Raw genomic sequence first — 563860 nt, 5'->3', positions numbered from 1 at the left:
CACTGGGTTTTTGCCAGCTGAAAGGAGACGGTGCAGGCCTGGCAAGAACTCGGGGCTCATTAAATATTAGCCACCGTGGTTATTACCCTGCCCGGTGACCCCTGAAGCTTAGCCTGAGTCCCCTCCCAACAGCAGCCACTGCTGGGGGGTTGAGGCTTGTCCAGGGGGAGCCGGACCCATGCCGGGGGAATGCAGGGCTCAGATGGTGTCCTGACCTCCTGGGCCAGCGCAGGGACCTGTAGTGTGTTGAATGGTGGTCCCCAAAGAGATACGCTCCCCAGAACCTAGGAATGTAACCTTATTCGGAGAAAGGGTCTTTGCAGATGTAATTAAGGATCTCGACATGAGCTCATCCCAGGTTAAGGTGGGCCCTAAACCCGATGACAAATGTCCTTCCAGGAGAAAAGGAGAAAACACAGGGATTAGGCCACAAGAAGACGGAGGCAGACGCTGGAGGGACACGGCCATGAGCCAAGTTATGTATGGAGCCACTAGGAGCTGGAAGACGCAGGTAGAAGCCTCCCCCGGAGCCCTGGTTGTGAACACAGCACTGCGACACCTTGATTTTGGACATCCAGGCTCCTGAACTCTGAGAACTTCTTTTGTCTTAAGCCCCCCAGTTTGCGGCCATTTGTTGCATGTGTCCCAGGACACTAACGCGGCCTCTTCTTTGCCCAGCATTCCCAATAAAACAGTCCCATTTCCTTTTCTTGCATACCTGGTATTTAGTCCTCAAGTCAATGGGGACAAAGCAGGGTGAGGAAGAATACCATGGGCAGAATTTAACCCTCCAGCCACTTTGGGACTCCAGGGTTCCTCTGCAATGGAGAAGTGTATGGCTCTTCCGGAAGGAGAAAACCCTGAAGAGTGGTGCAGAGGAGGTACCCCTTCTAGCACTGCCGGCCCATGGCTGGAGCTGAGGCCTGGAGCCCCAGGTAGGAGCCAGCTGGAGCAGGGGCTTTGATGCTGCAGCAATCAGAGTGAGTGATCCATGTGTCCCCACCTAACCCAATCCTCACCTACCTGGGACATTAGGACACAGGCCTCCAGTGTCTATGCATATCTCTTCATCATGCCCAACCCCTTCCCAGTCTCCATACCGCAGGGAGACTCACCTTCCTGACTCCCAATCGTGCCTGGCTTCTCCCCACTGCGGGCCTTTGCACCTGCTATTCCCCCCCACCTGGACCACTTTCTTCCCACCCGACCCCTTCATCCAGCTTACCCTATTCCCTCATCAGATGCCTCTCCTTGGACTGGCATTCTCCTCACAACCCTCCCATCCCCAGCCCAGCATCCTTCTTGGGGAGGCCATCTGGCACCCCTCCCTAGGCCAGCATCCTTTGTCACCAGGGCGCTCCCCTCTGGTCAGCTATTCATTGCTATTGCTAACAATGGATCCTCCCCTTCAGGTTATTTGCTTACATTCTGTTTCTCCCACTCATGTGGAGACCCCGAGCAGCCCATCTTTCTTTGCTCCCCACTGCCTCTCCGGTGACCGGTGCAGCACCTGGCATATAGCAGGGCTCCGTTTTTTCAAGTAGCTGTGTGAAGGCCTCCTGCCACTTGAAGATCCCCAAGTCAGGGATGGGGCCAGCTCTGAGCCCCACCTGCACCTCCTCATGCTGCCCAGCAAAGCCAGGACATTGAGGGTGGGGGCTCCCCGGAAGGCCTGATACCCCTCACCTGCCAGCTCCTTCTCCACGCCCGTCGAAGGCCGTGCCCCATCCTGGTTGATCATTCGGCCCTTGTACAGGATCCCGTCCACTCCCAGAATGTCCACCTCGGCCTGTTAGATGGCCCGGGCCCCAGATCAGGGAGAGTCCTTGCCTGCCTCTCCAGGACACACAGAGGCCAGGCAGAGCACGGCCTCCCCCGGGGGGTCACCCATGCCCAGGGCTTCTGCCGCACTCACTGTGTCATAGTCCAACACCTCAGGGTCCCCGTAGGGGTAGAATGTTGACAAGTCATAGGACTTGAACTTGAGGTTAGCATCATTGCCGGGGCCGTCGCCCCAGTCCTGCTGGGGTCCCAGCGCATCCAGACTCCTGTCCTGGTCTTCAAGATCCTGAAGCTGCTGTAGCTGCTGGTGTTCCCTGGGGTAGGACAGGTAGGACAGCAGCTGCTGGGAGACCCCTCTGCCCCAGAGGAGCAGCAGGGTGGGCCCAAGGGCCTGACCAATAGCAAGACAAGATTGGAATTTCTTCCAGCTTGAGTTTGAGGGGCCACTATGGGCTGGCGAGTGGATATGGACAGGCACAGTTGGGGCAGACGGGAAAAATCGAGTCCTGTGCTCCCCCAGATCCCACCTACCCCTGGGACCCCAGTCTGGCCTGCCAATGGAAGGCTTTGAACCTTTGATCTCAAGAAGGAATCAGGCACGGGAAGGTGGGGGGTGTCAGGCACAGGCCCCCCCCCCCCATGGCCCTCCCCTTTACATGGCTGTGATAGTTGTTCAGCCATCATTTCCCCACCTGGGCAGGTGGCTAAGTTATCTGAGCCTCAGTTTCTTCAACTATGAAGTGGGGTGATGACAGAATACACCTCAAAGGGAAGGCTTGAGGATTCACTGAGGTCAGGTATGCCCAAGCGCTCAGTGCAGTGCCCGCCTGGCCACACCAAGCCTGAGGCCACGGTCCTCGCTTATTTCCTCCAGCTGGAAGCAGGCACCTCAATTCTAGCTCATAAGAGTCATGAGACTTAAATGAGAACCCTTCCCCAGTCGTCTCGGCCCGTAATAGATGCCCAGTAAATAAGCCCAATCCTCTCTGCGATTCTCTCCCAGGCCATCTGCTGCCCCAGCCACGGCTGTCCCAAAACAGCTCCCTTGCAGATGGCTGACAATGCCCTGGGACCGCCTTTGGATCCCAGGACTGGAGCTGACGTGTCTGCAGGGCTCCCGGGCCCCTGAGGACCCCCTCTATGGGACAGACCCCCAGCCCGCTCACCTCATCCGTTGCCGCTGCAGGTACTCATAGCTGTTGGCACTGGCGGGGCGCAGCCGCGAGAGGAGGTGGGCTTTGCGGATGGTGATGAGTTGCCTGTTGGGGACAAGAGTTAAGTGGGAGGTACAAGTGGCCAGCAGATGGCCCCGGGCTCCCTCCTTCAGGAAGCCCTCCCTTAAACCCAGCCGTCAAGTTTATTTATTGATTTTGAGAGAGAGAGAGAGAGAGCGAGAGGGTGTGAGCATGTATAAACAGGGGAGGGGCAGAGAGTGAGGGAGACAGAGGATCTCACACAGGCTCCATGATGTCAACGCAGAGCCTGACGCAGGGCTTGAACCTACAAACTGTGAGATCGTGACCTGAGCTGAGACCAAGAGCCGGATGCTTTACCACCCTGAGCCACCCAGGCACCTCAAATCCAGCCTACTTTCTAGAGACATCTGCAGCATGGGGCCACTGCACAAGGGCTCTGAAGAGCCCCAGTGATCTTTGAGATGTCATAAAGAACAACTGTTCTGATTATAAAACTAAAAACCAGAATAGGTAAATCCTTGAAACAGAGAAGTTGGTGGAAGTGCTCTGTTGCCAGCCGGAGTGGCGGTTACACAATATTGTCAATACACTAAATGCCACTGGCCTGTTCTATCTAAAATGATTGATTTGCGCTATGTGTATTTTACCTAAACAACAACAAAAATGAAAACAAAGTAAAATATCAGCTTTCTGGGCAGCGGGAACTGTTCTACACTTTGATCTGAGAGGTGGTTATAAAGGTGTATACACACATACAAATTCACCAGGTTGCACCAAAAACATTCATATACTTTACCATATTATTTAAGCCACAATAACATCTTATATTTTATAAGGTATCTTTAAAAAAAATCTTTAAAAAAAATTTTTTAATGTTTTATTTTTGAGAGATTGAGAGAGAGAGACAGAGGCGAGTGGGGGAGGGGCAGAGAGAGAGGGACACAGAAACCGAAGCAGGCTCCAGGTTCTGAGCTGTCAGCCCAGAGCCCGACGCGGGGCTCAAACTCACGGACTGTGAGATCATGACCAGAGCCGAAGTCGGATGCCTAACCAACTGAGCCACCCAGGTGCCCCTAAGGTATCTTTTTATTTTTTTTAATTTTTATTTATTTATTTATTTTTTGCGTTTATTTATTTTTGAGACAGAGAGAGACAGAGCATAAACGGGGGAGGGTCAGAGAGAGAGGGAGACACAGAATCTGAAACAGGCTCCAGGCTCTGAGCTGTCAGCACAGAGCCCGATGCGGGGCTCGAACTCACGGACTGAGAGATCATGACCTGAGCCAAAGTCGGCCACCCAACCAACTGAGCCACCCAGGCGCCCCCCTAAGGTATCTTTTTAAAGAAATGTTTATTTATTTAAATAGAGAGAGAATGGGAATGGGGGAGGAGCAGAGAGAAACAGAGAGGGAGAGAGATAATTCCAAGCAGGCTCCACAGTGTCAGCCCAACACGGGGCTTGATCCCACAAACCATGAGATCATGACCTGAGCCAAAGTTGGATGCTTAGCCAACTGAGTCATCCAGACGCCCCCTGAATTGTTCACTTGAAGATGGTTTATGTTATGTGAATCTCACCTCAATAAACAAAAGTTTTAGACTCTAAAAATACATGCAACGAAGTCCCACAAAGTTCAGCTTTTCCCCACTTTCCTTCCATCCTTTTGCTTTTGGAGCTGACCTTGACCCTGGCACACACGGGACACCAGGCAGGGCTGGCAAAGGAGGGGATGCCAGTGCTCCTGCCCAGGACAGGGAGCAAAGGACATGATGTGTGCGGAATGGTGTATAGGGCCGGATGAACATCTAAATCATGTACCTACAACCCCCCCAGGGCAGGTAGGGCTGGGCGATTCTGGAGAATCCAGAAGAGAGGGGTTGGGCACAGACGCCCCCTGGTGGCGGTACTCACGGGCCAGTCATCATCTCCACGGGCCGGTCGCAGGAGATGCATTTCACCCGCTCAAACAGTTTCCTGGAAGACAGCCGGCCATCAGCTGCTGCCCCGTGGGGAAGGCCTGTCTGTACCGCAGGGTCAGGACTTCCCTCCACACCCCACTCCCGCTGGCCTGGCCCAGCTCAAGTCTGCCCTGCTGGCCCCTGCGGATCCCCACCTGTGGCCACCTGCAGCAGTGGGGGACAAAGTGTGTGCAGCTTATGTGTCTGGCCCAAACATAATGGAGGTCTTTAAAACCAGGGTCCTTCTGGAAAGCTGCCCTTCACAGGGGATATTTGGAAGGATGAGGGGTCATCTTAGGACAGGAGACTGCCCCCCCAACATTGATTTCCTCTGCCTAGGACTCTGTCTAGATGGGGTGTGGGAAATGGTGACAGGCTCCAGTCCCAGATCCACCCAGGCTCCCTGTGAGGCCCTGCATGGCCCCTACCGTCCGTGAGCTTCAGTTTCCTCATTCACAGCAAAAGGGCTTTGGAGCAGATACATTCCTGGAGCCCCTCTGCCAGCCAAGACCAGAGATGCCCCCCTCGGGGGTGCCCTCAGCCCCATCCCACCCTCAACCCCCAAGCTGGGAAGCCCCACTCCTTCTCCCTGGGTCCACAGGTCTGGAATCCTTCCTTCCAGAATCTGCTGGGATACCCATCTCATTTCCTCTCTGGAGAAAGGGTATTGTCCCCAGCCTCTGGGAGGTGCACCCCCACCCAGGAGGGGCTCACTTCCTAAAGCCAGCAGCACTGTCAGGGTCAAATCGGAGGCCTTCAATCAGCAGCTTCCTGACTATTTTCCAGACCTCATCCACGTCTTTCTTCAGGTCATCCAAATCACTGTGGGCCAGCTGCACACAGCCAAAGGGAACAAAAGAGGGTTTAGTTAACTAATTCACACCCCACCTTGCTCAAGAAAAGGATCTGCAGCAAAGTTACCCAATGTTGGGTAACAAGATTAAACAGCAAAAGCGAGGGGGTCAAAGGGGACACGATCAAGCTTAGGTTACGGTTCATACCCCTAACGCACACTGTTGCCGGAATGGAGCCGCAAAGTGAGCTCCCCAGTAGCCAAGGCAAAGAAATACTGCCAGTTACTGCCTCCAAAAGATAAAATCAACACTACTGCTCAACTGAGGCCCTCAGGCCCAAGACACATTTCTCCCAGCGGTCCCCAGGCCTGAGATTCACACATGCGACACATATTCACTGAGTATGAAGTATACTTACAACGGACCATGAGTGCAACCAGTTCTGGAACATCCCAATTACTCCCCAAAGAAACCCTGTACCCATTAGCGATGGCCCCTCGTTTCCCCCCAAACCCTCAGGTGTAGGCAACCACTGATCCCGTTCATGGCTGTGGATTTGCCTGTTTAGGATACTTCACATAAATGGAGTCACATCCTCTGTTGCCTTTGGTGTTTGGCTTTCACTCAGCACCATGTTGTCAAGGTTCATGGGTTATACCATGAATCAGGGCTTCATTTCTTTTTATGGCTGAATAATATCTCATTGTACCCACTGTACAGAGAGACCACAATTTGTTTATCCATTCACCCGCTGGCTATTATGAGTAATGCTTCTTTGAACATTTCCGTATGAGCTTTTGCGTGGACCTGTTTTCATTTCTGTTGGCTACAGGGGTTGGAAGTGCTGGGTTGTATAGGACTCGATATCTAACTTTCTGAGAAATTGCCAGACTGCTTTCCACGGGGGGACTTTTGAATTTTTAAGGTGTTCGTTCCAGGGGCAGCTGACTGGCTGGCTCAGTCGGTAGAGCGTCCGACCCTTGACTTCAGCTCAGGTCATGATCTCACAGTTTGAGTTCTAGCTCCACGTCAGGCTCTGCGTTGACAGTGTGAAACCATTTGGGATCCTTTCTCTCTCTCTCTCTCTCTCTCTCTCTCTCTCTCTCTCTCTCTCTGCCCCTTCCCTGGTCACATGCTCACACACTCTCTCTGTCTCAAAATAAACTTTCTGAAAAAAGATTTAAAAACTTGTACGTGTATGTTCACAGAAGCATTATTCATAATAGTCAAAGGTAGAGACAACCCGAATGTCCATCAACAGATGAATGAATAAACAGAATGTGGTCTATCCGGCTGATGGAATATTGTTCAACCATGATAAAGAATGGGGAGTCTGATCCATAAATGAACCTTGAAACCATGATGCTAAGGTCAAGAAGCCAGTCACAAAAGGTCACAGGATGTATGATTCCACTTACATGAAATGTCCAGAATAGGCAAAGCCACAGAGACGGAAAGTAGCCCAGGGGTTGGCAGGGACTGGGGGCAGGGCGGGCTGGAAAGTGTCTGTATAAATGGGCACAGGCTTCTTTGTGGGGGATGGAAATATCTTAAATAGGGGAGGTGTTTGCACAACACTATAAATGTACTGAATGCCACGGATTTAGTCACTTCAAATGGTTAATTTTAGGTTGTGTGAGTTCTGTCACAATTAAAAATACAGGAAGAAAAGAAAAAGCACTTAAAACAAAAATTTATAAAGCTTTCTATTAGGAAGAAATCGAAACACCCAGAAAAGTGAAAAGACCAGAATCATTAACCCCCATACACCCACCATCCGGAGTCCATCATTCTTAACAGATTGCTACATCTGCCTTATTCTTTCGATGGGCTATCTTTTGAAAACTTACAAAGACCATGACACCTCACTCATGAATACTGTCGTACTCGTGAGGACATTTTCCTACGTGATACCCAATGCATGAACAGTAATTCCTGACTGTTCTCATTGCCAGCCCTTTTGTAGACTTGGCTCAATTGAACCAGGACACAAGCCAGGACTCCTCATGGACTGCACTGGGTTGTTTTGTCTCTGGAGACACTTTTCATCTAGAACAGTCTCTCTGTCTCCACTTTTTTTCCCACCCTATCATTGAATTACTGAAGAAAAATAGGTCAGTTGTTCTGTAGATGACTATAGTTCCTCTGGCTGCAATTCTACGTTGATTTGTGTGATTTTTAAGACAAATGTGTTTCCAGGGCGCCTGGGTGGCTCAGTCGGTTAAGCGTCCGACTTTGGCTCTGGTCATGATCTCACGGTCCGTGAGTTCGAGCCCTGTGTCAGGCTCTGTGCTGTCAGCCTGGAACCCGGAGCCTGCTTCGGATTCTATGTCTGTCTGTCTGTCTGTCTGTCTGTCTCTCTCTCTCTCTCTTTCTGCCACTGCCCTGTTCGCGCTCTCTCTCAAAAATAAATAAACATTTGGAAAAAAAAGAAAGACAAGGGCATCTCCATGAGAAACACATCCCATATCTGTTTTGATTGTTGTTATATCCCCAGTGACGAGCGTCATACGTGCCCAGCGCATAGCTGATGAATGAACATATCCTTGTTTTGTAGATGAGAAATCTGAGGCTCAGCGAGGTCGTAGCACTCGGGGCACGCTGCTGCTCAGAGGGGCTGCCTGATTCCGAGCCCACGCTCTCCTGGCCATACCAGCAGCCCCTGCTGCAGGAACCACACAGAAGTATAACTGTTGGTCTGACTGTGCCTGTCTCTCTACTGGATGGTACAAATCAAGGCATGTGACTCGTTAGCAACATTTATCACAGGTGGTCAGTAAAGGATGCATGGATAAATAAATTATCAGCAGACACCCCGCCCCATCCCACCCTGCCCCCTTGCTTGCCCAGGCATGAGAGTTATGGCAGTCAGTCTCCAAGATCCTCCCTGCTCACACCCTTTCACACGGGGTAGGGCTGGCCCGTGGAACGAGGCTACTACAGAGATGATGCGCCGTGGCTAAGTCATAGAAGCTGACGGAGCTTCCATTGCGCTCTCCTGGGCCACCTGCCCTGGGGACGTTGGCTGCCACTCTGTGAGAAGTCCGTGTGGTGAGGGAGTGAGGTGTCTCGCCAACGGCATCTTGACTGCAGCCTCACGGGAGACCCCGAGTCACTCAATTAAGCCGCTCCCCAATTCCCGAGCCTCGGCAACTGTAGAGCGTTTGTCGTTTCAAGCTGTCACATTTCAGGGTCACTTGTTACACAGCAGGAGACGACTGCTGGGGGGTACTCACCTTGGTGCTCAGGTCCTTGCTCAGCTTTTCCTCAGCCTTCTTCCAGTCATTCTCGTGGGTCACGACCCTGAAGAGCATGCTCTGAATCATCTCGTTCAGCTCCATCGCCACCGTCTCCAGGTCAGCTCGGCTCGCCTTGCCTGCCAGGGTGCTCCTGTCGGCTTTCTGGGGACAGAGGGGACTCAGAGCGGCGGTGATGCTGGGGTGGCAGAAGGAGGAAGCTGGAGGGGGGCGGGATCAGACCACTCCGGTCCGTGTTTTCGAGTTTGGGACCCTGAACGCCTGGCCTTGGCTGAAATTCAACCTCGGGGTCTAATTGGCTCAGACACAGCTATCAGGTGTAAGCCAAGGTCTTCCCGTGATGGAGAAGCTGCTGCCTGATTTTTAAGCGCAAATAACAAACTGTCATTCACCCTGAGTCACTGAAAATAGGAGTTGATGGGACAACTTTGGGGAAGCTTCCCCAGCCCTTCTATACGATACAGGTGGAAGGAACCTGGGAGGCTCTCTGCCTGGTCTCGTCTTGTCTAGATGACCCCGATGCCCTGGGTGGGAGAGCTGGGCTCAGGATGCAGGGGCGGGAGGGGAGAGGAGTCTCTGATCACTCACCTCTTTCAGCTCCTGCTCCATCACACTTTTGTCCACCTTGTGCATTTCGAGGTTTTTAATTTGAGCATGGACAATCTAAAAAAAATTTTTTTTTACATTTATTTATTTTTGAGACAAAGAGACAGAGCACAGTGGGGGAGGGGCAGAGAGAGAAGGAGACACAGAATCAAAGCAGGCTCCAGGCTCTGAGCCGTCAGCACAGAGCCTGACATGGGGCTCAAACTCATGAACTGTGAGATCTTGACCTGAGCCAAAGTTGGATCCTTAACCAACTGAGCCATCGGGGTGCCCTGAACCTAATTCTAATAAATGCCAAGTTCCACCATGTCCACCTTCCCCAAAGATGGGTCCCAGAGTCTAGAATGGGAAATGCAGGTGTGGAAGGAAGGTCCTGTTTTGGCCTCAAGTCATTGCTTCCTCTAACCCCACATCAGCAGGGATCCCTGACCTTTTGGAGTCATCAGGCCTGATGGTAATATTTAGATCTCCACTTGGCTCTTTCTAATTAAAATCTGGAAATAAAGAGGAGTGATTAGCTGGGACCTTCTAACTTCTACTGCTAGGATCACCTGTGTACTGAGTTGATTAATGTCCTCCCCAAAATTCGTGCCTGCCCAGAACCCGTGAACGTGGCCTTGTTTGGAAATAGGGTCTTTGCAGATGTAATTGGTTAAGATGAGGTGATACCTGGGGCGCCTGGGTGGCTCCGGTGGTTGAGCGTCCGACTTCAGCTCAGGTCGTGATCTCACTGCTTGTGAGTTCAAGCCCCCATCAGGCTCTGTGCTGACAGCTCCGAACCTGGAGCCTGCTTCAGATTCTGTGTCTCCCTCCCTCTCGGCCCCTCCCATGCTCACACTCTGTCTCTCTTTCTCTCTCAAAGATAAAATAATAAAACATTAAAAAAAAAAAAAAGATGAGATGATACTGGATCAGGGCAGGGCCTAAATCCATTGACTGGTGTCCTTATAAAGACGTGATGTGAAGACAGACACATAGAGGGAACAGGCCATGTGACGACAGAGGCAGAGACTGGAGTGATGTGGCTACAAGACAAGGAACCCCTGGAGCCACCAGAAACTGGTCGAGGCAAGGATCCTCAGTCTGAGCAAGGCCCTGCCAACACCTTGCATTCTGGCTTTTGGCCTCCAGGGCTGTGACAGAATACGTACCTAGCGTTTCAAGCTACCCAGTTTGCGATCATTTGTTACAGCAGCCACAGAAAACGAATACACCCAGTAAGTGGTATACTCACTGGCCGTCTTTTCGGTCTCCTCCTGCACCGAGCCACAACTCAGAATATGATGGTCTCTTCCAGGAGTGGTTCTGGAATGCAGCCTCTGGCTTATAAAAGACACTCATCCACTTGCAAAAGGCAAGTCACGTTTTCTACAAAGCCCATGAGAAAGAGTTCTGCCCCCACTTATGTTCTCGCTTGGTTCTCAGTGGAAAACTCTCGGAGAGACGCACAGCAAGGGGATGGAAACATCTCCCTCCTGCTTGCGTGGTGGCGGTGTGGCTGCAGGAACAGGCAGACGTGGACTGAGCTCTTAGACTTAAGACGTGGGCATTTTGGGGCGCCCGGGTGGCTCAGTCGGTTAAGCGTCCGACTTCGGCTCAAGCCATGATCTCCTGGTTCAGGAGTTCAAGCCCCACATGGGGCTCTGCACCAGTGGTGTGGAGCCTGCTTGGGATTCTCTCTCCCCCTCTCTGCCACCTCCCCCATTCGTGCTTACTGTCCCTAAATAAACAAGCAAATAAATAAATAACAACTTAAAAAAAAAAAAAGGAAATATTTAGCGAAGCATGTGTTGTATACTAAGTCTGCTCCGGGTCTTTCCAGGGTTAACTTTTATAAGCAACTAATTCCTGTTGGCACAGGGGCTGGAAGGACAAAGGCTGCCTTGTTCCATTTGGCACTGTTTGGTCAGGCCTTGTCCTCTGGAGTTTCCCTCAAGTGACAGCTACTTGGAGGCAGACACTGTGCACAGGGCAGGGCAGGGTGCTGGCCACTCAGCAGACGTGCTGAACGGACGGGCTCCGGTCTCCATCAATATGTCCACAGGGCGTGGCGGCCCAGCCTCGCAGGAGGGCAGTGATAAGTAAGGGTCCAGAGTTGGCAGGAGATGAAGTCGTTCCTGACCTCGGTATTCGCAAAGGTCTGAGCCTGCAACCCCAGATACCCACCGCCCTCACCCGGGCTAGGAACTGGCTCCCTTTCCAGAAGTTCTTTTCCCCACCAAGTTGCCCTGTGTGTGTCCTAGCCTGGAACCTGCATGGGGGCGGGGGGGGGGGGAGATGTGCCTTTTTCTTGCGCCCCCTACATCCTAGTGCACCCCACCAATAGCCCCCTGACTTGGATCAGAAGCCCCCATGGAAATTATATTGGGTGGTTCTGTTTGGGGTTTTGTCTCTTTCATTCTGGGGGAAGGTCCTGTCTTCCTGCTGGGAAGGACTTTGGGCCCTCCTCCAAAGCCTGGGGACACCTTGGAGACAAGGCACAGATGGGACTGGCCCTGAGGACCTTGGGGCCAGGGTCATCAGGCCAGTTGAGTCAGACCCTCCAGGCCCATGGGAGACGGTGTCCAAGGGGGCCCCTACTAGGTGCTTGGTGTCTGTGTGCACAATTGTCATGTCAGTAAGCCTGCCATTCTGGGAAGACCCACCGGTGCTGAGCTGGGTTAGGGGAAATGTTATGAACCTAACAGTTGGTGCAAGAAATCCCCTCACTCATTCGCTGATGCCTTCAGCACATGTTGAGTGTTGGCTGTGCTCCAGGCACCTTTCTGGGGGCGGGTGACCCAGGGGTCAACAACACAGATGTTGCCCAGGCCCTCTTGCTTATATGTTTGGGGGCGGAGGTGGGGGGGGGGCAGATTTGTTGGTTTCAATTGAAGTGTAATTAATGCAAGATGAAATGCCAGTGCAGGGTCCCTGGTTCCCCTGCCTTGGGTGTAGCTGTGAACCCTTGAAAGGAGGGTCCAAACGTCCTAGTATGGAATCCTCCCCCTACCTGCCCACCCAAACCCCCAGACTTGGGGTGCCTGGGTGGCTCAGTCAGTTGAGAATCTGACTTTGGCTCAGGTTATGATCTCACAGTCCATGAGTTCCAGCCCTGCATCGGGTTCTTTGCTGTCAGTGCAGAGCCTGCTTCGGATCCTCAGTTCCCCTCTCTCCCTGCCCCTCCTCAGCTCTTGTGTGCATGCTCTTTCTCTGTCTCAAAAATAAAAAATAAAATATTTAAGAAAACCAAACAGACCTTCAAGTCACCCAGGCGAGTCTGGAGCTTTTCCACTGCCCTGTCCAGCATGAGGTGGTGATCCTTTATTATCTCTATTTGGTGGCCCCAAATTCTTTCAAGTTCCTCCTCCTAAAAGGGGGGAGACACAGTCATGAAGCCCTCGGCATCGAAGGTCACCATGGCAGGGAAGGGGCTTGAAGAATGTACCAGGCCAGTGCTGAGAACCCTCGTTGGTGGGGGACCACATAGCCACGACCCACTGGGACTCCTGCACCTGCCAGGTCTGTCTCCTTTGCCCCACTCACTCCCCCAGGCCGCCTTTTAGCTACACAACAAATTCTGGTCCTGGGTCAGCAATTCAGCTGTCAGCCTGCCTCAAGCCACCATCCCCTAGTGTCTTTCTGCCCCGGGGCACTGACCTTCATCCTGGATCTCTGGAGGTTCCCAATCTTTTCCTGCAGTACGTCCACTGTCGTGCCGAGCTTAGAAGAGGCTCCCAGATTAGCTGAGGGCAAAGGAGGGGGTGGCTGTTAGGGGCAGAGATGGGGAAAGACCCTTCATCTAGGGCTCCACTTGCTTCTGCCAGGAGACGTCCGAGGTGGCACTGGCCACCAGAAAGATACTGTGAGCCTGGGGCCTTCCAGGTCATTTACCTTTTCTAGTAGTCATTCTTTTCTTTTCTTTTTTTCTTTTTAAGTTTATTTATTCATTGGGAGGGAGAGAGAGATCGTGAACAAGCGGGGGAGGGGCAGAGAGAGAGAGGGAGAGAATCCCAAGCAGGCTCTGTACTGTCAGTGCAAAGCCTGATGTGGGGCTTGAACTCATGAACCATGAGATCAAAACTTGAGCCGAAGTCAGAGGCTTAACCAACTGAGCCACCCAGGCGCCCCTGAGTAGCTACAGTCTTTTAAAAAAAATCTTAAAATGGGCACCTGGGTGGCTCAGTTAAGTGTCTGACTTAGGCTCAGGTCATGGTCTCATGGTTTGGGAGTTTGAGCCCTGAATTGGGCTCTGTGCTGATAGTGTAGAGCCTGCTCGGGACTCTGACTCTCTCTTCTCCCTCTCTCTGTCCCTCGTCCACTCTCTTTTTCTCAACATAAATAAACTGTATTTAAAAAAAATTTTTTTTAATGTTTATTTTTGAGAGAGAGACAGAGCATGAGCAGGGGAGGGGCAGAGAGAGGGAGACACAGAATCCAAAGCAGGCTCTGAATCGTCAGCACAGAGCCCAACGTGGGGCTCAAACTCATGAACCTGAAGATTATGACCTGAGCTGAAGTTGGATGCTTAACTGACTGAGTCACCCAGGTGCCCCTAAATACATTTAAAAAAAATATTAGAAGGAGCAGATAAAATTAATTTTGATATTTTATTTAACTCAATATATGATATAAAAGTATCATTTGAATATATGATACAAAATTATTGAGATGTTTTACATTCCTGTTTTCATCAAGGTTTCAATATCTGACATGCACTTCACCCTTGGAGTACACCTGCACTTGAACTTGCCCCATCTCAAGTGTCCAACAGCCACAAGTGCCTCCTGGTATTATATTAGACAGCACAGGCCTAGGGAGGCCTTTCTGGAGTTTATTCCAGTCTCAGAAAAGGCCCTGAGCTGGGATTCCTGGCTAGCTCAGTCAGCAGATCAAGTCAGACTCTTGATCTCAGGGTTACGAATTCGAGCCCCACATTGGGTATAGAGATTACTTCTTTTTTTTTTTTAATTAAAAAAAATTTTAATTTATTTTTGAGAGAGACAGAGACAGACTGCAAGTGGGTTGGGGCAGAGAGAGAGGGAGACACAGAAGCAGAAGCAGGCTCTGAGCTATCAGTACAAAGCCCGACGCAAGGCTCGAACTCACAAACCGTGAGACCATGACCTGAGCTGAAGTCAGACGCTCAACCGACTGAGCCACCCAGGCACCCCAGAGATTACTTTAAAAAAAATCTTCAAATAGGATAGGACAACAGCCTCACAGTGGGTCCTCTGAGCCAGCAGCATCAGAATCAGATGCTGGGGGCACCTGGGTGGCTCAGTCAGTTAAGCAACCAACTTGGGCTTGGGTCATGATCTCACAATTCCATAAGGGGCTCTCTGCTCTCAGAGCAGAGCCCACTTCGGATCTTCAGTCCCCTCCCTTTCTCTGCCCCTCCCCTGCTTCTTGTGCTGTGCACACAAGTGCTCTCTTTCTCTCTCGCTCGCTCAAAAACAAATAAACATTAAAAAAAAATCAGCTGCTGGAATGGGTCAGAAATGCAAATTCTTGGGCCCTGCTCAGACCACTGAGTCAGAAACCCCAGGGGTGGGGCCCAGCAGTCTGTACTTTAACAAGTCTCCTGGGGATGCTGAGGGGACAAGGTTGAGAAGCAGTAGATGAGGCTACCCTGCCCTCCAGTCCCCTCAGTGAGCCTCTGTCCAGCATGGGCATAAAATGGGAGCACAAATCTGCAGGTACCACTGCCACCCACAAAGCTTCTGTGGTCTTTAAGGACACATTTGTTTGCCTGGCAGTGGCTCCTAATCTCAAACTGACCACTTCATCTGGGGCCTGTTCAGTGCTCTTGGACATTCTGGCTGATCCAGACTTATCAACACATCGTACAGTAGTGCTGTATCACATGGGCTGTCGAAAGGAAGTTTTCCAGAGTAATTGTGATGTGGGATTCTCCTTCTTCGGGGCCAACTTTAGACCCTAACCACCCCTCTCCCCTATGATAAGACCTCACTGTACATTCATGGTAAAAGAATAGACCAATAAGAGGCTAATGCTGAAGCCGAAGGAAAGAATGGCTAACGGTTAATACGGATTTTGCTGGGGGAGCTAAATGAAGGCGATGAGGGACTTCTCGGAGGCCGCTGGGAGGGCCTGAGCCCCTGCCACCTCCCCCGGAGCCAGGCAGAGCCTACCTAGATAAGTCAAGTGCTGCTGAAGGCTGGACGACAGCTGTACAAAATCTTCTTTCAGGGAGTCGTGTCTAATGGGCATCTGGGCTATGTGGCCCATGGAGTACCTGACAGCCTCCTTCTTGTCCTCGGTGGTCACGGCATTCTGGGCAGCCAGCATGGCCTGGGACAAGGCCCTACCGGGGGAGATGCTGGCAGCAGAGTATGGGGGATAGAAGACTTCGCTGTACCCCTGCAAGTCTTCTGCCTTGGTGTCCTCAGCCAAGGACACAGAGGCCAAGGCCCCACGGGAAGATCCCGCGCCCAGGATGTCTGCGAAGACCCCTAGGGGCCCAGATGCAGCCACGGATGTTGCTATGGTGGCCAACTTGGTGGCCGGGGCGTTTTTGATGGCCTTGGTGGCGGCCTCAGCTTGCCGGGCTGCCAATGTGGCGGCCTTTGCATAGGAGGCGGCGGCGGCAGCCGCAATGGTGGCGGTGGTCTTCAACTGCTGAAGGGCAGATGGGGGAGCCTTGGGGGGTGCTGCTTTGGGGTCCTCAGCCCTGGGGGTCCTGGCCTGAGGAGCTGGCATGTCGTGGGATAAATATTCTTCTTGATTTTCTGAGACAGCCGGCAGCAGATGTACCTGTGCGTGGCTGGACTGTGACCACAGTGGACAGGGCCAAGCGGAGCCAAACTCCATGGCTGGTGGGGGGGCCCTGAATGCCTGGGACTGTGCAGGCAGGAGGCCTGATGGGTCTGGGCCAAGCTGCAAGGAGCCCGAGACCCCAGAAGGCCAACTGCTAGCTCTGGACCAGCCTCTGGGAAGACGCCAGCCTGCTGGTGGTGTGGGCTGAAACCCTGGGGCAGGTGCAGGCCCAGAGACAGCCTCAGGGGCAAGGGTGGCCCCAGGTCTGAGGGCAGGCCCAGGTGCTACTGGGAATCCAGGTGTCAGACTAGGCCCCAGCACAGGCCCTGGTGCAGGAGTGGGCTTAGACTGTGGCCTCCGCGTGGGCCCAGGCCCAGGCTCGGGCGCAGACCCAGGCTCGGGCCCAGGCCCAGGCTCGGGCGCAGACCCAGGCTCGGCCCCAGGCTCAGGCGCAGACCCAGGCTCGGGCCCAGGCTCAGGCTCGGGCGCAGACCCAGGCTTGGGCACTTGAGGCTGCCCCGGCCCCTGGGCCCCGGCGAGTAGAACAGCTTGGGCAGATTCCTCCTCCTGTAGCTCCTCCAGGATTTCGTAATGCCAGGCAGATTCCGGTAACCTGGGGCGTTCGGTGACCCCTGAGACCGGGACACGACGAACAGCTTCAGGGTACTCCGTGGTCTGGGGATGATCTGTCTTTGGGGGCTGATCCACAATCTGCAACAGCTCCGAATCATCAAACCGTAGTGAACTGGTTCCTTGTGTTAAAGTTCCCTGTGGACAGGGGTGAGGCTGGCCAGGGCTGCTCCAGGCCAGCTCAGCGGTCCCCCTGCCCGCTCCTGCACCCTCAGCTGCTGCCCCTCCGTTTCCCCCTTCACTCACGGGGCTGAACATGGCTTCATGGAGGCTGCTCCAGAGCACCATGTCCTCAGCTTTGGGGATGGTGAGGATCTTGCTCTGGAGAGAAACCTGGGGGACAGGGTTGGGAATGATGGGCGAGGCCCTCAGGTGGCTCCTTGGTCCATACTTACCTTTCCTGATTGTGTTCTCCTCCTTACCCCTCCCCCCACCCCCCAGCCCCCTGGGCCTGGAGGTCAGGGGACTCAGGAGGGAGGACAGCACCGAGGCCCTCACCACTTTCTTCTGCAGCACACTTATCTTCTGGGTCTGTCCTCTCAGATCCTCCAAGAAAGTATCCATTCTTTCTGGGTGCATCTGTCAAATGAGCCAAGTCTGTGGGCCTGCAGGTTCTGGTCCTGGCCCTGCTTCTCCCACAGCTCAAAGACAAGGACTTAGCTCTAGGTGACAGAATTGGAGAAGGAAGAACAGATCCCAAAGCAAAGTGCTTCCCGGGGAGTGGGAAAGGGGTAGAAGAGGGTTCCCTGGGAAAATAAGTTTGGAAAATGCTGGGCTTAAAAGGATTCAATGGGTTTCTGTACTGCAGAACTTCTCAGAGCCTTTAATGGGCAAAAGTACATTAAGAATCTCCAAGAGGTAGGCTGAGGAGGCATTTATTTTTCTCCACAGATTTGTCAAAGAAACCTTTTTAGTGCTTCGTGATGCCCTTTCTTCTCAGATGGGAGCTATTCGGACTGAGTTTTCACAAGTGCCATGACAATCAAATGTGTACAGTGACCTGTGAGTTGGGAATAATACACTAAACCATGCTGTCTGGGGACAAGTTGTAAAACCTCAGTCACAATACCAGCCTGCAGGAGTGGAGACCTGGCCTCTGAGCCCAGCTCTGACTCACCAGCTGTGACCTCATGCTTCAGGGATGCCATGTCCTTCCACATCATGGTAAGGAGTTAGTATGCACCCGGATTGATGTCCTTGTGACTCCAAGGGGAGATAGACTGTATGCCTATGCTAGGTTTATTCCACTTTGCAGCGTGGACAGAGCTTTATAGAATAGGAAAAGCTGTAATCTTTCTGCTAAGTTGGTGGAATATAAGCCTGGAGTTACCAAGATTTAGGGAGTACCTGTCTGAGACTGAAGCCAGTCCAGAGGAAAGCATCAGTGACAGATGTTGATGTGGCATGAGCACCTAGATCTGGTTGTACCTGAAGGCAACTCTGGACATTTTAGTAAATGAGACACTACATTCTCTTATTTTGCCTAAGCCAGGATGAACTAGGTTTCTGTAACTTACAAATGGTCTCCTAACACAGCAGAGTGAGGAGCATGGTGGGAGCCACGGACAGTTTAGTGGCACGGGCTAGATGGGAGCCATGAAGAGTTTAGTGGGATGGGCTAAGTGGCTGGTCAATGTCAAACCCCTTCTCCTGCTCTCAGGGCTGTGTTCTTTGATTAAGAACAGGCTCCCTAGATTTACCTTGTCCCCCCCAACCATCTGAGGTCCAAGCAGCATGGCCAGACAGCATGGAGGATGCTAGAGAGGGTCTACCTTTTCAAGTATGTCCTTCAGTTTGTCCATATCCTTTCTGAGAGTTTCATTGGAGACTTTGAGTGCATAAATGTCAGTGAGCAAATCCTGCAGAATCTTCACGGACTGAAGGGGAAGAAGAGGGAAAAATGTGAAGTTGGGTATGTAAAGTGCAGAAGCTCTTTGGTGATGCCCATGGTCTAAGAAGTCCTCTTGGCTCTACCAAGGCCCAGGCTGGAACATACTCAGAGGCTAGCATATGACACCAAAGTCAACAGTGCTGAGCTCCCAGGTGGTCTGGGTGGGAAGGAGGCAACTCTACATTTCAATGTATTCAGTAACCAGGAGTCCCTCATTAGGAAGCATCTCATGCCCTTTGGTGGGACATCAGCAAGGGAGTTATGATTGGATTTACATTTTAAAAGGGTTCCTCTGGCTGCATGTGTAGATTGGCTCCCGGAGGGTAAGGGAGAAAGCCAGAGGACCAGTGAGGAAACTTCCAGGCAAGAGCTGATGGGAACAGTGAGTGCTGGGATCATAGCTCAGCTCCATCACTCAGTGGGGCTGTTACTGCATCCTTCCAGGTTTTAGGATCCTCAATCATAAAATGAATATAAAAAATATGATGATGAAACAAAAATGTGATGATGTATTTAAAGGGCCCAGTGCATAGTTAGGCATTCAGCTAACAAAAATAACAAACAGAAAAATGGCAGAAATCCTTCTTATCAGTAATTACATTAAATGTAAATGGATTAAACTCCCATTTAAAAGGCAGATATTAGGGGCACCTGGGTGGCTCAGTCAGTTGAGGGTTCAACTTTGGTTCAGGTCATGATCTTGCGTTTGTGGGTTCAAGCCCTGCATCGGGCTCTGTGCTGACAGCTCAGAGCCTGGAGTCTGCTTTGGATTCTGTGTCTCCCTCTCTCTCTGCCCCTTTCCTGTTCGCACTCTGTCTCTCAAAAAAACCAAAATAAAACATTTAAAAAAATTAAAGGCAGACATTAGGGGCATCTGGGTGGCTTAGTTGCTTAAGTGCTGACTCTTGGTATCAGCTCAGCCTCTCATGGTAGTGGGATGAGCCCCATGTTAGGCTCTGCACTAACAGAGAGAAGCCTGCTTGGGATTCTCTCTCTCAAAATAAATGAATAAACTTGAAAAAAAAAATAGGGGCACTTGGCCAGTTCAATTGGTTGAGTACCAACTCTTGATTTCTACTCAGGTCATGATCTCATGCTTTGTGAATTCAAGCCTGCATCAGGATCTGTGCTGACAGTGTGGAGACTGCTTGGAATTCTCTCTCTCCTTCTCTCTCTCCGCCTCTCCCCTGCTCACCACCTCTCTCTCTCTCTCTCTCTCTCTCTCTCTTTCTCTCTCTCTCTCTCTCTCTCTCTCTCAAAAATAAATAAATAAACATAAAAAAAGAATAGTTGAGCTTTCAATACCCCATTTTCTTTTTTCTTTTTTTTTAATTTTTTTTAACGTTTATTTATTTTTGAGACAGAGATAGACAGAGCATGAACAGGGGAGGGTCAGAGAGAGAGGGAGACACAGAATCTGAAACAGGCTCCAGGCTCTGAGCAGTCAACACAGAGCCCGATGTGGGGCTCGAACTCACATACCGCGAGATCGTGACCTGAGCCGAAGTCGGACGCTTAACCGACTGAGCCACCCAGGTGCCCCATCAATACCCCATTTTCAATAATGAATAAAACTAAAGAGGATCAGCAAGGAATTAGATTTGCACAACACTATAAACCAACTAGACATAACAGACACCTATAGGGCACTCCAGTCAACAATGGCAGAATACACATTCTTCCCAAGCATACACAGAACATTCTATAGGAGAGACCATATGCTAGTCCATAACACAAGTGTCAACACATTTTTTAAAGGACTGAAATCATGCAAAATGTGTACTCTGACTGCAATGGATTCAAATACATCAATAATAGAAGAAAGTATTAGAAATTTGCGAATAAATGGAAACCAAACAACACTCTTCTGAATAAGCAATGGGTCAAAGAAGAGATCACCAGGGAAATCAAAATCCAGTTTGAGATGAATTAAAATAAACACAGAACACACTAGAACTTATGGGATGCAGCTGAAGCCAGCCTTCAGACACTGGAAAAAAGCAACGCAAAAAAACCGGAAGCAAGTAGAAAAAGTGAAGCAATAAAGAGTAAAGTGGGAACTAATGAGATAGAGAATAGAAAAATAAGAGAGGAAATCAATGAAACTAAACACTGGTTCTTTGAAAACATCAACAAAGTTAGCAGATCTTAAGCGAGACTGACCAAGAAAAAAGGAGAAGAAATCAGAAATGCAGGAGGGAACATTACCCTACAGAAATAAAAAGAGAGGCACCTGCGTGGCTCAGTCAGTTAAGCATCTGACTCTTGATTTCAGCTCAGGTCGTGGTCTCGTGGTTCTTGAGTTTGAGCCCCGTGTCAGGCTCCGCACAGACAGTGCAGAATCCCACTGCTTGGGATTCTCTCGCATTCCTCTCTCTCTACCCCTCCTTTGCTCATGCTTTCTCTTTCTCTCTCAAAATAAATAAATAAACTTAAAAGAAATAAAAAGAATTATGAAGGACTACTGTGAACAACTGTAGGCCTACAAGTTAGTTACCTGGGTGGCTCAGTTGACTTTGGCTCAGGTCGTGATCTCATGGTTCATGAGTTCAAGTCCCACATCAGGTGAGCTCAAGCCCTACTTCAAGGGAACATGAGCCCTGCTTCAGTTGAGTCCTATTTCTGTCTCTCTCTCTCTCTCTCTCTCCCTCCCTCCCTCCCTCCCTCCATCCCTCTCGTGGGATTCTCCCTCTCTCTTTTCTGCCCTTACTCAGTTGAGCCCTCTCTCTCTCAATAAAAAAAAAAAAGAAAGAAAGAAAGAAGAGAAAATTTGAATAGATCTAAGACAAGGGAACAGATTTGAAACACTGATTTAAAAAAATGAGAGAGAGAGACACCTGGGTGGCTCAGTCAGTTAAGCATCGGCTCTTGGTTTCAGCTCAGGTCATGATCTCACAGTTTATGAGTTCGAGCCCCTCATCAGGTTCTGCATTGGCAGTGCAAAGTCTGCTTGAGATTTTTTCTCTCTCTCTCCTTCTCTCTGCCCCTCCTGTGCCCTCTCTCTCTCTAAAAAACAAAAACAAAAACAAAAACAAAAAAAAAAAAACAACTTAAAAAAAAAGAGACCCAGGCTGAGATGGCTTCACCATTCACCACTCACTTCTATCAAACATTTAAAGGAGAATTAATACCACTTCTTTATAGTCTTTTCCAAAAAAATCAAAGAATTCCAGACTTATTCTATGAGGCCAATATTATTCAAGAATCTCAATAGGCATTTCTCCAAAGATGATATACAAATGGCCACTAAGCACATGAGAAAAGATGTTCAACATCATCAGTCATCAGGGAAAAACAAATCAAAACCACAATGAGATACCACTTCATACCCACTAGGATGGTTACAATCAAAAGTCAGCTAATAGTAAGTGTTGGTGAAGATGTACAAAAATTGGAACCTTCACATACTGTTGGTGGGAATGCGATATGGTGCAGCCACTTTAGGAAACAGTGTGGCAGTTCCTCATAAGATAGAACACAGAGTTACAAATGACCCAGCAGGTCTACTCCTAGGTATATATCTAATAGAAATGAAAACCTGTAGATGAGTGTTTATAGCAGCATTATTCATAACAGCTCCAAGTAGAAACAATCCCAATGTCAATCAACTGGCAGATACAAAAAACATGATATATTCACAATATGGAATATCATTCAGCCATAAAAAGGAACCTAGTACTGATTCCAAGGAAAATGAACCTCAGAAACAAGACGCTAACTAAAACAATCCAAACACAAAAGACAACACGTTGCATCATTCCGTTTATATGAAGCATATAGAATAGAAAAATTTACAAGACAGAGAGCAGATTAGTGGTTGCTTAGGGTTGGGGGGGTGGTTTGCAGCGGAGCCTGAGGGGATAGAGCGGTGACAAAGGGTACAGGGTTTCTTTTAGGGGGATGAAAATATTCTAAAATTGACTGTGGTGATGGGTGTACAATTCTATGAATAGACTAGAACCACTATGAATAGACTAGAACCACTGAATTATACACTCTTAAAGGGGTGAACTGTATGGTATGTGATTTTTTTTAAGTTTATTTATTTATTTTGAGAGAGAGAGAGAGAGAGAGGGAGGGAGGGGCAGAGAGAGGGAGACAGAGAGAGTCCCAAGCAGCCTCTGCACTGGCAGCACAGAGCCCGATGCAGGGCTCGACTCATGAACCATGAGATCATGACCTGAGCTGAAACCAAGAGTGGGACGCTTAACTGACTGAGCCACCCAGGGGCCCCTGGTATGTGAATTTTATCACAATAAAGCTGACTGATAAATAAATAGCACCCCATGTTCTTGGATTAGAAGGCTTAATTCCCAAACTGATCTATAGATTAAGCTTAATCCTTATAAAAATGCCAGTTTGTTCTCTTTCATAGAAACTGACAGCTGGATCCTAAAATTCTTATGTTAGTGCAAGGGACTCAGGATAGCCAAACAATCTCAAAAAAAAAAAAAAAAAAAAAAAAAAAAGCAAAGCTGGAAGACTCACACTTCCTGATTTCAAAACTTTCTGCAAAGCTATAGTAATCAAGACAGTGTGGTATTGGCATAAGAAAAGATACACAGGTCAGTAGAAGAGAAATGACAGTCCAGAAATAGTCACGTTTACAATAAGAATGCCAAAACAAATCAATAGGGGAAGAGCTGTCTTCAACAAACAGTACTGAACAGATGGATATCCACATACAAAAGAATGAACGACTCTTACCTCACACTGTATACAAACATTAACTGAAAATGGCTCCTATGTCTCAATTTAAGAGATAAACAATAGACCATTTACTCCCATGTTGTAGAAGAAAACATAGCAGTAAATCTTCAAGACCTTGGCCAGGCCATGGTTTCTTAGATATGCCACCAAAAGCATAAGCGACAATCCATCAAAAAGCGTGACAAAAGAGATACATAAATTGTACTCCAGAAAAATTTAAAACTTTGCCTAGCAAAGGACACTGTCAAGAAAGTGAAGACAACTCACAGAATGATAGACAACATTTATAAATCACACACATGGCATCATATATGCAGAATATATAAAGAACTCTTACAACTCAACAAAAAGACAATCCAATTAAAATTGGTCAAGTAATCTGAATAGACATTTCTCCCAGGAGGAGTTATAAATGGCCGCTAGACACCTGAAAAAGATGCTCAGCACAGTCACCAGAAAAATGCAAATCAAAACCACAAGGTATATGCCCAAATGAAAACATATTCACAGGACAATGTATACACCATTGTTCATAGTGACCACTACTCCTAACAACCTACAGGTGGAAAAAACCAAATGTCCACCAATTGAGAAAAAAGTGTGGTCTATCCACTCAGTGGAATATCATTCAGCAATAAAAAAAAATACTGATACATTTGACAGCATGGATCAACCTTGAAGACATCATGGTAAGTGCAAGAGTGGGGCTCAAAAAGGAGCAGGAAGAAGAATGATAGCTAATGGTTAAGGGGGTTTTGGGGGGAGGTTGTAGGAAATGTCCTAAAATTGATTGTAATTGTTGCAGAACACTCACAGTGTTGAGCATACTAAAATCCCTGAACTGTACACTTTACTTTTTTTTTTTAATTTTTTTTAACGTTTATTTATTTTTGAGACAGAGAGAGACAGAGCATGAACAGGGGAGGGGCAGAGAGAGAGGGAGACACAGAATCTGAAACAGGCTCCAGGCTCTGAGCTGTCAGCACAGAGCCCGACGCGGGGCTCGAACTCACGGACCGTGAGATCATGACCTGAGCCGAAGTCAGACGCTTAACCGACCAAGCCACCCAGGCGCCCCTGTACACTTTACTTTTTAAAGATTTTTATTTTTAAGTGATCCCAACTTGGGGCTCAAACTTGCAACCCCGAGATCAAGAGTCACATGCTCTACCAACTGAGCCAGCCAGGCACTCCATGAACCATACACTCTAAATGGATGAATATTTTGGTATGCACATGAACATATGTATATCTCAATAAAAATGCAAAAAATAGCATTTTTTTTTAGAAAAAACTGGGGGAAATTTCAATACAGCCTATTGGATGGTATTTGGGAGTTGTTAATTTTGTCAGGAGTGGTAATGGTATTATAGGAAGGGTTTCACAAGTCTTTATCTGCTGTAGATGGAAAACATTTTTCAGGGAAATCTCTGAAGTCTAGATCTTACACCAGTGCAGGAATGCTTCCCTCTCCCCCATCTCCCTGGAGGCAACCAGGGGCCTAAGTTATAAGTTACCTGAGCAGGAGTCATCCCCCCCCCCCCAACCCCCATCACACACACACACACACACACACACACACACACACACACACACACACACGTAGTCCAGGGCAAACCCAGAAAAGGTGGCAAACCCCAGAGCTTGGGGAAATGGGAAGGCAGGCTAACACCTGCCTTCCCTGCCTTTCCTTCCCTGCCTTTCCTTCCCTGCCTTTCCTTCCCAGGGAACAGCAATACAAAAGTACTTGCCAGCACCCTGAAGAGGTGCTGGCCACATAGAAAGTTCATTACTGTTATTGCAGTAACCTTGACCCTATTCTCTAAAACCCCAGAGTGTTTTCACACCTTTCAGCTTTGTTATGAAATTTTCAAACATTAACTTAAATTTAAAATCATTTTAGGGGCACCTGGCTGGCTCAATGGGCTAAGCAGCCGACTCTCGGTTTTGGCTCAGATCATGATGTCACAGTGTTGTGAGTTTGAGCCCTGCATCAGGCTCTGCGCTGGCTGTGCGGAGCCTGCTTGGGATTCTTTCTCTCTCTGCCTCTCCCCCACTGGCGCTGTCTCTGCCTCTCTCAAAATAAATAAATCAACTTTATTTTTAAAAATAAATAAATTTAGGGGCGCCTGAGTGGCTCAGTCGGTTAAGCGTCTGACTTCAGCTCAGGTCACGATCTCACGGTCCGTGAGTTCGAGCCCCGCGTCGGGCTCTGGGCTGATGGCCCAGAGCCCGGAGCCTGCTTCCAATTCTGTGTCTCCCTCTCTCTCTACCCCTCCCCCGTTCATGCTCTGTCTCTCTCTGTCTCAAAAATAAATAAACGTTAAAAAAAAATTTTTTTAAATAAATAAATAAATAAATAAATAAAATTAAAATCATTTCAATTTGTGGGATCTGCATCAGGAGTTTTTCAGCGAGTCAAATGGGAAGGGAGTTTTGAAATCAGAAAAAGCAACAACAGGTTGTAGCAATCCCCACAGGGACCTCGACTTTATTTATGGAAACAGGGTCAGCCAGAACGGTATTTTGTTGTTGTTGTTGTTTTGTTGTTGTTTTTCAGTAGGCTCCACCTGCAACATGGGGCTTGAAGTCATGACCCAAGAGATCCAGAGTGGCCTGCGCTACTTACTGACTGGAGGCAGCCATGCGCCCCCAGAATAGTCTAAATAAACAGCTGATGCGGTCTCTCCTTCTCTCCTGTGAGGCTAATGGCCAGGGGTTATCATCACAACTGTGATAACCGAGGTCTCAAGGACACAGTCAAGGACCTCCAGACTCAGCTTTTTAGAATCTGGCTGGGCTCATTGGCTCATTCCCGCGTTCACTTTCTAAAACTCACGTTCAGGGCCGGCGGCCGGGGAGATGCGGGCAGGGCCTTGGAGCCTGCAATTCTGGGAAAGCTCCGCAGGTGGGGCTGGCGCTCCAGCAGGCGCAGGAGGCCCCGGGTAAGAGCCTCCTGGGGGGGGCTGTGGGGACAATACGCAGGGCGAGCAAGGGGAGCACAGTTTTCCTAACTCGGCAGTCCTCAAGGTGCGGGGCGGGAGGAGCGGGGCGGGGAGCGAGTTGGCTGCCAGCGGGCATTTGGCAGAGTCTGCAGGCAGTTTTGGTTGTCACCACGAGGGGGCACCTCTGGCACCTGGAGGGTGGAAGCCGAGGACGCTGCTTAACATCCCACAGCGCACAGGCTGACCCTCGTGAGGAAGAATTATCTGTGAGGGTGACGGCCGCTGCAATCTCAGCCTGCAGTGCCCGAGCCCCAAATCTGGCGTGCGCTAACCATGCCTGCAGAGCCCCTCAAACCTTCTCTCAAGAAGCCTCCTTGGTGCCGACCCTAGTTTTCTGGGCACCATTCACTCTGTCCGGGGTGGGTGCCAGGTCCAGCAGGCTTCTCTTTCCGCACTTTGGGCCTTTGCACCTTGATAGGCGCTCGTAGAGGACAGCAGAGGACACCAATCCGGCCAGCCCCAGAGAAAGGGGGGGGGGGGGGGGAGGCAGGGGCAGGGGACGTGACCTGGACATCCACATGGTGTTTGGTCTGCGGGCCTGACTGGTTGGTGGTGCAGATACTTAGGTAAGCAGCTTGCACCATCCCAGAACCAGTTACCATAGCAACCCCCTTGAGGGAGTAGGGTGGGGACCGTCGCTGCGGTAACCCCAAGCAACCTCAGCCAAGGCCAGGCCAGGGGGACGTTCTCTAATCCTAGATGCACAAATAGTCCTCTGAAGCCATGTTGGAGCCCGTCCAGCAGAGCCCTTCATGTGCTGGCTGGGTCACTCTGGGTACTGTGCATTCTAGAAACCTCCACCCACTAGGGCAAGCCAGGGACAGGCTGCTTGGACACTGTGTCCACCTCTCCAGCCTCCGAGGCCTCTGTTATCTACACTGGGGCACCCATTCAGCCTTCTTTGTCTCTGGCAACAATTCTCGTCTTAAAGTCTGTCTTGTCTGATAGGAGCAGTGTGACCACTCTAGCTCTTCTGATAACTGCTTGCATGGAGTACCTTTTTCCAAACTTTTATTTTCAACCTATTTGTCTTGGAATCTAAAATGTGTCTCCTGTAGACAGGGAATAGTTAGATCACGCCTTTTTTCTTTTAAGTGATTCTGCCAACCTCTGCTGTGTGTGTGTGTGTGTGTGTGTGTGTGTGTGTGTGTGTTGTGTGTGTGTGTGTGTGTGTGTGTGTGTGTGTGGTAAAATGCACAGGATACCGAAACAAAATTAATTCAGTGGGGCATTTGGTACATTCACAAGGTTGGCAACTGTCTCCATGACCTACTTCTAGAACATTTTCATCACCCCGAAGAGAAACCCAATACCCATCAGCAGTCACTTCCCATAGTCACCACCTCCCAGCCCCTGGCAACCACTAATCTACTTTCTGTCTCAACGGACTTGCCTTTTCTGGATGTTTCATGGTTTCACTCATAGGTGGAATTTAAGAAACAAAACAGATGGGGGCACCTGGGTGGCTCAGTCGGTTAAGTATCTAACTTCAGCTCAGGTCATGATCTCGCCATTCCCAAGTTTGAGCCCTGCACCAGCAGGCTCTGTGCTGAGAGATCAGAGCCTGGAGCCTGCTTCAGATTCTGTGTCTACCTCTCTCTCTGCCCCGCCCCCTCACATTCTGTCTGTCTGTCTGTCTCTCTCTCTCTCTCAAAAATAAACAAACATTAAAAAATTTTTTTTTAGAGAAACAAAACAGATGAACGTAGGAGAAGAGAAGGGAAAAGTAACAGGGAGGCAAACCGTAAGAGACTCTTAAATACAGAGAACAAACTGAGGGTTGCTGGAGGGGAGGTGGGGAGGGGCAGGGGCTAAATGGGTGATGGGCATTAAGGAGGCCACTTGTTGGAATGAGCACTGGGTGTCATATGTAAGTGATGAATCACTAAATTCTACTCCTGAAACCAACACTACACTATATGTTAACTAACCTGGATAAGAAAGGAAAGGAAAGGAAAGGAAAGGAAAGGAAAGGAAAGGAAAGGAAAGGAAAGGAAAGGAAAGGAAAGGAAGAAAGAAAGAAAGAAAAAAGAGAAAAGAAAAGGAAAGAAAAGAAAAGAGAAGAAAAGAAAAGATGAAAGAAAAGAGACACAGAATCATGCACTATGTGGTCTTTGCATCTGGCTGCTTTACTTAGCATGAGATTTAACATTGGTCCGCATTGCCTTGCCTCTCAGCCCACCTTGGCCAGACTTCACCCTCTCCCTGGCCCTCAGGTCTCCCGGTGCCTGACTTCGCTGAGGTCACGGTGACCCCAGTTTCCCTGCTCAGTTCAAGTCTCTGGATAACGCTCCTAGTGACTGCTGCCTGGGCGCCCAGAATACCTCGAGTTCTGTCTAAGCACTTCCGACGCATTACCTTGTCTCGTACCAATCTTGAGGCAATCCTGGGAGGAGGAAACCATGATCATCCCCCACCCCCTGGTCCAGTGGGTAAGCAGCACCATGCTGAGCACCCCCACATTCTTATGCCCCTCACCTACCCCTCCCAGCTCTGGTTTGCGCCGGCAAATGAGGACATTTGCTAACACTGTGTGGCCCCAAGTGGGTTAAACTTCTCAGTGCCTCAATGCCTCACCTAAGCTGGGGGTGATCATCGCGCCTGTCTCCTGTGGGTGCTATGAAAATGAAAGGGGTTAACAGACGTAAGCCTCTAGCTCACCCGGAGCAGGGGAGTGCTCCTTCTACTGGTCATCTCCCTGGGCAGGGAGCCAAACAGAGCCTCAAGGGCAAAGGGGACAGTGAGGAGATGAGGGAATGGCAGAATCTGGTCTGTGTTTCTGAACTCTCTTCATCACCCGAAAAGGAGACCCCATAGCCACTGGGCTATCTTTCCCCTTTCCCCCTTCCCCCAGCCCCTGCCAACCACCTGTTGGTTTCCTTTCTCTATGGATCTGCCTGTTTCAGACCACAGGTGGCCTTCTGTGTCTGGCTTCTCTCCTCAACGCTTGACAAAGGGTGCAAGCTTGGAGCTTTGGTTCTGCCTGACTCCAAAGCCCCATCCCCCCCTGTTTGGTGGGGGAGAGCCCATCACAAGGGGCACAAAGGGAGAGGGAGAAGGCGCCTGGGTGGAGAGCAGGAAGGGCAGGAAGCTTCCGGAGGCCAGGTGGTTTACCTTTGCGATGGCTTCTTCATTGCTTTCCACCATCTTCCGGAGCTTTATCAGGTGCCACAGATCCTGGGCGGGCTTGCCCTTGCCCCGGCTGCCCTCCAGCAGCTGGGAAGTGGATGGCAGGTCCTGCAGCATGGCCAGCTGGCTCTCCATCTTGTCGATGCGGCTCACCACGTGGTCAAAGACATTGCTGAGCCTCTTCATGGGGTGCAGGATGGGCTGGGCGTCTGCTTCCCGGGGCATGAACGCGGCCAGCGGGGTTTGGAGAAAGTCCTCGTCTCCCGAGAGGACCTTCTTGAGCTCAGCCAGGTGGATGTGCTCCAGGATGCCCTGGAGCAGGAGGTGCAGGGCCTTGAAGTTCACCACCCCGCACTGCGGGATGGCGATGTTGACCAGCTCAGAGAATGTGAGCGAGAAGCTCATTCTGCAAGGAGGGGAGGCTGGGCTGGGCTTCTGGGTGTCCATGGGGACAAGTGGTGGCTTTCAGGGGACACACGAGCTGTGCAGACAGGTCCTCAGAGGCCCAGGGAGGCTGCAGGTCATGGCGGTCAGAGAGAAAATGGCCTCTGTGCTGGCCGGAGCTCAGGTGAGAGCTTCTGGTTGCTAGGACACCAAAGAACGTGGGCAGGTCGGCGTGCTTCTGGGGGCCTGGAGCGGGGCACGGTGGGCGTTCAATGAAAAGTTGATGAGTGAACAGAAGGACGGTCAGCCTTTCATGTCAAGCCCTTCAGTTATGTAAGACCCATGACCCCTTCTAAGAAGCATGCAGTGAAGGTGATGGGGAGGAAGCTTGCTCTTCGGAAGCCTTTAGAATTAGGACAGGAAAACAGTTCTTGGAGTTAGGAGAAAAGAGGACGTAGAAAGGAGTCTGAAGAGCTAAGCTGGTCTCCAGACATGAGCCAAAGGCCCCACAGATGTTCAGGCTTCTGGTGGGGATGGGGGTGGGAAGGGCAAGAGGCAGCTGGCTTTCCACAGGTCTGAACTCCGCATGGCCCTGCCCACCCCGGTGAGGACATCCCCACCAGGGTGAGGACACCCTTGCCAAACCTTGCTCTGCTCCCCGCTAGAGCCGGGCTCCAGAAGCCCCCATGCCCCGAGGACACGGCTGTGAGCCAGCTGCCACTTGGGCTCCTATGTGGTCAGGCTCTGCTTGTGTCAATTCTTGGACAAGAATGCTCATCCTGGTCTCCTGGGGAAGTCTGCAGGGAAGGTCCTTGGCTTAACCCCAGGAGCCCCACTCCTGGCACGTCCCTGGCACACAACACACGCTGCTTCTGCACAGTGCACGGCATGAGCCCTGCTCAGGGGTATAGTTGGCTGAGGGGCGGTCTCCCCCAGCTTCCCCACAAAGGGTGGAGCACCTGTCCACTCTGGGTTCATGGAGATGTGTGCATGTCTCTTTCTCAACAGCTGTGGGACCTTGTGCAAATGACTTAACCTCTCTGAGTCTCCGCTTCCCGCCGCCTAATTGGAAACAAAACCTTCCATGTGAGGTTGCCGAGGGGAGGGGCAGTGTGTGTGTGTGTGTGCGCACACGTGCAGCAATAACACACGTGAAGTGCCAGCCACTATGACTCAAAAGAATTCCTCTCCCTCAGAACTGACCTGATATTTCACTCTTGCCAGTCAATGATCATGGCTCAGTCAGGTGAGCATCCAACTTCCACTCAGGTCATGATCACAATTCATGAGTTCGAGCCCCGTGTCGGTTCTCTGCTGTCAGCACCAACCCTGCTTCAGATCCTCTGTCTTCCTCTCTCTCTGCCCCTCCCTCTCTCTCTTAAAAAAAGAAAAAGAAAAGAAAAAGCCACTGGGATGCCTGAGTGGCTCAGTTGGTTAAGCGTCTGACTCTTGATTTCGGCTCAGGTCATGGTCTTGGGGCCATGAGATCAAACCTCCACACCCAGTGCGGAGCCTGCTTGACTCTCTTTCTCCTTCTGTAGCTCTCCTCCCCCCAACCCCTGCTCTCATCCTCTCTCTCTCTCTCCCTCTCTAAAAAAAGAAAAAGAAAAAGAAAAAAAAGCCCCCTGGCTCTCTAGGGAAAGACCAGCTGGAGTCTGGGGCACGTATTCACAGCCTGGGGTTGGCAATCAAGGCTCCAGTTCAGGACCTGGTACCAGAGCAAACCAGGACACAGGTTTGCTTCTGATAATGAACTGTGTGACGGGTGGCTGACGTATTCTGGGCACCGGTGACGTATTTGGTGCAGCGGCTGTCCTATGAGGGGACAGGACGATTCACTGTGCAGGACAGCGGGAGGGTGGTAACCACAGCCCAGCTGCGATGGCTTTCTCTGAACAACCTCCTGACCAGCAACACTTGGGACAGCGAAGCTCGGGACTCTGTGGGCCAGGTTTCTGAGGACTGACTGTGTGTGCTTTTGGCTACATGGGGGTAGAGATGGAGGAAGAGAAAAGCGGCCCCTGACATCGGGACCTGGCCTGGCGCCATGGTCCCTGGGGCGCCTGTGAGGCCCAGTCGGTTGAGAGTCTAACTCTTGATTTTGGCTCAGGTCGTGATCTCGCTGCTCACGAAATGGAGCCCCACGTGGGGGCTCTGCACTGCAGCACCCGATTCAAGACATTCCCCCATCACCTAACATGGACCCAAGTCCTGTAAACCCTTCAACTTAACCCTCCCAGAGAGTCCTGTGGGTTCCCCCTTGTGCTACAAGACCCAAAAATTCAAGCGCCGCCCTGAAGCCTTCCAGACACACAGCCCCCCTCCCTCGTTCAGATGTGCGCCCCCATTGTCGGGCAAGGCTCCCCCCAGCCAGTCCCCCAGTGGCCACACCGGCCACGCTCCTCCCTGTTCTCAGCATGCAGGGCTTCAGTTCCCTGCCAGCCTGCAAGCCAATCACATCCTCCTGCAGGCACCCCACCCCCTCATTAGAAAGAGCAGCCCAGAGCTCCATGCTGGTTCACTGTGTTCCTGACTGCAACCCCGAGTGGCCCCATGTGGCGGGCGGTGTTCTTTTTCCCCCACCAGTGAGCGTATGTGGCTGATAACTGCTGTTCTGGCCAGCCCTGGGGGTTGTACTATTGAGGGCACATGTCTCCCCCTGCCCCACCAAAGGGGTGAATGGGAGGTAATCAGGGCACGGACTGTGTGGGTTCTCTCTTGTGGCAACAAGTCAACAAGACCAACTTTGCTCAACACAGTGGCTTCTTGGCTGGAGGGGCTCATTCTGCTAACTTAACGGAAAACCTTTCAGGGGGCAGAGTTTCGTGGCTTTGGGAACCGCAGGCAAGGGGCTGAGGAGCTGTATTATTACAGAACCACGGGCAAGGCTTTCCTCAACAGGCAAGGGAAAATAAGAGGAAACAGGCAGGTTAGCACAGAAACAAGACGGGACAGGTCAGCACGGGGCCAGACCAGGGGTTCCCCATGGGCCTTACAAAGAAATGTGAGTGACAGAATTGGAAGCAATTCTCGGTCACTGGGGGGCCAGGGTGGGCAAGTGGGTGTGAGGGTGCTTTGTCATTTGCAGGGGATGCCCGGCATCCGGAACCACCCGCGTACTGGCTGGTGAAGCCTCCACTTTAGGAATCCTGGTTGGAGGCGACCACGGCTCACAGGTTCCCTGGCTCGCTTTGAAGCGAGGGCATGACCCCGTGCTTGGCTTTGGCAGCTCTGGGGCCTGAGGGGTATGTTCCTCTGGGGTCTAAGAACGTGAGGCTAGTAAATGAGCCCGGGTTGCAACAGTTCAGAGAGGTGGAAACTCATCTCAAAGAACCCAGTCTGGTCTCAGGCCTTCAGGATAAGGCTGCAAGCCGACTGCAGAGACACGGATGTATTTCCCAGCACCAAGCACTGGGCCTGGCAATGACTCTTCATTCTTTTCTTCAACCAGTATTTATTGGGCGCCCCACCAAATGCTGCGCTTAATTATGGAGGAGACCACAGTGAGCAGGTCTGGGGGGCGGTCTCTGATCTCACAGAGCTTGCTGGCTAGCGGGGGAGACATTTATTTTACAGGAAAGAAATAGACTAAGGTCAGGGAGGGATAGGAGTTAGAAACATAATAAGACGGGACAAAATGAGAGTGTGGGAGGGGCACTAATTTAAGCGGGCTGGTGGGGTAGCCAGCCTCTAAGACGGCCCCCCCCTCAAGATCTCCCCTGGCAAAGACCCCCTTCTGTGGCCCCGCCCACACTGCAGCAACAACCCTGTATATCTGCCCCAGTGTATCCTGGATGCAACGTATGAATGTTTACTCCCAGTCTGCATCTATGGACACACATGCATCCACTCACTTCACATCACAGAATGGCAAGATTTGAGAAAGCTATGTATGTTGCAGGTGATTTGATGCCACTGAATCAAAACAGTTGTGATCAAATGCAGGAAAAGAAAAACGCCAATGTGTTAGAGAAGATCCAAAAACTTTAAAAATCATGTCATTTTAGGTCTGGAAACAGAACACTTGTTACAAAATCAAAAGACCTAAAGACCAGACTGCCTGAATGGAAGAGGTCACAATGCTGCTCCACAGGGTGTTCCCTGCTTCCTGGAGGATTTGCTGTCCCCAGGAAGCGACCCTGCCCTTGGGTCACCAGTCATCACCAGTCATTTGGCAACGCTGAGTTCTGACGGCAGAACCGTCGCTCAGACAATTGCAGGACAAACTTGTCACTGGACATTCTCTGAGCGGCTGGTCGGAGCCAGAAACCAATTAACATGGTTGGAAATGACCATTAGCGTTTTTTCCCTCCCAAATAAGTTGACATCAATGATTAAATCTGTTTTGTAAAATGCCGTTGATACATTTTTCCCAGACCAGCCATTTTTCATGCTGCATAGATGGCTAAGAAGGATAACCAGGTGCCTTTTCCTCCCAAGCTCCAGGAAGAACTGGACGCCAGGGCGAGTACTGCTGGTGAAGGCTCGGAGTTTGTGGTTAGTCAACGCGTGCCATTTCTGGCTGCCTGGTATCTGGACATTCTCCTAACTTGGGGTGAGGGTTAGGGGTTGGGGGGGGATCTCATGACAGGTGCAGGCAACCTGCCCCCTGCTCAGAGACTGTCTGTCCAGTCAGATCTCTGCCACCCCACTCGCCTCTGTCTCATTTGTGGTTAGGTGTGAAAAATCAACAAAGCAACTGCTGCTCCTGGTTCTGAAATTCAGGACCAATATTTTCAAGTGCAAATCACCTGTGGACTGGTCTGCTGGAAGCTGGGGGGTCGTGGGGGTGGCGTGTGGGGTCGGGGGACTCAGCCACTTGCCACATTAGGCAAGACACCTGATCTAACGAAGGCCTCTTACCTCCCTGGGCCTCAGCTTTCTTGTGTCTAAAGTTAATGGCTCTAATCTCACTAGGGTAAAGAGCAGATGGAAAGGGAAGGGAGCTTTCAGGACGGCCCCAGTGGGGTTGAGGGGCCAGTGGCTGGGTGCACTCTGTGATCCCAGGCAGGCTGTCCTGGGTTGGCTTCATGACCAGCCCCAGCTTCCTGGTTCCCACGTGAGCTCTGTTCCCCAGCCAGGAACATAATTCTGTGAGCAGTCAGACCTTCCATTTGAGCCCTTTTCTGTTCAGGAAACCAGACTCAGGTTCTGTTGCCCCGACTGATCCAAAGCGCTCACTTGTGAGGCTGGCAAATGGTGAGAAACCACAAATGGAACTCAGTGAAGGTCAGGGGGACGTGCGTCTAGGGAGGACACAGCCAATCCGAGCCTGAACGATGCCCACCCAGCCAGGAGGGTGTGTCCAGGTGGGAGTGCAGGCTGTGGGTGCCCACATTTCTTCTTGGGGGCGGGGCATAAAATGTAGGTTTACATTTGCACAGGGACCTGGACAGAGCATTGCTCCTTAATGAGGCCTCAGACCAGAGGTTTCCAGAACCTCTTGGGAAATGACCAAGGATCTCGGGGTGGGGGTGGGGGGTCTTCCTCTCCCAGTCACTCACATCACATCCTTCACTGAGCCCTGTTTTCTTCCTAAATAATGACCAATGTCACTCACCCTTCCTTGTCCACCAGCAGCCCTGAAATCCCTTGCCTAGGACAAAGACCAAACCACATGGCGTGGTCTGTAGGCTGCATGGCCGGACCCACCTCTCCCCTCTTTGGCCTTAATTCCAGCAGCTCCTTCTACTCTAACCCCCCCTACCTCCTTCCCCCCCACCCCCAGGCAACCACTGCTCTGCTTTCCATCTCTATGGTTTTTGACTACTCTTGGGACCTCATATAAGTGGAATCGTGCACTATTTGTCCTTCTGTGCCTGGCTTATCGCACTTAACATAGTGTCCTCAAGGTTCATCCATGGTGTAGCCTGTGTCAGTTTCCCTCCTTTTTGAGGCTGAATAACATTCCATTGCACGTATATACACATTTTGCTTATCCCTTCATCCGCTGATGGGCGATGGACATTTGGGTTGTGTTCATATTTTGGCTCCTGTGAATAATGCTGCCGGTGAACATGACGGTCTAAACGCCTGTTCCAGTCCCTGCTGTAAGTTCTCGAACCCACAGGTGGAATTGCTGAGTCATACAGCAATTCTACCGTATGTAGAATTCAGCGTGTCTGGGGACCTGACACGCTGGTTTCTGTGGTGGCTGCACCATTCCTACCAGGCTCCAGTTTCTCCACGTGCTCACCAGAACTTGCTATCTTCTGATAACAGCTGCCCCAGTGGGTGTGAGGCGAGAACTCGTGGTTTTCATTTGTGTTTTCCTGGTCACTGGTGATGCTGAGCATCGTTTCACGTGCTAACTGGCCATTCGTATATCTCGGGAGAAATGTTTATTCCAGTCCTTTGCCCATTTAAAATTTTGTTGTTGAGTTGTAGGAGTTCTTTATATATTCTAGATATTAACCCCTTATCAGACATACAATTTTCCAATTAACTTTCTTTTAGTCCTTGTTGAGGAACGTGATCAAAAAGATGTGACCTCCAATTGACCCATGAAAAGGACCGGAACACCTGGAGGCTCCTTAGCCCCTCCCCTGTCCTTGGCATGTGGCTGAAACATTTTTCTTGCCCCTATTTATGAAAGAAACGAAAGTCCTACTCATCATTCAGACTTCAGCTCAGCCATTACTTTCCAAGGGAAGCCTTCCCTACCTCCTTGATTGGAATAAACGTTCCATACTCTGGGATCTTAGTACTTCCCATGTCTTTCACATGTTGGCCATGGTCATTTGTGTGGCTATCTGGTTAGTGTCATTCTCCCTCACCACTCTGAGCTCCTGGAGGCAGATGTGAGTTCTAACGGGAGATGGCTTCTAGCAAGTACACAGTTGATACTTCATAAATACTTGCTGACTGAATGAATAAAACAGAGTCATTTGCAGAAAGCCTTTTTCTGAGGAAGGACCACAAAGGAGGCATTTGCTTCCTTTGGCTGAACCTCCAGATGGGTATAGAAGCGCTGATTTCTACCTTCCGCCGCAACCACAGGGAACTCCTCCTGTTGCTCACACAGGGTGGATTAAATAACACAAAAGAGGCAATCAGAAACGACATTGTATGATCGTTAATAATGTGTTCAGGGAACCGCTGTGATCAGACACTGAATTTTCAGTTCCTTTACCTGAAACAATAATACTACAAGACAAGGATCACCCTTGTTTTTATTATTATTATTATTATTATTATTATTATTATTATTATTATTAGCACTTTGGATATATCATCCCTCTGCCTTGCAGCCTCTGTTGTTTCCGAGGATAAGTTAGCTACTGATCTTATTTGGGTTCCCTCGTAGGCGATGAGTCATTTTTCTCTTGCTCTTTTCAAAATTTGTTTCCCTTGTCTCGTCTTTTAACTATGATGTATCCGGGCATGGCTCTCTTTACAGTGCTCCTACTTGGGAGTTTGCTGAGATGCTTGGATGTGTAGATTAATGTGGGTTCGTTCTTTCTTCTTTTTGTTTTCTTCTATTACATTGTGGAGTTTTCAGGCATTATTTCTTTAAATATTTCTTCTGCTGGGGCACCTGGGTGGCTCAGTCGGTTAAGAGTCCGACTTTGGCTAGGTCATGATCGCATGATGCGTGGGTTTGAGCCCGGTGTCGGGCTCTGTGCTGACAGCCTGGAGCCTGGAGCCCGCTTCGGATTCTGTGTCTCCCTCTCTCTCTGCCCCTCTCCTACTTGCACTCTGTCTCTCAAAAATGAATAAATGTTTAACCTTTTTTTTTTTTACTATTTTTTCTGCTCCTTTCTCTCTCTCTTCTTTCCTTTGGTACTCCCATTACACACGTGTTGGTGCACTTCATGGTGTCCCACATTTCTCTGAGGCTCTGTTCATGTTTCCTTATTCTATTTTCTCTGTTTTTCAGATTATATAATTTCTACCAATTTAGCTTCAAGCTCATTTGTTCTTTCTTTTGCCAGTTCAACCACCCTTGTTTTATAGATGAGGAATGAGGATCAGAAACTTAAATAATTTACTGACACCCTCACACAGCTAATGAGGGGCAGAGCCAGGATCTGAATCTAAGATCTCAGGTCTCACTCCACTTATCACTTAGGTATTCAATCATTCATTCACCCAACAAATATTTACTGAATGTTGACTACGGGCCAGAAGCTACCCTCCAGGACAGAGAACCCCCAGCAGACAAGATTCTTGCCCTCACAAGAGCAGCAAACATGTCAACAAACGGGCCATGAGGTGACGCGGGCAGGTGCTCAGGGAGGCCTCGGGAGGGACATCTGAGCTGAAGACAGGATGTCCCTGGCGTTCCTTCAGGACAGAGACCTTTCTTCCTTTTGTCTGTCTCTCTAGCACCAGAACACAGAGCCCCGCACCCAGGAGGGGCTCAGTAAATGTTTGCTAAGTGGATGACAGCTCCAAAGGAGCGGTCCACTCTCACAGGCTGTGTCAACGACAGAAATATTACAAAACAGAAGCTAACACTGAAATCATTCATGCTTCCATTTAGAATCATTTAGCATTTAGGGGCGCCTAGGTGGCTCAGTCGATCAGACGTCCGACTTCGGCTCAGGTCATGATCTTGCAGTTCGTGGGTTCGAGCCCCGCATTGGGCTTTGTGCTGACATCTCAGAACCTGGAACCCACTGTGGACTCTGTCTCCCTCTTTCTCTGCCCTTCCCCTGCTCATGCTCTGTCTCTCTTTCTTTCTCTCAAAAATAAACGTTAAAAAAAAATTTAGAATCATTTAGCATTTACGTTGGAGGGTTGGGTGGAGGGTCTGGAAATGCCAGGTGTTGGTGAGCCTATGATGAGCAGAACTCCCACCCTCTGGTGGAGTGTAGATTGGGAGAAGGACTTTGGGAAAGTCTGTGACAGGGTATGCAGGGCTGGACACGGGTAGACCCTATGACCCAGCCATTCTACCCCACAGTGGGCAGCCAAAAGTAAGAGACTCATAGCATGCACTACAATGTCTGTGACAGCAATCTCACAATCCCTAAGAATTCCCATCCAGGAATTACCCAGATACCCAGGAACAGCACAACAGATGAACCATGCTATATTCACACAATGGACCATCATATGGCAATGACAATGAACACTGGCAGCCTTGTGCACCGGCAGGGATGACTCACTGATAGAAAATTGAGCACAAGAAGCCTTATAGAAAGGTGCTCATACTGTATGAATCCTTTTCTATAAAAAGCACAAAAAGGGAGCGTGGTGGAACGGTCTTTTCTGTTAGAAGTCAGCAGCGTGGTGACCCTGGGGTGACCTCACACCCAGGGAGGGTGAGGCGGGCTGCTGGGAAACACGCACGCCGACGTGTTCCGTTTCTGAAAATGCACCGTGCCGTGCACTTGCGATGAGAGCGCTTTTCTGTATCAAAGGTCTGAGAAGCCGCCACCATTCAGACAAATCACTGACCTCACAAGGTGGGTTCCACGGGGGTAGCAGGCTCCCTTCCCATCCTGTGCTGGGTATAAAGGCAGGTTTTTACAAATGTGACAGTTTCCTGGCTCATGCTGTCTCTGGAGAGCAGCTTGGGTGGTGAGGAGACCACCGGTCTAGAGTCACGTCTGCCAGCCACCGGCGTTGCAACTCTCTACTTAGGTTTAGGTAAGTGTGTGCAGGCTCTTTGTGGGGTCAAGAGAGGTGTGCGTGCAGAGTGCTTAGCACAGTACTTGGCGCCAAGTACTCAGTGCTCAGTGATTGTTGGTTGAGTCTCCCAAAACGATCACATGATTTTGTTTGAGGCTTTTGAGCCAATGATGGGAGAGAGGGTGAAGGAGGAGGCAGAGGGTTGTGGCAGGAGGGCAGGGAGGCACCCTTGGTGATGCCTGGGTTTTGCTCCATTGGAGAGAACTGCACTGAAAATGCCCTTGGTCGCCTGGAGTGTTTGCTGCATGACGAAAACTGCACACTGCATGCTCCAACCGGCTCCAACTTGCAATGAAGATACAAATGCATGCAAACGAATCTACTCTTAGGAGTCGGGCTGGTGACTTCCTTGTGGGCAGACAGCGAGTGGTGGGAGGGGGCACAGAGGAGCTTGCTGGGGATGGTCACTCTCTGTGTCTTCACCTGGTGTCTGTTGCACTAAGAGTGAGGTTCACGAAAACGCATCAGCCTCAACACGTAAGACACGGGCACTTTTCTGGGTCTCGATGTGAGAATGAGGTCTGGCTTAAACTCTGGTCTAAGAGAACTATGAGGGATGAACATTACCTCCAGGACTCTGTAACGCAGGCTCCAAGTCCAGGAAGGAAAGGCAAGCAGAGGAGACACCATGTCCCCGGCACCACCATTTGGCCAGCAGATGGCAGTGGTTGTAGAGAGGATGGAGGAGCTCCCACTTTCCCCACCTTTGGGCTGATTCTGTAAAACGTGGGAAGCCGCGGCGGGCTGGGGGGGGGGGGGGGTGGGAGGACAGTCCAGTTGAAAGCCGACAGGTGTCCATCTGGAGGCAAGGGCCAGCAGAAGGACCACTGAAGCTATGCGCTGTGGCTGACCCAGTTAGGGTATAATCTGGACTAAAAATAAAGTGCTGCTGGCTTTGCAGTACAGGTGTGAGAACAGGTGTGAGGCTCAGGGGCTGCAGGAGGGGGCAGTAGGTGATGTACAAGCAGCCTCGTGTGTGCATCTGTGAGAAAGGCAGGTGTCAGCAGAAAGCAAACACTCCTGGGAAAAGGTGAGATCAGCAGTTAGGCTGCAAGGCCACAAGTGACAGCTCCTGACGCTTCCTGGGACAGTGGGCTTCTGGTCTCAGATGCGCCCCATGAGGATTTGAGAGCAAATAACACGGATAACATCACTCTCCACAGAGGTGTGTCTTATGATGTGTCTGATTCTTCCTGAGTTGCTTTGGGTAGAGTCTCTCCCTGGTTGTTTGTTTGTTTGTTTTGGTAACTGCTTTAAGATATAATCCACATTCATCCATTTAAAGGCACAATTCAGTGGCTTTAGTACGTTCGCTACGTTATGCAACAAGCATCATGACAGTCAATCTTAGAACATTTTCATCACCCCAAAAAGAAAATCTGCACCCATTAGCCATCACCCCCCGCCGTTTTCCCTGCACTCCCCCAGCCCTAGGCAACCACTGATCTTCCCATCTCTACTGACCAGCCTGTTCTGAACATTTCATACAAATGGAATCATACAATATGTGTGGTCTTATTGTCTGGCTTCTTTCACTTACGCATGATGTTCTCAGGGTTCATCCACGGTGTAGCCTGTGTCAGCATATCATTCCTTTTTTAAATTTATTCATGCATTTTGAGAGAGAGAGAGAGAGAGAGAGAGAGAGAGTGTGTGTGTGTGTGTGTGTGTGTGTGTGTGTGTGTGTGCATGCATGCGCGTGTGAGCAGCAGAAGGGCAGAGGGAGAGGGAGACAGAGAATCCCAAGCAGGCTCTGTACTGACAGTGGGCCTCAAACCCACGAACTGTGATATCGTGACCTGAGCCAAAATCAAGAGTTGGACACTTAACCAACTGTGCCACCCGGGTACCCCAACACTACATTCCTTTTTATGGCTGACTAATACTCTACTGTATGGATAAGCCACGGTGTATTTATTTGTTGGTGGGTTGTTCCCACTTTTTTGGCTCGAGTGAATGTGAACATTTGTGCTATGCATATGAACAAATACTATGGACGTTTGTATACAGGTTTGTGTGTGGCCATATATTTTCATTTTTTCTTGGCCATATTCCTAGGAGTAGAATTGTTAGTGGCTCAGTTTAATCTTCTGAGGAATATTTGCCTTTAGTTTTTGCGTTTTTTTGTATGTATTTATTTTTGAGAGAGAGAGAAAGAGAAAGAGACAGAGACAGAGACAGAGACAGAGTGTAAACTGGGGAGGTTCAGAGACAGAGGGAGACATAGAATCTGAAACAGGCTCCAGGCTCTGAGCTGCTGGCACAGAGCCCAATGTGGGGCTTTGAACTCATGAACCATGAGATCATGAGCTGAGCTGAAGTTCGATGCTTAACCGAATGAGCCACCTGGGCACCCCACCTTTAGTTTTTGTTTTTTTTTTAAATGTAAACTCTGCACCCAACGTTAGGCTCAAACTCACATCCCGAGATCAAGACTCACACATTCTACCCCCTGTGCCAGCCAGGTGCCCCTGCCTTTAGTTTTAAGTGCAAATACAGTTCATGGGAATGCAAGCTGGTGCAGCCACTCTGGAAAACAGTATGGAGGTTCCACAAAACACTAAACACAGAACAACCCTATGACCCAGCAATGGCACTACGAGGCATTTATCCATGGGATACAGGTGTGCTGTTTCGAGGGGACACATGCACCCCCATGTTTATGGCAGCACTATCAACAACCAAAGTATGGAAAGAGCCCAAATGTCCATCGATGGATGAATGGATAAAGAAGATGGGGTATATATTTATGATGGAGTATTACTCGGCAATCAAAAAGAATGAAATGTTGCCATTTGCAACTACATGGATGGAATTGGAGGGTATTAGGCTAAGTGAAATTAGTCAGAGAAAGACAAATATCAAGGATTTCACTCATATGAGGCCTTTAAGAGACAAAACAGATGAACCGAAGGGAAGCAAAAATAATATAAAAACAGGGAGGGGGACAAAACAGAAGAGACTCATAAATATGGAGAACAGAGGGTTACTGGAGGGGCTGTGGGAGGGGGGATGGGCTAAATGGGTAAGGAGCACTAAGGAATCTACTCCTGAAATCAATGTTGCACTGTATGCTAATTTGGATATAAATTTTAAAAAATAAAAAGTAACATTAAAAAAATACAGTTCAATAATCTCTTTTATTCTTTGATTCCTTTAACAGCAAGTTGGAGATGGAAGTTCCAATTTTGTAAGCAGGGGAACTGGGGCCCAGGGCACTCTAAGGAGAGCAAATAATAATAGCTACCATCTGGGTCAAGTGCCAGCCTGTGCCAAGCACTGTGCAAAGGGACCTAGCTACAGTAAGCCATTCCATCCTTATGAGAGTCCTAGGGGGCTACTATTATGTTTATCCCCACTTCCCGGTCAGAAGATTAAGTGTTCTCAACAAGGCCATGCAGTGGTGTGGTCCAAGACTTGACTCCAGTTTGATCTTACTCAATTTTAGGCTCTCACTGGCCCCCTCTGCTATTGGGTGGACTCTGGAGGGTCAGAGCATCTCTCCTGAGCCTCTAGCATAGTGAGGTTTACCTGCCATCTTTTACTTGACCTGTACCACACAGGATACTCCGGACCACCCTTTGCCCTCCTTTCTCTCTGATCGTCTTCTTAGTGTCCCTGGATTTTCCTCTGGATCCTGCCTACAGCCCCTTCTCTTCCTAATGGCTCTTCCTGCCCACAATTTCCACCCCTTGCCAGATGATTTGCCAGATGATTTGTCGAAAATGCAGGTCTGGTCATATCACTCAAGATACAATGCTTCACATCCCCCATTACTACGGAAGTGGATAAAGTTCTATTTTCCATAGACTGGTCTATAAGACCCTCATCTTTTCCCACCCACTACTCTCCCTTTTCACACCCTACAATCCAGCCATAAAGAATTGCTTGCATTTCCCCAGAAGCACCTCCATATGTCATTTCTCTGGGACTTTGCATAAGCAACTCTCACTGCTAGGAGTGCCCTTCTAACTTCTTTTACCTGGGGAATTCTTACACATCCTTCAAGTCCTATCTTAAATGTCTATCTCCTCTCTGAAGCTTTCCTCATCTGATTGCTCCCTCCCTGACCTCTCAGAGCACCTTGTTTTGATGTCTTCAACACAGACTATTATATTCGTCTCCCTAGCTGGACTATGTGCAGTTTGAGAACGGATATTGGGCTTTATTCCATTCTGTATATTTCCAGGCAGAGACCAAAACTTTGCACGGTTGAACAAGCAAATGAATAAATGTTCCATATCTGCACTGTTCAATATGGCATCTACAAGCTACATGTGGCTACTGAGCCCTGGGAATCTAGCTGATCCCAAATGAGATCTGTTTCAAGTCTAAAAACACACTGGATTTCCAATACTTAGGGTTGGAAAAAAACCCATAAAATATCTCATGGATAATTTTTTATACTGACTAAATACTGAAAAATAATATTTTGCACGCATATTGGCTTAAATGAAATATATTAGTAAAATTAACACCACCTGTTTCTTTCTACTTTTTTAAAAAAAGTTGATTTATTTATTTTGAGAGAGTCAGAGACAGTGAGTAGGGGAGGGACAGAGAGAGAGGGAGAGAGAGAATCCCAAGCAGGCTCTGTCCACACTGTCAGAGCACAGGCCGACATGGGGTTCGAACCCATGAAACTGTGAGGTCACAACCTGAGCTGAAACCAAGAGTAAGATGCTTAACTGACTGAGCCACCCAGGCACCCCACTTTCTACTTTTTTTTTAAATATGGTTAGAACTTTTAGAATTACCTATGTGCTTGTTTCTCAGCTTCTTTTGGTATAAACCATTTTCCACATGGCAATCATAATGATTCCTTAAAATGTCAACTGATCATAAACAGTGGAGTCTCATTATAAGTGGTAGTTATATTCTATGAAGTCACTGTAAACACTGGATTAGCGAGTAGTGAACTACCACTCCTAGGAGAAATACAGGGTAGGGTTCCTGCCAGCATCCGGTCACATTTGCATTAACCAATCAGTACATAACCATGTTTTATGAATGTTTCTATCTAAAGACATCTTATTTACTCTATGCTGCTGATTCAGTAACACTGAACTAACAGCCAACACCACTATAACTTATAACCGTAACAGTTTTTCTAACACAGGTATTTTCTCCTGAAGGCACATCACAGCCTTTCTGTGCTTAGGAACACTGGACAGTGCTTTGGGGCTATGCTCAGACACCATTTTAAACAGGAAAATCAACAAAAAGCGCAAGAAGGCAAAAGACGTGGTACTAAACATACACAAAGACACGGCTTCACGGTATGAGAGCTAAAATAGGGCAGAATGTTGCCTTAACTGACCTCAGCTTGGCCCCTCCACCCCAGGCATCTAAAGCTTCTCCCATTCTGCGCACATTTGCAGAACTCACAGCACCTCCTCTCAATAAGCATTTGTTGACTAAATAATGGAAGGAAGGTGCACCTTGCTTGGACGGATGCCCTGGTGCCCGGAAGGTGGGAGGGAGCGCTAATTGGGTCCTTCCCTTAGCTTCCGGCTCCTCTTTCGCTGGACACATCTACCCCGGCCCTCCCACGTGTCCAGCCTTCGCCGAAGCGCCTCTGCTCACCCTGACTTCACCAGGGATCGTCACGTGTTGCCAGAAGCCCCGCCCCCGCGCTGACCTCATGGCTCCGCCTCTCACCGTGACGCCCTGCTCCAAAGCCTACCCGCCTCCTTCTGACAGACGCGCGACGGCGAGCTGCGGAGGTGGCCGTTCCTGCTGCTGCGGCCGCAGCGGGTGCCGCGGGGTCGGTGAGTCGCCTCGGCTACTGGAGACAGCTTCCCAGGGAGCCTCCCCCAGGAGCAGGGCTCGGCGCTTGCGGCCCCCGGGGGGAGGGGGGATGACCTCGGACCGCGGAGCCCCCAGCCCCCGCCTGCGGCGCCTGCGCGGTGCATGTCGGGCACTGTGGTCTCCCCGGCCCGCGGAGCGCGCCTCAGGCGCACAGACGGACTACATCTCCCAGAGACCTTTGGGCGGGCGGGGGGCGGCGTGCGCGCAAAGCCCCGCGGGGCTGAGGGTCTCGTCCTCCCAGCGCCTGGACCCCGGCCTGTTTCGGCGTTCGCTCGGCCTCGGGCGCCCGGCCTCCCGAGGTAAAGGGTCCCCGGGGGCGGCGCAGCGGGAGCTGATGCGATCTAGAGCGGCCCTCGGGGTTTTGACGTCGCACCGTCGCTGGGTTGGCCGGCTCCCCGCGGGGCTGTGGTTCCAGCTTCGCCAGGCCCGGGCGGGCGCCGGGGCCCGGTGCCCTGGGGGCTGCCGGCCCGCTCTTCGGGGTCCTGCTCGCTCATCACCTCTCGCACATCCCCTGTAGGGAAGGTCGGGGAAATACCGTCTCCGGCTCTCCGCGGCGGCTGTGTCCTCGAGGAAAGGGGGTCGGGGGCAGGGTCCTTGTGACGGAAGCCCCTGCTGAGCTCCTCGGTGACCTTGGCAGGCCCGAGGGGCCCGCGCGCCTCTCCCTCCCCCGCCCGTCCCCGCTCGCCGACGTCTGTAGGTCTCCGCGTCCGCGCCCGGCCGGAGGCAGTGACCTGGCCTGGCTTTGAGCCCGGCTTCGTGCCGTCGAGGACCTCGGTGTAGTTGAACTCTCGCAGCTTTTTCTAGCCCGGCTTTGGGCACTCGTTCGTGGGTGTGCGTTTCTGTTTTCCTCTAAATGTTCCCAGGAGGCTTCTCAACAGGTGTCAGGTAAGGAGCTAGCGACTCTGAGTTTCTCCTGTGTGGGTTTGAGATCCTCTGCCTCAGAATCACCAGGGCAGGGCCTTTGTTAAAAGGGTTGGTTCCTGGGGGCAGCCCCCCCTCCCCCGGGTTCTGATTCAGCAGTTATGGGATGTGCCCAGGACTGTTTAATAAGCTCCCCAGCTAATTCTCAGTCACATTTGGGGTTGAGAAGCTTTATCAAAGTGAAGGACGGAGGTCCTGGGGCAGAGCATTTATACCCGGTTTGTATGTAACCTGGTCCCTCCTGCAAGGCGGCCAGTGCCAGGATAAGTGTGATCTCTCTCCTTGGCACTTTGTTTCTTATCTCCAGGCTGACTTAGGAGTTGGGTGGGAGGAGGTGTGCCAGCTCTGCCTTGCCCTCAATTCCCACATTTAATTATGAAGATTTTGAAAGATACCTAAAAGTTGGGAGAACTTTACGCTGAATGCCCATAGGCCACCACCTAAAATTTAGAATATTTTATTGGATTTTATCACAAATCTAACCAACAGGCCACCTTGTGTGTTTATGTATATCAAAGTCAGTGTGGACATCAGTCTGTGTCCCTCCCAAATAGTTAAACACATATATAATAGAGTCGTAGAATCTTGCATGTTGTTTTTTAACTAACAGAAGCCCTGGGTGTTGAAGGTTTATCTCTCTGTCTCCCACCCCTGAGGAGCTGAAGGAGTTTCGAGGTTTTTCCATAGGATGGGCCTGTGGAACCAGGAAAGAACTTTACACGTGCTCTTACAAAGACTTGGAAAACAGCGGCCCATGGCTCCAAAATCACTAAGAACAGAAACATGGAGTGTGGGATGTAGGGTAATATGTCAGGGACCAAAACTGTTTTGAGGGGCCACGAATGAAATGTATCCTAATAGATTGCTCCGGCATATCATGCCAGCCATAGTGATAGGTTGTCAGCCTGAATATTCTGTCTCTGCTCTTCACAGAGTAAGCTTGCTTGGTTTGAGCCTGCCTGTTTGGTGTATTTTCTAAAGCTCCAAGGGAACAGCGCTGCATAGCCCAGTTGACAAGCTTTGAGTCCCCTGGGCTGAGTACTTTGTTCTGTAGCCACAAACACCAACCCTTAATCCTTTCTGGTTGTCTGAGAGGGAGAGAAGTGACCAGTCCTGTGGAAATTTGTCTCCAGTTTCAGAAACGCCATTCAAAGGGCATGCACATCTTTTTATCCATGTAGGACACAGGGGACTGTGGCGGTTAGAGTCACGGCACCTTATATTGATGTCTGTGTCCTTACATGAATGGAAGCGGTCACGCTGGTGGGAAGGCAGCATGCAAGGGGAGCTCAGCAGCTAATGTTGGCCCTCAGTGGGGAGGAGAGAGGAGAGCCAGGCTCACAGGGGTGGCGTGAGGTTTATTATGCCTCCACAAAGGGACTTGGAAATGGAGTGTACAGAGGGGGAGCGTGCCAGTTTCTAGAACCCCACAGACGGCTTCCGGCTTCTCATCCTTGCAGTCGGGACTCCCAGGCACGTCTCCCCAGGAGATGGGAATACTGCATTGCAATTCAGTGCTGCAGAGGAGAGGGGCGCTGGGCCTGGGCCTGTGGCAAAGCCTCTCCCCGGAGAGGGCAGCCCACCCAGGGAGAGGCAGGTCTGGTTGCTCTTGAGCCTGCAGACCAAGCACCTCTCCTGCTCTGTGAGTCATCAGGTTCTGGTGACAATGGTGGGGTTCTGGGGCCAGTACTGTCTAGACTCGGCAGACCGTGCCGGGGGCACTTCTGTCGCTTCCAAGCTGTGTGACCGGGCATTTGCCCTCCCAGAACCTCACTTGCTACATCTGTGATAGGTGAAAAGCAACACCCAGGTGAGATAGACCTGTGTCTGTTCTCACTAAAAGATTAGTGTCCCCTCATGGCAGACGAACTAAAACCAGCACAGAGCCATGCAGTGCAGGGTAAGGAAGTCCAGTGACCTGATTGCTTCCATAGAAGTGGTTGTGATGTTTTTTGGGAATGTCGGATCAATTTTCCAGAAAGCGTTTGTCATCGTCATTTTGGTGCTCCTTATCCATGGGTACTATGAGCCCCTTCGTGTCCCCTTTGTGGTCTGGCCACTGGGAGCCCCAGCACCACTGATTCTTACCACGAGTTCTCATGAAGGTCCAGTAAAAACTGGGGATGTGCTGGATACATGATGTGTCCAATAAGTGTTGATTCAGTCTGAATTCACATCTTTTCCAAAGTCTTTGTTTTCCCTTGAAGGAGAAGTAGAGGCCAGGGAAGGCAGAGGAGGTAGAGAGGGCTGACGGTGTGTCCGGGGTGGGGTTTGGGGAGAATTCGAACCCTCTGTTCCTCCGGGAGGAAGTGAAACTTGTCACAGTCCTAATCAGTATTAAGGGCAAAGGTCTTAGAGGCTGGGGAGGCAGCAGCGAATGCAGCTGTGTTTGCAGGGAGTTCTCTTTGTACCTGCTTTGGGCCCACCTGGCAGCGTCCTCACCTGTGTTGCGTCTCACAGCTGAGGAATGATTCGGAAGATGGCCAGATACTGGCACAGCAGGGCTGAAGGGGGTGATGCTGAGGGGAACATGGGCTGTCCTCGCCTCATAGTGAAAAGTGCTCTAGGGCATTGCCTGTGACTCTAGAAAAGGGGTCTTTTGGATTTTTGACCATAAACAAAGGCACTTTCATCAGGAAATCAGGGACTCTATCTCTGCTACGGCTGTGTTCTGGCCCCGTGGCTGTGGGTGGTGGGCATTTGGGCCAGGAATAGCACAGGAAACCTGATTAGGCTGACCTCAACCCTCACGGACTCGCTTATTTTGTATACCCATGCCAGGGACTGGGCAAGGCCTGTGGGGACCCAAGTGGGAGAGCCCCCCCAGTTGCTCTGGTTGGGAGGTGAGTAAAGTGTGAAGGGAGTCACAGGGAAGGCAAGGGGTCCGGGGAGGTGTGTGGAGGTTGAGGGAGGGTTCTGGGTAAGGTCCTTGCATAGGGGTGGGGTTTGCTTTGTTTGGAGAAGAGCGCATTGCAATCTGGGTGGCTGCAGTAGAGTGCAGTGGAGAGACAGGGAACATGGGGCCAGGTCTAGACTCTTCCCCCTTAGACCTTGACCAGTAGGTGAGAAAGTGGATCTCAGACCTTTCTGAACCATGACATTGGCAGGGCTTGCCAGAGCAGGGCCAGAAAAGAGTCTGGAACACCTCTCAGACATCCGTCTTGGGGACTGGGGCACTGCTAATGACATAGGGCCTATGGGATGGGGAAGAGCCCCTGCCCAGAGTACCAGCCAGGCTGCATTACTTATCCACCGAGGCGGCCAGTATTTGACGTGCTTCCCAGCTTGGAGATACTAGCCCCAGACCCTGTCTGTGCTATCCGGGAGCTGCTGGTTCTGCTGGGGAAGCTGAGCCCTTGACCCTAGTGTTCTGTTTCCCCTCTGCTCGTGGTGACTCTGGTGTCCCAGGCCTGGAATCCCCACCCTCCTTCCTGCAGGGCCCACATGGCCTGAAGCCTCTCCAGTGCCCTGACCCACAGAAGCCCCTTCTCACCTGGAGCACCTGCTGTCCTGGGTTCTCATCTGGGTTTTGCTCAGTATCTTTTGCAAATTCTTCCTGAGTGTGAGCTAGCTTGGTCGCAGGATGTGCAGCTCCCTGAGGGCGGGGACCACAAGATGAGTGACCTCCATGGAGGGGCCCATGAAATGTTGGCTGAATTAAGGAGTCAAGAATCTAAGTCCCTTGAAAGAAAGAAAAGACAGACTTAGATAGTGACAGCTGTGCTGGTAACGCTGGCCCTTGCCGGTCCTGGGAGAGTTCCTCACTGCTCCAGGCTGGAAGGCCCCCTCGGACCCCTTCTCACCTCTTGGACTCTTGGGGCATTCTCTGCTGTCTGAGGCTCAGGCCTCAGTTTCTGTCCTGTGTAGACAAGCTGTGGTTATGTGTATTTCTGTGTGCATTTACCTGCTTTGCCTGTCCCAATTCTCTGTGGCCCCACTCAAACTGGCCAAAAAGAAGGCATGCCTCCTAGAGGTGGGGGCTGAGTGCTAAGGGTTCCCAACCTCTAGCAGCCCCCTGTTGATGTCAGGACTTTGGGGACCCACATTAGTACACCAGGCATCGTGCAGGAAGTAGAGAGCCGTGGGACAAACGTACAACCTGATTTCCCAAGCCCTCCATCTCACTTGGAATAAAAGTGGATTTCCGCTAGCTGCCTGAGGACCTGGCCTGCCTCCCCCCGAGGGCCGGTCTCTCTGCCCTCAGCTCCTCCCACTCTCCTGGCACCCACGCTCCCCAGCCCCCAGCGTGGTGTGGGCACACTCCAGGTCTCTGCACTGAACCCTCTTTGCTTGGACCTTCTTTGCACAGCTGTGCACGTGGCCTGTCCCATCTTTGGCCTGAGGGCTGCCCACTCTGAGAAACCCTCCCTGTTTAAAATTGCATCCCTGTAGCACTTCCTTCCCTGCTCCGTGTGCCTCCATGGCATGCATCACTGTCTGACAACTGTAATCTTTACCTGTTTCTGTGTTCTATCTCCCCCCAAATGTAAGGTCTGTTAAGACAGGTCTTTCCCCATCTTCAGGGCGTAGGTAGTGCCTGGCTTATAGGTGTGCTGGGTGTTTATGTATTGAAGAAAGTTGCATAGTGTGTCTGCATTTCAGCTGTCCTGTCTTTGTAAGGGCTGGTAAAGTCCTGAGGTGTAGGGACCATGGTCTGCGTGTGCCCTGGTGCTCTGTGAAGTACAGGTAATACATTGTTGAATACAGAGCTGAATTCCCAACTGAACATTCAGTGGCTGGGTTCTAAAGTCGGCTGGTGGAGCAGACACCTCATGGTCCACCTGCCCTGGAGAGGCCTTGAGTTGTCTGTGAGCTCAGAGGCTTGCAGGAACTGGGCTCCTGACGAGGCCGCGCGGGCTCCCACGTTCTGGTCCTCCCCAGCCCGGCCTTCACTGAGGGAGAAGCGGGGGGACTGGTCAGCTCACTTGAGTTGTTTTCTCTTTCAGTTCTGGGTGAGTGAAATCCCTGTAAACTCATGGCGGCATTCCCGTGTGCGCAGCCCTCTGTGGGAGTGTGGGATCCGCTGGAGCATACTTTTGAGTACGTGTGAGAAAAGAGACTGGGCTGAGACCGGTGCGTTGAATGCACGTCGGGCACGAGGCCGGACCCCTCTCCGAGAAGCTGGGCCGGCTCGCAGTCCGAGAGCAGCCGGGGGGGTGGGTGCTGCCTGTCCTTGCCCGTCACTGGCTGCGGCACTGCCCCCTGCCTCTGGTGGGTGTTTAGGTGATGTTTGAAGAGTAACGAATGTCAGCTGAGACTCTGGACTTTGTGATCTCTGATGATCTTTCTCGCCTGAAAGGTGGTCTCTAGATGTGTGACTCATAGAGAAGTATGCACATGGCCGTAAATAAGGCAACTCCAGATATAGTGTGAGCTCCCATTTTCCCAAGGAGAAGATCGAAAATAGTTCTTCTGTCCCAAGTGGCATGAGTAAACTCTTTGGGCCAGATGTCCGTTGACAGTGATAGGAATTTCGTTAACCTTCCATATACTATTTCTTGTAAGGTAATTCAAAATACGGGTTAGGTGTATTCCTCACTCACGTGCGGAGCACTTTTGTTCCCACTCTTCCCTTTCACCTTTGTGGACATCATGTCGTCGTGGACGCCAGCCCCGCCTGACTGGCACGCTTCAACTGGAGAGCGTATCCCTGGACTGTTCTGGTTTCTCAGCTTTTTCCATTGATCCTGCAACATAGCTTCTTACTGTGTGCTCCTCAGATGCTTGTCTCTGACAACATCCAACCATTGCAGTGGTCTCCAGGAAGAATTACTCATCGGCAACATGTCGACTGGTTTTGGCTTTTTTTCACTTGGTGCCATCCAGACGACCTCTAGCAGCGTGTCACACTGGCACTGGTGAGGTTGTTGCAACTCCTGTTCTGCACCCAGCTGTGCTTTGTTTAAGATAATTGGGAGAATGCCCTGGAACAGGAAGGATGTAAATGATGTACGAATACTTCCTCACTGCCTGGGCAGGGAGACCTGGATAAGGTCTAGTTAAGCTCCCCTGCTGGGCCAGCAACGACGCTGTAGTCATTTGTGTCTGAAGTAAGATTCTAACAGCCGGGTGGCCGTGACTGTCGTGGCCATGTGGCTTGGTTGCACGTAGGGCCTCGTGCTTTTACATGGATCAGAATGGTATGTCTTGATCTGAGATAACTGATTAAAATGGAGTCAATGCAAAGACTGCTTTGTGTCAGCTCAGTGCAGGCAGAGGTAAGGATTCTTTCTTTTCAGGGCTTCATGGTTGTCTAAGTAATGGTTCTGTAGATTCTTCCTGCTTCTAAAATTAGCTGGCCCTTTAGTTCACAAGCCCTGCCTGTCCGACAGGTGCAGATGACTGGTTTATTCATTGGGGGCTGTGGCTCTGTCTGTTTTCCACCCCCGTTCCATCCTCCTCCTCCTCTGGTCTGCGTTTCCTCCTCATCCTCTGTCAGGCTCCGGAGGCCCATCCTGCTGGGGGGCACCTTTGAAGGCGGAGGAGATGCTGGACCACAGGTCAGAGGCCTGGCCTGCACTACCAGCGCCTGCCCCAGCTGCTGGCCTCAGGCGAGCCCAGTAACCTTGTCCGTCTCCGTTTTACATGCGTCCATTGGGCTTTTCTTCCTGCCCTCCTCTGCCATGTGACCTGCTGGCTCCCCAGGCAGGGTCTCTGAGGTTAGAACTCCCTTGGATAGCCTTTATGTTCCAGCTTACGGGTCCGGACCCTCAGTTTTACTGGAGGACGCAAGGTGCCCTGGTCCAGAGAACTGGCTCCTGCTAGCAGACTCTTATGGGACCAGCGTGAAGACCGTCACACCGCTTCTGAGAGGAGAGCTGGGAAATCGACAGTCCTCGGGTGTGCTTCTTGGACTATTGCTTTTCCTGTAGGCAAAATTCGATTACAATTGGAGGTATCTTTCAGGATTGAGGAGGAATATGCCTACATTTATGAGCCTTTTTGGGAAGGAACCAGTCAAAGGAGCCGCTCATCCTAGAAAAATTAGAAACTACAGGTAAAACTTTCAGTATGTGTGTTTGTATATAAACAAGTGATCCAAAATCTTATTACGTAGAGAAAACAATTCTTCACATTTGGTGTGTAATTTGTATGTAAATATATATCTTTAAAGTAGAATCACAGGGCTCCTGGGTGGCTCAGTTGGTTAAGCATCCGACTTCGGCTCAGGTCATGATCTCACAGTTCTTGGTTCGAGCTCTGCTCTGTGCTGACAGCTCAGAGTCTGGAGCCCGCATTGGATTCTGTGTCTCCCTCTCTCTCTGCTCCTCCCCCGCTCATACTCTGTCTTCCTCTCTCTTTCTCTCAAAAATAAACATTAAAAACTTAAAAAAAAAAAAAGACAACCTTTCCACCTCTGAAATGGGTCTGTATCATGTTCTGGGGCGAAAAATATGCTGTATGGATAAACCACGTGGGTAACCAGTCCCTTTGGTGGAACACAAGATGTTGATACATACAAACACTTTGCATGTGACTCTTTGCTTACGTGTTCACTTATCTCTAGGACAAGTGCTTTGAAATGGAATTAGTCAAATAGAATGAAGAGGTAGCAAAATTGTCCTCCAGACAAGCCCTACTAACCTGCTCTGCTGTGGCCTACGTGCTCCTGACACTCGGGGACTCAGAGTGGTTTGCTGAGGCTTTGACAAGAATTCAGCATGATGTAAATTGTACAGTTATTACCGTTGTCATCGTCACAGCTCCTGGAGATCTTACTGCTTTTTAGTTTAGACCCATTCTTTGAGTCCTATCTGTCTGCCTTTTGATTTTGCTTCTAAGAGCAACCAGTGTATTTTCTCTCTTTTAATTGTGGACTTCTCATGCTCTGCTTGCGGCTCCATAAATACAAGTGACATGAGCAAGAATTTGCGTTGAGCACCGTGTGACAGGCTCTGAGCTGTGTGCTCCTCCCAGCCTCATTTATGCCTCTGCACACGTCTGCGGGGGCAGGGGCTGCTGCTGCCATGTTACACATGAGAAAGCTGGGGGACCAGACGGCTGGTGTGGGGTGTGGTGCCCGGGCACCGGGTGAGGATTCTGTCCTTTCAGCTCGACCTGGGACTTGAGGGCGCAGGCCTCCCTGTGAAAGGGCACCGGTGATGGCTCGTGGGGCCATTGGCCTGGGCTGATGTACTAGCTGTTTGACACGGTGATCGTGATCAGGGAGGAGCGTGCAGGCTGGGTGGGATGAGAGAGGCAGATGGGAAAACCAGATCTGCTTTCTGGTCCTTTCCGTGTCTTTAGCTTGTTTTGAATATTTAGAATTCCCCTGGCATCAGATAAGCCCCTATTCACGTGTAAAAATACGTCGTTCGCAGCCACCAGCGATGCTATCTGAGGGAAGGATTGTCTCTCATCCCGCCTCCATCGGTAAGAACAATGGAAATGGGCCACAGGCAGGATTTCCCAGGCCCTCTGGGGCTAGAACTTGGCAGCTCAAGGGCCTTCTTGGTGAACCTGTGCGGAGGCTAGAGAAAGCCAAGTCCATGGGAAGTCCACGATGGGAGCTTTTCATCTATGGACCACTTGTCGACATACCTTCAGCCTAACTAGCACTGTACCTTCTTTTAAAGCATTTTTAATGTTTACTTTTTGAGAGAGAGCGAGCGAGCGCACGCATGAGCCAGGGAGGGGCAGAGAGAGAGGGAGACACAGAGTCTGAAGCGGGCTCCAGGGTCTGAGCTGTCAGCGCAGAGCCCGACGCGGGGCTTGAACCCACGAACTGTGACATCATGACCTGACCCCAAGTCAGATGGTTAACTGACAGAGCCACTCAGGTGCCCCTAGCACTGTACACTTTTTTTTTTTTTAATTTTTTTAACATTTATTTATTTTTGAGAGACAGAGAGAGAGAGACAGAGCATGAGCAGGGGAGGGGCAGAGAGGGAGAGAGGGAGAGAGACACAGAATCCACAGCAGGCTCCAGGCTCTGAACTGTCAGCACAGAGCCAGACGTGGGGTTTGAACCCATCAACTGTGAGATCATGACCTGAGCCAAAGTCGGATGCTCAACCGACTGAGCCACCCAGGCACCCCAGCACTGTATACTTTTAATGACACTTGTATTCCTTCCTTGAGAATAATCAACTTGAAATTTACCAGTCATGAGTAATTTCCGACTGTAGTATGAGAATTGCTGGAAAACTAGCACTTCTGTTTCTCTTTGATTACTGGAATTAGGTCTGGCTGCATTTACTTGGAAACCCAAAGAAACCAACTTAAAGCAAGTTTGTTTCTTTCTCACACGGAAGAGACTGGAAGTGGTAATCTCAGTGCCTGCGTGGTGTCTCTGGTGTCTCTGGTCTTCCACGGACTGGGCACCGTCACGTGTCTTTGGTGTGGCTTCCATGCCCAGGGTCACCTCGTGGTCAAGCATGGCTCTGGGAGCTGCTGCATCCATATTCCAGGCAGCGGACAGGAGGGCAGGAGGACGAAAGGTGGCTCCCCTCTAGCACCTTCCTGCCAGTCCTTACATCACTACTCTATGACTCACTGGCCAGAGTGTAGTCATGTGGTCACAGGTGACTGGACAAAAGGCTTGGGAGTATCTTAGCTAAGACGTTGTTGCCCTGAATAAAAATGGAGTGTGGTGGTCCACGTAAGGAAACTGAGGCTCAGAGAGATTCAGTAACTTGTCCAAGGTCCTACAGTCTGTCATAGTGGGCAGGATGCCATTGAACCCTGTGCTCTCAAAACTTTATTGCTGGTTGAGAAAGAAACTTGACATCTTTGTTCCTGAAGACTGAGTGGTTGGGGATGCGGGGCACCATTTAGGATCACAGGCCAGTAAAGAAGAGGCCAGGGCGCTGCTGTGGAGGTGCTGTGGGCTTCCCGGCCCTTGACCCTGCCTGTTGGTGCAGCTCCCCTATGGGGGTCCACGGTCTGTGTGCTCCAGCAGAGCAGCCCCCTGTGGCCGTGCAGCTTGAACGGGCTCCAGGCTGGGACCTGGCCACCCACAGCGGTGTGGCCTCTGTCCTTCACCCGTCACTCCCCGTCCAGCCGCTGCTCCCATCCCCTCCTTGGCCTGCTGGTCTCATTAACTCCACCTCCTCCTGGCTTGCTCGGAGAGCCACTCCCTGACCCCCAGAACGTGTCCAGTTTTTCTGTGCTTTCAAAGTCCCCTAGACTACACTGTACACTTTGTAATTAGGTTTGGCGTTTGGTGTGGTTATTTAATGCCTGTCTTCCTCTGGTCGATTGTGAGCTTCTGGAAGGCAGGGACTGTGCTGTCGCTTCCTGCATGCTATACAACTACTGTTGTGAACCGACAGTTGGTTACTCCCAGAAGAAGCACCGTCCCACCCTGCAAGGACCTCTGTGAAGTGGCGATCACACAGACTGTTAAGCCCAGCCCGGGGGGCTTGGGATAATAGAACGGTGCATGGTGTTGCCCCGGAAGTCTGTGACCGTCCCTGGCAAGTAAGTCCCCCAGTCAGTGACACCTCCCGTTGGCCTGGTCCTTCCGTGGCTTCTCCACATCCATGTCTCAGTTCTCACACAGCCTCCAGGGAGGGCAGGTAAGGTTGGGATGATGCACTCACGTGTGGGCTGGGCCTCCTGTGAGGGGGTTCAGCAGGGGGCAGAGCGGGCTCTCCTTCCCCCTTTTCTGGGTGGCTCTTGGACACCGAGAGGGTGTTTGGCTTGTGTACCCCGGGCCTCTAACCTTCTTGGGCAGCGGGTGCCCGTCTGTCCAGCCCGTGGGAGGCTGCAGGCAACTTGGAAAGCTGAGTTTCCCCAACAAATCCCAAAGTCCTGCTCCAAGCCAGGTACCTGGAACATGCATCCTGGGGACAGAGGAGCCCCTCTGGGGCCAGCTGGCTTCCTAGTGCCACTGCTGCCGGGAAGGTGGTTCCTCCAGAGGGGGGCAGTGCGCAGGCCAGCCCGCCTTCAGAAAGGTCCCGCAGCTGCTGCCGCCCGGCCGCCCTGCCCCAGGCTTTCAGGCAGATGCCCAGAGTGTCCGGGCTGAGCACCCTTTCCAGGGGCGTCACTGCCTGTGAAGGTGGGCCCTTTGGGAGCAGCCGTCTGGTACCTCGTACATAGCATCTCTTCAGGAGTCCCACGGAGCAAGTGGCCTCAACTTGGCTCTGTCACCAAGGAACTCTGCGGGACTGAGCTACTCAGAGGGGGTTTGATTCTGAGACACCCCAGGATCCTGTGGGGAGCACACACCGGGACCCCCGCAGTTGTAGGGGCAGGAGCTGTGTGGCAGAGATTCCGAGTCACCCCAGGATCCTGTGGGGAGCACACACCGGGACCCCCACAGTTGTAGGGGCAGGAGCTGCGTGGCAGAGGCCTTGGTGCCTGTTTCCTTTTCTTGCCTGTTGCAGGTTGTTCAGAGTGAACGATGATAATAGGTGCCATTATTCGGTGTTCTGTGCTAGGTCCTGAGCTACTGCACACACCGTTGACCTTAAACCTTGCTCCAACCCCCCGAGGTAGGCATGCTTTCCTCTATTTACAAACTCTGGAATCTGAGACACGGTGAGGTCACACAGCTGGAAAGTGGTCAGCTGGTGTGAGCTGGTCAGATGCTTCCTGGAAAGCCCACGTCCCTGGGCGGGGCGGGCTCACCGGTTCGGCCACTCCGGCTCTCCCAGCTCTCCTTGGCCGTGGACCCCCTTCCAGTCTGCGGGCTCCCCTAGCCCAGCAGTACTCAAGCGGTGATGCGTGCGGTCTCCTGGAGGCTTCCGGGAGTCTGACGGTCACAAATCCAGTGACGCTAAGACGTGGCATCGCCCTTCTCAGCGTGCTGGCTTTGCTTTTGTGGTGCAAAAGCAGCGAGGACACCAGACTGCTGTTGGGATTCTGTTCACCACACCCACAACTCCTACGAGAGAAAGCAGTAAAAATGATTAATTTTATTAAATAATCCTGACCCTCGAGTACACATCTTTTTAACATTCTACACGATGAAACATGTGACAGATCAATGCACACACCAAGTATGATAGATGCCCCAGGAAGAAGCACATGTATAGTCATTTGACTTGTGAGCTGAACTAGCTTTTTCGTGGTGCTCCACGTTTCCTTAAAAGAACGACTGATATACAAACCATGGTTACCTAGGCTTGGAGATTTAGTGGGCATTTTCTTCAAAATGAACAGTGAGCCCGCTACTTCAAGGAAAACAATTGCCCTCTGTTTTTAGAATTGTCGCCAGTGATAAATTTGTTCTTCTGTTTGTGGCCAATGATAAAACGAACTTTCAAGGGGAAGTTAGAATTATGGGAAACTTGTATCTGCCACTGTGAGCTTGACAGTTTCCCATTAGTTACAGACTCTTTTGATGAGATTGGAGGTGTTAACGGTGTGGTTTGGGTGTGGGGAATGCTACGTATCGTAAGGTGTGTCAGCGCTGTACCTCTACGTAATTGGGGTTCCGTGTTTTCCAGATGAGCCACGCGTGCCGTTAGAAGCCATGCACGTGTAAAAGAGCCATTCGAAATGCAGAGTAGAAGAACGAATTGTTAACAGGCATGGGAAAAATTCCCTAAGGATTCAGATTCCATATTGTAGCTAACCTTTGAGAAGGTACCACTTGTCAGGTTTGGCTGTGGTATGAAAGAATGTCCACAATTACGGATCTGAAAGGACTATTCAAATGCCCCTCCCATTTCCAGATACTTATCTGTGGGAAGCTGGATGTTCTTTAGTACTTCAACCAAAACAACATAGCACAGCCGACTGGAAGGAGAGGCAGACAAGAGAACCCAGCAGACTTCTCGTAGGCCAGAAATTAAAAAGGATTCCAGACATGTAAAACAATGCCAGTTGTCTCATTACAGTTGTTTAGGAAGGTAGTTGTTTGCGAAGGTAGTTATTTTAACTATTTATGTTGACATGTAATGTATTTATTGTTTTTTAATGAATTAATAAATACTTGTAAAAAGTCCTCATTTTTCATTTCTAGTATGGCAAGTATTGGTAGACCACAAAAACAAAACCTTTTTGGAGTCCTCAGTAATTGAGTGTGAGGGAGTCCCGAGACTCAGAACATTAGAGAACTGCTCTTGCAGGCCCCTGGGGAGACTGAGGCCACAAATTCCTCCTTCTGGGCACTGTCCTCCGCCTGTGTCTCTGCCTCCTCCCCCTGTGCCCCTCCTCCGTCCTCCAGGAGAGCCCTCTCATGCAGAGATGGGTCTTTGCACCAGGCATTCTGTCCCTGCCCTGGGTCTGGGGTCCTGTGGGGGCAGGGCTGGGTAGCTCTTGGCGGTGTGCGGGGGGATGGTTCAGGTCTGCAGGAGTGTGTCCTGTGGGCCTGGGCCCGGGTCCACCCAGCTCCCGTGGGAAGCCCGCCTTGGATCAGCAGCAGCTTCTGCAGCAAAGGGTGAACAGTTGGGAGCACAGTGGAGCTCAGAGGCATTTCCCAGGGCCCCGAGGTCTTGTGCTTGTAACTCCTCCCTGTGATGTGAGGGGACAGAGGAAAGCAGCTGAAATCGGTGCACCAGGAGGTGAATGCCTCCTCTGTGTCACCAGGGACCAAAGCTGCCCATTGCTGCTGTGTCCTAAAAGTGTATTCTTTTCAAGATTTTAGCCAAGCAAATAATACAGATACCTCTTTGTTTAATAGATGTGTGTGTGCTTGCGCATGTGTGTAATGAAAGAAGTCTCACCTCTCTTGACCGTGACTGCCAGACTTCAACCCCAGAGACGATGATCTTGGTCTGGGTGTTTCTTCTCTGTCTCTTTGGTTTATAACGGTGCACACGCAGAGACAGATAGCTACACCTGGGTGGGTTTTGCTTTTGGGGGATGTAATTATAGTTCACATGCCATCCAATCCACCCTTTTAAAGTAAACAGTCTGGGGTGCCTGGATGGCTCAGTTGGTTGAATGTCCAGCTCTTGATTTCGGCTCAGGTCATGATCCCAGGATCGTGGGATCGCGCCTCAAGTCAGGCTCCATGCTGAGCGTGGAGTCTGCTTAAGATGCTCTCTCTCCCTCTGCCACTCTCCCCCGATTGCAGGCTGTCTCTAAAATAAAGATAAAGTGCCCAGTTCAGTGGCTTTAATATGTTGAAAGAGCTCTGCCACCTTCACCGCTGTCTGATTCCAGAGCCTTATTGTTCCCCCCAGCAGACGTGTGTTTTGACCCTAAAGGGCTCTGCTCCCCTGCACAGTGAGTCTGCCAGGCACGTGTCATTATCACTGTTCATGCAGCCTGGTCAGGAGGCAGGGGTTCTAGTCCCAGGAAGACCGAAGCTCACAGAGGGTCTGTGACTCGCTCAGGGCCACCGGCTTCAAGGCCAGGGCTGACTCCAGACCTCCACACTCTCCATGTATGCCCTGTTTTCCCGTTAACCGGTGACTGACATGAGGCAGATCCTTGCCGTGCTGTGAATGGGAGAAGGGGGTGGGGTCTTGGGTTCTTGCCTTCCTGCCCCCACATTGGAACAGTGTCCTGTCCTTGGAGCTATCCCGTTCCTCATCTGCTTAAAGTATTGTGTTGGATGCAGACAGGGCCTGGGATTGGTGGGGTGGGAGCAGGGGTGGTGAGGCAGTAAGACAGTTTTGCTTGGTTTCATGGCCCCACAGCCTAAAGCCCCTAGCAGGCACCTCAGGACATCATTTCTTTCCTCACACCTGGGGAAGCCTCACTTGGCCCCTCCAGCTCATCAGAGGAGAAGCAAGAACCTGTCCATGGGCATTAGGCCTGATTATTCTCTGTGGTACGGCTTAGGGTGGAACCCACCTTGGGGTGCAGGGCAGAAGTTTGTATTCTGCAGTGGGCTTGCGCTGAGTGCCAAGTGGGGCCAGGCTCCAGTGGCTGCTGGTCCAGCAGGTGGCACTCAGGACTCCACGGGGCTGAGGGAAGCTGTGGGCAGCTTTGCAGAAGGGGCCTGGCTCTGTGCCCGGGAGATCCATGCCGTCCCCCCAGAAGCCTTAGCACCTGCTGCCCTTGGGAAAGTGAGATCACGGCAGAGACAGGCCAGCCGTAGGTCCACAGACAGACAGACGTGGAGGTGGCTTTCATCTCAGTTTAGGGTGACTTGAGTAATTCCATTCTACGTGGATGCACAGTGGGTCCTAGCCTATGTTGATTGTGGGTGTGGGGGCCAGGCTGGGCCTCAGGTGGCCCCATCCTGTCTCTCAGTGGGCCAAGGAGCACGTGCAGGCCTGCCCATGCGTCTCTTGCCAGCGACCACTCGGGACCTCTCTCCTGGGCATACCGCCCCCGTCCTTTGGGACTCTACTGAATCTGTCCTCAGCTCCCCAGGGCCTTACTGTCCTGTGGCAGGCCATGGCCCTTTCCGTTCTAAGGGTTTTCTTGACAATCTCAAGGAAATGAGTGTGCAAAGAATCACAGTGGACAGCACGGGGGGTGCTGCAGGCACAAGGTGTATCTTACAGTCCACAGCACCTTCTCAGGAGTCTTGAGCCTTCTAATTCATGAGCCACCTGGCCCAAGCTGCCTCCCTCCCCCAGCCAAGGTCAGGACTGTTACTTCCAGGGCAGCCTCAATCCTGAAAATGCAGTCAAGGGGACACTGATGTCCTCTGTCATTTTGACTCGAGGCTCCTGTGACCAGGTGCCAACCAGTAACCTAACCTCCACCCTGCACACATTTCCAGATCCTGCTTAGTTTCAGCCTCTGGAAAGCAGTTCTGTTTCCCAAGGGTCATTGGCTTGTAAAGTAGGAGCTGTTGGGGCTGGGGCATCACTTTCATCCAGGACTAAGTGGGAAATCCCTCAGTGTCCCTAGACCTTCACTGGAAAACAGGGAAACAGGAACTGAAGGCTAAAGAGAAGCCATTGAAAACACCTGACACTGTGATTGTAAGGATGTGTGACCCTAGGTGTGACAGGAGCGTGCTTACTTTCTCAAGGTGGGGGTGTTAGGAGGGCTGCCCCGTGGGACTGAGGGGGACAGGTTAGCACCCGTAGCAAGCACCCCGGGAGTGTCCAGAGACTGCCTCACCAGGTCCTCACTCAGGAACATCTCTTGGACTTCTGAGGTTGTGCAAGGTGTGGGGGGGTCTGTGTTCCTGGAGTACACTGCCCTTGAAGCTTGCATGGGGCGTGCCCCTGACTGGGGTGCCTGCACTGTGACTCTGTGACATGACCACTTCGTTTAAGAATTGTCCTTTTTGGGGGGCACCTAGGTGGCTCAGTTGGTTAAGCGTCTGACTCTTGGTTTCAGCTCAGGTCATGATCTCACAGTTTGTGAGATTGAGCTCCGCATCTGGCTCCACGCTGACAGCACAGAGCCTGCTTGGGAGTCTCTCTCTTCCTCTCTGCCTCTCCCCTGCTCACTCGCTCTGTCTCAGATAAACAAACTTAACAACAAAAAGAATCACCCTTCTTGTGTGATGTGCTTTGGCTCACGGAGGGCACCTCTGCTCCCGTATGGAGTCCTGGTGTCCTGGGTGCCCCGTCTCTCTGCCCTCACACCCGTGCACTGCTGGGGACCGAACTGGGAGACTGAGAGGCCAGTCTTGGGTTTCCAGGACTGCATGTTGACTTCACTGAGCTCCCAGGACCCCTGGCCCCCAGACCCCCCTCTTCTGTTGGGAACTGCAAACCGACGGGGACAGGGTCTGGCGGCCTTCCCTAGCCTCTGGTGATACATGCTCCGACCAGGGTGTGATCTCAGATTACACGTTTGCATTTGTAGCTTAATTTGAGCAGTGTGCATTTTTATTGGAAAACTGTTGTGCTTTTGGACATGTGGGTTGGTTTTTTTTTTTTAAGATCATAGCAGTCTTACAGTTTTTATTACACCTCACATGATGCAGTTTTGTGGCATGCACATTGGTTTTATATTGGGAGGTGCTGGGGGGTGGAGATTGAATTCCAGAAAAGTTGATGATCCGTTTTTCAGAAACCTTTTTCCATACCGAAGGGGCCTACCCCAGTCTCTGCCACAGGTCACAGTTCCAGAAGGCAGCTGGAGGATGGTTCGGTTTGGATGTAGAGGGGAGGGGAGGGAGTAGGGGTGAGACAGGGGAGCAATAGAGCCCTGCTGTGCAAGGGAGGCATGGAGGCAGGTGGTGGTATGGTCTGTGGCCCAAGTGGCAGTGTCCCTGTGCACACTGCAGGTGTCCATGTGGCTGGCAGCTGTGCCTGCTCTAGGAACAGCAGTTGACTCAGTCGGGTGGGTACCAGGGGAGGGCCTTGCCCTGTGTGGCGGGCTCGTGCCATCATTATGACGGTGGAATTCCAGAAGCAGAATCTCGTGCTCTCAGAAACCATGGAATTAGATCTAGACGGTGAAAAGGCAGGCCACTCTTGTGTCTTCAGAGGTGGCACAAGTGTGCATGTGGCCCCGGGACACGGGGGTGCCTGGAAGACCCAGACTGGTTCCTCTCTCCCAGCACCCGAGAAGCTCTTCTTCCTGGCTGGGTCCCTGGTGAGCTGGGACCTGGAGATAGACAGTGGTGCCACCTCAGGGGCATCCCAGATGGTTGTAGGATAGGAGTTTAAGGCAGGTATTGGCCCATATCAGAGAGACTTAGTGTAATACAGAGTGTTCCGCCGACGCAAGTCAAGTCTCTTAAGGAAAGCTGCCTTTTCCTGCCATCGGGAGGGCGCCTGGTGGGCTGGTAAGGATCCCCAGGCCCAGCACACACATTCCAGTCCTGCCTAAGCGGACCTCGTGTGATGCCCTTTAGAGACTCTGTGGCCTCCCTTTCTTGACTGTGCACTATTGAAATTCTCCTGCAGGCACGGTTGGTTGGTGGGAGAGTCGTGCCATGGTCCTAGACTCGACTCTACCTCTTATATGCCATGTGACCTCAGATAAGTCTCCTCCTCCTCTTATATGCCACATGACCTTGGATAAGTCCCCATCATTTCTTGGTTTCCATGTCTTTAAAGGATTATTAGAAGTAGCAACTCAGTGGGGCTCCTGGGTAGCTCAGTCGGTTGAGCGTCCGACTTCGGCTCAGGTCATGATCTCACAGCCTGTGGATTCGAGCCCCGCATCAGGCTCTGTGCTGACAGCTCAGAGCCTGGAGCCTGTTTCAGATTCTGTGTCTCCCTCTTTCTCTGACCCTCCCCTGTTCATGCTCTCTCTCTGTCTCAAAAATAAATAAATGTTAAAAAAAAAAATTAAAAAAAAAAAAGTAGCAACTCAAAAGAACAGGTCATAATATATAAACTCTTGGGAGATGTTCTGCTTCATAGTGGTCAAAGAAGTAAGTAACCAAGTTGTCATTTTAACATTACAAATTAGCAATTAACAGTAGTATCCAAAGTTTGTACTGTAAGTTGCCATCATCCTTCCCAAAAAGCACAAAGTGGCCATACCCTTGGACCTAATAATTTAACTTCTGACAGGTTTGACCAAAGGAAATAACCCAAGAAAATGAAAGAGTGTTAGCCAAAGGTTTTCTGTCTCGCTCTCTTTTTTTTTTTTTTTTTTCTGAAAATAACAAGAAGCCTTCTAAATGCCTTAATAAGGGTTGGTAAACCGTGATGGGCCCATTTTAGGGAATATTAAAATTGATGGTCGTGGTGTCTTGTAAGATGGAGAAAATACACGTGACACATATTAAAACCGTCACACCAGCAACTATATAAAAATATGGGTGACTGCATAAGACAGGCAGGGATATACAGAGAGACTGGCTGCGTGAGATCGGGCAATTTTTTTTTAATGTTTTATTGACATAATCAAATATATGATTTCCCCATTTAATGTGTGAGCTTCACTCTTGTATTTTTAAAATTTTCTTTATTTTGAGAGAGCACAAGCTTGAGCTGGGGAGGGGTAGAGAGAGGGAGAGAGAAATAACCCTAAGCAGGCTCTGCATTGTCAGTGTGGAGCCTGATAGGGGCTTGAACTCTAGAACTGTGAGATCATGATCTGAGCTGAAATCCAGAGTCAGGCTTAACCGACTGAGCTACCCAGGCGCCCCAATTCACTGGTTTTTAATATGTTTTGCAACCATCATTACTACCAGTGTTGGCAAGGAAACCAAAAGGAAACTCCGTATTCATCACTCTCTGCCCACCCCCACCTCCTAAGCCCTGACACCCATGAATATGATTCTTGTGTCTGGATTGGCCGGTTCTGGATGTGAGGAATCACACCGTATGTAGCCTTTTGTGTCCGGTCTCTTTCACTGAGCGGCCTGTTTTCCAGGTTCATCCAGGCTGTAGCATTCCACTGTGGGCACACATCAGCACATGTACAGTTGGGCTATCGACCTATCAGTGGTTGGATGCTGTCAGTTGCGTACGTTTTTTGGCTACTATGAAGAATGCTGCTGTGAACATTTGTGTACAAGTTTCTGTGTGTTTTCCCCGTTCTCCTGTATACACACCTGGGAGGGGAATCACCTGGGTCATGTGGTAATTAACTGTATTAACCTTTTGAAGAACCACCAGGCAGTGTAAAGGTGCTGTGCTTTCGTGTGCCCCACCCCCAGCAGTGTGGGGGTTCCAGTTTCTCTACATAATACTTGTTACTTTCTCGTTGTGGTAACAAGAAATGGTACCTCATTGTGGTTTTGACTTGCATTTCCTTTTGGCTAGGTGTTCAGCTTCTCATGTACTCATTGAACATTTGTTTTTATCTTTGGAGAAATGTGTATTCAGATCCTTTGCCACTTTTTAATTGGGTTTTTTTGTTAATGAGTTAGAGTTCTTTATATAGATATTGTAAATACAAGTTCTCTAGCAGGTAAGGATGTGTAAAAATCTGTGCCGTGTGCAGTCTCTCCACTTTCTTGGTGGTGCCCTTGAAACCCAAGCTTTTAATTTTACTGATATCCATTTTATTTCTTTTGCTGCTTCGACTTGGTCTCTCAGGCCCTGCCACTGATGTGTGAAATTTAACGAGGCTCCAGGCTCCCTCTGCCCCTGTAGGGTCGTCTGGGGCCCTTCATCCCCATGTGGCTCTGAACTTCACTTGTGGGCCTCTAGGACAGAGATGGTTTCACTGCATGTCTCTGTCCTGTTTAGAGTTAGTTCCTATTATTTTATTTCACTTAAAAAAACATGAAGGCCTACTTCAAAATGCTAATTTCTAGCCTTCTATGCTGGGCACAGTGAAAAGGAGGGGCCTTGCTGAAGGAGACAGGATGCCAACCCAGGGCAGGAAGGCCCCAGGTTTCCCGTTTCTCCCCAGGGCCCAGCAGCAGGTGCTCAGGGAGCCTTGGGAGGGAAAGAAGTGAGGGAAATGTTTGACTCTGCATCTTCTTTCCTACCCGTCCTCAACAAGCACAAGGGCCTCTGTGCCGCATGCACAGCGGCTGTGAGAGCTGGGGAGTAGGGAGACGCCTGTTCTCATTTCTTCCTGCAGTGGCTGTGGGTCTGTGGGGGCCAGTCTGAGCCTGCTGGGGAGGGACTTGGGACCAGCAGCGGAGAGGAAGGGGACCTGAGTGGGTGGGCAAGTGGGAGGGTGCTGTGCTGGGAGGGGCGGAACCAGCCCCGAATGGGGGAGGGGGTGTGGCTGAGACCTGCCTGTTCTCCCCCGCCCACCCCCCAACAGCTCCCCAGAGGCCTGCGTGTCTGCGTGGCAGTGGAAGGAGCCTCTCCTGCTTCCCCTTCTGAGTGCCTGGGATTCGAGGTAACAAGTCTCCCAGATCCTCTCCCACAGGCAAGCCACGCAGTGCTCCGGCACGGAGGCAGCCTGCTGCCGTGAGGGAGGGAGGGAGGGAGGGTCTGCCTTACCATGTTCTGCCCTCACAGGGCACCTTTGCCCTCTGGCTCAGATGCAGGAGCATGGGTGATGGTGCAGGATGGTGGCTTTGGGCCTGGCATATCCTTGGCAATGGTGGGGCATCTCCAGGGCCTAGAGGGAGCCCACTGACTCCAAACCCCTTTCCTGAAGGAATTAGTCCTAGTCCATAAGCCCTGTCCCCACCCAGAGCACGGAGATTTACGTGGAGGAGTAAAATAGACTCGAGCTGCAAGGGCAGGGCACACCTGTGGGAGCACTCACGGGAGGCTGTGTGCTTGGGCTCCGAGGGCGGTCACAGGACGATGCCTGACCAGCATGCAGAGGCTGGGAGCTTGGTTCACGTCTGGGTTTTTGTTCCAGGCCCAGGAGAAGCAGCAGAGATGTCCAACGAGCCACCCCCTCCTTATCCTGGAGGCCCCACGGCCCCCCTTCTGGAGGAGAAGAGTGGAGCCCCACCTACCCCAGGTAGGGCTCAGTGCCCCTGAGGGTCCCAGCTCCTAGAAGCTGGTGCCTGACTCTGCAGCCACTGCCCTCTGAGCTTCCTCTTCCTGCCCTTCTCTGTCCAGGCCGCACCTCCCCAGCTGTGATGCAGCCCCCACCAGGCATGTCGATGCCCCCCGCAGACATCGGTCCCCCACCCTATGAGCCACCAGGTCACGCGATGCCTCAGCCCGGCTTCATCCCCCCGCACATGAATGCAGACGGCACGTACATGCCTCCAGGTAAGTAGGATAGGGGAGCACAGGGTCTGCCCTGCCCAGCACCCAGTGTGTTATCTGGGCTGCCGTCCACCCTTTGGTGTAGGCAGGTGGTCTGCCTGCCGTGTGTTCTCTAGTAAGGGGGGGGGGGGTGCCTCTCGGTGTGGACAGTTGGGGGTGGGGCACAAGTGTCCTAGAGCAAGGCGCTGCTGTGCAGGTATTGTGGGCAAACCATGTGAGCCCTGGTTCCTGCTGGGGGTAGGGTTAGCTCCTGGGAAGGCTCCTCGGGCCTGTGAGAGGTACTGACTCATGGGTGCTGCAGGGGCCTCTCCCTGCCAGGGTGTGGAGTCTGGTGGAGGTCTGGGCTCCTGCTCACCCAGCAGTTCTCCAGAAGGACTCCTCAGGCTGGAGAAAGTACCAGGGCTCTTGCACAGGCGGCCCCAGGTATTTCAGTGCAGGATCTGACGCTGGTGGGAAGGAGAGCCCTGTGTGCGAGAGGGGCTTGGGCTGGTGTGCGGCAAGGCTTTCCCTCCTGTGGGACACAGCGCCCCGTCCCCTTTGTGCCAGAGGCAGGGAGCACACACGTGAGGTGGAGACCAAGGAGAGATGAGGCCTTCTCCCAGCTCTGCCATGTCTGGCTGGACCAAGTAGCTGCTCTGTCCTGGTGCTCACAGGGTCGGGACCAGGAAGGGCTGGGAGACTGTCATGGTCACCTTGGCCCAGGACCTGGTCCCTGAGGCCTCATTTTGTGTCCTGGGGTCCTTGGGGCCTTGTGCTTACCTCTCACGTGGGGCAGGTGGCAAGCCAGCCATGTCTTTGTTCTGTTTTCTGTGCCATTTCAGGTTTCTACCCTCCTCCAGGCCCCCACCCACCCATGGGCTACTATCCGCCAGGGCCCTATCCGCCAGGGCCCTATCCTGGCCCTGGGGGCCACACTGCCACAGTCCTAGTTCCTTCAGGGGCCGCCACCACGGTGACGGTGCTGCAGGGAGAGATCTTTGAAGGTGCGCCTGTACAGACGGTATGTCCCCACTGCCAGCAGGCCATCACCACCAAGATCTCCTATGAGATTGGCCTGATGAACTTCGTGCTGGGCTTCTTCTGCTGCTTCATGGGGTAGGTGGTGTGGGCGCCTAGAGGGTAGGGGCTGGAGTAAGCTTGGGTGCCCTCGGTGCCCTCAGTGCCTTCTCCTCTGACCTCCGTGCCTTCCCGGTCTCTGATTCAGGTGTGATCTGGGCTGCTGCTTGATCCCTTGCCTCATCAACGATTTCAAGGACGTGACGCACACGTGCCCCAGCTGCAAAGCCTACATCTACACCTACAAGCGCCTGTGCTAACGGAGCCGGGACTGGACTCCCTGCTGTCAGTCTGGCCCCCTGTGCTTCTGCTCCCCTTGCTCAGTGACTCGCTTCCCCGCTCCCACTTGGGGATGGAAGCCGTTCCACCGGTCCCCTGGAAGTCCTGTCCTTTTTGGCTTGCCCTTCCCTGAGCATCTGACTCTTCGGCAAGAATTCTGTTGGATTTAAGGCCAAGGGCCAGCGAGTGGCAGGGGGATGGCACTGAGCCGCATGTTGCTGGTTTGCTTGGTGTTTGTGATGAGGAAGATAAACTGGGAAGGGTCTCCTCGCACGGTCTCCCTGCTGGGGTCTCTCTCATTCCTCTTCTGTACAAAGTATAGATTTGGTCCTGACTCTCCCTGGGACCAAAAGCAGCCAGAGCAGAACTGGGGCCTGCACTGGGGCTGTATCTGTAGCCACGGTTATTTCTGATCTGCTGGGCCGAGAGTGGGGGAGTGGACCCAAGCAGGACAGGGACATAAGGCCTGGCTCTGTTTTGGGGTGCCAGAAGTGGGCATGAGTATTAGAAGGAATGACTCTGGCCCTCAGAACTTAGAAACTCAACACCTTTTCCAAGTGCCCAGGAGTCACCTGGGGCAAGGTAGAGAGGTTAGCACACCTGCAGGTAATGGGGTAAGCAGTTATGGCTCCCGCTTGCCAAGAAGGGACTTGCCTCTGGCCCCTGCCCAGCTCCCTTTCTGGCCACCCCTCCACAAACCCATCTTTGCTCGTGCCAGAAGGAACACCCAGGAGCCTAGCCCATCTGCCATCCTTGCTGTGTGTGGGCAAGACCTTTGCCCAGGGGCTGGCGTAGCCCGGCCAGGACTGGAGGGGACGGGGACCGCTTTGCAAACACGCTCAGATTTGCAGTGTGTTCATGGATCCTCTTCCCAGTAAACGCTGGGCCCCTTCTCCTGGCTGACTTGCTGTCACTGTGCTTGTTTCAGCAGCAGGTACTGCAGCAGGAGCAGCTGTGGCACTGGACTGGGACAGGCTGGGGATGAGGAAGGAGCAGCCACACGTGGTGGAAGTGCCCTGGTGGACACCTGCCCTGGGCCTGAGCCCACACTGTATTTCCTGGTTTGTCTGTGAACTTGATCACGTGGACCGCTGTACCCACCGCCCCTCTCCTCGTCTCGCACTGCCACTGCATGGCCTCCTGTCACTGTGAATCATGGCTGCTCTCAGTTTGTAGTTTCTCATTAAATTGGCCCTTTCACTCCCCTGCCCTGGGCCTCTGCTCTCTTGCCTGGCTTCCTTCTTCAAGGGAAAGAGGGTGGGGCTAGAAGTGGTCAAAGGGCAGGGGCTTGAGTCCTCAGGGTCTTAGCACTTCTGACGCACTGACTGCCCAGAGAAGACAATAAGCCACTTGGGAATCCAGTGTGGAGGTGGACGAGCCCTGGGATATATGAGTCCACTTCACTGCACTGTAGGGTCACCTTACTGTCTCTGATCCTGGTCTCACCCGTCTCCACACCATGGCATCTGCCCACACGGTCTGCAGGCTGGAGTCCCCTGGCTTGAGCTCAGGGTCATCCCACCCTGCAGGCAAATACCCTCGCTCCCTTAAGCAAGACAGCAAGCCACTGGGGCTGAGGCTTCTGGTCTGAAGGCTAATGGGAGGTAGGCAATCGGCCCCCAGGTTGAGCCAGCTCCTTCCCTACCCCTCATCTTAACTGTGAAGTGGGTTGGCTTGGTCACGAGTTGAAGACAAGTTTTCCTCACCATTTAATCCTTTTTTGAATAAAAGTTTTGCAGATCCTCAAAATATAAAACAGGAAACAGATTCCTATCAATAAAAGTATTTAAATTCACATTTGTATTTTAGACCATGAATTGTTACATAATGCTCTTGATCCTTATTTATAAACAAACTATCTCAAAATGTAGGAAACCTTCAAAGCACTTCTGAGAGAAAATCACAAGACCAGATGATAGATTTGGCTCTGGGCAGAGGGCTGTGAGGTGACCAGGAGTGTTGAGAGCACAAGGCCAAGACTGGCTGCGAAGGATAATGTTGGCGCCAGGAAAGAGGGAGGCAGCTGTCAGAGTCCACTTTATTGAGTGCTGTAGCATTTACACAGGTCAAAGGAGGGGATGCGCCATGGCTAAACAGACCCCCTCTCGGGTTTCTGCTTGAGCAGGAAGAGGACTGGCTACTCAGGATGGAGCTCCCAGGGCCTCTGAGACAGGATGCAAGCTCCCCCCACTCCAAGGACAGGCCCCCTCCCTCCCACAGAGCTACAGCAACCTGGGCTTGCTGGATGCTCTGTTCCCACTAGGGGAAAAATACCCACCTAAATGCCAGCACAAGGAATGATGAAGGGAAGGAGCCTCAGGATAAGCGGTGTGGGTGCCCTGGGAGCAGAGCTGGTTCCAGAGACTCAGACTGGCCTGCTGAGCTGCACTGGCTGCTCCCGGTACCATGGCCCAACGGCTGCAGGAATGGAGGGCCTGCACCCGGCTCGGCATCTAGCCCACACAGAGGACGCTACAGGCACAGGCTTTAGCGTCTGGCTTTTATTGGTTGCTTGTTTTCTCAAACCCAGCATTTAAAAAAAAAAAAGTCACCTGAGGTGGTAGTTTAGTCACAGGTGGGGATGGGCCAGTGGTCAATCGGGAGGATGGCGCCAAGGCGGTATGATGGGTCCTTCACACGTAGTACCAGGCCAAGAAGCCGGCAACAAGGGCCGCGCCAGCAGCCAGAATGAACTGGAGGCTAGGCTTAGTCAGCACAGCCAGGGCTGTTCGGAAGGGGCAGCTGCTGCCCTCCAGGGCACCTGTGTGGCGGCACCAACAGGGGACAGGGCATCAGTGGAGAATGCTGATCCGCCCACCCTGGAGGAGAGTTTTGGACAGGCAAGACCTACCTCCATCTTGTTTAGCAGCGTAGTAGGGGCATTTACGCACATCTCCTTTCCCATCGTGCATGGGGAGCCCATCCTCCAGGGTCTCCTTGGCCAACAAGAAGCCAGCCTGGTCCAGTTCATCGAAAATCTGCAGGAGCAGGGGATGAACAGCTTTCAGTGGACTCCAAAGTGCAAACCAGTCAAGGAGTAGCCCGAATCTGCAGCGGGGGCAGCCACACGGACCCAACGCTGCTCCCTGGCACAAGCTCAGAGGTGGGGCCACACCTGTGCTGCTGACTGTGGGAGCTCCTCCCTGGGCACTGACCAGACACACAGCCCACAGCTGGAGCTACCAGGGCAGAAACAATGAGGAGAGAACAAAAGCGCTGCCCCAAAATACCACGTTAACATTGGTCCTTCCCCATTCGCAGTTGCTAGGTATTTTCAGCAAGAATGACGGAGAGGAACGTGGGAGAACTGAGGCCCCAGCAGGGCTGACCCATCCTAAGTGGCCCACGGAGGCTCACTGATGTGGGACTGATCTGATGGGCCTGTGTCGGGGCTGGTGCTTCCTTTCCCCGCCTCGGCCACCCTCCTGGTGCCAAGGGCCAACCTGGACTCCAGGACAGAATCCGCCTCCCCAGGCTTAGCCCCATTTAAAAAAAACTTGTCAGCTGAGTTCTCACCCTGCTTGGTTCTCTCCTTGAACTGATCAAGTGGGGCAGCCCTTGCTAAAAAGGAGGAAATCCACTCAAGACCAGAATCCTGTGGTGAGAGGGAGTGACCTCCCTCTACGTGCTAGGGCCTTGCCCTCCTCGGAACAAAAACACAAAAGCTGTCCATCAAAGCGAAGCCATCATGGGCTCATGCCCTCTGTGGCCTATTTGGTCCTACGATTTTCTCCCCGGAAGGCTGCCCTGTATCGGGCCTAAAGCACTGGTGCCTGTTACGGCAGCTCCGTATCAGCCCCCACAGTCAGAGGCCCCCTTCTGCCTGACCTCAGCAGTACCTGCATGTTGTACTCAAAGGCCTTGTTGGCCTCCTCCACGATCTTCTCTTTGGTCTTTAGGTTCAGGTCCAAGGCATTCATCCTGGCCCGGTAGAACTGCTTGAACTGTTGAGCATTGTCCACGTTCTCAAACTTATAGAACTGGGTCCCTTCTCCCGTGCTGGGGAGTTTCAGGGCCCGCTGGGCCACCTTCTTCAGCACCTGGCCCCCTGAAAGGTCCCCCATGTAGCGGGTGTATGCATGGGCCACCAGCAGCTCCGGCTCATTCTGCCCCACATAGTGGATCCGCTCCACATACTTTTGGGCAGCCTGGGAGCACTGCACCTGCTCCTCCCAGTTCTTGCCAAAGAAATACTCCATGTCCTTGGTCAGTGCCTCCTTCCGGTGCAGCTCCGTGGGGAAGTACAAGGGGGCAAAGGCTGGGTGGTCCTTGTTGCGTTCCATCTCCTCCTCCAGGGCTGAATATGTGAAGTAAAGTGCAGTAGTGGCCAGCTGTTGAGGGTGACAGGGGAGACCACGGGGAGGGCTGCAGTTCTGGCAGCTCTTGACCAGCAAACACCCCTCCTGAGCCCAATGCCCTTGCGTCTGAGCAGCCAGAGAGGAAGGCTCCAGTCGCATGCCCCCTCTAATTCCCGCAGGCCCATTTTGATACAGTGGATTATTTCACACACCCAGGCAACTTTTTATTTTTCTTAAAGGAATGACACGGAACGTGGATACTTCTGCTTCACACCATCACTATGTTATTCTATTTAAGCTACCTGAAAACCACAGTCTGCTGTCAAAAGAATGGAGAGCAGGTGGCAAAAGGCCCAGCTTCCACTGAAGAACTGTTCCAAGGGGATGTTCCTGACACGACCGAGGCCCCCAACCTGACCCTATCCATGACCAAGGGCACAAACCTTAAACAGCTCCTTCCTGATGTTGCCTTTCAAGAAGTCCTTGACAAATTGGGTGTTTTCTGCCCGGTCATGTGCTTCCTTGGTCCCTTCCTTCAGGAGCTCGGAGAGGTCAGCCATCCTGTGGAGATGGAGGGTGTGCACACACGCACGTGTGCATGTGTGAATTAGCCCTTCCTAGTTTCAGGGTGTCCCCTCGCTGAGATGGACGCAGGAGCTTCTGAGAAACTCAACCCCAGCCTGGATACAGGGTCTTGCTAGGGAGCAAGGAACAGGCAGATGTGAGTCGGCCCCCAGGACTTGGATGACATGTGGAGGACTGTGGCCTACTTCCTAACAGTGTCCATGTCTGAACCACCTGAATGAACAATGCTTTGCCTCTGTGGCCACCTAGTGCCTGATAAAAAGCCCACCTCTAATCCCAGCACAGCGTGTGCTGGCTTCTGCAGGAACAGCGAGCCTTTGGGAATGTGTCTCATGGAATCCACACTGCTGTGATGGACTGACTGTGGATGTCCCGGGGCAGCCTTGCTGCCTTCCTCCCACCTGGGACCCACAGCCTCTTCAGGACTGCATGTGGCTTGGCCCAGGGGCAGGAGGAGAAGGAGACAAAGGCTGAGGAAGTTGGAGCCAGTACCTGGGCTTGCACCGCTTAACAAAATTATACAGGATGGAGCTGTGCTGATAGGTGCCACAGACAGCAACCAGCGAGGGAAACAAAGAACCCATGACCCTGAAGACGGGAGGCGCCGCGCAGTAGCCCGTGCGGTCCACATGGTCCATCCACCAAAGAGATAAAAACGCGGCCCCATACGGCCCACCCTCTGCTGGCTTCTTTAGGAGATCGGCTCCTATCACCTACATGCTGAGAATCATTTCTTACTAGCAATTATTTCAAGATATAAAAAAGCACTTTGTCAATGACAGGGCTACGATAAGATAAGAACAATGAAGAACAGGCTCTGGGAATACATGAAGTGTCTCTACCCAGTAAGAAAAACCCCTGGAGTCAGAGCTGCTCCCACATCCTAAGGGGTGGAAAAGACTGGAAAAGGTGCCAGTTTTGCCTGATTACCCTTTTTCACCACAAAAGAAACAAGGATCAGGGAAACCATCAAATTCTATTCCTCAGCACTCCTAGCAGTGCCTGTCCTGCTTCCTCGGGAACAAATGGGGAGAAAGCTGAGTAGCCTAGGGTGCTGTATGCCACTTCTCTCTGCAATCCCAATCAGGGATCCCGAGGGAAACAGCAGCGACACTCCCCACACCCTGGTGCCTCCCACATACAAGGCCCCGGGCACATGACTCAACACAGCCAGCCACCACCACTCACCTGGTGTGGTTTTCTTTTTCTGAGGCCCCAAAGCTCTTTTTCTCCGACTCATCCACCCCCTCTGAGGTCTCCAGTTCCACTGACATGGTTGCCGAGTGAGATTCTTGCTGCTCTCACTCTTCTGGTCCTGTAGAGACACAAGGAGCTGGTGATGTGGCGCCCACAGCATCACTTCCCCCAGACACCTGCTGGTTCTGCTCTCCTCTGAGCCAACATAACGGAGGAGTCACCCACGCGCCTCAGGAGTGTTTTCTTTAAAAATAAAACTCTGCCATTACTGGGACCATTATCCGGATATGGACAAAATTTGAATATGGACAGGAGATGAGGTAATAGCGTCAAATTGATACTGAACTTGCTTTTTTTTTTTTTTATAATTGTACTGTGAATATATAAGACAATGTCTTTGTTTTAGGAAATATATCCTGAAGTATTCAAAATTAAAGGCCACACTTCTGCAAGTTAACTGTAAAATGGTTCAGAAAGTGTGCGTGCGTGCACATACCTGTTAGGGAGAGGGAGGGAGGGAATGCTCAAGTCAAAGCAAATGAAACAAAACACTGGCAGTGAATTTGGATAAAAGGTACACAAGAGTTACTTGTATCATTCTTGCAGCTTTTCTGTATGTTTGAAATTAAATCAAAATCAGAAGTTAACCTAAAACACAAAATAACAAGTAACATCATAGATAAAGCTTAAAACCAAAAGCAGTGGTGCAGCGAGCGGAGCGGCTCTGAGTTGGGCGGCAACCCGTCCCAGCTGTCACAGGCAGGGTGGCCTTGTGCACAGAGCTGCGGGGCAGGGCAGTTAACTGGAACAGTGAGCCAGGCCATTTGAAGACACTAAGAAGAGCAGCTGGAAAGGCACTCGACGAGCTGTATCAGGTATTCAGAGTCACCAAGCAAGTGGACTGTCCCCAGCCTGCTCCAGACTTTGAGGGGCTGAAGGAAGAAAGACAAGCCAGCCGCTCTCCCTTTGCTGCTGAACCTTCCGAACCTTCCTAAACCAGGGAAATACGGTCCCACAAGACAAGCTAACCCTCCACCCCTGGAGGCCTCTGCTCTGGAGCACAAAGGAGCAGCCCATCTGGGAAACTTTCCAGATGAACAGCAGCACAGTTCACCAGTTACTAGTGTAACTCACGAAACCAGAACTACCCAATCAAGCCAAGGAAAGAAGAGGTCTTTATTTTCCTACCTCAACCAGTATCTATTTACTGAGCATTTTCTACATGCTCTACCCAGAAACAGGTGTCAAGGGGGGACAAAAAAAGTGTAAGTAATGGTCCTTTGAAGGTTTAAAGAAGAAAATAAAAATTAAAAAATAAAAAATAAATAAATAAAAATAATAATAAAAATAAAAATCACTCTAACTCACTCCACAGATACACTCACTGTTAACATTAGTACGTATCCTGAGTTTTCTCCAGACATGTAATTACATCTTATCTTTTGGGATATTATAATACATGGTTTGCTCAGCATGCTCTTTCTGAACCTTTATATTTAGCATTTATACAGTGGGATTGACAGGATTAAGTGAGAACAGGGAAGATAAGGCTTTTAGCACAGTGCCTACCACATGGTAAGCACTCACTAAATAGTAGATATGATTGCCTTTGTATTTTGACTGAGGCTTAACTGCTGTTGTCCTAGAATGCTTAGAAAATAAATAGCAGAAAGTGAAATAAGCCAGACAAAGACATGCAGGGTATCATTTGTTTGTGGAATCTAAAAAAAAGAGGCTTAAGTCATAAAAACAGAGGGTAGAATGGTAGTTGCCAGGGGATAAGGGTGGGAGCAATAGGGAGATGTTGGTAAAAGGGTACAAATTTTCAGTTGTAAGACGAATAAGACCTGAGGATCTGTGAACAGCATGGTGACTAGAGTTAATAATACTTTACTGCATAACTGAAATTTGCTAAGAAATGTAGCTTTTAAGCGTTGTCACAGAAAAATATTTGAGGTGATAGATGTTCATTCAATTATGAGAATCCATAATTATAAATCACATTGTATACTTTAAATATAATTTAATTTTTTAAATAAAATTTTTCATGTTTATTTAATTTTGAGAGAGAGAAAGAGAGCGTGATCTGGGGAAGGGCAGAGAGAGGGAGACAGAATCTGAAGCAGGCTCCAGGCTCTGAGCTGTCAGCACAGAGCAGGATGCTGGGCTCAAACTCACAAACTGTGAAATTATGACCTGACCAAAGATGGATGTTTAACTGACAGAGCCACCCAGTCACCCTCAACAAAAAAATTTTTTAATGCTTATTTATTTTTGGGAGAGAGAGGAAGAGAGACAGAATGCCAGCAGGGGAGGGGCAGAGAGAGAGGGGGACACAAATCCAAAGCAGGCTCCAGGCTCTGAAGCTGTCAGCACAGAGCCTGACACAGGGCTTGAACCCACAAACCACAAGATCATGACCTGAGCCGAAGTTGGATGCTTAACCAACTGAGCCACCCAGGCACCACGAAATATATTATAATTTTACTTGTCAACTATACCTCAATAAAGCTGGAAAAAGAAAAACAGAATATATAGAAAATGGGACCTTCTCTTGACTCCCAAATCACATATACTTTCATCTCTAATAATGCTGATGAACGCTATGGTTCATTAACGTTAAGTCCAGGATGTGAAAGTAGGTGGTCATCACATGGAGAGAAGGCTATTCAGAAAGGCTTCCTGGAGAAGGGGGGGGGGGTGCTTACCCAGGTCCCTCAACACCATACAGGATTTAGGGTGGAGGAGAGGAAGGGCCTCTGGATCAAGGAACAATGTAAACAAAGTAAAATGGGACAGACCATAGAGATGGCATAAGGGTGCCCAGCTATGCATCCTGTGTCCTTTTACCAAGGGGCCAAGGCAGACTTTGTCGGCTGCAGAATAAGCCTCACACCAGCTTGTCCATGCTGACCTCCTTTTACAGACTTAAGAAAGAACATCTGGGCTCTATGCCCATGAGGACCCTCAGAGCCAAGATTTATCTCAGGCCAGTCGGCCCTCAGGCTGCTAAGAGAAGGTGCTGGATGGGCCACCCAGTAGAGGGAAGAGGGGAGAGTAAAAGGTCCCAGAGCCTCTAGACAGGTGGCAGGCCCACATGGCCATGCTGAAGGTACCCCAGGTACCTTAGGACTGCACCTCCCATGCTGCCTGCAGGTGAAACTGAAAGTAGGCAAACACAAGAACAAGTGTGCAATCGGGCTGCCCTAGGTTTACCAGCGGCAGTAACTTAGGTAAACTTTCTGCACCTAATTATCATGCTGCACAACAGTCATTATATATGTTATTCAATCTGATCGTTAATTGTTTTGTTTGATAATAACTGCACACTCTGGGAGGGTGTAGTCTTGCTCGACCAACAGGACCTTTTGCTTCTCTTACAAATATGAAAGGGGGAGGGAAAGCAGGCTGCCACAGATGCCTCCTCATCAGCACTTTGTGCCAGTCTTCAGGCACACCTTCCTCTCACCTTCTTCAACCTCAGTCCTGCCCTAGAGCCCCTAATCCCCTCCTCTCAACTCAAGGGAGGTCCAACTCTGGCCCCAGGGGCAGGGCCACAGGTGTCTGTTTCATTGCTGGAGCTCCAGAGCCCGGGAAATAACAAGTTCTCAACAAACACTTGTTAAATTAAAAATCCAAAGGTGGGGGAAGGGGGGGGTGCCTGGCTGGCTCAGGCAGAAGAGTATGCGACTCTTCATCTCGGGATCGTAAGTTCAAGCCCCATGCTGGGTGCACAGATTACTTACATAAATAAAAACTTTAAAAAAATCCGAAGGAAAGAAAGCAGGCAGGCAATGATCTCATGCATCCTGCCAACAACGTGGCACCTGTGGACAACAAAAAGTACTCTGCTGTTGGCTACTTCAATAGTTTTCTAAACTCAAAACATGATTTAACAATTTGGTTTTTGAAGGAAAGATAGGTACTGGCCTACTTCACTCAGAAGGAAGAATACAGATGGGGCGCCTGGGTGGCTCAGTCAGTTAAGCATCCAACTGTGGCTCAGGCCATGATCTCATGGTTTGTGAGTTCGAGCCCCGCGTCAGGCTCTGTGCTGACAGCTTGGAGCCTGCTTCGGATTCTGTGTCTCCCTCTCTGCCCCTCCCCTGCTTGTGCTCTCTCAAAAATAAATAAATATATTTTAAAAAAGGAAGAGGGGCGCCTGAGTGGCTCAGTTGGTTAAGCGTCCGACTTCGGCTCAGGTCACGATCTCGCGGTATGTGAGTTCAAGCCCCGCGTGGGGCTCTGTGCTGACTGCTCAAAGCCTGGAGCCTGTTTCAGATTCTGTGTGTCTCCCTCTCTCTCTGACCCTCCCCCATTCATGCTCTGTCTCTCTCTGTCTCAAAAATAAATAAATGTTAAAAAAAAAAAAATTAAAAAAAAAAAAAAAAAGGAATACGGAGTCCTTAATGTGGACTCAAAGCACCATCTGCACAGATGGGAAGAATGCTCTGAGAAAGGCTCAATTAGCACATTCAACCCATACGAGCAGGGTCCAGGTAGAGCGGCCTGTGTCCATCATGTGGCCTGGTCACTGTTCCTCAAGGGGGTGGCTGGGTAGTACAGCATTCAGAAGCCACCTTGCAATGTCAGAAAAAGAATTCACTTCTGAAAAGCTACGTGTCCAAATTTGGTCTGACTGGCCCTCTATGCCTGAATCCTTTTTTCTTTGCAGGATCCCCTGGAATCCCTAGAAAATCAGAGGTCAAATCATAAATGTAGAACCTTTCTAGACTTCAACCTCTCATTATCGAGAAGCTGCCTCACTCCACCAGGAAAAACAACAACAGAAAATATCCCAAAAGATTAACAGTAATCTGTACCAAAATGATAAGTAGCCATAATATGACGTTAGAAAAAAGTCACACAGCCTAATAATACAGGGTTGGACTGCTCAAACAACAGCAAACAATAGAATCCTGGCACAGCTGGGACAAGTTGATAGGCTGCAACCACTATGGAAAAGTCTACATAAACTTGTTTTAAATAAAGGACTCAAAACGCTGACTACAACCATGCACAAAAGTATGTAAGTAAAAAGAGAAAAAGTACTGAAGTATACTGACAGTAACAGGAAAGCTATTTAAGAGTATAAAACACACAATAAATTATATTAAAGAAAAAAGAAAAAAATATAGCTCAACGTACCAGTTCCAATCAAGCTATCAATCAATCAATAAAAACAAAAGAGTATAAAACTTGTTATTTGACTTTTTGGCAAACTGGCTACTTCTTTTATATAAAGTGGCCAAGGGGCGCCTGGGTGGCGCAGTCGGTTAAGTGTACGACTTCAGCCAGGTCACGATCTCGCGGTCCGTGAGTTCGAGCCCCGCGTCGGGCTCTGGGCTGATGGCTCGGAGCCTGGAGCCTGTTTCCGATTCTGTGTCTCCCTCTCTCTCTGCCCCTCCCCCGTTCATGCTCTGTCTCTCTCTGTCCCAAAAATAAATAAAAAACATTGGGAAAAAAAATTTAAAAAAATAAAAAAAATAAAAAAATAAAGTGGCCAAATTCTCTTGAAAAGGGGGAAGAAAGGCAGGGGAGAGAGGAAGAGGGGAAGGGAGAGGGAAGGAGAGAGAGAGACAGAGACAGACAGAGAGAAAGAGAGAGGAAATGGACCAAGCAAACCAGCTAAGGTAAGATCCTGCACTACACGAGTCCACAGGAAGTCACCTGGGCCATTACTTTGCTCTTACAAATTTCAGAAAGGTCCACCTGCCCTCTGTGTTTTAATTCCAGAAAACTGTGACCCTCTGTTTATAAAATCTACCTCCATACCTCCATAACTCCTGTACTACCTATTCACCTGACTGATAAAGGTTTTCACTCCCATATCAGGTCTGATAGAAGCAGCAACAATGTTCCTATCACCAATGTTCCTTCCAGCAAAGATCGTTCCTGTGGACCTGCCCAGGAGTTCCAGAACACTCAGTTCAAAGCCTTTGCTCCTGGTAATTTGCAGGCTCAAGGCACTAGGGCTTTTGAAAGAACTCATGTGTTCAAAGATGTTAAATCCTCCTCCACGGACACACATCCTGCAAACCTCAGGAAGTCAGTAAGTTCAGTGCAATGATACCAGACAGACTACATTATCACTCATTCCCCATTTGGTGATTCAAAAAGGCACAAAAAAGACCTAACCTATAACAATTCTTTTTCATTTTGATTCTTCTTTGCCATGGAAAGCCAAGGAAGAAGGGAGCAGACTGCTGAGCTCAGCCAGCACTAAAGAGCAAGGTGGGGGAAGGGGTAAGAAAACGCACTGCAACCAGCTCCCTGGAATTAGAACAATTCTCCCACCTGACTCTGGAATTGACAGTGACCAGCTACCAGCTACAGATGCCCACAACATGAGCTAGTGTTGTTATTCCCATGCACAGAGAAGGAAACAGCCACAGGGAAAAGGAAAGCGGCTGCTCAGACACCTGTATGGCTCTGCCACAGTTCCCACCCCTCCCCACTAAACAGCTGTGGTTGGGCACCAGGAGTCCCTGCCTGCTTACCAGAAGGCTGTTCCCAGCTCAGTTTACTCCTGTATAGAACTAGCATCACATTAATAAGAGATTATTCTTTGGCTTTCACAAGTGCTGTCATCTTGTTTCCCCAGGTAAACCAGAAGCTTCCTACAAGACAGATCATCAAGACTCCCGTAGGCTCAGTTTCTCAGAGTCCAATGCCACGTTCCAAATCACTTAGAACCCATTCTGGGGAGTCTCCAACCTGAACTACAACTGTTATAGATGCAGAAACAGAATGCCTACTGAGAAAGCTAACTTAAATGGGTGTGGGACAAGAAAATATTGGTTAAATTCTAAAATACCAGGGGCATGGAGTGCCTGGGTGGCTCAGTCAGTTGGGCGTCCGACTTCGGCTCAAGTCATGATCTCACAGCTCGTGAGTTCCAGCCTCGCGTCAGGCTCTGTGCTGATAGCTCAGAGCCTGGAGCCTGCTTCAGATTCTGTGCCTCCCTCTCTCTCTGCCCCAACCCACTCTCATTCTGTCTCTCTCTCTCAAAAATAAAAATAAACATTAAAAAAACTTTTTTTAAATACCAGGGGCACCTGGCTGGCTCAGTTGGAAGAGGATGCAACTCCTGACTTTAGGGCTCTGAGTTTCAGCTCCATGTTGGGTTTAGAGATTACTTTAAAAAACTAAATAGATAAAATACCAAATACAATAAAAATTTTAATTAGGAAAAAAATTTTTAATTGGGTATTATGCCTCTAACTGGTATGAAATTTAGTTTTATCTTTCTTCAGATTGCCCTCCTTCTTTCCCTTCCTCTCTCTCTTAGGGTCTGGATTTTCTAACTAAGGATTTGTTTGTATTTCCCATGCCTCAGGCTGGCCAAGACCATTCTCACCCCTTAGGGCCCAGTGAGATTAGCTTCTGCGTTTATCTGGCTGTGTTATGTTTTCTCTGCTGCTCCCCTCCCTACAGGTCTCCCCTGTAGTCCCTGCCCTCAGCTGCTGTCTCCACATCAGAACTGGGCACTGGCTCCCTGCCCCACTCCAACCCCTCCAAACAGGCCCATTTCCACATCCATCCTCCCCTTGCCCAGGGAGGCTGCTCCTCACCCATGTGCCTCTAAGGGCAGGCACTACATTGGACTCTGGTTACTTTTCTTAGCCAGCATTGGAAGAGGACTCTAGTTTCTTTTGTCCAAAGGTCTATCTCTGGTCATTGGTGCAGCTTCTTTTCTGCAGCCCATGGTTTTGTGTGTGTGTGTGTGTGTGTGTGTGTGTGTGTGTGTCTTCCACTCTTTGGTTTCAATAAATACCTTTCAATTATATACATCTTCGTCTATGATCCCACCTCACCCACTTACATGTTTTGACATTTAGGAGGGTCACAGTTCAAAAATAATGTATTACCTCTTACAGAAACCATGTACATTGTGTGCCCCATAAATGATTCTAGATAAACACAGAATACAAGAATCCCAGACTCTCTTTCCTGGATTAGAAGATCTGTTCCTTCTTTATATGTTCTAAAGGCTTTTCACCTTTGAGAGAATACCTGTTTTTTTTTATTTTTTCTTTTTAATGTTTATTTATTTTTGAAGGAGGGAGGGAGAGGGGGAGGGAGAGAGAGGGAGAGAGAGGGGGAGAGAGAGAGAGAGAGAGAGAGAGAGAGAGAGAGAGAGAGAGAGAGAGAATAAGTGGGGGAGGGGCAGAGAGAGAGAGAGGGAGACATAGAATCTGAAGCAGGCTCCAGGCTCTGAGCTGTTGGCACAGAGCCCAATGCGGGGCTCGAACCCATGAGCTAGGAGATCATGATCTGAGCCGAAGTCAGACACTTAACCAAACGAGCCACCCAGGCACCCTAGTCACCCAGGCACCTGGAGAATACCTGTTTCCATTTAACAATACCATAATCAGGGGCGCCTGGGTGGCTCAGTCAGTTAAGCCTCGGACTTCAATTGAGGCTATGATCTCATGGTTCGTGAGTTTGAGCCCCATGCTGGGCTCTGTGCTAACAGCTCAGAACCTGGAGCCTGCTTCGGATTCTGTGTTTCCCTCTCTCTGCCTGCCCCTGCCATTCCTGCGCACCCCACCCCCCCCGCCCATCCTGCTCACGCTCTCTCTCAAAAGTAAATAAACATTTAAAAATTTTGAAAAACAACACCATAATCAGGCCAAGTTAATTCTTTTTTTTCTTTTTCTTTTTTTTTTTTTTTTTGAGAGAGGGAGAGGGGGAGGGGCAAAGAGCGAGGGAGAGAGAATCCCAAGCAGGCTCCGTGTTGTCAGTGTGGAGCCCTATGAGAGGCTCAATCCTACAAACTGTAAGATCAATGACCAGAGCCGAAATCAAGAGTGGGACGCTTAACCGACTGAGCCACCCAGGCTCCCCAGGCCAAGTCAATTCTTAATGGCTCCACATAGTCCCATCAGGCCTCAGGAGACATACATCAACTGGTTGTTTACCCAAAAGTTCTTTTCGGGGGGGAAAAAATTATTTTCTGGATACGTGCTACGTAAATAGAGTAAATTCTAACATCCTACTTACAAACCCTATATGTGATCTGGGAACAAAGAACCGCAGAGCTACTATGCAGGGCAGAAACCGGGCGCAGGAAGGCATAAATCTCTTCAGAGCCTCCAAATCTAGCTCTACATTTTTCACCTGCAGGAATGAATACCTGCCCAGTGTCCCATACCACAAGACTATTTGGAGGATCAAGTAAGATAATGACCATGAAACCACTTCCTAACAAGTGTTACAAAAGGAACTGAGAAGGGACTCAGAACTGTTTACCAGCTGGTCTGCGTGGAGACACTCCCAGTGAGCTTTTCAAACCTCATCAGGACACCAGGAAACTCTCAACAGGGGGAAGAAGCCCTGTTCCTGGATGTGGTGTGGAGAATTTGTTTTCCTTAATACTGTTTGAAATCAAGCCCCTCACCAAGCACCAGTTTTGCAGGCCACTCAGGAAATGGACAGGCAGAGAAGTGCCATCTGCCTCAGGTCAACAGCCACTTAACTGGCTCTGCTTTGCTCCCAGACCTCAGGGAGGCTAGAATGCAAGTGGGGCCTCCCCAAAACTCTGAGGAAACCAGGTTGTCTAGGTCAACAGCTTCTGAGTTTATACAATACATGGCCTGAGGTCTCCTCTGAACCCTGGCGCTGCCACTGCTCAGGAAATCTTACACACAACCTTCATCCTTTTCACTTTAATCACTGGGTGAATTCAATCCCACAGTTCACTGACTGGATGACTATTAACCTCTTGATAAAGAGCAGTTTCAGACAAAGAATCCTGGAAAAGTAGAGACTCTAGGGACACAAAATTCTTGCATCAGATTTATTAAACACCCATTTTTTGCACATCTGGACAATAAGCAACCAGAATGCAATACAACTACTAATTAGTCCAAGAGTACCGGCCTCTTAGTAACCCCAACAACTGACATCGCTCAGAAGTCCAAGACTGCTCTGGCAGGCTTTCTTTTTACCGAGGACAGGGGTGTGCTCATCTGTAGCATGTCCAAATACAAGAGAGCAAGCATTCAAAGCAGACACCAGGAAGGACACCTGAAGCACTGAAAAGAGCTCAGAGTACGGGCCAGGAGTCTACTGTTGATGCTGCCAAAGTCCTGGTAAAGAGACTCCCTACTACAAATGAAACAAATTAAGACTTGCCCTGTTCTGAGTGTCTCCTCACCTCATATGAGACACCAGATCTCAGGGATGAGAGGAAGAAGACCCTTTCCCATGAGAGGCATCTGGGGTGGGATCAGAAGCCCTGACTGAATTCTGAAATGGGTAGGACCACATTTTGTAAGAATAAAGCCCAGGCATCAGACATCCCACAAGGGCTGGTGTTAACAGAGGAAATGTTGACATGACCATGGGTCACCCCTAGGTACTATCAAGTGAAAATGATTCTAACTTTGGAACAATCTTGAAAGCATGTGTCCTGTGACTTAAGTAGAGTCATCATATTCCCTTTCACTCAGGTGCAACAGTTGTCACATGTGGCTTCAGCTTCTCTCGTGGATGAGGACTGTGAACAGCATTTGGGGGTGGAGGCAGAGAGTGGCTCAACAGGGTGCATTCTGCTGGATCCCCCTTTTGGAGAACCTAGAAGTGCTACTAGCTTCCAGATGTGTCCCTCTCTACAAACAGACTCAACAGAACCTCAGAAGCACCCCTTGAGTGCTTCAAAACCTCAAAAAGCACAGAAGGTCCTTGAGTTCACCCTGGGAGGGTGATACAGACAAAGCACCAGACTGAAGTCTAACACACCTGGGCACACCAGGCTAAGTCACTTCCAAGCAGGGTCCAATTGACCATGAAGGAATGAAGAGTGAGAGATTTAAGTGATATGTCCAACGTCATTTAGAAAGTTAATAGTGGAGTTGGGACCAAGCCGGAGTCCTTCTGAATGCAAGGTCATTCGTCCTATGTCCCAGCTAACATGCATGTGAAATCAGTATGATGTCACCACAGACTACTAACAAATGGAAAATGAGGCTGTACTATACTGCATTTATGTGTGCAGTGGAGGGGTTTTCTAAACCACTGATTGTCATTTGGGTTTTTGTTTTTTGTTTTTGTTTTTGTTTTTGTTTTTAGTATGAAACATTAGCTCAATCCTATGATTTCTGAGAAGTAAATGCCCAGGCTCCCACTGGAAGCTTCAGAAGCTGCTGCTGCCCATCCTACAACACTTACCTTGGCTCACTCAGATTACAGGCAACCCGAGAAGATTGTTCCCTGGCGAGCCCTGCTTTTAATGGACCAGCAGGGCAGGCCAAGACTGGAGACAGCTGGTCCCAGAGGGGAAGACGGCACCTCCACCTCTCAGGGCATGGAGGGAACCAGCCAGACTTGCCAGGCCCAGCTGGACAATGAAGCCAGGCATCCCTGCACCAAGAAGAGGTCACAGTAAGGTCTGCACATCTCTATAGCACCCATCGCCATGGTAACTACAAAAAAACAGGAGATCTGGTTTCAAGAATCTATAAGTGTGTCCTCCATGTGTTGTGTTTAAAATCTATTCAGTCCCATCTTTGTCTACTGAAAATATATGTCTACTTGGAAAAAGTAGTGCAATGGATAGAACTGTGTCAACAAAAACTTCATATAAGATTAGCAGCTCCATAGGCCAAGGTATTGGTCAATCTAACAAGGTGGCTCCTATAATCTCACTTTGGACCTATAAGGGATAGGTCCAGAGGCAAGTATTATTCCCAGGCTTTTTCACAATGACTGTCTAGATTCTGACAGCAGGGGAAGAGGTGGGTGGGTGGAGTGGCGGGCAAGGAAGCAAGCCCAGACTCAGAATTGCTAACTCCAAGAGGCTGGTTCCATCCTACAAAGGCTTGGTCTATGGCAGCAGGGAACCAGCAACAGTGGCTACTAGGACTTTCTCAGAGTAAGGAGTTCAGCTTTCCCAGCAGGCCCTACCTCCACTGGTAGAAGGGTAAGGGGTACAGACCAGTCAGCCTGCTGCTGCCTACTCTGGCTCTCTGTATTAGTGAACAAGGTGACAAGAGCTCCTTGGAATGGAGGCTCTAGTTATTTTCCTCTCTCAGTATATCTAGCCTCATTTGTACACGAATGACAAAGTCCCATAAGAGTAGCCAGGGGCCAGAGTACGGAGAAAACATGTTGTAAGTAATGTGAAATTACCACAGTTAGTTTTAACAGTGGCCCTCTCGTCTATTCTAAAAAATCTCTCAGAATAAGAGCCAATTTACAGGGATAATCCTTAAAAGGCAAGACAGTCATAAACTTTACTGTAACCTCAAAACCATGCTCTTTTATTTTTCTTTAGTTTTTAAAATGTTTATTATTCATCTTTGAGAGATAAAGCACAGGCAAGGGAGGGACAGAGAGAGAGGTAGACAGAATCCGAAGCAGACTCCAGGCTCTAAGCCGTCACCACAGAACTGAACACGGGGCTCAAACCCATGAACCTTGAGATCACAACCTGAGCCGAAGTCGGACGCTTACCCAACTGAACCACCCAGGCACCCCAAAACCATGCTTTTTTAAAAGGCAGAAAAATCAAAGTGATACAGGGTGTTACTTAGCAAAATGCCCTTAAACTCTAGATATTCCAGCTGTTCAACGAAGCCTTTTAGCATAGAGGGGAAAAAGTAACAGATCATCATGCATTAATTACTCTGCCTGATCTGTGAAATTTCTACAACCATGAGGTTTCTTTTCCTCATTAGTATGAAGTTCCCAGGACACGATCTCCCCATGCAACAGTTGTGGCAATAACTCAATGTCTGCATAAATGCCATATGTGCCTGTTAATTCTTTTCTTTTTATTCAAGTATAGTTGACATACAATATTGTGTTAGTTTCAGGTACAACACAGGGATTCAACATTTATATACATTACAAAATGATCACCTTGTTAAGTGTAGTTACCATCTGTCACCATACAAAGTTATTACAATGTTACTGACTATAATTCATAAACTATACTGTACATTCCTATGACTTACTTATTTTATAACTGGAAATTGGTACTGCTTAATCCCCTTCACCTATTTCACCCATCCCGTCTCCCCCTTCCCTCTTACAATCATTAGTTTGTTCTCTGTATTTACAAGCCTGTTTCTGTTTTATTAGTTTTGTTTTTCGGATTCTACATATAAGTGAAATCATACGTTATTTGTCTTTCTCTGCCTTATTTATTTCACTTAGTATAATACCCTCTGGGCCCATCCATGTTGATACTATTAATTTAGACACAAATGTAAGTATCTGTATCTCAGTATACATCCTATGACATGGAGACTGAATGCCTCCACCTGAAAGTTTCTATGAGATGGGTTCAACACATCTAATAGCAGACATATCCATACAAGTCCTTTCTACACAGCACAATGCTAGTATGCTGACATGACATAGAAGGAGGTGAGGCAATGGCTGAATTGCATGATCTGCAGAGTTGACCTGTAGCAGGCACCTAACAAATGTTAACCTGAACTGAGCTCAGCCAAGAAAGAATACACTGGCACACAAGCCAAAAGGTAGAGTAGGGATATGGTTAAGGCACAGGCTCAGGGAGCCTGGGTGGCTCAATTGGTTAAAGCATCAGACTTCAGCTTACGGCATGATCTCATGGTTCGCGGGTTCGAGCCCCGCATCAGGCTCTATAATGACAGCTCAGAGCCTGGAGCTTGCTTCACATTCTGTGTCTCCCTCTCTCTCTGCCCCTCCCCACATGCACTCTGTCTCTCAAAAATAAATAAACATTTAAAAAATATTAAAAAAAAATAGGGGCGCCTGGGTGGCTCACTCAGTTAAGCGTCCGATTTTGGCTCAGGTCATGATCTCATGGTCCGTGAGTTCAAGCCCCGCGTCAGGCTCTGTGCTGCCAGCTTGGGGCCTGGAGCCTGCTTCGGATTCTGTGTCTCCCTCTCTCTGACTCTACCCCATTCATGCTCTCTCTCTGTCTCAAAAATAAATAAGCGTTAAAAATAATAAATAAATAAATAAATAAATAAATAAATAAATAAATAGCACAGGTTCTAGTCAGGCACAACTGAGAGCAAACCCTGGTTCTGCCACATACCAGCTGGGTGGCCTTGGACCAGGTACTTAACTTCTCGGAGGGTCAGTTTCTTTATCTGATAGTAATAACAACTATGCAAGGTATGTAATGAGAATTAAATAAGTTACTTATAGAACTGCGACATATCGTATAGCATTGATTAACAAACTGAAGAAAGGGCCACTTAAAGTTAACACATGTTCCCATATACTTTTACACAAGAAATGGAAATACCCCTGTCTGTGAAAACCCTTACAGGCAACGTCAAATCTGTACTGGGGTCACAGACTTTGAGTTGAAGGCTCACTGTGAAGAACCTCTGTTTTCATTCTGACAACACTAGATACCAAGAAAGGAACAGAAAAATCTTGGAATTTCTAGCAAAATAAACTTTGCAAAGGCTCTAAAAGAAGATGATCACCTAACTTCAAACTCTTTCAGGGACACTCTGAACATGAGTTAGATAAAGGCCCCTTCATGCTGTGGAGGGTCAGGATGGAGGCCAAGGGCATGTTATTGTTTTCTTTCTTTAGAGTAGCTCATCACTATAAATAAAGGTTTAGATAATTGAAAAATTTGCTTGACTCTGTAATCAATCTGATTTGCACTTATATCTTATGACACTCAATCCCCAATCCAATGGTTCTCAGCTTGGGGACCATTTTGGCAACGCCTCCCCACCGCCTGCTCTGCCCAGGATTGCCCAGGGGTTATCCGGAAATGTCTGGAGACACGTTTGATTATCATAAGTGGGAAGGGGAGGGGGTTTGGCCACTCAACTGGTATCTAGTGGGTAGAGGCCAGGGATGCTGCTCAACATCCTGCAATGCACAGAAAGCACAAACACAAGTACATTCATGCACACGTGTGTACACATACTCACACACCCACCACCACTACAAACTGTTATCCAGCCCAAAATGTCAACAGCACCAAGGCTGAGGAACTCTGCTTGAATCTCAGAAGCAGCGCTAAGGTCATTCAAGAAAGGACATGCATCTAATACTCTTCCTGTCCCTTCAGTAGTTTACAGAGACATATGAGATTCTGGCACTATGCTTCACACTGTTTGTCACACCTTTATCAAATATCCTTTACAGAGATTTCTGGGGAAACTGAATTTCGACCAGAAAACAGAAGAGGCTGTTACCAAATGGGGCAACTTGGCACTGTCCACAGATCACAATGAAAGGGGTCACAGTACCTTCCTGGGAATAGGACTGATTTGTATTTGGATCACTAGGAGGCAAAACCTTTAAAGCTCTGTAACAAAGCCAGGCAGAGGTGAAGCCCCTGAAAGAAATGTGTTTACTGACTTCTTTGTGGAATGGAACAAAAAACTGGAAGAAATCTAATGACTGTTTAGCGGTCTGGTGTGTGACTGACAAGTAAGCTAGGAATCAGGAGAACTAAAGTTCTACGACCAAGCCCACACTGGCTAACTACATTTTATGACTTCCCTAGAACTCCAACATCCTCATTTATAAAATGAGAGGCATTCCTCAGGAAGCTGCAGGGAGGGTGGCATTTAACATGAGGCATAGCAGGAAAAGCTGTGGGCTTCCCCCATCTGTTTCAGCTGGAGCAACTCCCCTATTCCTTGCTATACTTCCTCCCAAAATGGGGTTGTGCTACTTCTAAAAATAAGGCCTAGAAAACAACGAACTTGATCATCTTGGAGGCCTGATATTATATTAACAGCGATCTAAGCAAGCCTTTTACAATCTACCATAGCACTTGTATCCCATGACAGTATTTATTTATTTCCATTCCAGATTATAGTTTATTTATCTTTCCCTCCTACTACCCAACACAGGGCACCCAATCAGGGTTTGCTGAGTCAATGAATGATTTCCAGAATTTGAGGTATTCTCAAAATCAAGATTATTCTCAAAGAGCGGATGACAAATACGACAGTTAAAAATGAAGCCCGGAAATAAGAAAAATGGCTGGTGAGTAAGCATTTTTGAGCAGTGTTTTTACTGGAGAAATTTCTACTGATGGTGAGAGATGAGAATGGCCATGTGGGGAGACCAAGCATATAATACTTTGTGCTCAAATAATAGTTTCAGGGTGCCTGGGTGGCTCAGTCGGTTGAGCATCTGACTTCGGCTCAGGTCATGATCTCACAGTTCTTGAGTTCGAGCCCTGCGTCGGGCTCTGTGCTGACAGCTCAGAGCCTGGAGCCTGCTTCAGATTCTGTGTCCCCCTCTCTCTCTGCCCCACCCCTGCTTGTGCTCTGTGTCTCTCCGTCTTTCAAAAATGAAAAAACATAAAAAAAAATTTTTTAATTAAAAAAATAATAATAGTTTCACGTTTGAAGGAGAAATGCTGGGTTTGCACTGGTTTCGAAGCGGCTTCCTTACATGCCACAGATACAGATACTGAGAACACACCTTTTAGATTTTGTTTTAAGGACTGTGAAAGCCTGACTGGGAGCAGAGCACTTGGCCTTACTGCACCACCCCCTCCCCCACCTTCTTTTTAAAGAAATGATAGGCAAAATTTTAACAGTCAAGGTAACAAACACTTGCCAGCACTCCACCACCCCAGGCAAGCACAAACTACCTGAAACTTCCTGATGTCTACCTCCATATAAAAACGCTTTATTCCTCCAGCTGGCTTTAGAGAGAAGGGATGCACAGGACCATTTTCTTCATGTTTGTTACTCCAGCAAAGGGGCCAACCTAAAGAAGGCAATAGCTGTACAACCTCCTAATAAGCCCATATCCTGTTTCTAAGCACATTTTGGAGGAAATACACCAAGGAATTAGGTTATTATTATTGCCAGGACATAAAGCAAAATGCTACAGGGATCACAACTTACTGAAAAAACAACAGCAGCAGTTTGCCACTATAAAACTGAGTAAGTTCCTCTTCCATGAGGCAGCCCCCAAAACTACATGAGTTAAAGATACATGAAGTAGGTGCCTATAATTCTGAAGAGTTCCCAAGAACTGGTCAAACATCACTGTCTCTATTAATCATTATCAAAAAGAAATTCAAATAGCCCAGAACATCCACTGTTGCCCAAGGACATGATTAGGCAATAATGAATGAATAACTTTAAGGTTAAAGAGGTAGGCAAGATAGGGAGGGCAAATGTTCAACAGCTTATAGGCCAGGAAAGGCAGGGACTGTGTGCTCCTCGGCTCTAAGAGGTATCTCAACCCTTTTTCGAAACCAAACCCTACACAAAAGGCCAATATGTAAAGCAAGTACTGTATAGTGAATGGAGCATCCACAGTTAAAGTGGTGGTGCAGGGTGCCTGGCTGGCTCAGTAGGTAGACCATGCAACTCCGGATTTCCAGGTCATGAGTTCAAGGCCCACGTTGGGCACAGAGCTTACTTAATTTAAATAAATAAAAAATAAAGCCTTGATAGCAGCTTTGGTGGCAGGTACTCAGGAGCTCAGCTCCTCCATCATCCTTAGGAATTCTGAGCTCAGCCTAGTTTGCCGGCTGTGGTCTAGGGCAACTAGGTCACTTGCTTTGAAACAGACGGCTTCCATTTCCTGCTACGTGTGCTAAGTGACAGTGGCTCTTGGACAGTCTCTTAGGCTGTGTGTGTCCAAGCAACAGAAGGAAACTGGCCCTGGATTAGCCACTGTTCTCAGAGCTGCCCATGGCTTTCTGACTGCTGGGCCAGGGCTCCGTATACTCTTTCACACCTTGTTTCCAACAGTCCAGCAGCTTCTTGAAAACATTTTGACCTTCCCAAAAACCTGTGGTTTCTGTGTCTTCAATTCACTCCATCCCCAATACTCTTACTTAATTGTACCTCTGTATCAGCTACACTTGACTGTAAGGTCTCTGAGGCCAGACTTGGAGTCTCAACCACACTAGAAAGTGAGAGTGCTTAGCTGCCCTGTTCCTGGGAACCAGTGAGAACTCACTGTCCTTTGCATATGCACTCTTGCAAGTCCCATGACAGTTGGTATTTAGTTAATGTCTGTTTGTTTACAAAGGAATCCTATAGTTTCTGTCTCTAATTTTCCACCCAACTACTTCCTCATCTGAAGACAGAAATTCAGAGACATGTACTTCTAAAGATGGGTAGGAAGGGTATTTGCCAGAATAGAAAAATCAGTAACTTTTTTGGTTGCAAATCCCTTTGAGAATCAGATGACAGCTTCAAATCCTCCAGGACAAATGCATATAAAAAATGTGGCCAATGCCATTCCAGAGCAACCACAAGCCCCTGAAGTTTACCCATGGACCCAGAATTCAGGTTAAGAATCCCTACTCTAGTAGAGTCTCTTTATGAGAGACATTCCCTTTGTGAGTAATGTTTTTAAGGAAACCCTGAATAGTTATTAAAGAGGGGTTTCCCCTCTCTTTAGTTCCCTTCTTTTCTGTTCGAATTCTTTTACCTAACCCCAATGGGTTCAGTTCAAGTTCTCCTGTCTTTTCTCTTTCTCAGCCCTTCACTTCCCTGACCTCTCAAAATACTGTGTGCAAGAGACTATCATAAACCTTACAATTTTACAGTTTTGAGTCTCCCCAAGGTGACAGCCAACTCCATGTGAACAAGGACTATGCTGGGTTTGTTGCTGTTTTGCACACCCCCTCAGTGCCAATTCTCTGTACACCACAGAGGCAATACATACTGCCAAAGAGGCAGATGCCACTGCTTCTTTGCCCTTCTACCTTAGGCATTTGCACCTGAACGTTAACTTCTTTAAAACCGGACATATGCCCTGGAAAAGCCAAATATAAAAGCAAGAAAGAATAACCTGATCACCCCCACTCTTCTCCTTTCAGGTCCTCTAGTATGACTCCACAAACACAAAAAGCAGGACAAATATGACACTGAATACAGACACCTGTAAATTTTGCTGAGGTTGTCAAAAACACAAGTGTGTGGTACAGGAATGGAGTGTTTTAAAAGTTACTTTCCAAGGGCTCCTGGCTGGCTCAGTCGGTGGAGCATGTGACTCTTGATCTCGGGGTTTTGAGTTTGAGACCCACACTGGGTGTAGAGATTACTCAGAAGATTAAAAAAAAAAAATCTAAAAAAATGTTTAAAAGTTATTTCCTAATTAGTGAGATACCTATTACTAAACAAAGAGAAATCCTGACTCTCCCCTTGCCTTCCTGTGGAAAACCAAGGGAGTGAAGGTCAATGACAACTCACTACAACTGCCTTCAAACACTACCTAGATTCCTCTCCCAACCCAAACACAATTCTGCTCACCAATTCTTTCCCTTCACCTGCCCACCCTCCTCCAGCCTGTCCTGGAAATAATTCCAGGTGACAAGAGCTCCTCTGCAGCAGCGTGTAGTGGTCCTGCTATAGAGAAGAGCAGATCCAATAACTAAGGAAAGGGATGGCTACACTTGGGCAAGTGACACACCACAGCATCATCACCAAACATTTATAATGCTCATGGGCTCTGTGACTTAAGACCTTAAGAGGCCTTAAGGCCCTGTTTTGAACTTTAAGTACCTTTCAATCAAGAAAGAGAAAGAAGATAACACAAGGTGTACCACAGTATAAACATTAATTGTACAGTGCAGACAACAGTGCTAAAGACTGAGCCTTAGGCGGAGCCTAAGGGTGGCTAAGTCTGTCAAGTGTCTGACTTCGGCTCATGCCATGATCTCATGTTTCATGAATTAGAGCCCAGCATTGGGCTCTGCACTGACAGTGCTGAGTCTGCTTGGAATTCGCTCTCTCTCCCTCCCTCCTCTCTGCTCCTCCCCAACTTGAGCTCTCTCTCAAAAAAAAAAAAAAAAACAAAACAAAACAAAAACAAACCTGAACCTTATGTTCCACATTTTCCAGGACAGTTCTGCTTCAAATCAAATATCCTGTCTCATCAGTTCCTTTAGTACTTTAGTGCACCTGTATGGTCAGACTATGGGTCCCAGTGTTTGGCATAAAAAATCTGCCCATCATAGCAAGTGATGAGGCAGGCCAATCAATCAGGTTAGCAAAAACATAATGGCAGATTGTTTAAATCATGCCAGTGCCTTCCCACAGCCCTCAGGTAATTGTGGCATTGACCCACAGAACAAGACCGTGAAACTTGAGTCTTCTGAGACTGAGAAAGCTCATCAGGAGAAAGGCAGGACACTGGGAGTACTTACAAAAAGTCAGGCACGCAGGGTGCGAGACACCTGTCTCTGTTATGCCATTCTTCTCCAAAGCCCTTTTAAAGTTACTGAGAACTATGACAATAATTAGGCCTATGATACTCCTGGGAAAGAAACAAATCTGTTCGTGTGACAAAAATTAATTTTTCCCCTAAGCAGAGAGAAGAGACTACTTGCTTGGCCTCTGGCATACAAGCTGACAGCAGTTATCGCCAGGCAACAATTAGCCCTTTCTTTCCTCTTCTGCCGTCCCCTTCCTCATGTACCCCATTCACTTACTTCTCTATCCTCTTGCCAGTCCATTCCCACTTCTGTCCAGCCTGTGTTTGTGACAGGGGGCCCTAAACAAGAATCACATGAAAAACCTTAAAAAGCACAGATTCCCGGGCCCCCAAACTTACCCAAATAGAAAAGTGTGAAAACCCCTGCCCTAGATTCCATAAGCAGCATTCAAGGCACAAAAGGTATTTTAACATATTAACCTTAACTTCATTAAGTATTAACCCCATTTTTCAGACACAAAAACTACAGTTCAAATGATTTAAATGTTTTTCTCATGGTCAAAAATATATCATCACAATTTCCTTTTTTGGGAGAAACAAACCATTTATTTTTCACTCTAATACAAATGAATATGTATGTATTTGGATACATACATGTACATGCAAAACAAAATTGTCTAATTTTGAACAGCTGTGAGTGAAAAAGATTGTTACCAATTGATTAGCTTAATTTTGTGCTTAACAATTCAATCACTTTTTTTTTTTTTTTCTTTAAGTAAGCTCTAAGCCCAACATGGGCCTGGAGCTCACAACCCCAAGATCAAGAATCATGTGCTCTACTGACTGAGCCAGCCAGGCACCCCAACAATTCAACCACTCTGAAGTACAAACAAAAAGTCAGTCTATCTGTGTATGTTCATAGAGGCATTCAAACACACATCTGAAAAAAGAACCTTCCTCAACATCACATCATTAAACAGCAAGAATACATGCACTCTGATGAAAATCCTACTCCACAAATGGACTAGACAACTCTTGGATAACTATTACAATATCTGCTTAAAGAAATCTATCACAAAGACAAAGCCATGTTTGATAAAAAAGCCTTTGAAAATTATATCAAAGCAATAAGAAAAAACCTGTTCACTGATAAGAGCCTTATGAATTTAATTGCTATTTTGAAATGCTGAGTTCAGAGTTTAGAATATTGCTTTGCCAGGTCTGAATACAGATGCGTTGATATGACGACCCAGAAAGCATTGTTGGCTCCATTTCAGTCCTCCATGATTGCGATTTGGATGTAGTTCTCTGATGGGCTGTTTGTAAATGGATTCCCTTTACAATAGGTGTACACCTTTAAATTATCTATAGTGAACTCCAATAACCAGTGTTATTCTTAAATGGAAACACAATGGTCATTCAGAAAAGATTTCTTGCAATATATATAAATAAATGTAACCACATATTCATAAATACACATAACGTTGCTAGGCCAGATCATCAGCTATGGGCTGCTGTAGTTCAACACTGTGTGTCAAATTTATTAGAAATTTAGAAACGAAATTTCTGAGGGACCTAGCTGCCTTGTTAGTTGGCTTTAAAATGTGTAATACAATGGGAGACATCTCATGGTAAATAAACTCAGTCAATATAAAGAAGTAAGCCAGGGACGCCTGGGTGGCTCAGTGGGTTAAGCGTCTGATTTCGGCTCAGGTCATGATCTTGGGGTTTGTGACTTTGGGCCCTGTGTCAGGCTCTGTGCTGATAGCTCAGAGCCTGGAGCCTGCTTTGGATTCTGTGTCTCCCTCTCTCTGCCCCTCCTACACTCGCACTCTGTTTCCCTTTCTCAAAAATAAACATTAAAAAAATTAAAAAAAAAAAAAAAAGTAAACCATACGGTGAACAATATTACAGGGCACCTGAGTGATCACCAGAGTGAAATATCTTCCAGCATTTAAAAAAAAAGGAAAGACATTGGTACAAGCAATTAACTGTTCCAATTAAAAATTCCCCCTCCCTTCCTCCTTTCCCTCCTCCTCCTCCTCTCTCTCTCTCTCTCCCTCTCTTCCTTCCTCCGTTTCTCCCTTCCTACTTTTCCCTCCTTCCCAAAAACTAATCACTAATGGCACTGCTTCTGAGTACTGCAAAAATATCCTGAGAAATTATTCAGATTACAAAAGACAAAGCTTTCATCTTATGTTTTTGCACAAACCTAACAGATACAATACATTTAGTTAAAAACCACATAACTCACACTGTGTTGAACACAAAAGAAGATGTGATCCAGAGCTCTTAATTCTCTCATTGACTACTGTAAGAAAAAAATATTGGGGGGCGTCCAGCTGGCTCAGTTGCAAGAGCGAGCACTCTTTATCTCGGGGCTGTGTGTTCCAGCCTGACAATGGGTGTAGAGATAACTTAAAAATAAAATCTTTACCAAAAAAAAAAAAATTGCATTAAATGTCTATTTATAACTTTCTAGTTAACTGTGGCCAATAACATACCAGTAGGTAATTTATAATTTTTCATCTCTTTTCTCTCCAAGGAGTTACAAGCTGAATTCTAAACTTATTATAAATACACAATTCCAATTTTCTTTTTTTTTTAAATTTTTTTTTTAACGTTTATTTATTTTTGAGACAGAGAGAGACAGAGCATGAACAGGGGAGGGGCAGAGAGGGAGGGAGACACAGAATTGGAAGCAGGCTCCAGGCTCTGAGCTATCAGCTCAGAGCCCGACGTGGGGTTCGAACTCACGGACCGTGAGATCATGACCTGAGCTGAAGTCGGACGCCCAACCGACTGAGCCACCCAGGCGCCCCCCACAATTCCAATTTTCAAAAGTATCTTTCTCCTAAGGAGTGATATTCTAGTTTTTGGTACAATACTGATGCAGAGTTCAACTGTCCTATGAAGAGAGTCAGCTATAAAAGGAAACCAGGGGCACCTGAGTGGCTCCGTCGGTTAAGCGTTTGACTCTGGATTTTGGCTCAGGTCATGATCTCCACGTTGTGGAGCCCAGCTTGGGATTCTCTATCTCCCTCACTCTCTGCTCCTACTCTCCTCAAAATAAATAAACATTAAAAAAAAAAAAAAGGGAAACCGAAAAAATCAAGGTAGCCCAAAGGCCCCAGCTGTCCAGTTATACATTTCAACAGACTTAATAAGGGGCCAGCTAAAGGCAATGAATGCCATCTTCTCCTGAGGCAATGTCATTTCTAGGGTAGCTCCTACTCCTGACTCTGGTGACACAGCATCTCACCTTACTGACCCAAGCAATAGAAAAATGCAAAGCAACTAAGACAAAAAGAGAACCACAGATTTTCCTCCTCACATTCCCAGTTAAATGGGGTTATTTAGTGAGTATTTCCAAGGCCCCTCTAATTTCCACACCCTCACCAGTGTTTCGCCTTAAGGTACTGTATTTGAAAGTTTTTCCAATGTCACCACGTAAACTTTTAAATACCCAAATGAGCTATGAGCTTCTGGAAAGCTTGTGATGTTTTGTCTTGTGATGATTTTGAAGGAGAGAGAGAGAGAAAGAAAGAGAGAAGGAGGGGGGGGAGAGGGAGAGAAAGAAAGAAAGAAAGAAAGAAAGAGAGGGAGGGAGGGAGGGAGGGAGGAAGGAAGGAAGGAAGGAAGGAAGGAAGGAAGGAAGGAAGGAAGGAAAGACGGACGGAAGGACATGCACGCGCGCACGCGGGTGGCTCAGTCAGTTAAGCGTCTGGTTTCAGCTCAGGTCATGATCTCACAGTTTGTGGATTCGAGCCCCGCATCGTGCTCTGTGTTGATGGCTCGGAGCCTGGAGCCTGCTTCGGACTCTGTCTCTCTCTCTCTCGCTCTCTCTCTCTCTTCTCTCTCTCTCTGCCCCTCCCCCGCTCACGCTCGCATGTGCGCGGTCTCTCTCTCAAGAGTAAACATTAAAAAAAATTAAAAAATAAACAAAAGAAAGCAAGAAAGATCCTAAGGAATAAAGCATATATTCGGGCACCTGGGTGGCTTAGTCGGTTGAGTGTCCGACTTCAGCTAGGGTTGTGATCTCATGGTTCCTGGGTTCGAGCCCCACGTTGTGCTCTGTGCTGGCAGCTCAGAGCTTGGATCCTGCTTCGGATTCTCTGTCTCCCTCTCTCTCTGCCCCTCCCCCATTAGCGCTCTCTCTGTGTCTCTCAGAAGTGAATAAATGTTAAAAAAAAATTTTTTTTAGGGGCGCCTGGGTGGCTCAGTTGGTTATGTGTCTGACTCTTGGTTTCGGCTCAGGTCATGGTCTCACGGTTCATGGGTTCAGGCCCCACATCTGGCTCTGTGCTGACAGTGCAGAGTCTGCTTGGGATTCTCCCTCTCCCTCTCTCTCTGCCCCTCTGACTCGCTCCGTCTCTCTCTCAAAAACAAATTTAAAAAATTTTTTTAAAAATTTTTTTTAAAGAATAAAGCATAGATTTACTAATGTGTATTCTTTAATCCACTCCTTGCAAAAGAAAAACTAACATTTTTATTACTGGAGTTAAAATTTTAATCGAAACACACTGGTTGGGGCGTCTGAGTGGCTCAGTCACTTGAGTGTCTGACTTCCATTCAGGTCATGATCTCACGGTTGGGGAGTTCAAGCCCCACATGTGGAGCTCACTGCTGTCAGTGCTGAGCCTGCTTGGCATCTTCTGTCCCGTCTCTCTGCCCTTCCTCCTCTCACGCTTTCTCGAGGCGTGCTCTCTCTCTCAAAACTAAAAAATTTTAGAACAAAACAAAACAAACGAAAAAAACACAGTAACACCATACCAGAAACTCAAATACACAAAACCACTAAGCTCCTCTTTCCTTCTACTTGGAATGACAGTTAACAGGGAGAGGGAAGAGAGTTTAAATGACATAACCCAACCTCTACAACACTATTTAGGAAAGAGCGTCAGATCTTGTAGGCAAGACGACCAGGATCAAGCCCATGTGTCGCATCCTGTCAGTTGTGCGATGCAAGTGAAGTCACTTAACCAGTTTCATCACTAATTCCATTTTATACGTGAAAAACCTATCAATTCCCAAGGTTTTGGAAGGGGATGACAGTAAACAGCAGAGCCTTATACGGGGCTGTCCCCCAATCCCATCCTGCCTTGTCTGGTTCACAGAGCCATGAACAAGAACAGCCACCGGCCACAACAACAGGTTCATCAGAATCCTTTTTTTTTTTTTCCCCCAAGTCTGTTCATTTATTCCGAGAGAAAGAGAGAGGGGGTGAGAGAGCAGCCCAAGCAGGCTCTGCACCACCAGCACAGAGCCCCATGCGGGGCTGGAACCCACAAACCGCCAGACCGTGACCTGAGCCAAAAGCAAGAGTGAGACAGATGCTCAAACGACTGAGCCACCCAGGAGCCCCTCCTCAGAATCCATTTAAATAGCATGACACACGGGCAGACAGCCTCCTGCAAAGACCGTGCAAGGCGTTCCTGGCAACTGCAGGCAATCAATACACCTACATCACCGCACCGACGAGGTGACCGGTAAACTCCCTGCCCAGACTAACCGGCTGCCCCGGGCGTGGATCCCTCCCGATCGCTTGGCGGCCGCGGGTCACCCATGAAGTCATGACAGTGACTCAATGCGCCCTTCCGAGTGAGGTGAGTCAGGAGGAAGGGCAGAGCCCGCAGCAGCCGCCACGCGGGACACGGATCTCCGGCGCCGGGCCAGGCCCGGGTCCCGGCGGGCCCACTGCGGACGAAGGCTGCAACCTCCGCCGGGGACACCCAGTCCGCACGCGGCGCCCCTGGGGTCACCTCGCCCAACGCACTCGTGACGCCGCGAGGGGCTGGGCCCAACGGGGACCAACGCTGACCGGCCGTTCGGCCTCCCCGGCCCTCCCAAACGACGCGCAGGAAGCGGGGACCCCCAGCTCAGCCCTCTCCCCTCTCACCCCGCTTGCGGCCGCCCCCCGCCCCGGCCCACTGGGTCTCCCTCAGGACGGCGCCGGGGACGCGGAGTGCCGCGTTCGGCCTGGCCCAGCTCCCGAAAGCCCGGGCGGGCTAGACTCGCTGAGGAGCCCGAAAAAAAGCCGGAAAGGGCGCCAGCCACTCACCCGCCACGGGTCCGCTCCGCCGTCGGTAGGTCCCAGCGTCCGCGCGTCAGTCACCCACTCCCTGAGGCGCCGCGGCCGCCGCAGCCAAGCGGGCGGCGCGAGTGCGGCCCGACGTGCGCACGCAGAGGGGGCGGGCCCTGCAGAGGACACGCCCCTGCGGCGGACACGCGTCCCTTCTCGCGGGGCCCGCGGCTGCTAGGGTATCGGGGCCCTCCCGAGAGAGTTCGTTGATAAGAGCAGGTGTTAATGACGATGATCCGGGGTACATGCTTTCCATGCCCGGTGTCACCACCTTCCAGGCTCCTCTCCCTCTGGACTCCAACCTTGCCCTTTCTGTTCCAGCCACACTGGCTTCTCGTCATTTCCTTACCTTTCGGGCTGGCTGCAGATTAAATGACCGGTCCAGTCAGCTGTTGACAAAGATGTGCGCAATATGCGGTGTTCGTGGGAGTTACTGGGGAACGGGAGACAATTTATTGAGATCTGTTAGAGTTTAGAATGGGTCTTCTCTGTGCTCAAACAATTCCACTTCTCGGTAGCTATTGGAGAGCAATGCGTGCAAGAACCCAAAGAGACGCAACAACGAAGGTCCTTGCACCATGTAAAGGGATGCATGCGCCATTTGGGTGAAAATCTGGAAACCATCTTAATGTTGTTTGAAGGAAGATGGGATGGGGATTGACAGGGGGACATCTGTTCAACGGAGATGTGCCTCCGTTAAAAAGGGAAGGGCAGAGACCACCTTAGGATGTTCAGCAGAAAGGAAAAGCCAGATGTACGAAAATACAAAAATAACATTTGATAGTGTGTAAATTTAACCTAAAAAAATACATTGAACTCTAGTGTGTATGTGAACTGTTTAAGGGTGAAGAGCACTGATGTCTGCAATCTACTTGAAATATATCAAAAAATAAGAAAGTTGATGGATAATAGGTGTCTTATGGATAAATATTAGCAAAATGCTTAGAATTGTAGAATGTGGGTGGTATTTGTGTGGGTGTTCATTATACAGTTATTTCAACTTTTCTATATGTCTACATATTTTCACAATAAAATTGGGGGAAAATATATCCAATATGATCTCTTTTAGGTTTTTTTTTTTTTAACTAAAAAATGTTCTTTCCACACGTTCACGTTTAGGTATCTAAATGCATCCAAAAGCCGGGAAGATTTACACACTAGAATGACAGAGGGAGGTCGACGGTCACTTGTGGTTTATCTGTACCATTTGCATTTTTTTATGAGATGCATAAACGCATTATACATTCCTTAGCTATCAAAACCCAATTTAAGGGGCAACTGGGTGGCCCATGTCGGGCTCTGTGCTGACAGCTGGGAGTCTGGAGCCTGCTTTGCATTCTGTGTCTCCGGCTCTCTCTGCCCCTGCCCCACTCATGCTCTGTCTCTGTCTCTCTCTCAAAAATAAACATTAAAAAAAATTTTTTTTAAAGCAACCAAAATTTAAAAATAATGAATTTTAAGAAAGTAAAAATTGGAAGTACACACTGTACTGTCCCCTGCCTCAAACACATACACAAAAAATGGAATTAAACCAAGTGGCACTGATTGAAGGAGGGGTTGCTTTGAAGGTTCAAATGAGATAATGGGGGGGGGGGGAAGCACTTGTTGGGTGCAGAGAGTACTCAAAAATAAAATCTTAAAAAAAATAAGGGGCACCCAGCTGGCTCAGTCAGTAGAGCGAGCACGAGACTTTTGATCTGGGGATTGTGGGTTCCAGCTCCACACTGGCTGTAGAGATTACTTAAAATCTTTAAAAAGTAAAAAAATAATAAAATGCATGTATTTATTTTAATATACTTCACTCGTGTTTATATTTATAAATGAAGATTTTTATCTATGTGTTTATTTTGCATAACTCTCTTGCAGTCTCTTCCATGCCCTGTTATGTTATGCCTCTCTGCTCAGACTATAAAGTTTGCCTGGACAGGGCTTACCACATTAGGGCTAACTCCTACTCATTCCTTATGACTCCACATAACCATCACATCCTCCAGGAAGCCCTCCCTGATCCCTAAGCTAGGCTAACTATTCCTATTCTGCTTTCATCTCCATCCCACTGGTATAATTGTCTACCATAATAGGAGAGCTTCCTGAAAGCTGGCCTATGTCTTCTCTGTATCTCTCTTCTCCTGGCACAATGCCCAGCACTTACTAGAAGCTCAATAAGTACTTATTAAATGGAACCCAAGTGCATATTACTGTGATAATAAGTGAGGGTTTTTTAATGTTTATTTTTGAGAGAGAAAGAGAAATCGGGGGACAAAGAGGGAGACAGAGGATCCTATGTGGGCTCGATGCAGGGCTCAAACTCAAACTATGAGATCATTACCTGAGCTGAAGTTGGATGCTTAACTGACTGAGCCACCCAGGCGCCCCTATAGATGATGTTTTTCTTTAAGAAAATAAACCCAGGGCCACCTGGGTGGCTCAGTTGGTTAAGTGTCAGACTCTTGGTCATGATCTCATGGTTCATGGGTTCAAGTCCCGGGTCAAGTCCCAGGTCAAGCTCCAAGCTGACGGTGCAAAGCCTGTTTGGGATTCTCTAACTCCCTCTCTCTCTCTGACCTTTCCCCACTAGTGCTCTCTATCAAAATAAATAAGTAGACATTAAAAAGAAAAGAAATCCAAACAAGCAGTAGGACCAGCTACAGAATTTGCACGACCTGGTGCAAAATGAAAACTCAGGGTTCCTTGTTTAAAAATTATCAAGAATTTCAAGAAAGCAACAGCAGAGCCTTAAACCAAGCATGGGTGTCCTTCTCAGAGTGGGATCCTGTGCAACTGCTCAGGTTACAAGCCCGTGAAGCCAGCCCTAGTGCCCAGGTTTAATTGAGTAGCACAGGGCCACAGTAGGACACAAGGAACTCCACTGCCTTTTGGCCTTGCTGAATCTACAGCTTGGAAATCAGAGCAGGAAAGAGCGGCAGAGAATGGTGTCTCTGCCCCTGGGCTTCTGGTCAGTGGTGCGGGTGCCAGGGGTCTGTCTGGAAGTGAGTGGGCATTATTGGTAGCCTGGGCAAAAGTTTTGTCTCTTGAAGCCCCACCCAGCCCACAACCAAGTGGTCTCTTGAGGCCTGAGGGGAAAGATTTGGCTACCGACTGGTGTTCTTAGCTGAGACTCTGCTTCCTGTGGGACTTTATATCTGACGAAGACTTCCTGCAAAGCTCTTGCCAGTTCACCCAGCCCAGTGACATGTGCTCATAATGATAACAGCGGGAATCCTTCTCTGAGCTTCCCCTGTGTGTCAGGCATAAGCTAAACCCCGCATTATCTCATTTGAATTTTATTTATTTATTTCCTTTTTTAAAGTAATCTCTAAGCCCAACGTGAGGCTCGAACTCATGACCTGGGAATAAAGAGTTACATGCTCTACAGACTCAGCCAGCCAGGTACACCTTTATACATGCATTTTATAATAAATAAAGACCGATATTTTACATAAATTACACATTACAAAAACATTTAAAAATGATAAAACAGGGGCACCTGAATGGCTCAGTCGGTTAAGCGTCTGACTTCGGCTCAGGTCATGATCTCATGGTTCGTGAGTTCGTGCCCCGCGTCCGGCTCTGAGCTGACAGCTCAGAGCCTGGAGCCCGCTTCAGATTCTGTGTCTCCCTCTGTCTACCCCTCCGCGGCTTGCACTCTGTCTCTTGCACTGTCTCAAAAATAAACATTAAAAAAAATTTAAAAATGATAAAACATAAGGAAGCCTAAAATGCACATTACCTTGTGGATTAGTTATCTCCACCAGTAGATTGGGGGAAACAGCAGCAGATTTAGTTGGGTTTCCCAGTAACTCCAGTGCCAGGGTATTTAGACAACAGGTCAATCACCAAATATTTACTGAGCGCCTACCTGCCAGGTGCTCTGTTAAGTGCTTGAAATTTAGCAGTGAATACAGAGATGTGCCTGATGTTATGAAGATGACATTCCCGGACGGGTCAATACATTTTGGAAGGAATGAGTGAATGAAAAAAAAAAAAAAAATGAAAGCTCTTATCCATTAATAAATTTTCAGGTGAGGAGCGACAGGAGAGGAGTGTTTTAGTTGAACACAAAGAAATCTCACTTTTCCTGTAAAAAAATAATTCAAATCCGTACAACTAGAAGCAACCTCAAACATGAGTTCAGGCCTTGGGTGTTGAGAGTCCCAGATGCAGATTTAATTATCCTTAGGTGACACCTATATCTGCAAGTTCAGATGTTCATGCAGGATAAAAGCGTGCGTTTCTGCTTCTGGTCTTGGTTTTCGGCTTCCGTAGGCTTCAGCGCCAGCATCCCGCTAACCCGCTCCGCACGCGAACTCAGAAGAGCCCCGAGGATCGCAAATCCAGTTTCTGCACGCCCGTGGGGCTGCTAGCCGAGAGAACGCTAGCCTGGGTGGGACGAACCATCCGCGCCCGCCAAGGGGGTGGTGGGTCAGCTCCGCGCGCCAACAGCGCCGGGACGGTGGGAGTTCAGAAGCCGCGCGGCCTGAGGTCCCCTCACGCAGGACGGCCTAGAGGGCGTGGCTTTTCCAGGACGAGGCTGGAGCTGCGGGCGGGACCCGCCTTCTCAGGTTCCACCCCTCCTCCCCCCACCCGCGGCGGTGGACTCGGCTGCAAATTCCGCGGCCCTCGTTCCCTCCTCCTTAGTTTCCCGCCTGGTCTGAGGCGAGGAGGCACCGCAAGGCCTGGGCCACCGCGCCGGGGTGTCGGGCGCGGAGAGGGGGCGGAGCGGGCCGGGGGTCGCGGGGCCCCGACTTCTCCCGGGCTGGCTGCCCGTCGGGCCCACGCAGTGCGCTCCCGGGGTGGTTCCAGGCGGGGACCCCTGTCCTCTTCGCCAACCCGAGCGTCCCACGGTTCCCAGGCTTCAGGGACCGCGCTTCCCGCTCCGGCCCGCATGGCGGACAAGAAACTGGTGGTGGTGTTTGGAGCCACAGGTGAGCGAGCCCAGGGCCGCCCCGCAGAGCCTGGGAGACCGAGGGGGGTGGGGGTGGGGGTGGGGCAGGGCTGGAAGGAGGGTCCTGTGGCTCGGACTCCTGACCCGGCCAGGGGCCCTGGAGCAGGACCTGGGAGCACATTCCGTTTGAATTAAAAAAATAATAATAATTACTTTAACTTCTTGAAAAAGTGACAGTTGCACATAATACCAAAGGAATCTCCCTCCTACTTCTGTCTCAGCAACCCCATCCATCTCTGTCATCGTTTCTTGAGTATCCTACCAGATTAGATATGTACGAAGATTTTTTTTTTAATGGCAAAGTGTCTTGCCATCATGTTTTGTTCTTTTTTGTACTGTATGTTTTTTTTTTAATTTTTTTTTAATGTTTATTTATTTTTGAGACAGAGAGAGACAGAGCATGAACGGGGGAGGGGCAGAGAGAGAGGGAGACACAGAATCGGAAGCAGGCTCCAGGCTCTGAGCCATCAGCCCAGAGCCCGACGCGGGGCTCGAACTCACGGACTGCGAGATCGTGACCTGAGCTGAAGTCGGACGCTTAACCGACTGAGCCACCCAGGCGCCCCAATGTACTGTATGTTTTTAAATATGTGTCACAGCTTAAGATCTAAATCACATATACAATTCACCCATTTAAAGTGTGCAGTTCGCTGGTTTTTGGGAGCCTCGTTGGCTCAGTCGGTTAAGGCTCTGACTTTGGCTCAGGTCATGATCCCCAGGTTGGTGAGTTCCAGCCCCACCTGGGGCTCTGCACTGACCGTGCAGAACCTGCTTCGGATTCTCTTGCTCTCCCTCTCTCTGCCCCTCCCCCACTTGCTCTCTCAAAATAAATACTTATAAATATTCTTATTCAAAAAAAATTTTTAATGTTTATTACCTTTGAGAGAGGGAGAGACAGAGCGTGAGCAGGGGAGGGGCAGGGAGAGAGAGAGAGAGAGAGAGAGACACAGACAGACAGACAGACAGATCCAAAGCAGGCACCAGGCTCTGAGCTCTGTGCTGACACAGCCGGTTGCAGGGCTCGAACCCACCACCCATGAGATCATGGCCTGAGCTGAAGTTGGAGGCTGAACCAACTGAACTACCCAGGCGCCCCTCAAAATAAACTTAAAGTGTGCAATTCACTGGTTTCTGGTATGTTCACAGAGCTTTACGCTCATCCTTGGCAGTTTTAGAACAAGGTCATCTCATCACTCCCAAAAGAAACCTCACACCCACCAGCAGTTACTTTACTCTCGGTTTCTTCAACTTTCCTCAGCCTTTGGCAGCCATCAGTCTACTCTCGACCTGTAGATTTGTCCATTCTGGACATTTCATATAAATTAAATCATACACTCTGTGGCCTTTTATGCCGGCTTCCTTGACTCGGCATCGTGTTTTGAGGTTCATCCATTTTGTAGCAGGTGTCAGTACTCCATTCCTTTTTTATGTCTGAATAATATTCCATTTTATGGGTAGACTGCATTGTGTTGATCTACTCTTCCATTGCTGGATGTTTGGCTTGTTTCCAGCTCTTGGCTGTTGCGAACAATGTAGTGAATGTTCATGCACAGGTTTTTGTGTGAACATGTTTTTAATTTTCTTGGGCATATATCTAGAGTGGAATTGCTGGATCATAGGTAACTCTGTGCTTAGCACCTTGAGAAACTTCCAGACTCTTTTTGAAAGAGTCCCATTTTCTGTTCCCACCAGTACTGTGTGAAGGTTGTTGTGGTTCTGCAGCTTCCCTTTTCCACTCCAGGATAGGTCACGTTCACCTGTCCAAGTCATACACACAGATCTGCCAATCTGCCAGTGATTACTTTGGCATGGATTGATCACTTCCTTAGCCAGATTCTTACCAAAGGACATCTCATTTCTACAAATTTCCACTATTGCACGTAGTACTGCATCCACTTTTCTCGTACATGTATTTATGGATGATTTTTTATTTTCTTCCTTTTGATGATTTTACTTTTTGTAATTTTCTCTTAAGTAATCTGTGTACCCAACATGGGGCTCAAACTCACTACCCCGAGATCAAGAGTTGCATGGTCCTCCAGCTGAACCAGCCAGGCGCCCCTCAGTCTTTTAGAGAAAAGATGTAGGTAATACTTTATTTCTTAAGCTAAGCAGTGGGTACATGGGTGTTGGCATGCCTTTGTGTATGTGCTAAATATTTTGTAATAGATTTATTTTTTTTACAAGTAAACTCTGCTCCCAAAGTGGGACTTGAACTCCCCGACTTTGATTTGCATGCTTTACTTACTAAGCCGGTCAGCTGCCCTTGTAATACATTTTATTTTTTATCTTTTTTTTTTTATGTTTATTTATTTTAGAGAGAGAGAGTGAGCGTGAGCAGGGGAGGGGCAGAGAGAGGGAGAGAGAGAGTCCCAAGCAGGCTCTGCATTGTCAGCAGCGAGCCCGCTGCGGGGCTTGAACTCACAACCCTAAGATCATGACCTGAGCCGAAGTCAGACACTTAACCAACTGAGCCACCCAAGCGCCCATTTTAAACATTTTATAAAAGGTTTGATGCTAAAACATTGATGAACTTTGGAAACCGTATGCTGAGTGAAAGAAGCCAGACACAATAGCTACATGTTATATGATTCCATTTGTGTGAAATGTCCAGAATAATCAGATCCATAGAGACAGATCAATACAGACAGAAGGTACGTGAGTGGTCTGCCAGGGCTGAGAGGGAGGGGAATGGAGAGTGACTGCTGATGGGTGTGGGTTTTCTTTTAGGGGGCACGAAATATTCTAAAATTGACTGGGATGATGGTTGCACGCTCTGAATATACAAAAAAACAAAAACCCACTGCACTGTACACTTTCCTTATTTATTTAACTTGAAGCAGTGAGTCTTACCGGTGAAATTCCAGGCAAGTCTGGTGTGTGGATGGCAGCAGAAGTCTCAGCTGCCTCATAGAGGTATCTGTTTACTCTGGCTAAAATCAGCCCACTAGTACGGATTTGCCAAAATATTTTTTTTGTTGTTTTTTTAAAATTTTTTTTTTTTAACGTTTATTTATTTTTGAGACAGAGAGAGACAGAGCATGAACAGGGGAGGGGGCAGAGAGAGAGGGAGACACAGAATCTGAAATGGGCTCCAGGCTCTGAGCTGTCAGCACAGAGCCCGACGCGGGGCTCGAACTCACGGACCGTGAGATCATGACCTGAGCCGAAGTCGGACGCTTAACCGAACAAGCCACCCAGGCGCCCCGCCAAAATATTTTTTAAATAAATATAAACTGTACACCCTGTAAAAGGTGAGCGGATTCTATCTCAATAAAGCGGTTATTTTTTTTAACGGTGTAAGGCACTTCATGAGGATCACAGGTGGAAAGGGCCGGGGCGTCTGGCTGTAGTGGAGCCTTCCCTGAGGGGCTTTGAGGGGCTTCCCCTCAGCCGGACTCCCAGGCAGGCCCATCCCCGCAGGCCTTTCTGACTCTTCACAGGTGCTCAGGGAGGCTCAGTGGCCCGGACGCTCCTGGAAGATGGGACATTCAGGGTCCGAGTGGTCACTCGAGACCCTAGGCAGAGGGCAGCAAGGGAGCTGAGGCTGCAGGGTGCAGAAGTGGTGCGGGGAGACCAGGATGACGAGGCCAGCATGGAGCTGGCCCTGACCGGGGCCCATGCTACCTTCATCGTGACCAACTACTGGGAAAACTGCAGCCAGGAGCAGGAGGTCAAGCAGGTGAGGGCAGGGGGGAGGGCGTGGGGAGGCTGGGCTAGGAGCAGGGCATCTCACTAGGAGCTCCCTGGGAGGCAGCTCCAACTTGTTAGAAAGGGTCTGACCCTGCCTGTGACCCACTGACCACTGCAGACCTTTCCCCTCCTTTTCCATGCAGTCCACCTGGACTTTAATGAGGATAGGAGGCAGCTGCTTTCTTTTCTGGTGGTTTTTATTTTAATTTTTAAAGTGTATTTATTTATTTTGAAAGAGAGAGAGTGAGCAGAGAGAGGGGGAGAGAGAATCCCAAGCAGGCTCCGCGCTGTCAGCACAGAGCCCAGTGCGGGGTTTGAACTCATGATCTGTGAGCTCATGACCTGAGTCAAACCAAGAGTTGAGTGCTCAATCAACTGAGCCACCCAGGCCCCCTGATTTTTTTTAAGATATCATTCAAGTACTATACACTATGCCTTTTCAAAGTGTATAATTCAATGTGTATGTATACATATGTATATATATACACATACTTATATATACGTATATATTGTGCAGCCATCACTATTACCTACCTAATTCTAGAATGTTTTCATCACCACAAAAAGAAACCTTTATCTATTAGCAGTTATTCCCCATTCTTCCTTCCCCACCAGCCCCAAGCAACCAATAATCTACTTTGTCATCCATTGACTTTTTACACTTTCTAGAAAAACAACTCTGTTGACCCATAATTTCCTGGAAATAAGATGCACACATTTTAATTGTATAGTTTGATGGAATTTGAAAATCAATATACTCATATATATATTTTTAAGCTTAGTTATTTATTGAGGGGGGGGGGTGGGTATAGAGGGGGAGAGAGAGAGTGAGAATCCCAATCAGGCTCTGTGCTGTCACTGCAGAGCTCAACATGGGGCTCCGTCTCACGAACAGCAAGATCATGACCTGAGCTGAAATCAAGAGCCTGATGCTTAACTGACTGAGCCACCCAAGCACTCCTAAATAAACCCACATATTACCAATCTAATCAAAATACATTTCCATCATCCCAGAAAGCCCATGTGCCCTTTGTATGTTGTATGTTTCTGTTTATTGTTTTCCACCCACATTCTCTCTAGTTATGGAGCCCAGGTGGCAGGGGGAGGGATATGGGACGGAGAACATGAGACATAGCCATCTTTCGCTCTGAGGATGGGGACACTCGCACAGAGCCTGTCACATAGACTCAGGTATCTGTGGGACGTATTGTTGGTGGCAGAGGAGAGGCCCCGGCTGTCTGTCACTTCATCTTTCAGCCCTCCCTCGTCCATGACCAGCTGCAGCTCTGCTCTAGACAGGACCTTCCCTACCCTGGGCTTTATTAGGGAAAAAGAAGGCCTTTGTAAAATAAAGGGAGACTGGACGGGCCCACTGGTCTTTAAAGTTGTTTCCAGCCTTGACATTTTCTTTGAATCCACTTACAGGGGAGCCCTTCCCATAGAGTAGAGAAGGACAGCTTCTCTGGTTGATGGAGGGAATGTTAGGTCATTATCCTGATGGCCTGGGTTCATGTCCCGTGGCTGCCATAACCAGCCAGCTGGCTCAAACGACAGGAATTTACTCTCATTCTGGGGGCCAGAAGTCGAAAATCCAGGAACCTCCAGGAGACTCTAAGGGTGATTCCACTCCTTGCCTCTTCCAGCTTTTGGTGGCTGCTGGCTCTCCTCATGGCCACCTCACCCCAATCTCTGCCTTCACGCAGGGCCTTCTCCTCTGTGTGTTCTCTTCGGTCTCTTGTAGGGATGCTTGTCATCAGATTGAGAACCCACCTGGAATGATCCTTAGTTCTGTCTGCAGATTTCTTTTCCCAAGTAAGGTCACGTTCACAGGTTCTGGAGGTTGGGACATGGACACATCTTTCTGGAGGCCACCACCCAACACATCCTCATGCAGCAGGTGGTGTGGCTCTCCATGTTTAACTGACAGTTAAGTGCATCACAGCCCCGGGTGGCACCTGAGCAGTCTGTGTGCCTAATTGCTGAGCTGTACCACCTCCCTAGCGGACTGCTGGGGCCTTCCATCGACGGTGGCTTTGCACGGAGTAGGCCGAGCTAGGAGACCTCTGTGTGGCCCTCTCCCGACCTTCCACCCCTCCTGTCATAATGCACACATGTGGGCCACGGTTGAGCACGTTGAGAAGTAGGACAACCCAGATGATCTAGAGAAGGGACGCTAAGGTAGAAGGCTCACAGTCCACGTGTGGAACCACGTGTGAGCATCGTTCCAGTAGAGGGACAAGGGTGAAGTGGTGTTGGCCTCTTTGCATCAGGCACGGTGGCAACCAGGGCAGGAGAGCCAGGGCTGTGGCTGGGGATACACTTCTTCCCTCTCAGCTCTGTGATTTCTCCTTTCCTGCCCACCAGGGAAAGCTGCTGGCCGATGTGGCCAAGCGCCTGGGCCTTCGCTACGTGGTCTACAGTGGCTTGGAGAACATCAGGAAGCTAACGGCCGGGAGGCTGGCAGCGGGCCACTTTGACGGCAAAGGGGAGGTGGAGGAATATTTCCGGGACATCGGAGTTCCCATGACCAGCGTGCGGCTGGCCTGCTATTTTGAGAACCTGCTCTCCTACTTCCTGCCCCAGAAAGCTCCAGATGGAAAGAGCTACTTGCTGAGTGAGTGCCCTTCCTCCCTTCTCGAGCATCCGCTGTCACCGAGGGGAGCAGTGGGTGTTGGAGAAAGCTGGCTAGTCCTCAGATGGTTCCGGGTCCAAGCCCTGGTTCTCTAGTGTCAGGCCTGTGACACTGGGCCTCTGCTTCCTGCTCTGTGAAATGGGCATAACTGACCTTTGCAGGGGCGTTGAGAAAATCTGCCAAGAGGCAGTGATGCGATGCTTTACAGAGCGCACTTGTTACTTTTCCTTCAGAAGTAAGAGAGTTGGGAAGATCAGGTCCAGTGAAGTCGGTGTCCTGACCCAACCACCCCTCACCCTCTGCATGAACACAGTCTCACCCGCGCTTGAGTCCTGCCCAGCAGGGAGGGTGAGCAGTCTGGTCCTAGTGTTGGCACACTGGCACCACCCTTTATAGTTTGCAAAGCTGGTCGGGGATCCCTCTTGTGTTCCGTCTCTGGTTGGAGCTCTGTCCCTACAAGGTCTTTGGGTGACCTGAACGGGCAGCTGCGGTGGCCCCTTCGCCTGGGCGAGGAATGTGGCGGGACCCACGTGCTCCTGGCGCTAATCTAGACATTGCCCTGCTCTCCACCAGACCACCATGGCAGGTGGAATCACTAGTAATTCAGCACATTTATGGAGCACCTGCCATGTGCTGCTCTGGTCCAGGCCCTGGCCTTGACTCTCTAGCACTCCTGTTAGCAGACTTGGTTTTCCACGGCAGGAATTCCAGACGTGACCAGGTGCCCTGGGTCCAGCGCTTTGGGAGCAGCCCCTCCATTTCCTTCCTGTTCTGGTCTTAGCCCTGAGGGGGTCGTAGGTCCCGGGTTCCCTCCACTCTATAAATGGAGTAACAAGGGCTCAGGGTGTCAACAGGGGACCGTCAGGGTGGCAGAGCTCAGATTGGATCCCATTTCCTTACTGAGCTGCACTGCCTTGCTGCCGCCACAGACACCGGAGGGTGCTGACGTGTGCACGTGTCTGGGCGATGGGCTGGTGGGAACATCAGCCACAACACCAGCACATCCCTCTTCCCCCCACTTCCCTCCCAGGCTTGCCCATGGGTGATGTGCCCATGGACGGCATATCTGTGACCGACCTGGGTCCCGTGGTGCTAAGCCTGCTGAAGATGCCAGAAGAATACATCGGCCGGAACATCGGGCTCAGTACCTGCAGGCACACGGCGGAAGAGTATGCCGCCCTGCTCTCCAAGCACACCGGCAAGGCCGTGCGCAGTGCCAAGGTGGGCCCCTGCTGCCCCCCGGGCCCAGGCTGGGTGATGTCCCAGCTCCCACCAGGGTGCTCCGGCAGCCCGGGTCTGGTCGTTCTGATCCCCAGAGGGAGCTATGGTTGGTAGGGAAGTGGTATGGTGTCTAGGGCTGCCCCACTCTCTGGGCAAAGTCAATCTGAATTCGTCACTGTGAGCATTTGTCATGCTGTTCTTGGGAGCCACGGGTGGCCACTGAGAGAAGTTTTTGGCTTAGGCAATTGACTAAGTGGCAAGGAAGGTTTCTAGGAAGAGGGGACACTAGGGGCCAAAGCAAGGAGTGAACACACAGGGTGTGTTGGGCAGGGAAGGAGGCCAGAGAGATGGGCCCCATCCCTGCCTCCTCCTGGCCTGGCTGTGTCCCCGCTGACCCTCAGTCTTCCCCTTAGGTGCCTTGTTTCTTATTTGTCCTTCCCATAGTGGAAGTAAGACTTATTAAAGTCTGAGAAACTCCCACGTTATTAAAAGACAGAAACCACCTATAGAGTTCCAAGACACGAGCAGAGCAGTGATGGGGAGGCCATGGCAGGGCATGTCTCAGGTGGGTCAGACCCTCAGAATGGGGTCCTGCTCCCAGCCCTTACGGCCCACCAGCATGCGGGCCTTGGGGCACAATCCCTGACCCTCTCTGCTTCAGTAGCCTCATCTGTAAAATGGGTGGATGAATAGAATTCCCTTCCTTGGTTGTCAGAATTTAACAGAATAATCGAGGTAAGCACTTCCTTAGCGCAATGAGGTGCTCTAGAAAACGAGCCCTAAATGGCCATGGATTACATCTAAACAAAAGTCTGAGGCAACCATGGAGGATTTCAGGAGCTGAGGAGTTCAGGTTCAGTTTGGTCAGGAACTGGGAACAGCTTTGGTTTTTGAGCAAGAAAGTGATGTTTGCAGAGTTCTGGTTTGGAAAGGGCTGAGAAGTTTCCATCTTCTGATCTCAAAAGAACAACATTTATGATTTTTTTAAAGTAATCTCTACACTCACTGTGGGGCTTGAACTTACAACCCTGAGATCAAGAGTCACACATTCTTTGGACTGAACCAGCCAGGCACCCCTTGAACGATTTAAGTTGACTTAGAACAGTGGTTTTTTAGCTTTAATCTTTTTTTTTTTTTTTTTTTTACATTTACTTATTTATTTTGAGAGAGGGGGAGACAGGATCCAAAATGGGCTCTGTGCTGACAGCACAGAGCCTGATGTGGGCCTTGAACTCACAAACTGTGAGATCATGACCTGAGCCAAAGTCAGATGCTTAACTGACTGAGCCACCCAGGCGCCCCTAGAACTTTAATCTTTTTAGTAGAGGGGTTTTCAGATGAACTTACTGGTAAGGACCTGGGCTGGTACTGAGTTGCCAATAGCCGGGGTGCTGGAGATGCTGACAGACCCAAAAGACTCCCCTCTGCTTCCAGATGACCCCGGAGGACTACGAGAAGTATGACTTCCCTGGCGCCCGAGACCTTGCCAACATGTTCCGTTTCTATGCCCTGAAACCTGACCGTGACATCGAACTGACCCTGAGACTCAACCCCAAGGCCAAGACACTGGACCAGTGGCTGGAGCAGCACAAAGGGGACTTTGCTGGGCTCTGACCCTGCCATCTCTCAGCCCCGTCTGGGGGCACAGGAGATACAGTCACAGTGATCCGTTCTCGTGTTGCAAAAAGTTATTTTTTTAAATAAAGGCCATTGTTTTCACAGATGGCTTCCAAAAGAAAAGGGTTTTGTTTCAGGGACTGGGGTTGGGGTGGCAGCTGCTGAGGCATGAATATCCCAACAGGAAGCATCAGGTGGTGGAGACGCAGCCCCCTCCCTTTGCAGGGGACTCGAGGGCTGAAGACACACAACTTAAGTGCAACTGTAAGTTTAGTCCGGCAGGTGGGAGACCGTGCTGTGACCACAGCCCAGAGGAGCGGCTCTGACCACTGTTTGTACTACGTTTGAGGACAGAGGGGATTCCGCATACCAACCATAAGCAATGCCTTTTGACATCGAGGCAAATACAGCCTTCATCTCCAGAGAGCTGGTGAGGCCAACCACACATTCTTTCTTGAAGCTTGAAGGCGGCAAGACCGGCCCTTTCTCCCTTTGTCTCTCCTCCCCCCAGTGGCAGCAGCCCTAAGTAGGTCATCTTCAAAACAGGCCAGGCAAAACATCTGGAGGGCAGTGACAGACCGGACCAGAGGTCACCATATTGCACACCACTGAGAAAAAGGAACACGCTGCTTACAGCAAAGGCTGGGGAATAAAGCCAAGGAAGGGAAAGCACTGCCTCGCCTGTAGTGTCCACATAGGACCGGGAAGGTAGGGGTGGTTCAACCTCTCCTCTCCTGCTCACTTTACAGAAGAGGGAGGAACACCCAGAGAACACAGGTCAAATGCCCGAGGTTCCACGGCAGGCATGCTTTTCCCTGTACGGATTTGCGTATTGTCCGTCACAGCTCTTTACTACCCTGCCTTAGCCTTGGTACCGGCAGTCATGAAGACCGACAGCAGTCCCACCAGATTCATTTGATCCATTAATTGATGACTTGAAAAAGCATCTGACAGCTTACCACTGTGCCAGGTGAACAATGTTAATCAAAAAGTTATGGTCTTTACCTTGAAGAGCTTTGGTTGGTGGGAGAACCAGATACAGATATGCATGAAGAGGTATAGATTGACATAGGGCTGCAGAAAATAGGAAGCACGGGAGCACCTGGGTGGCTCAGTCGGTTGAGCATCCAACTTCAGCTCAGGTCATGATCTCGTGGTGTGTGTGTTCAAGCCCTGCATTGGGCTCTGTGCTGACATCTCAGAGCCTGGAGCCTGCTTTGGATTCTGTGTGTGTCTCTCTCTCTGTCCCTCCCCCGCTTATTCTCTCTCTCTCTCTCTCTCTCTCTCTCTCAGAAATAAACATTAAAAAAAATTTTTTTTAAATAAGAAGCACAAATAATAATGGGAGGAGGGGGCCTACTTTAGGGGGACAGGGACAGACTGAGGTATAAGGGGAGGGCAGCAAGCCCCTAGACAGGGCGGGAAGGCAGGCCATGACAGCACAGGCTTCCAAGCCCAGCAGCATCAGCAACAGAATGTGAGAGGCCATCTGCGTCCAGCCCTATGTGATGCCCAAGTCTCCCATACCCTAGGTTGGGAAACTCACCAGCTTGGGGCTGAGTCACTGTGATGAGATCCTGGAGTGGCCTGTGGTCAGTACAGAGCCTGGGAGGAGTCCACCGTGCCCAGATGCAGAGCAAACCAGCAAGCCCGCGTCGGGTTCCAGGTGCACCTCGCCCAAAGGGATAGGAGCTGGGCACATTGCTAAGCCTCGCCAGCTGTTCTGAGGATGCCTGGCCAGGCTGTTCTGAGGATGCCATGAGATCATTTGTGCAGAGCAGTGTCTGACATCCCCGGGTCACTCTCCCCCTCCTGAGACACATGGTCAAGCCCTGCTAGCCTCCAGTGCCCTCAGCCTGTTCCCTGCCCCCATCCTAAGTGTGGCCAAAGCAGTGGATCTCAGTGGGAACAGCCCAAAGCCAGTGAAATGAATAGACAACAGTCAGGATGCTCCATGTGCTATGAGCTGTCCACACTGCACACAAAAACCAGATCCTAGGTGGCAGAACTATTCTGTATGATATTACAATGGACACACGTCACAATAGATTTGTCCACACCCATAGGATATACACCACCAAGAGCAAACCCTAATGAAAACGTGACTTCGAGATAAATGATGTTCATCAGTTGGAACAAATGTCCCACTCTTGTGGAGGTGCTGATAGTATGGGAGGAGGGGGGCTGTGCACGTGGGGCCAGAGGGTTAAAAGACAACAGTCCTAGTATTTAAACCATCTGATCTGTAATAGACATTCATGTCAATCCTCTTCCCTTGGCCCCCATCGATCCCCAAATGGGGCTGGAGAGGAACTGGCCCTTCCCATACCCTGGATACTCAAGTCAAGGTGCCTGCCTGGCCCAGGGTGCTCCTGCCCCGCCTGTGCATCACTACAGGAAGGAAGCATGTGTGGATCACAGCTCACAGAGCCCTGGGGAGTCTGGGTCAGCACCGCACAGAAGGGATGACTCCTAGCACCACATCTGCTGGTGGAGGCGTCCCCAGCTGGGTGGATGCCACGTGTGCCTGGTTTTCTGAAATTTGGTACCTGAAATACATTAGTTCGCTGCCAACATTTTTCATTTTCTTAACTTGTAAACTATACAGAAAATTTACCATTTTAGTCATTGTTAAGTGTACATATAATTCAGTGGCATTAATTACATTCACAGTATTGTGCTGCCCTCACCAGCATCCCTCTCCAGCACTTTTTCATCTTCCCAAACTGACACTGTCTCCGTTAAACACTAGCTTCCCGTTCCCCCTCCCCCAGCACAAACCACTCTACTTTGTCTCTATGAGCTTGATGACTCCCAAGTACCTCTACTTTGTCTCTATGAGCTTGATGACTCCCAAGTCGCTGCCAACATCTTAAAATGAGACAACTCCATAGCGTTGTTGATGATAGCCAAATGCTGGAAATAACCTGAATGTCTATCAGTGAATGGCTGGAAAACAAAAGTGGTCTATCCACAGAATGGAATTGACTCAGCCGTAAAAAGGAACAAGTACCCATCCGTGCCACGACATGGATGAAGCCTGAGACATCGTGTTAAGTGAAACCAGAAGGAAACAAGCCACCACATATTGTATGATCCCATTCACATGAAATGTGCTAGAGTAGATGAATCCTAGAGATGGGGAGTGGGTTTGTGGCTGCCAGGGTCTGAGGGACCCGGGGAAATGGGGAGGGACTGCTAATGGAATTGGGGTTTCTCTTCAGGGTGATGAAAATGTTCTAAAATGGATTGTGGTGGGGTACCTGGGTGGCTAAGTCAGCTAAGCATCTAACTCTTGGTTTGGGCTCAGGTCATGATCTCATGGTTTGTGAGTTCGAGCCCTGAGTCAGGCTCCACACTCAGTGTGGAGCCTGCTTGGGATTCTCTCCCCCGCCTCTCTGCCCCTACCCTGCTTGCTCTGCCTCTCTCCCAAAACAAACACAACAAGATCCAATCAAATGTCTATAAGAAACCCATTTAAAAAAATATTAACTGGGGCATCTGCATGGCTCAGTTGGTTAAGTACCCAACTTCGGCTCAGGTCATGATCTCGCAACTCCTGGGTTTGAGCCCTGCTTCAGGCTCTGTGCTGATAGCTCAGAGCCTGGAGCCTGCTTTGGATTCTGTGTGTGTGTATCTTTCTCTCTGCAACCCCCCCCCCCTCAAAAATAATAAACACTAAAAAATTCTTAATAAAAAAATAAAATGGACTGTGGTGATGGAGACACAACGTTGGACTTAAAATCCACCAAACTGTATGCTTTAATGGGTGAATTGTACAATATAGGTAACCCCAAAAATGAGGTAACTAAAATCTCCACAGAAGAATCTGGATGCTCAGCTTCTCTTGCAGAGCACCAGACGATCTGGTAGCACAGGGTCTGAATTCCCACATGGCCCCCTCGGGTGGAGCCGAACAGCCACCCCCTTGAGACAGGGCAGCCAGTGTCCATCACCCCCACCGCCTCCTGGGTTCTGCACAACTGGGAAGCACGTCAGGGCCCACTCGCTTTATGTAAAGTTGCCGGCTGGCTCATCTGTGACCCTTCATGAGGATCATGCCAAATAAATACAACTTTTGGTTAAAAGATCTGGGGCGCCTAGCTGGCTCAGTCAGTAGAGCGAGCGACTCCTGATCTCAGGGTGTGGGTTCGAGCCCCATGTTGGGTGTAGAGATTAAAAATCTTTCTATAGATAAATAATTACAAGATACAAAGTGCGGGTTTCCCAGTGCTAAAACACTCCTTCTGCAAGAGGTGCGAGTGTTCACTTAATTTGGGGACAGGCCCCAGGGTGGCAGGAGAGCAGAGTGAGGGCAGGGCCATCCTTGGACACACGGTAGCCAAGAAGCTTGTGGGACTGGAGAGGATTCTCGTCTTTGAGGGGGGTCTTCAGGACAAGGAAGGCTGAGTTCAAGTCCACCTAAACCCAGAGGCCTCAGGAGAATGGCCCAGGTCAGAAACAGATCAGAGCAGAGACCCGCCGGTGTGATGGAGCCAAGGTCCAGCGCCCAGGTCTTCATCACCCACACGTGACCGTGCCTTCCCCCATCCTCCCTACCCACCTTTCCACTCCTCTCAATCCCCAAAGGCTCAGGGGCGGAGTTACTTTTTTATAATTTTGAGGGCCTCGTCTCACGTTCCAGCCTCAACTCAGAGGCTGCAAAGTCTGGAGACCAACGCCTCGAGACCCTCCTGTGGGAAGAAGCCCAATCTGAGTCTTGAGTGGGACTTGATTGGGCAGGTGTTGCACTGCCCCCTTCCGGCCAGCAGGGGAAGGACGGCCTGGTGCAGCAGGTTATGGTGTCTGGCCAGCAAGAAAACCACCTTTCTTCTTTCAAGGTCTCCCTCCAGACTTGTGCTTTCAAAAGACAAGACATGAATGGGATTTGGCTGGACTTCTCCAGGAAGAAAACTTAAGCTGTCATGAGGCACTGCCCAGGTCCCACCGCTGGACCTGGGATCTAGGACCGTGCCGGGCCCATTCTGGTGAAGGGAGAAGCATCTGATGCTGGCACAAAGTCACCGCGCAGCCTCTTTGTGCCCACAAGGTCTTCCCCAACGTCTTCACCCGGCCCAGCAAGTGCTCTCACACCTCATGTGCACAGCCTGGAACCCTGGGATGGGTCTGAGCTATGTGCTCAGGGTCACTGCAGCTGTGCAGCCATCAGGGCTTCTGTGGGACAGCCTCTGCTGGGAGCCCAAACCAGTTAAACTACAATCAGCAAAAACTTCAATGCAAAAAAAAAACAACAACATTCCTCTGAAAATAATGGAGGAGAAAAAAAAAATCTAGTGAGGAAGACAGTGACATGCAGGGCCCCAAGTAGGCCAACACTGCACATCTTCTCGTGGCCCCCAAAGAAAGTTACACGCCGAGAATTCCAGAACATTCAATCAAATAAGCATAGTCTCATGGAAAGCGCCCCCGCACTGGGATCTTGGAGGGTCAGCATTTGTCAGAGCACCATGTGGCCATCATGGTGCGTGTGCTCTTGGGCTGGAGTGACTCAGTGGATGGGGGCAGCCCCAGGAAGGCCAGAAGTGATGCGGGATGGCCCCCATGTGTAGATGAACATCAGCAACCCCACTGCTGAGCCCCCTGTGAAAAGCAATTTGAACTCTTTCAAAGAAGAATATGACCACAATTTAGGCTTTAAATAACTTTTTGCAGTAATCTTATTTACATGGATACAGAATCATTTTACATTCTTAGATCACAGTAATAGATGCTTTATTTTGTAAATTATGAAGGAAAACAAAAAGGAAACTATTTGTAAGCCTTCTCCATTAGCCTGTCTTACCAGTGGGAGGATCTGGAAGCATGTGGAGCCCGCACACCCTACAAGCTGAGACTGGTGACAGTGTGTTTTGCTCTGGCTGGATGGTGAAACCTTCAACCTCTCAGACTGTGCTTTCCTTTTCTGAACAAACATTTATAGAGACGACAACAGTTCTCAGCACTGAATAGTTTACACACACTTCTAAAAACCGATGTCAGCAATGTGAGTGGTGAGAACCAAGCCAGTGGCAGGCAGAGGGGCAGGTCTCTGGGGTGACAGGCTGTTAGTCGGCCCTGGGCTGTAGCTGTGACCAGCTGGGGTTGAGCAGAAGGGCAAGAGTCCCCCTTAACACCTGCCGCAGGACAACAGAACTCAACAGTCAGGGACGAGAAGCCACCCCACACAGGGTGGAAGGAAGGACCATCCGTCCTGATAAAGATCTCGGCCCATATGGTCAGGAATGACATCTTTGGGGACCCCCTTGGTATGTGCGTCCCCAGGCCCCAAGGCGCCTACGTTCCAGCTGTTTGGGATCTTTGGGACATAAACTCCGACAAGAGCACAGGGTGTCCTGGCTGAGGGGTGGAGGACACTGTGGGACGTGCAAGCTCCAGGTTCCTCAAAAAGACAATCTGGCAGAAAAGACTCATTCCAGAAGCTCCCGGAGGTTTGCTGAGAGGGAAATTAATCACTTCATGACTCAGTGCAGCTTAAGGCTTCATTTTTAAGCTGTAAGCATGGCCTTTAATTCTTTAACTAGTATCTCCACCACTTTTGATTCCAAATTAGAGTTTTAGCTCTGCAAGAAATGTCCAGTTGTTTTACTCTGCCTGAGCTAGAAGAGGCCAAGTTACCTACCCATGGACGGGAAACTTCCACCATCCCTTATGGGTGCCACGCCCTACTGCCCAGGGGCTGTCCCCTAGGACTAGTCCGTGGAGAGGTGTATTGTCACATGGTCTTGCTGTCGCCAAGGTGGTCCAGGGCCTCTGCAGGCAAGGGCGCAGTGTTGCTGTTCCGGAATCCTTCCAGGGCCCTGGCCACACGGAGGGGCTGCTGCTCCCGGCCTAGTTCCCAGTGGACCGTTTTCCTGAGCCAAGACACAAATGGTCACGGTTCACTAGCACTGCAGGAAGAAGGCGCCCTGCGGGTGAGCTTCTATCATCCCTGGGAAGGATCTGCACGAGGAGTCCCAGCCACCAGGGACCAGAACAAGAGAAGAGTGAGTCCCGAGACACCACAGTGAGCGAGCACGACTCATGGCAGCCCCCTGAGGTTTACACGGCCCTGCGGCTCCCAGGCAGGGAACATGACTCCGCAGGAGGTTGGGGGGGGGGGGGGGGGTCTGAGTTCTAGGCCTGGCTCTGCTGTGACTCGCCCTCTGTGACTGTGGGCAGCCTGGTTCCCACCACTGTGGGACGCGGCCCCCCTGGAAGCTGGTGGAAGGAGGACTGTGAGGCACCCCCCCGTGCAACCTCTCCAGAAGTGGACATGGCAGAAGGCCGGCCGCTGCAGTCTGGTTCCACCCAGCACCGCCGGCCAACGCCACCACCCTGCCCTGATGCAGGCCTCTCCACGGGCCGGGAGGCCTGGCTCTTGAGTGGAGCCAGATACACCACACTTACACTGGCAACCCTTCCGAGCCTGGGAGCAGGGAGACGGGGGTATGATATTGGTTAAGGTGAAGGAAAACAGGGTTAGTTCATAGAGGGAAACAAAGGGGGAAGAAACCTTGGGGTTTTCCTACCTCGCCTGGGATATCAGGAGGTAAACATTTTCTTAAGTTTGGAAAGGAATCCCTCCTTGTCCTCCCCAGCCTCAGGCCTAGCCTTGCCTCCTGCGGAGCTATCCATGGTCCTGCCACCTGGGCACAAACAGCAGAAAGAACTGGGGTCAAGGGAGCCACCTCCAGGAGTCCCATCCCTCGCCCCGCCTACCCACACTGGCCACCCAGGGGCTTGCCACTCAAGAAGCCACCAAGCACCACCCTGAGAGGGGAGGGGGTGGCTCCCAGGTCAGCCAGCGTGGCCTCGCCTGTTAGATGACTGAAGCAGAAGGGCCTCTCAGTGCTTTATTTAGTGTATCCCAACTGCTCCTTGAGTCACTGACCCACAACAGGGAAACAAGACAGAGAGAAGGACAGTGACCAGCTAACTCCACCTGAACAACTGTAACAACCGCCAAGTGCCACATGCCTTCCAGGTCAGGCCACGCAGATCCCACAGTAGCTCACTCAATCCTTTACACACAAATTTCACACATTAAAAAACAAAACAACAACAACAGAAACCACGAAAGCACAGAGAGAGTTATATTAGATAGTTTGCCCAAGGTCTCAGAGACGGTAGGTGGTGGGGAGAATGGAGTTCAAACACAAGCAGCGAGGGCCAGAGCCCAAGCTCCTAACAACCAAGTCACTGACTCCAAGCAGGTGAAGAACACATACCAAGACCAAATGACCAGCTTCCACGCTCCATACGTGTGCACCTGGGGTCTCTGGGACACCCAGGGAAGGGACTCGCTGCCTTGTGGAATCCCACGACACGTGCACTTCTTCCCTGTAACAACAGCAGTTGGGCACCCTATGCGTCCCTGGGCAAACTCCCCGTCAAGGGCATGTGACCCTACATGCCCTAGAAACAGGGAAGCTCCTTGGCCGTTTTTTCAGGGCCCAAGCTGAGATTATGGAGATCAACTCTGCTGCATAAATCTGTCCAAGAACTGCCAACCACTAGGCAGGCAGGACAAGCTTCTGCCATGAGCTCCTGTACTCAGCACAGGGTGTGTTTCTAACATGCTAGGTTGTATATGCCAAGTACGATGCATAGCGCAGTAAAAAAGGATCACGGTTCCCAAGATCTTAGTCTAAAATGCCATCATTAGTGAGGGGCGCCTGGGTTGCTCAGTCAGTTAAGTGTCCAACTTCAGCTCAAGTCATGATCTCACGGTTCGTGGATTCAAGCCCCACATCGGGCTCTGTGCTGACAGCTCAGAGCCTAGAACCTGCTTGGGATTGTGTGTCTCCTTCTCTCTCTGCTACTCTCCCCCTTGCACTCTCTCTCAAAAATAAATAAACATTTTTTTTTCATTAAAAAAAAAAAAAAGATGCCTTCATCAGTAAGAGGCCCAAAGATCTGGGCACCAGGCTCCAAGCAGGGGTGGGTGGAGTCGCCCCTGGGTACAGCACCCTGGGCAGTCTCGTGGACCTGGCATGCTCTCAGAGCTCAGAAACGTCTTCAGAGAGAGCAATAGCCCCAAACAAGGATGTGCTAACCAAGGTGTGAGCTATCACCAAAGTCAAGGTGGCTGAGTGATCCCCGACTCCCAGGGCTCCCCAGCAGAGGACCCCGGGCACTGCAGAGTCACCAGAGCAGATCCCCGTGAGAGGTGCCCACCGCCACAGGTTGCAAGGCCATGTGTGCCTTCCCTTAGTCCCTCACATCCCCCGTTCTGACGTGATGCCTTAAGTAACAAAGAGCCTCCTCACACAAAGCAACCCGCAAACCAGAAATTTCCCATCACTCCTGGGCCTCCCTGGACACAGGAGAGGAGAGTATGGACTGATTTTATCGTGCCCTTGCTCTGGGAATGGCAGACCTTTGTGCGTGCGCATGGGTCACTATGAGTTCTAGCTGACGGAGCTTTTAATGTGTGCCACGTACCGTGTCAAATGCTTTACCTACGTGATCTCATTTAATCACGTAAGAACCCTATGAAATACAGGCTGCTATCATTTCCAACTTACAGATGGTAAAGCTGAGGCCTGGAGAGCTGAAGTAATTTGCCCAAGCCTTTACAGATGATAAGGGCAGAGTTGGGGCCTTGCCTCGTCCGTTGCCAAGCTGTTAACTACGAGTCACAAGAGGGCACAGAAACTCAGACTGCCGTCACCCTCCTCCCCGCAACTCTGCTGTCCTCATCATTCAGAAGGTGGGAAACGGTGATGCCCCCACGGCTACAGGTATGTGAGCCACAGTGGTCAAAGGCCCCAGAATAAGCAACCAGTTAACAGGTTAATGATTCACAACAACAAAAATAAAACAACAAAACGCAAACATGCCAAATCACCCTCTACCACCAGGAACTCCGGTCTTATCTCTATTTTAAATTTGGATAAAAGGACTCCTTCAGGAATAAGGTTCACTGGCAGGGACATCAAAGGCTATAAGCACTAAATTTAAAATTCTGAACCAAATGTCAGGAATAAACTACACACATAGATGACAAAGTCTATATACACACAGTTTTTCTAACCTAGGACAGGAGGAGGGATGTGTCCTTACGGATGTCGCGGACATTCAGATGCCTTCTGGTCTCAGGACAGGATACAAACAAAGGCACTGTGCTTCTAAAGCTTCTTTAAATACAGCCAGCATCTACACCTTCAGAAGGTGACCACACCCAGAGGGGCTGCTCAGCCAACACAGAGGTCCAGCCTGAGGCCACAGGTCTCTTCTCTCCTGGGGAAGAGCTTGTACTCCCATCTCTCAGAGTATCTCCCAGCGACATGAGAAAAATGAATTCAAATAAACTCAATCAACATTTCCTGTGAACCAGCCCTGTGCCAGGCGCCATGGAAAGTGTTGGGGGATTCAAAGAAGAAACACGCCAACTTATTAGGCAGGGATTCCAAGTTAGAGCTGCCTGATAGCTGTTTATACTGTGATCCCAGGGGAAGAGTAACAATCATCCCAGGAATATGGGCCAAAATGTTTTTTCCATCGGCACAAGCTTCTCTTAAGAGAAGGGTTCAGGGGCGCCTGGGTGGCTCAGTCGGTTAAGCGCCGACTTCAGTTCAGGTCACGATCTTGCGGTCTGTGAGTTCGAGCCCCGCATCGGGCTCTGGGCTGATGGCTCAGAGCCTGGAGCCTGCTTCTGGTTCTGTGTCTCCCTCTCTGTCTGCCCCTCCCCTGTTCATGCTCTGTCTCTCTCTGTCTCAAAAATAAATAAACGTTAAAAAAAAAATTTTTTTTTAAAAAGAGAAGGGTTCAGTACGTATCTGGGGCTCAGTGCTTGCTGTCTTCTCCCGTTATCTATAAGCTGGATGACGGCACGGACTCTGTCTCTCTCTGTGTCATCTCTTAGCACGTAACAAATGCTAAAGGAACTTATGTTTGAAGAAACAGAGACCGAGAGGACTCCAGGACCTGACTTCTGGGGACCGGGGCCGCCCTGCAGGTGGAGGTGCAGGTCTATACACACAGCCTGACTCCCTGAGCCGACTACACACACAGGCTGAGCCAGCAAAGTACCTCTCGTTCTACTAAAATTTTGTCTTTTCCTTCATCTTCCTCCTGCCAGCACCCTGTGTGAAGGTCAACGCTGCCAACTCTGTCGGAGAGGAGAAACGGCAGGTGGGATTCCCAGACAGTGAGCTCTGGAACTGCTTTCTACAACTCCAGGTAAATGTATGTGTACTGTCACCAAGAGTTAACGAGGACCCAGAAGCACAAACCCTGAGCCACACTGTCTCTAACTCAGTCTCGCAATAATAGACTTTGCCGACTCCCTGTGTCTTCTATGCTCCGCCCTGAGTACTGAGAGTCCCTGAGTGCACGGTGTCTTTCTGGACTTTCTGATTCACAGAATGGGGAAGAAGCAAGGGTCAGCTGTTAAGGTTTTCACCAGCTGTACTAGGGACCAAAAATAGGCAAGGGATATTAAATCCCCCAAACCTTTTGGGTCGGTTTCCTATGTAATTATATCTACTCCAAATGCCCTTCAGGTGCCCTTTTCCCTAATGAAAGTATAGACGCCCAGAAATCAGTTTGTACCTGACAGCTCCTGTCAGGTTCTGAGGGCTCCCTGACTCACGTGTATTTGGAGGCTACTAAAAAGGTGATCTGAGGGGCTCCTGGGTGGCTCAGTCGGTGAGCGTCCGACTTCGGCTCAGGTCGTGATCTCATGGTCCGTGAGTTCGAGCCCCATATCGGGCTCTGTGCTGACAGCTCAGAGCCTGGAGCCTGCTGTCTCCCTCTCTGTCTGCCCCTCCCCTGCTCATGGTCTGTCTCTGTCTCAAAAAAAAAAAAAAAAAGTGATCTGAGTAACACTTTATTCCACGAAGCAATGATACCTGAACATAACTGTTTCTTTTTTTTTTATTTAAAAAAAATTTTTTTTAACGTTTATTTATTTTTGAGACAGAGAGAGACAAACCATGAACGGGGGAGGGTCAGAGAGAGAGGGAGACACAGAATGTGAAACAGGCTCCAGGCTCCGAGCTGTCAGCACAGAGCCTGACGCGGGGCTCGAACTCACGGACTGCGAGATCATGACCTGAGCCGAAGTCGGCTGCTTAACCGACTGAGCCACCCAGGCGCCCCTGAACATAACTGTTTCTAACATAACTTCAGTTTAGGTTTTGTTAAATGTTTGAAATAAGAGATTCAGACTCTACTTAAATAAATATGACCCACTGTTAGTGAGGTTGTCAGGAAATGAGAATTATAAGTACTGTCGTATTTTCACATGCAGATTGCAAAATAACTGTCTTCACAGTATAATGAAATTTAGCCATGTCTGGGCAGCATTCTTTGAAGCCAATTCTAAGATTCTTAAATGCTATTTTAAAAATTATGTCCAGGGCCCCTGGGTGGCTCAGTGGGTTAAGCGTCTGACTTCGGCTCAGGTCATGATCTTGCAGTTTGTGAGTTCGAGATCTTGCAGTTTGTGAGTTGGGCTCTGTGCTGACAGCTTAAAGCCTAGAGCCTGCTTCAGATTCTGTGTCTCCTCCTCTCTCTGCTCCTCCCCCACCTACACTCGGCCTCTCTCTCTCTCTCTCATAAATAAACATTAAAAAAAAAATTACATCTGGGAGCCAAATTTCCCACGAGAACACAGCTCTGAAATGACAATGAAAGTGAGTAGGGAAAAAAGAATTTGGCGTACTACGTCACTTTACAACAACTTTTCAGAAATGCGCTCAATTCATGCATCAGAGTTAAACTATGCTCAACAAAATTATGTCAATAAAAATTTAAAAGGAAGAAGTGACAAAGTGTCTGTCACACCAGAGGTTCCCAATAAATCCAGGCTGAGTGAGGGCGGGGAACTAGCTATGAGGACAAGGAACCACAGAAGTCACGAGGGTTCAAAGGATACTCATAAGCTGACTGTATGATCAACTCTCAAGTTAAACTACCAGAAAAGAGTTTAACAAAAACACCAATGTTCTAATCTAGTGAACAAGGCCCGCGTCACGACTCACAGGGCCGACCTCAAGTTCTCCTGTGGTTGGGAGAGGAGGAAAATCTCCCCTGCCAGGTGACTGGGAACATTTGCAATTCAGGAAGCACAACTACAATTACGTGGAACGGCTATTTCCACTTTTCAGTAGAAGGGCTGTAACAAGAGTGTAAGAAATCCAGGTACCAAACCTTTCCATGTTTGGTCAGGCTCCCGACAGGCTTTGTGGTGGCTGCTTTGTCACAGACGACCTGGCCCCCTGGACTCCACAGAAGCCCAGCAAGTCCACGCAAAGGCAGTTGCTGCTGGGACCTCCAGCCCTAGGCTCCAAGACCAGCCCTCCCTTCCTGGAAACCCACCCCTGGATGCCATCACCTGCTCTGAGTGACCACACACTCCCTAGTGCCGTTCAGGCTCTGAGGACAAGGGAGGGGCATCCAGGACCCACACAAGCAGAATGATGTAAGGGGGGAACACCCGTGCAGCTGAGGCCAGTTCACCACGCAGCTCGCCCCATCCCGGGCCGAGTCCCCACCAACGGAGGACCAGCATCTCCTCCGCAGGGCCCCCACCTCCCACGGGAAGAGGAGCTGCAGCAGAGGCGGCCATCACCACAGCCTGTGCCTGCCAGCATTTTGGTATCAAATAGCTGGTATTAAAAACACTCTATAGATACAGCCTGACATCCGAGCTCAGGGTAAACGCAGCATTTGTTCGCTGCCGGACGAACTCAAAGTTAGACCTGCTGTGCACAGGCAGGTTTGCGCTCGGTCGACTGGCTTTTTTACGGCTTTGGTAGCTATCACTTACAAGACACTCTGAAATCTTGGGGAGGCGTTCTGGGTCAGGATTGCATAAAGTCTTCCCATCTGTCTCCTCCTTAAGCTGTTACAAGGAATCTCATGTGGGGATGTGCCCAAGGTCACAGGGCGAGCGGCAGAACCACGGATAGAACTCAGAACAGCTCTCGCAGACACATGGCTGCCCTCCGGCAGGAGGCGAGCTGACACTCTCTGACCTCTGCACACACAGGGCAAGTTAGAGTGGCCGGCAGGAGGCTGTTCCTGGCTCCCAGCGCCCCTCTGTCATGCTCCCCGCAAGGGCAGACCCCAACGTGTTTCTGAACCATGCACCCTCCAAGGACTGAGAGGCCTTCCACGTGTTGCCACCTTACCCGTGCTTGTATTGGTGACACCATTCACCGTCCCCTCCACGTCGGTCTCATCCTCGGCGTAGCTCAGGATCAGGCTCTGCTGCCGGCTTGTGAGTCTCCTGTGGAGCAAACAAATTGAGTGTTTCCTCTGGGCAGCCCTTTAAATGATGGGCTGGGCCGGTTTCCACGTAAGCATGTGGAAAATGTGGGGACACAATAAGGCAGAGGCACACACCCAGAACCTAAGAGCCACCCCCTCAAAGCTTCAATAAAGAAAACCTGAATTACACTGATCATGGTGAGCACTGCATAACATATCAAACTGTTGAATCTTTATGTTGTACACGTGAAACTAATATAACACTGTAAGTCGATTATACTTCGATAATAAAAATATTTAATTCTTTGTTTATTTAGTTTGAGAGAGAGCACACCTGTGCATGCATGTACAAAAGGACATAGAGAGAGGGAAAGAGAGAGCCCCGACGAGGACCTTGATCTCATGAACTGTGAGATCATGACGTGAGTCAAAATCAAGAGTTGGATGGTTAACCGACTGAGCTACCCAAGCACCGTGATTAAAAAAAAAAAAAAAAAAAAAAAAAAAATCTCCTAAAATACCTTAAGTTGAGGGGGGAGGGGCTCTTATAAGTGTCATATGTAGAAAGTTAACTAATTAAAAGGAGCACCAGGGGGCACCTAGGTGGTTCAGTAGATTAAGCGTCTGACTTCCGTTCAGGTCATAATCTCATGGTTCATGGGTTCGAGCCCCACGTTGGGCTCTCTGCTGTCTACGCAAGCCCACTTCAGATCCTCTGTCCCCTTCTCTCTGCCACTCCCCTGCTCATTCTCTCTCTCTCTCTCTCTCTCAAAATAAAAAAAACCTTTTAATTAAAAAAAAAATAGTGCCAGAAATTTCGCTCACCCTCCCCAATAGGGTGAGCCATGCCTATCCTGGATGCCACAGCACTCGACTCAAACCTTTCTCCCAAAGAACGGAGACGTCATGTGCTATGATCCAGTTACAGATTCGTGTCTCCCACGAGACCCCCAGTGCCCTGAGAGCAGTAATGATAAAACCAACAACAGCAGCTATTGCTAAGTGTTCCTTATGTATTATTCAGTTTTCCAGCAACTAATGAGGGTGGCCTTATTATGCCCACTTTGCAGATGGAGAACCTGGGCAGGACACATCTGACTGTAAGGTAGAAATAACTGGCACAAGCCTCAGTGCTTACGGCAGCGGACCCACAATGGGCCGGGCGGTCTGGCTCGGCATAAGGCCTGGCAGGTAAAAAGCCCTCAAAACCGGGTCCTGCTAGGTGGGGAAAATGCAGAGATTGGGCAGACCTCACCATGGTTACGTGGGCACGCACTTTGGAACTCTTATCTTGATGTGAATGTAGTGATCTCCATAGCCGTAGCTGTTAATCCGGGGGATACCTTTCCCACTCATCCGAATCTTCTGGTCTGTCTGAATCCCAGGGGGTATCTATAAAGAAAAGAAATCTGTGGTTTTCCTTGGTCTACAGTTGCTCAAATGGAAACATTTCACTACACTAAGACTCACTCCTTGGAAAGAACTCCCATTCAGGTTTCCAGACATCCACATGGAAGCTGGCTAAACCGGGGTCCACCTGGAGCAGAGCCCAAAACAAGCATGTGGGGGCAGGCAGTTCAGGAAGCTGAGCCCACAGCAGGAGTGAGGGAGCACAGAGAGTGTGACCTGGGAGGGGGCAAAGCCAACACAGGGGCACAGTGCTGGGGCTGCTCCCTGGTGCCAGCAGAGGCGTGGATGTGACCCAGGACCTGCCTTCACTGGTGATTCCTTCATCAGGGTCTACAGTCTGTGATTCACACCCAAGGAATGGCCTAACATTCCTCTACTTCCCCCAGACCCCATCACTGAGTCTCCAACAGGCTGCTTGGCCACAGGTTCTAGCCACTTCTCAGCCGGTTCACAGAGGGGAAAAAAAAAATAGCAACGAAGGACAAGAGTGGCAAACACGTTCTCGGCCTCTTACCGTCACGTTAATCGTCTCGTACAGGCCTTGCGCTCTGGCTGTCCCCCCAAGAAGAGCCTGAGCTATGGAAATAAAGAGGTCGGAGTGGATGTCTGCACCGTCCCTCCGGAACACGGGGCTTTTCTGCACCTACGGTCCAAGCAGGAGAGATGTGGTTATGCGTGCAGAAGTCCTTCTCGAGACTGGACAACAGCCCATCTCAGCAGCCTGGGCACAGGGTCCGGCATGCGATACGCTGCTTCTTTGCTGAAGAGCACAGCATCAAGGGAGAGGATGTACTTTTGCCAAAGCAGAACATGACCCCAGGCTCCGGGAGTTACAGGTCAGATTCATTTCTACATAGCGACACAAGAGTGTCGGTCTCAGATCAAGCCGTCCCAATGGGCAAATAAAAAAAGTAAAATTGGCTTATTAAACATAAAAAAAAAAAAAGCTTACTCTACTGGCAGGTATAAGGAAACAGAGATTAGTACATCTACAAAGGCACAGTTTATTTTCCAAACAGTCATCTGGTACAAACTACCTTCAAGACAGACAGCAGTGGAATGATTCTGATGCACAAGCACTACTTTTGGGGCCTCAAAGACACTTCTTGCCTTGCAGTGATTTCCCCTCTCTCTGTTCTTGTCTATTATCAGGTGGGAGCAGGGTCTGAAACTCCCGCCAAGCCCACTGGAGAGCCTGGCTGACAGCTGGCTGCCTTTGTCTTTGATTCCTCGTCTAGCACTTCACGCTTTACGGTATTTTTATCTGTGTTTTAAATTACAAAATATCTCACACACGCATGAACAGGACAAGTAGGGGCGCCTAGATGGCTCAGTAGGTTAAGCGTCAGACTTTAGCTCAGGTCATGATCTTGCAGTTCGTGGGTTCGAGACCCGTGTCGGGCTCTGTGCTGACAGCTCAGAGCCTGGAGCCTGCCTGGGATTCTGTGTCTCACGATGGACACATCCTCTCTCTGCCCCTCCCCCACTGGTATTCTGTCTCTCTCTCAAAAATAAATAAAACACTAAGAAAAAATTTTTTGAACAGGCAAAGTAAATTACATCACACACGCAGAACGCCCACAACCCAGTGGAAGTAATAAAACATCGCGATGCAGTGAAGCCCCTGGCTCCTCCCCCTCCAGAGTGGCCCCACGCTGACTGTAGCAGTTCTCATTCCCACATATGTATGTGTCCCCAAATAATATGTAGCACCCTGTCACGTGCTTTAAAAGTGTTTATAGACAGTCTCCCTCCCTGCATCCACTCGCAATCTGCTTTCTTTCCCTCAAAGTAACTGAGAAGTCTCAGTTGTGCTGAACGTATGGCTCTGGTTTCTTCCCGCGGCTGCTCTGAGGCACTCTGGCCACAGCACGGTTCTCTCATTCACTCTCTTATCCGAGGGCAGCAGACTGTCGTCAGTGTCTTGCTATTATGAGTGAGGGTGTCTTGCACACAGCCTGTGCCTTCCCCTGCTGCGCTCACATGGCTTTCCTGGGGCACCCGGCAGAAATGTGGGGACAAGAACTGTATCTCCTTTACCATCTCCTGTCTCAGAAACCAGGTCTGTCTCTGCACACAGTAGGTAAAACTGCACCTTTGGCTCTTACCACCCCCACGAACAATTTGATACATAAATTTAAAATCACAAGGAGGGGGGTCTGGGTGGCTCAGTCAGTTGAGCATCCAACTCTTGGTTTCGGCTCAGGTCATGATCTCATGGCTTCGTGGGATCAAGCCCCACATCAGGCGCCCTGTGCTGGCAGTGCAAAGCCTGCTTGGGATTCTCTCTCCCTGTCTCTCTGCCCCTCTCCCACTTGTGTGGTCTCTGTTTCTCTCAAAATAAGTAAATTTTTAAAAAAATCACAAAGAGATGCATTCTATATTTTTATGTGTCCTATGTTTTCCAACTTATAAAAATCTTGAGGAAACTGTTCTGTCCAAACGTAGCACAAAGGCTTGACGTGATACATGTTTCATAACCCCACCAAGGTGGCCACTGTTTCCCTTAGACACACCCCCATGAGCACCCACCTCCCTGCAAGAGGGCAAGGACCCGAGAAGCTGTGCGAGCAGAGCACCCACCCTGAATGTGATGAAAATTTCTCTTTTTCCGACAGGCATCCGCACCGTCTGGCCATCCTCGACTCCTGTAAGAACAAAAGTTCAAAAGGGAACATTTATTTGGGGACCTCCCATGGAGTTTCCTGCCCTAAATCCATTTACAAACCACTGACTTCCTTACCCGTTCCTATTAATGAGGAACAACACAATTATCCACAGTACATCCAATGTGTGTAACTTCTCAAAGGAGCAAGTACAGCAAGTGATCCCCAAACAAGAGCGCCTTCTATTCGTTTATCCAAGTTCCCTGGACACCTGCTCCTAGCAGGTCCATGTAGCATGTCGGTGAGTTTAGAATTTAGTAGGGGAGACAGCTATCACCCAAATAACAACACTAACAAGTGCATCATTACAAACAGAAACGTGTTTGTAGAAGCAAGGACAAAGGACATCTAAGGAACAGGGAGAGTTCCAGAAGCTGCTCTAGAGAGGCAACACTCAAGCTAGCAGCTCTGGGAGAAGAGTTAACCCGCTGAGAAAAGAAGGTGGAAAGTGAGCTTCAGACACAGGGAGTGACATATGACAAGGCTCTGTCTAGAGGCATTATGGCCCATTCGAAGAGCTGCATGAAGGCAGCTGCAGGAAGGCCGCAGGGCAGGCAACAAGAGGAGAGGCTGCAGAGGCCAGAAGGGGCTGAGACAGGTGGCATTTCTCACCCCAGGAGTCATTGCACAGGCTTCAGGACAAGTGACACGATCAGACTGCCCTGCAGAAAGTCCATCCTGGGAACAAGACCCAGCTGGCGAGAGCAGTTACAGGCGGCCCCTGGGGGCTAGGAGGAAGGGGTAGTGGTGCAGACAGGGCTGGCCACAGTGACAATGCTGGCCTCGTTGAACGAAGGTGGAGGAGCTCCACAGGGGAGCAGAGCGGGCGTGTCAGGTACCTTCTGCCCACGAGGCATGCAAGGGTAGATTTTAAGGACAACTAGTACAGAGAGGAAAACGCAAGGAGATTCCAGTTCCCCCTCCAATCCGGGGCTCCAGATCCTTCACCACAGCTTTTACAACAGCCCAATCACAGGGAAACAAAGGTCCCAGCTGTCCCAGCCCCGGTACGTGGAGGAGCCCAGGACCCACCGGCAGGCACAGGGATCACCACTTTCTTCTTCTGCTTGGCCTGTCCGGCTCCTCTGCATATCACGCAGGGAGTCGTGATGATGGAGCCTCGGCCACCACACCTCCGACACGTGGAGCGCATCACAAAGGGGCCTGTATTTATGGTTTCCTGATAAAGAGACGAAAAAGACGGAACCCTTAAGTACACAGGTAAACTCTAATGGCCAAGCCTCTGGGAACACAATGCACGGCAGAGAAATGTTTCATCAAAGACTCGTGTTCTGTGTGAACACGCACTAAAACATACTGCCTAAGAACACAGGGACCCAGACCTTTCTCCCAAAGGATGCAAACGTCATGCAAGATGATGCAGTCACAGATGTGTGGAAAACACTCTGGCAGCTATGAGAACTGAGTGTGCATCTGTGGGGCTGTGCCCTACAGACCACACTCGTGCAACAGCGTACGTCCCTTGCAGCCTGGGTGGCCACCAGGAGTGAGCTGCCTGAAAAATCATGGTGTAACCACATTAACAGAACACTGCACATGGGTGAGAAATGCTTTCTGAGATCACTGAGTTGTAAAAATCGAAGCAAACGCTGCAGCACCATGTACAGAGTGCTACCTTGGGTTACTGGAACCTCCACACAGATGGCTTGAAATGTGCATGTCCGTCTAAAGCAGGATACACAAGAAGGTCACTAGAGCTGTGCCTCTAAGGAGGATGCCTGGAACAATTAGGGGGTGGGGCTTGGGGAGGGACACTTAACTTTTCACTGTACTTTCGTTTTTCCTTCAGAATTCTGTACCGTGTGCAAATATAAACACGTACATTTTTAAACATGATAAATTTTAAATTAGAGACATTTTAAATGTAAGAATTATTTGTCCCAGCAATTCCACCTTTGGAGGTCTGTGTCACAGAAAGTAGAGGCATCAGATGGAAGGCCATATGTGTAGAGGGTTTTCCTGTAGCACTGAAACCTAAGTATTAAGTTGGAAAATGAGATCTGCATGTATCGGCCTGGAGGAATGGGCATGATCCATCAAAGACCAAAGCAAGTTGCACAACAAAGAGTATGTGTAATATACTCTCATTAGAAAGTTTTTGCTTTAAAAAGAAATTTTTTTGTATGGAGACAGAGACTGAGTTGTGGAAAGAACACCTCAAGTTACGAACTTGGGAGTCCAGGCAAGGGGCGATTACTGACGTTTTCTTTATGTATTCCTCCGACTGTTGTGTCAGAACAAGTACTTTTCGATAATTTACAAAACAGGCAGGGGGACGCCTAGGTGGCTCAGTCAAGTGAATATCTGACTTGATTTTGGCTCAGGTCATAATCCCAGGGTCGTCCTATGGAGCCCTTGTTGGGGTCTGTGCTGAGTATGGAGCCTGCTTGGGATTGTCTCTCTCCCTCTGTCCATCTGCCCACTCGTGCACGCACTCTCCCGCCCTCTCTCCCCCTTTCCCGCTTTCTAAAAAAAAACAAAACAAAATGAACAGTGTAAAGAAGTTAGGTTAAACAAAAGAAGTAACCACTTTCTAACCAGTGAGGAGCTGGGGGTAGTAGCCACAGACCACAAGGCCCCACCAGCTGTGGGAGGGGCTGGGGGCCAAGAGGCCCCTGAAGGATGGGGGTGCGCAGGGAGGATGGGGGAGAGGACACTCAGGGGCGGGGGGCAGAACGAGCAGCACCACGCCAGCAACAGGGGCTGCCTGCCTCCTTGCTCCTGGGGCACCAGTGGTGGGGGCCGGGGGAAGATAGGGAGGACCCAGCCCCCCTTTCTTCCCACATGGCCCTCAGGTACAGTGAGAACAGGGCAGTAGTGGCCTCAGGGACCAGACTAGCTGCTCTGGGTGGCCAGGTTTCTCTTTTGTTTTCTCAGCAATCGCTGTTGTAATCAGAGGGGCACTACTCTCTTTAAAAGGTAACTGTTCGGGGCGCCTGGGTGGCTCAGTCGGTTAAGCTTCTGACTTCGGCTCAGGTCATGATCTCACGGTCCGTGAGTTCGAGCCCCGCGTCAGGCTCTGGGCTGATGGCTCGGAGCCTGGAGCCTGCTTCCAACTCTGTGTCTCCCTCTCTCTCTGCCCCTCCCCCGTTCATGCTCTGTCTCTCTCTGTCCCAAAAATAAATAAAAAGTTAAAAAAAAAAAAAAAAAAAAAATTTAAAAGGTAACTGTTCAGCTCCCAGAGGTTTCAGGAATGGTTACAGAGAGGCAGTACACCCCATTTTTCAGTCTCTTACAATCAACGCGGTGATCTGGAGTTCAGAAGTCAGTATGTGCCTCACCACAACTTCCTCATTAATCTCAAAGGGAAAATTAACAACTTTACAGTGAAGAAACCTGGTGGACACTATCTTAACTAACTACTCATGATCCAATGTCACGTCATCACTAATGGGACAAACTGACACCTCACGACTCCTGACGTGATCCAGTGTCAAGGGCACTACCCCTCTGTGACGTTTCACCAAAAATGTGTGATCTGAATCTGGTCATGAGAAAATATCAGATGAACCCCAATATAAAGGGCATTCTACAAAACAGCTGGCCTGTAATCCTAAAAAATGTCAAGGTCATAAAGAAAAAGAAAGGCCGAGAAACCGTTCCCAGATTAAAGGAGACAAAAGATATGACAACCAAACACTATGCAAAATCCCAGCATGGATCCTGGATCAGGAAAAAAAGGACATTGTAAGGACAAGTGAACACATGAGAATGAGTACAGAAAATGGTATTCTAGCAACGTTAAATTTCCTGATAGTGACAACTGTGTTGTGGTTGCATAAAAGAACATTCTTGTTCCTTGAAAATACACAACAGATATGACAGTGCAAATGGGACAGAATGTTAACAACTGGTGAATCTGGGTAAGGAATAAGGGAGTGGCTCTTTATACTGTTCTGTATGTTTGTATTATATAAAAAACTTACCAAAAGAAAAAAATGATTACACTTCAAGCAAAATTTAAACCCCCCGCCCCCCAGCAACGGTTTCAAATTACCAAAATTTTCAGGGAAGTGTATTTTCAGGGAAGACAGCACAGGATCACTGACCAAGACAGAGTACTCTTGGGAAAAGAAAGATCTAGATAAAACAGTCCCACCTAGTCACAGACACTCAAAAGCACCAAGCACTGCCAGATAACTCTCCAAGGCTATCCACAGGAGTGTAGAAAAAGGGCCGGCAAGGGGTGTGGGGGGCCCAGAGGCGGGGGATCCCAGGCGGGGGGGGTGGGGGGCTCTGCCACACTCTCACCATGCCGGAGCCGCCGCAGTAATGGCAGTTCTGCATCTTGGTGCCAGGCTCGTTCCCCTTGCCGTCACACCGCTCGCAGGTGTCAGTGATGTTCACGGTGAACTCCTTGTTGACCCCCTTGGCAGCCTGATTAAACGTCAGCTCCATGATGTACTAAAGAAGTCAGAGGGCAGCCTGTCATCTTTGGTTAATTACCAAAGTGATCCTCCACTTTGAAAGTAAAGGAGGGCAATGGTCAGCGGTTTTCATTCACGTTACCTCTTCTTTTAAAGTGGGCTTTATTCTTTAAGACGGTTTTACACGTTTATAAAATTGAGAGGGAGGTATCAGGATCGCCCCCTGCCCCCACACATGCACAGCCCCCACCAGGGTCAGCATCTGTCACCGGGACGTCCATTTTTTATCAAGGATGAACCCACATGGACACATCAGAGTCCCCCAAAGCTCGTCTTTCACTTCAGGGTCCACCCTTGGTGGTGTATTTCCTAAGGGCCTGAACAAATGTATGACACGGGTCTGTTGTTACAAAATCATAGAGGACTTTCACTAAATGTGAAATTTCACCAAAAATCTTCCATGCCCCACCTGTTCATCTCTTCACCCAGCTACTTATTTTTTAACTCACCTGTCCTCTGCCAAGTAGGAATGGATGGGACTCGACTGACTCTGCCCTACATCTCAGGATTTTCAAGAGGGAATGCTTGTTTTAAGTGAAAATGTACTTTTCAACAAACTGTTCACAGATAATATTTGTACATGGTCCTTATAGACAGCTCGAATGATCCCCAAACATAATTTAAGTCATAAAACATGCTCCCTCTCTCAGCTCTGATAATGTCTTATTAGGACATAAATATGCAAGAGGTAGAATTGGTGTTGTGTCTCCGTTCTGGTACCGAGCTCTTCTACAATAATGCAGCAAGCTCCAGACAAAACGCACCCGAATCATGGACCCTCAAAGCCTTCGCCTCAGGCTGCCTGATTAAGCAATTGTACAGCTAAAAAGGATTACCTACATGGTAATCCTACATGGATTACCTACATGGTTTTTCTTAAATATGGGAATTATTTCCTACCAAAATGGCTGCCTCCAGATCATTCCATCGAAGCTGCTTTGGGTTTTGTTTTTTTTTTTTTTCTGTTGTTGTTGTTGTTTTTTTTTTTTTTTTTTTTTTTTGAGAAAAAGAAACATAAAATGTTTGCCTCACAATGAGCGGCTAAAATGTGAATGATTCTTTAAAACAAGGAGCCTACCTCCTGAGGCTGACTGAATACACTCTGGAAATCCCCAAAAGAAGAGGATGAGAATTCCCCGAAGATCTTCCTGAAGAGCTCCTCGGGGTCGACAGTGGGGCCCCCTTTCCAGTAGCTCTGTCCGGAGGCGCCGGCGTCCGAGCCCGCAGAGCCGTAGGTGTCATACTGTCTCCTCTTCACTTCGTCACTCAGCACCTACAGGAAAAGGCCCGGCGGTCAGGCGCCACCAGGTCTCCCGAGGCCCAGGACACGGCACAAGTTCACACCGTGTGTACAGGTAAGGGTGCTGGATCAGCATTAAATTTCCTGCTTTTGACAAGCGTACTGTGGTTAACGTAAAAGAATGTTCTTGGTCTTAGAAAATTCACACTCGAGTACTGAAGAATAAAGAGATACGGCGTCTGTGACGTACTTTCAGATGGCTGGGGGATGTGCACACTCATACAGCAGGTACACGATACTCTACGTATCCTGAGTCCCTACAGACCCTCTAAGTCTGGGAAGGTCGCTCTGGAACGGCTCAGCAGCCCGCCACAGTGTGCGCTTCATCCCTCTGACTACATTTCAAGTTCCTCACGGGCGGCCTCCTACTTTTACAATACGCACCATCCCACTAGACAGAGATGCCCTAAGGAGGGGGGTCAACAAATAAGTGTGGAATTAATTAATCCAACCAGGAGCTCCCAGACCTGGCTATAAATCAGATGACCTGGGAGCTCTGTTAATACAGATTATCAGACCATTTCCTACTGAGATTCCAAGTGAGATCTAGCAGGAGACCTGGCAATCTTTTCTTCAAGGAGGTAATCTGGTATGGGACAGTCTTCACAATGGACCTTATGACATGTCAGGTCACCCTGGGCAGCACACGCTGATGTACCCACACAGCTGAATGACAGTGACTGCACACACAGGTAGGTCGCATTACCTCATAGGCTTCTGCCAGCTGGGAGAACTTCTCCTTGGCTTTGGGATCATCCTTGTTTGTGTCTGGGTGGTATTTCTTGGCCAGCTAAGGGAGAAAACCATAAATTACAATGGACACATGATGATTACTAACACTGGACCTCAAATAACAGTCACAATCTCACCTCCCTTACAGCATTAGTCTGTTTTGAGATTTTGCGACCAACAGCAATTTTTTTTTAATGTATGTTTGTTTGTTTATTTTTTGAGAGACAGAAAAAGAGTGCATGGGTGGGGTGGGGAAGGGCAGAGAGAGAGGGAGACACAGAATCTGAAGCAGGCTCGAGGCTCTGAGCTGTCAGCACAGAGCCTGATGTGGGGCTTGAACTCACGAACTGTGAGATCATGACCTGAGCCAAAGTCAGACGCTTAACCGACTGAGCCACCCAGGAGCCCCATCAACCAACAGCAATTCTTAAAACAAGGCCTAAGACTTTAAAATAAACCATCTCTTGCAGCAACTGGGTTACTCAGTCAGTTAAGTGTCTGACCAACTCTTGGTTTCGGCTCAGGTCATGATCTCACACTCTGTGAGATCGAGTCCTGCATTGGGCTCTGCGTTGGCAGCATGGAACGTGCTTGGGATCCTCTCTCCTCTCTCTCTGTCCCTCCCCCCAACCACATTCGCTCATGCTCGCTCCCTTTCAAAATAAATAAATAAATATTTTTAAAAGGTCTTTAAAAAATAAATAAAAGTAAAATAAAATAAACCATCTCTTCAAATCTGACACATATACACATTTTTTAACCACAACAAATCTCTGCCAAAAAGAACAAATGCTTTAGAACTTGGGCACCTTTGTGAAAGCAGTGGAAAACAGTGTGTCTGATATACCATCAACTATGTAAAAAGAGAAGAAAATAACTGGGTACGTAGATGTATCTGCTGTACAAGTTATTTTGGAAAACATATAGCAAGCTAGTAACATTGGTTGCAAAAGGAGGGATGTAAGAGAACAGGAGGGAGACTTTCTACCGAATATACTCTTTTGTATTTGCTTAATTCTGAACAAAGGAAACGTACTGCCTCTTCAAAACACAAGTTTAAATATTAAAAAAGAGTAAAATCTCACTAGGCTGTCCGCAGCTGAGCCGAGCCGCTCTAAAACTACGGTTACCCTCCAGGCACTCTGAGCAGTGCTGTGCTTTGCAGGTGGCTCACTGTTGGCTCACTGTTTGCTGCGGCTGCTGACCCCTTCCAAGTCTGGGTCACTACAGGTCCCTCACGCGAGGGAAGAAGGCACACGGAACCCAACCGCGGACCGGAGAAGTCATGTGGCTCGGACGCCACGCCACCAGCAGCTGGCTGCGGTTAGGGTGCAGGAAGTTAAGTGCACAGCCTCCGGGTCAGAGCGTCCGGATCCACTGTCTGTAGCCCTGAGACCCCAGACAGAATGTCACTAAGCACAACTTCCTCATCTGTCAAATGACGATAACGGTACCTACTCCACAGGGTTGTGGCAGGGATGAGATGAAACACCACATATTCTAAAATGAACACAGGGCACGGCCCACGGCGACATCAGCCATTATTAGGACACAGAAGGGAGCAGAGGATGTAGTCAGGAGGTGGGGGCATCTGGCAGGAATTTCAAATTTTCAATGACAAGCCAAAACATCACTGATACCGAGTAACAGTATGCCCCAAATCACCAGGATGACCACCGGAAAATACAGCACTGAGGCAGAGAGCCTCAGAGCTTGCACACGAGATACCACGTCCATGGCTTAGGTGAAAAGAAAGAAAGGAGATGTCACATGTAAATAGTGCATTTGAGCCAAGACAAGATGAAACGGTGTCATGGCTCATAATGCCAAACGAGGATGCAAAGGAGTTCAAATTCAGAAAAGTACAAGGAGACATCACAGGGCTGTACGGGCCAGGCCGACTCCCAAAGACCCACGCTGGAGAAACAAGTACAATGACCACAACATGAAACAGTCGGATTTTAGACAAACATGATCGCATGAGATTAATATGGCTTGAAAGGGAGTTGAGCATATTTTAACACAATTTTTAAACATCCATCACAATTAAGAAAAAAAAAAGGGAGGGGTGTCAGGACATTACCCACATCTGAGAAACATGACGGGATTCTTTTCTGTGATGGGGAACTCACTTCTACCCAAGGTGGGTTGTATCATGATGGACAGCCTTCACTGTTAGAAAGCTCTTCATCAGAATAAGCCTAACCACCCCTGCTTTTGGTTACATGGGTGACTTTAATCCTCTTCAACAAAACAGCCCAGCAAATAACTGAGGCTGGATATCATGATCCCAGAGAGTCCTTTCTTTATGCTAAGGGCCAGACAAACAGCTCTCGATCTTCCACAGGAGCAAAAGAAGAAATACGCGTCACCAAGCCTGCAAAGAAAGAACTGGTCATGTGCCATGCAACTCTGGTTTCCGGGAGGAATGAGGATGGTGGCAGGTGGCCAGAAACATCCACCCACTCCCCAAAGGCAGGCCGACAGAAGGAAGGCAGCGCCAGCCATCCAGAATGAAAAGAGCCATCAGTGGAAAAGGCAGAGTACGGCTCCACTGGCATCTCTGAGCTCAGTCCTGCTTCCGGAGACGCTGGTCCTCACAGCAGCTCGTGGGAGCACACCAGAGGCTGCGTGCTAAGCCCCGGATCAGGGTCTCAGGGAACAGCCAGGACATCACGGTGGGCCACAAAGGCTGGTCCCAAAAGCCACGGCAAGAAACAATGGTGTACTCATGAGATTAGCTTAAGGAAAAGAGAGGCCTTTTTGCAGTATTTTAGTCTCATGTGTGACACATAGTGACTTATGGGGCCTTGGGCGTAGGTCACAACCTCTCCAAGCCTCTGCCATGAGGATGAAATGACGCAATACACACAAAGCTTTCATCAAGTCCTGACCCCAGAAATTGCGTTGTAAAGACTACTTTAAAAATGTCGTTTTAAATTGCACAGTTTTACCTCACCTTTTTACTTCCACACCTAAAAACTTGAATGGGTCCCCACTCTCTTAAATTAAGTTTCTAGGGGTGCCTGGGTGGCTCAGTCAGCTAAGTGTCCGACTTCAGCTCAGGTCACGATCTTGCAGTTTGTGGGTTCAAGCCCCGCGTCGGGCTCTGTGCTGACAGCTCAGAGCCTGGAGCCTGTTTCGGATTCTGTGTCTCCCTCTCTCTCTGACCCTCCCCTGTTCATGCTCTCTCTCTCTCTGTCTCAAAAATAAATAAACGTTAAAAAAAAATTTTTTTTTTAAATTAAGTTTCTAGTGCTTGCAGAGGGACTCATGTGTTCCCTTGTGGTCCCGGCCTCCATCTTTTCACTGCTCTCCCACCCTTACATCAGGTACCTTACCTTCCAGTTCAAAGAGGAGAGACATGATATTCACTGTTCCCAAGCCAGGGTCTCTGTTTCCTAACCCCGTGCCTTTGCTCATTCCATTACAATGTAAGTCTACCCAAAACCTATACCTGGGGTTCACAGCAGCACTACTCATAACAGCCAAAAAAAAAAAAAAAAAAAAAGTGGAAACGATCCAAATGTCCAAATGGATAAATAAAAATGTAGCCTATCCACGCATGGAATATTACTCGACCACTGAAAGGAATGAAGAACCGATACATGCCACAGCGTTGATGAAGCTTCTTTCCAGAGAGAAAGAGCCCATCACAAAAGTTCACACGACGTACGACTTCACTTCTGTGAAATGCCCAGAACAGGCAAATCCATAGAAACAAAAAGCAGGTTAGTAATTGCAAAGGCAGAGGAGAGAGGAAACTGGGGAGTGAGTGCTGATGGTATGGGGTTTTTTAAGCAGTTGAAAACGTACTGATTGTGGGCATGGTTGTAAAGCCTCCATGAATACATTAAAAACCAGTGAATTGTACGCTTTGAAAAAACATAAGGGAAGGGATTAGCTATCCAAGCCATGGCTGCTAGGTCTGGTCTTGATCCGTATCAGTTCACAAATATTAGGTTCAAAGTTTTTGCCACCCTCCCCCGCCCCCACACAAAAGGAAAACAAAATTTAAAAAAATCAAGAATCTTGTAGTGAATTTTCATACAAGTTACAAGGCACAGAATAATTTTAAATACGAAAACAGCTTTGGAAAAAGATTTTTAAAAATTTTGGGTTCTGCCTCTTTTTATGAAGTGTTAACCAGTGGGACACTATGCACCTGAGGGACAGTCCAGCAAAGCCCATCACCTCATTCTACACTGTGAGCCACATGTCACCTACACGTATGGGCATACACGCTGCACTGGTGAGCAGACTAGACTGACAGCATCCCTTCTACAGTCTTGTCCCTAAAATCTGGCTTCCATACAGACCTGGTAATATGCTTTCTTGATCTCCTTCTGGCTGGCATTTCGGGGCACTCCTAGTATCTGGTAATAATCCTCTTTGGCCAAAGGGGAGCTCGTGTGGAAGGATGCAGTACGAACAAAAGGGTAACTTTTTACTCCTAAAAAAGAAAAAAAAGGAAAGACAATCACTCTGGGAATGTGCTCAACAAAAGGAAGCTGTGAGTAAACACCCAGCCAGGTTACACCTATGAAGGAACGGAGGTCACAGCTTAGGGTCAGCTTTCCCCCCAAGCCTGCTGGAGACCAAACTCACTGCACTTCAAAGATGGCCAAGGCCACTGTGTACAATGAACATAAAATGAAGAGTACTGGGCAGGGCTAATTCTGCTGGATCACGACACAGTGAGGTCGTACCCTCATGTCTGCACCCCAGATGGGGGCTACACCGGGGGGGGGATGACTAGAAAGGGACCTAGCTCCACTGTCACACTACCTGAGCACCTGCCATGTGCCACGTACCTTCATATGCTGTCTTCCTTAATGCTTAACAATTCTCCAGGTTCTTTGCCTCCACCATACAACCTTGGGGATGTGGTTCTGGGGTGGTTCTCAGAGTGTGGTCCCTGGACCAGCAGCATCATCAGCTTGTTGGAAATGTCCGTTTTCAGGCCCCACCCCTGAGCTGAATCAGAGACTCTGGAGGTGGGGTCCAGCAGGCTGTGTTTAATAAGCCCTCCAGGTGACAATTCTGCCACATGCTCAATGTGAGAACTAAAGAACTAAAGAAACGGTACTCAGGGTGCTGGGTGGCTCAGTCGGATGAGCAGCCGACTTTTTTTTTAATTAAAAAAAATTTTTTTTTCTTTCAATGTTTATTTTTGAGACAGAGCATGAGACAAAGCTCTGAGCTGAGCTGTCAGCACAGAGCCCGACACGGGGCTCGACCCACGAACCACAAGATCATGACCTGAGCCGATGTTGGATGCTTACCCCCTGAGCCACCCAGGTGCCCCTATTTTTTTTTAACGTTTATTTATTTTTGAGAAAGAGAGACAGAGTGTGAATGGAGGAGGGGCAGACAGAGGGAGACAAAGAATCTGAAGCAGGATCCAGGGTCTGAGCTGTCAGCACAGAACCTGATGTGGGGCTCGAACTCACAAACCACGAGATCATGACCTGAGCCGAAGTCAGACGCTTAACTGACTGAGACACCCAGGCACCCTGAGAGGCTGACTCTTTATTTCGGCTGGGGTCATGATCCCAGGGTCATGGGATCCAGCTCTACATCGGCTCTGTGATGAGTGTAGAGCTGGCTTGGGATTCTCTTTCTCCCTCTGCCCCTCTTCCCCACTCGCACTCTCTCTCTGAAAGAAAGAAAGAGAGAAAGGAAGAAAAAGAAGAAAAAATGGTTCTCAGTGTTTAAGGTCACAGATCTAAGAGAATCTGATAAAAGTGCTGCCCCTCTCCCAAAAAAAAGAAAACAAACAAAAAAAACACCTAAATAGACACACGGGGTTAAAAGGCCCTATGCCTGAAACTAACTAACAGCTAACTGGGGTCAAAGCCCAAGGCAGAGAGCCACATGCCCTGCCCCCCTTCATGCCTCTGGCATCAGCAGTAGGAGGAACGTCCACTGGCGGACACATCCACTCAACTGCCCTCTGTGCACAGAGCAGAGAACTAACTTGGACTGGTCTGTCACCAAGTGAAGCAGGAGGAGCTGCCCCACAACTTGAGCCCTGCCTAACCTCCAACCCATTCCGTGACAACTGAAGACACAGGGCTGGGAGCGGAAGGGAGCCAAGTAAGAAAGAGCATGAAGATCATGACAGCTCCAGGTTTCTAAGTCGAACTTCAGCCTACAGAGAAGGTTCTGGATGCACCATTCATTCATTCAGTAAATACTCACTGAACATGTACTACTTGCCAGGCACTGAGTTCTGTGCTGGGAATAGGCAGCAGACCATTCAGACACTGCCTTCCTAGAGCTTACATTATTCAAGATATTAATACTGTAGTGGCAGGGAGGATACAATGTGAAGACAAGACCAAAGCCAGCGCCCTCAAGGATCTTACAGTCCACATGGGAGCGTGGGAGACAGTGTACAAAGTAACAGTACACAAGGACATGCACAGTGAGAACACACATAGGGTCACCTAACCAGGGTTTCTCAACCTCACAATGTTGAGGATGGTATTGGATTCCTCTTGGTGAAGGGGCTTTCCTATTGTTATGGGCTATGTCTCTTAATTCATACGTTGAGGCTCTAATCCCCAGTGCCTCAGAATGTGACTGTATTTTGAGGTAGGATCCTAATTTTAAGTTTTCATTTATTTAAGTAATCTCTACACCCAACGTGGGGCTAGAACTCACAATCCTGAGATCAAGCGTCTCATGCTCTTCTGACTGAGCCAGCCAGGTGCCCCTGGAGGTAGGATGTGTAACAACTCTGCCAAAACATTGATCTTGGACTTCTAGCCTCTAGAAATGTGAGGATAAATGTGGTTCTCTCTTATGCATCCCTGGCAAACTAAACTACTTATATGTCAAAGGATGTTCAGCAGCACCAACATCTTATAAGTAGTACACTCTACTGCCCCTCTACCCCTGTCACAAGAGAGCAACTAAATGTCTCCAGACATTGCCAAATGTCTTTTGCAGGGCAAAATCATTCCCAGTTGAGAAGCACTGACAACCCAACTGAAAAAGTTCAGGAAAGGCCTTTTAAGGCAGCTGCTGTTAAACTGTAGAAATTAGCTAGGCTAAGGAAAGGTTTGAATCTGCCCAGAATTACACCTGTAGTCCTTATGTCATTTGCAACAGATTCCCCTTATATTTTCAAAAGTGCCTCATTTGGCTGCTAAGTCATAGATCATCTTTGGTTCACATGAAAGTTCACATGCACCTAATAACTGCATGATGTAACTTGTATACATTTTATACAAACAGAGATGTGGTTAGAGATAATGATGCTGATTAATGAGGCCTAGGAATAGGCAAAGGGCCTTTGAGCTATCCTAAGGAGTCAAGATATTATCCTGAGGGCAACAGGGAGTCACTGCAAGTGTTAAACAGGGAAGGGAACGCCTTTGCATGAGAAAGAGCTCTCAAAAACAACCCACAACAAACTGGAGGACTGGGAGACTACTTAAAATTAATCTGAGCACAAAACATAACCAGGAGTGTTGAGGGATATCCAGGAAGGGGGCCAAGGTAACCAGACAGGAGGACGAGTAGGAAAGAGTCAGAATGATGAGAAATCAGAAGCAGCAAGTCAATCTCGACCTTCAGTATCCCCATACTGTTTCCTGTCCCGCACCCTAGACCCCCCAGAACACAAGGAGCAGACAGCGGGGAAGTAGTGGGAGTTAGGCGACCACAGAGGTCTTTCTTTGGTCAGATTTGAGAGAAACAGAGCTAGCGGCCTAGTGCTCCTATACTGAGTCCCTCTTCACTCAGGAGTGAGGGGCTGCCCTGGTCCTGTCAGCCCCCACCACCCCCAGGCTCCTTACAATCCAGGAAGAGACTGGTAGTGGCAGCTCCAAGAACGTGAGCAGAGACCTTGGACTCAAGAAACACTGGGATGTAACAACGTAACGTGCAAAACTGCATGCGAATAAAGACAAATCACATTTAACTATTACAAATTTGATGACTTTTGACATTATCCAAAAAGCACCAATGGTTAACAATAATTAAAGTTCATTTGGGGCGCCTGGGTGGCTCAGTCAGTTGAGCAGCCAACTTCGGCTCAGGTCATGATCTCACGGTTTGTGAGTTCGAGCCCCGCGTCGGGCTCTGTGCTGACAGCTCGGAGCCTGGAGCCTGGAGCCTGCTTTGGATTCTGTGTCTCCCTCCCTCTCTGCCCCTACCCCACTCACACTCTGTCTGTCTCTCCTTCAAAAATAAATAAACATTTAAAAAAATTTTAAAAAAATAATTAAAGTTCATTTAATGGACAAACTTTCCCCCAAGAACAATGTCTTGCCCTTTTTAGAACCCAGAATAGGATCAGCCTCCAAGTCACTCCAAGAATGACTAACCCAGAGTCAAATAACTACATTTTTTTTCTGCCCTGGGAGAAAAGTTGTAATTAAAGTGTTGTTTTATGTCCTCTAATTGTATTACTAGATTTGAGAGAACATCAAAGACCCATGTTTGGGAGCTGAGTTGATGCCTTTAGATGTAATAACAAGAGTGTGTCTTGAAGGATGTCATCTCTCAAAAATATTCATCATGTGATACAAAACATGCCCATTCTGGGCTATGTGCTGATTGCAGTTCCTTAGTAAGGGTCCCCCAAAGGCTCAGTACTCAGTGCCTGCCTATCTCTCTCATATATACACAATCAACACAAATGCTCCCCAAACTGGTACAAATGTACTATGAACAGAAATAGCTTAATAATTATCTAAGGAATAAATGAACAAAAAGATGCAGCCAAATTCTATTTAAAACAACACTGACATTAGAAAAAGTTAGCAAAACTTGAAACTTACCACTTTTGCTCATACTGAGAAATACAACATGACATCGCTCCGAATAACCCTGAAGAAACCTGAATAGACTACTGCTCTACCCGTGAGGAAATATTGGTGGCAAGAGCAGAATTAAAAAATGGGATCACTTGACCAAAACCTCATCCAATCTCTCTGTTCTCTGCTGTATCCCCAGTAACTAGAATAGTGGCCAGCATATGGCAGACTCTCAATAAATACCCGAGTCAATGAACAAATTTTTACAGTTAAGGAAACCGGGGTTCAAAGAGATTAAATAACTCACCCAGGTCCCCCCCCACACACACACACACACTGGTAGAGGTGAGTTTGTTCACTTTACAAAAGAATAACGATTACTGATGCTTTAATGACTCCCTTATTACACAAGCATTACAAAATTGCACCCCAACAGGCAATTATCTTGTGTGGGTTATCTTGTCAGGGCCTGTTAATTCATTACCTTTGTAAATATATAGATAAATATCACTTGCACAAATTGTAGGGAACACAACCAGTAAGACAATTCAGACACATGGTTGGTTATTCAGTGTTTCCTCCTTCCTCCTAACAGAAGTCATCCAACACAGAGCAGAACCATCACAGACAAGCACCTAAAGGCTTAATACATATCACTTCTGTATCGCCTCCATCAATTAAGAAAGCTGGTTTTGAATGAGGGCTCTACCATCTTTTCACTTTGTCACTTTCTACAAGTCGTTTAATATCTAGGCTTAAGCTTCTTTGTCTATAAAATGTAATAGCATCTATCACATGGAAATGACCCATGCCGGGTACACAGAAAAGCGCTCGATAACTGTTAGTTTGTATTTTTATTACAGTTGCCAATTTAAGAACTTATAAAAGACTACTAAGTGTATCCTTCGATTAAAACCACGTGACGGAAAGAGCGTGAGCTATTAAAGGACAACTCTACTTTTAGGTTTATGACCTTGGGCGGGTCAATTCTTCTTGCTAGAACCTCAGTTTCTCGTTCTCTAAAATGGGGATGACGACTCCATTCTTGCAGGGTTGTTACCACCAAGTGAGATGGGGCACAAAGTACCTAGCACCGTAACAGGTGCTCACTGAATGGCAGTTACCTCCTCCCTTCCGGCTATAAGGTGAAGGGAGGAGACGGGACCGGAATAGGGTAAGGGAGCAGTGGCAGGCTGGAAAGAGGCTTCTAGAAATGTTGATAGAGAAGAGAAGACTGTAGGCCTACGCAACATTTCACTACTGCCGCCGAGGGCTCCATGCAACTCTCCCTGGTTTACCATTTCTCAGTAGCCATTTGGGCCTCTCTGCCTCCTGCTCGCCGGTCTCTCCAAGCAATTCTGCATACAGGTCAGAAGATACCGTCCACCCCGCTACCCCCGTAGCCGAATCGAGTCAGTCCCTTCTGGGCCTTAGAGCCCCCACTCGGGCGCTGGAGCCTGCCCTCACCTTTGAAGCTGACACCAGTTCTCAATGTCAGCAGCGCCCCGGAGCCTCGAGCTCTCAGGGAAGGCGAGAATGCAGTGACGTTCAGCTTGTGGCCCAGTGAAGCCCCCACCACGTCCCCCCTGGGCGGCCGGGCTCCTCTCCCCGCTGTAGCCGGCAGCCGCGGGGACCCCACAGCCACCAGCAACCAGCGTGTGGGGCACCGCGCCGCCATCTTGGCTCAGGGACACTGCGCCTGCGCCACCCGGCTCAAGGAGGCGTCGCGAAGATAGCGCGCCGGCGCTGCGATGGCGCTTCCGGAGGCGGGGCCCGTGCGCGCGCACACGCACAAGCGCAAGCGTTGCGCATGCGCAGCAGCACCCAATGCGACTTTCTGGTTGCCAACAACGAAATGAGGCTTCCTCTGAGGGGTGCAACTAGGTATGCGTGCCGTGAAGGACCTCGTCATTCTGTGATGTATGGCCAATATTGTACCTTATCTATGTAGATACGTGGTTGAGTGTGTTCGGTTATAACTGGTCTCAGGATCCCCGCGAAGGGCCGGACTACATATCCCGGCGTGCAATGCTGCCGTCAGTCGCGCAGTCCCAGCATGCAGTGCGCGGTCTTTTCCCCCTGACCTGATGCTTTAAGTGTTGCGTGAGTGTTGCTCACTCTGTGTCAGCGTGAGCTCGTGGGGGCCTCTGCGCTACTTCCAAAGCCTGGCCTCAAGCTCACTTTCTCTCTAGCTGATTCTCCGCGGGGCTGACTTTGATCACTCGGTTCTGTCCTGAGCGTGTTAAGGCTCCTGCAAACCTGTGATGAACTTGCCAGTCGCCAAGGGAAAGCCGAGCCCCGCACAAACGAATTTAATAAACGTGGTGAGCACCTACTGTGTTTCACGCACGTTGTCGAGTCCTGGGGATACAACGGTGAATGACATGCCATCCCTGCTTCGGGGGAGCAAACTCTGAATCGAGAGAGACCGGCTCCTTAGCAACTGACATAACGTGATCAGTGCTCTTGTAGATATAAACCATGTTAGAGACACGGAAGTGAGGGGTTTCTGGAACAAGTTGCGGAGACTAGAGTGTCAGGGAAGACATCTGAGAGGTAACATTCCAGTTGGACTTTGATGAAAAGTGCGTCAGATAGAGGTGGAGGGGAGAAGTATTCCAAGCAGCAGACACTTCACAAGCAGATGTCCCAGAGGTGTGAAAGTGATTGCCCTGTTTGCCTAAGCCCTAAACTTAGGGTGTGTGACTGGAGATGAGGCTGGAATCTGGCCCAGTAAGCGTTACTAAGGAGTTTCAGCTTACACACCCCCGACCACCACCCCAAACAATAAGAAGGAAACCTGAGGATTCACTGATGGGTTTAAGATGAAGTGTGCTCTTTGCCACTTCTACCCATTGTACCCAAATTTTTGTGGATGTGGATGTTAATCTGCATAGATAGCCATAGCTTTCAATGATCAAATTCTCCACGGGCTCTGAGATTCAAAAAGGTTTAAAAACCACCGGTGTAGTGAAAAAGTTACAAGGCTATTGTAAAATATAAGGAGAAGTTGAGAGTTTGGGCTAGGGAAGCTAGCAGTGAGGCCTTTTAGAGAAGGCAAAGCTTGTCATGAAGTGAGAAGTGGAGAAACGAGTTCATTGAATATATTCAATCGATACTTAAATGTTTTCAGCATAGTGATTAAGAATATGGGCCTTGGGGGTGCCCTGCATGTGGCACTTGATCTCTGGGTCGTGAGTTCAAGCCACACATTGGATGTGGAGTTTGCTTAAATAAACTTCTAAAAAAAAAAAAAAAAAAAGAGGGGTGCCTGGGTGGTGCAGTTGGTTAAACGTCTGACTCTCAGTCTCGTCTCAGGTTATGATCTCACAGTTCATGAGTTCAAGCTCTGCATTGGGCTCTGCGCTGATGGTACAGAGCCTTCTTGGGATTCTGTCTCTCCTTTCTGCCCCTACCTCCCTTGTGTGCATGCATTCGCTCATGTGCTTTCTTCTCTCTCTCTCTCTCTCTCAAAATAAGTAAATGAACTTAAATTTTAAAATTAAAAAAAAAAAAAAAAGATTATGGGCCCTGGAGTCAGATTGCCAGGGACCGAATCCCAGCCCTGCCACTTACCGGCTGTGTATCCTTGGACAACTTAGTTTACCTCTCTGTGTCTCAGTTGCCTTTCGGTAAAACGGGGACATATTGGTAACTACCTCAAAGGACCATCTGAGGAATGAGTTGAGATAGTCCTTGTGAAGGCTTCATACAGTATTCGGCATATAGTAAGTACTCAGTACATGTTAGCTGTATGTACTAGGCTCTGTGGTAAGCACTGAGAATACCAAGGCAGGACTCAGGCACTTTTACTTACCAACAGGGAGCCCAAAACCTAGGGGGAAAGAGTGGGGGAGGTAAGCACTGAGAATACCAAGGCAGGATTCAGGCACTTTTACTTACCAACAGGGAGCCCAAAACCTAGGGGGAAAGAGTGGGGGAGGGTTGGGGTTGAGAAGTACAACTTTCAGGAGTAAATGCTGACAGCAAGAGGCAAAGAGACTTGCATTTACCACGTCAGAGGGAGTTAGGTACCAGAGAAGAGCTCACTAATATGAAAACTTTTGTCAGCTTTGTAACTTCCTCATATTTTTGGTATTTTAGTTTCCCCCCCATCTATTTCCGCATCGTGATTAACAGTAAAATTCCACACTAAAAGGGGGTGTGCGTTCTTATTTTAGGGGATCACAGGAAGGCTGATTGCTGGGGAGCCCACATGCCCTCTCAGGAAGCGGAGAACCCCAAGGAAATGGAGTGGGTGCTGGTGGCTACCCAAGGAGAGGAAGACAGGTTTTTGGGAGGCCTCCGGAAAGACTCCCTGATGAGAGCAGCCTAGGTCTGTACAAGGTCCCCTTCACTGCTAGTCACTATAGAGAAGCTGGAGATGATACAGTTAGTAAACATGGGTAAGTTACAAGCCTCTGGAAATCTTCACAACAGAGGTCCTTGGTCCATGGTACCTGGATCACCTTGATTTGATAATTGTTGGGGGCCAGTGAATAAGCGTCTTTATGTTCCCCCACTGCTAAGCTGAAAAACGCAGGAAAGGAGCTGGTTTGGGGAGAAAGATGGCGAGTCACTGTTGTTTGGACGTGTCATTTGAAATGTCTGTGGGACCGATTTCAGGTACTTGGTGGCTATGGAGAGATCTGAAAACTTCAGCTGTGTTAAGAACATTCTCTTTCCAGGGGTGCCTGGGTGGCTCAGTCGGTTAAGCGTCTGACTTCGGCTCAGGTCGTGATCCCACAGTTTGTGAATTTGAGCCCCGCGTTGGGCTCTGTGCTGTTAGTTCAGAGCCTGGAGCTTGCTTTGGATTCTGTGTCTCCCTCTCTCTCTGCCCCTACCCACTCATGCTCTGTCTCTCAAAAAATGAATAAACCTTAAAAACAATTTTTTTAAGAACATTCTCTTTTCAGTTCACAAGGAACTTTGTCGTATTTTCTATTTTGATCACAATCCTTTGAAGTAAGGCAAAGACTAATATTCCCATGTTTAGATAGGGACTCCTACCCCACCCCCGCATCTCTGCGCAACCCCCCCCCCCCCAGCCCTGCCCAAACAAAAACATCCACACGCAACAAAACAAACTCTGAAAGATGAGGAACTCATCCAAGGTCACAGAGCCAGTGTATAGGTGAGCCAAGATCTACACTCAGGCCCCTAACAAAACCCAGAGCTCTTCCCTTTAAACCATGCACCTTCTTGTCATTGTGATCAATAACTCTGGTTGAAAAACCCTTACTAGTGTACAATGTACTTTCTCATGCTGAATCTCCTCTGCTTCTCACAACAAAAGCGGGGCAGGGCGTGTATTTATTACCACCCCACCTACAGAATGTTTCACTGCCTTCCAAGGACTTCAGCTGTTAAAGGACACAAAATGACCCATCCTAGGCTTGTTGCCAAAAACTAGAATGAGCACATGGGCGGGCCACGCCTCCCCATGGCCCCCAGGCAGAGTGTGTCATGTGTCCATCACCCACCCACCCCCCTTCTCCAGCCTAAAGCCAAAAGCCGTAGCTTTGAGGAGAAACAAATGCTACTTGCAAAAGGCGCACAAGACTCACTCCACCTCTGCACTTGTCGCTACCCTGTCCCACTGGGCTCTTTGCCACTCTCCTGAGGCAGTGAGATCAGTGAGACCTAGTAGGGAATTTGAAGTATGGTCTAGTCGGTGATTTCCTGCAGACTCTGACTACCCAAACCACAATAGGACTAGAGTCCGTGGCTACCCCATGAGCTGGCTGCTCTCCTCCCCTGGTGAGTGAGGGTCCCTTCCAGGGAAGACAGAAGGGCCTGAGCCAGTCTCTTCAGAGGCAACAAGAGGCAGCTGTTTCTCTAGTTGTAGCATTTCTTTTCCTCTCCAAGAGGATACGGGACAATTCCAAGGAGGTGTGGAATGTGTAACTCCGATGTGTGACCCTGCACGAATGACATCCGTGTGGGTGCAGTTTCCTTACAGAGCAACAAAATAATCGAGGTGCAGTGTCACACTGGGATGGGGGATGGGGCGTCCTCGCCTTGATCACCTGGGTGTTCCCCAGGGGGACCTCCATGCTGATAATTTCCTAAACGACCTTTTAAATAAACCACAGGTGTCTCTGGCTCGCAGCTAAATATTATTCTGCCCAAATGAGGCTTAAACTTAATGTTTCATAAACCTGAGAAGTGAAAGGGGCCCTTTTAATGTTTGTTTATTTTTGAGAGAGAGAGAGAGGGTGGGAGCAGGGGAGGGGCAGAAAGAGACAGAGACACAGAATCCAAAGCAGACTCCAGGCACTTAAGCTGTCAGCACAGAGCCCGTTGTGGGGCTTGAAGTCAGGAGCCATGAGATCATCATGTGAGCCGAAGTCGGCTCCTTAATGGACTGAGCCACCCCAGTGCTCCCGAAAGGGACTCTTTTAAAGGAAACAAACAAACAAAGATCACAGACACGGAGAATAAAGCTCCAGATCCTCTGGCAATCAGTGGACTCCAATGTGAAAAACATCACCTTAGCAAATGACAGTCTTTTCTATGAAAATGCCCTTTGGTTGTAAATTATCACCACAAAAGTCAAATTTTGTGTCTGTCAAAATATTTCACGTGTCACTGTAAAAAATCAGATCACTAGGTATAGTAAAACTTCAGAGCTCCAAGAATACATGGGTGCACCTCCATTTGAGACACATCAAAATAATAATGCAGGTTGCACTGTCTCTCTGGGATGGGATATGGAATGTTTTTCCCAATTTTTGTGATGTATTTTGCACATTGAAAACATTTCAATGTGCTCACACTGTCTCCCTCTCTCTCCAAAGTAAATAAACATTTTTTAAATTAAAAAATAAATAAGAAAATAAAAACATTTTTTGGGAGGGTGGGGGGGCACCTGGGTGGGTCAGTCAGTTAAGTGTCCGATTCAGCTCAGGTCATGATCTCACAGTTCGTGAGTTTGAGCCCCACATCGGGCTCTGCACTAACATCTTAGAGCCTGGAACCTGCTTCAGATTCTGTGTCTCTCTCTTTCTCTGCTCCTCCCCCACTCACTAGTTTTCTCTCTCTCTCTCTTCCTCTCTCTCTCTCTCTCCCCCTCTCTCTCTCCCTCTCCCTCTCAAAAATAAATAGACATTTAAATATTTTTTCTTGTTTTTCTGAAGTTTTATTTATTTAAGTAATCTCTAAATCCCGGGTGGGGCTCGAACTCATGACTCCAAGATCAAGTGTCACATGCTCTTTCAACTGAGCTGGTCAGGTACCCCCAACATGCATCTTAATAAACAGTCATTTCAGGGGCAGATAACTAGATCTAAGAATTTGTTGTTTGCACTGAATCTGGCCTCATCTATCCTCTTGCAAAAATTTTGATTTTTGATTCAAAATTTTGATTTTGATTCACCACCATCCATTGAAACTCTACACTCATAAACAACAAACTCCCCATTCCCTCCTCTCCCTAGGCCCCTGGCAACCACCATTCGACTTTCTGTCTCTATGATTTTATTTATTTATTTATTTATTTATTTTAATTTACATCCAAATTAGTTAACATATAGTGCAACAATGATTTCAGGAGTAGATTCCTTAGTGCCCCTTACCCATTTAGCCCATCCCCCCTCCAGTAACCCTCAGTTTGTTCTCCGTATTTATGAGTCTCTTCTGTTTTGTCCCCCTCCCTGTTTTTATATTATTTTTATTTCCCTTCCCTTACGTTCATCTGTTTTGTCTCTTAAAGTCCTCATATGAGTGAAGTCCTATGATTTTTGTCTTTCTCTGACTAATTTCACTTAGCATAATACCCTTCAGTTCCATCCACGATCCACGTAGTTGCAAATGGCAAGATTTCATTCTTTTTGATTGCCGAGTAATACTCCATCGTGTGTGTGTGTGTGTGTGTGTGTGTGTGTGTGTATACACACCACATTTTCTTAAAAAAATTTTTTTAATGTTTATTTATTTTTGAGAGAGACAGAGACAGAATGCGAGTGGGTTAGGGGCAGAGAGAGAGGGAGACACAGAATCTGAAGCAGGCTCCAGTCTCTGAGCTGTCAGCACAGAGCCCAACGCGGGGTTGAACTCATGAACTGTGAGATCATGACCTGAGCTGAAGTCGGACGCTCAACCGACTGAGCCACCCAGATGCCCCTATACCACATTTTCTTTATCCATTCATCCATCGATGGACATTTGGGCTCTTTCCATACTTTGGCTATTGTTGATAGTGCTGCTGTAAACATTGGGATGCATGTGTCCCTTTGAAACAGCACACCTATATCTCTTAGATAAATACCTAGTAGTGCCATTGCTGGGTCGTAGGGTAGTTCTATTTTTAGTTTTTTGAGGATCCCCCATACTGTTTCCCAGAGTGGCTGCACCAGCTTGCATTCCCATCTGTCTCTGTGATTTTGTCTAGTCTAACTACCTCATATAAGTGGAATCATACACTATTTGTCCTTTTGTAACTGGCTTATTTCACTTAGCATAATGTTCTTAAGGTTCATCCATGTTATAGCATGTGTCAGAATTTCCTTCATTTTTAAAGCTGAATAAAATTCTATTATATGTATATACCACATTTTGCTTATCCATTCATGTATCAACATACACTTGGATTGCTTCCATGTTTTAGCTTTTGTGAATAATGCTGCTATGAATGTGGTTGTACAAATGTGTTTTTTCTGACCCTGCTTTCAAGTATTTTGGGTATATACCCAGAGGTGGAATTGTTGGATCATACGATGATTCTATTTTTATTTTTTTGAGGAACCACCATACTCTTTTCCACAGTGGCTGTACCATTTTACATTCCCATCAACACACTGTGGATTCCCAACAGCACAAATGTTCTGATTACTCTACATCCTTGAAAACCCTTGTTATTTTCTAGGGTTTTTTGTTTGTTGGTAGTAGCATCATCCTATTGGGTGTGAAGTGGTATCTCATAGTGGTTTTGAGTCGTTTATTTATTTATTTATTTGAGAGAGAGAGAGTGGGGGAGAGGGGGAGAGGGACAGAGAGACAGAATGCCAAGCAGGCTCCACGCTGATCCCAGGATCATGACCTGAGCTGAAAGCAAGAATCACTCAATTGACTGAGCCACCCAGGCGCCCCCATGATAGTTTTTTTTTTAACTGTTTATTTTCAGAGAGAGGGAAAGAGAGTGCACGAGCAAGGAAGGGGCAGAGAGAGGGGGACAGAGGATCTGCAGTGGGCTCTGCCATGACAGCAGACCAGGACCTGAGCCGAAATTGGATGCTCAACTGACTGAGCCACCCAGGCACCCTGATAAACAGATTTTTTAATTTTTCATGATTTTTTCTTTTTTGCCTAGATCTTTTGGTGTCGTATCCAAAAAAAAACCAAAAATCATTGTCAAATCCAGTGTTGTGAAGCTTTTGCCTTGTGTTTTCCTCTAAGATTTTTATAGTTTTAGATCTACAGTTGATTTACATTTGAACTACAATGCATAATGTCTGAATGTCCCCTCCCGGGAGACTATAAAGCAAATTCTGCTGATGCAAAAAGAGATTACTGCATACCATAGATTTAAACAATCTACATTAGCAGATGATATTAAGCTGTTAATAATTGTAATTCTAAAAGCAATATCCGGTATGGAGGAACCTCAAAAAAATGTAAGTACTATATGATCCCACAACCTCACTTCTGGGTATATATCCCAGTGAATTGAAAGCAGGGCTTTAAAGAGATATTTGCACATCTGTGTTCAGCGCAGCATTATTCACTACAGCCAAGAGGAGGGAGAACGCAAATGGCTGTTGCTGGATAAACAAAATGTGGTATATTAATGATATATATTCTGTGGTAAATACAGTGGTATAATAATCAGACTTAAAAAGAAAAATCCTAAAAAATAATAATGATTTGAAAAGGGGGGGGGGGGAATTGCCTGGCTGGCTCAGTCGGTAGAGCACATGACTCTTGTGTGGGTTTTTTTTTTCTTTAAGTTTATATTCTTTTTTTGTTTGTTTATTTTGAGAGAGAGGGAGAGAGTGTGTGTGCACATGCATGCACAGACAGGGTAAGGGCAGAGGGAGAGGAGAGACAGAGAATTCCAAGCAGGCTCTTCAATATAAGCACAGAGCCCAATGTGGGGCCCGATCTCATGAACCTTGAGATCATGACCAGAGCCGAAATCAGGAGTCACTTAAGAGACACTTAAGCAACTGAACTGCCCAGGTGCCAGGAGCATGTGACTCTTGATCTCATGGTTGTGAGTTCATGCCCCACACTGGGTGTAGAGATTACTTAAAAATAAAAAATAATAATAATAAAAAAAGATAAAGTCAAACTAATAGAAAGTAGAATGGTGGTTACCAGGGACTGGTGGGAAAGAAATGAAGGGCTGTTGTTTGACGGATATAGAGTCTCAGGATTGCACAATAAGGTTGTGCACAACAGTGTGAATGTCCCTAACAACTATACACTCAAAAATAGTAAATTTTATATGTTGTTTTTCACCACAATTTTAAGAAAAAGAAGCAATATTGGCAGTAATTGAACACCATAGCCATCCCAAGACTGCACTGCTGGTGCCTTTTCCAAAGCTGCTGCAATTCCAGAGTCTGAAGAGTAGCAGCCTTGGGAAAGCTGTACTTCAGCAGCAGCCGGACTGCTTAGAATTCCAAATTCCAGGCCTCCCTCAACTGCACTGGCATCCTATTTTTAGTATATGGAGATCAAAGTCGTGGCTCTTAACTCCCTTGGTAGGATACAGAGAAGTAGCCTTTTAGTCCTCATAGTTTACCTGTAAACAATGTAAAAAGGAACTTGCATTTGTGGGGTCCATTGGTGCCCTCCACCAGGCCAAGCCTTCAGAATCACCCTGTAGGCCGATAACTCCAGCTAGGCGGCTAGGCCGTTCTCTAACATGGGCTTAGGAAAGGTTATTTTCGCGGCAATCATTCACATTCTTCAGATCAAAGTCCCTTTTCCAGACACGCCTGAGCAGGTGTTCTGTCTGTTAGCAAGCAGAAAGCGTGTTCTGGAATCATGGACTCAATTTTCAAAGCGCAAACAAATGCTTGTGGAATGAATGGCCCCAGGTGGAATGAAACTTGTTCTCTTTTCTTCCTGAATGACCCGGGGACTAAGCAAGCCGCCGGTGGGGTGCATGTGTTATTAAAGGTATTCCCCATTTCCCTCATCTTTCTCCCTTTGGGTTTATTTGTAAATCATACATTGATTTCCTTGCAGGGGTCAGTCCTGCCCCATCGCGCCCTGCAGCCAAGACGTGCCCTAACTGCCGGGACGCTGGAGGCCCCAGCCCGGCCTTCAAGTCCACCTGGCCTAGAGAGGGCCCCGCGGCTGGGATACGCCTCAGACCCGGGCTCCCGTTCCTCCCCCAACTGCCACTCGTTAGCTGTGTGACCGCGGCCAGCGCCTGCTCTGTCCTGAGCACGGTCCCAGTATCCGAAATGGAGCGGGTCCACGTCTGCCCCCTCTCCGCCCCGGCCGCGCCCCGCATACCCCGGAGCCTCCCGTGACAAACCCCTGACTGCAAAACCTGGACGCTGCCCCCCGCCTGGGAGCACGCCCCGCAGAGCCGGGGACGGCCAGACCCGCACGCGGCACGTGACCTCCTCGCCCGCGCGGCTAGCCCGCCGGCATCGGGGCGTGGCCTCACAGGACAGCTCTGCGGCGATTGGCCGGGGGCGGGGCCAGGCGAGCCGGAGCGGGCTGTGATTGGCCGGGGGCGTTCCAGGGCGTGGCCGCGAGAGGGGTGGCCGCGGGCGGGGCCGGAGGCGGCGGGAGTCACGGCTGGCTGTCCGTGCACCTGAGAGCCGACGCCCGGGTCTTCGAAGCTGCGCCCGCCGCCTTCCCCGTCGCCATGAGCCGCTTCAAGGTGTCCAAGTTCCGGCACATGGAGGCCCGGCCGTCCCGACGCGAGGTGAGCCCTGCCCGCTGGACCCGCGCCCCTGCCCCTCCCCCTCCCCAGACCCGCGCGGGGACCCCCGAGCCCTCCTGCCCCGGAGCGCCCCCTTCAGGCCTGGGCCCGGCGTCCGGGTTGTTCCGTCGCACCCGGAGGGCAGAGTCCGGCGGCTGCCTGACCCGGTCTCTCTCTCTCTCCTCTCGAGAGACCCGCGGTTCGCCAGCTCCCCCGCCTCGCCCTGGGACCCCCAACTGGTGTAGCCAGCCCGACCCGGCGGAGGCCTGAGGCCTGCGAGGCTGCCTGCCTTCTCCGCTTCCGGTCGGCCTCACTGGGGAGCCGCGGCCGGGCGCTGCTGGCACCACCTCCTCCCTGCCGCCCCGATCGGCCCTGCCCGGGGCTGGGGTGTGGAAGGGATGCCTCTCTCTCCCCTGGCCTCCGCAAGTCCGGGTGTGTCAGCTGAAGAACAGGAGCCCCTCAGACAGAGGCGCGCCCCTCCCTCGGGCTTCCGCCGGCGCTTCCTTCTCTGTGGCTGGCGCAAGAGCAGCTCTTCTCTTACTGGGGTGATGCTGCCAGGGGCTGGGTGGGGTCTGGGGAGGCCCAAGGAGGTGGAGCCCAGAGGAAGAGCTGAGCCAGGTGTTAGGGGGCGTCTCAGACCCCCGGAAGGGCAGCCGGCCTGATGAGAGGTATGCTTTAGAGATGATGCCAGTCCTGGTCTGCTGCTCCCAATGTTATTTGGAAGGCTTAGGAACTGACCTCTAGTAACCCCATCAGCAGCAAAAGCACAGCAGGGTAGCCTGGGGCAGAAGCCCAGTTTTCATCCTCTGGACGATATTTCCTCTGTACTTCCCCTCTGCTCCTGAAACCACCACTGTGAACACGACCTCACTTTCCTTCCTCTGTACTGCCTACACCCCTGTGAGGGAGACAGACAGCAAGCAGACAGGCCTTCAAGGGCACTGCAAGTTGTAGTAAGTGCCCTGAAGAACACAGGAGCTAAATGGCCAAGTGGAGGTCATTCTCAGTACAGTGGTCAGGGTCAGCTGCAGGGAGGAGGTGACATTTAAGCTGAGACCAGAAGGGTGAGAAGCAGCCAGATACAAGAAAAGTAGGGTGGAAAAGAGCCTAGCAGAGGAATGGAAGGTGAGCCCCGGGTGGATGGGGGGCAGTGTTGGGGAAGCAGGGTGTGTCACATGAGTCCAGAGCCGTCCTGCAGAGCTCAAGGACCACAGGAAGAAGTTGGATGGTTTTCTTTAAAAAAAAAAAGCTTTTAAAAACGTTTATTCGTTTTTGAGAGAGAGAGGCAGAACACAGGTGGGGGAGGGGCAGAGAGAGGGAGACAGAATCTGAAGCATGCTTCAGGCTCTGAGCTGTCAGTCCCCAGCCTGACGTGGGGCTCGAACCCACGAACCGTGAGATCATGGCCTGAGCCACAGTCAGATGCTTAACTGACTGAGCCACCCAGGCCCCCCCAGTTGGGTGTTTTCTGAGTGCGGTCAGGAGCCATTAAAAGGTTGAAAGTGGAGAGCATTGGGTAGAGATTGGCTCAGATTTGCATTAATACCGTCTTTCTGAGTGCCATCAGCGCTCCTTGAAAGGGTCTCGAGTATACTTGATGGGCCTTGGGGCTTGTTCCAGGTGGGCCTTAGTCCAGCAATGTAAACAGTCAACCATGGGACCAGGGATTACAGAGAAAGCTTTAAACACTTTAGGTTAGGGAGAGGGGAGGACAGGTGATCTGTTCTCCTTTTCAGAGATATTCCCCGTCACTCTGAACAGTAAACATGAATCAGGAGGAAAAAATAACGCAAGAAGGTAATGTTCTACCCACGGCAGGTGAACACTGAAATAGAAACTTGCACGATGGGGGTGGTTTCCGGCGTGCTGTGGGTGGGTGGGCTGGAAAACAAGGCCGCTCGGGTGTCAGGAAGCAGGCAGGAGTGTCGTACAGTGCTCTGATACCAACAGAGAAAACACGTGGGCCTTGTTGGTCTTAGTTTCAGAAAAAGTGCTCCTCTGCCCCCCGTCTGTGGGGGTGCTAACATTATCGTCTTTTCGTGGAGGTGCATTGCTCACCTTTCTATGAGACTTTGTGGAGAGGCCTTGGTTCTTCCCCTTTCTGAGCTTGAGTGTTATCTCCTGGGGCCCGTAGGAGACACCCCCTGTACTTGGTGGAGGCCTTCAGCAGTGCCCTGGAGGAAGTTGAGTCTGTCTTCTGTCTTAGGTGCTCACTTCTGCTTTCTCTGCTTCTCTCTCTCCCTTTTAACAGAAACAGTCCCCTGACCACACACACTGTTCAGTTGGCTTCTTGACTTCATTTAGCCTGAGGTCACTTCTGACAGCCTTCTCACCCTTATTAGAGATTTGATTTAATAGACAAAATTGTTCCCTCTGTGACTTAGGTTATTATTTCAGGAGCATTTTGAATATTCTAAGGGAGTGCGTGAATGGGGACAGGGTTGGATCTAAAGGAATGCATTTCTAGTGGTGCAGCTTTAAGGTCGAGTTCCCCGCATTATAACCCACCCCCTGCTTTAGTTATGATCAGAGGGCCTGTCCATCACAATTCTTATTCTTTATTTTCAGGCCTGGATCGGTGACATTCGAGCAGGAACCACACCCTCGTGTGGGAACCATATCAAATCCAGCTGCCACTTGATTGCGTTTAACTCTGACCGTCCAGGTAGGAAGGTGGACATAGATTCATACATTGTCATCCTAATTAGGATGGGGCAGAAGGGCAGACTCATTTCAGGTTGGAAGCTTAGGGGATCCTCATGGGGCTCAGAGGTCAGCACCATGAAGGGCCTTAGACCCCTACAAACTGGTCAAGTGCAGTAATCAGATTGATTTTGATTAGGACATGTGTGTATACTTTGTATAAACTACACTGGCTGTGGGTTTGTTTGTTTTTGTTTGTTTGTTTGTTTGTTTTCCCCCTGGCTGTGGTTTTTAAGAGATTGGCCAGGAAGACACCGAGGGGACTGTCCCCTTTGTTTTCAGCTGATCCCCATATGCAGCCCCCTCCTCATCTGGGGGCCTGAGAATGGCTCAGGTCAGTAAGAACACCAAGATTTGAAAAGCTCCCTATGTCACTCGGGACTTTTTTTGTTGCTAGCGTTAACTCAGACCTCAAACTGACAAAAGTCGGGTACCTCTTTAGCTCATATAAGTAAAAGGTCCAGAGGCTTTAGACAGAGCCATCTCTAGAGGCTCACATATGCCATTGGCCCTGACCTGTGTCCTGTCTTTCGGCCCCGGTGCCCTTGAGTGATAGCTTCTTTCTCAGGTAAAGCTGGGAAAAGGGGCAACCGGTGGCCCTAAGCTGGCCTCGTATGACCCACAATGCTAAAAAGACCACCTTTTCCCCAGTGTCTTCTGTACATCTGATGTCACAGAAGGTTCTTGTAGGGGGTAAGAACCTAACTTTGGACTGACTGTGTCCAGAGGGTTATGATCTTATGATTGGTGGAGGCTCTGGGAAGGTCCAAGGCTGAGCTTTGGGTCTCATGTCCTCTGGGAGCCCTGGGCAGCAGACAGTTCCCATCAGGCCTGATGTCGGAGCCTCCATGTGTGTTTGACAGGTGTGCTGGGTATTGTGCCTCTGGATGGCCAAGGAGAGGACAAGAGACAGGTGACCCACCTGGGCTGCCATTCAGGTGAGTGGAAACTGGACCCAGGAGGTCTGGAACTTGCTCCTCCCTCCCTGGGTGCAGGGACTCCTACGGTCCCATGGGTTCCCAGTCCCTCTTGCTGTCTTCACTGTGCATTTGTGCAGACGGTGTCCATATTGGAAGGCTGGGTCCTAGCTGGGAATTCCACTTGGGCAGAAAGAAGGGAAGCTGAGTGCTGCAGGTGGTTAAGCTGAGAAAGGGGGTTATGCACTGGCCAGCCCAGGCTCCAGGCTGATGCTGGCTCCCAGTCGCTGTGGAGGACTCAACCCTATGGAGTTCTTAGCCCCTTGTGCTCTCCTGGAACCCAGCAGGCCACCCCTCACCACCAGCCATCCTCCCCAGCAGGGCTGCTCGGGGCCCTTCAGGGAGGGGTCTGGCTGGGCTGCAGGGCTGCAGACAGGCCCTCACAAAGAGAGCTTTTGTCTGCTGCAGCTGCTTCTGGGGGCGCCCGGCAGCCCTCCTGGCAGTCCGCCCACTCCAAGGGAACGGCTTGCTCTCCCCGGACTGCGGCAGCCTTGGCCCAGCTGCCTCCTCTGTCCCTCTGCAGCTGCGGCGGAGGCTGTGGGCCAGTCCCTCTGGCTTGCTGGCGTTCCTGGCCGCCTGGCCGGCGACCTCGGCTGACAGAATGGGGCTGACCCTGGCTCCCCAGTCTGAGTGTGCAGCTCAGCTTAGGGGTCCAGACGACGATGACGGCAGCTAACAGAGTGACGGTGGCCAAGATGGGTCAGGAGCCGTCTATGCCCTAAGAACCTTGTCCATGTTTTATCATCTAATTCTTTCTTAAAGCTCTTTACGACTTTACTGAGGTATCATTTATATTCCATTGATATTACTTGGTTTCAGTGAATAGTGTGATTACTTTTATTAAAGTTACAGAGGTAGGTATCTGTAACCCAATGTTAGGACCTTTCTGCAAAGGGTCCTCGTGCCCCTTTGCAGTTACTTCATTTCCACCTCTGGTGCCAGTGGATCCTCTTCCTGCCCCTGCTGCCAGGGTCTTGGAGCTCCCTCCGCTGCCCAGCCAGCTGCTGTCTTTGTAAATAGTCTTGTGAGGACATGGCCACGCCTCTTCATTGACATTCAGCCTGTGACTGCTTTCTCCCAGCAACTACACAATTGAGTAGTTGTGACAGAGACCGTCTGGCCCTCAAACCCTGGGATAGTTACTGCCTCCCCCTTTGCAGAAGATGTTCGCCAGCTTTTGCTCTACAGCCCAGCCTTTTCTGGACACTTAACATAAATGGAATTACACCACACGTAGTCTTTAAAATCTGGCCTCTTTCACTGAATTTCGTGATTTGAGGTTCATCTGTGTTGTAACACGTGGAAGAAGTCTGCTTTCTCATCCACTCTTACACCTTTTTGAAGTAGATTTTTAACCGTTTTTTAGCTAAGAGAACTGAGGCTTGAAGAGATCAGGAACCTGCCAACACCGGCACCGCGGTTGGCGGAGCCAGACTCGGAACCGGGTCTTGTCAGACCCCTGTGTGCTTGGTGCACTTGACCCATGGGGGAACTGCCCCGGGCTGCTGGTGTCTGTAGGTTGTATGGCCCCGTTACTGGGAAGGCTTCGAGGAGAAGCTGGACCAAGCCTCTTCTGAGGGCTGGTAGCCTCACCACGGCCTCAACTGTTGACCTTGCTGGCACACTGCTCCCGGGATAACTTTGGCTCCTGAGAACCTGCTTTGGAGACAGTGGCACACTCTGTCCTCTTAGGTGAGGTGGTGGGGGGCAGTGCGGTGGGCTGGCCTCTGGCTGCCTCCCTGCTTTTGGGGGTGCCTTCTGCCTCCTGGCTCAAGGCCAAGCAGCGCTCCAGCCCAGCTGCCCAGGAGAGCAGACGGCTGGGAAGCGCTGAGAGAATAGTCCTGCGTTCTGGGCTGTGGGGCGGCTGGGTGCTTGCTCCGATTTGGGAGAGGCAGTGCGGTGATATGCTGAGGATGTAGGTTCTGAAACCAAACTGCCCGCACAACCACCAGCCTGGCCCTTTCTTAGCTGTGTAACTCTGGGCTAGTTACTTAACCTTTCTGTCCCCATGCTCCGCTTGGGGATGATGCCACAGTGCCATCCCGAGGGGTGGTCGTGAGGATTCGGTGAGGTAAATGCACATACGGAACACTGGCCTGTCAGCTCAGCTGCGCACTCAGGGCGACCCGGTCGCTGCTTCTCATCCCCTTGGGAATGCCAGGTGGCTCTCGCTGGCCACTGCCCTGTCCAGTGTGGAGCCCACAAGCAGGGTGGCAGCGTTCCAGGAGTCTGGGCCAGGGCTGTCCCACGGGGTCCCTGTCTTCACTGCTCCTTGTCTTTGTCTCTTTTGGCCGGGGTGCCTGGAGTCTGGCTCTGGCCTAAGAGGAAAGCATACCTGCTTGACCCCACTGGGGCGGCAGGCAGCAGGGAAAGTCACCGTGCGCCTTGCTCTGGTGATGCAAGCCTGGCCATCATGCTCACACCCCCTGCTGGTTTCAGGAACTGTGGGTTTCCTCTCTGCGCTGTGGCTCACTCTGCATGCCCCTATCTCCCTCTCCTGGCCTTCCGGAGCTGAGCAGTTCAGGTTCTTAGATTGCAAAGAACTGAGGCCAGCTCCAACTTGCTTTAGCCAAAAAGGGATTTGGAGGAAAGCTTCCAGAACTGAAAGCCTGGGGAGCTTCCAGAGCTGAAGGAGCAGCTGGATGTACAGGCCTTAGGAGGGTCCTGGCTAGGACCTGACGGCTCCTTCCCAGCTGGCTGCCCTCCCCTCAAGGCTAGTCCCTGAGGCACCCTGTCACCAGACCTCACTTCCTGGTTTAATTGCCTTATGAGAGCAGCTGGCTGCTCAGGCTCGGGTCAGGTGCCCTCAAGCCAAGTGTCAGCCCCGGTGGGACCTGAGGAGCAGAGAGCTCCTAGCCTAGGCCCGTCATCCAGGCCCTGCCTCCCAGATGTTCTAACCTGTTCTGGTCCTTCATATTCCCCAGGGCTCCCCGTGCCTCCTCCACGAAGCTGCCCTGACCCCTGACCTTGGGGTCCCCCTGCGTGCTCAGTCCATGTTTTGCCACGTCTGCAGAGACGTGTGAGGTGGTGAGGGTCTCCTAGGGCTGGGTGGCAACTGTCTGGTTTGTGAATACCTCGTGGGCCCAGAGCAGGGCTGGTACTCGCATTCATTCACATGTTGATGTGCTAGACCCCGCGTTGCATTCTGGGTTTTGAGCAAAGGCAGGTGCTCAGTAGTTTGAGGAGCTTTGTGTCTGTCATCCTGCTAGCTTCCTGACGCAGGGCTTTGCCCGTTCTGGGGCATGTATATCACAGGCAGGGGTTTCCAGAAGTGCCTTTCTTTGTGGGCTTTCAGCCCGCCACCGTGTGGGCAGAGGTGTCCCCTGTGAAACCCTGGGCTGTGGTTCTCTGCCTTGGGGAGACATCACATCGGGCTGGAAACAAAGTTCTGGTGAGTTCTCATGAGGCCCATGTCAGTCGTTGCTCTCCCACAGACCTGGTCACGGACTTGGATTTCTCTCCCTTTGATGATTTTCTTCTGGCCACGGGTTCAGCTGACAGGACGGTGAGTGGAGCTGCTGGACAAGTTGCTCAGTGCGCCTCCCCCTCCCCTCAAGGGCCCTCAGCCCCTCCACAGGCCTCCAGGGCTGGGCTAGCCCAAATTCTCAGTTCCTTGATCTACACCAGCTCCCGTGAGCTTCTGTGTGCTTGCTGGGAGCTGTGGCCCTGACTTGCCATTCTGCTGCTTGGCTGCCTAAGGAGAGCAGGGCTGGGGTGGCGTGGGACATTGAGGAGACAGAGCAGAGCCCCACTCTGTGGCTCCCGTCTCCCCCACCCCCGCCTCTAATTACACCCTATGATCCTGGGCTGGATTACCCTGGCTTTTCCTAACACAGGATACACAGCCTCTATGTCCAGGTACAACCCCTGGGGTTGGGGGCAGCCCTGGGCAAGACCAGCTGGAGGCTCTCCCCAGCCCTGGGCTCACCGACCTGCTCTTTCCCGTAGGTGAAGCTGTGGCGACTACCGGCCCCTGGCCAGGCGCTGCCCTCGGTGCCGGGGCTGGTGCTGGGCCCTGAGGGCGTCCAGGTGGAGGTACTGCAGTTCCACCCCACCGTGGATGGTGTCCTGGTGAGTGCGGCGGGCACCGCCGTGAAGGTCTGGGATGTAACCAAGCAGCAGGCCCTCACAGGTACGGGCCGCGCTGGCCTTGCCCACCCTGGGCGGCCCCCCGGCTGGACGGCACTCCGTTGCTTTATGTTTTTGCTAACGTGAATTTTAAAATCTGTGTTAAAGTTTCATGTGTACGTGGTTTGAAAGGTGGTAAGATTCCAGCAGACGTATTACACATGCTCCATCCGTCCCCACTTCCTGTAGGCATCTGTTTTCATTTCATGTAGCTGTTTTTCTTCCATATGTCTAAATAACTTCCTCATACTGTTATTTCTCGAACTGTATGTCACTTCGATTTTGAAAACAAACGTCTGGCTGCTTCTCTGCCAGGCGGGGATTTTGCTCTCTTACAGCCCCTTCCCCCACGCTTCTCTCGATTTCACGACCTAGCCTGTCTTAGTCCATCCCGAGTCCAGCTGCTCTAACACACCACCACAGCCGGGGCGCTCATTTCTCGTGGTTCCGGAGGCTGGACGTCCAAGATCTGGGTGCCGGCAGGTTCCGTGTTTGGTGAGAACCCGCTTCCTGGGTCACAGATGGTCGTCCTGGTGCTATGTCCTCATGTGGTGGAAGGGACGAGGACATTCTCAGGGCCCCTTTCTTAGGGGTACTAATCTGGTTTGGGAGGCTTCACCCTTGTGACCTAATCACCTCTTTCAATCCCTGCCTCCAAACACAGTGGGAGTTAGGCTTCAACTCGTAGAGCGATACAAACATTCAGACTATGCGTAGATGATGACAGTCTAGAGCCCGATTGCTCAGTGAATGGTTACGACCCTGCACTGTGACCCCCATGGAGCCCTGGCGTTCTCTGGTGATGCCACTGAGTCGTTTCTGCCGAGGCCCTGACACGCTCGTCCCCCTTTTAGGGAAAAGACGCGAGGCTCAATGAGTTAAAGGACGGCCTTGCCTTCTAGCACTGTGCAGGGTGACTAGGGCGGGTCAAACTCACCAAGGTGGTGTCCCCATCTCTGGGGCTGGGACCCAGGGGCCAACCAAGGGCTGCCAGTAGCATAAACTACGCACAGAGAGCTCCTGGTACGGTCAAGGAGACCAGCTTAACCTTTGGAGCAGAGGTGAAGGTTACCAGGCAGGATGTCACTAGGGGGTCACCCGCTGTAACTGCTGCGTCTCAGGTCCTCTCGTGCTGCCACTGTGCTGAGGGCCTTGCATGTTGCAGATGAGGTTAAACAACTTGACCAAGAACAAGGAGCAAGTGGGTGGCAGGGCTGGGATTGATCTCGGGGCAGTAAGCCCTGGCATAGTGGTCCTCTGCTGCTGCAGAACAAGTGATCACAAAACCTAGGGGTTTAAAACAATTAGGAGCATCTGTTTATGTCACAGTTTCTGAGGGTCCAAGATTGAGAGCTGCTTAGCCGGGTGGTTCTGGCTAAGGGTCTCTTACGAGGCTATAGTTGAGACACTGCCTTCGTCATCTGAAGACATGACTGGGGCAGGAGGCTCAGCTTCTCAGAGGGTTCATGGACACGGTGCTGGCTGTGAGCAGGATGCCTCAGTGCTTGCCATGGGGCCTGTCCCCGGGCCGCCTGAGTGCCCCCACAGCATGGTGGCTGGCTGCCCCTGGTGGACCGTCTGGGTCTCTCTCCTTGCGTCCATAGCCTCAGGTGTCCCTTGGCTTGTACGTGGCGTCTTCTCCGTGTCTTCGCATCGTCTTCCCTCTGTGCACGTCCAATTCTGTGTCTACATTTCCCTTTTCATGAGGACCAGTCATACAGGACTAGGGTCCACTGTAATGATACCAGCTTAACTTGATCTGCAAAGACCCCGTTTCCAGATAAAGTTATAGCGCAGGTGTTGAGGGTTAGGATGTCAGCATCCTTGTTTGTTTTTTTTTAAGTTTATTTATTTTTAAGTAACGTTTACACCCCACAGGGGCTCGAACTCATGACTCCCAAGATCCAGAGTCACATGCTCTTTCAATATGGCCAGCCAGACGACCCAGCATCTTTTCGTGAGGGAGACAATTCAACCTATAATAGGAGGAGCATCAAAAAATTTGTGGATGTATTTCAAAAAAATTTTTTTAACGTTTATTTTATTTTTGAGAGAGAGGGAGAGGGTGGAGGAGGGGCAGAGAGGTAGACACAGAATCCGAAGCAGGCTTCGGGTTCTGAGCTGTCAGCACAGAGCCTAATGTGGGGCTTGAACTCATGAACCGCAAGATCATGGTCTGAGCCGAAGTTGGATGCTTAACTGACTGAGACCCTATGCCCATGTGGACGTATTTCAAAACTGTCACACTGGGGAAGGAGCAGGGGTGGCCCAAGCAGAGTCCAAGGTGGGAATGTGTGTGGCTCAGCCACGGGGTGGTGTCACTTAGGTGGGGTGTATTGGTGAGTGACTGGAAGTAACCCTGGGTGGGACGTGAGAGCCCGTCTGAGGAGCAGGGAGCCTCAGAAGGTTTTTGAGTGCAAGCGTGGCCTGCTGAGGGCAGGGCTAAAGGGAGAAGTCCCGGGTGCAGTGCAGCGTGTCTGGGAGGACATGCACCTCGTGCTCTTCCCGCTGGAGAGGGGCCCTTGCAGCTCTGGCCTGCGCCCTGGGAAGTTATCCCCAGTCAGGTCCTCCTGCACCCGCTTCCCTGGTGCCCCCATTGCCCAGGGCAGGGTGGGGAGACACTGGACGCCCTCCTGATTTTGGCCGCTTCTCTACAGAGCTGGCGGCCCATGGGGACCTGGTGCAGGGTGCTGTCTGGAGCCGGGATGGAGCCCTGGTGGGCACGACGTGCAAGGTAAGCAGCTGGACAGTGAGACTCGGCTCCGTGGGGGGGCCAGGGGGACCGAGGGCTTCTCTGAAAGAGAAAATGTGGGGTCTGCATACCTGGGAGATCCTCTTTCCAAAATTCTTTTCTCTGCCTTCTTGGAAGACCCATTTTCCAGGTGGTTTTTTGTTTTTGTTTTTTTGGTGTCAAGTTTTATTTCCCATTTGGTTCATTAGACGGTAAGTTCCAGGTGTTGGCCTGTGCTCTGGGGTCAGCGGGGCTGCTAGCCCCCAAGCAGCCCCTGCTGGAGGGCAAGGTGGTCGTGCAGCAGGGCGTGGTTCGCTTGCTCAGTCTCCGCTGGTGCACGCCCCTTCCCAGGGACAGCCAGGTGGGGCCTCCCTCACTGAGGAGGAGGGGACAGGCGTTCCAGGCAGAAGCACCAGCGGGACAGGGTTCTGGGTTGGGGCTGTGACCTCCCCCTCCAATGAGAAGCCCTCTCTGCCCTGATTTGCATGCCTTTAGCTGGTGTGTGTGAGAGACAGACTCACCGAGTGAGGTCGAGAGGGAGGGAAGGAGGAGAGTGGCAGGAGATAGTCACCACCGGGAGTTTTTACTTTATGGTTACCAGAGGAGAGTAGTTTGTGCTTGCTTTACAAATTTGGGACAGGAGTGGAAAAGTAAAAAAAAATCACCTGTAATCCTCCCCCCCCAGGGGCGATGTCTGTCACCATCTTGACATCTTTCTCTCTGAACTTTCCCTAGGCATGTTTTCCTGTATGTGTTGAGATCGCACTCTCCACGTTACTCTACCCTGTGTTTTACGTTCTGTGTAATATGTATGTTTTCCCAGTTCATCAGTAATTGAATGAACATCACAGAAAATATTCTATCATTCAGATTTACGAGTTTACTTGAGTTATGCTATTACAAGTTATAACATCTGAATATATTTGTATACAGATTTTTTGGGGGGTTTTGTTTTTTGTTTGCAATGTGACTTTCTTAAATTAAAAAAAAATTTTAAGATTATTTATTCATTTTGAGAGACTGTGTGCACACACATGGGGGAAGGGCAGAGAGATGGAATAAGAGAGAATCCATAGCAGGCTCTGCACTGTTAACACAGAGCCCAACGTGGGGCTCGAACCCACGATCTGTGAGATCATGACCTGAGCTGAAACCAAGAGTTGGACGCCTAGCCGACTGAGCCATACAGGTGCCCCTCAACATAACTTAAAAAAAAATTTCTTTTAACGTCTATTTATTTTTGAGAAAGAGGAGGAAAGAGAGAGAGAGCGTGCATGAGCCAGGAAGAGGCAGAGAGAGAGAGAGAGAGAAGGAGACACAGAATCCAAGGCAGGCTCCAGGCTCTGAGCTATCAGCACAGAGCCCGATGTGGGGCTTGAACTCATGAACCGTGAGAGCCAAAGTCAGACGCTTAACCAACTGAGCCACCCAGGCACCCCTCAATGTGACTTTCTTAGCTTAGAAAGCTTAGGGGCTGGCAAACTTCTGTAAAGGACCAGATAGTACATACTTTGGGTTTTGCAGGCCACACTGTCTCTGTCGGTGCTGCTTTGTAACAAGGAAGCGGCTACAGACAAATGTAAATGGTGGGCATGTCCACGTTCTAGTAAAACTGTATCTGCAGAATCAGATCTCGGGTTGTGGGTTGGATTTGGCTGACTTGGCCTGAGGGCTTTAGCTCCCTCTCCCCCCACCCGCCACCCTGGGTCTAGATTTTTACCAGGGACATTGCTGGCTTGGAGGTTGTGAAGGTTTGTCAGCTGGTTGGTAGATTTTTCCCGAGTTGTCTTCCAGAGGAGTAATGCCAGCTCCCGGGGCTGTGTGTGGAGGTTGTGGTTCCCGCCTGGGCTTTGGGAGGGGACTTGGGTGTCTGTTCTGCCCTCTGAACCTGCTGCTCTGCCGCTTCTCACCCGAAACGGGCAGCAGGAGCACCGGTCCCGCAGGCGGAAGCCCTGCTGCTGGGCCCCTGCCCTTCTCTGGCCTTAGAGCTCCTCCAGTGGGTGCCTGAAGGGCTCAGATCTGCAGCTGTGACAGAGGATAGTGGGAAGGTGCCTTGGCTTCCCCAGTAGCAGAGCAGCCCTGAGCGGATGAGGGCAGCATCCTCGCGGGAGGTGCAGGTGTGGTCTCCACCAGTATGAATGTTCTGATGTTAACGGCCCTCGCCCGGACCGGCCTGCCTGGGGTATGGCTGTGGGGCTCAGGGCAAGCCGGGGCCACCTCTCTTAGAGCTCTCTCTGGCCACAAGGCTGGATGGCTTCCTGGTGAGGGGGATCCCGCCAGTGTCCACCCATGGCCTGCAGGTGTGACTTGGATGGCCCTTGACTTAAGAGCTGTGGCCCACAAGGCCAGTCCAGGCTGTAGCCTGGAGGGAGGTGGCTTCTCTCGGTCTTGCATCCACTGCCCCATGTCAGCTCCAGGCCCCCAGCCCAGTTGCAGGTAGGATGTCTGAGCGTCAGGTGTCTAGAGGCTTGACATGGGTCACTTCCTGTGGAGCAGTCAGAGAGACCCCTCCCCTCCACAGAGCTCACAGCCCAGCACGGTGGTTTCTGGTTTCTGTGAGGCTACAAAGAGTTGGATTAGGATGCAGCCTTGTCTGCCAGGGCTCCTGCCGTGTGAGGAGGCAGCCAGGTGAGGAGTGCCAGCAAAAGGAGCTGTGGGCGACCGCCGGCGAAGGGAGGCGGGTGGGGCGAGGGTGAGTATGAGGCCAGCTGAGAGCAGTGGGCATGGGGGAGGGGGGGAATCCAGCAAGAGGGGGTGGAGCTGGGGGGGGTGCATGGGGAGGCCATGAGGAGTGTTGCAGCCCCTAGGGGAGGGGGCAGTGCAGGCGCCAGGCCTCCGAGACTGGGGACGGGACTGGGTGACCGAGGGCAGGGAGGAGGGCCTAGAGCATGGGAAGGAGGGTGTCAGCTCTGGGGAGTTAGCAGAGGGTTTACTGAGGAAGTGTGCAGCTGTCCAGGCACTCCTCCCCAGGGGTCTGAGTGCCATTTGCCTTCCAGTTTGAACGGTGGGGTGGGGGAGTGAAAAGTGACCCGGTCGCAGAATGCCCCTCTGTGTCCTGCCACCTCCTGTCGGCGTGATGAGTTAGCTTCCTATAGGCCGGTGTCTCCTGAGGATGAGTGAGTGTGATGAGGCCACAGCTCGGTCCGGTGGAACTCTCCTGCCCCTCTCGACCCAGGAGCCTGAGATTGTGGAGTAGGAACCACTGGTTCCCCACATGGGTGGCTGGAGTAGAGCCCTCCCCCACGCCCACCTCTGCTTTCCTGGACCTGGGTGCTCTACCTGTGGGGACACAGCACCTGACATTGCCGCGTCTGGGTGCAGCATCCTGAAGGGGACACTGTCCTACAGGGTGTGATCTCCACTCCGAGCTGTCAGTGGTGGCTGGGGGCCACCGTGGTCCTGAGTTTGCTGCTGCCCTCTCCTGTCAAGGGGCACCCTCAGGATCCTGGTCAGGGGTGTGAAATGCCAAAACCTTTGGGGAATGGTCCTGGGGGGGGCCGCCCCCGTGACTGAAGGTTAGGAGGAGGTGTCCGTGGGTTTGTCCTGAGCATGTGTGGGAGCCAGTGAGGGGCCCGCCCTCCGTAGGAGGGAGCTCTGCTCAGACAGGGGTTGCAGGCTGGGCTCTAGGTTTATACACAGGACTGCCTGATTTGGGTACAGCGTGGGGGACACTCTGCTTCCTCTCGGGGCTTCCCCCTCTCCACACCATCTCCTGCTGGCTGTCTGGTTCTGCCTCCCAGGAGCCCTGATTTTCCTGCAGAAGCCCCTTCCCGTTCTCTTCCCAGCTCCTCCAGCTGAGGGAAATGCAGCCAACCACTAGGGGGCGTGTCGGCCTCACGGATGGGCAGGCAAGCTGCGATCCCGCTCCACGTGGTCCGGTTGTGTCTGTGAGCCCAGTGAGGACATACACCTTGGCCACCCAGGGCCACCCCCTCTGCCGTGGCCCAGCAGGCCAGGCCAGCCTCCAGTGCCCAGTCTGACCCCTGGTGTGGATCCAGTGTTGAACCCCCTGCATTTGGTGGCCCAGCTGCCTTTGGGGAGCACCCATGCGGCAAGAATTGGGACTTTGACCTGTGAGACGTGTTGCTTTCACTTGTCCTCGTCCTACCCGGGGCTTAGGGGTTTGCCCAGGTCACAGAGCCCGTAAATTCTGGAGTTGGCATCCAAACCCAGGCTATCTGTCTCTCCACATGGCTCCTGGTGGGAGTGGCCCCTGTTGCCAGGAGACTTTCTCTCTCTCTCTCTCTCTCTTTTTGAAGTTTATTTATTGGGGCGCCTGGGTGGCTCGGTCTGTTGGGCATCTGACTTCAGCTCAAGTCGTGATCTCATGGTCACAAGGCTCATGCGTTCGAGCCCTGTGTCGGGCGCACTGCTGTCAGCAGAGAGCCTGCCTCTGTTCCTCTGTTCCCTTCTCTCTCTCTGCCCCTCCCTGGCTCACGATCTCTGTCTCTGTCTCAAAAATAAATAAACATTTAAAAATAAATAAATAAAATTTATTTACTTATTCTGAGAAAGACAGAGAATACAAGAGGGGGAAGGGGAGAGAGAGAGAGTCCCAAGCAGGCTCCTCATTGTCAGCACAGAGCCCAACGCGGGGCTCAAACCCACCATCCATGAGATCATGACCTGAGTCATGAGTCAAGAGTTGGACACTTAAATGCCTGAGCCAGCCAGGCGCCCCAAAGAGGCATTCTCTCTTGCCCATAGTCTCTCAAGATCCTCTGTCTCTCGCTGTCTCTCACTGCCCTGTTTCTCGTCGATCTCTGGTTGTCCTCTGTCCTTCCGTCTCTCTGTCTCTCTCTGTTCTCTCCCTGTTCTCTGTCTCTCAGTCTCTGCCTCTCTCCATCTGTCTCCATCGTTCGCTCTTCTCTTGGCCTGTTTCTGTCCTGTGCACCTCTAGACAGCGTCCTCCTGAACTCAAGGCTGTGGGTGGAGTGGGGTGGTGCCACACAGCACGGCTGATCCTGGGGCCCGGCCTGGTTCCCGCATGGCACGTAGCAAATGCTCTGTGAACTGCGGCTGGGAAGACTTTGCCAGGAGTGACCCAAGCACCCTGGGACCCTGCCAGCGTGTCAGGAAGGCCTGGGCCTGGCCCTCTCTGTTGTCCACTTGTCCAGCACTCACCTTCTGCCCCCTCCATTCCCACCGTCTGGTCTCCTGGCACGGCCTTGTCTTCCCCTTCATGTCACATGTCAGCAAGTTCCTGTTTCCACATTTTTGTTCATGCATTTCCACCTCCTTTGAATACCTTTCCCTTCCCAGTGCAAGCTCTGCCTGTCCTTCAAGGTTCATCTCAGCACCCAAGCGGGAACCAGGCAGAAACTGAGCAGCTAGTACCTGGTACCTGGGGTTCTCATGTCCCTCCTCCCTGTCTGGTCTCGCGTTGGTTGGGGTGGTGCATTTGCTGTAGGTAAACCGCTGTTGCTGCATGAACTGAAGGTCACAGTTTACACGAGGGCTCACTCTGGATGATGCATTGTAGGGGTTTTGACGAACGCACGACGTCACGTGCCCACCGTGACAGCATTGTGCAGAATAGCTTCGCCGCCCTAAAGCGCCCTGTGCTTCACCCATTCACCATCCCCCTCCAAACTGCTGGCAACCACTGATTCTTTTGCTTTCTCTCAAATGTTATTTGCCTTTTCGCGGATGTCACGTAGTTGAAATCACACAACACACAGCCTTTCCAGATTGGCTTCTTTCCCTTAGTCAGGTGCACTCGTGGGCCCTCCATGGCTTTTTGTGGACCAAGAGCTACCTCTTTATGGTGGTAAAAAACGCATCATAAAATTTGCCATCTTAACCATTAAAAAATTTGTTAACACTTACTTTTGAGAGAGAGAGCACACGTGTACATGAACACGTGTAAGTTGGGGAAAGGCAGAGAGAGGGAGACAGAGGATCCGAGGCAGGCTCCATGCTGTCAATGCAGAACCCACCGTGGGGCTCAGACCCACGAACCGTGAGATCATAACCTAAGCTGAAATCAAGAGTTGGCCGCTTAGCCAACTGAGCCACCTAGGCGCCCCTTGAGCATTTTCTAAATATACGGTAATGTTAAGTTTATTTACATTGTCGTGAAACAGGTCTCCTGAACCAAAACTCTATACCCATTAAACAACAACGTCCCTTTGCCCCCTCTCCCCGCTAGCCCTCAGTAACCGCCATTCTGTTCCCCATGTGTGATTTGAGCTACCTTAAATACCTCGTGTAAGTGAATCATAGACGATTTGTCCTTTTGTGGCTGGCCTACTTCATTTACCCTAATGTCCTGGAGGTTCATCTGTGTTGTGCTATGTGACAGGATGTCCTTCTTCAGGCTGAATACCATCCCATCGTATGTGGAGACCACATTGTGTTTATCCGCTCATCTGTCAGTGGGCTCTTGGGCTGCCTCCACCTCTTGGCTGTCGTGAATAATGCTGCAGTGAGTGCTGTGAATAATAATGTGAATAACGAACATGGGCACCCTCTTGGTGACCCTCTTCCCGGTTCTCTCAGTATACACTAAGAAGTGGAATCATTGGATCATAAGGTAATTCCGTTTTTACTTTTTTGAGGAGCTGCAGCTCTCTTTTCCACAGCAGCCACACTGTCTTACGTTCCCACCGACAGTGCACAAGGCTCCCAGCTTTTGCACTTCCTCCCCGGCCCTGGGTCTTTGATAGTAGCCATCCTAATGGATGTGAGGTGGTATCTCAGTGTGGTTTTAGTCCTCATTTCCCTGATGATTAGTGATGGTGAATGTCTTTTCATGTATTTGTTTGCCATTTGTATATCTTCGAAGAAATATCTGTTCAAATCCTTTGCCCCTTTTTTACACCATGTTTACTTTTGAGAGAGGGAGAGAGAGAGAGCAAGCGCACATGGGGGAGGGGCAGAGAGAGAGGGGGACAGAAGTATCCGAAGCAGGCTCCGCAGCAAGCCCGAGGCGAGGCTCCAACTCACGAACTGTGAGATCATGACCTGAGTCAAAGTCAGATGCTCACCTGACTGAGCCACCCAGGTGCCTTTGCCCATTTTTTACATACATGTATTTGATTTTGTTGTTGTTATAGGAGTTCTTCATGTATATTTTTTTAAGTTTATTTAGTTATTTATTTTGAGAGAGAGGGAGTGCAAGTGGGGGAGGATTAGAGAAAGTGGGAGAACCTCAAGCAGGCTTCGCGCTATCGGCACAAAGCCCATGTGGGGCTCGAACTCATGAAACCGTGAGGTCATGACCTGAGCGGAAACCAAGAGTCAGACAGGCGCCCCTTCAATATATTCTTTTTTTTTTTTAATTTTTTTTTAACGTTTATTTATTTTTGAGACAGAGAGAGACAGAGCATGAACAGGGGAGGGGCAGAGAGAGAGGGAGACACAGAATCTGAAACGGGCTCCAGGCTCTGAACTGTCAGCACAGAGCCCGACACGGGGCTCAAACTCACGGACCGTGAGATCATGACCTGAGCCGAAGTCGGACGCTTAACCGACTGAGCCACCCAGACACCCCAATATATTCTTGATATTAACCCCTTACCAGATCTGTGATTTGCAAACATTTTCTCCCATTCCTTAGGGCAACCTGTCTTTTGACTCTGTTGATTGTGTCCTTTGAAGAACAGAAGTTTGATGCAGTCCTGTTTGTCTGCTGTTGGCTTTGGTTCCCTGTGCTTTTAGTGTCCTATGCAAGGAGTCATTACCAAATCCGATGTCATGAAGCTTTTCCCCTACGTTTGCTTCTGGGAGTTTTATGGTTTGGCTTCTTCCTTCTTTTCTTTATCATGGAATAGTATTCCATTGTACGAATGTGCCGCAGTTCATCTGTTCACCTGTTGAGGGACCTGTTGATTGCTTCCATTTTTTTTTTTTTGCAACTTTTAAAAGTGCCGTGAACGTTTATACCAGCATACGTTCTTAACTCATTCGGGTAAGTTCTTAGGAGTGTAATCGCTGGATCATACAGTTAAGAGTTATCTGTAGCTTTGTAAGAAACTGCCAGACTGCCTTCTAAAGTGGCTATTACGTTTGCATTCCCATCAGCAATGAGTAAGAGTTTCTGTTGCTCCCTAATCTCTCCAGCATTTGGTGTTGTCATTTTGTAAAAAAAAAATTTAGCCATTCTAATAGGTGTGTGGTGGTAACTTGTTTTAGTTTGTAATTCCCTAATGAGACATGATGTGAAACAGCTTTTCCTGTATTCATTGTTCATCGTGTGTATCTTTTCTGATGAGGTGTTTGTTCAGGTCTTTTGCCCATGTGTTCATTTGGGTTGTTTTCTTATTTTTAAATAGAATCTTACATTTTTAATTTTTCTAATGTTTTAAGTGTTGTGTATTTGGGATACAAGTCCTCTCTCAGATAGGTGCTTTGCAGGTAGTTTCAGCCTGTGGCTTGTCTTTCCTTTTTCTTAACAGTGTCTCTATAGACCACAAGTTTATGATTTTAATGAAATCCAGTTTTTTGGTTTTTTGGTCATGTTGTATAGATGCAACACCAACACTTTTGATATTGTATCTAAAAATTCATTGCCAAATCCAAAGTCACCTAGATTTTTCTCCTGTGTTATCTTCTAGAGCTTTTGTAAGTTTGCATTTCACATGTAGGTCTGTGATCCATTTTCAGTTGGTTTTTGTAAAAGATGTAAAGTCTGTGTCTAGATTCACCTTTTCACATGTGAACGTGCACTTGTCCCAGTGCTGTTTGTTGAAAAGACTGTCTTTTCTCAATTGTGTTGCCTTCAGTCCTTTGTCAGAAATCAGTTGACTGTATTTGTGTGTGTTTGGCTTTTGGCTTTGTCCAGCAAAGCCGAGGATGACAGCAGAAAGGATTACTCAAGACTCCGAGCAAGAGGTGAGAGGGAGGCTAGGGGAAGTCTTCCTGCACCGCTCCCAACTCCCCGGCTCCCACATTTATCAGGCATAACTATAGGGAAAACATTGTGCAGTATGCCAGTGGCTGCGGGCAAAAAAAACAAAAACAAAAAACAAAAACAAGAAGAAACAAGACAACAAAAAAACAAGAAAGCAGGCAAAACAACAACAACATGGCATTCCAAAGACTACAGAAGAGCAGATGCTGAAAGCAAGGTAGAGAATAAGATAAGATACCCCGTTGATAACAGGGTCTAGGGGATTCTCGAGCCCAGGCAGGACCCACCCCCTGTATACAGATTAACTAGATACACGTCTGCTGTTTTCAGCAAGGCCAGAAAGTACTGTTCTGCTTTGCAGTGCATTCCCTTTAATCTCCTTAACCAGGACATAGCTATTTGATTCCCCACATTTGTGGGGGTCTGTTTCTGGGCCTTCCGTTCTGTTCCTTTGATCTATTTGTCTATCCTTATGCCAGTACCACATTGTCTGATTAATGTAGCTTTAAAGTTGGGTACTATTGGTCCTACTCACTTGGTCTCCTTCAGTATTGCCTGGGCCATTCTGAATCTTATGCCTGTTCATATAAACTGTAGAATCACTTTGTCGATAAGCACAACATAAGTTGCTGGAATTTTCACTGGGATTTCATTGAATCTGTAGATCAAGTTGGGAAGAGCTGACGTCTTGACGGTATTGAGTCTTCCTGTCCATGAACGTGGAATATTTTTCCGTTTATTTAATTCTTTGATTCCTTTCATTAGAGTTTTGTAGGATCCTTCCCATAAATCTGGTATGTATTTTGTTAGACGTATAGCTATGTGTCTCATATTTTTTGATGCTGATGTGAATGGTATTATGTTTTTAATTACAAATTCCAGTTTATTGCTGCTTCATTGTTTTTAAAAATACGAAAATATGAATCCATGCTGATTGAAACAAAGTGAAACTGTGCTAAGACGGAAAAAAAAGTAAAAGCTACTCACCCTCCGCCTTCCCCCTCCCCAGCACCCAGCCTTAATGCACAGCCCACACTGTTTAAGACCTTTCTCCTTGCTTAGCCAGCTCGCAAAAGTTACAGGAATGTGGTCAGATATGGATTTTTGTTTATTTTTACCACAGCAGAATCACACCACGTATGTTATTCTGCACCTTCTTTGTAGCGCTTAATAGTTTGTTGTGGCCAAGGCGTTATGTAGGCAGGGAATGCAGGTTCTACTCCTTCTCTTCTCCGGTTATTTATGCATGGATGTTTGTGGGCTTTTAAAGCGTTTTTTAATGTTTAGTTATTTATTTTGAGAGAGAGAGCGCACACATGCACACGTGGTACACAGAGGGAGGAGCAGAGAGAGAGGGAGACAGAATTCCAAGCAGGCTCTAAAGTCAGTGCAGGGCCTGATGCGGGGCTTGGTCTCATGACTGTGAGATCATGACCCGAGCCGAAATCAAGAGTTGGACACTTAACTGACTGAGCCACCCAGGTGCCCCGCTATGCACGTACCTTTGTACACACAGATCAATTATTCTACAGGAATAAAGTCCTTATTATAAGGGTAGGGTACTTTATTACAATACACGTACATATCTTTTGATCTACTCCCATCTCCACCCTTAGGTAACCTGAGTCAGTAACTGTATGCTGAGTGATGGTTAGGATGTGTCAGCTCACTGTCCTGGTTAGACACCAAGTTCTTTAAGTGTAGAAATGACATCATCTTTTACACCTCTCTGGGCTGGGCTGGGTACAGGGCAAAACATTTGCCAACTGGTAGCCTAGAATTTGGTTTAGTTTCTTTATCTATGAGGGGGTCGTGGTGATAGGACTGTTTCATGAGATGTTTGGAAGCACGGAGAGAGATCATGTGTGTTAGCGGGCCTGGTACATAGTAGGTGCTCAGGAAATGTGAATTCTCACTGAGTTCTCTATTGTGGGTGACTGGGGCAGGAAAGGGGACCTGCCCCCTGCAGTGAGAAGAAGGAACCAGGCTGGGGAGATCTCCCCTGGTGCGTGATGCTAGCTCTGTGTACTAGGGTGTGGGACCATGACAGCCTGTGGGTAGAGGGGACATCTGGCCCCTGAGGACGCTGCCTGTCCTAAGTGTGCTCTATTTACTCCTCTCTGCTTTCCCAGGACAAGCAGCTGAGGATCTTCGACCCCAGAGCGAAGCCCGGGGCCTCCCAGGTGAGTTGTGTGGGCAGGGGACTGGGTTGAGGCCCTAGTGGCTCCAACAGGTGCCGGCCGGGACAGGCTCTGCCTCTTGGCAGAGATTCTGCCACACCCCGTGCCCCTGGCCAAGGCCTTGTGAGTGTGAAGGGGTCACCTGGGAGGTGGGCTCCTGCTGCTGGCAGCTCTTTCCGGGAGGCATGTTCTGAGTCCTGGGAGTACCTGGCTTTGATCACAGGGTGCGGTGCAGCCAGGCTGTCCACAGGCATTCAGTGGAGGCATCCTGTGGCTTAGGAAGCTAATTTCAGAATCCAGCTTCCTCTCCTCCTTTGAGACCCCCATCCCCCCTACCTTTCCTGGCACAGTTGGCAGAAGCCAGCCTCAGAGGAGCCAGAAAGACACAGCTGCCCACCTCGTACCCGTCCAGTCTCACAGCCAGTGGACTCTCACTCTGCTCCTTTGGGTCTGTGGGATCTAGGCACTGAGCATGTTTGGTTTGTGTCTGTGATGGTGCTTGGGGTGCATGTGGCCCTTTGAGTGCTGAGCGGGGGTCTGGGTTCTGGGTTCATGCTATAGCCAGTGAGCCACTGGAGAATCATTCATTCATTCATACATTCATTCATTTGACATTGGCTCAGTGTCGGGCACGTGATGAAGGGGGGCTGTCACCTGGGCTATGGGAAGCCATTCGAGTTTTAAGCAGAAAGTGAGGTGAGTAGATTTGCATTTTAAAAAAATATTTACTTATTTTTGAGACAGAGCATGCGCACACACAGGGGAGGGACAGAGGGGGGGAGACGGAGGATCTGAAGCAGGCTCCACGCTGACAGCAGAGAGCCCCATGTGGGGTTCGAGCCTACGAACTGTGAGATCATGACCTGAGCCAAAGTCAGACGCTCAACTGACTGAGTGCACCCAGGTGCCCTACTCAGATTTACATTAAAAAAATTTTTTTCTAGGGGCTCCTGGGTGGCTCAGTCAGTTGAGCGTCTGACCTTGGCTCAGGTCATGATTTCACGGTTCGTGGGTTAGAGCCCCACATCAGGCTCACTGCTGTCAGCCTGCCAGCTCAGAGCCCGCTTCGGATCCTCTGTCCCCCTCTCTCTGGCCCTCCCCTGCCTTGCACTCTCCCCCAAATAAATAAATATTAAAAAAGAAAAAGTATTTTTTAGAAGTTGAAGAGGCTTCTTTCCTGAGGAAGGTAAAGATCAGGGCCCTGCTGACAGCTCAGGGGAAGAGCTCCGCAGCAAAGCCCCAGGCCCATCACAGATACCCTTTCCCCATCCCTAGGACTTGTTCCCTACGTGGGGTAGAGGGCACTTTGTCAGCCTACACCTGACCAGCAGTAGCCAGGGATGGCAGGGCTTTCCTCCCCCACCCCCACCCTGCACCCGTAGCACGTGTGTGTGCACGCGCACACACGGAATCCCCTTCAGGTAGGCCGTAGCAGCTTTTGGCCCCAGACGGCCCAGTCTGTTCCACTTCTGACTGGCTGAAGACCGGACGGAGGTCCCGTCCTGACAGGTGAGCCAAGCCAGGCAGGAGTGGTTTTAGCCCACTCCCCACTCCACTCCCCAGCGGCCCTGCTTCCCAGGGAAGTTGGCTTATGGTTTGTGGCCCCGTGGCTGGCAGGGCAGCAGAGTCTCAGAGCAGTGCAGGTATGATCAGGGGGCTTCGCTGGAGCTTTCCGTGCTCAGAAAGGGGGGTCCCAAGGCACTGTGCGTAGTACCCCCGTTCCTGCCCTGACTGGGCATTGAAGGGCCAGCTCCCCCAGCCTGAACATTTTCTTCCTTCCCTGCCTCCTCCGCCAGCAAAGGGGGGTGGGGGACCACGATGGTGCCGAGGTGGAGACAGAGTGGCTGCCGTCCAAAGGGCTCCAAGTTCCTAGAAGAGGGGGGGAGAGGATCTCGTTCTGGAGGAAGCCCCCCTGAATGGGGCTTCTGGGCCAGGGAGACCTGGGAAGAGCGTGGGTGGCTCCTGCCCCCTCGCAGCTGCTGGGCTGGTGCCTGCGCTCTGCCGCTGGTGCGCTGGTGCGGGGGCAGTAGGGCCTGGAACGCTGCCCTCCTCATGGCCCTGCCCCCCACTTCCGCCCAGGGCATCTGGCCCACACCTGGCTTCTATTAGGAAAACCGCTGCTGGCGGCCAGGGTCGGTGTGAGCTGAGGGGCCGGCTCAGGGGAGAGGCCTTTGGGGAGCTCCTTCTTTGGAGATCCTCCTTCCCCACTAGAAGGGGGGCTTTGTTGGGGGAGTCACGGGAGGATGCGCTGCCCTCCCTGCCCCGCTGGCTGTCACCGTAGCATGGAGGCTGGTGGGGAGCCCTGGGGGGTCCACCTCCTGCTGCCTCTTTGGGCCCTGTGTGACCTGAGTTTGAGTCAGGGGATGCTTGGGCAGCCGTCTCCTGTTCACATCCCCTACTTCATTTCTAGATTCCATTTATGACCATTTATCATACTCCGGGCCCTTGGCACACACAGTCTTTTTTCACCCTCATGATTGCCCTGTAAAGTTGGCCCATTGGTCATTTCTGTCCCGGGGTCACAGCTGGGTGGCCCAGGCAGGCTCCGTCCGACACCAAAGCCTGTTCACAGTGCCAGAGCCCGGTGGGGGGGGTGGGGGGGGTGTGGAGGGGTGGGAGGGCAGGCCCTGAAGCCATGGGCATGCCAGGGAAGTAGCTTGCAGCAAAGCGAGTGTCCAGGGAGTTGTGAGGCTTCAGCACCCTCACCAGGGTTAGGACTGGCCTGGAGTGAGCCCTCTGACCTCTGGCGTGGCCTGGTGGCCCTGTGCCTTTTGTCTGCATCAGGCAGGTCCCGGGGCCAGCATCTGGAACCCAGGACTGAACCTGGCCGGGAAGGAGAATAGGTGGGTGGTGGGGGTCTTACACCAGAGAAGGTCCCCTGGCCCTGAGGAAGGACCCCAGGAGCCCAGGGCTGCTCCTCCAACTGCCCTGCCCCACACAGGAAGTGTTGCCATGGTGACAGAGAGGTGGGATTTGGCCGTATGGCGGCTGGAATGCTGCTATGTGCCTGCTCCTGGTGCCCCTGTGCTGGCCAGTCAGCCCCTCCTGTTCTCTCCTTGGGGCCAGGTGTGAGGGAAACACAAGGGGACTGTGGGGCTTCTCCCTAAGCAGGATGCCCTGCTGCCTCATCCCCTGTGGCTTGCAGGCTGGGAATTACCTCCTGCGGTTCCCCTCAGAGCCTCCTGGGACAGTGCTGGGGCTGCAGGGCTCGCAGGCTGCCTAGGGTCCAGCTACAGGCTCCCCCCTGCCCCGGAGAATGACAGTCTGGGGATCTGAGAGAGGGCTCCTCCTCCCTAGTCCCGCTGAGGTCAGGGAAGAAGAACTTGCCATTTCTGAAAATGAAAATTACTGTAGTAATCTGGAGATAGGGGTGGAGGGGTGGATGGCCACCCTTCTCCCGCCCATGGGGCTTCCTGTGGCCCCTGGGCACACAGAGCCAGGTGTGCCCACAGTGGGCACACTGGGCTCCGTCTAAGCTCTTACCTGGTCTCAGCTTCCTTGGTGCCTTCAGTGTCCTCAGAGACCAGTGCCCTGCTCAGAGACCGTCACCACCCTGTGGACATCCTGAGTCCCTTCTGGTCCCCCACTCTGCCTTCCAGCTGCTCAACTCTTCTCACCGCAGGTCCCTCTCATGCAGACCTAGAACAGTAACCTGGCCCACGGGGGGCAGGAGGCTCAGGTAGCTGACAGCTGTCTTGCTGGGTGACTGGATGCAGGTGGCTGCTTCTCCCTGAGCCTCTGGTTTCTCCATGTTGTGAAATAGGAAGGTGGGAGACAGGCCAAGGTATGTTCCATCCCCAGCCTGTGCCTCTGACGCGCACGCCCTGCAGGCTCAAGGGCGCCCCTCTCTCCCTCGCCCCGTACCCCCTGCATCTTCACTGGCCTCTGTCTCCCTGGCCCAGACTCTTCACAGGTGCCAGTTCCCCTGCCTGGTTCACACCTTCTGATCCTTCCCATCTTATCTCCTATGTTACTTTAAAATCTTTTTTTTTTTTTAAGTTTATTTATTTTGAGAGAGTGCGAGAGTATGTGTGCGAGCAGGGGAGGGGCAGAGAGAGAGGGAGAGAAAGAATCCCAAGCAGGCTCCGCACTGGTGGTGCGGAGCCTGACGCAGGGCTCAAACCCATGAACTATGAGATCACGACCTGAGCCAAGATCAAGAGTCGGACGCTCAACCAACTGAGCCACCCAGGTGCCCCATCTGTTACCATGTTTTTAAAAAACATGCCTATTGGATGTGTATCAGACACAGCCCTGAGTGTTCGCCAGTGTTGACACTTCCCACAACAGCCCTCCAAAGGAGGAGCCAATACAGTGCTCAGTACTCTTTCTACAGTTGAGGAAACAGGCACGGAGACGTTGGGTAATTCATGCTGGGAAGACATGCTTAGTGTGGCCGGGCAGGTTTTCACCCAGGTAGTGACTCCAAAGCTTGTGCCCACAGCCTTCCCTTTGCTCCTTCCTGGCACTTACAACAACGTGTAGTGACATAGGTATTTCTGTTTGGTTCGCCTCTATTCCCGACTTGTATATTCTGTGAGTTTGGGGACCCTTTCTGTTTTGACCATGTCCCCAGCACCCAGTGGAGTATGCAGTTTGAACACTCCACTCGTATTATGAAAGAACAAATGAATGAGCAGCCTGGTCTCCCCCATGTGACCATCCACCTGAGAACCAGCCAGCTCCTTGCATGGTACTTGGCCTGGGGAAGCCTCGAATGTCTGTCGAATGAATGAATGATGCATGATGCTTTGCTGGCCATCTGTTTTGCTGCTTACACGGGATATTTGCACACTAATGAGAGGGAGGGCCCATGTGACACTTCTCACTGACTCTGGGGTGTGAGGGCAAGGCTGATCTTGCCCTGGCCCCACAGCCCCCTCGTGTGGAGAGGGGTGTGGGGCCCTGGTTCTCAGGCTCCAGCCCCGACTTCCTGTGCTGGCTTCTGGGTGGGAAGGGAGCAGTGAGAAAAGCCCCTTAAACAACACGGGCGTTCCAGGGTCTCCCACGCTGGGGTCCGCCTCCGCAGGCTGGGGAGGGGGCGCTGGGCCAGCTCCTCCCAGGCCACCTCCCTTCTCTCATTCATTCCCAAGGAGATCGTGGGAAGCTTGGAGGAAGCTGGCCACAGTTTGGGGTGAGCTATTTTTGGTAACAGGGTCTTTGGTCTCAGGCTCCAGGGGCCGAGGTGACTGGGAGGGAGCTGTTTGCATTTCCTCTGGCCCCTTCTGCTCCTCCCTGCCTGGGCCCAGGGGACAGGGCCGCCTGGGGTGTGAACTTGCCTCTCCTCCCTGGGCCCAGGAAGTCTTCCTGCTGGCAGCTCCAGCACCGCGGGAGGGCGAGGAGGAGCACTTCTGTGCGTTCTCCGCTCTCCAGGGACTATTCCCTAGAGCCTGGCATCAGGCCCTCTCCCCAGCCCCTGGCACTCAGGAGGCAGCTGGGATGCTTGCTATCCCTTGATCTGTAGTAGGCCGGCTCTTGCATGTAGTGTCATTTGGTGCTCAGACAGCCCTGGGAAGTAGGCAGCCCAGGCAACACGCCCCATTCACAAGTGAGAAAAATGAGGTTCTGAGAGAGCGCAGGGGTCCCCAGAGGCTGGGGTTGGTGACGGCAACTGAGTGCCTCCCAGTCTAGGAACCTGCAAGGACAAGGATGGGCCGCTGGCCTGGCACCGTCACTGTGGCAGGATAGCCCAACAGTCCCCTTTGGAGGAGGGAGACGGAGCACAAGCTTGGTGACCGGGTGGCCCTCTGGGTGCAGAGCTTTCCTCAGCCAAGGTGAGGCTGGGGTCCATCCTGTAGTGATACAGTCTTCTCTGTCCCCAGCTAGCCTCTGGGGGGCACCATCCTGGCCCTTCCTGCCCTCTGTAGGGCTCTCCGGCAGGTGTCCCCCCTGCAGGAGGACCTGGTGGCTCAGCACCATCTTTTGTGTCCTCCAGAGCACAGAGGCCCACAAGAACAGCAAGGATGGCTGGCTGGTGTGGACGGGCACCCAGGAGCACCTTGTGTCCAGTGGATTCAACCAGGTAGGGCTCCTCCCAGATGGGCGGGGTACCCACACCAAGAGGGTAGGAGTGAAGCCCAGGGGGAGGTGGGGGACGGCTAGCCAGCTCTAGGCTTGTCCATATACGGCCCTGTGTGCAGCTGGGTCTCAGAGCCCCAGGGGACCTCCAGCTGCTGAAAACTGGCAGATTCCATTTGCAATAGCTAAGCCTGACCCTGGGAACTGTGGCAGCCCCCCCCAAGGGACCAGAGTCCATGGAGGGAACCGCCCCTTGTCCCTTGTCACCTAAGGGTTCTTAAAGGGGCCGGACATGCAAACCCAAACCCTCCCTCCCTGCCATGACTCACCCCCCACCGCCACCCTCCGAGCTCTGCTCTGGGGCAGGTGCCCCTGTGTCAAGGCTGTTTCCTCAGGCATTGGGTTCCCGGGGATGGGCCCCTCTGAGCCCCTCTTGGCTCCCTCCCTGCAGATGCGTGAGCGTGAAGTGAAGCTCTGGGACACTCGGCACTTCTCCAGCGCCCTCACCTCCATCACCCTGGACACCTCACCCGGGTAGGAGCAGCTGGCATGTTGGGATGGATCGGTGGGGAGGGTCAAGGGCTAGATGGTGTCCTAAGTCCAGGTCTGTAATGGACACCATTGGGGAGGGCTCCAAATGTGCCCTGGCAAGGCCTCCTGCGGAGTGGAGGGGCCCAGTCCAGCTGGAACAGGCCTCACCTGGTTCAGGTCTTGTCAGTGAGGGGCTGAGCACCAAAGCGGTCACGGTGCCTGAGCTGGGCTGTGGGGTCGCCTGTTGACCTCATCTCACGTGGACCCTAGCCGCAGAGTGGGCCCTTGGCCGTGCAGGCCTCAGCCTGAGGGCTCACGTCGGCGTGTTTTGGCATTTGGGGGAAGGACTGTGACCCGGCAGACACATGGGTGGGAGACATGGACATGCCCTTGATTTTGCTGTGGCTGTTTTGGTGATGCCGAGGGTCGAAGAGACCAAAGCTTTGATAGGGTGGACGTGGTGGGGAGGTGGGGGGGACAGTCGGGCTGGTAGGCTTGCAGGCTTTATGGAAGCTCCTTAGCCCGGGCCACATGCCTGTCTCTGGTGGTTTTGGGGGGTGAGTGAGGGGGTGGGTGCGCCTGGGTGGCTTGGGACTGCAAGTGCGCCTCATCTTTCCATCCTTATGGCAGTGTGTGCAGGAGGTTTGTGGGGTGCCGTGGGTCCAGGCCAAGCCAGTTCCATGCACGGGGGCCTAGGCTCACTGTGGCTTAGGCACAGGAGGCTCTCAGAGATGATTGCCTGTCACAGTGAGGAAACAAGGCGTAGGAGAGTGGGGGACCAGTCTGGCTGGGGTAGGAGGAGGCAGGGGCCCGGTTCCCTTTCAGAAGTCTCAGCCCTGCTCTCCCATGACTCTTGGAGGGGCTTGCTGCTCCCCAGGCAGAGATCTGTGAAGGTCAGAGCCAGGAGAAGGTCTTGGTCCCTTGGCTATCTATCCAGCCCCTTCCTCTTCCACTCATGACTGGGGAGACTGAGTCACAGAAGGGGGTGGTGACCTGTCCAAGCTCCAGGTGTGGCATGGACGTGTTTGGGAGCGGGGAAGTCTGATGCCATAAGAACTCTTGCCAAGTCACCCCCCACCTGAGAGCTCCCAGGGAAGGGGTAACAGCGGCAGTGACCCTCCACTCCCACCCCCCTCTTAAAACCCAGGAAGAGGCTGGGGAGCTGGTGAGGCCCATTTTGCAGATGGGGAAGGCAAGGCTGAGTGAGATCCAGTGCCTTAGAACCTCACAGTGCAAGGCCTCTTCCTACTCTGGGCCCTGGGGTCCTGGTGACTGCCCCCCTGCGCTGGAAGAATAAGAGCACCCAGGCCCTGAGGCTGCATTGGTATCTTAGCCTCCATGCCTCCCCGGGCCAGATATCTCCTTCCCTACAGGGCTCCCCAGCAGGAGGGAGCTGGACCAGCCAGGAAAAGGGACCCAGCACTAGCCATCAAGTCCTCCTCCACCCACCACTTCCTGCCTTCTAGGCTCCACCCCTGGCTCCTGATGGGTCCCCCTCCCCCGCAGAGCAGCCCCCACCCCTCCCCAGCATTGCCCCTGGAGGAGTTAACGATGCCCAGACCCCACGGTGCCACTGGCCAAGGCTGACCCTGTAATTACAGCGGTTAAGAATAGCTTCGCAGGGCCAGCAAGGCCTGGAATTTCTCAAATCACTCCCAGATGGGTGGCCAGGCCAGTGTCCCGCCCCCTCCTTCCCCCCACTCCTGGCCCCTGCCCTGCCAGGCCACACCCTTGGCAGAAGAGTGGGGACTCTCCGGCCCTCCGTGAAGCTGGTGGACCAGGGTAGTGGTGGCACATGCCCTGCCCCCTCAGGCTCCCTGGAGGGTTAGGCCTGCTGAGTGACTGGGACTGAAGATGTCCAGGCTGTCAAATGTGGGGATAGCCGTGGATTTCCAGTATACCCGCCCTTCTCTCTCCCACTCTCAGTTTCTTTTACAGCTTTTCCATCTCAATCTGAGCAAAGCAGTGTGTGTTCTTACAGGAGCTAGAGGGGGCCAGGGCTCAGGCACTCACCTCTCCCGGTCATCTCCTAGGAAGAGCCCAGGGCCCCCCCGCCTCCCAGGGGCCCCTGTCACAGCCCCCACCATCACATGTGGAGCATACCTTATCAAGAGGAGGGGAAGAGCAGGACATCAGGGGCCTATGTGTGAAGCCAAGCTCAAGCAGCAGGTCCCTCAGATGTGCCAGGGGTTGTGTTCAGTGCAGGGTGAAGGTGGGAAGGTAGGCAGCAGGGCCTGGCACTGAAGGAGCAGCTCACATTGTAGACTGGGAGATGTAAAAATGCCGCCTGCCTCAGTCCAGTGCTTCTGGATGGTGGAGTGGTCAGCTGTACCCATCGTCAGCCACAGGCAGGTGGGGATGTCTCTCCTCCGGTTACTTCAGAGGCAGCGGAGGCCAGAGAAGTCGATCCTCTGTTGAGAACACCCCAGCAGCCAGGCTGTGCAGGGTGGAGGCTGGGGTTCAGTTTCTGCTGCTTCCCACTGCGGAGCTTCTGCTGTTCACAGTGGCCCTGCCCCTCTCCTGGACGCCCACGTGGCTGGCCACCCCATCCTGGGCCAGGGAGCCCGTGTTGGGATCCTATCCCCGCCTGCGGTGAGCAAGCTGCCAGCTCACCTCTCCCAGGCTGTGGTTCTCTTCTGGAGAGGATTTGCTGGGCATTAGTGGGAGCGTGTGTAGCCCGTATGGCACAGGGCCTGTGGCAGCAAAAACCCAGCAGTCAGAATTGGCGTTTCCCTACATCTATCCCTGGACCCTGCCCCAGAGCCGTGGGCATTGTCCTGGGTAAGGGTTGTATCTTGGCTTGGTCTCCCACTCTGCCCCTGCCCCCGCCCCACCCCTTCATCCCCTAGCTCCTGATCTGCTGGGATACCCCAAATCCCTTTTCTGGGAGGGCTGGAGTAAGCGTTTAGCCCCTTTCTTTAGGTCCCACCTTCCCCCCTCACTCCCTGCCATCCCACTAGGCCAGGTTTGGCTTTGCAATGAAAACATTTATTCAGCAGCCACGCTGTGTTCAGCAGCGGCCCGTGGGCCCACAATGGCCCCTTTGACAGGGCTGCCGAGGGGGAGGGCAGGCCTCGCCATACTGCTCCCCTAATGGGACCCAGGCTCACAGGAAATCCACCTGGGCTGCCGCCGCTGCCTCAGGAAGAAGGGGCCCCACCCAGGCTCACTGCCACCATCCTCTGCTGCCCGACACGACCCACCGCCCACCTCCTCCCTTCCCATGCCAGAACCCTCAGCAGCCACTAATTGAATCCAGAGCCTCGCGTGGCTGGGCCTGACTCGGCGCTGACATCAACGCCCTGAGCCACAGGGCCTGCTCCCCAGACCTGACTGGGCTGCCTCCTTCCAGCCAGGGTGAGGCTGGTGAGGCTCAGGAGCCATGACCCACAGAGGAGACACAGGCTCGGGGCTTCGGGGAGGCTTGCTCAGCAGTCACAGCACCTCTCTGAGGCCTCAGGGCCCACTTTGCCTCCTGTCCGACGGTCATGGGAGAAGGTGCTGTGTATCCGTCCCTGTTCCCAAGCTTCCAGCACCCAGTCTGGGCCAGAACTGCACTCTACATCCTTGGCCCTGCCCCCACACAGCCTGCGGCTTTCCTGGAAAACACTCCCACTTCCGGGGTTTCTGGAAAGCCTGGGCACATCCCAAATGCAGAGAGTAAAGGGGCATCACAGGGCTACCAGGCCTTCACAAGCCAGGCTCAGACCTTTTGTCCTGTCCCTGGGCCACCTGCCCCAAACAGCCCTGGCTGGGTCCCTTCACACTCACCAGAGGATTCCTGCCTTTCAGGATCCATGCTGCCCCTCCAAGGTGCCTTTCTGCAGCTGGAACAGGAGGCCGGGAGCAAGCTTTCCCAGCCCGAGCCCATGTGGAAGGGCATCAGGACTGCAGGCAGGGCTGGGCTGTGTGTCGTGCCGGGCCCCGGACACAGGCTCCTGCTGCAGTAGGCGCACTCCCTCCACAGAGGAAGGTAGGCGGTGAACTGCCTGTCAGGCCCTTCCCTGAGGAGGAGCCCTTGCAGACCCTCTCGGTCTTTCGGTCTTTATCTGCTACGAGCCCTCCCCAGCTTCACAGGGGCAGTACAGTTCCTGCTGGCTGACCACTGGGCCTGGGCAAGGTAAGGCTGCCCTCATGTTCCTCTCCTTCAAGGTTAGGAGCTGCCCAGCTCCCGTCTGGCTCCGGCCTGCATCCCAGTCTCAACAAGAGACTGAATCAGGCACCCCAGCTGAGGCTGGGCAGACACAGCCCAGGGCAGGATCCCGGGAGGGCAGGCCACCCTGGCACAGTCCTCAGCGGCAGCCCTCCCACCCTGGGGGTTCTGGCCTCCCGCTTACCTCCACACCCACCCAGGTACCCTGGGCCATGCCAGAGAAACACACTCATTTCATCTTTTATTTTTCTTACAAAAGGCCTTCATATCATTGTTTGTCTTACAAAAACCAAAGTCCTTGTCTCTGAGTTTGAAAAACATTTTCCCAGAATAAGTGGGAAAGAATCTCTTATAAATATATTTTTAAAAACCAAAGCAAAACATGTTCCTAAGCGTCTGTCTTTCCAGTTTCTTTTGTTCCTTTGCTCCTTGGGGCCGAGGCTGGGCCACATGCCCCATCCCCAGCCTTTCTCTCCCTCTGCTGTCTTTCTGGGGGCTTCCTTCACTGGCCCCCAGGATCTCCTGGGAGGGGGGCCTGGCAGCCCTGGGCCTGTGTTACCAGCACACGGCAGGGCCCGCCCCACCCTTCCCCAGGGAAGGTGCACGTTGCAGAGAACCGGGCAGATGCCGTCCTCGTAGGCACTCAGGCATAGCGCCACCTTAGAGGTGGTCACCTGCGTCCCAGGATCTCACAGATGAGGAGACTGAGGGGCAGGATCTTGCTGTGGTCACACAGCCCTCACCTTGATGTGTCCTCTTTGTAGGGATCCGAGAACTTCCTTGGTCTGGCAGCAGGAGGGTGCTGGCGGGTCCAGCAGGGCTGAGAGCCTGGCCTGGCAGCCTGTCGCTTCCGGGCTTAGATGTAGGGCTTAGTGGGGAGGGGCCCCTGGGGGCTGGCCCCCGGGTAGCCCATGAGAGGCACCTCACACTCCGGCCCACTGGGTGGAGCTTCCCCACCGCCCTCAGTCGCCTTGGGGCCTGGCTCCAAGGGGGCCTTCACCCCCTCCAGCTCCAGGGGCCCAGTCCCTGGCCCCACTTGTCCTTTGCCGTGAGTGGCATCCGCTGCCGTCCGTCCCCGCCGCACACAGTAGGCTGCCCCCACGGCAGCCAGTGCGGCCAGGAGCACTGCAGCCAGGGCGGGAGCGATGAGGAGCGGCAGGTTGCCCTCCCGGGCCTGGGTGACAGGGGCATGGTTGGAGCGGACGGCTGGGGGTGTGCGGGCCTCCCCACAGGCCTCTTCGCCCTCGGGCACCCGCCCGGCCCCCAGAAGCCTGACGCAGATGGAGTAGGTGGCGTTGGGCCGCAGCTGGGTGACTGTGTACTCAGCAAGCGAAGCGGGCAGCCGCAGCGTCACCGGCCGCTTGTCGGGGCCTGACAGGTTACGGTAAGTGAGGCGGAGGCTCCTGAGCTGCGCGGTGCTGCCCTGCAGGTAGCGCTGCAGCCCCACGCGCAGGGAGGTGGGGCTCGCTGGCTCGATGCCAAGGGGCAGGGGCTGCGGCGGCTCCGGCGTGGCCGGGGCGGGGCTGGGCTGGGGCCCCTGCCTCACCCGGCTCTCGCAGTAGAGGCCCGTGAAGAGCTCAGGGCACAGGCACTCCAGGTGGCCGTGCACCCCCAGGTGACAGGTGCCCCCGTTGAGGCAGATGGACGCTGGGCAGTCCTGGGGCCTCGGGGGAGCTCCCAGAGTGGGTGGGGCGGCAGGCGGCAGGCTGGGGGCCTCCGTGGCAGGCTGCGTGGGGCTGAGCCAGGTGGGAGCTGGACTGGAAGGTGAGAGAGTTGGCCCCCAAGCCATGGGCTTTGTGGTGGGTGCCGTGGCCGTGGTGGTGGTGGCTGGGCAGCCAAAGTCAGCATATTCAAGGTCTAGGAGCAGCCGGCCAGCGTTCTTGGGTGGGAAGTGGCAGCGTGTCTCCTCCGGGCTGGCCAGTGCTACGCGGCTCTCCCGCACCCAAGGGCCAAACCAGCTGAGGGGACACACGCAGTTGAAGGGGTTGCGGGCGGCCGCCAGGAGCCGCAGGCGGGGGAAGAGGGTAGAGAGCTCGTGTGGGAGCGCCTGCAGGCTCAGGTTGCTCAGGTCCAGCTCTTGCAGGGCCACCAGGCCGGCCAGGCTCTCGGGCCGCAGCTGGGCAATGCGGGTGTTACCGGCTAGCCGCAGGCGTGTCAGTCCCCGGAGGCCCCGGATGGCCGGCGGGACTCGCTCCAGCTGGTTGTCGGACACATCCAGGTCGTGGAGGTTGCGTAAGCGGCCAAAGAGCCCCTCGTCCAGCCGCCGCAGTCCCAGGCCGGCCAGCCTCAGTGCCTCCACGTTGGCAGTGTCCAAGGTGCCAGGCTCCAGGGCCGGGAGGCTGTTGTGACTGAGGTCGAGCAGCAGCAGGCGCGGCAGGTGCAGCGGGGGCAGGGCCCGCAGCTCGTTGTCCTGCAGCTTGAGCTCCAGGAGGCTGTCTAGTGTGTCAAAGGCTCCGGGCTGGATGTGGCGGATGCGGTTCTTGCCCAGGTAGAGGCGCTCTAGGCGCCGCAGGCCGCGGAAGGTCTCGTTGGTGATCTCGCGCAGCCTGTTGGCAGTCAGGTCCAGGTTGCTGAGGTTGGCGAGTGGTTGGAAGACCCCGCCGGGCAGGCTGGCGAGCTGGTTCTGTGACAGGTCTAGGAGCTGCAGCCCTGGCAGGCTGGCAAAGCTGCCTGCATCGAGTGTGGTGATGCCGTTCTCGAAGACATAAAGGCTTGCTGTGTCAGGGGGCACATCCCGGGGCACTGTGGTTCCCTGGCGGGCAGCACAGAAGACCGTCTGCGGCTGGTTGCACTGGCAGCCTGTCGGGCAGCACTGCACTCCGGGGCCTGGGGCCAGCAGCAGCAGCAGCAGTGGCAGCAGCATTGGGGGCAGAGGGATTCTGGGGTACATCTTCTGGGTCCTGGGAGCAGAGAAGTGGTAGAGACAGGAGACCATGAGTCAGGGACCCAGGGGACAGCCACGCCAGGAAGGACCAAGAAGGGAATTCCCAGCCCCCTTCGTCACTCCCTGCCCCCAAATCTGACAGCGCACAGTAGTTATGAGTCAGGTCCCCAGTGCCCTGGCCTCGTTCCTGCCCCGGCCCCATCAGTCTCTCACTGAGTGACTTTGAGCAGTCACATGACTTCGTTAGGCTATCAGTTGCTACTTCCTGCGCTGTCACCAGGGTTTAGTGGGCTGATGTGTGCACAGGGAGGCTGGCCCCCAAACACTCAGTGATCATGAAAATCCCCTTCTCCTTAACCCCAGCCCTCTTGCCTCTGCGGCTCAGGGAGAACACGTGGTCAGAAAGCATCAGGCTCTGTGCCCTCCCTGCAGTTCCAGCCCCACCCCTCCTCCCCCCCTTGCCTCTGCTGAGGTGGACAGGCCAGGAGGGAGCGTGGTGGGTCCTAGAGCGGCAGCCCCTCCCCACAGCGTCTGGGAGAGAAGGGGCGGGCAGCCAGCGCGTAAGCAGAGAAGCTGACTGCCCCGTGCCGCTGGCCCCTGCCGCCACGCTCTGTGTCCTCCAAGTGAGAGAGACTGCGGCGGGAAGACTTCACACGGAAACTATGGGATCGGTGTTTTTCCACTTATGAAGTCAGACCTGCCCCATATGGGAGCTGAGGGCCCGCCAGGACTTGGCCAGGGTGGGGGACGCTCCTACGGGAGGGGGCAGAGGAGGGCCTAAGCCCTTGGCAGGTGTCCCCTGGTCTTCAGATCTCTCATCTCTGAGGTGTGATGACAGATCTAAATAAAGGTGGGGGTCCTGGCCTCCCCAGACTGACCCGGGGCAGGTGGAGGGACACTGGTTGCGGGGTGGCCCCAGAAGCAGGGCTGGGCCTAGAAACATTCTGCAGATTGGTTTGTCTGCTGTTTCTTGGGGTGTGCTCTGGCCAGAGCACTGAGAATGAGGAGCGGCAGGCACACTCCTTCCCCTTGTTGGCACACTGAGCATTTATGGTCCCCTCGCGTGGCACCCCCAGCAGCCACAGCAGGTGGAAACTATTCTCATTGCTCCCAGATGATAGGAGAGAGGGGGGCTCCAGGAGGTGCAGTGATTTGCCGCCCCACTGCCGGGAAATCTGAGCCGGAGCCCAGGTCCTTAACCACGTCCAGGTGCAGCTAGGCCTGCAGTCCATGATGGTCCTCCCCTCCTGATGTGGGGCCCAGTCCTGCCCGGGGCGGGGTGGGGGGGTGCTCCCTCTGCTGTTCTGGGCCCCAGCTCGTAGTTGGAACTGCTCAAGACAGAATGGGGCCACAGCACGGGCCCCCCTTCACTCAGGTTCCTGTGAGGAGCCCAGGGGCCACCCTAGCAGCAGTCCCCACTCTCTGGGCCCCTAGAGTCCCTGAGAGGCCAGCACTCCTCCCCTCCAGGCGCCTTCTGCTCACACAAGGGCCTTTTGTGCTGGGCCTCAGCCTCCCCTTCCCCCATGCCTGCCAGCCATCAGGCCATGGCAGGTAACGTGCCCCCCACCCCAATCCAGCCTGTGTTCTGCCCTGCTGCCCTCCGTCGGGCTCCTCCCCCAGGAACATGGGCTCCAGCAATGTGAGGCAGAAGAGGGGGGGCAGGTGGTCCCAGGACAGACTAGACAAGTCACTGGGGAGACCAGCTCTAGGTAAAGGCCTGCTACCCAGGTTGGGCCCGCCCAGGCCCGGCCTGCCTGCAGGGTCCCCTGTGCCAGAGAAGAGGGGCTATCAGCCTCTGCGCCCCTAGTTAACACCGATGACCACCTTTCACAGGCCAGCCAGGGAGGCCTTCCTCGACCTCCAGCTGGTGCCCCTTCCCTGGCTGTCTAAGGTCCTGGCTCTACCATCCCCACCCCGAGGGGAGACCCTGCCTGCTCCCGTGTGTCCCAGAGCATGCCTAGCTCACCTTTGCCAAGTGAGTGCTGGGGCAGGGCCTCGTGCTGAACCTCAGATGACGCTTGGACCAGAACCTGGAAGGCTTTGTGCCCCTGCTGGCCCTGCCGGCACCGTCCCGAGGGGGCTGCGTGCACCGCACCCAGCCTCCTCCCCGGAGTGGACCCGTTCCACCCTCACTGACTCAGAAGGCCGTGGGTGTGGCCTGGCCTCCAGATGTGGGCTGTGTGCGACCCCCACCCCCCACATCCACGTGTGGGGTGAGCCGCTTCCCCCTGAATCAGCCCTCCCCATGGGGCCGGCAGGGTCAGGAAGGGAGCAGCCAGGCTCCAGGATGGGAGGGGACCCTACACGTGGCCACCCCTGTGGCTTCAGCTCCCTCTGGGTTTTGTATAAGGTCGTAGTTAAGAGCTCATGCTCCAGTCAGGCAACCTGGGCCAGGGGCATCCCAGCCATGAGGCCATAGACTGCGTTTTTCTCTCAGAGCCTCTGTTTCTCCGCTGTCTGCCCAGGCGTTACAGGCAGCACCTCCTACGACTGGAAGCGCTTAAACACAGAGCAGCCGGGCGTGGCCCCTGGGGGCCTGGGGTGCATGCTGGAGGGTGTTCCCCAGTCTACATGGAGGAGGCATCAGCCTGGGCTCTGGGCTTCACTCCAGAGTCTGTTGGCCCTTTAATCAATAAAGTCATCACGGGGGAGGGAGGCAGAGACGCTCGCTGTAGGTCTGTCTAGCCATAGAGCGGCAATTTGGCCGAGTTGGTGGGGAGCAGGGGCTGGGCCACAAGAGCAATCGGCATCTTGGGCTGGGAAGACCCCAGCAGGCAGCAGCTAGGATGTAGAGCCCTGCTCCACCTGCCCAGTGAGGAGTCAGCATGGGGGCTTTGGGAAATGGGAAGGTGGGTGCTGGCGGCTCTGGGGGCTCCGCTGTGGGCTGTCCTGGCACCAAGAGGAGACCACAGAGTCCCCAGAAGGGACCCAGAAGGTGAAGACTGACCATGGAGGGGGTGGGCAGTAGAGCTACAGGAGATAGAGACCTGAGTGTAGGCCCAAGTTCAGCCCCTAAGTAGCTTCCCAAGTCCCTGTTCACTTCTGGGCCTCGTTTTCACCCCAGCCCTGCCTCACTCTCTGGAGTTGTTCTGAGCACCCAGAGTTGTAGTTGTGTGTTGTTCTGTTTGTTTTTAAATGGGGAAGTTCTTTTAACAAGTTCTGGGAGTGATTCTGCCTGTCTGGGCTCGTTCTGGTGTGTGTGTGCTTTGGGGGTGGGGTCTCTCATGGGAGGTCACGGCTTTCCTGGCCATTACAATTCCAGCAGCTCTGAAGGACCAGGGGCCTGGGCTTTGATATCTGATCTGCTGACCCAAGGCAGGGAGGTAGGACCTTTCCCTCTGCAGAGGGTGGGGGGAGACTTTTGGAGGCAGCCCTGAGGCTTTGGGGGGTGGGGTGGGAGGAGGGCAAAGGGTCCAGGTCTCTTCTCTTAAACCTGGACTCTGCAGACTTGCCTTGACCTGGCCCCACCGTGGTGTGATGGGAAGAAGCAGGAAACAGAGGCCCAGGCTCTTGCTGCTGGCCTTGCTGCCCTCCAGGGGACAGTTGCTGGGATGGGGCCTTAAGGTCCCACTGTCCACAGTCCCAGCCTAGCTGTATGAGAGCCTGGCCATGGCCCTTTACTTCCCTTCTCATCTGTGAAGGCGGGGAGTTGGGAGGGGTCCTGGTTATAGCGCCTCATTGTCAGGGCTGTTTAGTTTGTTCTTGGAGCGCATGCTAAGTGCTCAGTAAACATTTGTTACTGAAGGTGTTACCCATAAAACCTGAGCCCTGCCTTCTGCACATACAGGGTGAGGATGCCATGGTGTGAGGGGGGTTTTGTGCCACTTTCAGCACAGACAGGAGGTCCCTTGGGTCCAGGGGAGGCTTCCATGCAGAGGCTGCCCTCTTTCCTCCACCCTTGGGTGTGGGAGAGTAGGAATTGGAGAAAGCCGACTGATGAGGGGTGTATTTAGTTCTGGCAGTGGGTGGGGGAATGAGCTGACCTTTGGCCAGCCCCCCTTCAGCCTATGACCTGGAGGTGGGGAAAGGGAGCAGAGGGAGGAGCTCTCAGGGGGATCCTGGTGCCCCCACCCACTTATGAGTGTAGGGGACACCTGGAGGCACCCACTCACACACAGGCACTGGGTCAGGCAGGGACTGGTGAGTGGGTGGAACCCAGGCATTTGTGTGACCACATCAGACCTTAGGCTGCTCATCTCACTGCTCCTGGGGAAGGCCACAAGGCTGGTGAGGGAATAGGGTTGGACAGATGAACAGATGAGGCCAGCACAGCCCCTTCCTGTGCCAGACACTGCAGAGTGGGCACAGGGGTCAGGTGCTGCAGGTCTGACCCTGAGACCCTGAGACTCTGGGCCTCTGGCTCCCAGTGCTTCCCGCCCGCACCGCCCCCCCCACCCCCCAGGCTAAGTACTGCTGGCCAGGCCTGGCAGCAGCCCAGCCCAGGAGTCTGCCAACCCCCCAGGCAGGCGGGGACCATGCCGGCGGCCAGGACGGCTGGCTCCGGTTTCGCTGACGTGTCTGAGGAGGCTCAGAGCCTGGGCTGGGTCCGCCTATCTCCCCATCCCTGGGGCACAGCAAAGCTGAGAGGTCAGAATCTCTGTCCTAGGCCCTCAGGGGAAGGGGCTGAGGTGGGGCTGGGGGCCTTAGTCAGACCCTGTGATGAAGCTGGGAGTCCTTACTAGTCTCCGCCTCTCTGCCTTACTCTGTGTACCTCCCCAGCCAGCTCTGCTCATTCTACAGATGAGGCCCAGACACCACTTCATGACCCCATCCAGTTTCCTTCCCTTTCTGGGTTTCTGTTTCCCACCTATAACCCAGAGGTTTCTCAACCCCAGCTGCACATCAGAATCATCTGGGAAGCTTTGGAAAGTTCCTGATGCCCTCCGCCACCACCACTACCACCCCTACCCCTAACTTGGGGCAATTAAATGAGAACTTCTGGGATAAGGCCCCGGCAGAGTTGTGTAGGAGAGGCTCCTTGGGTGAGTCGCCCCTACAGACATTGGGGCAGAAGGTTGCAAAGGGGGACAGTCTGGATGTCAGTCTTCTCTCCCTGTCTGGGGAGGGGTGTGGATCCCCAACAAATGTGGCAGGTGTGGCTGGCTGGCAGCGCTAGAAGAGCAGGAGCTGGGCCCTCCTCCCCACTGCCCCCACTCCTCCAAGGCAGGAGCTGCCTGGCCCCAAGTGGCTGCCTTCTTTGGCACCATGGATGACTTGGCAGCTACCAGACCTGTCAGCCCAGGGCTGGGAGACCAGTGACTAAAGCCATTCTGCTCAAGTGGGCCCTCAGGGCGGCGAGATATGTCATTTCAGTCAGGAGAGGTGCCACTCTGTTGGGAGAGGACACCTGCTGCCCCAGAAGCTATTTGGTGGCTGCAGCCCAACTAGAAATAGGCCAGTCCAGATGCTACCATCCGCACACGCAGGTGTGATGCCACGGGGGCTGGGCCCAGTCAGACGCAGGGCTGCCTTGCTGCCCTGTCCCCACCCAGGGCCAAGCATTCATCAAGGAAGGCCCTAACCCTGCAATTAACCCTGAATTTGCCAGAGGAAGACCTTAGTCACCAAGGGAGGTCACCAGCCCAAGCCAGCTGGGCCCAGGTTGTCTGGGGCCTAGGCAGGGACTGAGAAGTAAGTGGCCCTAGAGGGGTCTTGCCCTTCTCATTTGCCGTGCCCAGGGTACTCAGTTTCCCTGTGGCAGAAATGGCCTTTTCTGGGGTCCACGAGTGGCTCAGGGGAGCCACAACCTGGTCCCCTGTGCCTGGGTCTCTCAATTCTTACTGCTGCCCGTCCAGGCCCAGGGCCAGTAGGGGCCCCAGTGACTGCCCCAGCCCCAGCCCCTTCTCAGTGCAAGCCAGTTCTCTCCTCCCTCTTTAATTAAATCTCTCAGGCAGCCGCGGAGGAATGTCAGAGCCTTATTGCATTCCCCTGGAGGAGACTGGTTGGGGGACCATCCCCAACCTGGAGAACTGGCCCCTTGCCTGCCTCTACCCTCCAAAACCAAGGTGGCTCAAGGAAGCCTGCTTCAGCCTCCTCATACCCAGAGAGGCTGGAATGAGGAAAAGTGGGGGAGGCTTGAGGGCCTGGCCGGCCAGGCGGACCAGCCAGCTGAGGGAAAGCAATCCGGCTGACTCTGGAATGTGGAAACCGATAAAAGGAAGAAGGCTGAGCCCCTGTCCGCCTGTGGTGCACTCAGACTCCCGCAGCACCCTTGCCCGCCCCCAAACACAGCCCTGTTCCAGTCACGCGCGCGCAGACACATGCCCACGCCAGACACACGCCCATTGGGCTGTGCTCTGACACACACACACACGCGCGCGCGCACACACACACACACACACACACACACACACACACACACCCTCCCCCTTCTCCAAGAAATCTTGCAAATTCCACAGCAGTGAGGGGAGCTGGTTTTCTTGGCAGTGCAGAGCCTTGGGCTCCCTGGCTCAGGGAGGGACTCTTAAGGGGAGCTGAGGGGGGCTTATAGGAGGGGTCACTAACCGGGTTAGGTGGCACTGTTGCCCTTTCCAAGAGCTCAGGGCCTCCCAATGGTCAGGGATGCTTCTGTGGGACAGACTCACCCTAGCCTTCTCTCTGGTCCCCAAGGGGGCTGGCTGGCTGGCCTGCTGAGGTGGGAGCTACCTCCTGGGCCCACCTGAGACCCCATTTTCCTTTTCCCAGGAGCTGCCCAGCTCAGGGATGGGGTTCACTTATAAGACCCCATGGGGACTCAACTATCTTTACGTGGGACTTGTTCCAGCCCCCCCAAGGCATTAGTAGGGGTGTCAGGAATGGGAGTCAAGAGACTGTGGACCCGTCTCCTGCCCAGGGCATCTCCATGCCTGCCGGAGGAGGCTTCCTAAGGAGAGCACGGGTCTGGCTTTTTGTGTTCAATCCCTCCTCCCCCACTTCCAGAGTGTGGAGAAAGCAAATGCCCTGGACAGCAACCCCCCACTGACCCCATCTGACCCTCTGGACCCACAGGTCCCAGGGTAGCTGTTTCAGTCTGCAACTGGGGGAGGTGGGGACAGGCAGTGCCCAGGCCCCCAGCCTGGCACGTGTGTGCTCATCCCCCCTCCCTGGGCCAGATAATGGTCTGGAGGGAATCCAGCTGGGCTGCTCATTACCAGAGCCCTCTTCCTGCCTCTGACACTCTGTTTACAGAAGCTCTGGGGGCTGAGTCCCCTGGGAGAAGACAGCCAGCCCAGGGGACTGCTCTCCCATCCCCCCACCCGCCTGCTTTATCCCTTTTGGGCCTTGCCAACAGCTGGGCCCATGCTGGACTTCGCTACCCTCTGAGTCAGTTCAAATGGACCGCACTTGGAGGGCACCCACCTAGCTACCCTTCTATGCTCCCAACACTCAAAGTCCAGCTGACTGGGAAGGAACCTTTAAATTTTAGTACAGTTACCCAGCCCCAGAAGCTTTAGGCCTGGAGAAGAGGGCTCTGCGTCCTGGTGCCTCTTCCAGAACCTCACCTGCCTTTGCCAAAAGGCAAGCGGGGGGAACACTGGGACCCTCAGGGCCATTTCCTCCTTCCCACCTTTCAGACTCCACCCCTGGGCCCCAGCAGGAGAGGCAGTCAGTGACCCTGGTGTGGTAATCTTTAACGAATGGGGGCAAGGCAGAATGGTTGGCACCAATTGCCTGGCCTGCCAGTGACCACAGGGGACCTCAGCAGCCCTCAGGCCCCAGAGCTGCCAGCCCAGGGACACAAAGGACTAAGCTGGCTCCAGGCCATTGGGTTCATAGCCCAAGCAGAGCCCTGTCCATGGCAGAGGCAGAGACAGAACACCCTAATATCTGGAAAATGAAGGGTCCGAGCCAGCCAAGGTCTGTCCCTCGTGACCCATGGGGTGTCAAATACCTCGTAGCCACCCCGACTCCTCCTCAGGGTTGCATGCCTATTGGCCCCCTGCTCTGCCCTGGGTGACAAGGGTCCTCAATACCCAGGCGGCCGATCTGCCCAGATCTGCACAGGGGCACGGAGGGCTCCAGGCCCAGAACCAGAGTGTCCCACTCCAGGAGGTAAAAGTAACTCAAGACTATGGCTTGGCTATCCCCTCAAAGGGGTTTGATTCATAAAACTGGTCATGCCGGAGGGCCCAGCCGTGGGAGGAGGAAGCGAGGGAGGGGGTGTTTATTTTGTCTGCTCGCAGCCCTGCCGGCTACTGGCCCGTGAGCCTTGTGCGCGCGCGCGGGTGCGCGCGCGGCCGTGGGGTTGTCCGGGACTACAGGAGGAGGGGTCGACTCGGGCGCGGGCAGGGGGTGCACGGGGCCCGCCCGCCCTGCGCCCGGGTGATCGTGCGGGGCTGGGGTCCAGGTGTCGGTCCTGAGGGCGTGTGTGCGCGCGATAGGGGGGGTTCGCGCGCGTGATCAGCGCGTTGCACAGCCCGCCCCCTAGCGCCCCCCCCCGTCTCCGCCCGCAGCGCCCCAGCCCGGCAGACACTCACCGGGCGGCGGCGGCGGCGGGAGCCGGGCGGGGTGGGCCGGCCGGCCTGGAAGCGTCCTTGGTTCCAGGGTCCCGAGGCAGCAGCGTCGGTGTCTCCCCGCCCGGGGTTTGGGCTGCGGAGTCGGCTGGCTAGGAGGCGGGTCGCTCTTTAAGGGCCGGGGGCGGGGCCGCTCCCCATGGGGCGGGGCGGGGCGGGGCCGACAGAGACCCGCCTCCTCTCTCCGCTGAAGGGGTCGTTCCGCCGGGCAACCTAATACTCCACCTCCTGACCGAGGGAATCAGGAGTCCCGCGCTCCAGTCTGGTCTGCCACTAGTTCGCCATACAACCCTGGGCGGGCCCCTGTTTTTCGTGTGAAAAAGAAGAGAATATCGAGGCCAAGAGTCCCAAACCCGGATGCCTGTGACACAACAGGCAGGTGATATAAGGGTAATACAAACTTGAGGAACTGACCCCAGAGTTTGTGGGGACCTGGAGAGGCCGGAGTGGGTGGGTGAGGGTTGGTGTAAGGGCTCAACCCCTATGACCTGCTCCAGTCTGTGAGAGTTGCAGGTTTTTCAACAGAAACTGCGAATCTGTTTTTTGGTTTTTTTCTTGTTTTTTGTTTGTTTTTTGTTTTTTTTGTTTTTGAGGTGAAATCTGTCAATGTGTTACTGTTGGTAGCTAATCCCAATTTCAAAAACTTTTGGGCAGGCCACAGAGAGCCCTCTGAGAGCCTCTTAAGTACAATCTCTAATGCCAAATCTGAGTTCGGGGGTGCTTTTAGCCATGAGGGCTTTCAGGGAGGTGAGCATCCCTGGACCACATTCTCCACATTTTAGATGAAGGGACTGAGACACAGGAAGGGAAGTGACCGTCTGCCCAAGGCCCCACTTTTACCATTGTGCTGGACGGGGTGGGATGAACTGGGAGGTTGGGCCTCACGCTCAGTGAGTGGGGCCTGGGTGCAGCTGATGGTAGCCCTTGACAGGCAGGAGGGGTGGGTGCCAGGGACTGGACTAGTCCAGAAAAACTCCCTGCCTTGGAGTATTCCAGGAAAATGCTCTGCCCTCTTGCTCCATGTTTGTGGTCAGAATCATGCCTCAGAGCCTTTGGGGACCAGCTCAGCTGCCAGCTTCCAGAAGGCTTTGGGGTACCCGCCATCCCCTCCAGCCTGGCCTGTATTGCATGCTTGTCTTGGTATGGAGGTGTGGGGCATGACTTGTGAACCTCTGCTCCTGGGCCGGTGCTGGATCTCTGGTGTGTTTCATTTGGCTGGTTTGGGACTTTTTAAAACTTTGAAGCCATTGCCAACATTGAAAAATCCGGTGGTTTCACATCAAAACGGGACTTCCCAGCTTGCCCTTCAGTAGGAACTCTGGGCCAGGGCCGAGGAGTAGCTGCCCCCTCTGATGGAAGCCGAGGCTCACTGGCCACCCCTGTCCCCACAACTCCCAGGTGTCTTCCACCAGGAGCACTCCACCCGCTCACATTCCTGAAGCATTTGAGTTTGCAGTGGGTACTGTGTGGCTTCGGTGAGATGGCCCTGTGTTCCCTAGAGCCCTCAGGAGGGTCCACAGATGCCCCTGGGGGGTGGTGCTGCAACCTAACCCTCCCTAAGGAACAGGACTTTGTGACAGGCCCCCAAGCTTCTCACCTCCCTGTCCAGTTGTTGCTGATGGAGAGAGCCCACACACCTACCTAAAGGGTGCATCCCTTACCCCAGTGCTGGGCCTGGGCTTACACATGCCATGCTACTACTCATGCAGAGGTTCACAGGCAGCTTCCAGGGGACCCCTTCCCCAGTTTTTCCATTCTCCCCTCATATGGCATCAAGGTACCCCTCCCCTTGCCCCGCTTAGAACCTGGTTCTAATGGAGTGTGGGGCTAGGCTTGGTCCAAGGGGGTCTCGGCTGCCCAGCCTGGGTGACACGGGCAGATCCAGGAGATCTGGACTACTTTGGACCAGTGGTGATGCCAGGATGTCTAGGTTGGTGGGTCTGAAGGGGAGAGATGCACTGCCAGGGAGAGCCGGAGAACTCTTAAAGCAGCTTTTCCTGGCAGGCAGTACTTCCTGTGCTAATTGCAGGAATATTAGGAAAGCTGATGAGATTATCAGGCACCAACCTCTCCCTCATGTGACCTGGTATCTGGATCTTCTGGGACTTGGGCCTGGAAGTAGGGGCCCACTCTAGGCTGTAGACCTTCTATGACTTTGGGTCTGGGGCAGACCCCTGGACCTGGGCCAGAGCCCTTTCCAGTGGCCAGCCCAGATGCCAGCCCTGCCCCATACCGTGACAGCGGGAGAGGTGCCAACTCTTACCACCTTTGGTGGCCCTCTGCCAGGCCGGAACTATGTTCTGCATTCCAGACCCAGACCTGGCTTGGATCTCTTCACAAGGCCAGGGGTCAGGCCCGTGCCAGCTGTTGGCCAACCCTTGGGGCTGGGTGCCATGACCCCATTTCCTGCCCTGTGCCCGTGGACGGCTCTGCCTGAGGCAAGGAAGACTGGCCTGACCTGTTGGGGGAGCCAGCCCTGCCCTCCTTGACTTCCTGCCCCCGCGCCCCCCCAGCACCTGAGTCAGTGGGCTGGCCCGTTGGGGCTGACGGGGTGAGGGTGCAGGGAGGCCAGGTGGAGCATCTCGAGGAGGTCGGTGTGGAGCACGGATGAGCCGTCTGTGCCACTCACAGGCCCGTTCCCCAGTTCCTGCTAAGGTGACAGGGGCGGGGTGCCTCAGGAGTCCCTCCGTCCCAATTGCTCTCTGACGGTGCGTGGAGCCCATCATTCTCATTTCTGCCCTCTCCTGTCCATCTCCACGTGGTGGTCTCTGTCCTGTCCCCCTTCGCTTGAGACATGCCATCAGCTTCTTGTTGCTTGTCCATTGGAGGGAGGCAAGATTCCCCTCCTCAGGTACCAGGCCGCGTTCTGTCTGGCCCCAACCCACCCCATCCTGAGGCTCAGCCCCTCACCATCACTGCCCAAGCCATCAGCCACATCGTCCTTTGCCCTGTTCCTTACGCCGTGAAGACCGTGCATCTGCCTACCACACCTGCAGGGCCTTTGCACATGCTGTTCTTTCTACTTGGAACCCTCCCCGCTTGGTTGATTCCTCCTTACCCTTTGGGGCATATGGAACACCCCCCTCCCCTGTGGCCAGGGTCTGGTATCCCGGCTCCCTGCTGGCTGTCCTCAGGGAACTTTGCCTTCACGTGTTTTGTGTGTTGGGGGGAGAGGGAGCTGCATCTGCCTCTCAGGCCAAGCTGTGAGCAACTTGAGGACAGAGGCGGGGTCTTTTGCACTCGCTTCTGGTCACACCTGCAGGCTGAGCCAAGGGCTGGGCATGGATAATTTGACAAGGGAATGAATGGGAATGGATGAGTGAGTGAATGAATGAAAGTCTTGTTGGGGCTGCTGAAGGGACTTGCTTCCATCCCCACTGGAGCCAGCATCAGCATGGAGGGCCATCCTAGGTCACACACCCACCTTGTCCCCCTGCCCACCTGCTCCCCCACAGAGAAGGCAATAGACCAGGTCAAGAAAGACAGTTCTGAGCCCGGCTCACCCTACCGGCTCAAGGTAATTAGAGCCCTTGTTACTCACAGGTGACCAGCCCAGAGCACTCCAGGAAGCCTTGGAGACACCCACGGCCCCACCCAGTTTCCCAGCCCACTCTGTGGCTCCCAGCAGGGTGGGGAGGGGGGGTGGGCAGCTGGCCAGAAGGGGACAGACGGGTGGGGTGGGGGAGCTTTGTTGCCTGGGTGAGGGTTGGATGCAGCTGCCACAGCTGGTGACCTCTGACCACTGGAACCATGATGAGGAAGGGGCTCTGTCTGAGGGTGAGTGGCAGCATTGGAGTGAGAGTCCAGGACTTTGGGTCCAGGGACATGAAACTAAAACCAAGAGAAGAAACAAATGGATGAAGGCACCTGTCAGAGTTCTCTTGGACAGTGACAGTCCATTGGCCACAAAGTGGCAGGGACGCTGGGGTGTATATTCCCAGCCACTGCCCCCTCCACGCAGAGCCCCACCTCAGGAACAGAGTGGGGACAGCAGGGATGCACTGTGGTGAAGGAGGCCCTGCTCCCAGCCCTTGGCTTAGGCTTGGGCACAGGGGCTCGAAGTCATGCCAAGGGAGGTTCTGAGTCTCTAAGATGTCATCAGGAGCCTGGGATAACTGAGGAGGTGGCCCCCAAACCTTTGTGCAGGCCTGGTGCGCCCAGGCCAACTGCACTGGGAAGGGTGTAGGTAGTCCCCGGTTCTAGCACGCCTACTCCTCTTCCCTGGGAACTCTGGCCTGATGCCCAGGTTGGCCAAGGTGGGAGCAGAGACAGAACGTATGTGGTGAGCCAGGGATGGAGCTTGGGACTGAGGTGTGGAAAGAGGGGCCTGCTCCCTTATGCCCAGGGTCCATACAAGTCCTGGGATGAAAAGGGTGGGCAGATGGAGGGTGGGCAGGGCAGGAAGGTCTCGGACATGGGGATGTGCTTGGCCTGTAGTCAGCACAAGGAGAGAAGAGTAGCCGGGACAGGCTAGATGCAGCTAGAGGGGCCGTCTCAATCCTAGCCAGTGTGGTGTGTGGCCTGAGCCCCTGTCTGGGGTCACGAGGCCCGCCCCCACCCCCCCCAGCTGCCCCTCAGGCACAGTGGCTGGCCGCATCCTGCCTACCAGCCCTCTCTCTTAGGTCTCTGATGCCTCTCCTGGACCCAGACACCGGGCTCCTGGTCCTGGCAGGAAAGGTAAGTGAGAAGCTGGAGTGCCCACCCACATCAGCCCCCCAGGGCGGCCAGGCCAGGCCCCAACCTTCGACCTAGCTGGCCTGCTGGGAGATAGCAGGATGCCCTCCACCTCTGCCAGGCTAAGTGGCCTTCAGGTTGGCGTGACCGTAATTCCCAAGAATGTCAGCTTTGTGGACAAGGCCAACAATCAAGCAGTGTTAGCTCACAGCGGGCGCTCTGTAAGCCCCGAAGCCGCCCTGTTCTTACTCCGTGTGCAGTGAAGTCTACCGAGGAACTCAGCCCAGAGCGCGGGGGTGGGAGCCGGTGTCTGATCTGGAGCACATGCCAGGCCACCAGGGTGCAGGTGGCGAGTGGCGCTCAATCTGGGCTCCTTTCAGGGTGATAGTCAGTTGTATTGCTACGAGGTGACCCCGCAGCAGCCAGCGCTGAGCCCAGGTAAGCCCTGTTCCCTCCTCCCCGTCCCCCTGCCTTCCCTCCCCCACCTCCCTGACTCTCTTCCCATGCTCCCCACCCCCGCATCTCCCCACCTGTCTTCCCATGCTGTCCCCCACAGTGACGCAGTGCCTCCTTGAGAGTGTGCTGAGGGGCGCGGCTCTTGTGCCCCGGCGGGCACTGGCTGTCATGGGCTGTGAGGTGCTCCGTGTCCTGCAGCTGAGCGACACGGCCATCGTGCCTGTCAGCTACCACGTGCCTCGCAAGGTGAGGGGGACCTGGGTGAGGGGCTGGGAAGGTCTAGGGGGCCTAGACCTGACTGGCCACGTACGTCCCCATCTGCCAACAGGCTGTGGAGTTCCATGAGGACCTGTTCCCGGACACCGCAGGCTGCATCCCTGCCTCCGACCCCCATGCCTGGTGGGTGGGGAGCAACCAGCAGGTAGGGGCCCTCACCCTTGCCCCCCAGCTTGGCTGGCCACTCCCAGCCTTCACTTGCCCCACGCACGACCCCACAGTCCAGCTGTATGAACTCAGCTGCCCTGTGTCTCCCTCCTTGTCCCTATCCCCTGCCTGGGACACCACGTTCTTCCCTCAGGTGCAGAAGGTTAGCCTCCACCCAGCTCGGCGGCCCCACCTCAGCTTCACTTCCTGCCTGGTGCCCCCTGCGGAGCCCTCCCCGGACCAGGCCCAGCCTGCAGACACTCCTGCAGGTGATGCGGATCCCAGCGTGAGTGCCAGGGCGGTCTTCCTTTCCTCTCCATCCTGCCACCATCCTGGTGCCTAAGTCAAAGCTGCCAAGTGTGTTCGCCTGCCTGAGGGTCTCTGAGCCTTTTGTAGTCATCATCAAGCGTAACAGAGACAGAAACATGTGAAGCACAAACAAAGAACTTCATGCTGTTCTCCAAATTGAGCAAACACTTAAAACGCCAGACTTTCACAGAAAAATCTAGGTTTCTGGTTTCTCTTGAAGTACTGGCAGATGTTAACCGTACGGGGCCTGCCTGTTCTCCTACCAAGCCAGGAGTTGGCAGCTGCCACCCACTGTCCCCACCGTCTGAAGTTTAGCTTGCCCTGCATGTCCCATAGCCTGGGAGGTGGGGCCCAGAGTGATGACCCCAGTGCCCCTTTCTCTCTGGCCAAGAAACTGGGGGCCTGCTGGCTGACCCAGGGTGTTTCTCCCCCAGGAGGGCTTCTCTTCCCCTCTCAGCTCGCTGACCTCCCCCTCCACACCCTCCAGCCTGGGGCCCTCGCTCTCTAGCACCAGTGGTATCGGCACCAGCCCCAGCCAGAGATCCCTACAGAGCCTGCTGGGTAAGTGCATCAGGGCAGGAGCTAACCCAGTCTACATCTGCTCCCCTCCTGGTGGGGTCACCTGTCCTTGTGGGATGGAGTAAGTCTGCAGTAAGAGGGCAGCCTGGATGTTCTCTGGAGGCCTGGGCACAGGTCGTGCACCATCCTGCTATGATGTGAACAGGCAGGCCGGTGGGCAGGGCATTCTCATGTGGCTCCGTCCCTGCCACCTGCCAGGCCCCAGTTCCAAGTTCCGCCATGCTCAGGGCACCGTCCTGCACCGAGACAGCCACATCACCAACCTCAAGGGGCTCAACCTCACCACGCCTGGCGAGAGCGATGGATTCTGTGCCAACCGGCTTCGTGTGGCTGTGCCCTTGCTCAGCAGTGGCGGGCAGGTGGCTGTGCTCGAGGTGAGAGACCCCACTCACATGGTGCCCTCCCAGGGCCTGGCAGGAAATTAAGGGCATTGGGTACCCACACCAGCTCACACTCTCTGAGCACAAACTATGTGCCAGGCACCTGCCAGCATCCCCTTTGATCCTCCCAGCTGTCCTGCAGGGATACCACTCTTATCCCCATTTTACAGATGGATGAAAGCAGTGAGGCACAGAGAGGCTTAGTGACCTGTCAGGTCACACAGCTGTGTAAGTGGTGGAGCTGGGATTCGAACCCAGGCTGCCTGAGCCCCAAGCCTGAGCTCTTTCCACCACTCCACGCTGTCCCCCTCGCTTTCTGGGACATCACAGTTGGCGCTTGGGGCTCAGAGCACAAGGCGGCTGAGGCAGAGAGCTTGGGCCACCCGGCAGTGGGGCATCAGCTGCAGAAGGTGGGGGGCCCAGGCGTGCTGCTTGCCCTGCAGACCCTGGGGACCGAGCTCTCCTGCCTGTTACTGATGGGCCTGCGGGTGGGGTTACCTCCCACAGCTGCGGAAGCCTGGCCGCCTGCCCGACACAGCACTGCCCACAATGCAGAATGGCGTAGCTGTGACTGATCTGGCCTGGGACCCCTTTGACCCCTACCGCCTCGCTGTGGGTAAGGAGGCTCGGCGCTAGGCTCAAGGGAGGGCCCAGGGGTGTGAATGAGGGTAGGGGGAGCCCAGAGGTCTTGGGCACAGCAGTGATGAGCCAGCACTCTCTTCAGGTGGGGAGGATGCCAGGATCCGACTGTGGCGGGTGCCCCCAGAGGGCCTGGAGGAGGTGCTCACGACACCTGAGGCCGTGCTCACAGGTCAGGTGGGCCAGGGTGGGGGCTGGGAGACAGGCAGTGGCTCCTGAGGAACTCAGCGTTACCCCCTGCCTCACCCCCAGGCCACACAGAGAAGATCTACTCTCTGCGCTTCCACCCGCTGGCAGCCGACGTGCTGGCCTCCTCTTCCTATGATCTGACCATTCGGATCTGGGACCTTAAGGCCAGAGCTGAGCGGCTGAGGCTGCAGGGCCATCGGGACCAGGTAGGACATCTGTGGGAGCAGGCGCCCAGCCACAGGCTGAGAGGCCGCCTCTCACATCCATCCACATCTGCCTCCAGATCTTCAGCCTGGCCTGGAGTCCCAACGGACAGTATCTGGCCACTGTCTGCAAGGATGGGCACCTGCGGGTCTATGAGCCCCGGGGTGGCCCTGAGCCCCTGCAGGTGAGCAAGAGGCAATGAGGGCAGCCTTCAGACCTGACTGAGGGTCCGCTGCTGGCCCTCATGTGCTGTATCCCAACAGGAAGGCCCAGGGCCTGAGGGGGCCCGTGGAGCCCGCGTCGTCTGGGTGTGTGATGGTCACTGTCTGCTCGTGTCCGGCTTTGACAGGTGAGGACTCAGGACTGCCATCCCCACACCCAGACTTAAGCAACTAATTGTGTCCTTTTTCCCCAGACACGCATACACATGTTAGGCATCAGAAGCTGTTCCTGCTACTCACTTATTGGGTGCATGGATGGATGGATGGGTTGGTGGGTAGGTTAGTGGATGGATGGGAGGGAGGGAGACCCAGAGGGATGAGAGCCATACCTACTGCCTGGAGCCCATGCCTGGCATGGACCGGGTGAAAAGCATGAAACAACCAAGCCTAGTGGAGAGGCCCGAGGGATGAGTATTTGGCACATTGGAGGAGGGATCAGGGAGGGCCTCCTAAGGTAGATGTCATCTGAACTGAGTCACAAAGGAGCTAGTAGCCAGAAATCCAGAGGAGAGGGCATTCAAGTGTGGGTGGAAAGGCTAGGAGGCTGACCAGCCTGGCTGGAGCAGAGAATGACAAGCAGAATATGGGGAGAGAAGTACAGACAGCAGGCCACAGTGGCCACGAGACCCATGCTGGTGGAGGATCGGAGAACAGCAGAGGGAGCATTAGTAGGGGATGAGGCCAGCAGGTTAGGCCACTGTTGCAGGAGACAGTAGTTCTGAGAACTGGATCAGGAAAGAGAAGGGACAGAGGCACTCCTCAGGTGTCGAAGCCTGACAGGATCAGGGTCCTTGCTAGAGTCCTTTCCCTGACTCAAATCCCTGCAGCTCTAAGGACCTGCTTCTGCTCCTGGGGTCTCCCTTGCAGCCGAAGTGAGCGCCAGCTACTCCTGTACCCCGCCAAGGCTGTGGCCGGTGGCCCTTTGGCAGTGCTGGGGCTGGATGTGGCTCCCTCAACCCTGCTTCCCAGCTATGACCCGGACACCAGCCTGGTGCTGCTCACGGGCAAGGTGGGCTGGAGCGTGCAGGCGGGGGTGGTGGGCAGGTGAAAGGTGGGGAGAAAGTCAGCTTTAGCTGGCCGCCTCACTCTTGCCACCCACACAGGGCGACACCCGTGTGTTCCTATACGAGCTGCTCCCAGAGGCTCCTTTCTTCCTGGAGTGCAATAGCTTCACGTCGCCTGACCCCCACAAGGTGAGCCTGTGCGCCCTCCCTGGTCCTCCTAGTGGGTGCGACACAGGGCTCCCCTGCCCTCTCCTGGCCAGATGGGGAAGTGCAGGGGCCTGTCGGGTCAGCAGGTCACTGGGCCAGGGTGTGCCCAGCAGCTGTCAGGAGCTGGTTGTTAAACTCCACCATTATTAGAAATTAAACTATAAAACCTTAAGTTATATGAACCTACAAGTAAATTACATTGAAAACCTAGGCAGTAAACATTCAATGTATCACTTCTTAATTATTTTCCCTGATTTTATGGTTTTTTTGTGCCGTTGAGGCTACTTACACCTGTGGGCTCTGCCAGTGGATAGACTAGATGCTGCTACCACACGTGTGTTCCCCATTCTGCATTCAGCAAGTCATGTTGGTGGTGAGAAATCACCGTGGTGGGTTTTTACAACATAGAAATAGGCTAGTCAGAGCTACAAAACGGCATTTTTCCTCCAGAGAGCTACATGTTAAAGATTTTTTTTTAATGTTTTTTTATTTATTTTGAAACAGAGAGAGAGTGTGTGCGTGTGTGTGTGAGTGGGAGGGGGCAGAGAGAATCCTAAGCAGGCTCCGCACTGTGTGCTCAGAGCCCGATGCCAGGGCTCGAACCAATGAACTGTGAGATTGTGACCTGAGCCGAGATCAAGAGTTGGAAGCTTACTGACTGAGCCCCCCAGGTGCCCCTCCAGAGAGCTAGTTGTTAAGCATCTGCTAGCACGCTCCCATTCAGGGATGGGCCTTGGTTCTGGTGGTCCTAAGTAGGGGTGTTGGCAGTCTGTGGGGGTGCAGGTGTCCACTCAGATCCCCCTGCTCTCCAGGGTTTCGTCCTCTTGCCCAAGACAGAGTGTGACGTCCAGGAAGTAGAGTTTGCCCGATGCCTGCGGCTTCGCCAGACCTCCCTGGAGCCCGTTGCCTTCCGTCTACCCCGAGTCAGGGTGAGGTTGGGGGCCTGACACCCCAACACCTAGTCCTCTTTCCTAGTACCTGTAATTTTTCTTTTAATCTTTATATACGTATTTTTTTTTTTTGGAGAGAGAGAGAGAGAATACGTGAGCAGGGGAGGGACAGAGAGAGAGAGAGTCACAGAATTCAAAGCAGGCTCCAGGCTCTAAGCTGTCAGCACAGAGTCCAACGCAGGGCTTGAACTCACGAACCGTGAGATCATGACCTGAGCTGAAGTCGGACGCTTAACTGACTGAGCCACCCAGGTGCCTCCCCACCCCCACCAGTCCCCATAAAAGGGGCTTTGGGGCCCGACTGGCCCTGTCACCAAACTATCCCACTCACTGCTCTTTAGGGTGCCTGTTCCCTTATTCTGCTGAGATTCTGAAACTGGCAGAAACCCCAGAGTGGGCCCCGGATCTTACCTTACCCCCTTCCGAAGGGATGCTGATGCACCTTGGGCCTCTGGTAGGTGCCCCAGGGTAGCCCCTTTGTTCTTCCCTACAGAAAGAGTTCTTCCAGGATGATGTGTTCCCAGACACGGCCATGAGCTGGGAGCCCGTGCTCAGTGCGAAGGCCTGGCTGGGAGGTGCTAATGGGCAGCCCCGGCTGATCAGCCTACAGCCCCCGGGCATGACCCCAGGTAGGCTGAGGAGCTGGGGGGGTGGCAAGTAGGAAGCAGGGAAGTGAGTGGTGGCGGGGGGGAGGGCTGGAGAAGGGGTCGAAAGGTCAAGTCCAAGATCCCCCCTCCCCCCCCCCCCCCCCCCGCCATCTCCCTGGCACACAGAAACCTCTGATGTTTCGAAGGATGGGGTATTTGCATTTCCAGGCTCATACTCTGAGCCTTTTGAGGGCAGGGCCTAGGGTCTGTGTTTCCATCACAGTTCCCACCCCTGATGTGCACACATATGCTACATGGTGCCCACAGCAGCCTTGTGAGCAGAGGGTGGGGCAGCTGTTATTACCCTCTCTGGGGTCTCCGCCACAGGATTCCCTAGGGAATGGTACCAAAGGGTAGGGCAAGGAGTCCTCACCGAGGGGATTCTCTGATGTCTGATGCCTGTCCCTGCCCTACCCCAGTGAGCCAGGCACCCCGTGAAGCCCCTGCCCGTCGGGCCCCGTCCTCAGCACTGTACCTGGAAGAGAAGTCAGATGAGCAAAAGAAGGAAGAGGTAGGTAGGCATGGGAGGGGGTTGACCAGTATGGCGCACACAGAGTCCTGGCCGTACCTGATGACTGCCCTTCCGTTGTCTGTATGACCCAGGCTGGGACAGGAGCCAGGGTCACACACCTCTCTCGATTGGGCAGCTTACTGGGGGAGACCTTCCAGAGCCCTGAAGTGGACCCATGGGGCACGGGACTCAGGAATCCAGGGAAGGGCAGAAGGAGGCCCCCCTCTGGCCTGGCCCATCCCAAACAGAGCCAAGGGTTTGGGACCCAAGTGCATTTGGGGCCCTGGTGCACATCTGAGCATCTGAGGCAGGGTGCAGACTCCAGTGCTGCGTGGCACAGAGTCTGTCTCTGGCTCCCTAATATTGGTCGAAGTGTATTTCTTTGTGAAAACCATCCCCTTTGTCAGGGCTCTGATGAAAATGGCTCTTTCACACCCTTGACTGGGTTCAAACTGTGAAGGCCTGTGTTCCTGGGATTAGCGGTCCTATTCTATTCCCTTGCCACCTCTTCTGTCCACTCTTCTAGCTGCTCAGTGCCATGGTGGCAAAGCTGGGGAACCGCGAGGACCCGCTCCCTCAGGACTCCTTTGAAGGTGTGGACGAGGACGAGTGGGTGAGTAGATGAGAGGGCCCTGGCATCCCCTCCGTCCCTCCCTCACCTTGCAGCCTGCGACACCCCCCTTCTCAGACCTCTCAACTCCCTCCGACTTGGTTTATCTCCCCAGGACTAGACTGCCCACCAGCCACCTCTGGCCTCACCTGCTGCCGCCACCTCCCAGAACCACCTGACGTGCCCGCTGCGCACCTCTGGTCTCCCCCTCAAACTGGAAGATGCCTCGTGGCCCTGGCACACCTCCTCCCCAAAGCCCTGACTTCTTTTGGGCCTTGGGCACTTCCAAGGCCTCTAGGTCCCACTGCAACTCCCATGGATTGTCTGCACCTCTGCTTTCCCTGGGACTGGCTGCTTCTCCTCAGCTGCCTGCTAGCATGTGGAGCCAGGGGCACGGGAGCGCGGTGGGCTGGGAGTGCTGAGGGGTTAGTAGACGTCCCTGGGCTGGTCCCAGCCTGGGCTGGCTTTGCCCAGAACCTTCACTTAGCATGGGCCACATCCCATCTTGCCTGCTGCCCCACTTCCAGGTAAGAGCCTTGGGGGCTGGCCCCCTGCCAGGCCGTTTGGCACAGCACCAGCCTCACGGGCCGGGGACCAGTTGCCCTCCTCCCCAGGTTTGAAACCAGGAGAAGGGGGACATCACGGAGCTGATGGCCCAGTTAAGGGCGGGGTGTGAGCCCCTCAGGGACTGGCCTGAATATACCCTGGATGTTTTCAGCAATTAAACTTTTCTGAGCTGGCCACCTCTTGTGCTGCTGTGGTCTCTTGCTGACTGCGAGAGTTCGGGGACAGGAGTATGGGTGAAGGCGGTTTGGCCCTGGGTTCCCCCTTGTTCCAGGCCTCACTTTGCTCCTCAGGCCTTTTCAGCTGCTATGAGTTGGTTCATTCATCCAACACATAGATACCCAACAGTGGTCTGGATGGTAGATACGGTAAGGGACAGGAGAGACCAGGCCTCTCAAGGCACTTGTCATTGTCCTCCTGTGCAGGGGAGCCAGACTGTGTGCAAGTAAGCAAACTGTGAAGAGAGACATAAAGAAGACAAATTAGGGGCACCTGGCTGGTGTAGTTGGTAGAGTGTACGACTCTTAACCTCGGGGTTGCGTGTTTGAGCCCCATGTTGCGCATAGAGATTACTTAACCACAAATATATACATAAGGAAGACAAATTATGTGAAACAGAGCAGCGGAGGTACAGATGAAGCAGGGTGTTCAGTCTGAGAGGTGACCTTTATGCTGAGAGCTGAGACCTGAAGGTCAGTGAGCCACAGAGCCATGAGAATGTTTCAGACGAAAGTCAGGTGGCCACAGCACTGAGGGAAGAAAGAATTTGAAGAGTTGGAGGAAAGGAAAGGGCAGTGGTCCGGGACATAGCACAAGGCAGTCTGACTTAACGTTCATTGAACACCCATGTGTTGGATACCTTCCATGTGCCAGCCACTCTTTCTGGGTGCTGAAGTTCAAGAGTGGGGAAAAGAGAAAAGTCCTGCCCACCAGGGATCCACATTCTAGCTGCAGGAACAAGTTATAAACAATAAACATAAAGTACATGAATTATGCCTGGGTGGCTCAATCGGTTAACCGGCTGACTTCAGCTCAGGTTGTGATCTCACAGTTGCTGAGTTCAAGCCTCAAGGCCAGCTCTGTGCTGCCAGCTCAGAGCCTGAAGCCTGCTTGGGATTCTGTGTCTCCCTCTCTGCCCCTCTCCCACTCCTGTTCTGTCTCTCTCTCTCTCTCTCTCTCTCTCAAAAATTTAAAAAAAAAAAAAATGTTTTTTCTAAAGATGATTAAGAACTTCCGGGAAAAAAAAATAGAGGGGACCAAGAATGGTAGTTTAAGTCAGACACAAAAAGCCACATATAGTTGGATTCTCTTTCCAGGAGATGTTCAGAACAGACAAATCCATAGGGACGGAACAAAGATTAGTGGTGGCCAGGAGCAGGGGGATGGCGCAGGGGCATTGGTTGCTAATGCGCAGAGACTTTTTTTGAGGGGTTGATGAAAATGTTGTGGTGTCCTTGTGGTGATGGTTGCATAACTCTGTGACTATGCTAAAAAGCACTGAATTGTGCACTTTAAAATGGTGAATTGGATGGTGTGTGGATTTTTTTTCAATAAAGCTGTTACTATAAAACAATGCAGGACAAGGTTCAGCGTTGGTAGGGGATTGGGGTGGGCCTTGTTGAGAAGATGACACTTGAGCAAGAACTTGAAGGAGGGGGCCGTGAGAGGTCCTTCCCAGAGTAGAGGGACCCTAGCATGAAACTTATTTTGAAGTTTCCTGTTTTCTTATATATTTGTGAGACTTTGGCATCCTACTCCTTATGTTCGTGGGGTGTCGTATGTTTACTGCATATCTTTTAGTACCAAATATTTTGGCAAAATCAAGGGAAGAAATCGCTCCGCATTTGACAGATGTATTTATTCTGTGGCATCTGGCACGGCGGGTAAGGGCGAAGGGCCGGGGCGAAGGCCAGGGTGAGTCCTGGGACCGCCCATCGCCCGCCCATCGCCCGTCCCCGGTAGTCTTGCGAACCGGAGCCCGGGGCCGACTCCGCCTCTGGTTCCGCCTACGGATTACGTCAAGGCACACCCCGCCCTCCGGAGGGAACAGTACGCATGCTTTGTGCGGCGTCACGCACGCGCTCTCTCCCTTGACCTCTGACCCGCCGGCCGCCCTTGAGCTGGGGGCCGCGGGGCCAGGAAGCAGCAGCTCACGACCCCGAGGCAGAGCGGCCACCATGGTGAGGCCCGAGATGGGCGCTGCCCGGGGGCGGGGGGCCGTTTCGGAGCCGGGTCAGGGGCGGCGAGCTGCGGCCGGGCTGCGGGAGCCGCGCGCCCCCTCGTGCCGGACGGGAAGCGGGGTCCGGGGGCGTCGTACCGGGAGGACCGCTACGGGCGCTGGCGGCCTCGGGGCGACGGAGAGTCGTTTGGCCGGAAAGCAGGGAGGGCCTGGCCGGCCGCAAAATGTCCAGCAAGTGCGGTCGTGGGCTCCAGCCCATGTGCGCACAGCCCCAGCGGGAGGCTAGGGCCGACCCGGGAGCCCCGCTTTGCCCCGCAGGTAGTTGGTGGTGTCGCCCTATTATTGTTCCCCTTTCGCAGCTGACCAAACGCTCTCCGAGACTTTGCCAAGGAAGTGGCAGAGCTAGGGCTTGAACCAGGCCCCTCGACACCGAAAACTGAGCGTTTCTGCGGTACCATTGGCATTTGGAGCCAATCCACAGACCTGGGCCACACTGGCTGCGACGGGTGCACCTGGGGACCCTATAAAAATGCATGTCCTGAGCTCTGCCCTCGGAGGTTCTGTCAGTTCCCCAAGGGATTGAGGCAGTCAGTTTGGGGAACCATTTCTTACTATTAAGGATAAGGAAGCGGCTTGCAAGTGCCAGGCCCTGAGCTGAGGCCTTACGTGGGTTCTCTCGTGTAATGCTTATGAAGTTCGTACTGTCATTGTCCGCATTTCACAGCTAAGGAACCTGAATTTCAGAGTTTGATTCGTCTAGGGTCATTCATGCAGCAGTGTCTGGTTTGGAGCCCGGTTACTGCCATTTTTTGAGGACCCACAACGAACGGTTGAACAGGGTCCTTCTCATTTGTGCGTGTAACTCTGAGCCACCCTCAAGAGCAAAGTAAAAGGTTGCTCTGGGAGAGTTTGTATCCTAAAGGAGGAATCAGGCAGGTCTGTGAACTAGAACAGCATATTAGTAGGAAAAGATCGTGCTGTGGGAGGATAGACGTGGTAGGAGCCTGGGAAGGTTTCACTTGGGGGGATGGGGGTAATGTGTTTAGTGTTTTATTTATTTTGAGAGAGAGGAGACAGAGCATATGAGTGGGGGGGAGGGGGTGCAGAGAATCTCAAGCAGGCTCCACACTGCCAACACAAAGCCCCACATGGGGCTCGAAACCACGAACCATGAGATCATGACCTGAGCCAGAGTCAAGAGCCAGACGCTTAACCAGCTGAGCCACCCAGCGCCCCAGGCTGTGTTAAGTTTTGCAGGATGTTGGGTTTTGACAGTATCACGGTAATAGGATATTCAAAGTTAATGGCTCTCTTTTTTGGGGAGGGGTGGTGAAAATGTTCTGGAACTAGTAGTAGTCGTCCATGCATTTTAGTGTATTTACAGAGCTACACGAATACTCTAAAAAGCACTGAACACTTGACAAGAGTGATTTGTATGGTGTGTGAATTGCGAGCTGCAGACATTGGGGTAAAGAAGTCAGAGAGCTTGATCTAGAAGTAGGTGCGGAGAGAGGTGAGGGGAGAGAAGACCAGAGAAGTTGTCTGTAGCCAAAGCTGAGAATACCTGACTGAAAAGTGGACTGAATTTGCCGGCAGTGGCACTGGCAGAATTGTGTGCGTCTTGGGGGATAGCCGAAGCCCTCCAGCAGAGGGAGTGGTAGGCATTTGGAAACCCCGTCTGGGGGCATGGCATTGTTGCCGACGGCGACCTGGTTAAGTGTCACGTTGATTCAAATACCAGTGGGCTGCTGTGCCGGCCATAGGCGGGGACCCCAGGCGTAGATGTTCCTGACTGCCCTCCTGCTTAGTTGTGATGCCAGCAGCTGTTTGCAGGGGCTCTGGGTGAACAGAGCCCCCCTCTTATCTCAGTGGATCCTTGAGAAGGGAGTGAGTCTCAGCGATAGTCTCTGCCCGCCAGCCCAAGAACCTGGAAGTGGGCTTTGAAGGGAACATTGCACATCGGTCTTTCTGAAAGCCAGGTCCCTTCTTGATGCACTTAACATGAGATAAGCCACATTCCCGAGTGTCCCCAGATGCTTTCCTGTGGCCTTCTGCCCACCCTGCAGAGCTTTGGTCCTTCACTGGGCTGTGTTCCTCAGATGAGAAAACGTATGTGTCCTCCACAGTGGGTTCCAGGCTTGGCGACCTGTGACTCTGATCTCTGCTGCTTACCCTGAAGTTTGGCCTCAGTCGGATGCCATGGCAGCTGGTTGTTCTGGCCCAGGGTCTTCAGGCCCAAGTGTCAGTGAGTGGACTCTGGGATGTTTTAGGACTTTCTAGAGGAAACCTCACTCAATGGCAGTCTTCTCCACCTCTTGTAGCTGGCAGAACTGTGAGCACATCCGACCCACAGCTGGCACTGGGTACTGAATAGGTGGATGAGAAACTTGGCTGTACTGCCTGGTCTCTAGACCACTGAGCACCAAGCAGGGTCTGGTCCAGAAGCAAGGTAGCTGCTGGGCTGCTGTGAACCTGCCACTGACTGTCCGCTTGGTTTTATGTGGATTGCCTCCGGAGGACCTTGCAGCCCCCCCTATAAGGAAGGTATTGTTCTCCCCATTGTGCAGATAAGAGAATTGAGGTTCAGAGACGTTGAGTAATTGGCCCAGGACCACACAGCTAGCAAGAAGACAAGCTGGGAGCCAGATGAGAGCTGCAAAGCAGCCCTCTCTCTCTTCTTCCATGCTGCTTTCCAGCTCCTTAGGAGTGTAGGCTGGCTTTTTGCAGCCTTTTCCTGTGAGGAATTAGTAGATCTATCAAATGAGTTGCCTTTTTGGGAAAAGCTTTGTTACTCCATAATGTCTGACCATTGTCCGGTTTTGTGAAACAGTGTATAATAAATGAAAACCAACATTTATTGAGTACCTATTGTATCAACAGGCTCCGTGCCAGGCAATTTACAAGTATTATCTCATTAAAGCCCTGTGACAGCCCTATTGTGTCCCCATTTTACAGGTGAGAAAACTGAGGCTAAGGGGACCTGAGAACACGTTAGGAGCACACAGCTGGGATTTGTACACGAGTGATCCCAAAGCTTGCCTGTATGAGCGCACATCATCCCCTGGAGATGCCCCCCACACGAACCTCGGTAGCCTCAGTGGACCAACCAGGCAGCTCCCTTGGTCAGTCAGGGTACCCTCTGAAACTAGAGGCTACCCCCACCTTTTCTGCAGCTATGGAGCTCTGGCAGCAGGAATGACGGGGACACCATGCCACTGTGGTTTGAAGCCTGCAGGGGTGGTTAGGGGGGCTGCCCAGTTACACTCTGAGTTTCTAAGGTTCGTTATTGAGCAACAGCCACCATCCCGGGCAGAGAAGTAAGTTGATGGGCAGTGAAGGGTGGAGCAGTGACCTTGCCCCTAGGCGTGTGGCAGCAGGTGAAGGTGTGGTCTGAGGCCCGAAGGGTGTGTAAGCCGTCACCTACTAGCCTGTCAGCCTCACTGTACCTCAGACAGGGCCAGCCGTCCATCTGGGAACCTCCAGTCCCACTTGGGAAGGGCTTTGGGCCTGGACGGAGAAGTTGGGAGGCTTCCCTCCCTCCAGTGCATACAGTATTGGTCTTGACTCCTCCTTGCACGCAGCCCCGCCCCTCCCTTTGATCCCTGGAGAGAGCCTTCACTGAGCTTTGCTTTCTGGTGTGAAATAACAGGGCTTATGAAATTTCCATTTACGTGTGAAATCCAAACCCACTTCCATTTTTTAATTCCTGCTAATGTCCCAGAACCAACATCCCGCCCTGCCCATAAGGGCAAGTCCACTGGAAGCCACACAAAACCATTTCTGGAGTCCAGATCCCCCTGGCATCTCACGAGCCCCTCTTTGGCCTCTGGGTTGAGTCCTTGATCCTTGTCAGGTTGCTGAGTTGCCCTCCCTGCAGGATCCTCTGTGAGGTGGGCAGCCTGAGGATGCCATGGCTGAGAGTACCAATGTCAGGGTTTCCTGCCCACGTTCCCCTTGAGTACTAGCCGTGTCCTTGGGCTCGTCATTAAACCCTGCTGTGCCTTGGTGGCTTGAGGTCTTGGGTTAAATGGCACAGTGCCTGGCGCCCAGGCTCAGTTGATACTTGCTGACTGATAGAACATCTAATTACCGACAAGTGCAAGAAAGAGTGAGGGAAACCACGGGCATGTGCCCCCTGAGCAGTGTCGGCCTGCAGTGAGCCCTGTCTGGGCCCTCTGCCCGCCCTCATTTGTACCATCGCACACACCCGTCATTTCCGGTGTGCTGTCTGTATCGTCTTTTCTCCATAAGGGCTGTACGTTTTCCCATCCCGGCCACCTTCTTAGTCTTCTCTCCAACGACCTTACAAGTCCCCTATGCTCTTGGCTGCTCCCGGGACGGCCTTTACACTTTTCTCCTGGTGGGCTCGCCCTGGTTCCTCTGCCTAGAAAGCCCCAGTATTCCCATCGTGATCCTCCCTGCCCTCGAAATCCAGCCCAGTAGAAATCTCATCTTTTTCCAATGTGTCCGTCTCATTCCTGAGGTTTCCTTCCATTGCTTTTCTATACTTCTGGTCATGCTTAATGAGGCTCTGTGTGCCCCTGTGGTGTGTTGAATCACGCGGTCTGGGAGTAGAAAACCGCCATGCTGTGCCCTGTAGAGGCTCCCCCTGCCAGGCCAGGCCAGGCCAGGCCGTGTACAGGAGCTCTGAGGGCACCGCAGGGTTCCGTGTGTCCTTGTGCTAAGCAGAGCTTAGCCAACTGTGCTGGTGTTTGAACCAGTGGAGGAACCGGTGACCAGTCCTGTTTTCCCTCACCAGTTAGTTGTCTTAAATGCCTCCCTAGTGGGCTTTTTTACTGCTTAAAGGTGGAGCCTCTTTTTCTCTTTTGTTGTGTTGATTGCAACCTTCGTGAATAGTCTTGGGAGAATTGGGGTGGCTCCAGGCTCCCTGAGTTTCCTGCTGATAGAACAAAGGTTGGGACCTCCAGTCTCAGAAGCACTGGGTGAGTTAGTGGCAGTGGCTGGTCTGGGACCAGCCCCTGGTTCTGGGTCCAGGCCATAGTGTTGCTTTGGAAGCTTCTGTGCCCTGCAGCCCCTTTGTTTTAGCTGTTCTGTCCTCGGGTCTGAAGGCCAAGGGAGGGTCCCACTTGCCTCTGGGAACACCGTCAGGTCCACCCCAGCCAGCTCTCCAAAGAGCATCTGAAGCCACCCAAAGCAGAAGCCTTTTATCAAGGTAATTTGGATTAAGTTGCCTGAGCTGCTGCCCTGGACTTCATTACCTCAGATCTCCAGAAGCCTTGCCACTCAGCAGCCATTTCCAGGGTCCCATCTCTGGAAAATGCAACCTGCTAACCAGGTACCTGCTTTGCCCACAGGCCAAATACCTGGCCCAGATCATTGTGATGGGGGTGCAGGTGGTGGGCAGGGCCTTTGCCCGAGCCCTGCGGCAGGAGTTTGCAGGTAAGTTTGAGCCCGTCTTCCCCCTGGGCTGGGAGCTCCTGCCCAGGTGAGATTTTCCTCTTGTGTATGGCCCCTCACCATGGGTCCATTGTGATGCAAGGACCCTCTTCAGGCTGAGGTTCTGGCAGTCTGGGGCATTTCGTGGGGGTGGGGGTGGGGGTGGGGGTATTCTTGGACTTCCCAACATTCTCGTGAAAGGGAAAGCTGGTTGACTTGAACATTAAGGCAGGAATGGGCAAACTGGTTCACCTGACCACCTGTTTTTATAAGTAAAGTTTTATTGGAACACAGCCATACCCTCTGGCTGCTTTCAAGATTCGAGCAGTTGCAAACCCAGATTTTAATTGGTGCACAGAGCCTAAAATATTTATTCTTTGATCCTTTAAGAAAAAGTTTAGTGGATCCTGATTCTAAGGTCATTGAAAGGGAAGAGGTCACCTGAGCCACCTGCTTTGCTGGCCTAGGTAACTGATGGGCAGCCAAGTCTCAACTGAGCTATTCCTGCCTCTTCATACCTGTGCGGCTTCACTCTGCTTCCCATTGTAGCCTAAAGCTCCCTAACTTGCTGTGCACTGGGGATGACAGGGCAGGGGAGAGGAGAGGAATAGAACCATCTTGTGGTCTAGGTTGGGGACCAGACCCTGCCCCTGTCCTTCAGTGGAGTAAATCTGTCCTCACTTCACCGTCCCCCACCGCCCACCCCCCAAAAAAAGCCACTCCTGGAGAAGAGATGTACCCTGTCCCTTGTGTGTGTCTTCTTCCGTGCCACCTGGCAGGCTGAGCTGCCCACTCGGAAGGCCCAAGGGGAACCTCTGGGCTGCTGAGGGCTGAGCACTCACCCATGTGTCTACATAGCCAGCCGGGCAGCAGCTGACGCTCGGGGACGTGCTGGACACCAGTCTGCAGCTGCCTCCAACCTGTCCGGCCTCAGCCTCCAGGAGGCACAGCAGATTCTCAATGTCTCCAAGCTGAGCCCCGAGGAGATCCAGAAGGTGAGGCCACTAGGCTGGCTCTGAGACAGGTCTTGCCTCAGAAGACCAGAAAGGGGGGGATCGGGCGGGAGGAGTCAGGCTACGAGGGTCTTGCAGAGTGAATGTGGCCTGGTGGAAAGGAGCAGGTGCTTGGACTCCTGAGTTACGGCAGCCGCTGTCACTCATTTGTTTTTAGGCCCAAAGCAGGCAGTGGCAGGGACAGAGCAGTTGTTGGTGGTAGACAAGCCCCTTCCCTCTGTGGGCACCTGTCCACCTCTCTATCCCCCAGCAGTCACATGGGCATGCGGGGCGGCAGGGTTGAACCCTTTGGCTTTCCTTCTTTGTCATTTCCTAGCTCCCCCTGCCTCTGTAACCCAGAGCCTGCACACCCTCTCACCGTCTCCCCTCCCCTGCAGAACTACGAACACCTATTCAAGGTGAACGACAAATCCGTGGGTGGCTCCTTCTACCTGCAGTCCAAGGTGAGTGCTCTTTGATGCCGGGAGGGGACAAGCCCAGGGCCCTTCTCACTGGGGGCGTCCCTCATTCCCAGACCCTTCAGAGCGTGGCAGGCAGGCAGGTGTGCCGGGCAGTCCCTGTGTCCCAGCCTCAGGGAGGCCCCCCCTAGGCTGCCACTCCCTCTGGCTGCCTCAGCTCCCTGGGGCCCAGCCAGTTGGGCTGAAATGTCTGGGCCCTGTGTCACTCTGACAGTGGCCCTCCCAGCAGCCATGGCTGTGAGGGAACAGGACCACTGGCTGGTGAAGAGCAGGGTGTGCCCGGGCCCTGTCCCCCTGGGAATGCTGGGCACCCGTAAAGGAGGCACTTGTGTTTCCCAGGCTATCGGCTCAGACATGCCCAGGGCTCTGCAGGGACTCGAAGCTGGAAGGACTGCGAAGGGCAGAGGCCCATCCCACTCACTGCCCTGCCTGATTCTAACTCCCTTCCAGGTGGTCCGAGCCAGAGAGCGCCTGCAGGAGGAGCTCAGAATCCAGGCCCAGGAGGACAGAGAGAAGGAGCAGATGCCCAAAACGTGACCATTCAGCCCCTCCTGCACCCTGCCCACCACCTCTAATTTATAGCTCGGTAATAAATGTCTTTTCCGCATTTCTCAGTGCACACATCCACATTCCAGAAGGCAGACTGCTCTTCCTGCCAGCGGGGAGGGGGGAAGCCAGTAGTACCACATCCCTGTTAACATGCCTTTGACACCCCACAGGGCTGGGGTGGGTGAGGTTGGCAAGAAGCCAGCCCAGCCCTGCCCTGCCTGCTGAGCTGTCACGTACTGGACACGGCCACTCCTGCCCTCACAGCTCCAGTGCCAGGCCCCTCCTGCGATGAGCATCCCTGCCCTCAGGCCTGCCCTTGCCCTTCCCACCGGGTCCAGAGCCCCAGGCCCATGGCTCAGTCACAGGCAACCTCTCCCTGAGCTGGGTTTGACTCTAGCATCTCTGGAATCTGGGTAGAATGCTCCAGTACAGGGAGAGAGAGAAGCCTTTGCCAGACTCTCAATGGACGAGTTGTGTCTTCCCAGAACTAAGGCTCTTATCAGGGTCACAGCAGGTGGTGGTAGGACGAGGTCCTGCGTCATCTAGAATCTTCCATCTCTGCTCCCTCAGCACCTGCCCCCTCTGGCCGCTCCCTCCCCAAGGCACCCAAAGGGTGGGAAGGAAGCCCCAGAACAGGGCTTCTGGGTGCTGCGTTCTGGGGGTGGGTGACCCAAACCAGGCACAGGATGGTTCCCAAGCAGGGTGGCTCAGCTCGTGGCAAAACATAAACTGTCTTTGCAACTCAATTTTATTGTTTCTTTATAAACTTCCTCTCACATGGAGGAATATATTGTTATAGTCATTAGCTTATCTCTTTTTTTTTTTTTTTTTAACTCTATGCTAACAGCAATGGAGCCAAGAGGAGGAAAAACATAAGCTACGATAGAAAGGCACTTAGAACCTGTTAAAATACTGATATCCTGGAATGTGCAACAACAAACCCACAACAACAACACGTACACCAGCCCTTTCGAGCCTGGTCTATCACCGAGTCACATGCTGAGCTAATGTCACCTTCCAGTGCCCTGTTCCTCTGCTCCCTGGGCTTGAGTCTCAAACCCCTCACCCCCAACTGGGGATTTAAGGCCTGGGTCCTGGGTGGGGCCCAAAGAAAGGAGACCAGCTCCCTCCTGCTTTGCTCACAGCCCCTTCAAGGGGCAGAGCCAGCACTGCGAGGCCCTGTCAGGGCAGGCCGGGTCAGGGTGACCCCTCTAGGACAGAAGGGCAGTCCAGGAAAGGGTGGGGTCTGCAGGCTTGCTAACCACCCCGCTGCTGGCCTGCAGCTCCCAGTCCTACAGCAGGGGAATGGAGTGCTTGGTCATGTGGCCAAGGACCGGGCAGGCCTTGGAGCCAGAAGTCCTGACTGCCAGGCCAGCACCTCCCAGGTGGCACCAGGCCACCTCCAGGGAGGAACAGCAGGGGCTCAGGGTGGGGAAAGCGTATGTGCTGTGGCCCCAAGGCCTGCTAGGATCAGGCTGTGGGCTGTAGGGCATATGGAGCACCAGCATCCTTAGCTTATTCTGGCCCATGCCAGTGAAAGTGGGGGTCGGGGGGGGGGGTACCTCTAGGACAGAGGCTCAGTTGGGAGGAGCCAAAGCCAAAGGAAACAGCCATGTTTTAAATCCAGGCACCTTCCTCCAGCTTCCCCTCCCCAGGCACAGAGTTGGGGCCCTCCCATGGCCATCCCAGTTCGCTTTACCACCCCAAGCCCGGGGCTTTCTGTCCATGGCCTCTGGAAAGGTCCCATGCCCAGCACTGGCCTGGAGCCCTACCCCTCCTGTGTGCTGGCTGTGACTTGGCACCCCCAGAATTGGGGCTGTGTCCTAGCCTGGGGTTGTCCCCAGCCAGCCTCCCATCTCCTGACACCCTGCAAGCTTCCGTGGTCCCTTGTGCGGAGTGGCACTGCCCTGGGCCAATCCTGTTCCCACTTGCCCCCTGAGCCAAGCAAGGGCCCAAGGTCCTGGCATCTCTCTTCCTAGCTTAGGGCTTTGCTCCCCACATCCCCAGGGCTCCCTGAAAGGAGAGGGAGAAGGCCCAGTAGTGAAGGGGCAGGTGAGTGGTCAATGGGCCCCTCACTTTGGAGAGTGTCCAGCCTGGACAAGGGGCTGACCCTCCATGCTGGCTCTTTCCGGACAGGCTAGTGGTGAGGGGCAGCTGGCAGAGCGGGCCTCCCTCTCGGAGTTTGGAGGCGCCTTGTCATAGGGATAAGGTGGCTTTTTCCTGTGGCTTTGCCTGCGTCTGTCTTGCTCTCCCTCTGGAGGGTGGGCCAGAGGGAAAGGGGTCCAAGAAGCCCCCAGAGCAGGGGCCCAGAGAGGCTAGGCAGGACGGGAACATGGCTGGCAGGTGGTCATGGCAGGGAGGGGGCAGGTGACCTACCCAGGCTGGTGACTGGATGAGGGAGGATGGTGGAGGGCCAGGGCATCCGAGGACTAGGTGAAGGAGAGGGCAGGGGGTGGGCTGGAGGTGAGCGAGGCCTCAGCACCCAGGAGCACAGCTCTCCCTGGCTAGCAGGACCAGCTCCCCCTCCAGAGCCTGGGACACCACCAGTGACCTTCTAGCACCATCCTTGCTGCCCAGCTTGTCTGGGGCTGGGTCTGCCTGGGGGACACAGCCAACCAGGCCCCAGGGGCAGGAGGACATTATTGCTATTTCGCAGAAGAGTTTCCGTTCGTCGGGGGCAGGGGGCCGGGAGCTCCTAGCTGGGCCGCAGGTAGCTGTCCACCAGGCGGGTTCAGTTCACCACAGCCGGCTTGAGCAGCACAGAGCCTGGAGGGATGACCACCCAGCCCGGAGCGAGTGCCTCTGGGCTGCTGGCCGCCGAGCTGACGCCCGTGGACAGGTCCAGCACAGTGCCCGGCAGCAGGGGGAGTCCGTCAGGGCTCGGCCGGGAGCGGCTGTTCTCAGTCCTCTCGAGGGGTGTCTTGCGGCCCTCCACGCCCAGAGACCTGGCTGGCACTGCCATGCGCCCCTTCTCCCCCTCAGCCTTGCCGCCAGCGGAGCCAGCGAGGAGGGAGACCACAGGCAGGCCCAGTCCACCAGCCCCAAAGGGTGAGGGCAGCAGCGGGTTCTTGGCCAGATTGAGGGGCAAGACGGGGCCCGGCAGCCCGGGGCCCATGCCCCCTGCACCCCCACCGCCCCCGCTGTTGCCACACGCCAGGGCGCTGAGGTCAAGGGGGCCGGGGGCCAGGGGCAGGGGCAGGCCAGGCAGGCCGGGGCCTCCAAAAAGGGCAGCAGGGTTGGGGATGATGATCTGGGCTCCGCTGACATAGGGGCCGCCATCGGGGGTGGGCAGCGGTGGCTTGGGGGGCGGGCGCAATTGCAGGAGCTCTTGCTGCTCATGAGACACGAAGTGGCCGTGGGCCTTGATGTGCTTGCGCAGCGAGCTGGGGTCCGTGTAGCGCTTGTGGCAGCCAGGCATCTTGCAGTAGTAGGGCTTGTCCACGTAGTGGGTGCGCGTATGCTTGAAGCGGTCGCTAGAGTTGGAGTAGCGCTTGTTGCAGCCCTCGTAGGGACACACGTAGGGCTTCTCACCTGCAGGGCAGTGCCGGCGTGAGGGGCCCCTCCCCAGCCCAGCCTCCGCACTCCCCCCCCTCCCCCCGGCCCCAGAGAGCTCCCGGAGAGTGGGGACTCTCTGACGTGGGCAGTGGCGTCCCTGGCACCTGGCACGAGATCTCTTCCCGGCTGGGGGCAGCAGGGCACAGGCGCTGAGCAGCCGGCCTGGTCCCTGGTCACACCCCAGCCCTGCCTGTGGCCTGGTGGTATGCCCTCAGCCTCGGTCCTGTGCTTCAAATTGTGGGTGACAGCGACCACCTCCACCGGCAGGACCACACATTTGCTTCCACACTTCCAGGAAGACCCTGCTGGGACGTGGCCCACCGTGAGTGCTGCAGGACAGCTCTCCGGGCTGTGTTCCGGCTCTGGCTCCGGAAAACGCCTCCACATTTACTAAACGTCGGTCGGGGAGCCACTTCTAGGCTCTGAGCCTTTGCAGTGTGGCCGGCCCCAACCGAGCTGTGCTGTGAGCGTAAAACACACGGGGTGGGGGGGGAGGGAATACACACCAGATTGTGATTCCACAGACTTCGTACAAAATCTAATGTCTCATTGACAGTCTTTTAATATATCGGGTTTGAGAAAATACGTCCTTGCAATTCATTTTTCCTTTGTACTTTCTGTAATGCGGCAATGAGGATGGGTTTTTTTGGTGGTTGGGAAATTTAAAGTCAGGTATGTGGGCGTGTCACCAGCCTGGCCCCACCGTGTGCTTGGGCAGAGCCAGGAGGAGGCACACGCCGCCTCACAAAGCCTCACAAACAATGGTGCTGAGTGCAGCGCCTGGAGATGTGTCTGTGCCCCAAGGGCGGATGCAGAGGGGACCCGCGGGAGAGGCTTCGCCCAGAAGTGGCACTCGCAAAGCGACAACTGCACAGTGAGATGCGTCCCTCACCCCTTGACTGCCCCGGGGGCCAGCCCTCCAGCCCAGCCACTCACCCGTGTGCGACCGGTTGTGGATCTTCAGGTTCTCCAGGCGCGAGAAGCTCTTGCTGCAGGTGGGGCAGCGGTGTGGCTTCTCGTTGGTGTGCGTGCGGATGTGGATGAGCATCTTGTACCTGCTCCAGGGAGGGCACGGTGCGGGCGGGGGGGGGGGGGGGGGACCTCGACTCAGTTCGCGGGACTCCGGAGCCCCTCTCCCCCGGCCCCCCTCTCGCCCTCCCTCACCTGGCGTTGAAGCCGCGGCCATGGCGGGCACAGCCCTCCCAGTGACAGCAGTACCCTGCGTCCTTCTCAGGCTTGACGTGGTAGTCGTTGACGTGATCCACCAGGTCCTGCAGGAGCTCGAAGAGCTGGTTACACTGCGGGGCCGGGGAAGGTTCTGAGTCTCCGCGGGGCTGTGCACACTGACCCCGGTCTTCCTGGCCACCCCCCCACTCACCTTGGCCCAGCGACACACCAGCTGCTTGGGCAGGGGTAGCTCTGGTGAGAGGCACTTGTCCTTGGGGGGGGTGAGGAAGGAGGAAGCAGGCAGGTGCAGGGCCCCCCCGGAGCCCAGAGGCAGGAAGAACTGGAACGAACTGGGGACGCCATCCAGATAGCGCAGCGGCTGGAAGTCCTAGGGGGAGAGGGGAGAGACAGAGCTGGTCAGTGCGCCCTGCTGGGCCAGCAGGTCCCCACCACCCCTGTCTCCTGTGGCGGGTTGTGTCCCCCATGAGGACATGTCCCAGTCCCAACCCCCTGTACCTTGGGTGTGAGACCTTAGTTGGAAATAGTGTCTTTGCAGATGCAGTCAAGGTCATACTGGATTGGGGGGCACTAAATCCAGTGACTGATGTCTTCGTAAGAGAAAGGGGGATTTGAACACAGAGACACAACAGAGGGAAGAAGGCAAGGTGACACCAGAGGCAGAGATTGGAGTGACACAGCTACAAGGCAGGGAACGCCGGGAGCCAAGAGAAGCTGGAAAGAAGCGAGGAAGGATTCTTGCCAGAGCCTTGGGAGAGAGCACAGCCCTGTCGAGATCTCGATTTCAGACTTTAGTTTCCACAACTGTGACAGAATAATACATTTACGTTGTTCTAAACCACCCAGTTTGTGGTCCCTTCCAGGAAACCAATACACCTCTTTCCAGAGCCCTTATGCCCTCCTCACCGGGGCGGTGGGCACTGCAGGCAGGTCCCCATTGCCCTGGCGCTCAGGGGACAGCGAGCTGCTGCCATTGGGGGAATCCAGCCCAGATGGCGGTGACAAGCTGAGGTCCACCAGAGGGGCAGCCGAAAAGCGTCCCTCTACCTTCTCGGGGAACTTGGGGTTCAGCAGGAAGCCTAAGAGAGAAACACTGTTCAGAGAGGTGCTGGGGCTGAGGGTCCTGTGAGTCTCCCACCACGATCCTGGAAGCAGATGCCACCCTCACACCCCTGGACCACCCTGGGACCCCACGCATCTAGCAGCAGGCTGCGCACCTGACCAATGTGGCCCGCATCACCATGAGAGTTCAGACATCAGTCAAGATAAAGAGTGGAAAGTACCCATTGAACAGGAACTTGAGGCCAGACCCCTGGCTTCCTGTCATACTGGTAGGTAGGGACCTTTCGGACTTTTCCTGGGCCCCTTCCTGATTCACTGCTCCCTTCTGGAACACCAGGCGTTGGGGCCAGGATGCCTCCAGAGCCTTACAGCTCACATGTGTAGGTCGGGTTTTCAGGGTTCAGTGGAGGCAGAGTGGGAGTCCTGAGCCCCAAGCACCCCCTGAGACGGTCTTGCTGGGCTCGGTCCCCAATCTCTACTGACCTGACCTCAGAGCCCAGGAGTTGGGTCACGGGGGCCTTGTCACTACTTGTGAATCCCCTGCCCCGCCCCCCCCCCCCCCCTTACCGGCCCCTCTGTGTCCTCCCGGAGGCCTAGTTTGAATCCTGGCTCTGCTGTGCCAGCTTCATGAACTGGGCAGGTCATTTGCCTCCCCCTGGGGACAATGTCACTTCCAGAGACAAACTGCTAAGGATAAATGGACAGAGCTCTAGGCTGAAAGCTGCTAGGGGCTGTGGACATCCTGGTGGACACACCCTAGATATTCTTCCCACTGCCACGGCTTCACTGGGACCCGAGACCTCCCTGCCTACCGGGGGTGCTGTACCTGAGGGTGGGGAGCCTGGAGAGCCTGGGGTGGGGCTGTCGTCCACCAGGCCGAGCTCCCTGTGCAGAGCTCGGTGCCGGACTGCACTCAGCGCCCTCTCACGCTTTTCTCTCGCCGCCCGGAGCTTGGTGATGCTCAGCTTCAAGTCGAGCGGCTCGTCCAAGGAGTGCATGGTGATGGGGGCTGGGTAGGAGGTGGCTGCAGGCAGCGGGGGGATCCCAAGCTGGTTTTCAGGCAGGAACCTGGGAGAGGACAGGAGCTGTGCTGTGAGACTGTGACCTCAGGCTTCTCCTCAGGCTGCACCCGTTGAAGCCCACAGGGGACGGAGCATGGATGTCCCGCAGTGTGGAGGCCATCTCCCCGGGAAGGGAGGCCCTCTGAGTGGCTCTGGTCCAGGGGGCAGGAGGAGAGCTTCCATGTCTGCTGCCCTCAGGTCTTTTCTGGAGGCAAAGCTCAGAGAGTCCATTCAGCCATGAAACTGAGTTTTAGAGACACTGCCTCAGGTCACAGAGCTAGAAAGTGGCAGAACTACCAGGTTCCAGGCCAGATCTCCCTGGAAATGGCCAGCCATGTCCCAAAGGTTATTTCTGACCGAGGGAAAAGTGCTCGGGATCACATGCCCGGTTTGAGCCTGAAGACCCAGAAACAGACCAGAAGAGCAACAAGTATCTTCCAAGGCAGCCGGGAGTGGTCCCTTAGCTACCAGTTGCCAAGGGCCCACTGTGCTGGGCCCAGGCAGCTGTGACCACCTGCAAGGGAAGGAGGCTGAGAGTGTCTCGGGCAAGCTGCAAAACCTGGCCCAAAGGATGGGGGTGCAGACAGGTGGCCTTGCCTCCCAGGTGAGGTCCAGAGAGGTGCCCATGGGCCTGGGACCCAGAGGGCTCTGGGCCGCCACCAGGGGGCAGCTGGGGACTGTGATCCAGGCAGGCTAGTCAGGGACAGGGTTTGGAGGGAAGTGGACCAGCGCTGGTGATTAATAATAATTACATATATATATATATGTATACATATATATATGTATACATACATATATATATGTATACATATATATATATATATTTATACACACACACACTTTTTCAGTGGCGATCTTTTATTGTAAGTTCTCATGCTGTTATTTTCAGTACTTCCTTAGAAATTCTCAATGGTGTCATTTTCTTCACGTACAAATGACAGGAGAGCAAGATCAACTCTCTATTCCAAATTCAACCTTTTTCCAGGGGCAACCTTTCGCATGCGGCCAAAAGTGTTTCCTTGCATTTGTTCATTGAGAGGATCACACCCTGAAAATCTATCTGCTGAACAAGCTAACACTGTGAGACACTCTACATCATTCACCAAATCCACGTTTGCATAATTCAACACAGGACATCCCTGTAACCACCACATGGTAAATGACCGTATATTTCAGTGTCTGTCAGTCTCTGCCTGGGAATCGGAGTGGCCCACACATGTGCAGACCTGCTTGATGCAGCAGGAAGGAGGAGGGCAGCCCCCACGTCCCCACTCATCCTTTTTCCAGGCCAGGCACCTCAGCAACTTAAAACAGTTTTCTCTGTTTTCATGTGTCTGCACTGACATGCTCCACGTCTGCCAAGATCCTCCAAACACACAGGGAACAAGGCAGCCCCCTCCCTCGATTAGGACCCTCTGCTTCTAGGACATCCCAAGACCCCACCAGCACATGGCTGATAGCAGAGCTCACGGAAGGGCAGCTGCACTTGGTGGTGAGGCCCCATCTGTGACTTGACTTGTCCCAGTTAAACTGCATCAGGTGGGAGCAGTCAGATCTGTCTGGATTTGCCCCCCAGGCCACGTAGGGCCAGGGACTCCCAGTGATGCAAGCAGGGCTGGCATCAGGCTGCCACCCTGTCCTTTAGGAGTCCCAGACCCAAAGTGGGCAGGTGGGTGAGTGACAGTGATGGATGGATCTGGGCCCCTTCCACTGTCCCTCTGGCTGGACAGGGAGCTGCCCTCTGCCTGACCCCCCTCCCCCAGTTATGTCTGTCTGTGTGTCTGCCTGTCCCTCCACCTGTTTATTTTTAGACACAGGCCCAGTCCAACCTCCCTGAAGCTCCTCTGTGCTGGGAGCCTGGAAGGGGAGGAAGGAAGTAAATATTTATGCTGATTAAGAATTCAGGAGCCAGGAAGGGCTGGTGGCCTGGTCCTTCAGCTGGCCTAGGGCCACAGGCCTCCCCACAGCCTCTGTCTCCATCCCCCACCACCAACTGGACCTTCTGGAGAAGGGGACCATGAGGGCAGGATGGTTTGGAAACTGGGAACTCAAACTGACACTTCCATTGGTAACCCTGCCCAGGTAACATCCTTTGGCATCTGCCCTACTGGCTTCTGCCCCAGGCCAGAAGGGGTCCAGGGAGGGGCCCTAACCTGTGGGTCACCTTGTTCTGAATACCTGCGGGAGTCACTGCCTCAACCTAGAACTGGGGAGGGCCCTTAGAGGAGCCTGTTTCCCACAGCTGGGCAGGCACAGCACCCAAGGTGGGAGTGGGGACTCCAGCAGCCCCCTTAATCTGGCTCAGTCCCCAGAGAACCACCTCCTGCGTGCACGCGCGCGCGCGCGCGCGCGCACACACACACACACACACACACACACACACACACACACACTTCCTGCCACTGGGTTCTGCCCAGGGAGGCAGGGGTTCATCTGGATGGAAGCCAGAACCCAGCCCAGAAGCCCAGCCCCCCACTCCTGGGGAAGGAGCGAAAAGCCACCCCAAAAGCCCACACTTCCCAGCACACCCAGCAGCCCCAGGCTGGCCCCACCCAGAATTTTCCTCCGAAAGGTGGTCCCACACCAAGGGGAAGACCCCCATGACCGGTCTTCCGTCCTGACCTTGATCAGCCTCAAGGTGTCCCCTGCCACGTCCCACCCCCAGCTTGCAGGGGCCATTTCTAAACTGGGGCTCTGCTCTTTGTTCCGGGGCTGCGTGGAGTGGGGAAGGTGAGAGCCAGGGTGGCACGCTCCCGGGATTCTGAGGCGGTCGGCATGGCCTGGAACCCTGGGGGCTGGGGCCGTGATCACCTCCGGAGGCCAGCCACGCCAGCACCCGATTCGACGCTCTGGACAACCAGGTGGGCTGGGGAAGCGGGCCCCCGACCCGTTTCCCAGAGGCGGCCAGGGACGCTCCGAGGGGTGACGTGCCCGGCTCGGGGGGAGCAGGCGAGTTTCGGAACCAGTGGCGGAGCCCGGAGCCCGCAACAGCGGGGCAGCGACGCGGCGTCCGGGCTGCCGGGAGCGACCCCCTCCCCGCGGGCGGGCGGGCAGAGAGGCGGCGCCGAGGTGGTCGCGCTGCCGGGCGCCGCGCCGCTGCTCCAGCTGCGCAAGGAACTAATTAGAGCCCAGGGAGCTGGAGGAAGCGGGGCGGCGCGGGGACCACCGGGGCGGCGGGGCGGGCGCGGGACCCCGGCCGGCCTCCCCGCGGGGCGGGGGTCACCCCGAGGGTGGGCCGCGCGGGACCCCCCGGGGCCCGGCCCCCGCCCGCCCCGCCGGCCCCGCCGGCCCCGCCGGCCCGGCCCAGACAATGGCCGCTATTGTGCGCCCGCCGGCCGCCGCGCGCAGACTGCCCCCAGCTGCAGCGCCAGGCGAGCGCCCCCGCCCGGCCCGGCCTACCTGGCGGCCGAGCCCACCCGCGGCGGGCGGGGCGAGCGCGGGGGGCGGGGGTGGGGGAGTGGGAAACGGACTCCACCAGGGAGCTGTGGCCTGGGGTGGGACGCACGCTGGTTGGGGGTGGGGGGCGGTCAACATCCGTCCAACACCTACCATGTGTCAGGCACCGGCTGTCCGTGGATTCTTGGAACCCTCTAAAACCCCTACTGGGAGTAGATGCCCACGACGCCATGGGGAAACTGAGGCTCGAGCTCACCAGGCTCACGGGAGTGGGCTGGACTCTGCTGTGGTTAAAGCCCCTCCTTCCCTCCTTGGAGGAGGGCGGCTGGTTGGCCGGGAGCTTGGAGGGGTGCCTGTGTGGGTGGAGGGGATAGCTAGGCATACCCACCCTGAGAAGCTCTCAGGGGCTCCTTGCCGAAGCCAGAGAGAGGTCAGAACTCTCTGTACGATGGGGGCTCTCCCTAAGCACGCCACAGCAGCCTGGGGCCATGTAAGAGTTACCCCTTATTCCCAAGGCAGTCCTGAAACTGCCCTTTGGTCAACCATGCCCATCTAGCTAGAGTTTAGGGACAAGGGCCCAAGATGCACCTCTCAAAAGTCCAGTGGCTTTCTTGATATCTCATGAAAAGGGGAAGTAAGTCCCCTCCCCCCCCCTCCCCCCGCCACTTGCTCCATGGGTTCCCTGGTGTTCGGTGACTGGGTCATCACTATCAACATGCTGTTCTCATAAATGGGGAAACTGAGGGCTGGAGGGGGAAGCGAGCCCACTGCAAGCCATGAGCGAATATTACATTACAACAGGACCAACAGCCAGCTGTTGGTGGTTAGGCAAAAAGCCAGCACCTGTTAAAGCAGGTGCTGGTCATCTCTATTTTACGGATGCAAAAACTGAAACTCAGATTAAGTGACCTGTCCAAGGTCACACAGCTTGTCGGTGGAAGGACTGGCTTTCTGGCCCAGGTAAGTCCAGAAGCCCATGTTCACTACTGGCCCCTCCTGTGCTCACTGGGGGAGGGGAGGCGGGGGAAGGCAAAGGTGCTCCAGCTGGGCACACCCTCCCTGCCCAGGGGTTTGTGGGAGCTAGGTACAGAGCCTAGGAGGGGCAGCAGCAGTGGGTGGGCGTTGGAGGGGCCAACTCTGGTGGGGGGGTGGTGCACAGGGAGGCTTGGAGAGCTGAGGGCAGATATGCTGCCAAAGCAAACGGCCCCACATTCCTGGGAACTGCTCCGGCTCCCTCCCTGCTCCGGCCAAGAGCTCCACCCTCCTGGCAGCCCAGCAGCAGGGGCTGGGGGCAGGGGCAGAGCCCATGTCTCAGCACCCCCCCTTCCTGACCAGGCAGCAGAGCACGCTCCAAGTATGGGTCAGACCACCTGGGTCTCCAACTTGGCTCTGCTACTTCCTGCCCATGTGTCTTAGGGCAAGACACTTCCCCATCTGAGCTTCATTGTCCCCACCTCTGAAATGGGATGACAGTAATAGTAATAAGACACCCCTCACTGGGTTTTGGGTAATGATGCACACATCCTATAATTTCTTAATGTCTCCCATTATTATGTAATAATCATCAGTTAAAACAGTGCTGGGCACATAGTAGGTACTTGATCAGACTTGGTGAATGAACTGTCACCATCGCTGAAACCTCCAGGCTTTGGCTGGTCTGGAGCTGTGAGGACAGCTGAGTGGGGATCATGATCATCCCCGCTGTACCCAGAGACACCAGAGTCTCACTCTCACCTGGGCCCACATGGCCTTCATTTTACGGTGCAACTAAACAAGCTTGTGCCTCTCAGAAAGCTTCAGGCCTCTGCTGTGCTGTGGAGTGGCCACAGCTGACCCTAGCCACCTTCCAGAGCCTGACTGCATCAGAGACAGAGGGAGGCCCTGGAGAGGCGGTGTGCGGTCCAGGAAGGAGCAGGCCTCCTCCCGGGACCCAGGGGAGGGGCTTATCCTGAGGCCTCTAGCAGCAGGCCCCCCGGAGAGGGGCCAGGGCAGGCAGTACTTCCTGGAAGAGCAAGGGGGTTGCCCTCCCTGGGAACCTCACTCAGCAGGCAGGCCCCTCCCCCACCCAAGATGGGCCCTCAGCCAGCCCCCTCCATCACCGCCCCCCCCCAGATTCCCCCGGGTAGGCAGACCCCACCCAGGTGGGAGTGCAAATGCCCCAAGTGACCCCGCCAGGGATGAGGTCTCTGCCCTCAGCTCTGGGGGCCTCAAGAAAGCCCTCAGCTGGGCAGCACCTGAACAGGAGTGTGTGCCAGGATCCTCCACTCCGGCATGTTTAGATAGCGCTACCCAGAGCCAGGCTAGCTGGTCCCGGTCCCCTGAGCTCCCACCCCTGCTGTGGGGCCTCAGATGGGTCCCTGCTGCCCCCTCTGAGCCTTGGGCGGAAACATAGGTACAGTATAAGGTGCCCAGCTCACTAGGGAAGGTGGGGACTCAGGACGCCCCGCAGGGAGAGCCTGGCCCAGCACTTGGTACACGGGAGGTGCCAGCAACCAGTAGCCCTGAAGATTCTTGTTCCTGGCTCTGGGCTGGGGGTGCCCCATGCAATCACTTGGCCTGCCAAGCTCACCCAGATAGTTCAGGCAGTGCTGAAGCTGGAAGGCTCACAGCTGGCTCCCCCACCCGCAACGCCCCTCACCAGTCCTGGCTTCCCAGGAGATGCACTTCCTTCCCCAGTGCCACCAGGCTGGGGGTTAGGGAGGAGCAACTCCCACACGGGCCTGGCCCACATGTGCACACTCACACAGATGTGCTGGCCTGCCCAGCTGCGAGAGCCAGCCTGGCACACAGGCCCCCCAGGCCTAGTGGCTTCTAGGCCCCCATCTCACAGCCTCCACCCCCTACTGCCCGCCCGCCTGCAGCCACCTTTGCACAACTATGTCTGGTATTTTCCTGTCTGCCCAGCTTGCGGGGTAAGGGGGGGGGGGGGGGTGCCTGGGGCTATGAGCACTGCCTGCACCTGGGCCTCAGCCAGGGGCGAGCCCGCCAAGCAGCCCCCACACCCGCCCCCGGGGTTGGGAAGGGAAGGGCTGGGCCCAGGCTGCCCAAATCCCTGGGAGGGGCTGGCATGGGGCTGGGGGAGCCAGACAGGGACACACACCCTTTGAGGCCTAGGCAGGAGCAGGCCAGGCCCTGCTAGCAGCACTGCCACTCGTGGTGGACAGGCAGGGCTGGGCACCCCGCCAGAACCCTCTGGGGCCAGGAAAGGCAACGGGCAGTGTCCCATAGGACATGGACGGGCACCCAGTGCACCCGGACATACAGGCATATGCATGCGTGTCACACCTGTGCTCTAACACCGTACACACAGGACATAGCATGGGACCAGCGTCAGGGGCTGGGACCCAGGAGTGAGGAGGAGCAGCGGGGATGAGGCCCAGTCCCCAAAGGGAAGGAAACCCTGCACTTCCCCAACTGAGTCTGGCTGCAAGACAACCCAGTGAGTACCTCCCGAGTCCGGGGGGGCGGGGGGGGCTCCTGCCCACGGCCCATCCCTCCCGCTACCCTGGGATGAGCACCAGGTCCACTGAACAGCACCTGCCAGCTACGGGCAGAGGCGGGCAAGGCGGGCAAGGCGAGCTGGACTTTGGCCCTTCCCTCCCTCCGCCTCATTTACCCCATCGCTCAGTTACGCATTCCAACACCAGGCCCTCCACCCAACTCAGTTCTGGGGGCCCACAGGTGAGCGAGGATGAAGGGCGCCCCGACCTCAGTGGGGGCAGGCTTGGGGTGGGCTGCTCCCGAGAAGAGGGGATGTGGGGCGAAGTGCTGGGGCAGACGGAGTGTCACATCCTAACTTGTTTTGTTTTTAAGTTTATTCATTTATTTCTGAGAGAGCGCGAGTGAACACAAGCAGGGGAGCGACAGAGAGAGAGAAAGAGAGAAAAAGAGCGCCACAGAACCCAAAGCAGGCTCCAGGCTCTGAGCTGTCAGCAGAGCCCGACACAGGGCTCAATCTCATGAACCGTGAGATCACGCCCCGGGCCAAAGTCGGGCGCCCAACAAACGGAGCCACCCAGGGGCCCTCTAACTTGTTCTGAGAGCCAGACAGGCCAGTCTGCCGCCCGCTCACCATCTCCATACACCCTCCCGGCCCTGCAATTTGGCTGTTACCCTTCCCATTTCCCAGAGAGGGAGGTGGAGGCTTTGAGAGCTTCAGTCATCTGCTGAGGTCACAGAGCTTATAAGGAGCACATCTTGGGGTTCACTTCCAGGCCCCAAAGCCCACACGCTTTCTGGGCCCAATGCTGCAGAGGCCTGGGGGGTGGCACCGGGTGACCTTCAGCAAACCTGCCTCACCCAGAAGTGGGGGCCCAAGAGGGAGGCTGGGCCAGGACCTGGAGGACACCGGGGAGCCACGGAGTGTTCCACACAGAAAGTGCCCTCTTTCTTTCCAGCCCAGAGGCTCCTGTCCCCAGGCTCTTCCCTGCAGCACCTCCTTTTTCAGGATTCCCTTTCTCCCACGAGCTCGATGCTTGCTCACCTCTTGGGTGCCAGGTTCTGGTGACAACCTTCCACATTCGCATATTCTCCTCCAGCTACCCGCCCCCTCCTGCCCCTTCCTGCAGCAAGTCTTTCCTGATTCACCCTGGCCAACCTCAGACTCTTGCAGCTGTACATGGGCTGTTCTTCCAGGTGCCTGACAGCTGAGCAGAGGACCTACTTCTGTCCCCAGGCTGCTGAGGGAAACGTTCCAGCCCTGCAGCGGCCCTGTGCTGCCTGCCACATTCATCTGGGGTCCAAGTCCTCACTAATGCCACAATGTCACCAGCTTTTTTTTTTTTTAAGTTTATTTATTTTGAGAGAGAGAGAGAGAGAGAGAGAGAGAGCGAGAGTGAGAGCGAGCGAGCGTGAGTTGGGGAAGGGGCAGAGAAAGAGAGAGAGAATCCCAAGCAGGCTCCTCACTGATAGAGGGGGCTTGAACTTACGAACCATGAGAACATGACCTGTGCTGAAGTCGGATGCTCAACTGACTGAGCCACTCAGATGCCCCAATGTGAACGGTGCTTGAGCACATCTTGGGTGCCTGGCCCACACACAGAGTGTCATATGCGCTGCCCCCCGACCTTTGGCCCCAGGCACTTACCCCTGCACCTGTCATTCAGAGCCTCATTCCAGGAAGGGAGTCCTAGAGCAGGTGACGGCCTCATGGAACAGACAGACCACTGTACTTCTTCCCACGGCCCCCACACCGAGCTCACTCCTTCCACCATCGGGAACGGGGCGGGGATACAAAGTGCTGGGGGTGCAGAGCCAGAAAACAGGCCTGCCCCACTCTGATGTGGGCAAGGCTCTGAGCCTCAGTTTCCCCACCCAGGAAGGGAGAGGGCTGGCCTAAAGTGAACTGGAGCCCCAGCACCCTAAGCACTCCCTGAACAGCACCAACACACCTGCCCTCTGCTTTTCCTGAACACCCGGCACTCAGTGACCGTCTGCTGAATGAATGACTCCATTTGTGGTGCCCACCAGCCAGGTGAGGTGGGTACGTATGGAGGGGCTGAGGTTCAAAGAAGGAAGTGGCTGGCCCAAGGTCAAGGAGAGGGGCAGGGCCTGGGCCTTGACACAGAGGGTCCCTCCTCCCTGTCCAGGACAAAGGACCCGGGAGCAGACCTGGACAAGGACGGGGTACCAGCAGGGCCCTGGTTCAGCTGGGATGACTGGAAGGGCCTAGCTCCCCCAGCTTCTCTGCTGCCACTTCCACCCGGTGCCCGCATAGAACCCACCCCAGAGCTGCCTTTGAGCAGGCCCAGCAGGGGCCCTGCACTGAACTCTGGACTCCTCCCCCCTCCTTCCTCCCTGCCACCGCCGCCCCCGCCCCCCCTCCACTTGTTCACTCTGGGCAGCCGAGCAAGTCCAGAAGCTGGGGGAGGTCTTCAAACCCAAAGGGAAACATCCACTGAGTAGGGGCCTGCCGGGCCTGGCCTCCTTTGAGCCCATGTCCGCTCCTAGGACCATGCAGGGTGACCACTAGGTATCCTGAGGTGGTGCTGGGGGCCTGGCCTAAAAGAGGGTGGGGCTGGCAGGCAGACAGAACTGGGGGTGGGGGGGACTTTAGAACAGACAGGACAATGGAGGGCCCCACAGCCTAGGGGGAGGAGGACATCACAGCTCAGGGGCAGTCAGCCCGCAAGTGTGGGGATGGGGGTTGGGGGGCTCTGGATGCAGGAGGCAGTAGCCCAGGGGAGAAATGGCTCAGGCAGGCTGGGACTTGCCAGCCAGACCCAGATGGACGATGGGGAGAAGGGAGGGAGCGAGGCTTCCTCCAGACGCAGCTGCCCCCACGTCATGCCCTCATGCCCCTGCAGGGGATGGGGGTGGGGGTGGACAGGAGTGGAGCTGAGGGGATTCCCTGGTTGAACCGGCATGTCAGGGGCCAGGGCCTGACGGTCTTAGGCTCTAGTCCCCCTCTGTCCCTCCCTGACCCCAAGTGACCCCAGGCCAAGCCCTCAAATCTCTGAGTTTCAGTCCCCCCCCCACACACACCCAGCCCCCACCGGCAGCCTCCTCACTCCCAGGGTCCCAGCGGGGCACTAGCCTGTGAGTGCATTTGTGCAAAGGAGACAAGACCCTCCTGTCAGCTGGGCAGGATTGTTTTCCCAGGGCTGACTCAGGCAGCTCAGCAGTCTCCTGGGGCCTCTGTAGCCTCCCACCCGCCCTTGGCCATGACTGGAGGAGGGGGCCAGGGGCCGGGTCAGTCCCCTCCCCAGACAGCCATCTGCCAAGGCGGGAGTACGTGTGCACACACATGTCACATGCTCCATAGTGGGGCCCTCCCCGTGGCGAGTACTACCTGGCTTCCCAGGCATTGAAGACAAAGGGCCTGAGGAAGCCCCTGCCTCTCCCCTCACCCCCACTGGAAGATTCTCAGGCCATCAGCCCATCCCCCACCAGGGGCATCTGGAGCAGATGGGAAGTCCTCCCCCCACCCCAACACTGGAATCACTTCACATCCCTGTGCCCCCCAGGCTCCTCCCAGCCTGACCACCAGTTAACCAGAACCTTCCATCCCATCTGGGAGGGGGAGAAGGAGCAGAAGGCCAGAGCTCCCCCCCCTCAAGATGCCCAGAGCCAAAGCTTCCGCCCTGCCTAGCCTGAGGGAGCTTAGAGAGAAGCATCCTAGCCAGGATGGGAGGTCAGGCCTCTGAGGCTCCCCCGGGACCAGCTGTTTGGAGGACCCCACCCTGGGAGGGTCCCATAGCACCAGAGCTGGAATGGGAAGAAGGGCCGGGGACCCCTATGGACCTGGGCCAGACCTCACCTCCCCCGTAGAGCGGTCTGCAGCTAAGGCCAGAAGGGTGCCCGGGAAAGGGTGGAGTCTTGGGGCCCATTGTCCGCAGCTGCTGGGGCCGGCTTCGGCTCCCCTCAAGAGCAGGGTCCCCTCTCATCTCAGGCTGGGAAACCGGCCACAAGATAGCCCTCCCCCAGCCATGGCAGACCTGGGAACTCGGGCCCAGAGGCCCGCTGGCCCTTGTCCATCCTAAGCTCAGTCCCTTCGTTTGTGAAATAGCACAGGATCCTCCTCACAAGATTAATGCAATTTCAGGTGACAGACGTCAACACCTGCAAAGTTCGCTGGGCCACTGGAGGCACTGTGCTGATTTTTTCAGGGAGTTGTTCCCCCTGTGAAGTTCTATCCCCCATCCACTTCACCAATCCCACCCTCACCTCCCCAGGGACCGAAGCAGGCATATTTTTATTAGTTGCAGCGACAGCAGGGGTTTCGAGGGCGGAGTTGGAACCCAAAGAGAAACCTGGGACTTTTCTAGGCTGAGGCCTTACATAGGAACCCCTAGCAGCACATCCTTTCCCGTTCTGGCATCAAAGCTTCAACCCCAGCCAGTCAGCAGAGCACTAGAGATCCTAGGAGACGTTGAAAATGCTGAGTCCCTGCCCCTAGCTCCACCTGAATCAGAATTCACCAGGGTGATGCTGAGGCGGCCACCTTAGGAGCCACTGGGGCAGATGTGTCCCAAGGGCCTTGCAAAAGCTGTGGTCCCCCACACCCAGGCTAGGTGTCAGGCTGGGGAAAGGCTATGTGTCCCATCTCAGAGAAGTGAAATCCCAGACATATGTCCGGGCCGCCCATTTCTATGACCCTTTCACAAGGGAAGCAACCAGGCACGTAGGATCTGCATCTTTCTGGCTGGCCCTTAGGTGCCCCCTCAGCCGCCAGGAACACTCCCCACCTCTGGGTTAAGGTGGGGGGACCACCTGGCACCTTCCACGGGTCACCCTCTGGCCTCAGTCATCTGTGTGAAATATAAAATGACAATAATAACCCCGAATGGAGGAAGGGGTTGAACAATAATCCTGAATAGAGGGAGGCTTCTCGGCAGCCTCGGAAAAAGCAGGGCCCCTATTCCACCCGGCCCAGGGCCTCTCCACTGCAAGCCCAGTTCCCCACTCGGGTGAGGGGCCTCCACAGTCTCCCCCTGGGACGCAACCTGGAGAGGCATCCGGTGCGGCAGAGGAGAGGCGAGGGCAGCCATCTTGTCCCCTCAAACCCCAATGTGCCTCCCAGCACCAGGGCCCCACCCCAAATGCCTCCCAAAGAGCTTAACTGCAGGCCCCGGCCCCAACATCTGGTCCCCCAGCCACAGCTGTCGCCACCCTCCCTCATCCTGGGATTGCCCCAAACTCTGCCCGGCACCCCGGCCCCCGGCACCCCGGCCCCACCCCCTCGCCCAAGTGGGAAATTCGGATTCCAGGCAAGTCAGGGTAGCTGAAAATGCACACGGGAAAATGTAGTCAGGAAAACACATTCTTCCTTCTATACCGCGGTTCAGACCCTGGGAGGATTAGGTGGCAGAAGACACTCCCACCGCCTGGGGCCAAGGCCAGGCCAGGGAAGGAGGGGAGAGGAGAGTGGGGGCCGCAAGGTGTGGCTGAGAGGGGTCTAGGCTCCCCAACAGGCCCCGAGGAGGGGCCCTGGCAGAGCTCTGTCTTCCTGCGGGCCAGTGTGCCCTCCAAGGGCACTCCCAGCAAGGGGAGCCCAGGCTGAAAGCATTGCTGTGGCTACCCGTTTGCAGCTGGCTTTTGAGAAACAACAAAAGCTTTGGGGGGACGCGGTTCACACGATTGTTTGAAATGAGGTTTTTGGATGTCTGTGGCATCCAGTTATTCATACTGGCTCCACCCACGGATAATTGAGAGTTGGCTTTTGTTGGCCTGACCCCCCCCTTCTCAGTCCCCGCCCCCCCCCCACCAAGTCTTCTCAGGGACTCCAGCTCAGGAAGCTCACCTTGTCTGACCTCTTTCTTGGTTTTGCAGATGAGGAAACTGAGACCCAGAAAGGGGAGGAGCCGGCCCAAGGACCCCAGGGAGTTGGTGGCCTGGCCAAAACTCAAATCCAGGACATCAGATTCCCAGGCCAGGGGCTTTTCCCACTCATCCTCCAGGCTGTGGCCTGGCTCCAGCGAATCCCCCAAAGCCACTGACTCCAAAAGCAGTGGTGCCTGGGAGTGGGGTGACTCACTGTCTGGCTTTCTGGGGCACCCCCTCCCCATCAGTGAGGGAGGGACTGGCAGGTGTCCCTGTTTAGAGAGCCACAAGCAGGGAGAGGCCCCCCAGGGGACCTGGGCCAGGGTCACCCAGGGGCCGAAGAGCCCCAGCTGGAGGGATTTAACACCAAAGGTCAAAGGTCACAGACAGGGAAGGGCGGGCAGGCACTAGGGGTCAGAGGGTCAGCGCTAATGGCAGCTCCGGAAAGGAGGGGGAGGGTAAGGAGCTAAGGAAAACAGGGCTGCTTCCAAGGGGTCCCCAACCCCCATAAACTGTGCCCCGACCCCCTGGCATCTGCCTCTGCTTGGCTGGTTGCAGAGAGGGCCAAATAGAGCTCTGGTGGGGGGTTGTAAAATGGGCTGGGCTGGAGCTTGGAGAGGGGTGTCCTGGGAAGGGCTCCCCAGGTGCAGCCCCTCCCCCAGAGTGGGCCAGGGCCAGCTGGGAGGCCCAACCCAGACCCAGAGGGGAGAAGGAGGAGCAGAGGGGGAAGGCTCCGAGGTCACGGGGAGGGATGGAGGGATGTGTGGGTTGGGCTGGAACAGCTGTGGCACTGTGGCACAAGGAGTAGGGCTTGGAGAGGGCTGGGTGGGTGGGCAGACTTGAGGGGCCAGTCTCCCCTTCCCTGCGTTTGGGAGCTGAGGAAGGCCGGGCGGGGGGGGGGGGGTGGCGGGGGCGCAGAATGTCTCCTAGCTGCTTTCTAGCTTCAGCGAAGCCCCACCTTTCCTCCAGGATGCCAGGACCAGGCGTGTGAGACCCTCAGGATGGCTGCCTCTAAAGACCACAGCTCGGCCCCTGTCCCTGGCCTAAACCAAGAGCCACGACGAGAGCCCAGGCCTTGGCCAGGTCCTGGGCTTCCCTGGCTGCCCCCTCGGTGTCAAGCGTTCCCTTCAGAGCCAAGATCCCAGGCTGTGATGGCCGGGGGCCCAGGGCTCCTCCCAGGATCTCTTCCCGCTTCCCAAGCCCCAGGGCAGGGCCAGGATCCCTGCAACCATCACCGCCTGGGGGTGGCCAGGCCAGGCGGGCCATCCTGGACCCGAGGACAGGCGGCATGCTGCCCTGCTGTGGCCTGAGTACCCGACTGGCCAGGGCAGAGTGCCAGGGGCTCCAGGTGCCAGCTTGGATTCCAGCCCCACTCCAGGGGGCCTGCGGGGAAGCAGGGTGCCGGCATCTCCCTCCCTCGGGATGCACCTGCCTCACCCCTCCCCCACTCCCTTCAGACCCTCCTTCAGGCCGGCTGGATACCCCTGCCCTCATCACTTTGCCAGGCTCTTCTGCTTCCCCCCCGGGCGGCGGTGGATGAAAAAGTGCCATACAGGACTGCAGTGTCCCAGTCCTGACGCGGCAGTACCCCCTGTCCTGACCCCCAGGGACGCCTTCCTTCCCCTGCCCCCCCAGGAAGGGCCGGGGCTGGCCAGGGGCAGCAGGGGGGAGACTTTCCGGGACAAGGGAGGAGACACCTTTCAAACCCCGTCCTAGAAACAGCCCCAGCGCAGCCGTGGGAAGGGGCGGCTGCCCGGCTGCCCCAGACAACTTCGTGCCCAGGCTCCGGGGGCCCCCTCTCACCCCGCAGCGCGCCCCCACCGCGGCCGCCCAACTTCCCCGCCGAAGTTTGCTCCCGCCCCGGCCCCGGCCGAGGCTCGGCCCGGCCTCCGGACGGAGGGAGGGAGGGAGGGAGGAGAAAGACGGAGAGACGGAGGGACGGGGCCGGGGAGCCGGCGAGGGAGGGAGCGCGCGAGCGAGGGAGCGAGGGAGCGAGCGCAGGGGCCCCGGCGAGGGCTCACAATGGCCCGGGGCGAGGCGCCGACGCGGGAGGAGGAGGCGACCCTCGGGTCCCGCAGCCCCCCGCAGCCCCCGCGCGACAGCCCAGCCCCCCCGCCCAGTCCCATCCCCACCGCGCGACGCCGCGGGGCTTCCTACCTCGGCGGCGGGGGCGGTCGGGCTCCCGGCTGCGGGCTCCGGCGGTCTGGGGGCGGCGGGGGAGCGAGCGGGGGAGGGGCCGGGGCGGGCGGGGGCCGGGGCGCGAGGCTCACGCGGCGCGGGCTCCCCTGGCACGGCCGCCCGGCGCCCGGCCGCTCCGCCACATCTGCAGCTCGGGCAGGGAAGGTGGCCGCGGCGGCCGGGCCGTGCGGGGATGTCTTAGAGAGGGAGGGAGGAGGGAGGAGGGAGGCGGCGGGGAGGAGGGCCCGGCGAGCCGCGGAGGAGGGGGGAGGAGGAGGGGCGCGGGGGGCGGCCTCGCTCCCTCCTCCCTCCCCCGCTGGTTCCCTCGCGCCCGCCCTCCCAGCAAACCCCTTTCGCCGCCGCGGCCCCAGGCCCGGGGCGCCAGCTGCCAGGCGGGGCGTGCGCGTCGGGGGGAGGGGGCGGACGGGAGCCGGCGCTGGGCCGGGGGAGGGGAGGTAGGGCGGCGGGGCCGCGGGGAGCGGGCACCGGGAGGGAGGGGGCGGCGGGCCGCGGCCGAGCGACGCGCGTCCTCCTCGGCCCCATCCCCGAGTCATTCCCCCCCCCCCCCGCAGCCCCGCCCCCGGCCCGAGGGCAGCGCTGGGACACAGCCCGGAGGTGGCCTGGGGGTGGCGCGGGGCGGGGGGGGGGGGGGTGGGAGGGATGTCCCGCCCTCGGGGAAGCCCGGGGAGGGGGCGGGCGCGCTGATGACCGGAGGGAGGGCGTGCGGGCCCAGAGGAAAAGCCCCGAAGACCGGGAAGATGGAGGAGGTCGCTGCGGCCGAGGGGGCGGGGGCCCCTAGCCTCCCTCCCGCGGGGTCACCTTGGCCAGGCCCCCCGCGGCCACGGGCGGCGGGGAGGGCGGCAGGAATGCCTCTCCGCAGGCCCTGATTTCTCCGCCCAGCCCAGTTCCAGGAACGCGCGGGCAGCGCCGGGCAGGCAGAGGCCCCGGCTTCGGATTCGGGGAGGCGCAAGCCAGGGTTCGAGGCCGGGATGAGCCCCTCCCTCCCGTCCCTTGCCGGGCTGGTCCCCGCCTTGCCCTCGGCCTCAGTTTCCCAGGCGGTAGAATTAGGACGAGGTCGGGCCGGGAACAGTCCTGGCTTCCGCTCGGCCCCAGTCTTGGTCCCAGCATTTGGGACAACCTGCATCCCCAGCCTGAGCGCCGCGGGGGTCCTTGCTCGCTCTGGGACCTTCCGCGTCCAGCGCGGCGCCCGCGGTTAGGACGCGCGGTGGGAGTGGATGCCGGCGAGTGCGAAAGCCCGGCACCCGCACCCGCCTAAGCTGTTTCTCCCTCCTGATGTTGAACCCAGGCTCTGAGTTCCTGAATGTGTCTTGTTTGGGCCACTCTGGAGCCCCCGCCCAGTTATCTTCCTGCTGCTCTGCTGTCAGGTGGCAAATCTTGGTTCAAAAACAGTCCTCCTGCTATTGGCCAGCCTTGCCGCTTCACAGTTGGCCTTGAGGAGCCCAAGAGACGAAAAGCATCCTCTATAGGTGAGGCATCTAACTCCGGGTGTCATTAAGCCTTCGTTCGTGTATTCGATACTGCTGTCCCCCGCCACAGCCCGAGGCCGGTGGGTCTTGATCACGCAACATCCTCAGCTCTTGGTACAGAGCTTGGCACCTAGTAGGTGCTCAAGATGTGTTGCACGGATGGTCATAGGGTAGGTGCTCATTATATATTAAGCGAATGTACATATAGTAGGTGCTCATGACTGTTGCGTAAAGGGACACAGCTGGTGCTCTTAAACTTTTGCAGGGACACATGGTAGATGCTTATTATATTTTAGGCAAATGGATACACAGTTGATGCTTATGACGGTTGCATAAATGGACACATAATAGGTACTCACGATTTATGTGAATAGACACAGAGTAGGTGCTCATGAACTGTTGGGTAATACATGAAAGGCCTGTAGGCCGAAGAGTGGCGATTTGGAGGTGACCTCCTCTGCCCCCACCCCACCCCACCCCGATTTCCCTCGTGTGGATAATGTGGAGTGAGACCGGGTTAAACATTAGCTGGCAGATGGGCCTGGGGGCAGGCCAGCTTTGGGACCTAGCACCTTTCGGGAGGGGGCTGTTAAGGGCCGACTCTCGCGGTCCGCGGATCAGCGGGTGCGTGGGGAGGGGTGGAGGCTGAGGGCCGCAGAGCGCCCCCTCCCGGCGCGCCGGGGATCGCGACTATGCTGCCCTCAGGGCGGCCTTGCATCCCGGGGCAAAGTGTTGTTCGACCTCGAAGGGAGGGGGAGGATGCGGGGCGGGGCGAGAGTGAAGACAAGAGTGACCACCTCAGCTGTCCTTGCCCTCAGGGGTCTTACAATCCAGTAGGACCTGAATCCAGTGACCAGGTAAGTCCAATGACCTCTGCACCTTGAGGGGCACTTGACCATAAGAAACCTTCACCCTGGGAGGGCCTTTCTCAATGTTTTTCTACGCACACTAGTTTTCATGGACAAGCAGGTTGCTCGCAGTTGGAACTCTGAGCTGGGATTTCCCACCTTGCTCCTTTCTAAGGTTGTTTTGGAAATTAAATGAGGTACATTCTTAACATATATTAGCCATCACTACCTAGTGTCCACAATTGCAGGACCCAGATGGAGTCCCTTTAGCTGCCAATAACCCCCTAAATTTGGCTTTTGCAAATCCCACAAGAGTGAAGAACTATATAATATGGGTGGGGCTGACCCGACCCAGAAACCCCCAGTTCTCAGCCAGACAAGTTTTTTTCTCTGTACTGGATGGCTCACTTTTATTATATTCACTGTAACCCTGAGGGTGTGTCCTATTATTATTCCCATTTTATAGAGAAGGAAACTGAGGCACAGAGAAGTAACTGGGCCAAGGTCTTAGAAGCTAGTGAGAGACATGGTCCAGATTGCAGTCTCAGCTGAGCTGATTCCAAAGCTTGTGTTATAACGCACTATCTCCCTGGAGCATCAGAAAAGTTATGGGGTGGGGGTGCAGGACATCTGAGAGCGCCAGGCTCTGAAAGGATTTTTTGTGGGGGGTGGTGCTTTTCCAGGAGGCAGCGCCTGCTATAGCAGTCACACCAAGCTTGGCTTCCTCCTTCTTAGTGAAAGGTGGGTAAGAGGGGATGTCCTCCCCCCCCCTCCTATCACCCTGGGCTTCCTCCCTCTAAGAGTCCTTGTTCTGAGCAACCATCCTTTGCTACCTGTTCCCCTCTCCTGTGTTATGGACTGTCACCCCTGCTAGTACTAAACCAGAAGTTCCCCAACTTACAGCAAGAAGGCAGCCATCTGCAAGCCAGGAAGAGTGTCCTCACCAGGAACTGAATCTGCCAGCACTTTGATCTTGGACTTCAGCCTCCAGAACTGTTGGAAATAATGTGTGTTGTTTAAGCTACTCCATCTATGTTATTTTGTTATAGTAGTCTGAGCTAGGATAATTGCTGAAAGATATATTTGGGGGGCTGAATCTGGTCCCTTAAACTTTCAACAGTAAACATTTATTGAACATCTCCGAGGTTCCCATTCATTCAACAGATGCTTATTAAGCTCCTAGGATGTGTTTATTCATCAACATTTATTGAGGGCCTACATTGTGCATTGGGCTAGGTATGCCTATCCATGTCTTCAAGGAAATCTCTCAGTCTGGTGGGGACCCCTTACCTATCAGTATCCAGAGGGGACACAGCTCACTCATTCACACACAAGCACACTGCAAGAAGGGTGTCCTGCACAACATAGGTGCTTAAATGACTTCAATGAATACATGCTAGATTCAGCGTTTTACACCACTGTGCTTAGGCACAGTTCCTGTCTTTCCAGAGCCTGTAATTTATTCAAGGAGCTGAAAGTAAATAATACAAGACAACAACATAAAGAAGTGAGCCCTATGACCTACGCTGTATCTGGAGGAGAGACCATAGGAACCAGGATGGATGAATGGCAGCAAACCCCAAACTCCGGCCCTTGACCTTAGGTTAGCCAAGCCGCATCTCTCTGAGCCTTAGTTTCCCTATCTGTGAAATTGGTGATCCTCATGCCTATTATGGGACAGCGTGAGCCTCAGTGCAGAGGGCACTGCTTGGTGGGATGAAAGAGTGCAACAAATAGTAGCTACCATTGTTATCGATGAAGCCTGCAACCACTGTGAGTGGGGGCCCAGGCAGAAGGATAGAGTGATGGAGGGGGTGAGATCAGGGTGACTTATTAACCTTGAGCTGGGGCCTGGTGAGCTCTCTCCCGTTGGCGCTGGCTTGCTGTGCCTGCAGGGCTGGGGCTGACTGTGGGTGGGGTGTTTATTCTGGGAAGCAGCCCGGGCTGCTCCTCACACCCTGCTCCAGCAAGAAAAGAGGGCTTCGAGTCAGAACTGAGTCCTGTGCTGGGCCTGGCATGTATGAGCCAGCCCACCTGTCCAGATGGCCCAGGGCTGAGAATGTCCAGGAGGCCCAGCCTCAAGGGCCAGCTGGGTGTTTCAGGTTTAGGACACACTGTCCCCACAGGACTCACCAGACCCCCAGGAATCCAGTTCTAGATGGCCTGAAATGCTCAGCTTTTGGCGTTCTGGAGGCTGAGCCCTGGATGCCACTGTGGAACTGAGACTCCTGGGCTGGGGTGTAGGGGTGAGTGAGGTGGCATTGGAGGTGGGGGGTGGGGGTATCCCTGCTGGCTTCTCAGCCCCTAGAAGAGCTGCTGAGCTACTTCATCACGCAGGTTCATGGACATTCACCTGTGCAGTCCTGGTACTCAGCAGGGTCCATGTTTGGCTGAATATTCTGCCATCACCCTTTTGAAGTTCTTAATCATTTTGGAGTACAGGGCCTGGAATTTTCATTTTGCACTGGGTCTGGCAAATTGTGTAGCCTGTCCTGGCTTCATGCTTTGGTTTCCTCCAGTAGTAGCTTCTCCCTCAAATGGGGCATTCAGGTGCACCCCTCAGCCACCCCCAGCCAGCCATGAGTGCTTTAGGTAAGCCCAGTTCCTAAAAAGTGGTGGGGGACAAGCTTCTGCCCCTCCAACCCAACAGTAGGAACCTTTCCGAAAAAGCTCAAGGCCAGCAGTGTGATAGTGGGTAAGTCACTCTTTTCCGAGCTTTTGGGCATGCTAATATAAAAAGCACAGTGCCTGCAACAAAACGAGCACTCAATAAAGTAGAACTATTATTTTGTTTTAAAAATGAGGATTATTACAAGCGCTAAATTGGAGGAAGGGAGAAAGGGAAGGGTCAGCCCATCCCTATGGACCTGCCCCAGGAAGGAGGAGCCGCCCCTCCCCTGGCCCCGCCCTCCTTGCTTTCCGAGGGTGGAGACCCCCCGCCCAGGGCAAAGACGAGGGGGCGGAGGAGCGGGAGCGACACATTTTTGAGTTGTGACCAAGTGGAAACTCCCTCCCGGAGGCGGAAGCCGGGGGCGCCCCACTGGGGCCGGAGCCTCCGCCGGGGAGGGATCGGCGGCCCGGGGGCGGGGCGCCGCGGGGACACGGGACACGCCCCTCGCCTGTCTTTATGAATATGAATGAGCCGGCTCGGGCGAGCGGAAGTGCGAGGCGGCTCCGGTCCAGTGGCCCCGCCCCCGCCGTGGCCCCGCGCCCCGGGGGCGTGGTCTGCCCAATGACGCCCCGCCCTCCGCCCCGCGCGGGGCCTCCTTCCGGCCGGCGCGCCCGGGATGTGACCTCGCGGGCGCGCGCCGGAGCCACCTTGGGGGAGGTGCCCGCGCGCCCCCCGCAAAGGTAGGGCCGCCTTTTGTCCTCCGCGCCGCCCCCGGGAGCCCGCGTTCCGCAGCCAGCTGAGGCCCGCGGCCCCCCGCGCGCTGCTCCTCTGGCCTGGGCTGGGCTTGACTGCCCCCCAGGGCGGGGTCCGCCCCAGGGCTAGGCTCCCTGGATAGGACTCCTTCATTCACTCCTGGCGCTCGCCCCCTGGGTGGGCCGTACTGCGAAAGCCCTGCCCTCAGAGGGCTTACGAACGTAAGCCTGGGCGAGAGAGGCCAGCGGGGTGACTCAGTAGGATGTCCAGTATGTCCGAGAGAGTGTTAAGGCGAGGATGAACAACGAACAACGGGGGGGGGGGACCGCGTCAACCAGCCGACTAGGCAGGGTCCCTGAGGAGAAGCCAGGGAGCAAACCTATGCCAGGGGTTTTCAGGAGCCCCAGGGCACTGAGGCCTGTGTGGCTGGAGTGGAGAGAAGGGAGAACGAAAAGGGTGGAAGAATGATAAAATAGCTCAAGTGTGGAACGGGTAGCGGGCAAAGCGCTAGGTGCTTTATGCATATAATTTCCTTCATTCCTCGGGACAACCGGGACCTGGACAGTACCATTAAGTGAGAGGAAATGAGGTTCAGGAAGGTTAAATAACTTGCCCAAGGTCACACAGCATTGGAGCCCAAGGAAATTTAGGTCATTGCCTGAAACACACCCAGGAGACCCAGGGTGGGGTGACCTTGCCCAAGACAGGTCCTCTATGCCGGACCTCAGTTTCCTCCCAGAGTCCTAAACGGAAATGGGGATGACTGACCTGGAATGAAGGATGGGCAGGCCGGGCCGGTTTTGCCAACAGTCGGCCCTAAAAGCCAGCCTGCTGTAATGTATACCCAGCAATTGGGGCTCTGAAACCCAGCCTCAAATCAGTGCACAGGACAAGGGTGTAGTGGGCGCCTCCGAGCACGTCTGGGAAGCACTTGTCACCCCTCCAGGCTCTGGAGCAGGTACAAGTGGCTTCAGAGAGGGAGGGTGGAAGGCCGAGAGCCTGGGGCGGGGCGTGGGGGGGGGGGCGGGAAGGGGGGCAGTATGGCCGAGTGCTCCGAGCAGTAACAAAGGCAGTGCCTGCGGTGCCAGGCAGGCAGGCCGAGTGTATTCACCAGCGACTGCAGACCACCAGAATCACGCAAACCTCCCTGTGAGCCTGCAGCAATGAAAACGTGCGCATGAAACCCACCCAAGTCTGCCCTGGCAAGCGGATTCCCTGACCGCTGCCCGTGGCGGGGAGGGTGGGGGGAGGGCCTCAGGGTTGCCAATCCGAGTTCTCTACGAACTGCTTTCTCTGCTGTGGGAAGGGGGGAAATGTGGAAAAAGGAGGTAGGTCTGCCTGTGCCTCTGATTCCAGGAAGGCCTGTGGGTTTCTACTGGGGGCAGGGATGGCAAATCATGCAATTTACTCCTTCGGCTGGACACACCTTCCAGTCTTGGCCTTGGGGCTGTGGCGTGAAATGTAGGCCTGAGGTTAGGAGTGGGTCCCAACCCTCTGTGTCCAAGCCTCAGGTCACCAGTCAGTCAGAAGTCCTGATGGTACAGGTCCACAGGGGGACTTACTGTTAGGTGCATTTTGTAGAGGAGAAAGGCTCCGAGATGTTAAGTGATTTGCCTGAGAGTGCACAGCTGTAAAGTAGCCAAAGATGGGACTGTTGGACTCCCGAATCCTGTGCCTCAGGGAGCTGATTCATCCCCACAGAGGGGATATACTTTACTTTTGGCTTGGAGAACACCGCCCCCCCCCCCCCCCCACACACACACATATTCTGTGGGGATCATGACCAAAGGGGACAGAGATGCTTTGAGCTCTTCTTTCCTCTCTGCTCTGCAGTCCTTCGGCCTTGTCCCCAGGCCTTTGTGTCTAGGCCAGATGAGTCGGTCCTTTCTCAGGAGGGACTGGTGTAGGTGCGGCCAGAGACGCCTTAGCAGATGCCCGGCAGGGCCATCCAGCTGGGGCTTCCTCCTCGTCAAGTCTGGGGCTTTGGTTTTGGAGCTGGGCCCATCAGGCGAATGAGTCCACCTGGGCACCTGGGACCCATCTGCGTGCCCTGGCCTTGAACTAAGGGGGCAGCTGGAGTTATGGCCACTGACCAGGTGGGCTGCAAGTGTGAGGGTGCCCAGGTGGAGGGAGATAGGTCTGAGACTCATGGTGATAGCATGCCACGACATGTGAGCAGGTCCCCTCAAGTAACCCCCGGGGACGGGGGCCTGTGGTGAACAGTCGCTCCCTGTGCGTTGTTTCCTATTGAGCTGGTCCTCCCCTCCCTGCGGACTTGTGCTTCTCTGCAATATTCTGAGTCTTAGAGCCCCAGCAGGTTCTCAAACTGTCCCACTAAGTCTGAGGCAGAGCCCAGGGGTCTGCATGTTTAACAGGCTCCCAAATGGTTGGATGTATGTGGTCCTCTAACTCGGCCTGGACCTCCCAGCCGGGCAGCCATGAGAAACCCCTTCCCTTCCAGCGCTTTCTAGCAGAGCGGAGCCTGGTGTGGGCTGGATTCCATGACTGGATTTAAACGCATCCCAGTCTCTGTTGGAGCGCTGTCATCAGCACAGCTTCTCCCCTGTTTACAATAAATGATGGCGTCTCAAGCGATAGCCCTGTCTCCAGCCCTCCCCTGCCAAGTTTCCCCGAAGAGCCGAGCCGTCCGCCCTACGTCACCCACTTTCTTCTGAGCTCCCTGTCCTGAGCTTCCCTCAGGCAGTTCTTTGCACAGAGACCTCTGAGCTGCTTCTCCACCAGCCCCAGGTTGTGCCTACCTCCTCAGCCCTCTGGGCTCTATACCGGCTTCCTGTCTGCCTGTGGTATTCCCTGAGCTTCTGTCCTTGGACCTCCTTTGCTAGACGTGTGTCAAAGAGGCATAGCCAGGGGAACACCCGTCTCTATTCAGGACAATCCCTAGTGTTTCTACTCAGTCTCTGGGGTGTGCCAGGCTGATTTTTCTATGGGCTGACCAGAGGTTTCCCCTAGGCTAGCCCACTGAGCTGTTCCAAATAGACTCTGATTTGAGGGGAACCTGGCCACACCTTCATCCTAAGGTGGTCTGGCTGGTGTGGGTTCTACATGGCTCCTTCCCAAAGCAGCACACCCTGATAGGGGAAAAACTACCTGCCGTTTTTAAAAAAATACTTGTTTATTAATTTTTGAGAGAGAGAGGGAGGGAGGGGGGCAGGCAGAGAAAGAGGGAGACAGACAATCCCAAGCAGGCTCCACGCTGTCAGTGCAGAGCCTGATACGGGGCTTGAGGCCACACACCGTGAGATCATGAGCTGAGCTGAAATCAAGAATCAGAACCGGACACTTAACCACCTGAGCCACCCAGGTGCCCCAGCACCTGCCTTTTTATTTTTTATTTTTTGCCATCAAAAAAAAAATGTTTATTTTTGAGAGAGAAAGAGAGCATCAGCGAAGGAAGGCAGAGAGAGAGGGGGCAGAGGATGCTGAAGCAATCTCGGAGCTGACTGCAGAGAGCCCGATGTGCGGCTCCAACTCACGAACTCAAGATCATGACCTGAGACACCCAAGCGCCCTAGCACCTGCCGTTTTTAAGGGAGCCATCCAGTAGCCAGGCTTTCCTGCTGGGAACTTCTGACTTCTGTGTGCTTTTCCTGATAAAAGGATTAGTACCCTCTCATCTTCCTAACCATGCCATCTACCTGGCACCCCAGGCACTGGTCTCTTTGCACCTCTGTCTCCCATGTCTAACTACTTTTTAAAAAAATTTTTTTCTTAACATTTATTTATTTTTGAGAGGCAGAGAGAGACAGAGCATGAGCAGGGGAGGGGCAGAGAGAGAGGGAGATGCAGAATCAGAAGCAGGCTCAGTCTCGGAGCCGTCAGCACAGAGCCCGACACAGGGCTTGAACTCAGAAACCACGAAATCATGACCTGAGCCGAAGTTGGACACTTAACCGACTGAGCCACCCAGGTGCCCCTCTAACTACTTTTTAAAACTATTTTATTTACTTATTCTTCCTTCCTTCCTTCCTTCCTTCCTTCCTTCCTTCCTTCCTTCCTTTTCTTTCTAAATGTTTTTTTTTTTTTGAGAGAAACAGAGGATGAGCAGGAGGCAGAGAGAGAGGAAGATACAGAATCCAAAGCAGGCTCCAGGCTCTGAGCTGTCAGCACAGAGCCCAATGCAGGAGAGCTTAGATTTTAGTGGGGTACAGATAGAAGAAATGTGTAGGGCCTCCTGTCAGAACTTGCCTGAGGACCGCTTTCCTCCCTGTCTGCCCAGGGGGCACACACCGGGACCCCCCTCTCTCCTCTCCCCTGTTTCTTGTACTTGAAACCTCAAGTGGTAGACATTGGCTGAACTGGGCTGGCTATAGGTTTGACCCTTACGAGAAGGGAGGTGGATCAAACAGGACCTGATGTAGGGTTTGAAGGGACTGGGTTACTCAGGGGTTGGGGCAGCATGCGTATGGAAGGAAAAAGGAAAGGGAGAGCTCAGGGCACCGCAGGGCAGGTTTTAGGGAACTGTAAGTCAAACCCACAGTGAGATACCACTTTCCACCCCCCAGGATGGCTATAACAAAAGAGGAACGATAGTTAAGTGTTGGGGAGGATAGGGAGGAGTCGGAGCCTCACACACTGCTGGTGGCAATGTCAAATGGCGCAGCCACTTTAAAACAGTCTGGCAGCGGGGAGCCTGGGTGATTCAGTCAGCTAAGCATCCACCTTCAGCTCAGGTCGTGATCTCACGGTTCAGTTCGTTAGTTCCAGCCCCACATCAGGCTCTGTGATGTCAGTGCGGAGCCTGCTGGGGATTCTCTCTTCCTTTCTCTCTGCCTCACCCCACTTGTGCTCTCTCTCTCTCTCAAAATAAATAAATAAACTTAAAAAAAAAAAAAACAGTCTGGCAGCAACTCAACATAGAGATACCACTTGACCCAGAAATTGCACTGCTAAGTATCTACCCAAGAGCAATGAAAACGTATGTCCATGCAAAAACGTGTAGAGGTATTCACAGCGGCATTACAACAGCCAAAAGTGGAAACAACCCAAATGTCCATCAACTGATGAATGGGTAAATAAAACATGGTCCGGCGCATCTGGGTGGCTCAGTTCAGCGTCTGACTTCAGCTCAGGTCGTGATCTCGTGGTTCGTGGGTTTGTGCCTCACATTCGGCTCTCTGCTATCAGTGCGGAGCCTGCTTCACAATCTCTGTTCCCCCCTCTCTCTCTCTCTCTGCCCCTCCCCCGTTACCGCACGCGTGCTCTCTCAAAAAAAAATAAGTAAATAAATAAACATTAAAAAAAAAACAAAACCACGTGGTCCATCCATACAGTAGAGTATTATCGGCCATAAAAAGAACAGAAGCATTGGCACCTGTTCCATCACCGATGAACCTTGAAAGCATAAGTGCAAGAAGCCAGACACAAAGGGCCACATACTGTGATTCTGTTGACAGGAAACACCCAGCATAGGCAAATCCACAGAGGCAGAAAGCACACTAGCAGGTGCTGGGGACTGGGGGTGTGGTGATGGACAGTAAATGCTAGTGGGTGCCAGGTGTCTTTTTGGGGTGTTGCAAATGTTCTAAATTGTGCACAACTGGAAGCCGTTGACTTGTATACTTAAATTTTTTTTTAACATTTATTTTTGAGAGACAGAGAGAGCATGAATGGGGGAGGGACAGAGAGAGAGAGGGAGACATAGAATCAGAAGCAGGCTCCAGGCTCTGAGCTGTTAGCACAGAGCCGGACAAGGAGCCCGAACCCACGAATACTTGTATACTTTATACTTTGTATACTTTAAACCGGTAAATTGCATGACATGTGAATGCTATCTCAACAAAGCTCTAATTAAAGCAATATAGGCGGACCTCCCCGTATTAATTCTGATAGAAACCTGAGGAAGCGACCTCAAGAGCTTGGTGAGTGGGGGCACCTGGGTGGCTCAGTCAAGCGCGTGACTCTTGGTTTTGGCTCAGGTCATGATCTCATGGTTCTTGAGTTCGAGCCCCGCGTCAGGTTCCACAGTTGGCAATGTGGAGTCTTCTTGGGACTCACTCTCTCCCTCTCTTTCTCTGTCCCTTCCTTGCTCTTGTATGGTCTCTCTCTCAAAATAAATAAAATAAAAAGAACTTGCCGAGTGCCAGGGGTTCTCTGGACCACAATGCTGTAGTTCTCGTGAAATGATCACTGAGAAGTGCTTTGGAGAGGACGTTTCAGACCTCTGCTTATGAGTCACCTCTGAGAGAGGCCCCTACCCCAATACCCTCCCTCTGTCACTTGTCATCTTTTGCAGACCTTCTGTCTTTCCTTTATAGTTCTTCCCACCCTTGGAATCGTTTTCTGTATGTGGACCCGATTTTGTCTGACTCGTGCTGGGCTGAGTTCCACGACACCAGGGGCTTGTCCACATCTTGTTCGTCCCCATAGTAGGTGCTCAGATACCTGCTGAATGGATGAACCCATGACTGCCGCTAACAGCTGGGGGAGGTCTGGGCTGGTCAGTGCTCGCTGCAGGAGAGAGAGTCAGCAAAGCAGATCAGGGTGTCTCCCGGCCCCAGTGGCTTTCTTTTTCTCTCTGTTGCAGTTCCAGGAGAATGTCTCTGGAAAGGAAGCCCAAGGCCTGGTCTGGCTGGGAAGAGGCGAAAGGGGAGGGGAGCAGGAGTGGGGGCCGGGCGGGCGGGCGGGCCTGGGGAGGAAGTCTGCAGCCCCAGGCTGCTGAGGGTGTGGCGTCTGTGTTTGCACCTTTGGAATGCAGCTGATTCACTCTGGGGGGAGCCTTGTGCAGCCACTGCTGCCGCCTTGGAGCTGACATCTGGCGGCTGAATTCCAGGAGGAGAGAGACAGATTCCTACAAGCAGATGCCAACTCTGAAGGTCAAACTAAGCTATGGAGCTGCTTTAGGAGGAGGCCCAGAGAGTCCAACACGGCCCCACCCCAGGATTCTGGGAGAGAGGTGAGGCCCCATCCCCAGCTGAGACCCAGGCCCTGAACTACCAGATCCTCTGTGGGAACAGCCTGGGGCAGGGAAGCCTGAGGTCTGCAGTCAGAGCTGGGTTCAAAGACCAGTTACTTAACAGCTCGTATAACTGCAGAAGCCAAGGGCCTTAGCTGGTCCAGTGCTCAGCAACAGCACCGGGACACTGGCTCGCCTCCCCTGGCCCAGTGTCCTCTGTGTTGCTCTGCTTTCCGGCCAGTGCTTCCTGAAGCCTGAGAACTCCCAGCCTGCCTCTCCCTGGGGCTCCTGCAAAGTCTGGAGACTCCGGGTCCCAGCTCACCCCAGATGCTGATTGGACAAGCCTGGCTCAGGAGCTTGCCCCGGGATAGGGCCAACACCCCTAGAACCACATGGAGAAAGTGGGAGTGAGGGGTCCCCCAAAGGAGCCAATGCCAGGCGCTGGGCAGAAACTGCACACACGCCCACCCTGCTAAGCTCCCTCTATAGGACCGGCTTCTGGGGCACTGTGCTTAGCTTTCTTTTACCTACTGGGTGTCCCACTGGCTAGGTTCCTTAGGCTCTCAGAAGCTCATTTTCTTCGTCTTTGAAATCTCATAGGATTCTTTTAAGGATTGAAGGAGACAGTGCGTGCAAATCCCTTGGCACCTTCCTGGCCCAGAGGAGGGGCTGAGGCTAACTGGTTCCCTTTATCTTCCCTGTATGTAGGTTCTCTATGATTCCATCTAGATCTCTGTGGTCTGAAAGGGTGGTGTGTGTGTGTGTATGTGTGTGTATGCACGTGTGTGTGCATGTGCGCACAGTAGGCCTGGCCCTTTCTCTTCTCCAAGGCATTTGTATTGTTTGGCTTCTCCCCAGAGAGGGTTGGGGACTACACAAGGACAGAGGATGGAGGCAAGAGGGACCGGAGAGGGAAGGGAGAAACCTGTGGGCTCAGACCTGCATCTGGAGTCCCCTCTGCATGCCCTCAGCTCTGGCTGTGGCTGGAGGAAGGGCCCAGTCTCTAAGGAGTAGCTGCCTCCGTCCCTCCCGTGCCACATTATCAGTGTGTCTGGTCATTTGACACTGGGCGTGAGGGGTCCTGCCCTGAACTAGAGTTGCTGATCTCGTATGGTCTCTCTCCTGCAACCCTAGAACCTGGGGCCAAGTGTCCGACTTGGGCTCAGCTCATGATCTCACGGCTTGTGTGTTCGAGCCCCATGTTGGGCTTTGTGCTGATGGCTCAGAGCCTGGAGCCTGCTTCGGATTCCGTGTCTCCCTCTCTCTCTCTCTCTCTCTCTCTCTGCCCCTCCCCCACTCGTACTCTGTCCCTCTGTCTCTCTCCAGAGTGAATAAACATTAAAAAAAATTAAAAAAAAAAAAGAGGATGCCTCGTGCCCAGAGTAGTTCAAGCCTCTTGGACACTTGAGGAGAAATCTGGAGCTTCTGGGAGGGCACAGAGCAGGCCTCCTGTAAACTCTGCACCTGCTTGTGACCTGAAGTAAAGCACTTCCCATCACCTGCATGGGGCGTGCAGAGTACTAGAAGGGCTGTGTCACCCTAAGCTTGGCACCCTCCACCCCTGCGAGCCCTCCTCAGTGTCACACCTCTGAGCCTGCACAAGTCCACATGTGCCCTTGTCCCCACTGAACAACTCAAGTCCTCCAAGTTGTGGCCTGTTCACTTCCTCTTAGGGAAGAAGCGTTTCCTGCCAGCCTCGTGCCCCTGGGTTATTCTCACTTTCACAGCCACGTGTTCAGGGCCTCTGCGTAGAGCTGACATGGCAGTCGGTGGCTGCTACCACTGGTGGCTCGTCCATGACCCGTGCGCCCTAAATCTGCTGAGAGCATTCTGCCCAGTTCCCTGCTGGGTGTTGAGCATTTAAAAATACGTTCATCCTGTCTCTTTCATTATGGGACAGACTCTCAGAATTTGAAGGACAAAGTCATGAGAACTGCATTTGCTGAGCTCTTACCAAGTGCTTTAAAAAAAATTGGGATGTAATTCACATACCATAAAAGTCACCTTTTTGTTTTTTCATTTTTCCCTTTTCTTTTTTTTTTTTTTTTAACATTTATTTATTATTTTTGAGAGGCAAACAGGGCATGAGCGGAGGAAGGGCAGAGAGAGAGGGAGACACAGAATCTGAAGCAGGCTCCAGGCTCCGAGCTGTCAGCACAGAGCCCCAAAGCAGGGCTCGAACCCACCAACCATGAGATTGTGACCTGAGCCGAAGTCAGACGCTTAACCGACTGAGCCATCCAGGTGCCCCAAAACTCACCCTTTCAAAGTGTATAATTCAGTGGATTTTAGTATGTTCACAGAGTTGTGAACATCATCACAATCTAATTCCAGAAAATTTTCATCATCCCCAGAAGAAACACCTGTAGGCTCACCAGTTGCAACAAACGGACCGCTCGTGTGGCGGGTGTTGAGGATAGGGGAGGCTGTGCATGTGTGGGGGCAGCGGGTGTGTGGGAAATCTCTGTACCTTCTGCTCAGTATGGTTTATGAGCTTAAAACTGCCATAAAAAAAAATAGAATAGAACAAAACAAAGCCAAAAGGAAACCCTGAGTCCACTATCAGGGCCTCTGCCTCCTCCCTCCCCCCGCCCCTGGCGACCACCAGCCTGCTTTCGGTCTCCGTTCTGGGCATCTCCTGTAAATGGAAGCATACCACCATGACCTTTGGTGTCTGGCTTCTCCCACTGAGCGCCACGTCTTTGAGGTTCATCCGCATTGTAGCAGGTGTCTCTATCCCATTCCTTTTTATGGCCAAATAATATTCCACTGTGTGGCTGGATCAGAAGTTGTTTATCCCTTCATCCATCCGTGGACATTTGGGTTGTTTCTACCTTTTGCAAACAATCCCGCAATGCTTTTGTGAAGGAGAAGGCTTTCAAACTAAGTGCTTTTTGAGGAACACCTCATTTAATCCTCATAGAAATCCTGAATGTCAGTGCTGGTATGTTCCGCCTCCGGATGAGGCTGCCAAGGTTCCGAGAGGTGAGTCAAGGTCACACAGCTGGAAGCCCTGGGATTCTCCCGCTCCTGGTCAGCAGGATCCCGTGATGCCTGCGAGGTGTTTCTGTTCAGTTTTAGCGGAGCCTTGCTGAGGACTGCCCCTCAGTAAATGCTGCTGACTCTTCAGGGGTCCTGCAAACCTCAAGCCTCACAGCGCTCTGTGATCTGTTCACCTGCTCTGGGGACGCACCCGGGGGTTATGGGAGGTCCCGACTCCCCCAGATTCATCCATAGATCTGGGACCAGGCATTTCCCCTGCCTCCTCTGGATGCTGCTCTCAGCATCAGTCCTTGCTTTCCTGGGGGTCCCGGGGCTGCCTTTCTTGGATTTAGCACATAGACCCGTGTTCACCTGCTGGTGAACTTTGCTTTTCCCACCTTCTCCTGTGGCACGGAGGTAAGTGTGCCAGTCAGGCAAGCCCAGGTTCAAGTCTGCTCTGGCATTCTGACTGTGTGGCTTTGGGCAACTTTCTTTTCTTTTTTTTTTTTTTTTTAATGTTTATTTGTTTTTGAGAGAGAGAGACAGAGTGTGAGTGGGGAAGTGGGGGAGGGACAGAGAGAGAGAGGGAGACACAGAATCCGAAGCAGGCTCCAGGCTCTGAGCTGCCAGCACAGAGCCCGACGTGGGGCTCGAACCCACAAACTGCAAAATTACGGCCTGAGCCAAAGCTGGACGCTTAACTGACTGAGCCATCCCGGGCACCCCTTTGGGCGACTTTCTTCACTTGTCTGAGCCTGTGCTCGTTGGTAGTGGTGGATACTACCTGTGGACTTAGTGCTATGGTGGACGAGGACTGACCAAGGGAAGGGAGATGAGGCACTCCCTCTGTAGCCAGCACCTCACACACTCGTGGGAAGGGACAGTCTCCTCTTAGTCCTCACTGCACAGGCAGGCTGGCAGCCAGCCCAGGGAGTGGACAGGGAGCTTTGTGTGTCTCCTTGCCCCTGGGGCTGTGGGAGGCTCCTGTGACTGAGTTCTGCTCAAGGAGGGGGATGTCAAGGCCGGGCCTCCGAGGTCAGGACCCCGCCGAACCTTCCCGTTCGCCCCAGTCTGCCCTCTGCCCGGCTCCCCGCCCGCTGCTCTGGCAAAAGCTGCACCGCAGGGCCCAGTGCGTTCTCTGCTGGTTGCCTGGGTACGGTCCTCAGCCCCTTCCCCAGAGCTGCAGCACAGACCTGCTGCCCCCTGGCCCGAGGGCTTGGATACCGGCCATGACTGTGGACCACCGTAAGTGGTGGCCCACGGCATGAGGCAGGAAGGGCAACGTACTGAGGGGATGTGCGCCAAGGACGAGAGGACATCCTCTGGCCTGGCCGCGAGAGTGGAGCCTCAGGGTCCTGCCAGGGAAACCCTCTCTTCTCACTGCTGTTGTGGCTCAGCCTTTCAGCCTTTCCTGGCCCTGCCCCTCTCCTCCTGCTTCTCACATAGCAGCTTCTGAGTTACTGGCACCACCCTGTGCTGCTGCTTTTGCTGCTGCTGAGGCCACTGCACCAGACGGAAGTTAACCCCAGGTGTGCTGGTGCTGGCAGCCACGGCCAGCGATGAACAGCAGGGGCTCGCTGGCCGGAGGTGCTGGAGGAGGAGACCAGCTGCTTTGCTCCAGCCTGGTTCCCCTTCTGGAGTGTTCATCTCTTCTCCTTCCTCTCTGTCTGCCCAAATTTGAATCCAAAGCCTGTCCTGACCCCTGGGAGTTGTTTCTTCCTTTGGCTGTCTGGGCAGTGACAGTTGATCACAGAATGTGGCTTCTTTCTCACCGTGTACTTGACCTTGTCATTTGACGCAGATCACGTTTTCTCCCTCGCAGCCCCATATCCTTCACCACACCCAGGTAGGCTCCTCTCTTGCACCTGGCCTTATCTGGCCAGGTGAGCTCTCGAGTCCTGAGGCCACCGGGAAAAACCATCCTTGAGGCCGGAGCATGGGCGGTCGTGAGGGGTCTGAGGGAGCCAGGCGCTGGCTCTGACCATCTGGGATGATTCTGGGCAAGTTCCTAGGCTGTCACGGGACTTCAGGTGCCATAGTGAGGACCAGACAGAAAGGGAGTAAAGCCGCCAGAGCAGCAGCTGCCACAGGGGCACCGGCCACTGATGCACACATACACACACGTGTGCCTCTCCATACGCTGGGCTCTGAGCCCACCCTTCCCCGGGGAGAGCTGCTCCTGCAGCCCACCCAGGTCTGCGTTGTCACCAGAGCAGGCCTCTGTCCATCCTCTGACTTGGCCCAGCCCAGCCCATCCTTTTCTGTCCTCACATGGGACTTGAAATCCTGCTTTCTGTCCCCCACCTCTGTCCACTCCTTCGGAGGAGAGCTGGCTGCCCAGAGGGATGCTGGATACACTCCCCGAGCTCAACAGCATCCTCATTTGTCCACTTCCTGTGCCCTATGCTGTGTACCTTTTCCCTGAACCCCAAATACTCCTTCCTGGATTTTTGTGTGCCTCTGCTCAGCCTTTCCCCTCTTGGTTGACTTGCTCTCCTTTTAATGTTGTCCAGAGGCCCCGAGGGCCCCGTCCCCATTTCCCCCTGAACTCCCCAGTGGGAAGGGCCCAGGCTAGGTGTAAGGTCCCACATTTCCCTGGGGGAGGGGAGGAGTCCCTAACAGAGTGGGGGTGGGGGGGTGGGTGTGAAATTTCCCCGTGTAGTGTGAGGGAATGAGCTGGGTGCTGACCGGGTCCAGGACAGGGCGCACTGATGGAGGGAGAGCGGGGGTGAGGGCAGGAGCCGGCTCCAGTGTGCTGAAGTGTCAGGCCTCGAGACACCAGGAACCAGACCGGAGGTGGGGATAGGGGTGCATGCCAGAGATGGACTTCGGCCCCAGCCCCCTTCAAGGGCTTGCTTATGAATCAGATTTAGTTGGAGAAAGAAAGCAGGCATTGGGAGGCCAGGGCCTTAAGGCACCTAGAGAAGCCTGGAGCCCCCTGGGTCTGCAGAGCCTTGGGGGTGTGGGGAGGCAGGTAGTCTGCCCCTCCACCCCAGTACCTACCTTGTATTCCGCCAGGCTTGCACACAAAGCGTCGTGTGGGCCGGGCGCCCCCTAGTGGTTGGGGGACTCTAGCCTCGTTGACCTGGAGATCTCCCTGTCTAGGCTAGTAAAGGAGACCAGGGCATTGGGGAGATACTGGGCTTTGCTCCAAACCCCAGGAGGGCCGTCTGACTCTTACTCGGCCTTCCTGGGAGCATTCAGGATCTTCTCCGTGGCAGGGGCATTTTGCTTCTAAGGAGCCCCATCCCTGCTTTCAACAGCTGGTATCTACCCCCCACCTCCTCGCCCAGCAGGCCGGGGCTCAAAAGGCCATCTGGTGCATTCCCCAGCTCCTGGGCGTATTTGTGTAGAGGAAGAAGCCTCAAATTAGGGTTAGGACCTTAGGTTTCTGTTTGAGTTCATCTGCAGTTCTCTAGATATCCTTAGACAAGTCCCTCAACATTCTCGGGGCACCTCGCTGGTGTTCCCCACTCTGTGGTAGCAGACCCCCAGGGACATTTGCCCTTGGACCCTCCCCTCCCATTGAGCGTGGGCGGAGCCTGTGCGGACAGTGTAACTCCCATGATTAGCTCATGTTGTATGGCACTGTTGACCCTGAGATAGATTAGTCACGAACCCTTTATTATTTTTATTACAAAAGTCTTTTTTATGTTTATTTTTTTTGAGAGAGAGTGATGGAGGGTGAGCAGGGGAGGGGCAGAGAGCAAGGGCAATACAGAATCCAAAGCAGGCTCCAGGCTTGGATCAGGAGCCCTTTAAAAGCAGAGATTTTGGGGCGCCTGGGTGGCTCAGTCGGTTGAGTTTCCGACTTTAGCTCAGGTCATGATCTCCACGTTGGTGAGCTCATCCCCCGCGTCGCGCTCCCTGCTGTAAGCACAGAGCTCGCTTCTGATCCTCTGTCCCCATGTCCCCTGCTTGTGCTCTCTCTCTCAAAAATAAATACGTAAAACATTTAATTTTTTTTTTAGTATTTATTTATTTTTGAGAGAGAGAGAGAGAGAGAGAGAGAGAGAGAGAGAGAGACAGGGTATGAGTGGGGGAGGGGCAGAGAAAGAGAGAGGGAGACACAGAATCTGAAGCAGGCTCCAGGCTCTGAGCTGCCAGCACCGAGCCTGAAGTGGGGCTTGATCTCACGGTTCGTGAGATCATTACCTGAGCTGAAGTCGGTCGCTTAACCGACTGAGCCACCCAGGCACCCCAAATAAATAAAACATTTAAAAGCAGAGACTTTTCTCTCCGCTGCCTGTAGAAGAGGAAATTAGAGATTCAAAGTGAGAGACGGGTCGTCCTAAGAGACAGCTTCTGTGGCTCAGCCATCCGAGCTGAGGGGCCACAGGGCAAGACCTGAGGGGATGGCTTCTAGGAGCTGAGCTCGGTCACCAGCCAACAGCCAGCAAGACATCGGGGACTTCAGTCCTATAGCCGCGAGAAACGGAATTGCACCAACAGCCGGTGAGCCGGGAAGAGGACCAGAGCCCCAGATGAGATCGTAGCCTCATATCACTTGGATTTCAGCTGGTGAGACCCTAAGCTGAGAGCCCAGCCATGCCTTACCCGGCCATCTGACCTCTTGAACTGAGCGATGACAAGTGGGTGCTCTTTAAGCCAATACGTTTGTGGAAGCTTGTCACCCAGCAGAAGGAAACGAACACATCCTCGGTCCAAAGAGAAGAGGAGAATTCCAGACACAGGCAGGATAAAAATTTAAAAATGAGAAAAATCTGGGGCGCCTGGGTGGCTCATTCAGTTAACAGTCTGATTCTCGGTTGCAGCTCAGGTCATGATCTCACGGTTCGGGATTTCAAGCCCGAGTCAGGCTCCAGCTGGCAGCGTGGAGCCTGCTTGGGATTCTCTCTCCCCTCCTCTGTCTCTGCCCCTCCCCCGCTCACTTTCTCTGTCTCTCAAAATAAATAAATAAACTTAAAAAAAAGGCAAAAATCTATCGTACCCCCCCCCCCGCCCCCACCCACAGGTGCTATGTGGGGTTCAAACCTGCAACAGCCGTCCTGCTGGCTGCGGTGCACATCCCACATCCCTCATGCAAGCTTCCAGCCAGCCTGGGATGAGAGGAGACAGAGCAGTGTTTGCTGTGACCAGGGCTATGCTAGTGGCACTGTCAGCAGCCAGATCCCGCTGTGGCTGAAGAAAGGCACTCTGAAAACCCACTGCGGGGGCGGGGGCGGGGGCGGGGGCGGGGTGTGATTTCTGGAACTCCTGGACTTGTGGGCATCTTTAGGGTCTGTCTGAATAACAGCTGTATTAGAGAATCACATACCATATAGTTCACCCATCTCAAGTGTACGATGGGGTGGTTTTTAGTGTATTCACGGAATTGTGCAACCATGACCGTGATCAGTTTTAGAGCATTTTCATTACCCCGAAAAGAAATCCCCCTGTACCCTTTAGCAGTCACTCCCCCTTTCCCCCTGACTCCCCCTTATTCCCGGGAAGCCTCTTGTCTCTTTTCTGTCTCTATGGATTTGCCTGTCCTAGGCATTACATACAAACGGAATCCTATGCTCTGGAGCCTTTTGTTTCTGCTTCTTTCACTCAGCATGATGTCAAGATTCATCCATGCTGTAGTATGTATCTGTACTTCACTCCTTTTGTTTGTTACCTTTATTGAGATATAATTCACATACCCTACAACTCACCCATTTAAAGTGTACAATTCAGGGGCATCTGGGTGGCTCAGTTGGTCGAGTGTCCACCTTTGGCTCAGGGCGTGATCTCACAGTTCATGAGTTTGAGCCCCGCATCGGGTTTTCTGCTGTCAGCGTGGAGCCTGCTTCGGATCCTCTGTCTCCCTCTCTCACTGCCCCTCCCCCCCCCCTCAAAAATGAATAAACAGTAAAAAAATACAGTGTACAATTCAGTGGTGAGCACACTATAACATATAGAGTTGTCCAGTCACTATGTTGTGTACCTGAAACTAATGTAACATTGTGTGTCAACTATACTTCAGTAAAAAATAAGTGTACAATACACTGGTTTCTAGTGTATTCAAAGAATTTGTGCAACCATCTAGAATGTTCCATTCTAGAACATTTCATCTTCCCCAAAAGAAACCCTGTTAACTATTTGCAGACACTCCCCATTTCCTCCTCCTCCCAGCCCCTGGCAACCATTCATCTACCTGCTGTTTCTGTGGATTTGCCTATCCTGGATGTTTCACTTAATGGAATCATACACTCTGTGTCCTTTTGTGACAGCTTTCTCTCAGTGAGCATCATGTTTTCAAGGTTCCATCCATGTGGTACCACGTATTGGTACTTCATTCCTTTTCATGGCTGACTAATACTCTTCTGGATGGATAGACCACACTTTTTGTATTCTGTTGCTGACTCGTTCACCCTTCCACCTGGAATTTGGGGGTGGGGCTGGGGGAAGGGGAGCAGTGGGAGAGGGAGGGAGCTCGGTGGGCTCATGTTTGATAACATAGAAGGAGGGCCAGTGTTCTGAGTTGTCCTAGGTCATACTGCACTCACAGCTCTTTGCTCCAGGTCAAGCCGGCCCCCTCCCCATGCCTGCTTTCCAGAGCACTATGTGCCCAGGGTCTGCAGCCAGAGTTCAGCTGCAGGTGGACAGATGATCTGTGTTAGAAATGCAGACCACTGTCTCTGAGCTCTGCAGATGATGGTCTGCATTTCTAACACAGATCATCCACTAAGCAGTTATTTGATTCCAGTCTTTACAGAGACCCCCCCCCCCCTTAAATTTTTTTTTTTAATGTTTATTTTTGAGAGAGAGAGAGAGAGAGAGACAGACAGACAGACAGACAGACAGAGCATGAGCAGGGAAGGGGCAGAGAGAGAGGGAGACACAAAATCTGAAGCAGTCTCCAGGCTCTGAGCTGTCAGCACAGAGCCTGATGCGGGGCTGGAGCTGGTGAACCATGAGATCCTGATGGGAGCGGGAGCCGAAGTTGGATGCTTAACCAACTGAGCCACCCAGGCACCCTGACGCCCCGCCCCTTTTAAAGGGCAAGTGGTCTGCAGGCTGATGGTCATACCACCTGATCCTATGTGAAGGCATCTACTGTAAAGCACAGCAAAGAACCTTCCAATACACTTGTTGCTTTTCACCTGTGGCAGATTTTAGCAGGAAGGGAGAAAGAGCTCGCGGTCTTCTGTCCCTCCCCTGCACGTCACCACCAAACCTGGTCTTTCTCACAGGTCCAGCTCAGATGCCTCTGGCTACTGCTGCCCGTGGCAACCTGGCATCAGTGATAACGGCAACTACCACTTATTAATGCTACGATGTGCCGGGTATATCCCAGACTTCTTGCAATAGCCTGTAAGCTAGGTGCTGTTACAGCCTCTTTTACAGATGAGTAGAACGCGGATTCTGAACCACACCATACGGCGTCTGGCCCTTTCTGGAATCCTATCATCCAAAAAGCAGGGAGTGTGGGTAGACAGAGAAGGGGTCCAAGGACTTTGGCTGTGGGGGTGTCCCAGCTGCCAAGCAAAAAAGAACTTCACGAAGGTCACATACAATGAAGACAGAAAACAGCTCCTGGGAGGGGGCACCGGTGACTTCAGCAAGAGTGGTTTTCCCAGACAGAGTAAGGAGAGAAGGGGAGAGGGAACGGAACGGAACACCCACTTCAGGGAGTTTTGCTGTAAAGAACAGCAGGGAGAGAGCGGTAGCCTGGAAGGGGTGGAGGGTTGTGGGTGTTTTGTTTTGCTTTGTTTTTTAAATGGGAATCACACAGCTTGTTCTCAGTGATGGGAAACGGTCCAATAGAGGGCACACGGTGAGGACTCTAGGAGAGCTGCGGGGGAGACGTCTGCAAAGCATCCTCCTGGAGGGGTTCTCCATGCACGGACCGGCACGGACCTTCTTCCAGACAGGGGCCGGGGACCGGATGGCAGGTTACAGGTGCAGATAGGAAGGCAGAGGCAGCAATAGGAGCGTGTGGGGCTTCTCTTCAAGTCGGATCCCTGTTCTCAGAGCAACAGGACCTGAAGTCCTGAAGCTGAGCGAGGAGAGGAGGGTGGGGAGGTGATGACGGTCTTGAAAGAGGAGAAGGTGGGGGGAAGAAGAGACCTGGGTGATAGAAGGCTCCACTGGGGGTTTGAAAATAAGATCAGTCAGCTAGGTTGTGGGATTTCCTTTTCTCAAGGGTGTTTGGCTGAAGCGAGGGGGGTGGGGTGGGGAGCAGGGCAGGCCGGTTAGGCACGCAAGGGAAGGAATGCATTGAGGGGCTGTGAATTCTAAACTGGGTAAGGAGGGTAAGGAGGGAAGTGAGACCATAAAGGGGCAATGCATCGGCAGGGTCTATGGGTCAAGCAAACTATAGCCCATGGGTCAAATCTAGCCCACTGACCATTTTTCTCTTTATTTTTAAAATTATTTTTTTAAATGTTTACTTATTTTGAGAGAGAGAGAGAGAGGAGCGAGCACAAGCAGGGGAGAGGCAGAGAGAGAATCCCAAGCAGGCTCTGCACTGTCAGCATGAAGTCTGATGTGAGGCTCGATCTCACAAACTGAGATCATGACCTGAGCAGAAACCAAGAGTCAGAAATTTAACCAACTGAGCCACCCAGGTGTCCCCATTTTCTCTTTTATTATGGTAAAAGGTATATAGTATAAAGTTGGCCATTTCCACCGTTTTCTTTTTTATTATTTTTTGTAAAATCTTAATTCCCATAAGAGCCTCTATTCTCTTTTGTTTTTTTTTTTTAAATATTTATTTATTTATTGGGGTGGGGAGCCCATGGGGGAGGGACAGAGAAAGAGGAGACAGAGAATCCAAAACGGGCTCAGAGCTCACGGCAGAGAACCTGATATGGGGCTCGAATTCAGGAACCATGAGATCATGACTTGAACCAAAGTCAGATGCTCAACCAACTGAGCCACCCAGATGCCTCCCCCTGCCACCATTTTAAAGTGTACAATTCACTGGCAACAATTATGTTCCCAGTGTTGTGCAACTATCAATACTATTTCCAAAACTTTCCATCACCCCAAACAGAAACATACTCCTTGAGCAAGAACTCTCCATTTCCTCCCCACCCCCAGCCACCTCACAACCCCCCTCAGGAACCTCTGATCCACTTTTTGTCTCTGTGAATTTACCTATCCTAGGTACTTCATGGTAGTGTAATCATACAATATGTGATCTTTTGTATCCTGGCTTAAAAAAAACCATTCATTTTTATTTATTTATTTTGAGAGTGAGAGAGAGCGAAAGCAGGAGGGCAGAGAGAGGGAGGGAGAGAATCCCAAGCAGGCTCTGCACTGTCAGTGCAGAGCCCGATGCAGGGCTCAAACCCTTCAACTGTGAGATCATGACCTGAGCCGAAATCAAGAGTCAGACGCTTAAGTGAATGAGCCATCCAGACACCCCTGGCGTATATTTTTTTAAGTTTATTTATTTTGAGACAGAGACAGAGACAGAGACAGAGAGCACGAGTAGAGGAGGGCAGAGAGAGAATCCCAGGCAGGCTTTGCACTGTCAATGCAGAGTCCAACTCGGGGCCCGAATCCAGGAACCATGAGATCATGACCTGAGCCGAGGTTGGACACTTAACCGGGCTGAACCACCCAGGCACCCCAATCCTGGCTTATTTTACTTTTCAAGGTTCCTCGATGCTGTAGTACATATCAGCACTTCATTCCTTTTTAACAGTAAATAACATGCCATTGTACAGATAGACCCCATTTGCTTATGGTCTCTCATCAGTTGCGGGACCACAGGGGGCATGCACCTTTAGTTACTGTGAATAACGCTGCTGTGAACACTTATATGCGATTACCTGTTTGAGTCCCTGTTTTTCATTCTTTTGGGTACATATACATACCTGGGAGTGGAAATGCTGGGGCATATCACAACCTCTGCCAGGGTTTTGTATGGCCCCTGAACTAAGAATGGTATGGTCCCCCCCAAGATGTTCACATCCTAAGCGGTGGAAGCTGTGAACGTTACCTTATGTGGCCAAAGGGCCTTGAAGAAGATACAACTGAGGTAAGGATCTTGAGATGGGGAAATTGTTCTAGACTATCTGGGTGGGCTCAAGGTCATCATAAAGGTCAGAGTCTGAGAAGGAAATGTAATGGAAACGAAGGTTGCAGTGACCTCCTGGGGGGGGGTCCACCAGCCAAGAAACGTGGGCAGCTTCTAGAAGCTGGAAAAGATAAGGAAAGGAGTCTCCCCTAGAACTTTCAGAAGGAACGAGCCTTGTTGACGCCATGATTTTAGCCAAATATAACCCGTTTGGACTACTGACCTCCAGAGAATAAATTTGTTTCGGTTTAAGCCCCAAACTCTGTGTTAATTTGTTACAGTAGCCATGGGAAACCATTACAAATAACTTTTAAATGCCCTTTACAGAAAAAGTTTGCCCACCTGGAGACTCAGGTAGAGGCTCTAAGGAATTTTGCAGAGGGCACAGTGGACCCCGTTTGGGAGTCCTGGGAATGGGGGACAGCCTGGAGTTTGAGGGCTTGTGTCACTTCGGAAAAGAGGGCTAAGTGTTGGGAGGGAGTTAGAGTGGGGTGGTGGGGGCAGGGATGGTATTTCAGGCCTCGGGGAGGAGCAGATGAGCCCCCAGCAGGCAGTTTTGGCACCTTTGGCAGAAATGGCCAGGCCAGTCTGAGTGACAGCTACCAGGCTCCACCAAGGCAGTTCTGTAAGAGAGGGGCAAGGGGTAAAACAAACACACTTCTCCCAGCTCTCATTCATTCATTCATTCATCCACTGAGGCAGCACAGACTTTGCTCCGTGTGTAGTTATGTGGCCCTGTATCCTATGTTGCCTCCCAGGAAGTCATCATTTCCTGAGCACATTTCCTGTCCCCACAGGCTTTCCGGGGACTATGATGTTAAGTGGTTTGGGATCTGTACTTAGAGAAACTGCCCAACAGGTTGCTGCAAGGATCAGAAAACATGCAAGCAAAAATCTACAAGGTGCTCGCGAAATCTAATAATTAATAATAGTTCCCAAAATAACTAACTTATTATTAGTAGCAATATTTTAATTAGGAGGCGCGATTTGGGCGGAACCTTGAGGCGGATGGGATTGGGAAAGGCGGTGGGCAGGGGGGGAGGACATTCCAAGGCAGGCGTGGTCTTCCTGAGCCCGGGGCCAACCCTCCAGGAGCCAGGGCAGGGGACTTGGCGGGGGGGGGGGGGGGGGGGGGGGGGGGGGGGGGGGCGGAAGCTGGCCACCACGGCGTCCCTCCCTCCCGCCCTGGGCCATCACCCGTAGTAAGAGCGCACCCTGGCGGAGGAGCAGGTCCCGTACTGGTTTTAGCCATGAATGAGAGGCGGCAGCCCCTCCATCTGCGTCTGTCCAGCCTCCCCGCGGAGGGGGAAAGGGGGTGGGGTGGGGTGGGTAATAGGGGGATACCCGGCAGCAGCCACCAGACCTCCGGGCCGCGCTGGCAGCCTGCTCCCGTGGCCGCTGCCGTCCTGGCCCGCCTCCACCCTTCTTTCCCCACCGGGGCCCCCGTTTCGTAAGGCAGCCTCAGGATCTGAGGCGCCCGACGCGCCCCCCCTTTGCTCTCTCCACCCCGGCTCCGGGATTCCCAGGCTCCAGAGCCCGGGCTAGGCGGCCAACTGGGCAGGCAGGGAGGGAGGGGGCTGGCCGGCCTCCGAAGTCGGCCCCAAGTTACATGTGGGAAGAGGTGGCTGTGACGCAAGTTTCCAGGGGGCCCTGGGCTCTGAGGAGCGCGCCAGAGCGGCTCCTCTCCGTGCAGCTGCAACCGTGAAAAAGAAAAAGCCCAAGCAGCACCCCAAGCCGCCTTGCCACGGCGCGCGGGGTCCAGCCGCGCGCCCTCTGCCCCCCAGGGCCACCGAGCGCCGAGACCCTGCATCGGCCAGTCCCCGCCGGACCCCTTGCGCACGGCTAGGCTCCCTCGCGGTGGCTGGCCCCTTTTCTTCTTTCTTTTTTTTTTTTTTTTTTTTTTGCAACGCTTGCCAACCTGTCAGCTGATGGACCTCATCACCCATAGTGGCGCATGTAGCTCGGCCGCAGCTCACTCCATTCACGCCGCGCCCCCCCCAGCCGGCCCCCGGCCCCCGGCTACCGGTGCCGGGGGGTAGGCTCGCAGACTTTGGCCGCAACCAGCCCCCGGGGGCCCGCGCCCCTCTCGCCCGGGCTTCGCGCCGCCCGGGGGGCGCTGCAAATAGTCCTTTGTTTACATGCAATTCCTTACTCCGCGGAAGGAGGCCGGGGGAGTGCTGAGTTTCACCAGCTGTTTCCCGCCTTGAAACAGACATCTGATCAGCTGCAAACACACACACACATACACACGCCCGGGGAGGCAGGCCGGAGAGACCTCCCTCCCGCCCCTCCCGCCCGCCTCCCTCCCCTCGCCGCCGCCGCCGCCGCCGCCGCCGCCGCCAGCATCTGGGACCGGCCGTTTCTGCACCTCCGTCCGGCGCTGCCCTTTGAATTCGGATTTCCATCTTGCATTCTCCGGCGGACCGCGGGACCCGGCTCGTGCAGAGGAGGGGGGCCGATCGCTATGGAGTATTTCATGGTGCCCACTCAGAAGGTGCCCTCTTTGCAACATTTCAGGAAAACAGAGAAAGAAGTGATAGGAGGGCTCTGTAGGTGTGTACTCCTCCTCCCCCCCACCCCTCCCATGATTGCAGCCCCTGGCCAGCCCGCCTGGGCTGGCGCGCGTAGTGCGCACGCATGGCCCGCGCTGCCGACCCCGCTCGCCTTTCTTAGCCTCCGGGGCGGCTACAGCCCCGCGAGCTGGGCTTGCGCCGCCGGGGGACCCTCGTCCCCGGGAACGTGGGGGCCCCGAGCGGCCCTGGTCACTTTTGTCCGCTGCAGGCGGGCGAGTCGCGACGTTTTGTAAATTGCAAACAGACCCACGTGGTTCTGCAGCAGTCCGGCCATGCTTGGTGCTGGTGGCTTTTCCCCCGCGCTTCCTCCTCCCCCCTCCCGTGGCGGCTTCCTTCCTCTCCCTCCTTCTTCGCTGTCTCTGGGTGCCTCCCTCCAAGGGGGCTTGGGGTGCTCGGGGCCGCGCGTGGGGCTGCTCCGCGGTCTGCTACAATGCAGCCACGCCGCGGCTCTGGGAGCGGCGTGGGGGGGGGATCGGGGAGCCGGGTGGTGTGTTTGCTGGGAGCAGGGCTGCGGCGGGGTCGGGGGGCGTGCTCGAGTAGGGGCGCGGGGATGGGTGGGACCCTAGAGGCCGGCGCTGCCGGCCGGGGGCGCCGCGGACTCGGGCACGTTAGCGGCCGCTCGCTCGCTTGCCGCCCGCGCCCGGGCGCTGTTTACTAGCGAGGCCTGGACGTGACTCTGCAGCCCTCTTGGAGTAGGCGGACCTCGGCGCGCCGCCTCGCGGGAGCTGTAGTTCCCCGAGCCCCGCCGGCGCGGCATTGTGGGAGATGTAGGCGCGCCGGGGCCACGCTTTCCTCGCACAAAGCTCGGCTCCCGCGAGCTGGATGGGCCCGGCAGGCCCGGTGGAGGCGCCTTTTGGGGAGGGGCATCAGAGGCTGCCCTTGGCCTCACAAGGCTGCTGCCTCCCATACGCCGATCTCGGCTGCAAACTTTCCCATCCACACCCCTTCCCCCCCCACACCCCCACCCCTAGTCAGAAACCGAAACCGTTCAGTCTCCCAGCAGTGTGGGTGTGGGATTCCAGGTCCTCGGCCCTCCCCAGGAGCCACTTTCCAAGTTTGGTCCGGGTTGTTCCAGGTCCACCCTTTACCAAAGGGTGATGGGTGCGTGTGCCACTCGCATTCCATTTCCCTGGACACTGGTTAAAATGCACATGTCCGGAACTCTGATGGCCAGGAGAAGGGCTTGGGCGTCTGCACTGAGCACTGCCTGCGGGACACGGCAGTACAGCGGCTGGGGCTCTTCTGTGTGCCCAAGTGTGGGATCTGCAGCCCCTGTATGGCCTTGCTGCTCCGGGAGCGAAATGGCTCCCTAGGGCTGGGGCCACGTGCTTTGCCGCCCTGGGCAGGCTGGGCGGGGATTGAGGGAGGAGGAGCCGAGGGCGGTGTGGCCCAGGCTGGTGGACACCAGGGGCTGCAGAAATGAGGTTGGGGACGGTTGCTGCTCATGTATACACGCACCCCACCCGCCTCAGGGTTTCTACCTTAACAATTCTCAAGTTCAGGGTGGTGGGCAGCCAGAGGGGTGGTCCTTCCAGAAGGTCTACCTGGAGGACCTAGCTGTAATAAGAAAAAAAAAATTCTGCTGCTCTTAATATGTTCTAGGGATTCGTTTTGCTGGATTTTTCTCATTGGATTTTCACAATCTTCCTCCTGAGTTTGGCAGCCTTGCGATTGCTGTGTGGCATGAGGACACAAGCTTGAGAAGCAAACAGTCACAGCAAGTGGTGGGGCTGGAACTTGAACCCTGATCCCGGAGACCTGTTCCGACCGGGAAGGGCTGGGCACTGGGGGGGTGGGGTTGAGCTGCTCCAGATGCTGTTTGGGCCTGACCCTGGTACAGGCCTGGTACAGTAGGGACCTCTGGCCCCCAGGCCTGGGCCTTAGTTGAATCCTCTCTTGGCCTCCTAGGACTCTGGTTTCACTCTGTCCCTGTCCCAAGCCCCACTTTAGGGGAGTCCAGCAGTCCCCAGGGGCCAAGTGCCATGAGACTGCCTATCTGTGAGACGGTCGTAAGCCCATGTGCTGGGTGTGGAGTTGGGGCCTCTGGGTTTGTCCGTTTTCAGAAGGAGCTGTGGGGTGAGGTGGGATCAAGTGTGTGGGTGGGGCGGGACCTTTTGGTTGTGTGGACTGGCTTCTCAAGCTGGTGGACTTTGTTCCGTCCCTCGGCGCCTGAAGGGCCTCCTGTCTCTCGCATCCTTCTCCCAGATCTACTGGAGGGGGCCGTACTGCACAGTGAGTCCCCGTGTCTCCCCCATCCCCGCATCCCCTTCATATCTGCTCCTGCCCAAACTGTGTGGTCGTGGACTTGTGTCGTCTCAATGCTCTCTGCTTCTTTAAAATAGAGCACCTGTAAAGGTTGGTTGTGTGTGTGTGGAAAGCACCTGGTATGTGTTCAGATGACACTCACACTCTTGGGAGCAGAAGCATTGTGGTCTTAGAGTGTTTACCTACTGCCCTTGGTGGGGGGGGGGGGGGGGAGAGAGACCAGTTCCCAGAAGGAGTTAGAGAACAGCTAGGGGCTTTGGAGTGTGTGCTGGGTCCTTGATCCGTGTTTTGTTTTGTTTTGTTTTATGTTTATTTTTGAGAGAGAGTGTGTGGTAGGGGCAGAGAGAGAGGGGGACAAAAGATATGCAGCAGGCAGCCTGATACGGGACTCGAACTCAAACCATGAGATCATGGCCTGAATCAAAGTCGGAAGCTTAACTAACTGAGCCATCCAGGTGCTCCCTTGATCTGGTTTTTATGAGGTACTTACTCCGTGCTAGGAACCAAAACTGGCCCTGTCCTAAGAGCTCAGTCTCCTAGTGCTAAAGAGTTGTATCAGTCCCCTAAGAGAGAGCTTGGGTCCTCCTGGAGTCCTGGGTACAAACTTTGGAAAAACAAATCATCCTGTTTTTCTCAGTATCTCTCTTTTTTCTTCCTCCGTCCCTCCCTCTCTCTTTTAATAACCTAAGCTTGCTCGCTTATTTATTTATTTATTTACTTACTTATTTATTTATTTTAGTAATCCCTGCTGGGCTGGAACTCACGACCCCCAAGATTAAGAGTCACATGCTCTACCAACTAAGCTTGTCAGGTGCCTCCCCCTCCTGTGTCTTTAATTTTTTTAAGTTAAATTAATTTAATTAACTAAATTAATCTTTAATTTTTTAAATTAAATTATTTATTTACTGAGAGAGAGAGAGAGCAGGGGAGGGGCAGAGAGAGAGAGGGAGACAGAGAATCCCAAGGAGGCTCTGTGCAGAACCTGCTGCAGGGCTCGATCCCTTGAACTGAGATCATGACCTGGGCCAAAATCCAGCGGATGCTCAATAGACTGAGCCACTCAGGTGCCCCTTGTCTGTGTCTTTAGATTTCACCCTGATCCTGTGAAGCGAGGCAATGTTTCCCCATTTCACAGGTGGGGAAACTGAGGCTTTGAAAGACGAAGTAGCTAAGCATGGGGTTCCACAGCTAGTAAGTGGCAGGGGTGGTTTGTACTTGAACACAGTTCAGGGAGCTCCGTCTGAGGAGGGGAGGTGAGGGATGAGGTGTTTCTCATGGGAACAGCCTAGACAGGGTTTGTTCTGGGACCAAGGGTAGGGGTGGCAGGCTGGTCAGAGTGTGGTGAATGGATTCAAGCAGTGGGGCTGGGTGAAGGCCCTGGGTTGCTTCAGTACCTGCTGCAGAGGACAAGTGACTTGGACATCCTTGCTGAGGGTCACCTTCTTTCCTGCCTTCCTTTTGGGGTATGGGAGAAATCCCGCGTGGGCTTTCCCACCTCACACTGTAGCCACTGAGTGGCAGGCGTGTGAGTGACTTTGGGCAGTGTAAAATGAGAGTTCTCAGTGGCTAATCTGAGGCTGGAGGCCAGGCATGGGGGTGTAGGGGGATGGGAGCTACATGCTTTTGGGCTGGGCAGGAAGGACAGGTACAGGTCAGGATCCTGTCTTGAAGAGTATGCTCCCCGGGTGCCCGGTGGCTCATTCGGTGGGTGTCCGATTTTGGCTCAGGTCATGATCTCGCAGTTCACAAGTGCAAGCCCGGTGTCAGGCTCTGTGCTGACAGCCTGGAGCCTGCTTCGTATTCTGTGCCTCCCTCTCTGCTCCTCCCTAGCTCACGTTCTGTCTCTCTCAGAAATAAATAAAAACATTAAAAAAAAAAAAAAAAAAAAAAGTGTGCTCCCTTCCCCATAACTTCTGATTGGTATGCTGATGTTATTCCCAGGGGGCTGTTTGAGGGTACTCTGGTACCGTGGTGGCAATCTTGGCACCCAGGGCTGGTACCCAAACTTTTCTTGGCCATTGGCTGCCCAGCTCCAGGAGACTGGCTGTCAGAGGGCAGTCTGGGAGGGCGAGAAGCAAGAGACACTGGGTGTCAGTGGACAAGGCTAACTTCACTGCTCACCTCGGAGTCTGAAGTTGATGTGGAGGGGACAGAGGACCTTACAATTCCTGTAAATCATGTTTATGTGTGCAAAACTTAGAAATGTGAGAAACTTTCAGGCATTTGCAGAAAAGCCCACTTTATCTAGTACAATATCTGCGGGATCAGCCGTCCATTATTGGAATCGCTGGTTGGTCAGCAGTTAGGACCCCTGGTTGGCCAGCACTCCCACCAATCAGAACTCCCGGTTTGCCATGATTCCACCAATCAGAATCCAGGATTAGTCAACATTCCACCAATCAGAAACCCTGGTTAGTCCACGTTCTATTAAAGAAACTGTCAGCTGGTACTTCTGGGGCTATTTAGGTGAGTTACCCGGGAGGGGCTTGGTGGCAACCCAAGCCCTCACAAAAAACTGCAGCTTTGGGGTGAAATCTGTTTTCTGGGACTTAAGGATGCGCTAGGTTAGCCAGCAGCTGGTTCCTGAACCAGGAAGCTGGGCTGATGGACTGGGCAAGAGGGAAAGAATGGATAGAACATTGGGAAGAACCAGGATGAACACGCCTCTGCTCCCTGCCTGGGTCCTTCATTCTCCTTTGGTCTCCCCGGCTCCTGGGCATCCTGGGGAGAAGGAAGGAGCTGAGGGTCTGCTCCCCAGGGCAGAGGTTTTCGTGGGCAGATGAGCTGGCTGGTTGGGGAAGGTGGGGCTGAACTCTGGTTTCTGGGGGGATTGGGAGGGGAGTTGATGGGACATGGCTGGGAGGCCGTGGGGGCTGGAAAGTGCAGCTGCACCCTGCTCTGCCTGATCTTTCATGGGCAGGTCACTTCTGTGCCTGTCCCACTGTTTGTCAGGAGGGTCAGGGGCACACTATCTGCTGAGGCCATACACAGGGCTCTGGTAAGCAGTGGGGCCATTTGTGAGCCATCAGTAGTAAAGGGTGCCATCAGCAGGTGAGGGGAGCCGAGCTTTGGCTTGGCATCCGCAGGTGCCTGTTAAGCCCTGGTCTGGCTGTCTGACCTTGGGCTCTTCCCTTCTTCAGACCTTGGATTCCTCATTGCAACACAGTTACCCAGCTGGGTGTCCATGGGAGTCAGATGGGAATAATGTAATTGTTCTGCATGATGGTTGTGCATACCCCATGCTTTGTCCTTTCTACAGGGTCAACTGTCATCTGTCTGTCTGGGTGTCTGGCTTTGTGGGACGGTGCAGAGCCCACTCTGTCCTGTGGGTAAGAGCAGGGCTCTGGGATCAGGGTTCAAGTCCCAGCCCCACCACTTGCTGGAACTGTTCCCTTCCCAAGTCTATGTCCTCAACCCACACAGGAATCATAAGGCCACTGGACTCAGGAAGATTGTGACAACTCAATGAGAAAATTCCAGCAAATTGAGTCAGCATAGAACTCAAGACTTTTTTTTTTTTTTTTTAAGTAAGCTGTATGTCTAACATGGGGCTCAAACTCACAACCCCAAGAGTCACATGTTCTACTGAGCCAGCCAGGCTCCCCATTCCACCTCTGTAATCCACCCACTACAGAGGGTCTCGAGGGCACTTCCAGACCAGGGGAGCCTGGACTAGGTTCTAATGCCCCCAAGGGACAGGCAAGCCACTGCATACCAGGTCTCCGACCTGTATCCTCTCCATTGCTGTCTCCTCTCCATTGCTGTCTCCAGCCACCCCGTCCACCTCCACTGTAGGGGCAGGGAAACTGGGAGAAGTGAGGTGCCCCTGGCCCAGAAGTCGGGACCCAGATGACTGGCAGTCTTACTCTAAAACTCTGTCCCATCTCACTCTGCGTCCTAAGTCTCATCTGTAAAGAAAGGGTCGTGGACCCCTTTCCCAGCATCGATATTCCATAGGCCCTGTGAGGAAGCTGCACCCTGAAGGAGGGGGCCCAGGGAGGCCTTGAGGGTGCTGGTGGAGGAGAGGGCTTGTCTGTGGGCTCCCAGCTGCAACTGATGTGGAGCCTGCTCTTAGCCCACCCTCCATGGACTACCCTCTCTGTCAGGAGAGGAGGCCAAGGCCCAGGATGGGGCAAAGACAAGTCCAGGGTCCTGCAGGCCTGCAGTGGGACAGCTGAGGTGGGCCAGGGGCGGGCAGGAAAAGCCTTGCCTCCCTCCAGCTGTTGCAGACTCGTTCTCCTGGCTTTCTGAGTAAATTTCTTTCTGTCTGGGGATGGGCATGGGGGCTTGGGCACCTCTTGGAGCTCAGGGTTCCCATCAATGGAACAAGGCTGCCTGCGGTTCTTTCCCCATTCCTCCAGAACCAGGGGGGTGAGCTCTCTTGGCCCAGGCCTGGACCAGGTCACCCCAGGAGGGCCCCTCAGGAAGAAGCCAGGGCTGTGGCTTTGGGTGGGGCCGGTGGCCTCTTCTGGGAGCCCAGCATCTGGAAGCCATCAGGCCAGGGGCGGGGGGAGTTTCAGAAGAGGGCCGGGAAAGGGGGAATGCCTCCTCCAGGCCACACACAGGCCCACCCCTCGGGAGCAGTGGCGTTGGGCCCACAGGCCCCGCTGCCGTCTTTGCCTCCTGCCAATGCCTCAGGGCCCATAGCCTCTCCCCCTTCCGCTGGCTGCCTTCTCTCTCACCCCACTGGCTGCTGCTCCTGTAAGATGCAATCACATAATATGCAATAACATTGCCCACTGCGTGCTGGGAGCCTTGCTCCTCTGGCACAGGGTCTGCCTCTTGGGGTGGGTGGGTTTGGGGGATAAGTGTCTCCAGGGGTGGTGGGCCTGGCGTCCCCTTCTTGGAGTGAGTGGTTCCTGTCTCAGTTTTGAAGTCTTAGCGTGGGGTGTCTGGGGCCGGGCTGGGGACTGGCAGATGAGTGTGTGGCTGGAAATATGACTGTGGGGATGGGGAACCATCTTCCTCAGTCCTCAAGCCTGCAGTGCTGAAGGAGAGGGTCCAGGTGTACAGTAAGACACTCAGAGGTGTCCCAGGGACAGGCGTCTCCAACTGCTCTTGGGACCACCTGCATCAGAATCACAGAGATTCTTGTTACCCATTCAGGCTTCTGGGCCGCACCCACAGCTGCCACACACGGGGCCGGGACCTGGGGCTGAGTGTGTTCCAGGGCATACAACTCCATCATCCTCCTGATCTGCTGGGGGCATAGGCATCTGACAGATCTGGCATCTTCTGCAGTGGAGGGATGAAAGTTACACTGGAGTTACACTGGGCCCTCTGGAGATGAATTGTGAAGACAGGGTCCCACGGGGGTAGGGCACAGAGGGCACCCGGCCTGAGCATGTCTGTGTCCTTCCCTGCAGCCTTGCCAACATTCCACTGACCCCTGAGACGCAGCGGGACCAGGAGCGGCGGATTCGGCGGGAGATCGCCAACAGCAACGAGCGGAGGCGCATGCAGAGCATCAACGCGGGCTTCCAGTCCCTCAAGACCCTCATCCCCCACACAGATGGAGAGAAGCTCAGCAAGGTGGGCTGGGGCCCGGAAGGCTTCCTGGAGGAAGTGGTTGGCTCAAGCGGGGAGAAGAAAGCGAGCTCTGGCAGACGTTGCCTTGCCTGCCGGGGTCCCTGACTTGTCCCTCCCACCCTCAGGCAGCCATTCTCCAGCAGACGGCGGAGTACATCTTCTCCCTGGAGCAGGAGAAGACCAGGCTCCTGCAGCAGAACACACAGCTCAAGCGCTTTATCCAGGTAGCGCCCCGCGGAGGCCGCCTGCTACCTCAGTGCCCTGCCCCCCTCCTGACTCCGTTTCCCTGGTGTGGGCATGTCCCGGCGGCTTGGGACTCCCATGTGGTTGCGGGTCGAATCTTCCCCACCCACCTGCCTACTTGAGGCATTTGCCTTCCTGCCTGGGCCTCAGTTTACCCATCGGTCAAGTGCAGTGGGCTGGGCTCTGGAAGGAACCAGGTGATTTCTGGAATCACCTTTCTGGCCTTTGTTGGATTTGCAGAATGGGGTTCCCTGGGGCCGGCGCAAGTGCCCCTGGGCTTGACAGCCTTGGGGGGCTGTGAAGGAGCCCCCTGACTCCCCTGTTGGTGGTGGTGGTGTCAGTAGTATGGGGGTGTCACGGCGCACTCACTGGCCCCTTGGGGTCTCCAGGAGCTGAGCGGCTCATCCCCCAAGCGGCGGCGGGCAGAGGACAAGGATGAGGGCATCGGCTCGCCGGACATCTGGGAAGACGAGAAGGCAGAGGATCTGCGTCGGGAGATGATCGAGCTTCGGCAGCAGCTGGACAAGGAGCGCTCGGTGAGAATGATGCTGGAGGAGCAGGTGAGGCTCTTGGGTGGACCCTGCTTCGCATGGGGGGCTCAGTGGGAAGCAAAGCAGACAGGTCCCTGCCCTCGGGGGGTCACTGTCTGCATGGGGTTGAGGGACATGCGTCAGAGGCTCTCACGGGGCTGGAATAAAACACGGCTGCAGTAAAGGCCGCGTGCCAACGGTGGGCACCAGGGAGGGGGATTGGGCCGGTTCCAGAGGGGCTGCTTACGGCTTCTCCGTGCAAGTGACTGGAGCCAAGGTGGGGAGGTCGAGTCTCACAGTTAACCACGCAGAGAGAGGAGAAGGGTGCACCACGCAGCACAGCAGGGGCCGGGGCCTCGAGGTGGGAGGGATCAGGGCATGAGGGAGGCCATGGCTGGAGAGGAGATGAGTCACGGCGGGTCTGGCAGGCCGTGCTAAGGACTTTGGTCTCTACCCCGAGGGTGGACCGGCTCCATGTGAAGGTTTGCAGCGGGAGCGAACGGCCTCTTGGCGAAGGGCAGAGCTTGGGGAGGCTGACCGCAGCAGTCCCGCGGGCCCTGCACAGAGGCTGGGGGGCTCCGGGAGTGTGGTCTGGAGCCCGTCCCCCCAGCCTGTTGCTCTGCCCCCAGGTGCGCTCGCTGGAGGCCCACATGTACCCAGAAAAGCTCAAGGTGATTGCACAGCAGGTGCAGCTGCAGCAGCAGCAGGAGCAGGTGCGGCTGCTGCACCAGGAGAAACTGGAGCGGGAACAGCAGCACCTGCGGACCCAGGTGAGCAGGCGGCATCTGCGAGGGGCTCTGCGCCGCGAGCGACATCAGTGCCTCTGGGGCCCCGCGTCCCTGGGTGCCCAGTGTCCTGCACACATTATTGCATTGAGTCCTCCTAGCAGCCCTTTGAGGCCTGAGCTTTTATTCTCCCCGCTTTACGGATGGCAAAACTGAGGCACAGAAAGGTTAAATTCCATGCCCACTCACGACCCTCAACGACGTGGCTCTCTGAAGGCAGAGTCCACGCTCCTGCCCACCACCGTCCTTGTTAGATGTTGACGTGCTTGCTTGGCGCTGGAGAGGGAAGGGGCCACGGGATCTCAGATGACCGGAAGCCCCTCTCTGCACTGCCTTTTCCTCATTTCTTAAAATAAGAGGGGTGGGCCGCACACTGGCTGGCCCCTTGGGAGTGAAGGAGTTCAGAGGCGGTGGCGGTTGGCAGAGGCTGTGTCTAGGCAGCGGGCAGAGCGTTTGGGGGCCTTCCCGTACTCTCCGTGAGGGTCCTCAGGGAAAGGGCAGCTCCTGGAACCTTTGGAAAAAGACTGAGGGCCTCTGTCTTGCAGCTGCTGCCCCCCCCGGCCCCCACCCACCACCCCACAGTGATCGTGCCGGCGCCACCCCCTCCCTCCCACCACATCAACGTCGTCACCATGGGCCCCTCCTCGGTCATCAACTCTGTTTCCACGTCCCGGCAAAATCTGGACACCATCGTGCAGGTACCTGGGCTTAGGGAGGAGGCGACATGTCGGGGGAGCGGGGGTGGGGGCGCAAGATGTGTGAGAGCCACAGGCTGTAGGGGATCGAGATGGGGCTTGAATACAGCAGGAAGAAGGGCTGGCAGCTGAATGTCTCCATTCCCTAGTTTCCCTTTCTGTGTCTGCCGTGGGAGGTGGCTCTGGAGAAGGTTTGGGGCAGAGAGGGGGACAGCATGGCCTGGAAGACCCTGTCTCTTCCTCCTTGGGGTTTGCTGAAAGGGTTCTTTGCTCCCGAGCCCCCTAGCGTCAAGTTCCTGCATCTAGGTCTTGGTTGGCGCCAGAGTCTCCTCTCAGCTCCATCTGCCAGGACCTGGGATAGGATGCAGGTGGCAGTGGCTGGGTGGGGGACACTTAAGCCTCCTGCACAGATGATTGGCACTGTGGGTCAGGCCTGAAGTCTCTGCTGTGCCCCACTCAGGGTGGCATCCCTTGGGAGAACCCAACAGCATCCCAAAGAAAAAAACAATGAAACAAACAAACAAAAAAGCCCAAATGAAAAAAAAGCCCATCAACCGCTGCAACTTTACTTGCACATAAATGCAGCAAATTGAAGAATAAAGTTAATAACAGAGACCTCCCATAAGTGAACAGGCAGACTTTGAAATGTATAAATGAGAGATGCATGTGACTTCCAGGCGGCCCTGAACTGTGATCTCCAAGGCGTTTTGCAGCTCAGCAGAGGAGTTCCAAATGTTTGTTTCCCCCGTATTCTGGCAGGCTGGCCACTGTCTTGCCAGGCTTATTTCTGGATATTTCTGTGTGTGTGTGTATGTATGTGTGTGTGTGTGTGGGGGAGGGGGGCATAGTGGCTGTCCCAGTGTCCCCGGCCGCCCTCATCGCAGCCTGCCACCTCCCCCCGCCCACCAGGCGATCCAGCACATCGAAGGCACCCAGGAAAGGCAGGAGCAGGAGGAGGAACAACGACGAGCCGTCATCGTGAAGCCAGGCCGCAGCTGCCCGGAGGCCCACGCCTCCGACACTGCCTCCGATTCGGAGGCCTCAGACAGCGACGCCATGGACCAGAGCCGGGAGGAGCCAGCAGGGAATGGGGGGCTTCCCTGACCACCCCCCAGCCCTCCTCTCCCCTCTTGGAGCTGGAGGGGGCCGGGGGGCAGCTACAGGGAGCAAACGCAGGTGAACGAGTGAGGAATTTTTACAAAATTACAACGTCATTTGGGTCTCTTTTATGACCTCTTTTTCAATACTGTAAATCGACCTTTGAGTGAAGCCACCCGACCTGAGGTCCCCGGGGGCTGGGGTGGCAGGGGCATGTTGGGAGCACCGGGACACCTGGGGCTGGGCCTCGCCCCGGAGGCTGGGGGAAGCTGACACAGGTGCCTGGCCTCTCTCCGCCAAAAAGCATTTTTTCATTTAAACATGTTTTTAAGAACAGGGAAAAATCAAACAAAACCCCAAGGTATGCTGCCCTCCCCAGAGCCAGCCCTAGACCGGCAGTTTCTGACTCCTTCCCTCCTCTTTTTGTTTTTTTCCTTTCTCCTTTAAGCACTTACATGGGTTGGGGGTCTGGCTGGGTCGGAGCTCTCTGGGGACCCCGGGGGTCTACGTTGCTTCTCGGTTGGGGTTTGCTGCTGCCCTTCTCCCCTCCCCTCCCGGCCTCGGCTCAGCTCGAGGATTTCCCCACCACCACCCAGCCCCACCCCTCCCTCCAGGTTTCCCATCTTCCACCCCAAAAATGTCTTTGTCTCTCTCTTTTTGTTGTTTGTTGTTGGTTCCTTTTGGTTTTGGTTTTTTATCTTTTTGTTTTGTTTTTGTTTTGTTTTTTTTTTTTGTTTTTTTTATTTTTATTTTTTTTTAAACAATTTTGAGGTCTTTGTGTTCAAGGAGAAGCTATTATATTTTGTTAAGAAAGTGGGGGGAAAAACCAAGAGGCCACCGTGCCTTTATAAAGAAACAAAATAAAGTTTGTACTTTGTTTTTTAGATTCTGTGTCTGTGGGGTGTGTGCTGTCCTGAGGAGCCAGGAAAGGCTTCCCCGACTAGAGTATGGGGTGCTTTGGGGGCCCACAAGAGGGGCCTGGATGTGGCTGAGCAGTGACTTTCCCCAGCTGGAGTGTGGTGTTGTAATGAGATATCAGGGCCCCCAGACTCCCTGGAATGATTCCTGGGATTGTCCAAAGATGGGAGATGGTGTTGGGAGTGGGAGGGGTGGCTCCTGGCTCCTTGGTGGGGGGCAAGGAGAGAAGGAACCACCAAGCCACAGCTTCCTAGCTCTTAGAGAAAGGACACAGGATGTTCAGGGGTCCTGGTAGTCCCTGGGCTTTGCCACTTCCTCATCTTGCGTAACCTCCCTGAACCTCAGTCTCCCCACCTATAGAAAGGAAGTCAGTTCCTCCTTGGGCGAGCTAGTTGATCTTTGGGCATCAGGTTCTTCATCTGAAGTTGGAAATTACTGGCACAGGGGCATTTCGTCTTATTGGATAGGGAGGTAGACTTTTAACTCTTTTTTTTTTTTTTTTTTTAATCTTGTGAGAGAGAGATCAAGAGCAGGGAAAGGACAGAAAGAGGGGGAGAGAGAGAGAGAATCCCAAGCAGGCTTTTCACCATCTTTGCAGAGCCTGACACGGCGCTTGACCTCACAAACCATGACTTGAGCCGAAGCTAAGAGTTGGACACTTAACCTGCTGAGCCGCCTAGGCGCCCTGGACCTGTAACTCTCTTAATCCTCTGTGGCCAGAGCCAGCTTTACAAAGTGTCCCCCTTGGCTTGCTTTTCCTCATGCGCATATTGTGACAGGTATGTGGGCACTGAGGCCAGAGCAGAATAGCCAGTTCACATCTCGTCCCCACAGTGAATGCTTCTAGACATTGAATAGAAGGTAGGCAGGAGGCTGAATTTTTTTTTTTTTATAAATTGTAATTTTTTGTTGTTGAAATTCACATAACTTAAAATTAAGTATTTTAAAGTGAACAATTCAGAGGCATTTAGTATATTCACATTGTTGTACAACCGCCACCTCTGTTCACTTCCAAAACATTTCTGTCACTCCGTAATGAACTCCTTATCCCCCCTAATGGGTCTCTCCCCATTCCTCCCTCCTCCCAGCCCTTGGCAAACACCAATCATCTGTTTTCTGTTTTTAGTGTTAAAAAAAAATTTTTTTTAACATTTATTTTTGAGAGAGACAGAGCGTGAGCAGGAGGGGAAAGGGCAGAGAGAGAGAGGGAGACTCGGAATCCGAAGCAGGCTCCAGGCTCTGAGCTGTCAGCACAGAGCCTAGGGGCTCCAACCCACAAAGTGTGAGATCATGACCTGGGCCAAGTCAGATGCTTAACCAACCGATCCACCCAGGCGCCCCTCTGTTTCAAGTGTCTTAAAAAATGAAGGTGTAATTTCCATTTGGTGAAATTCACTTTTTAGTTTTTGGTTGTGTGAGTTTTGATAAATACATACAGTTGTGGAACCATCACCCCAATCAAGGTATTAGTTTCCTCCTCACTGTTCCCCATTGTCCCTTTGTGTAGTCCAGACCCCAGCAACCACATTGATCTGTTCCTATGGTTTTGCCTTTTCTAAAATGTCATATGATTGGGATCATACAATGTTTAGCCTTTTGAATCCAGCTTCCTTCAGTTAGCATTCTAACTGTAATTTTCTTTTTGGGGGTCTATCTAGTTTAATTCACAAAGTTACATTAAAATGCTTGTCTGAAGGGAGGGGCTTAGCTAGGATCTGGGTGGGGACGGCCCTTTTCCAAGGCCAGTCGAGCTACCCTTTTCTCTGCCAGGTGCAAAGCGCGCTGGACGGGTTCAGTTCCTGCTCCTAAGAGGATCAATAGAGGGCGCCGTGGGCCCAGAACGCGAGGCCCAGCGAGGGCGGAGGCTCCGCCTCTTTCCGGTACCCGCGGGTCTGCTCAACTCCTATAGGCCAGAGGAGGAACTTGGGGGCGGGGCCGGAAAGTCCCCTCGTCTGACCCGCTGTGGCGCGCCCCTAGACTCCAGGCGAGCTCCCCAGCAGGCGGCGGAAGTCAGGGGCGCGGACGCGGCCCCGCCCCTTCCCGGACTAGTCCCCCGCCCCCACCCCGGCGCGCATGCTCTTTGGCGCTTCAGTCGGCCTTGCGCGGGCTCCGGCCTGCCTGTTCCTCTGGTCCCGCCTCTGATCCCGCCCCCGCGCGCTCTCACGCACGCCTCGTACGCAAACGCAGCAAACGTGCGGCTTCCGCGTGTTCCCCGCTCGGAGGCGCTCGCCCACTTAATCCTGCGCCCGCCTGAGCCGAGGACGCGCCCTGCGGAAGAGGCCGCAGTGAAAAGAACAGGTGACGTTTATTTTAAGCCACAGTATCCCCAACATTGTGATTTCAGGTGATGAATGTAAGAAGCTACGCACAAAATACCTCATTCTTTTCTTCCTGCCATGTTTGGAAACCTTGTATGCATCGTGCCCTGACCCCATCTACGTAGGGATGGCCACGGGCCCAAGGCTAGCAGCCACGCGTGGGGCAGCTACAGGGTCCAGGGCCAGCAGCCACGCGTAGGGAAACGACAGGGTCAAGGGTCAGCAGTCACGCGTGGGGCAGCGACAGGGTCCAGGGTCAGCAACTACATGTAGGGTGGCTCCGGTCCAGAGTAAGCAGCCACGTGTGGTTTAGAAACAGGGTCCAGGGTCAGCAGCCACGTGCTGTGTGGCTCCGGTCCAGGTGGCCACCCACCTGCGGGCCAGGCCTGGTGGTCTGCAAGGGCATGGTGTCCTGCAGGCTTTGTGCATACTGGCCTGGGAGGAGGGATAAGCGAATACGTGGCAATGGTTTGGTGTAGGACTTCCAAGTCCTGCTAAGAAGCTTGGATTTTATTTCTTGTGAGGGGTTGGGCATCTAGGAAGGACATGATCAAGGCCATGTTCAACAGAACTCTTTTTTTTTTTTTAAGTTTATTTATTTATTTATTTTTGAGAAGAGCACAAGCAGGAGAGGGGTAGAGTGAGGGAATAAAACAGAATCCGAAGTAGGTCCCAGGCTCTGAGCTGTCAGTAGACAGCCCTGATGCAGGGCTCGAACCCACAAACGGTGAGATCATACCTGAGCCGAAGTGGGTTGCTTAACCCACTGAGCCACCCAGGCGCCCCAACAGAACCTCTTTAATGAAATATTGCATGACACATACTCAGAAGTGTAGCTTATGTGTTTAGCTCCGTGAATTTTCACAAACTCAATATATATCCATGTACCCAGCACCCCACCCAAGCTCTCAAGTGGTTTATTTTTTCTAAACTTTCAAAACAATTGTGGAAATAATTAGAGGTACAGGAGGTGGTACTGTGTACCCTTCCCATCTTGGATTCCTTAAGTACAACACCAAAACCAGGTAATTGTGATTGGTGCAGTGCCCTAGGCTTAACTCGGATTTTACCGGTTTTACGTGCTTTCGTTTATGTACGTGTGTATGTAGTTACGCATCATTTTGCACCAGCCATGTATGAGTTGCTCTGCATCCTTACCAGCAATCGATATTGTCAGAACATTAAGACATATGGGGCATCTGGGTGGCTCAGTTGGTTAAGCATCCGACTCTTGATTTAGACTCAGGTCATGATCTCATGGTTCACGAGTTCAGTCCCTAGGTTGGGCTCTGTGCTGACAGCTTGGCGCTGTCTTGGGATTCTCTCTCTCCCTCTTGCTCTGCCTCCCCTGTATGCAAGCCTGTGCACTGGTTCTCAAAATAAACAAACCTAAAAAACATAATGACACATATTCAGCCATTCTGGTAGGTGTAGAATGAAACCTCCACTGTTGTAATTTCTATCACTATGGACTAGTTTTGCCTATTTAATTTAATTTATTTATTAAAAAAGTTTTTTTACTGTTTATTTTTGAGAGAGAGAGAGAGAGAGACAGAGCATGAATGAGGGAGGGGCAGAGAGAGAGGGAGACACAGAATCCGAAGCAGGCTCCAGGCTCTGAGCTGTCAGCACAGAGCCCGATGCGGGGCTCGAACCCACAAGACTGCGAGATCACGACATGAGCCGAGGTCGGATGCTCTGAGCCACCCAGGTGCCCCTAATTTTTTTTCATGTTTATTTATTTATTTTGCGAGGGAGAACGGGGGAGGGGCAGAGAGCCCTGGGGAGAGAGGATCCCAAGCAGGCTCTGTGCTGAAAGCCCAACACAGGGCTCCATCTCATCCAGGAGATCATGACCTGAGCCTTAATCAAGAGTCGGATGCTTAACCGACTGAGGCACCCAGGTGCCCCTAGTTTTGCCTATTTTAGATCTTCATGAAAATCATATAGTACTTAATGCTCTTCTTGTCTGGCTTTTTCTGCTCAACACAGTGTCTCTAAGGTTCGTTTATGTTTTTGTGTGTATCAGCAGTTTATTAATTTTTATGGCCAACTGTATTCCCTGGTGTGAATATACCACAGTTGATTTAGCCATTTGCCAAGCAGCAGACTTACAGGTTGTTTCCAGCCTACAGCTGTCATGAATATGTTTTAGAATATACTGTCCTCCAAAATAGAGTGTGCCAATTTCCCCTTCTCCTCTCTGAGTGGGAGCTGGGAAAGTGGCAGTGGAGGAGAAAATACATCCTGAGCACGTACCATTGACCCTCTGTGGTGGTGGCTTCTTTGGGAAGGGACTAGGCATTCTTGGTTCCTGGTGGCCTCCCCTGGCCTATTTTAAGCGTTTCTGTTGGGAAAAACCTCATGGAAACGCTTGTCTGCTCTGATGTACTCAAGGATCAGTGCATTTTACGGCATCCTTCTTAAGAAAACCCTCGGAAGAAATTCCTGTGGAGGCTCAGTAGCAGAAATAATTTCATTTCTCCTGAGCCATTGGTTTGTTCTTATTTTAAGGACACCGTGAATTGGCAACTGATCAAGTTACACACATGCGAGGTCCTTACATATCAAGTGCCGTTTGCTTTTGTATCAGCCTTACGAATCGCTCCATTTTGCGTGCTGGCCTCTGTGTAGTTTTCAGTCCTTGCTTTCCTGTTATACTTTATGAATACCTGGGAGCCACGTTTATGCTTTTCTGTCTCAGGTGGGGTGTAATGAATCAGTCACTTAACGCCATGACTCGGGGGCATCTTTGGCAGAGGAGCAGTTGCCCTGGCTCTGGGTGGTGTTGGAAGGGTTGTCTAGCAGAAGTGGGAGCCTTCCTGTGACCTCAGCCTCCTTGGCTGTTGATGAACTGGCCTCATACTGGCTTCAGACAAGCACGTAAAGCACCAGCAAACCCTCCAGCTGCCTCTGAAGCTGGCTGCCGTGTCATCCTTTGCCCCAGATTTTGTTGGCTCTGGCTCCACCTTGTCCCACCCGAGCCCTTCCCAATGTCCCTTCTTACCCCGCTGCCTGTGTGCTTTCTTGGATGCTGCTGACCTTGTCGTGTCTGTCGTTTTCATTCTCTCTTGAGTTTTGCTCTCTCTCCCCTTGCCCTACAAGTCCTTGGCTGGGAGTAGAGTTAGTATCACCCCTGCCTTGGTCCCCTCTCTTCTCTGGCCCTGCCATATTCCAAGTTTCTTGTGTTGATGGACAGGAGCGCGTGCTGACCAGGAGGAGGGGGTAGGACCGGGGGCTGCGGCTCCTAAATGCAGCAGCTGTAGAAAGGAATGTGCTCCCCAAACCCACTCTCCCCCTGCCACACCCTGGGTGCTGTAAAGGAGCGGGGAGTGACAGCTGCAGAGCTTCCTGAATTAGGGGGCCTAAGTCACAGGGTCCCCCGCGGGGCCGCCTGTTTTAGCGGATAGCCTCAGGATCAGATTAAGGAGGAGGCAGGAAAGTGACTGGAAGAAGGCTGCAGGTGCTGCACACGTCTCCGAGATCAGCTCTCTCATTGCATCTCACCCTGTGGCAGATAAAGAGGATGTTCCGAAAATCCCAAGAGAGAATTGATGAAAATCTCCTGTTCTCCTATTGAGAGAAGAATGTATTGGTAGGGCTGGGCAGGCACTGAAGGTCAATGGGGGGCTGCTGGTTTGAGATCAGGGGAGAGGCATTCTCCATTCTCCAGGGAATCCTCGTGGTGCCTGTCCCTGGCCTTCAGCAGGAAGGTGGGGTGGCAGGTGTGGAGGTGACCTGGAGCACTCTGGCTGGTTCTGGGCCTCACATCGTATTCAAAAGAGCGGAGCTAGCACTCTCTGGTAGTGAGTTCCCTGTACCTGGAGGTGTTCAGTCGGAGGCTGGATAGAGTTTTTTGTGGAGGGGATTCCTGTAATGGATGGGAATTTGGGTCCTTCTAAGGATAAATGGGAAAATATGGTGAAGGTTGCTTTCTGCGCTGTGTTAGCACTGAGTATGGAGCAGATCCAGATGCAGAGGCCTGCCTGGTAGGGTCCGACCCCGTTTTCTCAGTCCCTCAAGGAACTGTTGAGGTACGGATCGACCTAGGAAAAAAATCAGTTGCCAAAGAGGGACCAAACTGCAGGGACTATGTGAGGCTGAGGACCCTTAGGCAGAGGCTCTGGCAGCTTCTATCCAAAGAACGAGCTGGGGAGAGGGCCAGGCCTTGCTCTGGGCAGACAGCGGCAGCCCCGGAGGGTGGGTGATGTGGGGTGAAGCCGGTGTGGAGCTCTTACAGGGCAAAGTGAGGTCTCGTTAAGAATTATGACCTGGTATGGGAACGCAAGCTGGTGCAGCTACTTTGGAAAACAGTGTGGAGGTTCCTCAAAAACCTAAAAATAGAACTACCCTATGACCTAGCAATTGCACTACTAGGCATTTATCCATGAGATACGGGTGTGCTGTTTCGAAGGGACACATGCACCCCCATGTTTATAGCAGCACTATCAACAATAGCCAAAGTATGGAAAGAGCCCAAATGTCCATCGATGGATGAATGGATAAAAAAGATATGGTATATTTATACAATGGAGTATTACTCGGCAATCAAAAAGAGTGGTATCTTGCCATTTCCAACTACGTGGACGGAACTGGAGGGTATTATGCTAAGTGAAATTAGAGAAAGACAAAAATCATATGACTTCACTCCTATGAGGACTTTAAGAGACAAAACAGATGAACATAAGGGAAGGGAAACAAAAATAATATCAAAACCGGGAGGGGGACAAAACAGAAGAGACTCATAAATATGGAGAACAAACAGAGGGTTACTGGAGGGGCTGTGGGAGGGGGGATGGGCTAAATGGGTAAGGGGCATCAAGGAATCTTCTCCTGAAATCACTGTTGCACTATATGCTAACTAATTTGGATATAAATTTTTAAAAATAAAAAATAAAATAATAAAAAAAAAGAATTATGACCTGGTAGGGGCACCTCGGTGGCTTAGTGGTTTAAGGGTCCACGGTCCGACTTTGGCTCAGGTCATGATCTCGCGGTTTGTGTTTCGTGGTTCGAGCTCTGCATTGAGCTCTGTGTTGATAGCTCAAAGTCTGGATCCAGCTTCGGATTCTGAGACTCTGTGTCTCCCCCTCTCTGCCCCTCCTCCACTTGCGCTCTGTCTCTGTCTGTCTCTCAAAAATAAACAAACATTAAAAAAGTTAAAAAAAAAAAAAAAAAGAATTATGACCTGGGAGTTGCTCTTCAATTGAGTCTACCCTCCTTTTTAATCTCTCACTTTCCAAACAGGGTGGCTTTTACTTTGATGTTTAAAAATTGTGGTTAAAATTTACCATTTTAATCCTTTTTGATTTTTAATTCAGTGGTATGAAGCACATTCACAGTGTGATGCAACCATCACCACTGTTCTTCTCCAGAATGTTTTCATTATTCCAAATAGAAACTCTGTATCCATTAAACACTAACCCCCCCCCCCCCCCCCCCCCCCGTGCTCCCTTCCCTCCACCCCTGGCACCCACCATCTACTTTGACTTTTTTTTTCTTTAGTCTTTTTGACTTTTCTAGATGCCTCATATAAGTGCATTCATGCAATATCTATCTCTTATGAACTGACTTGTGTCCCCCCAAAATTCATGTTGAATTCCTAACTCCTAGTATCTCAGAATGTGACTGTACTTGGACACAGGGTCTTTACAGAGGTGATTATGGTAAAATGAGGTCACACGGGTGCGCCCTGATCCAAGGTGATTGGTGTCCATACAAGAAGAGGAGATTAGGACACAGATGACACAGACCAAGAGATGACCATAGGAGGAGGACACAGTGAGGAGACGCAGTGGCTCCACAGAGCCAAGGAGAGAGGCCTCAGAAGAAATCACACCTGCCGGCACCTTGATCTTGGACTTCCAGCCTCCAGAACTACGAGAAATAAATTTCTGCTGTTTAAGCTGCCCGGTCTGCAGCGTTTTGTTATGATGGCCTCAGCAAACAAATACATTGCCCTTTTGTGACTGGCTTATTTCATTTAGCATTAGCATTTCGGACGCTCATCCGTGTTGTCGCATGTATTAGAATTTCATTTTTTTTGTAAATTTTTTTTAACCTTTATTTTTGAGACAGACAGAGACAGAGCATGAATGGGGGAGGGGCAGAGAGAGAGGGAGACACAGAATCGGAAGCAGGCTCCAGGCTCCGAGCCATCAGCCCAGAGCCCGACGCGGGGCTCGAACTCACGGACCGCGAGATCGTGACCTGAGCTGAAGTCGTGCCGCTTAACCGACTGAGCCACCCAGGCACCCCTAGAATTTCATTTTTTATGGCTGAAAAATATCCCACTGTAGGGATAGACCACATTTGGTTCATGTGTTCATCTGCTGATGGACGCTTGGGTTGTTTATTGTGCTGCTGTGAACATGTCTCTGCAAGGATCTGTTGGAGTCCAAATGGGGTGTCCTTAAATCACATGCAGTGAGCCCTTTATACAGTGCGCGGCTCACATTTTCCCTTCCAGCCTGGTCTGGAGTCTGGCCCTTCAGCCTGTGTCTCCCTGTTCTCCCCCACAACCCTCCACCGCCTTTCACCAACACACCAATTCCTCTCTTCCCCTGACGGCATTCACTTGGATCGATGGGAGAAGTTGTGGCTTTGTGAGTCAGGCACGTCTGGGTTCACATTCAGACCACTCCGCTCTTAGGAGGTGATGTTGAACAAGTTACTGCAGCAGTCTGAGCCTCAGCCTTCTGATTGTGGCATGGTGGTGGCACGCCCACTTCTCGTGACAGGTGAAGTGCCTGGCCCAGAGCAGGGGCATCATTGACTTTGACTTCCTTTTCTCTCTCAGGTCCCAGTACTGCCCCTTCCCTTCACGGTTGATGGAAGGCTCAGTGCTGGTGTGTTAGTCAGGGTTCTCCCAAGAAACAGAGCCAGTAGGATGTATGTGTATAGAGAGAGGTAGAGGGGACTGGAAGGTCGGAAATCCACAGGGATACCTGGTGGCTGGAAATTCTCGCAAGAGTGAATGTTGCAGTCTTGGATCAGAAAGCAGTCAGAGGCAGCATTCCTTACTGTTCCAGGGTGGGGAGCTGAGTCTTTTCTCTTAAGGCCTTCCACTGATTGGATGAGGCCCATCACATTATGGAGGGTGATCTGCCTGACTCAGAGACTACAGATTTTAATATTAAGTACATTTAAAAAATACCTGCACAGCAACATTCAGACTGATACTTTCCAACTAGGCACCATAACCTAGCCTAGTTAATGCATAAAATTGACCATTGCAGTTGGTACCTTGTCAGTTTTCTTTAGATTCGCCTAAAGATTCAGTGCAATCCCTATTAAAATCCAAGAAGGCCTCTAAATAGCAATTTGCAGGCTGATTGCAAAATTCACACAGACGTGTAAAGGAACTACAATAGCTAAAGCAACTTTTAAAAGATCTAAGTTGAGGGAGTCACACTACCGCATTTCATGACTGATTAGGAACCACAGTGGAAGGACAGACACGTAGATCGGCAGGACAGAATATAGTTCAGAAATGGCTTTAAACATACCGTCAACTGATTTTCAACATGAGGTGCGAAGGCAGTTGAGTGGGGGAAGGGTGGTCTCTTCCAGTGCTGCTGGGACCGCTGGATGTCCACATGTGAAAATCCTAACTTCAGTTTTTACCTGGCAACCTATTGAAGATTACACAAAGTGGATCACAGGTCTAAATGTAAAACCCAAAATTGTTACATTTCTAGGAGAAAACAGGAAAACATCTTGGGGACCTTGGGTTAGGCAAAGAGTTCTTTGAATTTGATGAAAATTAGGAATTTCTGCTTTTTGAAAGATACCTCAGTGCATGAAAAGACAAGATGCCAATGGAGACAATTCTTACAGATTACGTATCTGATGAAGGGCTTGTATTCAGCGTATGTATATAAAAAAAAAACCCATCAAAGCTCAATAGAAGAAAACAACCCGTCAAAAATAGTTGAAAGTTTTGAACAGGCACTGCACCAAAAACACGAAAGAAGTGGATCACAAAAACACACATGGAAATGTGCTTAATATCATCAGTCATGGGCGCCTGGGTGGCTCAGTCGGTTAAGCATCCCACTTCGGTTTAGGTTATGATCTCCCGGCTCGTGAGTTTGAGCCCCGCATCGGGCACTGTGCTGACAGCTCAGAGCCTGGAGCCTGCTTCAAATTCTGTGTCTCCCCCTCTTTCAGTCCCTCCCCAACTCACCCCTGCCTCTCCCTCTCGCTCTCAAAAAATAAACATTAAAAATTTTTTTTTAAAATATCAGTCATTAGGAAAATGCAAATTGAAACCACAATAAGATATCACTTCACGCCTACCAGAATGACTAAAATGTGAAAGACTGACCCTACCCAGGATCAGCAAGGATGTGGAGGAACTGGTGGCAGAAATGTAAAATGGCACAGTCACCTTAGGAAAAAGTTAAATGGACCCCCCACCGTGTGATCCAGCCACTCCCCTTCTGGGTATTTACTGGAGAGAAACGAAAGTGAACGTTGGTAAGTGGAATTGTATACAGATGTTCCCGGCAGCTCGATCGGTAGTAGCACAAACTTGGAGACAACCCGGTGTCTGTCACGAGGAGAGTGGATAGCAGATTGTGGCCAGTCCATACAGTGAAGTACTGTCCGGAATACAAAGGAATGAACTATCGATACACAACTGCAACGTGAGCACATCTCAAAGTAAGCATGCTGAGTGAAAGAAGCCGGATAAAAAGCACATACGATGTGGTTCCATTTACATCCACAAATACAAACTAATGTATAGTGAAGAGAGCAGCTCAGGAGCTGCTGGGGAGGGGGCTGGAGGGGGGAGGCATGAGGAAAACTGGGCAGTGAGGAATCTGGTCACTATTTTGATTGTGGTGATACACAGATGTCAAAATGAATCAGATTTGAATAGCGTTCTGTGCTGCAGGTGGATTAGACCCCAGCGAAGCTGTGTTAAATGTGAAGCCCATAGAAGAATGGCCAGTTGACGTCAGTTCCTCTCCTCCGTGACCGACTGCCATGCTCACAGTGACACCCTCCCTCCAGCCTGACAAGCCAGTGTCTGCATTCCCTCAGCTTCAGAGAACTGGTTCTTAGGGGCTGTCATGTGCCATTAGGAAAACTGCATCAAACATCACATTGCAGACACGACAGAAGGTTCTGGAACCCCCATGTTACTGGAAATGGATCTCTGCTCACTGTCTTACATCATAGCACGGGACATGACTCCTAGCTTCCCCTTTGTCCTTCCGAGGCATCAGCATTCTATGTTTTCCGGAAGCCTGAGAAGGTTAAGCTCCTAGCCATCTACCTCAAAGGTCAGACGTCACAGGTTTCCTTAAGCAGCTATTGTGGCTTCACCCTCCTGACCGACCTGTGGGGGCGGGGGGGGGGGGGGTGTGGGAACGGCTGAAATGTCTGTCAGTGGCTGTCAAATAGAATCTCTCTCGCTTTGCCCTGTGGCTCCTTCATTCAGGAAACTGAGGCAGGTCAAGGTCAGTGACTTGGCCCAGACTTTAGATCAAGTTAGCACAGATGCTGAAAAGGCTCGGGTTCCTAAGCCCTAGACCTAACCCAAGGGATGCCCCACTTTTTCTCTACCACCCCTGCCCTGTGACCCATGTCACGTGACCCCAGGGCCGCTGGGGGGAGAGAATCCGGTCCGGGCTCTGCCTTCCGGGGCCTGACAGCAGGCACAGCAGTGGTGGAGCCAGCCTCTGCATGGCCTGTCAGGGTCTGCGCGGCTTCCCCATCACGTCCACCCAGTTGCCCTAGTGACTGTGTGACCCTTTCTCCCCCACCCGGCGCTGCCACCAGCCCTATAAATAGAGGCGAGGAGCAGCTGGGCTCTCTTGGCAGTCACCATGAGGGCGCTGGTCCTGCTCTGCTGCTTTGTGGCATCGCTCCTGCTCCCAGGACAAACAGGTATGACCCTTACCCCTGTCAGCCGGGCCAGATCACGACCCCCACGTGCCCTGAGGTCTTATGTTTACTGAAGGGGGGAGGGGAGAGAGGCTCAAGCGGTAGATGGTGAGGCCTCAGTGGTTCCTGGGGTTGATGGCAAACATGGACTCCTGGCATCGTCTCCATTCCTTTCTCCCTGGGGCCCAGGAGGAAATGGTACAGAGAACCTGAGAGACGTCGGGGGCTCCATGGGAGGCCAGAGAAAGTGGGAGCAGTGAACCGAGAGGTGCAGGCAGGCATGAGGCCTGAGCCAAGGGCTGGGAGCCAGAGGACGGGTCTGGCCAGTAGATGTTGGGGAAGAGGACCCCAAAAGTCAAGACTAGAGGACCCTTCTAGATGGGCGAAAAGAACCCGGTCTTGGAGCTGGAGGGGCCCCTGGAGGTCTGAGTTGGTTTGACCCTCCCCCCCCGTGGGGATTGGGCAGGGGCTGGGTTTGCATGACTGAACACTGGGCACAGTGCACAGAGTTGGGGGTTGTCTGGGGAACAGCAGGGTAGAAAGGAGGTCGGTTGGGAACAGGTTGGAGATGGAGTTGGGGATCGGAGCCAGAGTTTGGGAGAGGAGCAGGACCCCCTGCAGGGTATCCCTGGCCTGGGCTGGGGGCTCCACTGGAAGGGGGCTGGGGCATGTGTGCACGGTCTCCCTTTGATATCTCAGCACTTTGTGTGGCAGAGGCGGTGGCTCAGGTTACAGCGTGGGGGTTATTTCTAGGCATGGAGGGGACACCAGATCATTTGTCACCTCTCTCTTCCCGAGACTTCTGCGGCTAGGTCTCGCTTGGTGGTGCTTTGGGGGTGATCTGGGGACCCCCAGGCATCTGGGTCTCCTGCTTTGTCTTTTCATGAGTGGCCGTCTTCATCTGCACCGGGGACCACAGGGCCAGAGCCCCAGCCACTCGGGTCTTTGAGATTCTGTGTGTCGAGGTCCTCGACCCAGCCAGGAGGGCAGGTAGCAGGCAGGAGCAGAAGCTGTTCCCTCAGGGGGTTAGGGACCTAGGTGGGGGGATTCAGCCTTGTGAACGCCGCTGGGCCCTGCCCTTGTCTGCCCTTGAGTTAATTTGGGCCTTGCAGCGCTGCTGTGGCTGGAGCGGTGAGGATTCCAAGCGGCTGTCAGGTGGCTAAGTATGGAAACAGCCGTGTAATTGGATCCTGAGCCCCAAGCCACTGCTGCCCTCTCCCCTTCACAGCCCCTGCCCTGCTCCGCCCAGCCCCAGCTGCCGCCTTGCTTCCACACAGCAGGCCCGGGGACTCTTAGCCTTTTAGGGACATCCTTCATCTTTCCTCCCAACAAGGGAACTGGACATCTGGAACGTTCCATAAGGCCTGCCTGGGGATCTTGCTGTGGGGGAAAGGAGGCAGGCAGGCATTTTGTGCGAAGATCCTGTCTGTGCATGTTCCTTCCTTCCTGGACTCTGCAGTGTGGCCCAGTCCTGGCTTCCAGGGAGGGGTTGTCCACCATGTGCAGGGTCCCCTTTCTCCCCACTCCTGCTCACCAATTGGGCTGTGGGCTCTTCTCCTGGGGGGGGGGGGGTGAATTTTATCACTCTACCAGCTGTAGATTACCGCAAAGGCAGCTGTCTCCTGTACCCGCTAGGAGGTTCCAGCCGTAAGGGTGGCTTCTCCCTGCCCCCATGATGACAGTCCTTCCTACTGGTTGATTTCCCACTGGAATTGTGCCACGAAGTAAATGCCACCTTGCCCAAAGGCAGCAGCTTTGCTCCTGAACTTCCCACCCTATTACTGGACCCTCATTTCCATCCTGCTGCTGGCTGGATGGCAGGCTGACCTTCTGTCTAATCCAGCTTCCTGCTCCCCGGGGATGGAGGGGGCCTTACAGAGCTGTGCTTCCGTCTCTTGTCCCCATGTTGCCCCTGTGGTCCTCTGGACCGAGGCAGCCTCTTCTTGTTCCCTAGCAAGGGACCAAGTACCTCTCCTGATGCTAGGACGCAGCCGGAACTGCCGTGGCCCCATCACCAGACACCTTGTAAGTGTCCACCCCCTGACCCAAGGCCTCTGGGCATTTTGACCGTTGGGGTCCTCCTCTTTGTCTTGGGGACTTGGCCTGGTCACAGTCCTGCTCAAGGACAGGGGAAAGCAGCCTCGAGTATTGTTGAGGTAAGAGAGTGAAAGCTGGAGGAACCAGAGATGTGTACAAGGTCAGGCAGTGAATTAGGGACAGTCTCACCCCTCCTCCAAGAGTGGGGTGGTGGGGGTGGCCAGCGCTGAGAGAGCATTTGGGTTCAAGCTGCTGGCGTCTGTTAGGCTGGGTTCGGGACTTCTTTGCTTCCTGCTGCCTGCATGATGCAGAGGTTGGGGTAGAAGGGGATTCTGAGTCCGTTCCTTCCTCCAGCCTAGCCCTGGTTTGGCCTGCTTGCGGCCTGCTCTGGCCTCCACCCTGCTGTCCCAATAATGAGAAGTTGGTGCATGCTGGGGCTGACCGACCCCTCTGTGAGAGATGAGGGTCTGTCAGGAACCCCTTTGTGGCCCCTCTTCACCCACCCTAGGCTGGCTATTTCCAGAAAGAGGCTGTGTTCGTGTTCCCTCAACAGGGCAGCCCAGCTGCTGCGATCTCCACCTTGGGGAGGGGTCATGAGCTCAGGGGTTTTGGGGAGAGGACAGAAGCCTTTGCAGTGCCCCCCGCAAGGTGTGATTCCTGGCTCGGTGCAGCCAGATGAGCCCACAGGGAGAAACTAGTCTGCCCCTTCCCACATCGAGTCTCCAGAGCACTCACTGGGATTTGCTAATGGATGTGCACGCTTTGCTTAGTGGCCTGTGGAACTAGAGTTTGGGAAATGCTGTTTTTGACCCTCGCCTGAGTGTGGCAATAAAAGTCAGAGAGCTGGTTCAAGGCAGGTCTGAGCTGGAGTTCAGGTGTCCTTGCTCCCCCGGAAGGGGGTCCAGATGAGGCCAGCTGCGTCCATCTGGCTGTTTGGTGCTCACTTAAGTGTAGTGGGCTGGGAAGGAGCCTAATCCCTACAGACACAGGAGGAAGATGGCTGTTGCTCTCTGACAGGGTCCCAGGGCCAAGGACAGGGTCTAGGTGCCGTGGCTCCTGGTCTGGGACGAGGGTACATCCGGGAGAGTGGGCAGGGGTGGGGTCTGCCACTGTGGGGTGCTGGGCTTAGCTCTCTCCAGGACACCTTCCCTGCTCCAAATCCCAATCCAGACCCACTCACAGCACAACCTTATGTTTAAATGCTGCCTGGGTGCAAAGCCTTTTCATTCCAACACCTCACCACATCTCACTGTGTACTAATCATCCCAGATTTATCAGGTACCTCCTGTTGTTTAGGTCTGGTACTGGGGGAGTTCACATGGGCGTTTCGCCCTTGGCATGCTTACAGTCCGGTACAGGAGATAGGGTGTCTTCTGCCTTGTGGCCACACACACACGTGCACACACATGCGCGTGCGTGGGCCACACGTGAGTGTCATGAGGGAAGCACAGGTAAAGTGAGGTAGGGTGGAAGTGCCTGGGGAGATCGGTTTTAACTGAGTGGGTCAGGAACTGTTTACAGATGAGGGAATGTTTGAGATGGGCCTGGAAGAAAGTAGCATCGAGATGTGGAGTGACGGAAGGAAGAAGATTCTACTTTAAGGGAGCAGGATAAACAAACTCATGCTGTCAGGAGAGGTCAGGGCTCTGGGGAGAACTGGGCGAGGATAAGGGCAGGCAGAGCAAAGTGGGGGTCACGGGGAAGGTCCTTGGAAGGCTGGATTGGGCCTCTGAAGGGCCACGTGTGGTCGGCTGATGAGGAGGGCTTTGCTCTGTGGATGGTGGGTAACCTTTGAGGGCTTTGGAAGCATCCGTCCAGCAGGTGTTTGGAGGGAGGGGGAGGACGAGGGAGGCTGACTAGAGGACCTTGTCAGAAATGCCAGTTGGAGTGGGTGTGAGCTCCGCAAGGCAGTTTGGGGGGGTGGGCGGAGAGGAGGGCCAGACCCAGCAGGTAGCTGCGGTGAAGTCCACTGGACCCCAGCGAGCCAGGGCCAGAAGGAGGCCTTGAGGGTCTCGTGTGGGTCACTGGAGGTGTGATCTTGCCAGAAAAATGAATGAATGAATGAGTGAGTGAATGAATGACCAGGAACATTAAAGAACAGATTTTAAAGGCTCAGTTTGGGTCATTATGAATTTGAGGTGCCAGGGAGACATCTGGGTGGAGATCCTGGATGTTGGAGGATGGAAAGTCAGGTCTGGAGGTCCGGACATGAGATTCATTTGGGTGAAGATGAGGCTGTTGCAGAGAGAGGAAAAGAAAAGATACAGGGATGGTCGCTGGGCAGTGCCACATTTGGGCAGTGAGCGGATTTCAGGAAAAGGGGAAGAGACCTGGGAAGAGGCAGTGACCTGGATGGAAGCCAAGGGAAGGGAACATTCTGTGGTTTTTGTTTTTTGTCTTTTTAAATTTTTTAACATTCATTTTTGAGAGACAGAGACAGAGCACAAGCAAGGGTGGGGCAGAGTGAGAGGGAGGCACAGAATCCGAAGCAGGCTCCAGGCTCTGAGCTGGCAGCACAGAGCGTGATGCGGGGCTCGAACCCACGAACTGTTAGATCATGACCTGAGCAGAAGTTGGATGCTCAACCGACCGAACCACCCAGGCACCCTGGGAAGGGCGCATTCTAGAAAGGCGGTCGGAGGGACGAAATGCCAAAGAGATGCTGGGGAAGATGAGGCGTTAGCTTTGATACCCTGAGGTCACAGGCAGAGCACGAGGGCCTTACGTGCATCTAGCGAAGGCGCAGAGGCAACACATTTGGACAGTGGGCTCAGGAGGGATAGAGACGTGAGAGTAAGTGGGCAGGGGGTTTGCGGATGTAGCAAATTTCCTTTTCAACACTAGGAAGACGAAGTGTGTTTATGGGCCAATGGCAAGGGTCCTAGGAGAGACAAGGACTGACAGACACAAGGTGGCGAGGAAGTGACCAAGATGCCAGACGTGCAGGAAGGGTGGGATAGGTCTTAGGAGACACGCCATAGCACTGTGGAGACCTCAGAGGGACACTGCACATTCCAGGCAAACTCAGGAGCCAGCCAGGGAGCTAATATAGGGTGTAGGGATCCTGGCCTACACTACGATTGCCATGGAGGGCCTGGAGGGTCACCGGGTCGGGGGAAGGAACCAGACAGATGTTCCAAGAACCCATGAGGTGGAAAGGGAGGCCGGTTGCCCCAAGTTGCATGGTATGGAACAGCAGGGCCGAGGCCAGAGCCTGGTCCGTGGTGCTGCAGGAACACCCACCAGGCAGAGCCCGGAGACGAAATCAGTGACCCAACCTTTTTGTGTCAGTGAAAGTTGGTGAACGAGCCCCCTCAAGCCAGATGCTGTGGAGAATAGGGCAGAGTCTGATCCCAAGCTCCACCATGTAAGGTGTACGTTCAGCAAATGTCCCCTGGGCCTGCAATGGGACAAGCTCTGTATTTGGACTCCATCAGGATCTGTGACTTAGCGGGAGCTGGCTGGGAGGCACGCGGTGAGTTCCTCGGATGTCGGCCTCGGTTCTCATTCTTCTTGTGGAACAGAGACAGTCCCAGGCTCAGGTTTCCTCTGGGGTTTTTTCCTGGCTGGGAGGACTTGGCCGTGCCCATTGGCGGGACTCATTTTGGGATCGGGGAAGTCCTGTCCCGTTTGGTTTCAGCCCCATCCTCCTGCAGCCCTGAAGGTGGTTTTGTTCAGAGTCAAGGTCCCAGGCAGAGACATGCCTGCACTTGTCAGTTCCCTATCCTCCCTCACAGAGGGCTCCACGGCCGCCTTTCCTGAGCTGCCTGGTCTTAGGGTGGGGGGCTTGGGCTGCAGAAGCAGTCCCTGCTGTTAGGACGTCAGCCGTTCACACCCTCCTAGCCAGGGCCTGCAGCAGCCAGCTGTACAGAGAGCAGGCCACCCTTCCCAGCCGCTCTGGGGTGGGTGTGCCCAGGGGCCTGATCCCGAAGAATCACCACCATGAGACTGTGGTTCCGGCAGCCAGCTCCTGCCTGGCACCACCCCAGAGGCCTATCTTCCCTGGGACTACCTCATCAGAACCACACGAAAACATAGTCTCCATGGCTCTGTCCGCTCCGAATCCTGGTCCCCAGAAGGATTTCGAGTAGAACGCTGGCTTAGCTGGGGCGGGCTCCCTGGCTTCACTGCAAGAATGTTATGCAGTGAGAAAAGGCTTTTCTCCTTCGACACTTTGGGGGACCCTCCCCCCAGGGGTCCTTGTCCTTCACCACCTTGGCGGGACCCTCTTGTCCTCTGTCACTCAGAGCGCTAAAGGGCAAAGAGCAGGTGTGGGTTGTGTGGCCAGCTCTGGGGAGGAGAAGGGCCCGGCGCAGAGTCAGAAAGGGGAGACGGGCCTTCCCTGGGGAGCCCGCCCTGTGTTGGGAACAGAATGGATTCATGAGTAGGGGCGAGGAGCAGTGTATGGTCAGCAAGTGATGTAAGAATGCAACTGCCTTATAATCTGGGTACTTGCCCAGAGAATACAAAGTGTGCGAATTCAAAGGGATACGTGCACCCCTGTGTTTATAGCAGCACTGTTAATACGATAGCCAAATTATGGCAGCAGCCCGAGTGTCCCTTGATAGATGGATAAAGACGATGTGGTACACACACACACACACACACACACACACACACACACACACACACACACACACACAGTGGAATGTCAGTCATAAAAAAGAATGAAATGTTGCCATTTGCAACCACACAGATGGATCTAGAGAGTATAACGCTAAGCGAAACAAGTCAGAGAAAGACAAATACCATGTGATCTCGCTCATATATGGAATTTAAGAAACAAAACAAACAAGCAAAGGGAAAAAATAGAGACAAAGCAAGAAACACACTCTTCACTACAGAGAAAACACTGATGGACACTAGAGGCAGGGGATAAGGGGATGGGGGAAATACAGGGTGGGGATTAAACCGTGCGGTTGTGATGGGCACCGGGTGTTGTATGAATCACTCTCTTCTGCACCTGAATCTAATATTTACACTGTCTGTTCATTAACTGGAATTAAAATTAAAAAGTTAAAACAAAACAGAAAACAGAGGCGCCTGGGTGGCTTAGTTGGTTAAGTGTCCAACTCTTAGTTTCTGCTCAGGTCGTGATCTCATGGTTCATGGATTTGAGACTCAAGTCGGCTCCAAGCTGCCAGTCAGGAGCCTGCTTAGGATTAGCGCTCTCTCTCTCTCTTTCTCTCTCTCTCTCTCTCTCTCTCTCTCTCTCTCCCTCTCCCCCCACCCCTCCCCCACTCTCTCTTACCTTCTCATTCTTTGTCTCTTTTGAAATAAACGAACATAAAAAAGACAAGCGAGATATGAGGTGCAACACAGATCTGGACACGGCGGCAACCGAGAGGGGGCAGGACTGGAGAGAGGCAGGAAAGGGGGTGATGATGGGGACCCCATTCTGAAAAACCAACTTTCTGGCCCCAACGCCAGGCTGTGTTCACCATGAGGTCCTGGTCAGCCACACTGCTCGGACAGGAACAGGCTGTCTCTGCCCCAGGAGCTGACTTCTATTTGGGGAGATGACACACACTGAGAGAAAATGTAACTAACACCCGGGCAGCTCTAGTTGGGAGTTCAGAAGAGGGCTGGAAGGTCGGCCTCACGGAGGGGCAGGGTTTCAGCTGCACTGGGAGGAAGGGGGACAGTCGCTGGACTGTCAGCTCCGAGAGGGCACGGGCTTCGTGTTTGGTTAATTTGCTCACCTCTGAGTCACCAGTGCCTAGCCTGGCGCTTGGTTCACAGAAAGCCCTTAATGTCTGATGAATGAGGGGGTGGTTTGTGCAGGCAGAGGAGGAAGAGCATCTGGAGGTGGTGATCAGAACCAGGAATGGAGGCGCTGGGGGCATTGTACTGGGAGGGGTAGCGATGAGCCCAGCTCTGGCTCGGGTGTGGGGCTCCTGTTGGTGGGGTCAGACCCCCCTGATGGGCGAAAGGCCTGGAACACTGAGCCAGGTGGCTCTCCCTGGGCCCTTGGCATACTGCAGCCCCTCTCCTTCTCCTTCTCAGATATTTTTGGATCCTTCTAGAGCAGGGACTGCATTCTGAGCTCAAACAGGTGCAGGCAAAGTCTGGCCTGGAGTTCTGAGCCCGCAGGAAGTGGGTTGTGTTGGGAGCTCAGGCCAGGGGAGAGCCCTGGGGTTTGGGAGCCCCCTCCCCCCCCCCCCGCCTTTCCACCAGCTCACCGCCAAAACTGCGGCCCCTGGTCCTCCTCCAAGTGGCCATTTGGTTAGGATTTGGCCAGCCCAGTTGTTTCCCATACAAGTTTCCCTAGGTGGCAATAGTTAAAGACTTGACAAAGCCATTGCCTTGAAAATGACCTCTCTGTCCTATGGTTCCCCAACTGCCTGTTCTGTGCACCTGCACCTTCCAGAGAGGCTTCTGGCCACTTCATTGGTCCTTTTTTTTTTTGCCCTCCCACCCCCGGCCCTGTGTTCCCTCCTACCCTTTATTTCAAGTGTCAGGTAGTAGAAGATCGCTTATTTCTCTAGCTTACCTCAGGGGGTCGGGACACCAGGAAGGGGTCTGGAAAAATTGGAGAAGGGTCACAGCACTTGCTGTGGCCTGGGGAGCCCCTCCTGGCCTCAGGAATGAGCCTGGGTACAGGCTGTGAGGGGAGTAGAAGCCCAGTGGCAAATCTACCTTTCTCCTGTCTTCTGCCTCAGTTTCCCTCCTGAATTGATAGTTAGACCAGCAGTCTCTTCACCGGGAGCCCTATCACCTGAGGCTGCCCGCATTGGGAGCAGAGCAGCCTGCCTGGGGTGGGACACACAGCGACCATAGGGCCAAGCAAACACTGGCTTTGTCACAAATTTGCCACCAAGCCCCTTACCATTTTGCACCTGTTTGTTTGCCCATAAAACAAGATAATTATACTTGCCCTATTTACAGCATGGTGTTGTGATGTGACTAAAATTAAAAAAAGGCTATCAGATGCTTAAAATGTTTTTTTGATATTAGATACTTTTTAAGGTTAAAAGGACTGTGACAGTAATTACAGGCTATCGCTGCTGTCCCTGGTCCTCTGGCTTGACACCTGCCACTGGTCTCCTCAAATATCACGAAACATGAACAATGAAGGGAATCTGTCAGCATCTCTGCCCCTTCTCAGGGCTGTTAACATCCTTTGGATTCTCTGTCCTCAAAGAGCTTACAAACCAGGCTGTGGGGGGAGGCAGCCCCCACTCATGACCGGCTGAGGGAACCGTATAAGGCACATGTCACAGGGTCTAAAAATAAGTAGCCTGAGTGTGCAGAGAAGGGGAGTGGGTGGGAGAGGGCCGTGGGGCTGGTGAGAGCACCACCGCTTAGTGTGAGGGGGGTCAGGAAGACCTCGTGGGGCCAGGCCTCAGCGCTGTTCCTGTGTTCCCCTCCTGGGGCCATCGGAACCAGTGACCGTAAACCTCATGCCTTCCAACAACAGAAACTTAACCTCTCGCAGTCTGGAGGCCAGAAGTCAGAAATCAAGATGTTGGCAGGCTTCACAGGAGGATCCTTCCTGCCTCTTCCAGCTTCTGGTGGATCCTTGGCCTTCCTTGGCTTGTAGACGCGTCTCCGATCTCTGCCTCTGTCCTCACGTGGCCCCTCCTCTGTGAGTCTCTGTGTGTCCTCTGCTTTTTTTCTAAGGACATCAGTCATCGGCCTTAAGGCCCACCCTAATGCAGTATGGCCACCGCTTAACTACTTATATCTGTACAGGCCTTATTTCCAAATAACGTCACATTCTGAGGTTCTGGAGGGATGGGAATTTGGGGGTGGAGGGCACCCTTCAACCCCTCAGGCTCCATAGCCTTGGACCCAACGGCTGAGTGGTTGCTGGCTCTGAACATATAGTTCCCGTCTCTCTCCTGGGTGGTAGCCCTCTACTGGGCACAGATGGCACCTGTTTCCTTCGTCCTCTCTCTGGCCCCACCGCCCACGCTATTGCCGTAGCAGCTAATTTGGAGCTCTGCTGACACACCCAGTACAAACGTGTTGAACGAATGGACCGACAGCTGGCTGGGGGCAGGCGATCCCAGGAGGCCACCTAGCCTTGTGCTGGTGCTGGGGAGGATGGCGGGGGGCATGTTCCAGCTCCTTGTTGGGTGTGCTCAGGTATGGATCGAGATAGAGTGGGCCTGTCCTGGGGACAGGAGGCTCTGTTTCTGGGCTGGTGTGTGGTGGAGAAGAGTCGCAGGCCAAGAACCCAGAGACTGAGGCCCAGCAGCGTTAGGCCTAGCTCTCCCTCTCCGGGTGGGTGCCCGGCCCCTTGGAGTCTCCCACCCCGAGTGCAGCAGGAGAGTAAGCGGGGCATGGAGTCACCTCCTAACATTCTGCAGGAGGTCCTTGGAGAGCCAACTTCCAGATGAAGGTTTGCATCCTGCCATCTCTGCCTTTCTGCCCCCTCCTTGCCAGCAGCAGGAACGCCCAGCTGTAAGGATGGGCATGTGGGTGTCCTCGTGGCAGACTTAGGGGTCCCTGACCCCGAGTCTGGGGTGTCAGGGCAGCTCTGGAAACTGGTGGCTGTGGCTCTACTGCCCTGTCTCTGCTTCGTCCTGGTTCTGGAGGAGAGCAGGGTTGGGGACAGGTCTCCACTGTCTGCTAGCCTTTCTAGAAAAGCTGACCGCACTTACCCTGGCATTCCTTGCTCTCCTCTGTCTGGCTTGTCCCTCCAGTTAGATGCTGTGTGCTTAAGGGGAGGGTCTTAAATTCAGGAATGAAGTTCATGGTTATCACAGTAACCTTTTGAGCTGATAAGGCAACTACTCCTAGGACCCTTTGATCACAAAAAGAAAGAAAAAAAGAAAAAAATAGGCCTGGGCTGCTTAAATGACTTGACCCATGGGTACTTTTGTGGTTATGAATCCCAGTCTCAAATCTCCTCTCTTCTGGAACTCTCTGCCACTGAGTTGAGGGAAGGCCTTATATTTTGCTACCATCATCCATCCATCCACCCATCCATCCATCATCCACCTGTCCATCCATCTATCCATCCATCCATCCAAAGTCTGTTCAAGGTACTGGGAAACAAAATCTCTGACGAGGAAACCAAATAAGTAAGTTATTTAGTTTATTGGACAATTATAGGTGCAGTGGAGAAAAAGGTTAGGTTGGGGAGAGGGGAAGGCTAGTTGGGAGACAGTGTCACCAGGGTGGTAGGAGAAGGCCTTGCAGAAATAGTGACAAGGAGCTAAGATGTAGGGGAGGAGAGTGGAGAGCTGGGCAGCTGTGTGGGGAGGGCATTCCCAGCAGAGAGCACGGAGGCCCGGTGCGCTTGCTCATAGAAAGCAAGCCTGTGTGGAGGAGGGGGCCGCCAGAGCATGTGCAGAGAGGGAGCACGTGTGGGGAACAGAGGGCCTGGCGCTCCTCCCTGAGCAGTTTCACAACCCAGGTGAGAGATGTCAAGCTAGGGGTGGGAGAAATGGTTAGGCCGAGGATAGATTTGGAAGGTAGACAACAGGTTTTTTTAAAAAAAGATAGCTTTATTGAGACATAATTCAAATACATATAATGTGTCCATTTAAAGTGTGCAACTCAGTAGTTTTTAGTGTTTTCACAGATATGTGCAACCATATCTCGAGCAGGGAAGGAGCAGAGAGAGAGGGAGCCACAGAATTTGAAGCAGTTTCCAGGGTCTGAGCTATCAGCACAGAGCCGGATGCAGGGCTCGAACTCACAAGCTGTGAGATTATGACCTGAGCCAACGTCAGATGCTTAACCTACTGAGCCACCCAGGCGCCCCAATGTTTATTTTTGAGAGAGAGAGATACACAGAGTACGAGCAGGGAGGTGCAGAGAGAGAGGGAGGCACAGAATCTGAAGTGGGCTCCAGACCCCGAGCTGTCAGCACAGAGCCAGACGTGGGGCTCAAACTCCTAGGCCGAGAGATCATGACCTGAGCTGAAGTCGGCCGCTTAACCGACTAAGCCACCCAGGCGCCCCTTTTCCGTTTTATTATTGATGAAACAAGCACAGAGGAGTTGAGACAGAGGCTCACGTTTCCGCTGCTGATTAGGAGAGCAAATTTGGCCCCTAACTCTGTCCTTCTCTCTTTCTCTTCCTCCCTGAGGGTCCCAGGGGTCCCAGGGCTGCTCCCTGAGCTGGGCAGCTGTTTTCAACCACCAGGCTTCCATTCCTCAGGCAGGTTCTGTGAGAGCCTCCCATCACCAGCCACATCTGCTTCTTTGGGCTCTTCTCCTGGGAATATCCCCTGGCAGGGTAGCAAGGCCAGCTAGACCCCAGACCCGTAATGTCCCCACAGCTGATAAGCACCAGCCTTGCAACAACCCCCGCCCCCCTCGCTGAGTGCAATTCAGTGGCTTTGAGGAATGGTCCAGGAATGGAACTTTTTAAAAAATTTTTATATGTTTTATTCATTTTTGAGAGACAGAGACAGAGCACAAGCTGGAGTGTGGCCGAGAGAGAGGGAGACACAGAATCAGAAGCAGGCTCCAGGCTGTCAGCACAGAGCCCAACGCAGGGCTCGAACCCATGAACCTCGAGATCGTGACCTGAGCCCTAGCCGGACGTTTAACCGACTGAGCCACCCAGGCACCCAGAATGGAACTTCTAACTAAGCTCTTCTCTCATCCTTTTTGCAAATGGCCTTGAGCCACGCCTTGAGAAGGGCTGACCCGGGAAAGAGGCTCACTACTCTCTGGTGCTCTCAGGGCATCCAACAGACATTTGCTGTGCTGCCAGGCCCCGTGCTGGACCCCTGTGATCCCACTGGGGAAACACTGCAGGCCTTGGTCTCAGGGGACTTCTCTTCCATGGGGACACGAGTTAAAGGCTGCCACAGGGAGTGCAATGGGAACACAGAGCAGAAGCGTCTCAGTACTGGGAGGCCCCAGGAGGCCTCCCGGGGATGGGCTTCAAAGCTGAAGTCTGATGTGTGAGCTGGAATTAGCCAGGTCCAGGCAGTGGGGAGTGGGCGACAGTGAGTCTGGCAGGGAGGATACCGGTTGGAAATGCACGAGGGCTGAATGCGGTTTCTTAGAGAATTCTGCAGGTGTTCATTGTTTGAGTCCTGGAGCTCATGGCTTTCTTAGGCACTGTGGGGACACGAAGAGGCTTTGGGACCACAGGTGCACCAGCCAGAGTCAATGACAGCCTAGGAGGGAAGATTGGACACACGCACCCCTGCCCCCCCCGAAGGTCACAGCCACATGGGACAGGGTTGCATCACGTGGCTCAGTATAGACAGTCATGGACACTGAGTCAGCTGAGGTCAGTGAGGGGACCAACCAGGTGGCTTGGAGAGGTGAGAACTGGAAGACGTCATAGAGGCATCGGGACCTGGCAAGAGGGAACAGGTGAGGCCGGACCTGCTGAGAAGCAGGTAGTGGTGTGACCTCTTATGGGTTGGTTCTCACAACCCATGCCTCCTGTGCCTCCAAATGTGGCCTTATTTGGAAATCGGTTCCTTGCAGATGTGGTTAGTTAGCCTGACTGGGTGCCCTTTGAAGTGGAGGAGGAGAGATGCAGAATAGAGACACAGGGAGAAGGCCGTGGGCCACGGAGGTAGACATGGGAGACACACGTGGATAGGCCAGGGACTGCCGGGAACCAGCAGAAGCGGAAGAGGCAGGAAGGAGCCTCCCTGAGCACCTTTGGTAGGAGCACGGCCCTGCGGACACCCTGAGTTTGGACTTCTGGCCTCCAGAATGGAGAGATAATAATACACTTAGGTCTCTCTCTTCCCCTCCCTCCCTTCCTCCCTTCCTTCTTTCCTTCCAGTGTTTTATTAGTTTCAGGTGTACAACATAGTGATTTGAAAGGCTTCCCTGACCAGGAATTGAAACATTCCTGCTGCTTTAAGCTGCCCAGGTTGTGGTGCTTTGTTATAGCAGCTATGGGAAACGATACCAGAGCAGGCTCAGGCTTTGGGGCGGGGGGGGGGGGGGGGGGGGGGGTTGCTTATTGTGTGTGGCCGGCCGGCAGGCAGGCCACTGGCTGGAGCTCCTAGATGTGGCCTGGCAGAGGCTGCGTGGGGCCCTTGGTGTTGATCAGGAAGGGTCATCCCGGGGACAGTGAGTGCGGAATGTTCGCTTGCTCTTGCCCCGCCCTCCGGCCTGCCCTTGGCTTTAACCTTCCTCTCCCCAGGGGAGCCCCGTGGGAACCAGAAGAGTGCTCACCCTGACCTGCCTGGTCACCAGGCTGCTGAAGGAAAAGAAAGGTCTGGGTAGCAAGAGCCTCATTTGCTCTCAGTGTTTGAAGAGACAAGAACCCAGACCCTTGGCGACACTAACTCCAGCAAGAAGCTTCCTTGGGGGTTTAACTGCCTAAAAGGATTTCTCCCTAGGGGTGGGGATTTCCAGAGAGGGGGGCCCTTTGGGAGGGAGAGAGCCACCTCTCACCGGGAGAATGTGGCCCACGTGTCTGAGGGTCAGTGGGCTAGGACACTTGGGGATACAAACCGGCAAGCCTGCTCCCAGGGGAGACATAGGATTTCTAGAACATCCTACCATAGATCGGCCTGGATATTCTTTCCCTGTGGCATTCCAAGCTCTGAAGTCCTAACTGAGGGTAATGGATGGGTTTGCTCTAGAGGCTTTGGGAGTTTGTACCGTTCATGGAGCGGGGAGAAGTCTTCTTCCTTTTCCCTTGTGACCCAGACTCTGGAAGCCTCTTCTCGTTGGGGTTGTTTGGCCTCTGCAGTCCTGAACTCAGAAACTAAGAGTTGATCTCATGTAACTTTCGTGGAACCAGCTGACCTTTGTCCTCCGATGACAGGGACAGTGAATCCCTCCCTGCATCCCCTACCCCCACCCTACCATGATACCAGAGCACCCAGAGTGATGGGAAACACAGGGCTGGGCTGGGTGCAGATGGCCTCGAGGAGCTTGAACCTTACCCCAGTCCTTCCCAAGGTCTCCATCGAGATCTGTGCTCTGGGACCCAGCCTGACGTCAGAGTCCTCAGCTGGTACTCACTGGGAGGCCATGCCTTATAGGAGCAATGAGGGGGAATGAATGAGCGATCCCAGGAATGCTGGGTCTCAGGGCAAGGGCAAGACGTGGGCATAATGCATTAGAAACGTCAAGGAGAGAAGAAAGTCGTAGCTGGGTGGAACCCCATGTGAAAGACCAGGGCGAGGGCTACAGAGACCTTGGTTTAAGTCCAGCTTTTGCTCATTAGGCGGCTTCCAGCTGGCTCTTTTAGCTCTCTGTGCCTCAGTCACCTCTGCTGTGAAATGGATGGATTGGGCTAGTTAATTTCCAAGGTTTCTTCAGCACTACAAATCTCTAACGTGAAAATAATCAAAACAAGAATGAGGTTTGGCGCCACCAATGTAAGGACCCAGGAGTGGAGCACATGTGCTGTGAACTTGGTAAAGTCCTCTGGGAGAGAAGCTGGAGAGATCTGGCATCTTGTCTGGATAGCGGTTTTGCGGGAAGGGTCTATGGGCCGGAGTATGCAGGGCAACTCACGGGGCACAATATTCGTTATTGCTGCTCTAGCCTCTGCCCTTGGTTTGACCTTCCTCCATAACCTTCCCTGAGCAGACTTGGGGGGAAACAGCTTCTCGGTCTTCTGGAGGTAAGATCTGCTCAGGACACCTCACCGCCAAGCAGGTGTGGGGCAGGCCTGGCTCTGTCATTGGGGCCGCCTGTGGTCGTGCAGACCCTTCAAAGCTGTGAAAACATTAGCTCTGATTTCAGCCGAGCGGGACAAGCTGAGTGCCATTCTCTCTCTCTGTCTCTGTGGTGCAGTCAAAGCTACTTTCTCAAGGCCTGAGTCATTCCTAAAGGGCTTATCGCCCTGTGCTCGCTTATTCCAAGGACGACGAGGGCGGTCTGTCACGGTGGTGGCCTCTCTGGTTGTGTTGCCGCTTCTGAGAAGGAAGGGCCCTTAGTTGCTCCTCCTGCAGGCAGCGCCTCTCACCCGTCCTCACACACAGCACACAGAGTGGGCTTCGGCACCCCCTGAGCGTGCATTTGTGCTGGGGGTGACGTGTGGGGTCACTCCTTCAGTGGTGGGGCAAAGGGATCTGGGAGGCAGGGGAGACAGAGGAAGCTATGCATTCCTTCGGAAGTTTCTGGGTGAGGGGCGCCAGGGTGGCTCAGTCAGTTAAGTGTCTGTCTTCGGCTCAGGTCATGATCTTATAGTTCACGAGTTTGGGCTCCGCGTCGGGCTCTGTGCTGACAGCTCAGCCTGCTTCAGATTCTGTGTCTCCCTCTCTCTCTCTGCCCCTCCCTCCCTCCCACTCTGTCTCTCTCTCTCAAAAATAAATAAACATTAGAAAAAAGAAAGAAGTTTCTGGGTGAGTCAGGGCTGACTGGAAGTGGAGGTCGGTCATCACAGGAGTCAACGTGGGGCTCAGCAGGGCGAGATCTGGACTCCAGGAGTGTTGACAGCTGAGGCCCATTCCTGTCCCCGGGCCAGCTGGAACCTTATGGAAAGAGTCAGGCTACCCCCAACACGCCCACAACTCCTTGTCCAGGCTGCTTCTGGCCGCATAAAGGGGATAAAGAGCCCTGGGCAGAAAGACCACTGACCTACCCCCCACCCCCCCCCCCACCGAAACAGCGGGTAGGAAGGATTAGAGTGAAGGTGAGCCAGCTTGGCTCCTGTCCAAAGCTTGTTCTGTTTTGGCCCACTCAGTGAACTTGGGATTTGGCCTGGCATCTTTGTTCTTCTAGGAAATGAGCATTATTATATCTAACATTGTAGAATGCTTTTAAACGTTATCTGATGCTTAAAATACTTTGAAAGGGTTGGCAAAGGAGGTATTATTACCTGCATTTTATGGACCAGTGGAGTTGGTGCGGGGGCGGGGGGGGGGGGAGGTGTTGAGGAGCAAGGTCACACTGCTGGTTAGTGAGACACTGTAGAGCTGTCCTGACTTCTGACCACATCCAGAAGCCAGTCTGGCTCTGGGTCTCATGGCAAAGGGAAGCCCCGAGATGTGGTTCGGGTCCAGGCTGGGAAGGCATCACGTCCATTTTCCAAGCTTGAGAATTAAGCAGACTTCCCCTCACTTCCCCCCCACCTTGGGGTTGACGTGGGTCTGATGTCATTGTTACCCCCACATCCAAGCCTCTGGTGGTTCTGATCTGATCTCAAGGCATCCGTCTGACTGTGACCTCGGGGAGCCACATTGCTTTGGCTCTTAGCGGGTGTCTCCATGCCTGGTGACCAGAAGTCCAGCCATAGCCCTCCCAGAGGCCAGCCTCTGGATTGCAGGGGGATTCCATGTCATTGGGTGGGGAGGTGGGGGGGTGGAGGAAGCCAGCCACCTGTCTCAGGATCCAGCCTCCATCTCTCCCTCCTTCCTTCCCTCTCCTGCCCAGCTCAGTCCCTCTGAATGGAGGAAGTATAGTCCAGTGACTCCTACAAGGATTTCTATTCACTTCAGGAAGGGCTGATCTCTGGGAAAACTGGATTTTCCACAGGGTATCCTGTTGGTAATTAAGTCACACTGAGGGGTTAGGACTTTGATGGTTTACTTCTTCCAAACTCATTTGCCTTTCAAATGTGAGTGCTCATCCACATCCATGAATCCTCTGGGCATCAGCAACAGGAATGGTTGTGGGATTGTGGGTGATTTCTCTCTGTACCCCCCGAAGCAAGAATTCCCAGGAATTAAGGATGGGGAAGGGGGATGGAGTTCTTCTGTCAATTCTCTGGACTTTGTGGGTTAAAAGCAATGGTCTTGAAGTCTTAATCCTTTTTAAAGGGAGAAGGAAGAGGGTACAGTGAACAGTTGCTTATCCTGAGGCTGGCTCACCCCCTGTCCTTTCTGGGAATTGGTGTCCTGGTGCTGGGAAAGCCCATGGACTCAGAGTTGGTGGAGTTCTGGGCTTCTAGAACCAGCCCACTGCTAATTGGTTTAACCAGACCTGTGACCTTGGAGCAGTCACTCCTCAGAGTTTCAGGCTCTGGATCACAGTGAAATCAAATGGCTCGGTCTGTGAGGGGGTCCCTTTGGACTCCCAGTCCCATGGTGTCCTGGTCATTGTGTGCTGTCTCCTGGGTGAATCGTTTTGGGGCCAGAGTCCAGCCAGGGACTAGCTGTCCTGGTGGGATTAACCTTGACTTCAGGAGCTTGGCCAGGAGGCCAAAGAAACCTTCCAAAGATGGCTGCCTCACTCACTGCACCCTGGTCCCCTTGTCCGGGGTGGAAGAGGTAAAGGCTAACAGAATGGCGAGAGAGAGGGCCTCAGGGTTCTGGGAGGATGTGGACGCTTTCTTCTAGGGTCCTTCTCAGTGTTGGCATCTGCAAAGCTGTCTGAAGACTCATCCAAGAAGCGAAGGAACAAAGGGCCCTGAGTGGTGAGCGTTTGCTCTGTAAATAAGGTCAAGAAAAAAATGTCTAAGACACCAAAAGAGGCTGCCGACCATTGGCCCGTCCAGGAGCGTTCAGAGACAAGACCTAGGACACAGAAGGGGTCGGTGTGCTGCTCTGACTCCGTTTCTGAAGGGTGCACTTGAGGCACGGCTGATGAGCTGTCTGAGTGTTGGGGTGAAGGACAGCCTGGTGAAAGACGTGGGACCGTCTGGATGCAAGACTGGTATTCCTGACTCCTGGGTACAGATGTGTCCAGGGTTAGAACTGGAAAGTGATTGTCCCCCTGGGGCTTTATTACTGATGACTCATCTGCATAATTGTGTCTGAGTGACAGTCAAAGGTATTTTACCTGTGTGTGACTTTGTGGACTCAGTAGTTTCAGTTGGATGAGAAGACGTGGAGGATAACCTTGGCCAGTCCTTAGAAATGTGTGCTGAGGAGTCTTGGGCAGGTGGGATTGAGTTTACCTTCTATTCCGTGGAGGCACCGAATACATTCAGCACCTCGAGGTGGGTTCAAAACAGGTCAACTAAGCAGCATCTCGGGTTCTGACCTGCCGATCTCCGGCTTCAGCTTCAACACAGACTCCCTGATGCCTGGCACGGAGGGTTGTCACACGTTAGTGCTTGTTAGAATCACCTTCTGAAACACGCAGATTCATGCTGACCCAAACCTCAGAGGTTGGGCGTCTGTGCTTGGAAAGCCCTGCAGCTCTTGGATACCACCCGCGTGTGGCCCGGGAGCTCTGCTCTGTTTCTTGGCCCAAGTTCTAGCCCATCCCTGGAATGCTTGTCGGGCAAACAACTGGACTTTCCCATGTCTGCTTTAAGAACATGAAACTCCTTTGGGAAGCGTGAAGTTCTGCGTGAAGGAAAGACACCACCCAGCTCCGTGCTGGGCACACGATGGTCAGCAAAGTCAGCAGATGCCACAGTGGGGGATCCTTGGGCTGTTGGGGAAAATGATCAAGAGGAGGCTAGTGGAAATTTTAGGGACAAGGCGAGAGAGGCAGAAGCAGTGGCTGTCACCCCCCCTCCTTAGGCAGTGGGACTGAATAGTTCCCAAGAGGAGCTGCTGGCAGGAAGTAAAGGGGTGGCTGAACCCCAGTTCCTTTATCTTCCTGCACCCCCTAACCAAGTCCATGGAACTCTAGCTTTCATGGGACATGGTTTGTAAGCTACATGGGAGCAGAACAAACTCTAGACTGAGGGCCATGAACCTGGGCTCTGTCCCAACCCTACCTTTGACCTTGGGAAAGTCTCTCAAGCTCCCTGGCCAGAGCTTCCCCCTCTGCGGTTGGACGCAGCAAGGCCCTTGGTGACTCCACAGTTTTGAGTCCATGTGGAAAGTGCTTTGCAAAGGGTTAGGAACTGGGAACAATCAAGTGTTTGGTTGGTAGTAGAAAGAGGAATTGAGCCTGGGGTCCCTGCTGGGACTGTGGAGGGGGCAAGCCACCGAAACTGACCACAAAGATGGCAGAGGTGGTGTCGGGAGAGAAAGCAGAGCCGGTTTATGCCATGCTCTGCCCGGAGTGTGAGTGGGGCTCGGGCCTCAGGCTGTCCAGCACGCGGGCCTTCCCGTGATCTCTGGGGTGGAGCTGGGGGCTTGCTATTCATGTACTCTGACGTAAGCACCCGGGCCTGTCCAGGGGCAGGGCGGCTGCCTTGGCAGCCGCGCCTACAGTACAGTACTGCGTGTCCTGGGGTGGACCAAGACTCATCTTACCGGGCTCAACTCATTCAGGGTATCCTGGGTCCTCTGTGCCCTCCCCCACCTCCTCCAGGGGCCATTGGGGGCTCCAGCTAGATGCTGGAGAGATCAGGGAAGAAGGGAAGACACTGGATTTGATTTCATGGAATTACACTGAATTTAATCAGAGGCTCTTGAAGCCTTTGACTGCCTCCCAGAGGAGAGATCAGGCCCAATGGCACAGCTGCTTCCTGGGGATTGGGCTCTGGGGGCCCGATGGCATAGCTTGTTTCACGGAGGGACTTTCTGTCAGAGATGTTATTTTTAGCCTGGAAAAGAAGGTCACAGGGCATGAAGGCATCACCCTTGGTCTCTTTTGCTCCAAATTGCTTAGCAGGTCAGTGACGGCTTGACATTAAATCGTAAAACCCAGGAAGGGTGTGGATATAAATGTGTATACACACACGCACATACCTGAATTCCTGTCCGGGTCCCAGGAGTGCAGTGAAGTTCGTGGCAAGCCCCCAAAATCTGGGGTCCTCATTTCCCTTGGGATTATGTAACCCTTTTACTCTTACCAGGGACAGAAGGTATTTTATTAGAAATTAGAAACTTATTAGAAATTTATTAGAGAATATTAGAAACACCTCAAGTGGTCAGACCCAGAGTATATTCCACCCACCATCCCCACCATCACCATTATCTCCACCATCACCATCATCACTGTCACCACCATCATCATCATCACCAACACCATCACCACCATCACCATCCCCGCCATCATCATCATCAACAGTAGAAGGCAAAAGGGACCTGTGGAAAGGGCTGGATTCACCAGAGGAGGAGCCTGGATTGCTGCTGTTCCAAAGGCACAGGCCAAGCCTTGGGTGACTCATCCAAATTGGAAGCCCCCCGTGGGCACACGAGTCAGGAGGGCCAGGAGCAGAAGCCTTGGGTTTAGGATTATTTGGTTTATCAGTGGTTTGCAGCTTTGGCTGCATGTTAGAATTACCAAGAAATTTTTTTATTAAAGTTCTGATGCTGGGGATACATCCTAATTCAGTCAGAACTTCTGAGGAGAGAGGAGGAATGGCACAAGAACTGGGTGATTCCAATGTCCAGCCAGTGCCCAGAACCAGCGGTTCAGACGCAGTTTTATCAGGTGGTGTAGACTAGTGCTTCTGGAAACCAACTGCCTGGGCATCTTGTGAAAATGCAGATTCTGATTCAGTGGGTCTGGGCCAGGGTCCCAGAGCCTGCATGTCTCCCTAGCTCCCAGGTGATGCCGGTGTTGCAGGTGCCTGGACCACACTCCGAGGCGCGGTACCCTGCTCCAGGGCCAGGCAGTCTCCTCTGAAGCTCTGTGGTTAAACGGCCTCCGCCAGTTACCAGCTGCGTGTTGGGCAAAGCATTCAGTGTCTCAGATTTCAGTCCTCTCAGCTGTAACACGGGGATAAGCGTAAGACTTGTCTTACAGAAGCAAGTGACATTAAATACATTGAGTAAGATCAGTTCATGTTTTATTTATATAAAGTGCTTAAGCATTGCCTGGCGCTCTGAATAATTCTGCACATGTATCTCATATGAAATATATTACATGTGCCTTGCTGCTGAGAAGGACTGTCAGTCTCTTTGGGTTAAACCAAGTTCCCACCATAGATTTCTCTCCAGGGAGTCGAGGGGTCAGAGATGCAGCAAAGAATCAGGACATATAGGTATTCTGGAGGCAATGAAGGAAAATTTTAGTGAGTAACCTCCAGTTCTCCCTCTCTGAGGGACCAGAAATTCTTATTGTACCCGGATGTCACCACAGACCTCTCCATAGCACTTTCTGTGGGCCAGGCAGTGTCCCAGGCTTGGGGAACACAGGGAGGATTAAGCCTTGGCTCCCATGGTTCAGGAGCGGAGAGAAGGCATGTGCAGGGAGGGGTGCGAAGGGATTCTCCTGTGCACCCCTAAACATAGTTGGCGTGGAAGGCCTGGATGAGGAGTAGGTAATTCTGGGTTCCAGTCACCCAGATGGTAATCGAGGAGGTTGGCTGAGGTCATGAACGTCAAAGTGTCCTATCAGTGTAAGTGGTTCCTTTATAATTAAAGGCGTCTGAATTTCCTCCTTCTGAATTTGATAACAGGTTGCCACTGTGGGGATTAATGTGAAAATATTTGTTCCTCGACCCTGGAGACTGCCCCAGCTTTCAGGAAACAGGATGGGTGGGTACTCAGAGGCGAAAGAGGGACCCCAAGAAGTGGCTTTTCTTTGTGGGATGTAGAGATGGGAGTACCAGGCTGTCCCCAGCAGAGGTGGGATGCTGCTTCCTTCAGAAAGCATCTCTGTGAGTCAAGGGAGCCCTGGGGCTGTCTCACCTACCCCAAGGCAAGGGGCCAGTGGCCCTTTATCTCTCTATGCTTGCAGAGTCCCCCTTCTTACACAGGTCCTGACCTGAGTGGGAGGGGTCAGAAGGAATAGGCCCAGTCCTTTCTTCTGACCCCATTTTGCACATGAATCACACTTTACTCCTGAGAGAGGTCTCCCACACTTAGAAGGCCCCTACCTCCCTCTCTCCTGCTGCCTCTGTGCTCTCAGCTCTCCTGGTATAGCCATCAGTCCTAAGAAGGGGATCCCCTCGGGAAGGGGTTGGCTAAGGCCGCTGGGAAGCTCTTGGCCCTGCCTGTTTTGGATATCTCCTCCTCCTCCTCGGGCCACATCCTCTGTAATCTAAGGTAGCAAGGCCAGCAAATGCCTGCCCTGAAGGGGACAGAGTTGGATGTGTGACTTAATAAGGCTGAGAGCCACAAGTAATCCCCTAAGTACTTGCCGTGTAACCTAAGATGATCTGGCCCGCATACACCTGTTTTCACTCCTTTGCTGATAGCAGTATAAAAAGCATGCTGGTTAATGACTCTAGGAACTGACAGGGGCGGAATGTCCATGCATCTGTCCTATCTTGGAAAGGTCTCCTGGTGAGCCTGGCTGCACATGCCTGCTGCAAGGTTGAGGAAGGCCTGGAAGGGATCTGAGTTTCCCTCCCTGAAGCCATCAGGACCCAGCTGAGGCTCGAAGAGTCAGGGCCAGCGTGGGGCCCTCAGGGTGGCTCAGCCATTCACTCCTCCAGGGGTGGACAGTGGTGAGAGCTGCCTTCCACATCTTGGGAGGGAGGCAGAGAAACACTCACTCTGCTCGCCTCCAAGGGCAGTTACGAAGAGCAGGAAGGTGCGTCGCCGCACGCCCCGGTCCCCGCCTCACTCCTGGAGGACAGGAGCTAGGTTGCGTTAGAGTCTTTAGAGAAGCAGAGTCAGTGCCAACCCCGTGAAACTGACCAATGGTGTTCTAATCATTTAGAACTGCAAGTTTCCGCCTCGGGTGGCACAGAAGATGTTGGCAATTTGTTGGAGAATCATTTCTCTGCTGGAGATGCAAGTCTAGAGGAGAAGGAAAGGGCGCTTTATGCGGAGGCCGCCCCTCGAGAGAAGACCCTGCTCCTTCACTCCCCGGATGGCAGGGAGGCTGAGGGCTCGGAGCAGACAGCCGCCGGGGCCCCCGCTGCTGCTGCTGCTGCTGCCGCCACCGGCCCGGGCTCTGGTCCCGAAGCCAGCCTCTCCAATGCCTCAGCCTCAAAGTCAGCTGCCCCCGGGGACCCTGCGGGGCCTGGGCAGGAAGAAGCAGGCCCACCAGGAGGGGAGGATGGGCCTGAGGAAGAGCTGGGTTTGGGAGAGGGCCCAGGACAGGAGGGGGTTCCTGGGGAGGCCGAAGGACAGACTGGGAGTAGCATGGTCCCTGAAGAGGCCAAAGAAGTCGTAGGCAACCACGCCGAGCAGGGGGCAGCAGTAGGGACCGCACAGCTTGAAGGCTCGGGGGGCATAGAGGTCAAGGAGGCCCATGCCCCAGAGACACAGCAGGAGGACAGTCCAGGGCCTGATCAGGAGCCAAAGGTGCCAGACGGAACCTTGGACCTGGACACAGAAACTGAGGAGGGGGCTGAGGACCACGGGGAGCCCACCCTCACCCTGGCCTCGGAGACCGGCAGTGCACAGAGCTTTGAGGCGGGGGGCACCCAGGAGGCCCAGCGCCCTGAGGCCCAGGCACCAGGGCTAACTGAGGAGGGCCTGGATGTCTCCTCTGAAGAGGAGAGTGGTGACCACAGCGGAGATGAGGAAGGAGAAGGCTCTGTGTCCGAAGAATCCGAGGAGGACAGTGGTGACGGGGCTAGTTCAGAAGAAGAAGAGGAAGAAAAAGAAGAAGAACAAGAACAAGAAGAACAAGAAGAAGGGGGCACCCTGGAGGAAGCCGGGGAACCCCAGGAAGCAGCAGCAACTGCAAGCCCTGGGGACGAGGGGACCCAACTGATCTCAGAGGAATCAAATACAGGGCCTGAGGGGGACGAGACAGAGGAACCCGACGAGGGGCCTCAGGGTAGGGGGTTCCCGGAATTGGCAGACCTGTGTGTGGTGGGACAGGGCGCGGCAGGGGAACCCCCCAGTCAGCTCCGGGTTTGCTGGATGGAGGCTTGGCCCACCAGGTACCTGCGGGCTGCTCCTTAGCCACTAAGCCCTGTTCAGAGGGACCAGTGGGAGGCTGCACAGTGGAGGGGCCAAAGGAACCTGGTCACTTGGGAGTTAGGCCCTCAGGAGCCTCCCTGCACTTAAACGGGGACCAGTGCAGGTCCCCTGAAGGACAGGTGATGTAGTGGCAGGATTTGAGGCCCTGTCGCAGCAAGCTGGTGGAGAGAGGTGCAGGTAGGGTGTGGTTGGGAGGCCCCTGGGGTCTCCCCTTGAAGGCTAGGCCAGGTCCGGTGGGGTGAACAGAGACCAGGGTCAGGATGGTGATAAGAAATCTCAGGCTGGGGGTGACACTGATGTCGCACGGATGCTCACCTGGAAAAGCAGCAGCCTCCCCACTCAGCATGGGGAGTGGGGAGCAGGGGAGGGAGGCGTAGCACAGCCCACAAGTTGCATGGGAAGATGCTGGCCTGGACGAGAGCCCAGCTGGCTTTCAGGGTGGAGGCATGGGGCTCGGCCCGCGCTTTCCAGCATGGCTTCCCCACAGTTTGCCCTGTGGGATTTAGTTTCCGCGCTGCTTGTCGGGTGCTCACACACTCTCTAAGCCAGCAGGCCCCCCCCCCCCCCCTGCTTTTCCCGCCTCCCCTCTGTGCTGCCCAGGCTGATCCCTGCGGAGAATCCCACTCCCGAGCTGCTGCGTGAGGCACATGGATGCTTCTCTGCTCCCTTCCCTTGTGGAACCCGTCTCCCTGTGCCCCTCACGCCCATGTCCATCCCACCCAGCACAAAGGCTGTGATATCAGAGGCCCATGGCATGGGCATCCCTCCCTGGGAGCCTGCAGGCAGTCATGGGCATCTCCCGCTTGGGCGAGAAGCAACGGTGCCCCCTACCCACCCCCGCCCCCAGGACTCCCAGGCAGAGCTGCTCCTGCCCATGCCACACCGAAGCCTGTGTGAGGCTGATAAAATTCTCATTTCATCAGGGCAGTTATTTGCTTAGAGCCCAGCCCTGACTTCCAGTGCTCTTAGGGTGACAGGCAGACTCCTATAAACCACTCCTGTCTCCTGTCCTCGTCTTCACCCAATTCAGTCCTCACAGTGGGCTCTTGGGGAGGTTTTCCGATGCCCCCTCTGAGACCTCATAGGCACCCTTCTTAGCCCCTCACAGCTTCTGGGCTCTTTCCTGCCGTAGCCACATCACAGACTATAATTATTACCTTAGCTTTCGAGAGGATTTCTCCCTGTGTCCCCACCGGACCGCTGGAAAACTCCCCTAGGGCAGGGGCTTTGTTTTGGGCACCACCGCATCCCTAGCATGAAGCTCAGTGCCTGACCCTTGGTCGGTGCTCAGTCAGTATTTGTGGAAAGTCCCTCCTAGAGCCAGAACCCTGTTCAGTTGAACTTGGCGAGCCTTCCCGCAGCACTTTCTTGTGCCCTTTCTAGTCTTCCAGGGGCTTAGAGCCCAGCTCCTAGCTTCGCCCTAACTCTGCTCTCTGCTTCTCTCCCCAGAAGAGGTGGAGGATGTGAGTGAAGAAGTCCCGATGAGGGACCGCTCCCACATCGAGAAAACTCTGATGCTGAATGAGGACAAGCCTGTTGATGATTACTCTGGTAACCAGAGGAAGGATCTGGAGCCGGGGCTGGGCAGCTACATAACCAGTGGCCAGGCAGAGCCTCAGGGGCTGGGCTTCGAGGCCGGTGGCTACCCAGGCCTGAGAGCCCTGGACATGGGGGGCTTCATGGAAGAGGCTCTGAGAGCAGCATCCAAGGCTGGGGTGGGGGCTGTGGATTGGCAGGGAGGAGAAAAGGCAATCCACACAGAGGGGCCACTGCAAGGGTAGGGGACCGATCCCAGTGTTGTCGTCTGGTGCCCTGTGCCAGTCTTCATGCTGTGGCCGGGGAGGCTTGTGATTTTTACAGTTTTTGAGGCTCTTTTATTTCTGGCATTCCATCCTCATAGTAACCCAAGACTTTCAGTGGGGCTTACTGCCTCCTACTAACTGATGAGCTAGCTGGGGCTCAGAGCAGCCACGGTTTGCACAGGGCACATGGTTGGACGGGAGCAGAGGGAGGGGAGGGTCAGGTTTTCTAGACCCAGCTTCTCCTTCTGTGCCTCACATCATGTGGGCTCCCAGTTTTGCCCTGGAGGGAGAAGAAGATTAGGTTAAAACAATTCCAGGAGGTTCTGAGGGTGGGAGGTGAATGCCTTTTGGTTAAAGATTTCTGAGGGTTGGGATGTGGACCAGGCCCCTCCAGGGATGCTAATAGATGGCATGGTGAGGCTGCCAGTGGGGTCCCTGCTCCCCACCAGCCTGGGGAGGAGCTGCCCTGGGGAGTGAGCCGAACCCTCTCCCTTCTCCCTCTCCCTTCACCCTTCTCTGCTCCCAGTGGTGCTGCAGCGGCTTCGAAAGATCTACCATTCGTCCATCAAGCCCTTGGAGCAGTCCTACAAATACAACGAGCTTCGGCAGCACGAGATCACAGGTACCCCTCGTGTCTGATGCCCATCCACACTCCCCATGCCCTCTGGCGCTGTGTGAGTGGTGGGCGTGAGGACACGGGGAGCTGAGCTCTTCTGAATTCCCTGATGCCCTGGCCACAAGATCATCCTTCCCCTGCAAGATCGCCCTAACCTGCACAGGGTTTTGTGGAGATCACTTCTTTTGCAAGCGTTCACGCTTCAGTGGCACGGATGTGGTTTCCAAGGACAGCGATGCCCGTTTCCATCCCTCCCTTGCCAAAGGGCCCACGACAGCTCCCTGACTGCTAAGGGATCATGTATTAAGCCCCCTAATTGGCCTGCAATCCTTCCCTTCTCCTTATGGCTTCTTCAGTTGGTTTTCCTTGTGTCTAGATTCTTTAAAAACATTTTTTTTAACGTTTATTTATTTTTGAGAGACAGAGAGAGATGGAGCATGAGTGGGGGAGGGGCAGAGAGAGAGGGAGACAGAATCCACAGCAGGCTCCAAGCTCTGAGCTGACAGTACAGAGCCCGACACGGGGCATGAACCCACGAACTGTGAGGTCATGACCTGAGCTGAAGTCGGTCGCTTAACTGACTGAGCCACCCAGGCACCCCTAGATTCTTTTAAACATCGATTTTCAGAACAATAAACACAAGGTATACTTGTCCCCGTAAAAAATGAATAACCAAATAGTGAAAAACAAGTACAAATGGGAAAATAAAAATCTCTGGGGCGCCTGGGTGTCTTAGCCGGTTAAGTGTCCCACTTCAGCTCAGATCATCATCTCACAGTTTGTGAGCTCGAGCCCCGCATCACGCTGTCTGCTGCCAGCACAGAGCCTGCTTGGGATCCTCTGTCTCTCTCTCTGCTCCTCCCCCCTCTCAAAAATAAATAAATAAATAAATATGAAAAACAAAAATCCCTTTCTTTGTTTCTAGTTTCTCCACTTCACTTGCAGACACTCCCACTGTTACAGTTTCCTACAGATACTTCCAGACCAGACATTTGCTCTGTGCACAAGCACATACAAGTGTGTCCTTCTCTGTTAGTTTGACACGATGGTATCACATCACAACAGTCGTGTGTGTGCCGCCCCACTTTTCTCTTGAGCCTCTGCACGCACCACACAAGATGGGCACTGTTCTACTGATGGACAACGGGGTGTTTGCCACGTTCCATTTTTGTTGTTTTTAATTATTACTTTTTAATTTCTTTTTTGAGGGAGAGAGAATGTGAGCAGGGCATACAGAGGGAGGAAGAAGGAAAGAGAGAATTTCAAGCGGGCTCCATGTCTAGTGTGGAGCTCTACGCGGGGCTCAATTTCACGACCCTGAGATCATGACCTGAGCCGAAATCGAGCAGGACGCTCAATAGACTGAACCGTCCAGGTGCCCCGCCATTTTACAAACGTTACAAACACTACTATAATCGTTACCTATTCCACGCAAATATATCTGTGGGAAATATTTTAAAAAGTGGAACGCGAGTTAAGCATTCCCTAAGAGTTGTCCCTAAGTTGCCTTAGGTGGTGCCAGGCTGAGGCCACAGTAAGGTGTATGAGAGCTCTTGTCCTCCCGCAGCCACACCCTTTTGGGGAGTCAATCCTCTGAAAGTTTTCACAGTGGTGTTTCCGTAGTATCTCATGTGATGTGCCTGATGGCTATAAAGTGGGTTGGGTATTTAGGATGTACATTATTCCTGCTTCAGGAACAGGAATGATGGGACCTGGTGCCCAGAGAGATGCTGGGTACCCAGGATCACACGGCTGGAACCAGGAGCCGGGACTGTCTACTTCTTCCAGAGAAGGCTGTTTCGCGACTCCCCGACTGCCTCTTGCAAGCCTAAGAGCAGACCATCCTCTCGGGCTTCACAGGGGCTGTGTGAGGTGGCGGTCTCCCGTGGCTCTCCCGTCCTCTGCGCTTGACTTGTCCCGCAGCCCCAGACCCAGCGGCTTGGCCCAGGAGGCTGCTGGCCGGCAGGGGAAGGGCGCTCTGCAGGGAGGGCGTTCAGGGCTCCGGATGCCACTTTCTGGGCTTGGCTTCTCTCTCCTCACCTCCCCCAGTGCTGGGGACTCCACCGCAGTGCCTTGGGGCCGCCTCTGAGTCTCACCTGTGGCCTCCTGCAGATGCCAGTAACGCCCCCTGCTGCAGACAGCCGAAACAGCAGCCCCCAGAGAGCCCGCTGCTTGGTCTCCTGGGCCTGGGTCTCCTGGGCCTGCTTGGTCTCCTGGGCTCTCGGCCAGGAGCTGGAAGGTCCAGTTCCCTTTCTGACTCCTGGGCCTGGGCAAAAGACACTTTGTGTAGGATCTCTGTGGCTATAACTGGGGACTCCTGCCACCCCTCAGCCTGCCTCTCCCTCCCTGTCCTCAAGCCAGGGGTTGACATCCAGAGACGTGAGCATGTATTTGCAGGCAGGGAGGAATGGGGCAGGGCCATGGTATCAATTTCAGGCAATTATACGTGTGCCTGCCACTTACGAGACGCCGTTGTGGTCTTCTGGGACTTAGTTTCACCTTACAGAAAGAAAACCAGCACAGTAAGAAGTGAGGTGGTGAACAAGGGGAATACTGTACTCCTGTTTGTATATAAAAAAAGAGGAATGTGATATCTGCTAATATTGCTTCTTCCGTATGCATTAAAATACCTGAAAGGTGGGGCACCAGGGTGGCTCAGTCCGTTAAGTGTCTGACTTCAACTCAGGTCATGATCTCACGGTTCGTGGGTTCAAACCCCACGTCGGGGTCTATGCTGACAGTTCAGAGCCTGGAGCCTGCTTCAGATTCTGTGTCTCCCTCTCTCTCTGCCCTCTCTGCCAGGTGTCATGGCCTAGGCGGATTGGGGACAGGTATACTTCTGATTTTGTTTTTTTAATTAAAAAAATTTTTTTTAGAGAGAGAGAGTGTGTGTGTGAGTAGGGGAGAGGGGCAGAGGGAGAGAGAGAATCCCAAGCAGGCTCCACGCTCAGTGCAGAGCCCAATGCCGGGATCACGACCTGAGCCAAAATCTAGAGTTGGATGCCCAACCAATTGAGCCACCCAGGCGCCCCTATACTTCTGATTTTTGAAGCAAGAAATTAAATACTGTACATCAAAACAGAAAAAAAAAAAAAAAAAGAAAAAAAAAAAAGAGTTCCTACCATTTGGGGCCTCTGTGCCAGGCTCAGGGAGACAAAGAGGTCTGGAGAATTTGAGGTATAAACTAGGCAGGGCTGGCCCTCTGTGCCGTGGCTCAGAGACGAGCTGCAAGAATGGAGAGCTGTAAGACAGTGGCCAGTGACCACATCCCTTCTGCCTCCCTGGTTTTGGAAGCTCTGGAGGAATCTGCCTTCTCTTCCTAGGGACCCCAACTGGCAGGGCCCAGGCAGTGTGTGCTTCCCGACACTGCCGAGAACCCAAGAATTGCCTACTCAGTGCTTAGTCTTGGGACCTGGCAAATATTTCGTGGTCTCTAGAGGCTAATTTGAGACTGGCCTTGAGCCCAGTGTTGGGCCGAGCCTGAGGTAGGATGTCAGGGGGCCCCCGTCCAGGCTGTCTAAGGTCGTGTGAGTCTCTTTCCTGTCTCTCTGTTTTTTCTGTTACCAATCCAGATAGCAGAGTTTTAACCCCTCGCCGTGGGGTAGCTCTTTTCTCCCCTTCTTAGGAAGGGGATGTAAATCCAGATGTAAACCAGGAGGCCTCACCCAGAGTGAGCTCTGAGTCAGTATTTGTTAATGTCACTTAGCTCCTGCCTCTGGTGCCGCTGTGCAAAGGATCTGTGTAAGGCCAGCATCGTGTCTTCTGGTTTTAACTGGGTGATCGCACTTACATAGCGAGAGGCGAGCCGCCGATTGCCACCCCCTGTCTTGTCCAATGTGGAAATCTGTAACTCACTCAGATGGACTGTGTGATGCGGTGTGACGCCCTGTGTCACTCCCGTAGGAAGAAACTTCATTAGTCACTTCCATTTCTAATTCCTGCTGCCTACAGATGGGGAGATTACTTCCAAGCCAATGGTGCTGTTCCTGGGACCGTGGAGCGTTGGCAAATCCACCATGATAAACTACCTCCTTGGGTTGGAAAACACTCGCTACCAGCTCTATACAGGTAATAGTGAGAGATTTTCTTGTGTGTTTGTTGGTATCTCAATGTCCTGTGTCAAAGCACTAGGAAACATGCGTATGTGTCTTCAATATAATCATGAAAATTACACCCAAGAACCCAGCAGCTACAGTCCATGTTCACAGCAGCATTTTTCACAATGGCCAAGAGGTGGAAACAACCCACCTCTTGCGATGGATGAATGCATAAACAAAAGGGCTATCCATATAACGGAGTTTGGAGTATTATTCAGTCTTAAGAAGGAATGCGTTTCTGGAACATGCTACAAGATGCACGAATCTTGAGGACACTATATATTAAGTGAAATAAGCCAGACACAAAAGGACCAATATCCTATGATTCCACTTATGAGATGCCTTGAGTCCTCAATTCATAGAGACAGGGTAGAGTAGAGGTTACCAGGGGCTGGGAGAGGAACGAATGGGGACACTTTCAGTTTGGGAGATGGATGGTGATGAGGGCTGCACAACACCATGAATGTATTTCACGCCTCTGAACTGTACACCTGAAAATGGTTCACATGGTAAATTGTGTTATGTATATTTTACCACAATTGGAAAAAGAAATAGGATCCTGCTTAGCAAACATAGTGTCCTGTTCTCATGGCAAACCCTCCCTGGAACCCCTTGCTTACCCGCTTACTTTGTAGTAGGGTCTCTTTCCCAGAGAGGACGGCCTTCCTACTAACCTCATGCCTATGCTTGCAGGTGCTGAGCCCACCACCTCTGAGTTCACGGTCCTCATGCACGGGCCCAAGCTGAAAACCATCGAGGGTATTGTCATGGCTGCTGATAGCGCCCGGTCCTTCTCCCCCCTTGAGAAATTTGGCCAGAATTTCCTGGAGAAGCTGATTGGCATCGAGGTTCCCCACAAACTTCTGGAGCGGGTCACTTTTGTGGATACACCAGGCATCATTGAGAACCGCAAGCAGCAAGAAAGAGGTAATTAGGCACTTGTGTTTGAACAGCGCAAACTTTGTCTTAGAAAGCTGTTGGGCAGTGGGTGGTAGGCAGACAGGGGAGAGGAAGCGTGGCCAGCATTGTCCAACACCAAGGGGTGTAGTCTTTGCTGCCAGTCCCTTCTGGTTGTCACCATGGTCCCACTTAGGTGTGGAGTACCATGTTCTTTTACCTCCCCGAGGGCTGATTAGTTTGGAGGCAATCCATATTTTCCCAAAGGGTGGGCTGGTCATCTCTGTAAGTAGCTCCTTGAGGTCCATGCTGGGGCTGAGCTGTCTTGGGGAGGCTCAGACTTTCCCGAGGGATCAAGGGCCTGGATGACTTGGATCCCAGTCCAGGTGTACTTGACCTCTGGCTAACTTGGGTCTGGTTTGAACCCGACCTTAAACTCTTCCTGGTCCAGTGTTGCTTTTACAGGCCTGCTTCACATAAGCCTGTGTCAGACCTTCCAAAGTTCTACCTGCCTTCCAGTGGGAGGGGAGTGCCACTTGGGGCCCAGCAGGCGCTGGGTTACAACATAGGCCGCCGAGTATCGCCATGACACAGGGCTGAGTCATATGAGAGGAGTCACAGCAGGGCATTTGTAGGACTGTATGCCCAGATGGTGGATCTCAGTTTATAACTCTCATTTTGGTTTTATGGCTGTTTTATTACTAGTAATAATATTATCACTAATCATTATAGTAGTAAATTAACCTTTATTCTTCTATTATGCATCAGATAATTTTATGCATTATTGGCCGGTTGTTGTAGAAAAATTAAAAGACAGGTATTCCTGGTCTCCCCATTTTGGAAAGAAGAAGTTGAAGGAATTAAAATATATCGAGCACCTCCTATGACATAGGCAGTTTTAGTTAGGTGCTTTGCTTATTTAGAACATGATAATCTTTATATCAACTTAGGTATTCTTATTCTTCTTGTCATTTTGTAGCTAAAATGCTAAAGCCTAGAAGCATTTGTTACCCTGATCTGGCTAGTGGCAGAGCTCAAATTCCAGTCCTGGTCTTAGGCTGTCCTTGGCTGAGGGTTGACAAGGCCCGGGAGATACGTAATTAATTCTTTCAGTCTTCAGAGACCCAGAATATCCCTAGTGCCGTGACTTCCTTCAACCCAGGCAATGCTTTGGTTCTGGAAGGGCGGGGGGGGCGCGGGGTGGGGGTGGGGGGTTAGGGTGAGCCTGCTCTGCTTGACTTCTTGCTCCCCCCTCCCAAGGTTACCCCTTCAATGACGTGTGCCAGTGGTTCATCGACAGGGCAGACCTCATCTTTGTCGTCTTTGACCCAACCAAGCTGGATGTGGGTCTGGAGCTGGAGATGCTCTTCCGCCAGCTGAAGGGGCGCGAATCCCAGATAAGGATCATCCTGAACAAGGCCGACAACCTGGCCACACAGATGCTCATGCGGGTCTATGGGGCCCTCTTCTGGAGCTTGGCCCCGCTCATCAACGTCACAGAGCCCCCTCGGGTTTACGTCAGCTCCTTCTGGCCACAAGACTACAAGCCCGACACCCACCGGGACCTGTTCCTCAAGGAAGAGATCTCGCTCCTGGAAGACCTGAACCAGGTGATCGAGAACAGGTTGGAGAACAAGATCGCCTTCATCCGCCAGCATGCCATCCGGGTCCGCATTCATGCCCTCCTGGTGGACCGCTATCTGCAGACTTACAAGGACAAAATGACCTTCTTCAGTGACGGAGAACTGGTCTTTAAGGACATTGTGGAAGACCCTGACAAATTCTACATCTTCAAGACCATCCTGGCAAAGACCAATGTCAGCAAATTTGACCTTCCCAACCGCGAGGCCTATAAGGACTTCTTTGGCATCAACCCCATCTCCAGTTTCAAGCTGTTGTCTCAGCAGTGCTCCTACATGGGGGGCTGTTTTCTGGAGAAGATTGAGCGGGCCATCACACAGGAGCTCCCCAGCCTCCTGGGAAGCCTGGGGCTGGGGAAGAATCCCAGTGCTCTCAACTGTGACAAAACAGGGTGTGGCGAGACCCCAAAGAATCGCTATAAGAAACACTAGGTCGCCGTGTAGCCATTCTTGGGTTCCTGTTGGTGGCTGAGCTTGCGTCCTAACTGTCTGAGAAGTCCTGGTTAATTAACCCTTTGAGCCACACTGGTGAGAATCACTACGTGTTGGAGATTTGGGAGTTCGTTGAGGCCAGTGGTGGGGGAGGGTGTGGGTCGAGGGAGGAGAGGAAACTGTGAATTATAGTGTCTTGTTGCTTCAGTGAGGGGCCTGAGTGAGGCCCCGCCGGCTTTTCCTGGGTCTTATCGCAGAGGACAGAGAGCAGCTAAATTCTAGTGTATACTGAGGTGATGAGTGTCAAGCTAAACTCAGCTGAAATTCCTTTTTCCCCTATAAGCTGGGAAAAGAGAGAGACTTGGTTTCTGTAGGGCTCAGGTCCCTTGTAGCTTCCTTCCACACAGTCTCCTGCTTGTCCTCCAGCCCCCGTCTGCCTCCTCAACTTGGGTTGACTTCAACAGGGGACAGTCTTTTGGGTCTGAATCCACCTGGGTGTTGAGCCTCCACCATACCCCCCGCCCCCCATCCCCAGGCCCTCTTCCCTGTTTCCTCGAGGGGTGGGAGGGAATGGTTTAGGATACCAGAATGCTGAGAGAGAACAGGAGTCCCCAGGCTGGAAGAAGGTTCTGCCTCCCCCGTGCCATTTCTCCCAAGCAGTCTTCTAGGCCAGCTGGGAAGCTCGGTTCCTTTATCAGCCCCGACCGGAGGCCGAGTATTCCGTGGATTCAGGTCATTTACTTCTTGGAAGTGACTTCAGTAAAAATACTGGAAGGGCTCAGAGGGTTAATCGGTTTGCAGTGTGTCTTTGTCTATTGCATGTCTTGGAAAACTCAGACCCCAAAGGCGTTGGGTTTCAGAGGGGACGATGGAGACCTTGCTCCTTTTCATCAGGGTCTTCTCTGGGCAGCCCATCTCCGCCCCCCAAATGTAGGAGGAGGCAGTTTCCAAAACTTCTCTGAGGAAGAGTCGTTCCCTCCTGATTTTCATGCCATGGCTTTTCCTTCCCCCTCTTCTCCACGCCCTGATGCACAACACTCAAAACTCCGAGCAATTTCCACGAGTTCAGAACTGGCGCCAGCCACTCCGTGTCGGCGGCAATCAAGGCTTGACATGCGATTTTCCACCTGAACTTGATACTGATACCCACGCGCCGCAGGGAAGCCAGGGCCTTCAAGAACCGATGAGTGTGAATATGTGTGTACCGCATTGTGCAAGAGAGATTCTGAGATAGCAGACGCCAGAGGCCGTGGAGAAGGAATGTGTCGTGAGGATTCTGCCTGGCTGGCGTGCCACCTCGGCCGTCTCGGAGGGCGGCAGCGGATGGAGGGAAGGAGCCTTTTGACAAAAAGCAGGTGGCTGACCAGTTTGCACAAATCCAGGAGACCCTGCCCAGGGCTGCCCGGAGGGGCTCCTTCTGCCCTAGTGAGCCAGCGTCCCCTGGGAGCGAGCTATCTGGGGGACTTCCCCAGGAGGCCTGGGTCAGGGCCCCCCTGACCAGGAAGTCACCTTGGACCAGAAGGAAAGTGAGTGAAGATGAAGGCAGAGAGGAAGCACTCTGGGGGCGAGGCAGTGGAAACACATCGGTGATTAGACTAGGTCCGTGTGGAGAATTCGGAATCCCTGCTTAGGATTATTAACGCTCTGATGCATGCTGCAGCGGACGCTGCTTCTCTGGCTTTGTGCAGGACCTGGAACCTTCCACAGGACAACGGAGGCCCCCCAAACCTCCAGGACATCGTTTCCAAGGACAGAGCCAAGCAGAGAAACAGGGCCCTGCCGGGGCATCCAAGGAGCCTGGTGAGCAGGGCCTGAAAAGCTGCGTTTCTTCTCATTACAAATCACCACTCGCCTTATCTCGCTGTCATGTATCCTCCCCACAGTCCGTCTTCCCCTCTTGCTCCTAATGCCCCTGATGCCCTTGAGCTGCTCTCGGCGTATCTGTCTTTCTCAGTGCAGTTGAGGACGTGAACAGGGCAGAAGTGTACAGGCATTGTCACGGCGGTGATGTCACCATTGCTTTGGGGAAGCAGGTGGAAGGAGGCTGATACATTCATATGGCATCTGTATTTTGGGGGGGGGGCATGATTGGTGTGATCTTCTCTCTTTTCGTCCCATCCGTTTTCCTTTTCTTACCCCCATTCCCCTGCTCACTCGTTGACCCACCTTTTCTCCATGCAGCCTGCAGGCTGGTCAGTTGGTCCCCCTGGGCTGTCAGGGCTGTTTGGTCCCCACTCTGTGGATGTGGATTTCAAGCAGGATTCTGACTGTCTTTTGGGGTGGGGAGGAAGGGTTGGGAACTAGGGGTAAATTTAGGATCCAGAGATTCCCCTAAGAGGAGTATCTGTTAAGTATTTGTGCCTGAACAGTTGCTGTCTCTCTCCAAAGTGGAACCTTTCCAGGGTTCTTTCCATTCTGATTTAATCAGGGAGGAAGTCTCAATAAAGTTCCAATCTCTCTGTAACACCGTGTGCTTTCTGATCGCCTCCGACCAGCTTGCTCTCTTTATCTCTCTCTTATCTAGTAGTGGATCGGGTTCGTATTAAGACTTCATTGTTTTTCAGGCAGTTTCAGGTTCACAGCAAAACTGAGAGGAGGGTAGGGATACATCCCCTGCCCCCACCCCGCCCCGGGGCCTCCACCCACGCACAGCCTCCCCCATTAGCAACCCCCACCCCCAGAGTGGGACATTTGTCCAACCTAGTCACCCAGAGTCCACAGTTGACATTAGGCTTCGCTCCTGGTGGTGTGCATTGCTCGTGTTTGGACAAATGTATCATGACATGTGTCCGTTGTAGAAGGAAATGAAATGCAGAGTATTTTCACTGCCCTAAAGATTCTCTGTGCTCCACCTGTTCTTCCCTCCCGTCTCTTCCCAAACCTGGGTACTAATTGGTAAGTTTCTTTTTTTTTTAATGTTTATTTCTTTTTGAGAGAGAAAGAGAGAAAGACAGAGACATTGAGCGTGGGAGGGGCAGGGAGAGAGGGGGACAGAGGATCCGAAGCAGCCTATGTGTTGACAGCAGGGCTCGAACCCATGAACTGTGAGATCATGACCTGAGCTGAAGTCAGATGCTAAACTGACTAAGCCACCCAGACGCCCTCATTTTTAAGTTTCTTAGGGATAAACTGACAATCCATGAATTGCCCACTCTTGTTTTAGACGTCCCCAGTGCCTTCTTCCCTAGATCCCTCCTGCTTCCAGCCCCCAGTGTCAAAGATGACTTTGAAACCGAGGCTTCCTGTTGTAGTTTTGAAAATTAAGAAATGGGGGCATGACCCCAGGCCTCCTCCTGTGCCTATTTGTTTGTTTATTTTTATTTATTTATTGAGAGAGAGCACAAGCAGGGGAGGGACAGAGGGAGAGGGAGAGAGAATTCCAAGCAGGCTCTGAGCTCAGCACAGAGCCTGATGCGGGCTTGATCCCATGACCCTTGGATCATGACCTGAGTGAAATCAAGAGTCTGAGGCTCGGGGCGCCTGGGTGGCTCAGTCGGTTAAGCGGCCGACTTCGGCCCAGGTCATGATCTCGAGGTCCGTGAGTTTGAGCCCCGCTCTGTCGGGCTCTGTGCTGACAGCTCAGAGCCTGGAACCTGTTACAGATTCTGTGTCTCCCTCTCTCTGACCCTCCCCCGTTCATGCTTTGTGTCTCTCTGTCTCAAAAATAAATAAACATTAAAAAAAAAAAAAAAAAAAAAAAGAGTCTGAGGCTCAACCCACTAAGCCACCGAGGCGTCCCCTTCCCCCCATACCGTCCCTGTTTTTAAAGACACCCTACCTTGTCCTTGGCTCCTCGAGCCTTTGTCCTTCAGATCAGAACTCCTTTACTTTGAAATATTACTTCTGGGGTCCTCCTGAAGACCTGGCACCCCCAGTTGAGAGTGTGTTTGAAAAGGAAGAAGCTGGGGAGTCACTGGGAGGTTGGAAGTAGAAGGGGGGAGTGTGAGAGTGACAACATGCTATTGTGATGGCGTCACCTCAGAGAAGATGAAGAATTCGGTGCTGGGGCCAGCTGCCCTGGGTTTTCCTAAGTCGGGAGGTGCTGATCTCAGGGAGGAATGAGGAGGCAGTTTGGCTCGCTGCCTCCCTCTCCCTCGCTTTCCTCCTGATTCGAGGGTCCACAGTCCACAGTCAGTGACTGATAAGACTGACCTAACTAAGGCCACCACTGCCCTCCCCCAGGTCAGCTCTCCCACCCAGGACGGCAGCCAGTGTTTTCCCAGGACTGGGAGAAATATGGAGCTTTGCCAGGAAAAGGGAGGGAGGTGATGTCTCTCTTGAAGATAAACATAACACACCAGAACCTGCCAGCATGTCCAAAATTGTGCTGTTTCACAAGCCTCGTACCCTATAATCTGTACATCGTCTGCCATTGAGAAAGCAAAATGCCATGGAGGAAAGCAAAATCCAAGACCATTCTGAATATAGTCAGGGGATATAAGGGGCATGAATGGAGAGAATGTCTCCACAGGTATGTGTATGTATCTGAATATGTGGGGGTTACCTGTGGTTACACGTGAAAGGGCGTGCAAATACCTGCATGTAGAATCTGTGTGTGTAGAAACCAAAGTGTATGTGAGTGTCTGTGACCAAATGATCTCTGAGTATGTAGCACAGTGCCCAGCACACAGGACCCATCACCTGTGTGCCATCAGAGTGAATGGCAGAGTAAGCGGGTTTGGGAGGAGTAAAGAAGGTGTCTGTGCACCGAATGTTGTGTGTAGAGGGTCCTGTGTGTCTGGGGTGAGCAGGTGGGTGTGGCTATGGAGAGGTAATTTTATGCATGATGCGTGGATTACAGGTCGTGGGAGCTTATGTGTAGCAGGTGTGTGCATGCGGTGAACCGGATGCCCGACCCAGGGTGGAGACGAGGGAAGACCCAGCCATGGGAGGACACCTACCAGGCCCTGGGTTTGTGGTTGCGTCCCACCCCGGTGAACCAAGGGGAAAAGTCTGAGCCTTGAAAAACTCACAAGCACTGGCAACATTTCACGCCGATTCCTCTGTCTGTGACATTAGGCTCAAGCTTTTCCCAATCCAGGGAAACCTAAATTTTTCTCTAGAAGACCATAGAGGCTGTAAAAAGGAAACGTAAGCAAAACAAAATGGAGTAGAGGCATGAATTTGCCTGTACCAAAGGTGTATTCCACAGGTTCTGAGGGATTCCCTATACTGACCTCTTATCCAAAGGATAAAAAAAATAACACGAACAGATGAGCATTTTCTGTGTCTGCTTGCACTGTGGAACCTTTAATGTTTTCTCAAAATTTCAGTGGGGAAGGGAACCAACTTGTAGAGTATTCTTCTTGCCAGGAACCGGGCTATAGACCTATAGACATTCCTACACTTATACCTTGACATAATGAGGTAATTCTAGCAGCCACAAACCCAAGGAATAGGCCAGGAGTTTTTCATGTATTATTTCATGGGATCCTCACACAGCCCCTCAGGGAGGGAGCCATCTTGCACGGAAGAGTAGAGACTCTGGAGTCAGATTGCTTGGGCTTCGTCCTGGGCCCCACCACTTAACAAGCTGGGCCACCCTAGCTAGGCAAATGACATAATTTTGCGCTTTAGTTTCCTCACCCATAAAATGGAGACACTAATAGCCCCTCTCTCTGTGGGGCTGTTGCCAGGATTAAATTAAAACATGCAACATGCTTGAAACAGTACACAGCCCACAGAAAGCGTTCTGTAAATGTTATGATTATTACTCATATTTTACTGATGAGGAGACTAATGGTCAGAGAGGTTGAGTTGCCGGAAGTAGGAGGGCCAGAATTCCATCTAGCACCTGACTCTCGTGAGGGCATGCTAGGCTACTTGACCAGGCTTACCTTTGGTGACACTGTTCTTGTTGATCCCAAGGCCTTTCCCTCCTCTTCAGAAACTGGCAAAAATTTAGAATTGCTGGATTTTTCTAATGGCTGGTCAGCATCTTGACATGTGTTAGTAACAAAATTTCAAACATTTAACCGTCATTTGCTTTAGACTATTTATTTTAATCCTTATTTATTTTTGAGAGAGAGACAGCATGTGAGAAGGGGAAGAGCAGAGAGAGAGGGAGACACAGAATGCAAAACAGGCTCCAGGCTCTGAGCTGTTAGGACAGAGCCCGACGTGGGGCTCGAACTCACGAACTGTGAGATCATGACCTGAGCCGAAGTCGACGCTCAACTGACTGAGCCACCCAGGTGCCCCTGCTTTAGACAATTTATTAAGGTCGGGGTCGGGGGGAGCCTGGTTGGCTCAGTCCGTGGAGCATGTGACTCTTGATCTCAGGGTTGTAAGTTTGAGCCCCATGTTGGATGTAGAGATTCCTTAAAAAAATAAAATCTTAAAAAAATTTTATTAAGGATTATTTCCTGAACAACAAAATACCTTAAAAAAACACAAAAAACCCAGAAACCCTTAACTCCATTTCACATTTGACCCTCACTCTGCTCATGTAGATGGAGAAGGCATATTCATTATCCCTAAAAACAAATCCAGCATGAGGAAGCTGCATCCCCAGAGAGGTTAAGCCCCAGTTCACCCAGCTAAAACATGACAAACCAAAGGGCCAATTTTCTACCCATCCAACTATCCCTCCTACTACATTCAATCACATTGATTTGTGTTAGTCTGAAGCCTAGACCGATTGTGACAGTACATTTTTCTGACACACTGAAAAGAGTGATTTCGTATTTGTGAAGAATGCAAACACATTTGTTGGTTATATTTCCATTTTCTCCAAACTTCTGAATTTTGTCCTACCAAAATTTCAAAAGATTTAGAATTTACACATATTTGTGCAGGCATAATCTCTGCTCTGGAGGAGTGAATGATCCAGTTAGGGACCCAAGACATGGAACTGGAGTGACTGGGTAAATCCTGGGGGATAAAGTAGCCATATGCCCCTATCATAACCCAGGTCACATGGGGGGGGGGTGGCAAACGATTTTCTTTCTCACTTGTAATTATTTGAGAAGTTAAACCCATGCACTGCAGACTTTTTATTTAAACAGTTAACAGATTACCTTTATGGAGGAGAATCCGTTTACATAACATCAGGACTCTCCTGGGAATACTGAGACACCCAGGGGGTTCTGAGCTTAGAAAGGGAGTGGAATTCTAGCTCCACTCTGAAGGCTGGACAGGTTTGGAAGGACAGAGACCAGGGGGTCGGATCCTGGGGGGAAGATCAAGGGCCCAGACTCTGAAAGGGAGAGAGACGTTTGTGTGTGGCCAGTGAGGAGTCAAGGTGAGTTGAGATGGGTTAGGGAAACCCTTAGATGGAAGGTCAAGAAGTCTGGGCTTGAGGCCACTGCAAGTTTCTAGACAGAGAGCCATGAACAAGCAGGGAGGGTCAGGCGGGCAGCAGCACTGGGGCTCACCGAGGGGCGAGAGCCTGGCATCAAATCAAGCAGCCGATTTTGGCAACCCAGACAGCGTCCCTCGAGCCGTGCCCCTCAAACCCGCGGTCCATGGGTTGCCGGCTGGAGGGCTCCGGGTCTGCGTCCCCCCCAGACGCCGCCCCACTGCTAGGAGCTGGGGGCCAATACGGGAGCCCCGTAAGGAGGCGGCGGAAGAAGCCCACATCAGCAGTCTGGCCCTACTTAGGACCCCCGTTGGGCCCTGGACCCCAGCTGCTCCTGGCCCCCGACTCGGGTGCAGATTTTCCGGCGGGACCGGCTCCCGGAGGGGGCGCATCTTCCGGGCTCGGGCGTCCTCACCGCCGACGGGTCCGCTTTTCCCGGTGCACCCCCTCGCCTTCGAGGGGAAACAGGCCCCTAAAGCAGGGCGGTTTGGAACAGGAACGAAAGGGTGGGAGAACCGAGCGCCTGGCCAAGCTTGGCGTGGTCTCGAAAGCCCGCTCCTCAGCGCAAAACGCTACCGCTGAGCGAGGCTCGTCACCGCGAACCCCAGCACCCACCGCCGGGGGAGCTGCTGAGCTGAGTCCCAGCCGAACCCCGCCCGCGGGAGCCCGCCCCGCGCATGCGGCCGTGGTCCCTCCCCCGCCCCCTCCAGGGCCGCGCGCTCCCGAGTCACGTGCCAAGACTCGCGCAGGCGCAGGCGCAGGCGCACGGCGGTGCTTCCTGCGGACACAGGCGCTTCGAGGCGGCCAGGGCGGCGGCTCAGCGCTGGGGTTCGTCCCCTCCCCGCCCGGCCCGCGGGCTTCGCCGCCTGTGTCTTCCCTGGGCCCCAGCCGTCCCGTGCGCGGTCTGGCCGCTGGAAGCCCGGAGGCTTTCGGAAGTTTTGATTTGGAACCGGGAAAGGGTTTGAACTCTTTCAGAGTTGTGGGGAGAGGCCACGGTTTCCGGACGTGAAGAACGTCGAAGAAATTGTTGTTGGCGGTTATTAGGTTGTGGTTTTCACATGCGGCCAGCCCAGGAGCTGAGATTTTAAGAGATTATCCCGCCTCCCTTACCCCGCCAGAAACTTAGAAGTTGGTATCCAAAGTGCCCTCTCCTTCTGTCCTTAAGGATTAAAAACCCAGCCTTATGCTGGCACTTGGCCCTACCTCTGGGTGAGGGGAGATGGGAAAGCGCTTGGGGCAGGTGAAACTCCAGATGGGGGTAGGGGGCGCTAGGGAGGGTAATATTCTCATTAGAACGTCTTTCTCATGGCTCCTGGGGTTCCCTGAGTCGCTAATTTAGGAGCTAAAAAGAATTCCAGAGATTCTGTAATATCCCATGAAATGGTCCTCAGCCTCTCTTTGAAACATGTCTAGTGACAGACCTCAATTGTAGGTTTTCTGACAGGATGCTGATTTGGGTGGCTCCCTCTGCCCTGGATACCCACCAGTTGTGAGAGGGCATCATATCCCTTTGCAGCCCTGTGGAGAATGCTTGGGTGGGAGTGTGCACCTGCCTCTCTGCTTGGCCCGCTGTGCATCACAGAAGCTGGGAAGGGGCCTGTGTGGCTAAATCGAGGTTGGCTGGTTGGTTACTGAAAGGAGAGAATTTACTTGTAATTTCCTGGGTTTCCTTGGCTGTTTGGAGTGGAGATCAGTTGGTCCCCGGGGAATCTGGGAGGAAAAGGGAAGTCCTTGGAAAGGAGTTAGGTGCCCTCCCTGGGTAAGAATGAGTTGGCTAACCTGCCCTCTGCACTAGGAAGCCTTATTCCCTGATCTGCATCCCTTTGCTGGGTTTAACTTCACGGAACACCCAGCAGTGGCGGGGAATTGTAATACAAAAAAAGAGCTATGTGGTCCCACCTGTTCTTTTTACAGATGAGGACGCTGACACCTAGTAAAAGAGTGTTCAGGGTCACAGAACCAGCTGGTGGCAGAGGTGGGACTCAGGTCTCCTGATTCCCAGGCCTATTCTCTCTCTCCTACCCCATATATAATAGGGGCCAGCACGAAACAGATGGCACATTATGAATGGGTAATTTGAGGCAGGGTGTAGGGAGAGAACCGTGGATAGTGAAATGTTCTGGGGCTTGTAACAGAGGGATCTTACCATCTCTACGCCTCGAGGCAGAGAGGCTGTGTGGAGGGTCATTTTGCTAGAGCTAGGACTTCAGGTCAAGGGGTTCAGGAAGGCAGTTGGGAGGAAATAAAACCCCTCTGATTTGTCAAGGCTCTCCATGTACTAAACCCCATGGGAAGTCAGAGGGCAAAGGAGACTTGATTAGTCCATGCAGGAAAATTCCAGAACACAGTACGGATAGAAAAGGATGCAGAAAGTACCTAGAGGAGCAATGAAAGGTATCCAATATAACATGTGACCTTACTTCTGCTCGTTTATTAATAGTTTACACTTCTTGAGCACTTACTCTGCATTGTGCGTGTCCATTATCTCATTGCGTTTTCCCATAAACCCAGTTTTCTCCATTTGACAGATAAGGGAACTGACAAGTGAAACAACTTGAGGAATAGAGATGTGAACAGCCAACGGGACACCTGCCTCTCCGGGATCTTATCTTGGGTGTAGTAGTTCCTTCGTGGATGTTTGTGCAGTGGATGACGGAGTGAATGAATGCACGAATGAACAAGGAGCAAACACACGTAGGATTAGGTGGCAAATCTCCCTGAAGACCCTTAGTGTGCCTGTCCTCCATGAGACTGGAGGCTCTCTGCAGAGGTGAGTCCTGTGCCTGGCGGTATCTCTGTTGCTGGCTTGTAATGAGCCAGGTATTCAGGTTAAAAGATCAGGTGTCTAGATGTGCAAAAAACCTTGGACTTCTGGGCTTTCCTAGTGGAAGCTTTTGGAATTAAGCAGTTTTCTCTCTCGGTGCCATCTTGATCCAGTCCTGATTTCTGATGCCCCCACAATCTGGGCAGGGGTCCAGCGTGCTGCCTCATCTCTGCTCGGCTCCTACCCATCGCTCCACCTACAAGCTCAGTTCTGCTCCTTGTATCACTGGTGTCGATCCTGGAACACGGCGTTCTTCAGGGAGAAACCACCTACCAGCGTGGTGGGGAGTTTTAGCAGCATCCCTACAGTGGCCTGCCCTGGAGCAGAAAGCTCAATGTGGAGGCTTTGTTTCCTTTCTCTGCAGTCCCTCTTCCCTCACCATCTCCTCGCTTTAGAATCCCCTTTTATTGGCCTCTTCCTTCCTCCAGGGCCCCACACAGTCTTTCACTTGTTCACTGTCCAGGCTCCTCAAGCCAGGAAGAAGAGCCTCACATAGACTGATCACTTGCCCTGCCTGCCACCGTGCCTCATGTGTCCTCTCCATCATCTCATTTCATTTCTTAGTGACACACTAGGTGGGAAGTGTCGGGGAGCGGCCTTGCAGACGGGAAGACCTAGACTTCGGTTGGGTAACTTGTTCAAGATCACACAGCTGTTGAGGGTAGAGCTGGCCTTTGACCTCTGGCCGGATTCCAAGGCCATCCTGGCCCACTTCTCGCCCGGAATAAGTCCTGCTGCTGCAGTATTTACGTTCATGTTGACCTTTGCTGTTCGGAGCATTTTCCCTGTGCCTTGGCCTGTGCCCCTGGGGCTTGGGCCTGTCGGATGTGCTGTTTCAGCCTGACCTGGTGGGTTTCCACACGGAGCTGCCTGACATTTGATTCCACCCACAGGCCTTTGCTGACAACACCTCCTCCATATGGAAGGCCATTTGACGTGCTTCAGAGTGGCAATATCCAGCCCGTTCTCTAAAGCTTCTGTGCCATCTCCGGAACGATGTCCCTCTAAACTCATTCGCCTCCAGATTCCCAGACTCACTTTGTGAACCTCCTCTGAAGGATTTAGCACATTATTTCTTGCATGTACAGTAACTTGCATATGCAACTTGCTTACGTGGTTGAGGGCAGGGACTGTACTGCAGTGGTGTTCGTATCTCTCTAGCTTCTAACAGAGGAACTTACACGTGGTAAGTAAGCCCCCAGTGAGTGAAGGCCTTAGGGGAGCTCATGGTGGTGAAAAGAGTTTGTAAAATGAAGATTTATCCCTCAACTTTACATGCTGTTTGCTTAAATCAAAATTCAACTGCAGTATAGATGTCCTGGTTGAGTCTGGGGGATGGGTGGTGGAGGACACCTTGTGTTTCTCTTGAGGAGCTTTGAATTTAGGGAAATGAAGTGACACGGGTGAGGGCTGGCGGTGGAGACAGGCTGTGTGGGTGCCAGGGGTCCAGATGGGGCTCCAAGAGCGGCGAGGTGCGTCCCTTGGCCATTACCACGGCTGCAGCTTCTCTGAGGCCATCCCCTGTGCTGAGTCCCTTTATGTTTGCTGTCATAGATAAAGGCCATCACTACTGCTTCATCACCATGGGTGAAGGGTCCTTGGCCATAACGTCAGCATCCCCCTCCCTGGGACCCGAGTCAGCTCAGAGTACCCATTTCCCATATGACCCCAGACACACAGATGCTGGGGCCCTTCGGTAGAGAACGGGTGTGGGCTGGGATGACTCACCTGCTCTGTCGCCGCCTACAGCTCGGTTTAAAGCCTTTTCGAATCAAATCTCTTCCCCAGGAGAGACACAGGAGTCTCTCTTTACAGTTAGCAGCTTGGTGCTAACTTGGGACAGTTGATGCCCGTCACTGTCCCAGTGTCTGAAAGTCCAGGTCACTAAGGAGCCATCCAGGTGCGTGTTCACGAAAAACTGGTAGAAGCAGCCTAGAAAGCAGTGCCTTGACCTGGGCATCAGACAACCGCGACCTTAACTGGGCCCCACCAGGAACTCACTATGCGGCTATAAAGGAAAGGGGTTTGGGACACCTGGCTGGCTCAGTCCGTAGAGCAAGCGACTTTCAGTCTCGGAGTTGTGAGTTTGAGTCCCACACTGGGTGTAGAGATTACTTAAAAGTGAAAACTAAAAAAAAAAAAAAAGGAAAGGTTTCTTCTTTCAGTAAACATGTTTTGACCACCTACTCCTGCCGTGCAAAGTAAGGACAAGGTGAGCAATGAGAAGGCAAAACCAATCCCTATTCCTGGTGGCCTCTCAGTCTCTGTAAAATCAGTTCGAGTCAGGGTGATAAATGCTCTATGGAGGTGTTTTGGGAGCATGGAGGAGAAAGTAAACACATCTTTCCCGGGGGAATGAATGAGCACAGGGAAGATTTAACTGAACAGGACACATTTGAGCTGGACCTTGGAATTGGGATTCTCCTGGCAGACAGGAGTAAGTCTTGCAACTTTGGAGAGTGTTGTGCAGGACGTTGTTGGGGGGAATGACGTCAGTGGGGTGTAGAGAGGAGATGAGACTCCAAACCCTGTCTGGGTCTAGCAGAGAAGGCCTTACTGGGTCACGCTGACTTCGGACCTTCTGAATGTGGAGGGGAGACACTGAACTGATCTGTGTTGTGGAAAGATCAGTCTGGCAGCAATATGGAGGATGAAGTGGAAGGTCAAAGACGCAGAGAGACACTGAGTAGGACAGGGTTAGACTATCACAGGAAATAACTTTTGTTTTTGTTTTTGGTGTGAATTTCTTAATGTTTATTTTTGAGAGAGAGAGAGAGACAGAGTGCGAGTGGGGGAGGGGCAGAGAGAGAGGGAGACACAGAATCTGAAGCCGGCTTCAGGCTCTGAGATGTGAGCACAGAGCCCAACACAGTCTCAAATTACTGAGCCGTGAGATCATGACCTGAGCCGAAGTCGGGCGCTTAACCAACTGAGCCACCCAGGTGCCCCAGGAAAGAAATTTTTGAGGACCCCACCTGTGGGATTAAAGAGGGTTGGCTTAGAAAAATCCCTAAAACTAAAATTCTGTGCCTCTGAACCCACCTGGGCATTTGGTTCTTTTCACCTACCCCATCCCCCAACACCTAGCTGATGATGTTCATTGCTTGCCCATGCTCCATTCTGGGTGTGCTGTGACCTGTTTGGGTTTTGACCCTATCCAGTTTCCCTGTTTGTAAAGTCTGTCCACCCAGCACTTCAGCTGAGACTTCGGCTCCTTGGAGACCAACCACTAGGAGGCTGTACTGTGCCCTGGGGTCCTCGCCACCCCCACCTCTTGCCCTGACTCTGCTCTCACCTCTGGCATCGTCCTCCAGTCTCTAGACTGGAAATGGCAACTATGCCAGCCTTTCTGTAACTCTTTTCAAGAGGAACTATGAGACATTATGTTTCATTGGAAGATGTTTACAAGCAGGAACTAGAAAAATGGATTAAGGAGACCTTGGGACATTGGTCTAAGAGAGAACAGAATGTGAAATACAGGGCAGTCCCCCCAGAGTGACCCCACAAGTCTAAGCCCCTTGATTTAAATTTAGATCAGTTCTATAAAATGTAACCTTAAAGCCAGAAATAATGTGTCTTCTGCTAACCCCTTCCCTGTAATCCCAGGCTAGGGTTACAAGTACTGCCCCTTCTTGTCTACCTGTTTGTACAGTTGTCGTGATACTTGGGCCTGTAGACTTCGGCAGCCAGTCAACAAACAGGTTGTTGGGCCTACTGTGTGCCCACCTCATGCTGGCTGGGATGGAATATAGGCACGCCTTGCTATGTTCTCAAGGAATTAGGAGACCAGTATTTTAGTCTAGTTGGGAATGCAAGACACATGTGAGAACCAACTAGAGAGCGGAAGAGATGAGTTGTGAAGAGGGCAGTTAACATTTGGTGGGTGGGGCTGCAAGTCCACAGAACCTGGCGGACGGAGCAAGTGGCCCCAGTCTCCTGGGTTCCCTTGGGATGGGGGCAGGATCCAGCCTAGATCTAGCTGGGGGTCTAAGCTGGATCCCAGCCAGCCTCAGTGGGAGGTCGGGGGCCAAGTGGACTTCATGCTGCCCTCACAAGGGACTATATCCTTAGTTCCCAAATGTTAGTGCTGTTTTCACAGCCTGCATCTTCCTACTTGTCAAGATTCTCCAGTCATCCTTCCGCTTAAACACCTCTTTTTTCTTTTACTTTTTAAGTTTTTTTAATTTATTTTGAGACAAAGAGAGAAAGAGCAGAGGACAGGCAGAGAGAGAGCTAGACAGAGGATCAGAGAGCTGGCTCTGCACTGACGGCAGAGAGCCTGATGCGGGGCTCGAACTCACAAACTGTGAGATCATGACCTGAGCCGAAGTTGGAAGCTCAGCTGGCTGAGCCACCCAGGCGCCCAACACCTCTTTTTTCATGAAGACTCTTCCTTCCCACCAGCCAGCATGATGCTGATCTGCATGCAGCCCTTTGCTTATAACTGTGTTGTGACATTTGTTCCATCTTGTCATGTACTAGTGAATGTCGTGTACCTTGTCACGTACGTGTTTGTGTTTTCGCCAGTTCCACTAGATCAAGATTGTGAGCTTCTGTTAGGCAGGGAATATGCCTGAGGTATTTCTCAAACTCCCAGTGAGTAGCCTAGAGTGATACCCTGCTCAGAAAATGTGTGTTCAGCGGGTGAGCAATAGTCTAGCAGATTCCATTCCCCCTGGTGTATCGGTTACATAAGATTAGTTTTGTGGGGCGCCTGGGGGGCTCAGTCAGTTAAGCGTCCAGCTCTTGGTTTCAGCTCAAGTCGTGATCTCATGGTTTGTGAGTTCGAGCCCCACATCAGGCTCCATGCTGACAGTGTGGTGCTTGCTTGGGGTTCTTTCCCCCCTCTCCCTCCCCCTCCCCCACACGTGTGCGCACTCGCACGCTCTCTCTCTGTCTCTGAAAAGAAATAAACTTTAAAAAACATCGGTTCTGTAAAAGCAGTCCTAAAACCAGAAGGGGGAGGGGCCTGCTTTCTGGGCCCAGTTTCTGGCAGGGGATCACACAGGGAAATGAAAGGTCACTGTAAGTTGGACCTGTGTGGCCACACAAGAGAAGGGTATCCAGTGGTCTCTTGGTCTTGACCCTTCAGGGCCAAAGGGACGAAAGGAGGGTCTCAGTGGCAAGGATTCTGTCCCTTATCTTATAGAAAGAGTCTTGGAATCAGAAAAGTTGGGGACTAGTTCTGATCCAAGTTTTGATGACGATATGCTTGTCTTGTTCACCTTATGGGATTGTTCTGTGAACCAAATGAGACAAGAAATATGTGAGTTCTTTGAAAAAGATGAAATATTACTAGAATATGAGGCACCATTGTACTTTCTTTTTGTTCCTGATTCCCAGCCTCTCCTTCACTCTTTCTATAGAGAAACTCTCAAGGCACCAGCTGTGAAGGCCAGCTGGGGAGAGCCTAGCCTGTCTGTGCTGAGTTCCCATTTCGGCCCAAAGACTAGATCCAACATGGAAGAACACGGTTTTTTGGCTTCCAAACCAGGTAACTCTGGGTAAGTCACTTCAGCTCCCTGAGCCTCAGTTTCCTCATCTGTAATTGGGCGATGATAATCTACTCCTCCTACCTCCTAGGGCTCCTGGGAGGATCAAATGAGACAATATGACAGTGGCTTGTAAACTGTAAAGGTCTGTCCAAATGCTATGGATTTACTTTTTAATCTGTGCTTGAGGGCTTTGGATAAAATTGGCCAAGACTGTTGCACATCTAGACAGTGACATCATATGCGTGTTATTGGAGTCCAGGGTGGGGCACAGAAGGCGTCCCCAGAGTCCCTGGAGCAGGACAGAATGCAGAAGGGAACCCCACCCATTGCCTGCCTGTAGGAGACCTGATTCTGTGGTCCGACCTGAAGAAATCCAACCTCCTAGTTTCCAAAGTGTCAAAGATTCTGCTGTGACCTCTGTGCTCAGGGGATACTTGGATGACAGCCCAAGAGTAGGGGCTATTGTGATTTAGCTCTCTGTTTTTGGGGTCTCACCATGCTGTCTGGACTTGACAGGCATTCAGGGTAAGGTTGTTGTGGAACAAAACACAGGTAGCACATTTTGTGGGACCTCATGTCATCCTATTCTTACTTCCTCTGTGTTGGCAAATTTCAGTTGTAGAAAAACATTAAAAAAAAAAAAAAACTTCAGAGAAATGGTACCCCAACTCATGCTGGAAAACCTGACTGGCTAGTGTTAATGAAAAGTCAGGCTTCAGAAACGGGGTATCACCATCTCGGTGCTTTGTTACTCTCAGGTGGTGGTGAAGCCAGTCTTAGGGGAAAGGCTCTCCATGTGCCTGTGGCCACATCAGGTTTGAATGCCTTCATTGGCCTTGCTGGTCATTGGAACTGAAAGGAAATGGCTTAGTGAACAAGAATTTGTGAGCTAGTTTATAGTGTGCTTGGCCCTGTACTGGGAGCTTTGGGAAAGATGAAAAAGGTCAAGTTGTGGCTTCTGTGTTGGAAGTCCTTAGACCAGATTTGAGAAAGCGAGATGACTGGGGATTCCGGCTGGCAGGCCCTTGTGCACAGGGCCAAGGGAGTGGCAGATAATTACCTACAGAGGAAGACAGAGGCGAGGATCCGCAAAGGCTCTCGGGAGGGTGGCGGGGGAGGCTTTCTAGAGGAGGTGGAGATATGTGAAAAAGACAAAGTCAATCACTGAGAGTCCTCTCTGCTCCCTAAAATGTCTTCTTTCCCTTTCTGGCCCCAATTAGGAGATCCAATCAGTCTTCTATTGCTTTCTAACAAATGATCCAACTTAGCGGGTTAACACGACTCATTATCTCCCACCTCTGCTGGCCGTGCTGGTCATGCGTCCAGGCAGAACATGGTAGCTGTCAGCTGGGCGTTGCCCCCAGCTCATGGAGGCCACTCTTAGTCTTTGCCATGTGTCCTCTCCATCTTCAGTACAGCAGTGGGGCCTCAGATCCCCCCTTGGTTTGAATCTCTGACTTCCTCTTCTGTTATCAGCAGGAGAGAACCCTTTGCTTTTTTTGTTTTTTGTTTTTTTAATTTTAGAGAGAGAGAAAGTGCCAGTAGAGGAGAGGGGCAAAGGGAGAGAGAGGGAATCCCAAGCAGGCTCTGCCCTGTGAGTGTAGAGCCCAACACGGGGCTCGATCCCAGGACCTGGGATCAAGACCTGAGCTGAAATGAAGAGTCAGATGCTCGACTGACTGAGCCACCCAGGTGCCCCCAAAACCCTTTGCTTTTAAAGACTTAAGTGTGATTAGGTGAGGCCCACCTGGACAGTCTCCTTTTGATTAGCATAAAGTCAACTGACAGGTAGCCTTAAGTACCATCCTAACCATTGTTTTGAGTGTACAGCTCAGGGGCATTAAGTACATTCATATTCCTCTGCAGCCATCACCACCACCGTCTCCAGAATTCTTTTCCTTTTGGAAAACCGAAACTCTGTATCTATAAAACACTCCATCCCCCATCCCCTGGCAACCACCACTGTACTTTCTGTCTATGAATTTTACTACTCTAGGTACCTCATGTAAGTGGAATCATACAGTATATTTGTCTTTTTGTGAGTGTCTTCTTTCAGTGAGCACAGTGGCTCCAAGGTTTCTACATGATGTGGCACGTGTCAGAATTTTCCTTTTTAAGGAGGAGTAGTATCCATTGTATGTATATACCACATTTGTTTATCTACTCATCAGTTGTTGGACCCTTGAGTTGCTTTCATCTTTTAGCTATGGAGAATAATTCTGTGTATATAATAATTATATGAACATGAGTGTGCAAATGTCTCTCTAAGATCCTGCTTTTTAAAAATGTTTATTTATTTGGGGTGCCTGGGTGGCTCAGTGAGTTGAGTGTCCGACTTCAGCTCAGGTCATGATCTCACGGTTCAGGAGTTCAAGCCCCACATCGGGCTAAGTGCTAACAGCTCAGAACCTGGAGCCTGCTTTGGATTCTGTGTCTCCCTCTCTCTCTCACCCTCCCCCACTTGCAATCTGTCTCTCTCTCAAAAATAAATAAACATTAAAAAAAATTTTTATATTTATTTTTGAGAGAGAGAGCATGCGTGAGTGGGAGAGGGGCAGAGAGGGGAGAGAGAATCCCAAGCAGACTCCACACGGCCAGCATATAGCCCTATGTGGGCTCAAACTCAAGAACCAGGAGACCATGACCTGAGCCAAAACCAAGAGTCAGACACTTAACCAACTGAGCCACCCAGGGGCCCCACTAAGATCCTGCTTTCAATTATTTTGGGTATATACCCCGAATTGCAGTTTCTGGGTTATATGGTAATTCTATTTTTAGTTTTTGAGGGAACCACCATACTGCTTTCCACGGTGGGTGCACCATTCTGCATTCCTGCCAACAGTGCACAGGTGTTCCAATTTCTCCACATCCTCACCAGCACTTGCTATTTTCTGTTTTTTGGACAATAGCCATCCTGAATGGGTGTGAGGTGGTATCTCGTTGTTGCTTTGATTTGCATTCCCCTAAGGATCCGTGATGTTGAATGTCTTTTCTTGTGCTTGTTGGCCATTTGTTTGTGGGTCATGAGATCTTGGATTAAGACACCCCTGTCATCTGCTGCATCGCATACCCTCACGGTAGGGAAAGTGCGTGTCGGGGTAAAATGCTCTGCAGATTACTGTTTGCCCAGGGCCGGTGGGTCCGGGGGAACAGCAGGGGCCCTGAGTGCTCCTGGGTATGGGCTTTCTTTTCAGGGGTAATGAAATGTTCTAAACTTAGTGGTGATGGTTTCACAACTCTGCACACATACTAAAAGCCATTGAATTGTGCAGTTTAAATGGGCAAATTTTATACCATGTGAAGTATCTCTCAACAACTCTCTTCAAATGCTGCCTTTTGAACATAGAAGTAAACCAGTACCCACGATAAGAGCGAATGTTACTGTTTCATTAGCCAGCTCTGCGGAGCAGGAGTGAACCTCACCCAGTTGTGGTGAATCTGCATTCCTACCCAGAGTTCCAGTCACCCCGTCTCCCTCCGGTTTCCCTAATCCAGTTTTATTCCTTCAGTCTGATTCTGTCTTAGGTTCTTCTAACCCGGGGGGACCTCCTTACCGCATCTGTGGGGATGAGCAAACCTCTGTATTTGGCAGAAGTGGAAAGTGGCAGAATCCACCAGCCTGGGGTGTCTCTGGGCCTCACGCCCTCACCCCGGATTTGCAGGGGCTTACGGGAGGGAGAACATCACGGTTGGCGGATGCCACCAGGAAAGGGGCAAGCGGTTGCCTGAGCTGTATTACGTAGGGCCCTAAAAGTGCTCCTCCGCCATTCCCACACCTGTTCTGCGTCTGGTCACAGCAGTCTGAGCAGAGCAGGGTTTTGAGGGCATAAGAATCGAGGTTTTTTCAAGGGTTGGGGAAGAGGAGCCTGAAGTGGTTCTAGCCCATGCAGCCCTGGGCATGTTACTGTGGCGTGAAGCCAGCCCCGAGCCGGCCAGGAAACCTCACCAAGACCTTGTGCTTTCTCAGGCTGAGAGCCTTTGAAAGGCTTCAGTCATAGAATTGCAGGTGTATGGAGAGCTTTGCTGAGGCTTCGCTCTGCACGATTCTGACCCAGCCCGTCTGTCCCGGATAAATCTGGAGGAGGGGGCCCCTTGCAAGCTTCCTGGCCCGGTAAGAAAGGTCAGCGGCCAAGGAAGCTACAGGGAAAACGGCAAATACCTGAAGGTTAGAAGTGCTAGAAACATATTTGGGCAGGATCGGGGGCAGAGGTTTGTCAAGCCCCTCTCGTCCAGCAGTGGTGCTTCTGTAGGTCCCAGACATTCCCAGAAAGAGTGTCAGCCCGCCACACACCATCCTTTGCAAAATAAGGTAGCGGATCCAAGAGAGGAGGCGGCTGGTCCAGGGCTGCGGGCCGATTCGTGATAATAGAGCCAGAGTTCCCGGTTCCCCGGCCCGCCCGGCCCACAGCCTCTGGTTCTGGAGCCTTCATGGCAAAGGAACAGCCGGGACGGTGGACACCAGGGCGCCTCTGTGCACCTGAGCTGAATCGTTGGCCTTTCCCCACGGTGCTCCTGTCCCTTTGTTCCGAGTGGGCTTCTCTCCTGGTTTGCTTTCTCCCCTGCCCGCTCAGCCCTCGAAGCTTCCACGCCCGCACCATCTGGAGTGGAAACTGTCCCGAGGAGCTCCGTAACTTTGCCCACCCCCCTCTGCCACGTTCTGCCGAGCGTGGGCCCACACCAACGCAGGTTTCCCGAGTACAGTGAGTTCTCCTTTTTTTTTAATTTCTGAGGGCTCAGAGAGAATGAAATGTTGCTTCTCAGACTTGAGAGCCTTCGCACTTAAGCAGTGACAATTCAAAAAAACTATTTGCAAAATTTTCCCCTTGGTATTTAATACAGTTTCTCACGTTCCTCTGCTCTGATTTGCATGACGGGTGAGGTGTGTGGCCTCACTGGGTTAGAGGCCTGACTGTGTCCCTGTGGCTTCACAGCCTGCAATGCTGCCGTGGCACAGATCTTGTCCCCTGAGGTCGGGGGTCCTAGAAAGCTCTCTGTCTGGGACAGCCTGAACTGCGTCCCTTGTGCAAGGGCAGGTGTCCACTCTTCTGGCTCTCCACCTCTGTCCTCGTTGCCCCCTCTCTTCTCCTCCTTCCCTCTGTGCTTCCCTTCTGTTCTTCTTTGCATCACTTCCATCTCCACGTGTCCTCACCCTTGTGACCAAATGTCGTCTGGCCACGCCCACATGCAGTAGTGTTTCAGCGCTGTGGCCGTTGTTGGCTCGTTCCTTGTCCTGGGTGATACCAGCCATCTGGGGATGGCTCAGGTCAGGAGCCAGGCTGTTCCCAGGTTGGGAATCACCTCCTCCTTAGGTTGCTCATGAAAGTAAGCAATGGGAAGACTGTGTTGTCTCTTGGTGCCAGGGGCAACAGGGACGCAGGGCACCCCGAAGTCTGCATGTAGTGGCAATGTCACCTGCAGTGCGATGAATCGAAGGACGAGGTGTCACACGGGGCGGACAGGGTCAGAGTGCTTAGCCGGGTGGTCTTCCCTACCTGGAGTGTCTCCTTTGGGTGCTGTGCTGTCTCTTGGAGCTTGAAGGCTCATGTTGTGTTTGCACCAGGGCTGCCCCTCGAGCCCTCACCCATCTCTGCCTCGAATCTTCCTGCAGCTCCTGGCCTTTTAATCTCACCGAGGCAGGGCTGAGAAGGTGGCCATGAAGCAGTTGTTTCCACCTTGTAATCAGGAAGCACCTGTCCCAGCCTCTGGTCCCTGTTTTGGCCACGCTCACTTCACCTGCCGTTCCCCCAGACCAGCCGTATCTCCTGCCACCTCCGTTCTGCTAAATGCAGTTCCATTTGCCTGCCTTCCCCCTCATCCTGCCTCGTCGCGCAGCCAAGACTCCTTGTGTTGGACCATTCCATTCTCGGGAAGCCACACCAGCTGGCTCTCCCCTGTGCTGCCGTGTTCCCCTCTTCCTATCTCCATTAAGGGTTTGTCACCTTGTGTGGTGACTGGCTGTTGACATGTCTGCACCCCCCACTGGATTCTGAGCTCGCTGGGGGCAGGGATGTCAGTATGGATCACAGACCTCGCTCTGTTCCTGTCATTTGCTAAGTGATGAACGAACAAAGTAGCAGATAATGTAACCACATTTGTTAACCATGCTTCTGCATTCAGACTCTTTTTGATGGCATGAAATCTCCGGAGGGAAGTAAATGTATCTGTTGGGGCTGGGAAGAGGGGATATGTAGGGGCTATGTGTAAGTTGCATTCCCACTGATTCTGCAGTGTGTGTTTCCTGTTATTACTGTAACAAGTTACCACACTGAGTGGCTCTAAACAACACAATTATGTTATCCTGCAGTTCTGGGGTCTGAAGTCTGAGATGAGTCTCACATGTTGGAAACCAAGGTGTCTGCAGGTCTGTGTTCCTTCTGGAGGCTTGCATTTCCTTGCCTCTTTTTTTTTTTTTTAATTTTTTTTAAACGTTTTTATTTATTTTTGAGACAGAGAGAGACAGAGCATGAACGGGGGAGGGTCACAGAGAGAGGGAGACACAGAATCTGAAACAGGCTCCAGGCTCTGAGCTGTCAGCACAGAGCCCGACGCGGGGCTCGAACTCACGGACTGTGAGATCATGACCTGAGCCGAAGTCGGACACTCAACCGACCAAGCCATCCAGGCACCCCTGCATTTCCTTGCCTCTTAGAGTCTGAAGTCAGCCTGCATTCCTTGGCTTGCGGCCCCTCCCTCCTGTCACCCCAGCCTCTGACTCCTGTGGTCTCCTCTACTCTGTACTCCGACCTCCTGCATCCCTCTTACGAGGACCCTTGTGTTTATATTGGGCCCAATGAGTAATGCAGGATAATCTCTCCTTCTCAAGACCCTTAACTCTATCACATAAACAGAGCCCCCTTTTCCATGTTAGGTGACATATCCACAGGTTTGGGGGGATTAGGAGGTAGGCCTCTTTCGGGGGGCATTGTTCACCCTACCCTGTGCAGGACCCCCACCCAGAGACCCAGCTTCTGCTGTGTGTTCCTGTTTGCATGGCTTGCTTCTTCCCATCATTCGGGGCCTCGTGCTGGCTGGCTCTTCCAAGAAGTCTTCCCCAAGCCCCCTCTCCCTCCAGCCTGATGCTCCTCAGCCTTCGTTCCTGTAGCTGTGCCGACCGTGAGCATGTCTCTGGTCAAACTGAGACCTTCCTTGGTCTGTGTATCTTTCCACTTCTGTGCAGATACTGGGAGGGCCTTTCTTTTTCCTGTCTGGAATGTCCCCAGTTTGACCTCACCTGTCTCCCCTCTCCCACTGTGCTGCCCACACTGTCAGCCAGAAGCTCCAGATTGGCAGAACTCAGACGCCCCGTCACTCTAATGACGGCCATGGTGCTTTCCAATTCTGGGTTTGCAAGTTAGTCTGCACCCCTGGACCACGAGGGAGCATCTTGGAGCGTGGGGCCACCCCTGATCAATCCTGGCTTCCCGGGCCCCGGCACTTAGCATGTGGTGACAGATTGGCATGAAGTGGCTTCTCTGCTGTTTGAGCTTTCACGGTGTGATCTGTAGCCCGCACTGGCACGGCACTTGGCGTCCGCCACCTCAGATTATTTATTATCACTTATTTTTTTCTGCATGTGCCCTGCTGCCCACCCCCACCCCAAACACAATTAGAACAGAGGGTCGCCAGCCCCGCACAGAATCTTACAACCAGTGGATGGCCTAAGGGTTGAGCGGAATGAAAATGCCTGCTGTTTGGGGCGCCTGGGTGGCGCAGTCGGTTGAGCGTCCGACTTCAGCCAGGTCACGATCTCGCGGTCCGTGAGTTCGAGCCCCGCGTCAGGCTCTGGGCTGATGGCTCGGAGCCTGGAGCCTGTTTCCGATTCTGTGTCTCCCTCTCTCTCTGCCCCTCCCCCATTCATGCTCTGTCTCTCTCTGTCCCAAAAATAAATAAAAAACGTTAAAAAAAAAAAATTTAAAAAAAAAAAAGAAAATGCCTGCTGTTTGACCATCTTTAACCTGCAGAATACTAGGTGTCTTTTGACCAGGAGACAGAGTATTCATTGGCCAGGGTGTCTCGATGCAGTGGTGGCCAAGTCCTCAGGCCTCCTTCCCTGCCGGCTGCCGCCTCCTTCCTCCCAGTGCGGGAGCTTCTCCTTCCTCCCTAGGGACTGAATGGCAAGCCAGCCGTGAGTGTATCGATTTACATCAAGAGCTAGAACTGCCATGCCCACCAGCTGCATGGCAGGCAAAAGGGAGTGTGCTCAGACTCCGGCCCACGTGGGGGTGGGCCAGCCCAAAGCAGACACCCTGCAGCCCAGCTGAGTGCCTTCTCCAGCAAGCTGGCAGCACAAGGCGGGTTCTCCGCAGGCGCTGTGCCCTGCGAGCAGCATGCTCTGATTTTCTCAGGGTCACGGGATGATACTGGCACAGCCCAACGCTTACTAGGAGCAGTTGCTACAGCCCACAGGAAACCAGGGCTGTTGGCCTGGGTGATTTCCCCTCCCTCCCGGCCCGGCCGGCCTGCCTCCCTCCCTCCCTCCTCCCTCTCTCCCTCCCTCCCTTCCTTCCTCCCTCCCTCCCTCCCTTCCTTCCTTCCTCCCTTCCTCCCTTCCTTCCTTCCATTCTGCCTCCCTCCCTTCTTCCCTCCCTCCCTCCCTTCCTTCCATTCTCCCTCCTTTCTTCTCTCCCTTCCTCCCTCCCTCCATCCCTCCTTCCCTCCCTTCCTTCCTTCCATTCTTCCTCCTTTCTTCCCTCATTTCCTCCCTCCCTCCCTCCCTTCCTCCCTGGATTCTCTCTTTCTTTATTCTTTTCTTTCTTGGGCCCCTTTTTTTGAATTATAGTTTCCTCACTAAAATAAAATGCACGTATCTTAAGTCCTCAGTTCAATAACTTTGACTAATACATACACTCATGTAACTGCTATGTTAATTACCCCAGAAAGTTTGTTCCCTTGTACCTTTTCCAGTTAAGCACCTCTCCAAATGTCCATCAACTGAAATGATCAATGAATGGGTGAACAGAATGTAGTCTATCCATACAACCAAATGTTGCTCAGCAGTAGGAAGGAAGCTCTCGTACCCACTACAGTGTGGATGAACCTTGAAAACATGATGCTGAGTGAAAGTGCCAGATGCAAAAGGCCTCCGAGTGTGTGAGTCCACTTATGCAGTGCCCAGAATAGGCAAATCTGTTGTGGCAGAAAGCAGATGGATGGTTGACAGAATGGTGTGAGGGGGCCTCTCTAGGGCTGGGCAGGGCGGTGGGGGGGATTGGTTGGGGCTGAGCTAGTGGGTATCTGGTTTCCTCTGCAACTAGACAGTGGTGATAGTTGCATAGCTCTGTGAATATACCAAAACCCACAGCATTGTACCCATTAAAGAGGTGAACGCCATGGTGTTTGACATATTATTTCCATGAAACTGTTATTTTAAAACAAAGACCTGGAACATTCCCGGCACCCCAGAAAGTGCTTCCATGCCTCCTCCCAGTCCTACTCGACCCCCAGAGGCAGCCACAGTGGTGTCTTTTTCCAATCATGTCTGTTCAAGAACTTCCTATAATTGGAATCACATATTAGGTACTCATCTGTGTAAGGCTTCTTTCACCAAGCATAAGGTTTTTGAGATTTGCTCATATTGTTATGTGTTTTTTTTTTTCTTTTCTCCTGAGTAGAATGACTTTACCATAGTTTCTTATAGATGGAGAGCTGGGCTGTTTCCAAGTTATAGATATTATGCATAAAACTGGTATGGCTATTCTTTTTTTTAATGTTCATTTGAGAAAGAGAGAGATTGCAAGTGGGTGGGGGCAGAAAGAGAGGGAGACGGAGAATCCCAAGCAGGCTCCAGGTTGTCAGTGCAGAGCATGACGTGGGGCTCAAACTCACAGACCGTGAGATCATGACCTGAGTCGAAATCAAGAGTCAGACACTTAACCCACTGAGCCACCCAGGCACCCCAAAACTGGTGTGGATATTCTTGTAAAAGTATACCGGGGGACATATGTTTACTTTTTTTTACCTAGAAATGGAATTGTTCGGTGTACAGTTGTATTTTTAGTTTTATGACAAACTGATAGACTTTTTTCCCAGATTAGTTATATCGTTTCACACTCCCATCAACACTATATGAGAGTTTTGGTTGCTCCATATCTTCACTAACATTTGGTGTTGTCAATCTGTTTTTTTTATTTTTATTTTTTTAGTGTTTTTAAAATTTATTTTTGAGAGAGAGAAAGACAGAGTGCGAGTGGGGGAGGAGCAGAGGGAGAGGGAGACACAGAATCTGAAGCAGGCTCCAGGCTCTGAGCTGTCAGCAACAGCCCAACATGAGGCTCGAACTCATGAGCTGTGAGATCGTGACCTGAGCTGAAGTTGGACACTTAACCAACTGAGCCATCCAGGTGCCTCGGTGTTGTCAGTCTGTTTAATTGTAGCTATTAGGGTTGGGGTGTTGAAAATTTTAAATTTTTTAAACGAATTTTAGTTATAAATTTTTTTTTAATGGTTAGTGCTTTTAGTGTTTTGCCTTAGCAGTGTTTGCCTACTTCAAGGTCATGGAGATATTTTCAATTAAAAAAAATTTTTTTAACGTTTATTTATTATTGAGAGACAGAGCATGAGCATGGGAGGGGCAGAGAGAGGGGGAGACACAGAATCCGAAGCAGGCTCCAGGCTCTGAGCTGTCAGCACAGAGCCCGAAGTGGGGCTCAAACTCACAAACTGCAAGATTATAACCTGAGCTGAAGTCGGATGCTTAACTGACTGAGCCACCCAGAAGCCCCAATATTTTCTATTTTTTTTTAAGATGCTGTATTTCCTTTATGTCTAGGATCCAGCTTAAGTTTTCCATGTGATACATGGAGTTGTGGTTCATTTTTTCCCTTTTGGGTAGATAATTTTTTCATCCCATTTGTTGAAGATATTTGTCTTTCCCCATTGAATTATCTTGCTTTCTTTGTTGAACATCAATTGATCATATATGTGTAGTTCTATTTCTGGATGATGTTTCCTGTTCCATTGGTGTCTTTGTGTACCCTCATGCTAATACCAAACTGTCTCGATTATTGTTGTTTGTAGTAAATCTTAAAATCAGCTACTATAAGCCCTTCAACTTTATTCTTTATTAAGACTATTTTGGCTATTCTAGTCCTTCTTATTTCTACAAAATTGACTACTTAAATTTCTACCTAATTGGCTGCTAGTCAATTTCTAGAAAAATTCCTTCTGGAATTTATATTGGGATTACACTGAATCTATAGATCAATCTGGAGGGAATTGACATTTTAACAATATTGAGTCCTACAATCCATGAACATGGTACATCTGTACATTTATTTGGGTCTTTTATTTTCCTCAATAACATTTGGTGGTCTTTAGCAAAGAAGTCTTGTACATCTTTGGTTAAATTTATTTCTAAGTGGCATTTGTATTGTAATAGAGGAAACTGGACACCACAGAGGGATGAAAAGGTGGTAGATGGGTAGACACTGGGGCTGCTGTTTTGGGTTGATCACCAACAAGAAGCAGCTGGTCACACGGGATGTTTCTTAGTGAGTCCCCTCCATCTGGATTTCAGAATTAAGCCTATTCTCTGAGGACATAACAGCCAAGAGTCTGTGTTCTCTTATTCCCTCCACGAACTGAGACGAACACCTTTTTAGTCGTCCCTTCTGGGCACCAGCTGTACTATGAAGGTCAGGCACAGGCTGCTCCTGCTCACTCTCTCCCCATCCCCCTCCCCACCTAGAGAAACTGCAGTGCCTCCAGCTCTTGATGAGCCTCCGTTGGCTGTTACCTGAGCAGCAGTGGCCAGTGACCTCCGCAGGGTCCTGGCTAGGAGAGCTGTGCCTTAGTGAACTGGGAACTTCGGCAGAATCAACCACATACTTGGAAGAGGAGAAGAGAAGAGATGGATGGGAAGAAGCAGAGTATGAGAGGAGAACTCTGACTGATTCTGATGGCAGAGCGCTGGAGCAGGGTCTGTGAAGGCCTGCTGCTTGGGGGTCTACCAGATGGCCTGGTTTCCACAGCTGCCTTGGATTTCCAGTAGAAGCCTTACTTTCTTGGGATTCCTGATCTTCTCATAAAATTCAGGTTTTATTTTTCCAAGCGGTCCTTGAGGGCTGGCCCTATGGCTAAGGCTCCTCTGTTCCATATTTCCACAAGTAGTCTAACATATTGCCCGCCCACTTGCATGAGCTAACTGGAGAGAACTGCTACTTCTTACATCCAGGAACACCCAGCTAACACATCTGAGTCTCCCTTTGGGTCTGTTGTGTTACCTCAGTTTGGAGCCTTTTGCTTTTCCCTCCCTTACTAGGGTGTGTGTGTGTGTGTGTGTGTGTGTGTACACAAATAGCATACACAGGCAGAAGTCTTACTGATAATTTGGAGTGGGCCCATCAGAGGCATCCTGGAAGTTGGGGTGGGGGGATGTGCATTGAACGTCCTGCCACAAGCATGACTGAGAGAATTGGAGTCCTCAGGAGATGCTCGAGGGCTTGCTAGACAGCCTTGAAGATGGACCTTTGTCCCCAGTACCATATGGGGAGGGGGAAAAGCTATGGGAAAATATTTTGGCTTAATACAAAGAACTTTACAGGAGCCATATATCCATGGAACAGCCTTCCTTCCCTGATTATGCTTTTCACATCCCTGGAATATACAAGCAGATACTCAGAGACTCCTACCCTGAGGAGGATAATGTGACCTTCAAGATCCATTTAATTCTGTGCCTGACACTTTACCAGGAGGTGATGAATGTTCTTCTCCCAAGAAGACTTCTCCTGGGGAAAGGAGCCCAAAGAAAGACTTTTTTATGTAATACCAACACTTTGAACAGTCGACACTTCTTCCAATATGTACAGCCACTTCTGATATTTATCAAGTTTCCATATTTGAATGGGTTTTGAGTTCTCTAGTCAGTTCATTGGTCCATTGTCAACCCCTGTGCTATTAGAACCACATTGTCCTTGGTAATGCAAGCTAGTGCAGTCACTTTGGAAAACTGTATGGAGGTTCCTCAAAAAACTAAAAATAGAACTACCCTATGGCCTAGCAATTGCACTACTAGGTATTTATCCACGGGATACAGGTGTGCTGTTTCAAAGGGACACATATACCCCAATATTTACAGCAGCACTATCAACAATAGCCAAAGTATGGAAAGAGCCCAAATGCTCATCGACGGATGAATGGATAAAGAAGATGAGGTATATATATACGATGGAGTATTACTTGGCAATGAAAAAGAATGAAATCTTGCCATTTGCAACTATGTGGATGGAACTGGAGGGTATTATCTTAAGCGAAATTAGTCAGAGAAAGACAAAAATCATATGACTTCACTCATATGAGGACTTTAAGAGACAAACATGAACAAGGGAAGGGAAACAAAAATAATATAAAAACAGGGAGGGGAACAAAACATAAGAGACTCATAAATATGGAGAACAAATAGAGGGTTACTGGAAGGGGTGTAGGAGGGGGGATGGGCTAACTGGGTAAGGGGCATCAAGGAATCTTCTCCTGAAATCACTGTTGCACTATATGCTAACTAATTTGGAGATAAATTAAAAAAAATAAATTTAATAAATTATATAAACATTAAAATTACACTGCGTGAAAGAAACTTGTCATAAAAGACTAAGTACTGTATAATCTTATTTAAATAAAATTCCCAAACATAAACTCACATATAGTCATGGAAGTGTGAGAGTAGTGGCTTTTAAGGTGAGGGAGATGAGGGAACAGAAAAAGAGACACAGAAGAACTTTCTAATATGATGAAATACTTGTATATGTTGTTTTCTGTGATCACAGCAGTGTAAACAATTGTCACAACTCTTTTATCACCTAAGATCTCTGCATTTTTTTGTATAAAATATATTATACTGGGATTTTTTAAGTATCAATTAAAACATGTATTAGCAGAATACCATGTCTCAAAAGTTTTTAATGTTTTTGAAATTTTATGTAAATCAATATGCTTAGTAGCATAACAAAATTCTATATTCTTTGTCCTAAGAATTATTTGAAATAGGAATATTTTTGCAACTATATTTAGAGTCCTATAACTTTCTTCAGGAGAGACAATTCTTGATATTTTCTTTTCAGGTACCCTAAAATATTCTTGTGATAGGGAATAACTGAATAAAGGATTCTCAATGCTAAAAGAAAAAAAAAAAAAAAGAAACACACTGCCTTAATCGTTATAGTGCTACAATAATTTCTGATACCAGGAGTATAAAGTCTTCCCACTTGGTTCTTCTTCTTCACATTTTCTTAGACATTCTTTAGTCAATGATCTTCCATATGAATCTAAGGTGAATTATGTCAAGTCCCATGGAAAAACAATGCTGGGATTTTGATTGGGATAACAGTGAATTTGTAATAGTTATAAGGCTGATAACTTTATGAGAAAGACATTTTTTTTTAAATTTAAAAAAATGTTTATTTTTGAGCGAGAGAGAGAGAGAGAGAGAGCCGGGGAGGGGCAGAGAGGGAGACAGAATCTGAAGCAGACTCCAGGCTTTGAGCTGTCAGCCCAGAGCCTGATGCGGGGCTTGAACACATGAACCGTGAGGTCATGACTTGAGCGGAAGTCGGATGCTTAACCGACTGAGCCACCCAGGTGCCCCAAGAAAGACATATTTAAAGGTGAAATCTCAGGAGTATTGACATCCGTGGGGATAGGTTTTTCTGTCAGAGTTGCTGTTGCCCCTCACATTATACTGTGGCTTGTATCCAAGAGCAGCCACGCTCCATTTCGCCATGTGGAAATGCCTTTCCAGCCAAAACCCTCACCAATCATTTGGTTGGCCAAAGCGAGTTCTCCCAAGCCTGTTGGGATAGGCCGCCTGCTTTTTTGCAGCCTCTACCCACAAGAAAGTGCCAGAAGGTGTGGCATCAGGATTGGAGGAGAGAGTGGGGGATACGGCTGCAGGAGACGCCTACTCAGGCACTTCACAGAGGGCACCTTTCTCTGAGAATCAGCTTGGAGCCAACTTTTCTTTCTTCTTATGACTCAACCATCATTAATTAGGAAAGCTGCCTGAGCATTCTTCATTTGAGTCAGAAGCCCTGCCCGTGCTTAAGCTGTCAGTGCTGTAGGAATTTGCTCCTTTGTCATTTAAGGGCTCATAGAAGTCTTGTCCTTTCCAGATAGTCCTCTTTGGAGGGACTCCCCAGCCCCCTTTATGGTTCCTGTGGGGTGGAGGGTGACACATTTCCTTGTGCTTTTCGCTGGTCCTATCACTGGTGTCTTTCTCAAGATGTACCTCTGGGGTCTTCGGTGGGGGAGCAGGGGGCGGGGCTGGAGATGAGGAAGGCATCACTCCCCATCACGGAAGGAGAGGCATCATGGGTGAACGAAAACAGCTTTGAGGTTGACAAGCTCGAATTTGTTTGCTAATTCTGATACTAATTAGCTGTGTGTCCTTGGGTGGTCTGTCTCGTGGCTCATCTGAGCCTCAGTTTCTGCATTTGTGAACATGAGGTGATGGCATCTCTTGTCCTTGATCGTTGAGATTATTCATTGAGATACTATGTGTGGAAGCACCTAGCGTGGTACTTGGCTTCGAGCAGAAGTTCAAAAATAAATGCCACCTCCCTGACTCTACTTCCCGCCACTGTGGAGCTCAGACCCGCATCCCATCCAAGGCCTTCTAAGTGGCCACCCAGCAGGCACAGTAGTGGTGGTGGGTGGCGAAGGGGAAGTCTTACTGTATGGAGAGTCTTGGCACCTTTTAGAATTTCCTGGGAGAGCAGTAGACTAAGTGGCCACTTCATGCTGTTCCAGAGCGTGACCCAAGGAGAGGACAGAAGACTTGTATCTGTTGTTTAGTCATAGCCCCAGTGTGGCCTGAAACTTCTCCCATTAGCCAATTTCATTTGTAAACTTTCTTCTGGAATTGCTAGATTCACCTGGAAAATAGTCTGCAGTCTGCAGGCTGGAGTGTAGAAAGCCATTTTCAAGGGTGATGAGGAAGGCCAGCTGTGTTGGTGGTCTCTCATTTAGTAGCACATCGGACCCTTTCATATGGAGATTCGTAGATTCGGCGTTGGAGCAGCGACTGTCATTTACCTTTGTTCACTTTTAGCTGGAACCCTGCCCACAATAGGAGGTCATCAAAAAGTTGATGTCTTTAAAAATTGTGTGATTCTGGGGCTCCCGGGTGGCTCATTCAGTTAAGTGACCGACTCTTGATTTTGGCTCAGGTCATGATGTCACGGTTCGTGAGTTTGAGCCCCGCGTTGGGCTCCACACTGACTATGTGGAGCCTGCGTGGGCTTCTCTCTCTCTCTCTCTCTCTCTCTTTCTCTCTGTCTCTGCCCTTCCCCCGGGAAATTTTGCTCTCTCTCTCAAAACAGATAAGTGAACAAACAAAAAAAAATGTGATTCTGACACGTGCTACAACATGAATGAACCTTGAAGACGTGCTAAGTGAGGTAAGTCAGACATGGAAAGACAAATACTGAATGATTTCCCTAGAGTGGTCAAATTCATGGAGCCGATGTAGGAAGGTGGCTGCCAGGGACTGGGGGAGGGGAAACGAGGAGTTTGTGTTTAATGGAGGTGGAATTTTGCTTTGGAAGATGAAAAAGTTCTTCAGGTGGATGGTGGTGAGAGTTGTATGTCATTGTGAATGTGCTTCATGCCATAGAACTGGTACTCACAAATGGTTAAAATGGTAAATTTTACCTGTATTTTACTACAATAAAAAATAGGTGCCTGTCATACAGTCAGTGTCCTAATTTTTTTAAGTTTATTTATTTAGGGAGAGAGAGAGTGAGAGCGAGAAAGCAAGCATAAGCAGGAGAGGGGCATGGGAGGGCTAGAGAGAGAATCCCAAGCAGGCTCCGTGCTGTCAGCGTGGAGCCCGATGTGGGGCTCAAACTCACAAACCATGAGATCATGACCTGAGCCGAAAACCGAGTTGGACACTTAACTGACTGAGCCCCCGCCCCGGCGTCCCCCAGTGTCCTAATTTTTAAACTTAGAGCATAATCAGTGAGTACCCAAAGGCAATTAGGATTTGCGAGATGTAAAAATGTCACTGGATTTGCTCGTTTATTCAGCCAACACTTCTCGGCTGCTGGCTGCATCCAAACTTCCGAGCCAGGCTGGAGGAGTCAGATTCAATCCCGTGCATGCGCGTGTGCTTCCAGGGCTGGACGCTGAGGGTGAGGACGCAGAGGCCCCTGGCTCAATGAGCGCGGCCTACACATGGGAAGGGAAGACAGGGAGAGCTGCTTAGTTCCCTGGTGTTGAAGGGCAGGATCCTTGGGGGAAGCTGGAGCCTGTGGGGGGAGGAGGGGCTCAGAAGGAGGGGGGCTGGGTGCTGTGCTGGTGGGGGATGTGGCACCAGCCTCACCTTAGTCTCCTGGCAGCTGGCCACCTTAGCTAAGTTTTAAAAAGTCTCTGTAGGGGCACCCGGATGGCTCAGTTGGTTGAACGTCTGACTCTTGGTTTTGGCTCAGTTCGTTATCCCAGCGTTGTGGGATCAAGTTCCATGTCGGGCTGAGCGCAGAACCTGCTTGCTTAAGATTCTCTCTCTCCTTCCCTCTGCCCCTCTTCCCTGCTCTCTCTTGCTCTCTCTCAAATAAAAAAAAATACAAATCAGAAAATATGTGCAATGTGTTACACTGAGATCGTGTCTGTATATCTATTATCCGTATATCTATAGCTGTCTTTACAGATCATCTGTATCTTTGGTGTCTGTACACACACACACACACACACACACACACACACACACACACTCACACAATGGATGGGTCAGGGTGGGAGAACTCTGAAGGTCTGGAAACAAGTTTTGATTATTTGCAGGTTTCACTTCTCTGTTTTTGGAGCAGGGTGTTTTGGCTCTGGGGAGTGGTGAGAACATCCTGGGTGTGTCCAGCACCCTAGGTCCCCCCAGCCCAGCCTTTAGGTCAGAGGATAGCTGGGAGCAAGGGGTCCAGGGTGGAGGATGTGGGTGGAGCCTGAGGGTGCCTCTGGGGTGGGTGTTGATGCTGGGAGAGCCCGAGGGCTCTGTCCTTAGTTACTGTGTTGGGGTCCAAGCCAGAAGTCCAGTCCCTCAGGTGGGCTGGTTTGCTTTGCTGCCGTGCAGACCACACTGTCTCCCCAGGGACCCATCCTCCTCCTTCCTGGAGAAACAGTTTGGGAGGCAGCAAGGTCATTTTCCTTGATGAAAGTTGATGCGTTCACATACCCACGTAGCGGTGAGTTCAGATGACTTCGATGTGATAGAGCCTGAAGCAATGATTCGTCCAAGAACAGGCAGCAGAGGGAAGGGGAAGGAGGGGACATGCTGAGGCTCCATTAGCCACTGATCGCTCAGTTTGAGTCAGTTTACAGGACCTTAGCTTGTCATCTGTGAGGACAGCAGAAGGCTGCATGGGGCTTAGGCAAGTATTGGGGCCTTGGAGAGGAGGGAAGGAAGTCAACAGGGAAACCACAACCGACGGCTTTTGAATTTTCTAACACGTCTACTGGCATTTGCAAATAACTGTAGTCGCCAACATTTATTGAGCACTTACTGTATGCCAGGAACTGCACAAAGTGTCTTATATCTTTATGAGGTTATTTTGGATGGGAAAAATTACATCTTTATTTTTATTAGCTCCTAATGGATATTTCATACTTCCTTCAATTGTGAATACAGGCATCAGACCACAATCTTCTTATCAGACCACAACATTAGTATTTGCCACCTTGGACATCACAGGTACAGAGTCAAAGAGGACCAGCACCGCAAATCCATTGAAAAGGCCTGGACTGTTGTTACTGAGTTGGTATTGCAAACTTGGTGGGTGCAAACGGTGAGGTGTATTTTTTCTTTTTCTTTTTTTCATTGCTTTATGAGCCAGGTCAACATAAGCACCGAGGAGAGATGCCTGGATTGCTCCCAAAGAGGAGGCAATATGAGCATAATTTTCAAGTTATCCCTGATGGAAATTTCCATGAATGTGTCTTTGGATTGAGGGGTCAGTTGATTGGATTCATATGGAAGTCTGCAAAGGGCTCTGAGTAACCAGTCTCCTTCACTTTTTTGTTTATGTTTTTCCTCTTCATTCACTCTTTGTTACTGAGATGTAATTCACATTCCATGAAACCCTTTTAAAGTGTGCGATTTGGTGGCGGTTATCATATTCACAAACTTGTACAGCCCTCATCACCATCTTTCCAGAACATTTTCATCACCTCTGAAAGAGGTGATGAAACTCCCCACCCACCTCAAGCCCCCACCCTGGGAACCACTAATCTACTCTCTGGTTTACAATGTTTTGTAATTTTCGTGGTACAAGTCTTGCACTGCTTTTGTTATATTCATTTACTTTTTTTAATGATTATTTATTTTAGAGAGAAAGAGAGAGCATGAGTGAGGGAGGGGCAGAGAGAGGGACAGAGGATCCAAAGCAGACTCCATGCTGACAGCAGACAGCCTGATGTGGGGCTCGATCCCACGAACCATGAGATCATGACCTGAGCTGAAGTCGGATGCTTAACCAACTGAGCCACCCAGGCACCTGTCAGGTTTTTTCTACTTCGCTGTTCCTCTGTCCTTCGCAGAGACCTTCATTCTCAAGCCTCTTGTCTCATGATTGCAAAGTGGCTGCTGCACTGCCAGGTCTCACACTTCCATTCCAGGCAGGAAGGAAGGAGGAAGGGTGAGAGGATGCAGAGCTTTCTTTTAGCAAGTCCTTATCTTCTTATTTAGGAGGCGACGCCCTCCCTCAAGCTTGGGAAAGCCAAGTGTCTTCTTTTATTAACTGTCTTATTTAATCCCTATTTTAATGGTCTCAAGTAGGTAATATTTTCCCTGCTTTACAGATGTGGAAGCATAGAGAACTTAGTAACTTTCCCAAGGTCACACTGTCCGGGGCCGAGCTAAGACTAACAGTAATAACACACTACATTTTTCCAGCCTGTGTTCCGCTATTGCATACAAAGCACTTCCCCATTTGTTTCTCCATTTGGGTCTCGCAAAACTCTGAGATGGGCAAGGAAGGTATTGGAATAGCCTCATTTCGCAGGAGAGGAATTTGAGACGCAGAGAACTAAACGGTGACTTACCCAAGGCACCCAGCCAGCAACTTTCATTCAACTGGGTTAATCTCAGGTCTAGTGTCCTGTCTTCTGGACCCCCTTGAGAGGTCAAGGAGCACTTTCGATGAGGGAGACAGACACACAGAAAAGGTGCAAATGGATTTCATGTGCTTCAGGTTTGCATAGGCTCAGCTTTTGGGGGGCTTTTCTGCTGATTCTCTGCTTCCTTTTTTCCTGTAGTTTCCATCCCTGTCATATATTTATTTTCTGACAGGAAATTTGTATCTCTTCATCCCCTTTGCCATTTCACCCATCCCCACCCCCACCCCAGGCCCCTCTGGCAGTCACTAGTTTGTTCTCTGTATGAGTCCACTCATGTTTTGTTTTGCTTCTTTTTGGATTCCATATGTAAGCAAAATCGTATAGTATTTGTCGTTTTCTATCTGACTTATTTTACATAGCAGAATACTCTCTAGGTCTATCCATATTGTTGGGAATCACAAGATCACATTCTTTTTTATGGCCGAGTAATATTCCATATTGTGTGTGTGTGTGTGTGTGTGTGTGTGTGTGTGTGTGTGTGCGCGCATACACACACATCTTCTTAACTGTTCATCTATCCATGGACACTTAGGTTGTTTCCATATCTGGGCTATTGTAAATAATGCTGTAATAAACATAGAGGTGCATATATCTTTTTGAATTAGTGCTTCATTTTCTTTGGAGAAATACTCAGAAGGGAATTACTGGTGTATATGGTACTTCTATTTTTAATTCTTTGAGAAACCTCCATACTGTTTTCCATGGCAGCTGTGCCAATTTACTCCCACCAACAACGCATGAGGGTTCTCTTTTCCCCACATCCTCACCAACACTTGTTATTTCTTTTGTTCGTTTGTTTTTCATGTTTATTTATTTTAAGAGAGAAAGAGAGGGAGAGAGAGAATCCCAAGCAGGCTCTGCGCTGACAGCCCCAACGTGGGGCTGGATCCCACGAACTGTGAGGTGATGACCTGAGCCTCGATGATGACCGAGGCTTCATGGACCGAGCCACCCAGGCACCCCTCAACACTTGTTATTTCTTGTGTTTTTGATTTTAGCTATCCTGACTTGCGTGAAGTGACGTCTCACTGTGGTTTTGATTTGTGTTTCCCTGATGATGAGTGATGATGAACATCTCTTCGTGTGGATCCTGGCTCTGCTGTTCCTGCAGGGATGGGGGGTGTGTGTCTGGGACCAGGAGGAGAGGCACCAAGACTTTGTCTTAGAATAGACTTGGCATGCAGAGGGGGTCTGCATCGCCTTTCTCAACCAGTGGGTTTCACTCTTTGCCCATGTGTTTTCCAGCTTCACTTCCTGAGGCATCTGCTGCTGGAAGGGGGGTTTCCTAGACTGAAAAGTCAGACTCCATCTTAAATATTATCTTCCTCTTCTTGAACACAGGTAACACAGAGGAGTGGATGTTTCCTGACAACCTAGTTTGATTACATGGTGAAAGGACAGAAGAGAAGACCAAGTCCAAGTGAGTTTTCTGCTGGCCTTGATAGAATTAAATATGGTTGAAAAACAAAACAAAATAACACTCCCAGCTCATCCATTTTTTTCGAGCCTATGTGTATCATGACAAATGTGACACCTAGCTCTGACCTAGGTGCCTGGGTCATGGGTCTTTGAGAAAAACCTGTTAGTGGTTTATAGAAGAGCAGACATAAAGGCTCCAACTACAGAGAATAGATGAATTCAATGGATTGCTGTGTTTGGATATAAATATGCCCATTTTAAAATACAAGTATGATATTTTGATAGTGTTAAGTAAGAAAATGATGGTAATCACACAGTGAGCAGACTGGTATTATTATGGCCTTACCATGGTTCTCAGTATGGAGGCACATAGTAGGTACTCAATAAAATATTCATTGACTAACTTTTGGAGCCAAGCCAACTTAATGAACTGATCACTGGAATTTGGACACCACAAAGAGTTAATAATTGTAAAGTATCCTGTGTATTCTGTGGTTATTCCATGACCTCAAATCATCTCTCAAATAAACTATTGTCAAATCATTGTTGCAAATTACAGGACAAAAGTCCGAACCTAACTCCACTTTCACGGAGGGAACCTCACGTGCTAATCATTTCTTTCCCACCTCTGCTAGTGGTCTGAAATGCGTGCCGCACTGGCTGCTGACATAAGCAAGCACACTGCCTGCTGGTTCGAGGGGCTGCCCCGGGAGCTAATTACAGACACGAGGCCGTGTGGCCGGCAGACCGCTGCTGGATGTGATTAGAGGGTTTTGGAGTGTTGCCATCTGCTCACTTTCATGGACACAGGGGAAGCAGCCAGGGTAATGTCCCCCTTTAGGCCTGTCTGCCCCATCCTCCAACCTTCCAGCTGCTCCGGCTGATGGCCTTGGAGGCGTCTTGACTCTTGTTTCACATTCTTCATCAGATCCACGAGCAGACCGGCTGGCCCTGCTTTGAGCATGTATGTGTCATCTCACCAATGTTACTTGCCTCTGCTGGAGCTGTGCTGGACCAGGCTCCCGTCATTTCACAACTGGGGCTACAGAAGCAGCCTCCTGGCTGGTTTTCTTGCTTCTGCTCTGCGTTTTTTGTTTTTCAAATTTTTTAATATTTATTTATTTCTGAGAGAGATTGAGAGAGAGAGAGAGAGAGAGAGAGAGAGAGAGAGAGAGCACAAGTGGAAGAGGGGCTGAGAGAGAGGGAGACACAGCATCTGAAGCAGGCTCCAGGCTCCGAGCTGTCAAGCCCCCGACGTGGGGCTTGAGCCCACGAACCATGAGATCATGACCTGAGCTGAAGTTGGACCTTCAGCCTACTGAGCCACCCAGGCGCCCCTGCTCTGTCTTCGTATGCTTGGCGTTCAACACAGTGGGTAGGGGGATCCTTTTTACAGATTTAAGACATCACGGAACCGCACTCAATTCTTCTCTGAATTCTCCAGATCCTCGTCCTGCTCAGAGGAAAACCTCAAGTCTGTCCAGGGGCTTGTCACTCCCATGGTTCTTTGAATTGATCTGCCACTCTCCCTGGCTTTCTGGACTTAGGCCACACTGGCCTCCTTCCTGTTGCTGGAGCACATCAGGCAGGCTTCGGTCTCCACACCATTCCTGCTGCCCTGATGGCTCCCTCTGCCTGTGACGTGGTTCCCCAGAAAACCACATGGTCCCCTCTCTCACCTCCTTCAAATCTCTGTGCAAATGTTTCCTTCTCAGTGAGACCTGATCACCCTATTTAAAACTGCAGCTAGGCCTGAAGCCAAGACTACATTGTGTATTAACTGACTTGAATATAAATAAAAAGAAAAAAAAACAGAGAAGGCGGCAAATCATAAGAAACTCTTAAAGACAACAAGCTGAGGGTTGATGGAGGGGAGGTGGGTGGGGGGAGTGGGCTACATGGGTGATGGGCATTAAGGAGGACACTTGTTGGGATGAGCGCTGGGTGTTATATGGAAGTGATGAATCACTAAATTCTACTCCTGAAACCAACACTACACTATATGCTAACTATCTTGAATTTAAATAATAAAAAAAGATGGGAAAAAAATAAATAAAAGATAAAATTCATGGAAAAGAAATAAAAGCTACAGCTATGTGTTTAGAACTATGTGTTAGTTTTGCTATAGGTTTTTTTTGTTTTTTTGTAGATTTAATAAAACCTTGGTTTGGGGCGCCTGGGTGGCGCAGTCGGTTGAGCGTCCGACTTCAGCCAGGTCACGATCTCGCGGTCCGTGAGTTCGAGCCCCGCGTCAGGCTCTGGGCTGATGGCTCGGAGCCTGGAGCCTGTTTCCAATTCTGTGTCTCCCTCTCTCTCTGACCCTCCCCCGTTCATGCTCTGTCTCTCTCTGTCCCAAAAATAAATAAAAAACGTTGAAAAAAAAATTAAAAAAAAAAAACCTTGGTTTGTGAGCATAATTCGTTCCAGAAACAAGCTTGTAATCCAAAGCACTCACATATCAAAGTGAATTTCAAGAACCATCGGCTCAATTGTGATCATGTGACATTCGGTGTCACACCTTACTCATATTGCAAGACATCACTCCTTTATTAAGTTAAAATTTATTAGAAATGTAGGAAATAATCAGCATTTATTAGAAATGTAGGAAATAATAAACTAAAAGGCAACCGACAGAATGGGAGAAGATATTTGCAAACGACATGTCAGATAAAGGGTTAGTATCCAAAATCTATAAAGAACTTATCAAACTCAACACCCAAAAAACAAATAATCCAGTGAAGAAATGGGCAAAAGACATGAATAGACAATTCTCCAAAGAAGACATCCAGATGGCCAACTGACACATGAGAAAATGCTCAACATCACTAATCAGGGAAATATAAATCAAAACCATAATGAAATACCACCTCACACCTGTCAGAATGGCTCACATTAACAACTCAGGCAACAACAGATGTTGGCGAGGATGCAGGGACAGAGGACGTCTTTTGCACTGCTGGTGGGAATGCAAACTGGTGAAGCCACCCTGGAAAACAGTATGGACGTTCCTAAAAAAATTAAAAATAGAACAACCCTATGACCCAGCAATTGCACTACTAGGTATTTATCCAAGGGATACAGGTGTGCTGTTTCGAAGGGACACACACATCCCAATGTTTACAGCAGCACTATCAGCAATAGCCAAAGTATGGAAAGAGCCCAAATGTCCATCGACGGATGAATGGGTAAAGAAGATGTGGGATATATATATACAATGGAGTATTACTCAGCAATGAAAAAGAATGAAATCTTGCCATTTGCAACTATGTGGATGGAACTAGAGGGTATTATGCTAAGTGAAATTAGTCAGAGAAAGACAAATATAGTATGACTTCACTCGTATGAGGACTTTAAGACACAGAACAGATGAACACAAGGGAAGGGAAGCAAAAATAATATAAAAACAGGGAGGGTGACAAAACATAAGAGACTCTTAAATATGGAGAACAAACAGAGGTTCCTGGAGGGGTTGTAGTAGGGGGGATGGGCTCAATGGGCAAGGGTCATTAAGGAATCGACTCCTGAAATCATTGTTGCACTATATGCTAACTAACTTGGATGTAAATTAAAAAAATAATAAAATTAATAAAAAAAATTTATTAGAAATGTTTGCTCGTCTTGCGGAACACTCACACAAGTTACAAGCAATCCAAGGTTTTACTGTATTTTCTTTTTAAAATATTTATTTATTTATTTATTTATTTATTTATTTATTTATTTATTTTTGAGAGAGAGAGGGCATGAGCACGATTGGGGGAGGGGCAGAGAGAGAGAGGGAGAGAGAATCCAAGCAGGATCCATGCTGTCAGCACAGAGCCTGATGCGGGGCTTGAACTCATGAACTGTGAGATCATGACCTGAGCCGAAGTCAAATGCTTAACTGACTGAGCCACCCGGGCACCCATGTAGGTACTTTTTTGTTAGGTTAAGGAAGTTTCTGTTCCTAGTTTGCTGAAGCTTAAAAATTATTGAGTTATTGAATTTCATTGATGTTAGTGATTTTTCTTCTTCTGTACTGAGGTTGTCATGTCCTCGTTTACTAGGTTACTGTGGTTAACTGTATTAGTTTATTTTCTGATATTAAGCCAGCCTGCATTTCTGGAATACCCGCGGGGCCCATTAGGGAGACCACAAGCAGAGCATGGCAATCTTGCCAAGTTGAGGAGACAGACATAGGCATGTGGAGAGTCTGAAGCAGCTGGAATTTGCAGAACAGAGTCCCAGAGAAGAGAATCCTATGCAGAGAAAGAGTTCTAAAAATCTGGAGACTAGTCCTGAATACTAATGCTACACATGCACAGAGTGAAACCACGAAGCAGGTCCAGGGACGACTGCAGAGCTGTAAACTGAACCACTCCTGGGAAATACTCCAGGTCCGACCAGACGAAGTGGAGAGTCCTCACTGAACACATGGGCATTTACAGAGACCCCAGAAGGGTCAGCCTCACTAGTTGAAGTGAATTGTTTCTACAGTAAAGACTATTCAAGACATGTCCAAACAAAGCCTAAAAATACTCTGTGAGAGAACTAACCTCATGTGTAAATAACATAGCTTCCTATCAGAATAAAGCCTGATACTCTCGAAAATAAGGCAACAAATCCCGTGACTCGACAATGTACAATTCATAATGTCCATCATCCAATAAAAAGTTATTTGACATGAGAACAGGCAATCAAATGTGATCCATAATCTGGAACAAAAACAGTGAATGGAAATAGACTCAGAAATTGTAGAGGTGATACGATTAATAGGCAAGGACTTTAAAACACTTATTGTAGGGGTGCCTGGGTGGCTCAGTCAGTTAAGTGTCTGAATTCGGCTCAGGTTATGATCTCGCAGTCCGTGAGTTCAAGCCCCGCGTCGGGCTCTGTGCTGACAGCTCAGAGCCTGGAGCGTGTTTCAGATCCTGTGTCTCCCTCTCTTGTCTGACCCTCCCCCGTTCATGCTCTGTCTTTCTCTGTCTCAAAAATAAATAAAAGTTAAAAAAAATTTAAAACACTTATTGTAAATATGCTCAAAGACTTCAAGGAAATTACGTAGTGTGGAGAAGAGTATAAGATATAAAAAAAAATCCTAAATGGTCCTTGTGGCACTGAAAATTTTATCAGATGGGATCAACAACAGATTAGACTCTGCAGAAGAGTAGATCAGTGAACTTGTAAACACAGTAATGGATTCTATCCACACTAAAGCGTAGGAAAAAAAAAGAAGCAAACCCCACCAGATCCTCTCGGACCTGTGGGATATTGTTGAGCAGGATGTATATGTGTGATCGTGTGTAACAGAAGTCCCAGAAAGAGGAAGGTCAGGAAAGAAATAGATTTGAAGAGATAATGGCCAAAGTGTCTTCTTCATTTGATGAAAACTATAAAGAGAATTATAGACAGATCTAAGACACTTAAAGAATCCCATGCAGAATAAACATAAAACCAAAGCAAGACACATCATAACCAAATTGCTGAAAACCAGTGATAATAAAAAAAAATCTTAAATTTTGAGATAAAAAGATATAAAATACAGAACAAAGGTTAGAATTACTCCAGATTTCCTGTCATATACGACGGAAGCCAGAAGACATCAGAACAACACCTTTAAAGCACCAAAAGAAACAACGATCCATCTAGAATTCTATATCCAGTGTGGTAAAATTATTTTTCAAAAAACTTTTTCAAATACACAAAAGCTGAGAGTTTTTTCTTGTAGATAATGTACTATCAAATATTAGAGAATGTTCTTCGGGCAGAAGAAAGTGATACCAGATGGAAAATTAGATGCATATATAGAAATGAAGACCACTGGAGCAGGGGAAATAGACAGAAACGTTTCTCATTTAAAAATTTTCTTTATGGGGCGCCTGGATGGCGCAGTCGGTTAAGCGTCCGACTTCAGCCAGGTCACGATCTCGCGGTCCGTGAGTTCGAGCCCCGCGTCAGGCTCTGGGCTGATGGCTCGGAGCCTGGAGCCTGTTTCCGATTCTGTGTCTCCCTCTCTCTCTGCCCCTCCCCCGTTCATGCTCTGTCTCTCTCTGTCCCAAAAATAAATAAAAAACGTTGAAAAAAAAATTAAAAAAAAAAAATTTTCTTTAAAAGATAATTGACTATGGCAGGGGTGCCTGAGTGATTCATTCAGTTGAGCGTCTGACTTTGGTTCAGGTCATGATCTCAGTTTGTGAGTTCGAGCACCACGTTGGGCTCTGTGCTGACAGCGCAGAGCTTAGAGCCCGCTTCCAGTTCTGTGTCTCCGTCTCTCTCTGCCCCTCCCCTCCTCATGCTCCATCTCTCTCTCTCTCAAAAACAAATAAACATTAAAAAAAAAAAAGATAATTGACTATGGCAAAGAAATCTTGTGGTGTGGAGTTTATAACATATGTAGGTGTAAAACGAGTGGCAGCAATAGCATGCAGATTTGGAGAGGACAAACAACAAAACATTCCCTCGACCCTTCTGTAATTTGGCCATACGACTGTTCTGATCCGTGTGATATGAGCGTAAGTGCTGTGTGCCTGCCTTTCTTCTCTCCTTCCTCCTTCTTCCTGTCTAGATTTCCAGAAACTGTCTTAGACAAAAGGGTGACCTTCAGATATTGGACATTGACTTTTCTTTCGTTGGACAATGAAAGAGCGACAGGATCTAGGGAGCCTGGCTCTCCATCTGGATTGCCAGGCCAGTCCCCGAATGAGCCTTCTGCTCATATCACAGTGAGAATGTGGGAAGCTGCTGTAATTTGGAGGTTTTCTCTAATCTGGAGCTGAACCCAATTCTAACTAATAAGATTGGATATTTGAAAGAGTAGCAGTTGGTAAGTCTCTGACAAGACAATCTAGAAAAAAAGACACAAATAAATTATATGAAGATTTCATTTCTTTTTCTTTTTTTAATGTTTATTTTTGAGGAGAAAGAGAGAGAGAGAGAGAGAGAGAGAGAAAGAGAGAGAGTAGGAGGGGTAGCGAGAGAGGGAGACACAGAATCCGAAGCAGGCTCCAGGTTCTGAGCTGTCAGCAAAGAGCCCAATGCAGGGCTAGAACTCATTATGTGAGATAATGACCTGAGCCGAAGTTGGACACTTCACCAACTGAGCCACCCAGGCACCCCAATAATATGAAAAATTTAAAGAAGGATATAACCATAAATGCAGCAGAGGTCACAGGGATAATAGACTATGAAAAAGCCTATTGATAATTTTCACATGCAAAAAAAAAAAATTCTAGAAGAAAATCACTAAAATGAAGTCAAGAAAAAGCAGAAACTCTGATGTTCGTAGCAGCATTATTCACAAAAGTAAAAGGGTAGAAACAATCCAAATGTCCGTTGATGAGTGATTGTGGGACATACGTACAGTGGCGTACCTTCAACCTTGAAAAGCGATGAAATTGTAACACATTCTACAATATAGATGTACCTTGAGAACATTATGCTAAGTGAAATAAGCCAGACCCATAAGGACAAATAGTGCATGATTCCTCTTATATGAGGCACTAGAATGGTCAGATTCGTAGAGAGAGAGTAGGACAGATGTTACCAGGGACTGGGAGCAGACAGAAACTAGAAATGAGTGTTTCATGGGGACAGAGATTCAGTGTGGGAAGATGTAAAGTTCTGGAGTTGGTGGTGGTGATGGTTGCACAACAATATGAATGTACCTAAAAAAAAAAAACAAACAACCTTTATTTGTTTTGAGGGAGAGCGTGGGGGAAGGGCAGAGAGAAGAGAGAGAGAGAGAATCCCATGCAGGCTCTGTGCTGTCACTACAGAGCCCAACATGGGGCTCGATCTCACAAACCATGAGATCATGACCTGAGCAGAGATCAAGAGTCGGAAGCTTAACCAACTGAGCCACCCAGGTGCCCCACAATTTTTTTTCTTTTTAGGTATTGTGGGACAGGAGGATTTTTCAGTGTATCCAGGCCTCCATGCTGTTACAAAGGGAACAGGGGCCGTGACATTCTCAAGCTTCTAGCCTAATGACCTCTGCTCTGTGCATATCCTTTCTTGGCATTTACATAACTGGAAGAATGGGTGCATATATATAACATTATAGTCACAGTTATTAGAGATAATTTATTATTTTTTAAGTAATCTCTACACCCAACATGGGGCTTGAACTCACAGCCCCAAGATGAAGAGTTGCGTGTCCTACCGACTGAGCCAGCCAGGCGCCCTGGTAACCGGCCATTAGAAAGAGCAGACCTCGCTTCGTGACCAGCGGGAAGCCCTCTTCTGAATGACTGCCCCCTGTCCCCAGGCCTTTTCGTCATGGGGATTGGCAAGCGAAGTCTGCTTGGCCTCCCTGTGTGATCCAGGCTTACGAGCCAGGGGCCACTTTTAGAGCCACTGGTGGGGATGACATCCGTTTGTCACCCGGCTGTGAGCTCTTGGGTGGAACCAGCTCCCGCTGCCCGCCTGTCAGAGCCTGCGTGAGAAGGATGCCGTTCTTTCCTGACAGCTTCTACCTTCACAATCACCTTAGCCTCAAAAATGCACCAGGAATTCACGCGGCAGCGGCACATTCCAAATCCCTGCGTAGGGTGGCCGCGCCCAGATTCCACAAGAGAGCCTCGGCAGACCTGGCTTCCCCCGCCTGCCTTCCCCACCTCCTCAAGTGTCTCTGCCTCGTGACTTCGAGCCGTGGTGCCATCAGGCAGGGACGTGTCTGCGTTTTTGAATGACATCATCGGTCCCAGATGAGAGGTAGGTTTCTTCTTCACCCCAAACACATTTCTGCAGCCCTCCCGGTTCCACCTTCGTAGGCAGATACAGCTGGGTGGGGGGAGGTCTGCTGAGCTGCTCTGTGCCGAGCCTCCTCTGCAGGGGCACCCCAGGTACCCGCACTCTGCCTCACGAATCCTCCAAAGGTTTCTGAGACTCTTGTCCACATGGTCCCACCCTGCCCATGCTGCTTGCTTGGCTCATGTCCCCTCTGCGCTGCAGTCCAGCGGGCCTGCCCGACCTTCCCAGCACAGCCCGCACCTTCAGAGTCCCCCGGAGGCTCCTCCCCTCCCAGGGCCCTCCCGGGACTTGCAGGGCTTCGAGGCATTTTCTCTCCCCACCCGTGTCTTATCCCCCTTCCGTGCTTGCTGGGAGCAGACAGTGGGGCTGTTGAATATAATGGCAGTCCAGAATTGCATGTGGCCAGTTGTGTCTCTGAGCTCCACCTGGAGCCAGTGAGGAAGGAGACCTGCCAGGTCGCTGCCGTGTCCCTGTGTCTGCAGCCAGGGCGCTCCTGCATGGCCACCGTCTCTGGCCGGGCACTGATGGGGTCACACCTCCTGTAGACAGTACTGTGACCACAGCCTCAGTGGATAAGGACTCAAAGGAAGCCCAGCTCGGGGCTGAGTTGTCAAATGAGGTTAGCCCCTCCCCCTACCCACCCTGGAAGGGCACTGTGGCCTGGCTGCAGCAGAGACAATTAATACTAACTCCATCTTCTCGGGATACTTAAGCGGCCCAGGAATGCGAGTTTAGGCTGTCCTGGCAATGCTGCCCGGGCTCTTTAGGATTTTCTTTCCCCCATCTCCCTGAATCTTAGGGAGTGCTGACTGTGCCCTGCCTGGCCCTGGGCCGTGTATGCTTGCTGCCCCGGGAACCAGCACACCGGCCCTGTCCACCTGTTGTTGGATGATGGGTCCCACTGCCTGCTTATCCAGTATGTACTTGTCCCAAGGTTGTAGCAGGGGCAGCTACCACCGCCCTCCTGCCCCCACTGAAAAACAAACAGGGTGACACTACAGGTCTAAACCTGCCTCGTACGTACCAGGAACCCAGTACAAAGGAGCTGGATGGAACAGGAGAAAATTGAACACAGCTGAGTTAGAAGGGGGCATTCAGGGACACTCCTGAGTTCAAATCCCCCTAAACCTTGGTTTCTTCAAAGGGTGATTGAGGATGGGGGCGCCTGGGTGGCTCAGTCAGTTAAGTGTCCGACTTCGGCTCAGGTCATGATCTCTCAGTTTGTGGGCTCGAGCCCCGAATAAGGCTCTGCACTGATAGTGTGGAGCCTGCTTGGGATTCTGTCTCTCTGCCCCTTCCCCACATGTGTGGGCTCTGTCTCTCAGAGTGGATAAATAAACTTAAAAAAAAAAAAAAAAGGGTGGTTGAGGAAGGAATAAGACAGTAAATGGAAATGCCAGACACAGAGCAAGCGACCACAGTGGTAATTATTGTTCTCAGGGTGGGACAGAGACAATAGTGAGCTAGACCCGCTTCTGTTGGGGCATGGCTCTGTGGCGGTGGGGGCCAGCCCCAGCTTGGGTGCCTGCCTCTGTCCTGGGGGCATTTACATTGTCCCCTGACCTCCCAGCACTGTTCTGAGGATCAAAGGAAGGAGCATGGGGGCAAGCCTCTTGCAAACCATAAAGTATTTCATAAACCCCAGACGTTTGTATTACGATGGACACGGCGATTATCTGTGTCCCAATGCACTTCTACCCCAGTGTCTTCGAATGTGCCTTTGAGTAACTCAAGGTGTGGGGGAAAGGTGGTTTCCTAGTTTTGGATGTTGCCAGGATTTGAAACGTGCTTAAACTTGGCTCCCAGACAGGCTGAAATTAAACTGTGACACACGTTCCCTGTCCAGCGGCCTGGGATTTTGCAGCTGGAATGCTGCTTCTCATAGCTTTCTGTCTATCCTCCTGTGATTGCCAACCAGCTTCTATCGGCAGGTGCAGGGAGTCGGGGACAGGTTAGACGGGGGCTTCTAGACCCTGCAGCCCGGCTGCCCCAGTACCAGACCTTTCTGTGCCCCATCTCTGCCTCCCAGGGGTAGAGAGCCTTCGAAGAGCTATCCACGCATCTGATTTTTATCTTATTAAATTTTTTTAATGTTTATTTATTTTTGAGAGAGATAGACAGAGTGTGAGCAGGGGAGGGGCAGAGAGAGAGGGAGACACAGAATCCAAAGCAGGCTCCCCGACGGGGATCTTGAACTCATGAACGGTGAGATCATGACGTGAGCCAAAGTCAGACGCTTAACTGACTGAGCCACCCAGGTGCCCCCCATGCATCTGATTTTAGGTTGCAGTATGGTTGATAACACAAGCACGTCCACGTTGCTAGGGAAGCACACAGAGGGTCAACTTCTCAGTCTTGAGGAAGGGGGCGGAAGTTCACAGCTTTCCTTGAGGCTGCTCCTGCAGTAAATCCCACCTCCAGCACCCAATATTCCTGTCCCTGAATATCCTTGGCTGGAGAGACACAAAAAGGGCAATTGCGCAGGGTGTGTGTGTAGACGGGGTGGAGCCACAAAAAACGATTGGATGGAGGCAGTGGAAAATTTAAAATAGATTTGTTGTTTTATTCCGCTTGTATATTGATAGGCTTATGAACGATCATTATTATTATTATTCATTGTGGTGGAATGCATCTGAAAAACTTACCATCTGTATTAGTTGGCTAGGGCTGCCGTAAAAAGTAGCACAGACCAGGCAGCTTAAACAATAGAAATTTATTTTCTTCCCATTCTGGAGGCTGGGAACCCAAGATCAAGGTGTTGGGGGCATTGGTTTCTTCTGAAGCCCCTCTCCTGGGCTTGTGGACGGCTGTCCTCTTGTGTCCCTTCAGATCATCTTTCTCTGTACATGTAAGTGTCCAGATTTCTTCTTCTGATGAGGACGCCAGTCATCCTGGGGTAGGGCCCGCCCTAATGACCTCATTTTAACTTAATCACCTCTTCCAGGAGCTTATTTCCAATGCAGTCATATTCTAAGAAACTGGAGGTTTGGACTTCAACATATGAATTTGGGGGAGGGCATGATCTGGCCTGGAACACTACAAATTGCCTGCCATAACCTAACCACTCTCGCAGGGAGCGGGAAGGGCAGCAGAGACACCAAAGTGGGGACCACTGGCTCTTCTTTCCAGGCTCCCCGTCTCACAGTTGCATCTAAGAGAGGATGTGGATGTTGCCCCAAATTATAACACTATTCTTAGAAATCATGAGCCCCAAGACCCTTTTTAAAAAAAAAAAAATTAATGTTTATTTTTTGAGAGAGATAGAGTGTGAGTGGGGGAGGGGCAGAGAGAGAGGGAGACACAGAATCCAAAGCCGGCTCCGGGCTCCGAGCTGTCAGCACAGAGCCTGATGGGGGGCTCCGACTCACGAACCGCGAGATCATGACCTGAGCCGAAGTCGGACGCTTAACCGACAGCCACCCAGGCTCCCCAAGCAACAAGACTCTTGAAACCAAAGGCGTCTTATGTGTTAGAGTTGTAGTCAAGAGCGCTCTTTGGAAAGATGGCAGAATCTTCTTCAGGCTGGGCTGCTCACTGTACGTGAGAAAGGCTTGTCTCCCTCAAACAGGCCTGGTGGGTTTTTATCATGACTTGTGTGAGGACCCTGTTGTGAAGCATTGAAACATGAAGCATAAATGACAACAGCACAGAGATCCCAGAGATTCCTCCTGCAGGAAACACTGTGCTGGTTGCATACAGCCTGGACTCAACAGCATGGAGCTTCTCACATACTGAGTACTGTAGATGGCACTGGACGCTTCCTCCTGGAGTGTTTCATGTTGGAAAGCAATCGTTATTTATTGGCATTGTGGTAACACTTGTCTGGCTCACAACTTTTCTTTCTGAGTAGTGTCGGTAAGAATCTGATAGGATCGTGTGCCTAAATATACCCGAGTATACGGGGATCCACCAGGATAGATACGGATGGATGAAGCTAACAGTTTGCGGGTTCATCATGCACATGACTGTCCTAGCAAGGCTCCTGAGTAAAAGCCAGCAGCTGTCCGACAGCTCAGAACCATCCGGAATAGTGTTTTGCTAAGGGAAGGTTTAGATACTGAACCCTCAGTTTTCCTGCCGTTGTTGCTTCTCAGCTGAGTGGAAGCCAGGCTTAAAGAGCCTTCTCTGGAAAATCTGACTAATCCAGGGAAGGGCACTTGTAAGTGCTGACATGGGAGGGGGTCCCCCACAAAATGTCCCAACTACAACATTCTAAGGCAGTAAATGATCATAAGAATCACCTGGGGAGGGGGCGCCTGGGTGGCTCAGTCGGTTAATCGTCTGACTCTTGGTTTCGGCCCAGGTCATGACCCCGAGATTCATGAGTTCGAGCCCTGCATCAGGCTCCACGCTGACAGTGCAGAATTTGCTTGCGATTCTGTTTCTCTTTCTCTCTCTCTTGCTTTCTCTGTCTCCCTCAAAATAAATAAATAAACTTAAAAAATTAAAAAAAAAAAAAAAGAATCACCTGGGGAGGGGGTGCCTGGGTGGCTCAGTGGGTTGAGCACCAGTCTCTTGATTTTGGCTCAGGTCATGATCTCACGATTTATGGATTGGGACTCTCTCTCCCTCTCTCTCTCTCTGCCCCTCCCCACTCATGTGCACTGTCTCTCTGTCTCAAAAATAAATAAATAAAACTTAAAAAAAAAAAAAAGAATCGCCTGAGGAGGTTTGAAATGCCCTCCTATACTCCTTCCTAGCCCCAAATGGTTATATCAGAATTTATGAGGCTGGGGTCAGGTCATTAGTGTTCAAAGCATCCCAGTGGTTGTAGCAAGTGGCTGGGCTGAGAAGCACAGTGCAAAAGGGAAGCCTGTTCTTGGCAAGTCCTACCACCTGCCCTGAGTTTCTGGTCAGTTTTTGTTTTTTTAATGTTTTTATTTATTTTTGAGAGAGAGACAGAGCATGAGCAGGGGAGGGGCAGAGAGAGAGGGAGACACAGAATCGAAAGCAGGCTCCAGGCTCTGAGTGGTCAGAGCTCCAGGCTCTGACTCCAGGCCCAGAGAGCCTGACTCAGGGCTCCAACCCACAAGCTGTGTGGTCACGACCTGAGTCGAAGTCAGACGCTTAACCCACTGAGCCCTCCAGGCGCTCCTAGAGACTCTCTAAACAGAAGTGACTGGATTCCTCCTCTTTCTTACCTCACTGGTCAGGGCTGACCTCCACCCCCCGTGTGGCCTCGGGGTCTCCTGCAGCTCTGCAGCTCTCAAGATGTTAGAGGTTTGCTCTAGTCTGCTGTGAAGCGGGCAGAGTCCCTCCCGCCGTTCATCTTCTGTGTCTGCACCGTCAGAGGGGTCACCTGGAGTGCCCATTGCACCCTCACTTGCAGAAGGTGATGAAACACTTTGTAGGAGTTTCCCGGGACTGCCACGACAAACTTGGTGGTTTCAAACACCAGCATTGTATTTGCTCACGGTTCTGGAGGCCAGAAGTCAGAACTCAACGTATGAGCAGGGTCAGCTCTCTCTGGAGGTGCTCAGGGAGGCTCCTTCCTGTCTCTTCCAGCTTCTGTGGCTCATGGAAACACTTGGGGTTCCCTGGCTTGTGGACGCATGTCTCCAATCTCTGCCTCCGTCTTCCCCATGGCTTTCTTCTCCCTGCGTGTCTCTGTGTCCTGGGCACCAGTCACGGGATTTAGGGCCCATCTGAATCCAGTAGCACCTCATCTTAACTAATTCCATCTGCCAAGACCTATTTCCAAATATAAGGTCATGGTCTGAGATTCTGGATGGACACGAATGGGGCGGGGGTGCTCTTCAATCCACTGCACAGCTCCCAGGCAGTCTTTCTTACACCTACGCCATGTCTCCTTAGCGTTGCCCATGAAATGGGATGCAAGTGACAGTCCAGCAGGAGCTGGGCCAGGCTGCAAATCTGAGTGACACTCACCAGGTTTTACCCAGAATTCCCCATCCTCTCTTCATCAACCTTGTTGGGTCAGCCAACCAGCTCCCTACTAGAAAATGTGATTGCCCCTGGGCTGGTTCTCCCTGGCCCCATGGGGTCATAAATATGCCCATCACATATTTCAGCTTTCGGTGCCAGCCAGAGCCTCTACTCTAAGATGTAGGTGGAGAGAGCTCTAAACTCACAAGCGTTGCATCAGATATTACTTATTTTGGTTATTAAAAGCAACCAAGAGCTTAACTATTTCACACACATCCTCTCTTACAATTCCCATGTGCATTCATTCCATAAGCTTTTTTTAAAGTTTATTTATTTATTTTAAGAGAGAGAGAGAGACGGAGAGAGAGAATCCCAAGCAGGCTCCACACTAACACTGAGGAGCCTGATGCGGGGCTCGAACCCATGAACCATGAGGCCATGACCCGAGCCAAAATCAAGAGTCAGATGCCCAACTGACTGAACCATCCATGCACCCCTCACTAGGCATTATTGAGCTATGCACCAGGCAGGGCAGGATTTGGAATTGATATAGATGGTTAGATTGAAGACTCCTGGGTTATAGTAGAGCCTGCCAGAGATTTTGGTGATCTTCCCTAATCAGCCTTCTTTTACTTTGCCTGGACATGTGACGTTCTGCCCGTGAGGAGGCCAGCCAGTGGGCTGGAGGGAGAAAATGTGGGTCTGTTCCTACACACTCATCCTTACCACGGGAGAGAAAAAGTACTCAAAGCTTGTTAACTACGGCTTGGGACGCTTGACTGGGTGAGAGCAACGAATCCCACCTTCCAGTGGGTGGTTCTCCGAGATGATTGCCCACCCGATAACCAGAAATAACGTGGGCACTGCTCAGGCCTCAGGGACCAGCATGAGCAGAATGGCCAGAGCTCCGTCTGTGTGCTGTTTATTTCGAAGCCAGGCATGTTGTCACCCTGTGCAGCTTGAGATAGTTTGGAGCCGACGCCCTCGAAGGTCAGGTGAACGTGTGTATGAGGAGGGCGAGGGTGATATGACGAGGCTGGCAACACTTGCCGAAAGCTCGGGTAGAGTTTGTGTGGACACGGTCTGATTCACAGTGCATCTGGGTGGAAGTTCTCTGCGCATCACAGAGAGAAAACCCTACAGCTCTGGCAGCAAGTTGGTTGGACGGTTTGAGAAAGCTGTTGCATCTGTCCCGTATCTGCTGAGTATTAAGCAGCATTCTGCTGTCTGGGGGTCGAGGAGAAGGGGCCCAGGGCTCTCTGGTGATTCTCTCTCTCTCTCTCTTTTTTAAAACATTTATTTACTTTTGAAAGACACCAGTGGGGGAGCGGCAGAGAGAGAGGGAGACACAAATCTGAAGCAGGCTCCAGGCTCCGAGCTGTCAGCACAGAGCTCGACTGGGGCCCGAACCCATGAACCGTGAGATCATGACCTGAGCCGAACTCGGATGCTTAACTGTCTGAGCCACCCGGGCACCCCTCTCCAGCGATTCTACTGCAGGTTTTAGGAGAGCATGATTAACCTTTTTTGTAGCGTTCTCCCTCACATAAAATGATTCCATTTTCTTAACCCACAGCCTTTCCCAGTTTCTTTCCCAGCTACTATAAGCCCATTGAAGACACAGATAGTGTATCTTTAGACACCCAGGGCCTAATGCATAGTGTCGGGAACATTATCCCCAATCCCAAGGGCTTATGGAATGACTCACACCCTAACCTAGAGATCAAGGAGGCTCTGGCAGTATACAGGCTTCAACAACAGAGAATGCTGTCCAAATGCTCCCAGAAGACATACGGGAGAGAAGGAGGAAGGTGGGCATGATCTAAAATCATGCCTGCATCTAGAAATCTGACATGACTAATTAATTTACAAATGCCAAAGTCACCACAAATGGTGGGTGGACTGAGATGATTACGGGAAGGGAGGAAAATCACACAGATCTTTCAGATTATTGAGGAGTGCAGGGTTGCATTAAATGGGGGAAATGTAAACCTTCAGCACGGTCTCCAAGGGCTTCCTGTCCAGCTTGGTGTGTTGGCGTGGGAGATGGTGGGGCAGGTAAAGGGCCACCATGAGGCTTGCAGAGGGTGGTGCCAGGGCTACTGAGAGCACCATGGCCTCTGGGGTCAGACCCAGTTTTGAGTCTGAGCTCTGTCCCTAGACTGTGTGACTGTGGGCACATCACTCGTCAGTCCCCAGTTTCACATCTCTGAAATAGGGAAATAACATCTACCTCATAGGGTTGCGGTAAGGACCAAATAGGTCACAAGTGAAAGCATCCAGTGGTTTCTAGCCCTTACGACATGTTCAGTCAGGGTAAGTTTACTATTATTATCTTACTTTACTGGCTTGTGCAACGCACTCTTCTGAATCTGTTTCTTCATCTGTAAAAATGGAATACATCAGAGTTGTCTGGCACACTGTTGATGCTCAAGAAAGGTTTTATTTTTAACTTTTTCTTACTTTTTGTTTTGAATCAATTTTAGACTTATAATTGCAAAAATACTAGAGAGTTCCCCTTTACTCTGCAGCAGGCTTCCCCTAATGTAAACGCTGTATGCGATCAGAGTACACTGATCAAACCCAGGAAATTAACATGGGCATGATGCAATGACATTCACAATACCAGGACCCCATGTTCCATTTAGTCCAATTTGGGACAGTTCCTCACTTTTTGACTTTCATGACCTTGACACTTTTGATGATTACTGGCCAATTACTTGGAAGAAATATTTCTCAACGTGGGTTTGCCTGATGTTTTCTGGTGGTTAGATCAAGGTTACGTCCTTTTGGCAGGAATATCACAGTCATGATGTTGTGTTACTTTTGTTATTCTTTTATCTTTATCATGGTAAAATACATGAAACATAATATTTACCAAACTATTTTAAAGCGTACGATTCAGGAGCATTTAGTACCTTGACAGTGTTGTGTACCCACCACCTCCATCTAGTTCCAGAACATTTCTATCACCCTCAAAAGCAACCCCTTTCCTATTAGCAGTCAAGCCCCATTCCCATCACCACCAGCTCCTGACAATCACCTACCTACCTGCTTTCCGTCTATGGATTCACCTATTCTGGGCATTTCATGGAAATGCTATCATGCAATATGCGGTCTTTCCTGACTGGTTTTTCTTCACTTAGTATCATGTTTTCAAATTTCATCCAGGTTGCTGCATGGATCAGTACTTCATTCTTTTTTATGGATGAATAATATTCCATTATGTGAACAGACCACATTTTATTTTCTAAATCAACTGTGAAACCTGGCGTGGGCCCTGGGCTGGGCCTGGAAAGCGAGGGAAGGAAGGAGGAGAAACCCTTGTGATTGACAGCAGGTACTAAGTGTGGGGGGCGGGCAGGACTGGTGCACTAGGGAGTACAGGACTGTATTTACACTTTGCCGGTAATATTCATGGAGGCCACCACAGTTCTGCGCTTTGGGTAGCTGACTCCTTTGAAAGTTTCATTTGTGGGAGGGTAAAAGCAGTTGTTGCTGAGGATGGGGAGAGGACCCAAGCAGGGGAAAGGAAAGTCTCTGGGGCTGGAAGAGCGAGCCGTTGGTGGCCCCCCCTTGAGGCCCGAAACCCCCTTCCCCCAGCACCAGAGCCTGGGGTTCAGACTGCAGTGGTTGCGGGAAAGCAAGCTAAAGGAGGGGCTAGTGCCCCCGGGGCCCGTGCTTATTGCTTAGAGAGGAAGGGGTACCTCCTTTTCGGCAAATGCAATAGTTGCGAACTTGCATTTATACAAAAGGGTGTGCTGACGGCGAGGCGAACATTTTGATTTCCTAAACGTCGCGCCCCGTCCGTCCCTTAACTAGCAGGAGCCCCTGGTTTTCGTCCAGCGGACCTGGGGTCCCAAGCCGGGAGGAAAACGGGTGCAGCAGAACCCCGTCGCCTCCGCAACCCCCGCACGTCCCGCAGCCCTGGAGAGCCCGCGGACACGGCGTCGTCCCCGGGGCGGAGGGCGGAGGACTTGGAGGGCGGAGGACTTGGAGGGCGGAGCCTCAGCGCGCCCGCCCCGCCCCCGCCTCGCAAGCCCCGCCGGCCAGGCGCGCGCACCGTGCGCGTGCCCTGGGCCCGGCGGCGGCGGCGGCGGCGGCGGCGGCGGCGGCGGCGGCGGCGGCGGCGGCGGCGGCGTGCGAGGGCCGCGCGTGCGCGCTGCGGCGGGGCGAGGGGCGGCGCGGGCGCGAGTCTGTCAGTGACAGCGGGAGGGGGAGGGGGAGAGGGCCGGAGATGGTGGCGGCCGCGGCGGAGGCGGCGGCGGCTGTGGCTGTGGCGGCTCTTCCGACATGAGGCAGCGGCAGCGCGGGGCACGGCGGCGGCCGCGGCCGCGGCGGCGTCGCTAGTTCGGGAGGCCGCCCCGGGCGTGGGCGGGCGGGCGTCCCGGCTCGGCGTCGCAGGAGCGGGCTCTGCCGCAGCGCCGCGCAGGGCGGCCGGCTGAGGGGCCCGCGCCCGCCGCGCCCTGCGCTCGGCGCCCGGCGTCTCTGGGGCGCGGGGCATCCCCGCCCGCTGGGCCGGCCCCGGAGGCCGGGAGCAGGCCCCGCTAGACGGGCCGCGCCGACGGGGGACGGCCGCAGCGCCGCGGGCTCGCAGCCGGCCCGCAGCCTCCCGCGGGGCCGCCGGCCTTTGACGCAGGGGAGGCGCCGCGCCGCGCGGCATGAGGGGCCCGCCGCCGCCGCCGCCGGCGGGAGAGCGGCGCGGGCGAGAGCGGCCGGCGGCGTGAGAGGGCTCGGCAGGACTCGCGTCCGGGGCCGCGGCGGTCGGAGCAGGCGAGTGCGCGGGGCGGGCGGCGCGGGGGGCTCGGGGGGCGCCGCCGCCCCGCCGGCCCGGCGCTGCCGGGTCCTCCCCGAGTGTTGCGGGCAGCCTCGGGGCGGGACGGTGCGAGCCCCGGTTAGACGTTAGCCGCAGTTTTTGTGAGCATATGGTGCCTCTCCGAGGAGACCGCCGGGGCCACCACCGGGCACGCTGGCAGAGCTCGTGGCCTTCAGGGCAGTGTGTGCCCGTGTAGGGATAAATGCCGGTGTAACTCTGGTCGTCTCGCCGACAGGTACCGGTGACCCCGGCCGGGAAGGTCCCGAGCGCTCGGCAACATGGCTTCCCCGCCCCACCAGCAGCTGCTGCGGCACCACAGCACGGAGGTGAGCTGTGACTCCAGCGGAGACAGCAACAGCGTGAGGGTCAAAATCAACCCCAAGCAGCTGTCCTCCAACAGCCACCCCAAGCACTGCAAGTACAGCATCTCCTCCAGCTGTAGCAGCTCTGGGGACTCGGCGGGCGTCCCCCGGAGAGTGGGCGCTGGAGGCCGCCTGCGCAGGCAGAAGAAGCTGCCCCAGCTGTTCGAGAGGGCCTCCAGCCGGTGGTGGGACCCCAAGTTCGACTCGGTGAACCTGGAGGAGGCTTGCATGGAGCGCTGCTTCCCGCAGACCCGGCGCCGCTTCCGGTATGCGCTCTTCTACATCGGCTTCGCCTGCCTTCTGTGGAGCATCTATTTTGGGGTCCACATGCGGTCCCGCCTGATTGTCATGGTAGCCCCTGCTCTGTGCTTCCTCGTCGTGTGTGGGGGCTTTTTTCTGTTTACCTTCACCAAGGTGTATGCCCGGCATTACGTGTGGACCTCCCTGGTTCTCACCCTCCTGGTGTTTGCCCTGACCCTGGCTGCCCAGTTTCAGGTTCTGACGCCTCTCTCAGGACGTGTTGACAGCTCCAATCACACCCTCGCCACCAAGCCCACGGACACTTGTTTGTCTCAAGTGGGGAGCTTTTCCATGTGCATCGAAGTGCTCTTTTTGCTCTACACCGTCATGCACTTACCTTTGTACTTGAGCTTGTGTTTGGGAGTGGCCTATTCTGTTCTCTTTGAGACCTTTGGCTATCACTTCCGAGACAAAGACTGCTTTCCCCCACCCGAAGCAGGGGCCCCACACTGGGAGCTGCTGAGCAGAGCCCTGCTCCACGTCTGCATTCACGCCATTGGGATCCACCTCTTCATCATGTCCCAGGTGAGATCCAGGAGCACCTTTCTCAAGGTGGGACAGTCAATTATGCACGGAAAGGATCTGGAAGTGGAAAAAGCCCTGAAAGAGAGGATGATTCATTCTGTGATGCCAAGAATCATAGCTGATGACTTGATGAAACAGGGGGATGAGGAGAGCGAGAATTCTGTCAAAAGGCACGCCACCTCCAGCCCCAAGAACAGGAAGAAAAAGTCTTCCATACAGAAAGCCCCTATAGCGTTCCGCCCTTTTAAAATGCAGCAGATCGATGAAGTCAGTATTTTATTTGCAGATATCGTGGGCTTCACCAAGATGAGTGCCAATAAGTCCGCTCACGCCCTGGTGGGTCTCCTCAACGATCTGTTCGGTCGCTTTGACCGGTTGTGTGAAGAGACCAAGTGTGAGAAAATCAGCACCCTGGGAGACTGCTACTATTGCGTGGCAGGGTGTCCAGAGCCCCGGGCTGACCATGCCTACTGCTGCATTGAGATGGGCTTGGGCATGATCAGAGCCATCGAGCAGTTCTGCCAGGAGAAGAAAGAGATGGTGAACATGCGTGTCGGGGTTCACACGGGGACCGTCTTGTGTGGCATTTTGGGCATGAGGAGGTTCAAATTCGATGTGTGGTCCAATGATGTGAACTTGGCCAATCTCATGGAGCAGCTGGGAGTTGCCGGCAAGGTTCACATTTCTGAGGCCACTGCAAAATACCTAGATGATCGGTACGAAATGGAAGACGGGAGGGTGACTGAACGGCTCGGCCAGAGCGTTGTTGCTGATCAGCTGAAAGGTATGTGCGTTTCTTTCCCTTGTCCTCTTCCTCCCCGGTCCTGTTTGTGTTGGGGAAAATAAAAAGCAAACAATCTTTTTCTAGTGTCAGTATCTGGAGGCAGATCAGTTGTCTCAGGACACCTCACCGTGGGGGCATCTCAGGGCTGGTGAGACTTTTCCTCTGGTGAGTCAGATATCACAGATCTGTTCACACTGTGGCAGAGCTGACCTAGATGAGACCTTTAGGAGGGAGGACAACTTTGGAAATGGGTATCCTGCCAGTCAGCTGTTACTGTTTCTGAAATTGTGCGGGCAGGTCCTATGAGTGTAAGAGGCTCTCGGAGCCCTAAAGCAGACCGAACTTGGAAGTACTTTAATAGATTGTCTGTGTTCATCGATTGCCTCCCAGTCCCTTCAAAACGTGTAAGATGTGAAGAATAAAACCTTTCTCGCCTTGAGGCCTCACTTGGCTGGAATAAGGAAGTTGGCCTAGTCCTGCATGACTCTTGAGAATTAGATAGAATTATATACCCCCCCCCCCCCAAGGGCACACTGCTTTTGCCTTAGTCTCATTTTAAAAAATGTATTTTCACCCTTCAACTTCATTTTGATCATGGTGTTTGTCTTACCATATAGACCACAGCATTTTACAAATACGCCCAGAGCAGTGTTTAGAACCCCGCCATCCCCAACCCCTCCCGATTTGTACCTGGTCCCTGTCTCTGTCTGAAGCTTTTACTGCTATTCTTGTTATTTTCAATGGGCTTTTTAATTTTTATTATCTTCACATAGGACAAAAATTTTGTTTACACCTGGGAAGTGATTTATAAGCAAGTGGGACCGAAAGTGAGGATTCGAAACACCTAACTCCCACATCCACCTCCCTTTTTTATTTCTTTCTTTTTTTAAATTTAATTTAATTTAATTTAATTTTTTTTAAATTTTTTTTTAACGTTTATTTATTTTGAGACAGAGAGAGACAGAGCATGAACGGGGGAGGGTCAGAGAGAGAGGGAGACACAGAATCCGAAACAGGCTCCAGGCTCTGAGCGGTCAGCACAGAGCCCGACGCGGGGCTCGAACTCACGGACCGCGAGATCGTGACCTGAGCTGAAGTCGGACGCTTAGCCGACTGAGCCACCCAGGCGCCCCCACCTCCCTTTTTTAAACAGTCTTTATGTTTTACTAAGATCTCTGGGCTGTGGAGAACCCGTATTTTGGAAGTATGTGGAGAAAATAACATTGATTTTTTTAAAAAGACGAAATGTGTAAAGCTTCTTGTGTTGTGATGCCCACACGTTGCGTGATCACGCAGTAAAAAGCTCCAGGAAAGAGTCCTTGGGAGATGTAACAGCTCAAGTCAGAGATGGGAGAAGTAATAGTGTCAATCAGAGACAGTAGGTGGTTTTCTTTCTCTGCTTGTAATTAGAGTTCTCCATGTCATTCCCTTGTAAACTGGCAAGAGTGCTTTATCCTTCTGACTTTTCTTTATTCTATTAATTTTGTAGGAGTTGAAGAATTTATTGGTATACTAGAGAAATATTTTCACCTGATGATTCCCTCTTGTCTAGAGAGCTCTCAATGTTACCTACACTGATGAAATTAGACCCTACTTTTCACAGTTTACCTGAGAGATTCTGCCATGGCAGTTGTCTTTCCCTGTAGGAGAGGGATTCCCGCTCTCAGAGTCTAAAGATGCCGGTGGAGTGCGGTGTGGATGTAATCCCTGCTCGACGCTTGGACATCTTTAGGGTCTGAGTGTTGCAGGCTCTGTCCTCTGGGGCTGTGGGACAGATTCCAGGGAATGGAGTTGTGCTGTACAACATTATGAAAACGATAGCAGTTTTGTAAGTGGTAGTTTGAACAGTGTTATTACTTAAATATCAAAAATAAAAACAGATGTCATCATTAAGTATGTCTGGAGGCCGCCAAGTCTTTGACTTTTTGGCAGTACTCATTTTTGTTAATTTATGGGTAATTTTATTTTCAATTTATAAGTCAAGGGTCTCAAAAAATGGTAGAATGGGTTTCTTGAATTTTTTTAACTTCAAATAGTGTAAATTTGGTAAATTAATTTTTTTCTTTCAATTTCTGTACACTGTACATCTATAGGGAAAAGTTTTACTCCTGGATGGGAGGTAGGGAAAGATAGAAGGCTTAGTTAAAACAGTGATATTTTCATATGGTATTCCCTCCTCTAACTGTTTTCCTGAGACCATGATTTTTGTTTTATTCAGCTCATTTTGGAAACCTTTGTGGACAGGACTCCAGTAATATAGGATGTCTACACAACTTCCTGTCTGTTTTTGAAGTTGTAGTGTTCTCCTGTCATTGTACAAATGTGCTAAATTGAGAAGATAGCACGGTTTGTAGAAAACCTTTTTTATATATGAGGTTAAGGTTATATATTTAAAATTTCTATACTTAGCTGACAGGGGAGATACCATGATCATGAAGTTGGTTTTTCCAGGATGAGAGTTACCCATTGCACTCCGGATGTGCTGACCCCTTCGATTTCCGCAAATGTGGGAAACTTGACTGCATAATTTGTGGTAGTGGGGGGACTACGTTCACGCTCTCCTCTTATTTTTAAACAAAATAAAATAAATAAAATACAATTTCTTATTTATTTATTTATTTTTACTTTTATTTATTTTTGAGAGACAGAGAGAGACAGAGAGCATGAATGGGGGAGGAGCAGAGAGGGGGAGACACAACACTTGAAGCGGGCTCCAGGCTCTGAGCTGTCAGCACAGAGCCCGAGGTGGGACTCGAGACCGTGAGCCGAGAGATCGTGACCTGAGCCAAAGTCAGACGCTTAACCGACTGAGCCATCCAGGCGCCCCAAATACAATTTCTTTTAGCCTGTCTTGTAGTTTGTGGCAGATATTTTCTCTACAATGTTGGGCATTAACCTTTACCTCTGCTCCCCTGTTTTTATAATGGGGTTAAAAATCCCCAGTAGAGGATTCTGTAGAAATGAACATCGGTGAATGGGGCACTCCAAAACTAGCAGTGTGAAAAGTAGCTCCTGGTCTGTAATTTATCTGAAAGGGTTTGTGGAAGGGTGGACTTTGATTATTTCTGCATATCCACTCCTTGAAACTCTTCGTGCTCTTACGTCCCATGCTGTGGATGCACAGATGGAGTCACGATAGTTCCTGACCTCAGGAAGCTTACGGTTCTAAATATAGAGTGTGCACTATATGGAGGTGTACCTACCGAGGTGGGGCTTGAGACCGAGCGGTGGCTCTCCAGGTGGATAAAAGAACATTCGGTGGAGTGGGAGTGGCATGGGCAAAGGCTTAGGATTGTGTTTCTTGGTGGGTTGAGCATTTGTAAGTACAGTAGTTCGTTAGGACAAGGAAGGCTTTGGGTCACATGGGAAGGAGTGTGTATTCGATCTTGTGGGTCAAGGGGAGCCACTGGTAGGCTTTAGGTAGGAGGTTTAGGTGATCTAATTTCAAGTTTAGAAAGCTTACTCTTTCAGTTCTAGGGAATATAGGTTGGAAGGTACGAGATGGGAGATTAGGGCATTGTTTCAGTAAGTCCCAGGCAGGGTGGATAGTAGCCTTAACCAAGGTAGTGACAGTGGCAATGGAGGTGGTGAACAGATATGTTCAGTAATAGGATGAACTTGGTAGAACATTTTAAACAGACAATTTAGGAGATGAGAGTCTAGATTATTTGAATGGGAAGTGGCCTTTCAGGTTTCTGGAGTTGACCTGGAGACTGTTTGGAGTCAGAAATGAGTGAGACCTTTGAAGTTTCTGTGGAATGAATGGAGAATGAAAAATTGAGTTGTAGAATATGAAACAGGCCAGGAATCCCTGGCATGTTCATTCATTCAACAAATAAGTTATTTTGTGCTGGGCACAGTTCTAGGTGCTGGGGATACAGCAGTGAACAAAACAGACAAAAATTCCTGCCCTCCTGGTGCTTCTGTTCTAACGGGGCAGTCATACAGTAAGCAAATAAGTAAAACATTTCTTTCGTGTTAAGTTTTAAGGAAAACGCATAAAGTGAAAAGGAGGATATGGGGTGTGTGTGTGTGTGTGTGTGTGTGTGTGTGTGTGTACTTTTAGACAGGGTGGCCAGTCACTGAGAGAGAAGGTTGAAAGAATTTTCAGCACAGGAATAGGATTTTGGAAACGATCCAAAAAGTGAGAGACAGTTATTATTAAAGACAAGATGAAATAGTGTGGTACAAAGTGACAGGAAGATGCATCCTTTCACACCATCTGGGACAAACCACTGGGCCCAAAGGGGTGCTGGCTGTTCTGTTCTGCCGAGGGCCACGAGCCAAAAGGATGAGGAGGATTGATTCTCTGGAACTGCTGTTTTTTCCTGTCATAGAGAATCACAAATACAGAAGGTGAAACTGTCAGAAGATGTCTACAATGTCTGATTTTCCCTTCTTAAATATTAGGAAGATAAAACGGGGCGCTCAGTCCTCCAGATTGAGAGATCATGTTTTTACAAAGGGAGTGTCCAGTAGCTTTCACGTGGTTAGATGCAGAAATAAAACAAGACTTTCCTCCCAAGCCAACTTTCGAGGCTCATGGAGCAGCTGGGGGAGAGATCTGTTGATGAGCATTCGAGCAGATAATTCCCCACCGGCGCCAGTGACCAAGACCTTCCCCAAGTGCTAATAGGTAGCACTTCGAAGAGTTCTTGTCTGGCCTCCTGCCGGGGCCATTCCTCAAATTGATGGGGGAGGGGTGGCGCTGAGGCACTCTGCTTTTAGCCTTTGCCCACGGCTAGCCCAAACTGGCAGTCTGGGCCCCTAGCTCCCTGCCCACTGGCATGTGAGAGCCAGGTGCCAGTTTTAGGTGCAGTTTGCTTGCTCAGGTGCACTGCTTGTTTTGCCTGACGGCCTGGACAGCTTGTTCCCACCTCAGCTCGCACCCTTGCCACTTGTAGAGCTAGCCTGGAGCTGACAGCTCAGTGCCTACTCTTAAGTCACGTCCACGAGAAAGCCTGTGCTCACCTGCACCCTAGAGCGGGCTGTCTTGTGCGCGTTGAAACCTAGGCTCTTGGATAGCAAGTGGCAGAGATAAGATGGGGCAGAAAATTCGGCTTGACATCCAGGATTGGAGGCAACCAACACCTGTGGAGTTGATGCTCAGGCAGCCCCCGGTGACAATTTATTCAGGCTCCTTCAGGCCAAATTTTGTGCATTCCAGCAAAGAGCACACAGCTGTTAATTCTGAGGACCAGCTTTTGAACAGAATTAGCCTTTGGCAAAGAAAGTTAAGGATATGGTTTGGTGAATGGTAGGTGGAATGAAGAAGGAAGGAGGGTAATCTTTTCAGATAGAATGAACTAAGGGGAAAATTAAAAACAAGCAAATAGCATCAGTGAAGAAATTTCAGAGTTCTCTACTGGCCAGCCTGGTTCAAATAATGATTGTGTTTCTACCTACTGGTCAAGGTCACCTGTGTATTTTTCTGTGGAAGAATAATTACAGCAGTGAAAGAAAACAGTGAATTTCCTATCATGTGTGCATGTGCCTAAATTTTCCTCTTTTGGTTGGTGAGTTCACTATCAGTATTTCTGTTGGGATTTTTATAAGACAGTGATCGTTAATCATTAGAATTCCACAGGTCCCCTCTCCTGGTGGTGATAAGAGTCTGCTGACCATGAAAAGAGCCAGACTGAGAGGCTCCTCATCCATGTGACTCATGGCATCATTTGTACTTTGCGTATGAGACACTTAAAGACCTTTCTTCCCCAGCAGGAACTAGCATCCTTGGAGGGAATTTTATAAGGAGGTGAGAATTTTTCAAAAAGGAAGGGCACTGCCACGTGAGTTCTAGACTGGCCAGGCTAAGATGTTAATGCAGAAGGTGAGGGAACCGAGTGCCTCCCAGATTCACTGGGACTACCACAGACAGAGGAATGGGCCAAGGGCAAGGGTGGTCTTCCCCTAGGAAGGCTGGATAAGGCAATGACATTCGTCAGTCTTATTCGTGCCCTGGTAGACTGTACCAGCCAAGCCAACCTGTGGCCAACCTTGGGTCAGCTTTAGCGAAATTGTACTTTGTAAAACTCGGTTGGTCTTGTAAATCAGGTTTTTGTTGTTTTCTCCAACATTTGCTGTATTATGCTCGTAAGAAAATGCCTCGCATGCTCTGCTGAGGTAAGGAGAGAGCTTATGTCCTTAGAATAGGCTGGAAGGTCAGTCCCCCAAAGACTGGTGCTGATAGTGGCAGTAGCAGAACCTGAAAGGGAGTGAGGGATAGGAGCAGCTTTGCTAGGGGGGTGGGTTCTGGGACTGCGATGAGCAGGATCTGCTGTAACCACCTTATGAGCCTGTCAGCCCATCGTTTGGTTGCAGGACCCCTCTACACCCCTAAAAATTACTGGAGAAACTAAAGAGGGCTTGTTTATGTGCCTTATTGATATTTATCATATTAGAAATTGAAACAAACTGAGATGTGTAAGAGAACCTTCCCTTAATTCAAAACAGTAATCCATTATACCCATCGTATGTTAATATAAATAACATTTTTATAAAACCAGTTGTAGTTCAGGTCTCCTGGGTGGCTCAGTCGGTTAAGTGTTGGACTCTTGATTGTGGTTTACGTTGTGTTCTCATGGTTTCGCGAGTTTGAGCCACATGTTGGGCTCTGTGCACTGAATGCGGGGAACCTGCTTGGGATTCTCCCTTTGTCCTCTCTCTGCCCCCTGAGCGATTCAAGGAAAGGACTTGTTAGCATAGTGCATAGTGACTCTCGTCCTACTCTGTCTCTCTCTAAATAAGTAAACTTAAAAAAAAAATTACATGTTCAAAAATAGAACTTTTAAAAAATTTTTATTTTAAATTTCAGTATAGTTAACGTACCATGTTTTTTTACTTTGGGACATACATTATAGTGATCCAACAATTTAACTATATTTTCAAAGTCAGAGAAATTTGGTGAGAAGAGTGGTAGTTTTACATTTTTGCCATTAAGAAATGTCTAGGTTAGGGGCGCCTGGGTGGCTCAGTCTGTTAAGCATCCGACTTTGGCTCGGGTCATGGTCTCACGGTCCGTGAGTTCAAGCCCCACGTCAGGCTCTGTGCTGACAGCTTGGAGCCTAGAGCCTGCTTCAGATTCTGTGTCTCCCTCTCTATCTGCCCCTCCCCTGTTCATGGTCTGTCTCTGTCTCAAAAATAAATAAACATTAAAAAAAATTAAAAAAAAAAAAAAAAAGAAATGTCCAGGTTAATAAGAAACTGCTGACGTAAAAAAAAAACTGTTAAAATACACATTAAAAATTTACCAGTTTAACCATTTTTAAGTGCGTCAGCTGGATTGTCTTAACTACTTTAGCATTGGTTTGCAGTAAGTTGGAGAAAGTGTAGAAAGTCTGACTTCACGGAGATACCTAGTTGGGTAACAGAGGAAGGTTTTAACAGCCTTTTTAGGTAATTGTGGATATTTTTCTTTGACTCTGCACCAACACCCAATAAGTGGTTGTTTCTTAAAGGTTAGTTACAAAATGGAATCTGAAATCCTATTGGTCAGTTTTTTGGTGTGCTCTTAAAACCTCATTTTTTTTTTCTTTTTTAAGTAGGCTCTACACCCAACGTGGGGCTTGACCTCACGACCCTGAGATTGAGAGTCACACGTTCTACTGACTGAGCTAGCCAGGTGCCCCGAGACCCCACTTATTTTGGAATGAATATTTACCCAGGCATGATTTTGTAACATAATGCATTGGTCATTTGGAAAATATTGGTTTCTTGAGTTACTCAGGTCTTCCAAATGTTGGCCTAGGCAAAGTCTTTAAATACGGGAAGGTGCTGACTTCCCAGTGTCACAGAGGAGCTTTCTAGTCCTCGTTCTCACTTGAAAGTTTGAATTTTGTCACCAGCAGCAAATACTGTCAGCTGTTTTCCTTGAAGCGACAGACTCATTTTGTTCATTTTTCAGGAACAGTGTGCTAGATACGCTAGTCTGAGTGACCACAGTTTGTAGGTCAAGTAGAAATGACGTTCCATCCAAAAAGCAGCCCAGGCAGCTGCAGGGTGCCCTTCTTGACGCCGTTGCACTTGTGTGTGCCGCGGCGGTGCTGTGGCCGCGCGTCCCGTTTTGTCAGTCCTGCAAGGTTGAGATTTAACACAATTCTGCATTTTTACTGCATCATCAAAGGACCTTCTTAGGTGAAACCGAGTACTTTTTCCCCCCTTGTTCGAGTGCATGGTAGTAAAGAACACACTGGCACTATGCACGGTCTGGTACGGCTGCCTTGAGTCCCCACGGTTTCACCCACAATTGCTTTTGTGCCATCGGTGCCAGTGCCAACACTGAAAAAGGCAAATGAAGTACTGGTTTTGTTATGGGAATAGTTTTGACCCCACAGGTGCCCTGCAAAGGTTTCAGAGACCTCTGGGGGTGTGCAGAAACACTTTGGGAACTGCTTCCCTAAGCTGTAAGATAGGAAACCTGAGGATTTTGTACGTGCTACCCAAACACGTGTTCTCATGCGTGTGCAACCACTCAGACTGGAGTTGTGGTAAATGTGGCACGTTTATTGTGAGAGGACCAAATGACTTTAGTTCATACCTTGATGTTTTTTCTCAAAAAAATCCTCTGTGACTCTGACACATTTTTGTTGCTGGCATTTTAGGGCTCACGATGAAGACCATCGGCTTTGTTTTTGGTCTTTCAACTTTTTTTGTGGGGCTTCCTTACCCTTTGGCAGTATAGTGTACTGGGTGACTGTGTAGATTTTGGTTTCTGACCTTTTTGCATTCAGTTCTCAGTTTTGTGATTTCTGAACTGAGGAACCTTGGGCAAGCTGTGTAGGGACTCCAATTTGCAGGAATGCTGCTACCTCTGTCGGAGGGTTATTGGGAGAATCAAAGGAGCTGATTCAAGGAAAGCACTTGTTAGCACAGTGACTCTCACACAATCACAACAACCGTTCAGGAAATAATAACCAACTCCTCTGCCTGCGTGAGTCACATTTTATACTGTACTCAAGGGTGTTTCTTTTTTCCTACACTCTGTTTGGTGCACATCTTGTATAATTTGGTACTGAAACCCAAAACACACGAGGGACTGGGATTGTGTCGGTTTCTTGAATTCAAAAGGGCAAGTGTCCAAAATACAAAACACTGATAGCTTGCCCTCGTTAAACTGTAGCTGCCAAGTTTGGCAACTTCGTTACTGAAAACCCCAGGGCGTTCAGGCGGTGTTGTTCTTGGGCTGCTTCTGGTCCCCAGAGTTTAGGGGTACTTAAGATGATGTGGCCCTTGATAGTTGAGGAATTATGGGGAAATCTTCAGCTGTGTGACTCTGGAGATACTGGCTGAAGTTTGAACTGGAGGTTATTCAGGTCTCCCATATTCTACTATAAACTCATGTAGTTATTCAGTAAATATCAATTGAGTTCCTGGGCCAGGTTCTGCAGATAGAGCCCTCTGCTCTCTCCGGGCACACAGCCTAAGAGGGAAAGTAGACGTTAATCAAATTATCACCTGAGCAGATATACACTGGACTTACTTATCGAGTTACGAATGGGGCTGAGAAGTCCGGACGCTTACTTTTCCGTCGTGTGGGTGAGGGAGCCGAAGCACAGAGATGAAGTAATGTGGGGTAGCCACACAGCTAGAACGAGCTGCTAAGTGGTGGAGCCGGTGTTGTGACCCAAAGGGCTGTATCGAAAAACACTAGTGCCCACTTGGTAGGGTTGTGGTGAGCAGTGACGGACACGATGATGTTGAAAAAAGTACTTGGCACCTGGTGATGCTCAGCAGAGATTACATACGTTAGCTGGTGAAAGTGGGGGTAATTTTCTTAGCGGGAGCAACGGCAGAAAAACAACCGTACCTTTGTGTGGCCCTTCCCAGTTCCCGGTGTTCCCATGTACGTTGTTATCTTAACTGCCACGAAATCTTCATATCGTGGGAACTGCGTATGTTTACTGGTTTATATTTTATTTGCTTCCTTCTTTCCCGTGATGGAGTTTTCAGACTGAGTTGGTTTCTTAACATCTTCCAAAGGTGACCAATGGCTTATTTCAAGAATCCCTATACATTTTTAGGTTGTAGCTTTTTTGATATATTTCACTCTGTTGCAGAGATCATTTTTGATGCTCAAATTGTCCCATCTTGGGCCCATGGGAGCCCTTTCAAGTTGCCTCTGAGTCCTTTTCATACGACCCAGTAGTCTTTGATAGGTTTCTTACACGTTTAGTAACATTTTTAAGGAGTAGAGAAATTATAGGTGCTGAAATCTCATTAATTCGTGTGTCTTACAGGTTTATTCTGACAGACTGAGCTAACGTTTTCCCTCTCCTTTTTTGAAAAGAAAATTAATAGTATATATGTGTTTATATGAAGAAACAGCACTGAAGAAGAAATGGTTCGTGCTGCCTCAAGCTCTTTGGAAGCTTTAATTTGCATTCTCACAATTGAGAATTATACACCAATGCAGCATTTCTTTGTACTATATCCTCCCACTAAATGCCTGTCGAGGATCGGGTGCCTGTGAATGTGGATAAGTAGAGATCAAGGAATCCTAAACCAAAAGGTAGACTGTTTGCAAACTGAAGAGTGCCCCCAGCCCAGCAAGCTCCAGCCCCCAGCACAGCTGTGGAAGGTTCCAGAAGGCCCAACTCTAGGCATTCCCTTCATGGGAACCTTGTTCTTTTAAAAAACGTTTTTTAAAATGTTTATTTATTTTTGACAGAAAGAGAGCACAAGTAGGGGAGGGCAGAGAGAGAGGGAGACACAGAATCCAAAGCAGGTTCTGGGCTCTGAGCTGTCCACACAGAGCCTGATGAGGGGCTTGAACTCATGAACCATGAGCTCATGACCTGAGTCAAAGTCCAACACTTAACCAACTGAGCCACCCAGGCGCCCCGGAACCTTGTTCTGAATAGTGCTTCCTGGAATTACTGCCCTGCCATTCCCCTATCTTGCATTATGTGTATTTGACTGACTGACTGACTGACTGACTGACTTATTTATTTATTTATTTATTTATTTATTTATTTATTTATGATCTGTTTTCATCCCACTAGAATGTGTTGAGAGCAGGGTTTTCCAAAACCATGTTTTATTTTTTTTTCTTTAAAAAATTTTTTTTGTAAACATTTATTTATTTTTGAGAGACAGAGAGAGAGTGCAAGGGGATGGTGCAGAAAGAGAGGGAGACACAGAATCTGAAGCAAGCTCCAGGCTCTGAGCTGTCAGCACAGAGCCTGACGCGGGGGTCAAACTCATGAACCGTGAGATGTTTTCTTTTCTACTGTATTCCTAGCCCTGGGAACATAGCCTGGCGTATAGTAGATGCTCAATAATATTTGTTATTGACTGACAATGAATGAATGAATGAATGAATGAATGAATGAAAACTACAACTACTTACGCTCTGCATGTGGGCACTCTCTTGTGTGCGAAACCCCAGACATCCACACAGAACAGGCCAGAATGTAGAGGGAAGGCAGTGACTGCTTTTTAAGGAATGGTTGAGTGGTTTATGAAATAGAGGCACAGGTAGAGTCTTGAAAGGACCTAGGCAAGGAGACAGAGGGAGAGCTGCCCATGCACAGGGCAGGGCCTGGGAATGTGACCCAGGGTGCTGGGAGAGCAGACAGTCTCAGGACTGAGGGCTCCAGGGTGCTGGCAGCAAGGCTGCTGGGTAGGGCAGCTGGGCCGTAGGGCAGGAACTCAGGTCACTGAAACCCCAGTGTTTATTTAGGGCCCAGGAAATGTGGGGTTGAATGGCTTAGTTTAGGCAATCATTTTTAAGCTTTTTAAAATGGAGATTTCAAGAAGTGTATTTATCTTTAATAATACTGTAGCTGTTTATAATTCTTATTTGATTATCATGTATGCACATGAAAAACCACCATATCCTTCTTTTGGCAAAGCTCCAGGACAGTCTTTGTGCATAATTTCCAGGATTTTTATGTAATGCTATTAAATTCATTTTTTTTCCTTCCACAGAAAAATGTGCTACTGAAAGCAGCTTTTGAATCATTTTATATTCATGTTTGAATTGTTTGGGAAATATTAACTTCAGCTTTTTGCCACTTAGTTTGTAGAGAGGAAGAAAACCCATATGCATGTGATTTATTTTCTTGTATATGGATATTAAAATACAATAAACCATTAAGGCTTTGACATTTTAAGTAAAATAGTCTATTGCTCATTGGTTCAGTGAGTTTTACCCTATTGAGTGTTAACATTCAAAGTGTGGATTGCATTGTGTTCTGTAATTTCATACTAAGTTCTTTTCCCCATGAGAAAATGCTTCTTATGGTCATTAATGTTAATTTTTGTTTTGTGAATGAGCTGTCTAAAATTGGGGGGAATTAACTTTTCGTCTTAAGATGTTTTTCTCCACTAACTGAATACTTTCTTGTTCTGTTTCCTCATATTTGTCAAACATGAAATTTGAACTAGAACCCCACCATTCGCTCAGAGAACCTCAGCTTCTCACATGATTGGGAAATAGTACTCATTCTTAATTCGAAGACGTTTCTTCTTCATCCATTTGTTGAAACTATGAGCCCTCATTTAGACAAATCTAGCATACGGAAACTCAGATTTACAGAACCGCTAAATTGCAGGGCAGGTGTGAGAGTCTAGAGGATTCTTTACTTGCTTTACATATAAAGTTGAGTTACAGGAGTATAATTTACATGTGGTTTTTTTGAATCACATTACTTATATAACAAACAGAAAGCAGAATATCATCATTAGAGGAACCCCACTTGATTGTGAAAATTTGACAAACCCTTTTGAAATGGCTTGGAGAAAATGTGCAGTTATTAAATTTTTGAAAAATATGCTTTAATTCCTGTTTGAACATTATTTTGGAGAGAGATTGGAAGGTTAGTTGCCAATAAAATTAACTTCAGTGTTTTGGCAAGTTTTTCCACTAGTAGAACAGCACAGATATCGAATTTAATAATGTTCTTACTGATTATTCCGTTAATAAAAGACTCACTTGCTCCTGATGGTGAGTTCCTTGACCTGCTGACTGTTTATTTAGTGCGCCAGAATCCTATATATTTACTGCTTGTATAGCATGAGTCTAGTAGTCCAAAAATTAATGTACCTAGAAAATGTCTACCTTAGACCTTGTAATTAGAAATTAGAAGCCACCAGTGATAAAAGAAAACCCCTCGATTTAATTATAAGGGATTTATAAAAGATTTTGAATGGTTTTCTTATCCTTTCTTAAGAATAGCAAAGCAGCTCACGGAAAGTAATATAATATTTGCTGTGATGTCTGTGGCTGGTGAAACAAACTGGAAAAGGAAAAACACTCTACTTTGTCCTGACAGACAGTGTTGTCCTTGGGTACATATGTCATCCGACCTGAGAGAGAATTTCACCCCAACAAAGACGCACCTTGTGAAACTGTAGCTTCTCTTAGAGAAAGTGTTATTCACAGCCTGTTGGAGTCACATGTTTTCTAGGACTGAAGTGACTGACTCAGTGTGTAAGTAACTGCAGAAGGTCAGAACTCTTACAACGGCCATACAAACAGAAAATTTCTTTTTTTTGTCTCTGACATACATTTCACAGCCGGAATAACTTCATTAACTCTGTGTTCTTTCTGGCTCTTCAAAGAAAACTGTGATCATGAGCACTTTCAGAGCCGATGATTCTAAGATACCAACTTTGTCCCTCTGCCATTTGAAGTTCACATGGAAATGTTTGCTTTAATGGCCCCAGTCATGATGTTACTTTATTTAGTTGCTATTAAATTTCCAATTCCATACACTCCCCTGGAGGTATTCCAGTTTGCACTAAGGTTTCTGTTTCTTTCGGCAGCATTGCAGCGGTGTGTGGAACTTTCCTGAACGAGGAATGTGAACCACAGTGGATGATTTTAAGTTTTTCTTTTCTTTTTTTAATAACAGCTTTTTTTTTTCTTGAGATATAATTCACATACCATACAATTTATTCGTTTAAAGCCTATAATTCGGTGATCCTTAGTATATTCACAGATCTATGCATTAATACAATCAACTTTAAAACATTTTTATCACCCTGAAAAGAAACCCTATGCTCTTCAGCATTCACTCCCCACTTCCACTAAACCCCACTGGCCCCTGGCAGCCAGTCTCCTCCCTCCTGTGTCTGTAGATTGGCTCATTGTGTGCATACCGTGTGAATGAATCCTACAATATGCAGCCCTGTAGCAGGTGTTAGTGTTTGTCAGCATTTTCATGGTCCTGGAATATTCTACCGTGTGGATAGACCATATTGTATTTGTCCGTTCACCAGTTGATAGAAAAACTCTTCTGTTTTGAAACTGATAGGCTGATTGTTTGAAAATGAGTCGAGAGGATTAAAAAAAAAAATCTCTTATTATTTAATAACATACCTTGACCAAATTAAGTCTTCCTATTTTCACTAATGTTTATAAGTTTTCCTGGAAGGCATAATTAGATGAGATTGGATGCTGAATTGTAATTTAATATAAATGTTTCACACAGTTAGTTTTGTTTTAAAACAGCTATCTTCCTTTCTAAGCTTGATCCAGGCTGATAAAATATTAAATTCTCTGATCCTTTCCTTTCCTCCTATCCAGATCCCTAGCAGACAGCTTTAGGGGAAGCATATGGTTGAATATGAAACCAGCCTCGTTGGGCATGTTGTTAGATATAGGTATCAGAGCAAGTCATTCTGGATGGTCAGGTTTTTCCGAAGAGCTGAGGATTTTCTCCTTTGGTCAATCAGACTTCTCCTCTTTAAACCTGATTGAACATTTGGTTTTACATTTCTGAAATGTATAAAAATACTTTCTTACCTTGATAAAAATGAAATATGTCAAATAAAACTTAATTTTCTTGATGACTTATTTTTATTACCTGTTATTCAGCTTTTAGTGATATAGCAATTTCCCTATAAAAATAGGGATTTTTGCTTTATTTTAGATAAACTGAGATTGCTCTATTTTTCTAGTTCTTATGTTTTAAAATAATTTTTTTGCTTGCTTCCTTACCGTCAGTAGCCATTAGTGTAGTATGCCTTTCGGTAACAGCTTTGCTTCTGTTTTTTACTTTATTACATAAACCCAGATAACCAAGCTTATTAACCCCACAGATACAGTTTGATTAAAAGGACTAAGAATTAGGTCTCCGTGAAATTTTTTGGTTGTCAGCTATATATTCTGAATAAGTTGCTAGGTAGTGAATTCAGGATAAGTAAGATGTTATGACAGTTATTTTTAGCACATTTCTTAAAGGGGAGGAGAAAGGGAGATTTGAATCAAATTTGCGTCTTTGTAAACAGAGCATGTTTTCTACAAGACCCAAGTATTTCTTTTGAGCATGTGGAAATAGAAAATGGGAATTACGGTAAGAGTGACTGTATAGAGATTTTTGTGTGTTTTTTAATATACCTGCCAAGGAAGAATAGGCTACATTTCTTCATCTTTTGTTTAAGCTGAAGGCATGCATAGATTTTCATCTCAGGAATTTTAGTAGTCTGGCACTGAGCAATGCTAGCTACTTGTTTTTTTTTATTCTGGGGAGATTTGTTCTTCCTGAAGGGGCTGGCCAGGTGCCACACTGCCCAGTGGGTACTCAGCCGGGTCTGTGCTCTGCTCCCCACTGCACAGGTTATGTGGACACATCTGCCAACTCATTGGCCTTGCAGTTTGGTAAGGCTGTTCTTTTAGATTAAAAATTAAAGTGGTTTTGTTTCTTAGGAATATGTATTGTCAGCTCTTAATTTAAAAAAAAATTTTTTTAATGTTTATTTTTGCGAGAGAGTGAGAGAGACAGAGTGTGAGCAGGGGAGGGGCAGAGAGAGAGGGAGACACAGAATTCGAAGCAGGCTCCAGGCTCTGAGCTGTCAGCACAGAGCCTGATGCGGGACTCGAACCCACGAACCGCGAGATCATGACCTGAGCTGAAGTCTGACGCTTAACTGACTGAGTCACCCGGGCGCCCCTGATTTTTAAAGTAATTAACATGTAGTTACTTAATAAATGGCAGCCTGAGTATCGGTTTTCTCTTGGGGGGATCAAGTTGCCTAATCTGAAGAGTTTCAGTTAAATGAGGGGATTAAATGAGATAATGCATGTAAGAGCACTTGGCACATGCTAGGTGTTTAGCAAATGTTGGCTTTTGCCCTACTTCCTCCCAAACATGTTGTTATTACTTTTTTTTTTTTGAGAGAGAATGCGTGAGTGAGAGAGAACAAGTGGGGGAGGGGCACAGAGAGAGGGGGAAGGAGGATCTCCTGTGGGCTGTCTGCTGTCAGCACAGAGCCCAGTGCAGGCTCAAACTCACAAACAATGAGATCACGACCTGAGCCGAAGTTGGATGCTTAACTGAGCCACCCAGGCACCTCCCGAATGTGTCTTCATCAGCACTGAAACCCATGTAATCAGTGTTCTCCCATAATCAGGTGTGAGAAGTGGGAGAACAGTGGGAGCACGAGCCCTATAATGACGAAACTGCATACCTAGCATGTGCTAGCAGCAGGAGCTCAGAGGCCCCCACTGTGATTCCAGGAAGAGGTCAGAGGCAGACTTCCCTCATATCTAGAGAGAACTCATTTTTGTCACTCACCTGTGCTTTATATGTATTTCTTGGAGCCCCGATCTTAGCCTCTCCCAGGCCATGGGTGTGAAGCACAGTGTGATCACAGTAAGGGAGACCATAAAAATGAGTAGACAAGAAGCCGGACGGTGTCCTGTAGTGGTGGGGCAGCGCAGAAAAGTAAAGTGAGGTGAGGATATGGCCACTGATACTAGTGATTTTCTATTGAGGGGCAAAGGTGCATTCATCTTTCTGAGTAGATGTTGAGAGATTCAAGACCATGAATGCAATACTTGAATTCCCTCTTTCCACCTTTTGTTGATAAAGGAAAATGTTTTTTCACACGTCAGGTATTCAGTTCACGGGGAATCAGGAGCTGCTAGTCCAGTGCCTGAACTCTGGGGGCGGGGGCCACATTTCTTATGTTAGTCTTTGTCAGATTGTCTGAAAAATCCTTGGGTGGGGGACTTGGGATTTATCTAAACCTAACCTGCCTCCCAGTCTAAACTGCAGGCCTGGTAGTGCTGTCTTGATTGATTTCATAAACTTCCTCTGACACTGGCCTACGATGGGCTTCTTGTGCCGTATCTAGAACTCTGTAAAGTCTCACCCCTCCCCTTGCTTTTATCCTGCAGTTTCCTGATGCTCTGTTCACTTTTTAAAATTGATGTGAAATTTATATAACATAAAATTAACAAAATTAACCATTTAAAGTTAATAATTCAGTGGCATTTAGTACATTCACAGTGATGCACAACCATCACATTTTTAGCACCCAAAAAGAAAGCCCTGTGTCCATGAGCAGTCATTGACCATCCCTGCCTCCTCCCAGCACCTGACAATCACTAATCTCTCTGTCTCTATGCATTGGCCTGTGCTGGGTATCTTACATGAGTGATTCAAACAATATGTGACCTTTTGTATCTGGCTTCTTTCACTTAGCATGTTTTCAGGTTTCCTCCGTGTTGCAGCATATATTGGAGCTTCATTCTTTTATGGCTGAAAAAGATTCTGTTGTATGGATAGACCACATTTTGTTTATCTGTTCATCGGGTGATAGACATTTGGGCCGATTCTACCTTTCGACTATTGAGAGTCGTGCTACTGTGAACATTCATGTACACATTTTTTTTTTTTTTTTTTTTTACTACATGTTTTTAATTCTTTTGGGCATTTGTCTAGGAGTGGAGGTGGGCCATGTGATAACTATGTGTTTAACTTTTTGACAAAACCTGTACCACTTTTTAAAATGAGAAACTCCTCAGAAGGACCCTGTAAAAAGTTACATCTACCAGTCAGATGTTTCCAAAAGCATTTTCCAAGTTCTGAAAGGCTCTCTTCATAGAGTCAAGCTGGTAATAGGTAATACTATGCATTATATATCTTGCTTGAAATAATGACTTTGTTCACTGTAATTTACAATGGTATTGTGATCAAGATAAAATTATAATGTAGATAGGACATGTTTAGAGACCTTTTCTTTCTGATAAACATATGGATTTTGGCTGTCCCCTTCAGGCTGGTGTTGGACTTGGCAACTTTGGAATTGTGTGTTAGATAAATAGTTGGTATCTAGGGCAAGCTTAAAAAAATTTTTTACTATTTAAATATTGACCAAAAAAAAAACAAAAAAAAAACCCACAACCCCAAACAGCTCTAGGAACTTTCTTGTTCAAGTGAATTTCAAACTGTCTAAATACAGCATGGTAAAATTAGTCTTCCCCTCTGGTTTCTGTGGGGTCGAGTGAGCCCATGAGCCCCTTGTGCCCGTCTGGGACACACTCCGCTTGTTAGCTATCCTTAGAACACGGGGATGTGGGATAGTGTCCACAGCCAGTAGTGTTCCCACAATGCGTCCTTAATATAGAACATTTTTCTAAAAAAACATTGGCCACTGAAAGAGCTCAACTCCCAAACATGGTCATCGGTTCATAGTTCATTTTTATTTGTTTTTATGTAGTTAAAACAAGAAAGAGTATGTAAACTTGTCAGTGTCACCAAGTGTCAGTACTTTTTAGGGAAGAAGAGAAGAAAAGTGAGTTTCTAGTCAGAAAAACAGTATTCCTCCTTTAGGGCAGAGGAAGTGGTCCAACCACAGAGGGACATGAGGGAAGAAGAGGAGAAAAGTGAGTTTTTGAGTACCTACTGAAGATTAAGGATATGAGGACAAACAAACTGTAATCCTTGTCTCCAAAACCTCCCAGACTACCCCTGTGTGCTGGTGGGAACGTTGAGTGACTACAGGCTGTGGGAAAGAGCTTGGTGGCTCCTTGAAACATTAAACACAAAGTTCCCAGGTGACCTAGCAGTCCCCTTCCAGGTGTACACCCAGAAGAATGGAAAACATAGGTCTGCACAAAAACCTGTGCGTGAGTGTTCACAGCAGCGTTACTCGTAATGGCCGTAAGGTGGAGACGACCCAAATGTCCATCCTGTGCCGAACAGATCAATAGATCAAAATGTGGTCTCTCCATACAGAGGAATATTGTTGAGCCTTAGAAAGGAAGGAAGTACTGATTCATGCCACAACCTGGGTGAACCTTGAAAACTTAATGCTAGGCGCAAGAAGCCAGTCACAAAAGGCCACGTGTTAAATGATTCCGTGTCAAGTGTCCAGAACAGGTAAATTCATAGCAACAGAAGGTAAATGAGGGTTGCCTAGGGCTGGGGAGATGGAGAGAAAATGGAGAGTGAGTGCTAATGGATGTGGGGTTTCTTATTTGAGGCAATGAAAATGCTCTGAAATTGATTGTGGTGATGTTGCACAACTCTGTGTATTTCCTAGGAAATCACTGAATTGTATACTATAAATGGATGAATTTATGGTTTATGGTATGTGAGTTGTAGCTCAGTGTGCTTTGGTATGTATTTAGAGGACTGATTCGTGCTAATTATGGGACTGATGTATAAACTAGGTGCCAGTGTGTCAGTTGACTTTTGGGGAGATGGTGTGCTTTTCCAGTGGCTAGAATATTCATATCTACTGCCTAGGGCACTTCCTCCATGATATCAAAATATCTGGGAAGGCCTAATGAGTAGTTACAAGATTGCCTAAGTGGAGGAGTATTGGAGCACAGGATCTTAGCGTGTGGTATTTTATTTAGCCATGGGGAAATCACAGAGAGTACATCTTACCAGGGACTGGAGCACTTAGGTCCTCCAGATTGAGTGCCTTCCCTGAATTGTGTGAGTACTGCCAGAGCTCTTACCGCGTGCTTTCCTTGAAGAAGGTGAGTTGTTACCAGACAAGTAAGTATACAAAAGAAAACCTCAGCATAAAATAGAAAACTCCCTGTTTTACAAGGGATGCAAATATATGTAGAAATGCTTACAAATGAAGTCAAGATGGTTTCAGAGTAAGAGTGTGAGAATTAATGAAGACCAAAGAAACAAACAAACAAAGAAATTTATTATCTCGACAAGAAGTATTGCAGTTCCAGGGGTGATTCAGTCAGTATTTTGATGGTATTTTCAAGGACCCCAGTGCTTTCTGTCTTTGTTCTCTGCCATTCATGCTATGTGGGGGATGTCTTCCCTCATGGCATAAGGTGGCTGCTGCCGTTCCAGGTTACACAGTGACGTCTAGTGAAGAAGAGGGCATTTTCCTCTTATGCGTCTTATTTTATGTGCCATGTCCTCACCAGTCTCTGGCAAGGGGAGTGAGGTCCCATCGGCCTGGACTTACCCAGCTCCATCCACTGGGGCCATGCGCATGGCAAGGGGGTTTCGTTCCTGAATAGGTGGAAGGAGGATTCCCCCAGAGAGAATCAGGTTCTGCTACAGAAAGGATGGGTGGTGGGGGCATGGGCATGAAGAAGAGAAATGGTATTAGGGATGCAAAGCATTAAAACTGTGACTTTAGTTAAAACATGCAGTATTTTTAAAATGAAAATTTATGTGCTTGTTCTTAAGGGGAAACTTGTGAAAATGGATCTTGCAACCCCGTCAACTTTTGTATTTCTCTTCCCAGTTCTCTAAGATGGACCCAGTCCCTTATACCTTGCATAGCAGTTCTTTCCCCCTAGAATCCACACGCCATCCAGTTGAGTTTGCTCAGCAGTGCTTCTCTGCAGCCCTTCGCTCTCCTTAGCCTCCAGAGTGAAATGACTCGTGCCCCTTCCACTGTTCCATTAGCTCTTACCTACCTACCCCTGCAGACACAGCTGATCTCCTCCCCCACTGGACTGGGGGCTCACTGCAGGTGCTCTCATGTCGACCTCATGGGTGTGAACACGCAAAAGGGAGACATTTAGACTTGATGTGTTGGGAGGTAAAGCACTCTTGAGGGTTTTTGAGTGGTGCTCTGAATGTCAAGATGAATATGGTTGTAACAGGTTTTGAAGATTTATTTCTTAATATCACCTGTTAAGTGTCTTAGATTTTACTTCTGTGTCTTTTTAAAAACACTTACATTAAACATATTTCTTAAACTTAGGTCTGGAGCTCTGAAAAGTGTTGGCTGTCCTGCAGGGATGATGATTGTCTAGAGCAAAAGCCACTCTTCCAGAGCTGGGGAGTGTCCCCAGTTCTATGGACAGCTGGAGGTGGGGGCAGAGATGGTTTCATGGTCTGGCGTGCTCCGTTTACAACATTTTCTTTAATGTTAAATGAATAGAGCCCTCAAAAATACCCTGTAATTATTGGTCCTAATTTGTATTCCATGAGAGAAAATATGCGAAGTGCCAGTGGTTCCTGGAATATAAACATGCAGTGAAAGTATTTTCTCTTCTCAAGTCTCCTGTCCCTACCCTAGGCTGTTCCATCGACATACATTAGCGCGCCTGTCTTCCTTCTCCATAAAGCACAGGCCTATAAATATTTCTCAGTTTAAAAATAACATTTTCCCTACCATGAGTCAAGGTTCATTTCTCGTCTATCTAATTTTAGTTCCTTGTTTTTATGCACTTAAAATGTTTTCCTTAACCAGAAAATAGAGAAGAGCACACACACAGAGATGAACTAAACTTTTTACTGCATTTCCCTGTAGTATAGACATTTCTCCCCCCCCCCCCCTTTTTTTTTTTTGGTAGAACAGTTTTATTGAAAAACAAAATCGTAAACAGGAGTTTAGAGAGGATAGGAGGGGAACAGAGTGCTTTCTGTGGGCCATTTGTTTCTACGTGGAATGTTTTTGGGCAGTAATGTTAGAGACCTATAGAATGCTGAGTGGTTCTGGAAAGTTTTTTTTTTTTTATCACCTCTGTTAAACTAATTTTATATGAAAAAGTAATGAAAAGGAAACATGAGTAATTAAGGCTGATGCCTTAATTGACCTTTCTTTTTAGGACTGTAACTTCATATTCCTAGGGACAGACAGTAATTTTTTCTTGGTTAGAACTGATGTCAGTCAAGTTGTGTTTTCATGTTCTGTTGCTGTTTTCTGTTGATTTTCTGTGCATCCATATATTTCACGTATTTTTATCTGTATGGAGAATGTAATACTTCTTGGAGCGAATGACAATACTTTGTTTAACCATTTCCTGTCTGAGCTTTCAGACTGTTTCGGGATTCCCTCCCCTTGTAAATATTGCAGCCTTAAGGAATGTGTGCCTTTAGAAGACTTACATTTAGACAGCTGACAAGATGGGTAGACACCTTATTTTTATTTTTTATTACAAGAGTGAAATATGTTTGTGATCTCACCTTCAGAAAAGATAGGCCAGCAAAAAGAAGATAAACCTCTTTCCACCCAGAGATAGCCACTGGGACATTTAGATTCAAGGCTGTTAGACTTTTTCAATGCACACATATAGATCAGTAAGGATCTCTTAACAGAATGGTGTCCCATTAAACAAACCGTTTTACAATCTCCTTTTTCACCTAATAGATCACGAACATATATATATCTGTATATACATCTATATCATCATTTTAAATGATTGTAATATTTTGTTATTGGGGTATACTATAACTTATTTGGGACATGTCCCTTGTTGGAAATTTAGGTTGTTTCCGGTTTTGTATTACTATATATCATGAGACTGAGATGTACATTTTCCAGACACCCCTCATATTGGGATGCATCAGACAATTTAAGGTCATAGTTCCATTGGCAGTACTTCCTTTCATTTTCTGATAGAACAAAAAGTAGTGACGCTTCTTACAAGCAGCATCTCAGATTTGATGAAATATAGTACTGTGAATTATGACGATGTGACAGACATTCTTATTGGTAACTGTCTTTGCTCACATGAATTACTAGTGAGGCCAAACCCTGTTTTCATATGTGTATTGTCATTGTTTCTTCTTTTAGTAGTTACCTGTGAATGGAGCTATTTGTCTTTTCTTTATTAATTTGAAAAGTTAAATTTTGTCTTTCTGTTTTTATATATTTATTTTTCCAGACCAAAGTTTGACTTGCTGTTTTCTCACAAATGCCCTTCGGCGTTTTGATTCAGTTTCTTTTAGGTTACAGATTACTTTGACATCTGTACAGTTTTGGGTCTTGTCATCCAGCAAGCCGGTAGATCTTCATTTATACAGGTCCCTATTCTGTAGCTCAGTAAAGTTTTGTAGACATTTCATGAGGCCTTACATATTTCTTAAATTTATTCTTAAGTTTTACTGATTTTCATTGCTACTGTGAAGGGGATCTTCTCTCATCTTATTTTGTAGCAGTTACTGTTGGTGTGTGGGAAAGTTGCCCATTTTTATGATTTGCGTGATGATGGAACCCCACCCATTTTAAGAGCGTGCTTCAGTGAATTTAACAGATGCTTGCAATCGCCTGATCACTACCACCCTTGACAGATGGTGCACTGTCATTACTCCAGAGGTTCCCTCGCACCCCAGCGCAGACAGTCCCGTTCCCATTCCCAGCTTGTGCTGACCACTGATTTACTTTCTGTCCCTATAGTACTGCCCTTTTCAGAATGTCCTAGAGATCACACAGCATGTGGTCTTTTTGGTGGCTTGTTTCTTTCGCTTGGAATGAATGCTTTTGAGATGCATCCATGTTGTTGTACCTGTCAGTGGCTTGTTCGTTTATTGCTAAATAGTATTATTCCTTTGTGTGGACATCTCACCGTAAAAAAAAAAAAAAAAAAAAAAAAAAAAAAAAAAATCCTCTCAGGCAGTGGATGTTTGGGTTGTTTCCAGTTCTTGACTATTATGAATACAGCTGCTATGAACATTCACAAAGTCTTTTGTGGACATATATTTTCATTTCTCCTGGTAAAATACAGAGGAGTTGAATTACTGGGTGTATGGTGTGTTTAACTTTGTATGAAATTAGAAAGCTGAAAATGTTCTTTTTCTGTGTGACTGGCCACTTTATTGAATGTTTTTTGGTTCTGATTTTTAAGTCAGCTAGTCTTAGATTTTTTTTTTGGATAGAAAATCATATAAATTTAAAATCCTTTCCTTTTCAAAAGTCTTTTTAAAAAAAGTTTATTTAGAGCGGGGGGGGGAGAGAGAGAGAGAGAGAGAGAGAGAGAGAGAGAGAGAGAGAGAGAGAAAATCCCAAGCAGGCTCCACGCTGACAGTGTGGAGTCTGATGTGAGGGTCAGACCCAGGAACAATGAGATCATGACCTGAGCAGAAACCAAGAACCGGATGCCTAACCGACTGAGCCACCCAGGCGCCCCTCCTTTTTCAGTTTTTGTATCTCATTTCTCACTAAACTGAAATGTAAAGGCCAAAAATAGCATTACAGTAACTATGATTGTGGGGTGTGTGTGTGTATTTTCTCTCCCTAAGAAAGGTGATAAAGTGCAGGAAATAATCATAATGAAGGAAATGATGTCCTATTTCTTAAGTGCTCATTGCTGCTAAACGGGTCATTTAATTCCTAAAGGAGTTTGGGGAAGGTGTTTGATCTCTCCTAAGCCAAAAGACCTCATAAGCAGACCAGAGACAAAAACTACCCTTGAGAATGTTTTCTCCCCTGTACTCAGGTGGCATTAGGAATTGTGTTTGGTGCTGTTTTTCTAGAACAGAATGAGTCTGTGTTACTTACTCTGTTCATTTGTGATCTTGGGCCATTTCCGATGTGAGTGAGTTTGAACAAAAGTGTAACTCCCCTGAATAAGTTGTAACTTTTGGCCCCATTTTATACCCCGTAATCCAATTGAAATCCACTTGTCCGTGTGTTGGCCATGGAAAGCATATATAGAAAGCAGACTGATTTTTTAAAATACATTTTTAACGTTTATTTATTTTTGAGAGAGAGAAAAACAGAGTGCGAGTGGGAGAGGGGGAGAGAGAGGGCTTCAAGAATCTGAAGCAGGCTCCAGGTTCTGAGCTGTCATCACAGAGCCCGATGTGGGGCTCGAACTCACAAACCATGAGATCATGACCTGAGCTGAAATCGGAGACTTAACCGACTGGGCCACCCAGGTGCCTTGAAAGCAGACTGGTTCTTAATTATCGCTGTCCTTTGGATCTTTTTGGGGTATTCCTGCCAGATGTCTCTTTGGTTTGTCAGTGCATCTATAGTAATCATGTGAATCGAGGGCCCGTGGCGACTGTGGCTGCTGACTGGGTGCGCCTCTCATTGTTTGGTAACCAATACGGGTATTTTCCTCATAAATCCCAGGGTGCCTCACCTCTTGCCAGTTATCACAATACCACTTGAGACCCAGAGGTGAAAGCTGGAACATTTCTCATCTGCGGGAGGTGTCACTCACCCTCTGTGTGACCCGACAGATGATGTCAACCAACAGAATGGGAGGTGGACGGTGGGAGCTCTTGTCCTTTGAACAGAGAAGATGCAAAGTCTACATCTCTTGTTCCATTGAATTTTTAAGTGGAAGGGTTTATAGATTTGCCACCATAAATCGTGGGTTTGACTTCTCAGTTTCTCTTCGTGGCTCTGATTAGCTTTTCTAGCAGAGATATTATAGATGAACAACCAAGCATGAACCTAAGGGACTGGGCTCTGATTCTGTTGTACATTTGATTTGTCATCAATTACTGCTTTTCTGCCTTCTTTTTCTCCTCACTAACTGGGTATCTGTCACTTAAATGCATTTCAAAATGACGGGACTGAGCCAACCTTTCCAGACTCTAGAGTTGGTTACTTGCTCTAAAAACCCTGACTACATTTCTCCTGAATAGGGCAGGCTCTCATATTTGCCAGGTATTTATGTGCATTGAGCTCCTGCTCACCTTCTAAGAACCAGCTCTAGTATCTTCTCCTTTGTGAAACCTTTCCTCAGCCCCCAGACAGAGTGCAGGATTCCTACCTCTGTGTTTGCACAGAACGAATTCTAAACCTCTATTCAGGTCCTGTTGCCTGGTCTTTCCTCTTAACTGGACTGTAAGCTATGGGGACACAGTCGACGATGTTTTAGTGTCACCAGCATATGGTGCTCAGCAGGTACTCAGCACTTAGGTGTTCCTGGAGTTGATACTTCTGGCAGAATAAATTGTAAGTACATCCAGTTTTCCCTTATCACTTCTATCATACATTGATAATCCTCGGGGGCTTAAAATATTAATTTAGGGATTCAAAGAAGGGGGTAAAAAGTATTAACAGTACTCAAAATATTATCACTTTTTGGTTTTTTTTTTTTGAAGTACATAAATAATAAGTGCCTGTGTTACATGCTTCTCAGTATTGGCAGTGAGATCTCTAGCCCATTTTGTCGATATACTACATAGAGTAGCTTTTTTTTTTTTTTTAATTTTAGAGAGAGAGAGAGAGAGACGTAAGCAGGGGAGAGGGGTAGAGGGAGACAGATAAAATCTGAAGCAGGCTCCACACTGAGCACAGAGCCTGACACAGGCCTCAATCCCATGACGCTGGAATCATGACCTGAGCTGAAATCAAGAGTCAGATGCTCAACTGACTGAGCCACCCAAGTGCCCCATAAAGTAACTTTTAAAAATAATGGTTTTGTTTAATTTTTGTTAGTTTCAAAAAAAAAATAAACCTTTTAGAGTTTTCATACAAAGAAATATTTCATTTCTCTTTCCTCTGTCATTTTTAAATCTTCGTCTTTATAGACAGTCTGCTGCTACATTTTCTTCTCGTGCTGGACAAGAGGGAGGGTGCAGGAGGCTGGTGATCAGTGTCCACTCCTGGTGGGGAGGGCGCTTTCCTCCGTGTCTGGGACATGAGTTGTCCAGCAACCAGTGAAGGTCTGACGACAGTTACCCACGTGTGCCTGCATTGACTGGTCTCTTCCTAATCTTACGTCTTGTTTGTTCAGCTGACAGCTGGGCACCCCATTAGGATGACCAGTGCACCAGACGCATTGTGTTTGGCAAAGTGCTAACCACACAGACATTACTGACGCCAATATCAGGGCAAAGAATCCTGTAAGACCCCTACCCTGTTTTATCAAGAGCTGGTTCTTAAAGTGCATTTGCGACTCAGTTCATAAACTCTTCAAGTACAAAAACCTGTTGGCTTTAGTTGAGTGGATATAGGGTGGACTTTGGGGTTAGACGAATCTGAGCTTAAATTGAATAAGCTTTACTGCTTATAAACTATGATCACCAGCGTAGACACCTGTATTTGCACATTTCATGGCATTTTGCTGTCTGTGAGGCAGCCCAGTGCTTTCCAAATGCAAAATAATTCTGTATATATAGTGAAATAGTATGAAGTCTTCTACCTGGGTTGTGGTGCCAAAATTAATTTGTCAAGGCAAAAACTTCCTTGGTTATTTTTTTCTCTGATTTACAATAAAACTGATCGAGCCCTGTGTCAGGCTCTGTGCTGACAGCATGGTTCTCTCTCTCCCTCACTGCACCCCCCCTTCTCTCTCAAAATAAATAAACATTTAAAAAGATAAAACTGGTTTAGTGAGGCATAATTTAACGTTTATTTATTTTTGAGACAGAGAGAGACAGAGCATGAACGGGGGAGGGTCAGAGAGAGAGGGAGACACAGAATCTGAAACAGGCTCCAGGCTCTGAGCTGTCAGCACAGAGCCCGACGCGGGGCTTGAACCCACCGACCGCGAGATCATGACCTGAGCCGAAGTCGGACGCTTAACCGACCAAGCCACCCAGGTGCCCCAGTGAGGCATAATTTATATATACCAAAGTTTTGCGTTTTTAGCTATATAGTCTGGCTGTTGGGAACGGGTATTATTGCCTGTCCCTGTGTGTTGTTTCTTTTCCTTTTCTTTTTTTTAGATTGAGGTTTTTTTTTTTTTTTTTATGATTCTATTTTTGTCTCCTCTAGTAATTTAGTAGTTGTATCTCCTTTTCTAACCTATTTTAGTGATTTCCCAAAGCTTACAGTATACAGCTTTAGCTTATCTCAGTCTGCATTCAAATATTCTTTTCTATCTGTTGTAAAAGAACCTTGTAGCAATTTTTAATGGTATTGTCATAATACTGATTTTACATGTTATAAACCCTATAATGCATTGTTATTATTTTTGCTTTGTACACCAAATTACCTTATACAGGGTGTTGTCCAGTTGGACTTCATGCAGCCTCAGAAATATTCGTATCTGTGACGTACAGTGTGGTAGCTACCAGCCACATGTGATTCTTGAGTATCTGAAAAGTGGCTGGTTGTAACTAATCAACTGAGTTTTAAAATTTATTTTAATTTATTTTGTACTTTCTTCTTTTAAAACTATTTTGGGAACTCTTAGTTTCTTGCGTAGATTTAGGTTTATTTCTCACATTATCTTTTTTCTTTCTTTCTCTTTTATCTATATGAGATGAGGGATGTGAACCAAGCTTCTTGTGGTCACCATTTCACAATATACGTAAGTCAAGTCATTGTGCTCTACACCTTAAACTTTCGCAGTGGTGAATGTCAATTCGGTTTCAATAAAACTGGAAAAAAATAGAATTCCCGTATGATCTAGTAAATTCACATCTAGGTATATACCAAAAAAACAGAAAGCCAGGTTTCAGATATTTGCACACCCACAGGCAGAGCAGCACTGTTCGCAATAGCCAAAAGGTTTGGAAGCAACCCATGTGTCCCTGATGGATGAATGGATAATCTAGATGTGGCATATCCATGCAGTGGACTATCATTTAGCCTTTAAAAGGAAGAAAATCCTGCCACCTGCCACAGCATGGATGAACCTCATAGGGACCGTAATGGAGAACGTTATGCTCAGTGAAATAAGCCACTCACCACAAGACAAATGCTGATTTGTCTCTTTATAGGAGGTACCTGCAGTAGTCAAGTTACAGACAGAAAGCACAAAGTAGGGGCTGGGGGAGGAAGAAATGGGGAGTTGTTATTTAATTGGGAGAGAGTTTCAGTTTTGCAAGACAAAAAGTTGTGGAGGTGGATGGTGATGACAGCTGCACGGCAGTGTGAAAGTGCTAGTGCCACTGAGCTGTACCCTGGATGCTCACGTCCTCCGTGGGGGTCCAGTTCATACCTGGGGCTGAACACTGGGGGCTGATATGGGCCGCCGGCCCCAGAGACACTGTCTCCACCATCAGCAGCACACGGAACAAACTCAGCACCCAGTGCATATTCAGCTGCGCTCCGGCCATCAGACCCCCGGGACCTGGCCCTTACTCTCTGCTTCCCCTTTTGCAGTGTTTCACTTGCAAGCAGCTGGTAGCTCCAGGGGCCTGTTAGCTTTTCCTCTTGTCTGTTGTTTTTTGGAACTTCACTTGGCACCGATTTAGATCTGGACATTCCAGGTTTCCAGTTCAGTCCCAGCCATGTATGAACTGTGTGGCCTTGGAGAGAGAGGTCACTGCACCTCTCTGAGCTTCTGATTCTGCATCTCAAGCTAGTCCTTGGACCTGCAAACCCTGAACCTTGACTCCAGGGGGCCTCGTGGCCTTCCTGTCCCCTCCTGACATGTGCTGCCTAACCTTCTACCTACCACCCCCCACTGCTGTCCAGGGTGCTTCCCCTGCTCTCTCACATTGTCTTTGGACTGAAGAACTTCCCTTAACATTTCTTATGGTGTGGGTCTTCTGGGAATGAATCCTCTCACCTCTTGTTTGAAAAAATCTCAATTTCATGTTCTTTTTTTTTTTAATTTTAATTTTTAAATTAATTAATTTTTAAATGTACATCCAAGTTAGTTAGCATATAGTGCAACAATGATTTCAGGAGTAGATTCCTTCATGCCCCTTACCCATTTAGCCCATCCCCCCTCCCACAACCCCTTCAGTAACCCTCTGTTTGTTCTCCATATTTAAGTTTTGTCCCCCTCCCTGTTTTTACATTATTTTTGCTTCCCTTCCCTTGTGTTCATCTTTTGCATCTTAAATTCCTCATATGAGTGAAGTCTTCACATTCATTTTTAAAAAAACATTTTTTCAGGACATAGACTTGTGTGTTGAATCTTTTTCTTTCAGTATTTAAAAGATGTTGCACCAGGGGCGTCTGGGTGGCTCAGTCGGTTGAGCGTCCGACTTTGGCTCAGGTCATGATCTCACGGTCTGTGAGTTCGAGCCCCGCGTTGGGCTCTGTGCTGACAGCTCAGATCCTGGAGCCTGCTTCGGATTCTGTGTCTCCCTCTCTCTCTTCCCCTCCCCTGCTCATGCTCTGCCTCTCTCTGTCTCAAAAAAAAAAAAAAAAAAAAAAAAAAAAAAGATGTTGCACCATTGTCTTCTAGCTTGCGTTGTTTCTGATGGTTCCCCTCTTTGTTCCTGTGAGTGTAACATGTGTCTGTAGTTCCTTCCCCTGCCCCAGCATCTTCTGAGGGTTTCTCTTCAGTTTTCAGCAATTTAGACGTGATATGATTTTGGTATTTATTGCATTTGGGGTACTCTATACCTCTTGAGTCTATAGTTTGATGTCTTTAATTATGTTTGAAAAATCCCTGGCCATTAAGTATCAGATATTTTTACCTTTACATTCTTTCTTTCTTCTGAGATTCTCTTAGCTATTTTCACCTTTATTCCTTCTTACATGAGCTTCGTGAGTCAGTCTCTAGTACTATCTTTGATACTGTGTTTTTTATGACTGTCATTTCCATTTGATTCTTTCTTACTGTTTGTCTCTCTGCTCCATCTTTCAGTCTGTTCATCCATGTTGTCCACATGCTCCCCTAGGTGCCATTTGTACTCTAAGCATGTCTTTCTTGTGGGCTCTGCCACGATATGTGGAGACACCCTTGTGCCTCTTCTCTTCTCATGTGGGCGTTATCTAGGGCTTCAGGCTACTTGGTTGCCTTTGTGGCCTTAGTTCTTTGCTGCGTTCAGGAAGACGTGATTTTGTAGCTTTTCTTGGTTTAAATTTTTATGAAGATGGGGTGATGTTCTTTCTAGCTTCCTTAAAATAATTTCTTGGTTATTTTTGAGAAATTTGGTTAAGCTCAGAAATTATATGAGACTTATCAGATAATATTATTTTAAACTTTTATTCATCTCTTATTTTCCACTGGTAGAAAAAAAGTCACATATAAGAAGTATGCATGTGTTTATTTATAAATATATAATACTCAATTTTTCAGTGACTGCTTGTAAAAGAAGTTGGTTGTCTTGGTTTATGATTTGGAGAAACACATATGCATGAAAATTATATTTGATAATGCTTATTTTCCAAACTATAAGTAGTGAATAATATGGAAAATGTATATTCTTACTAGTAGTTTTAAAGTACAAATGAGAATGTTTTGAAGTACCATTATTTACTTTTTATTTTTTATTTTTATTATATTTATTTATTTATTTTAATTTTCAAGTTAGAAAAAAACCTTAAAGTTTGATAGGTGCATATTGTTGCTAGTTGTTTTTTTTTCCCTCTAGAATAAAAGGAATAATTGTAACACTTTTCAAATCCTGGGAGAATAGCCTTAGAAAATGGTCCTAGAGAAACCAAAGAGCACTTTCCTCAAAGAATTCAGGGCAGCTGATAACAGTAAATACTGAACAGTGTTCAAATTCTCAGCATTGGTGGTTGCTGAGATAATCCTGGGAAATCTGCCTGATAGAATGTTATATTTACCCATTGTTCAACAAATCTTTGTTGAATTCCTCCTGTTTGCCAGGCTCTGTGCTGAGAGTCCTAGCTGCATTATCTCATGAGATCTTCACAGTTCCCCCAGGAGGTAGACTTTACTCTTATCTCCATTTTACAATCAAGGAAGCTGAGTCGTGGATAGATTTCATACCTTCCCAGGGTCACACATCTGGTAACATGGAAAGCTAAGTGCACAACCTCCCTAATAACTAAAAGAACAGATTGAAATAAGCATGATGAGTCTTAATCTCTTTCATTTGCAAAGATGACAAAGATTGGTTGTAGTTGTGAGAGGGCAGGAAAACCAGGTGCTCTGAAACACTTTCAGTGTTTGGGAGTCTCAGTTGTCAAACCCTATTTGGAAGACATTTTACATGATACACTATCTGACAAAGCCATTCTACTTTTAGGACTTTATGAAAATACTTGCAGATGTGTGCAAAGAGGTATTTAGGAGGATCTCAGTTACCTTCTTACTTATAATAATAGGAAACTGGAAATCTTTTGAATATCCATCAAGTGTAAACTACAGTTGGTCTGTCCATGTAGAAGAATACTTGTCAATATTTGTAAGAAAGGGGTAGATCTGTATATATCAATATGGGCAAAATAGCCATCATTAATTGTTAATTGGAAAAAGCAAGTGATTGTGTCCTGTATGTGAAACATGATTTCATTTTCCATCACAAGATGTGTTTAAGAATATGTGTACAGGGACGCCTGGGTGGCTCAGTCGGTTAAGCGTCCTCCTTTGGCTCAGGTCATGATCTGGCAGTTCGTGAGTTCAAGCCCCCATCGGGCTCTCTGTTGTCAGCACGGAGCCCACTTCAGATTCTTTGCCTTCCCCTCTGTCTGCCTCTGCCTCTCCTTCTTTCTCTCTCTCCTAAAAATAAATAAAGATTAAAAAAAAAGTACATGTATGTAAAGCTGATGATAAATGCGTTAAAGGATGTACATAAATCTACAGATAGTGGTTGTCATTAGGGTGTGGTTAGAGGAACTTATAGTTTTATATTAAAAAATTTTTTTTTATAATTTAACTTTATTTTTTAAAATTTACATCCAAATTAGTTAGTATATAGTGAAGCATTGATTTCAGGAGTAGATTCCTTAATGCCCCTTACCCATTTAGCCCATCCCCCCTACCACAACCCCTCCAGCAACCCTCAGTTTGTTCTCCATATTTATGAGTCTCTTTTGTTTTGTCCCCGTCCCTGTTTTTATATTATTTTTGTTTCCCTTCCCTCATGTCATCTGTTTTGTCTCTTGAAGTCCTCATATGAGTGAAGTCATATGATTTTTGTCTTTCTCTAATTTCACTTAGCATAATATCCTCCAGTTCCATCCACGTAGTTGCAAATGGCAAGATTTCATTATTTTTGATTGCCGAGTAATACTTCATTGCATGTATATATATATACCACATTTTATTTATCCATTCATCCATCGATGGACATTTGGGCTCTTTCCATACTTTGGCTATTGTTGATAGTGCAGCTATAAACATGGGGGTGCATGTGTCCCTTCGAAACAGCACACCTGTATCCCTTGGATAAATGCCTAGTAGTGCAATTGCTGGGTTGTAGGATAGTTCTATTTTTAGTTTTTTGAGGAAACTCCATACTGTTTTCCAGAGTGGCTACACCCGCTTGCATTCCCACCAACAGTGCAAAAGAGATCCTCTTTCTCTGCATCCTCACCAACATCTGTTGTTGCCTGAGTTGTTAATGTGAGCCATTCTGACAGGTGTAAGGTGGTATCTCATTGTGGTTTTGATTTGTATTTCCCTGATGATGAGTGATGTCGAGCATTTTTTCATGTGTCAGTTGGCCATCTGGATGTCATCTTTGGAGAAGTGTCTATTCATGTCTTTTGCCCATTTCTTCACTGGATTATTTGTTTTTTGGGTGTTGAGTTTAATAAGTTCTTTGTAGATTTTGGATATTAACCCTTTATCTGATAAGTCATTTGCAAATATCTTCCCCCATTCTGTCGGTTGCCTTTTAGTTTTGCTGATTGTTTCCTTCACTGTGTATAAGCTTTTTATTTTGATGAGGTCCCAGTAGTTCATTTTTGCTTTTGTTTCCCTTGCCTCTGGAGAAGTGTTGAGTAAGAAATTGCTGCGGGCAAGATCAAAGAGGTTTTTGCCTGCTTTCTCCTCGAGAATTTTGATGGCTTCCTGTCTTACATTGAGGTCTTTCATCCACTTTGACTTTATTTTTGTGTCTGGTGTAAGAAAGTGGTCCAGGTTTATTCTTCTGCATGTCGCTGTCCAGTTTTCCCAGCACCACTTGCTGAAGAGAGTGTCTTTATTCCATTGGATATTCTTTCCCGCTTTGTCAAAGATTAGTTGGCCATACATCTGTGGGTCCATTTCTGGGTTCTCTATTCTATCCCATTGATCTGAGTGTCTGTTCTTGTGCCAGTACCATACTGTCTTGATGATTACAGCTTTGTAGTATAGCTTGAAGTCTGGGATTGTGATGCTTCCTGCTTTGATTTTCTTTTTCAAGATTGCTTTGGCTATTCTGGGTCTTTTCTGGTTCCATACAATTTTTTTTTGTTCTAGGATTTTTTGTTCTAGCTCTATGAAGAAGGCTGGTGTTACTTTGATAGAGATCGTGTTGAATATGTATATTGTTTTGGGTAGTATCAACATTTTCACAATATTTGTTCTTCCTATCCAGGAGCATGGAATGTTTTTCCATTTCTTTGTGTCTTCTTCAATTTCTTTCATCAGCTTTCTGTAGTTTTCAGTGTATAGATTTTTGACCTCTTTGGTTTGATTTATTCCTAGGTATTTTATGGTTTTTGGTGCAACTGTAAATGGGATTGATTCCTTGATTTCTCTTTCTGTCGCTTCATTGTTGGTGTATGGGAATGCAACTGATTTCTGTGCATTGATTTTATATCCTGCGACTTTGCTGAATTCATGAATCATTTCTAGCAGTTTTTGGTGGAATCTTTTGGGTTTTCCATATAGAGTATCATGTCATCTGCGAAGAGTGAAAGTTTGACCTCCTCCTGGCCAATTTGGATGCCTTTTATTTTTTTGTGTTGTCTAATTGCAGAGACTAAGACTTCCAATACTATGTTGAATAACAGTGGTGAGAGTGGTCATCCCTGTCTTGTTCCTGACCTTAGGGGGAAAGCTGTCAGTTGTTTTCCATTGAGGATGATATTAGCGTTGGGTCGCTTGTATATGGCTTTTATCATCTTGAGGTATGATCCTTCTATCCCTACTTTCTTGAGGGTTTTTATCAAGAAAGGATGCTGTATTTTGTCAAATGCTTTCTCTGCATCTGTTGAGAGGATCATGTGGTTCTTGTACTTTCTTTTATTAATGTGATGAATCCCGTTAATTGTTTTGCGGATATTGAACCAGTCCTGCATCCCAGGTATAAATCCCACTTGGTCGAGGTGAATACTTTTTTTAATGTTTTGTTAGATCTGGTTGGCTAATATCTTGTTGAGGATTTTTGCATCCATGTTCATCAGGGAAATTGGTCTATAGTTCTCCTTTTTTTTAATTTTAATTTTTTCAATGTTTATTTATTTTAGAGAGAGAGAGAGAGAGAGAGAGAGAGAGAGACAAAGCATGAGCGGGAGAGGGGCAGAGAGAGAGGGAGACACAGAATCCTAAGCAGGCTCCAGGCTCTGAGCTGTCAGCACAGAGCCCGAAGCGGGGCTCGAACCCACAGACCACGAGATCATGACCTGAGCCGAGGTCGGATACTCAACCAACTGAGCCACCCAGGCGCCCCTATAGTTCTCCATTTTAGTGGGGTCACTGTCTGGTTTTGGAATCAGGGTAATGCTGGCTTCATAGAAAGAGTTTGGAAGTTTTCCTTTCATTTCTATTTTTTGGAACAGTTTCAAGAGAATAGGTGTTAACTCTTCCTTAAATGTTTGGTAGAATTACCCTGGAAAGCCATCTGGCCCTGTGCTCTTGTTTTTTGGCATATTTTTTATTACTAATTCGATTTCCTTACTGGTTATGGGTCTGTTCAAATTTTCTATTTCTTCCTATTTCAGTTTTGGTAGTGTATATGTTTCTAGGAATTTGTCCATTTCTTCCAGATTGCCTATTTTATTGGCATATAATTGCTCATAATACTCTCTTATTATTGTTTTTATTTCTGTTGTGTTGGTTGTGATTTCTCCTCTTTCATTCTTGATTTTACTTGTTTGGGTCCTTTCCTTTTTCTTCTTGATCAAACTGGCTAGTGGTTGATCAATTTTGGTAATTCTTTCAAAGAACCAGCTTCTGGTTTCATTGATCTGTTCTACTGTTTTTTGTTGTTGTTGTTGTTTCGATAGCATTAATTTCTGCTCTAATCTTTATTATTTCCTTCCGTCTGCTGGTTTTCGGCTTTATTTGCTGTTCTTTTTCCAGCTCCTGAAGGTGTAAGTTTAGGTTGTGTATCTGAGATCTTTCTTCCTTCTTTAGGAGGGCCTGGATTGCTATATAGTTTCCTCTTATGACCGCCTTTGCTGTGTCCCAGAGGTTTTGGGTTGTGGTGCTATCATTTTCATTGACTTCCATATACTTTTAAATTTCTTCTTTAACTGCTTGGTTAGTCCATTCATTCTTTAGTAGGATGTTCTTCAGTCTCCAAGGATTTGTTGCCTTTCCAAATTGTTTCTTGTGGTTGATTTCGAGTTTCATAGCATTGTGGTCTGAAAATATGCATGGTATGATCTCGATCTTTTTGTACTTACTTAGGGCTGATTTGTGTCCCAGTATATGGTCTATTCTGGAGAACATTCCATGTGCACTGGAGAAGAATGTATATTGTGTTGCTTTAGGATGGAATGTTCTGAATATATCTGTTAAGTCCATCTGGTCCAGTGTGTCATTCAAAGCCATTGTTTCCTTGTTGATTTTTTGATTAGATGATCTGTCTATTGCTGTGAGTGGGGTGTTGAAGTTTCCTACTATTATGGTATTACTATCCATGAGTTTCTTTATGTTGGTGGTTAATTGATCTGTATATTTGGGTGCTCCTACATTTGGCGCATAAATGTTTACAGTTGTTAGGTCTTCTTTGTGGATAGACCCCTTGATTATGATATAATGCCCTTCTGCATCTCTTGATACAGTCTTTATTTTAAAGTCTAGATTGTGTGATATAAGTATGGCTACTCCGGCATTCTTTTGTTGGCCATTAGCATGATAGATGGTTCTCCATCCCCTTATTTTCAATCTGAAGGTGTCTTTAGGTCTAAAGTGGGTCTCTTGTAAACAGCATATAGATGGATCTTGTTTTCTGATGCATTCTATTACCCTTTGTCTTTTGATTCGAGCATTGAGTCCGTTGACGTTTAGAGTGAGTATTGAAAGATACGAATTTATTGCCATTATGATGCTTGTAGAGTTGGGAGTTTCTGGTGGTGGTTTCTGGTCCTTTCTAATCTTTTGTTGCTTTTGGGGTGTGTGTGTGTGTGTGTGTGTGTGTGTGTGTGTGTATGTGTATCTGTATATATATTTAATTTTTAAATAATTTATTATTTATTAACATATATATATATAATATATATATATATATATATAAATATTTTCTTCCCTCAGAGAGTCCCCCTTAAAACTTCTAGCTTTATATTACAAATTTTAAATATAAAAATTTTCTGTCAGCGCAGAGCTGATGGGGTCTCAAACCCACGAACCAAGAGATCATAACCTGAGCTGAAGTCAGACACCTAACTGACTCAGCCACCCAGGCGCCCTAGTTTTATATACTTTTTGTTTCAGTTTTTTTTTTTTTTTACACCAGACAGGTGTTACTTTTATTAGCAAAAAGGAACTATTAATTTTTAAAAAAGCATTATATGAGTTATCCTAATTGGCGGGAATGTGTGTTAAAGACATGAAAGTGAGGAAAGATGAAGGCAGATTAACTCTGATGATATACTGGGTGTGGATCGGATGTAAACTTGTCTTGGTGTGAGAGTATCACATTCTATGCTGTCAGCACAGAGCCCGACGCAGGGCTCAAACTCATGAACTGCGAGATTATGACCTCAGCTGAAGTTGGACGCTTAACCGACTGACCTACCTAGGCGCCCCCATACATTTTTCATTCCTTAAACTGCTTAAATTATAAATCGTAGTATTCAAAGATTTGTTTTCCCCACAAACAGAAAAACTCTGACAGACCTTCAAATCCCAAAAGTGAAAGAAGAAAAAATGTTTACCTTCCCCCCGCCCCCGCCGCCAGCCAATTTAACTGAAGAAAGAATCCATTTTTCACCAAAAGTGTGACTGTAGAGTTAGTTCAGCCACCAGAAGAAACAGGTTCAGAGATGTGATTCTGCTGACTCAGTGATGATAAACAAATTTACGAAGTAAATGTTTGCATACATTAGTTCACAGTGGGGGAGTATGTCTAGGGAGATGATCTCTCACCTGCTGATGATAGACATCCCATCCTCTTGGTCAGCTCTGGCCGCAACTTAACCTGCTCTTGAAGGTCACCTGGAAGCTGTGTGGATTTTTGGACTCCTCTGGGCGTCCAGTTCTATTTAGAAGAGAGCATAAAATGCAGCTGTCCAGGATGCACAGGGTTACTCCAGAGCAGGCATTTAACCTTGAAATGGACTCAGCTGCCTGTGTAGGATGACTCAGTTGAGCCAGAACTATCTTAATTTGATAACTATTCTAATATGAACCAGAAGTCTTGAGTTTGACCCAGAACCATCTTGGTCTGCAGTGGAGTTGTGTGTATAATGCTGTCAGAATATGTTCATTGTTAGAAGCCTGGAGAGAGGAAGTGACTTGCTTGGCCAACACAAAAATAGCCGTAGTACAAGAAGGATTTTAAAAATTAGCATTTTACCATACTTGTGCAATAATGTTGGTTATGAATATTATTTCAATCTGTTTCATAAATTTGTTTAAAAAAAAAACCCTACACTCAGAGCAGGAGCTCATGTTTCTAACTTGGAATGCATTTTTTTCTCATCCCCTCCCTGCTGTCCATTAGTCTAATGGTTTTAAAGTTGTCATTTCAGTTCTTAAAACTCTTTTTCCTTAGAGCTGAGCATCAGAAAGTTGTCTAATTCTGTCTCAGATGATGATTTCCAGTTTAATTGTATAAAAGATAAGGAAATTGAATAGTGAAATTGCATTTGCTTTGATATAATAATCTTTCCTGCATCCAAAGAAAATTGAAATGTCTGGAAAAGTAAATCCTTTCTTTGATTTACATGTAAATGAGAAAGTTGGCATGGACAAGGTTATGTTTCACTAGGCATTTTTGAAATTGATTGCTCTTACAAGTGCGAGTCTTTTGTTTTTCACTTTAGAGAGAAAGTGGACTCACTTTAAAGGACTCACTTTAGAGTCCTATTCCAAGAGCATGAGCACAAGCAGGGGAGGGGCAGAGAGAGAAGGAGAGAGAGAATCCCAAGCTGGCTCCATGCTGTCAGCACAGAGCCCAACTTGGGGCTTGATTTCATGACAATGAGATCATGACTTGGGCTGAAATCAAAAGTCAGACACTGAGCCACCCAGGCGCCCCAAGTGGGAGTCTTTTAAAGCTAAGTGTTTTGATACGAATTATTTATTCTAAAGAGTGATACTCACCTTTTTCATGGTTCTCATGGAAGTGTTAATGGACATATGACCTGTATCATTAAAAGGTAAAACTATTGCTCTAGACTAGGGAGAAGAGAGAGAAAATTAAACATAGTCAAGGAGTAGAAGGACATTTGTAGTCGTAGATCAAAATGAGAAAACCAAGTGTGCTTTTTTCAGACAAAATATTTATGGGGTATTATATGTTAGAACTATTTAGTGCTATTTAAAACTTCAGGATGTCTTTATAAGTTTTTTAAAACTTCAGGATGTCCTGTGTCTTTATAAGTTTTTTGGGGGGATTCCATGCTAAGTTGCCTATCACAGACCATTCAGGTGCATTCTTACCCATTCCTAGATCAGGGATCCTTATCTGTTTTGGGAAGTGTCCCCTGTGCTTTGAGAGGCAGCAGCAGGAAGTGGAAAGTACATCCCACTTGTTAATAGTCATGGGCTGGAGGGCTGGATGCTGCCATGTGACATTGGACTTCTGCCATTACTTTGCACTTAACGCCTGCCCTACCTGTGTTGTGGTGGTTTGGTAAGGGTCTTAAGAGGAGATGAATGATACTTTATAAATGTAAAGTATTATTCCATTAGGGAAGGTAGGAGTAAAATTGGAAAGCACCAAATATTTGGAAGGAAACTAAAATAGGTCTGCTTTCCCTTTTGGCCAGGGCTTTATAGTGTGCACTTGGGAATAGAAAGTGAAAGGAATGTGCAGGTGTTCCTGACAGGATGGGGTAGGGCAGTGAAGATGGCAACTTTGAAGATCTGGATGCTTTGATCTTAGAGTACCACTAATTTGTACTTAGCCCACATCCCAGTAAATTACTGTGCAATTGTCATAACAATAGAGGAGCATTTTGTAACGGTTCTCTAGTAGCTTCCAGTCTGGCACGTGGTTCATTAGAGACTGACATGTGCAGTTGTGGAGTTGCTATAAGCTGCCAAACATTTTAAGCCTGGTGATGAATTAGACCACACGAACGGCTGTAGCAAATGCATGTGATCTTTCGCTTATGTTCCCTTTGTCAGTCTGTTTGGTCTCTTCGTTTTCCCTCCTCACCTGACCTTTGCACTGGCCACGTGCACAAAGAGTGGACTCAGCAAGAATTAACCTATAGGTGAGTGATACAGGTCGAGGATGAAGAGTGAGGAGTATTAAGGCAGCGCCTGAAATTAATTGCTTCTCCTTAGTTGTTAATTTTTTTTCTTTCTTCCAGCACTTTTTTTTTTTTTTTTTTTTTTTTTAGCAAACAAAAAAACCCCACTATCCATTATTGTGGATCATTTCAAACATACAAAAGTGAAGAGAATGTTATAATGAACTGTCAGATGCCCATAACCCAGCTTCAAACAAATGTCTACTTATTGGCCGTTCTTGTCAGTTTCTATAAAAAAGCTTCCTGGATTGGTGTTGAATCTGCAGCTCTGTTTGGGGAGAATTACCATCGTAACAACACTGAGTCCTCCAATCCAAGAGCACAGTATCTATCTCCTTCTACTTATTTAGATATTATTTAATAACTCAATATTTTTCAATACATTTCAGTATTTTTCAGTACTTTTCAGTGTATAGTTTTGCACTTCTTTCATTAGATTTATTCCTAAATATTTATTACTTTTGATGCTGTTGTAAATGGAATTGTTTCTTAATTTCCTTTTTGGATTGTTCATTGCCTGTATATAAAAATACAGTTGGTTTTGGATATTGATTTTATATCCTGTGAACTTGCCTAATTTATTTATTATACTAGATTTTTACAGGGTAGACTCCTTAGGATTTTCTGTATACAGGATCTGTGAGTACTCACTTCTGTGACTAAAGAAGTTTTACTTCTTCCTTTCCAATCTGTGCATTTAAAATTTTCTTTTCTTAAATCTTCTATTCTCTTCTTTTCTTTCATATTATAGTGGCTAGGAACTCCAGTATAGAATTGACTAGAAGTGATACGAGTGGATATCCTTGCCTTGTTCCTGATCAGAGAATGAACTTTTGGTCTTAATCAATTTTATTTTTTTCTAATTCATTAATATCTACTCTAGTATTTATTATCGCCTTCTTCTGCTTGTTTTGCATTTAGTGTATTCTTCTTTTTCTAGTTTCTTAAGGTGGAAGTTCATATTATTGACTTGAGATTTTTCTTTTTCTCCTACAGGCTTTTAAAGTTATAAATTTCCCTCTCAGCACTTTCCAAAGCTGTATTCTGTAATTTTGATCTGCTGTGTTTTTATTTCCATTGAGTTTGAAGTAGTTTTTAAGTTCCCTTGTGATTTCAATCTCTTTGACTCTTGACTTATTTAGGAGTGTTTCCTATTCCAAGTATTTGAGGATCCCCAAATTTCTTTGTATTCTTGATTTCCAGTTTACTTCCATTGTGGTAGAGAATATGCTTTAAGTTATTTTGCTCCTTTTAAATGTATTGACAGTTGTTTTTTGGCCTAGCCTATCGTCTGTCCTGGAAAATGTTACGTGTATTCTGCCGTTGCTGCTGGAAGTGTTCTCAAGATGTCAGGTCAAATGGTTGACAGTGTTGTTCAAGCCTTGTGTATTCTTGGTGATTTTCTCCTTGTTGTTCCATCATACTGAGACTGGGGTATTAAAGTCTCCAAATACTATTTTGAATTGTCTGTTTCTCCCTTCGGTTCTGTTGGTTTTTGCCTTGTGTATTTTGGTATTGTGTTAAGTGCTTATGTGTATATAATTGTCATATTTTCCTGATGAATTATAATTATAAAACTTTTCTCTTTTTCTCTGGTAACTTTTTTTATCTTAAAGTTTATTTTGTCTGATAATCAGTAGAGCTATTGTCATTTTCTTATGGCTTATGTTCACATAGTACATCTTTTTCTTATTTGTGTCTTGTATACACAGCATATGGTTGGATATTGTTCTTATTTGTTATCTAGTTTGATAGTCTTTGCCCTTTATTGGAGTGTTTAATCCACTTAAATTATTGTTACAGTTGTATTCCATCTACTATTTTGCTCTTTATTTTCTCTGACTCATGTCTTCTTTGGTTCCTTGTTGCTCTCTGTTGCTCCTCACTGTCTTTTGTGTTAAATAGGTATTTTCTAGCGTTCTATTTTAATTCATTTGTTGAGTTTTTACATTCTTTCTTGAATTCTATTTTTAGTGGTTAGAGATTATAGTATGTATCTCATGATGGTCTACTTTAGATTAATACTGGCTCATTTCCAATAAAATATAGAAACTTTTCTCCATTAAATGTCTTGGTTCATTCAGTGCACAGTAATATTAAATACAAAGATGCCATTTTGTGTTATAACCACATTTTAACCAATAGAGTGTACTTTTCCAGAAATTCGGTATATTCTGTTTTGATTCTGTCAACTCCCAGCTAGCAGTCTCTTTTCTGAAGCGTTATTATTGATGCTCTTTTGAAGTCAAGGTTAGCAGCTTTAGGACTTAAAAAAAAAAAGACCTCATCTATTTTGAGTAAATATCTTCCTTACCTGCTTGGAAACTATCTTTCTTTATTTCTTTTAGATAAGTAGCTTATATATGTAGAGAGAGAATCAGATGTGAAAAATCTTCCCACTCTACAGATATTGTAGACAGGTGAACTCCCTCCTGGCATTCCTAGGATCAGAGTATTTTGAAGAGCCAGAACACCGCATCAAAGACCAAAAAAAGGTCTCTCTTTCCTCCCTCCTTTGTGGTATTATTATTATATATATTCCACTTCATATCTTATGAGTCCCGAAATGAAGGTCTAGAGTTACTGTTTTATGTACTTTTAAATCATTTACCTGTAGAAGAGACAAAAGTATTTATAACTCTCTTTTATATTTACCTATATGATTACTGTTACTAGTGCTCTTAATTTTTTTGGTGGATTCAGGTTACCATCTGGTGTCCTCTCCTGTTAGCCTGAAGGGCTTCTTTTCGTATTTCTGGTAAAGCAGCTCCACTAGCAACAGATGATGTCAGTCTCTTTATCTGGGAATGTCTATCTCTACTTACCTTTTGTCCTGGCCATCCTTCCTTCAAGGCTTTTTTTTTTTTTTTTTAATGTTTGTTTATTTTTGAGAGAGAGAAAGAGAGACAGCACAAGTGGGGGAGGGGTAGAGACAGAGGGAGACACAGAATCTGAAGCAGGCTCCACGCTCCGAGCTGTCAGCACAGAGCCCCGAGCTGTCAGCACAGAGCCCGACGCGGGGCTTGAACTTACGAATGGTGAGGTCATGACCTGAGCCAAAGTCACATGCTTAACTAACTGAGCCACCCAGGCGCTCTTCTACTTACCTTTTGAAATATAGTTTTGTTGGATATAGACTTCTTGGTTAACCATTTTTTTCTTTCAGCACTTTGAACATGTCCTGTCACTGCCTTCTGGTTTTTATCATTTCAGATGTGAAGTCAACTGCTAATCTTATTGTGGTTCCCCTTTATATGATGAGTCACTTTTCTCTTGATTCATTTGAGATTATCTCTTTGTGCTTGGCTTTCAACAGTTTGACTGTGAGGAGTCCAGCAGTTATCTATGTTAATTTTCCTTAGAGTTTGTTGAACTTATTTCAAGTTTATTGGATGTGAAGATTAATTTTTTAATTTTTTTAATGTTTATTTTTGAGAGAGAGGCACACACACACACACACACGCACACACACACATACAAACACAGTGCGAGTGGGGGAGGGAGGGGCAGAGAGAGGGGAGACATAGAATCCGAAGCTGGCTCCAGGCCCTAAGCTGTCAGCACAGAGCCTGACGCGGGGCTCGAACCCACGAACCATGAGATCACGGCCTGAGCCGAAGTTGGATGCCCAACTGAGCTACCCAGGTGCCCCGAGATTAATTTTTTAATATTGAATATGGGAAGTTTGGACCATTGTGGTTTTTTTTTCAAATACTTTTCTGCTTCTTTTTCTCTTCTTTTGACTTCCTTTATGTGCATGTTGATATTCCTAATGGTATCCCTCATGTCTCTGATATCTGTGTATTTTTCTTTATTCTTTTTTATTTCTTCATCAGATTGGGTAATTTCAAGTTTGCAGATTCTTCGGCCATCTCAGGTCTGCTGTTGTGCCCCTATACTGAATTTTTCATTAGTTTCTGTACTTTTGAACTCTAGAATGTCTATTCAGTTTTATACTTTTAATCTATTGACATTCTCTATTCGGTATGTCATTGTCATCATGCTTTCCATTTATTCTTTAAACATGGATTCTTCCAGTTCCTTGACCATATTTATAATAGCTATTTTTCATCTTTGTGAATCCAGCATCTGGGCCCCTGTAGAGTTTGTATTGCTCTTTTTCCTGAGTCTAGTTCCCAATACTTTTTTGTTTCTTTGTGTGTTTCACATTTTATTTTTTAAACTGGATATTATAGTTCATGTGCTGTAGCAGCTCTGTATTCTGACCACCCTTGGCAAAATCCAGGTTTGTTGTTGTTTATGCCTTGTCTGGATTAGTTCTGCAGAGTCAGCCTTCCCAGCAGTGTGCAGCTGATCCTGCTCAGTTTTTCCCTTGTTTTTATATTTAAGCCCAGTATCCTAAGGGTCACCCCAGCACGAATAGAGCTTACTGTTTCACTAGTGATTGGTTAGGGGTCTCCTTAAACACCTCAGGCCATGAGAGCTTCACCATTTCGCAGAGGATCTGTGTTTAGGTTGAGGAACACATTCAGAGTTCAGGTTATTTACAGGTCTGTCTTGGCTTACTCTCTGCCAGACCTTCTTATGTCTCCTCTGTGCACGTGCTGGGTCTCACTTCAGCCAGGTTGAATGGAGAACCAGGGCCCTCCCCAGTCTCTCCTGCAGTTGTGCACCCTTCCAGGATTCCAGGGACATGTGGCAGCTCATCACTATCGTTCTCTTAATCTTTGCATCTACCTGTCAGTTTTTTTTTACTTGTCTGCTGGTTTGTTGCTTGCCTCAGCCAGAATTACAACCTAAAGCTAGCTAAGGGGTTGGTCTATAATTGCCCACGGTCACTGATATTTACAGCAATGCCCTTGGGTTTGTCTGTCTGCTTCTCATCAAGTCAGCCCGTCTCGCGGAGGAGCCACCAGTTGTCAAGGCTTGTCCTGCCCTGGTGGATCTACCACCACAATAAGGGGGACAAGCTGGGCTGAGGGGCGAGAGCACCCCAGGCTGGCATCCGGCATACTGCCATTGTTTTATGCAGTTCTTCTTCAATAAATACTTCTCAATATGTTGTATGGCTCTGGTTGATTTCCAGCCCTGAAATGGTTGTTTTGACAAATTTGTCCATTTTTAACATTGCTTTTTGAGGGAAGTTTTGTAAAGCTTCTCACTATTCCAGAAAGTCTGCATCTTCCCTCAAGGCTTCATTTATGTGGGTTTTTTAAAAACTTTCTAAGTAGTGTAAATAAGCTTGTTGTAGAAATTTACCAGTATCAAATAGAGAATGTGGAAATGAAAAGCACTTACGTCCCTTAGAGATAACCTCTGCTAATAGCTTAGTGAATTGCTTGAAAGCCTTAAGTTTAATCATTGCATTTTTGGTTGTGTCCTCTCCCCACACAATTCCCTTACCCCTTACCACACGGTTTCTAATTCAGAGACTTCTTTTAGCTCCCTGATTCAAGAAGACAAACTTAATTGGCAATAATTCATTTGATTGAAGCCCAGGGCCCCTCTCCTGGTGAGGCTAGAACACTAAGGCTGGTGTGAGTCTTACCCTTGAAGGAGACCCAGGTTTGGCCACACCTGTCACAGCATCATGCCTGTCTAGTCTCCTCTGTGCTGCGTTCTCGTTCCCTGGCTCTTTATCCTACTCATAGCACATCGTTTCCCAGGCTCTGCAGGCAAGTGCCTCATCTGTCGTTTGCCCCCATGATGTCACTTTGGCTCGACTGCATTTTAGAGAGTTCTCTGAAGGGAGAGGCAGTGTAGTATTGGGTTAATGGCATGAGCTTGGCATCACATTGTTTGGGGTTCGAATTTTAGGTCTCTTTGTTCTAAACCCTTGGGACCTTGGTTCTGGTGGGCCTTGGTTTTTTCATCTCTACAGTGGGGCTGGTAGTAGTCCTTCCTGTACTGGCTTGCAATAATGATGTGATGGGACACCCTGTGTAATGTACAGAACAGTGGTTGGTACTCTGGAGCACACGGTAAATGCTTTCCTCTGTTGTTATTGTCCTCATGATGTCAATTACATCATCATTATTACCCTTAGCAGTGACATTTCACATGGGAGAGAAAATTTTGAATGGGACCTCTTCTGTGCTCACAGAAGCTTTGATATTATTAACTCCACTGAGTGGAGTCAGGACTTTTCTACTGGGCGTAGGGTGGCGCTAGCTGGGAGATGGTGGATTGGGAAGAGGGGCTGGTGTTTGGAAGAAAACAGAACAGGGCAGCTGCTGGGCAGACCCAGAAGAAGACAAGCTGATACGACGGAGTGACCACTGAAGGATGCAGAGTATCTTTTTGGGATGTTGGAAATGTAAATCGATTGTACCAGTGGTAGCACAACTCCTTAAATACACTGAAAGTCACTGGATTCTGCACTTCCAGTGGGCATGTTGTATGGTATGTGAAGTCCATCTCAGTAGAGGTCTCATTAAAAAAAATTGTGGAAAGGAAATGAAGAGGGGTTGATCTTTCTGGCTGCACTTACTGATCATCATTATTTTTTTATTACACTACACTTTTGGCTCTTTCAGCCTTTCCAGCAAAAAAAAAAAAATATATATGTGTGTGTGTGTGTGTGTGTGTGTGTGTGTGTTGCCTTTGAAACGAGAAAGTAAGCATCAGTTTTGTTTTTTTTTTTTTTTTTTTTAAAAAGGACGGGCGCCTAGCTGGCTCAATCTGGAGTATGTGACTTTTGATCTAGGGATCCTGAGTTTGAGCCCCATGTGGAGTGTAAAAATTACTTAAATAAGAAAAATTAATAATAAAACAATTGGGCTCTGTGCTCACAGCTCGGAGCCTGGAGCCTGCTTCCGATTCTGTGTCTCCCTCTCTCTCTGACCCTCCCCCTGTTCATGCTGTCTCCGTCTCAAAAATAAATAAACGTTAAAAAAAAAAAAAAAAGATGTTATTGTAGCCGTCAAAACCTACTATGGACACAAAATAGTAGCAGAATGAGCCTGAGGTAGGTTTCCTGGGTGCGGGTTTCCGGGAAGAACCGAGTGCCTGGGCAGAGCTCTGTGGGGATAGCCGCGTGTCGGCACCAGGCGTGGCCTTCGGAGGAGAGCTTTGGCGGTTTGCACTGGTCGGTTTGCACTGGTGGGGCCCAGGGCCTGCACTGAGAGGCGGGTGCCGTGGTGAGGCGGCTTTAGAGATTGCAGCAGGAGGGCATGGGTGCGGTGAGTGTGACCAGCCTGTCTGGGAGCCGATGCTGAACACGCATACTGAGAAACCTGCATGTCTCTGGCCTTCATCACACTCACATTCCCGGCGGAGCGTGAATCAAAAACACTGATGTGGAGATGAGTTGGACTCTGGGTCTGCCTCTGCAGGTCATAGGCTGCCTCTTGGTGCCCCCAGAGAGCCCCAGTTTGAGGTCAGAACTGCTTTTTACAGTGAGGGCTGGTTTTGACTCAGGGGAGGACTAATGCCCCTTTCAATTTTGCTTTGTAGCCACAGAACTTTTGTGCAAGTGGGAAAACGGCTGTGCCTGAAGCGGCTATTCTGTAAACGTTTTGGGATCTAACGATGAGGAAATTATTCAGGAATGCACGGATTCTTTCCGAAGACGACCTCCGAGGGGCAAATACATAAGTTTGGCAGTCAGTCCGTCTCTGGTGGAACTTGACCTGCTCCCTCTTAGCTGAAGACTCTCGGGTTCCCAAGCCCTGACTGGGAGCTCCCTGTTTCAAGCACTGCTTGCTGTCGGTTAGGAAGGTGGCTTCAAAACCATTTGCTCCAGGTCCTCAGTAAACCAGTCGTGGCCATTGTAGGTGCGGAGCTTTGTTGCTCCTCAGGCATCTTTGACAAAGAGGAAATGACAACTTTATTCTGCTAGCGAATTGCTCCTTCCCAAAAGCATTTCTAAAGGCTTCTTCACCTGTGAATTCTGAATAGAACCAGCTTTCCGAGTGTGGCTGACCCTTGTATAGAAGAAAGGCTTTGCAGAATTTGCCAGAACAGCCCTTGATCCTGATCCCACTTGGTCTCCTGTCCCTCTCTGCCCTGTGTCCCTTCTCCCCTTCCATTGGGGCTCTGCTCTGTGCCTCTTTCTGACCTTCTAGAGTTTCTGGGTAGGGGGTGTACTGGGAGTTTTATTTACCTAAAATAGGTTTTCATGATACACTCTTGTAAAACCCTGAAAAAAACTAAAACCTTGAGAGTTGTTGTACACAGTACTGTATTGTTTTGTGTGACATGATAGTTTTTAGCTACATCTTTAATTAGGGCCATACTTCATTAGCTCAGGGGCTTTGCATGTCTAGCATCTTTAACAGGAAGGTCTGTCAGATGGACGCACTGTGATCTAAGAGCTCCAGAGACACGCTTTGAGTGAGTATTATTTCAGAATTGAACCCTGTGAGGTCCTAGTCTCTGCATCCTACCACAGTTTGAGAAAATCGGGTATTTTAAAAGTCTGTTTCTCTTTTTGCATGCATAAATGTATGAACAAAACCCGCATGTTTGTGTGTGGTTGGGGGAAGAGGGTGGCATCGAATTCTGGAATCTAATATCAGACATCAGTATCCCCATGTGTTTCCTGCTACCATTGTCTCTGCTATTTAAATTCGGTAATTTCCCAAGTATGCACTCTGTAAATATTATGTGTCAGGCAGGAGTCTCAGGTCTATAGATCCATCAGAGAACACAACAGACACGAAGCCCTCCTTTTCTGAACCATGTATAATAGAAGGAGGTAATTGAAAATCGACACATATATTAGAAAAATATGTAGGGTGTCAGTGGTAAGTGCTTTGAGAAAATTCAGGGATGGGCAGGGGCTTTGGGGTGGTGTGAGGGCAGCGAAGAGGTCTGGCGGTTGTGGTTACAATTGTAAATAAGGTGGTCAGGGAATCCTTGTTCCCTTAGGTATTCCCTATGAGGAGACCCTCTGCAAACTTACAGAATGGGGTTTTATTACTGGGAAGGAGGAGTTGGTGAGCTCTCTGAAGCAAATAACTTTTGAAGTTGGCATTGGCAGGATGTTGTGCAATTGGGCTGTTGGCTGAGCCCCAGACCGCCGCATCTGAAGTGAACCACAACTTTGCAATCATTCCCCGTGCCATCCAAAAATATTTTGTGACCTTGCCGGTTGGCAGTTTTTTTAAATGTTATTTTAAATCTCAAAAAAAGGGAAACATCAAAGTGCAGGCTGTCCATGGCTGCCCTTCTTGAGGCACTCACACAGCTGCATAGTACAATCAACTATTGTAGTGACATGTGCCCGGCTGTTATAAATAGATGCGAGTCTTGAACATGAAATGCTCCATTCGAAGGGCAAGTGTTCTCTTGATGAATGCAAACTGCTGTTCCCTTCTCAGACATCAATATTATTTTTTGTTTCACTGACTAAATTAAAAAAACAACAACTGTGTTTTCTGCAGAAGTGCTGCATAATTTAACTATTTCCGATATTGTAATCCGAATGTATTTTCACTCTTTACTATCAATCACAGATTTATCTTGCCACTTCACTACATTTTAAAATTTCCTGTGGTCAAATTTTAAATGATGGATTTGTATATAACTGTTGTATATGTGGAATGATTCATGGCTGGAAATGCATGACCCTTTTTTTTTTTAATATATTTTTGAGAGAGAGAGAGAGTGAGAGCAGGGGAGGGGCAGAGAGAGGGAGAGAGAGAATCCCATGCAGGCTTTGCGCTGTCAGCACAGAGCCCAACACGGGCTTGAACCCATGAACTGTGAGATCATGACCTGAGCCAAAATCAAGAGTTGGACCCTTAACTGAATGAGCCACCCAGGTGCCCTGCATGCTTCTTAAATATCCTGTTCATTCCTGGATTTTTAGCCCCTATTCCAAGAAATTTTTACTGTAGTTTATTTGTAACGTGTCAGAACATCTGAAGCTGTGCCATTTATATAGTAGGTTGTCTATAATTTAAAAATCAGGGGCACCTGGATGGCTCAGTGGGTTAAGCGTCTGACTTCAGCTCAGATCATGATCTCGCGGTTCGTAAGAGCCCCGCATCGGCCTCTGTGCTGACAGCTTGCTTCGGATTCTGTGTCCCCCTCTCTCTCTGCCCCTTCCCACTCTCTCTGTCTGTGTCTCTGTCTCTGTCTCTGTCTCTCTCAAAAATAAACAAATCTTTAAAAAAATAATAAACTGTTAAAAAAATCAGTTTGTCTCTTAAAAAAAAATACAGTGTGCACCTCGCTAGTCTCTGACATTCTCCACTGTTTGAGTGCTGATCAAGAGCAGCTTAATGTTATAAAGAAACTGTACTTATGCAGTGTGTGGTTTAAGGTGCTAAGTCAGATTCATTTAGCTGAAATACGAACACATTAAAGTGATTTTACCGTAATGAAGTTAACATGTTAAGTGAGGTTTTACTGTAGTTGAAAAAGCCACTTTAAATATTCTGTGAGTAGTGTATTCATTTCGTAGGGAGCGGTAAAAAAAAGTACCACAAACTGGGTGGCTGCAAACAACAGGAATTCATGCTCTCACAGATCTGGGGGCCACAAGTTGAAGATCAAGGTGTTGGCAGGGCTGGTTCCTTCTGGAGGCTCTGACAGGGAGTCGGTCCCCTGCCTCTCCCCTGGCTTCTGGTGTCTGTGGGCAATCCCTGCTAGTTTCTTGGGTTGTCGACTCATCACTGTAGTCTCTGCCTCTGCCTTTTACTTTGCCTTGTGTGTGTCTCTATCCTTTTTTCTGTCTCTTGTAAGGATTTATGGCCCACCTAATCCAGTATGATCTCACATTGATCCTTAACTAATTACATCTGTAAAGACCTTCTTTCCAGATAAAGCCACATTCTCAGGTTCTGGGTGAACATGAATTTCGGAGGAGACATTATTCATCCTACAATAAGTAGCTTGCATTCAATATGTATCTGTTGAGCGCCCGCTATTTGAGAATTTACAAGGCACTGAGTGTGGCTTGGGGGTAGGATCCAGAGACGGATGACATAGCCTTTTCCTCGGGAGTTTATGGTGCCCGGTTCCTCACCTTGACATTGGTGATCCAACACCATTTAGTATTTAAGGTAGCCCAAGTAGATTATTTGAAGGGCTGTGTGTGGTAGGTGTAACCACAACTATGTAATTGGGGTGCCTGGAGGTACCCACCGACCCTGTGCTGACCCTTCAGCCACATTCCCTAAATTGTTAACATCCCAGCACACTTGTCTCTTTCTCCACACATAAACTCACACACTTCCCCCCACCCCCCAGAACCATTTGAGAATAGATTGCAGACAGTGTCCCTGAATACTTTGTGTGTCTTTCTTAAAAATAAGGATACCTTCCTGCGTAGCCACCACATTACTGTCAGGAAATGAACGTCTCCATCATACACCTCCTAATCCATTGGTCCCCTTTACACTTTGCCACTTGTCCCAGTAGTGTCCTTTATGAACCCAGGAGCCCAGCCAGGATTGCGTGGTACATGAATTGTCTCCTTCAGTCTAGAATAGGTCCTTAGTATTTGTGTTTCCTGACCTTGACATTTTTGAAGAGAAGAGGCTGGTTACTTTGTAGAATGTCCCACGGCCGGGCTCGTCTGGTGCCCCCCACGATTAGATTCTGGTTATGTGTTTTTTGGCAGGACGGCTCAGTTTTGATTTGCCCCATTTCTGGAGGTGCTGACTTTTGTCATTGGTTGAGTAGATGTCTACCAGATTTCTTCACTGCAGAATTAACGAATGAGCATTTTGCAGCTATTAAGTATTTTGTGGGGAAGTATTTTGAGATTATGTAAATACCCTCTCATGAAACTTTGACCCACTACTTTTAGCATTCTTTGATGATTCTGACCTGAATCAATTAGCGTGATGGCTGCCAAATGACTTTCTGATTGCCTCATTTATTTTACACTTATTAGTTGGTCACCTACCGTTTCTTTCCTCTTTCCTCCCTCCCTTCTCTCCTAGCAGTAGACTCACAGGTTCCTATCTTATTCGTGGGGCTGTAATCCATTACTATCATTATCTACTTTGATGCTCAGATTATCCCATATTTGGCCCATGGTAGCCATTCAGTCTGGCTCTTGTGTACTTTTGATATGTCTGCATCATTCTTTGAGTACTTGCTTCCTTTTTGGCCCAACACATGCAGATTTATCTTGAACCTTCCTTGCCCCAGCCCTGGAACCAGCCATTTCTCCAATAAGCCCCGGTTTCTTTGAGTGAAGAATGGTTTTTAGAAACCAACATGGGGGCAGTAGGTGTGTTCACTGCCACTGGGGCATCGTGGCTACTAAGCCTCCTTGGTGGATTTCGTTAGAAAACTAAATATATGTCCATGCTCCCCTCCACACACAAGTATGTACGTATATGCACATGTGCACACATTTATAATTCTCCATCCACCCGCATAGCTGTAAGAGCTGTGATGTGTCCACTTACAGTTCATATCCCCTGGTTTGTGTTAGCCCTTCCCCCTTCCCTGCTCCTACCTGTCTTCTGCAGTGATAAGAGTAACAGGTGGCTTCCGTCATCTGCAGTATCTTCATTTATCTGATCAGCCCCTTGTCTCCAACCAGTCTTCTCATACATAGGCCATCTAGACCTTGGCACTTACCCTCTGGCCCCAAGAGCGCCCCCTCCTACCTGTGCCCCCAGCAGTGTGCAGGCTCCCGGGGCCTGTGCCAGCAAACACTACATGCACTTTTAAATCTACGCATTTGCCTTAAAATTAAAAGGCATCCCATCAGTCCAGGGGCAGGTTTTTTAAATTTTTATTTTATTTTTTATGTTTATTTCTGAGGGAGAGACAGACCGAGTGTGAGCTAGGGAAGGGCAGAGAGAGAGGGAGACACGAAATCTGAAGTAGGCTCCAGGCTCTGAGCTCTCAGCACAGAGCCTGATGCGGGGCTCAAACCCATGAACTGCAAGATCGTGACCAGAGCCGAAGGTGGACGTTTAACCAGCTGAGACACCCAGACGCCCCCAGGGGTAGGTAGTTCTTTACAGCAACAGCTGCAGCGAACAACATATCCAACATAAGAGGATAAAAAGGCCTTCCTTCTCAATGCTGATTTCTAACCCCGGTCGAAAGGTGTTGGCACTTGGAAGAATCAGCTGGCTCTGTTGGTGTCAGGCCCACGGAGGCAAAAGTGCTTTGGAAGAGCTGGATTGGAAGTATGAGGTGAGTTCACCAGAGGGTCTTGAAGGCAAATCTGTGTGCACCGAGATTGGGTCGGAAGTGACCCAATCTACTTAGAGAGTAGATTGCAGAGATTCAAGTTGACATTTCAGTGACTGTTTTTGAGGATCATCTGGCAGAAAAGTGTCCAGTATCTTGTTCGCTGATGTCCTTGGGTCTGATGGGGTCAGGAACACCATGGAGGGTGTGTCCAGCATCGGTGGGATGCCACTGCCAACCCCCATTTGTTCCTTCGTTTCTGGAAGACCCTGGGGCTGTATTTCCCCGGCCCTTTCATTTGTGGCTCCAGGTTAGGTTCTGTTCAACTGTGGGAGGCAGAGGAAACATTGCTGTGTTGTCTGTGGCCCTTGAAGCAGACCTGTGGCAGGTGGCACATGTGAGGCTCTCTGAAGCCCTCTGCTTCCCTGTATTTAAAACCTATCTGATCTGGGGTTACTGTTTCCTTATTGGAGTCGTGACTGATAGAGGACCTTGGTCATATCAATTCCTGATGGCCCCAGGGACTTTTTGGTTGTTTGCTTGGGCTTTGAGTCATGATCTGGAGACCTGAGGTTTCATTTCATGGGGACATTATTGGGTTTTCTCCAGGGACGTCCTGCCCAGGTGGCTCCTTGGGAACCCCAGGGTTATGAGTAGTCTGGGGAGTGGAGCAGCCTTGCTAGAGGGTCGTCAGTGGAAACACTCAGTGATGCTGGGAATGAAGCATTTCCCAACATACTGAACTCTTGCTTGGTGCAAGATACTGTGTCAAGGTCTGTGGAAAACAGAGTGGTGAATAATGACACGTGCTCCTAACTTCAAGGCATTTGCACTTCATCTAGAAAGGGCTGAAGCAGGCAACTCTTAGGAAGGTAGGGAGTTGGATGTGGCCCTCTTCTCTGTTGTTTACCATCTTGGTTGTCCTCGGTGGGTAGAATGAGGTGCCAGTCTAAGTGGTTCTCGACAGTGCGCCCATGTTTCTTCTCACCTCACCCATAACCTTTTGAAACTAGCAGAGTTATAGCATGTGTTATTCTTAGGTAGGTTTTTAATGGATCCATTTTCATCTTGACATTGTACCACCATTTGTTAAACAAGGAGAAGTTACATAAACCACAGAAGGGAGAAGCGTGGAGAGGGGACAGCCTGCTGTGTTTCGTGGTCAGTGTGTGCAACAAGCTGAGGATGATTTTTCAGCGTCAAAGAAGCAACTGAGATTTGAGCAATATGTAGTCGCTCTCTTTAAACTTCATTGAAGTGAGACTTCATTTCAGTGTTGTTAGTGTTCTCTGCTTTTAAAATGGCAGTGCAAACACAACTTGAAAATAGTCTTTATGATTAATTAGATCTCTTTTACACCTGCCTGACAATTTCTGATTGTTAAGTATTTCCTTTTCCTTGCAGAATGACAGGGAACAGCAACCATTAAAACATCTCTGTCTGGTGCCCTTCCCAGCCTCAGACCTGTTTCCATCTAGGATGAGCACACTGGAGAAATGGGTCCCCTTGTGGACCTGAGGGGAGGATGGCATTACAAGTCCAAGCGGGCCAGGGTAGGAGCCCTGGCGAGAACAGAAGCATAGCTTGAGAGCCAGTGTCCCCAAGAGGCCTCATTGCTCCTGAATAAGAAAGGTTATGGGGATACCTGCAATTTAGACAACAGTGCAAATTTTTGAGGGGATGTTTCATACCAAAACAAAGATCTTTTTCTCTTGCATTCTTGGAATATACTGTGCAGTTTTCAGAAACCGTAAGCAAGGTCTGTGGGTAACCTTGGACCCAACTTCCACCCTACTGTTCAGGAAAACGTGCTGCCTGCCGGTCCTTGAACCTGCTGTGTGTGCAGAGTTGGAAGCAAGAAATGAAAGGTGTCCAAAATGCTATTTATTTTTTTAAAAAGTGTGTGTTGGAGGGGGTGGAACTGTTGCAGTGAAACGGTTCAACCAGAAGCAGCTTTCTGATAATCTGCATGCAAGGTTTTAAAGATCCATTGTAGGCCTCCGCATCACGTTGCTTTCCATCCGGAATGAGCACCAGTATGCAACTCAGCTTCCACAGAAAGAAAGGGGCTGGTTGTAAAGGAAGCTTCCTAGTCAGTCCAGTTGTGCCCCCTTAAAAGAACTAAATTTTTGGGGGGCTCCTGGGTGGCTCAGGCGGTTGAGCGTCTGACTCTTGATATCAGCTCAGGTCACTGTCTCATGGTTGAGTTCGTGAGATTGAGCCCCACATCAGGCTCTGTGTTGAGCATGGAGCCTGCTTGGCATTTTTGTCTCTCCCTCTCTCTCTGCCCCTTTCCTGCTCATGCTCTCTCTTTCAAAATAAATGAATGAGTGAATGAATGAATGAATGAATGAACAGACTTTAAAAAAGAAAGAAAGAAAAGAAGACATATATCAATGATAAAGCATAGCATTTTTGGAGAGTCTTATTTTCTTTAGGGCTCTACTAGAGAGGCACACCTACTAGATTTAAATGAAAGGACAGAAGAACAGACTCAGTGCTTTTCCATCAAGTGTGACATTTAACACTGCCTTGGAAGTAGCTACTAGTCTCCTCCTTTAGAATTAATGATTCCTTCTGGATGAGTGGAAACGTTGTTGGTTTCTTCACTTCTGTCATTAGGGATCAAAACATGCAAACCGGGCACACTTAACACAAGCAACAAAGTTTGCTGGCCAGTATCCTTTTTTCCTTACTTACAAAGCCAATAAGAGAATTGTAGCTGTGTTCATGCGTGAATGTGCACAAAGTATGTTGATTGCTGGAAGTTTGGGAAATAGGAGAAGATGCGTGTGTTGTTGAAGCTAAGCCTGTCACTTATTACTTAAGTGACCATGGACAGAGATTTCAAGCTTAGGTTTATTCTTATCATTAAGAATGAATTCATAATTCATAAAGATGGTCAAAGCTAGTTACTCCTTGAGATCATTTTCCTCTCTTTTTTTAAATTTTTAAAAAATGTTTATTTATTTTTGAGAGACAGAGTAAGAGAGAGAAAGAGAGAGAGAGGGAGACACAGAATCGGAAGCAGGCTCCAGGCTCTGAGCTGTCAGCACAGAGCCTGATGCGGGGCTCGAACTCACAAACCGTGAGATCACGACCTGAGCCAAAGCTGGACGCTCAACCTACTGAGCCACGCAGGTGCCCCATATCTTTTTCCTGTCTTAAATGAATCAAGAAAATTGGGAAATGAACTTTTTTGGCTCTTTCGTAATTAAAACAGAGTTCAGACTGCTTATTCTTACCGGGTTTCACTTTTTTTTTTTTTTTCTCAGTAGCCACTTTATTTTGGTCTTATTTTCATCCTCAGATCCCCTCAAATATCATCAAAAGATCTAAAAACGAAACTTGGATTCACTTCAGGACTTTGTACGAAGAGTCACTTACAGCACATTTGTAATCTGTACTTAGACCCATAAGTTAAGAAGGTTATATTAATTTATATGAATTTACTTTAACAAATACTTATCACATACTTGCTTCACAACATGCAGAGCCAGCACAGCCTCAATTTACAGTCAGGCAGGGGAGCCAGGGACCAGTCACTGTAATGCTGGGAGGTGGTAGTTTGGGGAAAGATTTATTATTCCAGGGGCAGCAGGAGCGGGATGGAGAGAGTTCATCTGCCTGTCCGGAGTGCTGGAGTGGCCTCCAAACGAGGTCCTGGAAAATTCATGGGATTTACATGCAGGCTCTCAATCTGGAGACATCACTTAAATGTATGAAGGCTTTGCTACTGCTTTGTCTTTTCAGAGTTGTACGCTGTCGCAATCAAATGCTCCTCGAGTTTGACACTCAATCTGAGAATTTAGAAGAGTCTAGCCTTTTAGAAGGAAAAAGTAAAGGTAGAAACAGAGAATTATGAGTGGGGGCCAGTTCCCTTACTGAGAGTGAGTTTCTACCCAGACTTTGTTCTAGAACTTCCTGTTCTGTAGGAAGTCTTACAGCACTGCTGATCTTGAATGCTCCGTCTACGATTTTCCTCTCTCGGCTTTGCTTTTCTGCCTTTATCTTGTGTGATCTTTTCCATCCTGAAGTTTTGGATGGATATTTGCCTCCAGCTGAAAACCAGAACCCTGTGGCTCAGCACTGCCGCTGGTCTTGCGTACCCCCTTTGCCGTTTGAAGGCAGAATCATTTCACCCGTCTCACCGGAAGATGGGATGACGTAACGGAGATGCAGAGTGCCACACAAGTACAGTGTTCAGAGACAGTTCAGTCAGCGGGAGAAATGACTTGTAATGGTGTATTTAACTTGGAATCAATATCTTACACTTAGTAGACACTCCTTAAATGTTTGTTTAGTTGCGTCATTTGAATGAGCAATTGCTGTTTAAATAGGGAAGAAACCAGGAGATATGCTAGTGCTCAGCACCTTTGCTAAATGTTTGTAGTGATACCCAGCATGAAGAAGAGTCCCAGAGAGTATTACTTGGTAACTTCCTTGCTCCTACAGAAGCTTTCTTGATGAAGTAAAAATGCAAAAAGAGAGGAAAAATATACCCTTAACGGCGACACAAAAACCATTGTAGTTTGAGTTCATTGTATAGCTTGGTGTCCTTAAAACCAAGATCCTTCAGACACTTTCAGATTCAGGAGCTCTGACTATCTGTCTTGGAGCACAAATGACTGTCTAATTATTAGTAAAATGCTACGTTCACAGAAATGAAAATTTTAGACTAGATTAAGGCCATCATTGGCGTTATTTGTGTGAAAGGACATGTAAAAGTAGAATTTCCATTTTCAAGAGTGAAGTCCTGCACTCAAAGCAATTTTTACGTGTAATTGGAACACTTAAAAAGACAAGAATTGGAACATTAGCGGCACTCCTAAAAAGGCAAGCAGGGAGACTGCACCAAGGCTGTGACAACGTGACAGCATGTGGGGTGCTTGGCAGATAGCACTGTAAGTACGTGGGGAAGAGGCGAAGAGAACGGGTGTGGGAGCTACCTGGGGCCAGGTCACGAACAGCTTTGGATGCCATGTTGGTGATTATACTCTATCCTGTTGTCAGTAATTTGTAATAGCACCTACCTGAGAGGAGGGTTCAGTGCCATGATCACGCATGTTAAGTGCTCACCACAGTGTTTGACACACAGTAAGTGTTCTTTAAATGTTAGTTACAGTAGTAGTTCTTGCTATTACTATTTTTATAAGAGCACACCTGTCCGGGGGTTTAGAGCAAGGTCTGTTGGGTGACAGTGTAGGCAATGAGCTCGGAAGAGCAGAAACTGGAAGACGGTGCCCCGGTGAGGAAGCTGTTGGCCGGTGGTGTGTGAAGTTCAGGCAGTGGGCGTGGAGAGAAGGTGATGGGCTCTGCAGGCAGACTGGGCAGGGCATGATGGGAAGGGAGAGGACAGAGAACAGGGTTACATGGAGCTGGCTGGTTGGGATGACTGGGGAATGGCAACCCCTAGGGAAAGAGAGACAGGTTTGTGGGGATAGGACCCAACTGTTGTGCTCGTCCTTTCCCAAACAGTGCTGTGCAGACTACATGCTATAAGGGTTGTGCAGTTACAGTGCACAAGACTTGGGAGGGAGTGTGGCACATTGGTGAGATCTTAAGCTGGAGATGACCAGACTTCATGTTTGACAAAGACAAGATGGCCTGGGGTTCCTTGGAATGATTAATTCCCCCAGGAAGTAGGAAACCTGGCGATATAATCATGAAATGAAGTCAGAGGAGAGCCAGAGGAGGTGAGTGTCTGCTGGAGAAGGAAGGGGGAAGTGAGGGTTCCAGGTGACGGGGAAGCTGCTCAGTATTCCTTTCTTTCCCTTTGGCATGCATACAGGCTTACAGGGAACCGGAGAATGTGTGTGCAAGTGTTTTGTGGGTTTGTCTGTAATGCATGAATGTGGCTAACTTTTGAGTGAGTGTACATAATCACTGAGTATGCCCAATACACCCGTGTCAATGTACTCATCAATTTCAGAACAATTACTAATACATAATATTTAATACATTATTGAATATTATATATTAAGTAATTATTAAGATCTAACAACCTCTTCTGTGGTTTTTCCCAATTCACTCTGGCAGAATTCTGACATGTGTTCCCTGGAGTCAGAGCTGTCACGGTGTGAAAGGCCAGGTGGAAGCCTCTAGAACTGCTCTGCCCATTAAAATAGTTCGCCAAAAGCAGCATCATGTTCCTGGCAGGGTGGCAGAGATTAGTGCCACCATCAGGACTCGAAAGATGTGAGGGTGATGATTCCTGCCACATCTCCAGCCCACCTGCATGGCTGGTGCCATTGGGCAATGGCAGTGGATGATCATGAACTTAACCGTGTGGTGGCTCTGGTTGCAGCTGCAGTGCCAGACATGGTTTTGTTGCTGGAACAGGTTGACACAGTTCTGGCGGATGGTGTGCTGGTGAAAGCTTTTTTCTTCTCTACCTGGCAGGGTCAGCCGTGCTCCTTCACGTTTAACCCTCAGGATTCTAGCTCTTCATTCCGGAGGATATAGATCAAAGGGGGAGCAAGTCCTCTAGAAGAGATGTGAACTGTAAAGGGACTTGGGAGCCTCTTTTGGAGAGAGGGTTACCATGTTTTTTTGCCGCGAGAGGGATAGTTATGTTCTACTAGGCAGAAGCCTGATTTTACGTTATTTGCCAGTTAAGTATGGTTAAAAGAGGTGTGTGTATGTATATGGATCTCAAGTTGACAAGGGGTGATCTGCAGCGGGTTTATATTGAGTCAGCTTGGCTAAATCAGAAATGTGCGTGTAGCTTGGGCCACAGGAGACAGTTGTCACCACATCTGCTCACACTCAAAAAGTCCACCCAGCGGCAGAGGGAACTATTGCAGCTCGAGCACGTCGGCTTACCTTCTCGGCACGGGGCGGGTGTGAGGCCTGCGACTCCTCCAGCACCCACGAGCTTTTGTTTATTCCTCCCATCCGCGTATGTGGTAAACAGCTTTCCTTGGTCTTCATCCAAGCTATTGACCAATCGACACTATGATTTTCTGGCCACAGTCCGATACATGCGCTATTTATTGTATGGGGCAGCACGGCACAGTGATGCTGCAGACACTTACTGAGTGCTCACTGAGGGCCAGGCACCGTGGCAAGCATCTCTCACGTGTCATTTGCTTCTCCTGCCAGCCCTGTGAGCTGGGGACTCCCGTTGCTCCAGCTTTACAAACAAGTAAATGGGGCACAGGGAGACTTAGAGAGTAGCTAGTTCTAAGGTGGTAACGTTGGTGCTGAGAGCGAGACAGCTTGAGACCAGAGACTGCGTTCTTCAGTTCCAGGTTCGTGCTTCTGTCTGGAGCCCTCTCTTTTTTTTTTTTTTTTTTTTCAACGTTTTTTTATTTTTGGGACAGAGAGAGACAGAGCATGAACGGGGGAGGGGCAGAGAGAGAGGGAGACACAGAATTGGAAACAGGCTCCAGGCTCCGAGCCATCAGGCCAGAGCCCGACGCGGGGCTCGAACTCACGGACCGCGAGATCGTGACCTGGCTGAAGTCGGACGCTTAACCGACTGCGCCACCCAGGCGCCCCTGGAGCCCTCTCTTTTTAAGTTGCCTTTGATGCTTTCAACCACGTGCTCTGGGTGTGGTGTGGAGCCCGCTTATTTCCCTCATTTATTTCAATTCTGGCTTTGAAGAGACACTGATACAATACTTATATGTGCCGGGACCTTCTGAACACATACCAGGAAGTCCTCGTAACAAGCCTGCGAAGTAGGTGATGTATCATGCCCTCTCAGATTAAAAACCGGAGGCCCAAAGATGGTGACGGATCTGTAGGAGTTACACGGTCTCCATGTAGCAGGATTGGGGTGTGAATGCAGGCAGGGCAGTTCTGGAGTCCACAAGCTGAAATACAGCACAGACAATTGTTAGCTTGTCAAGAATGACCTCAACGACAGGGGTACTTAGGTGGCTCAGTCGGTTGAACATCTGACTTTGGCACAGATCACGATTTCACAGTTTGTGTGTTCGAGCCCTGCATCAGGCTCTCTGCTGTCAGCCCAGAGCCCACCTTGAATTTTCTGTCCTCCTCTCCATCTATCCCTCCCTTGCTCGTGCTCTCTCTCCTTCAAAATGAATAAATAAACTTAAAAAAAAAAAAAAAAGAATGACCTCAATGAGAGACTGTCAAGGGTGTCTCCATCCTGTGTCTGGAGAAAATTTGTCCTCAACATGGGATCTTGCATATTTAGTCCTGCAATAAATGAGTCTACTGACCAGTGCATTTGGAACTAAATTCCAAGCAGCTGTAAACAATAAATATTTTGTTTCTGTTATCTTTGTAGCAATAGCAGGAGAAAGGAATTAAGGACCAAAACTCTGGGAGTTTTAAATATTTTTTGGTAAGTGTTTATACATGATTTATGGGAAAATAACTTCCTGGAAAACGACCTTGTTTCACAAAAAAAAAAAAAAAAAAAAAAAGACCCATCTTACAACACCTTTAATAAATCAGTCTGCAGTAGAAGTTAGGTGTGTTTTCATAGCAACCGATTTGTGAGAACATTTGGCAGCTAAGATCCAGCCGTGCTGTTATGATTGTGTAACCACACCAGAAGCTACACTGTGTGGCTGGCAAAACCCACGGCAGCTTGGAGCGGCGTGGCTGAGCCGCCGTCCCCCTCCGTATCCGACCGTGACCGCCCCTCATACACCATACATGCAGCTCTGCCTTGTTCAGTGTCGTCTTTAGGAAGACCACAATTTTATAAATACAGTGAGATATGAGCAGAGGCAGAATACCGCATCATACTAAAGTACAGCCTGATTGCTGTAAAGTGAACACCCTTATGTCTACTAGTAGCCAGGCTGAAGAAGAGGACACTGCCAGCCACCCAGATGCCCCCTCCTGTCGCCTCCCTGCCAAAGGCAACCTCTTCCCTCTCTTCTCTATGGTTTTCTTACCCAAGTGTGTGTCCTTAAATACTTGTCTTAGGTTATTTGGTTTTGCCAGATTTGGGGTTTGATTTGCTTCTTTCCACACTTTTTGTTTTGAAGAATTTCACATTTGCAGAAAAGTTGTTTGGTATAATGAACACTAATATGCCCTTCATCTAGATTCACCAGTTGTTAGCATTTTGCCAAATTTGCTTTCTTGTCTGTCTAAATGTACATGTGTATATATTTACACATACACACATATGTACGTATGTATATCTTTTCTATACACGTGCCTGTATATGCACGTCCTGTGTGTATGTGTCTCCTGTCTCTTTCCTGAGCCATTAGAAAGTTGCAAACATCATGGCCCTGCACCCTTAAATTCTTCAACATGTATCTCCTCAGAACAAGGATGTTCTCCTTTGTAGACAAAATAAATGATCACACTCAAGAAATTTAATGTTAGCAAAATACTCTTATCAAATATATAGTTCATATACAAACATCCCCAGTTGTCCAGTAGTATCCTTTAGAACTTTTCTTATTTTCTTTTATAAATTTTTTTTTTTTAATTTTTTTTTCAACGTTTTTTATTTATTTTTGGGACAGAGAGAGACAGAGCATGAACGGGGAGGGGCAGAGAGAGAGGGAGACACAGAATCGGAAACAGGCTCCAGGCTCCGAGCCATCAGCCCAGAGCCCGACGCGGGGCTCGAACTCACGGACCGCGAGATCGTGACCTGGCTGAAGTCGGACGCCTAACCGACTGCGCCACCCAGGCGCCCCTCTTTTATAAATTTTTAATTTTGTGTGTGTGTATTTATTCTTGAGAGGGAGAGAGAGATAGGGAGAGAGAGAGAGAGACAGACAGACAGACACCATGAGCAGGGGAGGGAGACACAGAATCTGAACCAGGCTCCAGGCTCTGAGTTGTCAGCCCAGAGCCCGACGCGGGGCTCAAACTCACGAACCATGAAATCATACCCTGAGCCGAATTCGGACACTTAACTGACTGAGCCACTTAGGTGCCCCTAAAGTTTTATTATATAGTTTACACACCATAAAATAACCTCTTAAAAGTATATAGCTCACTCTCACTTACTTGTAGAAAATTTGCAGAATTGTGTAAGTGTCACCATGATCTGCTTTTAGAACATTTCTATCACCTACAGGCTCACCATGCTCATTTGCAGGTGGTACCTGCTTTCAGACCCAGCAACCGAGAATCTACTTCCTGTCCTTATAGACTTGCTTTTTCTAGACATTTCACATCATTGAAATTAGGCAGTTTGTGGGTTTTTTTAATCTGGCTCCTTTCATTTAGCACATCGTTTGAAGTTCATCTGTATTGTAGCATGGATCAGTATTCAGTTTCTTTTTACTGGTCAGTCAAGTTTCATTGACTAGATATACCACTGCCTGTCCATTCACCGGCTGTCTACATCTTGCCTCTAATAAGTAAGGCTACTCTAGACATTTGTGTATAAGTCTTAGTATGGATAGATGTCTTAATTTCTCATGAGTAGAGACTTGGATTAGAATTGCAAGGTTCTATGGTGTTCCTTTTTGTATAATTTTATTTTTTAAATTGTTATTGTGCATTGATTGACCTTCTTCTTTTGGTGTACAGTTCTATGAATTTTATTTTATTTTTAAAAACTTTTTTTAATGTTTATTTATTTTTGAGACAGAGAGAGACAGAGCATGAACGGGGGAGGGTCAGAGAGAGAGAGAGAGAGGGAGACACAGAATCTGAAACAGGCTCCAGGCTCTGAGCTGTCAGCACAGAGCCCGACGCGGGGCTTGAACTCACGAACTGTGAGATCGTGACCTGAGCCGAAGTCGGACGCTCAACCGACTGAGCCACCCAGGCGCCCCAGTTCTATGAATTTTAACACATGTATAGATTTTGTAGCCACCGGTACAATCAAGATATGGAATAATTCCACCCCCAAACTTTTCTCTTGTGTTGACCCTTTAGAGACCCCCCCTCCAACCCTCTCTGTCCCCTCAGCAACAACTACTCTGTTATCTGTCCCTAGTTTTGCCTTTGGGAGCATGTCATTAAAATGCCTGGGTGGCTCAGTTGTTGAAGCATCCGACTTTGGCTCAGAGCGTGATCTCACAGTTTGTGAATTCGAGCCCTGCCTCCAGCTCTGTGCTGATGGCTCAGAATCTGGAGCCTACTTCTGATTCTGTGTCTCCCTGTCTCTGTGCCCCTCCCCTGCTCACTCTCTGTCTCTGTCTCTTTGTCTTGAAAATAAATAAACATTAAAAAAAAATTAAAAATGGAACCATAGAGTATATAAACTGTTAAGACTGGTTCCCTTCATGTAACTGATTGAAAGATTGAGATTCGTCCTAATTATTGCATGTATCTGTAGTTCATTCCTTACAATGCTGAATGGCATTCCATCCTGTGGATGCACCCACTGAAGGACATTTAGGTTGTTTCCAGGTTTTGGCGGCTGTAAAGAGAATTCCTGTAAAAATGTGTGCACGGCATTTTGTATGAACAGAACGTTTAATTTCTCTAGGGTAAATATCTAGCCTTGGAGTTGTTGGGGCATTTCATCAGTGTGTGTTTGTTTAGCTTTATGACTAACTGCTGCGGATATGTGCAGAGTGGTTGTACTATTTTGTGTTGCTGCCGGCAGCGTGTGAGCGTTCCTGGTGTTCCTCGTCTCATCAGTGCTTGGTATCGACAGAACTTTTCGTTTTAGCCGTTAATAACAGATGTATGGTGACATTTCCTATTTTTAATTCGTGTTTCCTAAATAGCTAGTGGTGTTAATATTTTTTCATGTGCATACTCACCAGCCCAGGGCCTTGGGGGTGGCTGTAAAGGAAGCGACAGATATCCACCCCGAACTGAGCACTATTTTTGAAAAGGCCGTCCTTTTCCCATGCTCCGTAGTGTCGCTTTTGTCATAAATTATGTCCATATGTGTGAGAATTTGTTTCTCAGCTTTTAGCTGTTTCATCCGTTTGCCTACCCTTCTGTCAGTATCTCCTGCCTTAACCACTGTAGCTTCGTAGGAGCTGTTAGAGTCTGCAGAACAGGTCTCCCCCTTGGTTTTCTTCAAGCCCTTTCATAATGATGCAGTCATGCAGTACGTGACATTTTCAAGGTTCGTCCACGTTGTGGCATCAATCAAAACCTCACTCCTTTTTGTGGCTGAACACTTGTTTCATTGTATGGATACACCGTTCACTTCATAGAACTCTCGGTGGTTTTTACCTTCTGGCAGTTAGGAGTAATGCCGCTGTAAACACTCATGTACAGGTTTTTGTGGGGACCTGTATTTTCATTTCTCTTGGGCATGTACCAAAGAGGAGAATTGCCGGTAACACATAGGGCGACTCTGTTTAGCATTCTAAAACAATGTTTTGGACAGAGAGTGAGCACGAGCTGGGGGGAGAGGCAGAGGAATAGAGAGAGAATCTTAAGAAGGCTCCACCTCAGCCCAGAGCCCAACGCAGGGGCTCAATCCTATGGCCCTGGGATCATGACCTGAGCTGCAATCACGAGTCAGACGCTCAATCGGCTGAGCCACCCAGCGCCCCTGTGTTTATCATTTTGAAGAGTTGCCGGAGTGTTTTCTATGGCGGCTGTACCATTTTACGTTCCTGCCAGCAGTGTATGGAGACTGCACTTTCTCTTCATCCTCATCAACACCTGACTTTGTCTTTTTAATTGTAGCCATCCTCGTGGATGTGGTTTTGATGTGTGTTTCCCTAGTGGCTAATGACGTTGAGCATTTTCTCATGTGCTTGTTGGCCATTTGAGTATTTTCTGTGGAGAAATGTTTACTTGGATGCTTTGCCTTTTAACAAAATGGGATGTCCTGTTATTGTTGTAGGAGTTCTTTGTGCTCTCCACCTTCAGGTGTCCCAGCACATCACACCACCGCACTCTCCTGCCTCCTCTGTCTCTGTTTTCTTCACACGCTTTAATTTGTGAGTTGATTTCTTGGTGCATCAGCTCATTCATCCAGTCAGTATTTATTTATTCGACAGATGTGTAAGCGCCTTAGTTGTGTCTTTGCTATTTCTTCACCTTCTCGGTGCTGTTCTAGAAGAGCTAGTTCCCACTGTCATTTAGCTGGTAGCACTATCATCTTGAAGGTTCTAGATAACTACCCACGAGAGCATCTGTGCAGATCTGAACCACACGTCACCTGAGGTGACACCCTTTCAGCCACAGCTATACGTCACGTTCTACTATCCTGGCCCCATTCCCACCAAACCAAGTGCACCGACACCCTCCTTGAAAATCTACCAATAGTGTGTCTTTTTTTTTTTTTTTTTTTTTTCTTCTTTCTAGGAGAAGTTTGATTCCTTCTGGTAATGCCCAGTCCTTTATTTGAATTATGGGTTCTACCTTCTCTCCTCTTTTCAGCAACTTTGCTTTTTCGCTGCCTTCCTTTTCCCGCATCTGTAATCTCTCCCCTCTACTGGACTATTCCGTCAGCCCACAACAGTTTCCAGCACCTTCGCCCTGCATGGATCCTCGCGGGATGCCACATCGCCTACCTCTCCGCCGTACTTTGTGGCCAGACTTCTCTATAGGATTGAGCACACGGCCTTCTCCACTTCTCATGTCACCACTATCCTGCCCTGCCCCAGGCCTGGCCTGTGTTCTCCATCACCCAGCTGTGTCTCTGCATGTCACGGTATCAGCAGTCTTCCTACTGCCAAAAGCAGGATCACTTTTCTAGCCACGTCCTACTCGACGTAGTGGCCCATTCCTTCTCCTCGAGACACTCTCCTGTCTTGGCTTTCTTAGGTCTTGCTTGTCTTACTGTCCTCTGACCCCACTTATCCCCCTTCAGACTTTGTTGCTGGATCCCCCACACCACACCGTCTCTCGACCTGGAAGGTCTCTACACTTACTTCCTGGCCCTTTCTTTCTTTTCATCCTCTCCAGCATGGTAGTAGAGACATCTCCTCTCTAGCCCAGATCTTCCCTCTGATTGGAATGATTTGGCTGCCCCCTTGACATCTTCGTATGGCCATTTCATAGCCATTTTAAACTTAAGGGGCCCAAAACTGAGCCTCTGAACTTGTCCCTAAAACCTTTACCTGCTTCGTGAGCAGGGGAGGGCCGGTGAGAGAGAGACACACAGAATCTGAAACAGCTGCAGGCTCTGAGCTGTCCACACAGAGCCCGATGTGGGGCTTGAACGTGTGAACCGTGAGATCATGACCTGGGCTGAAGTCGGATGCTCAGCTGCCCCCCGGATGCCCCTACCTGCTTCGTCTTAACCCAGTAAATATATTTTCACCCATTTACTTTGGGCAGAACCCAGGGAGTCATCCTTGTTCTCTTTCTCTCCCCCCCCCCCCCCCCCAACTAGTCTGTTGGCACAGACTTACCTGTTCTGCCTGGATGTTACATTTTAAGTCTGTCTGCTTCATCCTGCTGTCCTCGAGGCCAGGCCCCACTGCTAACCCTTTGCCTGGGCCACACCAACAACCTGGGAATGAGTCCCTGCTACTACTCTTTTTAATTTTTATTTTTCCTGCTACTGCTCTTGATACCTCCCAAGCCATTCATTTATCGCCTATAGCAGAGTGGTTTTTAAAAAAGGCAGGCCAGGCTTGTGGGATCCTGGAACAGAAATCAGACCAAAAATTGTTCAAATTTGAATAAAGTCTGTAGTCTAGTTAATAATATTGTACCGATGTTAATTTCCTATTCTTGATTACTGTTCTGTGCTTGACGTAGTACAATAAGGTTAGGACAAGTGGGGTGAGGAATATGAGGGAACTCCTTGTACTATATCTGGAACTTTTTTGTATGTATACGTTAGTTCAAATTACAAAGTTTTTAAAAAAATTTTTTTTTAGTGTTTATTTTTGAGAGAGAGACAGAGAGAGTGCAAGTGGGGAGGGATAGAGAGAGAGAGAGGGAGACACAGAATTTGAAGCAGGCTCTGGGCACTGAGATGTCAGCACAGAGCCTGACACGGGGCTTGAACTCACGAACCGCAAGCCTGAGCTGAAGTCGGACGCTTAACCGACTGAGCCACTCAGGGCCCCCAAATTACAAAGTTTTTGAAAATTAAAATGCAAAAAAAGAAGGAAAATCGGATTGTGCACCTGTAAGCTTACAAATCTGCCGAAGCCTTCCACAGGCCTAGCACCTGACTCAGAAGGTTCTCAGCTGCTCCAGGGCCCTGCCCGCCCCTCCAGCTTCCTGTCTGTGGCCCTCTTTCAGCCAGGAGAAGATATGATGATCTTTTCTATACCGGTCCCCCCTCGAGCGTGGCCTCCCCAGGCCCACACCATGACCTGCTCCTTCTCATCACTGACATCTGCACTCCCCCCACCTTCTCTTCATGGAAATATCTCCAGTATCCATACTAGCCCTCCTGTTCACTTGCTGCTATCAGTGGCAGGAACCCTTTGTTTCCTTCACGTCCTTATTCACAGCTGGTGATTTGAGCACCCGTTCACCCTTCCCGCTGCTGGTTCCTTGGCGTCAGGGCTGGTGTATACTAGGCTCGCGGTTTTATCATCAGTGTCTAGGCTGGCATGTAGTGGGTGAGCAGGTAGAATCAACAGACAAGTAACTTCCTGTTCCTCATTGTGTAAGGAAAGTTACTCTGTAATTCAACCTCCAGAGAAGTTACAGGACTTTCAGAATTTTATTCTGCCCTTCCTTGATGTTCCTACTGTTTGCACATGGACCACTACTTTACAGAAGTGATTCAGTTCTTCACGTACCTGAATGTCCTTTGTGTTAGGGCTTCAGCTAGGCACTGTAGGTGCTGAGATCAGTAAGGCATAGTCAAATGTAAGGTATTGTTAGCATTTGTAATAGGACTCTCCACATTCTTGGCAGATCTCAGGAGCACTTTATTTGTTGAAAGAATGAGTAGGGTAAGTTAAGAAATAGTTTCCTTTTTAAATCAAGGCAGATACGTTCATACATACTCATGCGTTATATATACAATCATGTAGCAGATACACGCATACAGGATTGTGGAATTTTTAGCCTTCAAGCTGGTTCTCTCTTGGCAGGGGCAGGTTTGGGAAGAGAGCCACAGGACGGGGGCTCTGCTGCTGCCCTGCCTTTGCCAGGCACCCACTGCTGCATTCTAGGGTGGCTTGAAGCAAGGCTGCACAGAGAGGTGTTTGGGAAGTTGTTAGAGGTGTTTTTTTTTTTTTTAGCGGTCTCCGTGATTAAGGGTTATATACTGTCCATAAATTTAATTTTATTTAGGATGGTAAAGAGGACATTACAAATGAAGTATGTAATAAAAATGTAATAAAAAGGAGCCATTGGGTCTGATCGGGTTGAGAACCTATGGTTTTAGGAACATGTTATTATGGGTTCTCAAGGAATTTGAAATCTTTCAAAGAACCCAACAGGAGCATCATGATTTGTGATGATCCCAGGTGAAACAGAGTTTTGTGCTGGAGCCTGCCACTTTGGCGGGAGGCAACATCATGTGATACAAGAATATCTGAGATATGACTGGGCACTAGATGTTGTCACCTGCGTGCAGGTCAGGAAGGCATAATATGCAAATAAGTCATGTGACACCGGGGCTTGTGGAAGAAGAGGGTAGGAGTCCCTGGTCTCAGCTTGTGTGATTTCATGGTGCTCACAAGACCCTTGATCATGCCTGGCTGCTTGGTGAGCGCTCACCCAGTACATAGGCTGGAAGGAGAGGCATCTGGAGGCAGTGGGATCCTGGAGAGGCAGAAAGAAAGGGGAGGTCGGCCAAGGTGGCCAGAGTTTGTTTACCTGCTTTACTAATTTGCCCGGGGCTGAAGCCTCAGCAGAAGGGTCAGTGACTCCTGAAACCTTGGCCTGGTCTGGCTCAGCAGTGTGTGCCAAATCCTGTTAGCACTGTGGCTGTGTGCCTAGTTAAACATTCAAGCCCTGTGGAGTCAGAGAGAACCCCCACGAAATGGCAATGTGTTCAGTGGTGTGTTTTACTACATGTGTTGCTTTTAATGGGTGTGAGAGATCAGAGAGGTCCCGCGTTCGTTTCACAGACTGCTTTTAGGAATCATGTAGTAAAAGGTGAAGTGTATAAAATGTGGAAAATACGGCACATCTTCTAAATAGGCACGTGAAAAACATTTTTTAAGGGATAATATATGTCAAGGAAGGTTGAGCTATGTACGATGGGGTCTGAATTAGATATTTGAACTTACCTTTTCAATCTATTTTCATCTTTTTGGAATATATTCAGTGCTTGTCTCCTCTTTTCCTAGAGATGATCCTACCATTTTGTTTGATACAGTATCCATTCCTATCCCATTTCCAGTCTGCTCCCCTGCTGTTAGTGTACAAGCGTGATTTTTCCCTTGCACTTGGTGCTAAATGTCGTCTGTAACAGATAAAAGTCAGTACTTAACTGGTTTCACATGCAGTTGTCCTCTTTATTCCACCCATTTTTCTTCAGGTAGTTCTTACACCCCTTCTCTATTTAACAAAGTTAAGAAAGAGCTTTCTGTTGCCAGTCCGTCCCTTCTCTCTAGTAAGGAAGGATGTAGATCTTCACCATTCAGTACAGTAGCAGCTGGCCACATGTAGCTCTTGAAAATTTAAGTTACAATGAAAAAAACATTGGAAATTCATCTCTCCAACTCACACTAGCCAGATTTTGAGTGCTCAGCAGCCACTTGTGGCTGGTGACTCCCCCGCGACAGCCGTAGAACATTTCCATCATCGTGGGCTGTTCTTTTGGACAGCTGGGTCTAGATCCCTGTAATACACTCCAGTAACTCACTTCTCATAGTATCTCATCACTTTCAGTTGCTTTCAGGGCTTTGATGCAAGCCTCTTTGGTTTTCTGGAACCATCCAGAACTTTCTCCTCTGGTTCCACCTCTCATATCTCCTAAGTCCAGCTGTGCGTGGACGAAATATTGGGCCGAGCCGTATTGCCGAGCCCATAACCTGACTGGGCCTCCTCTGTCTGCCTCTAACCTGGCTGTGAGTCAGCCCGGTCCTGGTTTATTCCCCGGGGCCCTCTGTCCCTTTGTTAATTGGGGTAAGTGGCAGGCATATCGGCCTAGATCTGCAGTGGTCATGAGGACTTTCTTGACCAGGGATGATGGAGTTGTTAACTCTCAGCCTTGTTAACTTGCAGTTTAAAGAGCTCTGTATTCCTTTTATTTCATTTCTCCCTCTCTCTCTCTCTTTTTTTTTGTTTTTTTTTTTCCATTTCAGTGTGATTTTGTGGAGCCTGGCCCTGCCACCCTGAGCTTGATTTTGTGGACTTGTTTCCAGCAACTTTTCTCTCAGCCTTGATCTCTTCCCCTGATTTTTTTTTTAAAACTTGTCCACATAAGTCCCATTTCTTTATTAAATTTATATTTATGATGTATTCTTTGATCAGTGGTATTTTTGTGTTAAGTGTATCTTTGCCCTGTTTATCGTATTTCTTTATTTTTAACAGAACACAGTTTGTAGTGTTAATTTAATACTTTCAGTTTTTCTTTTTTAAATTGTTGTATATTTATTCAGTGGGAAGCTTCATGGTATCGAAAATAAATGAATGCAATTCATTCAGTTCCATAAGGATGAATCTCAAACACAATGCTTAGCCAGAAAAAGCAACTTTCACAAGAAAACTTATAAAATGTCATTTATTCAAATAAAAAAAAACCCCTTTAATGCTGCATATTGTTTAGCATTACACAGCATAGCAACTTGGGATTCAGAATAGTTATGTGCTCTGTTGGGGAGAAGGGTTTGCAGTGGAGGAAAGTCCACGGGGAGCCTTAACAGGGCAGATGACATTTTATTTCTTAACTAGTGGGACCCTGATGCTCAGCCTATTTTTCCTTACATGTCTCTATGTCTAAGATATTTTGTAAAAAAAATTCAAATATTCACACTTATTTTAAAGATAAATAACAAAAATACCTAATTTACAAAATAAGTATTTCCCATTATCCATTTTCCTCTTAATATTTTAGTATATTTCTGTGTTTCTTGTAATTAATTTTTTCAGCTTCATTGCGGTATAATTGACCAATATTGTAAGACCTTAAAGTGTGCATTATGATTCTTTATCGCGTGTGTGTGTTTAAGAAAATTAAGTTCTACTCCCTCAGCACATTTCAGTTAGACAATACAAAGTTGAGACTGTGGCCACCACATTTTACGTGAGGTCCTCAGTGTGTGTTTCTGTGTTTTGAGTCTAGTGTTGCTCAGAATAATTCTTTCTTCTCCTGAGGGGTTATCTGCTGCTCTTCATGTATTCCTTCCCCAAGCACCCGGCTGTGTGGTTTGGGGCTGGCACTTCCGGGCAGGGAGCAACTTGCTGCCCTGTCCGGAACCTTCCTTCCCTGGGGAATCTGAATGCACTTCTGTCTGTCCTTCAGGTTCTATAGCAGACCTCCACTTTCCAGTCCAGGACAGGCGACTGCTGAAGACTTCTCCACCTGCTTTGGTGGACGAGGGGCTGTTGATTGTCACCCCAGCTCTGTGTGTCGATGTGCCCTGTCCCCTGTCCTCTTCTCCCACGTGGGCACTCTCTCCCCACTGCCTTGGTTTTGCTTTCAGTTTTGCTTTTTCAGGAGTGTACAACATAGTTGTGATGTTCTGGAGGCATAGATTGTGGCGGGAGGCTGGCCTGGGAGAGCTAGTCACCCGGCCTGTGGCCTCCCCAGTGGCAGTGTGGCCCCACTCTGGCTTCTCACCTCACACCCAGCAGCACTTGTAAGATTATTAAAGACAGACCTCACAAGCACAGCTTTGGATCTTCTGGGGAAGGCCTAGAGACACTGCCTCCGGTGCTGAAATGAAATGAGAGAAATCAGAGATGCCAGAGAAGATACATCTTCTTGATCAGAAAATAGGGGTTTTGAGTTTTTCCGTTGTCGTGGCTTGAGCGAGTGTGCCATGTGCTCTGGGGAACAAGGAGATGCAGTTGGGGAAGCTGTTTTGGTCCCTGTTCCGGCCGGCATGCAAAACGCTCCTCAAAAGAGAGAGGATGACGTTCAACCTTGATGTGAATTGAGAACTGACTTGAAAAGTGAGGAAATTCACAGCAAGCACGTGGTGGTACTGCAGATGGGATTTGGAGTCCAGCTGGAAGGCCGGATCAGCGTTTCTATGCAGAAACAGGTGATGAAGGCACAGGTGTGGCCACTCCCAGGGAAGGCTAAGCAGGAATTTTAAGAATTGCATGTTTTTCTTTGCATGGTGGGACCCTTCCAGGTGCGGTAAGGTGAGGCCGGCTATGTTGCCCTTTTCCCAGCTGAAGATGCTCACAGGAAGTGTCTCTGCGGGTAGCCTGACCCTGTGGCCGAAGGAAATGCCTTTGCAAATGAATCTAGTCTGGCTGAAAAGCGAACAACGGTGTTGAAGGCAGCCAGGGAAGCCAGGCAGCCAGGGAAGCTGAGCCGAGCCTTCCCTCTGTCTCTGTGAGCGACCCTCGGGCTCTGTGCCGCGCATGGAGTGGAGGCAGAGGTCGGTAGTCACAGCAGACAGTGGGCCCGGGTGTCGCCTGGCTCCCTGGGATTACACTGCAGCTGTCAAGGGTGCAAATCTGATGATCCTGGGAGGTAGCTCGTGAAGGTCACAGTTGTGTTTTGTTTTGTTTAATCTCTTCCAGACTTCTGGGCTCTTGCCACGTCGAGTTTTTGGTTATTCAGGGTGATTCAGCCTTTCTTATACATATATGTTTTCCTACCCTAACTTTGGCCTGTTAGCTACTTCCCAGTCTTTCTGTTTTTCTTTTACCTGCCACCGCCCACTCCTTTACCTTGAATTCCCATGGATGGTGTGTGTATTCTGTACTGGCCTTACCTCTTCTCTGTATCTCAGAATGGTTGCATCTTGAAATTCACATAACTTTCTTTAAAAAAAAACCAAACCACCTACCCTGAGGTATGATTCACACGCCATACAACGTACCACTCCAGCACACACAATTCTCTGGTTTTTCGTACATTCGCAGAGTTGTGCAGCCATCTCTGCTAACTGTAGAACATTTTCATCACCCCAGAAGGAAACCCTGTGCCCCCCTCCCCCCGCCCCTGGCAACCAGTCATCTGCTTCCCGTCTCCTTGGATGCAACTCTTCTGAACATTTCATAGAAGTGGAGTCACACGCTTCATGGCCTTTGGGGACCGGCGTCTCTCTCTGGGCATCAGTCACATGGCTTTATTTCTATTTTCAACGTATTCTTTTGTTTGGTTTTCTTTTTCAGGTACTGGCTGCCACCATCCTCAGATCATAAATTGAGTCTTTCGTTCCTAGAATCTCTTTTTCATCATCTATGTTCTGTACTTAAATCTGCAACTCTTAAGTTATTAGTTTAACTATTAACTATTGAAATCAGCTGTGATTTCTCAGTTCCCTGGGGGAAAGAAAGAGGAGTCTGTGACTCCTCTTGTGCCTGCTTCCGACTCAAGCTGACATGCTCCCTTATGTCTGGTGTTGCCCCATGTTACCCTCTGGTGAATTACCATCTACTGTTGCTCTCTTTCGGCTCCTGACACGTTTCCTTTTAGCCCTCTTGTTTCACGGCCTCTTCTGATTATTTACATTACGTTATTTTACAGTATTCCAAGATAGTTATCATAGACCTTCGTATTTTTGGTTAGTTTTCTAAAACTCACTGTTAGAAAGCCTTTGTCACGTGTGAACATCCCATCAGCACACAGACCTGAATGCGTGTAATTCTGTCTTCTCGTAGATGTGTGTAATCACTTACTCATTGTCCTCACACTCACTGACATCCTTCCATGCCCCAGTTGAATTTTTTGTGAACATCACTTCCCGCCTTTCCTCAGTTTACTCCTGAGTTGCTGCTGAAGAGGCTCTAAGGAAGAGCACCGTCTCTCCCTTTTTATGTGTGTCAACTCATTTAATGCTCACAAGAGCTCTGTGAGACACTATTACTGTTGTGTTCCTAGTGTTTCCATGTTACAGATGAGGGAACTGGAGTCCAGTGTTTAAGTCACGCTTTTCAACCCACGCTCAGTCTCTAAAACCAGAGTGTTCTTTTTTTCCTCTCCATTCCCTTGAATACCTCTGTCTAGTTCCTAACCCTCTGTAAGTACTCAATAAATAGTTTGTTGGGTAAGTGAACTGAGCACATGATGAATGAGATAGTACCTGGTGGGCTCTTTATGGGTATGTCAAATGTTTTCCTTCAAAGAACTTACTTCTGTAGCCTTTGTGAAGGCCTGTGGCATGAAACCATAATTCAAGAGTGTTTTAGAGGTGAGTGGAATGGATCTCTGAAGTTTTCACCACTGGACTCTGCCGTGTTAATACTCGGCAACATAGCACATAGCGGAATAGCATTTAGTAAGGCCAAATTTGAAAGTGAAGAAGACAGTACATGGGAACACGGTCACTAAGTGCCTGGTCATCACATTTGGCTGTGATGGCAGCATATTTACTTATTACCAGTAGAGAGAGGGAAGCTGGGTGCAGAAAGCACTTGTTCCCAGAGCAGGATGAAGAGCGTCTGTGTGTGTGTGTGTGTGTGTGTGTGTGTGTGTTCAAAAGTTTGTTTTGTTAGCCTAAAGTTTTAGTCAAAACCAAGTTAAACAGGCATGGTGCCCACCCTTTGTTTCTTTCACCTGCTTGAGTGGCTGTTTCATATTTTATTATGTGGGACTTCATTTTTTAAAAAGAGGTTAGGTTTTACCAACACCCATTCACCGTAGGAACTTGTGATTTATTGTCAAGTGTTGCGGGAACCAGGATGAATCAGTCCTTGTGATTAGTGGTTTTACGTAGGAGCAGAAAGGACAGAGACCCATCGAGAGTGTTTTAATGTTAACAGGGTGAAAAATGTTTTGTTTTCCACACCAAAACTTCTGGTCTTCTTAACCAGAAGCAACAGACAGTTATGAAATATTGTATCTATAGTTTTATAGAACCTGGTTCTTTAACAGATTAGGTACCCTTTTAATCTTTATTTTCCTTATTGACTGACTGTATTTTAGTTTAAATAATCCTCATGCTAGTCAGCCATTGCAGACCTAGTTATGAAGAAAAATGGAATACAAAGTGGAATAACTTTTCAGAATGTTTATGAACTAGGCCAAACCAATTGCCTCTCTTAGGTTTATTGTTTCAAGTCTTGAGTGATGCAGGTGCCTAGGCCTTTGTTATGCTGCTGACTCCCAGGGTTGTGTCTCAAAACATCCTTTCCTTCCTGATCATTCTCCTCTTTCTGCTAAACTGACATTCAGGTCCTTGATTCTGGGTGATGGAGCCTGTCTCATTCCAAAGCAAGGTCCCTGCAGGAAAAGACCATGATAAAGAAAGAAGGCCTCAGTAGTCTTTCTTTTCCAAAGTGGATTTTGGCATACACTCAAATTACGCTACGATCACCAAAACTAAGCACTGATTTTGTGCACGTGACAATTTTCATCCTCAAAGAATTGATGATGTGCTTAAGAACGTTAACCGCATCAGTCTCCTTCATGCACACGGCCACAGACCAGCCCCTCCTCCAGGTAGAAGCATGGTAGGAAACATGTCCCCCCTTCTCTAGCCTCTGCAAACCCACGCTGATGAAAAAAGGCATCAATGCTGGTGAGGTTTAAAATCAACTACCGAGGAGGAATATAAGAAATCTTATTAATCTCCTGTTTATACTTAACAAAATAAATCATTTAGCTGCCTTATTTTGACCTTCTGCTCCAAGAGAGCCATTCTTTTGAACTTGGACCCCAGAGTCCATGTGTATTGTGGTTACTCATTAAATCCTTCTCTCTTATAAACTCTTTTCACTAAAGACTTTGATGACACTGGGGCTCAGTTGTCCAGTCCTGATACATTGCTGGGATAGTTCACACCAGGCCGCCTTACTTTATCGGGCCGGTTTCGCTCTAGTTTTGGCAAAAAGTTTTACTTTAAATTTGGCTTTCCACATTGAAGTATGGACACTTAATGGGTTTACCCATTTTGCCTGTTGTGGACACATAAACACACCAGATCTTTGAAACACTAGCAGCATTGTGGGTCATCAGGGGCTCTCCCTAAAGAAAAATTTGCGTAGGAAACAAAGAGCAACTGTGGATTTAACAGTTCCTCAAATGTTTTTATACATAGAAAGAACATGGAGAAGACTCCCAGTGATAAGCAGGTCAAACACGCACGTGGAGAATAATAGCCGGTGTTACTGTTTTACTGTGTGTCAGGCACTGTTGTAAAGGCTTCGTGCGTGTGACTCAGTCTTTGCGTCAGCCCTAGGGAGCAAGTCCTCTTCCCAGCCTCACTATGATGAGGTGTCTTCTCTTGCTCCAGGTCACCAGGTGGAGCGGTGGCAGGCCCGAGCCCGAGGGCCCCTCTGCAGAATGCACGCGCTCACCCATCTCTGCGTGGCCCGTTGTAGAAGTGTTGCTACCACCACTATGCTTTGGGGAAGGTGGGTTCCTGTCGCCACCGCTACTCCCTGACTGCCGTGTCCCCTGACTCCCTTATCACCCACTGCGGCTGGCGTTTCCACAGCTCCTTGGCCTCTCCTCAGCCTCATGCTCCCGTTACCATCTCCCCCTACACGCCTCGTGGCCCCCAGCCTGAAGACTCCCGGAGCTGGTCTATGTGGTGCCCTGCACGGGCCCCTGCTCCTCCCCGGCCGCTCTCCCACATGTATTCTCTGTTCCAGCCATACTAAACTCATTTCCATCTCTCAGCTCTGCCTGCCGAAGGCTCCCTTTCTGCAGGGCTTGTTCACAACCCCTTACAGCAACACCCACGGCCTGATGGCAGCTGCCCCAGGCCCTGGCCCTGTTGGCTTTCATTCTGCATCTTTCAGCCCTCAGCTTGGAGGGCCCTTCCTCCAGAGGCTTCCCTTACCACCCCCTGGTCTGCAAGGCGCCACCCTCCTATGCTTCCCAGGGCACCCTCACTTCCTTGTCCTAGGACTTTGTACTCACACGTGCCCAATGTCTAGATCACCGCTCAGGTGACAGCTGCATTCAGGTAGGGGTCATGGCTGACGTGTTCACGCCTGTTGCGTGAACGCACCTATCACAGCGTATGGTGGACACCTTGGTGCGTGATGAACGAGCAGCGACTAGGTAGTCACAGGCGGGAGGAGCGGCAGCGAGCCTCGGGGATGCGCACCCCCTGCGGCGTCAGAGCTTGTGATGCAGGGCTGGCCCGTGTTGCTCACGTCCCCTGGTGAGGGGCACGCCTCGACTTTCAAGTGTGGCTTCAGCTTCATGCGTGTATCTGTGTGGCAGAGTCTGTAGCTCTTGGGGTCGGCTGGCTCGGCCTCGTGTCTGCCTTAGTCGTCACACGTCCCGGGAAGTCCTCCCTTACTAGCTTGCAGGTCTGGGGCTGCGTGGTGGGGGTGGGCAGTTGCCTTACCGGGGACTCTTCCTGCGTTTGAAAGAACCGAGAGCAGTGGTAGCTCCTCACACCCTACCTTCCTCCCCCCGCCTCCCTCCTTCCACCCCTGCCCCGGTGGCTTTCTGCAGCAGCACCGCGTGCTGTCCCGGGTCTTCCCCGCCTGCTGCCCCGCTGCCTGTCGTGCAGTCAGGGGAGAGCCCATGAGAGCAGTTCCGGGGAACGGGCCTTTCCACGGAGTTGTAAGCTCTTCCAGCATGGAGCCTCCATAACAGGTCAGAAGTAGAACTTTTCTCTGGCTAGCTCACACAGGTGGTGTTTTTGTTTTTATTTTGTTTTGTTTTAATTTTTTGTTGTTTATTCATTTATTTTGAAAGAGAGAGAGCAAGTGGGAGAGGGCAGAGAGAGAGGGAGAGAGAGAAGTCCCATGCAGGCTCTGAACTGTCAGCACGGAGCCCAATGTGGGGCTTGAACCTACAAACTGTGAGATGATGACCTGAGCAGAAACCGAGTCGGACGCTTAACTGACTAGCCACCCATGTGCCCTTGTTTTCATTTTAAAGTTTATTTATTTATTTTGAGAGAGAGAGTATGAGCAGGGAAGGGGGAGAGAGAGAGAGGGAGGGAGAGAATCCCAAGCAGGCTTTGTGCTGTCAGCAAGGAGCCGAGCCAGACATGGGGCTTCATCCCATGAACCGTGAGATCACAACCTGAGCCAAAATGAAGAGTGATGCTTCGCCATCGGAGCCACCCAGACACCCCAGAGATTTCATTTTTTGACCCTCCCAAGGCAAAATGACAAGTGAGCTCAGTGTCATCTGTGATGCAGTCAGAGGAATTCATACAAATGTACTTTTACTCCTCTGTCAAATTCCAGTTGATGCTTCCATTTCTTTCTTTCTTTCTTTCTTTTTCTTTTTCTTTTTCTTTTTCTTTTTCTTTTTCTTTTTCTTTCTTTCTTTTCTTCTTAAGTTCATGCTTCCATTTAAAGGTTATACACATATTTCGTTATGAATGTGATTGATCCTGGACATTGTGTGTTTTGTTGAAGAAAAAAAAACATCCGGAAGTTTAGGACCTTAGTTAAAAGTGAGCATTTTAGGGTCTCCTTTGGGGTCAGCAGCTGAAGTTACTTATCTCAGTCTTTGGATTTCCACCTGTGACCTGGATGTGCACTGGGATTTCTCTGGGTGTTTCCAGGGCTCCTGTCAAATTCTCAGTTTCAGAACAGGTGACTTGAAAACACCACGTAGTATTTTTATGAGGAGATAGGTAGATGACCACTGACTGAATGGTGAAATGGTGTCCTAACCATAAAATGAAGAAAGACAATTGATTCAGGATCTTTAGGTTGTTTAATTTTTTAGAAGTATTTTATTTATTTATTTACGTACTTCCTTACTTTCTTATTTATTTTAGAGAGTAAGAGAGAGTGCAAGCCAGGGAGAGGGGCAGAGGGAGAGAATCTCAAGCAGGCCCCATGCTTGGTCGGGAGCCCAGTGCAGGGCTCGATTCCACAACTCTGAGATCAGGACCTGAGCCAAAATCAAGAGTCAGATGCTCAACCAACTGAGCCACCCAGGTGCCCCAACTAATTATTTTTATTTTTATTTTTATTTTTTTAATGTTTATTTATTTTTGAGAGACAGACAGACAGACAGAGCATGAGCGGGGAGGGGCAGAGTGAAAGGGAGACACAGAATCCAAAGCAGGCTCCAGACACAAAATCCAAAGCAGGCTCCAGGCTCTGAGCTGGCAGCACAGAACCCGACGCAGGACTCACGCTGACGTGTGAGCCAAAGTCAGACGCTTAACTGAGCTACCCAGGCACCGCCCAGCTAACTTTTTTAAAGTAATCTCTACCCTCATTGCGGGGCTTGAACTCACAACCCCAAGATCAAGAGTCACATGCTCTACAGACTAAGCCAGCCAGATGTTGCCCCCGCTTTCTTTAAGTAATTAGGTAATTAATTTTAAAGCATTTATTAAAATGTACTGAATATAAGTACCTGTATGGGTTTAGGAGTGTAGACACCTCACCTCTTGATCAAATCTTTGTGTGATGCTTTTCCATTACCACCTTCTGCTGGAGCTTATAACTCTCCAGGACAGGGACCTATTGTGTTCTTGATTTTATTCTCTAGGAACAACATACCTTAGTCCTACGATAAATGTTTTTTAAACAAATTACATACATTCCCACTCCCCGTAACAAATTTGCAGTCTCGTCAAATTTCAGTAAGGACTAACAATGGATTCATTTAAATCAGGTTTGCTTCATTTTCAGAAATGGCTTGAGTTCTGTCTGAAAAAGCTGCTCCTTAGTATTTTCTCAGCAGATAGTTCTGAATACCCACAGCGGGGAGCTACCTGCCCATTAGAGCTACTTCATGGTGTGGCGTATGTTTCTGTTATTTCAGCCTGTAACGAGAATTGTAAAGATGTCAGTTAATTGTCCATTTAACTAACTTTTTTTTTTTAATGAGGGTTTTGTGAGAGAATTAAATTCTCACGGAGTACAGGTTGACAGAATCCATGTTCTAGATCCACCAGAAGACCCATACTTAATAATCTGAATCAAGGGAGGTTTTAGTTACCCCTGTTGGTGCACATTATGGTCTCGTTTTTCGTGGCAGTTTTGCAATCCTGACATGGTAAAGTGGTCCATATTCTAGATCACCCTTACATAGAGACTGACCGAACAAGTGTCTAGGGTGGACTGTCATTCCGCTCGGCTGCTGTCACAAAGCGGTCATGTGACCCTTTCATGGAGGAAGTTTTTAATGCTCATTTCAGCCCTCAAGGGAAAATGTGCAGCCAAAATTCAAAGAAAACATGATATAAGAAAATGGTGTGTTTTGGAGGCAGACATTCTCCCCGAGTCAGCACGTCTCTGAAAAGATCACGGAAATCAGTAGTAAAATATGACATTCATATTTTCACTTTACTCTCCACTTTTCAGGAGCATGTCCTGCATAGAGAGCAAGATCGAGCTGCATTTCAACCAACGGTGGTTTCCATCTGTGCTGATTGTAATTTTTATCCATAGGTTTGAAGACATACCTGATAGCGGGTCAGAGAGCGAAGGAGTCTCGTTGCAGCTGTTCAGAGGCCTTGCTTTCTGGCTATGAGGTCATTGACGGCTCACGGGTGTCCTCAGGCCCTAGGGGACAGGGGACAGCATCGCCAGGGAGTGTCAGTGACTTGGCGCAGACTGTCAAAACCTTTGATAACCTTAAGGTTAGTTTTTTTTTTTTTTCCTACTTCTTAAACTTTGTATTAATTCTGCAGTAGCACATGTGAAATGATAAGCGGCCTTTGGGTCTGTGGCAGACGACTTGGAACGCCCTGCAATTTGGTTTTTGCAGTTTTTAAATTTAGTCTGAAGTCAGCAGCATTTTGCCTTTTTTAATACCTTTGCTTTTTTGACATATGCACCTCCATTTTCTTTCTACGCTGCATCAATTTGCTTCTTACTCGAGTTATTTTCTTTTTCTGAGACCTACGCTGTCTTTTGGGATTTTTGAAAGCTAATGATAAATGACAGTAAAGGGGATTCTTCTCGCATCTTGCTTGTAGAGCTAGTTCGTATCCTACTGCAGACACCATTTTCTCAAGTGCTCCTAACGTCTCTTGAAATCCAATGTCTTATGATTATTTTAACTTTGTTGGTGTGGATGAATCTTGTGGCGTAGCTCACTTTAAGAGTGCATTCTTGCCAGGAATGTTGTAATATTTCATTGTTGGAACAGAGACCTCCTGGCGACTGTCTAGAAGTGCCCATTTCTGTTATAATAAACTACCACGGGATTAACATGGCAGACGGACCGTGGGCATTTGAAACCACTCCAGTTTATGAGCTGCTCCTCGGCTTCCACATTTGATTTCATTTTCCCTACTGGTATCTCTGGTTTATTTTTACGGTTGAAATATTTGAGGTTTCCATTTAATAAAAAAAAAAAAAAAAAAAAAATGAAGCAGAGAGAGAGAGAGAGGCACTGTTGACAGTTCCACTTCACTGTGTTGTTGTGTCCTCAAACAGGTCAGGACGATGGCCTGGTGTTATGACTTTAATCCAGTGTGTCCCTGCTCGTCCACATTCACTCAGCGCTTTGAGAGCTAGCTCAGAGGGGACCACAATGTGGGCGTCCAGGTCCTTTCCCTCTGCCAGAATCCATAGTCCCTGCCGTCCAGTTATTTTGTGTAATTGTGCTCCGTTTTATTAACAGCACTCTGATACCATTTTTATCGTGCGCTTTGTTAATTTAGTGCGGGATTTGCCACCCTCAGCACTAGGAACGTTTCGGGCCAGGTAACTCTTCGTGGTAGGGGCCATCCTGTGCCCAGTGGGACATTGAGCACCATCCGCGGCCTTCACCTTCACGTGCCAGGAGCGCCCCCTGCCCCCATTATGGTGACCAAGAATGTCAGACAGTGCCCAGTAACCCCTGAGACCCCTGAGGGATGAAGGAGGCTGAAACCCCCTCTGGTTGAGGACCCCCGGGGTAGGGTGCTAGACCGCCTCTTCCCCATATGCTCTGGCACGTGCATGACAGCTAAGGTACCTGATACTTCCTCAATGCCTGCACACTTTGAAGACAGCCTCTTCGCGTGGGGCAGTGACTCACAGCGGTCAGAAGGCGGAGCTCCGGGCTCACGGGCTGTCCCTGCACACAACCAGGGGAGAATTGTCGGGGGGTGAGACGTTAAAAACACCTTTTCCAGGTACAGTTTCGTGATTTGGAGAGAAATTATTTCCTCCAGGCTTCAGACTGAACTGCATTTAAATAGAAAAATAGAGCTCAAATCCAAAAATGAATGATTTGTTGTGTTTGCCTGATACGTTAGATTACGTGTATGTGTGTTTCTATCCGTAGCACATACCTTCCAATTTTAGTGACAGCGACTCACTGCTAAGTTACCCTAAAAAGGTTTTCTCTTATCCCAAAAGAACGTTTCTTGTTCTAGTGATATGTATATAGCTATAGTTATAGATATAAATGTCTTTATTTTTAAAATCTGGACAAAAACTATTTAGCGTATTCTGTTGCTGTGTATAAATTTTCCAAATAATCATTGAAAGTTTTCTGAAAATCTTGTGATCTATTAAGTTAACTGTGTCTGACAAAAGGAATTTGGGGTGGTGGGAGATCTTTGTGCCCCTTTCAGAAGGGAAGATCTTGAAGTGTAACTTCGGGACATTTTGATGGTGCAGGGAGGGTAATGGCATCTGAGTCTAGGGCCGCCCTGCGCTTGGAGTGGAGAGGTGGACGGCGCGGTCTCCACTCCAGGCCTTGCTGATCTAGGGCAGCGGGGCACAGGCTCGCCCCTCTGCTTCGGTTTGTGCGGGATCAGGTGAGAGCAGGCCTCTGTGAAAGCCTTGCAAATTGGAAGCGCTGGGTGACTTAGGGAGTCCTTAGAGCTATCGTCCTGAGCTGGAAGGACAGAAAACTGAGGTCTACTTGAAGGGCTGTATGCACTCTAATGTACGTGTAAGGCCTTCCCTCGAGTAAGTTTTTGCACAACAGAAAAAATACTGGCTGCCCGCTCATAGGTTCTTAGGGCAGGTTTAACCCAAATACCTGTCAGCACCTCACACGAGCCATTGGTTTCTTGCCTTACGTGGTCTGTACTCCGGTCAGTTTTTCTAGTTAGCTGGAAGCACTGACTGCTTCCTCCTTCTCCTTCGTCAGGGTCCGTCGACTCTCCCTGGGAACGCACTTCTTCCCTTCGTGGCTGCTGCTGCCTCCTCCAGCGAGCGCAGCTCTCATGTAGGTTTGTGTGACCATCCTCGCATCTCCCCACCCACTGTGGGAAGCCCGGCTCGTTGGAGGAGCCTGTGCCAGGCACTGTGTCCTTTGAAAGTACCTTCCCTTGAGCAGTGGTTTCTCAGGCCGGAAATAGGCATCAAGTACGGAAAAGTGTTGTATGGTCACGTAAACCTGCGCAGTCTGGGGCTGTGTGCAAGAGAAAGGGTCTCTCTTCTCCAGGGCTGCTCAGAGCCTCTAGCGTGCTGACAGCCACGTTGGGGCCTCCAGAGAGGGATGCGGAGGCCGTGCTCTCAGGCCTTGGTGACCACAGACTTCTTTTTTCAAGCAGCACCTTTCGGAGGAATGACTGTCTAGTGGAAGGAGCTTCTCGCAGGAACCAAGAAACTGGGGAAAGGTGTTGAGTGAATATTCCTCAAGTGAGAGCATGCGTGTCTTGGTCCTCCCGTCGCTCCTGTCACCCGTGGTCCTCCTCACGTCCCTTCCCTCTGGGCTTCTCTTCCTCGCCCCGGGCGGCGGAACTGCAGCTTCCTGTGTGTGACCCCTCTGGCTAACTGTGCTGTCTCCCCATCTCCAAATCCAAGGTCCATTCAGCTGTAACCTACCCGTTTGCTTGTTTCTTGGGCAGCTTCCTGTGAGCTCTTTGAATGCGGGAGGGCCCCAAGTGTTAAATAACATATGCTTTTCCCAAGTGTGCACTCTGGCATGTGGTAGATAATTATAATGTTTTTTGGCTTACGTTTTTAATTCTTTTTTAAAGTTTATTTATTTGAGAGAGAGCACATGAGCAGGGAAGTGGCAGAGAGAGAGAGAGGGAGGGAGGGAGGGAGGGAGAGAGAATTCTAAACAGGCTCCTTGCTGTCAGCACAGAGCCTGACGCGGGGCTCAAATTCATAAACTGTGAGATCATGACCTGAGCTGAAATCAAGAAGTCGGTCGCTTAAATGACAGCCACCCAGGCGCCCCAAGTTTTTAATTCTTGAATGAGACACAGAGAGCTGTAGCTCTGCAGAGTTAGGCCACAAGTAGGACCGCACTCAGAAGCCCGAGCAGGACTGAATAGGAGCAGGTAATGTCAACACAGTACTCTTGTCTACCCCCTCGACGCGTGTCCCATGCAGGTTGTCTCCCAGTTCAAAGCTGGGGTAGTTTTACATAATGTTTCATAAACTCGTCTGTGATGACCTACCAAGAAAAAATAGTGACGTCAAAGGATAAAGGGTTTGGCCCTGATGTCATAGATCAGAGGGAGCGCTTCCCACGCCCAAGTCTTGGCTTCTTGAGTGGGGCAGTGAGGGTTTCTCATCAGGAAGGCCCTGCCATAGCCTGTTGCGGGACGGGTTCGACCAACACCACAGCGCCCAGCTGTCTGAGCCTGAGCTTGCAAAGAAAGCTCTAAGGTTTGGAGTAGAGGAAGGAGGAATCAAGAGGGGAGCCAGGGAAGGAGACAAGGACTCTAAATGTCAGTGTCATGGAAGGGAGCTTTAGTACCACGGAAAGAGCCAGAACTTAAAATCAAAGAGCCTTCCCAAAGCCTTGTCACTCAGTTTCTCTGTCCACAGTGAAATAGTGGATGGCGAGCTCCCAGGGCTGCCGCGAAGAGTAGCCGAAGTCATGCCCATGAATGCTAGGTTTGGAGGCTCACTTACTACCGGACATGTGTTTGTTCACTCCACGTGGAGAAGTGGACGCTGACCACAGGGTGGGGGGTCAAGAAGGACAAGAGGAGACAGATCTCTGCTCTGATTTGCCCACAAGGAGTCACTGACTCTCTCAGGAAGGTCTTGCCTTCTCTGTGTGTTCCGACTCCAGGGAGGGTCTTCAGATTTTGCTGTAGGGGACGTGACCATGTCATAAATGTGATATTGGAGCAGGAGCACCTGGGCCCGTGCAGTGTGACCTGAGCTCTGCAGTAGGTGTCTACCGCTCCATCTCCATGAATGCTGTGGATGATGGATGGATTGAGACTACACATGCCAGTAAAAATAGCTGGTCTGACGTCTCTGCGAAGAGCAAAAAAACGAAAACCGAAATGTGGATGGTTTTTTATCACATCAGTCTTAACTAGTGAACTGCGTGTGTGAGCTGTGAGAGCATCTCGGTTCATCTGTGAAGGACCTCATTGACAAGACACCTGCTCGCCCAGTCTCTGTGAATTTAACCTTAATCTATTATTCAGAACCCTGGGGCTGCACGCACACAGGGAGTTTCTACATGTTTACAGTCAGTAATGAGGCTAACGGTGTGGATTTGCCTACATGGGGGCAATTCGTGGAGCATCTGTCCTGTTATCAAAAGGGCAATACTTTCCCTTTGAGGTCACTAGCTCCGGGGACCATCCTTCTGTGGCATCACTGAGACTTTTTTCATGACTCTAAATAAGTGGTCACTCTTTTATGTCCTTGTTATTTTTACTCAAAATTATTACAAGGAGGCTCCGTGGGCTCCGTCTGAGGAAGCGGCCATCCTTCTAGTTCATTACAGAAACGGGAAAGGTAGTATCTGTCTGTAGTTCAGACACTACATATTTATTATAACTGGTGGTTTAATTGGTAGTGGTGATGGTTGCACAATTCTGTGAATATACTAAAATTCACTGAATTATATACACTTTAGATGGGTAAATTGCATGGTATGTTAACTCTATGTTAATAAAATTCTTACAAAATAAATAGTCTGATTCCAGAATGTGAATATGAAGTAAGTTTAAAAAAAAAAAAAAGACTCCAGGTTGTATCTCCATTTCCAGTCCCGTGTTTTTCCTTCTGTCAGAGGAAGCCTGTCCCATGAAGGTCGGCAGTTAACCTCACAGAAGAGTTCCAGCTGAGGGAGGGAGAGAGCCATCACTGGGACACCACCATGGTATTTGCTGCAGGCAGGGTCCCTCAGTGAGTTCTGAAATTAGTAGGTAGAAGTTTAAGGAGAAGCAGGATATTTGCACAGCCTCCAAACACCTCCACCCCCCGATATTTATTGATTGCAAAGAGAAGAATAGTAACTCCACGGTGGAAAACCTGGTGGGCCCTGCCTCACTGGGTGATGAAGGCTGGCATGTCTATTAATAAGGCTCTCAGTGTCACGTGCATGCCCCCGCACCCTACCGTGTGATGTATTGACAAGGGCACGTCACCTCTGTGGGGTTCTTCTCCCAACTCCTAAACCTTGGCCGACTTTTGAGATCACACTGGACAAGTGCAGATTTGAGGCCGGTCTACAGAACACATGACACCTGACCATGACACCGAAGGAGTGACAAGTCACCAAAGACGAAAGACAGAGGACCTGCCACTGGCTGGAGGAGACAAGGAGACGCTAAATGCAGCGTGGGATCCCGGAACAGAAACCGGACACTCAGGGGAAAGCTGGGAAATCTGAGCCTGTAGCGCAGTTAGTAGTTCTGTGCAGTGTTAATTACTTCGTCTTGATGAGCGCGCTGTGGTTGCTGTGAGGTGCAAACGGCCGCGGAAGCGGGGACTGACACGTGGTGGGGACGGTTGGGGACGACACGTGGCCTGCAGCTCTCTGGACTCTTTCCCACTCCGTGTAAGTCTGTTGTCTCACGATGTAATCGTCTAATGTACGTGTACTGACTTTTTACCGTAGTTGTGCTATTCTAATCATACTGTGTAATATAAATATACCATGTTGACTGTATTTCTGTGATATATCACATGTGAATTGAACTGGAAGATGTGTCCAGCGTCATTTAACTGGTATTATCAGGCAGTAAAGTACTGCACGTAAATGAAATTTCCCCAAATAACCACACATTTTCTTCTTTTGACTTCCTGATGGAATATTTCCACAGCACAGTAATGATCTGCTTGCCTTATCAGCCTCCCTTAATAAACCCAGTGGTCGTTTAGGGCCCAGGAATCTGAGCAGGGTTCTGTGACTCTGTGCTCCACGACTTTGAGATCTTACGTCTGATTTTTACAGGTTTTTGTTTTATTTTGTTGTTGTTTTGCCTCCCGTACTCTCAGACTGTGCATTTTCTGTTCTTAAAGCTTCTAAGTTGCCTTACTTCTTCTGTAACAATTTCTGCTTCTATTTTCCTCTAGTATTTTGTTTGCAGAAATCATCTACTTGGAAGTGTTCATGCTTCTGCTAACCCACTAGCTTCCATGATGCTGCACTGGCCCGCCAAGGATAGGAGAAGGCAGGTGACTTACTCCTGCTCCCTCAGAGAGGCCACATGCTCGGATAGGGTCCAGGGTGCTGCCACCTGGGCTTCAGCTCCCCTCTGTCATTTTCTAACTGCATAACTCTGGGCAAGTCCTTTCTCTTCTCTGCCTCATGTGTAGAAGGGAGCTGATCACAGCGTCTGCTTCCCGGTGCTTCTGAGGACTACGGGCAGAGAATGCAGAGCCCTGCGTGGGTCTCAGGAAGTCTGTCTGTCGTTACCGTTGCACGTTGCACGTTCCTGTCTGTCACGCTCAGCCTGGGTTTCAAGTTTGGGAGCACGCTCTGCCTTTCTGGGTCCCAGGACAGCTCGCCGAAGTCACACTCAGCAGGCCAAACGGGTGAAGCCAGGCCTTTCTGATGTTTCCTCTTCGATTCTCAGAAAAGAGGTCTCCCTGCTCCCTTCCTTGACAGTTATGAAAAAGGACAGCTGTTGGCTTGGAAGTGATGTATCTCGTGAAGAGAGAGAGCCTTGAAGAAAAACCTGTTTTTTACCTCTATGACATGTATTCTGAACAGAATGGAGCATGTGTACATTGAAATGGGTTTAAAACAAATGCGTTTATGCTCTAGTGTGTTGGAGAGGTAGTTATAATCTCCGCTCCAAAGCTGACGTCCGTGCTGAGGCAGGAGCAGACATCATCTGGGAAAATGCAGAGTGTGTTCTTGGGTGTTCTCCAAGGGATCTCGGGTTTCCGAGGCAGCAGCCAGCACACTCCTTCGCCCCTACAGCTCTGTTTTGGGACCCTACCTGGTCTTAGTAAAGCTTCCCTTGGTGCCAGTTGCCAGGAGTGCCACTGAACCAGGAGGTGGTCATCTGCTTGGGTTACTTCAGGGGAGTGAGGCACAGGAGATCACAGTGCCAGGGTTATTCCTGGGTCCTCCCCGTGTTAGGGACGGAGGCCAGAGAACGGCTGTATGGTGTTCAGGGACCATGAACCTGCAGTCTGACTCCCCCTGTTGATGAAGCGTTGTGTCCTCAGAGCGGCCGCATGGTCTTTTACGAGGAGTAATTGTCAGGCACACGGGACCCCAGACACTGTGCCGATAAGGACCTGGTTTTTGTGCATTGCTGTGCCCTCAGCACATCGGGATTCTCAATCCCGTATCGTTGTATCGGGCTGTTGGACACCTTGCCTCCCAAGGTGATAAGGTACCCCAGAGAGTTCCCTGAAGTCCGAAATGCTCTTCCTAGTGAGGACTTCTCCGTAGGAGGAGAGCCGGGTGTTTAACGGGTGGGGAAACATCTCAGAGGTGTCTTGTGTGCTTCGCAAAAATCAGTTTAAGAGATGTTTTCACCCAGATGAACACGAAGCAGGAAAATAGTTAAAGGTTCTGTGGGTGGTGGAGAGGGAGACAAGCCCACCTTCTGTGGCCTGCGGGGGGGCTCCCTGGTGCAGAGGGGATCCTCACCACACAGCAGAAGGGAGTATTCGGTTGTGAGGCAGTCTCCATCAGTGCACAGACTTCACTAAGGCTTTTTGTTTCATTTGTTTTAAAGATTTAATCAGTAAAATTGTCCCCCAAAAGCGAAGTAGATGAGGAAGAAATAGAAGGACAAAGAGCCACATTTTCAAAGCACAGTGAAAGGGTCCTCTGGATCCATGTACTGCAAGTTCCTGGGGCTGCTGGTTCTGCCGCCCGCCCCTAGGGCCTACACTGCCTGCACGAAGCTGCTGGGGGGATGCAGAGGGACTAGTGAGCACTGTTCAGGCCACTGGGAGTCCCGACCACAGGGCCTGCTCTCTGCTGCTTGACGTGTGACTCTGACAAGCCCCTGAACCTCCCAGAGCACAGTCTCTAGAGCATGATGACCATTATGTGTGCACCTTTGCTCCCGGAGGTTCTTTTGTGGGCCGGCCACCTGACCTCACCTTTGTATTAGAACATTTTATTACGGGAGGGAACAGGCCCCGTGGCCTCTCTCTGTCACAGAGATGTAGACTTGGGTTGCCCAGTTGTCCCAGGCTCCTGAGATCAGCCAATCCCCCTGGACACTCCTGGTCTCCACGGGCTTCTTCCAGCCCCTTCGCAGTCACCCTTCAGAGAGAGGGTGTGTGCCTGCGAAGCGTACCCAGGGACTCCTTCACAGAGGGTGTGTGCCCTCTGGTGTCCAGTAGGTTTGATAGTCACTGTTGCATATTTGTGGCTCTGAGTGCTTAAAACATCTTTCATGTGTGACGCCAGCGTGCCATGGGCAATGTCTGAGAAGCACAGGGCCTGTTTTTAAAGTACATGTTCTGTGCTTGAGGAGAGAAAAGTACTCAGGAACAAACGATGCCAAGAGATAATGAGGTTGGCTGCTCTGTCTGTGACAAGGACATTAAAGGACCAGATGTGCTGTCTTTAGAACCCGAGGTTTTACTGTTAAGGACCAGCATTTGCTGAGTGCTCACTGACGCTGCAGGCACAGCCCAGTGTGGTGAGCACATGTGCGCTCCCGCTCGCTCGTGCACAGTCCTCCCACGGGGCCGGGACGGGGCTCCCTCGTCCTGCTCAACTCTATTCTGGGAGGTCAGTAGCGGGAGACACAGTCCTGTTTCAGAAAGGAGGAGACAGGCCAGGGAGTCTCGTACCTATCATGTGTTAGAACCAGGATTTGGTCCATGATACGGCCTCTGATCACTGTGTTACACACCAGTAATCACTATAGTAACTTCTAGAAGCTAGCTAGAACTACTGTTGTTATGCTACCTCTCTAGCCTTGAAGTTTAAAAAGTGGCCAGAGAAGTAGCTGTTACTCTTTCACTGTGTCTTCAAGAGGTTAGGGAAAGCCCCAGACCCTCAGGGTATGACCCAGCTTAGAGTCTCTGTGACCGTCCCCTGCACCGGATTGTACCCCCCTCTCCCCCTAGGCTGCCAGTTGGCCTTTGCAAAACCAGTGTGGCCCTAAAGGAGCAGCCACCACTGCCGCTACCAGAGCCACTTACTCCCACCCTCGCCCCACCACAGGACACCCTCGGGAATCCTGCTGGGCCTGTCGGAGGCCTGCTGCTTTGGTGTATATATCGCCACTTTGCAAATGAATGTGAGTGTTCATACTTCTACATTGCATCAGATTCCCAGATGACACAACTCTTTAGAATCTTTATTTCTTTTATTTAAATAGTAGAGGCCTGAAATCTAACTTCAGATGTGATGTAAGTCATATCCTTGCCCTTGGACCCTAAATGATACTTACTTAATTTATTTATTTAGTTTAGTTTAGTTATTTTGAGAGAGAGAGAGAGAGTGAGTGTGCAGAGAGAATCACAAGCAGTCTCCGTGCTGTCAACACGTGAACCATGAGATCATGATCTCAGTAGGATGCTTAACCGACTGAGCCACCCAGGTGCCCCTAAATGATACTTATTTTAACTTTCTAAATAACGTCTAGCCTTCTATAATGTATTCCAGTGTTTAACGGTGCTTAGTATGCTAGAAATTGTTCTAGAGTGCCGCTAGATCTGTCCTGCTGCCATTCGTCTTCTCCACCCGCAGCCATTAGTCGCTGTCTTGGTGGCGGCTGCCGGCACGCAGGATCACGTCCATAGTAAGAGTAAGTCGGTGCAGCATGCACTGAGCGCCGGGAGCAAGGCCACGAGTCACCATCTTCCTCGCTTAGTTCTTCCCACACGTCTGCAGCAGCCATCCCCACTCCTGTGTGTAGGTGAGAGGACTGAGGTCCGCAGTCTGAACAGGGAGCTCCACGCCCTGGCTGTGAGAGGCAAAGCCTGCCCTTTCTACTCCGCCTGTCCCTGCTGAGCCTCCGCCTGTCTTTTCTGGGTCAGCTAATTGCTCAGGCTTCGGAGAATTCCTGCGTCTGTAAACATGTCCCTCTGACTTTTCAGCCCGTTGTATACAAACAGCTCACCGTCACACACAGCCTGAGAAACTTGTGTAGGCTAGTGGCCGGTTTGTTGGCTTAATAACAGATTTATCGAGATCTAATTTACACTCACACAAAATGTACCCTTTTAAAGTAGACAATTTGGTGGGTTTCAGTATACTTGCAGGATTGTACAGCCGTCACCACAGTCCATTTTAGAACATTTTCATCACCTCCCAAAAGAAACTCCACATCCTTTAGCTCTCTCCCCATTCCTTCATCCCCTCATCCACTGATCTCCTTACTATCTCTATGAACTTGCCTTCTCTGGACATTGTACATACATGGAATCATGTAATAATGTTGTCCTTTGTGTCCAGCCCGTGTCACCTATCAGTGTTTTGAAGGCTCATCCATGTTGTAGCACGTGTCAGGGTTTCATTCCTTTTGATGGCTGAATACTCTTCCATCCTGTGGATGTTCCACACTTTGCTGATCCTTTCATCCATTGATGGACATTTGAGTTGTTTCTACTTTTTGGCTGTTACGGATAGCGCTGCCCTGAGTGTTCACGTACCAGTCTGTGTGGTCGTGTTTCCGTTTTTCACTTCGCCAGTTTGTTTTTAATTCATGCTCAAGTGGCTCAGTAAGCCTTCCACTTGGTTAAAACCATTCGGCGCCACAACCAATTGCACCTGATAGACTTGATTGGCTTACGGGTTGTGGCTGTGCTTTCTGGGTGTGTTCCTACGGCATGTGTTTTTCTTGTAGACCTGCCCTTCGTGCGGAATCACGTTCGCCCCCAAATCGGAAGCTGGTGCGGAAGGAGGAGCGGTCCAAAACGGCTGTCAAGAGGAGCATAAAAACAGCACCAAGGTAACAAGCTCATGGCTGTTCTTTCCGTCAGCTCCTCTCCCGGTGCATCCACCCTTGGTGACATTCCTGTCTTGTCGGCTTCTCACTTCTGAGAATAATTCCCCGTGGGCGACACCATCCCATACCTTCTCGTCCTTTGGGTTTTGACTAGACCAGTAAGATCGGGTTGGAGAGTCAGGACTCACCCTCGTGAAGTGGAGTAATCACATGCCTGCCTTCGCAGGCGCTCAGAGCTTCAAGATGCGGACTGCTGTAGCCAGGGAAGGTCTGTGGGGCCAGAGCACGGGGCAGAACGTGCACATGCAGCGACACGAGGGGGCTCTGCAGGAGCAGAGATGTGTCGTGAAGAGAGGCTTGGGGTCAGGGCTGGCAGCAAGGACACTGCCACTGAAGTCTCACCCAGAGACAGAGTCAGGACCGCAGAGGAAGGGAGGACAAGCACCAAACCGGGAGCCCTTTGAATACAGCTTATAAAGGCTGACTCTCCCGGGAGGCCTGCGTCTGTTATCCTCCGCCCTCCCTCTGATCGATCCCCGTACCGTACCGTATCCACCGCCCCAGCCCCCCCGCCCGCCGCTTCCCCCACAGCCCTCTGCAATGCCGATTCTGTGGTTGGCAAGCTCCGAGAGCCTCAACTCTTCCTTGGCCTTCTCTCCACCTCCTTACTGGTCCTTCCCACGATGTCAGCTTCCTGGCTGCCTCGACCCCTGGAGGTGCAATTTGACAAAATAGCAGGGGTGGGGAGAAGCGGGTGGGTGGAGACGTCGAGCGTCAGATCAGAACAGAGGTGTGAGGGTGCTGGTCAGTCGTGCGGCAGGGCTGGTGTGGTGGAGGCCGGGATGGAATAACTGTGACATGCCTGCACTTCAGCCTCTGTGTCTGCCTCCCACTCCCCTTGTCTTGAGGCAGGCTCCCGGAGCTCCTAATTCCAAAACTCAAAATGGACTTCTGAGTCCTCCCCATGAGGAGAAGCTCACCAACAGTCAGACCTCCCTGTGTGAGATCTTACAGGAAAAGGGAAGGTGGGCAGGAGTGAGCTTGGACCAGTCAGCTCTCCTTCCGCTGAGATTCAAGAACATCCGGGAGAAAACAGACGCCCATTTTGTTGACGTTATCAAAGAAGACAGGTAAGCATCAGCCATTTCCCAGTGAAAGTGAAGGTTTGCAGGTTTGTAGGTAGAGGTCTCTCCCTTTTTCTGACTTTGCAGATCCCCATGTGTTTGCCCTCCACTGTCAGTAATTTACTTTATTTTGAAGGAATTTGAAACTTGCAGAAAAGTTGCATGGATAATACAAAGAATTCTCGTTCTACTCTTTGCCCGACTTACCAACTTGTAACATTTTACTATGTTTGTTTTATTCTCTCTCTCCTCCTTTATCTCTCTATGAAATTTATGTTTTATTTTTTTTGGAACCATTTGATAGTAAGTTGGATACATCATGCCCTTTGTCCCTAAATTGTGTATTTCCTAAATACAAAGATGTCCTTTTACATAACCATGGTTCCTAAATTCAGGAAATTTAGCACAGATGGAATATTTTATCTAATCTACAGTTCATATTCCAGTTTGGCCAGAAATTTTGGCCACAGAAATGATGTGTCCTTCTCAGGTTCCCTATCCAGAGGCACACGGCGCCCTTCGTCTTCCATCAATGGTAGGGATTCTGAGTACCCAGGCCGGTGCTGTTGACTTCTCCAGTCTGTAGTTATTGTCTCCTCGAGACAATTAAGTGGGACTTGAAGACCACACACGTACTCCATTCCTCATCAGACTGCCCTAGATTCCATCTCCATTGATGGTTCTTGCCTGGAACGGTCTTTGCTCTGGTGGTGCAAAGTGTCAGTTTTCCTACCTCGGCACCAACCGCACACTTCTCATTAGGCCCTTGGCCTACCGTAAGGAAGAAGAGCCCCTCCTTACTTACTACTTTTTGCATCCATCTGTTGCCAGCCTGGACTCAGGGAGTCCTCTTGGATTTCATAGGATGCAGTCTCACCACTGGCCTTTTTATGTGTGATGCTCCAGTTGTCCTGAATCTGCCAGGCAGAGCGCCCCTCGGGCTGGGCCCCATGTCCTTTTGACAACCCCCTATCCTTTGTTTTTCAAAGTTTCGGGCACCCTTTTCTAGCACAACAGGATATTCCAGGCCCATTTTATATCTCCTCTGACGCTGCTCAAGAATCGGCTATTTCTCCGAAGAGCCTCGCCTCCTTTCAGTGAAGAATGGTATTCAGATATGTTAGTTGTTAATGTCTGATTAATGTCCTTGTAGCCAAAGACATACTCTGTGATTTCAGTCCTTTTACATTTATTGATACTTGTTTTATGGTCTCACATGGGTCTCTTTTGGTGAATATACCATGTGCACTTGAAAAGAATATGTTCTGCATTTTTAGGATGTTATGACCCATAAACACAAGTAGGTCCCAGAGGTTGGCAGTATCAGATCATCTGTGTTTTACTTTTTGTCTATTATTCTATCATTGTGAAGAGAGGGATTTTTAAATCTGTCACCGTGACTGTGGAATTGTTGGTGTTTCTTTTTAGTCCTGACAGTATATGTTTCAAGTATTTTCAAGCTCTTTTTGTTTTAGGTATATACACATGTATGAGTGTTATAAATTCCTGGTGAATTGGTCCTTTTGTCATTTTGAAGTGTCCCTCTTTATCCCTGGTAATACTCTGTCTTAAAAACCACTTTATCTGATACTAGTGTAGTAACTCTAGCCTTCTTGTTCTCACTGTTTGCCTTGTATATCAGTTTCCATAAAAAAATTTCAACCTCTGTCTTTATATTTGAAGTGTGTCTCTTGTGGGTCTTACTTTTTTTAAATCATTCTAAAAATCTCTGCCCCTTAATTCCATTTTAATATATTTACTGGCTTTTTAGCCATACTTCTTTGCATTATTTTGTTTTACTTTTTGGTGGTTGCCTTAGAACTTACAGATAAGCATCCTTGAATTTTTATAGTCTTCTTATGGTTAATGTTGTATCATTTCACTTTATGTTTTTTTTTAAGTTTACTTATTTATGTAACTAATCTCTATACCCAGTGTGGACCCCAAACTCATGACCCCAAGATCAAGATTCACATGCTCTTCCAACTGAGCCAGCCAGGTTCTGCTGTATCATTTCACTTAACATGTAGACATCCTATAGCTGTATAGATACATTCTTCTCTTCCCACCCCTTATGCTGTAGTTTTTACACGTGTTACATTTACATGCATTATAACCCCAGCCTCTAGTGCCATTCTCTTGGTAATCTCACATTGGTCTCCACTGATGACTTTTCTGTTGAGTTGGATCATATTTTCCTGTTTCTTTGCATGTTGTGTAATTTTAGATTGTGTCGTGCTCAGAAAATCTGGATTCTGTTGTATTACTCTGAAGAGTCTCAATTTTTTCTTTCTTTCTTTCTTTCCCCCTTCCCTCCCCTTCCCTCTCCTTCCTCCCTCCCTCCCTCCCTTCCTCCCTCCCTCCCTTTCTTCTTCCCTTCCCTCCCTCTCTTCCTTCCTTCCCTCCCTTCCTCCCTCCCTCCCTCCCTCCCTCCTTCCCTTCCTTCCTTCCCTTCCTCCCTCCCTCCCTCCCTTCCTCCTTCCCTCCCTTCCTTTTTCCCTCCCTCCCTTCCTTCTTTCCTCCCTCCTTTCTTCCCTCACTTCCTCCCTCCCTTCCTTCCTTCCTCCCTCCCTCCCTTCCTTTTTCCCTCCCTCCCTTCCTCCCTTCCTTCCTCCCTTCTTTCTTCCCTCACTTCCTCCCTCCCTTCCTTCCTTCCTTCCTTCCTTCCTTCCTTCCTTCCTTCCTTCCTTCCTCCTTCCCTCCCTCCCTCCCTCCCTGCCTCCTTCCCTCTCTCCCTTCCTCCTTCCCTCTCTCCCTCCTTTCCTCCCTTCTTCCCTCCATCTGTTCTTTCCTTCCCTTCCTTCCTCCCTCCCTCCCTCCCTTCCTTCTTTCCTCCCTCCTTTCTTCCCTCACTTCCTCCCTCCTTTCCCCCCTCTCTCTCTTTCCCCCTTCCCTCCCTCACTTCCTTCTTTCCTTCCTCAGGCAGTTCACTTCCCTAAACTCAGACACCAAACGTTGCCTCCCCTAGGGTAGGCAGTTGCTCTTTTTTTTTTCCCAGCCTGAATCAGGCTGCTCAGAGTCTGCTGTGCATGTGCACACCTCAAGCGTCAGCCAGAGACTTGAGCAGAGCTTATATGGTGAATGTGGGGGTGCCCCTTCTCTATTTTTTTTCCTCTGGGATTTTCAACCCCATTTTCTCAACCATGAGCCCCCAAACATTGTTTCCTGATTTTCCAAGACAGCGAGATTGTGGCTTTTCTATCTGAGTTTTAGCCATCCTGCATGTGTTGCTGACTAATGGCGGTCTTCAGGCCAAAAAAAAAAAAAAAAGGGAAATTAAGCTGGTGCTGTTCTCTTCTTCCAAGTCTGACTCTCCTCCATCTTCTGTCTGCTTTGGTTAGTCTGTACTGCCTTCCAGGAGTAATTTTTATAATCTTGTCCAGGGTTTATTGTTATCTGAGAGGGGATTGGTCCAAAAGGAGCTAATCTCTGTTCCCAGAAATGGAACTTCCCAGTATTAATTTCAGAGGAACAGCACGGCTTCTGGCTGTGTGGATCCTGTCCCTTGACTGCTAACTGTGGCCGTTGCACATCGTCCTTATAGCCGCTGTGTTGATTTTCCTCTGTCTACACTTCCTGAGTGGAAAGGATGAGGGTCAACATTTGGGGATGGAATTTTCTCTCTTCTGAGTGTATGAGTATAGTGAGGTCCTGAGCACCTGTCACAGAAGGAGAGAGTCCACTGTGCTTCAGGGACAGGAGGGAGCGTGCCTATGTGAACCCCACTGTGTGTCAGGCACATGGGAGGGACTGTATCTGTTTTATCTGATTTAATTGCAGAAGTTATTGTCTGAGGGAAAGAGACTACACTCCCTGGTTGTATTTGCCTTCTGAAAACATGTCAACACTCTCTTAAGTTTATAGTAATTTTCTGCAGAATAAAAAGGATTTTAGTATTTGCTAGCAACCCACAAAAGAATGAGAGTCACATAAAGCAGGTTTGATTTCTCTGCTATTAAAATCCTTGAGTGTTATTTTTCAGGTTTCACACGCAATCTGCACATGTGACAATAGCACCCCAGTTACACTAACTCTGTACACAGTTTTGTGATAACAGCCTGTCTGCTGTGACAGCGGTACTGACTGTCAGAGCTCTGAATGGCAGGACAGCAGCTCCGAGTGATGTTTTCATCAGAAGCCTTGGAATCAGCCTAAGTCTTCTCAGTACAGGATGTCTGCCTCTCCAGAAGCAGTTGTTTTCTAGCACAATAGAGCTGCCTTCTTCCTCAAACACTGAGAGATGTTTCCAGAAGCAGGGTTCTCACAATGTATGCTATAATGACAGTGGGCAGCCATTGTTTTTTTGGAGAGTAAACACAACATGTGTTTTAGAAATACAAAGCACTTTCCAGACTTGTGTGTGTCCTAAGGGAGTGGTCCGGCGGGGTCTATCACATAGTGACCCTCAGACAATGTTTTTGTGACATGCTTGGGGAACGGTGTTGGGGCAGCAAATTGCGGTCTTCTGATACAGTCAGCACAATGACTGTGCGCAGTGTTGATCAAATGGATTTTTCGTTTCTTCTAGCCTGATGAAGGATTATTTTTTCAAGCCACCCATCAATCAGTTCAGCTTGAACTTCCTGGATCAGGAGCTAGAGCGATCCTATCGGACCAGCTATCAAGAAGAGGTGCGTTTCCCCTCATACTTCTATGAAAGAAATTTATTGTTTGTGCTGGACAGTTTGCTATCAGCTTTGTGCTTTGGCAGACTTTTTTTTTTTTTTTTCGCCTTGAGTGACAGGACACCGAAGACTACTCCTGATTTCTCACAGTCTATAAGCCCCAAGCTGCGTCTGCATGTGAATTTATCCACACAGGGAAAACAACCCCGATCTTTCTGTGCTCCATCATTTAGCATCGCAGGCATGTCTTTTCTGGGCCCCCTGCTCATTGCTGGCTGGCATTTGCCTCATTTTCTCCTTCCTTCCCTGGGACTCCCTAACACTACATGCATGTCACTTTGTTATGTTTACCACAGCACCCTGACGTTTCAGATCCTGTCTGTCCCCACCATTAGGTTGTGAGCTCCCAGCGCCCGCACAGGGCCAGGCCCCGAGCAGGCTCTTGACTGAAGGCATGAGCATCTTACTATCTGTTGATGTGCCCATGCTTTCATCTGCTGCAGCTTCAGTCCCTGCCTCTTACTGCTGACATGAAGCCAGCTGTCACACACCCTGAACCTGGGACCCAGCATTCAGTGGAAGCTTCCAGAAAATGGCTTCTGTTACACGGCTTCACAGACACAGAGTCGTTGCCTTTGCCAGTCCATAACCCACCTTTCAAGCTCAGTATGTAACGTGCTTGTGAGAACTTACTGGTTTGTAATTGCTTGCTGTGTGACCTGGGGCAAGTTTCTTAACTGCTCTGTGCCTTAGTGTCCTCGTTAAAAGCGACAGTAGAGATGGCCTGCCTTAAAGAACTTACACTTGTATTCGGTCCAGGGTGGGCAAGTACTCAACAAACGTTGGCTTTGTTTTTCATCTAAATCCTACTCTGTGGCCATCTGCCGCAGCTCTGGTTCACGCCTCCCGCCTCCCCTCCTTCCCGCACACAGGTTATAAAGAATTCTCCCGTGAAGACTTTTGCCAGCGCCACCTTCAGCTCCCTCCTGGATGTGTTTCTGTCGACGACAGTGTTTCTGATTCTGTCCATCACCTGCTTCCTGAAGTACGGGGCTGCCTCCATGCCTCCCCCGCCCGCCGCCCTGGCTGTCTTCGGTGCCGCCCTGCTGCTGGAGGTGCTGTCCCTCGTGGTCTCCGTCAGGTAAAGGCCCACCTGCAGGGCTCTTTCCGGCCTTTAGCCTGTAGCTCCCTCTGCTGGCTCCATAGTTGATGGCTGCGCAGTTGGCTTGAGGCTGCGCTGACCCGCCTCCTGCCAGAGGCCCCTGCAAGCTCTCCTGCTGGGGGACTGGTCCTGTCCCCTCCCCTCCTCCAGCCCCACTGCACAGCATCCTCTCCGCAGACCGCGGCCCTCAGCAGAGGTGAGCATCTTCCTTACCAGAGGGGGTCCATGTCCTCTCCAGCCCCACAGCTGCCAGACAGCCCCTGAGTCTCCCAGCTCAGAGACTTAAAGAGAGCAAGTGGAAAGACAGGGAATTAGAAAGGGAAGAGAAACAGGACAGAAGCGTCCGGGGCTCACGTAGTGGGTGGCCACTGGCAAATCAATGGGTGCCTCTTCTAGATGTGAGAGCAAAACTTCCAAAATGTTAGTAGGAATCATAGGCTTCCATCTCCACCAGCTTGGGTCAGGCAGTGCTTTCTTAGGACACGGAAAGCACGAGTGGCCAGAGGAAGAAGACATAAGTTAGGCCTCATCAAAATTTAAAGCCTCTGTGTTCCAGAGAACACCTGTCGTTTCTCGGGTCTGAAGGAGCCCGCAGGCGGGAGAGTATTTGCCAACCGCAGCTGTGGTGAGGGTCTGCCATCTAGAATGTAAGCTCAGTAATGAAAAGACAAGCAACCCATTTAGAAATGGATAGAAGGTCTGAATGGATAGCAGGGACCCCTCAGGGAAGGTAGGCCCTCAAGACCCATATGGATAGAAGGTCTGAATGGATAGCAGGGACCCCTCAGGGAAGGTAGGCCCTCAAGACCCATTCAGCCCGATGTTGGGGTTCAGCCCAGCACCTGGGGACGCTCATAGCCGCTCTGCATATTTCCGACTAGATGCAAATGCACAGGGTACTCTGTTCACACGCACGCCCTCTGCTCTCCCCCGTCTGCCTCCTGGGCACCGAGACCGTGTCCTCTGTCCAGTCCTGTCAGTCTCACCTGGCGGTCCCTCTGCTAATTGCCCCCAGAAGCTGGATGTAAAACAGAAACGGGGAGAAGGGCCCTGACCTCGAGTGTCTGCTCTGCTTCCCCAACACCCCAGGACAGGAAACGGCAGCCTCAGGCCTAGCCCTGAGGCTTCTGAACACTAGGCCCCTGCCGCTCCGCTTTGGAGTATATGGTCTGGATCGCTCTCCCCATCCCCATGCTCACCGTCCCCTTATTCCCCCACACCGGCCCCTACCCCTGGGGCTCTCTGCTGAGGGCCTTCTCTGGCTGCCGGAGGCCTCACACTTGACCTTCGTGGCTCCTCCAGGTTGAGGTAACTGCAGGGTGCATCTGCGCTCTCCACCCAGATTCCCCACCAGGACTGAGCCTCGCTGCGCAGAGCCAGGGATTCCTCCCTACGGGCCCCTGCAGGGCGGCTCTGCACCCCTTACTGAGCTGCCTGGGAACTACTCCCAGATCAGCTCTGCTTCTGGGATCCCAAACCAAGGCATCTTCAGGCCCCTGGTTTGTCTTTTCCTTTTTAATCACGTACTAGAAATTCACCCGTGTAAGTGTACAATTTAGTGATTCCTGGTAAACCTACAGAGTTGTGCAAATATCACCAGATAATTTTAGAACATTTCTGCCACCCCAAAGAAAACCTGGTATCCACCTGCAGTGAGTCTCCTCGCGCTCCCTGCCCTGGGCCCAGGTTTTTGTGTGACACAGGTCCTGGCAGTTAGAGAAGGCTCCTGCTCGCTCAGAGGCCAGCATTATCTCCATGCCTTTTTTTTCAACATTTTTTTTTTTTTTTTTTTTTTTTTAATTTTTGGGACAGAGAGAGACAGAGCATGAACGGGGGAGGGGCAGAGAGAGAGGGAGACACAGAATCGGAAACAGGCTCCAGGCTCTGAGCCATCAGCCCAGAGCCCGACGCGGGGCTCGAACTCACGGACCGCGAGATCGTGACCTGGCTGAAGTCGGACGCTTAACCGACTGCGCCACCCAGGCGCCCCTCCATGCCTTTTTAAAAAGCCCTTTACACCACTGTTCCCTGTTCCACTGGAGCTAGTTCTATAGGGTCTGGGCTAACCTGGAGACTGCCAAGGGCTGTAGGCCACAAAGATGCCAGGCCTGGCTGCACCCCGGTGGGTTCTGGGCCTGGCACACCCACGTGCTCTGCAAGCACCTTCAAATGAGGTGGCCACTCCTCCTGAATGACCACTGGTGTGACCTTAAAAGTCCACTTCGCCCGTATCATCAAAGCTTGGGAGGGGTCGGGAACTTGATGGAGCTCCTCTCGCCATGCAGAGGGCATTTTTAGGATCCCAGGTCAACAGGAGCCCCGTGCTGCAGAATATGTGGGTGCCCCAGGGAGGCTGGTTCTGCAGCTGCTCTGGTGGCTGGCCTAACCCTCCTCCAGAAGCCTTCCTGCATCGCAGTCACAGCCCATCCTTGCACTCCCTTCATTTTGTGCTGAGCCCAGGTGGGCGTGAGCACAGTGGGTCTCATCCTCAGAGCTCTGCCATCCTGGGGACCTTCATGAAGGGCCTGTCGGTCCTGCCTTCTCCCTCTTGGAACTTGGCTCCCTCTGCCTCCTCATGGGGCTTATGTATTCTGCCTTTGAGCATATTTGTGGTTAGTCTTGGAAATATTCCCAGGACTCCATTATCCATTTGAGTGTCAGGAGGCCAGACCCATCCAGGCCCTAAAAGGGTCAGACAGGGCCTGTCTGGCTCCATGTGGGAAATGGCCAAGATTTGCGGTTTCCTGGTGGAGGTCAAGCGTACGTGCCTGTGGCTGCTGCGCTGAGGTGTCCGTGACAGAAGGTACGGGCACCTGGCTGTGTGGCAGAGGTCCTGGAGGGGAACTTTTGGTGTCAAAGCTGAGCAACAGTGCCTGCACCACCACCACCCCCCCCCCCCCAGAGGTGAGGATAGTGGGTCTGTCCCTTCTCCTCCTCGCTAGGGCCAGGCTTCAGAGAGAGGGTCTATGTGTGTGGGTCTCCCTCCCAAGCTGAACCCCGGTGGCCCTTCTCCATCTCCCCCTGCTGGCATCCAGGTACTGGCCCCTCACCCCAAACCATTCTTCCTCTAGAACAGTGGTTCTGCGCCCCACATACTTGCTCTCCTTTCTTTATGAAGATTCTTTTTGTGATGTCCACATCACCATCCTGAAATACAGCCTACCTACCCATACACACAGTTTCAGAAGGGCCCGTGAAATGCCCTCACTCTGACACGAAGGAGGAAAGTCAAGAAAGCCATTAAAAATAAAATACATCAAGTACATAGTGCTTCACCTTGTATTTGCCAGGGTGGCACCACCGGGGAGGTCATAACAGAGTCATCAGCTGTGTCCTCAGGTGCGCGATCGCCACAAAGGGACCCCTAGAGGTGTGCGGGTTTGGTGGCATGGTGCTGTGAGCTGGGTTGCAGCCTCTGACCTGATTTCTGAACTGCTGAGTGAGCCTTGCTGAGGCCCCAAACAAAGCCAAGGGCACTTCACACAGTAGTCCATTCCTGGAAGATAACTGCGATAGTACCACCCAGAAACCACTTTCTGTTAAAAAACGAGATATAACTAGGCTCTAGGCTGAGGTCAGCAGCAGCAGGTTTTTCACCTCTGTGGGTGTCCAGGGGGCAGGTGGCCATTGTGCAGAACGCAGGGTAGAGCCTCCCCTCCCTGGCTCCTGCGCACTAGATGCCAGCAGTACCCCTCAGTCCCCGTGGCAACCAGAAAGGCCCTGCCAAATCCCCAAACACCTCCAAAGCCCCCGGACCCCTACCCTGGCAGGCTGGGACAGCAGGTGGGGCCTGTTCATGTTCCCGTGCCTGGTTCTTCCATGCTCCTTTGAGACCCACAGAAGCTTATGCTTGGCTTTCTACAAACACGTGTTATCAGGAGGCAACAAATGACCTTCGAATAAGGTCTGATGAGCTGAGCAAGTCGAGTTCCCTTGGTATCTTCCAGAGGTGAGGGGCCAGGGCTCTGCGGCCCCCACACCCACGGCAGCAGCCTGTGGGTCTCCTGCCTTCATCTTCCCCGGCAGGCTGATCCTGCCCGCAGACACCCCTTTTCTCCTTGTCCCAGGATGGTGTTTTTCCTGGAGGATGTGATGGCTTGTACCAAGCGCCTGCTGGAGCGGATAGCCGGCTGGCTCCCGCGCCATTTCATTGGGGCCATCCTGGTGTCACTCCCTGCTCTCGCTGTCTATTCACATATCACCTCTGAATTTGACACCGACATACACGTAAGTAAAGGCCTGGTGCCTGTTTCTGGGCTCTTTCGCACAATTTCGTGTTTTTTTGTTTTTTGGTTTTTTTTTTTAAATAAGTCTGATGACTTGGGACAGCAGTTTAAATATAGGCCTCTAAAGAGGGACAAACTCTTTGTCACCACCTTGTGCTTGTCTTCTGAAAAGACTTGCCTGAAGCAGTCAGGGAGGTGAGCACGCGGCCTGTCACTGAGCACAGTCAACAGGGCTGGGTACGCGGCTGCCCTGCCCGGTTGACATGTGCCCTCTCCAACCTCACCTGCTCTTTGCCGAGCTCCAGATGAGCTGTTTGCTTACATGTTTCACCAAGCAGCATCAGCCCCACGTTTCCAGACAAGTACAAGAGAGTGCTCGTCTGTAGGACCAGCACAGCTGTGTGACTGGCCCCCGGATCGGCTGCTGTTGATCAGGGAGGAGCTTCCTGGTTAGACCCCAGAAGGAGTGAATTAATGCCCTTGTGGAAGGTCATGTTTTTGGTTTTTTTTTTAAATTTTTTTTTTAACGTTTATTTATTTTTGAGACAGAGAGACAGAGCATGAACGGGGGAGGGGCAGAGAGAGGGAGACACAGAATCTGAAACAGGCTCCAGGCTCTGAGCTGTCCGCACAGAGCCCGATGCGGGGCTCGAACTCACGGACCGCGAGATCATGACCTGAGCCGAAGTCGGCCGCCCAACCGACTGAGCCACCCAGGCGCCCCTGGAAGGTCATGTTTTTGGTGAAAGCCAATGTGACCTGAGCTGGGTGGGCTGACTGCATTTGATACCCCAAATTACATTTCTGCTGGCACCTAGCGGGATGCCTGAAGGAAGGCTTCTTAAAGGTAACCACTTAAATGGCGGTGGTTTTCAGACTGGTGGCCTGCCTTCCCTTTCCTCTGGCGTGACTCCTGCCGTTCCCACACATCTGGAGAACTTTGGTGCTAGTGCAGACTTGCAGCCTAAAGCTCTGGGCGATTAACGCGACAGAGTGCCGTCCGTCCCTGAAACTGCCAGACATTAAGCGATTTTTATTTTGAAAGAAAGATAAGTGAGTGAATCCTTTGATGGCAGAACGGGAGTGAGGCCAAGGCGGGGCGGGTCACTGACCACGCTGGCCCCTTGTTACAGTTCACCGTGTTTGCGGGCTCCGCCATCCTGACCGCTGTCGTGCACTACTGTAACTTCTGCCAGCTCAGCTCCTGGATGAGGTCCTCCTTAGCCACCGTCGTCGGGGCTGGGCCGCTGCTCCTGCTCTACATCTCCCTTTGCCCGGACAGGTACGTCCACCACCACGGTCTGAGTCCGGCACCCTCGCCGGCTGGGACCCCTTTCCCGACCTCACCTGTGTCTTTCACGTCTGAGGCGATGCCCTCTCCCTCTGCTCTAACAGGTACTATCACAGCACGACAGCTCTCACCATACACGACATACTCCAAGACTAATATGCAAAAGAAAGAAAAGATAATTTTTGGCAATGTAGTACGTATTTGCATATAGACATGCTTGGGTGACTACCCCTGCCCCAGAGAACAGAAAGCATTAAGCTTGTGCTTGAACTTCCTTACACTGGAGAAGTGGGACCAGAGGCTGTTGCATACGAGCCCATCAAGAAAGTGAAAGAATCAAGGAATAGGTAGACCAAGAATGCAAAGAGGAAGCCGGTTCCAACTTTGTTTGAGTAGGGGTAATGTACCCAGACAGACCGCAGGCTGCTGAAGGAGAGGGAGTGAGGGGGTATGGTGCTGTTGCCAGCGACCTGGGCCTTATTTATAAATATTGACTCCCTGTCGTGACACACATCATGACATGAAACAGAGTATTGACCAGTCACTGGAAATATATCTTTTGTCTTGAAATCCTCCCACATTTGAAGAATACTTTTCATTCCCACGTATTCAAATGGCCTTCAAAACCCTATCACTGGTAGGCTCCAAGAAATAGATTGGACAGTGTGGGAAAAGAAAGAGGAACCGTGTGGAAGACCCCAAGGGACGGGACCAGTTCTTGCCGTTATGCTATGAAAAATTAACAAATAGAAATATAGAGGATGGCAGTGATTTGTGCTGTTTTTAAAACATTCTATGTTAATGAAATCCAGTAAGATCCCTGTCTTTATTTTGTCCTACTAACCAAATAATGTTTGATTCTTAGTGTGTTAAAAACAAGTCTCCTGTTGATCACTGCGCATTTGCAACTGGTTTTGTGGCTATTAGCCTTTTTCAGCTAGCTGTGTAGTTGGAAAAACAGTGTTACCTTAGATAGCAGAATGCTCACAGTGATTAACTTAGAAATTTCTGGATAATGTCCTTAAGCCATTAAGCATTAAACTTCTCCTGGGGCACCTGGGTGGCGCAGTCGGTTAAGCGTCCGACTTCAGCCAGGTCACGATCTCACGGTCCGTGAGTTCGAGCCCCGCGTCAGGCTCTGGGCTGATGGCTCAGAGCCTGGAGCCTGTTTCCAATTCTGTGTCTCCCTCTCTCTCTGTCCCTCCCCCGTTCATGCTCTGTCTCTCTCTGTCCCACAAATAAATAAAAAAAAAAAAAAAAAAAAAAAAACTTCTCCTAAATATTGGACTTTTTTTGGTAACTGCGTATAAAAACATTTTACTGTTAGCACATATTAAAGAACCACTCTTTTATAATTACAGTGGGTTTAGGCCAGTAGGATATCTCAAAGTTATACAGGGCGTTCCTTCATTGTGCTTTGCAGGACATCTAACATTCCTGGTTCCTCAAATTTACTGGGACAACCAGAGGGAGCCCCAACAGTTTAGAAATGCCCCTAGGAATGGCATTATTGTTGCTGAGAACCATTGCTGTAATAAGTTCAGAAGTAGACAGTGATCTAGTTTGTTGCAATAGCAGATGAAACCGCCATCGTGTACCTGTGGACTTGACCAGACCAGTGGTTGGTAACGGACAGAGTAAGCACCCTTCTCCTCAGTTTATTTCACAGAATAATGACGACATGAAAGACGCTCAAGTTCTCTGCAAATTAAGATCAAAAGGGAATTTTAAGTAAAGCTGTCCTTCAGCATCTGAAAGGAAACCTTAATAAATAGCTAAATTACTTTAAGCAGAGCACAGTGTACATTTTCCTTTCTGAAGATATGGCCGTCTGGAATCAGGGTCATTATAAAACTCTCTCCCAAGAGCACGGGATTCGTCATGCCTTTTAACCTTTTAAGAGAACCACCACAGATCCCCCATCAGCCGTTCACAATGTCCTTCAGTCACTGGTGCCGGGCTTTTCCACTGGGACCAGAGTGATCAGGGACTACTTCCATCACCTTTGTCCGGAATTCAAAGAGCAGATGTTGGGGTGCGGCTGGCATCCTGAGTCTCCCCTGCACCCGGTAGTCCTCCCTACTTGCAAAATCCTTTGAGCCCATCGACCCTGTCGGCCCCACTGAGCCTTGCAGGGTCACAGGGTAGGAAGCTGCCGGAGTGATGAACAAGCCCCCTGTGTAGGGGAGGGGACTTCCAAGAACCGCTCCAGCCTTGGGGGGGTTGCAGATGTGAAAGAAGGGCTGTGCACACATGGAAAACCAGGGTCACCGCCATGTCTGGGCAAGGAGAGGAGAGGACATTCAACTCAGAGCAGTGTCTCTGCTGTCGCTCTTTCTCTCCTTCTCTGTGACATCATCTAACACCTCCTGTGATGGTGAAAGTCGCTCTGAGCTGTCCGCTGGCCTCTGCTGCCCAGGGAGCTGCTGGCAGAGGCTGTGTAAGGTCCCCCTTCATGGTGAGCAGAGCAGGTGGATCTAGAGGACCAGGAAATGTGGGGGCACTAGGCTGATTTGCTGGCCTGGGGGGAAGCTGGGTGCAACAGGACCCTAGAAGAGGCTATGAGGGTTGTGGAGAGGATCCTGCAGGTCATGGGTCCTGCTCCAACACCGAGAGGGAGTTCTTTATAGTCTGTGGTTTCTGTGCCCTGTGCCCCAAACTGGGACTTGATTGCTTTGGGACCACCAGCTTCTCAGGTAGCCAGCGTCTCCTGAATTCCTCTCTAACAGATTTTTTTTTTTTTTTTTTTTTTAGTTTATTTATTTTGAGAGAGACAGAGCACAATCAGGGGGAGGGGCAGAGAGAATGAGAGACACCATCCCAAGCAGGCTTCACATCATCAGCACAGAGCCTGATCCAGGGCTTGAACTCATGAACTGTGAGATCATGACCTGAGCCAAGATCCGAAGTCAGATGCTTAACTGACTGAGCAACCCAGGCGCCCCTCCTGAGCTCCTTTCTAAATCGGTCCTTTGTGAACAGGCATTGCTGTTCATCGTGACTGGTGTCTAGCCTTTGGGAACCCGTAGATGAGTCCTAACAGTCACATGAACGCCTTGGAGACTCCTTGTTAGATGTCACTCTTTGGTGACGGTGCATCTGTTCCACACCTTACATGAAGGCCTATTAGCTATGTCACTGACTTTGCCTGTTGTGATTTTTTTTTAAATTTTTAAATATGTATTTATTTTTGAGAGAGAGAGAGAGAGCGTGCGCGCTGCGCGCGAGCACATGAGCGGGGGAGGTGCAGAGAGAGAGGTAGACACAGAATCTGAAGCAGGCTCCAGGCTCTGAGCTGTCAGCACAGAAATCAGACGCTTAACCGACTGAGCCAGCCAGGTGCCCCGTGCCTGTTGTGATTTTTAGTTAAAACCCAGCATCAAATTATAATAAAGAATTAACTATACTTAGTTATCTAACTTGGTCTCCATATTTGAAAAAGGAAAATTGTTTATTTAAACTCTTCTCAGATCACTTTATGTAATGCCTTCTTTGCTTTTTATAATAATATTTTTCTGCATTTTAATTTCAGTTCCGTAGTAATTTCACACCTGGATGTGGGACAGAATTTCAGGTAAGCTGTTAACATCATGCTTGTATCTGAACAAACGAGAGTAACTTCCTAAAAAGCAGTTGTATCTTGAAGAAAAAGAACCATATGTAATTCTTAAAAGAATAAGTGGAAAGTATGTACTTGTTGAAATAACAGATCATAGTTACAGTATCTTACTGGAAAAAACGAAATGATTGTTAAGAACATACTAGATTTGGCTCAGTTTTACATAAGATTTCAGCATGTTAGGAGGGAAATCTGTGAAGTCTAGGACAGTACTTATTTTAATTCCCTAAAATATTTTGAAATTGCTAACTAGAAATTTGAAATAATAAATGTTAGACCCTTGTTTTACTATAGACATCAAAGTAAGATCTAAATAAACTGAAGAGTTAGAAATAAGCATTAAATTATATAAGACTATATAAAAGTCTAGAAAAAATAACATTAGTTTGCAGACCTCTAAAACAGATAACTTTCCAGTCTTACAAATAATAAATAAAGCCGCACACGCACAAAAATAAAAGGCTGACTGACACACCAATGGGGTGTGGGCACACAGATAGCTGTGGGCCGTCACCTAAAGAGCTGGTTAGGGCCTGCATAAATAAAGGACAAAAAAAAAAAAACAAAAAAATTCACGGGGGGGAAATGTAGGTAGAGGCCAAATAGGTTACTCCTGAAGTCATCGGACGTTTAAATAACTACACACCTCCTTTTGGTCTTTTAAATTGGACGTTCACAAAGTTACAGTGTGCATACCCAGTGCGGGTGGAGGTGTGGCGCGTTCCTACCCTGCCACTGTTTATTTTGTTAAGCTACCAGGCACTTAAAATACATGGCTTATTTAATTCTCACAGTAGCCTGACACATCAGGCGGCTTTGTCCCCATTTTCCAGATGAGGACGCTGAAGCTGAGAGAAGTTAAGGAGCCTGTCTGTGGTCACACAGCTAGTCATTGGAAGTGTGTGAACCCTGGCGTCCCACACTAGTGGGCCCCCCTCTTTCTGCCATGCCTCATCACTCCTCAGAATGGTACATAGTTCTGGAAAGTAATTTGGCGATCCGTCTACAAAAGTGTTTATAGCCTTTGACGTAATAATTCTATTTTTGTTTATCCGCTGAGGAGACAATCCAGAACTTCAGTTGCCAATAAAAAGAAATGAGTTATGATACATGTTCTCAAATATTGCCACTGTTAAGATGCACCAATAAGAAAAACACTTATGTGGAATTGGAAACATCCTGTCAGTATTTCATTATACATATGAAAAAAATGTAAGATATGCAATAGTTATGATCTGGTAATGAGTGATGAATGATTTTTTTTGTTTTTACAATTAAAATATTCAATCTCTGTGGACCTATGGACACTGGGAAGGAGATTTAAAGTATGGAACAAAGGCCCAGTGCACATGTGTTTCTGTTACCATCACGACTATAGTATTTAGTTGGAAACAAAACACTTAGCACCTTTTTTTAAGTAAACTTTTTATTGATGAATATATAACATGTGCACTGAAAAGTACCCAGATCATAAGAATACAGCTCATTGACTTTTCATAAGTGAGCACACCCACTAAACTGCCTCTCGGACCAAGAAATGAAACATTCCCAGTGCCCAGAAGTACCCCCGTGCCACCGCTCAGTCACTCCCCCAACCTCCCATCTCTAGGCATAGATTTTAAATGGCACCGAATACACCAGAATGTTAACAGATCCCATGTTAAGCTGGTTAGGACCATGAGTGATCTTTTTTTTTCTTTCCGTTTTTCTTGACGTTTTAACCCCTTTTCTCTGTGATCATGGATATACTGCATTTTTCTCAACTTCCAATTATGACTTAATGTCCCACCGTTAAGTCATAGATTGACTCTTGCATTGAGTCACGTAGAATTCCTCTTTTTGGAACTGACCTTTGCTGTTCGAATGTAGGAATAAGACCACCATCTTGGCTCCTTCTGTGGCGGAATGAGAAATACTGGTTATGGATGGGAAGTAATTCTTTCACCTACCCGTCACACATCTCTTCTGCTGCACATCAGCCCCTTGGGCACTAAATGTAGATCTGTGGATTGGGGCTCTCCTTTCAAACAAAGGAGAAAGCACATGTCACAGTCTGGTGCCCTTCTCCCTCATGCTGGGCTACGTTCCAGTCTTCCCCTCCTCTGTGCAGAGGGACTGGCCTGTGCCCCTCTCCGGAGTCAGGCCACACTGCTGGCTTTGGCCACAGCACAGTGAGAAAAGCATCGAGAGCAATAGCCTGCTTGAGGAGACCTGGACACATCACCCATGTCTGCCCCAGGGCTACAAAGCCCGACTGGACTGTGAAGATGGTGGTGAGCCTCGGTGACATGTACTTATAAAGGGGACTGTTCCTTAATGTCACCACTTTGGAGAAACAGAAAGAAAGGTTCCCTCCTCACCCACCGAGATGGGCCCACACAAGAGAAGGCCTTCTGCCTCCTGGGGCAGATTCTCTCCCTATTCTCAAGCCCGTTAGAGGGCTTGCAAGGCTGAACACAAATCCGTTTCGGTCATTTCAGTTAATTGTTCAGTACTTGAGATTCATAATCTGTGTTGCCATTTGATTAAATGACCATCGGAAGAATAAGTAAGTGTGGTGTGTCTTACCACAGAGGCCATTTTGGGTTGCCGGCTCACAGGGAACTTACGGCAGGGATCCCCAAAACCACCCCCAGGACCAGCAATTTGCTGGGAGGATTTAGGACTCAGCACATAGTTGTACTGTGATTTATTACAATGAAAGGACACAAAGCAAAATCAGCAGAGAGAAAAGGTACATGAGATAGAGTCCAGAGGATACTAAGTGCCAGCTTTCAAGAGTGCTGTCCCTACCGCATAGTCTGGGACGTTCTTAATTCCTCCAGCAATGAGCTGTGACACAACAGGTAAAATGTTGTCCACCAGGGAAGCCCATCAGAGACTCTGTACCCAGGGTTTCTATTAGAGGCTAGTCAGATAGGCATCTCTGCCTGGCATCAATCAAAACTCCGGACTCTCGGAAGGAAGGCAGGTCCTCAGCATAAACCACCTTGTTTGCGCAAGCAGTGTAGACGCGGTGAGCCCCTTTTATCAAGGGGGGCAGGAACCTCCCCAAATCCGAGATCCTGATGCCAGCCTAGGGCAGTGCTGCCGGTAGGCCTTTCTGTGGCTAGCAGCCTCAGGCCTGCTCTGTTAACTCCTTTTGCATAGAACCTGAGGCCAGGAGGGACTTAGCAATACTCCAGCCCATCTTCAGTTTACATGTGAGGAGATTGAGAGCTAGAAATCTTGCCCAGGGTTCCAGAACTCCGCAGTAGTCGGCTGGGACAGAGTCTGGGGATTCTTATTCCAAGGTCAGGGCTTCTGTGACTGTGTTTCATGGAGGACCATTATGGCCAGATTGGTCAATTTCGTTATTTTTTATAATCTCCTTAAGTCACAGGTAACAGTAAAACTTCTTAAACATTCTGATTACACGATTGAGTTTTCTGTGCCATGGAGCTATCTAAACTGAGGACCTATCCATTTTATATAGAATCATATTTATAGTGACTCAGCCCATTGCTACATAAGATCTAGAAGCCCACTCTGTGTGCTGTAGAAGCACATGAGAGCCCAGAATTGACATGAACAGAGCACTCACAGCTCTGTAAACAAACAGAAGACAGACAAGGAAATGCCATGCTCATTAACAGTGATTGCCTCTGCGTGGTCCATGATGGCCAAATCTTTTCTTTCTGCATTTTCCCCTACATTTGTTCTCATGAGTATGTAGTACTTTTAAATGGAAAAGCTGTATCTAAAAAAGGAACTTGCAAAGAGACCGTGCTCCTGGCACTAATCTTCAGTCACACCTGTCGCTGGTCAGCACCGTCCAACTGCAGAACAGGCCCCCACCCCCCGAGAGCCCCCCGCCTCGAGAGCACGCTGTCATCAGAGGGAACAGAAATGAGAAAGGCAATTGGAAAATTTCTGCTGGAATTGTAAATGTGCAGTAGTTGAAGTGACTCCGTGGTTCCGGCTCCAGTAGTTTGTCCCACAGACAGCCTCCCTCCTGTGCGCAGGAGCGTCCCTGCGCTGTTCGCCAGTAGTAAGCGGTGGACGCAGCCCCAAGGGCCCAGGGTTGGGGTCTGGTTGTTACAGTACATCCACGTATTAGAATTTCTTGCAACCACAAGAAAATCAATACTTCTCTGAAGGAAAGACATTTGTTTTTTACCACTATTTATGCTGTCTGAGTTTCTCACGATGTGCTACTCTTGAAAGTATACATACCATTTTTTAAAATGTTAACATTGTCTTAAATGACTTTGGCAAAATAGAACTAACCCAGAAAGGGCTAATGGTACGTTGGTGGACTTTTATACGGGTAGACGGTGGAGAACTTACCAAAATCCTTTGTAAAAGTACACATCTTTCAGAACTAACATTGGATGAGAAATCTGAAAAGGGAGTGCGTCAGAGAATGTTAAATTTCTTGGGTACGATGATGGCAGTGTGGTTACGTTGGGAGATGTCCTTATTCTTAGAAGATAGGGACTGAAGTATTCAGGATCCAAGTGTCACGATGTCTGCAGTTTACATTCAGAATGTTCAGCGGGAGAGGCGTGTGTGCATGAGTGTGTGTTGAGAGGGAAAGAGAAAAGCAGGGAAACATCAGCAATTGTTGAATCCAGGAGAGGAGTGTATGAATGTTTTAAGTAGCCTCTTAACTTTCCTGTAAGGTTGAGAATTTTCAAAATAGAAAGTTGGGGGTAAAGAAAAGATGTTAAAAGTCCAGGAGCTGAAGGCTCCTGAAGAACCACAGTCACCAAGTGCTGACTCAGAAGCCAGTGACAAAGGTCAGCCTGTATTTCTGCACCGCTCCAGCCAGCCAGCTAAACGGGAGCGGGGCGCTTGGCGGCTGCGTGCTGTCGATGCCCCAGAATTTGGTGCCGAGTGCTAGTTAGCTGGGCTGTTTCAGAACCCACAAGTCCTGAGCAGCAACCTCTCCCTTAAAAGGTGCATTTAAGAAGGTACATCGGTTCTCTTCTCTTTACTCTCCAGTTCCAAGGGGAATCCGTGCAACAGTTCCTTGCCGCGTGACGGCAGAGCAGCCAGCCTGATTGGCCAGGAGGGGGTTCTTGTCTTCTTTCTCCTGCTCTTGTTGGTCTGGTTCCTGAATCGAGAATTCGAGGTCAGCTACCGCCTGCACTACCACGGGGATGTGGAGGCGGACCTCCACCGCACCAAGATCCAGAGCATGAGGGACCAAGCTGACTGGCTGCTGAGAAACATCATCCCCTACCACGTGGCTGAGCAGCTGAAGGTCTCCCAGACCTACTCCAAGAACCACGACAGCGGGGGCGTCATCTTTGCCAGCATCGTCAACTTCAGCGAGTTCTACGAGGAGAACTACGAGGGGGGCAAGGAGTGCTACCGCGTCCTCAACGAGCTCATCGGGGACTTCGACGAGCTCCTGAGCAGGCCGGGCTACGGCAGCATCGAGAAGATCAAGACCATCGGAGCCACGTACATGGCTGCGTCAGGGCTGAACGGCGCGCAGTGCCGGGACGGCAGCCACCCGCAGGAGCACCTGCAGGTCCTGTTTGAGTTCGCCAAGGAGATGATGCGCGTGGTGGACGACTTCAACAGCAACATGCTGTGGTTCAACTTCAAGCTCAGGGTGGGCTTCAACCACGGGCCGCTCACGGCGGGGGTCATCGGCACCACCAAGCTGCTCTATGACATCTGGGGCGACACCGTCAACATCGCCAGCAGGATGGACAGCACGGGGGTGGAGTGCCGGATCCAGGTGAGCGAGGAGAGCTACCGCGTCCTGAGCAAGATGGGCTATGACTTCGACTACCGAGGGACGGTGAACGTCAAGGGCAAGGGCCAGATGAAGACCTACCTGTACCCAAAGTGCACGGACAGCGGGGCCGTGCCGCAGCACCAGCTGTCCATCTCCCCGGACATCCGAGTCCAGGTGGACGGCAGCATCGGGCGGTCTCCCACGGACGAGATCGCCAACCTGGTGCCTTCTGTCCAGAGTGCGGACAAGACGCCTCCGGGTTCCGAAAACAACGTGCAGGCCAGGGATGCTCACCTGTCCTCTAAGAGGCCCTGGAAGGAGCCTGTCAAAGCCGAAGAAAGGTGTCGATTTGGCAAAGCCATAGAGAAAAGCGACTGTGAAGACGCGGACGCTGAAGAAGCCAGCGAGCTCACCAGGCTCAACGTTTCTGAGAGCGTGTGACGCAGCGCCCGTCGCTGCCGCGGTGCTCTGCTCCTTGAAACCCAGTCACGTTTGTACTTGCCTGTTGTGCGTCCCGAGCACCACAGCCTCTGTCCCTGGACGTGGTGTCACGTGGTCGTGGCAGCCCTGACGTCTGTGCGGACCACAGCTATTCAGGGGTCGTTTCCATCCGTCTCGTTCCTTTTCTTCCCCGGAGCCCTATCCCCTGGGTGTGACCGTCCAGCAGCGTGGAGAACAAGTGCCTTCGGGGGCTGGCCGCGGCGTCTAGTCTGGGGACAGAGACCGCCGGTGGAGATCATGGCATTGGGTATTGCTGGACTTTTTAAACAGAAGCTGTGGTTAAGATAGCGTTCTTACTGCTTTTCCTCACAAGACACTTTGGGTTTTTGTTTTGTCGTCGTTTGTGTTTTTGTTTTGTTTTGTTTTGTTTTGTTTTTGCTAATACAATGTTTTTGCGGTTTATTTTTTTCTGTGTACGTAATAGTGTTTCCCAGTGCCCTGATCTTTCTATGTAAACATGTACACGCACACACACTTTCATTTATGAATCTGAGATCAAGTGCCAGTAACTCACTGTGAGGGGCGGTGGGGGGGCGTGGGGTGCGAGCAGCTGCCAGCCTGGACGGCCCGCGCCCTCCCCACCTGCGCCTTCCAGAGCTCCTGGGCCCTCGGGGCTGAGGGGGCGCCGCTTCCCAGCCAGGTGGTGTTAGGGCTTCTTCCACGTGCAGGCCCAAATTCCAGATGCTAACCAGGGATGCGCTCGTGAACCCAGGCCTCAGGTATTTAAGAGCCGTGTTTCATTCTGCCCTGGAAACCAAGGGGTCTTCCAGCTGGGAGCGAAGGGGTTTGTCTGAAGCCGAGTCCTCTGAGAGGGAAACTCGAAATAAACGTCTGAGGGTTGCATTTATTTATTTATTTATTTATCAGGAAGTGCGTGTTTGGGGGAGGGGCTGCCAGGTCATTGTGGTGAAGGGAGATAGGCTGGGTGGGGGAAAGGGGGGCTGCAAACACGCAGCAGGGTGAGAAGATGCCCACTAGTGCTTTGGCCGCTTTGGGCCACGTCCCCACACAGGGGCTGAGCAGGACCTGGACGGACGTGGCCAGAGCACTCTGGGCCAGAGATGCTCCCAGCCACGGTTTTCAGCCTAACTGACGCAGCCGCTTCTGCCCTGCGAGCTGCAGATCGGTGCCCATGGGGCCTTCCTGCCGCAGGGGTCGAGTCGGAGCCCTGCTCTGTATGAGGCAGGAGGCCTGGGCAGAGCACAAGGGTGGGCAGGCAGTGCCGGCAGGGGCTTGGCTCCCACACAGCCCAGAAGTTTCTCATCCTTTCCCGTTCTTGGCTTGTGCTGGGCCTCTGTGCGGCAGGATTGAACCTAGTGAGTGAATCTGAGCCCCCTTTAGGTGGAGTTCTTACACTGTGCGTAGAGACAGAATCGTCCACGTGCAGATGAGGTGTTAAACCAGGGCAAGTGTAGAAATCCTAAGGAAAATCACTTCTGGGCCCTTTGTTGCTAATCCTGCCCGTGATGACGTTTTGCCGTGTTGAGTCTGGAGCGGACGTGGTGTTGAACTCAGGCTAGAGTTGCCTTGTCGTGGTCATTTTCCAGGTGACACTGGCATACAGTTCACAGGATGATTTGAGGACTAGCTCCTTCTCTGTCGAAGGTCTTTACCGGCATGCCCTGTGCATTTTCTTTTCGCTGCTAAAATCTCTGTGTAACTGTCACATCTATATCAGGTCCCGTTATCAACCCCGCCCCCCAAATTCATACGCAATCTGCCATTTCCGGTATCAGGAAATACTGATTCTGATCGGCCAGCTCTCCTTGGGGACATGCATGGGTCCCAGCAGTATGGCCACAGCCAGGGTCTCGATGTCCAAGCGAGTCAGGAGCGCTCTCCGTAACCAAGATCTTCCTTCAGGTTTTACTGTCAGTTTGTTGGTCTTCCGATGCCGGAGAAAGGATGGTGTGACAATACCTCTTGCTTCTAAAGAATGTATTCTTACAAGATCCTGCAGAATTTTTATTTTTATTTTTGTTTTAAAACAAAAACTACCCGATGCTGTCCTTGCCCATAGGGAAGGTGGGTGTTAGGGGCTTCTATCAGTGTTAAGGCATGTATCTGAGTGTGGTCCTCTCCCTTTGCCTTCTTTCTCCAGGCTCCATAGCTCTGGCAGCAGCTAAGGGGCTGGGCAGTTGCTGACTCGTCAGCTGTGTCTCTGCTGTTCCGCTCAGAGCACGCCCGTAGAGGTTCATCTCTGCACATGCGTCCTCCCCAGCACATTCTCTTGTTCCTTCCCCTGCTGCAAGGATGTTTGTGATTCCTGACCCTGGGAAGCTGCAGACGGCAGGGAGAGGGTCTTAACATCTGGCGATCTGGTCCGGCAGTGTGCAAATCGGAGCCTTTGATGGATGGCTCTCCCAGAGTTTTAAAATTGTCTTTAAAAAAAAACACCCTGAGCCTTCCTAAATAACCAGTACAGATGTTCTCTCTGGGCCACTAGGCGACATGGGTCCTTCCCAGTTCCTTGCCCTGAAGCATACCTCAACGCAGGACCACAGAATCTCTGCAGCGGGAATGCCACGCGCCCAGCTCTGTTGGCGTTGAACAAATAGTCACTGAAGACGGGTCCCTAAGAAGCAGTTCAAGCGCTACCAGCACGATGGATGTGTTCTTCACAGTGGCAATACCTCTTACGAACTTAGGTCAGGAAGCAATACTTCAGAACTGAATGTGTGTAAATAGTTGCTTTGAGTTGCAACTGCTGTTTTCTTCTTGGCCCCAAGTCAGATCGAATTATACATACATACATATATATATGTATATACATATATATATATATATAAACAAGCACACAATTTTATCCAGCGCAAACAAACGTAGAGCATCAGTTATGAAGCCCTTAAGTAGCTTGAAGAGTCACACAGATTATGCAACACCTGCACATTTGCACTTGACACTGAGAGCCAGAGGGCCGCGTGCTTCCCGCTACGTGGACTGTAATAATTTGTAGTTTCCAAAGATCTGTCTGCGTTTGCATTTCTAGATTTTTGAGATAAGCATTTTTTGGTTGATTGTTTCAGAAAATCACATCATGCCTAGAACCTAAAGTTAAATTAGCAAGAACCAACTGTTTGCATTTTTCCATCGTTCCTTCACTCTGCTCTTTTTAAATTGTTAATTCTAATTATTTGAAAATGCATCCACTGAAGAAATGGATATTAAAATATTCTAAAATCTAAATCCTTGATGCCTGGTATTTCCTCATTGAAAAGATAGACGTGTAGCACTTCAGAAATTGGGGCACTCCTGGTTTCCTGCAATTTGTGGCTGAACTAAGAAGATCTGCTTTTCTTTCACATGACTCGGAAAACAAGGCAACTAAGAAAAAAAAAAAACAACCTATTTATGTATGTGGTTTCTTTTTTTTTAATGGACGTATTTGCTACAGTTAACTTAGGTTGAAAAACATTTATTTTTACATGGAACTTAGAAAAGGATAAAAAGCAGGTTGCAGTGCAAGTTTCGCTAGCAGCTATCCCTGTTGTATTAGGCCCTCTCGACAGTTTCTCCTGCAAGCTGTGAAGAGAAGGAATTGGCTGAGAAAATGAAGTAGGTTTTCTGAAAAAATGTGCCCACATAGCCTCTCCTTGCAGAGTTCCGGGGTGTCCGTATCAAGGGAAGTCACAAACCCATTTCAGAATCAGTTTAAAGTCACAGAGCCTCTCCTCAAGACACGTACATGCCCTTGGTACGTGTCTCGGGGGTTCACAACACCTCCTCTGGAGCCAGACTGTGGATCTGCTCAGGTGTAGAGGCTTTTCCCCTAAAAAAGTTTTTCCTGGTGAGTGCAGTATTTATGAACACCTTCAGAGCACAGGATCCTCTTGTAGGCTCTGTGAAGGGAAGTGAAGATGCGGCCCCCCAGTCCCTGCTCATTGCTTCACAGGGATCAAGCTTCTAGTTGGTTCTCTGCTAGAACCTGGTGCCAGTGAGGGCACTATTCGTTGACGCGGGCGTCCTTTCCTCCTGAGCCATGGGGACCTTTCAGAAGGTTAGGCAGTGATGGTCTGTGCTGCACTGAAGGTCTTGTGGGAACATGGGTCTCTTTTCTAGAAAAGGCACCCTGGGGGTCTTGGGAAGACTTCTCAGTGAAGAAACATGGCCCCGAATTTTTACAGTAGGACTTAGCCTTTGTGGCTGCTCTTCTCCAGTGTGGGGGACCTCCTTGTGGCACCTGGAATGGATCCCGAGTGCCAGGAAAAGGAAGCTAACTGGGGAAGAGATAAGAAAGAGGAAGCGATTAAGAAAAGCACACAGTTGCACAGCATCTATGTGTAGATTAAAAATCCCCCCAAGTGTCTATTTTTATACAGTTCCTTTATAAAAATTGTTGTGTTTTGTTTTGTTTTTTTTTAATTACATGACTCCAAAGAGTTGTCACTGTAAACTAGACTAATGTAAGCTTGGGGAATTCTGTTCCTGCTGGGCCCGGACACCGGAAGGAGAAGTGAATTAAGCTGTCATGTATCGAGCAAGCCGAGTGCCTCCTTAAGTCTCAGTCACGGAAAGCAGTGATCTTAACCTTTCTTGGCTCACAAAGCCTTTGATAATTTGATGACAGTTGTGGCTCTTTTCTCCAGCAAACAAACAAACAAGCAAACACAGAAAACACACGCATACACACACACACAAACAAACCCTCTTAGTGTTGCGTACGATTTCAGGAGTCCCTAGATCCAAATAAAGTACCCGCGATCTGCAGTAACTAGAGGGATGATTTTTTATTAGAACTCTCTGCAGGTGAGGTTTCCAAGCATTTCCGGACGCCATTGGAAATTTGGTTCGCCACGTCAGTGCTGCTTGTTTGTACGTGGATTCCCAAGCAAATGATATGTTAGTGTTTGATGCCTGAGTTACTTGATTATATTCAAAGAGCCACTCAAAGAACTTTACAGTTTTACAAAGTCAGATTCTTCCCAACAGATAAGGAACATTCAGCCAGTAACTACTGAGTACCTACTGCGCGCCCAGTAATTGCAGACCTCCCTTTATGTGGGTTGTTGACGTTGCCACAAGGCTTGAGAATATCTGAGCAGCCACTGTGGTTACAGACTCTGCTTTTCCCATTGCTTTCCCGCTACAAATTCGAGGACAGCTGGAGGGATCTGGGTTTGCGTAGCGACATCTTCTCCTTACTGACGTTTTTAAACAGTGGCTTCTCAGTGTCCTCTGTAGCCCCTGAGATGATCTTTGTGTTCATGGTCTTAAGGAGTATTCAGTCTCCCAAGAGAGAGCGACAGACAGAGAAGCGTTCAGAGAAACAGCTGCACCCGTATCGGGTCGGTCCCTCACGGAGGGGTGAGGCCACTCCACATGCAACCCATAAAATCATATGCTCTATTTTTAAAACCGTCCTCTCCAGATGGCAGTTGGGGCCCCAGCACAAGGGTGTCAGAACAAGGCGCTGGCTTGGACTGATTGGGCTGGTGGGAGCCTTTCAGGAACACCGCCACCCAGTAAAGTGTCTCCCTGCCCTCTCCAGGAGGAAGGGGTCCAGATGTCTCTGACCTTCTCGTGTCTGCCCTGTGCCCTGTCGAGAGGTGGGCCGAGGCAGCTGGCAATCTTGTAAACGAATTGCTCTTCTAAACGTCTTCCTCTGACTTTCTTGATCTTCTCAGCAAATAAAATTCTTGCCACGTAGATTGGGAGGGCAATGGATGGCGTCAGAAAGGAGGAATTGTTTGGACTTGTCCGTGTGATCCCAGGAAAAGGAAGTGCTGAACACCCGCACACTTGCAGCAGGCCCCTTGTGACATCCCTGTGCCCAGGGCCGACCTCACAGCTCGCTGCGCCCGTCCTTGGGAAGAGCTCCACTCACATTCTCCCTGGCTTCCAGCCTCTCAGCTCTCCAGAACTGGCTGCTGGGGAGACCTCCTCCCACCGAAGACCAGCCAGCCCCAGCTCAGGGACAGCCATTTCTCTCCAAGGACACACGTGCCTCCATTCATTCCACTGCCGCCCCAGCCCCTTGCACCGGTAGTGTTAACCTCCCAAGTAAGGTTTCGTTTCATGCCATCCTCACTGTCTGACTTCGGGAATATGGACAAACCTGCAATGACACGGTGAGCAGCCAGTTTATTGACTTAAAGAAAAGAACCCTTTCGCTGCTAAATTCAGTTCTCGCGTATGCAAACATGCCCCTCCACATAAAGCAGTTTCCCCTTACAGCTTTATACCAAGGAACTCGAGACACAGGGAACCCCTTTTGTCTTCACGACGCCTCGCCAAAGGAGGTAGGCAGAGAGCTTTTTTCCCTCTGCGACAGATTGAGAGCTGAGCGTAGCTGAGTGGCTTCCCCCCCCGGTTCAGCTGGTGGCTGCCCCTCGTTCCCAGCCACACAGCCAGAACACAGAGCATGCTGCCGAATCCAAATAACTAGATGTCTGGACCTCCGCCTCCCTTTGCCGGGAAAGAGCAAAGAATCCAGGTAGTGGAGTGCGTCATCACGCATTTAAATGGTGAAATCAGACAGCAGGTCAGCAAGTGACCGACAAGGTAGAATACGTCTTCTCTCCTCTCCCTCTCCCCTTCTTTTTGTGAGACTGGATGCGTGACTTAAATGTAGGATGTTTATTAGCTGGCATATGCTTAAAATGGAGTTTAAAATTATTCCAATGTGCATATACTAACCAAGACTCTCATCAGAAATGAGGCAAAGTTTGCAACATGTCAGTGCCTTCAGCAAGATCAGCATAAAGCACAGGTTGTTATGTTGCTGTCCTATACTTCCTGCCAACAGAACAAATAGATTGCATACTTTTAACATAAAATCAGGGTTTTTTCCCCCTCTAACTGTTGATTACACAATAAATTCTTTATTATATATACTGTTAGGTCATTTTTGAAACACCTGTATCAGATATCTGCATACCTCTGGTATTTCAGGGAAGTATTAGAGGGGAAGAGAAATAAGTACAACTTGGCTATGTAACTTGAAGTAACATAGAATGTCATTTGCATTGTCCACCAATGTGGGGCTTTGGGGTAAAAAATGGACTTTGTTGACTAGTCACAAAGGACTGAGGAAGCCAGTAGTTTACCTTTTAGCGGCCAGTCATGTAGCATGGTGGGTTGGTGGAGCTTTTCGTTGGTAATTTTGGTTTGCCAGAATGATACCTCTTCCTCCTCAAGAGTAAAGATTTTTGATGGCATCACAGATACGTTTGGAATGTTCATGTAGCACAGAAGAATATGGTTGAACATGATCCCTGATCTCCTGTTATTGATTGCATGATGAGTTGCACTTTCCCAAAATTTCATTCAGGGACTTCTGTCGACTTCTAAAGATCCTAACCTACCATGATACCCAGAGAGCATTTGGATTTGTTTCTTTGTTTTTAATATTTAAAAAAATGCAATTTACATGAACTTTCAGGAAATTAGTTCAATTAAAACCTAAGAAGATAAGGTAAAACTATTTGGAGGGGGAAAAAATTGGAAGCAGTCATCCAAATTAGGATAAAAGCAACTTTTTTCCTAAAGTATTTCTAATGAGACAGAGTGAACATACTGCACAAATCACATAACAATCCAAAATCTTCCATTCGCGCTTCTTACGCAGCCAATATGATGGGCCACTTCGATCTTTTCAGGATCTCATTTCCAAATTTCCTCCTCTCCTTCTTCAACTGCCCGTTTTGTTGGCAGAATGACAGTAGGCTCAGACCTGTGTGCTTAGAGAGAACACCCAGTGTGTCCTAATGAACTAGCTGTTCGTTAGTTCCTGGACCTCCCTCCTGGACCTCCCAAGAGTTTGTCTGCATTCTCAACCAGTGGCTCCTGTCCTGCATTCCCAACCAGTGGCTCCTGTCCCCGCCTGAAACAGAAGACCTCTGTCACTAGTGCCCGTAGCAGCAGCCCCTTCGATGACTTCTAGCAGGAGCACAGCCACTGCCACAGCATGAACGTCCCGCGTGCCCTGCGACAGCCGGGCCCCACCCTCCTCCAGTCCTCCTGAAGTGCAAGAAGGCGATGTCCGAGCACTACAATGGCACCAACCCTCCTGCGGCCTCTCCGTCTTCCTGGAGAATTCCGGTGTCTTTCCTGTTCCACTTGTCACACTCTTCCCCGTCCACACCTCACACACTGGCCCAGTTTGAGATGTCCCAAGCCCCTCGCCATAAACTGCCACCAGGGCCCAGGCAAGCCTGTGACATCCACCGCCCTTCAGGAAATAATCTTCAAGACCCTTCTGGTTTTAACCCCAAGGAGCTGCCAGAGTCACAAGCTGGGAGTTGGAGCCTGGCTCACAAAGAGGATTGTCATCTCTGCACTCCTGGGCCAACCCTGGGCAGCAGTGAGCCGGACCCTCAGAGACACCCCCCCCACCAGTCCCCAGTATCCTGGGATTCCCCGAAGCTATCCTTGGACTTGGGGGACGTCAGGGGAAGAGCAGAGGACCACCTGGGGATGCCCAGAGAAGTGGCTGTCCACAGAGAGCAGTTCACCAGTGTTCAGTGACCTAGCGCAGCAGGTCTTGGATCCCCAGCAGCCCTTTGCCACCCCCGTGACCCTCAGATGTCACAGCAGCAGGTGTGCCAGGCAGGGCCTCCAGGTCCCCCTCTTCGCACTACGGCATTAAACCAGAGCACCAAGAACCGCACACTGATGAGCGTCGTGTGAAAAACCCAAAGCCTTAACATCCTCGTGGAAATCCTCTGTCGATGTCACAGTCCGTCACAGACGGCGTTTTCGGATTAGCCGTCCCTGAGACGATCCAGAAACTACAATCAACTTCCACTGTCTCAATCCATGCACCCATCCTTCCAAAACCAATTCTGTGAGGCACGCGAGCCCTAATGTAACACGACACGCCAGCGTGGCCCCGTCCAGCTTTGTCCTGACAGTTGCCAGGGCGTGTGTCCTTGCTTGTGGTGGTGAATCACCGTGGAAGGGCTCCTTCAAGCAGCCTTTGACTTGTGGACGGTCGTGTGTCCTACCCTGAAGCCAGCATTCCTTCACACACGCTGACGGAGGCTGCCTATGCATGGGCTTTGCTTCTTGCTACCCATGAAACAGAGAAAGAAATCACGGATTATAAATAGGCTTCCCCTTCCAAAAGCATGGATAGTTTTCTTTTTAGATCCTATTTTCTAGAAACTGCTTGTGGTTCTTTCTTTCATCCCCTCCAAACACGTTCCCCTCTTCTCTCTTCTGACAGAAGCTGAGACGGGGACTCGAAGTTTGCTTTCAGTTCAAGGGAAGGGGCCTAAGTGTAAATAAAAGTAAATAGAAGAGTAAAAGTAAAGTAAGAAAGAAACTGCTTACGTTTTGCCAACAACCAAAACCAAGAAGAACTGTATCTATGAAATACTAAGCGACATCTGTATATAGATAAAAGCACGTTATCTGTAAGTCATTACTACAGACCTTGTCATCTGTCGTGTACTCAAATGTTTCACTGTATTAGAGAAAACTTCACACTATCTATCGAGGAAAGCTGGGGAAAGAATTCAAAATACAGTATCATTGACTCAAATTTTGTTGTTTATTCTGGGCTTGGCACAATTTCAAATAGGAAATGCGCTGAATGTAAATTATGGATCAGAAAATGGATTTATCTGCAGGGATTCTGAAACCTCTCTTTAACACAAGACCAGTTCATACGGGTTAGCCCCTGTGGGTATGCAGTCCACTGGTGGGGGTTGGGGGTCAAAAGCAGGTGGGTGCATTTTAATACCAAATGCAGGCACTTCCGGGAGAAGGGGGTGGGGGTGCTGCCATCAGCTCTCCCTAGCTTGAATCGAAGTGTCCCGAACACATAGCGTGACTGCAAGTTTCTGGGCCTCAGGTGCAACTCTCGGGGTTGGAAGGTTCATTTAGCCCCTCTCCTCAAGCAGGAACGTGTGCAGACAGGCAGAGAGAGAGCGAGGAAGCACTCCCTCCCTGGGAGTCTCTCTCCCCACCTCTGAAGGAGAGCAGGTGAAGCCTCTGGGAACTGTGGGTAGGACACACTCCTGCATGTCTGGCGGGAGCTTTCTCTGAATTCTCTGGAGTTTGTTGGACCGTGAGCTGAGCTCGAAGACGGGAGCGAACCAAAACTTGTTTTCTTTGGACTGCTTCAAGCAAAAATGGAAGAAGGGGGCTCATTTTTTCCAGTGACTTTTTTTTTTTTAATCAATAGTACAGATCCAAAGTAAGCATTTATTCACTGGCCCAGCTTCCTAATCTTTTCACTTAGAAGTGTGACTGCCGATCCCCTGAGTTGTAAGAATATGCTGAAAACCGAGTCGACAGGCTTCGGAGCCTGGGAATCGGGAATCGTAGAAAGCTCTCCCCTCCTTTGGTTGGGTCAGCTTCCCTGGGGAAGACCGTTAGGTGTGTACTTCCCAGTACTTTTTCAGGTGCCGTTGGGCAGACAGGTGTGTGAGGCTGGTTCACAAACACAATACCAAGAGGAGTTTGGTAGCCTCCTTGGGAGGAGACCCGGCTTGCTTTCATTTTTGTTTTAAAATGCAGCCCAACTATCTAGAAAGAGAAAAGGCTTGCTTTCAAATGCCCTGGTGGCATTTTTTTTTTTTTTCTGTCTGTGAAGGAAATGTCTACCTTCTTTTTTTTTCCAGTTATCAAGCGCATTTGAAAATAAGAAAGCATCTATTGACATAGAATCATGCCCCAGCAGGGACTCCTTTCCAGCCCAGTGGCTTTCCTGAGATTGAAACAGTCCTCCCAGGTGGCCCTTCAGACCTTCCCCGTGAGGTCAGAGACCAAGAGTTCCTCGTCCAAGAGACCCTTCACTTGACTCAGCCAGCATACGAAGGCTGTAACCTTCTTTTAAAAAACAAGAAAGTACCTTGTATAACGAATTCTTCCAGCCACAGGGACGTGGGAGCAAAGGTTAACACTTGAGGATATCAATCTCGGTTTTGAAGCGGTATTAGTTTTAGTTTTAATTTATCAGTTTTTCTGGAAGGGTTTTGTTTTGCTTTTCAATCAAATTAGTCGCTCTGGTACTGTGGTGAGGAAGTAACTTTAATTTCAAGGTTTTCATAAGTTTACAGGAACATAAAAATTTGATGCCGGTGAAATTTATTAGAATTCTCCATTATCTTGTGGATCTAGTACCCATCTGTCTCGCATATGTATGTTTCCAGGGATGGCTGACAAGGGTCCTCGCCATATACTGGTCCCACGCCTCCTTATTCTGCACACATGGAAACAGCAATGCATCGAGACCGGAGGATACCGGTTGTAAAATGAGGCCGGCTCTGAGTTGGATTCAAAGCCCCCACAGAGGAGAGTGCCCCCCCGAAGAGTGTACATACACTGGCGTGCTCTCGAGAATAGATTTAGAAACAATCCCACCCGCTCAGCAAATGTCATTTTGTTTCTGTCTGCTCACCCTTCCAATTTGCAATAACCTGACAAAAAGTGCCAGAATGAAATCAGGAATGTTCGTATTTGAAGGAGACGTTGGCAGGCAGCCACGGACTCAAAGGGCGAAAACGAATTCTGCTTTTGCTTTTCTGTCAGTAACTCCACACGCTCTGCCCACGCAGGGCCCGAGGGGGGATTCTGATGGGTCAGCCGCGTGCCGACCACCGAGAGCCCTCAGCGGAGGAGGTGATGTGTGATAGTGAAGTGAACCCCCCACCCTGCTCCTGGACGAAGTGTGTGCCCCCTCGTCCCCCCTCCTAGTGCACGGAGGTGGGATGATCCCACCACCCAGGGGGGCGGTCAGCTCACCGAGCCCAGCCGCCGCCCAGAGAACATGGGCCTAATGCCTCAGACCAACCCAGTGAAGTCCATTTGAGTCTGGTTTACCCGACCTTCCTCCCCAGTCGGAGAGACCTTCCACTTGACCGAGGGAGGGAGGGAGGGAGGGAGGGAGGAGAGAGAGAGAAAAGGAAGGAAAAAGAGAAGGCAGGAAGAGAGGGAAGGAGAGAGAGAGAGAGAGAGGAGGCAGGCAAATGCCTTCACCACTTTTAAAATGGATTTGATTTTTCAAATCCGTTTCTAGATCGTGTCTTCAGAACGCCTCTCCTGCAGTCAGGTCGAAGGGGAGGAGGCTCCCCTGTGGAGTTTTAAGCTGAACAATGGAGAGCACTGGGGTTCAGTTTGTTTCCGCCACCCCTGGAAAGGTGGGCAGCCAGCCACCCTTCCGATTCGAGGTGGGGGTGGAAGCATCCTGGTTTTCCAAAATAAGGAACAAGATGAATTTGGGGCCAAACAGGGCTTGGAGACAAGATTCAAGGCTCTTGAAGGATGCTCACCAGAAGAGGGGGTGGGGGTGAGGGGCGAGAGTTTAGCCCCTTCCCAAGCTGTCCTGGAGGGGGTTGGCCTCAGGACTGGGAACCCCCACAGGATGGGGCAGGCAGGGGACAGCCAGCTCTCCAGAAGGCCCGTGCCAGCCACAGGAGGGGCATGATGGATAGAGGCTGAGCAGCCTCTTTAGCCAGAAGGCCCACAAGATCCTGAAGAGGAGAGATCAGGACCACTGTCAAGCTTCCCAGGAAGGGACTCCGTCCTCCGCCTGAGGCTCCAGGTGGGTGTTACTTCCCCTAGAGAGAGAGGACAAGGCTGCTGAGTGCCCAGGACCTTCCTGGGGCCTGGCCTCAGAGTCTGATGAGAAATAAACTCTCCCCACATCGTCCTTTCCTAAAGTTAAGGAATTGCCTCTGCAGAAGAGACCCCTCACCATAGCAACATGTAGTCTAGCAGTAGGACCTGGAATGTTCCAGAAACCTTAAAGCCTGGGGTGGGTGGGGAGAGAGGGCCCAGGAGCAGGGTCAATGGCAGGAGAAAGGAGCCCTTGCGTGAGGCTCTTTTCATGCAGAGCCCCAGGGCTAAAAATAACCAGGCAGCTGTTCAACAGCTGGTGCAGAGAATGGTCTAGCATGGGCAGGGGTGCACGCCTGTCCCAGAGCACCTAAAGGACCCCTCCCCCTGCTAGACACCCCCTCCTTACACCTGGAACCCACAGCTGGCTCAAGACTGAACAAAAGAGACACAGGGTCTGCCTTCTGACTCTTTGTAGCTAAGGAGATCGCCCTCTACCATGGCCATGTGGTTAGCACAGCAGTGTTGGCTTTTTTTTTTTTAACCTTTTTGCTTTTTATTGAGATCTAACTTATACCAACGAAGCACACGTAGCTCAGTGAGTTTTTATGTATTATTCACCTATGTAACAATCGTCCAGATCAAAGTGTAGGGCGCTTTGAGCACCTGGTCGTGGGGAGCGGGGTGGGAGTGGACTCTTTCGAGCCTGAGTGGCCAGCACCCCTCGATCCAAGGCTAACTGCTGTTTGGATCTCAGAGATTCTTCTTCCCTTAGCTTCATGACTGAGCACCTCACAGGAGTCCTATAGTAAGTATGGTTTTGTGTCTGGCTTCTTTTACTACTTGACACGCCTGTGAGAGTCCTCTGTGTGGTGGGTGGCAGAACTTTTGTTCTTTTTCATTGCTTTGTAGTGTTCCGTGGTATGACGAGATCGTGCTGTGTCTATCCACTCTTGTGTTGAGGGGCACTGGGTTCTTTCCAGTTTGGAGGTATTATGACGAATGCCGTAATGAACGTTCTTGTCGGTGTTGGCATATTTCACAGGAGATTTGGAAATAAATTCTAGAGACATCTAAACCGATACACCCTCAATGGAGGGCAATTTGACAATATCTGTCAAAAAACCACACACACTTCTGGGAATTTATTCTATAGATCTGTTCAAACATGTCAATTATCTTATGTACAGGGTTCTTCAGTACAGCGTTGATTTATAAACACTAGATTTATAAACACTTTTCGTTGTTAAGCTGTAAGTGTTCTTTATATATTTTGGATACTAGACTTATCAGATATATAATTTACAAATATTTTCTCCTATTCTGTAGGTTGTCTTTTCCTTTTCTTGATGATGTCCCTTGATACACAGTGTTTTAAATTTTGATGAGAACCAATTTATCTATTTTTTCTTCTGTTGCCTGTGCCTTTAGTGTCATATCTAAGATTTCCATTGCCAAAACCAAGGTCACAGAGATTTACCCCTAGATTTCTCCTAAGAGTTTTACAAAATACATGGAACATAATCCCTACAGTGGGATAAAACTTATGATGTGGGCTGCACACCGTGACTTCTCCCCAAAGGGCACAGTATGGGAGCAGGAAGGAAAGGAGTAACTTTACACAAACACACCTCAGCCAGGTAGCCAAGGTCAACATCAATAGTGATAAGTCATGTCAATAGCATGGACCCTGGATAGGATGAAAATGACACTTCTTTGGGCCAAATTATGACTCCCCCCTCCCTACAAGTTTATATGTTGAGGTCCTAATTCCCAGCACCTCAGAATGTGACCATATTTGGGGAGAGGATCTTTAAAGAGGTAAATAATGTTAAATGAGATCCCTGGGGTGAGCCCTGATTCAATGGAACTGGTGTCCTCATAAGAAGAGGAGATTAGGACGTGGAGCAAGGACCACGTGAAGACACAGGGAGAAGATGGTCATCTGTAAACTAAGGAGAGAGAGGCCTCAGAAGAAGCCAGCTCTCCTGGCACCTTGATCTTGGACTCTGAGCCTCCAGAACTGAGCAAGAAGAAATTTCTGTTGGTGAAGCTGCCTGGTCTGTGGTATTTGTACGGCAGCCTGAGCCAACCTAATACAAACACTTTACCTCTGAAGGCCTCCCCGCAAAAACCCATAACTCCATTTTAATCATGAGAAAAACATCAGACAAAGACCCAGTTAAGGGACATTCCAGAAAATACCTGACCAGTCCTCCTCAAAACTAATAAGATTATCAAAGGTTAAGGTATAAAAATAATAATAATAAAAGTCTGAAGAACTGTCATGGTCAAGGGGAGCCTGAGGAGACATGACAACTAAATGTAATGTGTTGTCCTGGGTGAGACCCTGGAACAGGAAAAAGGCATTAGGTAAAGACCGAACAGGAAATCAGAACCAGGTATGGACTTTAGCTAATTGTGACAAACGTACCCCACTCGTGTCAGATGGTAACAACAGGAGGGACTAGGTATGAGGGATGTGAAGGGTATCTACTCCCTCCACAATCTTCCTGTAAATCTATAATAAAGTAAAAAAGTTTGTTTTAAAAATCGGACAAGGGCATCTGGGGGCTCAGTTGGTTAAGTGTCCGACTCTTGGTTTCGGCTCAAGTCATGATCTCACGGTTCGTGAGTTTGAGCCCCACATCAGGCTGCATGCTGACCGTGCAGAGCCTGCTTTGGATTCTCTCTCTCTCTGCCTCTCCCCTGCTCATGCTCTCTGTTCTCTCTTTCAAAATAAACTTTTTAAAAAATAAAAATAAGAATTGGACAAAAGCTTTGAATGGACATTTCCACAAAGATATACAAATGGCCAATAAGCACATGAAAAGATGCTCAACATTATCATCCATTAGGAAAATGCAAGTTAAAACTATAATTAGATGCCATTTTACACCCACCAGAAGGGCTAAAATCAAAAAGAAACAACAAGTGTTGGCACGGATGCAGAGAAACTGGAATCCTTCTACATTGCCGACAGGAATTTAAAGTGGTATGGCCACATCGGAAAAACAAAGGTTTGGCACAAGAATCTTCTTATGTTTCACTTATCATCATACCCAGTAATTCCACTCTTAGATCCCTACCAAAGAGACAGGAAAACACAATGACTGGAATGGGAACATTCAACAGCATGTTATTGACAATAGCCAAAAGGCAGAAATAACCCAAATGTGCCACCAAGTAATAATGGATAAATAAACATGGTCTCTTCACACAGTGGAATATCATTTAGTAGTAAAAAGGAAAGAAGCGCTGATTTGTGTCTCAACACAGATGAATCTTGAAAACGTGATGCTCAGTGAGAGAAGCCAGATGCAAAACGCTACATATTCTATATTTCCCCTCTATGCAATGTCCAGAAAAAGCAAACCAATAGAGCTTTATTAGTGGTTGCCTACATCTAGGGATGAGAGCAAGAATGAACTGCAAATAGTCACAATCAAAATTTTGGTGATTGGGGCACCTGCGGGGCTCAGTCGGTTAAGCGCTCGACTTCCGCTCAGGTCATGACCTCACAGTTGTGGGTTCGAGTCCCGTGTCGGGCTCTGTGCTGACAGCTCAGAGCCTGGAGCCTGTTTTGGATTTTGTGTCTCCCTCTCTCTCTGCCCTTCCCCCACTCTCACTCTCTCTCTCTCTCTCTCTCTCTCTCTCTCTCAAAAATAAATAAACATTTAAAAAAATGTTTTAAAACTTTTGGTGATAGTAGAAATACTCTAAAATTGCTTTGGGATGATGGTCGCACAACCATATATATATTTATTTATATAAACTTACCAAAATCATTTAGTTGTATATTTACGGTGGGTGAATTTTATGGCGTGTGAGGCACAGATGAAACAAGATTGGCGATACGTTGATAGTTTTGTAAGCTGGCTGACAGGTAGACAGGATTCACTTGACCATTTGTTTTACTTTTGTTTATATTGGAAAATTTTTGTAATACGAAGTTTTGAAAGTAATGAATTGCTCCTTTGTGCTTGCCCTAAACACATGTTTCCATAAAATATCCCAGTGTCAGCATCATTTACATACCTTCCTTTCTCCCTGTCAGATGGGGGCAGTTCCTAGGGGTAGGGATGGTTTCCTATTATTTATTGGAGGGCTTTTTTTTGAGGAGGGGGATTTTTGGAACTTAAAAAAAATTTTTTTTAATGTTTATTAATTTTTGAGGTGGGGGGAGGGGCAGAGAGAGAGGGAGACACAGAATCTGAAGCAGGCTCCCGGCTCTGGAGCTGTCAGCACAGAGCCCGACGCGGGGCTTAAACTCACGAGCTGTGAGATCATGACCTGAGCCGAAATCGGACATTCAACCGACTGAGCCACATAGGTGCCCCTGGAACTTTTTTTTTTTTTTTTTTTAATCCAGAGACTGGCAAATAAATGTTAGTTGAAGAAATTGTTTTAAATAAAATGGGGAGGGAGAAAAAGAAATAACCGGTAACGCAGGGAACACCATTTTGTGAATGCTAACTCAAGCTTCTCAAAGGGAAGTATTTTAAGTACTCAGAACTGCAAGGTGACATCTTGCTTCAAAATGCTTTTTGGCTGTTGGGTTTCTGAGACAGTCTGTGTTAGGGAGGGCCACCATTAGTAGCAACCTTAGTGATGGGTCTTTGCTTCTAAAATTGTTATAAAATACTGAAAGCATTTGACGTGAAAATAACGCAGAACAAAACCAGATCCTTTCAGACTGGGGACTTTACAGAGAGTCTCAGGGTGCTGGATGTGTCTCCCCTCTCCCATCCCATCAGCGTAGAAAATGCGTTCTTTGTTGTGATAAATTTCCTGTTTTTAAAATAGGTGATTTTCTTGCCAATGGACAGTCTTCTAAGGCATGCACTGAGGTGGAAACCTTTGAAGAACCTTCCAGATGTGCTACCAGAGATGAGCAACTCACCTGAGAACACAGACCTACCTAGTGAGAGAAGGCCAGAGGCAGGGAGGTAACGTGGACTCCTTCGTCTCCAGGGGCCAGGCAAGGGCTAGGTCTTGAGAGGTTATTGCCCGTAATCCGCCCCCACAGCCCTGCGAAAGAGGTGAGAAAACAGGGGCACTCGAGGCTGGAGGCTCTGAGGCCCAGCAGCTGACCAGACCCGGGGACCACAGGACCCCCGGACCCCGTGACTCCTCGGAGCAGGGCAGGCCTGGTTCTCGGGCGCCACCTAGCGTTGGCCACGCGCGGAGCCGCCTCTCCGTCCACAATCTGAGCACCTGAGTCCCGTCCCGGACAAAGCAAAGCAGGAGGGACCCCTGGATTTCGCGGCCAGCCGGGGCGGGTGGCGTCCCTGAAGGGGTTGAGGCGAGCTCTACTCGGGGCTTCTGGTGTCGGGGTGCCTGGGAACGGCCAGGACGCCGGACTGGGAGCGGGGACAGGACCCTGTCGCCTCTCTATTGTCCCCGGGCATTCGTTCCTTGTGTGTAGCAGCAGGCGGGAGTGGCTCTGAGCCCATCCGGGGGCGCTTCCAGCTCTGAAAGTTTAATCCAAGAGCACAGGCTCCCGCACCCCCTAATCCATCCTGGAAACCAACGAACGCTCCTGCGGGCCCTGACCCTTCCTGGGTCACTGGAATCACAGGAGACCGTCTTAAAGGACAAGTATGTGGACCCCACCCCAGACCAATTGAACTAGGGAGGAGGGGTCTGGATGTCAGTGTTTTCCACTTTTGCTGGACGGTTCTAAGACTAAGGGTTGAGAACACAGCCTCACACCTGGAGTGAGCCAGCTTGCACCCCCCTCCCCTTCGCTTCTGGAGCCCACCCTCATTTACTGCTTTTTGCCCAAATATCACCTCTTTGAGTTCACTCCCCCTGGATGACATACGCTGGCATGTAACAATGCTGGTGTCCCCTCCTGTGCTCTCCTGTCCCCCTGGACGCTGGTGTGGCAGGAGTGAGGGCAGAGAAGCAGTAACCTGCCTTTGTGCAGCCCGAACCAGGGCAGAATCAGGACTAGAGGGTGAAGGGCAGACAAGACGGTGGTGTCTCTCTCTCTCTCTCCCTCTCTCTCTCTCTCTCTCTCTCCCAGAAAGTAAAATGCCCAGTCACCAGGCAGGAGCAGGGAGGGGGAACCAGGCTGAGCTGGGGACACCAGGGCATGGGGGCTCTGGCGGCAGAGGACCCATCCCAGGGAGGCAGAGCAGTGGTGGGAGGTGAAATGACCAAGAAGCAGAGGCTCTGAGCCCCCAGGACCCGAGGTAGTGTGCTCTTGCCTGCACAACGTGAGGTCACAGATAAAATTATGAGGAACTCGAAGCTGTCGGCAGCAGAGCTTTGAACCAAACGTGGGCTCTCTTGAGCACACAGCCCTGTGCACCAGCACAGACCACAGGCCCCTAAAGCCGGTCCTGCCTGAGACCCCGGGTAAACATGTGGATTCCTGGTCCTGCTCCAGACCTGGGGAATCAGAACCTCCAGGAAAGGCATTCAGGAACCTCTATATTTAATTTTTTTTAATGTTTATTTATTTTTGAGAGAGAGAGAGAGGGACAGACAGACAATGCAAGTGGGGAACGGGCTGAGAGAGAAGGAGACACAGAATCCGAAGCAGGCTCCAGGGTCCGAGCTGTCAGCACAGAGCCCGACGTGGGGCTCGGACCCACGAACTGTGAGATCATGACCTGAGTGGCTGCTTAACCAACTGAGCCACCCAGAGGCCCCAGGAATCTCTACATCTAAAGAGTTCCTTCAGGGAAGTTTTTATCAGGGAGGTGGGAACCATTGCTCTGGGTTTCCAAACCTGGCTGATAATGATATTCTTGGGCCTCTTTCCCTACAGACTCAAACTGAAAATTCCTAGATTCTGTTCTCCTGCCTCCCCTCGCCTCATGGAATTCTGTTTCATCTTTGGAACCACTCTGCTTGGGTTCCACCATCCACCAGCTGCGTGATCAGGAACAGAGTTCACTTTTCTCATCTGTAAAATGGGGCAGCTGTGCCGATTCAGTGAGTTCATATACTCAAAGTGCTTCAAGTATTGTCTGCAACAGAGTCTGGACAAAATAATAGTTATTGTTATCAGTGGCTCTCAGCCCTGGGCTGCGTATGAGAAAAACCTTTGTTTGCTTTTAGTTAATTTCTTTTCAAATACCAGTGCCTGGGTCTCACTCCAGAACAGTTCAGGGAGAGTCCACAGCGATTCTGATGCAGGAGAGCTGAGGCCCACCGATGCGGCATCGGGATTTGCTTCAGTCATTCCATTGTCTACCACGGAGCTTCTTCTTTACGTGCAGACAGACGCAGATATCTGCGTGTCTTCTCTGTCATTCCTTTTTAACTTTCTATTTTGAGATAATTACCCTATCATTTTAACAGCTGTGCGTTGGGCCGTGGCCCAGACACGGCCTGATCTAGTTCATCCCATGTTAATGGTGCCCGTCCCTTCTGCTCCCAACAGCCCTATGAAATAAGATGGTCTCCCCTTTCAGACGTGGGGGGAAGGCTGCCAAGTTCAGGGACTTGTGAGTGCATCAGTTATGCAGCTAGAAGATGGCAAAATAACTGATCTTTCTGGTTGATCGTTCTGAGCTGCCTCTCAACTAGTCAAGGGTAAAGGCTCTGTTCTTAGACGTTCCTGTCCAAGGTGGGTCAAATGTGGATTCATCCCCTGTTACGGGCTGAACTGTGTTCTCCCCGACTCCCCCATTCGTCAGCTGAAGTCCTAACTCTCAATACCTCACAGTGTGACTGCATGTAGACAGAGGATCTTACACGTTAATTCAGGGGCACCTGGCTGGCTCAGTCATACAGCACGTGACTCTTGATCTCAGAGTAGTGAGTTCAAGCCCCATGTTGGGCATGGAGCCTACTTAAAAAAAAAAAAAAGAATGAAAGAGACATTAATTCAAAATGAAGCCGTTAGGTGGGTCCTAATGCAATTTGACTGGGGTCCTTAAGAGATAAGAAGAGCAAGAGACACAGGGATACACGTGCAATGAGGAAAGAGGATGTGAGGAAACAGTGAGAAGGTGCCTCTGAAGCCAAGCGGAGAGGCCCCGGGAGAAATCAAACCTACCAGCACCGTGACCTTGGACTTCCAGCTTCCCGAACTGTGAGAAATAAATTTCTGTGGTTTAAGGAACCCAATCTGTGGTAATTTGTCAAGGCAGCCCTAGCCAACTAATACCTCCCCCGCCCCGGCCCACCCCGACCGAGTTGAGAGTTGACGGGTGAAAAGGAGCCAGGACCCAGCATGCACTTTGCTTCCCATCCACTCGGTTGCGCTTCTGTGCAGACTGCTCTGCAGAGCGCCCGGTGCATGGTAAGCACAGGGCCATGCTTAATACACACATAACACCTGGCCACCGCCAGAAGTGTTCCTCTGCCCGCATCGGGATGGCATGCCCATTCTCCAGATGAGGAAGCTGAGTCTGAGAAAGGATGTGCAACTTTTCCAGGGTCACGGCTTTTAAACTCAGGAGCTGGGACACAACAGTCAAATCCAGGTAGTTTGTTTCTGGATCCCATACCCTCTCTCTCTCTTTTTTTTTTAATTTAATTTGTTTAAGTTTATTTAGTTATTTTGAGAGAAAGAGAGGGAGCACAAGCGAGGGGAGGGCCAGAAAGAGAGGAAAGAGAGAATCCCAAGCAGGCTCTGCATATTCAGCACAGAGCCCAACTCAGGGCTCGAACTCACGAACTGTGAGATCATGACCTGAGCTGCATGGGAGTCAGATGCTTAACCAACGGAGCCCAGGCATAACCCCATGCTATTTTTAATTTATTTAGTCAAACTTACTGAGGTGTAATATATATATAGTCATGGTATATAATTTATAATATATAAATATATTGTAATTACTAATATATATAATAAAACTATAATTAAAATGCATAGGTTTTAAGTCTACATTCTGATAAATTTTGAATTTTGACAGATGTATACATCTACCCTCACAATTGAAATATCCATTTTCCTTCCAGAAAGTTCCCTTATTCTTCTTTAGAGCTAGTTCCCCAACCCCAACCCCCGCTTCAGGCAATTACTGATCTGATTTCTGTTGCTTATTCCAGAACCCTGTGTAACTACAACCATGCCAGGTGTACTGTTTTCTTTTGATCAACCTAATGTCTGAGATGCAACCCTGTTTCTTGTCTCTCCTATCACCTGTCCTTTCCTCTTTATCGCTGCGTAGAATTCTGTTGAGCAGATATATCACGGTATGTGTATGTATTCCTCAGTAGACGAACATTGGGGCTGTTTCTACTTTTTAGCAATTGTGAAGAATGCTGCTGTGAACATTTGCATACAAATCTTTTCGTGGAATATGTTTTCATATCGTTTGTGTAAATACCTAGCAGCGGACTTGCTGGTCACAGACAAGTGAATGTTTAATATTATGAGAAACAGTCCGGCCTTTTCCAAAGTGCTTGCACCGCTTCACACTCTTACTGGTGGTGTTGGAAGGTTCCAGGGACCCCACAGCTTCCTCAACACTTGGTGTTGGAATTTAAAAAACCATTTGAGTCATTCCAGTGGGTGTGGCAAGGTACTCATTGTGGTTTGCATTGGCATGTCCCCAGCATTAATGATTAGTGCTCTGAAGCATCTTATAAAAAGATGAAATATGAAATTCATACTGTCTATTCACAGATCTTTTGTTCTGAGGGGTCTGTTCAAGTCTTTTGCCCATTTTGAGAGCTGAGATACACTTCACACAACAAAACTCACCATTTTAAAGGGTGCCCTTCAGTGGCTTTTACTGTGTTCGCTGTGTTGTACAACCATTCCCACTAATTCCAAAACATTTCTGTCACTCCAAAAAGAAACCCTGTACCTGTTTTTTAAAAATTTCTTTAATGTTTATTTATTTTTGAGAGAGAGAGAGAGAGCATAAGAGCGTGTGAGCAGGGGAGGGGCAGAGACAGGGAGACACAGAATTCGAAGCAGTCTTCAGGCTCCGAGCTGCCAGCACAAAGTCCGATGCAGAGCTTGAACTCCCGAAACACAAGATCATGACCTGAGGCAAAGTCAGACGCTTAACCGACTGAGCCACCCAGGTGCCCTGATCATTTTCATTTTCTTAATGGTATCTTTGAAGAGCAGAAGATGAAATTTTTGATTAAGTCCATTTTATTTTTTCCTCTCTTTTACAGTGACTTCTAAGAAGTCTTTATGTCCTAAGAAATTTTTATTAGCACCAAGATTTTTCTCCTGGCAGTTTTATAGCTTAGCTGTTATGTTTAGGACTATGATCCATTTTGAATTAACTTTTTTTTTAGGTTTATTTATTTATTTGGAGAGAGAGAGGGGAGGGGCAGAGAGAGAGGGTGAGAGAGAATCCCAAGCAGGCTCCACGCTGTCAGCATGGAGACTGATGTGGGGCTCGATCTCACGAGTCATGAGATCATGATCTGAGCCAAAAGCAAGAGTCAAACACTTAACGCTTAACCGACTGAGCCACCCAGAAGCCTCATTGGTTTTGATGTTATAGAAGATGCCACCATTGGGGGAAGCTGAAAGGACATATGGAACCTGTCATTAGCTTTGCGATTTTCTTCCTGTCTAGTCTGAATTCATTCTGTTTCTTTTTTGTGCCTTGTTAGGGTGCCTAGGACCCTCAGTACAGTGTTGACTAGACATGGTGAAAGTGAACATCCTTGTCCTGTTGCCAACTTTAGGAGGAAAAGATTCAGTGTTCTCACCGCTAAGTTTGATGTCCATTGTAGGTTTTTATAGATGCCCTTTATCATTTTGAGAAAGTGCTCTTCTATTCTTAGTTTGTAGAGAGTTTTTCTCAAGAATGCCTGATGAATTTTGTCAAGTGCTTTTTTCTGCACTTATTGAGATGATTGTGTGATTTTCCCATTTATTCTATTGTAGGGGATTGCCTTGGTTGATTTTCAAATGTTAAACTAACTTTATATTCTTGAGATAAACCCTACAAGGTCATGATCCTTTAAGTATATTGCTGGATTTTATTTGCTATCATTCTGTTGAGGAATTTTATGCCTGTGTTCACAAGGTATATTGGTCCATTATACATATATATATATATATATATATCTCACACATATATATACACATGTATATAATGTCTTTATTACAGAGCTTACTTCCTCCTTAAATAAAATGTGAGGGCTGGGGAAGTCTTCCCCATAGAGATTATTTCCAAGCCCAAGATTCTCCCCAGGTAGGACCCTGTTCCCAGGTATGCCCTGAGTAATAACCAGCCGGTGTGGATGAGATGAGATGAATTAAGCAGACCTAGAGTTCCTCCTGGGTCTCTTAGAATGTACATTTGATAGGAAAAGCTGGGACCAAGGACTGAGCATCCAATATCCAGGTTCAAGAAGTCAATGTTATCAGATTACCCAAGAGTGACAATTTCCTAGGTAACTGCATCATACTATAGGAACCCATAGAGGTGAAACAGTTGGTTCAGAATGTCATTTTATTTATTTATTTTTATTATTATTTCTTTTAATGTTTATTTATTTTTGAGACAGAGAAAGACAGAGCCTGAAGGGGGGAGGATCAGAGAGAGGGAGACACAGGATCTGAAACAGACTCCAGGCTCCGAGCTGTCAGCACCGAGCCCGATGCAGGGCTCGAACCCACGGACTGTGAGATCATGACCCAAGCCAAAGTCGGATACTTAACCGACTGAGCCACCCAGGCGCCCCTGGAATGTCATTTTATTAACTAATAATCAAAGTAGACCTTTCCTGAAATCTGAAAATTCATACCTTTTATTCAAGGAACGCTCTCCCTGTTTTGGTCTCTAGATACAGAAGAAAACAAATCAGCCAAGTGGAGGCTTCTTAGCACACAGAGCACAGGAGGCCGGGCCCTGGTGTTTATTCTGCCTGGGCTGAGGTGGGATGACACAGAGTCATCCTTGTCCCTGGCCGGTGACCTGGTGCCAGTCAGCGTGTCCATCTCCTGTTGTTGGTACAGAATGAAAACCAGCAAATGCTTCGCCTTAGACAGTGTTTTTCCCCCGAGACTCAGTCCAGGCCACTCTTGTGGCCAGTCTTCTCTTGTGGCCTTTGCCATGTTTTCGTCCAGTCACCAGCTGTGTTTTACATGTGCTTTCATTTTGTCTCCCTGATGAAGACTCAAGATGCCCTGATTCTGAAGTGCGGGAAAAAATACCCTACAGCTTTCAAACAGCATCGTGAAATAGGCACCCATACAGAAAAGTGCACTAAACGAAACAAAAAAATGGGCCACCCGGTGGTTAAGCATAAAGCAAATACTTGTACAACCACTACCCACGTCAAAACCCAAACACTGCCCGCACCTCAGAACCCACTATACGCCCTTTCCTGTCACAAATCTTCTCTACTTGCTTTCTCGTTTTTATTTAATCACTTCCTTGTGCTTATCTCTAAGTTCCCATCAAAACATGCATTCCTAAATCCTATGGCTGTGTGTGTGCGTGTGTGTGTGTGTGTGTGTGTGTGTGGCTTCTTCTTGACAGTCACGCATGTTATTGTACATTGTTAATTCATTGTCGTTCCATCCTGTGAATATACCACAATTTATTTATCCTTTCTACTGTTGGTAGACTTTGGTAGACTTCAGAATTGTCTCATTTTTTGGAATCAGTTTGAAAAGTTTTATTTTTTAAAAACCTTTGAGATTTTGAGTAGGATCGACCTTCAGATCAGTTTGAGAACTGACATACTTACATTATTGCATCTTGTTATCCGTGAATGTATTATGTCTCTCCATTTATTGAGGAGGTCTTTTTAAGTTTCTGGCAGTAATTTTGGATTTTTTTTTTAGTGTTCTAAGTAGTTTTCCATTCAGAAATCTTTGCATATCTTTCTCTAGTTTTTTTGTTTCTTTTTTTTTTCTTTAGGCATTGGTTGTTGTTGTTGTTTTAAGTCATGGTAGATACTACCTTTTAAATTTATTTTTCTGTTGACTGCTGGAACACTCTTGATTTTTCTATATTGACTCTATACCCAGTAACTGTGTTAAAATCCTTTATTATTTCTAATATGTATCATTAGAGTCTTTTGCATTTGCTTTACCTAGAATGTTTATCAGAGAATAATGGCTGTCTTGGATTTTTTCCCTTCCTGGACTTTAAAAGTTTTATTTTTTTTCCTTACTCCACTGGCTAAAGCCTCTATCACAATGCTGAATAGAAATGATGGTAGTGAGCTTTCTTACCTCAAACAGAAAAGGTTCAACTTTTTACCAAGCATGATGTTTGCTGTCGGTTTTTTATTGATGTCCTTTATCAGAGGCAGGAAGTTTCACTCTTTCCCATGAGTTTTTATTGTATATGGATTCCAAGTTTTAGCAAACGTTTCTCCTGCAAGACCTGAGATGACCATGAATGTTCCCTTTTAATCTATGAGTGTGGTAAATTCCATTAATTGATTTCCCAGCATTAAATTGATGTTAAATCTAGGGTAAGTCCAATTTGATCATGATGTATTATCCTTTTATATAATCCCTGATCCTGCTTTACTATTTTTTCACCTGTATTCACGAATGTAATTGGCCTGTGCCGTCTCTCTAGGACTGTTCTTGCTGAGTGTTAGTAGAAAGTTACTAGCCTCCCTAAATTAGTTGGTGAATCTTTTTCTACTTTCCCACAGAGGTAGATGAGTAAACATTTCTTCTTTCTGCAATGTTCAGTAGGATTCCCCAATGAAGCCATTTGGGTCTTGAAATTTCATCATCAGATATACTTTTCTATTATAGATTTAATTTATTTGATAGTTATATAGGACTAAGGTTTTCGATTTTGTGTGTGTCAGATTGCATTTTTATGTGAATTTGTCCATCTCATCTAAATTTCCTTATTTATCGGCACAAAGTTGATCATAATATCCTCTTATTTGTGTGGTGAAGTCTCTTTTTCATTTCTTACACTTGCTATTTGTACCTTCTCTCTTCTGATTGATCATTCTCACCAGGGGTTTATCAGTTTCGTTAGTCTTTTCAATTTTGGCTTTGCTCATTCTCTCTGTTGTGTTTTCTTTTACATTTGTTTAGACTTTTAAATGATTTCCTTCCATCTACTTTTGTTGGGTTTATTTTCTGTTCTTTTTCTAACCTCTTGAAATATTCAAGATACTCAGCTCATATTTCAGACTCTTTCTTCCCTAAAATATGCAGTCAAGGCTGTGAATTTCCCTCCAAGCACTGCATTAGCTTTATTCTACAAATTTTGTTGTGTCATTTTTTTCCCATTATATGTAATTTGGTTCAAAATAATTTCTAATTTCCATTTTAATTTCTTTGTTTCGAAGGGTACTTTGGGACATATTATTCAAAAGTGTAGTTTTCAATGATACAGAGTTTTTCCCAATTATATTCTTGTTATTGATTCTTAACCTATTTACAGTGTGGTTAGAGGAAGTTATTTGTTTTGTATCCATTCTTTGAAATTTGTTAGAACTTGCATTTTGGCCCAGCACAGAGTCAAAATTTTTAATGAATTATATCTTCTTGAAAATAATGTATTCTGCCTTTGTCGGGTGTACTGTTCTATATGTGTCTATGAAGTCAAGTTTATTCATTACATTGTTTCAGATCTTCCACAGAGTTATTTCTTTTCTGCTTGTTCCATTAACTAATGGAAAAAGTACATCATAATATCCCACTGTGAATGTGGACTTGTCTAACTCTCCATATAATTCTGTGCACGTTTGTTCTATATATCATGTTATTAAGTTCATACAAATTTAGAATGATCTTTTATTATTATAGAGTAACCCTTAATTCTAATTATGCTTTTTACCTTAAAGTATGTTTGTTTGGTATTAAACTCTCTACACCAACTGTCTACCAGTATTTCAATGGTATGTAACTTTTCATCTGTTTCCTTTCAGTTTTTCTTTTTCCTGATGTTTTAGGTGTGTCTCTTGTACTTGGCTTGTACAGGATTTTGTTTCTATCTACTGTGATCATCTTCTAGCTGGAGTGGTTGACCCTCTTACCATTAATGTAATTATCGACCTTCCAATCATCATCTCACTTCAGATAGACTTTCTGTTCATCTCACGTGCTCTTTGTTCCTTTATCTTGGTTTCGTTTGGTTGAGTTTTTCATATCTCCTTTTGTTCCTCTGTTAGTTTTGTAGTTATTCAGGCTTTTACCATTGTTTTTACTGATGTTCTAGAAATTACAGTATGCAACCTTGACTTATCATCAAATAGGAACCTCTCCTAGTAAAATCAAGGAATTTAGAACATTTACATTTCTCTCACATTAGATGCTTTTATTGTTTTGAACTTTCATTCTCTCTATATCATAAACCCAATAAGACATTATAAAGTCAGTGTTCATTGGATTTACCCTCCCATTTGGCATTTCTTTTTTTACGTCTATCCCCAACTCCCCTCTGGGACAATTTCTTTTTTTTTCCTGTTTGAAGTACAGCCTAGAATTCCCTTTGGTGAAGGATTTTTTTTTCTTTTTTTACTGGGTAGAAGTCTAGGTTGGCAAGTTTTGTTTGGTTTGGTTTTCCTTCCAACATATTGAAGTTATAATTCTACTACTCTGGCTTCTAGTTTTGCTGCTGAAAAGTTAGCAAAGCTTCCACTTTTGAAAGTCATGTTTTTCTTTGGCTACTTTTAAAATTCTTTGTTTTTGGAGTTTCTGTACTAGGTATGGATTTCCCTTTATTTATCCTGCTTGAGATTTATTTAGCTCCTTGAATTTGTAGATTGCTATGTTTCACCAATTATGGAAAATTCTCAGCTTATTCATTCAAATATTGCTTCTTCCTCATTCTTTTTCTCCTTCCTTCCTAAAGCTCCAATTAAACATTAGATATTCCTTCCATATAATTTATATCTGATTTTACTATATTTTCTGTTCTTTTGTCTCTTCATAATCCACTCTAGATTGTTTTCTTTCGAGTGTTAACTCAGGATTAGGCATAAAAACATAAATTTAGTATGTACAGAGAGAAGCTACTGATTACAGACAGACAGACAGACACACACACACACACACACACACACACACACACACACACACCCTTCACCCAAGCAGGAGCAAGTCAGTGGGAGGCAGACAAGGTAATAGGCAGGCACACGTGACCTTATTGGCATTGTTCAGTCCTTCTCCTTCAGTCACTGCTGACTCTCAAATGGGGCATACATGACCTCTGCTAGTAATATTTCTTTCTTCAAACCATAAGTTTGAGTCTCTTCTCTCTTGGTCTGTGTTCTGTGACCTGCAAAACAACCCAGTTCAGAGTTCTCCAGAGAGGTGCAGGGAGATTGCCGCTTAGTGCCCAGTGGTATTAGAGTGGGCCACGATTTTATGCTAAAATTTCTATTAGGAGGTTAGAGGTTATATTAACCAGGAGTATTAGTGTAGGTTTGTTGTTTTATTTTTGGGTTTTTTTTTTGTTGTTGTTGCCTCTTGAGGCTTTCTTTCAAATGCAAACTGCTTTTTCACATTAATTTTTTTCATGTATAGACATATTTTCCTTTATTAAAAAGAGCACCATCTTCAAAACAAGTTTCACATAGACATATTTATGGCATTTTTTTTTTAAAGAACAAGGTATTTACCTTTACAAAGTGATGGATGAAAACACCAGTAAAAGTTCACTTTTTAAAATTTTTTAAATTTTATTTTTCAGGAGGTGGTGCCTGGGTAGCTCAATCAGTTAAGGTCCAACTTTGGCTCAGGTCATGATCTCATGGTTCATAAGTTGAAGCCCCATGTCAGGCTCTGTGCTGACAGCTCGGAGCCTGGAATCTACTTTGGATTCTGTGTCTCCCTCTCTCTCTGCCCTTCCCCTGCTCACACTCTGTCTCTCTCTCTCTCAAAAATAAATATGAACAATGTTTTTATTTTTTAATGTTTGTTTATTTTTGAGAGAGAGAGAGAATGTGTACACAAGTAGGGAAGGGGCAGAGGGAGAGGGAGAGAGAATTTTAAGCAGGCTCCACACCCAGCATGGAGTCTGATGTGGGACTCAATCCCACGAACAGTGAGATCATGACCTGAGCTGAAATCAAGGATTGGATGCTCAGTTGACCGAGCCACCCAGGCCCCCCAAAAGAAGTTCACTTTTGCAGGAAAATGAAACAACCTTTACAAAATTCTTGTACTAATCATATATAGCACTCAGAACTTTCATTTTATTAATTCTCTCTTTAGCTGTGTCTAATTTTCTGTTATATCCTTCCACTGAGTTTTTAATTCGGATCATCATATATTATTTTAGTTCTAAAACACGTATTGGATTCTTTTTCAAAACTTTCACAGCTCTTCAAAATGCAATTTTCACTTCTCTGCCGAAATTTTCAAGCTTGGTTTTTATCTTCTTGAATATAGCAAGCAGAATTATTTTATACTCGATGTTTTATCATAGTATCTGGGAGCCCCCATGGAGCTATTTCTGTGGTTCCTATTATTTACTATCAAGCTGCCCCATGAGCCTGATTATCTCTGTGCTGGATTTGTACTTGTAAGATAATCTGAGACCTGGGATAATGGTATCTTGCTCCAGTAATGATTTATTTTTCTTTTGCCAGGTCCGTAATCCTATTTCAGGGCTGGGTATTGTCTGGTGTTCCTGGTGCTATGCAGCTGGACTAAGGTCACACAGCAGCTGCATTACTCCTGGGTCACCCTTTCTTCTAATGTACTACTTTTTGAAATCAGAAACTCAACCAGGGGGTGGTTCCCAGAGCCTCTACCAATAGTAATTTTTCCCCATAGCCCCACAAAGTTGTAACACATGCAGCTTAGCTTCTCAGCTGTCCCTTCAGATCTGTAAGTAGCCCCTGGATGAGAGCAGCCCTGATGCCAGGCTCACCTCTTGAGATCTCTGCCCCACCTGGATGTTGGCCTAGAGATTCTCATGATCATGCTCACTCTTCACTGTTTTCTATATTTTCCCAGCCTTTTTAGTTGTTGCCATTGGGCAGGTTGGACCAGTTACCTAGACTACCATTATCGCAAGTAGAGGTACACGCCATGCATTTTTTTAAAGCAAATATTTATTGTGTGCCTACGGTGTACAAGTTAGTATTTTAGAGACATCAAGTGTTCAAAGAAAAATAAACAAGAGATTTCTGTCCTAAAGGAGCTTAGAACCTCCAAGGGAAGATACCTTGTATTCAGTTTATCCACAAGCCAGAGACTGGGATGTGTGGCGATGCTGTGATGAGCACTTGGGGAACACAGGAGCCTAGAAGGGCTCCTCCAGCACACAGCGCACTTGGCAGAGCCTTGCAAAACAAGCCCCTGCTCTCTTACTAAAGATTGCTGCAGTTATGTGTTGGTCCGTGTTCGTTCTTCATCTTCCTGGTGTCATTTTCTTTTCAAATCCTCACATTCTATGGTTGCCTTGGGCTGGAATCTGTACCCCTTATCTTACGCGTTTATTATAATAAGAGCATTCTTTATTGCTGGCCCTGCCTGACTCTGGTCCGTCATTTCACAAACCCAGTGGTGGCTTGAGGGATTATGGGACATTCCCCTGACAGCCTGAGAAGAGACTCCTTGGCCCATCAGGATCCTTTTCCCTTAAATGGCTTTACTGAGTTATCAGTCATACCATATAGTTCACCCACATTTATAGTGTACAGTTCAGTGGCTTTTCTTGTATTTACAGAGTGGTGATTATCACCATCATCCATGTTAGGACACCATCTCAAAAGGAAATCCCTCACCCCTTCGTCATCATCTCCCTAACCCTCACACTGCCCACCCCTAGCCTCCAACAAGCACTCATCTGCTTCCTGTCTTCATTGATCTGCCTCTTCTGGACATTTTGTAGAAATGGAATCACACAATATGTGGTCCTTTGTGTCTGGCTTCTCTCAGTGAGTATCAGGTCTTCAAGGTTCATCCACGTTGTAGTGGGTGTCGGTGCTTCCTTCTTGTTTTAAGGCTGAATAACGTTCCCTTCATGGATGGATCACATTGTGTTTCTCCTCCCAGCAGCCTATGGACGTTTTTTCCACTTTGGGCTATCATGAATAGTGTGTCTCCATTTGTGTACAAGATTTTGCATGTGTGCAAAGTTTTCATTTCTCTCGGGTAGATACCTAGGGGTGGAATTGCTGGGTCAGAGGGTGACTCTACGTTTCACCCTCTGAGGAGCTGCCAGACTGTTTTCCAAAGTGGCTGCACCATTTTATATTCCCACCAGCAGTGAGGGCGCCAACGTCTCCACATCCTTGTCAACACCTGCTGTTCCCAACAAGTTTGACTAGAGCCGTCCCCCATCCCCTCGGGTATGAAGTGGTCTCTCACTGCAGCTGTGATTTGCACTTCAATCACTCGCCATCAGTCTTGACCCGCCCGGAAGAGCGGTATTGTCTTTGGTTTTCCCTCTGTTTCTGTGAACTTCCCTACAGCACCTGGATCCACCCAGATGGAGGCGAACAGACGGGCAAATGCCTAATTCCATCTTTGTTAGAATTTTCCCTCCTTGGCAGGTTTTTCAGGTTGTCCTTTAACACTTAGAGTCCCTCATCTGGTCTCCTCTTTCTGTCCCCATTAAACAAGTGTATCTTACCCAATCTATATGCAGTTTAAAAAATCTTCCTGCCAGAGAGATACGGGACCATTCAAACTTGGCAGAGACCATGGAGGACCTGCACTGACGTCTCCCCATTCAGCTCGGAGCGTGGCTTCCTGCCACACAGCCCTCCCCACACCAGAACAGGTTTTTCCAGTTCTGCGACACTTCCTCCCAGCCCTCTTCCAGCCAGTCCCAGGCTCTGGAGCTGCTTCCCGGGCATGAATGCAGGGGGTCTGGCCAGCAAGAGGACTTCCCATGAGCTGATCGGTAGCTTGTGGACTCAGTGGCTCTGCCTAGGGCTGTGCGGCCAGGGGACTCCCGACCTCCACCCAACACGAGCAGGTGAGGATCACCCCCACTACTGTCTGTTCGGGGGAGTGCACAAAATTGCACTCGGCTCCGGCCCCTGCGCCCTGGGAAACATCCGGCAGAACCCTTCCCAGTTCAGACAACCAAAGAAGAATCGTATGGCAGAAGACCAGCCTCCCACCTCTTGCTCACCCATTACCCTTAGTATAGTGCCAAGGAAAGTATGAAATATGACAGCTTCTTTTTTTGAGAGAGAAACAGGGAGAGAGAATCCCAACCAGGCTCCATGCTGTCAGCGCAGAGCCCCTGATGCAGAGCTCCGACTCACAAACCACGAGATCACGACCTGAGCCCATATCAGGAATCAGATGCGCAACCCACTGAGATGGACTTTTTTTTTTTTTTAATTTTTTTTTTTAACATTTATTTTATTTTTGAGACAGAGAGAGACAGAGCATGAATGGGGGAGGGTCAGAGAGAGGGAGACACAGAATCTGAAACAGGCTCCAGGCTCTGGGCTGTCAGCACAGAGCCCGACGTGGGGCTTGAACTCACGGACCGCGAGATCATGACCTGAGCCGAAGTTGGCCGCTTAACCGACTGAGCCACCCAGGCGCCCCTGAGATGGCCTTTTTATTTAGCCCGTGCCCTTTAATTAAACTCCTTTTTGCCACTTTTTGTTTGTTTTACCACCTTTCCAGCCAGTCAAGAAAGATTACGTATTTCGAGAGGTGGGGAAAAAAATCCCGTCAGAATAGTCACACAGAATGGAGACAGCAGTCAAGTAGCGGGTTGTTTGTTTGGTCCACGGCAATGCCAACGATGTTTGAAACACATGGATCTCATCTATGTGTTTGAGATGGGTGCCAAGAGAGGACATGCCTGTGCTGACAAGGTCCCATCAGCATGGCAGTGTGCATCCTGGGTAACCTTCCACTGCACTCGGTTCAGACTTCAAAGGTCTGGTCCCTGGGAGTTGCAAGTTTGCCCTCATAGTCTCTGGGGGGATCTAGTGTCACTTGCAGCCAGCCCATATGGGCTCTCTTTGCTACAACAGTCCCAGCATACTTATAGAACCCACATTTTCCTGTCCACAGCAATGGTAGCCCCTACCTGCAGACATAGCCAGGGAAGGGGTGACGGGATCTGCAAGAGGGTGAGCAATTTCAACCCATTCGTTCAATTGCTCATCCATTCAGCAAATATTTAATGAAATGTTGACAGACATCTGTTCTACCCTGAGCCTCTGGGCTGAGTTTAGCGGGAAACTCTCATCTCTTTGGAATCACGGCCTGAAACACATGCCAGCAGTCAGGCTCTGGGAAGGCTGAGTGTTTGGTGGGGACCATGGGACCTAGACCAGCCTTGGGCTCAGGAAAACCTCCATGAGGATAGGACAGCTGAGCTGAACTTGGAAGGATGAAGTGGGGATTGGGGGGTCATGAAAATTCTAGCGAGAGCAAAGACCAGACACCAAAGCTCCAGGGAACACAGTGTCTCCAGGGGCTGGTGGAAATCTGGGTGGCTTGACATGGAAAAGGCATGTGGCCAGTCAGGAGACAAGGCCAGACCTGCTGAGTCTGACTTCAGCTGGCACTTACCGGCACAGCTGGCACTTACCGGCACAGCTGCCCCAGGCATTAAGATCTGAATATTTCTATGGCCTCCCTGCCACCCAATTCTGGCCCTCTCCCCAGGGACCCCTGGGCCTCCTTGAATCCAGCAAGTAAGGGGGTGCGTGGCCAAGGGGGATCCTCCGGAACAGTGAGGTCCCTTCTGGCTGGTCCTGCCCACATCTTACCTGCTCTGGTCCCTCCTGCTCTCTTGGGTACAAGTGTGGCTGATCCCAAGTGTCCTGCACTCCTTGGACTGGCCCCAAATCTCTCCAGGGTCAGTGACCTCATGCCTCTTAGCGGAAGCTGCTGTTCTCACCCAGGCTCCTCACGCAGAAGGGGGACACGCAGGATGCTCTGTGCTCAGCTGCACAGATCCAAGCAGCTTCCCTTGGTCACTTTCCCTGGGCACCTGTTGGGTCGCAGTACTTTCTCCTGACCTTCAGTCTCTCCATTGTTGGGTATTCCCAGCTCCTCTACTTCTCCTGGGCTAAGATCTCCTTCCCCATCTATCACATCCTTCCCAGACCTCACACTCTCTGGGCAAAGGACAGGAGGCAGGGGCAGGTCTCAGCCTGGCACCATGTCCTGGGCTTCCCCAGATGGCCCATCCCTTCCAGAAGGGACACGCTGGACACAACCTGCCCCGTCAGCATCTCTGCACACATCTGCCCACCAGGAGACACAGCCAGGCTGTAGCTGTGTTGTCACCCAGCTCTCCAGACCCAACCGTCATTTTCATTGCATTTCCAGCAATGCCTCCTTGACTGCAGAGCTTCCTAGTCTTTCTTTTACTCAGTAGGTATGTTCTGAACATCTGCTGAGTGCCAGGAAATCCCCACACTGTCCCCCTTGGGGCACAGTGGCGGGTAGGACAGGCAAGTCCCTGCTTTCATGGGACTGTTGCAACGAGGGAGATGGGCACTAACCAAGGACGCTCATCAGAGCTGTGCCCCCAGGGGACAGTGAAGGGGATGGGACCAGACTGGTCTGGGTGGTCTCTCTCAGGAGATGGCATGGTGGAACAGTCTTGCAGGTCAGGGAACACAGAAGGCCAAGGTTGGGAACAGAGTGTGTGTGGTGAACGGGGGTTTTGGAGGAGGTGAGTGGGCAGATCTGAGTGGAGATTCCGTGTAGAGATGGGTCTGTCTTGAGAATAGGAGAAGTACCTCAAGCAGAACACTGATGCTACCTTATCTGTAGAAGACAACTCCATTGGTGTTCAAGTGCCAAGAGAAGCAAGGAGGCCAGTTGGCATTGAGGTTCTCCAGGAGCCTGCATAGCTCCCCAGGTCCTGCAAGAAGGAACAAGCAAAGCAGAGTCCTAGGTGGTTGGCCCTGGAAGCCACAGCCCTGAGTGCTGGACAATAGCTGAGGAGTCATTCGTTCTGAGAGCCCCCTGCCATGTCCTGCTTCCTCCTTTCTCTCTTCCCTCTTCTAACCTCCAGGACCTCAGAACATTCTGGCTTCTTCATGTTCCCCTTGCTCATCCCAGCCCTCCTGGTGGGTGGGAAGACGTTTACACGGTAGGGCCATGTGGACCTCAGAAGTCTGCTCTCCACAGAGGGACAACTGCCCAGAGAGACCCCATGATTTGTCTACCCTCAGAACACCAGTTTGTTTCAAAATCCCCAATAAGACCCTTCCTGGGTTAAAATGATCATGACACAGGTATGACCTGCTGTTAGAAAGTCTGAAGGTACTTTGTTCTTTTTATGGAAGGATTTTCCAGAGTGTTCTCTATGAAAAAAGTTGCTTCCAAAGCTTTCAAAAGGGAATTTGATTGATGTTCAAAAAGCCGCTTGACCCACAGACATTCAAGTGTCTCTTGGATGTGGGTACCATTCTAGCCCTGGAGAGAACACAGCAAAGCTCTGCACTCCAGAGTGACCTTCAGGCAAATAACAAGCCAATGGGTCATTTTAGCTGGTGATAAAAAGGAAAAAAATAGGACAATGTGGTGGTGAGGACCTGTGTAGGGCTGGGGGTCCAAAGAAGTGACACAGACAGGAGGGAGGCAGCCTTGGGAAGGTCTGGGGGGAGAATGCTTCACGTGGAAGAGACAAAGTGTGGAGGCTTCACATAGTTAAGGGCCATAAGGAAGAGGAGCTTAGACTGTAATAAGAGCATAGAGTAGGGGTAGGGCATGTCATGAGTCTTATGGCCACAGTATGAGTTGGGATTGTGAGTGTGTGTGTGTGTGTGTGTGTGTGTTTTACTATTACAAAAGTTTATTTAAAAAAAAAAGTTCAGTATGAAAATACATAACCTGATTTTTATATTGTAGTAAAACAGGTGCTATGGAGAGGGGACATATGGAAGCAGTTGGTTTCTTCCAGTGAACACACCCATTGTTGATACTTGTTCCAAGGCTTCTAACATGATGATACTGTTTTCTCAAATTATCACCATTCCAGTATTGTTCTGTTGCCCACTAGTTGCCATCTCCACATATCCGTCTATCACAAGATTCGTGAAGGGATTGAGCCCCCTTGGACATGTCTTCACCATTTAAGTTCACTGATAATTTCTTGTCCATAATTTTTTTCAATTCTGGAGGATGGGCTTTGCTCATGGTATCTATTCAGCGAACTTAAAGATGCCCCCTGGAGGTTTTTAAGCAAGAAATGGTGTGAACTGATTTACAGTTTGGACATTCCGACTGTGCTATGTAGAAGGTGAGCCTGGGAAGAGAGCTTGATACAGAAAGTTACCACAGGATTTGGATTAAACTGGTTGCCAATGGATTTCTTTGACCCTTTGTATAAAAGAAGAGAGTGGTCCACTACACCCCCCCATCCCCGTGTGACACTGTCTCTGGACAAGGCCAGGAGGCACGCTGGGGGAAATGGGAAGGAAGCCAGGAACCTGGCTGGAGGGCTGGCTCCTGAGTGAGCAGAACCCACATTCCAAGCCTCAGCCCCTGGGATGGGAGCACGGAAACCCCAGAGAGGGAAGGAGCCATCAGACTGAGTGTGTGGGGTATCCAACCCTTCCAGTGTGTCATCTCAGCAAATCCTGACAAGTACCTTGAGATGGGCTTATGTATCTGTTATTTAGTGCCATATAACACATGATCCCCCCAAATATACTGGCTTAAAACAGCAAGCGTTTCTTATTGTCCCGGTTTCCATGGGTCAGGAATTCAGGAGCAGCATAACCAGGAGATTATCCTTAAAGGTTTCTCATGAGGTTGGGGTTGTGTGGGGCTGGAGGATCCATTCCAAGATGGCGCCCTCACACAGCTGTTGGCTGGAGGCCTCGGTTCTTCACAGGCGGGCCTCTCTTCATGATGTGGCAGCTGGCTTCTTCAGAGCAGGTGGTCCAAGGACAAGAGAAGGGACAGGCAGGAAACCACAATGCCCCTTACGACCAAGTCTCTGAGGTCGCACACTGTCACTTCTGTTTATTCTGTTAGTTGCGAGCAAGTCACTAAGTCTGGCCCATGCTCAAGAAGGGGGGGCGGGTACTGGGCCCCACCTCCTGAAGGGAGGGGTATTAGAATTTCTGGATTCTTGGGGCGCCTGGGTGGCGCAGTCGGTTAAGCGTCCGACTTCAGCCAGGTCACGATCTCGTGGTCCGTGAGTTCGAGCCCCGCGTCAGGCTCTGGGCTGATGGCTCGGAGCCTGGAGCCTGTTTCCGATTCTGTGTCTCCCTCTCTCTCTGCCCCTCCCCCGTTCATGCTCTGTCTCTCTCTGTCCCAAAAATAAATAAAAAACATTGAAAAAAAAAAAATTAAAAAAAAAAAAAAAAAAAACCTTTAAAAAAAAAAAAAAAAAAAAAAAGAATTTCTGGATTCTTTTTTTGGAATCACCCATCCCAGGTTGAGAGTCTTTAATTAATCTCCCCGAGGCATACTACAAGGAAGTGGCAGAAGTGAGACTAGAACCCCGGGTCTCCAGAGCCTGAGTCCTTCCTTTGGTGCCAGGCCGCTGAAGGAGGTGGTCAAAGCCCAGCCAGCTGCCACACTAGTGGAGACCACAGGCCTAATCACGGTCCCCGAGAAGACATCCATGTCAGTGAGGATGCTCTGATAGTTGGGCCGCAGTGGCTTCTCCAGGCCTCGTGTGCTCTCTCTGGGCATGGCGGCTGCTCTAACCGTCAGGGCCGTGCCTGTGTCCTGTTTTATAGGGTCGACAGGCTCCATTTGTTTGTATTTACAGCACACATATCCCTCTGTCTCCCCCAGCTCTCTGTGAACCACACGTGATTCTCCTGGCTGCCAGGCCGTCCACGCAGCTGCCTGTCACAGGGTCCACTGCTGGGCCTGGCTCCTCCCTTCCTCAGGTGAGTTATCTTCCAGAACTTCCTTGGCCTCTACAGCTAGCTTCTGGTGTGTCTGGACCCCTCAGCCTAAACTTAGGTTTCCAGAAATGTGTGAGTCCAGCCATGGGCCCAGCCTAAGCCCTGCTGGGGAACGGAGATAGTACAGCAGGGGCCGGGGGGACTGTGTGCCAGGGCTGTGCAGGGCAGATGCTTCCTGATGGTGCGCTGCTGGCTCAGGCCTGGGGCAAAGCTGGAGAGGTCAACCTACTGGGTGGGTCTCAGAGCACTCAGCAGAATCTTGGTCCCAGAATCTGGGACCAGTGCCTCCTGGCCTCCTCGCTCCTCCTCTGCCTGACCTCCATCCATCACCAGGAGGTATTTGGGAGTCTTCCAAGAGCTGGAGGGGACCGCGGTGATGGCATGTGATAGAACTTGTTTGATCACTCCCAACTAGGCAATTAATGGCAGATTCACGCTCGCTCTGCAGAAGGGGACCAAACGCTCCGACTTCCAGGTCAGCCGGGCCTATCCTTGAATAAGCTTCTGAACTTTGGGCAATCTGTTTACAAAATGGAGATAATAATAATAATAGTGTTCACGTCCCACAACTGTTGAGAGGATTGGACAAGAGAGTGTGCGGAAGGTGCCTGCCTCCTAGTAAGTGCTTGGCATGTGGTAAGTGCTCCGTGGGCCTCGGCTGTATTCATTGTGACCATTCAGAGGGTGGCCCCATTTCGTACACTTGGTGTCACCATGTTGGCCATAGGAACGTTTTTACAGGCTGACCTTCTCTCCATCTGTGCTGTGGCCAATCAAGGGATGCTGTGACGTCATCAGTACTGACTTCTAGTTTGCACACTGCAAGTCAGACTCCTGAGCAGGTGTACAGAGGGGGCGGTGGGGCAGGGCCCTTGCTGGGGGCAGGACAGGGGCCTCCATGGGTCACGAGACAGTGGGGCCCACCCATGCCCAGAGAGAGCGGATGAGGCCTGGTCCACCTACGTCTCGATGGCTGGTCGCTTGTGTTTGCCCTGGACCGGCCCACGCGCGCCACAGAGCATCTCACCGTCTAAGCAGGTGAGGTCTACTGTTGCCTGTGGAAGTTTGTGTAGGTCATGGTTCGCCTGTGGGCTAGTTTCAAGTGTTAAGAGTAGTAGCGGCAGGACAAACCCACCCTAGGGTGGTGGCCACGCATGTGTTGGAACACGTGGAGGGGGTAAAGAGAAGTGGCAGGAGGAACAGAAGGACGTAAGGGGAAGAAGAGGCCGCCAGGTAGCAGAAGAGCGCGCCTGAGGGCTCAGAGCTCCTGGATCCTTGCCCTGGCCCCACCTCCTACAGAGAATCAACCCCCCAGAACCTCTGATTCCCTGAGCGAGAAGGAGGGGCTCAGTCCTGCTCCTGGATCCCTGCAACCAACCTCACACCCACCTGCTCCTTTGCTTTGTGCTGCTAAGCGTTTCCTATGTACTCAAATATGGAACCGTCAGGCGGGCCGTGCCTCCATGCATGAATGTGTGAACGCTCAAAACCACGTGTGCGGCGTTTTAAGGGCTTCTCTGTGTCCTGAGTCATGTGCACCAAGCGTGCTGCACCCTAATTTAGAACCCCGCGGTAGATAGGACTCGGCAGCTTGAGCTGGGGCGAGCCCAAGGCGAGTCATTACACTTCCGTGTGCCTCAGAGTGAGTTAAACCATAAACACACAGTGAGGTGATGATCAAGGCATCCCTCGTGGGTTCCTCGCCCCCCCTGGGCACCCTGTATCCTAGGGCCACCATCCCATGACATGAAGACTCATGGAGTCCTCCTGGACCACTGAGTGGCCAGTGTCCCCCAGGGAGGGAAAGAGTTCTCAGGTGGAGCCATCACTGCGGGCCGGGCACCAAGCTAATTCTTGCCCAGACTCCCACTCGGTGATGCTCCTCTGATGCTCCCCATGCCCAACATCACCCAGCTTCACCCAGCCCAGCCCTGCCTGAGCCCAGAGCTCAGCTTCTTGCTGCTGCGCCTCCAACCCTGACTCCGTCCCCTCGGCTGAGCCCTAAGACAACCCGAGGAGGGATGGGAGGCATGGCTTCACCCAACAGGCCAGGAGCTGCAAGTCCCAGGCTGAACTCAGACTCCCCACACGGTCCCTCCAGGCCCCTGAAACCCGTGAGCACACCTCACTCTCTGCGATCGTCTTTTGTTCTCTCTGAAGGGGCTTGTCCCCCTCAGGTGCTGCCTCTTGAGATCCCATATCTCCCCTCCTGTGGCTGTTGACCCCAGGCCACATCCTTTGGCTTCCCGGAAGGAACGGGGTCCAGAGGTCTCTGGTATCATCCCCCATCTCAGCTCCATGTTGCCTTCTGAGCATCCCAGGCTCCCTGGACCGGAGCAGAAGGGCCAGAATCCAAACCAGGACTTGCCCAAAGTAGGTCCCAGTTGGGAAGTCAAGGTACAGGTGGACAAAAAAAAGCACGTCCCTGGATGTGCTTGACAGTTGAAGTAGCACATTCCCCACTCTATGGAAAGTAGAGCCTGGTCTCCCAGCTGGAACTCTCAGGGCCATGTTACCGGAAAGGGTCCCTGTGGCCGGCCTAGACCCCACCAAAGCCTCTTCAGCTTTGATCCTGACACCTCCCCTGGAAAAATGGGTATTCTTCCCTTATTCTCAGTGGAAGTTTCAGAAGATGTTCAAGGTGTGTCACATCTGCTCCCTCTCCTCTGACTACTGGTGACGTCCCCCGGCTCACCTGTCCTGGAGTGGTCTGACAGATCAGGAGCTGCAGCTCTGGGGGTGCTGGTGGGGGATGGGCCGCCTCTCCCCACGCTCTGTGTTGCTCTATGGGGCAGGGCCTGATGCCGTGTTCACGCCATCTCCCCTTCTGAGGGCACTCTGGAGGCCGCAACAAATGCGACAGAGACCCTGCCCTCCCGGGAGCTCACGCGTTGCCCTTACTGTTGCCATAGAAGTGGAAGCCTGCACTGATGCAGTACATGCCAACGTGGCCCCCAAAGTATGCGTCCGCTCGGAATCTAAGAATATGACCGTATCGCCAGCGAGCTTCTCTGCAGACGTCATTACAATAAGGATCGCAAGATGAGGTCCTCCTGCATTATCTGAGTGGGTCCTAAATCCGAGGATGAGTGTCCTTATAAGAGAGGAGAGGGACAGTTTGAGACACACAGGGGGAGCCCAGGTGAAGACGTGGCTGAGGCCGGGATTAGGGTGACCTGGATGCGGACTGAGGAACATCTGGATCCACCAGGAGCTGGACAAGGTGAGGAAGGATCCTCCCCTCGAGCCTCCGGAGGCTGCAGGGCCCCACTTCCCCGATTTCAGGCTCTGGCCTCCAGACTGAGAGTAAATTTGTTGTTTTAAGCTGCCTGGTTTGTGGTCACTTGGCAGGGCAGCTCCAGGAAACTCACACAAGCGCTATGTGGAAGTCTGGGCTGCCGGGAAGCAGCCTCTGAGATGGAGGTGAGCACGTGGGAGGCTGGTTGGGGGCCTTGTGCGGACGGTAAGAAGGCAGCACGGGGAGGAGTCGGGCTGCAACGTCAAGGTGGCCTCTGAGAGTGGGGTTGGGTGGGTGGCTCAGCCTTCTACCCCCGAAGCTACCATCTTGGAGTCAGGCCTCCAGGAAGAGGCCATGACCTTGGGTGAGGCTAGCCTTCTCAGTGAGGGGCAATCCCCAGAGCATCCTCAGCAGCCGGGGGACCACGTTCTTCGGTCCTGAAGGGCATGAGCGTGGAAAGACTCATTGAAGCATTTCTGCAATCCCGATCGCCTTTAGGCCAACGACGGGCGGGCGATTTCCCCACTTCAGGGGAAGAGGGTTGCCCTGCCCCGATCCAAGTGTGACCTAGACCCAAGCATTCTCCTTGAGCCTGCCTCACTGTGTGAGGACAGGCCTGACAGTCAGCATGGGGCTCAGGGGGTCACCTGCATGGGTCTCCCTGGCTTATAGTCACAGGGACTTACGAGGGCCCTCCGCCCAAATCGCTGGTCTCTCCAGCCGATCCCTCCCCACGGCTGACCATGGAAATGCTTGGTCGACATGGCAACGATATCGCCGACTGCATGTGTTTGCCACGGATGCCCGACACACAGCGTGTATCACAGCAAGGATCATGTATGGCCCGAAGGTTGCATCCGGAGAATCTTGTTGCAGATGTGTCTGCTCACAGCTCTACTGCCCTACTGCTGGGTCTCTGTCGTGTGCAGTGTGGTCATCTGCTCTCAACGTCAGCTGAGGAAAAGCACTGTCCTCTGGGCTTCTGCCGCTGGCTCCACGGACCCTCTGGAGTCCCAGTGGTGGTTGAACAGAGCTCAGCCCCGTCATGCCCTCTTTAATCAACCCACTCAGGCCTCCCCGACGCGTGAGTCTCAGGAGGTGTCTGGAGACTCCTGCGGCCCCTCCTTAATGCTGCTGATGTTCTTTGATACGTTTTAATCCTCAACGAACGATGGTTTCATTGGTCGTTGAGTTTTTCTCACGATTTTGAAAAACCTTCCTTTTCTAAAATTATGCAACATGAATATATTTGTCGCTAGTCTTTCCCCCCCTCTATTTTTTGACCCAGGCGCAGAAGATTAGGTGACTCATGCTCCTTGGCTCATGGTCCCTTCTCAGCATTGGTCTGTGCAAGGTCCCTCTTTGAGTGTGTAAAGACGTAGCTGGCACACAGCCTGTGGGCAGAGAGCAGTGCTGCCCACCTCGGAAGATATGGTTTCCACTCTCCCCACAGCAGAAACCCACGTGTGGGCGGCAGCCAAGATGGCAACACTGGCCCGGCGTGCCACCATGACACTGAGCTCCTGGGGTGGAGGCCAAACCTGGGCCTGTGCTGGGAATCAGAAATTCCCAGGCCACCTGTCCTATCCAGAGACTCCGACTTGATCGAATCTCTGGCTTCTGTGGATCTAGCCTGTGGAAAAGGCAGAAGCAAGGAGATAGAATGCTGACCCCCCGCCTTCAGGGTCTCTGTCACCAGAAAAACCCCAAATCTGGCAAAGGAAAGTGGGTGATTACTCATACTGTGTGCTCTCTCTCATGCCAATAAGCGGTGGGCTGTTGAAGTCATGCAGCCTCCAGAAGGGATAATCTCCCCAGTACCCAGCTCAGATGTTTCCATGACAGACCTCCCAACCAGGGGTCTGAGAGAAGAACAAAGGCTGTGGCTGATCCTCTCACAGAGCAGAATGGGGGGGCTGGGGCCCGACCGACCGGCCAGGGGCTTGGACTACTGTCAGGGCAAGGGCTTCTTGCTATTCTGGATGTGAGAACGTACGTGCCCTGGACCGGCGACCACTCTTTCCCACTCTCCCCTCTCCAGGTGAGAGTTATGTGGGGTTATTTACAGATCTCTTGCTGAAATGCCCTGTTCCTTTGTGTGCTGGAGCTGGTCAAATTCATCATTCAGCCATCTGAAGTCAGACCGTGAGGACCTGCGCCCCACATCTCACAGAAAGGACAGCACATCCCCTAGAGATTACAGCCTTTTCCCTGGTACAACTTTGAGTTGTCTCCCCTGGGGGAGATGGTAAACACATTTTCTGTGTATAGGCAGATGCTTCTTTTCAGGAAAGAGCTAGCGTAAGAAGAGAGGGCGGGTGTGGCCATCGGGCATCCAGGAAGGGGCACGTGAGAACCGTGTTACCAACTTCAGCCTCTTGCTCTTCTGATCACTGTGGCCTGATTTCCCCTCCCCTACTCTCAGTGCAGGTGGGGCTGAGTAAACAGACCTGGATGAAGCCCATCTGGGCACCACGTCTCCCGACAGGAGTGGCGGGTTCAGGAAGGACAGGAAGCCCTTTTGCTGGGGCTTCTGGGAAGGAGCCTCCAGATCCTAGTGTTGGAGCCGCCGCCACTGTCCTGCCACCGCATGAAACCTGAGACCACAGGGGGCGCAGGAGGGCCAGGCTGAGAGGCAGAGAGAAGCCAAGTTTCGATTGTGTGATTTGAAATCTTGAAGCCTCAGGTGGTGTCTGAAGCCGGATCTACTCATGGACTCAGGCCTGGCTACATCACTTGTGGGGCCCCTAGTTCCATATGCAGGAGCAGAGCGCTGTTAAAGGTGCTAAAATAGAAAGCTTTTTTTCTGTCTTCTCTGGCCTCTGTCCACTTCTCGTGGCATTTTTTAATTTGCTATTTAATGACATTCCAAGTCAAGAGAAATTAAAATTGTAAATTACTTGTCTGAATTTCGCCGCCTACCTTTACACGTGCAGTGACAGTTTTCAATTCAAATATGAGGGCATTTAACTTACATGTGTGGAATTATCGAGTTCCACAATTTGCATTGCGCGGCATTATGCGGCACGGCACGTGCGTGTATGTTTCATTCTTCCCAGAACAGCAGAAAGGTGCACAAAGTTAATTCCACCGTCTCTATTTCACTTCTTGCTAGGAGCACACTCTACCGACCCTCCACCTTCAGCTTAGTGCTGTGTGAGGTAGGACCAGAAGCAAGGGCACCTCGAGGCACTGTTTCCTTCCACGCGGGTTTTGTCAGTGTTGTTGGGACAGACGCGGGGATTTACCACGCAGTGAGAAAGGTAGGGCCGCGGTTCCTTGGTTGTTCTGTTTCTTAGAGCACCATTGCCTTCCTCTGCGTTTGAAGCAAGTTCTGGTTCTCTTGGGGTGTTAGACCCACAGTTAGTCAGTCATACACGTAAAAGGCGTACCTTCTGCTGACTTTGAGTCTTGCTGAACTCCTCGACATTGTGGGTCCCCAGAATTCTGTGCTCATGGGGAGGTCTCCACTCTTTACCTGCACGAATGTCGAGGAACGGCAGGTGCATTTACACATGCCTCCTCTACCCTCATGCATGCCTTGTTGTCCCGCCAGCCTTCACTTATAAAACACAAGTTCAAAGACATTGCTGGGGTGCCTGGGTGGCTCAGTCAGTTAAGCATCCGCCTTTGGCTCAGGTCATGATCTCGAGGTCATAAGTTCGAGCCCCGCATCAGGCTCTGCGCTGACAGCTCAGAGCCTGGAGCCTGCTTCAGATTCCGTGCCTCCCTCTTTCTCTGTCTCTCTCTCACTCTCTCTCTCTATCTCTCAAAAACAAGTAAACATTAAAAAAAATTCAAAGATGTTATTAAAAATGGCAAGACAGTGAAAGCAGGCCATTACCGCACGCCCGGGACCCTTCTGAGAGCAGGTCACAGGCCTCGGAAGCCAGATTTTCTAGCCCATAGGAGCCCACAACTTCCCTCTGGTTAAGACAGCTTGGATGAGCTTGCTTTTGTTTGCAACTAAAAGAATCCTAATGGAAAAGGTTTTCCCAAACCCAACATCTCCTTAATTCATGTTTCCAGAAAGCATTTTCTGTCAGGCGTCACAATGAGGCTGAGACAGGAGAGCAGGAGTGAGGGGGCTGTGAGCACCCCACACTGAACCAGGTTCACCCCCAGCCCTTGCGATGGAGCCCTCAGCCCCAATGCACACACTCACTATGGTCTCTGCACTTATCTGCTGCCTCATCTCATCCACTCCAGCCCGCCCCATGCACCACTTCCAGAAAGATCCTTCAAACTAAAAATAACTAAATAGAAATTGGGGTTTACAAAAAAAAAAAAAATCCTTCTGGCTCTTCTAATTGTCTCCAGGACAAGATCTAAAACCTAAAGCACAGAACACAGGCCCTGTCCACCTGTCTCCCGGCATTCTCGAGCATCATCCCCTGGGTGTAAGCTCGGCGTCAGTCCTGACCCAACTGCCTGCAGCCCCCCATCTGCCGTCTCCCCCAAACCGTGCATTCCCTCCTCTACTGCAATGCCCTCCCTCCTCCCCACGTGCCCAACAAATTCTTGCTCTTCCTTGAAGGTTTAGGGTGACATCCGCACCTCTGTGAGGCAAACCCCATGGGGAGAGCCAGGGGGCCCCCATGCCCTGCCTCCAGGCCACAGCCCCTCTGGTGCTCGCAGCCCCCTCACTCCTGCTCTCCTGTCTCAACATTAGAGAAAGTGCCTCATTGTAGAACCTGGCAGAAAATGCTTTCTGGAAACATGAATTAAGGAGATGTTGGGTTTGGGAAAACCTTTTCCATTAGGATTCTTTTAGTTGCAAACAGAAGCAAGCTCATCCAAGCTGTCTTAACCAAAGGTGTGGGCTCCTATGGGCTAGAAAATCTGGTTTCCGAGGCCTGTGACCTGCTCTCAGAAGGGCCCCGGGCATGCGGTAATGGCCTGCTTTCACTGTCTTACCATTATTAATAACGTCTTTGAATTTTTTCTAATGTTTATTTATTTTTGAGAGAGAGAGACAGACAGACAGAGTGTGAGTCAGGGAGGGGCAGAGAGAGAGGGAGACACAGAGTCTGAAGCAGGCTCCAGGCTCCGAGCTGTCAGCACAGAACCTGATGTAGGGCTTGAACCCACGAACCATGAGATCATGACCTGAGCCGAAGTCGGACACTTAACCGACTGAGCCACCCAAGTGCCCCTCTCATCCTTAGCTTTTAGAGAGTATGAGCATCCTGCTCTCCCTCCAGCACACTTGCTCTGTCCTTAACCTCCAAAAATAGATGGGTTTTGGTCAGATCGATGCTCTGGTTTCACATTATTATGACTATGTCGCACTATTCCGACCTCTGAGCCACACAGACACCTCAGTTCCCTTTTCTTTCCTGAGCGACATTTTGTCTTCTGGGAAGATGTTAATTGTCTAGTGTTTTGGCTCACGTTTCTTTAATGGTATCCAGAATACAATGCAAACCCTCTCCCAGGTAGGAAAGACATCTCTCAATATGTTCAGACACTTTTTTTTAATGAGTTTATTTATTTATTTTGAGAAAGAGCACTAGTGGGGGAGGGGCAGAGAGAGAGGAAGAGAGAGAATCCCAAGCAGGCTCCATGCCACCAGCACAGAGCACAACATGGGTCTTGATCCCACAAACCGTGAGATCATGAACTGAAACCAAGAGTCGAATGCCTCACCGACAGAGCCACCCAGGTGCCCCCAAACACATTTTTGAAGTCAGTTCCGTCCTGAAGCCATCTCCCTGCCCTCCGTCCACTCTGGTGGCTGGGCCACCCCCTGAGGGATCTGCTGCCACTCTCCTTGTGGCCACAGGATGCTGAGAGTGACCACAGAGAGCCTGGCCCTTGTGTAACTCCTTCCCGAGTGGTAAAAGCCATGGCCATGATGAGATATCATTCCGGTGACTATGTTATGTCACACATCAAAGGGATGTTGGCAGATGTGAATAAGGCTTCTAATCAGTTGACTTTAAAATAGGGAGATTTTGCAGGCGGGCCTCATCTAATCACACTGACCTCGTCCATGCAGAGTGTTTTTCTTTGGCTGGTGGTAGAGAGGAAATTGGATGGACTCTGAGCGAAATGCCTCGGTGTGCTGGACTGTGAGATTGTAATATACTAAGAAATACGTATTTGGTCTTCCTCCCCAGGTCCTGGCCCAGAGCTCCTAAAATCCTTGTCATTTCCTGGGCGACAGGTGATGGGAGCATCTGTTGTTACTCTTCACAAGGTCCTTTCAACCACATCTGAGTTTATGCTAATGCACTGACTCTAGGTGGGCCCTAAGGTAGTTTCAGGGCGGGGTTGGTCACCTGGGTAATCAACCATGTGTTTTGAGGGTTGGAGCCTCAGGCTCCCATCCCATGACCTCCAGGGAGCCAGGTGGGGCTTGGGGCTGGGTATGGAGTTAATCCTCAGTGGCCTCCGTGAGAACTTCAACAATGGGATTCTGAGAGCTTCCAAGCTAGTGAATGCATCCATGAGCTGGGAGGGTGGTGCACCCCAAACTCCACGGGGACAGAAGCTCCTGTGCTCAGGGCCCTTCCAGACCTCACTCATCTGGCTGTCCATTTGTATCCTTTATGATAATCTGGTAATAGTAAGCAGTGTTTCCCTGAGTTCAGTGAGCCATTATGGCAAATTATCTCATCCAGGGAGGGGAGTTGTGGGAACCCCAATTTGTAGCCTAGTCGAACGGAAGTGTGTGTAACCTGCGGACCTGGTATCTGTGATTGGCATCAGAGAGGGGGCAGCCTTGTAGGACTGAGCCGTTGCCCTGTGGGTAGTGTCAGACTTGAGTTAAATTGGAGGACACCTAGTTGGTGTCCACAGAGAATTGGAGAATTGCTTGGTTTGGAAAACACACTTGGTGTCAGAAGTATCGCGAGTAGAGAGTCTCCCTTTGGGGGTGTTATCTGTTGCTGAGATGGAGGGGGTCACAGGGCAAGGACCTAAAAGTGATCTCTAGGAGCTGACAACAGCCAGAAAGGTAGTGAGGACGTCAGTCCTACGACCACAAGGAATCTGATTCCACAGATGATCTGAGTGATCTTGGAAGTGCATCCTTCCCCAGACCCTCAAGGTGAGGCTGCGCCTCAGTCAACACCTTGATTTCAACCTTGAAAGACCCCAGGCAGAGAACCCAGCCAAGCCCCCCACCGTCAGCTTCTGACCGGTGGGCATTGTTTCAGTTTGTGATAACTGTTATGCAGGAACAGAGAATGAGGACACCCAGTCTGGGTGCTCTTCACTTCTCTCTGAAGTGGGCCTCTCATTTTACTGGATCCTCTGTCTCCCTCCTGGTTTACTCTCTGGTTTAAGTGTGGCACGTCCACCCATAGCTTCCAAAGAGAGGTGCATGGGGAGCAAATTTTATGTGCCTGGAATTACCTTTATTCAATACTCACACTTAATTGAAAACTTGGCTGACTATAGACTTCTAGGTGAGAAGCCACTTCCCCCAGAATTTTGAAAGTATCATTTTCTTGTCTTCTAGTTTCTAGTATTACTGTTGAGAAGTCTGTTGTTATTCTTATAATGGTGGCTCTTTGTATGAAACCTATTCCTTCTCTCTCTCCAAGTTTTTAGAATCTTCTCTTTCTCCCAGTGTTCTGAAGTTTCACAATGATGTGCCTCGATGTGGGTATCTTTTCACCCACCAGGCAACTAAGTACCCATGCCCTGACAATGACCGAGGTACATATCTGGGATTCTTTGCCCAAATAGCCTAAAGCCCACTTCCAGGACCCATGCAGGCATCTTTCCTACATTGGCCCTGAGGATAGACCACTGTTGTTTGCATCCCTACTCTTATGGAGTGGCCAGGGGACAGCTCTTAGTGGGAGACAGGGATGGAACTTGGAATGTCCATGTGCATGCACTTGAGGCTTCTCATGGTGTGGGACAGATCCAGGAGTTAGAAGAGAAAGGAAGTGGGTGAGGGATGTCAGCAGGGACCAGCTCTCTCCACACCTCCATCTTCTGGAGCAGAACTACAAAAACCTGAGTATTCTGTATCAGAACCTGAACTTCCAGGTAGTTCTGCAGGTATATTTGTCAAGGTAGGAGGATAGAGCATATTTTATTTATTGGTTTGTTAACTTTGTTTACAACTTTAAAAATTTAGACATATGGCATATTGGCCTCCATATATACTCCTGCCCCAGACCCTGCAAGTGTTAGGAACACTCTTGGCACTAGGCAGTGGTGGGTGTCCTCCCATCTGATAATTCATGTCTATGCATTCTGGGAAATTTTCTTGAGTTATTTCTTGGATGATTTTCTCTCTGCCACTTTCTGCGTTCTTTCCTTCTGAAGCTCTGGTTAGATGTATGTTGGACCTCCTCTGCAAGTTCTCTAATTTTCTTAGATTTTTCTCTCTTCTTTTCTTGCTTTCCATCTTTCCTTCCATCCTTCTTTCCTTCCTTCTTTCTTGCCTTCCTTCTTTCCTTCCTTCCTTCCTTCCTTTCTTTCCTTTCTTTCTTTCTTTCTTTCTTTCTTTCTTTCTTTCTTTCTTTCTCTCTCTCTCTCTCTCTCCCTTCCTTCCTTCCTTCCTCCCCCTCTCTTCCTTTCTTTCTCCTTCTCTCTGTCTTCCTCCCTCCCTTCCTTCCTTCTGTTTTTTCCTTCTTCAACTTTTCCATTCAAAATTGTTCATTTGTGTTCTTTGAATGTTCCTTTTTAAAATGAAACCTCTTCTTTTCAGTTAGCATGCTATTTTTCCTTCTCTCTGTATGGTCCTCCATATTCTCTCCAAGTTATTCTCTTTGTTTGCTTTGCTTGCTTTGTTTTCTTGTGGCAGTGGTGCGATTAAAAGGTGGTTTTCTCAAATGTCTGATTATCCTTAATCACCCACTGTGGTTTGGGAGTGAGCTGCAAAAAAGGCAGACTGGAAGTTCTGTGCATGTGGGAGGGCTTTGTCACATTCGTTGTTACTGAACTGGCTGGAACTATTGCAAGCAGAACCCAGCTGTGAACATCTTTATGTCTGTTATCTTGGGCTAGTCAGATTCCCCAGAGAACACTTTCCCATCTTCTGCCTGGAGGGTCTAAGCCCAACTGCCACCGTCATGGTATTTGAGTTGGGGGAGAAGGCTGGGTGTCTCCTCATTAATTTGTGACCTTTCACTCAGTCTCTCTGTTTTCAATATCAGAGCTTTGCCCTTCCTGTGTTTGGTGTTCTCTCATCCAGAGACCCTCTATTTGACCCTATCCAGCATCTGGTTTCTTTAACCTATGATGATATTTTTGAGTTTTATTCATGTCATGGCACATATCAATAGGTTCATTCTGTTTTATTGTATTGCCGAATAGTATTCCATTGTATGGATACAACCCATTTTGTCCAGCTGATGGATCTTTAAGTAGTTTTCAGTTGGGGATTCTTATGAATAATGTTGCTCACTGATTGCATGCAAGTCTATGTGTAGATACATGTTTTCGTTTCACAACTATTCATCTCTAGAACTTTTTCATCATCCCAATCTGCAATTCTGTACCGATTAAACAATAATCCCCATCCCCCTCCCCACAGCCTGGTGACCACTATTCTACTTTCTATATCTATGAATTTGATCTTCTAGGTACCTCATATAAGTAGAATATCACATCTGTCCTGTTGTGTCTGGCTTATCTTACTTAGCGTAATGTTCAGGGTCCACCTGTGTTGTAGCAGTCATCAGAATTTACTTCCTTTTAAAGAATTAATAATATCCCATTGTATGTATATGCCATTTTTTGCTTGTCCATTCATCTGTCGATGGACTCTTAGGTTGCTTCCACATTTTAGCGATTGTAAATAATGCTGCCATGAACATGGGTGTACAAATATCTGTTTGAGTCTTGCTTTGGCTTCTTTTTGTGTATATACACAGAAGTGGAATGTTTGATCCTATGGTAGTTCTATGTTGAATTTTTGGAAGAAACATCATACTGTTTTTCACAGTGGCTGCTCAATTTTACATTCTTGCCAGCAAGATTGAACAAAATTTCCAATTTCTCCACATTCTCAACCAACATTTATTATTCTGAGTGTGTGTGTGTGTGTGTGTGTGTGTGTGCGTGCGCACCATCCTAAGGTGTGTGAAATGGTATCTCATTGTGGTTTTGATTTGCATTTGTTAATTCCTAGTGACACTGACCATATTTTCATGTGTTTATTGTTTCTTTATGCATCTCCTTTGGAGAAATGTCTATTCAGGCCCTTTGCCCATTTCTTAACTGGGTTGCTTCTTTTCTTGTTGTTGAGTTTTGGGATTTCTTTCTATATTCTGGATGTTAATCACTTATTAGATAAATGATTTTCAAATATTTTCTCCCAATCTGTAGGTTGCCTTTCACCTACATACACCTGCCTTTCGTATTGATAATATGCATTACAGTTTTCAGTTTTGATGACCTCCAGTTTATCTATTTTTTTCTTTTTGTTGATTGTGCTTCTTTCTTTTTTAATTAATGAAGTATTTATTTATTTTAAGTAGGCTCCATGCTCAATGTGGGGCTTGAACTCATGACCCTGAGATCAAGAGTCCCATGCTCTCCTGACTGAGCCAGCCAAGTGCCCCTTGTTGTTGTACTTCTGATGTCATACCTAAGAGTATGTTTAACTTTTTATGAAATGGCCAAACTGTTTTTCCAAAGTGGCTCCCTCATTGTACATTCCCACCAGCAAAGCATGCATCCTGTTTCTCCACATTTCTTGCCAACAATTGTTATTTTCTGTCTTTTGTTGTTGTTCTTTGTTTTTTACTGTAGCCATTCTAGTGTGTATGAATTATTATCTTTTTGTGGCTTTAATTTGCATTTCCATGATTAACGATTTTGAGTATCTTTTCATGTGCTCATTTGCTACTCGCATATTTTGTTTAGTGAGATGTCTAATTAAATCTTTTTCCCATTTTTTTAATTAGATTGTTTCTCTCCCTATTTAGTTGTAAAAATTCTTGGTGTATTGTGGATACAAGTCCTTTAACAGATATGTATTCTGGAAATATTTTCTTCCAGTGTGGACTTGCCTTTCTATTTTCTTTCTTTTTATTTTTTATTCCTAGTTGTTGTTTTTGTTTATTTTTTTATTTTTAATTTGTTTTTAATTTTTTTAACTTTAATTTTATTTTTAAGAGCAAGAGAGACAGAGCACAAGCAGGGGAGGGCAGAGAGATAGGGAGACACAGAATTCGAACCAGGCTCCGGTCTCTGAGTTTCTCTGCCCAGAGCCCGACACGGGGCTCAAATCCACGAACCTCAAGATCATGACCTGAGCTGAAGCCGGATGCTTAACCGACTGAGCCACCCCTTTAATTTTTTTAATGTTTATTTTTGAGAGAGAGAGAGACAGAGAGACAGAGAGTGAGTGAGTGGGGGAGGGGCAGAGAGAGAAGGAGACACAGAATCCAAAGTAGGCTCTAGGCTCTGAGCTGTCAGTGCAGAACCTGATGCGAGGCTCAAACCCAAGAACCATGAGATCATGAAGTTGGACCCGAGCCCAAGTCGGATGCCTAACCAACTGAGCCACCCAAGCCCCCCTTTTTAAAAAATTTTTAAAGTGTTTATTTGTTTATTTGTTTGTTTTGAAGTAGGCTTCATGCCCAGTGCAGAGCCTGACGCAGGGCTTGAACTCATGACCTTGAGATCATGACTGATCCAAAATCAAGAGTCAGATGCTTAACTGAGCCACGCAGGTGCCCCAATAAGTATATGTTTTTACTATCGTTTTAGCAGTGCGTTTTGAGGAAATGGAGCTAAATGCATCTTCATATGGAAGTCTTGAATGAATATACACACATTTATGATTGTATGTCTTCCTGATGAGTTGACTCTTTAATCATGAAGTGTCCCTCCTTTTTTTTTTCTGGTTATAGTTTGTGTCTTGAAATTAATTTTATCTGCATTAATATAACCACTGCAGCCGTATGTCTACTGCTTGTATGATGTATCTTTCCATCCATTTATAACCTACATCTTTTTATATAAAGTCAATCTTTCATAAACAGCATGTCATTGGATTTTGCTTTTTTGAAAAAAAAATCCATGTTGACCATTTTGCCTTTTAATTGGAGTGTTTAGTTCACATTTAATGTAATTATTTCCATGGTTGGATTTAGATTTATCATTTTACCATTTGATTTGTTTGTCTACTTTAGTCCCAGTGTTTCCTCTTTCCGGACTCCTTTCACATTAATTAATATTTTTAGCAATATCTCTATGTAACATTTCTTTAGTAATTGCTCTAAGGATAGCAACGTACATCCTTAATTTTTTCCCAGTCTACTTAGAGATAATGTTACACTACTGTGCTTGAAATGTAGAAACCTTGTATAGGTGCATGTACCCCCTGCCCGCCATCCTTTATTCTGTAGGTGTCATATATATTATAACCATGTCCATGGTAAGCCTTACCATCCAATCCTTTGACTTCTGCTTTAAACATATGGATTTCAACACAATTAACAGGAAAAATATTCTTTATATTTACTGTTTGTAATACTGTTAATTTCTTCCTAAAAATTCAATTTTCCAGTGGTATAATTTCTCTTCAATCTACAGGACTTCATTTAGCTTTTCTATGGCAAAGGTTTACTGGCAATAGATACTCCTATTTTTATTTGAACATGTCTATTTTACCTTAAATATTGAAGATTTTCACTGGGTACAAAGTCCGGGGTTGGCAAATTGTGTTTTTTCCTATCAGAACTTTGGAGATGTTTTTCCATTGTTCTCCAGCCACCACTGTTTCAGGTAAATTTATATCATCCAGGCCCTTGTTGTCTGTATCTATCATGTAACTTTCCTTTGCTTTCAAGATTATCTCTTTATCTTCGGTTTTCCGCAGTTTGACCATGAAGTGCCTAGTTTTCTTTGTGTTCATCTGGCTTGGGCTTTTCTAAGTTTCTTGAATCTGTTAAGTCAATGTCACCAAATTTGGGGGATTCTACCCATTATTTCTTCAAATATATTTTTTCTGTCCATTCTCTTTCCCCTCTCCTTCTAGGACTCTAATTCCTTATATCCTAGACCACTTAATATTGTCCCACATGTCACTGAGGGAAAACCTAGAAAGAACAGAAACAGAAATGGAGTAATCCAGATTCTGTGCATAAACTGTCCAGATCTCTGGCTGACTCATGAACACTGTATGCATATGGTGCCAAGCTAAGGCTAAACGAACTAACCTGAGGTTTCAGCTGCTGCCCACTATGGAGAAGACAGTCCAGCCCAGTTGAATCCCTGCTAAAAAAATAACCAACACGATTTGGAGGAAGATAACAGAATTCAGAGTCTCTGCAATATATTATTCACCACTCAATCTTACCGGATGTACAAGGACACAGGGAAATGTGACCCACTCGCAAGTGGAGAGACAATCCGCGGAGTTGGTTCATTTTTTTATCTCTCTCTTTCATGCTTTTCTTCTCTCCAGGCTTAAGTTTGGGTAGTTTTATTGTCTTTTCTTCTAGCTAACCAATCTTTTCTTCTGCAGTGTCCAATCTACTATTAAGCCCCTTCAATAAATTTTTTATTAAAGGTATTTTTCTAGAATTTATTTTAATTTCTGTAAGTTCTTTTAATTGGTTTTTGTTTCTGTCCTCTGTTCTGAGACATCCTGTATCCTAAATACATATGTGTGTGCACATGTGTTTTTGTGTATCTATCTATATCTATATCTTTCTATATCTGTGTATCATGTATCTCTATCTAGAGCTATATCATA

The 563860-nt window shown here is 50.1% G+C and overlaps 12 protein-coding genes, 5 long non-coding RNA genes, 1 other non-coding gene and 1 pseudogene across 59 annotated transcripts in view; 11 read left to right on the top strand and 8 right to left on the bottom strand.

Annotated features, from left to right (window-relative positions):
• CUNH16orf96 (chromosome unknown C16orf96 homolog) overlaps nucleotides 1-45515 on the bottom strand; it is a 52359-nt gene extending 6844 nt beyond the window's left edge. The window contains exons 1-16 of one of the 8 annotated variants that reach the window (XM_053894056.1): nucleotides 40309-41395; nucleotides 29704-30348; nucleotides 18756-18860; nucleotides 17482-17562; nucleotides 17230-17316; nucleotides 15729-17121; nucleotides 13234-13319; nucleotides 12833-12943; nucleotides 9577-9651; nucleotides 8968-9132; nucleotides 5652-5770; nucleotides 4891-4953; nucleotides 2949-3041; nucleotides 1916-2096; nucleotides 1687-1789; nucleotides 1328-1559 (exon numbers count right to left, since the gene is read on the bottom strand). In XM_053894056.1, coding sequence (XP_053750031.1) covers nucleotides 1537-1559; nucleotides 1687-1789; nucleotides 1916-2096; nucleotides 2949-3041; nucleotides 4891-4953; nucleotides 5652-5770; nucleotides 8968-9132; nucleotides 9577-9651; nucleotides 12833-12943; nucleotides 13234-13319; nucleotides 15729-17121; nucleotides 17230-17316; nucleotides 17482-17562; nucleotides 18756-18860; nucleotides 29704-30165 — 3147 coding nt within the window. In that variant the 5' untranslated portion in view covers nucleotides 30166-30348; nucleotides 40309-41395 and the 3' untranslated portion in view covers nucleotides 1328-1536. Of the gene's footprint in view, nucleotides 1-1327; nucleotides 1560-1686; nucleotides 1790-1915; nucleotides 2097-2948; nucleotides 3042-4890; nucleotides 4954-5651; nucleotides 5771-8967; nucleotides 9133-9576; nucleotides 9652-12832; nucleotides 12944-13233; nucleotides 13320-15728; nucleotides 17122-17229; nucleotides 17317-17481; nucleotides 17563-18755; nucleotides 18861-29703; nucleotides 30349-31305; nucleotides 31671-40308; nucleotides 41396-45402 lie in introns of those variants that run through there. The other 7 variants (XM_053894053.1, XM_053894052.1, XM_053894051.1 and 4 more) reach the window with 7 other exon arrangements.
• On the top strand, nucleotides 45402-70367 carry CDIP1 (cell death inducing p53 target 1). 4 transcript variants are annotated; one of them, XM_019468471.2, is made up of 6 exons: nucleotides 45402-45512; nucleotides 66913-66990; nucleotides 67465-67569; nucleotides 67671-67826; nucleotides 68645-68918; nucleotides 69028-70367. In XM_019468471.2, exons 3-6 carry the CDS (start codon nucleotides 67485-67487, stop codon nucleotides 69137-69139), a joined length of 627 nt encoding a protein of 208 aa, XP_019324016.1. In that variant the 5' UTR covers nucleotides 45402-45512; nucleotides 66913-66990; nucleotides 67465-67484; the 3' UTR covers nucleotides 69140-70367. The 4 variants fall into 4 exon arrangements, with proteins under 4 accessions (XP_019324016.1, XP_019324017.1, XP_019324019.1 ...); XM_019468472.2 differs by lacking the exon at nucleotides 45402-45512 and adding an exon at nucleotides 45740-45851; XM_019468474.2 differs by lacking the exon at nucleotides 45402-45512 and adding an exon at nucleotides 46324-46437.
• An 815-nt stretch (nucleotides 70368-71182) lies between these two features.
• Nucleotides 71183-105193, bottom strand: HMOX2 (heme oxygenase 2). 5 transcript variants are annotated; one of them, XM_053894059.1, is made up of 6 exons: nucleotides 105169-105193; nucleotides 75230-75356; nucleotides 73900-74017; nucleotides 72998-73489; nucleotides 72010-72136; nucleotides 71183-71919 (listed from the first exon to the last, which is right to left on the bottom strand). In XM_053894059.1, the coding sequence occupies exons 2-6, from the start codon at nucleotides 75313-75315 to the stop codon at nucleotides 71792-71794; spliced, it is 951 nt and encodes a 316-aa protein (XP_053750034.1). In that variant the 5' UTR covers nucleotides 75316-75356; nucleotides 105169-105193; the 3' UTR covers nucleotides 71183-71791. The 5 variants fall into 5 exon arrangements, with proteins under 5 accessions (XP_053750034.1, XP_019324005.1, XP_019324008.1 ...); XM_019468460.2 differs by lacking the exon at nucleotides 105169-105193 and adding an exon at nucleotides 101418-101545; XM_019468463.2 differs by lacking the exon at nucleotides 105169-105193 and adding an exon at nucleotides 100869-100989.
• A 610-nt stretch (nucleotides 105194-105803) lies between these two features.
• Nucleotides 105804-115650, top strand: NMRAL1 (NmrA like redox sensor 1). Of its 2 annotated transcripts, XM_019468466.2 has the most exons (6): nucleotides 105804-106000; nucleotides 106291-106363; nucleotides 109827-110065; nucleotides 112441-112690; nucleotides 113739-113929; nucleotides 115364-115650. In XM_019468466.2, exons 2-6 carry the CDS (start codon nucleotides 106324-106326, stop codon nucleotides 115541-115543), a joined length of 900 nt encoding a protein of 299 aa, XP_019324011.1. In that variant the 5' UTR covers nucleotides 105804-106000; nucleotides 106291-106323; the 3' UTR covers nucleotides 115544-115650. The 2 variants fall into 2 exon arrangements, with proteins under 2 accessions (XP_019324011.1, XP_019324009.1); XM_019468464.2 differs by lacking the exon at nucleotides 105804-106000 and having other exon boundaries at nucleotides 106199-106363.
• A 5543-nt stretch (nucleotides 115651-121193) lies between these two features.
• On the bottom strand, nucleotides 121194-150806 carry DNAJA3 (DnaJ heat shock protein family (Hsp40) member A3). 2 transcript variants are annotated; one of them, XM_019468448.2, is made up of 12 exons: nucleotides 150561-150806; nucleotides 144642-144775; nucleotides 140297-140380; nucleotides 139369-139563; nucleotides 138115-138267; nucleotides 134875-135022; nucleotides 133760-133824; nucleotides 131691-131819; nucleotides 131043-131158; nucleotides 129688-129785; nucleotides 123076-123192; nucleotides 121194-122418 (listed from the first exon to the last, which is right to left on the bottom strand). In XM_019468448.2, exons 1-11 carry the CDS (start codon nucleotides 150769-150771, stop codon nucleotides 123089-123091), a joined length of 1437 nt encoding a protein of 478 aa, XP_019323993.2. In that variant the 5' UTR covers nucleotides 150772-150806; the 3' UTR covers nucleotides 121194-122418; nucleotides 123076-123088. The 2 variants fall into 2 exon arrangements, with proteins under 2 accessions (XP_019323993.2, XP_019323994.2); XM_019468449.2 differs by lacking the exon at nucleotides 123076-123192 and having other exon boundaries at nucleotides 150561-150805.
• Nucleotides 150807-160808: 10002 nt separating this feature from the next.
• Nucleotides 160809-217375, top strand: CORO7 (coronin 7). Its single transcript, XM_019468437.2, has 28 exons — nucleotides 160809-160983; nucleotides 163549-163645; nucleotides 164547-164621; nucleotides 168095-168165; nucleotides 168609-168792; nucleotides 171446-171522; nucleotides 182506-182556; nucleotides 188489-188575; nucleotides 189023-189105; nucleotides 209254-209308; nucleotides 209686-209743; nucleotides 209862-210007; nucleotides 210090-210182; nucleotides 210339-210470; nucleotides 210928-211054; nucleotides 211271-211446; nucleotides 211960-212068; nucleotides 212177-212263; nucleotides 212344-212486; nucleotides 212564-212668; nucleotides 212748-212833; nucleotides 213573-213714; nucleotides 213809-213898; nucleotides 214729-214845; nucleotides 215360-215495; nucleotides 215933-216024; nucleotides 216551-216637; nucleotides 216750-217375. Exons 1-28 carry the CDS (start codon nucleotides 160924-160926, stop codon nucleotides 216753-216755), a joined length of 2772 nt encoding a protein of 923 aa, XP_019323982.2. The 5' UTR covers nucleotides 160809-160923; the 3' UTR covers nucleotides 216756-217375.
• LOC128774742 (uncharacterized) lies at nucleotides 183259-191791 on the bottom strand. Its single transcript, XR_008419186.1, has 2 exons — nucleotides 191206-191791; nucleotides 183259-186205 (listed from the first exon to the last, which is right to left on the bottom strand). It is a non-coding gene; the product is annotated as an uncharacterized LOC128774742 (long non-coding RNA).
• Nucleotides 193484-204735, bottom strand: VASN (vasorin). Its single transcript, XM_019468438.2, has 2 exons — nucleotides 204596-204735; nucleotides 193484-196155 (listed from the first exon to the last, which is right to left on the bottom strand). Exon 2 carries the CDS (start codon nucleotides 196143-196145, stop codon nucleotides 194112-194114), a length of 2034 nt encoding a protein of 677 aa, XP_019323983.1. The 5' UTR covers nucleotides 196146-196155; nucleotides 204596-204735; the 3' UTR covers nucleotides 193484-194111.
• Nucleotides 217376-219245: 1870 nt separating the features above from the next.
• Nucleotides 219246-226852, top strand: PAM16 (presequence translocase associated motor 16). Its single transcript, XM_019468450.2, has 5 exons — nucleotides 219246-219378; nucleotides 224693-224777; nucleotides 225633-225769; nucleotides 226165-226230; nucleotides 226696-226852. The coding sequence occupies exons 1-5, from the start codon at nucleotides 219376-219378 to the stop codon at nucleotides 226780-226782; spliced, it is 378 nt and encodes a 125-aa protein (XP_019323995.1). The 5' UTR covers nucleotides 219246-219375; the 3' UTR covers nucleotides 226783-226852.
• Nucleotides 226853-229186: 2334 nt separating this feature from the next.
• GLIS2 (GLIS family zinc finger 2) lies at nucleotides 229187-249058 on the bottom strand. Of its 6 annotated transcripts, none has more exons than XM_053894068.1 (8): nucleotides 248472-249058; nucleotides 233423-233664; nucleotides 232441-232613; nucleotides 231728-231904; nucleotides 231514-231647; nucleotides 231286-231407; nucleotides 230454-230654; nucleotides 229187-230325 (listed from the first exon to the last, which is right to left on the bottom strand). In XM_053894068.1, the coding sequence occupies exons 1-8, from the start codon at nucleotides 249044-249046 to the stop codon at nucleotides 229526-229528; spliced, it is 2424 nt and encodes an 807-aa protein (XP_053750043.1). In that variant the 5' UTR covers nucleotides 249047-249058; the 3' UTR covers nucleotides 229187-229525. The 6 variants fall into 6 exon arrangements, with proteins under 6 accessions (XP_053750043.1, XP_053750045.1, XP_053750044.1 ...); XM_053894070.1 differs by having other exon boundaries at nucleotides 230454-230651; XM_053894069.1 differs by having other exon boundaries at nucleotides 231286-231404; nucleotides 248472-249052.
• On the top strand, nucleotides 236050-243008 carry LOC109278260 (uncharacterized). The gene is made up of 3 exons (XR_002085569.2): nucleotides 236050-236518; nucleotides 240364-240492; nucleotides 242371-243008. It is a non-coding gene; the product is annotated as an uncharacterized LOC109278260 (long non-coding RNA).
• Nucleotides 249059-249123: 65 nt separating the features above from the next.
• LOC109278252 (uncharacterized) lies at nucleotides 249124-251966 on the top strand. Its single transcript, XR_002085567.2, has 2 exons — nucleotides 249124-249979; nucleotides 250050-251966. It is a non-coding gene; the product is annotated as an uncharacterized LOC109278252 (long non-coding RNA).
• Nucleotides 251967-260870: 8904 nt separating this feature from the next.
• Nucleotides 260871-288703, top strand: TFAP4 (transcription factor AP-4). 7 transcript variants are annotated; one of them, XM_053893875.1, is made up of 8 exons: nucleotides 277225-278491; nucleotides 278546-278906; nucleotides 284306-284471; nucleotides 284594-284692; nucleotides 285101-285271; nucleotides 285871-286011; nucleotides 286572-286724; nucleotides 287631-288703. In XM_053893875.1, exons 3-8 carry the CDS (start codon nucleotides 284397-284399, stop codon nucleotides 287823-287825), a joined length of 834 nt encoding a protein of 277 aa, XP_053749850.1. In that variant the 5' UTR covers nucleotides 277225-278491; nucleotides 278546-278906; nucleotides 284306-284396; the 3' UTR covers nucleotides 287826-288703. The 7 variants fall into 7 exon arrangements, with proteins under 7 accessions (XP_019323977.1, XP_019323975.2, XP_019323978.1 ...); XM_019468432.2 differs by lacking the exons at nucleotides 277225-278491; nucleotides 278546-278906 and adding an exon at nucleotides 260871-261104; XM_019468430.2 differs by lacking the exons at nucleotides 277225-278491; nucleotides 278546-278906 and adding an exon at nucleotides 276109-276595.
• A 2222-nt stretch (nucleotides 288704-290925) lies between these two features.
• SRL (sarcalumenin) lies at nucleotides 290926-337453 on the top strand. 8 transcript variants are annotated; one of them, XM_019468427.2, is made up of 7 exons: nucleotides 299527-299722; nucleotides 299958-300348; nucleotides 326955-327056; nucleotides 327834-327929; nucleotides 331875-331991; nucleotides 332714-332947; nucleotides 334178-337453. In XM_019468427.2, the coding sequence occupies exons 3-7, from the start codon at nucleotides 326987-326989 to the stop codon at nucleotides 334987-334989; spliced, it is 1329 nt and encodes a 442-aa protein (XP_019323972.1). In that variant the 5' UTR covers nucleotides 299527-299722; nucleotides 299958-300348; nucleotides 326955-326986; the 3' UTR covers nucleotides 334990-337453. The 8 variants fall into 8 exon arrangements, with proteins under 8 accessions (XP_019323974.1, XP_019323972.1, XP_019323973.1 ...); XM_053893791.1 differs by lacking the exons at nucleotides 299527-299722; nucleotides 299958-300348 and adding exons at nucleotides 300690-300955; nucleotides 324289-325359 and having other exon boundaries at nucleotides 326958-327056; XM_053893790.1 differs by lacking the exons at nucleotides 299527-299722; nucleotides 299958-300348 and adding exons at nucleotides 300690-300955; nucleotides 324289-325359.
• A 5608-nt stretch (nucleotides 337454-343061) lies between these two features.
• On the top strand, nucleotides 343062-380347 carry LOC109278248 (uncharacterized). 8 transcript variants are annotated; one of them, XR_002085560.2, is made up of 8 exons: nucleotides 343062-343417; nucleotides 344818-345059; nucleotides 346007-346299; nucleotides 350480-350617; nucleotides 369216-369359; nucleotides 372044-372122; nucleotides 372757-372945; nucleotides 373050-373262. It is a non-coding gene; the product is annotated as an uncharacterized LOC109278248 (long non-coding RNA). The 8 variants fall into 8 exon arrangements; XR_002085562.2 differs by lacking the exons at nucleotides 372757-372945; nucleotides 373050-373262 and adding an exon at nucleotides 379990-380347; XR_002085563.2 differs by lacking the exons at nucleotides 372757-372945; nucleotides 373050-373262 and adding an exon at nucleotides 376165-376787.
• Nucleotides 380348-380727: 380 nt separating this feature from the next.
• ADCY9 (adenylate cyclase 9) lies at nucleotides 380728-511931 on the top strand. Its single transcript, XM_019468420.2, has 11 exons — nucleotides 380728-380809; nucleotides 391786-393521; nucleotides 474882-475072; nucleotides 486362-486466; nucleotides 487376-487593; nucleotides 492116-492218; nucleotides 493145-493353; nucleotides 497442-497601; nucleotides 498734-498882; nucleotides 502424-502465; nucleotides 507497-511931. The coding sequence occupies exons 2-11, from the start codon at nucleotides 391829-391831 to the stop codon at nucleotides 508683-508685; spliced, it is 4059 nt and encodes a 1352-aa protein (XP_019323965.2). The 5' UTR covers nucleotides 380728-380809; nucleotides 391786-391828; the 3' UTR covers nucleotides 508686-511931.
• Nucleotides 395923-396087, top strand: LOC128774794 (U1 spliceosomal RNA). The gene has a single exon (XR_008419261.1). It is a non-coding gene; the product is annotated as a U1 spliceosomal RNA (small nuclear RNA).
• A 213-nt stretch (nucleotides 511932-512144) lies between the features above and the next one.
• Nucleotides 512145-526346, bottom strand: LOC128774745 (uncharacterized). The gene is made up of 2 exons (XR_008419191.1): nucleotides 526171-526346; nucleotides 512145-512962 (listed from the first exon to the last, which is right to left on the bottom strand). It is a non-coding gene; the product is annotated as an uncharacterized LOC128774745 (long non-coding RNA).
• A 17487-nt stretch (nucleotides 526347-543833) lies between these two features.
• LOC109278439 (small nuclear ribonucleoprotein G-like) lies at nucleotides 543834-545214 on the bottom strand (annotated as a pseudogene).
• Between the last annotated feature and the right edge of the window lie 18646 nt (nucleotides 545215-563860).

The sequence above is a fragment of the Panthera pardus genome, unplaced genomic scaffold, assembly GCF_024362965.1.
Source record: "Panthera pardus isolate Hobbes unplaced genomic scaffold, ASM2436296v1 HiC_scaffold_4, whole genome shotgun sequence".
Taxonomy (NCBI): domain Eukaryota; kingdom Metazoa; phylum Chordata; class Mammalia; order Carnivora; family Felidae; genus Panthera; species Panthera pardus.
The sequence above is the reverse complement of the archived record's forward strand: the minus strand, read 5'-3'. Positions and strand labels throughout refer to the sequence as shown.

Coding starts and splice junctions, on each gene's coding strand:
- DNAJA3 (XM_019468448.2), bottom strand. CDS start 150,771: ATGGCGGCGCGGTGCCCCACACGCTGGTTGCTGGTGGCTGTGGGGTCC. Junction 138,268..139,368: donor TATTCAGTCAGCCTCAGGAG/GTAGGCTCCTTG, acceptor TGACTTCTTTAG/TACATCATGGAGCTGACGTT. Junction 135,023..138,114: donor ACTGCGGCGGCTCCGGCATG/GTGAGAGTGTGG, acceptor TCTCTTTATCAG/GAAACCATAAATACAGGCCC.
- ADCY9 (XM_019468420.2), top strand. CDS start 391,829: ATGGCTTCCCCGCCCCACCAGCAGCTGCTGCGGCACCACAGCACGGAG. Junction 486,467..487,375: donor AGCATAAAAACAGCACCAAG/GTAACAAGCTCA, acceptor GTCTTGAGGCAG/GCTCCCGGAGCTCCTAATTC. Junction 487,594..492,115: donor GACGTTATCAAAGAAGACAG/GTAAGCATCAGC, acceptor CGTTTCTTCTAG/CCTGATGAAGGATTATTTTT.
- CDIP1 (XM_019468471.2), top strand. CDS start 67,485: ATGTCCAACGAGCCACCCCCTCCTTATCCTGGAGGCCCCACGGCCCCC. Junction 67,827..68,644: donor CGGCACGTACATGCCTCCAG/GTAAGTAGGATA, acceptor GTGCCATTTCAG/GTTTCTACCCTCCTCCAGGC. Junction 68,919..69,027: donor TTCTTCTGCTGCTTCATGGG/GTAGGTGGTGTG, acceptor TCTCTGATTCAG/GTGTGATCTGGGCTGCTGCT.
- NMRAL1 (XM_019468466.2), top strand. CDS start 106,324: ATGGCGGACAAGAAACTGGTGGTGGTGTTTGGAGCCACAG. Junction 106,364..109,826: donor GGTGGTGTTTGGAGCCACAG/GTGAGCGAGCCC, acceptor GACTCTTCACAG/GTGCTCAGGGAGGCTCAGTG. Junction 112,691..113,738: donor TGGAAAGAGCTACTTGCTGA/GTGAGTGCCCTT, acceptor CTTCCCTCCCAG/GCTTGCCCATGGGTGATGTG.
- PAM16 (XM_019468450.2), top strand. Junction 225,770..226,164: donor GCCCCGAGGAGATCCAGAAG/GTGAGGCCACTA, acceptor CCTCCCCTGCAG/AACTACGAACACCTATTCAA. Junction 226,231..226,695: donor CCTTCTACCTGCAGTCCAAG/GTGAGTGCTCTT, acceptor ACTCCCTTCCAG/GTGGTCCGAGCCAGAGAGCG.
- GLIS2 (XM_053894068.1), bottom strand. CDS start 249,046: ATGACTCGGGGATGGGGCCGAGGAGGACGCGCGTCGCTCGGCCGCGGC. Junction 232,614..233,422: donor TCCAGGCTCCCCACCCTCAG/GTACAGCACCCC, acceptor TTTCTCTCTTAG/GCTTCCTGCTGAACCCCAAG. Junction 231,905..232,440: donor CTGCAGTGCCCACCGCCCCG/GTGAGGAGGGCA, acceptor CTCTCCCCCTAG/GACTTCCAGCCGCTGCGCTA.
- TFAP4 (XM_019468431.2), top strand. CDS start 282,159: ATGATGGTTGTGCATACCCCATGCTTTGTCCTTTCTACAGGGTCAACT. Junction 284,693..285,100: donor AGCTCAAGCGCTTTATCCAG/GTAGCGCCCCGC, acceptor TGGGGTCTCCAG/GAGCTGAGCGGCTCATCCCC. Junction 286,725..287,630: donor ATCTGGACACCATCGTGCAG/GTACCTGGGCTT, acceptor CCCGCCCACCAG/GCGATCCAGCACATCGAAGG.
- SRL (XM_053893790.1), top strand. CDS start 300,895: ATGAGGGCGCTGGTCCTGCTCTGCTGCTTTGTGGCATCGCTCCTGCTC. Junction 327,057..327,833: donor GCCTGTTGATGATTACTCTG/GTAACCAGAGGA, acceptor CTCTGCTCCCAG/TGGTGCTGCAGCGGCTTCGA. Junction 331,992..332,713: donor TCGCTACCAGCTCTATACAG/GTAATAGTGAGA, acceptor CTATGCTTGCAG/GTGCTGAGCCCACCACCTCT.
- HMOX2 (XM_053894059.1), bottom strand. CDS start 75,315: ATGTCAGTGGAACTGGAGACCTCAGAGGGGGTGGATGAGTCGGAGAAA. Junction 72,137..72,997: donor CCTTTGAGTACAACATGCAG/GTACTGCTGAGG, acceptor CTGCTCCTGCAG/ATTTTCGATGAACTGGACCA. Junction 71,920..72,009: donor CGCTGCTAAACAAGATGGAG/GTAGGTCTTGCC, acceptor GCCGCCACACAG/GTGCCCTGGAGGGCAGCAGC.
- CORO7 (XM_019468437.2), top strand. CDS start 160,924: ATGAGCCGCTTCAAGGTGTCCAAGTTCCGGCACATGGAGGCCCGGCCG. Junction 163,646..164,546: donor GTTTAACTCTGACCGTCCAG/GTAGGAAGGTGG, acceptor TGTGTTTGACAG/GTGTGCTGGGTATTGTGCCT. Junction 189,106..209,253: donor ACCCTGGACACCTCACCCGG/GTAGGAGCAGCT, acceptor CCTCTCTCTTAG/GTCTCTGATGCCTCTCCTGG.
- VASN (XM_019468438.2), bottom strand. CDS start 196,145: ATGTACCCCAGAATCCCTCTGCCCCCAATGCTGCTGCCACTGCTGCTG.